Consider the following 455,997-nt stretch of genomic DNA (forward strand, 5'->3'; position numbering starts at 1 on the left):
TGGGTCATGGAGTTTACATGACAGTTAAAATATTTGGCCCAGGATCTAGTATATGTGTTTAGCAACATGGTTAATCCTTCAGTGCATCAAACAACAACCTAAAACTAAATCAGTTCTTAGGAATGTTCAAGGCCCTGGTTTGGGTTTAGGCTCGAGCTGAAAACATGCAGCTGGTCAGGTCATAGTGGTCAAAGCATTCTGTTTCTTGGTCAGAACAAAGAAAGTGGGGGCAGCCGGAGACTCCTACCTTTTTTTTTTTTTTTTGAGACGGAGTCTTGCTCTATCACCCAGGCTGGAGTGCAGTGGCACCATCTCGGCTCACTGCAACCTCCACCTCCCAAGTTCAAGCGATTCTCCTGCCTCAGCCTCCCAAGTAGCTGGGACTACAGGCGCCTCCCACCACGCCCAGCAAACTTTTTTGTATTTTTAGTAGAGACGGGGTTTCACTGTGTTAGCCAGGATGGTCTCCATCTCCTGACCTCGTGATCCACCCACCTCGGCCACCCAAAGTGCTGGGAATACAGGTGTGAGCCACCACGCCCGTGGTGCCACCCGGCGCTTTTGTTGTTGTTGTTGTTTTGAGACGGAGTTTCACTCTTGTTGCCCATTCCCAGGCTGGAGTGCAATGGCACAATCTCGGCTCACTGCAACCTCCGCCTCCCGGGTTCAAGTGATTCTCCTGCCTCAGCCTTCTGAGTAGCTGGGACTACAGGCGCCTACCACCCCGTCCAGCTAATTTTTGTATTTTTAGTAGAGACAGGGTTTTGCCATGTTGGCCAGGCTGGTCTTGAACTCCTGACCTCAAGTGATCCACCCGCCTCAGCCTCCCAAAGTGCTGGGATTATACGCGTGAGCCACCACACCCAGCCAAAATATTCACATTGGTTTTTACTATACAAAGGTATTATGGATGATGTCTCTCCTTTATGTTTATTTCCAATTTTTCTCAGATATTATTAATTTTTATAAGGAAATTACTAAAGAACAAGCATTTCTTGTCAGGTCCTGTTTTTCTCTTGTATTGTAAGACCTAAAATTTCATCTGTTATCTTAACACCTTTGAGCCTCACCGGGTCCCAAAGGCCTAACCATGAGTTTCCCTGCTCTCATCAGATATGCCCCCTACCCAGCAAGAAAGGCTCCCAGCCAGTTAGTTCCTTTGAAGGCCAGACCAGCTATATCCCACCTGGTCCTCAAGCTAATGGAGTTCAACTCCCTGCCAGCCCATGAAACCAATGAAGCAAGATAATCTCATTCTCCCATGGAAACCAGGGGGCACCTCATCCTCTTATTATTACAAAACCTGCCTCTCACAGCCCCTGCTGAGGTAGTCTACTTCCAAGTGCAATCTTCCTGCAGATGTGGTAACTTTCTTTCTTTGGGATATGCATTTTTATGTGATTAATAAGCTGCTGTCAATCTCATCTGTCCAGTTTCCAGGTGTCATGTGTCAGACACCTCCAGAACCATAGGGCAAGACTCTGTCACCACAAGGGAAAAGAGGTGGGCAAAACACTTTCCAACTCTTTTTTTTTTTTGAGATGGAGTTTCACTCTGTTGCCCAGGCTGGAGTGCAGTGGCACGATCTTGGCTCACTGCAACCTCTGCCTCCTGGGTTCAAGTGATTCTCCCGACTCAGCCTCCCAAGTAGCTAGGATTACAGGTGCTTGCCACCACGCCCGGCTAATTTTTGTATTTTTAGTAGTTGGGGTTTCACCATGTTGGCCAGGCTGGTCTCCAACTCCTGACCTCAATTGATCCACCCACCTCGGCCTCCCAAAATGCTGGGATTACAGGCATGAGCCACCACGCCCGGCTCCAACTCATTTTTACTTCCATTTCAGAGCTTTCAGTATCCATCGTGCATGGTTTTATAAAACTCAAACTTCAAATAAGGCACTAAATCATGTTCTCAGTCTAGTTTAATGCATGGTCTGAAGTTGAGCTACTCAGAATAATTTTGGAAATGTGTCTGTGGCTGAAATTTCATTTTGCTGAGCATACAAACCTAAAATGAATATTATTTTAGTGTTGTCCTATTTGTAAGGGAGAGCAGGCAAAAAAATTAAAGGTGTGGAATCTCTATTGAGCCTTGACTTACAGGGAAAAGGACTGTTTGAGATGACTTTTCAGGTTAAGAGAAAATGGACTATTAGAGTAAAAAGAATTGAGTCAAAATGAATTTTGTTGGTTCAGGAAACAGATGCACACTGGTGTGAAAATGTAAAATGGTACACTCATGATGAGAAATTTGTCAATGTCACAAGTTAAAATGCACATTGCAAATCTACTTTTGAGAATTGATATAAAAACGTACAAATATGTAAACTAATGTTCACGTAAGTATATTGTTTGGAGCATTGCTTTTAAGAAAACATAGGGGCTAGGTGCGGTGGCTCCCACCTGTAATCCCAGCACTTCGAGAGGCCAAGACGGGCAGATCACTTGAGGTCAGGAGTTTGAGACAAGCCTGGCCAACATGGTGAAACCCCATCTCTACTAAAAAATACAAAAAAATTAGCCAAGTGTGGTGGTGCATGCCTGTAATCCCAGCTACTAGGGAGGCTGAGTCAGGAGAATAGCTTGAACCCAGGAGGCAGAGGTTGCAGTGAGCTGGGATCACAACATGGCACTCCAGCCTAGGAGACAAAGCAAGACTCTGTTTCAAAAAAAAAAAAAGAAAGAAAGAAAGAAAACATAGGAAATTCCTTAATATACAGTAGGAGAAGGCATGTTTCTTAAACTAGGATGCAGCCATACTGGGGCCTTTGGCATGGTTGAAAATGACATTCCTTATGTACTGATTTGGAACCACGTTTACATGAAGAAAATGAAATATGTACTTATATATGTGTTGCGGGAAGTCAGGGACCCTGAACGGAGGGACCGGCTGAAGCCGTGGCAGAAGAACATAAATCGTGAAGATTTCATGGACATTTATCAGTTCCCAAAATTAATACTTTTATAATTTCTTACGCCTGTCTTTACTGCAATCTCTGAACATAAATTGTGAAGATTTCATGGACATTTATTAGTTCCCAAAATTAATACTTTTATAATTCTTATGCCTGTCTTACTTTAATCTCTTAATCCCGTCATCATTGTAAGCTGAGGATGTATGACACCTCAGGACCCTGTGACGATTGTGTTAACTGTACAAATTGTTTGTAAAACATGTGTGTTTCAATAATATGAAATCTGATTGTAAAACGTGTGTTTGAACAATATGAAATCAGTGCACCCTGAAAAAGAACAGAATAACAGCAATTTTCAGGGAACAAGGGAGACAACCATAAGGTCTGACTGCCTGCAGGGTCGGGCAGAATAGAGCCATATTTTTCTTCTTGTAGGGAGCCTATAAATGGACATTTGAGTAGGAGAAATATCGCTGAATTCTTTTCCCAGCAAGGAATATTAACAATTGATACCCTGGGGAAGGAATGCATTCCCGGGGCTAGGTCTATAGATGGCCACCCTGTGAATGTCTGTCTTATGTGGTTGAGATAAGGACTGAAATATGCCCTGGTCTCCTACAGTACCCTCGGGCTTACTAGGATTGGGAAATTCCAGCCTAGTAAATTCTAGTCAGACTGGTTGTCTGCTTTCGAACCCTGTTTCCTGTTAAGATGTTTATCAAGACAATGCGTGCACAGCAGAATATGGACCCTCATCAGTAATTCTAATTTTGCTCTTGCCTTGTGATCTTTTATTGCCCTTTGAAGCATGTGATCTTTGTAACTTACTCCCTGTTCGTACATCCCCTTCCCTTTCAGAATCCCTAATAAAAACTTGCTGGTTTTGTGGCTCAGGAGCATCACGGAACCTGCTGATATGTGATGTCACCCCCAGAGGCCCAGCTGTAAAATTTCTCTCTTTGTACTCTTTCTCTTTATTTCTTAGACCGGCCAACACTTAGGGAAAATAGAAAAGAACCTACGTTGAAATATTGGGGGCTGGTTCCCCCGATACATATGCATGTTACATATATGTATATTTGGAATTATATATGGATATACATACATTTGTATGTGTGTGTATATGTGCATATTTTTATATAAAAATACCTTCTCTGGAAGGATATATACCAAAATCAAAATGTTGACTCTAAGGTTAGCTACTGTATGACTGGAATATGTGGAAGGAAAGGCTGCTTATCTTTTTACTGAAACCTTTTTATACCTATTGAACTGTTATTCTATGTATGCATTACATATTTAAAATATGTAATAATGGTGTTGACTAAAACATAGGCATCCTTTGATGAGTACATTTCCCATTTGCTCAATGTCCTCATGAACATAAATACATATAAACACAACCTTGGTTCCTTTTTTTTTTTTTTTAAGACAAGGTCTCCCTCTGTCACCAAGGTTAGAGTGGCACTGCAGCTTCGACTTCCCAGGCTCCTGAGTAGCTGGGACCACAGGTTCGAACCTTTTTATTTTTTGCAGAGTCAGGGTCTTGCTATGTTGCCCATGCTGGTCGCGAACTCCCAGGCTCAAGCAATCCTCCCACCTCCGCCTCCCAAAGTGCTGGCATTACAGGCATGAGCCACCACGCCTGGCTCAATTCTTCTGACAGCACCTTCAGAAACCCAGATTTTGGGCGTTTGGCCACAATTTATCTTCACTGTCCTGGGATCTCATGACCAGGCATTACCAATGAAAGATGTTTCTCCAGTCTATGGGCTTTAAAATGCAGCAAAGCCCATCCATGCAAAATACAAAAAGTATTACACAAGCGTACAGAATTGTACATTATAAACCTACCTTCAGGAGTTTATACCAACTCAAGCGCGCATTGTTACTCGGGGTCACAGCACTAATTCTACAGGGCAGTCCTCACACACAAGTCTGAGGCCACAGAAAAGAGCGTCGAAGTCACCTTTCAGCCTACCCCAGCCAGGTTCCACTCAGACTCGCTTCCTGGGGCCCTAAGAACACAAGAACACCGCCCTTGACCTAGCGTCAGGGACGCCCCTTCAAGGGTTGACCGATCTGCGCATGCGCACTCCTAGCCCAGGAGGCAACTCCCAGAAGCCTCCGGGACTCGGCGGTGGGCGTGGCGGGCGGTCGCAGTGGTCAGCGCCGCTTTTCTCAGAGGTTTTAACTCCCCTAGACTTCATTTCCCGACAGGGACTGCGGGTCTGGATATTCCGTCGTGTACTACGTTTCCCACTGACGGCGGAGAAAACTTGGACCTTTGGCTCCGCGCCGCGCGTGACTTGCCGCCACCCGAGCAAGAAGGTTGCGTGGGTCTCTGCGGGAGCCCCTGCAGCCCCAGCCCGCAGCCCACGTGGGAACCTACATGGCTGTGAGAGTGGGGCTGCGGGAGGCGTTCAGAGCGCGGAGGCCCCGGGCGCGGGCCGGGCTCTCTCCCGCCTCTTCAGGCCCGGGGGTGCTGGAGCTGCCGAGGTGGGGGCTTATCTTTGGGAGACAGGTAGGGAGCATGAGAGACCGCGCAGCGGCGACAGGGCCGGGCGTGCCTGTGTGACGTGGGTGCAGCTGTGGGACTGTGAGGGGTGCGTGGTCGACCTTGTGTAACCTGGATGTGCAGTGCGTGTCCTTTGCAAAGCGTGCGTTGCTGTGGCTCCGTGGCGTCAGATGCCCTTCCCTGCTGTTTCTTTTGTCCTCCTCTCAGTCAAGTATGACTGCCACAGAGAAATGGTCCCAACCAGGAAATCAGATATTGAGTCCTACCTGAGTTTCCAGCAAGAAGGTACGGACTTGCTGTTAGGATGGGAATTATGGATCAGGGATTGCCCTGAGATGGGGTCCTGGTAACAAATAGACTCTAGGATAGGATTCCCTCCTGGGGATTGCGGCAGGGTGTACTTGCAAGTGGAGCCTTGAAGGGTAACATCATAAATGTTCTACATTGTGGTGACTCTGAAATTTGTAGTATTTGGGACGATACAGTTACTAAAAAGACATGATTGCGTCCTTTAAAATGTTTATTATCTGTCAGTGAAGGTAATATCTGAATAGGAATAATATGTGTTAGGCAGTGGGTGATCCTACCTCGTGAATTCGCTGGAAATACACTTCAGTCTGTCTATCACAACAGGATATGAACAAATTATACCAATCCTGTTGAATCTATGGCAATAAATAGATTTTGTGCTGTAACTTTCGTGGCTCACGGTTTCCTAATAATTAGGTTAGATGCAAAATGAAAGTATTATAATAGAATAAAGTAATTCGGCCTGGCGCGGTGGCTCCCGCCTGTAATCCCAGGACTTTGGGAGGCGGAGGCGGGCGGATCACGAGGTCAAGAGATCGAGACCATCCTGGCCAACATGGTGAAACCCCGTCTCTACTAAAAATACAAAAATTAACTGGGCGTGGTGTCGCGCTCCTGTAGTCCCAGCTACTCGGAAGGCTGAGGCAGGAGAATCACTTGAACCCGGGAGGTGGAGGTTGCAGTAACCCGAGATCCTGATACTGCACTCCAGCCTGGCGACAGATCGAGACTCCATCTCAAAAATAAAAATAAAACAAAATAATAATAATTCAGAAGCTGTCTGAGGGGACATGACTTATCTGACAGGCTTCGAAACAAAATAAACCTTTTTGTCTGGAAGATCTGAAAGCTGTGTGGTGACAGTTATCAGTTTATTCAAGAGATTACTCAGGGACTACTCCCCATTTTTTCAAGACAGAATTCTGTCATACCTGAGAAGAAATGATCAAGTAAGTTCAGATAACAGGATCCAAAGGAAACAAAAGATAAGACATTTAGTATAACAACGTAAATGTAGAGAACAAAGACATTGTCTCAAGTCCCTTTCTTTTGGGGGAACATCTTCCTGATAACAACAACAACAACAACAAAAACTAAAAAAGCCCACATGTATTTCAAGTTAACCTATTGTTATTATTGCAATAATTATGAACAAGGCTTTAAAAATTAAAATCAAGGTCAAACAAAAAGAAAAATACTGTTAATAGGTGGCCATATAACCTTCCAAGTTTTTCTGTTTACTGATTTCAGTAATCGTCTGCTTCTCTGTATTGATTGATAGTCATATGTTTCATAATAATGATTATACTGGCCAACCTGATTTTTCTAGTGACAGTGTATCTGAAATATTTCCTGTGTCCTTAAATATTTTTCATAGCTTCACATTTTACATGTATGATGGTCTGCCATATCTAGTAAGCTTTGTCAGATCCAAAATACTAAATGCTGCCTTTCTGTCTCCAGTGTCTTTGCTCAGTTCAAAAGCCACAGGAGAAGTTCTGGATGATGTGGGCCTTCAATCTTGGAAGGTGGGAATAGAAAGAAGAGGATCTACTCAGACCAGGACCCTGCTGCCCAATCTCAGGTCTACATCTGCCTCACCAAAATAATACAGTGGCCAGAAACCTCCCTGCTAACATCATAGTTTGCCTGTGATGCAGAAATGCCTCTGTTTTGTTGTTGTTTTGTTTTTTGTAGAGACAGGGTCTTGCTCTGTCACCTAGGCTGGAATGCACTGGCACAATCATAGTTCACTGCAGCCTTGAACTCCTGGACTCAAGCGATCCTACCGCCTCAGCCTCCCAAGTAGCTGGGATTATAGGCATGCGCCATCATGCCCAGCTGATTTTTATTTTGTAGAGACTGGGTCTCACTATGTTGCCCAGGCTGGCCTTGAACTCTTGACCTCAAGCCATCTTCCTGCCTCAGCCTCCCCAGTTGCTGGGATTACAGGCGTGAGCCGTCATGCCTGGCCCCAGAAATGCTTCTCTTCTATGAATTTGTTCAGTGGAGACCTGTGTGATTTGGGGGAGGAAATAGATTTATCCAGAACCCCAGTTTGCCCGAATTATGTATGATGGGAAATAGTTTGAGACCTGGAATGGAAGAGCATCACAGCAATATTAAGTAACTTAAGGTCTGTCAGGAACACTAATGCAAAACCGGTCTCAAGGTCTTTCTTCTTCCTCCAGCTCTGGCTTTCTGGATCTGTGCTTCTCTGGTAGAGGAACCCTGAGGACTGATCTACTCTTGCAGTTCTAAAACCATGGCCCATGTAAGTTCACGTTTTTCTCCTTGTTGAAATATGTGTGTGTTGGCCAGGCACGGTGGCTCAGGCCTGTCTTCCCAACACTTTGGGAGGCCAAGGTGGGTGGATCACCTGAGGTCAGGAGTTCGACAGCAGCCTGGCCAACATGGTGAAACCCTGTCTCTACTAAAAATACAAAAACAGCCCAGCATGGTGGCAGATGCCTGTAATCCCAGCTACTCAGGAGGCTGAGGCAGGAGAATCGTTTGAACCTGGGAGGCAGAGGTTGTAGTGAGCCAAGATTGTGCCACTACACTCCAGCCTGGACAAGAGCGAAACTTGGTCTCAAAAAAAAAAAAAAAGAAATATGTGTGTGTTTTTAGGTCATGAAGGTATTTTTATTAATTTTCCTGAAATTTCCTACCAGGAGAGGCTCATCAAATAACATGCTTCCAGCTCTTATTCTTCCAGTTCCCAGCATCCACCCAATATGTCCCATTATAAACTTCCTTTGTTCATGAAATTACTGACCAAATTATTCAGCATGTCTTAAGAGCCCTCTATCAAGAGGGCAGTGGTGGAGTTAAGTCCTTTTAAGTAAAGATTTATGCTTTTTGGGTCAAGTCTAGTTTGGTAAGATAGAGTCAATGGTTGTATTTGACCATCCATAACAAAACTTAAATTATCACCAACTTGGGATTTCCAGGAAGTGAAGATGGAAATTTGGTATTGAATGATCAAACTCAGTCATTCATTGGGTGAAATCTCATGCTTTGTGTGGTTCAGTAAATGATGGGGGCATGCAAACTTGGAGGTTATGGATTTTGGCAAGAAACCCCTCAGGAATAAATATCAGGACTATTCTGATGTTGGATGGGACCTACTAAATTTAGGTGACATGTATATAATTAATTATCCTTCCTTAGTATTCTTTAACTCAATGCATTTGTTATCTATTATTACATAACAAATTAGACCAAAACTTAATGGCTTAAGACAGCAAACATTTATCTCACAGTTTCTTTGGATCAGAAATCCAGACATGGCTTAGCTTGCCTCTCTGGCTCTCGATCTCTTACAAGGAGATCCAGGTTTTGGTTAGGACTACAGTCATCTTAAGGCTTAACTTGGGGTGGATCTTTTTCTAAGCTCACTCAACTAGTTGTTAACAGGATCCAGTTTCTCACAGGCTTCAGACTGACAGTCTTAGTTCCTCATTGGCTGTTGCCTGGAAGCTGCTCTTGGTTTATTGTCATGTGGGTCTGTCCATAGAATAGCTTAAAACATGGTAGCTGTGTTTTAATCAGTGAGCAAATGAGACATCAAGAGAGGGAGAGAAATACAGAAAAAGTGCTGAAGTGACATTTCAGCACTTTAGCTATTCTGCTTATTAAGAGCGAATCACTTGGTTCAGCCCACATGCAAGGGAAGGAGATTACACAAGCACATAATACTAGGGGATGGGGATCTTTGGTAACCTATATAGCAGGCCAGGTGCTCAGTGAGAGATGGTAGAGAGCCGCCAAAGAGAATGTCACTATAAGTAGCAAGTGAACACAGAATCCTAGAACTGGGGAAGACCTTAAAAATGTTGTGTATCCTAACTGCATTGTAAACAACTAAGTCTGATATTGCCCTAAAATATAATTCTCATGTGCCCCCAAAATACATGGATTTGTCAAAACAAGAAAAAAATGCTTATGGTGAGATCCGATGTAATGAAGTATTTAATGCTTGAGAGAATTCTAAATTTTATGTAAACCCTATTTTCTAAAATCAAGGCCAGGCGCTGTAATCTCTGTAATCCCAGGTGTTCACACCTGTAATCCCACCACTTAGGGAGGCTGACATGGGAGGATTGCTTGAGACCAGGAGTTCAAGACCAGCCTGGCCAACACAGCAAGACCCTGTCTCTATTAAAAATAATAATAATCAAATGAGACTTTATACTTCATTTGGGGAAAATATCTGATTAAATTTTTTGCTCCTCTTAAAAGCAAAAATTTTCTGCAGAAACTCATATGTATTTAAAAATTTATATGGCATTTACCAATCAGACATTATGCTTATATTCACTGTTTACTTTCATAGGCAAACATTATTTTATTTATTCCCAAATGGTAGAAGTATTTTAGAGTATGCCACGTAGCTTTGTATATGCCAGCAGTCTTTTTCAAAAATATGTATACATTCCGCTTCAGTCCCCCTCATACTGTAAATTTGTAGACAACATGCTTGTTACATTGCTCTCTTCCAGCAATACAGTCCTTATTTCCCCTGCATCCATCTTGAAAATATTCCTTTAATTTCTCCAGTAACAGTATGGGTTTGCCGTTTCAGGCATCAATGACATTCAGGGATGTGGCCATAGACTTCTCGCAGCAGGAGTGGGAATGTCTCGACCCTGTTCAGAAGACCTTGTATCGGGATGTGATGATGGAGAGCTGTAGTAACTTGGTATGTTTTCTGCCTCAGATAATTTAGGATAACTTTGAATCTGCTCTCTAGGATGATTTTTCATTGTGATTTTTAGGGCTGTCTTTCAAGAGACTAGTTAAATTTCTTTTCCCTTTTCCCCAAAGAAGTGGTTTGGGCTTTGTTGGGTAGGAAGTGACAGCTTCACTAGACATACTCATCTTCCCTGTCCCTCAGTGATGTTCAAACTTTTCTCTGGTCATAGTTACAGTTGTATTTCTTCTTTTATAAGGAAGGGCTAGATTAGGATTCAGCAGCCTATCTTATATAATCATTGTAAAAGGATCCAGGTTTCCTATTCATTTATGCTCCGAATTACTGTGGATACTCCATTATAGCATCTGATCCACTTGCAGATTACCTTGACATAGGATCCTGAATTGCTCTAATTATCAAAAGAACCTTTATAATGTATATAGCTTTGGATTAGATAAATGGAATTCATTTAAAACTGAAGCAAACACATTCTATTTCCTAAGCAAATTTTAACTTATTTGTGGTTGAAAGCTGTGGTTTAAAGTTGTCACCTACAAACATTACATTTTAAATGGAATGAATAGCCTATAAATATCTTTTCTTGTATACTCTTAACAAAACAACAATATCAATAATAACCTTAGTAGTGAACACTGTGCCTATTAAAGGTAGTGTTCTAAGCATTTAACATATATGTCTCAACCAATTTAATCCTTATTAAATTCAACAATCTTATATCCTCATTTTCCAGTTGAGAATATTAAAGCCCAGTGGATTTAAATGACTTGCTGAAGGTCATGCACAGCTGGGAAGTGGTAAAGGCAGGAATTGATACCAGGCTCTAGAGTCTGTATTTTCAACCATGGTATTATGTGTGCTCTCAAGAAAAAAAAAAAAAAAAAAAAAGATATGGGTGTGTAGATTATATTTAAAAACCTTACCCAACCTAACTGATTTCTCGTTCTTTAATTTCCTCATCCTCTCCTTTCAAAAACCTTATTCAGTTTCATTTTGATCCTTGATTTATTACAATTGTAATTTTGACTGCAAAGTATGTTTCTATATCAAGTGGCCTTTTTTTTCTTTGTAAGCAGGACATGACTTTTCTAAGCCAGATGTAATTACATCATTGGAGCAAGGAAAAGAGCCCTGGATGATTGTGAGGGAAGAAAAAGGAAGATGGTGTACAGGTAAAAATAAGTCTGACTGTGGGAAGTCATCTGTGTAAATAACAACCTGTGTGGTCAGGGAAGAGACATACACTTGGGATGTTAGTGTTAAATCTCCATTCACAGCAGAGAAAAGGCGTGTGATTTATAAGGAAGATAAATACTCTGCATAAGCTACCCAGTGAGCTTCACCTTCACCTTAGTTAACCACTCACTTTTTTTTTTTTAATTATCCTTTAAGTTCTAGGGTACGTGTGCACAACATGTAGGTTTGTTACATATGTATACATGTGCCATGTTGGTGTGCTGCACCTGTTAACTCGTCATTTACATTAGGTATATCTCCTAATGCTATCCCTCCCCCTACCACGACAGGCCCTGGTGTGTGATGTTCCCCACTCTGTGTCCAAGTGTTCTCATTGTTCAGTTCCCACCTATGAGTGAGAACATGCGGTGTTTGGTTTTCTCTCGTTGCAATAGTTTGCTCAGAATGATGGTTTCTAGCTTCATCCATGTCCCTACAAAGGACATGAACTCATCCTTTTTTATGACTGCACAGTATTCCATGGTATATATGTGCCACATTTTCTTAATCCAGTCTATCATTGTTGGACATTTGAGTTGGTTCCAAGTCTTTGCTATTGTGAATAGTGCCGCAGTAAACATACGTGGGCATGTGTCTTTATAGCAGCATGATTTATAATCCTTTGGGTATATGCCCAGTAATGGGATGGCTGGGTCAAATGGTATTTCTTGTTCTAGATCCTTGAGGAATTGCCACACTGTTTTCCACAATGGTTGAACTAGTTTACAGTCCCACCAACAGTGTAAAAGCATTCCTATTTTTCCACATCCTCTCCAGCACCTGTTGTTTCCTGACTTTTTAATGATGACTATTCTAACTGGTGTGAGATAGTATCTCATTGTTAACCACTCACTTTTTATTCTTCTCATATTTCCTCCCAATTTCAGTGATGGGAATGATCCCTCTTGGTGGATCATTTTACCTGTATTTTGGACCCTACTGATTTCCAGATCTTCTTGTTCACTTGTATTTATATATGTGGCTCCATTGCCTTAAACTATACTCATTCCTGTATCCAGCAAATAAAATGGAAGTTAATAGTATACTAGATAAGATATAAAATAAACACGTAAACAAATAGATAAATAATATCACGTAGTCAAATATACTGTGAAGGAAACTAATCAGTAACAGGGCAAATTTAGGTGTAAAGTCAAGAACTGTTTTTCTGAGGAGGTATTTGATCAGCGAGGTGAATTGTAAGGGCTTAGGTCATTTGAGTATACAGTTGACCCTCGAACAACACAGATTTGAACTGTGTGGGTCCACTTATTTATGGATTTTCTTCCTCCTCTGCCACCCCTGAGACAGCAAAACCAACCTCTCACCTTCCTCCTCTTTCTCAGCCTACTCAACATGAAGATGATGAGGATGAAGACCTTTGTGATGAACTACGTCCACTTAATGAATAATAAATATATTTTCTCTGATTTTTTTTTCTTTTTTTAGTAGAAGTACGGTTCTTCTACTGTGTTGCCCAGACTAATCTCAAACTCTGAGATCAAACTGTGAGCTCAAGTGATCCTCCCACCTTGGCCTTCCAAAGTGCCGGGATTACAGGCATGAACCACTGCACACAGCCTCTGACAGTTTCCTTACTAACGTTCTAATGTTTTCTCCCGCTTACTTTATTGTAAAAGTAGAGTGTAAATTACATGTAACATATAAAACATGTGTTAATCGACTGCTTATGTCATCAGTAAGGCTTCCGGTCAGCAGTAGCCTATTAGTAGTTAAGTTTTGCGGAACTTAAAAGCTATAAATGAGGCCGAGTGCAGTGGCTCATGCCTGTTATTCCAACACTTTGGGAGGCTGAGACAGACAGATCACTTGAGGCCAGGAGTTCAAGACCAGCCTGGCCAACATGGCAAAACCCCATCTCTACTGAAAAAAAAAAATTAGCTGGGTGTGCTGGTGCATGCTTGTAATCCCAGCTACTCGGGAGGCTGAGGCACAAGAATGGCTTGAACCTGGGAGGTGGAGGTTGCAGTGAGCCGAGATTGTGCCACTGCACTCCAGCCTGGGTAACAAAGCAACACTCTGTCTCAAAAAAAAAAAGCTAAAAATGGACTTTTGACTGCACAGGGTGTTGGCACCCCTAACCTGTATTGTTTGAGGTTCAACTTGTATTAGGAAGAGCATAGCAAGAAGAATAAACAGCATATGCAAAAGGCCCTGAAGGGGTTGTGAGTGTTGTGTGTTTCAAGAGCAGCAGGTAGGTCACAAGATGCGAAGTCAGTATGTTATGAGGAATCTGATCACATAAGGTGCCGTTCATTAAGAACTACAATTGTGTCCTAAGATTAATTAGGATCCGTGGTCTGATTAAACTTTGTCTGTTTTTAATTTCGTAAAACTTAAAACTTTTGATTAATCATAAGACTTTTTTTGAGGCAGGGTCTCGCTCCATCATCCAGGCGGGCGTGCAGTGGTGCGATCACAGCTCCCAGACCCAAGCAATTCTCTTGCTTCAGTCTCCCGAGTAGCTAGGGCCCACAGGTTTGTGCCACCATACCTGGCTAATTTTTTAATTTTTTGCAGAGACATGGGCTCCCTATGTTGCCCAAGCTGGTCAGCCTCCCAAAGTGATGATATTATAGGCTTGAGCCATTGCACCCAGCCAATTATAAGACTTACATAAAACTCTAAATAATAATAAACATAACGTTTGGTGAGTTATTTATTTTCTCCCAGATACTTATCATATATTTATTCATTTTTATTTAAAACATTTTTTTGTCCAGTATGAGTGTGTTGGATTTGTTTTCTTATTTTTTTGTAGATTAATATTCTGAAATTACTTCTTCTTTTATCTCATATTCCTGAGTTCTGTCACTTCCTTTCTGAGTTTTTCTAATTCTGATGTATGTTGTTCTTTCATTTCTTATAGTATTTTAAAAAATCTTTTGATTTTAAATAGTATATACAGTTTTTCTGTTTTGGCAATGGAAGATTTGTTTGTTTTCATTGGCTATATTACTATTAAGGTGGTATTAATCTAATCTAGATTGGTACAAATTTAGGTGTTAAGTTTAATCCTCAGGAAAACCATTAGGAAAGTAAATCAAAAAGTGTATAGTTACAAAAACAAGGACATTAAATTGGGGACTGGGCATGGTGGCTCATGCCTGTAATCCCAGTACTTTGGGAGGCCGAGGTGGGCAGATCATTTGAGGTCAGGAGTTGGAGACCAGCCTGGCCAAGATGGTGAAACCCTGTCTCTACTAAAAATACAAAAAAAATTAGCTGGGCATGGTGGTGCATGCCTGTAGTCCCAGCTACTCAGGAGGCTGAGGCAGGAGAATCACTGGTACGCAGGAGGTGGAAGTTGCAGTCAGCTGAGATCGCGCCATTGCACTCCAGCCTGGGTGACAGAGCGAGACTCCATCTCAAAAAAAAAAAAAAAAAAAGAAGAAGAGAAATTAAATTGGGTACACTAAGCTAAGAAATATCTATTTAAATGCAAATGAAAGCAATAATGGAAGCATAGAGGTGAAAAAAGGACAAATAGAAAAATGAATAGAAAAATGTCAGAGGCCAGGTGTGGTAGCTCATACCTATAATCCCAGCACTCTGGGAGGCCAAGGCTGGAGGATCACTTGATCCTAGGAGTTTGAGACCAGCCTGGGCAACATAGTGAGACCCTGTCTATAAAACAAAAAGTGGCTGGGCACGGTGGCTCACACCTGTAATTTCAGCACTTTGGGAGGCCAAGGTGGATGGATCACTTGAGGTCAGGAGTTCGAGACCAGCCTGGCCAACATGGTGAAACCTTCTCTCTATTAAAAATACAAAAATTGGCTGGGCGTGGTGGCGCATGCCTGTAATCCCAGCTACTTGGGAGGCTGGGGCACAAGAATCCCTTGAACCTGGGAGGTGGAGGTTGTAGTGCTCCAAGATCGTGACACTGCATTCCAGCCTGGGCAACAGAGGAGACTCTGTCTCCAAAAAAAAAAAAAAAGAAAGAAAGAAAGAAAGAAAAAGGTCAGATGTAAATCTTATTTTTATAGTAACTTCCAGGCCAGGTGCAGTGGCTTACACCTGTAATCCCAACACTTTGGGAGGCCAGCGCAGTTGGATCACTTGAGTCCAGAGTTTGAGACCAGCTTGGGCAATGTGGCAAAACCCTATCTCTACAAAAATATTCAAAAATTCAGCCGGGCATGGTGGAACATGTCTGTGATCCCAACTGCTTGAGAGGCTGAGTAGAATTGCCTGGGCCTGAGAGGTCGAGGCTTCAGTGAGCTGTGATTGCACCACTGTGCTCCAGCGTGGGAAACAAAGTGAGACTTTGTCTCAAAAAAAGAAATAAAAAAGTAACTTCCAGACAAAAGCTGTTATTAGAGACAAAGAAGTACATTTTATAACAATAAATGATTAGGATGGGCACAATGGCTCATGCCTGTAATCTCACCGTTTTGGGAGACTGAGGCAGGAAGATCACTTGAGGCCAGGAGTTTGAGATCAGCCTGGCAACATAGTGAGACCCTATCTACACAAAAAGTTTTTACAGTTAACCAGGTGTGGTGATGCGTTCTTGTAGTTCCATCTATTTGGGAGGCTGAGGCAGGAGGCTAGGAATTTGAGGCTGTAATGAGCTATGATCGTGCCATTGTATTTCAGCCTGGGTAACAGAGCAAACCCTATCTATAAAATAAATAAATTTAAAAAAAAATAAAGCTGGGCGCAGTGGCTCACGCCTATAATCTTAGCACTTTGGGAGGCTGAGTTGGGTGGATTGCCTGAGCTCAGGAGTTCGAGACCAGCCTGGGCAACATGGCAAAACCCTGAGTCTACTAAAATACAAAAAAAATTAGCTGGGCATAGTGGCATGTGCCTGTAGTCCCAGCTACTTGGGAGGCTGAGGCAGGAGAATTGCTTGAACCCAGGAGGCAGAGGTTACAGTGAGCCCAGATCGGGCCACTGCACTCCAGCCTGGGCACCAGAGTGAGACTGTGTCTCAAAATAAATAAATAAGTAAATGATCTATCCCTTAAGAAGATATAACAATTAAGAATATATATCATCATATATATCATCACGCCTGTAATCCCAGCACTTTGGGAGGCTGAGGCGGGCGGATCACAAGGTCAAGAGATGGACTCCATCCTGGCCAACACGGTGAAACCCTGTCTCTAGTAAAAATACAAAAATTAGCTGGGTGTGGTGGTGCACACCTGTGTAGTCCCAGCTACTCTGGAGGCTGAGGCAGGAGAATTGCTTGAACCCGGGAGGCAGAGGTTGCAGTGAGCCAAGATCACGCCACTGCACTGCAGCCTGGGTGACAGAGCAAGACTCCATCTCAAAAAAAAGAATATATATATATATATCTCACCTGTTAATACAGCCCCAGATATATGAAGCAAAACCTGACAATTGAAGAGTTAGACAATTCAACAGTGACTCAACCTTCTTCATATGGATAAAGCTACTACACAAAAAATGAAAAAGAAAATAGAAATTATGACTAACACTCTCAAGTGTAGACTTATGGAGCGTTCCACTCTACAGTAGCAGAATATACACTTATCTCACTTGCACAGGTGATACTCTCCAGGATAGATCATATGTTAGGCCATAAAACAAGTCTTAATGAATGTAAAAAAATTGAAATTATACAAAGTATACTTTCCAGCCACAATGGAATGAAATGAGAAAGGGGAATTCACAAACATTTGATAAACAACATACTTCTAAATATCAGTTGGTCAAAACACAAATCCCAAGAGAAATTAGAAAATACATTCAGAGGAGGCCGGGCATGGTGGCTCATGCCTGTAATCCCAGCACTTTGGGAGGCCAAGGCAGGTGGATCACCTGAGGTTTCGAGTTCGAGACCAGTCTGACCAATATGGTGAAACCCCATCCCTACTAAAAATGCAGAACTTACGTGGGCATAGTGGTGGTGTGCCTGTAGTCCCAGCTACTCAGGAGGCTGAGACAGGAGAATCCCTTGAATCCCAGAGGCGGAGGTTGCAGTGAGCCGAGATTGCGCCACTGCACTCCAGCCTGGGCGACAGAGTGACAGAGCAAGACTCCGTCTCAAAAAAAAAAAAAAAAAAAAAGAAGAGAAAAAGAAAATACATTCAGAGGAATGAGAATGAGAACACAGCATACCAAAATTTATGGGATGCAGCTGAAGCTGTGCTAAGAGGGAAATTTACAGATGCAAATATGTGTATTAAAAATGAAAACCTCAAATCAGTAACCTAACATTCCACATTAAGAAGCAAGAAAAAGAAGAGCAAACTAAACTCAAACCATGCATGAGGAAAGAAATAATAAAGATTAGTATAGAAATAAACAGACGATGGAAGAACAATAGAGTAAATGGACAAAACCAAAAGTTGCTTTTTTTTTAAAAAAAAAAGATCAACAAAATTAAACTTTTTGCTAGAGTGGCCGAGAAAAAAGAGAGAACATTCAAGTTACTAACATTCAGAATGAAAACAAACCAGATGTGGTGGTGCATGCCTGAAATCCCGGCTACTTGGGACTCAGGAGGCTGAAGCAGGAGGGTCACTTGAGCCCAGGAGTTTGGGGCCAGCCTGGGCAGCATAGTGAGACCTATCTCTAAAGAAAAACAGCACAGCCATAAAAAAGAATGAAATCATGTCCTTTTGCAGCAACATGGATGCAGCTGAAGGCCATTATCCTAGGCAGATTAACACAGAAAAAGAAAACCAAACACTTCATGTTCTCACTTATAAGTGGGAGCTAAACATTGGATACCCAGGACACAAGAAGGGAAGAACAGACACTGGGGATTCCAAAAGCAGGGAGGAAGGCAGTGCAGCAAGGGGTTAAAAACTACCAGTCGGATACTATCTTCACTGTTTGGCCAACGGGATCATTAGAAGCCCAGACCTCATCATTACACAATATACTCATGTAACAAATCTGCACATGTCCCCCTGAATTTAAAATTAAAAAATAACATAAGTCTGGGGGCAGTGGTTCATTCCTTTAATCCCAATGCTTTAGGAGCCTGAGGCAGGAGGATCACTTGGGCTCAGGAGTTCAAGATCAGCCTGGGCAATATAGCAAGACCTTGTCTCTACTAAAAATACAAATTTAAAAATTGGCCGGGCCTGATGGCCTGCGCCTGTAGTCCCAGCTGCTTAGGAGGTTGAGGTGGGAGGATGGCTTGAGCCTAAGAGATTAGGCTGCTGTGAGCTAGGATTATACTACTGCCGCACTCCAGCCTGGGTGACAAGACCCTGTCTCAAAAAACAAATTTAAAAAGTTAGCTGGGCATGATGTTGCATGCCTATAGTCCCAGCTACCTGGGAGGCTGAGGCAGAAGGATCACTTGAGCCAAGGAGTTTGAGATTACAGTGAACTATGATTACCCCATTGCATTCTAGCCTGGGTAACAGAGTGAGACCCTGTCTCAAAAAAACAAAACAAAACAAAAAAACAAACTATATAAAAAAATTAAAAGAATGAGAGAGTCATTATTATTGACCTTACAGAAATGAGGATAATTAAGGAATATTGTGAATTAAATGCCAACAAATTTGCCTAGATGAGATAAGGAAATTCCTAGGAAGACATGAACTACCCACTGTGAATCAAGAAGAAATAGAAAATCTGAATAGATCTTTAAAAAAGTAAGAGATTGTATTAGTGGTAAAAAAAAAATTATAAAGAAAAACCAAAGTCCAAATGGCTTCACTGGTAAATTCTACCAAATGTTAAAAGAACATCACTTCTTTACAAACTCTTCCACAAATATGAGAAAGGATCACTTCGCAACTCAATCTGTGAGGCCCATATTCTGATACCAAAAGCAAACAAAAACATCACATGAGTGAAAACTACAGACCAATATTTCTCATGAGTATATATGCAAAAATCCTCAACAAAATATTAGCAGATCAAATGCAGCAACATATAAAGTAGAATATATACATAACCAAGTAGAATGTATCACAGGAATGCAAGATCGGTTCAACATATGAAAATCAATTAATGTAACACATCTTAAGGCTAGAATAGAGGACACATATCACATGATCTTCTCAATAGATACAGAAAAAGCATTTTATTAAATCCAACACCTCCTCATGATAACACTCAACAACAAACAAGGAAAAGAAGGAACTTCCTCAACCTGGCAAGGGACATCTTTGAAAGAAACACAGTTAATATCATCATTAATGCCGAAAGACTGAAAGCTTTTCAACTAAGATCAGGAGTAAGACAAGGATGTCCACTCTCACCACTTCTATTCAACATCTTGCTACAGGCCCTGGCCCGAAGTTTGTAGCTATAAATGCTTACATTATAAAGGAAGATAGATCTCAAATCAACAACTTAACTTTGTACCTCAAGGAACTGAATTACAAAGGAGGAAGTCAACCATTTGTGTTGCAGATGACATAATTTTGCATATAGGAAAAACTAAGAAATCCACATACAAAAAATCAGAGCTAATCAACTTTATCAGGTGGCAGGGTATCAGATCAATATACAAAAATTGGTTCTATATGTATTTGCAGTGAAAAATATGAAAAAAATTAAGAAAATTCTATTTACAGTAACATCAAAAAGAATAAAATAGGAATAACTTTATTTATTTATTTATTTATTTATTTATTTATTTAGAGACCAAGTCTCTCTCTGTCACCCAGGCTGGAGTGCAGTGGTGCAATTTCGGCTTACTGCAACCTCTGCCTCCCGGGTTCAAGTGATTCTCCTGCCTCAGCCTCCCAAGTAGCTGGGATTACAGGCGCCCGCCACCACGCCCAGCGAATTTTTGTATTTTTAGTAGAAATGGGGTTTCACCATGTTGGCCAGGCTGGTCTCAAACTCCTGACCTCAAATGATCCACCCACCTCTGCCTCCCAAAGTGTTGGAATTACAGACATGAGCCAACACATCTGGCCTAGGAATACATTAAATAAGAAAATACAAGGGCCAGGTGTGGTGGGTCATGTCTGTAATCCTAGCACTTTGGGAGGCCAAGGCAGGTGGATTGCTTAAGCCCAGGAGTTCAAGACTAGCCTGGGCAACATGGTGAAACCCCTTCTCTACAAGAAATACACAAATCAACTGGGCGTGGTGAAACCCACTTGTGGTCCAAGCTACTCAGGAGGCTGAGGTGGGAGGATCACTTGAGCCCAGGAATTCAGGGTTATAGTGAGCTATGATCACGTCACTGCATTCTAGCCTGGGAGACAGGGTGAGGTCCTGTCTCAAAAAAAAGAAACAAGAAAGGCAAGGCTTACACACTGAAAGGTATAGAACATCATAAAAGAGGTCAGACATGGTGGCTTACACCTGTAATCCCAGCACTTTGGGAGGCAGAGGAGGGAGGAACTCTTGAGCCCTGGAGTTTGAGAACAGCCTAGGCAACATAGGAAGACCCTGTCTCTACAAAAAAAAAATTTTTTTTAAATAATTTGCCGAGCATAGCAAGCACCTGTAGTCCCGGCTACTTGGGATGCTGAGGTGGGAGGATCACTTGAGCCCAGTAAGTTGAGACTGCAGTGAGCTCTGATTGCACTACTGTACTCCAGCCTGGGCAACAGACCCAGACCCTGTCTCAAAAAAAATGATGAAATTTTTTCACTTATTTTGATAATGAAATTATGAAAGAAATTAAGGCAGATCTAAATAAATTGAAAGATCACAGATACATGTATCAGAAAAATGGATATTGTTACAATGGCAGTACCACCCAGAATCTCACTGGCTTGTTTACAAAAATTGATGTCCTGATCATGAAATCCATATGGAAATACGAGAGATACACAATAGCTTTTTAAAAATCTTCAGGAAAGTAATACTTAAATATTCTAATTTTAACACTTATTACAAACCAAGACTTAATGGGATGCAGAAGCAATGCTGAAAGAAGTTTATAGCTATAAATGCTTACAGTATAAAGGAAAATAGATTTCAAATCAACAACTTTGTACCTCAAGGAACTGAATTTAAGAGGGGAATAAATATTCTTACTTTTCAGGTAGACATTTACCTTTTCTGATGTTTTTTATTCTTGAAGAGAATAACTTCCTTCAGTATTTATTTCTGAACAGTTTTGCTGATAACAAATCATCTTAATTTTCCTTTATCTGAAATTGTCTTTATTTCACCTTCGTTCCCAAATGACATTTTCAATGAAGATGAAATTCAAGGTTGACTGTCTTTTTTTTTCTTTTTAGCCCTCTAAATGTCTTGTTCACTTTCTCCTGGCCTCCACAGTTTCTGCTGAGCAATATGTAATCATTTGAATCACTGTTCTTTTGAATATAATATGTCATTTTTCTTTTTCTTTTCTTTTTTTTTTTTTTTTTGAGACAGGCTCTCACTCCATCACCAGGCTGGAGTGCAGTAGTGTGAGCATGGCTCACTGCAGCTCTACCTCCTGGGCTCAAGCGATCCTCCTATCTCAGCCCCTTGAGTAACTGGGACTACAGGCACACGCCATCACGCCTGGCTAATTTTTTGCAGAGAAGGGATTTCTCCATGTTGCCCCAGCTGGTCTCAAGCTCCTGGCCTCAAGCAATCTGCCCACCTTGGCCTCCTAAAATGTTGGGATTATAGGCATGAGCCACCACATCTGGTCATGTGTCATTTTTCTCTGCTTTCAAGAGTGTTGCATGTTTATTTTTCAGTAACTTGATTATGTTTCTATGCATGGTTTTCCTTTCATCTATCTTATTTGACATTCACTGGGCTTCTTTAAAATATACCAGATTATGTCTTTCACCAAATTTGGGGTGTTTTCATTATTATTTCCTTAGGTGTTTTTCTGCCTCCGTTTCTCATTTTCTTTTCAGATTCTAGTCATATATTTTAATATATTTCACACACGGTCCCTGAAGCTGTCTTTCATTAAATTTTTTAACCTCTATTATTTATCAATTTCAGCTTAAATAATATATGTAGATTTCTCAAGTTAACTGACTCTGTCCTCTTATTTTCATTCTGCTGTAAGCTCAGCCAGCAATTTTAGAAATTGTATTCTTCACTTTTACAACGGTCATTTTGTTCTTTATGTGGTTTCTTTTTCTCTGATTATATTTCCTATGGGATTTTTAGATTTTAATCTCATAGACTATAGTTAAAACAGCTTTTAAGTTGATATCTAACAATTTCAACGTCTCAGTAATCTTGGAGTTAACATCTATGGTCTGTCTTTTCCCTCAAGAGTAAGCCACAGTTGGCTGGGTGTGGTGGCTCACACCTGTAATCCCACCACTTTGGGAGGCCAAGGTGGGCGAATCACTTGATGCCAGGAGTTCGAGACCAACCTGGCCAACATGGTGAAACCCCATCTCTACTAAAAATACAAAAATTAGCCGGGTGTGGTGGCGCACGCCTATAATCCCAGCTACTCAGAAGGCTGAGGCACGAGAATCACTTGAACTGGGGAGGCAGAGGTTGCAGTGAGCCGTGATGGTGCCACTGCACTCCAGCCTGGGTGACAAAGCAAGACCATCTCAAAAAAAAAAAAAAAAAAAAGAATAAGTCACAGTTTTTTGTTCTTTGTATGCTGAATAATTTTGAAATGTGTCTTGCACATTATGAGTACTATGTTGTGTCAATTTTGAGTTCTGTTCATTTCTCTGGAGAATGTTGATCTGTTTATTTTTTTTTTGTCTATACTTTTAAATTTTTTTAGTTTTATTCTTTTCAAAATCATTTCCTATGTTGATCTGTCATATGTTGGTAATTTTTATTTTAGCAAGTAATCAAAGCAATAAAATTGAGAGTGTAATGCTGTTTGTGTGCAGTGTTTAACTCTCTGTTTTGTTCTCTAAGGCTTTGCTACACTGGCTTGCGTCCTTATGCATGTGTGATTTAGCATTAGGCTAAGACTTGTACTAGTTCATACCTAAAATTAGGAAATCTATTGCACATTTCTCCTCCATGACTCCTCCTCACTTTCCAATTTGGTAGTGCTCCTTACCTTAATTTCTGTGGCATAAAATATTTTGGGATTTCCATTGCCCATCCTTGCTACACTGTGATTGGCGCCCACCCTTGCAACAAGGCCACAAGCGATAGACAAAATAGCAAGAGACTCAGACCAATGTAGGTCACTTTTTAAAAGTTCTGTTTTGGTTTTTGAGATGGAGTCTTGCTCTGTCGCCCAGGCTGGAGTGCAATGGCCTGCTCTCAGCTCACTGCAACCTCCGCCTCCCAGGTTCAAGCGATTCTCCTGCCTCAGCCTCCCGAGTAGCTGGGATTACAGGCACCTGCCACCACAACCAGCTAATTTTTGTATTTTTAGTAGAGACAGGGTTTCACCATGTTAGCCAGGCTGGTCTCAAACTCCTGACCTCAGGTGATCCACCCACCTTGGCCTCCCAAAGCGCTGGGATTGCAGGCATGAGCCACTACACCTGGCACTTTTTTTTAAAGTTTTAACTCCACAATCCCCCTGTTTTGTTTAGTCTTACTTACGGACTTTGCGTAGTTGATTTTTGCATTTCGTTAAGCATTTTTAGTTGACGTCAGTCAGAGGAAGATACACTATAAGAGGGCTTACACCATCGTGATGGAAGTATAACTTCATCAATTAAGGAGTTATTTAATGACTTTAGAATTTCTTTTCTCTTGTATTATTGTTGGCTCTTTTTTTAACTATAGTATGTGTATATAATCATAATCATTTTTATATGGTTACTACTTTCATAGTTTTGTCCAGTAACACCTCTGTAAGTCTTTAAAATCTTCATTTATTTTTGGCATAAGATTTCTCTCACTTTTCTCTCTCTCACTTTTCTCAATTGTCCCTTTGTCTGTGTAGCTTGGATCCATGTCATGGAGATTGATATTTAGAAATTACATAATGGTCATTTATTTTATTAAAAAAAAAATTTTTTTTGAGATGGAATCTTGCTCTGTCACCCAGGCTAGGGTGTAGTGGTGTGATCTTGGCCCACTGCAACCTCTGCCTCCCAGGTTCAAGCGATTCTCCTGCCTCAGCCTCCTGAGTAGCTGGGATTACAGGCGTGTGTCACCAGGCCTGGCTAATTTTTGTAGTTTTAGTAGAGACGGGGTTTTACCATGTTGGTCCGGCTGGTCTCAAACTCCTGACCTAATGATCCCCCTGCCTTGGCCTCCCAAAGTGGTGGGATTACAGGTGTGAGCCACTGTGCCCGGCCACAATGGTCATTTAAAATTGCTCATTACAACTGTCTCTTCTGACAACTTTTTCTGTTTTTTCTATGGCTCTCCTTAGGCTTTTTCTTCTGTGGTAAATTTTGATAATTTTTTTTGAGAAAATTGCGTGTTCCACTTATACTTTCTTTTTTTTTTTTTTGAGATGGAGTCTTGCTCTGTCACCCAGGCTGGAGTGCAGTGGTGCTATCTCAGCTCACTGCAAGCTCTGCCTCCTGGGTTTACACCATTCTCCCGCCTCAGCCTCCCAAGTAGCTGGGACTACAGGTGCCCTGCCACCACGACCGGCTAATTTTTTTTTTTTTTTTTTTTTTTTTTTGTATTTTTAGTAGAGACGGAGTTTCACCATGTTAGCCAGGAGGTCAATCTCCTGACCTTGTGATCCGCCCGCCTTGGCCTCCCTAAGGAAGGATTACAGGCATGCGCCACCATGCCCGGCCGTCCACTTCTATTTTCAAAAGTATTCATGTTGTATTCAAATGCTCTCATAAAGAAATTTATTTTTATCTCACATTTCCCATTTATCATTTATTATTTGTTATTTTTGCTCCTGTTTAATTGATTTGGCTGTTTTACTTACTGATTTTTTTCAGCACTAGCTATTTATTAATGGTACTGTTTTCTAACTCATTACATTTTGCTGTCGTCGTAGTTTTTCCGTTTTTATTTTGTATGAAGTTTGGGATTGAGTCCTTAACTCATTTATTTCTTTCATTTTTATTGAGATAATCAAATTTAAGTTTGAATTGTCTGAATCTTGAAATTGAATGCCCAAAATTCTAGTATATTTTTATTTTCTCTATTGTGATTTACTATAATTCTTTCTTCTTGGTTTTTATTTTCATATTGGCCCAGCAGTTATTCTGGAGAGGACATTTTTACTTCCATGTGGAAGATGTTTTGGTTTTCCAATATTGTTATTAATTTCTATTATTTTCTATTATTTTATTTTATTTTTTTGAGACGGAGTCTTGCTCTTGTTGCCCAGAATAGAGTGCAATGGCACGATCTCAGCTCACTGCAACCTCTGCCTCCCAGGTTCAAGTGATTCTCCTGCCTCAGGCTCCCGAGTAGCTGGGATTACAGGTGCCTGCCACCACACCTGGCTAATTTTTGTATTTTTAGTACAGACAGGGTTCGCCATGTTGGCCAGGCTGGTCTCGAACTCCTGACCTCATGATCTGCCTGCCTCAGCCTCCCCAAGTGCTGGGATTACAGTGATGAGCCACTGTGCCCAGCCTCTATTGTTACATATTTTGGAAGAGACTGTTGTATTATTTCTGCATTTGGATGCATATCATCCCATACTCACGAGGATATTTCTTGTCCCCAAGTCACATCCTACTCATTCAGCACTTTCAAATTTGCTCAAGCTATTCTTATAGGTTGTTATCCTCCATGCTAAGTCGTTCAGTACTTTTTATTATACTTCCTGACACTCTCCTCTAGACTCCTTCACTCTATGATTCAGTTGCCCTTCTTTTCTCCAAAATACCCAAATTCTCAGAATTCCATAAGACTTTCAGTTGGGTGTAAACCTAGTATGTGTCTGAAAACTCACTGGCATACCCTTCTGGGAATTACCAGAATGATCAATCTTAGTTAAGAGGAAAAGTGAGAGAGAATCTGAGAAAAGTTAGGAAGGAATAAAACAAGATGGAACATTTGTAGAATACATAATTAATAAGAAAAATTTCAGGAAAGGTAATAAAAACTCTCAGTAATTTACTTGATATGGGGAACAACGAAAAGTACACCTGGCTCTGCATAGCAGGGAATGAACTGCAGTGCCTATATTTTAAGGCAGAACTATCACTGGGGGAAGGCCAAGTATAAATAGTTGCTTTTAATCTATTAGTTTGTATCTTATATGGAAACCAATACAGGAAAGACTACATTTAATCAATGTAGTAAAGTGTGATAAATGAGCTATGGAAACATTGACAGTAACTTTTGCAAATTGTATTGCTGATTTTAGAGTTCTTTAAAGTATTCATCTCTAATTGGTGATATTTTTAATTAAAAAAATGATAGAACATTTATCTTTTTGGGTCTAGGAAAATAATTTTTTTAAATTTGTTTTAGGTTTGGAGCCAAGTTATGAAATTATCAGCTATGGAAAAGTACACATTTATAGAAAATGTTATCTCTTACTCTACCTCAGAGAATACATAATAGAGAAAAACTCCGTGAATGTGACAAATGTGGGAAGACCTTTAGTCGTCATGCAGGCCTTACAGTGTAGCAGGACAAGCTGCAGACAAAACCTCTCAGACACCAAGTTGTAGAAGGAAGGGCTTTATTCAGCTGGGAGCATTGGCAAGCTACTGCCTTAAAATCTGAGCTCCCCAAGTGCACAATTTCTGTCCCGTTTAAGGGCTCACAACACTAAAGATTTCACATGAAAGGGTCGTGATTGATTTGAGCAAGCAGGCAGTACGTGACAGGGGCTGCATGCACCGGTGGTCAGAAAGAAACAGAACAGGGCAGGGAGTTTCACAGTGTTCTTCTATACAATGTCTGGAATCTATGAATAAGATCGGTTTCTAAGTTATGAGTTGATTTTTAACTACTGGGTTTAGGTCAGGCAGGCCCAGGCCTGGTTTCAGGCCTGGCACCGGGCTGCCTGTCTTTGGTTTTACTTCCTTGTTGTTTTTTCTTAAAACAGGTACTGAGTATAAAACAATATGAAAGGGTCTCTCTCTTCCCTCATTTCCCCCCTTTGAGACTCTCACTTTTTATTAGTGGGAGTTCTTACTCTTATTTTTGCTACTTATGTCTTTTTGTGCAATAGATTGATAGTGATTTATATAGTATGCTTGTGCTGAAGCATTTTGTGAACTAAGGTAGCAAAGAAGTTTTTTTTTATCATTTGGAGAAATACAGGTATCAGACAAGGGAGCAGTAAGTAGGTTCCTATTGCTATTATTACTCCTATTATAAGAGTTTTAAATCCTCCTATTGCTGGGAACCAATTTCCAAACATGGCTCCCAGATTGAGTCTGTGCCACACTTGCATGAGTACATGTGCCAGTTTTGTTACATCTTTAACTGTATCCTCAACTACTTGCCACTGATCATCTATGTGTAGACAACAATTAGTAAGGTTAAATTTTTCACAAACTCCTCCTTCAGCTGCTAGCAAGTAGTCAAGAGCTAGTCTATTTTGATAGATAGCATTTCTCATGAGAGTCTCTTGCCGGGCAAGAACAGTCAAGGCTTGACTGGTTTTATTAGTAATAATTTCTAAAACCGCTTGTAACCATATGATTCGGTTGAGCACGTAGATGGGGGTTCGATATCCCCATGAGCCATCTTCTGCCCAAGTGGCAGGTCCATAGTATTGTATGATTTTTTTCAGGGGGCCATTCATCATCTTTCCAATCACCTACGGTTATGCTTCGTTTTTCGCGGGAAGCATACACTGGGAATCCCAGAAGTTTACCTGTTTTTATGGGCAGTAAGAAGAAAGATGGTTTAATGGTGCCAATTACACAGCCACCTGTCCACTGATCAGGCAGCTTAGCATAAGCTCTGTGTCCACGTATCCACTATAACCTGGTGGGGGCCATCCAGTCCTGGTGGAATTCTGGGTGGGCCCAAACAGTCTGCAACTTTGGAAATTTACTGAATGGATTTCTTTCTGTGTAATTGGAACTCCACCATGTAATTGTTTTTGTGGTACCATTATACAGCTTTTGCCCAAGACAACTAAGCCACCCTACAGGATGAGTGAATCCATTTCCTTCTCTAGCTATGCAATACTGTCCAATAATTGAGACTTTTAGAACCCAAAAATTGTCAGGGTGGTTCTTTTGGGCTGGGAATTCCTCAGGAACTGGGTCTTAGGAACTAATTCTCGGGCTTCACATGGCCATTGATCTCCTGTTACGGTTCCTCCACAAACATAACATGGGGTGACTTGTAGAGACTGGGCTACATGTTCGGCTAATTGCAAAAACAAATTTTTAGTTTTTACTGGAATCTGAGGTACTGGCACATTTAGTTCATCATAGAAAGTCTGAAATACTGGTTCTGGAGAGCGTTTTTGAACCTCTCCTTTTATTAGGATGCTTACACTAGGATCTAGTCCTTTTCCATCAGTGTCTAATGTTACATATTTTTCTTTATTCCACTTTGGGTCTGAGGGGTTTGTGATTATCAATTCTAAAAGGTTGCAGCTCCTACTCATGCAGGAGGGGCTGACTTTTCCTTTTTGGAGCCAAACAGGATCTTTTTTATCTTCTTTCCAAGTAGCCCAAATGACACAAGACCAGTATTGACACATCTCACATAAATATGATTCTTGACAGATGTACTTATTTTCTGCTGTGTAACTTTTTTTCCAACCTAGAGAACCGCATCCTATCCCATGCTGTTTACTATTAATAGCGGCACAGGCATCAAATTTTAAGGTTACATTTTTGGGGACCCCTCTTTCTTCTGTCCTAGCTATTACTTTACTTGTGTCGCCTAGAAAAGGACCAGTCCTTAATTTTATTTTAAAAGCTGTGATCATGGGAGGCTTAAAATGGGTCCTAACACGCATCAGGTTGGTTATTTCCTGGGCTACATACCTTGGATAGAATAGCATTATACAAACAAGTTTCTTTTAGAGTCCTGGTACACTTATAATAACCATAAAATAATAGGACTGTAGCAATCTTTTGTCCTACCTCAGTGACTTGATATATATACTGGAAACAGTTCTCAGTCTGAGGAAGGTCAGTTGAAGTCCTTACTGTACAAGTCCAAATTTTAAGGAAAATGAGTCTCGCGATGAGTTTCCTCATGCTTCGGCCGTGCGTGGACCAGTCAGCTTCCGGGTGTGACTGGAGCAGGGCTTGTCGTCTTCTTCAGCGTCACTTTGCAGGGATTGGCGAAGCTGCTCCCATCCACGTACAGCTCCCAGTCTACTGATGTTTGAGGGTGGTCTCGGTGGTTGGGCCTACTAGAATAAACTGAGTCCAATACTTCTACACAGTTATGTTTAACTGGGCTCTCTGATATCAGGAGCAAGGTGGCGGGCTTCAGGGTGTTGCAAACTTCAATGGTTATGCGGGGATTTTCACAGAGCAAGCTTTGGTATCTAGTTAGTCTAGCATTCATTAGCTAATGGTGTCCTTTGGTATTTATTAAAAACACCACAGCATGGGGGGACTTTATGTTTAGGTTTTGCCTAAGAGTTAGCTTATCTACTTCTTGTGCTAACAGGGCCGTTGCTACCAGGGCCCTTGGACATGGGGGCCAGCCTTTGGAAACCCCATCTAGTTGTTTTGAGAGATAGGCCACTGGCCTTGGCCAGGGCCCTACAGTCTGGGTTAAAACTCCAACTGCCATTTTTTCTTCTTTCTGACACATAGAGTGTAAAGAGTTTTGTCAGGTCAGGTAGCCTCAGGGCTGGGGCCGACATGAGTTTTTCTTTTTAACTCATGAAAAGCTCATTGCTGTTGGTTGTAATAAATGTAGTTTACCTAATCTACATTTTTATTGACGGTCATCTACCAAAATATTGACTTATATCCTGTAACTATTTGATTTCAAGCTTTTAACTAATCTGGTATTCCTTGTGGGGCTCCAATTGCATCTAAATAGATGTGAGAGTTGAAAGACCTATAAGGGGCTTCTCTCACTTTACGATGTCTTATTATTATTATTATTTTTCCCTCTGATTGATGAAATGCCAGGGTAAAAGGGATAGCCAAATGGACTAAAGCACAAGTGCCACTCTAGTTATTCAGCAGAGTGCCCAGTAAAGGTCCACCAAAATACCACCACCCATCCGCTCGGGGATGAACAAGGGCTGACTGATTGGTAAGCTCTAGAAAATTCTTAAGCACACTGCATCCCTTCAGGTCCCCAAGGAATGCTAAGTCTCCTCCCTGCCGTGAGAGACATGAAGTGAACTTAGCGTTGGGAGACGGAAGCTGGATGGCCCTCGGGGGCTGACCCGTAGGGACTTCAGGATATAGCAGAGAGAGCTTGGCATGACTTATTACTCCAGGCTGCAGAATCCTGGAAAAGAGCTACCATGCAGCCCACACCTGGCCAACTGGAGGACCACCTTAGTGGAAGGGGGACAATTAGGGCCTCTGGCCTGCCATGTGCACAAGCATAATGATTGCTTTTGTTTAACATGCAGATGGAATATTTGATCCATTTCAACCAGGCATTTGCATCTTGGTATGCTGTCTTAATTGCCAAAGTTTGTTTTAAGTCTTTAACTTTTATTATCCTCTAGTAAAATGAATGTTTCCTTTAGCACTAATTTTTATTAGTTTTTAGAACAAAGAAAGCTAAACACCATTTTATATTTAATAATACTTCTTGTATGATTTTTATACCAGATAAGCTAAATTTTACCTTTATATTAGTGTGTTATTAATGTTAAACTTAATTTTAATTAAACCTTGTAGACATATTTATCCAATTTTTCATGTTTGACCATAAGGTAAGATTTTATAGACTCTTTTTAACCTTTTATAATTTTTGTTAAAGAGCAGGTTGATGCTTTAAGAAAAAACCTGTTGTATTTTTACTTTAATGTCCAGTTCACAGAAAAACTGGATGATACCTTTTTAACTTTAGCTAATATGTTTACACACAGAATTTTCTTTATAATTAACGTTTTAAAACTTGCTTAAACTTTTAAAACAATAATTTTTTTAATGTTTTAATGTAGGTAAAAATCCACATTTTTATGCCCCTTTATAATTTTTTTTACCAAAGTTATATTTTACTTTCTTATACACCTTGCACCTAAAATTTTTTTTTCATAGTACTCAGGAGGACTTATTACTTTTAAATTATGCAACATTTTTTGTATAAATTTTTTTATAACATTTTTTCTTTTATGACTTTTGCCGACAATTCTTCAACATGTCTCAACTGTCTGACTTATTACAAACATTTTTTTTTTCTTCAAACAACCAGTTAATTTATTTCAGGACAAGAATTTACCATATAACACTCTTTTTACATAAATTCTGCCTCCCCCCGCCTTTTTTTTTAAGCGAACTTTCTTTATGTCTTTAGACTAGACTCTCTAAGGCCACAAGATTAGAAGTTACCATAATACATGTTACACTGTTAACTTTTAGCAGACTTCACTTTTGTTTAAAACCTTGTAAGTCTGGGATTTCAATTATCCTTTGCTATTAATAAGAACTTGTTTAGTCTAAATTAACTTAGAATTGGTATAGATGGCCTCTTTTTCTCTCTGCTGGTCTTTCCTTGCCTCTGTCAGCCACTTATGCTGATGTTCTCTTAACTACTGTGTGGGGGAAGGGGGTCTAAAACCAGCTGTAACTGTCTATGTACGGAAACTGGCCTGGGTGCCTTGGCTTACAGGTTACCTTGTGTCACACCTTTGAAACAAGGGACCTGTCCAGGCTTCCTTCTGATGGCCAACCCACATCTGATGCTGGCCAGTCTATTTCACACAAAGTTCTAAGTTTTCCTGGTGTCACAGTAACACCGTAATCTCCCTTAAATTCTTTCCTGAAATTTTTTTTTTTCCCAAGACAAAATACCACACTCATACCACACACACTCACCACAAGACAAAGAATGGGTAAAGAGGGCACACACACACTTTTACTGTTTATACCAAACCAAAATCAAAACCAAAATCAGAGTATCCAGAAATCCAAGCCAGGTCAAAACCAAAACCAAAGTATCACGCAATCTAAGACAAGTCAAAACCAGAACAAAAGTGCCAATGCAGGCACGCCATGGATGATCAGGCCACGCTTCCACTCAGATGGAGTGGGGCAAGTTCCAAAGACTAGTCTTACCAAGTTTCAGATGTCTGGACTTCAAGTGCTAGTTCCTTCCCGGTGTTCAGCCACTGTGTTAATCCTCCGTGGGGGCCTGCTATGCACTGCTCTGGCGAGGCGTTCCACCAGGGCAATATCCTACCCGGGAGCGCTCTTTGGATCACCACTCAGGCCGGCCGGAGTCCCCTGCAGGGATGCTCCACAGGGCAGGCCTAAGCCGCCTAAGGGGCTGCCTCGGCGGTCCGCCAGTTACCTTGTTTCCCAGTCAGGGAACCAAGAAATGTAGCAGGATGAGCCGCAAACAAAACCTCTCAGACAACTAGTTGCAGAAGGAAGGGCTTTATTCAGCTGGGAGCATCGGCGAGCTACTGCCTTAAAATCCAAGCTCCCCAAGTGCATAATTTCTGTCCCTTTTAAGGGCTCACAACACTAAAGATGTCACATGAAAGGGTCGTGACTGATTTGAGCAAGCAGGCGGCACGTGCCAGGGGCTGCATGCACCGGTGGTCAGAGAGAAACAGAACAGGGCAGGGAGTTTCACAATGTTCTTCTCTACAATGTCTGCAATCTATGAATAAGATCGGTTTCTAAGTTATGAGTTGATTTTTAACTACTGGGTTTAGGCCAGGCAGGCCCAGGCCTGGTTTTGGGCCTGGCGCTGGGCTGCCTGTCTTTGGTTTTACTTCCTTGTTGTTTTTTCTTAAAACAGGTACTGAGTATAAAACAATATGAGATGATCTCTCTCTTCCCTCAACAGTACATCAGAGAATACATACTGGTGAGAAACCCTATGAATGTGAAGAATGTGGGAAGGCCTTTAGTCGCACCTCACACCTTACTGAAAATATAAAAATTCATACTGGTGAAAATCCTGTTTGTTATGAATGTGGCAAGGCCTTTAGTTTTACCTCACACCTTACTAAACATAGAAAAGTTCATACTGGTGAGAAATCCTGTGTTTGTCAGGAATGTGGGAAGGCCCTTAGTCATACCTCACACCTTACTGAACATAGAAAAGTTCATACTGGTGAAAATCCTATGTTTGTTACGAATGTGGCAAGGCCTTTAGTCAAGGTGCAAGACTTAGAACACATCAGAGAATTCATACCGGTGAGAAGCCCTATGAATGTAAGGAACATGGGAAAACCTTCAGTGGTCCCTCAAACCTTCTTAGGCATGAAAGAATTCACACTGGTGAGAAACCCTATGAATGTAAGGAATGTGGGAAGGCTTTAAGTCATTTGCAAAGCCTTAGAATACATGAGAGAATTCATACTGGTGAGAAACCTTATGAATATAAGGAATGTGGGAAGACTTTTAGTGTGTATATACGACTTACTCAACATCAGAGTATTCACAGTGGTGAGAGATCTTTTGACTGTAACAAATGTGGGAAATCCTTTTGGCATAGTTTAATTCTTAAAGCACATCAGAGAATTCATAATGGAGAGAAACCTTATAAATATGAGGACTGTGGAAAGGCCTATATATGCAGCAGAGAATGTACAGTACATCAGGATATTTATAATGCTGAGAGAATTTGAATGACAGGAGTGTGGGAGTAATTTTAGATATGGTTCACTTCTCGTAAGGCATTAAAGAGATTATACTGGTGAGAACTCCTTAGAATATAAATGTTATTTCAAGTTTTTAAGTTGTAAATTCCAACTTTTTAAGTTGACCCAAATGTCGTTAAAAATCTAGAGAATGTATGATGTATTTTTACATAAGAACACCTTTATTGGTGTTTCTCTATGGATTGTTTAATATTCACATTAAAGGAAAATTCACAGAATGTTGAAATGCCCTTGTTTATATGCATTATTTATAAAAGCCTTTCAGCCCCAATCACTAATTGTTAGACTTGAGAAAACATACCACAGAAAACCCCTGTTGATCTAACAAATGAGTGGGAAACCATTATGATTGCCATTCCATTTCTTATAACCTGTATGACATTGAACAAGGTATTTATCCTTCTGGGAGTCCTTCATAAATGATGATAATAGTACCTATGTTATAGTGCTGTTAATTGGAATACAGAAAACTTGGAAAGCTATCTTGTACATGATCTCTGTTCATTGAGCATTAGATACTATTTTTAATATTATTTATGTTACTGTTAGTGAAATACTATGAGTCCATACAGGTGTAATGAACTTAGAAAACCTTCATTAATTACTTATGCCTTTTTAAGTTTTAAGTTGGGCCGGGCATGGTGGCTCCCGCCTGTAATCCCAGCACTCTGGGAGGCCGAGGCAGGCAGATCACGAGGTCAGGAGATCGAGACCATCCTGGCTAACACTGTGAAACCCCGTCTCCACTAAAAATACAAAAAATTAGCTGGGCGAGGTGGCAGGCGCCTGTAGTCCCAGCTACTCGGGAGGCTGAAGCAGGAGAATGGCGTGAACCCTGGGGTGCGGAGCCTGCAGTGAGCCGAGATCACGCCACTGCACTCCAACCTGGGCGACAGTGAGACTCCGTCCCCAAAAAAAAAAGTTTTAAGTTATCACTTCTGATTAAAATCTAGTAGAATGTGCCAGGCACAGTGGTTCACACTTGTAATCCCAGCATTTTGGGAGGCCAAGGCAGGTGGATCACCTGAGGTCAGGAGTTCAAGACCAGCCTGGCCAACATGGTGAAACCCCATCTCTACTAAAAATACAAAAATTAGCTGGGTGTGGTGGTGGGCGCTTGTAATCCCAGCTACTGGGGAGGCTGAGACAGGAGAATCACTTGAAGCCAGGAGGCGGAGGTTGCAGTGAGCCGAGATCGCACCATTGCACTCCAGCGTGGTGACAAGAGCAAGACTCTGTCCTAAAACAACAACAACAACAACAACATCAACAACAAAAACTAGTAGAATGTAAAAAACATGAGAAGATTTAAAACATGAGTTTTAGTGAAGCTCTGCCATGTTCACTTGTTTCCATATTGTATGTCTGCTTTCACGCTGCCCTAGCAGAGTTGAGTAGTTACAACAGAGACCATATGGCCCACAAAGCCTGAAATTTTACTATCCGGTTTTAAAAGAAAAGGCCGGGTACGGTGGCTCACGCCTGTAATCCCAGCAATTTAGGAGGTCGAGGTGGGCAGATCACAAGGTCAGGAGTTCGAGACCAGCTTGGCCAACATGGTGAAACCCCATCTCTACTAAAAAATTAGCCAGGCCTGGGCGACAGAGTGAGACTCCGCCTAAACAAACAAACAAACAAACAAACAAAAATGCCAACTCCTAGTGTAGAAAAACTTCCCCACAATTTTTTCATAACTTTGGATTTTTGAAGAGTATAGAATAGTTGTTTTATTGAATGTCTCACATTCTGGATTTTTGAAATTATTTCCTTGTGGATCATTTATTTATTGGAACTAATAGTTCCAGTAATCTGAAGCTAAACAAAGAGGTTTAATTGAATAGATGTTATGTTCATTAAAAAACACATAATGTTGAGTTTTCCAAGTATTAAGGATGCTGGATGTTAACCAGTTGGTTACAGAGGTGACTGCTAGATTTCTCCATTATAGAAATTTATTTTATGGCTATTAATTGACATGGTAATATTTTGTTACCTCCTTTTTGAAATTTATAATCTCATGTATAAGTCTTAAATAGGAAATTAATATTGAAATTAGGACCTGTACAGAAAGGACTAACAAAATGCCTAAATATCAGATCTTTGGGATGTTGTTAGTCCTCTATTCTTTGGAAATTTAATACTCTTCAATGCATGCAGGAAACCAAAATGAAAGCCAGAACTTTATTTCTCTTTACCACTCTATCCCCAGAACCTATTCAATGCCTGTGGCTTAGTAGGCATTGATAAAATTGATAAAGTAATAAACATTAGACATGCAAAACTAGAAAATTAAAGTAAACCCTAAGCCCACATAAGAAAGCAATTAATATAACTAAAATTATTAGAGCATATTGATTCGTACCTGAAATAGTACTCAAAAGTTTTTGTTTTCTGGAAAAAGCTATGAATACATATAGAAGTATAGTACTGTGATTTCAAAATAACATAGTAATCATCAACTAATTTTTTTTATTTTTAATTTTTCCTGTTAAAAGTATATTAACATCGCTCTAATCCCAGCACTTTGGGAGACCAAAGCGGGAGGATCACTTGAGGCTAGGAGTTTAAGATCAGCCTGGGCAACCTACCGAGACCCCCTGTCTATGAAAAATAGAAAAATAGTAATTAGCTGGGCCTGGTGGTGCTTGCCTATAGTCCTAGCTACTCAACAGGCAGCGGTGGAAGGATCGCTTAAGCCCAGGAATTCAAGGTTACAGTGAGCTATAATTGTGCCAGTATACTCCAGCCTGGGTGACATAGCTAAAGACCCTGTTACAAAAAAAGAAAAAGGTATTTTAACATCAAATAGACATTGCTAAATCTGGTCAAGAAAAAAATAAGGCCAAGCGCGGTGGCTTACGCCTGTAATCCAAGCACTTTGGGCAGCCTGAGGTCAGGAGTTTGAGACCAGCCTGGCCAACATGGCAAAACCCCATCTCTACTAAAAATACAAAAAAAAAATTGGCTGGGCATGGTGCCAGATGCCTGTAATCCCAGCTACTCAGGAGGCTGAGGCAGGAAAATCACTTGAAGCTGGGAGGTGGAGGTTGCAGTGAGTGAGATTTTGCCACTGCACTCCAGCCTGGGTGACAGAGTGAGACTCTGTCTCAAAAGAAAAAAAAGTAAGAATGATTACATTATAGCATCATTAATAAGAAAGGGGATATATCTATAAATATGGAGAAAAAATTTTAATTATAAAGTAATACTTAAGTTTCTTCCTGTATATTTAGAAATCTAGAGATACTAGATTGTTTTCCTAAAAGAATGTAATTTATCAAAATTGACTTAGGATGATATTGGAGATTTTTTAAACTAAAAAGTATATATTTATTTAATCAAAGGAAAGGAACCTCTTCATTTTAAAAGCAGCACTTGGCCAGGCACGGTGGTTCACACCTGTAATCTCAGTGCTTTGGGAGCCTGAGGCAGTTGAATCACTTGAGGCCAGAGTTTGAGACTACTCTGGCCAATATGGCGAAACCCCATCCCTACTAAAAATACAAAAAAAAAAAAAAAAATTAGCCAGGTGTGGCGGCTACTGGGGAAGCTGAGGTGGGAGGATCACTTCAATCTGGGAGAGGGGAGGCGGAGGTTGCAGTGAGCCAGGATCACCCCACTGTACTCCAGCCTAGGTGACAGAGCAAGACTCTCAAAAAAAATAAAAAGCAACACTTTATACTATGGTACATCCTCAGGTAAGACTTAAAGAAGGAAATTCTTCGGCTGTGAACCCATCTGGTCCTGGACTTTTTTTGGTTGGTAAGCTATTGATTATTGCCACAATTTCAGCTCCTGTTATTGGTCTATTCAGAGATTCAACTTCTTCTTGGTTTAGTCTTGGGAGGGTGTATGTGTTGAGGAATTTATCCATTTCTTCTAGATTTTCTAGTTTATTTGCAAAGAGGTGTTTGTAATATTCTCTGATGGTAGTTTGTATTTCTGTGGGATCGGTGGCGATATCCCCTTTATCATTTTTTATTGCATCTATTTGATTCTTCTCTCTTTCTTTCTTTATTAATCTTGCTAGCGGTCTATCAATTTTGTTGATCCTTTCAAAAAACCAGCTCCTGGATTCATTTATTTTTTGACGGGTTTTTTGTGTCTCTATTTCCTTCAGTTCTGCTCTGATTTTAGTTATTTCTTGCCTTCTGCTAGCTTTTGAATATGTTTGCTCTTGCTTTTCTAGTTCTTTTAATTGTGATGTTAGGGTGTCAATTTTGGATCTTTCCTGCTTTCTCTTGTGGGCATTTAGTGCTATAAATTTCCCTCTACACACTGCTTTGAATGCATCCCAGAGATTCTGGTATGTTGTGTCTTGGTTCTCGTTGGTTTCAAAGAACATCTTTATTTCTGCCTTCATTTCGTTATGTACCCAGTAGTCATTCAGGAGCAGGTTGTTCAGTTTCCACGTAGTTGAGCGGTTTTGAGTGAGATTCTTAATCCTGAGTTCTAGCTTGATTGCACTGTGATCTGAGAGACAGTTTGTTACAATTTCTGTTCTTTTACATTTATTGAGGAGAGCTTTACTTCCAAGTATATGGTCAATTTTGGAATAGGTGTGGTGTGGTGCTGAAAAAAATGTATATTCTGTTGATTTGGGGTGGAGAGTTCTGTAGATGTCTATTAGGTCCACTTGGTGCAGAGCTGAGTTCAATTCCTGGGTATCCTTGTTGACTTTCTGTCTCGTTGATCTGTCTAATGTTGACAGTGGGGTGTTAAAATCAGTGTGCAAAAATCACAAGCATTCTTATACATCAATAACAGACAAACAGAGAGCCAAATCATGAGTGAACTCCCATTCACAATTGCTTCAAAGAGAATAAAATACCTAGGAATCCAACTTACAAGGGATGTGAAAGACCTCTTCAAGGAGAACTACAAACCACTGCTCAAGGAAATAAAAGAGGATACAAACAAATGGAAGAACATTCCATACTCATGGATAGGAAGAATCAATATCATGAAAATGGCCATCCTTCCCAAGGTAATTTACAGATTCGATGCCATCCCCATCAAGCTACCAATGACTTTCTTCACAGAATTGGAAAAAACTACTTTAAAGTTCATATGGACCCAAAAAAGAGCCCGCATCGCCAAGTCAATCCTAAGCCAAAAGAACAAAGCTGGAGGCATCACACTACCTGACTTCAAACTATACTACAAGGCTACAGTAACCAAAACAGCATGGTACTGGTACCAAAACAGAGATATAGATCAATGGAACAGAACAGAGCCGTCAGAAATAATGCCACATATCTACAAGTATCTGATCTTTGACAAACCTGACAAAAACAAGAAATGGGGAAAGGATTCCCTATTTAATAAATGGTGCTGGGAAAACTGGCTAGCCATATGTAGAAAGCTGAAACTGGATCCCTTCCTTACACCTTATACAAAAATCAATTCAAGATGGATTAAAGACTTAAATGTTAGACCTAAAACCATAAAAACCCTAGAAGAAAACCTAGGCATTACCATTCAGGACATAGGCATGGGCAAGGACTTCATGTCTAAAACACCAAAAGCAATGGCAACAAAAGCCAAAATTGACAAATGGGATCTAATTAAACTAAAGAGCTTCTGCACAGCAAAGGAAACTACCATCAGAGTGAACAGGCAACCTACAAAATGGGAGAAAATTTTCGCAACCTACTCATCTGACAAAGGGCTAATATCCAGAATCTACAATGAACTCCAACAGATTTACAAGAAAAAAACAAACAACCCCATCAAAAAGTGGGCGAAGGACATGAACAGACACTTCTCAAAAGAAGACGTTTATGCAGCCAAAAAACACATGAAAAAATGCTCACCATCACTGGCCATCAGAGAAATGCAAATCAAAACCACAATGAGATACCATCTCACACCAGTTAGAATGGCAATCATTAAAAAGTCAGGAAACAACAGGTGCTGGAGAGGATGTGGAGAAATAGGAACACTTTTACACTGTTGGTGGGACTGTAAACTAGTTCAACCCTTGTGGAAGTCAGTGTGGTGATTCCTCAGGGATCTAGAACTAGAAATTCCATTTGACCCAGCCATCCCATTACTGGGTATATACCCAAAGGACTATAAATCATGCTGCTATAAAGACACATGCACACGTATGTTTATTGCAGCATTATTCACAATAGCAAAGACTTGGAACCAACCCAAATGTCCAACAATGATAGACTGGATTAAGAAAATGTGGCACATATACACCATGGAATACTATGCAGCCATAAAAAAGGATGAGTTCATGTCCTTTGTAGGGACATGGATGAAATTGGAAATCATCATTCTCAGTAAACTATCGCAAGAACAAAAAACCAAACACCGCATATTCTCACTCATAGGTGGGAATTGAACAATGAGATCACATGGACACAGGAAGGGGAACATCACACTTCGGGGACTGTTGTGGGGTGGGGGGAGGGGGGAGGGATAGCATTGGGAGATATACCTAATGCTAGATGACGAGTTGGTGGGTGCAGCGCACCAGCATGGCACATGTATACATATGTAACTTACCTGCACATTGCGCACATGTACCATAAAACCTAAAGTATAATAATAATAATAATAATGATAATTAAAAAAAAAAAAAAAGAAATTCTTTCTAATGAAAATTTTCCAGCTCATTGCCGCATGGATTAGATGAGTATAACAAGTCTCTATAAGAATAGCTCCTAAAAATCAAAAGCTAAATTAGTTTCCCTTGAGAAACTAATCATAGAAAATATATATACATTATCTACCAACTGAACTAAGGATCTACCCACAGAACTATGAAATTAAAAGTTATTTATCTAGAACAGCTATCCCCAACCGTTTTGGCACCAGGGACCGGTTTGGTGGAAGACAGTTTTTCCATGGGCTGGGGAAGGGATTCTCATAAAGAGTAAGCAGCCTAGGTCCCCTGCCTGCTAAGTTCACAGTAGGGCTCACGGTAAGAATCTAATGCTACCACTGATCTGACAGGGAGGAGGAGCTCAGCTTCCTTCACTGGCCTCCTGCTCAGTGCAGCTAGGTTCCTAACCGGGTTCCAATACCAGTCAGGTGGCCTGGGGGTTGGGGACCCCTGATATAGAATATCCAGGATTTAACTATTCTGATTTAATTATAAATCTTGATAAATACAAAATTATTGATCCAACTCTGGTACTTTCAAGATTAGCAGTCAGCAATCAATTGCGCATGGACCAACCACTGGTTTTGTAAATGAAATTTTATTGGGACACAGCTATACCCATTTATTTACTCATTTCTTTCCCACACCAGTAGCACATTTGAGTAGTTGTAAAATATGACCCAAAGCCTAAATTAGTTACTGTTTAGCCCTTTACTGTTGGCCCTTTAAGAAAGAGTACGCCAACTTGTGGTCTAGATTTATTACTTCTTCTAATGTTTATTTGATTTTATGAAGGGTTGTTTCACACGTAATTGATTTCTTCAATACTGAAAAACACCTTTTTCCCCACATTTTACCATTTTCTAAATCAGGTTGCTACTTACAGTTGATAACTACTTTCAAGCACTTCCAGCTAGATGACCACTCTAAAATAATCATTTGATATACCTTCCACTGTATTTTCTGGCAATCTCAAGGAAGTGCCAGCATCAAAGAATAGTAGTTTTAATGAAATCTGTGCATTTTTGCACAATTAGAATTCAACCCAATGAAAGAATCAATACCTTTTAAATAAGAATGATTGAAGAAAATCACAAGTTACACATTGTCAAGCCACCATCCATGATGTCAGTGTGATTATCCATTATAATTTACATTTCTTTGTCCATTTTTTTTTAACTTTTATTTTAAGCTCAGGGGTACGTGTGCAGGTTTGTTACACAGGTAAACTTGTGTCATGGGGGTTGTACAGATTATTTCATCACCCAGGTATTAAGCCTAGTACCCATTAATTATTTTTCCTGATCATCTCCCTCCTCCCATCCTCCAACTTCCAATAGGCCCCAGTGCCCGTTGTTCCCCCCATCCGTCCATGTGTTCTCATCAATTAGGCCCCATTTATAAGTGAGAACATGTGGTATTTGGTGTTCAGTTCTTGCATTAGTTTGCTAAGGGTAATGGCCTCCAGCTCCATCCATGCCCCTGCAAAGGACATGAACTTATTCTTTTTTATGGCTGCAACTATGTCCATTTCTTGCATATAGGGAATCCAATATCCTATTCATTTATTCTCAGTTTTATAGTTAACACTATTTTCCCACACAAGGTTAAGTTTTACAATAAAATCTAACACAAGACAGAATAATGAATTCTGTAATAAGCCATTGCAATAGGTTGCTATTCCTCCAGGTAACTATATGTGCATGTTAAATGTAGGGACATACCTTTACCCAACATTTTTGAAATTATGCTACCAGGAACATCATTAGTACTTGATGGTACTTTTATTAAGGCTTCTTTGCTTAAACATGTTTATGAAGTACTGAATATTAAATGTCTACCTTGGAACAATGAAAAGCTCATTATCAGTCAAACAAAGGAATAATGAGCCGTGGCATAAAGAACATTTTAAAATGTTGCCATGGAAACTGCATTCCTAATACCTATAAACATCTTTGGGAAAAGTTACCAGATCCAAAGCGAGTGTCTCTAGGGTTGGAATTTTCAGACATTTCCTGTGATTAGCCATGAGTCGATGACAGTGCACATCATGACCTGTAATTAGCTTCTTTTTTTCTGAATGTAGAGCTGCTATTTTTCTACAAAATGAAAACTCTTTCAGCCTAATCTTTCTATAAATATACTTCAGTGTATTTAAATCTTTTTTGCTTTTGCAATTGACAATTATGCAGTTGCTTACATTTTCACTATTATAAAAAGACTAATGAGCTTTGCTTCTGTTTTCTAGTGTACATGTGAACAGTAGTCTCTACTTGCTGAGGCATAGGCTGTAAACATTTTCAGCATGGGTTCATATAGCCAACTTCTTCAGTTTTGAAATATCTGACAGCTCAGTCAAAATTGCAATGGGTGCTATACTTCTCCTGTTATGTGTTTTAGTTTTTATTTTTCTAATCGCTGGTGAGTTGAGTGTTTTTCACAGATTTTTACTTGACAATTATTAATTATGATTTTTCCTAGTTGTGCTTTTTGCCTGTTTATTCATTTGTTTTTCTACTGATAAATGAGTGTTTTAAAAAATCATATTTGGGATCCAAATTATTTGTTTGTTTTATATGATGTCCTTATTTTTTCCAAACTTATGATTTATGCTGTTTTATTGTGTTCAGTACCCCCCCATGCCAACATTTTAAATGTCAATTTAGTAAGTTTTCACTCTTATCAAATATTCTTATTATTTTCATAATTTTAAATTGCACTCTTTGGTTTTCTAAATATCAAATTATCTGCAAGTTAAAATGAAAATGCCTTTTCTAATATTTATATAGGTTTCTTTACTTTAATTGAAATAGCTTTAATTATCTCATATAATGGGAGTGATACCAGGCTTTCAGTCTTTTCCTTCAATTTAATGGAAATTACATCAACAGTTCACATTAATCTAACATTTCTTTTTGGTTGTGGGTGAATCATCTGTGTTGTATTTAAGTAGCTTCCTATGTTAGAAATGCCTCATTTTTTCTTTTCTTTTTCTTTTTTTTACTACCTACTCATCTATTACTCTTTTTTTAATGCCATTTTATTATCTGTTGCTATAGTCATATACTATTCCTCTTTAATTTATTGATATATTAATTGGTATAAATATATTTCTTGATTTTTAAACATCCCTAGAATAAACCCTGGTTGGCCAAGGTATATTATTATTTTGATACCTACTCAGTTTCATTAGTTAATATTTACTTATAATGTTTGTTTGCATCTACGGCCAGGCACGGTGGCTCATGCCTGTAATCTCAGCACTTTGGGAGGCCGAGGAGGGTGGACCACAAGGTCAGAAGTTCAAGACTAGCCTGGCCAACATAGAGAAACCCTATCTCTATTAAAAATACAAAAATTAGCTGGGCATGGTGGCGGGTGCCTGTAATCCCAGCTACTCAGGAGGCTGAGGCAGGAGAATCATTGGAATCTGGGAGGCGGAGGCTGCGGTAAGCCGAGATCACATCACTGCATTCCAGCTTGGGTGACAGAGCAAGATACCATTTCAAAAAAAAAAAAAAAAAAAGAAGAAGAAAGACTGAGGGATGGCAAGGAATGTAGTGCCACATAACTCATTCAATGGGGCCATCAAACCCATAAGTGTGAGGAACTGAATTCCGCCAACAAGCACAAGAGCTTGGAAGAAAACCCTAAACTCCATAAAGGAACACAGTCTGGCTAATATCCTCATTGCAGTCTTGTGAGATCCTGAGCAGAGAACCCTTCCTTAGGGAAGTACAGACTCTAACCCATGAGAACTATGACATCGTTAATGTATGTTTTTTTAACCTCCTCCATTTGTGGTAATTTATTATGCAGCAATACCTAATAACAAAATGAGTTTACGTTTAAACAGATGGGTTATGAACCTTAGGAATTAGTGATTCAAAGAATTGGAATTAAGACTCCTGCGTAATACTAGGTACTAAAATGGAAATAATTTCTTCTTTCCATGTTTACAAATTATGAGCCTTACTTCACTTGGGTTTGAGATATGAACTTATTTTAGCTGCAAGGTACAGAAATATCAAACCAGGAATAAACAGAACTTCCCAACGAGTGAAAATCATGGCGTAGAAGGTGGGGAGGGGAGAGGAAGGGAGAAGCATCACTTCAATTCCACTGAAATTTTCCACGCAGGAAACTTCAGTTATCATGAGCTCACAGTCCAAAGTTAGGAAACATTCCAGAAAACAATCCACTATGAGTAGACTGCAATGGACAGAGCCAAATTTACACTTCTTCCTCTATCAGAAAATATTAATACTGCTTGGGGGTTATATTATAGCCATTGTTAAAATATTAATGGACAACAGATATAGCAAATATGAGGAAAGAAAATACTGTTGAAAGCACCAGACAGGTTTGAGAAAGACAGGTTAGACCTTAAAGCACTTAACAGTTTTGGCACAGCTAAAGAAAATGAGTAATCTGATAACTAGGTCAGAGGAAATTAAAAGACAAGTTAGATGGACAGAGAAAACATGGCCGGGTGCGGTGGCTCGCCTGTAATCCCAGCGCTTTGGGAGGCCGAGGCGGGCGGTTTATGAAGTCAGGAGATCAAGACCATCCTGGCTAACACGGTGAAACCCCGTCTCTACTAAAAATACAAAAAATTAGCTGGGCGTGGTGGCAGGCGCCTGTAGTCCCAGCTACTCCGGAGGCTGAGGCAGGAGAATGGCGTGAACCCATGAGGCGGAGCTTGCAGTGAGCCGAAATCGCGCCACTGCACTCCAGCCTGGGTGACAGAGCGAGACTCCGTCTCATAAAAAAAAAAAAAAGGGAAAACATGAGAGGCCAAGAAGCAACGTTGTTGAATGAGCAGTGGCAACCCAGATGTATTGTAATCAGATGCTAGAAGGAAATTATCGATGGAATGATGGAGAAGAAGTAAGCAAAACGTTAGCCTTTGAGAATTTTCTTCTTCTTCTTCTTTTTTTTTTTTTAAAGAGACGGAGTCTCACTCTGTTGCCCAGGCTGGAGTGCAGTGGCGCGATCTCGGCTCACTGCAACCTCCGCCTTCCAGGTTCAAGCAATTCTCCTGCCTCCCGAGTAGCTGGGAATACAGGCGCACGCCGCCAGGCCCGGCTACTTTTTTTTTGTATTTTAATAGAGATGGGGTTTCACCGTGTTGTCCAGGCTGGTTTCGAACTCCTGGGCTCAGGCAATCCACCCGCTTCAGCCTCCAAAGTGCTAGGATTACAGGCATGAACCACCGCGCCCGTTCAAGAATTTTCTAGTATTGAAGAAAGGCATGACTACCCAGGTGGCACAATAAAAACCAATTATATTCTGGACTGACTTCTGGAATGGTTAATGAGGAGTTTATGAAATCCTCTCCCCTAAAAGCAATGATAAAAGTGTACAAAATTGTCAAAAACTACTATTCAAAAACGTTGGAAGCTGATCAAGAGCGTGGACATAATTAAGAAGCATTTGTTGAAAGCAAGTCTACTGACTCTTGGAAAGAATAGTGGGATTTATGGTATTTTAGCCAGGTGCTGTTCCCATCCTGCCTGCCCCTCCCCTCAAGTCTACCTTCAGGACTGGCAGTTCAACGGTACTATCAGAGGGGGCAGAATGGAGTTAGTAGCAGACATGAAAAAAATGCATGCCCTGAGTACTGCTGAAAACAATGGAGAGCTCAGTGACAATCAGGGAATTCTAATAATAGCCTGAGCTCCATACCGGTTAGGGTAATTAACAAAATGGCAGACCAGACAGTTAACAGGAAGAACCATGGGATGAGACAGCAATAGAGGGCCTTGCTAAGATCCCACAGGTTCCTAGAGGTCTGTAAGGCTGTGCACATGCACACAGCTGTGGCTGCTCAGGAGAAAACCAAAAGAGGCCTGGCGTGGTGGCTCACACCTGTAATTCTAGCACTTTGGGAGGCCGAGGCAGGAGGATTGTTTGAGCCCAGGAGTTCGAGATCAGCCTGCACAACATGGTGAAACCCTATCTCTACAAAAAATTAATTAGCCAGGCATGGTGGTGTCTGCTTGTAGTTCCAGCTACTCAGGAGGCTGAGGTGGGAGGATTGCTTGAGCCTGGGAGGTCGAGGCTGCAGTGAGCTGTGATTGCACCACTGCACTCCAACCTGGATGACAGAGTGAGACCCTGTCTCAAAAAAGTCCGCAAAACAAAAATTAACAAACAGAAAACATGGGATACTTTTACTTAGGGGCTCATATAAAAATACTTATATACATATACATATAATCACCTTTAAGGTGATTAAAAGTCTAACATGAACAGAACAAATCAACAGATATAAAAAGTTCCATACGTTTTCAAAGACAAGTTCTATCTCTTTTTTAAGGAACTGATATGACATATCAAATATGGAAAATATAATACAGAAGGAAATTAGAATATAATCTCATATATAAATATAGATGCAAACATTTTTTTTTTGAGAAGGAGTCTTGCTCTGTTGCCCAGGCTGGAGTGCAGTGGCACGATCTGGGCTCACTGTTACCTCCGCCTCCTGGGTTCAAGCGATTCTCTTGCCTCCGAAGTAGCTGGGACTACAGGCGCCCGCCATGACGCCCAGATAATTTTTATATTTTTAGTAGAGACAGGGTTTCGCCATGTTGGCCAGGCTGGTCTTGAACTCCTGACCTCAGGTAATCTGCCTGCCTCAGCCTCCCAAAGTGCTGGGATTACATAGGCATAAGCCACCGTGCCCAGCCAGATGCCTCTAAGACCTTCTAAGGAAAGGAATAGTAGCCAAAGAGAAAGAGTGCCAGGGCAGACTTTTCTATGAAAAAGTGATCAGATACTGGCCGTTGCCCTCTAAAGGATATACTGCACTAACCGAAAAAGTGTCCCCTTTAGGACAAAGGGCATCTGTTTTCTCTGGCCACTTTCCAAGGGATTCTAGGCTTGAGGAAGAAGAGAAGCTAGAATATTTGTTACAGCTGAGAAATGTCACTTTATTCAGTACACAGTAGCAGGTTTCTGGAGCTGAATGAAGATGAGTCTGCATCTAGCCCCACCTCAAAGTGGGGAACAAGTAAAGAGGCTTAAAATCTGTGGCCCAGGCTCATTTTCCCATAGGATCCCAAAGTCCTAATATTAAGCCCAATCATAGTAAGAGTAGGAATACTGGGCAGCCTCTCAATACGGTGAGGACTGAGTTGCGGTAGGCTTTTCCAGGCAAGTTCTAGGAAGCCATACTGGGCAATGCCCTCAGGTTGGATAGTATGGACTTTGTTCTGCCCAGGGAGGGGTACTACATTCTGGAACTTGAAGAGACCCGCAGGGTCACGGGAATGACCACAAAACAGGTGGTAGAACAAGCGCTCACCAGGTGCCAGCTCCTTGGTCTTCAGGGCATTTTTGTAGATGGTCTCTTGGGGTTGAAGTTCCTCTCTCTGCAGTAACTCTAGTAGAAGCCTCTGGATTCTGGGGGACTTAAGTTGGTACAAGTCCATGAGCTGATAGAATTGTTCCATCCAAGCAGCACTGTCTTTTGCATATCGCTGCTGCAGCATCCGCAAAACATGGTACAGTGCCACAAACGTCTCCCACAAAGGCATCTCTTCCTTCTTTTTAGAAATTGGTTGTGCCTTCTTCTCCAATTTGGGTAATTTGGGTGGCCTGCCCTTACCCTTAAAAGCCCCGAGATCCTTCTGGAACATTAGTGCTAGAGTTTGTTTGTCCACAGAGGCATGGGCACCTGTGAAAATGTCTCTTGTGGCAGGATAAAAATGTTGCATCTCCATCTCTTTGAGGGCATCAGATAACTGTTGTACCCGCGTGCTCCTGTGAGGCTCTCCCAAAAGATGCCAGTTTATAGCTTTAGGGACTTGAATTCTTGTGGTAGTTGATGCTATCACTGGAGCAGGGATGGGCAGTGCTTCCTTCTTTGCCATTGGAAATTTGGAGCTCTCACCCTTCCTCGTCAAGGCTGGGAAGTCCTCCTCAAATACCAAGGCTAGAGATTTCTTATCCACAGAGGGACAAACAGCTGTAGGAACATCCCTTGTGACTGGATAAAGGTGCTTTATCTCCTTGAGAGCAGTGGATAACTGTTTTGCCTGCTTCTTCCTGTAGGACTCAGCTAAGAGATGCCAGCTGAGAGCCTGTGGGGTCTGAGTCCTCTTGATGGCTGATGGTAATACTGGTTTGGGTATAGAGGATGGTCCCAACCACTTCTGTGTTTCTTTTCTTCTAACTGGAGGGATCTCTTTTAAGGGCACTGAACTCAAAACCTCCTTGCAAGGTTGTAATATATCAGTGTGACTTAACTCTAGGTTCTGCCTGAGATGTTTAGCAATGACCTTAAGATTGGACATATGCATCCATTTCAAGTAACTCTTTGAAGTAAAGTCTCTGAGGATCTGACTCAGTCGATGAAAACTGTCCCTGGAAAGTTGCTTTCCTGCTTCCAGCCTTTTTAAGGCATTGTTAATCCAATCCTCATCTGAGAAGCTTGCTTCTGAGAAGGCCGGCCTTCGATATCTCCTACCTGGCATTTCAGGTGAAAAGGCTGGGGCTGGAGCTGGAGCCTGACCATCAGTTTCCCCCATCAGAGAATCCTGATACCCCAAGAACCACTTCCATCTTTCACCTTTGGGTCTGTGTTTAGGTTTCTGTGGTTCCATGAAAGTATCAGATAATTGAAACTCTGGCCTATGGAGACCTTCTGGGACCTGGGTCTCTAAGCCTGTTTCCATGGCTTGTAAAAACATACCTCTGGCTTTCTCCAAGAGTTCATTCTCTTCTCTTCCCAATGAACTTGTCACGGGGTGTACTCCAAGAAGTTGACTGCCCTCTCTGTCTTCAAAATCCAAGTGATCCTCTAACACTTTCAGGGGCATTCCTTCTTTTTCCTCCAGGGTTACCTGGCATGGTATTTTGGAGAGGCTCTTCAGAACTGTTGGCCACATAGCCTTGTCCATAAGTCTGGAGTATCTCCTTACATCAAGCAAGCCCTCTTTCTTAAAATGCATTTCTCCTTTAACTGTACCCTCCCTTTCCTCAGCAAGATCCTCACCTTCAGTCACCAGCCTAGATAATCTCACTTCTTCCTTTGAGAACTTTGTTTTCAATACTCTCTCCTCTTCTGAGAACATTGCCTCCATAAGTCTGCTCTCCTTTTCCTTCTCTTCACTCAGGCTTTCCACATCCTTCTGCTTTTCCTCCTCCTCCTTCTCTTTTTCCTCCATTTCCTCTTCCTCCTCCTCTTCACTCAAGCTGTCTTCTTCCTCACTCAAGCTCTCCTCCTCCTCACTCAGGCTCTCCTCCTCCTCTTCCTCACTCAAGCTCTCCTCCTTCTCACTCAGGCTCTCCTCCTCCTCCTCCTCACTCAAGCTCTCCTCCTCCTCACTCAGGCTTTCCTCCTCCTCCTCACTCAGGCTTTCCTCCTCCTCCTCACTCAGGCTTTCCTCCTCCTCCTCACTCAAGCTGTCCTCCTCCTTCTCACTCAGGCTCTCCTCTTCCTCCTTCTCATTCCAGCGCCCCCACTCCTCTTCGCTAAGGCTCTTCTCTTCCTCTTGTAGGCCCTCTTTTTTCTTACTCAGCCTCTCTTTCTCCTTAGTCAACCTCTTTTCCATTTTCCTTTTTTGAGTCGAACCCTTTTCCTTTAGCTTCTTAGCCAAGTTATCCTCCAATTCCTCTTCACTTGTACTTGCTTTCTTCTTCTTAATCAGACGTTTCCTTTTCTCTTTCTTGGGCAGAATCTCCTCCTCTTTCCCCTTCTTAATTAGACCTTCCTCTGTTTCCTTCTCCGTCAAGCTCTTATATAAGTCCTCAAATAGTATACCTCTGAGATTATCCAATAACCACTTCATCTGAGTCTTCTCTAGTTTATGCTCCTCAACTCTCTTCAGAAGCTCCTCTACCTGCCTTTTTTCTAACAAATTTGTCTTCTGAAACTCCTTTAACATAGTCTGTACCTGGATTTTATTGAATAGTATCTTTTCCTGGACCTCCTTTAATAACTTTCGGTCCTCCTCCGAGCTCTCTTTATCAGTTACCATTCTCTCTTTGGTGGCCAGTCTATCTTCTAGTTTCCTATCTTTCTGAGCCTGTTCCTTCTCTTCTTCAATTATTTCCTCCTGTTCCTTAAAAAATTCCCACCTGCGGCCATCAATTTCACTCTTTTCTATAATGGATGATGTCTCTCCCTCAGTTATTTTTCTTTCTTCTGAAGGAACTGTAATCAATTCTCTAACTATTCCTGCCAGGATCCCAAACAGTTGATTCTCTTTCATTCTTATATTTTCTTCCCTGGAGCGAGCCTCTTTTTCTTCAGAACCAATCCCTTTTTCCATATCCAGTTTTCTCATTGCCTGTTTTCTTTCCTCTTTGGTTTTCTTTTTTTTCTTGGCAACATCCCTCTCCTTGGTCGTAATGTCATAGGCCAGTTGCCTGTCTTCCTGGGACAATTTGCCCTCTCCTTTCATAATTTCTTTCTCTTCTTGGGTTATTTTTTTCTTTTTCTCAGTTATGCCAATTCCTTCCCTGGCCGTTGCCTTTTCTTTCTCAGCAATATGACTCTTTTTCTTGGCCAGTTTACTGTCTTTTGGGGCCTGTCTCTTTGCCAATGCCCTTTTCTCTATTTCCTTGGCCTCTTTCTCTTTTTCCTGGAACTGTTCCTCCATTTCACCAGCCTGTTCCTCCTCTTCTAGGGACAATTTCTCTTTTTTCCAGACTCGTTTTTTTGGCTTTACCTCTTTCTCCTCTTTCCAGGACTGTTTCATGTCTTTCTGACTCCATACTCTCTCTTCGTGGGCCAGTTTCTCCTTTTGTAAGGCTAGTTTTTCCTGAATCCATTGTTCTTCCTCAATTGCTTTCTCATCTTTCTCAATCTGTTTCTTCTTTTTCTCAGTTTTTTTCTCTTTTCCTATGGTCTGTTTCTCTTCTTTGGGGGACCCTTTCTTGATTTCCTCTGTGATTTTTTCCTCTTTGGAGACCTGTTTTATTTTTTCTCTGGCCCATTGTTTTCTTTTCTCAGCTTCTTGCTCCGTTTTTTGAGCTAATTTCTCTTCTTCTTTTGACAATTTCTCCAGTTCTCCAAACTTTTCATTGTCTTCTAGGTACAGTTTCTTTCTTTCCCAGGCTAACTGTTTGCTCTCCTCTTTTTGAGCCTGCCTCTCTGTCTGGTCTTGTTCTTTCTGTTCCCCATAAAGGGCCTCTTTGCCAAACCATTTCTCTTTTTGGATTAATTTACTCTCTTGTTCTGCCAACCTCTCCATTTCTAATGTCTGTTCTCTCTCTTTCCCAGACAGTCCTTCCTCTTCTCTAGACCAATGATCCTGAACCAGTTTCCCCAGTTCCCAGGACTCTTTCTCCTCTTCCTCAACATGTTTCTCCTTTTCCCAGATGTGTTTCTTTCTTTCTCCAACTTGTTTCTCTATGTCTAGGATTAGTGCTTCCTTTTCCTCAGCCACTTCCTCCTCTTCTTCAGCCAGTTCCTCCTCTTCCCAACCCAGTTCCTTCTCTTCCCAACCCAGCTCCTTCTCTTCCCAACCCAGCTCCTCCTCTTCCCAGGCCAGCTCCTCCTCTTCCCAGGCCAGCTCCTCCTCTTCCTTAGCCACCACCTCCTCTTCCCCAGCCAGCTCCTCCTCTTCCCCAGCCAGCTCCTCCTCTTCTACAGCCAGCTCCTCCTCTTTCTCAGCCAGCTCCTCCTCTTCCTCAGCTAGCTCCTCTTCTTCCCCAGCCAGCTTCTCCTCTTCCCCAGCCAGCTCCTCCTCTTCCCCAGCCAGCTCCTCCTCTTCCTCAGCCAGCTCCTCCTCTTCCTCAGCCAGCTCTTTCTCTTCCTGGGCCCTCATGCTTTCCTCCTGGGCCTGCATCTTCTCCCATTCCAACCTTTCCCTTTTCAGGATTGGCTTCTTCTTTTTCCTGATCACTTCCTTTCCTTTCCCTAGTAGTCGTCCCCTTTTTCCAGTTAGTCTTTTTTCTTCTAGGACTAACTTCTGATCTTCCATAATTAATTCCTTTTGTGGGGAAGCAGGTATTTCTTCTTCCTGGGCCATTTTTTCTTCTGGATGGGTTGGTTTCTTTTTATCTTTGGTTGGTTTCTCCTTTCTCTGCATTTTTTCCTCTGGCTCTGTCAGTTTCCTTTCTTCCTTAGCTATTTTCCCTTCTTGCTTGGCCAGTTTCCTCATTTTTCTTTTAAATTTCCTTTTCTCTAAGACTAAGCGATCTGCTGGGAAAACAGCTTTCTTTTTCTTTCCTTCTTGAGAAAATTCCTTATCTTCCTTTAACACTTTTTTATCCTCTCGTTCTGTCAATACTGCTGTCCTTTTGTCTTTGACAGCCTCTTTAATGACTTTTTTTGTTATGGTGGGTGTTTCTTCCAATACTCTGTCATCTAATTCTAATGAGACTGAGCTTGAATCCTGTAAAAGGGGGCATATCTCTTGGAAGAGAGTCCAGCTGGGCTGTCGGTCAGCAAGTATCACCCTAGCCAGGCCTACCAATTCTTTGCCCAGATCCCTTAACATTCCTGGATGGGAACTTGCTATCCTTGAAGTGACAAGAGAACAAATGCCATCCCTCCAAGATCTGGTGTCTGGTCTACCTGCACGTCCAGGAGTCCCAGCCAAACCCCGGCTCTTCTTTTCACTTTTCTTCCTTTTACCTTCTTCTTTCTCATCAATTTTTATGACGTCTTCCTTAGGTTCTTCTGTAGTCACCTCTGAAATATCCTTCAAATCTTTTTTCTCTTTCCACTGCACATCTGCTATTCTGCTTTTTCTCATTGCCTTTTTCCAAAGCCTTTTAATGTGTTCTTTTCTTTCCAGCTTAGAGATCACATCTCCGTAATCTTTCATGTTACCTTGATCTATGGCTTCCATGGTGTCTGTGGCCTCCAGGGCTTCTGTGGCCTCCATGGCCTCTATAGCTTGTAAAATGACCTCCTTCTCTGTTTCAGCATAATCCTGGGATTTGACTGTGCTTACAGAACTCAGTGGTAGCTCTGGCTCTAAGGTAACATGTTGGGTTTCAACTTGCTCTGATTTCCCGGCCTCTCTTTGTTCACCTGCATCTTCTGAAGGCATCAACATGGAACTAGACTTTTCCAATTTTGTCTTTCTGTGCTTCCTGGCAACTCTCAGATCCTTTTTAACTGCAGAGATATTGGGAGAAAAACAGTTAACAGAAACACAGAGGTCTTGAGTAAGATCCTTTGTAAAATCTAATTCATTGAGCTACCATAAGAGATACAAAGCAGGGGGACTAAGGCTTTATGATATGGAAATGCTCGGTTTCATCCCACCATCCATATTCTAACGAAATAAGAGCTTGGTATTTGCTGTGGGGTAGATCTTTCTCAGGAATGTCACTTTCTGTGAATAAGATTCTCCCACTGAACTCCATTCTCACTAGTATCCTTTCATATACCTTGGCCTTACCCACCCTGTATTTTGGGGCCCTGAGGTTGGCCCCAAACATGCCCCATATATCACCCTATACATACTAAGCTTTCTGCTCCTTGCTTGAAAATGTCTCTTTGTTTTCTTTGGTTTGGTGATCTTTACAGGTTCTGACAAAGGTATGAACATGTCTTCAGAAAAGACCTTAAGTTCTTCAGACCATGGTATATCAAAAGAAAAAGTAAATGACTTTTCTCTTTGTAACAAAGTCAAGTTTTCATTTAGCTGCTGCTCCACATGAATAAGCAGGGACTGTATATCTTCAGCTTGAATATTCAGCAGTTGGCCCAGAGTGATTTCTCCGATAATTTCTTGCCTATATAAGTCAAGGGAAAAGAAGGACAGTACTAAGCTAGTGATAGAACAAAATTCAAAAAAGAAAAAGTTACAATGGAAGAGAGGGATAAAGTAGTAATTTAGAACAGGCTGAAGTAAAGTCTGGTTAAAGAAGAAAGAATGTGGCTGGATGCAGTGGCTAACGCCTGTAATCCCAACGCTTTGGGAGGCCAAGGTGGGTGGATCACTTGAGGTCAAGAGTTCAAGACCAGCCTGGCCAATATGGTGAAACCTCATCTCTACTAAAAATACAAAAATTAGCTGGGCATGGTGGTGGGTGCCTGTAATCCCAGTTACTCGGGAGGCTGAGGCAGGAGAGTCACTGGAACCCGGGAGGCAGAGGCTGCAGTGATCCAAGATAATATCACTGCACTCCAGCCTGGGCGACAGAATGAGATTCTGTCTCAAAAAAGAAAAAAGAAAGACTGAGGGATGGCAAGGAATGTAGTGCCACATAACTCGTTGTATTGTGCGTTGCTTTATTGTGCTTCACAGACACTGTGTTTTTTACAAATGGAAGGTCTGTGGCAACCCTGCCTAGAGCAAGCCTCTCAGCGTCATTTTTCCAACAGCGTGTGCTTGCTTCTTGTCTCTGTCACATTTTGCTAATTTTGATAGTATTTCAAACTTTTTCATCATTATTATTGTATCCATTTTGGTGATATGTTATCAGTGATCTTCGAAGTGACTATTGTAATTGTTTCAAGGCACCGTGAGCTGCACCCATGTAAGATGGTGAACTTAATCAATAAATGTTGTGTGTATTCTGACTGCTCTATTAACCAGCCATTCCCCCATCTCTTCTCCTCAGGCCTCGCTATTCCCTGGGACACAACAATATTGAACGTAGGCCAGTTAATAGCCCTACAATCTCCTCTAAGTGTTCGAGTGAAAGGAAGAGTCACATGTGTCTCACTTTAAATCAAAAGCTAGAAATGATTAAACTTAGTGAGGAAAGCATGTTGAAAGTCCATACAGGCTGGAAGCGAGGTCTCCTGTGCCAAACAGCAGGTCAAGTTGCAAATGCAAAGGAAATGTTCTCGAAGCAAATTAAAAGTACTACTCCAGTGAACACACAATGACAAGAAAGCGAAACAGTTTTATTGCTGATGTGGAGAAAGTTTTAGTGGTCTGGATAGAAGATCAAACCAGCCACAATGTTCTGTTAAGCCTAAACCTAATCCAGAGCAAGGCCCTAACGCTCTTCAATTCTACAAAGGCTGAGAGTTGAGGAAGCTGTGGAAGAAAAGTTTGAAGCTAGCAGAGAATAATTCATGAGGTTGAAGGAAAGAAGCTGTCTCCAGAACATAAAAGTGCAAGATGAAGCAGCAAGTGCTGATGGAGAACCTCCAGCATGTGCTCCAGAAGACCTAGCTGAAATAACTGATGAGGGTGACTGCATTAAATAACAAATTTTCATTGTAGACAAAACAGCCTTCTATTCAAAGAAGATGCCATCTAGGACTTTCATGGCTAGAGAGGAGTCAATGGCCGGCTTCAAAGCTTCAAAGGACATGCCATGTCTCCTATTAGGGGCTAATGCACCTGGTGACTTTAAGTCAAAGCTCATGTGTATTTACCATAATGAAAGTCCTAGGATCCTAAAGAATGGTGCTAAATCTACTCTGCTTGTGCTCTGTAAGTAGAAGAACAAAGCCTAGATGACAGCACATCTCTTTATAGCATAGTTTACTGAAGATTTTAAGCCAATATTGAGACCCACTGCCAAGAAAGACAGATCATTTTCAAAATATTACTGCTCACTGACAATGTACCTCATCACCCAAGAGATGTGATGGAGATGTATAAGGAGATTAATGTGGTTTTCATGCCTATTAACACAACATCCATTCTTCAGCCAATGAATCAAGGATTAATTTTGACTTTCAAGTCTTATTTAAGAAACACATTTTGTATGGCAATAGCTGCCATAGATAGCAGTTCTTCTTATGGATCTAGGGAAAGTAAACTGAAAACCTTGTGGAAAAGATTCAGCATTCTAGATGCAATTAAGAATACCTGTGATTCATGGGAAGAAGTCAGGTATCAACATGAACAGAAGTTTGGAAGAAGTTAATTCCAACACTCATGGATGACTTTCAGAGGTTCAAGACTTCAGTGGAGGAAGTAACTGCTGCAGTTACTTGTGGTGGAAATAGCAAGAGAAATAGAATTAGAAGTGGAGCTTGATGATGTGACTGAATTGCTGCAACATCATGATCAAACTTGAATGGATTAAGACTCTACTCCTGGTGAAGATGCTTTGAACATTGCTGAAAAGACAAGGATATTAAAATATTACATTAATTTAGTTGATACAGCAGTGGCAGGGTTTGAGAAGATTGACTCTAGTTTTGAAAGAAGTTCTATTTGAGTAAAATGCTATGAAACAGCACCACATGCTACAGAGACATCTTTCATGAAAGGGAGAGTCAACTGATGCAGCAAACTTCTTTGTCTTATTTTAATAAAATGTTATACCCACCTCAACCTTTAGCACCCACCAGTCAGCAGCCATCAATATCAAGGCAAGACCATTCACCAACAAAAAAAAATGACAACTCGCTGAAGGCTCAGATGATCATTAGCAATTTTTAGCAATAAAGTATTTTTAATTAAGGTATGTGCATTGATTTTTTTTTAAGATGAAATTTTGCTCTTGTCACCCAGGCTGGAGTGCAGTGCTGCGATCTCAGCTCACTGCAGCCTCCGCCTCCTGGGTTCAAGTGATTCTCCTGCCTCAGCCTCCTTAGTGGCTGGGATTACAGGTGCCTAGCACCACGCCCAGCTAATTTTTATATTTTTGGTAGAGACGGGGTTTCACCATGTTGGCCAGCCTGGTCTCGAACTCCTGACCTCAGGTGATAACGCCCGCCTCGGCCTCCCAAAGTGCTGGGATTACAAGTGTGAGCCACCGCGTCCGGCCTGTGCATTGATTTTTTAGATATAATGCTACTGCACACTTAATAGACTACAGTCTAGGGTAAATATAATTTTTATATGCACTGGGAAGCTAAAAAATCCATGTAACTTGCTTTACTACAATATTCACTTTATTGCAGTGGTCTGGAACCAAACCCACAATATCTCCAAGGTATGCCTATAGTCAGTGGGACACATGATGCTTCTTTGGGAGATTTGTGGACATGAGTCTTGAGGAATCTTGAGAAACTGAAGAAATGATGAAAAGACAGGCTAGTCAGTGGTCAGAAGGAAAGGGGTAGGTGCTGGGTAAAAGAGCAAATTGAAACAAAGAACAAAGGGGGAGGAAGAGAATTTATTTATTTTTATTTTTATTTTTTTGAGATTGAGTCTCACTCTGTTGCCCAGGTTAGAGTGCAGTGGCACCATCTCAGCTTGCCACAACATCCGCCTCCCGGGTTCAAGCGATTCTTGTGCCTCAGCCTCCCGAGTAGCTGGGACTACAGGCAGGCACCACCACGCCCGGCTAATTTTTGTATTTTTAATAAAGACAGGGTTTCACCACGTTGGCCAGGCTGGTCTTGAACTCCTGACCTCGGGTGATCTGCCCGCCTTGGCCTCCCAAAGTGCTGGGATTACAGGCATGAGCCACCGTGCGTGGCAGGAATAGAATTTAAAAAGCGTTTTTGAAATCGGAAGAAACAGTCAGATTTTGGAGGATAGGAGATGGAAGGAACCAGAAGAGGAGAAGGTCACCATCCAACTTACTGCATTTTCTGGAGAGTTTCTTGTTTCTTCAGCAGGTGTACCAGCCTGGTCTTGGTTTGAATGCCTGTGACTCTTACCATAAGGTATAAGGCCTTAGCCCGCACATTCTCATCACTGTCCATCAATCCCATAGCCAGTGGAATACCAAAATGATGGTTCATGAGGCCTAGCCTATCCAGCGCCTCCCAGGCTAGCTCACGGATACGTGGATTGGAATGGGTTGTATCTTGTAGGAGGCGATGGGCAGTCTTAGAAACCAAATCTGAAGGTATCTGGCAAGTGGCAAAAATACGTTCAAGTACCCTAAAATATCTCTTGTATTGCTCTACAGAGCAGTAAATTGTGAGGTTGAGGATGGCCTCTATTAAATCATCCATAAGCCTTCCACTATATTTTCTTCTCATCCAATTTTGGTTTGCCATGCTTTCAAGAGTATCAGGCGAAGTTCCTTTTCGCACCTTGGATTTATCCTTTTGTTGACTCCTTGAAATTTTCTCTTCTACTAGAGTCATAGATGACAAGTCCCAGTCCTTAACTTGGTAGGATGAATACAGATCACAGCATAGGAAGACTGGGGTACCCTCAGGCCAAAGGCGGGCACGGATCACTGAGTTGGGGATGTAGCCATCAGGAGCAAAGGGCCATTGCCGCCCTTGACCAAAGAAGCACTGTAGCATTTGGTAGGCATTGAATCCATCCCAGCCAGCCAGCTGCAACGGAGCAGGAACCTCATGTCGGGGACGATTATACTTGGAATCAAGAGTAGAGAAATCAATATCCTTATCCTCCAAAAGAGGAAATTTGGTCTTCTGAATCACAAGGGACATGCTTCTCACTTCTTCTACAACATGAGGCACAGTATTGTCAAAAGCAATGAACCGTTTGTTGACAAGGGTCTCTAGCCCCTGTAATTCCTGCCGCCCTTTTCCAAGGTAGACAAATCTGGGTACAAATACTGTTTCAAACATAAAGAAGAAGCTAGGAAGGAAGGGTTTAGGGACTTCTTGTATTTCATCTGCATTTTTTAGGATACTCAGGTGAACCAGCTGAGCTGGAGGGAGCAGCTTTAAGCAAGATACCATGTAGATACTCTGGTTGAAAGTCAACAACAGGTCACCTCGATTATTGGCAAAGCACAGCGGGCCAAAATGCAGGGCTGAGTCGAACTCGGTTACAAGTCTACCATGGAAGTCCCAGATCCGGACTGAGCCATCAATGCCACCTGTGACAAAAAGTTTCAGAGGAAGGCAGACATCAAATGAAGTGATGTCACACTCATGCAGGCATTTTGTCTCTCTCCACACAAAGCTCTGTTTTGATTCTGAAGATGTCAGAAAGCCTTCATAGTGCCAGAGACGCCAGCAGTAGCTTTCAGTGATGGCACCCACAGAACCTGGCAAGAGTATCACACGTTTTAGGGGGCAGCCACAGAGGATTTTGCCGACAGGCTGAAGGACTACCTTGTTCACCTGAAGCACGGCCTCTGTCAAGTGTATGATGTTATCCGTGCCATAGGAACAGAGCAAGGCGTTTTCCTGAGGGCCTTCCAGGGTAGACAATGCCAATACTGCCCCAGAGTGAACAGTCTTCTCTATTCGGGCACAACTATAGTGGGAAAGGATTCTCACAACGCCACTCTCATGCCCACAGAACATCAATCCTCCTAGGCCTTTTTGCAGATGGGACCTCCCATAGGCCAAGCATCTTACTCTATCCTTACGGTCTGCTGAAGTGCCCACAAGATACTTGGCTGTACAAGGAGAGCGTGTTGCATCAAACACCAGCACCTCTGAACTGCCTATTGCCACAAAGAGCTCCTCTCTCTCTGAGTCATAGGCCCAAGCCAAAGCCTTATCCATAACAAGTAGAGGCCAGGTGATAACCAGGAGATCCCCTGTTACTGGAGACAAGAAGCGCAATAAACCATCCTCAGTGGCACATAGAATCCGAGTCCAGTTATGGCCGCAGCAGACCCGCTGCACCTGCTGGGGAGCAGAACCACAGACATTGAAGAGGCTATAAAAGTAGGGCAGGTGATGCAATGAAAAACTGTAGGTGGTCTGGCAGAAAAAAGTGGTATTATCAATAAACTGCAGTCTCTGAAGATCCTTGTCAATATTCAGCTGTCGCAGCAAGTTCCCATAAGTAAGATTCCATTCCCTCACTATGCCTTCACTGCCTGCTGTTAGTAAGGTGTGGATCTCTGGCCGGCTATGGATACATATCACTGATGAGGAATGGGCTTGAAAGCTGTGGAGGAAGTTACCTTGGTCTAAACCCCAAGCGTGGATCTCTCCAGCCCTGTTTCCAGCGTAGAAATTGCCCTGAGAGACACAAGTAAAGGAGCAAGTGATGGAAGAGCCACTGGCGACAGGAGTGAACTTCTTCACTTCTTCCAGCTGGCCCTGACCCCGGTGAATGAAGACCCTCACTGTATCCTCACACAGAGCCAACATGGATCCCTGAGGGCCATTCAGGGAAAATCCCTGTACAAGCTCATGATCAGCCATAGGTACTATTTGAGCCATCTCGATGCCCCTGCCATTTGGTAAGATAAACCAGGTAACAACAGCCCCCAGGGTACCAGATAGCAGCAACTCAGCTTCTGGATCATAGAGGAGGCAGCTGGTGGAGAAATGACAGGGCACTGTACCCAGAAATCTGAACGCTCGACGGTGATCTCCAAAAAGCCTCAGGCGCATGTCACCACAGTAAGCAATTAACATGTGGTAGGAACCTGTGTGGACCATTGCTTGGATGGGCGGCAGCTGATCCATCATGCGAAGCCTCATCTTCTCTACCGTTCCTTTCATTTCTGTACCCTTTTTCTGTATCCAAAGTACTGCCTAGAAGGGGATGAGAGATGAAAGCCTGACTGTGGAGGCGGGTCGCTTCCCAGAGTGTGGGGTAGGGAAGGCTGACTATCCAGATCCCTGTTCCCTCTGCTGTGACTAAGGAAAAACTAGACAGCTTGACTTTAGGAGTCTCCTAGTACAGCAGCCCCCACTTACCCACGGTTTCCCTTTCTGTGGTTTCAATTACCTGTGTGGTCAACTGCAGTCCAAAAATAGCAAATGAAAAATTCCAGAAATAAACAATCCATAAGTTTTAAATTGCATGCTGTTCTGAATAGCAGGATGAAATCTCAGGCAGTCCCATTCAATCCTGCCTGGGACTTGAATTCTCCCTCAGTCCAGCCTATCTACACTATATACCCTATCTGCCTGTTAAGTCACTTAGTAGCCATCGCAGTTATCAGATTAACTGTCACAGTATCACTGTGCCTGTGTTCAAGAAACCCTTATTTTATTTAATAATGGTCCCAAAGCACAAGAATAGTAATACTGGCAATTCAGATATGCCACAGAGACGCCACAAAATGCGTTAAGTGAAAAGGTGAAGGTTCTTGACTTAATAAGGAAAGCAATTGTATGCTGAGGTTGCTACAATCTATAGTAAGAATGAATCTTCTCGGGCCGGGTGCAGTGGCTCACGCCTGTAATCTCAGCACTTTGGGAGACCAAGGCGGGCAGATCACGAGGTCAGGAGTTCAAGAGCAGCCTGAATAACATGGTGAAACCCCATCTCTACTAAAAATACAAAAATGAGCTGGGCACGGTGGTGCGCGCCTGTAATCCCAGCTACTCAGGAGGCTGAGGCAGGAGAATCACTGGAACCTGGGAGGCGGAGGTTGCAGTGAGCCGAGATCGCCCACTGCACTCCAGCCTGGGCAGCAGAGTGAGACTCTGTCTCTCTGTCTCAAAAAAAAAAAAAAAAAAAGAAGAAGAAGAATGAATCTTCTGTGAAATTGTGAAGGAGGAAAGAGAAATTCATGCTAGTTTTGCTGTTGCACCTCAAGTGCACGCAGTATGGCCACAGTGCATGATAGCACTTAGTTATGATGGAAAAAGCATTAAATTTGTAGGTGAGCCACATGAACAGAAACATGTTCCAATTGATGGCAGTCAGGTTTGGTACTATCTGCAATTTCAGATGTCCACTGGGGGCTTGGAATGTATCCCCCATGAATACGTGGGGACTATTATACTAGGAATTGGGTATGTGATAGAAGCACCATGTTCAAGGCCCTTTTCTTGGCCTTCAGTCTACTTTATGGAGAATATGAATTCTGAGGGCCTGATAACATGAGGTGAAGAAGGATCACTGCATCCAGTCAAACTGGGATATGGAGACGGGTACTAAAATGAGCTAATTCACAGTCACTACCATCATTCTAAAATGAGGGCAGTTCAGGTGTGATGCATGTAAATTGAATTAAGAAGGAGAGGGGGAAAAATGAGGTGGCTTTACCTGCATTTTTCCACAGGGTTCCATCCAGTTTAAGGAGACAAAACAGTTGGCCTTGATGGAGTAGTAGAAGCAGACAAAAGGCTTGTTCTGGGGATGGTGAGACTCCTGGTATAGAGTCTTAGGCCAGTCACTCAGTAGAACCACATCATTCTTTGGTTCTTCATCAATCTGAGAGAGAAGAATGACCTGAGTTAAGAGTTCTGAGTCCCCACTCATTCATTCATTTAAGAAATATTTACTGGCCAGGTGTGGTGGCTTGCACCTGTAATCTCAACACTTTGGGAGGCCAAGGCAAGCAGATAGCTTGAGCCTAGGAGTTCGAGACCAATCTGGGCAACACAGCAAAGCCCCATCTCTACAAAAAATACAAAAATTAGCTGGGCATGGTGGTGCATGACTGTAGTCCCAGCTACTTGGAAGGCTAAGAAAGACAGGAGGATCGCTTGAGCCCAGGAGGTCAGGCCACAGTGAGCCATGACTGTACCACTGCACTCCAGCATGGGTGACACAGCAAGACCCTGTCTCAGTAAGTTAAATAAATAAATAAATATTTACTGAGAGATGAGTGGTCATTTGTTGTTTTTGAGATAACCAACATTTACCCTACTACTGGAAAGCAGCATTGGAGGAGTCATCCCTCCCTCGCCCTCAGTTTGCAACAGAATACATCTGTATCAATCGGTCTCTTCTACACTTTCTCAACCAAGTTTCCATAAAAAAAAGTAAGCACTCATGTCCCAAAGTATCCAATCTACATAATGAATTAATTTCTCTCCTAGTCATCTAGAATGCTGCTAGTTATGAGGCATTGAGAGAAATGAGAAAGTAGCCCCTCAAATCATGTTCTGTGTTCCATGGTTCAGATGAAGAGCCACAGTTGAGAAAGGCTGACAGGTTCTATAAAAGACTCTAAGGGTACAGTGCTGAGCAAAACAGACATGGCTCTGGCTCTTAAGATGAGTCAGAGGGGAAACAGACGTTAAACAAATAACTAACAACTGACTATACAAAACAAGTAAGTGCTTACAAAGAAAGGAATACACGGTGGCTCACCTGATCCTGTCTAACACAGTGAAACCCCGTCTCTACTAAAAATACAAAAAATTAGCCGGGTGTGGTGGCGGGCGCCTGTAGTCCCAGCTACTCGGGAGGCTGAGGCAGGAGAATGGTGTGAACCCCAGGAGGCGGAGCCTGCAGTGAGCCGAGATCACTCCACTCTACTCCAGCCTGGGCGACTGCACTCCAGCCTGGGCGACAGCGAGACTCCATTTCAAAAAAAAAAGGAATACAATTCTGTATGAGTATGACAGAGGAACCCAGCAAATATGTATACCTGTCACAATTGGAACAACTTTTTTAAGTTCCAGCCTACACCAAAAGGACCACTCTTGTTAGAATCGCACACACACACATGATACAGCACCTTTGGGAAACTCATACTTCGAGTATGTGATAGAATGGCCACCATGTGTGGCAGACTTTGCGGCATGCACTTCTGCCACTATTCTTTCTTTATTTATTTAGATGGAGTCTTGCTCTGTCGCCCAGGTTGGACTGCAGTGGTGCGATCTTGGCTCACTGCAACTTCTGCCTCCTGGGTTCAAGTGATTCTCCTGCCTCAGCCTCCCGAGTAGCTGGAACTACAGGCGCCCACCACCATGCCCGGATAATTTTTGAATTTTTAGTAGAGACAGGGTTTTGCCATGTTTGTCAGGCTGGTCTCAAACTCCTGACCTCAAGTGATCTGCCCACCTCAGCCTCCCAGAGTGCTGGGATTACAGGCATGAGCCACCGTGCTCGGCATTCTGTCACTATTCTTGTGTGTACTCAAGAGGAATGTGTGCTATTTACAACATGGAGTTAGCTGTGTGTCAGCTCTTCTGGCCATGTGGGGTGTGTGTATATATGTACCTATCAAGGGAGTTACATACCTTGTAATAGGTTACACAGAAGAACATATACAATACATACCACCTTCCAGTGATGTAGCAGATGTCTGTAATTTATGTACCTGAACTCCTCATGCTGATCAGCCAAAACTGAGTTCATGAAGTTTACTTTTGGGGTCACCCTTCTCAGTAGCTACTTGAACTATACTCGCCTCCTGAATAATGCCCCATGGATCTAACTCTGCAAGTTTCTCTGCATCAGAATTTGTGGTCTGACCACCTAAGCTGGAGGGTATAATACTAAATCAACCAAAGTGTTAAAACAACTTTACTTATAATGTCCATCATACCTGCTTCCTGCATCCACAAAGGATTTGAGACTATACTGAGGCCCTGAGGCCAATATCTGTCTACAACTTAGAATCTCTCTTCTTTCTGTATTTCTTTTTTTTTCTTTCTCTCTCTCTCTTTTTTTTTTTCTTTAGAAACAGTCTTGCTCTGTTGCTGTTGACCTGACTAGAGTGCCATGGTGTGATCATAGTTCACTGTAACATCAAAATGCTGGGCTCAAGCAATCTTTACACCTTAGCCTCTTGAGTAGCTGGGACTATAGTCATGCACCACTACACTTGGATTTTTTATTTTTGTAGAGATGGGGTCTCGCTACGCTGCCCACGCTACTCTTGAACTCCTGGGCTCAAGTGATCCTCCTGCCTTGGCCTCCCAAAGTCCTGGGATTACAGGCGTGAGCCACCATGCCCAGCCCTACCTGTATTTCTTATTTTCAGATCTCAAGAGCTTACAGCACCATTGTCATTGCTGATTCAGTAAAGGTAGCAGAGCTGAGTGAAAGGACCCTGGTGTCTGAGCTCCCAACCCCTCATCTCTCTTAATCAGAAAGCTTATTTACATACCTCTTATTCCATTAGTTAATCATATTCCTTTTCTCTTTTCCAGCCTTTATGTACAAACAATTCATTCACTCATTAAACAATATCAATGCTTTGCTATGGAAAAAAACTAAGAATATCTTAAATGAACGCAATGTATCTGCCTGATATTACTGCTACCTACTCTACATCAAACCCTTCTCCTTCCTCTTCCCCCTCCTTCCATCCGAATAAAATTCTGATTTGGTTTAGGGTGATCATGGACCCAGAATCTCTAGCAACATAGAATACTACTATGGTACTCCAAGGCTGGCACGGCCCTGTGGCTCTCTGACCTTCCCTCTTCTATCTTCTATCTACTTGCAATTTGAGGCTGATACCTGGAAGTGCAACAAGTATCTTGTAACCCTAGGATAATAAGCGAACATAATAGAAATGGTGGAAAAGAAAGAAAAAGAATGCAGGTCCTTGACAACACGTAAGACAAAGATGCCTCCTACTTGTTTAATCCATATAAATCCATTTTCTGTTATTGCAGCAGAAAGTGTTCTAACTTACCTAATGCGATCATCTTAATTTAGCAGGGGAAGTTATTGGGGGATGTGGAAGGGCCTTTCCAAAGTTGCCTATGTCTTGCCCATGCCACAGCCTGCCTTGGCAGGAATAATTAGTCCAGGGCCACCATGCGCACAGCTCTCATACACATCACCTTTCTGTCCTTCAGGATCTTATTTATGAGGAACTTCAAGTTCTTCCACTCAGGAATAAGTCTGGATGAAGATGATTTCCTAGTGATATCCCAGCTCTTTATAGACATCTTGGATTACAGAACCTGTGGAAGGTAAAGGTCTCTTAATCAACAACATCTGATGTTAGACCGGAAATTAAGGGAATTGGGAAAGAGGGAAGGGCAGCAAGATAAATTAGAGAAGTACTCCTTTAGAGGCCAGGTGCGGTGGCCCTTGCCTGTAATCCCAGCACTTTGGGAGGCCAACGCAGGTGGATCACTTGAGCCCAGGAATTTGAGACCAGCCTGGCCAACATGGTGAAACCCCGTCTCTACAAAAAACACAAAAATTAGCTTGGCATGGTGACACGTGCCTGTAATCCCAGCTACTCGGGAGGCTGAGGCAGAAGAATCGCTTGAACCTGGGAGGAGGAGGTTGCAGTGGGCCGAGATTGCGCCACTGCACTCCAGCCGTGGCGACAGAGTGAGACTCCATCTCAAAAAAAAAAAAAAAAAAGTGCTCCTTTAGAAACAGGAGAAACTCCTTTGTTTTAAAAAAGATAGGAATGAAAATGAACTACTAGTATTTGCAACAACATAGATGAAACTCAAAAACTTAATACTGAGTACAAGAAGGCAGACAAAACAGCACGTATTGTATGATTCCATCTATATGAAATTCTAGAAAAGAGTCATCTAGGCCGGGCGCAGTGGCTCATGTCTGTAATCCCAGCACTTTGGGGGGCCAAGGCAGGTGGATCACGAGGTCAGGAGTTGGAGACCATCCTGGCCAACATGGTGAAACTCCATCTCTACTAAAAATACAAAAATTAGCCAGGCGTGATGGCGTGTGCCTGTGGTCCCAGCTACTCAGGAGGCTGAGGCAGGAGAATCGCTTGAACCTGGGAGGCGGAGGTTGCAGTGAGCCAAAATCGTGCCACTGCACTCCAGCCTGGGCGACAGAGCGAGGCTCTGTCTCAAAAAAAAAAAAAAAAATATATAATCTAGCCAACGGGGGCAGAAAGTAGATCAGTGGTTACATGGGGCCAAGATTTAGGAGGACTGAGTGGGAAGAGATGAAAGGGAACTTTTTGTAGTCTTGTAATGTTCTGTATCTTGACTGTGGTAGTGGTTACATGGGTATAGAAATTGGTCAAAACTCATCAAAAAAATATGGTATACTTTATTACATGAAAATTATACCTAAATAAATTTGATTTTATTTGTTTGTTTAGAAAGTCTTGCTCTGACACTCAGGCTGGAATGCACTGGAGTTATCAAAGTTCACTGTAACCTGCAACTCCTGGGCTCAAGGGATCCTTCTGCCTTAGCCTCCCAAGTAGCTTGGACTACAGGCACAAGCCATCATGCTCAGCTAATGTTTTATTTTTTGTAGAGATGGGGTCTTGCTATGTTGCCCAGGCTGGTCTCAAACTCCTGCCCTCAAGCAGTTCTCCTGCCTCAGCCTCCCAAAGTGCTGGGATTACAGGTGTGAGCCACCATACTCGGCCTTAATTTCATTTTTAAAAGGGAATAGAGTGACCTGGAACAATGGCTCATGCCTGTAATCCTAACACTTTGGGAGGCTGAAACAGAAGGATCACTTCAGCTCAGAAGTTTGAGACCAGCCTGGGCAACATGAGACCTTGTCTCTAAAAAAATTTTCAAAAATTAGCCGGGTGTGGTGGCAAGTACCTGTAGCCCCAGCTACTCGAGTACCTGAGGCAGAAGGATTGCTTGAGCCTGGGAGGTCAAGGCTACAGTGAGTTGTGATCATGGCACCGCACTCCAGCCTGGATGATAAAGCAAGACCCTGTCCTAAAAAAAAGAAAAAAGCCGGGCGTGGTGGCTCATGCCTATAATCCCAGCACTTTGGGAGGCCGAGGCGGGTGGATCATGAGGTCAGGAGTTGAAGACCAGCCTGGCCAAGATGGTGAAACCCCGTCTCTACTAAAAATACAAAAATTAGCCGGGTGTGGTGGTGCATGCCTGTAATCCCAGCTACTAGGGAGGCTGAGGCAGGAGAATCGCTTGAATGCAGGAGGTGGAGGTTTCAGTGAGCCAAGATTGCACCACTGCACTCCAGCCTGGGCAACAGAGCAAGACTCCATCTCAAAAAAAAAAAAAAAAAAAAAAAAAGAAAGAAAGAAAAAGAAAAAAAGGCCGGGTGCAGTGGCTCACGCCTGTAATCCCAGCACTGTGGGAGACCAAGGTGGGTGAATCACGAGGTCAGGGTCAAGAGATCGAGACCATCCTGGCCACCATGGGAAAACCCCGTCTCTACTAAAAATACAAAAAATTAGCTGGTCGTGGTGGTGCACACCTATCCCAGCTACTCGGGAGGCTGAGGCAGGAGGATCGCTTGAACCTGGGAGGTGGAGGTTGCAGTGAGCCAGGATTGCACCACTGCACTCCAGCCTGGCGACACAGCGAGACTCCGTCTCAAAAAACAAACAAAAAAAAAAAAAGAAAAAGAATAGAGTGAAGTGGGTGCTTTATATAGTCTAGAAACAGAACAAAAAATACATTAAGTAAAGCTTTTAGGTGAGTTTAGGTGAGCCAGCTGTAGCTTAGCTGAAATAATGCAGGGGCCTAGCTCTCTTTATTAGGAATCTAATATTTGTGGACATAATTACATTTATTAACCACCATCCCTCTTTCCTACTGAAGTCCTCATATATGTAAAAGTCACCCACTTTCCACAAATATTTCCTCACGGCTCATTATATGCCGACTTGCTGAGAGCTAGAGATGAAGCAGGGAAGGAGAATGAGTATCTGCCTGGATGGGGTTTACTGTCTAGCATAGAAGGCAGACACTGAACAAGTTCATATAGATATCCAATTATGACAAGACACCAGGCTAAAATAACCTGAAAGCCTCACACTACAAAATCCAAGAAGGGTAAAATAACAAGTACCTGAGCTTCAGGAACCAGAAACTAGGGAAGTAGAGGGTAACCCACAGCAACAAGTGCTGACTACTGTTGTGTCCTGAGAAAGTGTAGTTAGCAGAGCCCATAAAGACCACAAATATCAATGACCATAATGGCTAGTGGCTTGGATAGTATTGCCCTGGTAAAGAGAAGACCCAGGACTCGGGCCAGTGATAGGGAGTTGGAATTAAAACCCTTCCATGAAGCACTGGAATGCTTGACAAAAACAAACCTTGGAGTGAGAGACTTCCACAGACAGAGCTGACTCATGACCAGCTTCCTGAAAGCTTACACTTCTTTAAACTTTTATCCAGGCATACCCCAAATTCACAGGGATACCTATGACATTCTCCAAATGATTCTCTGACATGTCCCTCACTTGGACTGACAAGGGAGAAAAGCAAGAGAGAAGGAGAAACACCACAGAGGACATCAACAGTTCTCTCTGGAGAAATCATCATTTTAATTTTTATACCTAAGAGGATAATAATTTAAGAGTCACAAAAAAAAATCCTTCACAATCTCTTAGCATGCTCTTCATATGTTATCAAACACCTACTGATCTCAAATAAAACTCCCAGAACACGGAAAGTCAGATTTAACATTCTGTTATATGTGTATATTAAAAATGTTAAGGAAACTACCATAAAGAAAAAAAACAAAAATAGAGGCCGGGCATGGTGGCTCATGCCTGTAATCCCAGCACTTTGGGAGGCTAAGGTGGGCAGATCACCTGAGGTCAGGAGTTCAACACTAGCCTGGCCAACATGGCAAAACCCCATCTCTACTAAAAATCCAAAACTTAGCCAGGCGTGGTAGCATGCACCTGTAGTCCCAGCTACTCGGGAGGTTGAGTCAGGAGAATCACTTGAACCTGGGAGGTGGAGGTTGCAGTGAGCCGAGATCGCTCCAATGCGCTCCAGCCTGGGTGACACAGCGAGACTCCATCTAAAAAAAAAAAAAAAAAAAAAAAAAGAGAGAAAGAAAGAAAGAAAAAAAAAACAAATAGAATGCATGATTTTACCAGTTGAGGAAAAGGGGTATGAAATAAAGAAAACATTAGAAAACATTAACCAATCCAATATTAGAAATAAAATAAGAAGGAAAAAAGAGGTATGATACATAGAAATGAGGTGATAGAAACACATCTTTCATTATCTTAATAAATATAGATTAAACTCATCAGATAAAAGAGAGACCAAATTGAATATTTAAATGAATTAAGTACATGCTGTTTATAAGAGAAAAATCTAAAATGTAAGACATAGAAACTTTACAGTATCATGGGCTTCTGTTCCTTAAAATGATCTGAAAGCAATAAGGAGAGTGAAAAAAATCTTTGCAAGCTCAACATTCAGCAAAACAAGGATAAGTATAATCTGTAGACAACAAATTACATGTAAAAGTTGGGAAAAGCAGCTCAGATGACAAACAACTATAGGGAGGAAGTGGAGACAAGAAACTATGGAAAGAAATTTGAGCAAAAAGAAAGACAAACAGAAGCAGATATAAGAAAACATCTGTGGTGGCTCACACCTTTAATCCCAGCACTTTGGGAGGCCAAGGCGGGTGGATCATGAGGTCAGGAGATCAAGACCATCCTGGCCAACATGGTGAAACTTTGTCTCTACTAAAAATACAAAAATTAGCTGGGTGTGGCAGTGTGTGCCTGTAGTCCCAGCTATTCAAGAGGCTGAGGCAGGAAAATTGCTTGAACCCGGGAGATGGAGGTTGCAGTGAGCTGAGATCGTGCCACCGTACTCCAGCCTGGGCAACAAAGCGAGACTTCATCTTAACAACAACAAAAAAAAAAAAAAAAAAAAAAGAAAGAAAAGAAAAAGCAGAGGAAAAGAAAACATCTGGAAAATTAAATTTCCTACAGGTGAGGAGTCCACCGTCAGATAGGGATCTATACCTCTTGTTTGCAACTACACTGTAAGAAACTGGAAAGCAAAAACAGAGGAGACAGAGTTGATCAGTCTCCTACAAAAGCCATATGTGAGGCAGAAGGAACCTCTTAAAAGAAAAACTCATCCAAGAAAACCCAACTTACGCAATGTTCTGCAAGAAAAAAGGGACTAGCTACATTAACCCAAAACTACAAAACGAACTCTGAAGGAAAGAGTGACAAAATAAACTAACATATGAAGAGCTTTCACTGGAAAACTGCCTCAATGGATCTAATAAAAATTATAACTAGGCCAGGTGTGGTGGCTTTTGCTTGTAATCTCAGCACTTCAGGAGGCTGAGGTGAGAAGATTGCTTGAGCCCAGGAGTTCAAGACCAGCCTGGGCAACATAGTGAGATCCCATCTCTACAAAAAATAAAAAACTAGCCAGGAGTGGTGGCACACTACTGTAGTCTCAGCTACTCAGGAGGTTGAGGTGGGAAGATTGCTTGAGCCCTGGAGGTTGAGGCTGCAGTGAGCTATGATCTCACCACTGCACTCCAGCCTGGACAATAGAGTGAGACACTGTCTCAAAAACAAAAAAAATTATAACCAAATATTTTGCCATGAATGAAAAAAAGAACTTGATGCAATTGCCTGTATGACGGAAGACCACAAAGCAAAAATACAAAAATCCAGGGAAGAGATGCTGAAAGAACAGGGTAAGAACAAATAGAGAGGAGGCAGAAATCAAAGAAAAATCAAGTATCACAAGCATAAGGACAAAAGTTGAAAGAACACAAGGGAGAAAAACCCAGTGAAGAACCTAGAGGACAAAAATGGGAAAAGCAGGCCAGGTGTTGTGGCTCACACCTGTAATCCCAGCACTTTGGGAGGCCGAAGCGAGAGGATCACTTGAGGTCAGGAGTTCGAGACCAGCCTGGCCAGCATGGAGAAACCCCGTCTCTACTAAGAAACACAAAAATTAGCTGGGCGTGGTGGTTTGTGCCTGTAATCTCAGCTACTTGGGAGGATGAGGCAGGAGAATCGCTTGAACCCAGGAGGCAGAGGTTGCAGTGAGCTGAGATGGGACCACTGCACTCCAACCTGGGCGACAGAACAAGATTCAGTCTCAAAATGAAAAAACTAACAAACAAACAAAAAAACAAACAACACCAAAAAATACAGAAAGAATTACTTAGAATTTGTAGTTTCAACAAATGTTGCTGGGACAACTGAATATCTACATGCAACATAATAAATTTGGACTTCTACCTCAAACCATTAAAAAAATTAGCACAAAATAGATCAAATACCTAAATATAAGAACTAAAACCAGGAATCTTTGTCACTTTGGACTAGGCAACGATTTCGTAGACATGACAAACCATAAGCAACTAAAAAAAAAACTGGACTTCATCAAAATTAAAAACTTTTGTGCACTAAAGGACACTATTAAAAAAACTGAAAGATTTCACACAGGTCCAATATTTGCTGAAAAAGGAAAAAAAAAAAGAAAAAGTGAAAAGACAACCCACAGAATGATAGAAAATATTTGTAAATCATGTATCCAATACGGGCCTAGTATCCTGAATATATAAAAAACTGTTACAACTGAACTACAAAAAGGCAAATAACCCAATTAAAAATTGGACAAAGGATTTGAATAGAAATTACTACAAATAAGATATATACAGGCTGGGTGAGGTGGCTCATGCCTATAATCCCAGCACTTTAGGAGGCCAAGGCAGGCAGATCACCTGAGGTCAGGAGTTTGAGATCAGCCTGGTCAACATGGCGAAACCCTGTCTCTACTAAAAATACGAAAATGAGCCAGGCGTGGTGGCATGCACCTGTACTCCCCGCTATTCGGGAGGCTGAGGCAGGAGAATCCTTTGAACCTGGGAGGCGGAGGTTGCAGTGAGCTGAAATCGTGCCACTGCACTCTAGCCTGGGCGACAGAGCCAGACTTCGTCTCCAAATATATATGTGTGTGTGTGTGTGTGTATGTGTATACAAATGGCTAAGAGCCACATGAAAAGATGCTCAACATCACTGGTTATTAGGGAAATGCAAAGCAAAACCTCAGTAAGATACTTCACATCTACCAAGATGGCTTTAATTTTTTTTAATGGAAAATAACAAGTGTTGGCAAGGAAATGGAGAAATTGGTACCCTCTGACATTGCTTGTGGGAATGTCAGATGGTGCAGTGGCTGTGGAAAACAGTATAGTCAATTGTTTTAATTTAATGTTGTCTTGGTATCAATTTTAAATACAAGTGTAACTTTCTCATACAAGAAACAGGAATCAGTCACCCTGTTCAGTTCCATACCACACCCAAAGGACTCAGGGCGGTGGCCAGAGATAAGAACTTAGAGGCATCTTTCCCACCTAGAAGACTGGGCTCCCTGCTTTTCCACAGCTTCCTTTAAAAGAATTTGTCAGCTGGGAGCAGTGACTCACCTGTAATCCCAGCACACTGGGAGGCCGAGGTGGGTGGATCATTTGACGTCAGGAGTTTGAGACCAACCTGGCCAACATGGTGAAACCCTGTCTCTACTAAAAATACAAAAAATTAGCTGGACATGGTGGCGGGCACCTGTAATCCCAGCTACTTGGGAAGCTGAGGCAGGAGAATCTCTTGAACCTAGGAGGCAGAGGTTGCAGTGAGCCAAGATTGTACCACTGCACTCCAGCCTGGGCGACAGAGTAAGACTCTGTCTCAAAAAATTAAATAATATTTTTTATTATATTAAATAAATAATAATAATAAATAATAAACCAAATAAAAGAATTTGCCTATGGGCCAGGCACGATGGCTCATGCCTGTAATCCCAGCACTTTGGAGGGCCAAGGTGGGTGGATCACTTGAGGTCAGGAGTTCAAGACCAGCCTGGCCAACATGGCGAAACCCCGGCTCTACTAAAAATACAAAAATTAGCCAGGCATGTTGGTGCACGCCTGTAGTCTCAGCTACTTGGGAGGCTGAGGCAGGAGAATTGCTTGAACCCAGGAGACAGAGGTTGCAGTGAGCCGGGATCAGACAGAACAAAACTCCATCTCTAAATAAATAAATAAGCCTGTGAACTTAAAGTGATCCACACCGTATTCCCTTATATATACTGCCAGTTTCTTCTCTCTGGCCACCTGACTCTTCATTCCTGCCTTGCATGTTCCAAGGACATCTGGACTGCCTTCCAGACTCATTGTGCCTTCCCTGCCCAGGATCTCTAAGTAAAAAAATCTTTGAACCTGTTTTCTATTGTGGTAATGTGTTGGATTTGCGCCTTCCATCTAAAAAACTAGGGGCTGCCTCAGGCCGGGTTTCCCCAAGGATGCGAGAGGGAACATAACACTGGGCTCCCGGTGTCAGAGCTGGGACATGGGTCAGACAAGAGCCACAAGGACATCTGCCAGTATAAACAAGTTTTCCTGGTCATGGGTGGGACTGAGAGTCAGGATGTCTACCAGGTAAAAGAAGTATTCTAGGCCAGGTGTAGTGGCTCACACCTGTAATCCCAGCGCTTTGGGAGACCGAGGTGGGAGGATCTCATGAGTCTGGGAATTTGAGACCAGCCTAGACAACATAGTGAGACATCATCTCAAAAAAAAAAAAAAAAAAAAAAAAGTATTCTGTGAAAGTCACACTGTAAACACCCATATCCAGCTCTCCTTCATTTCCCATTAGGTTTAGGATTGCTAGCTGCTCTGGTAATGGAACCCCATTTTTTTTTTTTTTTTTTTTTGAGATAGAGTCTTGCTCTTTCGCCCAGGCTGGAGTGCAGTGGCACTATCTCAGCTCACTGCAACCTCTGCCTCCCAGGTTCAAGTGATTCTCCTGGCTCAGCCTCCAGAGTAGCTGGGACTACAGGGGTGTGCCATCACGTCCGGCTAATTTTTGAATTTTCAGTAGAGACGGGGTTTCACCATGTTGGCCAGGCTGGTCTCAAACTCCTGACCTCAAGTGATCCAACCACCTCAGCCTCAAAAAATGCTGGGATTACAGGCGTGAGCCACCTTGATTTTTTTATTATTAAGTTCAACATACATTAGATTACTCTGTAAAACTGCTATAAAAGTTCCTAAATGCTTACTCTGAATTTCTGTACTTATCTTGTGGGGGAGAAGGACAAATAGCTCCCAGCTGACACCAGTGTGCTAATGGAGGACCTCCTTTGGGATTCCTATCCCTAGCTGAACAATTCCAGCCCTTTCTTTTCCACCTAGCGAGAGTCACTACTTCTTTTTCTTCTTTTATCTTACTAAATTTCTACCATAAGTAAAGCTTATTTATTTTATTATTATTTTTAGATGGATTCTCACTCTGTCACCCAGGCTGGAGTGCAGTGGTACAATCTTGGCTCACTGCAACCTCTGCCTCCTGGGTTCAAGCAATTCTCCTGCCTCGGCTTCCTGAGTAGCTGGGATTACAGGTATGCACCACCATGGCTGGCTAATTTTTGTATTTTTAGTAGAGACAGGGTTTCACCATGTTGGCCAGGCTGGTCTGGAACTCCTGACCTCAGGTGATCCACCTGCCTCAGCTTCCCAAAGTGTTGGGATTACAGCTGTGAGCCACCACACCCAGCCTACCATAAGTAAAGTTTAAACTTTCCAAAATCCTGCATACAACTCTCAAGTACATGCAAGGGAAAACCAAGTGGCCCCTGCAAAGAAGGATTTTTTAAAATGAGAAAGTTAAACATATTTAAAAGTCAAGGGGAAGAAGCCACTAAGAAGGGAGAGTGAAAGTACAGGAAAGAGAGAGTGGGCTGCTACAGCAAGCTGATGTGTGAAGGGAAATAAGAGTTAGATCCCACAATCTCAGAGCCTTCCCAAAGTTTCCTCTGGTAATTTACGACTAGGAGCTCTAACTGGGAAAATGGGGGTTTCCTGACACTTCTAAATCTTAGACTAAGACTTCATTCCATTAAATTTTTGGTGAGAGTGAGATATTTCACTTTTAACCCTTCTTGACCTCAGAGAAATTCCCTTTTCTTTTTCCCTACTAAAGCATTTAGAAAAAGAGAGGCTGGGTGCAGTGGCTCATGCCTGTAATCCCAGCAGTTTTGGAGGCCAAGGCGGATGGATCATCTGAGGTCAGGAATTCATGACCAGCCTGGCCAACACAGCAAAACCCCATCTCTTCTAAAAGTACAAAAATTAGCATGCACCTGTAATCCCAGCTATTTGAGAGGCTGAGGCAGGAGAATCGCTTGAACCTTGGAGGCAGAGGTTGCTGTGAGCCGAGATCGCGCCACTGCACTCCAGCCTGGGCGACAGTGAGACTTTGTCTAAAAAAAAAAGAAAAGAAAAAGACAGTGAGATAATGAAATAAAAATGCATTATAATTTTAAAATGCAGTATGAATGCATGGTGCTATTAAGTATGAGAGAAGTGAGGGGCACGCTGAAATCAAGGGAGAATAAGAGAGATGGAACAGAAACTTTAGAGTCAAATAGACTTACGTTTAAAAAGCTAGATTCTCCCCTTCAACTTTTTTTTCCTTTGGACTTCTCAGATTGAACAAAGTTTTATCTCATCTATGGCAGATGTCTTAATGAGGTCAGTGGGACCAATGCCACTCAATATACATTCGCCCCATGGGGAAAACCTGTTACTAACATCATACAAACATCATAGGCTTCCCCTCTGACTCTCCATTGCCTCCTGGCTCACACACAGAGGATTACATGCACTAGTTCTAGAAGAGACAGACTCCAGCTACAATTTCCCCCAGAAAGAGTGTCACTGGCTCCAACATCACAATGCCTCGGACTCCCCCAGCCCCTCCCCTATATGTCCAGTGAAAGCAGCAACATGAAGAGCATGAAAATCCCCACATGAATGTGCCAAGCGCTGGGAGGCAGGGGAAATCTGGTAGTTTGTGATAGTGGAAAGGGGTCACTACATTGCGGTGGGATGGTGAGATTTAAACTGTCCTTTTATGACAGAGTGACTTTCTGAGGGCTGGCCATTTGAGATCCTACAGCCGGATGAGTAGAGACACTAATATATTGTGAGGGAGGGCAGGGAGTGTGACCCTTTTATCTAAATAAACTTTATTGTGTGCTTACACGTGCCAGACACTGCTCTAGGAACTGTTCATGCCTTGTCTCCAAACAATGCCTTAATCAGGGCTGCCAGATAAAATAGTTACATTTGAACTTGATGCCCGGTTACATTTGAATTTCAGTGAACAATATTTGGCAGATATATGCTAAAAAATTCTGTTTTCTTTCTTTTTTTTTTGTTTTGTTTTGTTTTTTGAGATGGAGTTTTGCTTTTGTTGCCCAGGCTAGAGTGCAATGGCGCAATGGCAGCTCACCTCAACCTCTGCCTTCTGGGTTCAAACGATTCTCTTGCCTCAGCCTCCCGAGTATCTGGGATTACAGGCGCCGGCCACTACGCCCAGCTAATTTTTGTATTTTTAGTAAAGACGGGGTTTCTCCATGTTGGTCAGGCTGGTCCCGAACTCCTGATCTCAGGTGATCCGCCCGCCTCGGCCTCCCAAAGTGCTGGGATTACAGGCGGGAGCCACCGCGCCCGGCCCTTGTTTTCTTTTTTTAGCTGACATCCAAACTTAATTGGGTGTCCTCCATTTTAATTTGCTAAATAAAATGTAGCAACACTACTTAAAGCTACTATCATTCCCCTTCCTCCAGGTGAGGAAATGCCCCACCACACAGCCAGAATGTGGCAGGGCCAAGAGTCAGACTCCAGACATGTTCTGAGCCATTATGCCATTGTCCCGCCTGGCCGTGCTGGGATGTGCGTAGGACGCTGTGGCCTTTGTGACAGAGGCCCTGCATCAGCGGTTTGCAAGCATGGCCGGCTCTTTATGGTTCTACGGGGTCCCCATGCAGCCCTTCATAAAGGCAACGCTTGAGTTCCACCAGGCCGGAAGAAGCCATGAAACAAAAGCTATGAGAAGGCCGGGCGCGGTGGCTCACGTCTGTAATCCCAGCACTTTGGGAGGCCGAGGCGGGCGGATCACCTGAGGTCAGGAGTTCAAGACCAGCCTGGCCAACATGGCGAAACCCCTTCTCTACTACAAAAATTAGCCAGGCATGGTGGCGCGTGCCTGTCATCCAAGCCACAAAGTAGGCTGAGGCAGGAGAATCGCTTGAACCCGGGAGGCGGAGGCTGCAGTGAGCCGAGATCGCACCACTGCATTCCAGCCTGGGCAACAGAGGCGACTCTGTCTCAAAAGTAAAACATACACACACACACACACACACACACACACCCCTGGGCAACAGAGGCGACTCTGTCTCAAAAATAAAATACACACACACACACACGGAAAACACGGCCCTGGACTCCGTGTATAGAACCTGGTGTCTCAGGGCGTTGGGCAGGAGCAGGGGCAGGTGTCTAAGCCGGACCATTGGCTCCATTCCGCGCCATTCCGGTGCGCTACGAGAACCTTGTTGCCGCCTCGCTGAAGCTGGGAAAAGCAGCCGCCGCATTTTGGCGAGAAAGCACGCGGGACCCGCCGAACGCGCGTGCGTGCAAGCCAGAGCGGGGCTAGGGCGCGCGCGCAGAGGAGGGGCTCTACCATCCGCGGAGCCACGCCCCCCGTCTCATCCCACCTCCACGCCCGGGAGCTTCTGCGAGGCTCCCGCGGCAGCTCCTGCTCCACAGGAGGCTTCCTACTTTGACGCCTCACGCGCTCTTCAGCCCTCCTTTTCTCTGGGTCTCGCGGCTCTCCCCCTCTCCAATTCCGAGTAGTGCCTTGAGCCGGGCGTTCGGAGACCGACACAGGAGGGACAGGATGGGGAGAGCGGCATTAAAGGGTGGTGACTCAGGAGTTCAAGACCAGCCTGGCCAACATGACGAAACCCCGTCTCTACCAAAAATACAAAAATTAGCCAGGCATGATGGCGGACGCCTATAATCCCACCTACTCAGGCGGCTGAGGCAGGAGAATTGCTTGAACCCGGGAAGCTGAGGTTGCAGTGAGCCGAGATAGCGCCACTGCACTCCAGCCTGGGCGACAGAGCGAGACTCCGTCTCAAAATAAAAATAAAAAATAAAAAAAAAAAGTGGGGGGTGGTGGTGGTGACAAGCCCCTATTACGGCCTTAGTGCGGGATTCGCCTTGGGGCGGGAGACGTCGGCCTTCCGGGTGGGGGCGCGGACTGCAAGTCCTATCGGGGACCGTGACACGGGACTGCATCCGCCAGCGTCCAGGGCGTAGCGCCCCCCAGGCGCTGCCTTCGTCCGTCTCTACGGGGAGTGGCGGCCAGAGGACTGGGTTTTCCCCGTGCAGCTGTGCCCCGCATTGGGGAAACTGACTTTTCAGGTAAGATCTCTTCTAAGTTCCATGGATTTCTCCTTTCCCTTTAACCTATTCCCCAGCGTCCTCTGGTGATAGCAGATGAGGGTGATGACAGGAGGACTAAAGTTCCCCATCTGCTTCGTGTTGGGAGTCTCCATGGTCTTCACCTCCCCAATGTTGCCTGCAAGTAGATAGGAGCAGAGATGGTACTTGGGGAGGTGAGCGGAACTATGGCTTCTAACATACAGGGCGTTGGGAACTACGGCTCCTAACATACAACTCTCAGTGTGCCCGGTCTGTAGCTCCCTGTATTTCGTCTCTCCCTCCCCCTCAAAGTTCCCAAAGAGAAAAGGTGGAGGCGACAGGTGGATTGCAGCTCTCAGGAGATCCTGTGGGAAGAGGGAGCCTTCCCAGCAGGCGCCAGGCGGTGGCTTCCGCTCCCTAAGTAGCCAGGCTGCACCCCGGCCCTCATGTGGCTGGAGAAAAGTGCACTGCCACCCTGCTCCCGCTTTCAAGTTATAACCACGAACCTCAAGTAGTTCTGAGTGCTCCCCCGCAGACACGCTGTTTAGGGTTTCGTTGTGTTTTTAGTCCATTCACTGCCAAACACAAGTTTTCAAACCGACCGCACACTCCCATTGCCTCCCTCTAGGCTAATAAGTGCTTCTTCACTGAGAAAATCAAAGCTGTCAGATGAGATTCTCTATAGACTCCCAGCACCATGCCTACCTATCTGCATCTCTGCTCATATACACTGCCTCTCCTCTCTTGCTGCAAATGAACTAACCGTGTTCTTATCTAAAGTCCATTCAGCAATTAGGCACTAGATTCCACCCCCTTTTATCTGTCCAGTTTTTGTTTGTTTGTTTAGACGGAGTCTTGCTCTGTAGCCCAGGCTGGAGTGCAGTGGTGCGATCTCGGCTCACCGCAACCTCTGCTTCCCGGGTTCAAGTGATCCTCCCACCTCAGCCTCCTGAGTAGCTGGGACTACAGGCATGTGCCACCACACCCAGCTAACTTTTGTATTTTGAGTAGAAACGTGGTTTCACCATGTTGGCCAGGCTGGTCTCAAACTCCTGACCTTAAGTGGTCCACCTGCCTCAGCCTCCCAAAGTTCTGGGATTACAGGCGTGAGCCAGCGTGCCCAGCCAAAAGCAGGAGCTCTGTCCAGTTCTTGACTCCAGCAATTCCCTCACCTTGAAAACAAACAACACACACACACACACACACACACGCACTTTAAAAAATTCCCCTACTCCCATCAACCACTGCTCCATTCCAGGCAGAACTCATAGAAAGTATTGTCTATATTTCCTGCAGAACTCATAGAAAGTATTGTCTATATTTCCTGCAGAACTCATAGAAAGTATTGTCTATATTTCCTGCAGAACTCATAGAAAGTATTGTCTATATTTCCTGCAGAACTCATAGAAAGTATGGTCTATATTTCCTGCAGAACTCATAGAAAGTATGGTCTATATTTCCTGCAGAACTCATAGAAAGTATGGTCTATATTTCCTGCAGAACTCATAGAAAGTATGGTCTATATTTCCTGCAGAACTCATAGAAAGTATTGTCTATATTTCCTGCAGAACTCATAGAAAGTATTGTCTATATTTCCTGCAGAACTCATAGAAAGTATTGTCTATATTTCCTGCAGAACTCATAGAAAGTATTGTCTATATTTCCTGCCTCTAATTTCTCTTTTCTTGTCCTCTATTGAACCCATTCCAATTATACTTCAGCATCTGTCACTACCAGAACTGTCCTTGTCAAGGTTACCAACAATCATCTTGCTAAATTTAATGGTTGACTTTCGATTGTTATTCTACCTGACCTGTTGGCAGCACTTAACACAAATAATCACCCCCTCCTCCTTAATACACTTTCTTCACTTAGTTTCCTTGACATCACACATTCTTGGTTTTTTTTCTACCTCATTAGCCTCTCCTTCTCCATCTCCTGTGCTGATTCTTCCACTTTTCTTTAACCTCTTAATATTGATGCTCCTCTGCACTCAATCTTTGTTCCTCTTCCTTATCCACACTCCCTTGGTCATCTCATCCAGTCTCATGGCTTTAGGTATCTTCTCATCTGGAGTTCATAATATGTCCCCTTGTTACTTTTTTTTTTTTTTTTGAGACACAGTCTTCACTCTGTCACCCAGGCTGGAGTGCAGTGGTACAATCTCAGCTCAACGCACCCTCCTCCTCCCAGGTTCAAGCAATTCTCCTGCCTCAGCCTCCCAAGTAGCTGAGATTACAGGCGCCCGCCACCACGCCTGGCTAATTTTTGTATTTTCAGTAGAGACAAGGGTTTCACCATGTTGGCCACACTGGTCTCGAACCCCTGACCTTCAGTGATCCGCCCGCCTCGGCCTCCCAAAGTGCTGGGATTACAGGTGTTAGCCATCGCGCCCAGCCTACTTTCTGACCTAATTTTCTGTTACTCTCCCCTTCACTCAATTTGCTCCAGGTATACTGGCGTTTTTGCTGTTCTTCAAACCTGCCAGGCACCTCATTGGTATCAATGTTTGCCACATTTATAACTCCAGCTCATACCTTTCCCCTCAACTCCAGAGTCATATATCCAATTGCCTGTTAGACAAAGTAAACATCTAATAGGCCTCTTAATCTCGATTTGTCCAAAAATGAATTTATGAGTTCCTAATCTTCCTTCCAGTATCTACTTCCTTGTTAATCTGCCCCAACTCGATTGTACCTCCAACCTTCCAACTGTTCAAGCCAAAAAACCCTGAAGTCATCATTAACTCTTCCTTTTCACTCATACCCACACCCAGTCTTATCAGTAAATCCTTATGGCTCATCCTCCAAATAGATCCAGATCTGCCCAATAGTCCTCTTTCCCCTAGATTACTGTAGCAGACTCTTCATTCATTCCTCTGCTTCCACTCCCCTTCGCTGCATTTCTGACTACCTCACTGCAATCTGTTCTCTACATAGCAATCAAAGTGCTTTTTAAAAATATAAGACTGCAACACTCCTCGGCTCAAACTCTCCCATGGTTTCCATCGCATGCAGAGTAAAAGCCAAGACCTTAAAATGGTTCCAAAGTCCCAACATAATCCGGCCCCGTTACTCCAGGAACACTGGCCTGTTTGCTGTTTTCCAAACCTGCCAGGTGCCTTATTGCCATTGTTTTGCCATTGTAGATAAGCTTATTTATTTATTTATTTTATATATATATTTTTTGAGACAGAGTTTCGTTCTTGTTGCCCAGGCTGGAGTGTAATGGTGCAGTCTCGGCTCACTGCAACCTCTACCTCCGGGATTCAAGCGATTCTCCTGCCTCAGCCTCCCAAGTAGCTGGGATTCCAGGCATGCGCCACCACGCCCGGCTAATTTTGTATTTTTAGTACAGACGGGGTTTCTCCATGTTGGTCAAGTTGGTCTTGAACTCCCAACCTCATATGATCTGCCCGCCTCAGCCTCCCAAAGTGCTGGGATTACAGGCATGAGTCACAGCGCCCAGCCATAGATAAGCTTTTGATTTGCTTATAACCAATAAAAAACGTTTTTAAAAAAATCAGCCAGACACAGTGGCGTACACCTGTAATCCCAGCATTGAACCCAGGAGGTTGAGGTGGCAGTGAGCATGATTGAGTGTGCCACTGCACTCCAGCACGGAAACAGACCAAGACCCTGTCTCAAAACAAACAAACAAAAAAGTCTAATCTGTAAGGAGCAGGAGAAATAGAATTTTTTTTTTTTTGAGACGGAGTCTCGCCCTGTCGCCCAGGTTGGAGTGCAGTGGTGTGACCTCGGCTCACTGCAACCTCTACCTCCTGAGTTCAAGCGATTCTCCTGCCTCAGCCTCCTGAGTAGCTGGGATTACAGGCGCACCCCACCACACTCGGCTAATTTTTTTGTATCTTTAGTAGAGACGGGGTTTCACCATGTTGGCTAGGCTGGGTTGGCCAGGCTGGTCTCGAACTCCTGACCTCGTGATCCGCCCACCTCAGCCTCCCAAAGTGCTGGGATTACAGGCGTGAGCCACTGCGCCCAGCTGAGAAATAGAATTTTTAAAATGTATGTGGTATATATTTATTGGTATTAAAGTTTTATAATTAGCTGAAGGTTGAAGCTATTGATATTAAAGGTTCAGTGGCTTTATATGCTATCTATTTATTGTATATGCCATTTATTGGAATTAAGGTTCTATAATTAGCTAAAGGTTGATAAGTATTGTTTAGATCCTTGGGATCTTTTCTTTCTCTGATTAAATCTCTCAACCATTTATTTCTCTCTGCCTTTCTGTTAAAGTATCCAAAAGCAGGCCGGGTGTGGTGGCTCACACCTGTAATCCCAGCACTTTGAGAGGCCGAGGCAAGTGGATCATTTGAGGTCAGGAGTTTGAGACCAGCCTGGCCAACATGGTGAAACCCCGTCTCTACTGAAAATACAAAAATTAGATGGGTGTGGCTGGGCATGGTGGCTCACACCTGTAATCCCAGCTCTTTGGGAGGCCGAGGTGGGTGGATCATGAGGTTAGGAGTTTGAGACCAGCCTGGCCGACATAGTGAAACCCCATCTCTACTAAAAATACAAAAATTAGCCAGGCAGGATGGCAGGTGCCTGTAATCCCAGCTACTTGGGAGGCTGAGGCAGGAGAATCACTTGAACCTGCGAGGCAGAGATTGCAGTGAGCTAAGATCATGCCACTGCACCACTCCAGCCTGGATGACAGAGAAAGACTCCATCTTAGAAAAAAAAAAAAAAAAAAAAAGCGTGTTACAATTTCTTATTGAGTATTCAAATTTCCAACAATCTGTTTCTCCTTATGGTTTTGTCACTTTGCTATATTTTAGGCAGGATTGTTAGCTGCCTGTTTAAGATTAACATATTTCCTTCTGTTGTACTTTTTATTAGATTTTTCTTTGTCCTTTATTATTTTTTATATTTTTATACATATATCATAGTTGTACATATTCGGGGGGGGGTATGTGTGCTATTTCGATACCTGTAAACAATGTGGAACTATCAAGTCGGGGTAATTGGGATACCCATCACCTCAAACATCTGTCTTTTCTTTTCTTTTCTTTCTTTCGTTTTTTTTTTTTTTGAGACGGAGTCTCACTCTGTTGCCCAAGCTGGAGTGCAGTGGTGCAATCTCGGCTCACTGCAACCTCCACCTCCAGGGTTCAAGCAATTCTGCATCCGCCCCCACGTAGTACCTGGGATTACAGGCGCATGCGCCACTATGCCCAGCTTATTTTTGTATTTTTAGTAGAGAGGGGGTTTCACCATGTTGGCCAGGCTGGTCTTGAACTCCTGACCTCAGGTGATCCACTCCCTCCTCAGCCTCACAAAGTGCTGGGTTTACAGGCGTGAGCCACCTTGCCAGGCCGATTTGTCTTTTCTTTGTGTTGAAAACATTACAGTTCTTCTCTTCTATTTTGAAATATATAATAATTGTTCACTATAATTTCCCTACTGTACTATCGAATATTAGAATTTATTCCTTCTATATAACTGTAGTTTTGTACACATTAACCAACCAGCTTCTCTTTATGTATCCTCTCTCCCCTTCCCTTCCCACTCTCTGGTAACCACCATTTTACTCTGTTTTATCTTGACTTCAAATTTTATTTTGTGAGCCAGTAGGACTGCTACTTTAGGTGTCTTTTAATTCATATTTATGTGGCGTATAATTTTACTTCCTTTTATTTTCAAGCTTTCTTTTTATTTTAAATGTATTCTTCCTTGACAACATATTATTGGACCTTGATTTTTTTTATCCAGTCTGAAAGTCTCTGCCTTTTAAAGGGTGAGTTTGGCTGGACATGGTGGCTCATGGTGGCTAGCCAACATGGTGAAACCCCATCTCTACCAAAAATACACAAAAATTAGCCAGGTGTGGTGGTGCATGCCTGCAGTCCCAGCTACTTGGGAGACTGAGGTGGGAGAATCGCTTGAACCTGGAAGGCAGAAGTTGCAGTGAGCTAAGATCATGCCACTGCACTCCAGGCTGGGTGATGCCCAGCCCCCTATTTATATCTTAAATTTATCACTATTTGCACCTTCTGTGTCAGTCTCGATCCACTTAAGAAATATAAAACACACAGTGGGCTACACAAAAGAAGTTTAATATAAAACATTTTTAAATTCTGATCAAATAATGATTACAGGCCAGGCATGGTGGCTCACGGCGTAATTCCAGCACTTTGGGAGGCTGAGGCAGGCAGATCACCGGAGGTCAGGAGTTCGAGACTAGCCTGGCCAACATGGTGAAACCCTGTCTCTACTAAAAATACAAAAATTAGTGGGCGTGGTGGCAGACACCTGTAATCCCAGTTTCTCGGGAGACTGAGGCAGGAGAATCACTTGAACCCAGGAGGTGGAGGTTGCAGTGAGCCAAGATGGTGCCATTGCACTCCAGCCCGGGTGACAGAGTGAGTCTCAAAAAAAAAAAAAAAATTACAAGCTATAAGGAAACTCCATATGGCAACCTAGGACTAAGGGAGAATACTCAAAGAAGGACAAACTTGGAAAAGGGCTCCCTCCCCAAAGCTGGAGTTCAGACGTAACTGGAGAAGACAAAGCCCATTAGCCAAGCGTCGTGGCTCATGCCTGTAGTTCCAGGTACTCAGGAGGCTGAGGCTGCAGTGAGCCATGATCATGCCACTGCACTCCAGTCTGGACAACAGAGCAAGACCATGTCTCCCAAAAAAAATAAGAAGAAGAAGAAGAAGAAAAAGAAGAAGGAGGAGGAGGAGGAAGGAGGAGGGGGAGGAGAGAGGAAGGAGGAAGGAGGAGAAGAAGGAGGAGAAAAGAAGAAGAAGGAGGAGAAGAAGGAGGAGAAAAGGAGGAGGAGGAGGAGAAGGAGGAGGAAAGAAGAAGAAAGAAGAAAGAAGAAGAAGGAGGAGGACGAGAAGGAGAAGAAGGAGGAGGAGGAGGGGTGGGGGGAGGAAGAAGAGGGAAGCAGAAGGAAGCAGGAAAAGTTTGCCAGTTTTCCCAGGCTGGAGCTGGTCTGCAGTTTCTGAACAAACAGAAAGCAACCATCCAGAGTGCAGACAAAGCACAATCAGCGACCTGTGGCATGGGTGTGCGGAAGAAGCAGAGATGTCTGGGGCACTGGTTTTCCATATTAATGAAGGAAGGTAATTGTAAGGCGAGACCAAAGCTGCAAGGTCACCGAGAGACCACACGTTCTGAGAACATGGCTCTGACAGAGCTCTATTGGATGTTCTCTCCCCAAGACCCACCATGCAGCAGCCAGGAACAGCAGGAGAGCCCCTTCCTCTGTAGCGTCCTTCCAGAGCCCCCAGTGACTCTCACAAGGATCTCACATTGTGCTCACTGTAGAGATGCTTAAAGGAATTCTGTCCATTATGACAGAGCATATGTTAAAGGGTGAATTTGGAGCTGAGAGACAATAAACTTTTTTTATTTTATGTATTTCTTTATTTTTGTTTTTTGGAGACAAGAGTTTTACATTGTTACCCAGGCTGGAGTGCAGTGGTGTGATCTCAGCTCACTGCAACCTCTGCTTCCCAGGTCCAAGTGATTCTCCTGCCTCAGCCTCCTGAGTAGCTGGGATTACACATGCCCACTATCCACCTGGCTAACTTTTGTATTTTTAGTAGAGATGGGGTTTCTCCATGTTGGCCAGGCTGGTCTCAAACTCCTGACCTCAAGTGATCCACCCACCTCGACCTCCCAAAGTGCTGGGATTACAGGTGTGAGCCACCGCACCCAGTCTGAGAGGCAGTAAATTGACAACATCATCTCTAACAGGACAAGTACTTTACCATGATCCTCATGTCCCTCTGATCTTCTCCCATCCTTGTCCCCTCCATTCATATTGATATCATCCAGAATTTTATTTTAGAGTTATGAATGTTCTCTTTATTTCATTAGATCCTAGCCTTATTAGTATAGCGATAACAAGGAACAGTTACCAAAATAAGTACCAAAATAAATCACCCTTTCTTTCCATTTTTTGTTTTTTTGTTGTTACTGTTGTTGACACGGAGTCTCACTCTGTCACCCAGGCTGGAGTGCAGTGGTGTCATCTAGGCTCACTGCAACCTCAGCCTCCCAGGTTCAAGCGATTCTCATGCCTCAGCCTCCCGAGTAGCTGGGATTACATGTGCTCATCACCACGCCCATCTAATTTTTGTCTTTTTAGTAGAGACAGGGTTTCACCATGTTAGGCAACTGGTCTTGAACTCCTGACCTCAAGAAATCAGCCTGCTTTGGCCTCCCAAAGTGCTGGGATTACAGGCGTGAGTCACCGCGTCTGGCCTCTTTCCATTTTTCTTGCAGCATCTGTAGGATTTCTCTTTCTCTCTGTCTCTCTCTCTCTTTTTTTTTTTTTTTGGCCCTTCTTCCAAAACTTTTTCAAAATGGGCCTCTATGTGGCAATCTTTGTGAGGCCTCGTGAGCTTGAAGTTATTTTTTTTCAGGTTTTAAAAATAACTCTTATTGGTTGGGCACAGTGGCTCACGCCTGTAATCCCAGCACTTTGGGAGGTCCGAGGCGGGTGGATCACGAGATCAGGAGTTCGAGACCAGCCTGGTCAACATGGTGAAACCCTGTCTCTACTAAAAATACAAAAAATTAGCTGGACGTGGTGGCCGGCGCCTGTAGTCCCAGCTACTCAGGAGGCTGAGGCAAAAGAATCGCTTGAACCCGGGAGGCGGAGGTTGCCGTGAGCCAAGATCATGCCACTGTACTCCAGCCTGGGTGACAGATCTAGCTAGACTTCATCTTAAAATAAATAAATAAATAAATAAATAAAAAAAAATAACTTTTATTTTTTTAAAGTTAATGTGTGCATTATAGGAAACTGAAAAACACAAGAAGCAAAGAACAAAATCATCCACAATCACAAGCACTTTACACTTTGACGTGTCCTTCTAGGCCCTATGTGTGTATAGACACATTTAATTTTATGGGATTGAGATCGTTCAGTGTGTATCATGCTTTTTCACACATCATGAATATTTATCAATTCAAAATCCCCAAGCTATTTGAGTATTTTGATAACCAAGAATACACTACACCAGCTCAATCTGTTAGAAAAAATGTAATCCTATCTTTCTTGGGACAAAAATTTCATAGAAGACAAAAATGGCAACAAGCCTGTAGATGAAAGCATTGGCAGAGTTCGATTAAAATACTGCATTCCCTTAACGCTCAATTTAAATGAAGTTATTTTTTGTAAAGTCTTCATTGATTGACAGTTCAGTTGTAAATTTCTTGGTTCACAATTCTTCCCCTTCAATATTTTACTTCCTGGTCTATTTGCATCCAGGGTTGCTACAAATAAATTTGATGTCAGTTTGAACCTTGTTCCTTTGCAGATAATCTGATCTTTCTCTCTAGAAGACTCTCTCTTTCATTCCCTCTCCTTCCCTTTCTATATATCTATATATCCATGTGCCAGCTTTCTCAGCCTATTTGCACGCACGTGGCCAAATAGGGCTATTCCAGCCCAATATTACAGTTCCTCAGTTCAAGCAGCCAGCAGGGTTTGACCAGATGCTCTCAGTTTTAGTTCCAAATTCCTTGAAAGGAGAAGCTGATTGGCTTAGCTTGGATCTGGTATACACTCTGGGTCTAATTAATCATGACCAAAAGGAGGGTCACAGCTGCTAGGCTCACTCCTCTGGGGGAAGGGACAAATCTTATAGAAGAGAGAATGGCGTGGTATTGATGATTCTCTCCCTTGTTCAGAGGCCAGATTTATACCTGGCTCCTGTGCTTCCTCTCCAGCTACTGGTATGCAGTTGTCCTGAGTGATAGCTCCTCTGAACATGGGTTTCTGTTCCCTGGACTCACTAACTCTCACAACTTTCACTTTTACTCCCCATCAGCCACCCACACCCTGGAATGTATTACTCAGAATGATTTCCCTCTGAAAATGTATGTATGTATGTATGTATTTACTTATTTATTTATTGAGGCAAGGTCTCACTCTGTCACTCAGGCTGGAGTGCAGTGGCACAATCACAGTTCACTGCAGCCTCCAACTCCTGGGCTCAGGTGATCCTCCTACCCCAGCCTTCTGAGTTGCTGGGACCACAAACACGTACCACCACGCCAAGCTAGTTTTTGTATTTTTTTTTTTATAGAGATGGGTTTTGCCATGTTGCCCAGGCTAGTCTTGAACTCTTGGACTCAAGCAGTCCACCTGCCTCAGCCTCCCAAAGTGCTGGGATTAGAGGTGTGAACCACTGCACCCAGGCCCCTCTGAAATTTTAAATTCAAGCTTCCCACTTTAAAAAATTTTTTTTGAAACACTTTGTTTCCCAGGCTGGAGTACAGTGGCACAATCACTGCTCACTGCAGCCTGGACCTCCAGGCTCAGGCAGTCTTGCCGCAGCTTCCCAAATAGCTGGGACTACAGGCATGTACCACCACGCCCCGCTAATGTTTGTATTTTTGGTAGAGATGGAGCTTTGCTGTTGCCCAAGCTGATACTGAACGCCTGGGCTCAAGCGATCTGCCTGCACCAGCCTCCCAAAGTGCTGCAAGCTTCCAACTTTTTGACCATAACCACAAGCGACCCTTCTGTCACAGCCTCCCAAGTAGATGAGACTACAGGCACATGCTACCACACCTTTCTAAGTAAGGTCTCTCCTTATCCAAGTCTAAACTTGTTTTGAATTGACAACATTCACTGCTCTTGCACTTTGCAGGCTTCCCACACTCCTGGAGAATATTGTACTCCTTGGAGATAATTGCCCTACAAAAATCAAGTTTCTTCTTATTCCCTTCACACTCCCAGATAGTAACTTTTTACTTCACTCTAAAAATACAATGTGGGTCAGATCCAGTGGCTCACACCTGTAATCACCAGCACTTTGGGCGGCTGAGGCAGGAGGATTGCTTGAGGCCAGGGGTTTGAGACCAGCCTGGTAAACATGGCGAGACCCTGTCTCTATAAAAATAGAAAAACGTAGCTGAGCATGGTGGTGCACGCTTGTAGTCCCAGCTACTCAGGAAGCTGACGTGGAAGGATCACAGGAGTTCAAGGCTGTAGTGAGATATGATCATGGCACTGCACTCCAGTCTGGGTGATAGAGCAAGACCCCGACAAGAAACAAAAGAAAAGAGAAGAAGAAAGAAAAGAAAGAAGGAAAGAAAGCAGGAAGGAAGGGAGGGAGGGAGGGAGGGAAAGGGAGAAGGGAGAAGAGAGGAAGGAAGGAAGGAAGGAAAGAGAGAGAGAGAGACAGAAAGAAAGAAAGAAAGAAAAAGAGAAAGAAAGAAAGAAGGGGTGGAAGAGTGGCTTGGGAAAAAAATAGAATGTATTAGTTGGGAACTTGCTTAACTTGGGACAACTAAAATGAGTGATTGAGGCATAAGTCTCAAATCATGGAGGTTTATTGAGCCATCTTGAGGCTCAGTAAACATGAGTCACAGAAACATCTGTGGCCATTTGGAGAATCTCCAAAGAGCCTACAAAGAGGTTCTCAGGAGGTTTAGTGTTTATACGTTTTCCTTAAAGGCAGAGGCAGGGGGAGGCCCACTGTGAGACAAATGATTACATAATTGTGAGACTTTAGTTAGTGCCCAGTAAATGCACATTTTACATAAGACAAGGTGTACATTTGAAGAAAAAGGGAATAGGAAGCATGTCTCAGGAAGGGGTGAAGGAAGCATGTCTCAGGAAGGGGTGAAGAAATCAAAAAGGATTACTCTTGTCTTTGTTCTGTACCAGGTAAGGTAAGCCAGTAGTCTTTTGAAAGGGCTGGTTTAGGGCCAGGTGCGGTGGCTCATGCCTGTAATCCCAAAAATTTGGGAGGGCAACGCAGGCAGATCACTTGAGCCCAAGAGTCCAAGACCAGCCTGGGCAACATGGCAAAACCCTGTCTCTACTAAAGATACAAAGAAACTAGCCAGGAGGCTGAGGTGGGAGGATCACCTGAGCCAGGGAGGTCAAGGCCACAGTGATCCATGATTGTGCCACTGCCCTTCAGCCTGAGCAACAGAGGGAGACCCTGTCTCAAAAAATGGGGGGAAGCAGGGAGTTCTGTTTAGCCCTTAGGGAAGAAAGGCTAATGACTGGTAGCGAAGGAGGGGGTATAACAAGGCCTCTCTGATCTCCTATCTTATTATGGCCATGAACTCAGCTTCCAAGGTTTCTGTGGGGTTCCCTTGGCCAAGATGGGGTCCATTCAGTCCATTGGAGACTAGAATTTTATTTTTATTTCTCATTTGTCACAGCTACAAACTTTCCTATCTTTTCTTATTCCCCCATGAACCCTGAAAATTTGAGACAGGTCTCAGTTAATTTAGAAAATTTATGTTGCCAAGGTTGAGGACACGCACCCGTGACACAGCCTCAGGAAGTCCTGACGACATGTGCCCAAGGTGTCGAGGCACAGCTTGGTTTTATACGTTTTAGGGAGATGAAACATCAATCAATATATGTAAGAAGTACATTGGTTCTGGCTGGGCGCGGTGGCTCATGCCTGTAATCCCAGCACTTTGGGAGGCTAAGGCAGGTGGATCACCTGAGTTCAAGAGTTCAAGACCAGCCTGGCCAAGATGGTGAAACCCCTTCTCTACTAAAAATACAAAAATTAGCCAGGTGCGGTGGCGGGCGTCTGTAATCTACTCGGGAGGCTAAGGCAGGAGAATCGTTTGAACCTGGGAGGCAGAGGTTGCAGTGAGCCAAGATGGCGCCACGGCACTCCAGCCTGGGTGACAGAGTGAGGCTCCGTCTCAAAAAAAAAAAAAAAAAGTACATTGGTTCCCTCCAGAAAGACGGGAACAACTCAAGCAGGGAGGGGACTTCCAGGTCACAGGTAGGGGAGAGACAAATGGTGGCATTCTTTGGAGTTTCTGATAAGCCTTTTCAAAGGAGGCAATCAGAATATGCATCTATCTCAGTAAGCAAAGGGATGACTTTGAATAGAATGGGAGGCAGGTTTGCCCTGAGCAGTTCCCAGCTTGAATTTTCCCTTTAGCTTAGTGATTTTGGGGGCCCAAGATTTTTTCCTTTCACACCCCACACTATGCTGGAAAGGTACATCCTTGTCCCCTTGTCTAAAGCTAATTCTTCCACCTGGACTCTGGACCCCCATTCTCTCTTGCTTTATCAGGAACCTGGCTTATCCCAGTATTCCCCTGTTCACCCTACGCCTTCAAGCTTACCATCTCCATGATTTGGCCATGTCAGCATGACAAACATGACAGAGCAGGAGTATCACCACCTTGGACAAGCACTGTAGTTTTAAGTTCACCTTGATCAAAAACTGCCTAAATCCAAAGGGCATCAGCCTAATGGCTAAGGTCAGCATGACCATAAACCACAAATAACATCTCCAACCAGACACATTCCAGACTCCTCCCCGACCAGAGACATGCCAGCCCCAAGATAACCTCCCTGCCGGCTGGAGAGATGTCAGCCCCAAGATAACCTCCCCTCCAACTAGAGACATTCCAACCCCACCATAAACTTCTCCCCAACATAGAAACATTCTAAGCTCTCTCACCAATAAATACTTAGTCTGTAATAGAGCGCACTCCTGACTGAAATCAGCCAGAAGCCCCTCTCGGGTCTATTGCTCCAAAATAAACCTGTCTTGACTGTTGAGCCACTTTTCATGTTTCTTCCCTCTCTCTTTAACTCTTTGCAGAGTTAAGGAAAGTGCTTTAACTTTCTGTGCTTAAGTGCTTAAGTGTCTCCTGTTGACAAAAAGAGTCAAACTCTGTAAAATATTTGCAGAGATTTATTCTGAGCCAGATACAGTGACCATGGCCAGTGTTACAGCCTCAGGAGGTCCTGACAACATGCACCCAAGGTGCCCAGGCTGCTGCTTGATTTTATACATTTTAGGGAGACATAAGGCATCAATCAATACATACAAGATGTAGATTGGTTTGATCTGGGAAGATTGGACAACTGGAAGTGGGGTGTGTCCAGGTCATAGGTGGATTCAAAATACTCTAAATAGCAGTTGGTTGACTTTATCTAGGCTGGGCATGGTGGCTCATGCCTGTAATCCTAGCACTTTGGAAGGCCGAGGTGGGTGAATCACCTGAGGTTAGGAGTTCGAGACCAGCCTGACCAGTATGGTGAAACCCTGTCTCTACTAAAAATACAAACATTAGCTGGGTGTGGTGGTAAGCGCCTATAACGCCAGCTACTTGGGAGGCTGAGGCTAGAGAATTGCTTGAACCTGGGAGGTAGAGGTTGCAGTGAGCCGAGATTGTGCCACTGCACTCTAGCCTGGGTGATAGAGGGAGACTCTATCTCAAAAAAAAAAAAAAAAAAAAAAAAGACCTGGAATCAATAGAAGGAGTGTCTGGGTTAAGATAAGGGGTTGTGGAGACCAAGGTTCTTACTATGCAGATGAAGTGTCCAGGTAGCAGGTTTCAGAGATAATAGATTATACATGTTTATTATGAGACTTAGAAAGGTGCCAGACTCTTAGTTAATTCTCTCATTCTCTCCTGGATCAGGAAAAAGACCTGGAAATGGAAGGGGATTCTCTACAAATGTTGATTTTCCCCACAAGAGTCAGCTTTGCAGGGCCATTTCAAAATGTGTCAAAGAAATATATTTTGGAACAAAATACTTTCATTTCTTTCGGGGCCTCCTGTCTGTCATGTTGGTATCTTATTGCTACAAAAAGTATGTTTTCTCAGTCTTAAGGTCTCTGTTTCACTGTTCATGCTGGTCGGTTGGCTGTGCCTGAATTCCAAAGGGAAGAAGGTATAATGAGACATGTCCGACCACCCATTCCCATCATTGCCAGAACTAGTGTTTCAGGTTTACCTTAGAATGCCCTTGGCCAAGAGGAAGGGTCCATTCAGTTGTTTGGGGGGCTTAGAGTTTTATTTTTGGTTTCCACTCCCATATTGAAATCTCACCTGGCCGGGCATGGTGGCTCACGCCTATAATCCCAACACTTTGGGAGGCTGAGGTGGGCAGATCACCTGAGGTCAGGAGTTTGAGACCAGTCTGACCAACATGGTAAAATCCCGTCTCTACTAAAAATACAAAAATTAGCCCGGCATGGTGGTGCATGCCTGTAATCCCAGTTACTTGGTAGGCTGAGGCAGGAGAATCGCTTGAACCTGGGAGGTGGAGGTTGCAGTGAGCCAAGATCACACCACTGGACTCCAGCCTGGGTGACAGAATGAGAGTCCGTCTCAAAAAAAAAAAAAAAAAAAAAAATTCTCCCCACCTGACCTTATGGGCTGCTGCTTTCTCTCCTCCCTCCACTTCCTGGTCAATTGAGTTTACATTGTCTTTTCTTCTTACCATCCATGGTGAGAAGGTGTGTTAGTGAAGCAGCCTTGTAGTTTGGAGTAACACCCAAGGTTCCTTGTCTCACAGCTACAGGAACAAGGATGCAGACACACAAAGAGTGAGGTTGAGAGTGGAAGTTTACTAGGCAAAAGAAAGAGAATAGCTCTCTGCTGCAGAGAGGGGTCCTGGAAAAATGGGTTGCCAGATCCATGGTGAAATGCAGGGGTTTTGTAGGTGATCTGGCGAGAAGACGGTGTCTGATTTACATAGGGCATGAAAAACTGATTGGATCAGGTGTGCCATTGGCATAGGCGTGAATCTCTGCTAACCCCAGCCTGATCTTTTATCATGCAGGTGGGTTCTCTGCCTGGCCTGTGCTATGTTGCCCATTTCTTTATTGCTGTACAGGTGGTAACAAAAAAAGGGAAGATGGAGCCTCCATGTTGGACATGTCTGGCCCCAGATAGCCCTTTTCTGTTGGCACTGCTGCTGGCATTCCCCCATGCAAGCTTGTAGCTTCCTTATTTATGTTTGCAGCTCGATTTTTCAAGCTGCTCTTTGTTTAGAAAAGAAATGATTTGGGGGCTGCTTTTTGTTAGAAAAGAAATTCTGCCAAAGACTCTTTTGCCCTCACTACCTCCCTAAATAATTTCTTTCTACCTCCTGTATCATTAGTACTTGGAGAATGTATCTGAGTCGTGGGGCACTCTTCCACCCATTACAGTCTCGCTTCAACCCTCATTACTCACTGAACTGGCTTTGGTCAAGTTCGTCACAATCTTGTTGCTAAATCCAGTGAAGTCCCATCAGTCCTTTTCTTTGCAGTAGCTGACCCTACTGGCCACTCTCTCCTTGAAGCACTCCTCTTCCTTTGGCTTCTCTGGTCCTACACTTTCTGATTGTTCTTCAGCCTCTCTAGTCTTTCCCTCAAAGTCTCTGTCAATGCTCCATGATTATTTTTGTGTTTCTGCGTGGTTTGGTTTCCTGAGCAAAGGAGAACTTGCTTAGATGTGCTAGAAAATGTCTCTTTTTCTCCAGACCCATTTGCTCGTCACATGCCAGTGGTGTTATACTTGGAGCCATCTGCTCCCATTCAAAGGATAATGAAACTGGCCAAGCGCAGTGGCTCACGTCTGTAATTCCAACACTTTGGGAGGCCGAGGCAGGTGGATCAATGGGTCAGGAGATCGAGACCATCCTGGCTAACATGGTGAAACCCCATCTCTACTAAAAAAATACAAAAAAATTAGCCAGGCGCGGTGGTGGGTGCCTGTAGTCCCAGCTACTCGGGAGGCTGAGGCAGGAGAATGGCGTGAACCTGGGAGGTGGAGCTTGCAGTGAGCCGATTGTGCCATGCACTCCAGCCTGGGCGACAGAGCAAGGATAATAAAACTTATCTTGGCTGAGTGTGGTAACTCTTGCCTGTAATCTCGGCACTTTGGGAGGCCAAGGCAGTCAGACTGCTTGAGCCCAGGAGTTCAAGAGCAGACTGGGCAACATGCTGAAAACCCATCTCTACAAAAAAATGCAAAAATTAGCCAGGCATGATGGTGCATGCCTGTAGTCCCAGCTACTTGGGAGGCTGAAGTAGGTGTGTTAGCACTTTAGGGAATGTATCTGAGACACGCAGCAACAAAATATGTTAGTGGTGGTGAATCCATAAGGTCTGTAGCAACCTCAATTCTTGCCTCCTCAGAAGAATTCGACCGAGGGGCATAAGGTAGGGTGAGAGACTGAGGCACATTGTAAAGGAGAAGTGAAAATTAATTAAAAAGCTTTAAAGGCTGTGTGCGGTGGCTCACACCTGTAATCCCAGCACTTTGGGAGGCCGAGGAGGGTGGATCACGAGATCAAGAGATTGAGACCAGCCTGGCCAACATGGTGAAACCCTGTCTCTACTAAAAATAAAAAAATTAGCCGTGTGTGGTGGCACGTGCCTGTAGTCCCAGCTACTCAGGAGGCTGAGGCAGGAGAATCACTTGAACTCGGGAAGCGGAGGTTGCAGTGAGCCGAGATCATGCCACTGCACTCCAGCCTGGGCAACAGAGTGAGACTCCGTCTCAAAAAAAAAAAAAAAAAAAAAAAGCTTTAGAGCCGGAAAGAAAGGAAATAAAATACACTTGGAGGAGGTCCAAGCGGGTGGAGGTCAGGTGTGTGGTTTAACCCTGGACTTGGGGTTTTATACGGACTTGGAGTTTTATCCATTGATATGCTTCTGGGGGGTGGCATTTCTTCCCTGATTCTTTCCTTGGGGTGGGCTGTCCACTTGTGGCCAGCACTTGGGAGGGGGTGCATGCGCAGTGTGTTTACTGAAGATGTACACATGCCCACTTGAAGCATTCTTCCCTTACTAGTCAAGTGTTCTTAGAAGAAGGTCATATACCAGTTAAACACTGCCATTTTGCCTCTTAGTGCACATGCTTGAGCCCACTTGCCCAAGTCCTAAGATCTTATAGGGAAGCTGCTGATCAGCAGTTCCAGGAGTTTTCTATCTATTGGGATACTGCCTTTCCCTGGTGCCGACTGTGACCAATTATTATTTTAGAGAGATGTTTGGGGCAGGGCACAGGGGACACGGACTAGCTACCTACTATAACAGGTGGATCCCTTGAGCCCAGGGAGGTTGAGGCTGCAGTGAGCTGTGAGTGCACCACTGAAATCCAGCCTAGGTGACAGAGTGAGACCCTGTCTCAAAAGACAACAACAACAGGCCGGGCGTGGTGGCTCACACCTGTAATCTCAGCACTTTGGGAAGCTGAGGTGGGTGGATCACAAGGTCAAGAGATTGAGACCATCCTGGTCAATCAACATGTTGAAACCCCGTCTTTACTAAAAATACAAAAATTAGCCGGGCGTGGTGGCATGCGCCTGTAGTCCTAGCTACTTGGGAGGCTGAGGCAGGAGAATCGCTTCAACCTGGGAGGTGGAGGTTTCAGTGAGCCGAGATCGCGCCACTGCACTCCAGCCTAGCAACAGAGTGAGACTCCCTCTCAAAAAACAACAACAACAAACAAACAAAAACTTATTTCAGGGAGAAACGCTTGCATTCCAAGGTAGGGACTCTCCGTTCTCTTCCTGAATTTATTCACATTCCAAAGCACTTGTTTACACTAGGGAGATCAGTTTTCTCTCCCTCTCTCAGGAGGGCCGCAAAGCACGTGGGCAGCACGTGGGCAGCACGTAGTCTACATAAACTGTCAGGTTCACAGTTTCAGGGTTTGTCCCCTGTGAGGCAAGAAACTCTGTTGCATGGTCACGGTCCATCTGGCTCCTGCCATGTCACCTGTAGGGTACTGGACATGGGAAACTGATGCAGTTCTTGCTGTGTGTAATAATATTGTCTGATTTCTGAGCTAGAAACTCCATGTTTGTTTTGTAACAGGAAAAAATTTAATTGGGAGGTCATTGGGCTGAGACAGATCCAGTGATTTGGGTTCCTACATAAGCAACCTGAAGCCCAATGTAAACAGTAAAACAAAACTAGAGACTTAACCAGTCAGAAACTACTAACTGTAAACCAAAAATTAAAACCTAAGCTCCCCCACCAACCAACTGAAAGGAACTCCTCCAGGCCAAGGAGACTCCAGAGAAACCTGAAAACCTGAATTCCCGGCCATGACAGGAAGGGAGATCGGACACGCCTGATCCTATGCCCCGCCCCCACTTTTTTGGAGTTGAGGCACAATTGACGAGAATTAAGGTTAAAATAGAGATCCTAAGACTGAAAAAAGCAGACTTTGTGACAATAAGATACAAAATTCCAACCTAACTCTGGTATAGCATCACATGACAGCCGACCCTGAAGGAAATCAAAATATTTTACCCCAAAATATATTTCTTTTATATATTTTAAATGGTCCTGGCCAGGTGCAGTGGCTCACTCCTGTAATCCCAACACTTTGGGAGGCCGAGGCAGGTGGATCACTTGAGGTCAGGAGTTTGAGACCAGTCTGGCCAACATGTGAAAAACCCCGTCTCTACTAAAAATACAAAAATTAGCTGGGCGTGGTGGCGTGTGCCTGTAATCCCAGCTACTTGGAGGCTGAGGCAAGAGAATCACTTGAACCCAGGAGGTGGAGGTTGTGGTGAGCCCAGATAGCGCCACTGCACTCCAGCCTGGGTGACAGAGCAAGACTCTTGTCTCAAAAAAAACAAAAAACAAACAAACAACCCCCCCCGCCCCACCCACAGAAAAAAACCTGATTTTCTTCATAGAGTTGACATTCTGGTGGGGAGAGATGAGCATTAAATAAATATATGTCAATTGCTAAGTACTACAGAGAAAAATAGAGCCAAATAAGGAGAATGGAGAATGCCGGGGGGAAGGGAAGGCCTCTCTCATAAAGCAGTATTTCAGTAGCGATCTGGAGGAAGTGAAGAGTGAACCATATGTTTATTTTGGGGAAGAACATTCCAGGAAAAGGAACAGCAAGTGCCAAGGCCCTGAGTGGGGATTGCACTTGACATATTTGAGCATGGTTGCTGGAGCTGGGTGAGAGGAAAAGTGATAAGACATGTACTCAGAGAGGTGAGGGGAGGGGCTCGGCTGCAAATCATGTCAGCCTTTTAGGCCATTGTAAGGACTTTGGCCTTTCCTCTTAGTGAAAAGCCACTGGAGGATTTTGAACGAAGGGAATGGCATGATCCAAAGTTTGTTTTTTATTTTTTTAATTTTCATTTTTTACAAACAGGGTCTCAGTCTGTTGCCCAGGCTGGAGTGCAGTGGTTTAATCATAGGTCACTGCAGTGTCGACCTCCTGGGCTCAAGCGATCCTCCCATCTCAGCCTCCCAAGTAGCTGGGACCACAGGCAGTGCCACCATACCCAACTAATCTTTTTCTTTCTTTTTAGAGACAGTATCTCACTATGTTGCCCAGGCTGGTCTCAAACTCCTGGCCTCAAGCAATCTTCCCACCTCAGCCTCTCAAAGTCTGGGATTACAGCTGTGAGTAGGGAAAGTGCTGGGATTACAGGTGTGAGCCACTGCGCCCGGCCTGATGTTTGTTTTCAAAGGATCCTTCTGGTTGTTGCGTGGAGAATAGAATATGAGAGGTCTAGGGCAGGAGCAGTGAGATGAATGAGTTCATTATAATAATCCAAATAAGAGATGGTAGCTTGGCTGGTAAAGCCAGATAGGACCTCCTGTGGGGTATAAGTGAAAGGAAGGAATCAAGAATGATTTCAAGTGGCTTGAGTAAATGGAAGAACATAAATTGCCATTTGTTGAGAATGGGAAGAACTGGAGGAGTAATAGTCTTGGAAAGATGAAATTAGGATGTTACTGGACACAGTGGCCCACACATGTAATCCTAGAACTTTGGGAGGCCCAGGTGGGATGATCACTTCAGTGCAAGAATTTGAGACCAGCCTGAGCTACATAGAGAGAACCTGTCTCTAAAAAAATGTTTAAAGCTTAGCCAGGTGTGAAGGCCTGTGCCTGTAGTCCCAGCTACTTGGGAGGCTGAGGCAGGAGAATTGATTGAACCTGGGAGGCAGAGGTGGCAGTGAGCTGAGATTACGTCATTGCATCCAGCCTGGGTGACAGAGTGAGACTCCCTCTCCAAAAAAAAAAAAGTTACAGTTATCAATTTTATGTTTTATATATTTTACCACAATTTAAAATGGCAATATTATACAAGGCAAATAAAGGTTGTAGAAATGTTCCAGATTAAAGGACGTAAAATAGACATGATAACTGAATGCAATCAATATCTGACTCTAGATTGGTTCTTTGTTTGGTTAGAGATGGGGTCTCATTATGTTGACCAGGCTCGTTATGAACTCCTGGCCTCAAGCAATCCTCCTGTTTCAGTATCCCAAAGTGCTAGGATTACGGGCATGAGCCACTGTGCCCAGCCTAGGTTTGCTCTTACAATGGAAGGGAAGGAATGCTTTAGAGTGGGCATGGTGGCTCACGCCTGTAATCCCAGCACTTTGGGAGGCCAAAGTGGGTGGATGACCTGAGGTCAGGCGTTCGAGACCAGCCTGGCCAACATGGTGAAACCCCGTCTCTATTAAAAATACAAAAATTAGCTGGGTGTGGTGGTGGGCACCTGTAATCCCAGCTACTTGGGAGGCTGAGGCAGGAAAATCGCTTGAACCCGGGAGGCAGAGGTTACAGTGAGCTGAGATCGCGTCACTGCACTCCAGCCTGGACGACAAGAGCGAAACTCCATCTCAAAAAAAAAAAAAGAATGATTTAAAGGACATTATTAGGACAACTGACAGAATGGGATTATGGATGTAAAGTATTGCAAATGTATGAAGTTGATAACTGCACAACAATTATATAAGAGAATATCCCTATCCTTAGGAAGTACATACTGAAGTGTTCTATGTAACTTACCCTCAAATATTCCAGATAAATATTAAATTGTTTATGTGTACGTGTGTGGAGAGACAGAATAAGCAAATGAGGTAATATTTTAACAATAATTTAATCTGAATAAAGGGCATAGAGTTTTATTGCATTATTTTATTTTTTGATTTTTTGGGAATTTGAAATAATTTCTAGATAATGTTCTAAAGTTCAAGCTGGGCATGGTGGCATACACCTGTAGCCCCAGCTACTCAGGAGGCTGAAGTGGGAGGATCACCTGAGCAGAGGAGGTTGAGGCTGCAGTGGGCCGTGATCATGCCACTGCACTTCAGCCAGGGAGAGAGAGAGACTCTGTCTCAAAATAAAATGAGTTCAAAAACAAACAAAAACCCCAGTGAACCTGTTCCTTTTGTTCCATTCTCTCTTTTTTTTTCTTTTGAGATGGAGTCTTGCTCTGTCATAAGACCAGAGTGCTGTGGCATGATCTCCACTCACTGCAACCTCCAACTCCCTGGTTCAAGCGATTCTCCTGCCTCAGCCTCCCAAGTAGCTGGGATTACAGGCACGTGCCACCATGCCCAGATAATTTTTGTATTTTTAGTAGAGACGAGGTTTCAACATGTTAGCCAGGATGGTCTTGATCTCCTGACCTCATGATCCGCCCGCCTCAGCCTCCCAAAGTGCTGGGATTACAGGCATGAGCCACCACGCCTGGCCCCATTCTCTCTTAAACCCACTCTAATCAAACCACCTATCCCACAACTCCACTGAAATGCATTTGTCAAGGTTACCAAATATACCCATTTGCCAACTCCAGTGGTGACTTCTCTCACTCTTTCTCTTACTTGACCCATCAGCAGTATTTGACATAGTTTATCACTCCCTCCTTCTTGAAATGTGTGCATCTTTTCACTTCTGAACACCACTTTTTTAGTTTTTCTCTTACATTCCTGGCCGCTCCTTCTAAATATCCTTGACAGTTCCCCTTCCAAACACTGGAGTGCCCAGGGCTCAGTCCTCAGAGCCAACCCATCTAGGAGTTTCTGTATGTCCTCAGGGTCATTTCCCAATCTCAATCTAGTGTCTTTTTTTTTTTTTTTTTTTTTTGAGACAGAGTCTTGCTCTGTTGCCCAGGCTGGAGTGCAGTGGCGCGATCTTGGCTCACTGCAAGCTCTGCCTCCCGGGTTCACGCCATTCTCCTGCCTCAGCCTCCCAAGTAGCTGGGACTACAGGCGCCCGCCACGACGCCCGGCTAATTTTTTGTATTTTTAGTAGAGACGGGGTTTCACCATGTTAGCCAGGATGGTCTCGATCTTCTGACCTCGTGATCCACCTGCCTTGGCCTCCCAAAGTGCTGGGATTACAGGCGTGAGCCACCGTGCCTGGCCTCAATCTAGTGTCTTTATTCACTCACCTTAGTCTGTGCAAATCATATTCTTCCAGAAATGTAAGATCCTCCTCCCATTGAGGTCTTACTCAAGGCCAAACTCCCTGTCACCTAAACCCTGGTTCAAAGCAGTTGGCGGCTGTACATGTTAAGAAAAGTTTCTCATACTATCCTGAGCACGCATGCTGGGAGAAAGATGGGAGGCTGGAAGCCCCTTCTAATATGCTGGAGAGATCTGAAGTGCAATTCTCCCTTCAAAAATCAGAAAACTAGGGCCCAGTAAGGCCATTACTTGTTGAAGGTTATTCAACTGGTTATTGGCAATGTCTGAGCTAAAGCCCTGTGCTGTCTCCTTAAGTGTTGATTTCATGTATTTCTGTCAGGAGCCTCCTTAAGAATCTGATAAAAGCTGCAGACTTTTTCTCAGCAGAAAAAAGTATTTAACACGTGGCAACAACTTTTTTTTTCTTTTAATTTGAAGAGTTTCATGGACTCTCAAAGTACATCTAGACCTCAGGTTATAGAAACCCTGCTCTATCAGAACAATCCAAAGCATGGAGAAGTCTACGGCACTACTGATTTAGTACCCTCAACAAATCAATGGTGTGAAAAAGCTGGGGACAGGACTGTAAATGTTCAAGATTAAAAGAGTCTTAGGAAGCATAACAATCAAATACAGTATATAGGCCTTATTTAATTTTTTTTCTTTTTTTTTGAGATGGAGTCTTGCTCTGTCACCCAGGATGGAGTGCAGTGGCGCAATCTCGGCTCATTACAACCTCCACCTCCCGGGTTCAAGCGATTCTCCTGCCTTAGCCTCCCGAGTAGCTGGAACTACAGGCACGTGCCACCACGCCCGGCTAATTTTTGTATTTTTTGTAGAGACAGGGCTTCACCATATTGGTCAGGCTGATCTTGAACTCCTGACTTCGTGATCCACCCACCTCCGCCTCCCAAAGTGCTGGGATTACAGGTGTGAGCCACCACTCCCAGACTCAATTTTTTGTTTTTTAGAGACAGAGTCTTGCTATCACTTAGGCTGGAGTGCAGTGACATAATCATAGCTCACTATAGCCTTGAACTCCTGGGCTCAAGTAATCCTCCCACCACAGCCACCTGAGTAGCTGGGACTACAGGTGCACACCACCACACATGGCTAATTTTTGTTTGTTTGTTTGTTTTGAGGTGGAGTCTTGCTCATTCTATCTCCCAGGCTGGAGTGCAGTGGTGCAATCTTGGCTCATTGCAACCTCTGCCTCTCAGGTTAAAGAGATTCTCCTGCCTCACTTTCCCAAGTAGCTGGGATTATAGGCATGCACCACCACTCCTGGCTGATTTTTGTATTTTTTAGTAGAGAGGAGGTTTCACTATGTTGGCCAGGCTGGTCTCAAACTCCTGAGCTCAAGTGATCTGCCCATCTCCGCATCCCAAAGTGCTGGTATTACAGGCATGTGCCTGGCTATATATATATATATATATATATATATATATATATAGAGAGAGAGAGAGAGAGAGAGAGAGAGAGAGAGAGAGAGAGAAAGAGGGAGAGAGAGACAGGGTCACACTCTTATTTGAATTCTGATTCAAACAAACTAAGTATAAAAGGACATTTAGGGAGCCACGCATGGCGGCATGCACCAATGATCCCAGCTACTCTGGAGGCTGAGGTGGGAGGATCCCTTGAGTCCAGGAGTTCAAGGCCAGCCCGAGAAATATAGCAAGAACCCATCTCTAAAAAATGAAAAAAAAAAAAAAAAAGACATTTTGGGGAGGGGAACAACCACGGAAATTTGCATAGACTGAGTATTAGATGATATTAAGGAATTATTTTGTTAGATATGAAAATCATTATATAGGAAAATGTTATTTTTTAGAGCTGAAATATCAAAGTATTTAGGGTTGAAATATGATGTCTAGGATTTACTTTAAAATACTTCAACAAAGAAAAAAATAGATGAAGCAATTTTGGCAAAGTGTTAACAATTAATTATAGGTGATAGGGAGCTGGGAGTTCATTATAATACTCTTCTACTTTTGTGATTGAAATTTTTCATAAAAACACAAACAACTGTTCTTTGACATTCTGGCAAAGACAAGAAGATATCTGGGTTGTCACAGCCAGTACCCAAATTCTGAGGGTCCCTGAAGAGTCATTCATAGACTTTCTGACTCTAGCACCACAGACTATCTGCTGGGTTTTGTTTCTTTTTACCAGAGGACTCACTGATATCCTGACTCTAGACTAGCTCCTACAATGGAAGAGAAAGAATACTATAAAGGACATTATTAAGTCAACTGACAAAATTGGAATATGGATGGTAGATTTATAAATGAATTAGATAGGTATTGTCATTCTCTTTCTGGATCTTTCAAGGAATTTATCCATTTCATCTGCGTTGTCAAATGTATGGACATAGAGTTGTTCATAGTGGTCTCTTATCTCTTAAATGTCTGTAGGATCTGTAGTGATGGCTCCTCTTTCATTACTCATATTTGTGATTTGTGCACTATCCTTTTTTTGACACAGACAAATAGAGGCCAAAAGGAGAAATGACTCAGGTCAAGACTGCAGAGCCAGCTGGGCTATCCTTAACTCCTGCTGCCTTGCCTGGCTGTCAGGTGAATCATCCTTTTTGAGTCTTCCTGCTCCCAGCCCACAGCTCTCACATATTCTTTTTTTAATTTTTATTTTATTATTATTATTTTTTTGAGATGGAGTCTTGCTCTGTCACCCAGGCTGGATGGAGTGCAGTGGCGTGATCTTGGTTCACTGCAACCTCTGCCTCCTGGGTTCAAACAATTCTCCTGCCTCAGCCTCCCAAGTAGCTGAGACTATAGGCACATGCCACCACGCCTGGCTATTTTTTTTTTTTTCTGTATTTTAGTAGAGATGGAGTTTTACCATGTTGCTCAGGCTGGTCTCAAACCCCTGAGCTCAGGCATTCCGCCTGCCTTGGCCTCCCAAAGTGCTAGGATTACAGGCATGAGCCACCATGCCTGGTCAGCTCTCACCTATTCTGTGTGGCCTGACATGTAGTCTGCCATGGAAGAGCCCAACTGTAGAGCAAGGACACTCATTGCCCTTGGCCTCTGAGGTGAATCTAACTTCTCAGAATGTTCTCTTGCCCTCTATCCTCTGCTTTCCCTCAAAAGAAAAAAGAGGTAGAGGAGGTAAGATAACAAAAGAGAGATTGGGGTGGGGACTGGCAAATGGTAAAGATGGGCTACTTTTTAGAAGCAGCAGTAAGCCTCAGCGTGCCTGGAAAGAGGCAGTTCTGTCATGGCAGGGAGAGGAGATCAGGGAAAAACAGTGACAACTTTACTGTCCCCTTTTTTTTTTTGAGATGAAGTCTCGCTCTGTCACCCAGGTTGGAGTGCAGTGGCATGATCTCGGCTCACCGCAACCTCTGCCTCCTGGGTTCAAGCAATTCCTCTGCCTCAGCCTCCTGAGTAGCTGGGATTACAGACACATACCGCCATGCCCAACTAAGTTTTTTGTATTTTTGTAAGAGACGGGTTTTCACCATGATGGTCAGGCTGGTCCTGAACTCCTGGCCTCAAGTGATCCACCCACTTCAACCTCCCAAAGTGCTGGGATTACAGGCGTGAGCCACCGCACCCAGCCTACTCCTTTTGCTTTAACTCTTGTCTCCTTAATTGCTAGAAGGAAGGTTCATAAGTCCGTAAGTAATTGGGGGGGCCTAATTGAGCCTACACCTAGTTTTCCAAATTCTTATTCTATCACCCTACCCAAATTCCATGTCTGGATAGTAGTAAAGGGAGTGAAAGACATAGGGACATCAGCTTACCTCCTTTTTGTTTGTTTGTTTGTTTGTTTGTTTTTTTGAGACAGGGTCTTGTTCTTGCCCAGGCTGGAGTGCAGTGGCACAACCATGGCTCACTGCAGTTTCAACCTCCCAGGCTCAAGTGATCTTCCCACTTCAGCCTCCTGAGTAGCTGGGACTACAGCAGGCACACATCACTGCGCCTAGCTAATTAAAAAACAGGCCAGGCACAGTGGCTCATACCTGTAATCCTGGCACCCTGGGAGGCCGAGGTGGGTGGATCACAAAGTCAGGAGTTAGAGACCAGCCTGACCAACATGGTGAAACCCCTGTCTCTACTGAAAACACAAAAATTAGCCGGGCATGGTGGCACGCGCCTGTAATCCCAGCTACTCAGGAGGCTGAGGCAGGAGAATTGCTTGAACTGAGAGATGGAGGTTGCAGTGAGCCAAGATTGTGCTCCCCTGCACTCCAGCCTGGGCGACAGAATGAGAGTCCAACCACCCCCCCGCCAAAAAAAAGAAAATTTTATAGAGATGGGGTTTCACCATGTTGCCCAGGCTGGTCTCAAACTCCTGGGCTCAAATGATCCTCCCACCTTGGCCTCCCAAAGTGCTGCGATTACAGTTGTCAGTCACCATGCCTAGCCTAAACTCTTTTTTTTTTTTTTTTTTTGCTTTAACTTCAGATGGCCTCACCCCTTAGTGCCATCCAGTGATGAAGTCACCAGGTGGAGGTGGTACTGGCTAAAACTTGAAGATTATTCCTTTACTCTGAGAATCTCCTCAACATCCACCATTCCTGCTATCTGGAACTCAAGTCATCAGCATACAGAACTACAATCAGAAAAATAGAGTCAGCCCCACTGTAGGCCCCCAAATACTAAGGGACAGAATGTTGCATCTTCTGATTCTAAAGCCCATTCTCTTTCCACTATATCAATACCTCTCAAATTCATGCCAAATATACATTAGGGACAAATACTAAGGGACAAAATATTGCATCTTCTGATTCTAAAGCCCATTCTTTTTCCACTATATCAATACCTCTCAAATTCATGCCAAATGTACATTAGTTTTTGTGTCTGGTACTTTCCTTCTTAGAGTATGCTTGGGGAGGATGGTGGGAAGGAATGAAGAGGACAAGGACAGACTCGTCTGCCTCAATACATCAACACAGTGGACACCCCTGTCTTTTGGGAAGCTTCCCCCTCTCTCAGGAGTACGTGAGTAAGTTGTTTCCCTGGCTACCTTCCTGGGGAACCAAAGTTTGCGGGGAAAGAACACATCAAAGTGCTTGTTGCAAACAAGAACCTCCTCTTTATTCCACATACAGAAGCTGCATTTCCAGAGCTGGGAAAGGGCTTCGACCTGGCCCTACCTCTGTGTGGGCCTAGAGATGAAGGTCTAGGGCCGGGCGTGGTGGCTCACGCTTGTAATCCCAGCTACTTGGGAGGCTGAGGCATGAGATTTGCTTGAACCCGGGAGGCAGAGGTTGCGGTGAGCTGAGATTGTGTCATTGCACTCCAGCCTGGGCAATAAGAGTGAAACACTGTCTCAAAAAAAAAGAGAGAGAGAGAGAGATGAAGGTCTAGATCCTGGTAACCAGGCCTTTCTCCAGTTGGCAATGAAAAGTCCCAACCTCCAGTCAGTCCCAAATTATAGAGTGGGAGCAACGGTGTGTGTCAGTGCCTTGGTGAGATGAAGATCAGCTTCAGGCAGGCTCTTCCAGGCAAGTTCTAAGATCCCATACCGGGCAATGCCCATGGGAAGGATGGTGTGCACACAGTTCTGCCACGGGAGGGGTACCACACCCTGGAACTTCTGAGGACTTCTAGGAGTATGAGAACCGCCACAAAACAGGCAGCAGAACAGCCGTTCCCCGGGAACTAGCTCTGTGGCTTTTAGGGCCTCTTCGTAGATGATCTCTTGGGGTTGAGGTTCCTCTCTCATTAGCAGCTCCCGAAGCAGCTTCTGGATTCTGGGGGACTTAAGTTGGTACAGGTCCATGAGCTGGTAGAACTGTTCCATCCAAGCAGTGCTGTCTTTTGGATATTGCTGCTGCAGCATCCGCAAAACATGGTACAGTGCCACAAATGTCTCCCACAAAGGCAACTCTTCCTTTGTTTTAGAAATGGGCCGTGTCTTCTTCTCTAACTTGGGCAATTTAGGAAACCTGCGTTTATCCTTAAAATCCCAGAAGTCTTTTTGAAACATCAGTGCCAGGGTTTGTTTTTCCACAGAGGCATGGGCACTTCGAAAAATGTCTCTAGTGGCAGGATAAAAGTATTGCATTTCCATCTCCTTGTGAGCAATGGATATCCGCTGTGCCATCCCACTTCTGTAAGGTTCTCCTAGAAGATGCCAATTTTTAGCCCTTGGGTCTGGAATCCTCTTGGTAGCTAATGGGGACTTTTGTGTGGGGACAGCCAAAGGTTTTGGCCCACTCTCCTTTTCCTTTGCTTTTATAGGAGGAATCACTTTCAGGTATTTTGGACTCATGGACTCTCTACTGGGTTTTGAGATCCTTGTGCCTTGTGACTCCAGGGCCTGTCTGTGATGGTACACGATGGCTTCAAGTTTGGCCAGCTGCAGCCATTCTAAGTTTCCCTTTGAGGCGAGGTCTTTGAGCAGCTGGCACAGTCTACGGAAACCATACCTGGAAAGCTGATCTCCCGCTTCCATTTGTTCTAGGACATGGCGGATCCACTCTACATCTGAGAGGCTTACGTCTGCATGTTGTTCCTTAGCCGGCATTTGGGAGAGAGGTAACTGTACCTCAGTCTGTCCCATCAGAGGTGGATGCTGCAAAAACCACTTCCACCAGGCACCTAGTGGTTTGTGTTGGAGTTCCTCAGCTTCCACCGTACTCCTTAATATGTGGGACATAAATGGGGTCTTTAAGTCCTGTGCTTGGGACTCCAAAACTGTACCCAAAACATGTGGAGGTATGGGTTCATATTTTCCCATCACTTCTCTTTCTTTATCCATTGTCCCTGAGAATTTCCTGGGTATTTCAACTACTGTGGCCTTTTTATCTTCCCAGGATATTTGTTTCTCTGGCACTGGCACTGGTGTTTTCTCTTTCATCTCCAGAGCTGTTGACATCAGTTTCTTCAAAGGGCTTTTTAGAACTCCTAGTCTTACAGCCCTGCCTTTGACATGAGGAACTCCTCTTAAAATGGAAAGGACCCTTTCCCTTCCTCTTAGGCTCTTTCTTCTTTGTTCTTGTAACTTAAATTGTTTTTCTTTTTTTAAGGTATCTTTTTCCCTGTCCACCTCTTCTTCCAATGAGCAGCTCTCCTCTTCCTCTTCCTCGTCACTCAAACTTTCTGTCTCTTCCTCACTCATAATTTCTTCTTTCTCCTCCAACACTTCTTCCTTCTCCTGAACCTCCTCCTTCTTCTTTTCCTTTTTTTTCTTCTTCTTCTTCTCCTCCTCCTCTTCTTTTTCCACTTGCTTCTCCTCCCCTTCCTCCTCCTCCTCCCTTTCCTCCTCCTCCTCCCTTTCCTCCTCGTCCTCCCTTTCCTCCTCCTCCTCCCTTTCCTCCTCCTCCTCCCTTTCCTCCTCCTCCTCCCTTTCCTCCTCCTCAGAAGACAAACTCTCTTGCTTTTCTAGTTCATCTAACAGGCTTTCCATTTCTTCAGAAAAACACTCTTCACTTTCCACTTCATCCACTTGACTGGAAAACTTTTCCTTTGGTTTGTCAACTCTCTTGGCCTCTTTCCTCTTTCTCCACCTTCGTTTAAGGAATGGGATTACCTCTTCTTCTTCTATTCCTCCTTCCTCTTCATCATCCAGTATGACTTCTGAATGCTCTCTGGCCAATTTGCTCTCTTCCTCAGTCATTTTTTCTTCTTTGTTTATCATTCTTCTCATTTCCTTGGCCAGTTTTCTCTGCTTCCGAGTCAGTTTCTTCTCATCTTTAGTCAGTTCTGATAGTTTTTCAGAAAAATCCCACTCTTTGATATCCAGCTTACTCTGTTCTATACTCAATCTGCTCTCCTTAACAAAGAGTGCCCTCTTTATCTTTGTCATTTTTATTTCTTCCTGTGTTAGTTTCCTTTCATCCCTGGTTAGTTTTTGAAGTGCCTTTAAGATTTTGTTCAGTTTTGCTGGTTCCTTGGAAAGGCTCTCCTTTTTTTTAATCAACTTCCTTGAAGCCTTGGCTAACTTTCTTTGCCCCTGGGCAAATATTCTCTGTCCTCTAGTAAATTCCAGTTTTCCTTTGGCAATTTCGCTTTCCTCCATGGCCAATATCCTGTCTTCATGTAGCAGTATCTTCTCCTCTAGTGACAATTTTCTCTCAAATAGTTCTTGTTCAACTTTAGTCATTTTCCTTTGTCTAGAAGTTTCTGGAGTCTCTCCCTTAGACAGTGTTTCCTTTCCCTCAACCAGTCTCATCTTCTCCTTGGCCAGTCTTTTCATTTCCAGGTTCAATGCCTTTCCTTCCTTAGCAATATCCAACTCTCCTCTGAGCCGTTTCTTTCCTTGGACCATTGCCTTCTCCAGAGCTAATTTCATTTTTTCCTGGGCCAATTTCTCCTGTTTCTTGGCCAGACTATCCTTTACTTGGACCAATTTTTTCTCTGTTTCAGCCAGTTTCTCCTTCTTCTTGATCATGGTCTCCTTTTCCTGTGTCAGCTTCTCCTCTACCTGAGCCAGTATCTTCTTGAACATTCCCAATTTGTTCTTTACTTGCACTAATTGCTTTCTGCTGTGGGTGAGTCTTTCTTTGTTATAGAGTAGGTTCTCTTTCCTCTGAGCCAATTTTTCCTTCTCCTGGGCCAGATTCTTCTTTTCCTGAGCCAGATTCTCCTTCTGGTACAGTATCATCTTATTCTTTGTGAGTTCTTCCATGCTGTTGATCCATCTTTCCCTTTTCTGGGCTAGTTTCATCTTTTTCTCAATCAATTGCTCCCTTTTCCGTCCCAGTCTTTCCTCTTCCTCAGGCATTTTTCCCTTGTGCTGGGCCAGTTTCTCCTCTTCCTGGATCAGCAACTCTTCTTCCTGGGCCAATTTTGTCTCTTCTTCAGACAGTTTCTCCCTTTGCCAGGCCAATGCCTCCTCTTCCTCAGCCAGTTTCTTCTTTTCCTCAACCAGTTTCTCCTCTTCCTGATTCAGTTCCTCTTCTTTCCAAGACAGTTCTTCCATGTCCCATTCCAGTTCCTCCAATTCCTGAGCCAGCTTCTTTTCTTGCCAGTCCAGATTTTGTTCCCTCTGGGGCAGTTCTTCCACTTTCTGGACCAATATGTTTTTCACCTCGGCCAGTTTCCCTCCTTTCTTTGCTAGTTTCTCTTCTTCTCTAGCCACTTTCTCCCATTTCTTGGCCAGTTTCTTCCTTTTCTGGGCCAATTTCTCTGCCTCCTGGCTTAGCTTCTCCCCTCTTTGGGCCAGTGTTTCCTCTTTCTGGGCAAACTTACCCTCTACCTGGGCCATTTCCCTGTCTTCCTGGGTTATTTTCACATATGCCTGGGCCAGTTTTCTCTCTTCCTGGGCCAACTGTCTCTCTTCTTGTGCAAGTTTCTCTTCTTCTTGTGCTAATTTCCTCTCTTCTTGGGCTTGCTTTTTTTCAGCTCGGGCTTGTTTCCTGTGTATTCTGGCCCATTTGTGTTCTTCTTGGATCTGTCTCTGCTCTTCCGTGACCTGCTGTTCTTTTTCTTCCCCCTCCCGAGACACTTCTTCCTCCAAAGTCACTTCTTCCTCCAAAGTCACTTCTTCCTCATCCTTGTACTGTTGCTCCTTGGACTTAGATGATAACATATTTTCCCAGACTTGTTTCCACTCCTCCCATTTCAGCTTCTTGTCCTCGTGAAGCATTTCCTCCTCCGGGGATAGCTTCTCTCCAGCCTGATGTAGTTTCTCCTCTTCCTGAAGAAGCCTCTTCTCCCATTCTTCCTTCCATGCCTTCCAGGATTTCCTTGTCTCACCATGGACCTGTTTCCACTCATCCCAGGCCTTTTTCCAGTCCTGCCAAGATGGTGTCCTCTCAATCATAACCTGTTTTCCTTCTTGTTTGACCACTTTCTCCTCTAGTGTGGCCATTTCCTCCATTTCCTCACTTATATCCCTCTCTTCTTTGGTCATTTCCCTCTTTATTTTTCCTACTTTTCTTTCCTTCTGGACAGCTTTCCTCTCTTGCTTAGGAGACTTCTGAAAGGTTTTCTTCTCTTCTTTCTTTGATATTTCTTTTCCCTTGGTTACATTACCTGGTTCTAAAAAAATAACTTTCTTTTTCTTGCCCTTTTTCAAAATCACTTGGGTTTCCTCCAAGCCTGGCATGTTTCTTGCTTTCTTTTGTGCTTGTTCTTCTTCCCTTGGCATCACTTCCTTGTGTCTGATCACCTCTTGGGTCACACCTTGTATCATATCCTCTCTAATTGCTCCTTCCTGGATAAAAACTGGTTTCTCCTCTGGCGGGACTACATCCCAATCAAGGTCCTCAAGCAGAACCTTACTTTCTTTCTTCAATAGGGGGCAGATCTCCTGAAAGAGTTCCCAGCTGGGGTGCCTATCTACCAGCGTCTCCTGAGCAAATGTCACTAGCTCAGCGTTTAGATTTTCTGACATTTTTGTTTGGGAACCAGATATCCTCAGGGTCATAAGACGACATAGATCGTCCCTCCATGATGAGCCATCTCCAGCAGTTGACCTGCGGCCAGATATTCCAGAGGCTCCCCGCCCTTGGATTTTAACCTTTTTAGTAACTGGCTGTTCCATTACAGGAGGTGTAGTTTCCTCAGTTATAACTTTGGCTTCTTTTCCCTTTTTCTTGTGCTTCTTTTTGAGTTTCTGAGCTGTTGCTTTCTTGTCTCTTTTGTCACGTATTTTCCGCAGCCTCTTCAGGGTCAATGCAATGTGATCCTTCGAGATATCTTTCTCTTGAGAATCAACATCTTTTGAGAGCTTTATTACACTGGTGCTTGAAGACCATTTGGAATAGACGGATGCTTCCTCCATCTCAATTGGTGCGGCCTCAGTCCCACTTTCATCCTCTAAGAGGCCTGGCTCTGTGCTCATCTGTTTAGAGTCTCTCTCTTTCGTCTTCTTGAGAACCCGCAACCATTTTCGGCCTGCAGGAAAAATCGAGAGATGGAGGTAAGCAAAGTATGGGAAGCTAAATGAAACCCTTCCCAATATTAGGTGTAAGCTAAGAAGAACTGTCATAAAAGAAGGAGCAACAGAGAGAACTGAGGCCTTAAAAAAAAAAAAAAAAAAGCATTCTCTTTGCTTTATTCCTAGCCCCCTACTCCTGCCAAATTCTAGAGAGCTAGGCCTTAGAGTCTTCCTGAGTTTGAGTGGATCCTTCCTTAGAAAGTCTTTTTTTTCATTGCTTTCATAAAAATCAATTTTATTGAGGTATAATTTACACAGGATATACCCATTTTAAGCAAACAGTTTGATGAGTTTGAAAAATGTATACACTTTTGTAACTACTGCAATCACAATCAGGATATAAGGCATTTCTATTATCCCCCTAAATTCCCTCCTATATAGTGTCCTAGTCAACATCTATCTACCCTTAATCCCTGGCCCTAGGCAACCACTGATCTGCTTTCTGTGACTGTAGATTCATTTGCCTTTTTTAGGATTCCAAATAAATAGAATCATTAAAAAATGTGCTCTTAGGCCAGGCGCGGTGGCTCACGCCTGTAATCCCCGCACTTTGGGAGGCCGAGATGGGCAGATCACGAGGTCAGGAGATCGAGACCATCCTGGCTAACAGGGTGAAACCCCGTCTCTACTAAAAATACAAAAAATTAGCTGGGAGTGGTGGCGGATGCCTGTAATCCCAGCTACTTTGGAGACTGGGGCAGAGAATTGCTTGAACCCAGGAGGCGGAGGTTGCAGTGAGCCGAGACCACGCCACTGCACTCCAGCCTGGCGACAGAGTGAGACTCTGTCTCAAAAAAAAAAAAATGTGCTCTTTTGTGTCTGCTTTCTTTCAACAGTTTTTGAGATTCTTCCACGTTGTTGCATGTATCACTCTTTTTTATCACAGTAGTATTTCAGTTTATGAATACACTATAATTTCCTTATCTATACACTTTTTTAAAAAATTATACTTTAAGTTCTGGGATACATGTGCAAAACGTGCAGGTTTGTTACATAGGTATACAGGTGCCATGGTGATTTGCTGCACCCATCAACCCACCATCTACATTAGGTGTTTCTCCTAATGCTAGCCCTCCCTTAGTCCCTCACCCGAGAATGTCTTTTCTATGATGAGATCTTTCCACTTATCTCTCTTCCCACCTGGTATCTCTTTTTTTTTTTTTTTTTTGAGATGGAGTTTCACTCTGTCACCCAGGCTGGAGTGCAGTGGCACCATCTCGGCTCACTGCAACCTCCACCTCCTGGGTTCAAGTGATTCTCCCACCTCAGCCTCCCAAATAGCTGGGATTACAGGCACCCACCATCATGCCTGGCTAATTTTTGTATTTTTAGTAGAGACGGGGTTTCACCATGTTGGCCGGGCTGGTCTCGAGCTCCCGACCTCAAGTGATCCGCCCACCTCAGCGTCTGCTGGAATTACAGGCATAAGCCATCATGTCCCGCCAGCCCACCTAGTATCTCTTGATCCACTTTAACTCTAACTACCCTGCCTCTTGGGGACCTTGAGGCACAGACCAGATTACCCCTTACATACTATGCTTTTTGACCCTTGCTCGGCCTCGTCTTTGGCCTTTGCTGGGCTTGATGGCCACTTCAGATTCTTCAGAAACTGTAGGAGGTGTCAGGGAGGATTTAAGTTCAGAAGTCTTTGAGACATCTAAAGAAAAAGCTGGCTTTTCATCTCTATGTGACAGGGTCAGGTTTTCATTCAATCTCTGCTCCACTTGAGTGGAAATGATTTGGAGATCCGTGGCCCGCATCCCCAGCAGATGGTCCAGGGGTTCCTCCCCGATCATCTGCTGCCTATAAAAGTCAAAGGAGAAGAAGGACTATGCTGAGTCAGGAACAAAAGGGAGAATGGGAAGCAAAAAACGGTTGTGGAACAGGCAGGAGGCTTGGCAAAGTGGCCAAGAGAGATGGCATATGCAGAGGAAAATAATGGCTGAGACAAAAGAAACTATCTAGGAAGCCAAGATGGCAATGAATGGAGTGATCTGTATTGGAGGCTGTAGAAGCAGGAGAAAAGGATGAAAATGGAACTTGAAGAGGTAGCGGACACATAGGAAAAGCAATGGAGAAAGGGGTGAGCAGGCCAGGTATGGTGGCTCATGCCTGTACTCCTAGCACTTTGGGAGGCCAAGGTGGCAGGAAGATTTCTTGAGCCCAGGAGTTCAAGACCAGCCTGGGCAATATAGTGAGACTCTGTCTCTACAAACAATTAGGCAGTGTGGTGGTGCATGCTTGTAGCCCCAGCTACTCAGAAGGCTACGGCAAGAGGATTGCTTGAGCCTGGGAAGCACAGGTTGTAGTGAGCCAAGATTGCGCCACTACACTCCAGCCTGGGCAACAGAGTAAGACCCTGTCTCAAAAAAAGGAAGAGGAGGAGGAAGAGGAGTGAACAGTCAGGGGATTGTCAAGGTTAGTCATCTAGAAGTGAGCAAAGGCTATGAGAAAGAAGAAACATCAGGGAGAATTAATGAACAGGGATGAAGAAATAGCAAAGGAAAGGAGGGGGATAATGGGGAATGGGGTGAAGAATTGAGGGAAGCACAAACTTACTGCATCTCCCGAAAAGTCTCTTGTTTCTGGATCAGCTGTAAGAGTGAGGTCCTAGAGCGGATTCCAATCTCAGCCATGAGGCTTAGGGTCTTGATCCTCACTCTTTCATCCTTGTCCATTAATCCTTGAGCCAGAGGCATGGCAAAAAGATGAGTAATCATTCCTAGACGCTTCAGCCCTTCCCAAGCTAGTTCTCGGATCAGCGGGTTGGAATTGGTTGTATCATCCAGTAGCCGACGGGCTGTCTCAGAGCGTAGGGCTGGAGACACCTGGTAAGAGGCAAAGATTTGCCCCAGTGCACCAACACAGCACTGGTACTTCAGCAAGGAAGCATGGACCATAATATTCAGCATTGTCTCAATCATGCTATTAATGGTTATTTCACTCATCTTTCTTCCCAGCCAACTTCGATTTGCTCCATCTGTAAGGACACTGTAGGTTACATCCTTGGAAAGTCTCATTTCTAGGAAGTGTTCATCCTCCTCCGTCTTCTTTGGATATTCTATATTACTTATAGCTCTTACCCTGCTGTGCCAGAAAAAGAATTCTTGAGACCTGTCCCATTCCAGCTCCCGCTGGGGTGCATGCAGGTTGCACTGTAGGTATATTGGGGTGCCCTCTGGCCAAAGACGGGCACGAATCACTGAATTGGGGATATAGCAGTCAGGGGCAAAAAGCCATTCCCGCCCATGACCAAAGTAGTATCGCAATATCTGATAGGGGTTGAGTCCATCCCAGCTAGTCAGTTGTAGCTGGGGAGGAAGCACACAATGGCGTTGGTAACGTTTGCTCACCTGCATCCAATCTTCCATGTCCTGCAAAGAATAATGCATGGAGGAACGCAGTAACACTGGGCTCCCTTCCTCATCTTCTTCTATCACATGTGGCACAGAATGGTCAAAGGCAATGGCCCGGTTGTTGACAAGGTTCTCCAGACCCACTAATTTCTGTTGCGCTCGTCCAAGGTAGATGTACTTGGGCACAAACATCATCTCAAAGGAGAAGAAGAAGCTTGGTATGAAAGGCTTAGGGACTTCCAGTACTTCATCTGATATGCTCATAAAGGAAAGGCGAGTCAGCAGGGCTGGGGGAAGCAATTTTAAACAGGACACTAGGTAAAGACTCTGGTTAAAAGTCACAAGCAGGTCACCCCGGTCATTTGCAAAACAGACTGGGCCAAAGTGCAGTGATGAGTCCAGAATGGCTATGAGTCTGCCATGGAAGTCCCAGATCCGAACAGAGCCATCGGCAGAACCTGTGACGAAAAGACTCAAGGAGAGGCAGACATCAAAGGATGTGATGGCACACAGGTGCAGAGGCAGTGTTTCTATGAATTTCAAGCCATTCTGTGACCCAGAGGACAGAAAATCATGGAACTTCCAGAGACGCAGGCAGTTTTTCTCTGTGATGGCACCCACAGACTTGGGCAAGAGTATCAGATGTGTTAGGTGACAGCTGCTGAGAATGCTGGCGAGAGGCCGCAGTTGTACTTTGACCCCATCAAGCACAGCTTCTGACAGGTGCACATAGTCATCCATTCCATAGGAACAGAGCAGAGAGTTTCCTTGGCCACCAAAAATCCCTCCAGACAGCGTGGAGAGTGCCAGTACGGCACCAAAGTGCATGAATTTTTCTAATCGAGCACAGCTGTGCTGGGAGAGCACTCTTATCACACCACTCTGGTGCCCAGAGAATATCAGTCCCTCTAGACCCCGCCCCAAGTTGAAATGCCCATAAGCCAGGCATTGTACAAAGTCCTGAGAATTTGGTGAGGTGCCTAAGAGATACTTGGCTGGGCAAGGGCAGCGGGTTGTGTCAAATACCAGAACCTCTGAGCTGCCTGTTGCTACAAAGAGCTCCTCTTTACCTGGGTCGTAGGCCCAATCCACAGCCCGGTCCAGGATTGAGAAGGGCCAGGTGATAACCAGAAGGTCCCCTGTTATTGGGGACACAAAGCGCAACAAGCCATCCTCGGTGGTACACAGGATCCGGAACCAGTTATTTCCACAGTAGACCCGACGCAACTGCTGGGGAGCAGAGCCACAGACATTGAAGAGGCTGTAGAAGCAGGGCAGGCGGCGCAAGGAAAAACTATGGGCAGTTTGGCAGAAGAAAGTAATGCTGTCAATAAACTGGAGCCGGTACAGCTCCTCGCCAAGCTCTAGCCGCCGAAGCAGGCTCCCTGAAGTCAGGTTCCACTCCTTGATTAGGCTGTCACTACCAGCTGTTAGCAGGGTGTGGGCCTCTGGTCGGCTGCGGATACAGATCACTCCTGATTGATGGGCCTGGAAACTGTGGAGTGGATGGCCCTGCTGGAGGCTCCAAACTTGGATTTCCCCAGCTTGGTTCCCAGCATAGAGAAAGCCCTGATCAAAACAGGTGAAGCAGCAGGTGATGGAGGAGCCGCTGCTGGTGGACATGAACCTGTTTACCTCTCCCAGCTGGCCCTTGCCCTGGCGCATAAGGACCCTCACCACCGTCTCACACAGGGCCAGGAGGGAGCCACTGGGACCATTCAGCACGATGTCCTGGACAAGCTCATCACCTGGCATGGGGACCATGTGGGCTATTTGGAGGCCCGTGCCACCTCGCTCAATGACCCAGGTCACCACTGCCCCCAGGATGCCAGACAGAAGCATCTTCATTTCCGGGTCATAGCAGAGGCAGCTGATGTTGAAGCGGCAGGGCACTTTACCCAGGGGTTTGAATGCCCGAAAGTGGTCCCCAAAGAGTCGCAGGATCAGGTCACCACAGTAGACCACGAGGATATGAAAGGAACCTGTATGGACCATGGACTGGATGGGTGGCAATCGTTCAGTCATGGAGAATGTTCTTTTCTCAACCATGTCCTCAGTTTTGCTCTTCATCCATACTACAGCCTAGAAGAGAATAAGAAGGGAACTGCCTAGGCCGGGTGAGGTGGTTCATGCCTGTAATCCCAGCACTTTGGGAGGCCAAGGCGGGTGGATCACCTGAGGTCAGGAGTTCGAGACCAGCCTGGCCAACATGGTGAAACCCCATCTCTACTAAAAATACAAAAATTAGCTGGGTGTGGTGGCAGTGCCTGTAATCCCAGCTACTCAGGAGGCTGAGGCAGGAGAATCGCTTGAATTCAGGAGGCAAAGGCTGCAGTGAGCCAAGATTGCACCACTGCACTCCAGCCTGGGTGAGACTCCATCTCAAAAAAAAAAAATGATGAAACTGCCTAGAGCTGATAGTAGGGCAGAATATTCCCTTATTTCCCCATGTTTTGTGTTAAGGAGGAATTGGAGGACTCTAGAGTGATTTTATCCCTTGGTGATGGGAATTGGAAATATGGTAGAGGCAGGAACCCTAGGACCCTTTTCCTAACCTTGGTTTACTTCGGGGGAGCCATACAACCTACTCAACATGAGGACTATAATTGGAGAAAGGATGAGGAGAGATTTCTGGTTCCAGACCACATTCATTCATGGAGAATATCCTCCTTTGTCAACCTGGGCTAACAGCTATATGGGCATGGCTCTTGGAGAATGGGCCAAGAAGGGGAAGAAAGGCAGTCTTACTTGTATTTCTTTTGTGCTTGATGTCACCCAAGAGAGGGAGGCGAAGAAGTGGGCATCACTGAAGTAATAGCATACACACGGCATATTTTGAGGATAGCGAGACTCTTTGAACAGTACCTGGGACCGGTCGCTCAGCACAACTAGGCAATTCTTTGGGTCTTCTGAAGGTTGCTGGAGAGAGGCGTGGCATAAACTAAGAGGCCAGGGCACAGAGGCACTAAATATATTCTCACACAAGTCACAGTTGGAGCAGTTCCCAAAGTCATGCCTCCCACCCAAAGGACCTACTCCTGTTACACTCTCACGTGCATAACTTATCACCTGTGGCACAGCTATACTTCACAAGCATGTAACAAATCCCTCAATGCATGAGGAAACACAACCTGCAGAGCCTCTGTGTGCAAATTTTATAGTGTGAACACAGGGAAAAATAATGTTCTTTTCAACATGAAGTTAGCCACGCCTGCTCTCTAACATTCTTTTTTTTTTTTTTTTTTAGATGGAGTCTCGCTCTGTTGCCCAGGCTGGAATGCAGTAGCGTGATCTCAGCTCACTGCAACCTCCACCTCCCAGGTTCAAGCGATTCTCCTGCTTCAGCCTCTCAAGTAGCTGGGACTACAGGCACATGCCACCAGGCCCTGCTAATTTTTTGTATTTTTAGTAGAGATGGAGTTTCACCATGTTGGCCACGCTGGTCTCGAACTCCAGACCTCAGGTGATCCGCCCGCCTCGGCCTCCCAAAGTGCTGGGATTACAGGCATGAGCTACTGCGTCCGGCCCCCTCTAACATTCTCGCTTGTGTCTAGAAGGTACATGTACCATAAAAGACACAATATTTAACAGAATAGTCAGGCAAGTACATCACCTTACACCCACATGGAATATAGCGGAGTCTCCCAAAGTCAGTGCAGCTCTAAGTTACTGAAGCTTAAAGCTGCACTAAGGGAGACTCTTGGGACACCCTATCTGGCCTTTAAATTTGACAGAGGACAAGCATTTATACAATATATATATTATCCCACGGTGATAGAGCATGTGCTATGAAACGTGCATCTGGGATCCTGTATTTTTTTTTTTGAGACAGGATCTTGCTCTGTGGCCCCAGGCTGCAGTGCAGTGGCCTGATTTCGGCTCATTGCAACCTTTGCCTCCCGGATTCCAAGTGATTCTCCTGCCTCAGCCTCCCGAGTAGCTGAAACTACAGGCATGGGCTACCACACCCGGCTAATACTTTGTATTTTTAGTAGAGACGGGATTTCACCATGTTGCCCAGTGTGGTCTTGAACTCCTGAGCTCAGGTGATCTGCCTACCTTGGCCTCACAAAGTGCTGACATTACAGGCATGAGCCACCACGCCTGGCCCTGGGATCCTTGTATGCAGAGCCAACCATAGCAAAACTGAGCTTGGCAACTGTTCTCTCTGGTGCCTCCTCCCCTGTTTTAAAAAATCTCTCAGCCAGGCGCGGTGGCTCATGCCTGTGATCCCAGCACTTTGGGAGGCCGAGGCAGGCAGATTGCCTGAGCTCAGGAGTTCATGACCAGCTTGGGCAACATGGTGAAACCCTGTCTCTACTAAAAATACAAAAAATTAGCCGGGCGTGGTGGCGTGTGCCTGTAGTTTCAGCTACTTGGGAGGCTGAGGCAGGAGGATTGCTTGAACCTGGGAGGCTGAGGTTGCAATGAGCCGAGATCATGCCACTGCACTCCAGCCTGGGCGACAGAATGAGACTGTGTCTCAAAATAAATAAAATAAAATAATAGAAAAACTCTCTTTCCAGAAGGTCAGTTCCTCTTACAATCCTCCAGAGTGTTCACTTTCCACTATCAAAATGTCCTTGCGAGAAGTCTGTGACTCATGGAAATTGATGGCCTACCTCCTTCTAAGGTGGTGACTATCTTTATAGTATACGCTGTTTGCTTCCTGTTCTCAAGAACAATCTGTGGCTCTTCTGAAATGCTCATGACTGTAAGACAGGTAGTAACCAACCTATAATATGTTTATGTCCTACATATACATTACCTTGCTATTATTTATGGTGTCATTTAGGAGGAGTTTTAAATCTTTCCACAGGGGAATGAGCCTGGGGGAAGACATCACTGTGAGACTCCCTTGGCCCTCCTGAGGACTGTTGCTTAAAAACCTGTGGGAATCCAAAAGAGCCTGGCTTAGTCACTGCCATTTTCCGAGGAGCTAGGAATCAGAAAGCAAGAACAATGAACTCATGTTTATTGAACACCTTCTGAAAGTCAGGAACTGTGCGGAAGACATACCTTCTCATTTCATCCACTCTACAGCCCAGTAAGGTAGGCATTATCTCATTTTATAGATGACAAAACTGAGGCTTGGAGAGAGCAAATGGGGAGTGAATCTTAGCGTGTTCCTATCGTAACCCAGTAACATATATGGGTGAGAGAACCAGAGAAACCGAGAGAGGGGCTGGGAAAGAATACCCTCACAGGCAAATAATAGTCCTTCACATTTTGTGGTGTGTCCGGAGAGCATTTTGTGAAGACTGTGGGTTCTCAAAGTATGGTCCCTGGACCTCCTGAACAAGGATTCCTGGGGGTAAGTTTTATTTTATTTTATTTTATTTTATTTATTCATTTATCTATCTATTTTTGAGACAGAGTCTCGCTCTGTCACCCAGGCTGGAGTGCAGTGGCCCAATCTTGGCTCATGCAACCTCTGCCTCCCAGGTTCAAGCGATTCTCCTGCCTCAGCCTCCCGAGTAGCTGGGGTTACAGGCACGTGCCACCATGCCCAGCTAACTTTTGTATTTTTAGTAGAGATGCGGTTTCACCATGTTGGCCAGGCTGGTCTTGAACTCCTGACCTCAGGTGATCCACCCGCTTCAGCCTCCCAAAGTGCTGGGATGACAGGCGTGAGCCACTGCGCCCAGCCACCTGGGGGTAAGTTTAAAAAAAAAATAAATCCGGGCACAGTGGCTCACGCCTGTCGTCCTAGCACTTTGGGAGGCCAAGATGGGCAGATCACGAGGTCAGGCGATCAAGACCATCCTGGCTAACACAGTGAAACCCCGTCTCTACTAAAAAATACAAAGAATTAGCTGGGCATGGTGGTGGGTGCCTGTAGTCCCAGCTACTTGGGAGGCTGAGGCTGGAGAATGGCATGAACCCAGGAGACAGAGTTTGCAGTGAGCCGAGATCACGCCACTGAAAAAAATAAAAAATCTCAAAAAAATAAAAAATAAATAAAAATTAAAAAATCAGGTGATCCTCCTGCCTCAGCCTTCCAAGTAGCTGGGACCACAGGCATGCACCACCATGCCTGGCTAACTTTTCAAACTTTTTTTTTGTAGAGATGGGGTTTTTCTTTGTCGCCCAGGCTGGTCTTGAACTCCTGGGTTCCAGCTTTAACTTCTCAAAGTGCTGGGAATACAGGTGTGACCCACAACACCGACCTGTAGGTGTTAAAATGCATATTCCTGGGCTCCCCCCCAGACCTACTGAATCAGAACCATGGAAGTGGGACCCAGGAACCTCCACTTGTAATGAACTCCCTGGGTGATTCTACTGACATCTCCTCCTGAAAAAGGAACTAGAGATACGGGGCACCCAGGACTAAGAGTCAGCCCCAGCTAGCACATATGGAGAGAGGATCCAGCCATTTGGCCTTGCAGGCTTCCCTGGCTGTGTGGAATCAGGTAGCTCCTTTTTTTTTTTTTTTTTTTTTTTGAGACAGAGTTTCGCTCTTGCCCAGCCTGGAGTGCAATGGCGCAGTCTTGGTTCACTGTAACCTCCGCCTCCAGGGTTCAAGTGATTCTCCTGCCTCAGCCTCCTGAGTAGCTGGGATTACAGGTATGCACCACCACACCCAGCTAATTTTGTATTTTTAGTAGAGACGGGGTTTCACCATGTTGGCCAGGCTGGTGTCAAACTCCTGACCTCAGGTGATCCACCCACCTTGGCCTCCCAAAGTGCTGGGATTACAGGCGTGAGCCACCAAGCCCGGCCGCAGGTAGCTCTCTTACGGGAGGTACATCTGCTGTTCATTGTCCTCTTCCCCGTTCCCTTTTCTTTGGCCTTCATGAGGACAAACCTCTACTCTTCCTGGTTGTACAGTGAATTACTTTTAACATACCCCCTCTGTCAGGGAGTCTGTCACTACTGGTGGGACAACTGGCTAGTTTTTCCTCTTTTGTAAAATGAAAATGCCACTGTTGCTTATGTTACAGGATTGTTGCAAAGATTAAATAGGATCATTTATGTGAAAACCCTTTTAAGCATACTCTGAAGTGACAGACACTTACGACTGCTATTTGTAGGCTGGCCTAGTTCTCAGACAGGTGACCACTCTATTTCCTTCCAACTCATACTTGGTGCTTTTCAGCTGCTCTGGAAACAGGACAGTTAAATTTATAGTCTGGCCAGCAGAGGGCAACGGAGGCCAACCTTTCCTGCCAGATGTAGAACTTCATCCGTTTAGAGAAACGGTGGGAACTTGTTAGAAATGCAAATTACTGGGCCCAACCCCAGACCTACTCAATTGGAAATTCTGAGATTAAGGCCCATCAATGAATAATTGTTGTTGCTGCCCATCAATCTGAGATTAAGGCCCATCAATGAGTTGTTGTTGTTGTTGTTTTGTTTTTAAGAGATAGGGTTTTGGCTGGGCACCGTGGCTCACGCCTGTAATCCCAGCACTTTGGGAGGCGGAGGAGGATAGATCACCTGAGGTCAAGAGTTCGAGACTAGCCTGGCTAATATGGTGAAACCCCGTCTCTACTGAAAATACAAAAATTAGCTGGGCGTTGTGGCAGGCGCCTGTAATCCCAGCTACCCTGGAGGCTGAGGCAGGAGAATCACTTGAACCCAGGAGGCAGAAGTTGCAGTGAGCCAAGATCGTACCACTACACTCCAGCCTGGGAAAGAGTGAGACTCAGTCTCAAAAAAAAAAAAAAAAAAAAGAAAAAAAGAGACAAGGCTTTGCTCTGTTGCCCAGGCTGTAGTGCAGTGGCACCATCATAGCTCACTGTAGCTTTGAACTCCGGAGCTCAAGTGATCCTCCCACTTCAGCCTCCCACATGCTAGGACTACAGGCATGTGCCACCACACCTGGCTAATTTTTGTTTCTTTGTTTTGTTTTTGTAGAGACAGGGTCTCACTATGTTGCCCAGGCTGGCCTTGAGCTCCTGGTCACAAGTGATCCTCCTACCTTGGCCTCCCAAAATGCTGGGATTTCGGGCATGAGCCACCACGCCTGGCCTATTTTGTTTTTTTGTTTCAATTTTTGTAGAGATGGGAGTGGGGGTGGGGTAGGGATGAGGGGGTGTCACTATGCTGTCCAGGCTGGTCTCTAACTCCTGGCCTCAAGCTTCGGCTTCCCAAAGCCTTGGCTTCCCAAAGTGCTGACATTACAGGCATGAACCGTTGCACCTTGCTTCAACAATAACCAAAATGTGAAAAACACTGGTTTAGAGAACGGTTGGAGTCCCAATTCATTTGGCTTGGGCTTCCTGAAGCAAGGTCAGCAAAACACACCTTCTGGTATGGCTAATCCGAGGCTCTGTGTTGCCACAGAGACTTGCTCACTGGATTTGGGATGAGGGAAAGCAGCAGGCAAAACTTACCATCATCATCTCACATGCATACAGTGGGTGAGAGCCCACAGAAAAGCTTTCAACATCAATCATTTCCTTAGTTCTGGAAAGAATCCTGAGAGGCAGATATCATTATCTCCATTGTACAAAAGAGGAACATGAACTCAAAGAGGAAAAAGGGATGTGTTTGAATCTACAAAGGGCAGATCAAGACTAAGATCCACCGGGTGCAGTGGCTCATGCCTGTAATCCCAGCACTTTAAGAGGCCGAGGTGGGTGGATCACGAGGTCAGGAGTTCAAGAACCAGCCTGGCCAACATGGTGAAACCCTGTCTCTACTAAAAATACAAAAATTAGCCGGGCACGGTGGTGGGCGCCTGTAACTGCAGCTACTCGGGAGGCTGAGGCAGGAGACTCGCTTGAACACGGGAGATAGAGGTTGCAGTGAGCCGAGATCACGCCATTGCACTCTAGCCTAGGTGACAGAGCAAGACTCCATCTCAAAAAAAAAAAAAAAGACTAAGATCCAATCCACAGTTCAGGATTCTTCTACTATATCAGAGGAGGAAGAGGTTTTGCTGGCTGATGCTAAGAAGGCTCTCCGATCCACAAATCCACTCACAATGGGAACTTGGGACTGGCTGGCAGCACATACCATCCTGTCTCTTTCCACGCTCCCTAGACTGCATGCTGCCCTCCTGCGATAGCTGTCTCCATTCTGTTCCACTCAACCCTGCACTTGCTGCTCATTCTGAATGCCTTTCAGGCTCTAGTTGATCTGCTTCAGATCCTGCACAGCAGTGGAGGCCCCTGTGGGAGTTACCCCAGGCCAAAGTGGGAGGCTCACTCGCTTGCAGCCAGAAGTTCAAGGCTAGCCTGGGCAACATAGTGAGACCCTGTCTCTACAAAAAAAAAAAAAAAATTAGCCAGGCATGGTGGCATGTGCTTGTGGTCCTAGCTATTTGGGAGGCTGAGGTGGGAGGATCACTTGAGCTCAGGAGGTTGAGGCTGCAGTCAGCTATGATGGCCCCACTACATGCCAGCCTGGGTGACAGAGCAAAATCCTGTCTTAAAAAAAAAGGCCAGGTGCGGTGGCTCACGCCTGTAATCCCAGAACTTTGGGAGGCTGAGGTGGGTGGATCATGAGGTCAGGAGTTCAAAACCAGCTTGGCCAACATGGTAAAACCCTGTCTTTACTAAAAACACAAAAATTAGCCAGGCATGGTGGCGGGTGCCTGTAATCCCAGCTACTCGAGAGCCTGAGGCAGAGAATTGCTTTGAACCCAGGAGGTGGAAGTTGCAGTGAGCCAAGACTGCAGCACTGCATTCCAGCCTGGGCGTTAGGGCGAGACTCCATCTCAAAAACAAAACAAAACAAAAAACACCAAAAAACCCAAACAACAACCACAGCTCAGAGTTACCCCACTGGCCCCTTCTTGCGGCCCCGGAGCTGCTGAGAGAGTAGTCGTTTGTAACAAATATGCGGTCACTAACATCACTTCCCATATTCCAGATAGCTCCACTGGGTCCCACTTCTCTTGACCGGCCTACAGAGAGCAAGTGGTTGGGACTATTTGGGGGAATATTTCTAGGTGATGAGTGAGAAGGAGGACTTTCAAACCCCAAATCTCTATGTTTATTTAATTTTATGTGTTTTTTTTTTTTTTTTGAGACAGGGTCTTGCTCTGTTGCCCAGGCTGGAGTGCAGTGGTAGAGTCACAGTTCACTGCAGCCTCAAACCCCTGGGCTCAAGCAGTCCTCCTGCCTCAGCCTACTGAGTAGCTGGGACCACAGGCACACACCCCCATGCCTGGCTAATTTTTAAAAAAGTTTTTGTAGATACAGGGTCTCCCTATGTTGCTTAGGTGGTCTCGAACTCCTGGGCTCAAGCGATCCACCTGCCTCAGCCTCCCAAAGTGCTGGGATTACAGGTATGAGATACTGCACCTGGCCCTCTATGTTTATTTCCTTATTTATTTATTTGCCACTCTTTCCCACACCATAGACCAGTTTCCTTGGGTTAGCCTCAGAGGATGACATTCAACTCCCTAATCCCAGTACCTGTCCTTAAAAGCAAGTTTGTAGTGAGCTCTAGATGCTTTAATCCCAACAGTCTTGTTTAATATATTTTTTTTCTTTTTTCTTTTTTCTTTTTTTGAGACAGAGTCTCACTCTGTCACCCAGGCTGGAGTGCTGTGGCACTATCTTGGCTCACTGCAACCCCCACCTCCGGAGTTCAAGCAATTCTCCTGCCTCAGCCTCCTGAGTAGCTGGGATTATAGTCATGCACCACCATGCCCAGCTAATTTTGTATTTTTTTTTAGTACAGACGGGGTTTTACCATGTTGGCCAGGCTGGTCTCGAACTTCTGACCTCAGGTCATCTGCCTGCCTCAGCCTCCCAAAGTGCTGGGATTACAGGCATGAGCCACCATGCCCGGCTGATTGTTTAATATCTTAACACAAAGATAATCTAATGGGAGAATTCAAGCTCTGTGGCCAATTTAGCATGAAGGGTATTTGGGACCAACGAATGTTATTCCTGCAGACTGTGGAGACAAACCAGGTCCATGACTGGGTGTTGACACTGGAACTATATTCCTTTTCTTAGCACCAGTCCACTGTAAGGTACAGCGTTAGTGGTGGCCTGAGGAAAGGCAAACCTCCCACGAGCTTTGCCTTGTTAATGAGAGTTGACTCTAGGGGGCGCTGCACTCCACGACACGGTCAGGCCCCTGGGCTCCCTTTGGCTCACTTGTTGGCTCCAATGTGCTCTGTTACAGGTGAGTGTGAGGGGATCCAGGCAGGTTTCTTGCTCCCTAGAGCTTACAGTCATCAACGAAGAGATATAAAATGGATTACAGTGGGAAATTCTAGGTGATGGGTTATATTATCCTTTAGAACTTTTCTGCAACTTTTAATTTTCTCAAATTAAATTGCAAATTAAATTCAGTTTTAAGAAGGAAAAGTATGAAGTGCTTTGAGTACATATAACGAGGAGACCTGGCCACCCAAAAGGAAGGTGATGAGTGCGCCACACTGTGAGACAGGGCCCTGCATGGATTATATAACCTTGCAGGTGGTCTCACATTTGGGCACAGGGGTGCAGAAAGTCCAGCTGATATCAGAAGGGCCTAATTAGTTGACTGTAAAGTCAGAGGGGCAACCTAGGCTTACTTGGTTCTTTGAATGACATTACTCATAAGGAGCCCAAGTTTGTCCCCAGGGCCTAGGAGTGTTACTCTGGCCTTCAGGTGGCTGCATAGCTAGGGCTGGGAGTGGAATGCATTTAACTTTCTTAATGGGAAGAAATAATTTTTCCAGGCTGACAAACATACATTAACAGGGTGGGCTAGTTTCTGTTGGATGGAAGAGTTACCCTGGATCCCTGAGAAGTAACGACAGTATCCAGGATTAATTACGTTGTAAAGTAGTAACCAGGCATTTTACATATCTTTTAATTCTTATTTATTTATTTTGAGACAGGGCCTCACTCTGTCACCCAGGCTGGAGTGCAGTGGCATGATCATGGTTCACTGCAGCCTCAACCACTCCAGCTCAAGTGATCCTCCTGCCTTAGCCTCCTGAGTAATTGGGACTACAGGCTAGTGCTACCACACCTGGCTAATTTTTGTACTTTTTGTAGAGATGGGGTTTCACCATGTTGCCCAGGCTGGTCTCAAACTCCTGGCCTCAAAGAATCCACTTGCCTCAGCCTCCCAAAGTGTTGGGATTACAGGTGTCAGCCACTGCACCCAGCCAATTTGGTTTAATTCTTACAATTATTCTAACGACTTAGCTATTATCCTCCCTGTAATTAAACAACTTTTTTGTTTTTTGTTTTGTTTTGTTTTGAGTCGGAGTCTCACTATGTCGTCCACGCTAGAGTGCAGTGGCGCCATCTCGGCTCACTGCAAGCTCCGCCTCCCAGGTTCACGCCATTTTCCTGCCTCAGCCTCCTGAGTAGCTGGGACTACAGGCGCCCGCCACCATGCCTGGCTAATTTTTTGTATTTTTAGTAGAGACGGGGTTTTACCATGTTAGCCGGGATGGTCTCGATCTTCTGACCTCGTGATCCACCCGCCTTGGCCTCCCAAAGTGGTGGGATTACAGGCATGAGCCACTGCGCCCAGCCATTAAACAACTTTTAAAAATGGACATGGTAAAATATTGAAAATGTACTAAGGAGCAGGTAAGGGAAAAAAAGTCACCTTTTCACACCTGACCATCTGTCCTTCTGTTTCCCCTTCCCAGAAGTAACTCTGGTTGTGTCTTTCGTGTATGTGTGTGTGTGTGTGTGCGCTTTTTTTTGTGTGTGTGAGATGGAGTCTCTGTCTGTCGCCCAGGCTGGAGTGCAGTGGCGTGATCTTGGCTCACTGCAACTTCTGCCTCTTGAGTTCAAGTGATTCTTGAGCCTCAGCCTCCCTAGTAGCTGGGATTACAGGCGTGCGCCACCACACCCAGCGAATTTTTTGTATTTTTAGCAGAGATGTGGTTTCGCCATTTTGGCCAGGCTGGTCTCAAACTCCTGACCTCAAGTGATCCGCCCACCTCCCAAAGTGCTGGGATTACAGGCCTGAGCCACTGCGCCTGGCCTTTCTTGTGTGTTTCTAAAGGTGTTCTGTACATACACAAGCATATATATATAAATTTTTTTTTTTTTTCCGAGACGGAGTCTTGCTCTGTTGCCCAGGCTGGAGTGCACTGGCGCCATCTTAGTTCACTGCAAGCTCCGCCTCCCAGTTTCATGCCATTCTCCTGCCTCAGCCTCCCGAGTAGCTGGGACTACAGGTGCCCGCCATCATGCCCAGCTAATTTTTTCTATTTTTTAGTAGAGACGGGGTTTCACCATGTTAGCCAAGATGGTCTCAATCTCCTGATCTCATGATCCACCCGCCTTGGCCTCCCAAAGTGCTGGGATTACAGGCGTGAGCCACTGTGCCCGGCCAAAAATATTTTTCTTATGCAAGTGATAATATACTATATACACTGTTATTCACCTTTTTTTCTGTTAATATACCTTTAAGATTAATTCATATTAATAGATATAACTCTGTTTCGTTTCCCAACAGTTACTAGCTGCAGGGTATTCCACCGTGTGGCTGAACTATCATTTATTTATCAAAATTTCTATTAATGGACATTCGGTAGTTTCCAACCTTTTGCTACTGCAGCTAATGCCGCAAATGAGTATCTTTGTTAGTGCCTCATAACATTTTAATTTTATTTGATTTTAATTAACTTAAATTGTAGAACTGAGGCCAGGCATGGTGGCTCACGCCTGTAATCCCAGCACTTTGGGAGGCCGAGGCTGGCGGATCACGTCCGGAGATCGAGACCATCCTGGCTAACATGGTGAAACCCAGTCTCTACTAAAAATACAAAAATTAGCTGGGTGTGATGGCACGTGCCTGTAATCCCAGCTACTCGGGAGGCTGAGGCAGGAGAATCACTTGAACCAGGGAGTCGGAGGTTGCAGGGAGCCGAGGTGGCGTCACTGCACTCCAGCCTGGTGACAGAGTGGGACTCTGTCTCAAAAAAAAATATATAGAACTGAAGCAATGAAAACATTTTTGCATTAACCTAACTTGGAATAATATTTTGGATATATTTGGGTAAAATAAAATATTAAAATTAATTTCATAGCTGGGTGAGATGGCTCACGCCTATAATCCCAGCACTTTGGCAGGCTGAGGTAGGAAGATGTCTTAAGGCCAGGAGTTCAATACCAGCCTGGGCAACATAGCAAGAAAAAAAAAGTAAGTAAATAATAATGATAAAATGAATTTTACCTGTTTATGTAAAAGTTAAAATTGCATATGTGGCTTGCATTACACATAAAAACACACACATATATAATTTTTTTTCTTTTTTTAAAGAGACAGGGTTTTGCTTTGTCGCCCAAGCTGGAGGGCGGTGGTGCAGTCATGGTTCACTGCAGTCTCAAACTCCTGGGCTTAAGCGATACTCAGCCTCTTGAATAGCTGGGACTATGGCCACATGCCACCACGCCTAGCTAGTTTTTCAGTTTTAGTAGAGATAGGGTCTTGCTATGTTACCCGGCCAGTCTCCAACTCCTGGCCTTAAGTGATCCTCCTGCCTCGGTGGCTCAAAGTGCAGGGTATATTTCTCTTAGCTAGTATTGCTCTACATTGTTGTAGTCTGGTGGTGGCCTGATATCCCTACTGGACTGAAAGCTCCCTGAAGGTAGGACTCCAGTCTGTCTGGATTTCTCTTGTGTCTCCATAATCACCCAACCTGACATGGAATAGGTGCTTAATCCATTTTTGTTGAATGAGTGGAAAAATGTGCTCTCCCAGGAAGAAACATGCTTCCCAGCTTCAAGTGTTAGTGAACATCTTCCCAGAAGGCAGGCTGAGGCGGAAAGGGTATTGACTCCGGCTTCTCCACCAGAGGACCTTGCAATTCCAGTCAATTCCCTCGGTAACTCTTACGGAGTAGTGGCAATATACATTAAAAAAGGAGTGTGTGTTGCGGGGTATTCCGCTGCTTGGTTATGTCACCAGGTGGATTAAATTTGGACAAAATTTCCCAAGGTGTAGGTACTCTACAAACACTAGTTACCCTCAGGAATGTGCGATCAACAAAAAAATGCAAGATAACAAGGCCCCTAGGCAGCCCCCGGGTCTTGTGGCTCCCGTCGGAGGCAGAGCTCTGGAGCCGCCTACGCCGGGGAGAGGCGACTACACCTGGGGCCCCTCACCCTCGGGCCTCCTGCACGGGGCGGGGAAGGCAGGGCGTCTCGGTCTCAAAGCATCGGCTGCGCCTGTTACCTGCGACAGGATTCCCGACAAGGGACGGGTACGGCGTGTGCACTCAGGAGCTCCTAGAGCTAGGGGAAGAGACTAAGAAGCTACCTGGCGGATGCTGCGAGAGGACTCCGCCCACAGAACGGTTGGCCCTCACCCCGCAGCCAGCGGACTCCCCGAGGCCAGGGGTCTGAACGCGCGTGCGCATGGGCGCGCGCCCGGCGCGAGAACGCGCGCGCGCGCGCGCTCGAAGAAAAAAAAAAATCCTCTCTGCGGGGGCCCGCGGCAATTTAGGCCGGGGTCTGCCGGCGACCGCGCGTGCGCGAGCGTGCATCAACGCCCTCCTCCACCGCCCCCTCCGCTGGGGGTCTAGCGCACTGCTCCGCTTCCCCTGTTTCTCCAGGGCTAGCGTCCTAGGGGTAAGTGACTCGAACCTGGCAGAGAGTGAGGGAGAGGTTCCGCCGAATGAAGGGAGGAGGTAGACGGGGCTAGGGAAAAGAAGAAACCGCCCCGGCGGGGCGAAGAGCGCGGCTCTCGAGCTGGAGTCTGCAGGAGACACACCTCCCTCCCTCACGCCCCTCGGGGCTGCGGAAGTGCTCTAGAGACGAGCTGCACGAAGGCGACCAGCGGACTACCGTTCCTAGGAGGCAGCGCGGCGGTGCGCCTACGGCTCCCGGCAGCCCCCGCGGGCCAGGCTCTTTTCAGTTCGCGGCAGGCTAGGGCGAAACTACAGTTCCCAGGAGGACTCGCGCGAAGCGGCTTGGAAGTGGGCAGCCTGGAAGTCACTCGGGCCACCGGAGCTGGCGGCGTCTCCAGCGAGCGGCGCGGAGCCGGACGCCGCGATCGTGGGGCCCGCGAGGCGGGCAGCCGGGACGCCCAGGTATGTGGCTCCGGGTGCAGGATCGGCCTCGCGCAAGGGTGGCGGGGAATCGGTGGCTGCCCGGACCCCGAGGGTCAGCGCGGGCGGACGGCCGGGTGTGGGTACTGGCCGTGGGGGGCGGCGGCGCCGGGACTCGCGCTCTCCGGACCCAGCCGGACTCGTGCCCGCATGGCTCAACTTTCCAGGCGTGCACCCCGGCGCTGTGGGGAAGAGCTTGGAGGCGGGGAGCGGTGGATTCGCGTCCCGGCTGTGCCACTCGGGAGCTGCGATCTGGGGAAACCGCGCCGAACCTCAATTTCCCCTGCAGCAAAACGGAGTAGGAGAGTGTCTTGGCGGAGATTCTATTGAGATAATATAATAAAACATTTGGCACATAGGAGGCACTTACTACGTGTTTGGGTTATTGTTAGCTCTCCGAAAAATGAGGTGAAGATGTTATCGATTGCATAGGGTGAGGATTAGTTGAGCGTGTGCATGTAAAGGGGTGAGTCCCTAGTTAGCACCCAATGCAGGCTAGCTGCTGTTAACCGAGATTATTTTGTTAAGAGCGTTGGTTTGGAAAGCAGAAAGACCCCAGGTTCAAATTTGAACATTTACCAGCTGTGTGACTTTGGGCAACTGGCTTCACCTCTCTGTGCCTTGGTTTCCCTATCTATAAAATGGGGATTTAAATAGCAACCACTTCGTCGAGTTGTTTTCAGGATGCAGTGAGAATACCATGTGTAAAGTGCTTAGCACAGCAGCTGGCACATAACGCTCAGTAAATGGTACCATTTATTCAGCGTTTTCCTAGTGGCCCAGAGACCCTCTGAGGGTGGGGCTCTGGCCGTAGTATTGGTCTCCCCCGAGGGCCAGATTCGGAACTGGTCCAGTTGACTTCCCCTCCTACTATCTCAGGTTCCTCATTTACAAAATGGGATAATAGCAAGATCACTCTCAAAGGGTTGTAAGGATTTGCTGAGATTGTATTTCTAGTCCAGCGCCATCTCTCACTAAGTAGCAGCTCTTATGTATTATAATTGTTCTTCAATATTCTCCATCTGGCCCAGAGACTGCCTGACTGTGGGCTGTGACATGACAGCCCTGAGCTCCCCCACACATTTGCTCCCATCCTCAGTGTCCCATCTGTGGAATGGTAGTCATAGGACTTTTGTGCCAGGATTGTTTGGATGGTTCCAGGAGATAATTCATGTTTAGTGCTTTGCACAAGGCCCGGCACACAGTAAGTGCTTATTAAATGATTAAATGTATCTTGCTGTTTTTTTTTTAATAGGCCCTTTTTGCTTCTGTTTGTACCTACATGGCAGAGTGGGCACAAGATTAGTGTTTTTTTAATCTTCCCCCTCCCTCCCAAATTTTACTCACCAAAGATTAAATTATGGAACACACTATAGTAGAAAGGCCGAAGAAGAAATGGGTCTAACCTGCCATCAGCAGTCCCCTGCTCACACACCCCTCCCCATAGAGCCAGTATGTTCACTCCAGTGCTTTAATTATTGTCCTGGTGCTGCCAGCTCTTGCCTTTGTGTCCCAAAGCCACTGAGTCTCTGCACTCCAGCTCCAGATGTGGAGCCTGTGCTTCTTTGATGCTGTGGCTCAAAGAAGTGGCTGTTTCTTGGGCACCATAAACTCAGCATGTCCAACCTGAACTCCTTCTCCTCCTGGAACCAGTAGTCACCATTTTGGCAAATGTGCCAGCATTGACCTGGTTGCCTAAGCCAGAAACCTGGGAGTTGCTCTTCTTCCCCAGCCTTCCCATATCCAGTCGACTAGCAAGAAGGACGAAGCTGCCATTTCATAGAAACACCATTTCATTGGCCCATATTGGTCTCCCATCTGATGGGCACTGAAAGTTCCCCTCAGCTTGAGACGGAGTCTTGCTCCATAGCCCAGGCTGGAGTGCAGTGGCACAATCTCAGCTCACTGAAGCCTCCGTCTCCCGGGTTCAAGCGATTCTCCTGCCTCAGCCTCCCGAGTAGCTGGGATTACAGGTGCCCGCCACCACATGCGGCTAGTTTTTGTTTTTTTAGTAGAGATGGGGTTTTCACCATGTTGGCCAGGCTGGTCTCGAACTCCTGATCTCAGGTGATCTACCCATTTTGGCCTCCCAAAGTGCTGGGAATGTAGGGCATGAGCCACCGTGCCTGGCTGTGACAAGGTTAAGTCAAGTCATTAGGGATTAACATACGTAAACCTATGTAACATATGTATTAATAAGGGCAAGAAGACGTTATAGACTTGGCTAGACAGCAGTGGCTGTGGATGTGTGTGAATGAAAGCCTGGCTTTCAGGGGACCCAGTTCTGTGATTTTAGCCTGGTAAAGATCGGCTGAGTTGTTAATTTCTTTCAGAAAAGTTAGATGGTGTCAGCGGCTTAGAATATCCTGTGTGGGAGGGTGGGCATCCTGGGCATTTCAGGAGGCAGCACACATACCACACACCCAAGAAGAGGCTGGGAAGGGCATTTATTAGCGCTCCTCTTAGGTTGAGTTTATTGTCAGAAACCTGTCATTGTGATTTCATTTGATGATAGAAACCGGTGGCCTCAATCATATTTGTGATGGCCAACAAATTTACCTAAGCATTTTGTTAACCTGAAGAAATAAAGCAGTGGCTTAAAAAAAAAATCTTAGTTGTTCTCCATGACTAGTGACAGCAGCACGTGGCTTTTTAGCAGTCGGTGTAGAATGAATGATCTAAGAGTTAAATGTGAGTCTGTGTTTCAGACATTGCAGTTGTTAGGTGGTAAATCAAAAGTGGAATTTAGAATGTGCAGTGATTGGTGCCTCTTTTTTTTGCTGTAAAATATATTTTACTGATATATTTCAAACAGAGGTTTAGTAAGTTGTAAAATGTAAATTAAATGTATTTACATTTTAATAAAAGAATTCAATAATCATTTCCTTTAAAATAAAGTGTTTTTAGCTATTAGAATGAGAGGCTATTTGGCAGGGTGCAGTGGCTCATGCCTGTAATCTCAGCACTTTGGAGGCTGAGGCGGGTGGATCACTCGAGCCCAGGAGTTTGAGAGCAGCCTGGGCAACATGGCGAAACCCCATCTCTACAAAAGATTAGTCAGGTGTGGTGGCACACATCTCTAGTCCCAGCTACCCGGGATGTTGAGGCTGTAGTGAGCTGTGATTGCAGCATTGCACTCCAGCCTGTGTGACGGAGTGAGACCCTGTCTCAGGAAAACAAACAAACAAAAAAAAGAATGAGAGGGTGTTGTATCAATTTGTGCATTTGTGTATTCTTCAAGACTGATATTGCTTCCTTTTTGTTTTTTTTAGACAGAGTCTTGCTCTGTGGCCCAGGCTGGAGTGCAGTGGCACGATCTCGGCTCACTGCAACTTCCACCTCCCAGGTTCAAGCGATTCTCTTGCCTCAGCCTCCTGAGTATCTGGGATTACAGGCACGTGCCACCATGCCCGGCTAATTTTTGTATTTTTAGTAGAGATGGGGTTTCGCCATGTTGACCTCGAACTCTTGACCTCAGGTTATCCACCCACCTTGGCCTCCCAAAGTGTTGAGATCACAGGCGTGAGCCACCGTGCCCCGTCTATTGCTTCCTTTTTTTAAGGACTATTTTGGTCATGACCTTTTGTGCATGTGTGTATGTATGTGATTGAATTGAATTTAGCTTAAAAAAAGTTATGCAAGAAATTCATGCTTGTTGTAACATGTCAAACAATACAGAGATGTAGGGAAAATACCTAGTGCCACCCTCCACTCCAAAACCCCATGTCCCCAGAGATAACCATTTATTCAGACAGTGAGTATCTATTAAGTGTCTATTGCTAGGTGTTGGAGATAGCATAATGAACAAAATGGATGTGCTCTCTGCCCTTGTGATTTGGACAGATGCTTCAGTTATCTTTTTCTGTGTTTATATTGATTATGTTTGTGTGTATCGACTGTTTTCTTCCTCCTCCCATACCATTCCCCAAAAAAGGTGGGGGTAGGGATCAAGCTACACCTATTTGTAACCCAGTTTTTTCAATTAATGGCTAGGCATGTCCTTCCAAGTCATTACATATAGATCTGGCTTATCCTTTTCAACAGCTGTGCCCACATTCTTCAGTGCAGAGAGACCACGCTTTATTCCAGCATTCCCCCACTGCTGGTCCTTTAGGTTGTTCCTCTGAGATGTCTTTTTTTTTTTTTTTTTTGAGACGGAGTTTCGCTGTGTTGCCCAGGCTGGAGTGCAGTGGCGCAATCTCGGCTCACTGCAAGCTCCGCCTCCTGGGTTCATGCCATTCTCCTGCCTCAGCCTCTCCAAGTAGCTGGGACTACAGGCGCCTGCCACCACGCCTGGCTAATTTTTTGTATTTTTAGTAGAGACGGGGTTTCACCGTGGTCTCGATCTCCTGACCTCGTGATCCGCCCGCCTCGGCCTCCCAAAGTGCTGGGATTACAAGCGTGAGCCACTGCGCCTGGCCCCGCTGAGATTTCTTTACCTCAGCAAACACACATCTAATAAGTATCCTTGGCGGTGGCTGACGCCTGTAATCCCAGCACTTTGGGAGGCCGAGGCAGGCGGATCATCTGCGGTCAGGAGATCGAGACCATCCTGGCTAACACAGTGAAACCCTGTCTCTACTAAAAAATACAAAAAAATTAGCCAGGCGTGGTGGCCGGCACCTGTAGTCCCAGCTGCTCAGGAGGCTGAGGCAGGAGAATGGCATGAACCTGGGAGGCAGAGCTTGCAGTGAGCTGAGATTGTGCCACTGCACTCCAGCCTGGGCGACAGAGCGAGACTCCATCTAAAAAAAAAAAAAAAGAAATTAGCGGGGTGTGATGATAAAGACCTGTAATCCCAGCTACTTGGGAGGCTGAGGCAGGAGAATTGCTTGAACCAGGGAGGCAGAGGGTGCAGTGAGCCGAGATCATACCACTGCACTCTAGCCTGAGTGACAAGAGTGACACTCTGTCTCAAAAAAAAAAAAAAAAAAGTATAAAAAGTATCCTTTCACATAGGCAGCATGGCCTAGTGGCTGAAGCACAAACTCTGGGGCCACATGGTCTGGGTTCACACTGTGACTATCCTGTATTAGTTGTGATACCTTGGGTAAATCATGTGTCCTTCTGGGCCTTAGTGTCCTGCTCTGAAAATGGGGATGATACCCGTGTCTTCTTTATAGGGTGGTTGTTGAGAGGTTCCGTAAGATTATCTATGTCAAGCCTTCAGGGCAGGGCCAGCTGTGATCTTTTTTTTAGAGACAGGGTCACTCTGTTGCCCACGCTGGAGTGCAGTGGCATCATCATAGCTCACTGTAACCTTGAACTCCTGGGCTCAAGTGATCCTCCCACCTCAGCCTACCTAGTAGCTGGGGCTACAGGTGTGCACCACCACACCCAGCTAATTTTTTAATTTTTGTAGAGATAGGGTCTCACACTGTGTTGCCTAGACTGGTCTCGAACTCCTGGCCTCAAATGATCCTCCCGCCTCAGCCTATATGTGTTCTTTCAAACCCAGAGAAATTCACAGGAAGAGCCAACTCAATCATTTGAAACACCAGGTAGAAATAAGAAAAAGTTATATTGCAGGGATCCCGCTTGGAGATGTTGGGGGCCTAAGGTGAGGGATCCAGCTGCCCCTGAAAGAAGGGAGGAGATTTGCCCAGGAAGATAGGAGCCAGTAAAGTGGCCTGACCACAGTGGGTGGTGGGGGTGAGGGGCTGGTGGTGGAGCATCAGTGGGAAATAGCACTCCTCATATTTGCGAGAAGTGTGCCATGGTTGGAAGGTGGCTTAGGTGGCGGGCAGACCAAGTTCAAATCACAGTATAGCCACTAACTTGTAAGATGTGCACTGAGCTTTTTTCTTCATTGGCAAAATGGGTATGATAGTAGTCTTTATCTCGGGGGTCGCTGGAGACTGAATGAAATGTCTGCAAGACTTTCAGCACATTAGGCTGTCATTAGCCCTGTGCAGTTAGCTACTATTGTTATTTTATTGAGTTGACAGATGTGTTGAGACCCTGCTGTGTGCCAGGGTCCTATTCTAGGCACTGAGGATTCAGCAGTCAAGAAGACAGACAAGATCCTTGCTGTCCTAGGGTTTACATTCTAGCCATTCTAGCCCGGGAAGACACACAATAAACAGGATCATTTCACTTTGTGTTTTTGAGATGGAGTCTCGCTGTCACCCAGGCTGGCACAATCTCGGCTCACTGCAACCACTGCCTCCCAAGTTCAAGCCCATCTCCTGCCTCAGGCTCCCGAGTAACTGGGATTACAGGCATGCGCCACTATGCCCTGCTGATTTTTGTATTTTTAGTAGAGGAGGGGTTTTGCCATGTTAGCCAGGCTGGTTTTGAACTCCTGACCTCAGGTGATCCGCCTGCCTTGGCCTTGTACAGTGCTGGGATTACAGGCGTGAGCCACTGTGCCCAGCCTTTTCTTTCTTTTTTTTTTTTTTTTAATTAAAAAAAATCCTAGCTGGGTACAGCGGCTCACGCCTGTAATCACAGCACTTTAGGAGGCCGAGGTGGGCAGATCACGAGGTCAGGAGATCGAGACCATCCTGGCTAACAAGGTGAAACCCCGTCTCTACTAAAAATACAAAAATTAGCCAGGTGTGGTGACAGGCGCCTGTAGTCCCAGCTACTCAGGAGGCTGAGGCAGGAGAATGGCGTGAACCTAGGAGGCAGGAGGAGGCGGAGCTTGCAGTGAGCCTAGATTGCACCACTGCACTCCAGCCTGGGCGGCAGAGTGAGACTCCGTCTCAAAAAAAAAAAAAAAAAAAAAAAATCCTGATCCTGCCTCCTCAGATAGTTTTAACTGTGATGGAGAAAATTTAACACGGTAAGTGGAGAGAAAATGGCTGATGGGGCAAGATGGCGGTGGTTACTTTAGCTTGGATGGTCAGGGAAGGCCTCCCAGGCCTCTTTGAGGAGTCATGTGAACTGATACCTTAATCAGTGGCACTGGCTATGCCAAAAGTTGGAGAAAGAATGTTCCAGGCAGAGGGAACGGCAAGTGTTAAGGCCCGGAGGTGGGAGTGAGTTTGCTACAAAGAGTATTAGTGTGACTGGAGAAGAGTGAATTCCTAGTTTTCAAGTTTATACTGCTTTAATTTTTTTTTTTTTTTTGTGGCAGGGTCTGCTCTGTCGCCCAGACTGGAGTGCAGTGGCATGATCTCAGCTCATTGCAACCTCTGCTTCCTGGGCTCAAGTGATCCTCCTGCCTCAGCCTCCCAAGGAGCTAGGATTACAGGAATGTGCGACCACACCTGGCTAACTTTTTTTGGTACTTTTAGTAGAGGAGACAGGTTTCACCATGTTGGCCAGGCTGGTCTCAAACGCCTGACCTCAGGTGATCTGCCTGCTTCGGCCTCCCAAAGTGCTAGGATTACAGGTGTGAACCACCGCACCTGGCCACATTTTTTCTATTTTTTGTAGAGATCTGTTTTTCCCAGGCTGATCTTGAACTTCTGGACTCAGGTGATCCTCCACCCACAGCCTTCCAAAGTGCTGAGATTACAGGCACGAGCCACCATACCTGGCCTACTTTTTTATAAAGTAATAATAATGATAGCAGCTTACCTGGTGCTTACTCTGTGCTAGATGCTTTTCTAAGCATTTCACACATTCCTCAGTTAGTCCTGACAGTAGTCCAGTGAAGTAATTAACTTGATCGAACTCATTTTACAGATGAGGGAACTGATTCCACCCTCCATGCTCTTCACCTGCATTCTAAACTCTTCCAGGGCCCTCCTTACTAGGCAGAGGCAGATTGAGGAAGCGGACACAGATTTCCTTTCCTTGTTGTTTGACATGCAAAGCACTTTAGACTATATTTAGTACCTAATTCATGTGGCAGCAGGGGCCGCCTGGGATGTTGTGGCATCATTTTTGCTCTCAATGAGACGCGATAGGGATGGTTTGGTGGTGGTTTCAAAACTAAAGACCCTCCAGCAGAGCCTGTCAAGTAAAACAAGGTTGACTGCTTGGTTGCCATACCAGGCACAGGTTAGCTTGAAACAAAGTGTAGTGTCTAAGGAGAGGGAGCAGGGTGTCTCCTTTGGGTGAGCTTTGCAAGGGGACTTGGGACTTGGCTGGAAAAGGTGTTTTTTTTGTTTGTTTGTTTGTTTTTTTTTTTTTGAGTTGGAGGCTTGCTCTGTCGCCCACGCTGGAGTGTGATCTGGGCTCACTGCAACCTCTGCTTCCTGGGTTCAAGCAATTCTCCTGCCTCAGCCTCCTGAGTACCTGGAGTTACAGGCGCCCACCGCCACTCCCAGCTAATTTTTGTATTTTTAGTAGAGACGGGGTTTCACCATGTTGGCCAGGCTGGTCTCCAACTCCTCACCTCAAGTGATCTGACGGCCTCGGCCTCCCAAAGTGTTGAGATTACAGATGTGAGCCACGCACCCAGCTGGAAATGGTGTTTTAAGCACACTAGCCGTGTGGGCTGTTAAAGTATCACACTATAGCCCAGTAACTAAGACAATGATTCTTGGACCTGTAAGGGCCCCAGCTCCCTGCTCTGGCACCATGACCTGTGTACACTTTGATTTGCTGCAGATTGGGCATATTTTGAATGAAGGGTAGCCCTGGTTAGATGTGAGGACAGTAGTGGGTGCTTTTAAGACTAAAAATATTGAGTGGGCATGGTGGCTAACGCTTGTAATCCCAGCACTTTGGGAGGCCGAGGTGGGAGGATTACTTCAGGCCAGAGGTTCAAGACCAGTCTGGGCAACATAGACCCCATCGCTGCGAAAAAAAAAAGTTTTTGTTTTTGAGACAGATTCTCACTCTGTTGCCCAGGCTGGAGTATAGTGGTATGATCATAGCTCACAGCAACCTCTGCCTCCTGGGTTCAAATGACTCTCCTGCCTTAGCCTCTCCAGTAGCTGAGATTACAGGTGCCTGCCACCACACCCGGCTAAGTTTTGTATTTTTAGTAGAGATGGGGTTTTACCATGTTGGCCAGGCTGGTCTCAAACTCCTGACCTCAGGTGGTCTTCCCGCCTCGGCCTCCCAAAGTGCTGGGATTACACACGTGAGCCACCGCATCTGACCTCATCTCTGCAAAAAATTTTTAAATTAGCCAGTCCTGGTGATGTGCACCTATAATCCCAGCTACTCAGGAGGCTGAGGTGAGAGGATCACTTGAGCCCAGGCACTACCACACCTTGAGCCCAGGAGATCAAGGCTACAGTGAGCTATGATCACACCACTCTGTCTCTAAAAAAAAAAAAAAAAAAAAAAAAAAGACTGAAAGTATGGAGAGCATCTTTCATCTGTCCATCTGTGAAACATTTCTTCACCTACCCTGTGTGTCAGGCTCCATGGTTGACACTGACAGTATAAAGTTGAATAAGACACTGGTTCGCAAAAGCCCACAACACTGCTGTCCATTAGAAATATAATGTGGGGCCGAGCGCGGTGACTCATGCCTGTAATCCCAGCACTTTGGGAGGCTGACGCGGGCGGATCACTTGAGTTCAGGAGTTTGAGACCAGCCTGGCCAACATGGTGAAACCCCATCTCTACTTAAAATACAAAAATTAGCTGAGTCTGTTGGCACGCGCCTGTAATCCCAACTACTCGGGAGAGGGAGGCAGAGAATCACTTGAACCCTGGAGGTGATGGTCGCAGTGAGCCACGATTGTGCCACTGCACTCCAGCCTGGGCAACAGAGCGAGACTCCTTCTTAAAAAAAAAAAAAAAAAAAATGTGGGTCACTGATGAGGCTCATATAGGTAATTAAAAATTTTGTAGTGGCCATATTTTAAAAAGTAAAAGGAAGCAGGAAAGTAATTTTAATGATATATTTTATTTCATCTAAAACGTCATTTCAACATGTAATCAATATAGACATTATTAGTGAGCTATTTTACTTCCTTTTTTCCACATTAAGCGTTTGACATACAATATGTATTTTACACTTTCAGCGTATCTCAGTTGGTACTAGCCATGTTTCAAGTACACGGTGGCTACATGTGGCTAATGGCTACCACATCGGACAGCACTGGCCGAGGGTATGAGATTCACATGTAAATCAAAGGTGGTAGTTCAGTGATAGATCAGACATGCCACTCCTGTTTTATCTTGGTAGAGAAGGGCAGATGTATGATGAAAAGCAGGTTTATCACAAGCTGTTATAGCTAACCGAAGAGCTACTGTCCATCAACTTGCCGTATGTGCCTGGCACTGCGCTTAGTGTTGGTGGGTGTTGCCTGTGTTTGGAGGTGCCAGGGACTACGGTTATTCCCATTTCACAGATGAGGAAGCTGAGATAAGGCAACGAGAGGTCACTTGCTCAAAGTTGGGAAGTGGCAGAGGCAGCATTTGAGCTCAGGTGCAGAGTGTATACTTTTAAACCTGTTTTATATGCTGTATTGGAGGGTATTTAAGGGGGATAGGGTCTGAGTTTTGAGCAATGAAAACCATAGGAGGGACTTGTTGCACAAAATCGATTCTGAGGCTGGTCATAGAAGATCATACCTGTAATCCTAACGTTTTGGGAGGCTCAGGCAGGAGGATCGCTTAAGCCCAGAAGTTTGAGACCAGCCTGGACAACAAAGCGAGACTCCATCTCTACAAAAATTTTAAAAATTATCTGGGTGTGGTGGCTCGTGCCTGTGGTCCCAGCTACATGGGTGGCTGAGGTGGGAGGATTGCTTTAGGCCAGGAGGTCAAGGCTGCAGTGAGCCGTGATTGTGCCACTGCATTCCAGCCTGGGTGACGGAGAAAGACCCTGTCTCAAAAAAAAAAGAAGTCCCAGTTTGTCAGCATTGATCTCTGGGTTTACATTGGTGTCGGTGTGCTGGTTTGAGACCTGAATGATTGAGAGGTCCACTCCTTAAATTGACCTCTAGGTTTGCTGGAACCTGGAACCTTACCTCCCAGGAAAGAGAGGAGTCTTTGGGGAGTTGGGAGGAGGGTGGGCAGTGGGACTAAGGAAGGCAAGGAAAGGTCTTGGCCTGTTTGAAAGCTCATTTCTTTGTTTTTTGTTTGTTTGATTGTTTGTTTGTTTTTGAGACGGAGTCTTGCTCTGTCACCAGGCTGGAGTGCAGTGGTGCGATCTTGGCTCACTACAACCTCCACCTCCTGGGTTCAAGTGATTCTCCTGCCTCAGCCTCCCGAGTAGCCGGGACTACAGGTGCGCACCACCACACCCAGCTAATTTTTGTATTTTTAGTAGAGATGGGGTTTCACCATCTTGGCCAGGATGGTCTCGATCTCTTCACCTCGTGATCCGCCTGCCTTGGCCTCCCAGAGTGCTGGGATTATAGGCATGAGCCAGCACGCCCGGCCTGAAAGCTCATTTCTAAACTGCTGCTTTGGAGCCAGGCATGGTGGCTTATGCCTGTAATCCCAGCACTTTGGGAGGATGAGGAGGGCGGATCACCTGAGGTCAGGAGTTCAAGACCAGACTGGTCAACATGGTGAAACCCTATCTCTACTAAAAATAGAAAAAATTAGCCGGGCATGGTGGTGGGCACCTGTAATCCCAGCTACTTGGGAGGCTGAGGCAGGAGAATCAATCGAACCCAGGAGGCGGCAGTTGCAGTGAGCCAAGATCACACCACGGCACTCCAGCCTGGGCGACAGAGCCAGACTCGGTCTCAAAATAAATAAATAAATAAACAAACTGATGCTTTGGACCTGAAGCCTGTTGTGTCACTGACTCTGGCCCTCATTGTTGTGTATTCTGGTGGGTGCTGTGGGCTCTGGTGGAAGCAACAGCAGAGCTTAGCGTGTGAATGCGTCTTACCCTTGCTGTGCTCCAAAGACATTGCCAGTGGATGGGGTGCAGGGAAGGGACATCACAGTGGTTTCCTCTGTCAACTCTATGAGGGTCGTGGTTCTAGACTTTTTGGTGGTCTCAGGTGCAGGTTGAATCCTGGCCTCCTACCTAAACAGGGCAGGTGCTGGAGATTCTCGGCTTGTTCCTGTCCCCAGATGGTGCTCACCACGCTTATCTCTAACTGCTGGACAGTGCCTGGCATGTGAAAGATGCTCAGTAAGTATCTATTGAATTAATGATACGAGCCAGCATTCACCGAGCTCTTACTATGTAGGAGGCACTGTTCTGAATGCTTCTCAGCTAATATCTCATTGAATCCTTAGAACCACTCCTTGGAGTAGGTACTGTTGTTATTCCCATGTCTTGTAAGAGGAAACTGAGTTACAGAGAAGTTCAAGTCACAGAGCTGGTGAGTCTCAAATTCAGGATTCCTATGCAAGCCACTGGCTCCAGAGTCTAGGCTCTTAAACACTCACTGTGTGGTCTTTCGATGAACAGACAGACGAACAGATGGGGCAGACAAGCAGGACCATTCTCACTAGTTCCGGCCTCCTCACTCCACACGTGGTCTCCCCCTGTTTTGGGGGAGCCCCACAACAGATCCCATGTCCCTTTGGGCCCCGAGGCTTTTTTTTTTTTTTTTTTTTTTTTTTGAGATGGAGTTTCACTCTCATTGTCCAGGCTGGAGTGCAATGGTGCAATCTCAGCTCACCGCAACCTCTGCCTCCCGGGTTCAAGCGATTCTCCTGCCTCAGCCTCCCAAGTAGCTGGGATTATAGGCATGTGCCACCATGCCTGGCTAATTTTGTATTTTTAGTAGAGACAGGGTTTCTCCATGTTGGTCAGGCTGGTCTCGAACTCCCGACCTCAGGTGATCTGCCCGCCTTGGCCTCCCAAAGTGCTGGGATTACAGGCATGAGCGACTGTGCCTGGCCGGGCCCTGAGGCTTTAATACCCCTCTGGCCAGTGCTTCTTGGTTTGGATTTTTTTTTTTTTTTTGAGATAGGGTCTCACTTTATCACCCAGGCTGGAGTACAGTGCGCGATCATAGCTCCCTGCAGCCTCTACCTCCTGGGCTCAAGCAATCCCCCATCTCAGCCTTCTGAATAGTTGGGACTACAGGTGTGCACAACCATGCCCAGCTAATTTTTAATTTTTTTGTAGAGATGGGATCTCTCTATGTTGCCCAGGCTGGTCTTGAACTCTTGGACTCAACCGATCTTCCCTTTTTCCTCCCAAAGTGTTGAGATTACAGGCATGAGCCCACCATGCCCAACCTAAAAAGTCCTTATCTATAAGATACTCATGCTGAAATATCTATGATTAAACTGTTAAGATATCTCGGATTTCCTTCAAAATAATACAGACAGGCAGAGAGTGCAGGGGCTCAAGTGTGCATGGGTGAATAAGAGATGAAATAAGATTGTCTGTGAGTGGAACTATTGAAGCCAGACAATGAGGGCTTATTATACTCTTTTTTTGCCTTGATATGTTTGAAATGTATCATCATGAAAAGTTAAAAACAAGTACAACAGATTTCACCCAACATTTGTGTATTTCAAGCTCAAGTGTACCTACAGGGGAATTCCCTGCCTCTGCTCAGTCCACTTATATAATACATACAAATGTTTGCTTTTTTTTTTTTTAATCTCTATTATATGAGCCAATACTTGGCCCAAGGTTTTGGAAGCCCCTTTCATAAAGCCGTGTCTGGCAGCAGTGGGAACACCCAGCCAGGCCCCAGCAGCCCTGGCTTCTCTGAGCAGTGAACACCGTGGCACTGGCCTTCGAGTCAGTTTACTGAGGTCCCTTTTCCCTGAAATGTTTCCCTCTAGCACCTGCCTGTGGGGCCCCTCCCACATTTTTTCCAAGACTTGTTTCAACAAAAAGCCTCAGACCCTCCCCTCAGGACAGATGTACACAGATCTTCTGACACCCGGCCTTCCTCTGGTGGGTCTTTGTTGAGGCCCCACACGAACCGGAATCCAGTCTTTGGTGTGCCCACAGCACCGCGGCAGGAGGTAGGAAACGTGCCCCTTTCCAGTTCTGACTCTGGACAAAAGAAGAAAAAGGGCAAGATGCAGCTTGTGACAGTGCCTGGGACCTGATGGTGTTTCTAATCAAGCTAGCAGCTACAATGCCTTTACAGCCGGCGTGCGCTCCCCACTCCCATCACTGCATTTGTGCTTTGGAGGTATGGAACAATAGCACATGAGTATGTGGTGAAATTCTTATGCGGAAGTGGCAGGAAAAGAGGGGAATGTTTGGGGGCTTCTCCTGATGTTGTGCTGCCTGGTGGGTAGAGATGATTGATGGGAACAGGAGTGCTGGTTGGTCAGATCCTGCCAGTGCTGGCACCGTTTGTTGCATCTGATGGTGAGCTCTTTTCTCTGGTGCCCCGTTTTTCTATGCTGTGCTGTTGGTTTGCAGGGAGGAAGGCAGGGAAGTCCTGCACCCCCTCAAGTTTCCATAAACTTCCACCCCCAGCACCATCTTCATCTCTGTCCTTTCTTTTTCTTTCTTTCTTTTTTTTTTTTTTGGAGACAAGGTCTTGCTCTTTCACCCAGCCTGGAGTGCAGTGGCACGATCACAACTCACCGCAGCCTCAAACTCCTGGGCTCAAGTGATCCTCCCACCTCAGCCTCCCAATTAGCTGGGATCACAGGCACACGCCACCACGCCTGGATAATTTTTTTATATTTTTGTAGAAACAGGTTCTTGCTATGTTGTCGTGGCTGATCTCGAACTCCTGGCCTCAAGCAGTCCTCCTGCCTCAGCCTCCCAAAGTGCTGGGATCAGAGGCGTGAGCCACCATGTCTGGCCTGTTTTTCTTTCCAAGGCACCTTTTGCAGTTCTTTCAGTAGAGAGGCTTTCAGGTGAGTCTAGTGTTCAGGGAATGTCGGGAGCTCTGTCTTCAGTATAGGTGGCTTGATTTGTGTGTATTTCCCAGTGTGGAATGCATGTTGGATCTGAGGGCAGCAAACCCCAAATGCTGATGCCGTGAGTCTGATTTTTTTTTTTTTTTTTTTTTTGAGATTGAGTTTCGCTGTTTCGCCCAGGCTAGAGTGAACTGTTACAATCTCAGCTCACTGCAACCTCGGCCCCACCGGGTTCAAGCAATTCTCCTGCCTCAGCCTCCCTAGTAGCTGTGATTATAGTTGCCCGCCACCACACCCAGCTAATTTTTGTATTTTTTTAGTACAGACGGGGTTTCGCCATGTTAACAAGGCTGGTCTTGAACTCCTGACCTCAGGTGATCCCCCCACCTCAGCCTTCCAAAGTGCTAGGATTACAGGCGTGAGTCACTGAGCCCGGTCTTGATTTTTATTTTATTTTATTTTGAAACAGAGTCTCGCTCTGTTGCCCAGGTTAGAGTGCAGTGGTGCGATCTTGGCTCACTGCAATCTCCATCTCCCGGGTTCAAGCGATTCTCCTGCCTCAGCCTCCCAAGTAGCTGGGACTACAGGTACCTGCCACCACGCCCGGCTAATTTTTTTTGTTTGTAGTAGAGATGGGGTTTCACCGTGTTAGCCGGGATGGTCTCGATCTCCTGACCTCGTGATCCACCTGCCTCGGCCTCCCAGAGTGCTGGGATTACAGGTGTGAGCCACTGAGCCCGGCCTTGATTTTTAAACTTATCAAGTCCTCAGTGAGGGGAGCACTGTTCTAGATACCAGGGTGCAGCCATGAGCAAAACAGACAAGGGTTCTCACCCTTCTGGGGCTCACCTTCAAGTGGAAGAGTCAATCAACAAACAAGATAAAGATGTAAAACATGGCTGGGCGCGGTGGCTCACGCCTGTAATCCCAGCACTTTGGGAGGCCGAGGCGGGAGGATCATGAGGTCAGGAGATCGAGACCAACCCGGCTAACACAGTGAAACCCCGTCTCTACTAAAAAAAAAAAAAAAAAAAAATTAGCTGGGCGTGGTGGCGGGTGCCTGTAGTCCCAGCTACTCAGGAGGCTGAGACAGGAGAATGGCGTGAACCCAGGAGGTGGGGCTTGTGGTGAGCCGAGATCGTGCCACTGCACTCCAGCCTGGGCGACAGAGCAAGACTCCATCTCAAAAAAAAAAAAAAAGAAGTACAACATGCACCATGTCAGTTGGTGATAAGTGCGAGGAAGCAGAAATTAAACAGGGAAAGGGCCTAGGAAGCAGTCATGCATGGCTTCACAACGGGGCTATGTTCTGAGAAATGTGTTGTTAGGCTGTTTTGTTGCGTGAACCTCATGGAGTGTACTTGCTGCAAACCTAGACGGCACAGCCTCCTCCACACCTAGGCGCTATGGAGTAGGCTATTGCTTCTAGGCCACAAACCTACATGCATGTGACTGCCCCGAATTCTGTGGGCAGTTGTAACACAATGGCAAGTATTTGTGTATCTAAACGTAGAAAAGGTACAGTAAAAATATGGTATAAAAGATTTTTTAAAAGGCACACCTGTACAGGGCACTTACCGTGGATGGAGCTTGCAGGACTGGAAGTTGCTCCGGGTGAGTCAGTGAGTGAGTGGTGAGTGGATGGGAAAGCTAGGACAGTACTGTACACCACTGTGGACTTAGCAGACACTGTACATTTAGGCTACACTAAATTTATTTTAAAAAATGTTTCCTCAATAATAAATTAACCGTAGCTTACTATAACTTGTTTACTTTGTAAACTTCTAAATTTCTTAACTGTTTGGGTTTTTTTTTTTCTTTTTTTTGAGACAGAGTCTCGTTCTGTCACCCAGGCTGGAGTGCAGTGGCACGATCTCAGCTCACTGCAACCTCTGCCTCTCGGGTTCAAGCGATTCTCCTGCCTCAGCCTCCCCAGTAGCTGGGATTACAGGCCCCTGCCAACTGTAATCTAGTTTGTTTGTTGTTGTTTTTGTATTTTTAGTAGAGATGGGGTTTCACCATGTTGGCCAGGCTGGTCTCGAACTCCTACCCTTGGGTGATCTGCCTGCCTCAGCCTCCCAAAGTGCTGGGATTATAGGCATAAGCCACCGTGCCTGGCCTTGACTCTTTGGTAATACCACTTAGCTTAAAACACACCTTATTCAGTTGTACAAAAATATTTTCTTTATATCCTTATTCTGTAAGCTTTTTTTCTATTTTTAAATTTAAAATGTTCCGTTTTGATTTTTTTGCTTTCTGAGCTGCTTTTAGTAAAAACTAAGACACAAACACATGAGCCTAGGCCTCCACAGGATCATTAGTATCACTGTTCCTCCTCCACATCTTGTCCCACTGGAAGGTCTTCAGGGGCAGTAACACATGTGGAGCTGTCACTTCCTATGATAACAGTGCCTTCTTCTGGAATATCTCCTGAAGGACCTGCCTAAGGCTGTTTTACAGCTTTTTTTTTGTATATAAGTAGAAGGAGCACACTCTAAAGTAACAATAAAAAGTATATATACAGCCTGGCCAACATGGTGAAACTCCATCTCTACTAAAAATACAAAAATTAGCCCGGCATAGTGGCAGGCACCTGTAATCCCAGCTGCTCGGGAGGCTGAGGCAGGAGAACAGCTTGAACCCGGGAGGCAGAGGTTGCAGTGAGCCAAGATTGCGCCACTGCACTCCAGCCTGGGTGACAGGGCTAGACTATGTCTCAAAAAAAAAAAAAGTATATATAGTAAATATGTAAACCAGTAACATAGTCATTTATTATCCTTATCAAGTGTTACGTACTGTACATGGGCCGGGTGTGGTGGCTCACGCCTGTAATCCCAGCACTTTTGGAGCCTGAAGTGGGAGGATCACCTGAGGTCAGGAGTTCTAGACCAGCCTGGCCAACATAATGAAACCCTCTCTCTACTAAAAATACAAAAATTAGCCAGGCATAGTGGCAGGCGCCTGTAATCCCAGCTGCTCGGGAGGCTGAGGCAGGAGAATAGCTTGGTAGCTCTCCTACCTCAGCCTCCCGAGCAGCTGGGACTGCAGGCACGCACCACCACGCCCAGCTAATTTTTGTATTTTTAGTAGAGACGGGGTTTCACCATGATGGCCAGGATGGTCTCAAACTCTTGACCTCGTGATCCACCCACCTCGGCCTCCCAAAGTGCTGGGATTACAGGCGTGAGCCACTGCGCCCGGCCGATTTATTACATTTTTGAAAAGTTTGACTGGTGACCACATGTACAAGGAACCAAAGCAACAAAAGTAGGGCACCCAGTTCCCTTCCCAAGAGACCACCACCATTCCAGTTTCCTGATGGTGACCAGTTCCTTGACACTACATTATCTGAGTGAGTTTCCTGTCTTGTATGAGGTTGGACTGCCTGACATTGCGCTTTCTTGGGTCAAGAATGGTTGAATATTGGCAATTTTATGAGGTTCAGCCTAACAGCTTCCTTTCAGGAACATGAGGAATTTGGCCAATCCTTTCTTGCTGTGAGGGTTGGTAGTCCTCCGCCGATTCCTCCTGCATCTCATCGTCCTCTTTCAGTGACAGGCCCAACAGTGCCTGTAACACCAGGGCATGAAAACCCCTGTCCCACTTGTGGCCTCAAACCGGGGCTTGCTATTAAGCCCAGCAAGAGGCTACCCCTTCTCACGGGGACCTCACCTGGCTTATGATGTTCGTCACTTTGGCTTTCTGCATCTTGGTGCCACCAGTTTTGAAATCACAGCTCCCAGAGGGAGGGGCACCCGCGGACTCTCGCTGGGTGTTTGGTGTGACTCACATGGTGGGGGTGCTCTCTGGAATTCATGGACATTCTGCATCAGTCACCCATCAGAGTAGCTGGCAGAGCACCCAGCTTGAGGTGTCTGTGGGAATCTCTGCTGGGACCAGGTGGCTCAGGCTTAGGGAGGGGGCCTGAGGAGCCGTGCACCTCCCTGTAGCGATGGGAGACTTGCAAGTCGTTGTGGAACCTCAGGGCACTGGCCTTGGTCCTGTGGGAGCAGGTGGGGGTGAAATAACCTTAAAGGAGATATGGCGCCAACTTTGGAGGAGCTCAGTCGGGAAGTTGTGCCAGTTGGTAAGCCTTTGGCTGCAAACAGTAATAACAGCATCAGCAGCAACAACTGCAGCAGCAAGTAGGCAATGTATGTAGCGTCTGCTGCATGCAAGACACTGTGCCGGGCCCTTCACATGAAGCCACTCCTTTAAGCCTCCCGACAACCCTGGAAGATATTATTCTCCCTTTGCAGATGAGGTAACTAAATTTGAATAACTTGTTCAAGGTCAGGCAGCTAGAAAAAGGTGGTGACATGATTTTTTTTTTTTTAAATTCAGAGGGTACATGTGAAGGTTTGTTACATGAGTATATTGTGTGATGCTGAGGTTTGGGGTACAGATCCTGTCACTCAAATAGTGAACAGAGTACCCAATAGGTAGATTTTCTTTTACTTTTTTTTTTTTTTTTTTGAGCTGGAGTCTCGCTCTGTCGCCCAGGGTGGAGTGCAGTGGTGCAATTTCAGCTCAGTGCAACCTCCGCCTCCCGGGTTCAAGCATTTCTCCCTACCTCAGCCTCCTGAGTAGCTGGGATTACAGGTGCCCCCACCAACCATGCCCGGCTAAATTTTTTTGTATTTTTTAGTAGAGATGGGGTTTTGCCTTGTTGGCCAGGCTGGTCTTGAACTCCTAACCTCAGGTGATCCATCCACCTTGGTCTCCCAAAGTGCTGGGATTATAGACGTGAGCCACCGCACCCAGCCCCCAGTAGGTAGATTTTCAACCCTTGCCCCGTTCCTTCTTGGCTTTTGGAATTCTCAGTGTCTGTTGTTCGTGTGTGTGTGTGTGTGTGTGTGTGTGTGTGTGTACATACCCAATGTTTAGCTCCCACTTAGAAGTAAGAACATGGGGGGGGGTGTGTGTGTGTGCGCGCAATGCTTAGCATCCCACTTAGAAGAACATTGGATATTTGGTTTTCTGTTTGTGCATTCATTCACTTAGAATAATGGCCTCCGGCTACATCCATGTTGCTGCAATAGACATGATTTCATTCTTGTTTAATGGCTGTGTAGTATTCCATGGTATATATGTACCACATTATCTTTATCCAGTCCACTGTTGACGGGCATCTGGGTTGACTCCCTGGCTTTGTGGGTTGATTCACATGCTATTATTGTGAATAGTGCTGCGATGAACATAGGAGCGCAGGTGTCGTTTGGTAGAATGGTTCCTTTTCCTTTGGGTAGATACCCAGAAATGGGATTGCTGGGTCGAATGGTAATTCTATTTTTAGTTCTTTGAGGAATCTTCAAACTGCTTTCCCAGTGGCTGAGCTAATTTACATTCCCACCAACAGTGTATCAGCATGGTGAGGTGATTTGGATTCAGGCAGTCTGACTCCAGAGCTGTATCTTAACTCTAAAGCTCTGTGTGCTACTGCAGTGGTTTTCAAACCCGAGCAACACCAGGCGTGGTGGCTCACATCTGTAATCCCAGCACTCTGGGAGGCTGAGGCAGGTGGATCATTTGAGGCCAGAAGTTCGAGGCCAGCCTGGGCCACATGGTAAAACCCCATCTCTACTAAAAATGCAAAAATGAGCCGGGTGTGGTGGCACGTACCTGTGGTCCCAGCTATTGGGGAGGCTGAGGCAGGAGAATTGCTTGAAGCTGGGAGGCTCTGAGAGGTTGCAGTGAGCCAAGATCGTGCCACTGCCCTCCAGTCTGCACAACAGAATGAGTGAGACTCCGTCTCAAAAAAACAAAAAACCCTAGCAAGGATCAGAATCCCCAGAGGCCTAGGTAAAACACAGGTTGCTGGGCCCCACCTGATTCTGTAAGTTCCTGATTCTGTAAGTCTCGCTTGAGAATTTGCATTTTATGGTGACACTGGTGCCCCTGGTCCAGGAAGCACGTTTTGAGAACCACGAGCTACTATAATAGGAAGCCCAAATGAAATTGGCCTGAAATAACGAGATTTATGATCTCATATAACAAAGAAGCCTGTAGGTAGGCAGCACAGCAGCACAGGAGTTGACTAAGCAGTTCCACAATGCCTGCAGGGACCCCATCCCTCTCCTTCAAGCCACCCTGCCATCCATGGTGTGTCTCCTGTGTCCCTAGGCACCCTGAGTGGCCACAAGATGACTGCCAAGGCTCCAGTTGGCACACACTGACAGGGCCACATCCAGCAGCAGAAAGAGGGCATCTCTTACTTGCTGTGTATCAATGAAAGGAAACCTTTCATTGATTCCCTGCCTCCCAGATTTCCCTCATATCTCATTGGCCAGCATTGTGATATGTGACCCTGCCCAGAGAAACCAGCCAAGGGCCAATTAGGATTGACCCCCTGGGGCTGGGGCTGGGGCTGGGGCTGGAGCCAGGGCCAGCCTTACCTGAAGTAGGTAGCACAGGGAGGAGAGTGGCTGCAGGAATAAAATCAGAGTACCATTTAGGAAAGGACAGGGGAAGGGGGAGGGATATTGGGTAGGCAGACAAACTGGATTTGCTGCAGAAGTAAGTGGAACACAGTGAAAGCATAATGCCCATGCATTTTTTGTCATGGTGCTTTACCAGCTTTGTTTTGTAATTACCTGAATCAGGACTTAGCTTTTTGTTCTCTAATCATGCCCACCTTTGAAACTGTGTGCACAGAGTCCCTGTACCACAAGAACTCTGAATCTTGTTGGAATACCAAGTATTTTGTCTGACAATTCAGGGAAACCTGAGTTGGGTGATGAGGCAGCAGTCTGAAGGTTAGAGTGCGCGGTCTTTGAGAGCACTCCCTCACTCTGCCCAGAAACACCTGGGTCTCATGCCTCTCTCTGCTCCTGACTCCCTCCCTCCTCCTCCTACCCCTCCTTGCAAAGGCTGAGTTTCCCCCTCTGAGGGCTGTTCTTGGGTGAAAGGAGAGGATGCCGGTCAAGTGCTTATCCCCAGGGGCCAGCGCATGGTAAGTGCTTAAGAACGTGGCCTCTGCTATTAACATATTAAATGTGACTTTTTACGTATGTATGTATGTATGTATGTATGTATGTATGTGTTTGTTGTTTTTAGAGATAGTCTTGTTCTGTCACCCAGGCTAGAGTGCAGTGGTGTAATCATGGCTCACTGCAGCCTTGACCTCCTGGGCCCAAGCAGTCCTCCCGCCTCAACCTCCCATGTAGCTGGGACCACAGGTGCATGCCACATGCCTAGCTAATTTTTTTTTTTTTTTTTTTTTGGAGACAGAGTTTCACTCTGTCGCCCAGGCTGGAGTGCAGTGGCGCGATCTCGGCTCACTGCAACCTCTGACTCCTTGGTTCAAGAGATTCTCCTGCCTCAGCCTCCCGAGTAGCTGGGACTACAGGCGCCCGCCACCACACCCGGCTAATTTTTTGTATTTTTAGTAGAGACGGGGTTTCACTGTGTTAATCTTGATCTCCTGACCTCGTGATCCTCCCGCCTTGGCCTCCCAAAGTGCTGGGATTACAGGCGTGAGCCACCGTGCCCGGCCCATGCCTGGCTAATTTTTTAATCATTCGTAGAGATGAGGTCTCACTTTGTTGCTCAGGCTCATTCTCGAACTCCTGGGGCTCAAGCGATCCTCCCACTTCAGCCTCCCAAAGTGCTGGGATTACAGGTGTGAGCCACCGTGCCCAGCATAAATGTGACTTATAATAAATATTTTATAATCCTGCACCCCCTTACCAAAAAAAATCTATGAAGAGTGACCATCCCTTTTGCAGACTGAAATTTCCTGAGGATACCTGTTGCTACTGCTCGTGGCCACACTGTAAAGCCATTGCCCTTTGAGACTGCAAGGGGCTGAGGAATGCAGTGTGGGCTCTGAGCCAGACTGCTGAGTGCAAGTTCTGGATCCATCTTGGGCTCCCTGTTTTACTTTGGGCAAGCCACTTAGCCTCGTATGTCTTAGTTTCTGTATCTATAAGGTGGAGCTGGTAATGGTACTGTCCTCCTAGGTTGTTGGGAGGATTCGAATGCATCAAAGCACGTGACATGCTTAGACACTGCCCCCCCCCTGTCCCGCCCCAACAGCACCTGACCCAAAGCAGCACTCAGTACAATATGTATCAGCTAATCTTTGAATATTCTGTGCCAGTTCATTCACAGGGGACTATAAGCTCCCTGTGGGCAGGGTTTATGTGGTTTTTGTTTACTACTGTGTCCCAGTGCCTGATTCAGAATAGACATTCTGTTTATATTTGTGTGTGTGGATGAAAAGAAGGATGGTAAGAGCCTTTCTTAATTTCTTTTCCTTCAGCTGCCTGGAATTTAAACTCTGACCATGAGCTGATTACTCGGTATTTTGAAGGAATAAAGTGGACCTGACTGACTCTGAGGGCAGCATATGATGAGGGCAGCATATGATAAGTGCAGCTGATAGTTGTTGAGCCTTTTTTTGAGCCACAAGCACAGTGCTCACCATAAAGATCTCACTTGGCCAGGCACAGTGGCCTATGCCTGTAATCCCAGCGCTTTGGGAGGCTGAGGAGGGAGGATCGCTTGAAGCTAGGAGTTCAAGACCAGCCTAGACAACACAGTGAGACCCTTGTCTCTACAAAAATAATAATAAAGCTCTCACTGACTTCTCATCCCGTTTCATAGATGAGGAAACTGAGGCCCAGTGGGAGCACCTGCTTCTCCTTACAAGAGGAGATCTAAAGTAGTGGTTAAGGCCAGCTGCGTTGGCTCATGCCTGTAATCCCAACACTTTGGGAGACCAAGTCAGGTGGACCTCCTGAGGTTGGGAGTTCAAGACCAGCATGGCTAACATGTTGAAACCCCGTCTTTACTAAAAATACAAAAAAAAAAAAAAAAAAGTAGCTGGGTGTGGTAGCGCATGCCTGTAATCTCAGCTACTTGGGAGGCTGAGGCAGGAGAATTGCTTGAATCCAGAAGGCGGAGGTTCCAGTGAGCTGAGATTGCATCACTGCACTCCATCCAGCCTGAGTGACAGAGCAAGACTCTGTCTCAAAATAAAATAAATAAATAAAGTAGTGGGTAAAAACTGGAACCTTGGAGCTCCTCTGCTTGGGTTAGATCCCCGCCCCAGCACTTTCTTCCTGTGTGACCTCCAGCCTGTGACTTATTTGTTCAACTTCTCATCTGTAAAATAAGAATGCCGATAGTTCCTCCTTAGAGGGTCGCTGTGAGGGTTAGGAGACAGAATTCATATGCAGCACTTAGAACAGTGCCTTGTGCAGTGAGCATTCCGGTTGTGGTTGTTATTATTAGCCAGCCAAAGCCGTTCGGTTGTGCGTCCAAAGCTGGCTGGAAGAGTCCAGCGACCGTGTTTAATCATTAAGCTGCATTGCCTCTGTGAGCTAGCGCCTTCTCTGCACGGGCCAAGGAGCCCGCCTTTGGATTGTACGGTTCTGAATGAAGCATCCAGGCGCAAGCTCAGGGCAGGGGACGGTGTGGGCACAAGTCCAGCCCTGGCTCTGTCAGTGAACAGGTGGCCTGTGCCTGAATCCGAGGTAATAGGCGAGCTGCCTTTGTTACCTTTGAGCTTCCTTTCAAGCCCATTCAGACTCCTCAGACCACGTGTCTGATGAGTAAGGAGGCCTTTTCTTTCCTTCCCCCAAAGGGACTGTTGGCAAAACAGCTTTCTTTGGGAACGCGCCTGTTCACGACGACCAGCCATCTCCTGGGGAACTCCAGTGGCTGGCGTGTTCCTGCGGCTGTTGAATAAGTCGCTGTTAGGAGCTGGCACGGCAGGTTCCCGTTTCCGCATTCCAGACACCCACAGCGGGCTGGGGGCGGGCACCACCGAGGTCGGCCTGGAGAGCCAAGGCAGGTGGCCTCTCCCTGGGAGGACCCGGGACAGGAGGAGCCCACCTGGGGCTCCCCTGACAGCTACCTGCCCACTTTGTGATCAGAGCCGTGTTCGGGGAGTCTTTCAGGTGAGCGATATTCATTAAATGTGGCAGTGACTTGCAGAGAAAGTTAATCATGTTTCTTCCTCTCTGGAGTTAGACAGTTGGCTTTTTTTGTTTTCTTTTTTTTCCCCCTCTTCTCCCTGAAATGTTTACCTGTCTGCTCCTAACTGTGAAGAAAGAGTGGACCGGGTGTTGAGGGACTGAGAAAAATGGAGGACATTTCTCCCAAGGAAGGAATCGGTGACTTTTAGTGAGTTGAGCTCCTGCTGAATGCAGACTTCTGTGCCGGGGCTGGGGGTGATCCCAGCCTGGTGTAGATGAGCTCTGTGGTCTCGCCTGAGTCCCCTTTCCTCTCTGGGCCTCAGTTTCCTCTTCTTGTGAAATGGGAACTAGCAGCAGTGCCCAATGAGTCATCTATGTAAAATGCTTCAGGCCTGGGCACTGAGCAGTGCTCAAGTACCCTCTCCCCAACCCCAGGCCCCCATTTTCCCTGTGTGACCTTATCTCTGACCTCTCAACTGCTTGCTTGCTGTACCCCAGCTACACTGGCCTCCTGCTGTTCCTCCCTCAGAGACTTTGCCCTGGCTGTTCCCTCTGCCTGGAACACTTCCCCTAGAATCCCCAGCACCGCCTCCCTCCCTCCTTCCCTCCCTCCCTCCCTCAAGTCTCTGTTCAGATGTCACCTTCTCCATGAGGCCTCTCTCCTTATTAAATTGCACCTTCTCCCTCACCCTCGCCCTTACTCTTTGCTTTATTTTTCTTCATAGCATTTATTTCCACTTGACATATTTTGTCCATGCTCTGCTTCCCAGCTCTAGGCTCCATAGAAGCACAGGCACTTTTGTGTCCATCCTTGTAGAACCATTCCTGGCACTGGGTAGATGCGGGCTAAATTATGATATGAATGAATTTATATCAGGTGCAACATGATCCAAGGATGGGTGGCCAGCCCCGTCTGGGGTTTGAGGAGGGTGTCAGCTTTTCCAGGAACCTGTGGCCGTGGGTGAGGCGGCATGCGCAGATGCCTCCCCCTGGTCACCCAGCGGCTCTCTGGCACCTGCCTGCAGCATCCAGCCGTCTGCCTTCCTGTCCCGCAACCCCTGCAGTCTGTGCAGCCCAGGCCTGGTAGTGACTCATCTGGGCAGCCTGGGTGCCTGTGGCATGGAACAGGAAAGCTTGGCCTAGTAAGTGGAGAGGATGTCAGGTTCATTTAGGTGGAGAAGGCTGTGTGGAAGACACCACTCATATACACACATCTCATATCTATCTCCAGCCCCTGCTTGCTGTTCCTGCAGGGGGAGGCCAGGGAATGCCTGGGAAGTAGCAATTAACCAGCCAGGCACAGTTGAGCCATCTCCCCTGCTTTAATGGGTAATAATTCTTGCTCTGGGGCTGAACAAGTTTTAATTAAATGGTGAGCTCAAAGAATCTGACCGTGTAATAGCTGACACGTCCTCATCTATTTTCTAGCTCCCGGTGTCAGCAATTGATTCTGTAAAAATATTCTGGGCAGGGTTTCCCTGAGCTCCGTGAGTGAGGTCAGTGGCCCTCTTGGATTTTTCCCAGCATGAGGCACCAGGGGACCGAGGTGCTGATGGACTTCGCGCCGCTGTAGCATACATCATCGCACGTCAGGACCTGCTGCTATTTTAAGAATGTGCAGAGCAGGAGGGAAGCTCTTCTACAACATTTAAGACATATGTCCTTTGAGCTCCCAGTGCGGGAGTTTGGGGTTGAGCTGGGGACCCTCCCATTACACTTATTTCATATAATGCCTGAGCCCCACCACTGTGGGCACAGTACTTCTCTGGGCCACAGGTTCCTTATCTGGAAAATGGGGATAGTTAATAGATGATTAAACGAGAAGTCAAAGTGAGATCAGGTGACTCAGCGCTGTGTCTAGTGCATAGATAGCACCTAGCAAATTAGATTTAAAAAATACAATTCTTTTTATGAATTCTTTTCAAGCCCCTTTTTAATATTTTTGGTCTGTCCTTTTTTGTGCCCACCCCCCACCCTGGTTCCACCCCTGCGTCAGCATCCTTCTGTAATCCTTCACCCATGGTAACAATCAAGGACTGTATGTATCTTTCCACATTTTTCTCCATGGTTATATAATCCTATAGGAGATAATATTACACTTATTTTCTTGCATTTTGCTCTTCTCACATAGCAGTGCCATGTGGTAATGCCTCTGAGTCCTTGCATAGTGCTCAGATTTGCTCTTTTTCGTGGCTGCATAACACACAGTGGTGTTGATGCACCATAATTGATTTGGCCAAGACATCACTGATAGGCATTCCCTTTGCTTCTAGAGTTTTTTTCCCCCTCAAATTATTAGTTTTATTGATAGCCTTCTTTAGTTAGATTGCAGATGTCCACCCTGTTTGGCCACCTTGTTAAGCTCTAGGCCTTTGAGAATGAATATGAAGTAACAGTAGTATAATGATGCCTCTCGTCTAGATAGAAGATGTATTTTTGGAGGGTTCTCACCAAGTCCAGCACTGTGTTGAACCAAAAAGCATTTTTTAAATGCTTTTTCATTATTAGAATAAATAATAGATTCATCGCACTTAGCCAGATTAGTTGTGTTTAATGTACTTATTATGAAATAAGAGTGAAAGGACAGTTCATGTTTTTTCATATTAACAATCTTGGTTGGAAATCAGAATGTGCAAGAGATTTTTGTTGGGATTTGGGATTGATTGTATGTTTCTTTTTCAGGTGGCACTTTAGTTAGGGACTGTGCTTGTGTTTAGGAAACTTGTACAGTGTTGTACCCAGATAGAGGTTTGTTCTAGTTGTCTATTACTGCACCACAAGCCACCCCCAAACTTAAGGCCTTAAAATGACAGCAGTTTCTTATTTCTTGTGAACCTGTGGTTGTCTGGGGCTCAGCAGGATGTTTCTTCTGCTGGTCTTGCTTGGGGTCTGTTATGTGGCTGCAGTCAGAGGGTGGATGGGGTTGGAACATTCAACATGGCTTTACTGAAATGGCACCTTGGGAATGGCTGGGTCCATGTCTGTCCATAGTCTTGGGACCTCTCCTTTCATGTGGCCTGACCAGCCTGTAGCTGGACTTATAACACGGCAGCCGAGGGCTTTTGTGAGCCTTCTTAAGGCATAGATTTAGAACTGGCCCCACATCACTTCTACTTCATTCTGTTAGTTAATGTGAGTTGAAGAGTCAGCCCAGATTCAGTATGGGAGGGATATCACAAAACAAGTTCCAGGAGGTGTGGTCCCCTGGGGGCACCTTTCTATCCTGGCTACCATGGGGTTCATTTTCTCATATAGGAAGTGCAGAGCTCAGCAGGCTAAGGTGGTGCTCACCTTACCCTCTCTCTGCTGCTCCAGGTCACCATCCTTAGCCTCACATTCATAAAACGGTTGCTCCACCTCCAGCCTGATATCCTTGTGATGGGCAGGCAGAAGCAGGGCTCTAAGGAAAGGAGACAGCACCTGTATCAAGAAGCCAAAGCCTTCCCTGAAATCCTTAGCAGACTTCTGCTGTGACTGTTTGGCTAGAACTTTGTGACATGGCCACTCCTTGCTGCAAGGACATCTACAGTTTTTCAGTTGGGCTCATTGCCACCCTGAGCAAAGGGTCAATAAGGAAGAAGATGGAGAATGGATATGTTGGGCATGCACCTGCCAGTGCTCCATCCAGACAGCCACAGAAGTGGTGGGTAAACAGAGACAGCATACATTCACTTATCAACTGTTTAGTAAATTCCTGGCATGGGCAGGGCACTGGGCTTCTCCCAAAGACTGTAAGAGTGTGCAGGATTATTTGCAGACATTGACCAGATCATTGCTGAGCTCACCTCTCTCATATCAGTGTTCGAAGTTAGTCTAATGATAAGAATAGTAGCCAGTCTCATTAAGGGCTTACCTTGTGTAGAGGAACTGTTATGAATACTTTTCATAAGCCAACTCAGTGAATCTTCACATGGCCCTATGAAATGGGCATTGTTATCACCCCCTCTTCTCAGAGGCAGAAACAGAGGCGCAGAGAGGTTCAGTAACTTGCCATATTTCCTCTGACAAGGGCATGGTGGAGTTGAGATGTAGTCTCTCCTGGTCTGGCTCTGGAGGCGTGTACTGAAACATTTGGCTATACTGCTTTGGTTAATTACAGGAAACATTTCTTGTTGAAATGAATATGTAATTGACAGCAGAATAAAACATGAAACAAAAACCACTTACTACTCCATCCCCTCCACTCGTGCTTCCTGCCTCATTGGTCTCATCTGTCAGTAACCTAGTATATATTCTTCCTCACCTCTTTCTAAATGCATTAATTTTTAAAATCTTTTTAGAGTCTGGGTCTCACTGTGACACTTAGGCTGGAATAGAATGGTTGTTTGGCTAATTTTTTTCATTTATTTGTAGAGATGGGATCTTGCTATGTTGCCCAGGCTGGTTTCAGACTCCTGGGCTCAAGTGATCCTCCTGCCTTGGCCTCCCAAAGCATTGGCATTACAGGCGTGAGCCACCATACCTGGCCTGTATTCACTTCTTAAAGATGGCCTTTGGACACACAGAATTGGATTAATCATAATGCATGGTGCATGATACACTGGCATTTTTGGTCCATAAAAAAAATTCGTCTATCATAATGAACAGCGATTAGCCCACTGTTTGCCCAAGAACTTGAATATTACCAGTAACTTACATGTACCTATGTGGTACTTCCCATTCACTTTCCTGCCTGCTCTCAGAAGTGACCACCATCTTGAATTTTTTGTTTATTATTCTTTGCTTTAAAAGAATGATTTTTGAACTTTATCAAAATATGGCTGAGTGTGGTGGCTCATGTGTGTAATCCCAGCACTTTGGGAGGCTGAGGCAGCAGGATTTCTTGAGCCCAGGAGTTTGAGACCAGCCTGGGCAACATGGCAAGACCTCATCTCTACAAAAAAAGATGTTTAAAAATTAGCCAGGTGTGGTGGCATGCACTTGTGGTCCCAGCTACTTAGGAGGCTTAGGAGGAAGGATTGCTTGAGCTCAGGAGGTTGAGGCTGCAGTGAGCCTTGTTCGTGCCACTGCACTGTAGCCAGGGCGACAGAGTGAAACCCTGTCTCAAAAAAAAAAAATGGCCAGGCACGGTGGCTCACACCTGTAATCCCAGCACTTTGGGAGGCCGAGGCGGGTGGATCACGAGGTTAAGAGATTGAGACCATCCTGGCCTACATGGTGAAACCCCATCTCTACTAAAAATACAAAAAAGTTAGCTGGGCGTGGTGGTGTGCACCTGTAGTTCCAGCTACTGAGGAGGCTGAGGCAGGAGAATCGCTTGAACCCAGGAGGCGGAGGTTGCAGTGAGCTGAGATGGTGCCATTGCACTCCAGCCTGGGCGACAGAACAAGACTCCACCTCAAAAAAAGAAAAAGAAAAAGATATACATATTTTCTGAGACTTGCATTTTTCACCTAATATTATGATTCTAACATTGATTTAGACTGGTACCACTGGGACTTACGCATTTTTATTTACTGCCATGTGAGTATTCCACTGGCTGAATATACCACGTTTTTGTTTTAGGCATTTCCATGCCAATGGACATTTTGTTTTCAGATTTTTTGCTGTTCACAGGCTGCTGTGAATATTGTTACACTTACTTCCTGGTGCACATGGACAAGCATTTCTTTTAGGTGTGTACTGGACATGAGATTTCTGGATTGTAGGTTGTGATCATCTTTAGCTTTGCCAGATATTACTGAGCTGCTCTTTAAACATCTCACCAAGGATGAGATGAATCCTTGTGACGTTTGGTTTTGTGAAACTTTTTTACTTTTGCCAGCCTAGTGGATAGGAAATGAAATCTCGTTGTGGTTAATTTAACCCTGAAGACTAGTAAGGCAGAATATCTTTTCACTCATGTTTCTCCTTCTGGATATTGCTTGCTCATCACATCTGCTTCTTTTTCTTTTTTTCTTTTTTCTTTTCTTTTTTTTTAGGTGGAGTTTTACTCTTGTCGCCCAGGCTGGAGTGCAGTGGTGTGATTTTGGTTCACTGCAATCTGCACCTGCTGGGTTCAAGCAATTCTCCTGCCTCAGCCTCACGAGTAGTTGGGATTACAGGCACCTGCTACCACACCCAGCTAATTTTTGTATTTTTAGTAGAGACGGGATTTCATCATGTTGGCCAGGCTGGTCTCAAACTCCTGAGCTCAGGTGATCCGCCTGCCTCAGCCTTCCAAAGTTCTGGGATTACAGGCGTGAGCCACAGTGCCCGGCCACTTTTGCTTCTTTTTCCTATTGAATTGTAGGTGTTCTTTATATACTGTGGCTACTAATCCTGGGGTGGCAGCCTATTTAACCTAATAAAAGTTTATGATCCTCGGGTCATCCTTTCTGTGGTGGTTTTCTCTCCCCTGCTATTCTCCCCTCAATTCCATGATACCTTTTTGTGTACCTCCAGCTCACAGTGATCCACTCTTTGAAACAGTCCTCAACTTCTGGGCATTTGTGTATGTTAGTACAGATATATGACTATACCTGTTCTACCCACTGTGCCATTGCATTTTGGTATCAGATGTATCTGTTAGGATTAGTTTCAACTGCAGGCTGGCTGTGGTGGTGCACACCTGTAATCCCAGCTACTCAAGAGGCCGAGGTAGGAGAATTGCCTGAATCCAGGAGGCGGAGGCTGCAGTGAGCCGAGATCGCACCATGCACTCCAGCCTGGGTGACAGAGTGAGACACCATCTCAAAAAAAAAAAAAAAGAAAAGGATTAGTTTCAACTGCATATAATTTAGTTTCAACAAAGTGACAGTGACCTAAGCAAGATAGCTTATTTCTCTCTCACATAAAGGAGCCCTGTAATAGACAGGTGAGCCTGTGTTCTCATCAGGGACCCAGGCTGCTTCCACCTTCTGGCTCCACCACCCTTATCCTGCCACCTCATGGTATGAGACGGCTGCCCAAGCTCCAGCGATTACGTCCCAGGAGGCAAGTAAGAAGAAAGGAGACTTAAGTTGTACACAGCAAGTCTCCTTACACCTTTGCCCAGAATTTAATCTCACTACTATATGTAGCTGCAGGGGAACCTGGTAAATGTAGTTTTATTTCCCATGACCTTATTCTTAGCTGAAATTTAGATTTGATTGCTAAGTGAAAAGGGGAGACTCAATATTGGAGTAGGCAGCTGGTAATGTCACTAGTTCTGAGGTGTTCCCTAATAGTGGAGCTGAAAGGAGCCATCAGACACCAGAATGGTACCTGTAGATGATGCCCTCCCCTCTTTTGGTTCTTTGATTAATTACACAGATATTTATGGAGCACCTGTTTTGTACAGGCACTATTCTGGGAACTGGGAAGAGAATAATGGAAAAGCAAACGAGGTCTCCACGCTTGCAGAGCTTGTATTTTAAAAGAGCAGCTAGATAGTAAGCAAGTCAGTTACTTAGTCAGAGATAAGGGGTGTGAAGAAAAATAAAGGAGGGCTGGGCATAGAGGCTCTCAACTGTAATCCCAGCACTTTGGGAGGCTGAGGCAGGAGGATTGCTTGAGCCCAGGAGGTCGAGGCTGCAGTGAGCCGAGATTGCACTGCTGCATTCCAGCCTGGGTGACAGGCTAAAAAAAAACCCTGCCTAAAAAAAAAAAAAAAAAGCTTTACCTTTTACTAACTCATGACCACTCTGTTTTCTTCTATATCCACCACCACTCACCCCCTACTGTATTATTTTAAAGCTAAATAGTTGAGTATCTGCAAGATAAGGATTCTTTAAAGACATAATGACAAGACCATTTTAATCATGACAATAATTAACATTAATTGCTTACATCATCTGGTATCCACACAGTGTTAACATCTCAGATCATCTCATAAATATCTTTCTAGAATTGGTTTGTTCCAATCAGGACCCAACAGGGTTCACCATTGGAGTTGGTTCATCTGCTTGTGAAGCCTCATTTAATCTATGGCTTCTCCCTCCCTCCAGCTCACTGCAACCTCCGTCTCCTGGGTTCAGGCGATTCTCCACCTCAGCCTCCTTAGTAGCTGGGATTATAGGCATGTACCACCACGCCCAGCTAATTTTTTTGTATTTTTAGTAGAGACAGGGTTTCACCATGTTGGCTAGGCTGGTCTCAAACTCCTGACCTCAAAGGATCCTCCCACTTCGGCTTCCTAAAGTGCTGGGATTGCAGGAGTGAGCCACCACACCTGGCTTGTTTTTTCTTTGTTTTTCTCTTGCAGTTTATATGTTGAGAAAAGCCATGTCATTTGTCCTGTATATGATCAGGCTTGGATCTGACCGATCATATCCCTGTTGCAGTGTTTAACTTATTCTTCTATCTCTGTGTTTCCTATAAATGAATCATTATTTGCAGAGTAGGTAAGTTTCAGGTTTGAGATGTACACACACACACACACACACACACAGACACACATACACACACACACACACACACACTCTTTTTTGGCGGGGAGGGCTAGCCGTCCTCCTAGGTGTTGCTGTGTATCCGTTAGGTATGTAAAGCTGGGGGCCCCTTTCTGTATTCTTGGCGTTAGTGGCCGTGGATGACCATTGCTCAGAGCCATTATTTCATTTGGGGTGTACAAAAATTGTGCTGTTGTAATTCTGTCCACCTCTTCTTTTATTAGTGGGACTATTCCTCTAGAGAGAACCTGTCCCTCATCTATTATTCAGTTATCCCGAGGGTACTGGCTCTTTTGAACTTTTGTTTGCCTTAGAAATGACTGTTAAACAATTGGGCTGGTGGTTTCTAATCTGTTGTGTTTTTTTTTTTTTTTTTTCCTGCAGAGATTCAAATCTTCCTTGTTTTTATGTTCATTCATTTGACATTTGCCGGTCTCCACCACTGCTCGTACCCTGTCCTGAGCCTGCCAATAAACAGATGAACCAGTCCAGTCATCTCATTGTGTGGGCACGGCTGCTCCAGGCCTTACCTTTGACCGGGTGGGGCCTTGCGGGTGTTTGTCAGAGTAATGAGACTGTTGACATTCCCATCTTTCTCTCTCTTTCCCCTATCGTGCATTGTCAGACCTTATAGTCTTTGGTGAGTTCCTGCTCTACGCCAAGGAATTAGTCCTTTATGCTTGGGGCAAGAGGTTTTTGAGTATTTGGATTTCTTCTGATCTGAAACTCCATTCCTAGACAAAAGAACAATAAAGTGCTCTGCTCCATTGCAGAGGCAAGCCCTGGTAACCTGGCCAGGGGCGAGCCCTGACCCCAGCCACTGTTGTCTGGGTCATAAATTCTTGAGAGCAGTAGCAGGCTTGAAATCATTTAGATGCTTTGGGATCAGTTATTCATTATATTGCACGATATCTAAGGACCTCTTTGCTGCTAGAGATTACAACACATTCCTTCTGGGGGCAGGAGATTTATTGTGCAGTGATGTGCAAACTCATTCATTCATTCCATTGTTAACTTCTTCGTTCAGCAAATATTTACTGAACATCACATATGCTTCCATTGCCGGGGACGGAGCCCGAGAAGGTCTGTCCTCCTGGAGTTTATTGTTTAGGTTGGGGGACATAGTCAAGGAAGAAGTAAACAGATTAATAAGATAATTGCAGATGGGGATGAATAATGCTGTGGAGTGAGGAAAGCAGAATGGCGAGAGAGACGCGCCTGGAAGTAGAAGGGATTGTGGGAGGCTGGAAAACTGGGGTGGTTGGGGGAGAGCCTCCCCGGGGTGGTGACATGCCAGCCGAGAGTGGAGTGGTAGGCAAAAGTGCCAGCCTTGTGAAAGATCAGGGAAGAGCTTTCCCAGCAGAGGGAACAGCAGGTGCAAAGGCGCTGAGGCTGGAATGAGTTTGATGTGTGAAGGAGTGTGGGGTGGGGGTGGGGAGGAGGGGAGGGCGGGAGATGGGGGTGGGGGTGGGGGAGCCTGGTGAGGGTGTGGGTTTGATTCAGTGTCCTCCCATGCCCTCTGGCTACGGCGAGGAGCATAGATTGAAGCTGGGAGTGGAAGTAGGGCAGTGAGGGGCAGCCTGTACTGCAGTAAGGAGAGAAGTAAAGTCCCGGATGAGAGTGGTGGCACTGCGGACAAGAAGTGGGTGGCCCAACAGAACTTGTTTAGGGATTGGTCATGCTGGGTGGTGAGTGGGTTGAAAGGTTCACCAGCGGGTTCAGGCTTTGGTCTGCAGGATTTTGTGGTAGTAAGGATAGCCCCAGTCCCCTTTAACATGGGCTGAGGTTTTCTTTCAATTTTTGTATTTTTAGTAGAGACAGGTTTTCCTATGTTGGACAGGCTGGTCTGGAACTCCTGGCCTCAAGTGATCCTTCTGCCTTGGCCTCCCAAAGTGCTGGGATTAGACACGTGAGCCACACCCAGCCTCTTTCTCTCTCTCTCTCTCTCTCTCTTTTTTTTTTTTTTTTTTTTGTAGAGACAGGGTCTTGCTGCATTGCCCAAGCTGGTATCAAACTCCTGGCCCCAGGTGATCCTCCTGCTTTGGCCTCCCAAAATTGCTGGGATTCTAGGCGTGAGCCACTGTGCCTGGCCAAGAGCTGAGGTTTTCTACTACACACATCTTGTCTAGCCCTCATATGGTAGACTCTTAATTCCCATTTCAACCCCGAAGAAACTGAGGCCCAGAGAAGTGAAGTCCTTGATCCTTGTCACATAGGCTGTTGGGGCTGGATTGGAACGTGGGTAGCCCCACCCACAGTCTGACCATGCTCTCTTCTTCTCCCTCACTCCAACTACAGCTGTTAATTCATGATATTGACACAGCCTGTGTCCAGGAGGAGCCAAATGTCAGTGTCATACATTTCTGAAGTCAGGAGGGGATCAAATCCACATCGGTGGCCTTTCCACCATTCCCACTAACCTGGATTCCAACACACCTTTTATGACAGTAATTATTACAGGGCAGAAAATGGGGACTTTCGATTGCTGACAACTTTATATGTGGCCCAGATAAGGTGTGCATCTAGGCCCTGGACTTTGAGCCCCGAGCCTGCTTAACTGATTGGGCCGAAAGTGTTCTCACCCATCAAATCCTCCTTATCACCTTCTCCAGAACTCCAGCTGTAAAGGGAGCTCACCACCCACAGGGTGTGTGTTGTATGTGACACCTCAGCCAACCAAATGGCTTTACTTGGTGTCATCTCAGAAGAGGTGTGACCTCCTTCTCTTAGCATGGTCTCCTGTGGAAAGTCGTGTTGAGTTTGGTGCTGCCTCTGCTTGTGTTTAGGCCTCATGACAAGGATTGTATGTTGATCGATTTTTTAAAAGTGTTTTTAAAAAATCTTTACTGCTTTAAAATGTACAGAAACTACACGCTGGCTGTAAGCCGTTCCAACAGCAGAGCAGTATGTAGAGAAAGCATGGGCTGGACATGCCTGTAATCCCAGCACTTTGGGAAGCCGAGGTGGGCGAATCACCTGAGGTCAGGAGTTCGAGACCAACCTGGCCAACATGGCGAAACCGCATCTCTACTAAAAATAAAAAAAAATTAGCCAGATGCAGAGGCGTGTGCCTGTAATCCCAGCTACTTGGGAGGCTGAGACAGGAGAATCGCTTGAACCCAGGAGGGAGAATCGCTTGAACCCAGGAGGTGGAGGTTGCAGTGAGCTGAGATCACGCCACTGCACTCCAGCCTGGGTGACAGAGTGAGACTGTGTCTCAAAAAAAAAAAAAAGCATGAAGATCTGCTTCATTGTCTTGACCCAGTGGCTTGGCTTTGCCCCCAGGTCCTGCCCAGATGCATATTAAGTGCACACTTCCACGTCCTGGTCTGTGCAGTGGATTGTTAAGAGCCAGAGTGCCTGGGTTCAAGTCCTAGTATTGCTATGTACTGACTGTGTGAACTTGGGCCTTTACTTAATCTCTCTGTGCCTTGATTTCTCCGTCTTTAAAATGATGGTGATGATCCCAACCTCATAGGCTTTTAAGGATTTACCCTGTTAATGTATTAATATGTAAAAGTTAGAGTAGTACCTGGCATGTTTGTTAAGTACAGGTGATCCTCGATGGGGTTATGTTCTGATGCACCCATTATACGCTGAAATTAACCTTAAGTCAAAAGTGCATTCACGCCTGTCATCGCAGCACTTTGGGAGGCTGAGGCAGGCAGATCACTTGAGGTCAGGAGTTCGAGACCAGCCTGGCCAACATGGTGAAACCCCATCTCTACTAAAAGTACTAAATTAGCCGGGCATGGTGGCAGGTCCCTCTAATCCCAGCTACTCGGGAGGCTGAGCCAGGAGAATCACTTGAGCCCGGGGCGGGGGAGGTTGGAGTGAGCCGAGATTGTTGCCACTGCACTCCAGCCTCGGTGATAGAGCGAGACTCCATCTCATAAATAAATAAATGCATTCAATACACCTCACCTTCCAAACATCATAGCTTAGCTTAGCCTTCCTTAAATGTGCTCAGAACACCTGCATTAGCTTATAGTTGGGGAAAAATCATCTAACACAAAGCCTATTTTATAGTAAAGTGCTGAGTATCTCATGTACTGCTTATTGCTGGCCTGGAAAAAGTTCAAAATGCAAAGTACATTGAAATTGCAGCCATTTGCGCCATGGTAAAGTCAAAAAATTGCAAGTCAGAGACTGTCTGTACTCATGTCTTAGTTTTTTTTTTTTTTTTTTTTTTTTTTGGAGACAGTCTTGCTCTGTCATCCAGGCTGGAGTGCAGTGGTGCGGTCTCGGCTCACTGCAACCTCCGCCTCCCAGGTTCAAGTGATTCTCCTGCTTCAGCCTCCCGGTAGCTGGGACTACAGGCGTGTACCACCACACCTGGCTGATTTTTTTTGTATTTTTTGTAGAGACAGGGTTTCACCATTTTGCCTAGACTGGTCTCGAGTTCCTGAGCTCAGCAATCTGTCCGCTTCAGCCTCCCAAAGTGCTAGAATTACAGGTGTGAGCCGCCGCGCCCGGCCAGCTTTTTTTTTTTTTTATTACACATCTATGTGAGTACTGCAGTTTGTTTTATAGACATACTCTAGGTATGCCATCCTGCAGATTACACTTGAGTAGTCTAGCTTAAGAGATCCCCCCATGTCTGTGGGTCAAGGTCTGTGGCATTCTTTTTAATGGCTACACAGCATTCCACTTTATTTGTTGCCTGTTGTTGAACATACTGGCTGTTCCCATCTTTCATTATTGGAACTCTGAACATCTCACACACAAAAATCATTTGTTTGCTTCTGAAGTTTTTCTTGGGACAAAGTCCTAGAGTTGCAATTCCTGAAACAAAGTGTCTATTTTTAAAGACTTGTGGCTGGGCATGGTGGCTCATGCCTGTAATCCCAGCACTTTGGGAGACCAAGGCGGGAGGATTACCTGAGGTCAGGAGTTCGAGACCAGCCTGGCCAACATGGTGAAACCCTGTCTCTACTAAAAATACAAAAATTAGCCTGGCGTGGTGGCAAGCGCCTGTAATCCCAGCTACTCGGGAGGCTGAGGCAGGAGAATTGCTTGAACCCGGAAGGCAGAGGTTGCAGTGAACCAAGATTGCGTCATTGCACTCCAGCCTGGGGGACAAGAGTAAGACTTTGTCTCAAAAAAAAAAAAAAATAATAATAATAATAAAGACTTGTGATATTTATTGCTGACTTGTATTCCAGAAAGGTCCAGTACAGGAGTTCTGGTTTCCTGGATCCTCACCAACACTGGGTTCACACTGCTGCTTTCCCTCCCCACACTTTGTGTGTGTGTGTGTGTGTGTGTGTGTGTGTGTGTGTGTGTGTGGAGATGGGGTCTTGCTCTGTTGCCCAGGCTGGTCTTGAACTCCTGGCCTCAAGCGATCCTCCCCCATCGGCCTCCCAAAGTGTTGGGATTACAGGCATCAGCCACCATCCATGGCCCAGAATGCTTTTTAATCTTTGCTATTTGGGTAACCAAAAGTTACCAAAGTAACTAATAATTTACATTTATTTGATTTCTGGTGAAGTTTATTGTATATGTATCTGTTTATTAATCATGTATTTCCTAGTTAATTACCTATTTCTCTGGGGAGTATTTTTATTTCTTGTTGATTTGTGGAAGATTTCTTTACAGTTAAAGATATTAATCATTTTGTTATGTTGCAAATTTATATTCCTAAATTGTTTATCTTTTAGGTTTTTTTTTGTTAAACATTCAGAGGCTTCTTAATTTTTGTATTGTTAGAGCTATTTTTCCTTTGTGTTTTTTGTTTTGTTTGTTTTATGTATGCTTTGGCTTTCATTTCAGGATGAGATAAATATTTTCTTCCTAGTTATTTTATGGCTTTGTTTTTACATCCAGCATCTGATATTTATTTTGGCATTGGATGTGAGATAAAGATCTAACTCCTGGGCCAGGCGCAGTGGCTGACGCCTATAATCCCAGCACTTTGCCAGGCAGAGGCAGGAGGATCACTTGAAGCCAAGAGGCCAGTAGTTTGACACCAGCCTTGGCAACATAGTGAGACCCCACCTCTACAAAAAAAAAAAACCTAGCTGGGTGTGGTGGCGCACACCTGTGGTCTCAGCTACTGGCAAGACTGAGGTGGAAGGATTGCTTGAGCCCTGGAGTTCAAGATTATAGTGAGCTGGGATTGCGCCACTGCACTCCAGCCTGGGCAACAGAGTGAGACCTTGTCTCTTAAAAAAACAAATCCGTCCAGGCATGGCGGCTCACGCCTGTAATCTCAGCACTTTGGGAGGCCAAGGCGGGCGGATCGCAAGGTCAGGAGATTGAGACCATCCTGGCTAACATGGTGAAACTTTGTCTCTACTAAAAATACAAAAAATTAGCTGGGTGTGGTGGCAGGCGCCTGTAGTCCCAGCTACTCAGGAGGCTGAGACAGGAGAATCGCTTGAACCCAGGAGGCGGAGGTTGCAGTGAGCCAAGGTTGCGTCACTGCACTCCAGCCTGGGCGACAGTGAGACTCTGTATCCAAAAAAAAAAAAAAATCCAACTCCCCCACCTCGATAGTCAATGAGTTGACCCTATCCTACTGACTAAATAATCCATTCTTTCCCACTAATATGAAACTCAAGCTTACTGTGAACCAGGCCCTGGTCTGTCAAGTTTACCTTTCTAGTCTCCTGCCGTAACTCAATGAAGCAGATTGATAATATTCCATTCACAGCAAGAAAACCGAAGCACAAAGAGGTGTCGTTTCTTGGATGGGGCAGAGCCTGGCTGGAAATATTGCAGATTTATTTAATAACCAGCCCCCTTATTTGTAATATGTTTTCAGCAGTTTTTCCTGCAGTTTCTTGCCAAATCTCCTTTTTGTCCACCTGTAATGGCCTGCAGCATTTGCCCTGTGCTGGAGTTCTATGTTTTAGGCCTGTTCTTTGCCTCTGCCCTGGCCAGGACTTCTGTGGCAATGTTAGATACCAGTGGAGGCAGCTGGCAGGTGTGGATGTCTCAGATGTCTGATCCTGCAGGAGCCCCCTCCACGGAGCCCTGGCTAGGCAGGGACGAGGATGTTTCCGAATCCCCTTAAGTTAATGGTGGCCACTTAGGCAGCGGAAGTGTCATGAAAGACTCCTCTGTCCCCATGGCTGGGCCAAACCAGGGAAGACGCTGACATCAAGCACAATTGAGAACAAGCAGCCGTAGGCAATGTTCTGGGGCTATTAATTCATCCTGGGGGAGAAAAACCTCACAGTGGATTAAATTGGTTTATGTAAAGTGCTGAGAAGAGCCCAGCCTGGGCAACATGATGAAACCTTGTATCTACAAAAAATACAAAAATTGGCTGGGCATGGTGGCATGCACCTATGGTCCCAGTTACTCGGGAGGCTGAGGTGGGAGGATCACCCGCCTGGGAAGGTCAAGGCTGCAGTGAGCCGTGATTGTGCCACTGCACTCCAGCCTGGGCAGCAGAGTGAGACGTGGTCTTAAAAAAAAGAAAAAAAAAAAAAAGAAGAGTGGTTGGCACATAGTAAACACTCACATACATATTAGTCATTGTTCTTCTGTTTCCAAAGGCAGGAAGAAAGTTCCCAGGAGGTGTGCTTAGACTGTGGGTGGGCAGATACCACTCGGGTATTTCCTGAGCACCTATGCCGTGGCAGACAAGTGCTGGGGCCTCAGTTAGGGGTCAGGACAGGCACAGCCCCCACGCTCTTGGAGCTGACATTCTAGAAGGCAGGTGGATCCTAGATACAATAGATACATGATGTAATGTTAGGTAGTGAGAAGTGCTAGAGACTGAGGGAGGCTACTATTTTATCAGAAGTGACCAAGGCAGGCCTCTAAAGAGGTCGCCTTTGAGTCAAGGCCTGAAAGATAAGGAGCCAGCCGTGGAAGGCACATTCTAGACAGAACCACAGATGCAAACCCTGAGGCTGGAGCTTGCAGAGCTTGTTCCCAGCAATTCACAGACGCCACTGTGGCAGGAGGGCAGTGGGGGAGAATGGCAGGAGATGGCATCAGAGAGGGAGCCAGGTGGAGCCTAGGTTCTTTTGGTTGAAAATAACATAAACTCACCTTAGACCCACCTAAGCCTCAAAGAATTGTGAGATGCCTCCTGAAGCCTAGGACTGGCACTGTCTCCTAGCATCAGGATCGATAGGCCTGAGGCGTAGGCAGTTTTCTGTCTCCATCTCCCATCTCTGTCTCTTTTTTATCTCTGCTTTCTTCTCTCTTTGGATTTGTCTAGGCATTTGGCCACCTCATTGCTCCTTCTTTTATGGGATTTCCAGGTCGCAACCACAGATGGTCACCTCTCATCCAGTGGCTGGAGAATAAGCATGGCCATCCCACCCGTGCCTGTGTACATGCACAGTTTTCATTCAAAGGGGACTGTAAGGCCAGGTGCAGTGACTCACACCTGTAATTTCAGCACTTTGGGAGGCTGAGATGTGTGGATCACCTGAGGTCAGGAGTTCAAGACCAGCCTGGCCAACATGGTGAAACCCCATCTCTACTAAAAATACAAAATTAACCAGGTGTGGTGGCGCACGCCTGTAATCCCAGCTATTCAGGAGATCGAGGCGGGAGAATCGCTTGAACCTGGGAAGCGGAGGTTGCGGTGAGCTGAGATCCCGCCATTGCACCCCAGCCTGGGAGACAAGAGAGAAACTCTGTCTCAAAACAAAAAAAGTTGGAGAGGGGACTCTAGGAAGCCTGGAAGACCCACTCCCCTGCTGTCCTGGCCTGGGGTACATTTCCCTTTTCTCATATGAAGCAGCATCATGTCATGGTTAAGAACATGGCCACATTGGCCGGGTGCGGTGGCTCACGCCTGTAATCCCAGCACTTTGGGAGGCCAAGGCAGGCGGATCACGAGGTCAAGAGATTGAAACCATCCTGGCCAAAATGGTGAAACCCTGTCTCTACTAAAAATACAAAAATTACCTGGGCGTGGTGGTGCATGCCTGTAGTCCCAACTACTCGGGAGGCTGAGGCAGGAGAATCTCTTGAACCCGGGAGGCGGAGGTTGCAGTGAGCCGAGATCGCGCCACTGCACTCCAGCCTGGGCGATGGAGCCAGACTGTCTTAAAAAAAAAAAAAAAAAAAGAACATGACCACATTGTCTGGATTCAGAGCTCTGCCGCTTGCTAGCTGTGTGACCTTGGACTCATCACCTCACTCTCGGGGCTGCAGTTTTCTCACCTGTAAAATGAGGATGCTAAAGGCTTTTGCTTCAGGTTGTGGTTCAGAGCATTAGACAAACTTAGGTAAAGGACTTAGTCTGAGCTTGATACACAGTAAGCACTCAAAGTATTAGTTTTCATCATCATCGTTGTCATCCTTACTTTTCCTTCCTGAGGCCGGATGGTGCTCTACAGTTCAAGATAGGACTTGGGAATAAAGAGCCTAGGATTGATCTCAGCTCTACTACCAGCTAGCTTTGTGACCTTGGCCAAGTGAGTAACAGCTTTGGTTTCTTCATCTGCATAGTAAGGACAAGAAAGAGCTTACAGGGCTCGATCATTGGATGTATGTTTGTCATCTGAGATTTGGGGCGACTGGAAATTCAAGAGATCCCAAGTTCCCTGCTCAGTGCAGCCCCAGCTCCTGATCACACTTGAATGTGAGCTGATGGCGGGCTTGATGCTAGGGCCTGCTTCACCTCTGTCATGAAGGCTTGCGCACGGCCCTTCTGTGCCGAGCCTGGCGCTTGCTCCCCATAAGCCCATCTGCTGCTCCCTCCACTGCGAGCCCTCCCAGGTCTGATCCCCCTGTCCCCAGTACCCCGGCATGCACCTGTCCCCAGTACCCCGGCATGCGGCACTTTTCCTTCTTCTCTTGTGAAAGGCAGATCTGAAAGAAGCTTCTGGGGAAATGCTGTGTTTGTGTCTGGTTATATCTATTCCCCAGATGGTGATTCTTAAACCTGGCTGTGAGTTGGCATCACCTGGGGAATCTTGGTAACAGTTGGGATTCTCTGGCTTCACTCCTGGAGCGTCTGCTCCCGCAGGTGGAGAGGAAGATCATCTGCTGGTTTGGCCGCCCTACAGCCATTCACCATTCTTTTGGGGTTTTCCTTTTGGGAACTGCTCTTCCTCCATCCCGTCCGTTCACTTACTGAGACCGCTGTGTAGAATTTATTACTTACTCCAGGCACTGGGGATATGGCAGGGAATCTGGAATATGCCCTTGAAACTGGAATTGTGTCTGTCCGTTAGATCACAGTACCGTAAGGCTGTCACTTTCTGATTTTTATAATTGTACTGTGATCTAGAGATTCTTCTTAGGAAATACCCACATCTTTAGGGGTTACAAACAAGAGCATATTAATTGGAAAAGGGAAGCAAACCAGTGTTGGCTGAACAAACATGAAAATGACTACAATGTTTATCTTCAGTTTTGGGAGAATTGTCATGAAGACTCAACCACAGTGTCATCCTTTGTACAGAATAGGGTTCTAATCAGGAGACCAGTGCTCATGTGCACAGCTTTGAGTGTGAAGATCTAAAAATTTTAGTTGGTAGGATGATTATAGATTATTTTCATTTTCTTCTTTAAACTTTTGTATATTTTTCACATTTTCTAGAAGGAAGTTTTAGAAACAGAAGTGGGAAAAAAAACAACTTAAAAAAAGCCCCAGGCCAGGCGCAGTGGCTCACACCTGTAATCCCAGCACTTTGGGAGGCTGAGGTGGGTGGATCACGAGGTCAGGAAATCGAGACTATCCTGGCCAACGTGGTGAAACCCCGTCTCTACTAAAATGCAAAAAATTAGCCGGGCGTGGTGGCGGGTGCCTGTAGTCCCAGCTACTCGGGAGGCTGAGGCAGGGGAATCACTTGAACCCAGGAGGCGGAGGTTGCAGTGAGTGGAGATCACACCACTACACTCCAGCCTGGCGACAGAGCAAGACTGTCTCAAAAAAAAAAAAAAAAAAAAAAAAAAAAAAAGCCCCACTATTGTGGAATGTCCTGGTCTACCTGGTTTGGACTTAGAAATGCCTTAGGAGTATCCTGGGCCATTCAGGTCATTCCTTATCTTCCTGCCACAGGGATTGGTTCAAGGAAGGGAGGAGTTGAGTCAGTCCAATCAGAATTAAGATGGGTCTTTCTCTGGAGCTCTCAGGAAAAAAGAGGAGCTTTCTTCCTACGGAGGTGCGAAGTTGTGGAGTGTAAGCTCAATGCTGCTGGGGGCCTGGGGACCATCTTCGCTCAAAGGGTCGGGTGGAAAGGAGATGGAAATGATTCATTACAGACAAATTCTTTGGGTAACTGAACTTTTCAGTAATGGGAGCCAAAACATTGACCCTTTTTCCCCTCAAGTCAGTCTGAATTGGGTCTCTGCCACTTGCAACCGAAAGAGTCCTAAGTAATACAGTAATTTTAGTGGGCCCTAGAATCTATATTTAAATTTAAAAAATTCTCTGCCAGGCGCAGTGGCTCACGCCTGTAATCCTAGCACTTTGGGATGCCGAGGCGGGTAGATCACTTGAGGCCAGGAGTTCAAAACCAGCCTGGCCAACATGGTGAAACCCTGTCTCTACTAAAAATGCAAAAACTAGCCAGGTGTGGTGGCAGGTGCCTGTAATCCCAGCTACTCAGGGGGCTGAGGCAGGAGAATTCCTTGAACCCGGGCGGTGAAGGTTGCAGTGAGCCAAGATCGCGCCATCGCACTCCAGCCTGAGGAACAGAGTGAGACTCTGTCTCAAAAATAAAATAAAATATAAAAATAAATAAATAATTATCCACAAATGATTTGTATGAATCAGATATTTGGGAACCACTTTGCTAGACTTTCCTGAGTGGCGGTTCTTAGCTTTATTTGATCAACAGACTGGCCTGGGGAACTTGTTAAAATACAGCAGCTCTGTTCCACATTGCTGGAGATTCTGGTTTGGGGCCTGGGGCCTGGGTATCTGCATTTTGAACACCATCCTGGGTGATTGCATACACATCAGAGTATGTGTATGCACAGAGCATTCTTGGCTGGGCGCGGTGGCTCACGCCTGTAATCCCAGCACTTTGGGAGGCCGAGGCGGGTGGATTACGAGGTCGGGAGATTAAGACCATCCTGGCTAACATGGTGAAACTCCATCTCTACTAAAAATACAAAAAAAATTAGCCAGGTGTGGTGGCGGAGGCCTGTAGTCCCAGCCACTTGGGAGGCTGAGGCAAGAGAATGGCATGAACCCGCATTCTCAGTTTACAATCCTATCCATAGAGGGGGCCCAGGATCTTTCTCAAATGAATGAAGTAGAGTTTAAGTCTGGAGTTTTTTTCCTCTTCGGAGAAAAACATTCCTTTCCTGCCCGTGACCCAGCCTTGCACACTGGCCGCTAAACCTGGTGTATCACATCGTGTTTCAGGAGGAATTTGGTTAGATCTGTGCACTTTATTAGGATAATGGTTGAACCAGTGTGTACCTCCCCGGGTAACTTTGGAAAGAGCTGGATAGAGTTCATGACCAATTCAGAACAAAGTCTGCTCTTAGGAGGAATTTTGCTAATAGTGGGAAATATGCAAGAAGGGTAATCACTGACTTAGTTCAAGGTAATTTAAGGTGAATGCATTCCTCATGTGTGTGTATGTGTATGTGTGTGTGCGTGCGTGCCATACTTACTTGAGGTGAAGGAGGGGCGAAAGCCCTTTTACTCAAATGAAAGGAAATCTTTTGAATTGACCTATCGGTTCAGAAAATCCCTTTTCAAATCTTCCCTTGAGCAGCTTTGCTTTTGAGGCCCCTGAAAGCTGGGGAAGAAGGGGCTGTGAGGCCTGACTGACTCCACGCTGCTGGCTGTACCCCCAGGCACGTGTGATTTTGCCATTGTCTGAAGTCTTGCTTTCCCCAGAATTTGTGCCCCATGCTGAGTTCCTACAGCTCAGCCACCAGGAATTAGGGCATGGGTTAGCCAGGATTATTCAAATTTAATCTGATCATCGTTAAACATTTTTGCTTGCATCCTCCCCCAAAAGAATTTTGATAAGCCCCTGTATACCTCCTTGTACACTGTAAAGCTAACATCTAAAATAATCTTATGGTAACTTTAAATTTGTCTTATTTGTGGGAGAAGAAAATAGTACACATTTTGAAGGTCGAATGTAATTGAAATATTTTATGATGTGGTTAGATAAAAAAAAGTTTTTACTACCTTATTGAGTAAAGTACACAGAAGCTGAAAGCAATCATGTAAATTTTTCCCTGGGAATTTTTTCCTGGTGGATCTAGAAGAATTTGGTGGTCCTGAAAAATGTTCCCTTTGAACAAATCAGAGCCACTAACCTATATTGCTTTGACATTCATGATCCTACTATGGTTCAGAAAATCCTATTTTTAAAGCCAAGTTTCATGTTTGGCAGAAAGATACTTAAGTCAGGGAAAGACAGGCAAGTCTGGGGGTTTAAGTAGCTTTTTATTGTTCACTAAAGGCTACTTCCCCAAAACCAATATTAATGTTGTGTGTTTGGAGTCCTGGAGGTTTACACACCTCTCGGTAGTGCTCCTTGGGAAAATGGGGAAGTGTACAATAGTGGGCGGGCAGTGGGGAAGGAGACAGGCTGGTTTGCAGCCAGATCAGCAGACAGGCTGGTTTGCAGCCAGATCAGTTTTAGGAAGAGGAACTTGTGGATGTTGAGGATCTGAACATTGCTTCCCTTGAAAACACTGTTTTCAAGATACTCCTGTATCTGTTAAGTTTCTGTAAACCCCTAATGATAAGCACATCCAAGCGTGAAGCCTCTTGGCTTTAAGAACCAGGCGGTTTCTTATGGAGCAGGAAGTCCAGAGGTGATTAGGTTACAGAAGTTGTCACCACCACCGCCTGTATGTGTGTATATATACACACGTGCCATAAAAGTCACCCATTCAGAATATGCAATTCAGGCTGGGCGCAGTGGCTTATGCCTGTAATCCCAGTACTTTGGGAGGCCAAAGCAGGCAGATCTGTTGAGGCCAGGAGTTCGAGACCAGCAAGGGCAACATGGCGAAACCCTGTCTCTACTAAAAATACAAAAATTAGCCAGGCATTGTGGCGCATGCCTGTAGTCTCAGGTACTTGGGTAGCTGAAGCACGAGGATTGCTTGAACACAGGAGGCGGGGGTTGCAGTGAGCTGGGATCACACCACTGCACTCCAGCCTGGGCAACAGAGTGAGATGCTGTCTCTCAAAAAAAAAAAAAAAAAAAAAAAGGCCGGGCGTGGTGGCTCACGCCTGTAATCCAGTGTAATCCTAGCAGTTTGGCAGGCCGAGGTGGGTAGATCACCTGAGGTCGAGAGTTTGAGACCAGCCTGACCAACATGGAGAAACCCCGTCTCTACTAAAAATACAAAATTAGCCAGGTGTGTTGGCACATGCCTGTAATCCCCGCCACTCAGGAGGCTGAGGCTGGAGAATCGCTTGAACCCAGGAGGCAGAGGTTGCCGTGAGCTGAGATCGCACCATTGCATTCCAGCCTGGGCAACAAGAGCAAAACTCTGTCTCAAAAAAAAAAAAAAAAAAGAGTATGCAATTCAGCTGTTTTTGGTAAATTTGTAAAGCTGTATAACTATCACTACAATCCAGTTTTAGAATATTACCACTACCCCAAAAGATATCCATCTTGTACCTCTTTGCAGGCAGTCCTTGCTTCCACGCCTAGGCGCAGTCTACCCCTAACCTGCTCTTTGTTTCTGTAGATTTGCATTTCCTGAACATTTCAAATACATGCAGTCATACAGTACGTAGTATTTTCTGTACCAGGCTTCCGTCACTTAGCATAATGTTTCTGCACTTCCTCCAGGTGATAGCTCATATCAGTCATTCATTTGTTCTTATTGCTGAATAATATTCTATTGTATGGGTAAACCACATTTTGTTTATTCGTTAACCATGAATGGATAATTTCATTACCATTATTCGTTAATGGATACTTGGATTGTTTCCAGTTTGGGCTATTATGAGTAGTGCTGTTATAGACATTTATGTTCAGGTCTTTGTGTGGACATGTTTTCATTTCTGCTCGGGAGTGGAATTACTGGGTCATTTGGTAACTCTGTTTAACTTTTTAAGAAACTGCCAGATTGTTTTCCAAAGTGGCTGCGCCATTTTCATAGATAGGGTCTCATGATGTTGTCCAGGCTGGAGTACAATAGCTATGCACAGGCGTGATCATGGCGCACTACAGTGTCGAACTCCTGGGCTCAAGCTGTTTTCCTGCTTCAGCCTCCTGAGTAGTTGGGACCACAGGTGCATGCCACCGCCCCTGGCTGGGGTCCAGTATTTCTTTATCCTTACCAACGCTTATTGTTACAGCCATCCTGGTGGGTGTGCAGTGGTATCTCATGTGGTTTTGATTTGCATGTCTCTGATGACTAATGCTGTTGATCATCTTTTTATGTGCTTATTGGCCATTCGTGTATCTTCTTTGGTGAAATATGTATTTGTATTGTTTGCCTGTTTCTTAATCTTGTTATTTCATTGAGTTGTAAGAGTTCTTGATATGTCCTGGATAACACTCATCAGGTATGTGATTTGCAAATATTTCTTCCCAGAAAATATTTTAATTTTTTTAGTCATGCCTTTTGAAGTATAAAAGGTTTTTTTTTTTTTTTTGAGACTGAGTCTCACTCTTGTCACCCAGGTTGGAGCAGTGGCACAATCTCAGCTCACTGCAATCTCTGCCTCCCGGGTTCAAGCAATTCTCCTGCCTCAGCCTCCTGAGTAGCCGGGATTACATGCACATGCCACCACGCCCAGCTAATTTTTGTATTTTTAGTAGAGACGGGGTTTCGCCATATTGGCCAGGCTGGTCTTGAACTCCTGACCTCAAGTGATCCGCCCACCTTCGCCTCCCAAAGTGTTGGGATTACAGATGTGAGCCACCACACCCACCCTAATATAAAAGTTTTTAATTTTGGAAATTCTGTTTATCAGTTAGTCTTATGGATTGTACTTTTGGTATTATATTTAAGAACTCTTTGACCCAGTATCATAAAGTTCTTCTTTCAAGTTTTCTCCTAGAAGTTGCATACTTGTAACTCTTGCTTTTGAATCTATCATTAATTTTGATATCATTTTTGTGTATTACGTAAGGGGCCTAAATTTATCTTTTTGCATATGAATATCCAATTGTCCCAGCTCCATTTGTTGAAAAAAAGACCATTTTCCTCCATTGAATTAGGTAGCACTATGGTAAAAGTCATTTGATTATTAATATAAGGGTTTGTTTCTTCTGATCTATTGGTCTAAATGTCTATCCTACTGCTAGTGCCACAGTCTTCATTACTGTAGCTTTAAAGTTACTTTAGAAATCGGGAAGTGTTAAGTCCTCACCTTGTTGTTCTTTTCCAAAATTGTTTTGGCTTGTGTGGGTCCTTTGCATACTGACAAGTTTTCAGATCACTTTGTCAATATCTGCACAAAAGCCTGCTGGGATTTGATAGACTCTGTGTTGACTCTACATGTCAATATGGTGAGAATTGCCATGTTAATATTTAGTCTTCCAGTTTGTGTACAAAGAATGCTTCTCTGTTTATTTAGATTGTTTTTAATTTCTTTCAGCTTTTCAGTGCTTGTAGCTTTCAGTGTACAAGTCTACACTTCTGTTAAATTTATTCTTATGTATTTTTTTTATGCTATTGTGAATGGAATTTTTTTTTCTTTTTTTTTTTGAGACAGGGTCTCACTGTTACCCAGTCTGGAGTGCAGTGGCACAATCATGGCCTTTTGGGCTCAAGCAGCCCTCCCATCTCAACCTCCTGAGTAGCTAGGACTATAGGCACATGTCACCATGCCCAGCTAATTTTTAATTTAATTTTATTTATTTTTTGAGACAGAGTCTTCTGTTGCCCAGGCTGGTGTACAGTGGCATAATCACAGCTCACTGCAGCCTTGACTTCTGAGCTCAAGTGATCCTCTCACCTTAGCTTCTGGAGTAGCTGTGACTATAGGCATGCATCACCATGCCTGGCTAATTTTTTTTTTATTTTTGTGGAGGCAGGGTTTTGCAGTGTTGCCCAGGCTGGTCTTGAACTCCCAGGCCCAAACAATCCTCCTGCCTCAGCCTCCAAAAGTGCTGGGATTACAGGCATGAGCCATCATATCTGGCCTAAAAAGTATCTCATTTAGTGGAGATATTTGGAGATAGGATGCCACACTTTGTATGATTTCAGTCCTTTAAAGTTTTTTTTTTTTACCTTTTCTTTTGAAATAATTTCAGTCTCACAAGAAGTTGCAAAAATACTACAAATAGGCCGGGAATGGTGGCTCATGCCTGTAATCCCAGCCCTTGGGAGGCCAGGGTAGTTGGATCCCTTCAGCCCAGGAGTTTGAGACCAGCTCAGGCAACATGGCAAAACCCTGCTCTATAAAAATTTAGCTGGGCATGGTGGTGTGCACCTGTAATTTGAGCTACCGGGGAGGCTGAGGTGGGAGGATCACCTGAGCCCAGGGGGATCAAGGCTGCAGTGAGCCGTGATTGTGCCACCGCACTCCAGCCTGGGCAACAGAGTGAGTCCCTGTCTGAAAACAAAAAACAAAAACTACAAATGTATATCTACATGTGAAAGAATGAAGTTGGACCTTTACCTCGCACCATATACAAAAATTAACTCAAAGTAGATCATAGACCTAAATGTAAGAGTTAAAATTATAAAATTCTCAGAAGAAAACATAAGATTATATATTTGTGACCTTGAGTTAGGCAATGGTTTCTTAGGTGAGAACAAAAGCACGAACAACAGAAGAAAGAACAAAAGCACAAACAACAGAAGAAAAAAATAGACACATTGGACTTCATGAAAATTTAAAACTTTTGTGATGCAAAGGATGCCATCAAGAACATAAAAAGACAAACCATAGAATGGGAGAAGATAATTGCAGATCATGTCTATAAAGGACTTATGTGCTGAATATGCAAAGAACTCTCACAACTTGACAATATAGAAACAACCCAATGTAGAACATGGGCAAAGGATTTGAATGGCTCTTTCTCTAAAACATCCAAATGGCCTATAAGCACATGAAAATGGCTCAATATAATTATCATTAAGGTAATGCTAATCAAAACCACAAGACTCTATTTCACACCAACTAGGATGGCTAGAGCCAAAATGATGGGCAATAACAAGTGTTGGCCAGGATGTGGAGAAATTGGAACCCTCATACATGGCTGGTGGGATTGTAAAATGGTGTAGCCATTTTGGAAAACAATTTGGCAGTTACTCAAAAAAATATATACATAGAGTTACCATATGATCCAGCAATTCCACTCCTAGGTATATACTCAAATACTAACATATGTTCACATAATTACTTGTACATACATGTTCAGAGTAGCGTTATTTGTAACCCTAGAAGTGAAAATGACCCAATGTCCATCAACTGATAATTGGCTAAACAGAATGCGATATAGACCCACAATGGTATATTATTCTGTCATAGAAAGGAATGAAGTACTGATACAGACTACAACATGGATGAACCCTGAAACACACATGAATGAAAGGAACCAGACCCAAAAGAGCACATATTGCTTCATCCCATTTATATGAAATGTTCAGAGTAAGCAAATCTAAAGAGACAGAAAATAGATTAGTGTTTGCTGAGGGCTGGGGATGCTGTGAACAGGAAATGGAAAGTGATTGCTAGGGGTACAGAGTTTATTTTGGGGATGATAAAAATCTTCTAAGCTTAGGTTGTGATGATGGTGAATTATACACTTTTAAAGGGTAAATTTCATTCATTCACGTTTGATGTGATTGTTGGTGTGTTTGGATTAACATCTGTCATTTTTGCTGTTTCCTGTATGTCTCACATCTTTTTTCCTCCTTTTATTCTCCCTTTATTGCCATCTTTCTGATAAGCAGATATTTTCTAGTGTTTCATTTTTATTTTATTGGGTTTTAAAAAACTTTTTCTTTTTTTTTTTTAATTGGGTCTCTAGGGATTACAGCATGCATCTAAATTTATCACAGTCTACTTCAGATTAATATTAAAACTTAGTTCTAGTTAAATATAGAAATTTTGCTCTAATATAGTTTCATTTTCTTTTCTCTCTTTTGTGTTATTATTGTCACGTTACAAGCCCCACAGTATGATTTTATAATTATTTTATGAAATCTTACATCTTTTAAATCAGTCGAGAAGAAAAGAAAAAATGTATTTATGCCATCTTTTGTATTTGCCCATGTATTTACCTTTTCTCATGTTCTTTCTTTCTTATTGTAAATTGGAGTTATATGGCCTCTTTTCCTTTCAGCCTAAAGAATTTATGTAATATTTCTTACAGATCAAATCTTCTAGCAGTGAATTCTCTCAATCTTTGTCTGGGAATACCTTTATTTTGACTTGATTGATTGATTTTGATGCAGGGTCTTGCTCTGTAGCACAGGCTGGAGTGCACTGAACTGCAGCCTCAACCTACTGCGTTCAAGCGATCCTCCACCTCAGCCTTCTGAGTAGCTGGGACTATAGGTGCGCACCACCACACTCAGCTAATTTTTAAATTTTTTGTAGAGATGAGGTTTTGCCATGTTGCTCAGGCTGGTCTTGAACTCCTGGACCCTAGCAGTCCTCCCACCTTGACCTCCCAAAGTGCTGGGATTACAGGCATAAGCCACTGCACCCAGCCAATTAAAAAACAAATTTTTTTGTTTTGTTTTGAGACAGAGTCTTGCTCTATCGCCCAGGCTGGAGCGCAGTGGTGTGTGACCTTGGCTCACTGCAACCTCCACCTCCTGGGTTCAAGTGATCCTCCCACCTCATCCTCCTGAGTAGCTGGGCTTACAGGCACCCGCCACCACGCTTGGCTAATTTTTGTATTTTTAGTAGAGGTGGGGTTTCACCATCTTGGCCAGGGTGATCTTGAACTCCTGGCCTCAAGTGATCCACCCGCTTCGGGTGCTGGAATTACAGGTGTGAGCCACCGTGCCCAATCCTTTTTTTTTTTTTTTTTCAATTTTTAATTTTTCTTTAGAGATGGGGATCTCGCTATGTTGCCCAGGCTGGTCTCAAACTCCTGGCCTCAAGTTATCTTCCTGCCTGGGCCTCTCAAAGTGCTGGGATTACAGGCATGAGTTACTGTGCCCTTCTCCACCTTGATTTTTGAAGGATGGTTTTGCTGGCTATAGAATTCTTATTTGACAGTTTTTTTTCTTCAGCATTTTGAAAATGCTATCCTGATGTCTTCTGGCCTCCATTGTTTGAGTTGGGAAATGAGCTGTCATTTGTATTGATGCTCCCTGTGTGTAGACTTTTTCTTTTCCTACTTTGAAGCTTTTCCTCTTGTATTTGTCTTTCAACAATTTGACTATGTTTAAAAACAAAACAACACAAAAACCAATTTGACTACGTTGTGTCCAGTGTGGCTCTCTTTTTATTTATTGTATATGGAGTTTCTTGGCCTTCTTGGATGTGTAAACTAATGTGTTCCATCAGATTTGGGATGTTTTGGGCTATTACTTGTTCAGATTTTTTTTTCTGGCACTTTCTCTCTCCTCTCATAGGACTCCCATTATGTCTGTCTTGATGCCTTTGATGATGTCCCTCATGTCTCTGAAGGCCTGTTTATTCGTATTCAGTCTTTCTTACAGATTATATAAATTCTGTACAGATTATATACTTTTTTTTGATCTATCTTTAAGCCCACTGGTTCTTTTCAAATCTGCTGTTGAGCCCCTCTAGTGAATTTTTTATTTCAGTTATCAGAATTTCCATTGCTTTTTTTCTAATTTCTATTTATTATTTCTACTTTCCTTTAATTCTTTAAACATTATTTTATTTAGGGTTTGAACATACTTATAATAGCTGTTTGAGATGTAACTTGTAAGCCGTCTAGAAGGCAATTTCTATTAACCGATTCTTTTCCTGAGTATGGGTCATATTTTACTGTTTGTGTGTCTCACAATTTTTCTTTTATTCTTTTTTTTGAGATAGGGTCTCACTCTGTTGCCCAGGCTGGAGTGCAGTGGCACGATTTTGGCTCACTGCAACCTCCGCCTCCGGAGTTCAAGCAATTCTCCTGCCTCAGCCTCCTGAGCAGCTGGGATTACAGGCCTGCGCCACCACGCCCGGCTGATTTTTGTATTTTTATTAGAGATGGGGTTTCCCCATGTTGGCCAGGCTGGTCTCAAACTCCTGACCTCAGGTGAGCTGCCCACCTTGGCCTCCCAAAGTGCTGGGGTTACAGGCGTGAGCCACCGTGCTTGGCCATGAGCCACTGCAGCCGGCCTTTTTTTTTTTTTTTTTTTTTGCGATAGGGTTCCACTCTGTTGCCCAGGCCAGAGTGCAGTGGCAGGATCATGGCTTTTCTCAGCCTTGACTTCCTGGGCTCAAATGATTCTCTTGCCTCAGCCTCCTGAGTTGCTGGGACTATAGGCATGCAACACCATGCCCAGCTTTGTGTGTTTGGTGGGGGTGTGCATACACATGCGTACGTGTAGGGATGGGGTCTTCCTATCTTGTCCAGGCTGGTCTCAAACTCCTGGGCTCAAGCGATCCTCCTGCCTTGGCCTTCCAGAGTGTTGGGATTACAGGCGTGAGCCACCTCACCCAGCCTCAATTTGTTTTGTTGCTGAACACTGAACATTTTAGATCGTACACTGTAGCAACTGTGGATTCTGATTTCTACCTTCCAGGCCATGGTTGCCGTTGCCATTTTTCTCCTTTTGTTTTGTTTACTGAGTATCCTGGGCTGATTCTTTGGAGTTTGTCTCCTTGTGGTATAGAGACTCTTTTCTTTTCTCTTTTAAAAAAATTGTTTTAATTTTAAGCATAACTTACTAGGGGTTGCCCTTGGTTCAGCATGGTTTAGTGGTCAGATTAAAGGTTGTGCTGAAACACCTTGAGCCAATAAAGCTTCCATCCTTTGCCAATGGATGTGTCTGTGGGTTGGGAAATATTTTCAAAGTTCAAACAGTTTCTTCCTTTTTTTTTTCCAAGCAGTTCCTGAGTCGGCCCCAGCTATTACTTTCTGCCTGGCCATCTGGTATCTCCCTTGCACACTCTCAAGGCCTCATGTTGGGCCGGGGATGTGTGGACAGCAAGGGCCTCCTCTAGTCTCTCTGGAGCTTGTGTGCAACCTTGTATATATGCACATTGTTCCAGACCAGCAGGGCTGCATGGGACCTTACCAAGGCCTTGTGTGGCTATCTCATTCCCTGGATCTTCCTGCTAAATTTCTGGCTGGTCTACAGGCCTGCTGCTGGCTCCAGCCAGATCGTAACCACAGTCTAGCTGTGATGTTGGTCTTCCCCATTTGTTTGGCACTAGGCCCCTCTCCAGCCACAAAGTTTTCATGGCTTGCTCTGCCTTGGTCAAACTGATGGAGCTGGTGCGTGTGATGGGAGGAACCCCAAATTAAACGCCACATGTTCCCACTGTTCTTACTTGAAGTTCAGCGTTTATTTATTTAGTTTTTGAGTAACTGTTTCTTGGGTAGTTATATGCCTTTGGTTGATTTCTAGAATCCTCAAATGGTTGTGTTTGGCAATTCTGTCTACTTTCGTTGTTGATTTTGGTGGGAAATACTTTTCTGAGCTCCTCCTCACTTCCCCATTCCAGAAGTCTGGTTAGCAGCTTTGACTTTTGATTTTCTCTTTAATTTAAGACATACCCAGAAGTCTTTCCAAATTTCCAAACTTTAAATATATAGCTTTAGCTACATATTTCAGTCAATTTGGAAGCTTTTTGAGTTGTTGGGTTTGGTTTTTGTTTTTTAATTTTACTTCTTAGTATGAACAATTGCAAACATATGAGAAGTGGAGTTTATATTATCCAGGTGTGACCAAGCTTATTTTGTTTATATTCTGACTTTGCCCACTCCTCAGCCAATTGTTTTGAGGCAAGTACCATATATCATATTTCCCTTCACCCATAAATATTTCGGTAAATACTTCTAAAGGGAGAAGAGGCTGAATGCAGTAGTTCATACCTGTAATCTCAACACTTTGGGAGGTGGAGACAGGTTGGAGTTTGAGACTAGCCTGGGTAACATGGCAAGACCCCATCTCTACAGAAAATTTTTTTAAAAATTAGGCATGGTGGTGCATGCCTGCGGTCTGAGGCTAAGGCAGGAGGATTGCTTGAGCCCGGGAGGTCAAGACTGCAGTGAGCCATGTTTGTGACACTGTACTCCAGCCTGGGTGGTAGAGCAAGATCCTGTCTCAAAAAAATAAGATAAAAGGAGAAAATTTCTCTTTAAAAACACAACGGTGATACAATTATCACAGCTAAAGCATTTAATAGTAATTTCTGTCTTTCTTTTTGTTTGTTTTGAGACAGAGTCTCACTCTGTCATCCAGGCTGGAGTGCAGTGGCCCGATCTCAGCTCACTGCAACCTCCGCCTCCCAGGTTCAAGCGATTCTCCTGCCTCAGCCTCCCAAGTAGCTAGGATTACAGGCATGTGCCACCACCACGTCTGGCTAATTTTTGTATTTTTAGTAGAGACAGGGTTTCACCATGTTGGCCAGGCTGGTCTCAAACTCCTGACCTCAAGTGATCCACCTGCCTCAGCCTCCCAAAGTGCTGGGACTACAGTTGTTAGCCACTGCACCCGGCCAGCATTTAATAGTAATTTCTTAATATCATGAAATAGACTCGGGGAACCTTGAAAAGTAAGATGCCCAGTCAAGTGAAATCAGATTCTCTGAGAGTGAGGCCTGGACATCAGCATATATTAGACTCCCTCGGTAATTGTGACATGCAGCTGAGGTTGAGAACCATTGAGTTAGATAGAATTCTCTTTACCCTTTTCCAGAATTCTTCATTTCTCATGTAAATGCATTAGCATGAAAGTATTATGATAGAAAATTATCTGTTTTGGGGAATTCAAGAAAATTTCTTTCCTAATATAGGATCAATTTTTATGGCCATCCCATGGATAGTTTATAAAGAATTAATCTCATCTGTTTTCTGGCAAAGGGTTTTATATAAACTTTTAAAATTGAATTTGCTAGTTTGTATTATTTGGATTCTCTCTAGCCATAATTTTGGTCAATTTTATCTGTTACTCTCCTGAAAAGAGATATGTTTGCTTCCCACAGGGATTATGATTTTATCAGTTCTTTTTATATTTCTAATTTTTTTTTTTTTTTTTTTTTTTTTGAGAAGGATTCTCGCTCTGTCTGCAGGCTGGAGTGCAGTGGCACAATCTTGGCTCACTGTGACCTCCGACTCCCTGCTTCAAGTGATTCTCCTGCCTCAGCCTCCTGAGTAGCTGGGATTACAGGTGCGTGCCACCATGCCCGGCTAATTTTTGTATTTTTAGTAAAGATGGGGGTTTCACCATGTTGGCCAGGATGGTCTCAATCTCCTAACCTCGTGATCTGCCTGCATCGTTCTCCCAAAGTGCTGGGATTACAGGCGTGAGCCACTGCGCCGGGCCTGGTTTTTGTGTTAAACTTCTAGATTCACATTTTCTTTGTAACTTTTTGTCATGAAACGTTGAAGAAAAGAACAGCAGACCGTCTTCTACCCACCTCCCTGCCCCCACCCCTAGTCCCTACATTCTAGAATCCTTAATTGTATCTGGAATTTTTTTGACGTCGGTATCATCAAATGGTGTTGGGTGACATTAAATTCCATGTCAACCCTCCTGAAACACGCCCCTGTCTCTCCAGGGTTCATGTCTGGGACCCAGCGTTCTGTGTTTGGGCATTGCCACCTCCTGCCCACCTCAGAAGCACCTGCCACCTTCCTGATCTTTGTGTGCGGTGGGCACTTGGGGGAAATGTGTATGTTAGAATCAGCAGTCTGTGATCTATCACATTATTTTGCACGGCCAAAGTGTGTGCCGGGCTCAGTTCTCCACCCCCTCTGCTAGTACCATTTGGTTAGACACAGACAGAATCCCCCCGCTCCCCTGCCGTGTGATCCACGGCTTACTGTTTTTTTCTGAAATAAGTGCTAATTGGTTTTTAATTCCACTTGGATTTTAATGCTGCCCACTGCAGCCTTGGTCCAGAAACACTGATCTGTTTGAAGAAATGTTCCTCAGGAGGAGGAATAGGCACTGCAGGGAGCTGGCAGGCTCTGTCCTTCCCAGCTCGCCACGGTGGCCTCGGGCCCCTGCCAGCCACACGTGTCCCCTTGCCTCGGGCTCAGCGAGGGATGCTTTGCAGTGACTTGCTCATGATGGCAAGGACAGGTTTGGACAGAGCTCCCTTTCCTCCGTGTGTGGAGAGCTACTGGGCCCCGGTTCATGGAAGCTGGAGGAATGTTACGAGACCAGCGTGGAGCGGTGGGTCTCAGAGTCCTGATCTGGGATCCAGGAGCATTCCTGTGGCTTCTGGATGACTCCTGCCGTGCCCACCTCCGTCTGCACCGTCCATCTGGGGCAGGTTCTGTTCTGTAGTCTGTTATGGGAGAGGCTGGATCCTGTCCTGCCAGCCATCTGGGATGGGGAGGTGATTTTGATCCGCCTCCACCCTCCTCCCCAGTGTTTTCTTCCGTCTAGAACGCTGTTCAGAACTGTCCCACTCCAGGGCTGCCTCCAAAGGCCCACACTCATTCATGCCCACTTACTCTCAGCATCTGTCCAGGCACTGGGGGAGGGGAAAGGCAGATGTCAGTCCAGCAGGTGGAAAACAGGAGTGCGTGGAGGCGTGGGGGTGGAGCAGCTCCCGCAAGGGCAGAACAACAGTGGAGTGGTTGGGAACACAGACTTCTGGGGCGGACAGGCCCAATTTCCACGGCTGGCTGGGGAATTCGGTGCAGGTGACCTCACCCCTCTGGACCTCAGTTTTATTAGGGCTGCCATTACAAAGTACCACACACCGGTAGCCTAAACAACAGAAATTTATTATCTCAGAGTTTAGGGGGCCAGAAGTCTGAGATCAAGGTCTGGGCTGGGGCTGGGTTGGTTCCTTCTGAGGTCTATCAAGAAGACTTTGTCCTGTACCCCTCCCTCAGCTGCTGGTGGTTTGTGGGCATTGTTGGCGTTCCACGGCCTCTGCCGAAGCACCCTGATCTCTGCCCTCATCTTCATGTGGCGTTCTCCCTGTGTGTGTCCATGTGGAAGTTTCCCCCCCCCTTTTTTTTTTTTTGAGATGGGGTCTTGCTCTGTCACCCAGGCTGGAGTGCAGTGGTGTGATCTCGGCTCACTACAACCTCCGCCTCCCTGGGTTCAAGCAGTTCTCCTGCCTCAGCCTCCCAAGTAGCTGGGATTATAGGCACCCACCACCATGCCCAGCTAATTTTTGTATTTTTAGTAGAGGCGGGGTTTCACCATGTTGGCCAGGCTGGTCTTGAACTCCGGACCTCGTGATCCACCTGCCTTGTGCTCCCAAAGTGCTGGGATTACAGGCGTGAGCCACCGCACCCGGCTGGAAATTTCCCCTTCTTATAAGGACACTAGTCGTACTGGATTAGGGGCTCACCCTACTTGATCCCAACTTTACTTCTGCAACAATCGTATCTCCAAATGAGGCCACATTCTGAAACACCAAAGGTTAGGACTTCAACACGTGAATTTTAGGGGGACACAGTTCAACTCGTGATGGAAAAAAATAGCAATGATAATTACCCATGTACTAGGGTTGTTAAACGTTAAAAAAAAGTTATTTATTTATTTAGAGACTGGGTTATGCGACTGGCTAATTTTTGTATTTTTGGTAGAGATGGGGTTTCGCCATGTTACCAAGGCTGGTCTCAAACTCCTGAGCTCAAGCAATCCACCCCCCTTCAGCCTCACAAAGTGTTGGGATTACAGGAATGAGCCCTGGCGCCCAGCCACTTACGTTATTGATTCATACAAGTAAAGCCCTTAGCTCAGTTCCTGTCACATAGTAAGTGCTCAGTAAATGTTAGTTTCATTAATGGGTTCTGATGGCCTCATCTCTTTCTTTCTTTCTTTCTTTCTTTTTTTTTTTTTTTTTTTTTTGAGACAGTGTCTAACTTTGTCTCCAGGCTAGAGTGCAGTGGCACGATCTCGGCTTATTGCAACCTCCGCCTCCCGGGTTCAAGCAATTCTCCTGCCTCAGCCTCCCGAGTAGTGGGGATTATAGGCACACGCTGCCACGCCCAGCTAATTTTTGTATTTTTAGTAGAGACAGAGTTTCACCATATTGGCCAGGATGGTCTCGATTTCCTGACCTCAAGTGATCTGCCCACCTCGGCCTCCCAAAGTACTGGGATTACAGGTGTGAGCCACCGCGCCCTGTCAGCCTCATCTCTTAATGGGACAATTGCAGTCCTAAGTAGCTCACTGCTTCTATTCTTGCCTCCTCTATTCCATTTCTGGTTTTCATTCCAAAACCAGGAATGAAATCATGTAATATACCCCATGTGTAAAGCCTTCAATGGTTTCCCATTTCTAGCATTCAGGGTCTTTGAGTCTCAGGTAAAAGAAAACCAAACTCAAACTATTTGAAGGAAATGGAGATACATGATCGAAGTCCAGGGGTAACCTGCTTTAGGTGCAGCTTGAGCCAGAGCTCAAATAATGTTATTACCAATGCTGGGTTTTTCTCCTTGATCTCCCAAGTTGGTTCCAGTCTCAAATTGGTTGTCCTCTGATACTTATGATTGCAACAACTCTAGCCTGATGTCAGGTCCGGTGGAAAAAGAGAGAGTGAGTTTTTTTTTTCTTGTGGAAACTTCTGCAGAAGTTCTGAAACTCACTGTGAGCTGGCTTGGGTCATGTGTCCAGCTGTTAACCATTGCTATGACCAGGGAGGGGAAGGTGGTCGATTGGCTTAGTTAGACCTGGGTCAGGTGTGGAACCCCATTGACACATCATGTCCTGAAAATGGGGATCATCTGGATTGCAAATGAAAATAGGGTTCTTTTTAGGAACAGAGACAATGGCTGCCAGTGGGGAACAAATCAATTACTCTCTAATATGCTCCAGTGCTTAAAATAACTTTCAAAAATCCTGACCAGGAATGGTGACACATGCCTGTAGTTTCAGCTACTAGGGAGGCTGTGGTGAGAGGATCACTTGAGCCTAGGAGTTCAAGGCTGCAGTGAGCCATGATCATGCCACTGCACTCCAGCCTGGGCAATAAAGAGAGACCCCATCTCTGTTAAAAAGAAAAAAAGAAAAAACCCTTATGGGCCAGGTGTGGTGGCTCACGTCTGTAATCCTAGCACTTTGGGAGGCCAAGGCGGGCGGATCACCTGAGGTCAGGGATTTGAGACCAGCCTGGCCAATGTGGTGAAACCCTATCTCTACTAAAAATACAGAAATTAGCTGGGCATGGTGGCGGGTGCCTATAATCCCAGCTACTTGGGAGGCTGAGGCATGAGAATTGCTTCAACCCGGGAGGTGGAGGTTGCAGTGAGCTGAGATCATGCCACTACACTCCAGCCTGGGCGACAGAGTTAGACTGTGTCTAAAAAATAATAATGATACAAATAAATAAAAAGAAAACTAAAAATCCTTATCGTGGCTTATGAGGTCCCCCGTGATGCAGCCGTGCCAGCCTTGCTTACTGCACACCAGCCAGTCTTTCATATTCGTTTCTCAAATATGCCACACTTTCCTCCAGCCTTTGTGTGTGCCCTTCCCTATGCCTGAAATGCTTTTCCTGACTGCTTGTCTTCTAGCCTTCTCCTTCTTATCCCTCCAATCTTAGCCTAAATGTCAAGTCCTCAAAGAGGCCCTTCTGGACTGTCCTGAATGTAAACTAGGCCGCTTGTTATTCCTGCCTGGCAAAGCTTCATAGCAGTTATCATAATACTTAATTACACGTTATGTTTGTCTTTACATGTTTAATGCCTGTCTTCCTCACTGGGCTGGCTGTGAGTCCCAGGAGGTCAAGCCCAGACCTGTTATTTATTTATTTATTTTTTGCTTTGCGTTGCATCCCCAGTACATACTAGGTGTGCAAAACAAAACAAAAAAACTTTATTAAATGAATGTGGTTGAAATAGAATTGTTACTCATTTAAAATTTTGGTTAGTTTGTCATTGGACTAGAGCAGGGAACAAAGTCTGGCCGGAAGTTTTTAAAACCCTGGCGGTGAAATTTCAAAGTGAAAATGTTACTCGTAAGTTAAATGAATCCATACTGCAGCCATATTTTTCCAGGCTGGATGCCCAAAGTGACTTTCCTTTTGGAGTCTTGGGGCCAGTGGAGATGATATATCTCCCAACAATAAAAACTTCACCACGTTAAGTGGAGTACTACGATTAACACAAATTTTTAATTAGCCTCTTAGTCATCTCCTATCTGAAGAGGCCAAGACAGACATTTTAATACTGGGTTATTGGACTACCTCTAAGGAACTCTTCCATGCTGCAGATACCGTTCTGAATCTGTGCAGTTTGTCAAGGTTCCTGCAGCTGGAAGCCGTTTTCCAGGCCGCTGTCTTCTCACTAAAGCCACAGTTCTTTCTTCTCACTAAAGCCATCTGTTCAGCTTCTGTGCAGAGGGAAGAGGTCCCTGAACTGGCATGACTGCAAAGGCAGTCGAACCCTCCTCTCCTGCAGGATGTGGAGGGCATGGAGGCTGTGCCATGGATGGGCAGTGCATCTCAGAAGAGTTAGCTTCAGCAGTCATTGGGTAAAGCAAACATGCTAGAGAGTCACAACTACCTTCACGTTCTAAAGATGTCAGGTATTAGTCAGGTATAGGTTTGGCTGTTGTAACAGACCCAGGGTAGTAGTGGCTTAAATGCGAGGGCAGTTTATTTCCCTCCTGTGAAACAGTTTGAGAGTGAGCAGCCCAGGACCCTGCCGTCTTGTTGCTCCCTGTTCTTGGGGTGTTGCTTTCATCTGCATGGTCCAGAATGATTCTCTGTTATTGCCATGTGTGCAGCCTGGCCCGTGGTGGGGAGGATGTAAGAGGACGGGTTATACCTCCTCTTTTTCAGGCAGTTGTTTTTTTTTTTTTTTGAGATATAATTTATATGTGTTAAAATTTGCCCTTTTTAAAAAATTTTTTCCTCTGCCACCTCCTCCGCTTTTGTTTGTTTGTTTGTTTGTTTGTTTGTTTGTTTTTTGGAGAATGGGGTCTCACTCTGTTGCCCAGGCAGGTCTCAGACTCCTGGGTTCAAGTGATCCTCCTGTCTCTGCCTCCCTAAGTGCTGGGAGTACAGGTGTGAGCCACTGCACCTGGCATATTTGCCCTTTTAAAACATTTGATGGTTTTCAGTGTATTTTCCAGGCTCTTTAACCATCATAACAATCTATTTGCAGAACATTTTCACCACCTCAAAAAGAAACCCGGAACCCATTCCCCCTTCCCTGATTCCGCCCTGTGATTTCCCCGTCCCTTCAGCCCCTGGCACCACTAATCTTTCTGTCTCTATGGATTTGCCTGTTCTGGACATTTCATGTAATTGGAATAATGCAGTGTCCATTTCTGCCTGGCTTCTTTCACTGAGTGTCATGTTTTTTGTTTTTTGGGTTTTTTTTTTTGCAGAGACAGAGGCTTGCTCTGTCGCCCAGGCTGGAGTACAGTGGCGCGATCTTGGCTCTCTGCAACTCTGCTTCCTGGGTTCAAGCAGTTCTCCTGCCTCAGCCTCCTAAGTACCTGGGATTATAGGTGTGTGCCACCATGCCCAGCTAATTTCTTTTTATTAGAGATGGGGTTTCATTGTGTTGCCCAGGCTGGTCTCGAACTCCTGAGCTCAGGCAATCCGCCCGCCTCAGCCTCCCAAAGTGCTGGGATTACAGGCGTGAGCCATCACGCCCGGCCTGAGTGTCATGTTTTTAAGGTTCACCCATGTTGTGCATGAATCAGTACTTCATTCCTTTTTGGGTTGGATAATACTCTATCGTACAGATAGACCACATTTTGCTTATCCAGGCATCACCTGATGGACCTTTGGGTTGTTTCCACGTTTTAGCTATTATGAATAATGCTATAAACATTCATATATAAGTTTTTGTGTAAAGATATTTTTCAGTTCTCTTGGATATCTACATACTTAAGAGTGGAGTTACTAAGTCGTGGTAACTATGTTTAGCTTTTTTAGGAATAAGGCAGAGATACCTAGTGTGTGTGTGTGTGTGTGTGTGTGTGTGTGTCATGGACCCTTTGACATCTTTTTCTCACAGTTGTATTTTTAAGTTCATAAAATGTAGGGTGACAAAGGAAACTAATTGTCTTAAAATGTAGTTTTTGAAATATGAAGACACATTTGTGATATAATGTGGCAAAATCCATTGGCGGAGCTAACTACCATAATTCCAAAGTAACAAAGGGCATACGTGCTATTTTGAGACGTTTGTAAGAACTGTGGGCTGGGTGGGGTGGCTCATGCCTGTAATCCCTGTGCTTTGAGAGGCCAAGGTGGGAGGATCACCTGAGGCCAGGAATTTGAGACCAGCTTGGGCAGCATAGTGAAACCCCATCTCTACAAAAAATTTAAAAACTTAGCCGGGCATGGTGGTGTGCACCTGTAGTACCAGCTACTTGGGAGACTGAGGTAAGAGGATCCCTTGAGCCCAGGATTTTGAGGCTGCAGTGAGTTGTGATCGTGCCACTGCACTCCAGCCTGAGCAACAGAGTGAGACCCTGCCTCAACAAAATAAACCAACAAAACTGCAATGTGATAATAATACCTGTGGTTTCTGTTGGTGACAAATTTGTAAGCATGAAAACTATAGTTTGCCTATATTCTTAATTGAAGAAAATGCTGAATTTCTGTTAGAGATTAGTGAAAATAAAGAGGTAATTCTGCCCCCTTCCCCCCAAATTAGTGGAGCTCCTGAATTCTATCCCACTTCAAAGAGCATGACCCAGAAATTGCACACATTTCCTTCACTCCTTCCCTGTGATCCCAATTAGGTACATGGCGACAGCTAGCTGCAAGGGAGGCTGGGAAATGTAGTCCTCATTCAAGTCAGTCAGGTGCCTGGCTAAAATGTAGGGGTTCCGTTATTAAAGGAGAGGGGGGAGGATAGGTATTGGGGGACAAGAAGTCAATACTGTACTGCATTACACACTGTGCAGCCACTTTCTCACCCAGGTCAGAACACATGTTCTTCTGATAAGCACCTGCCAGAGGAGTTAGTTTGGCTTTGGGGACCATGGTGTATGAAAAAAAAAGTTCATCTTTGTTTTTTTTTTTTGAGATAGAGTATTGCTCTGTCACTCAGGCTGGAGTGCAGTGGCACGATCTCAGCTCACTGCAACTTCCACTTCCCGGGTTCAAGCGATTCTCCTGCCTCAGCCTCCCAAGTAGCTGGGGTTACAGGCATCTGCCACCATGCCCAGTTGATTTTTTGTATTAGTAGAGACGGGGTTTCACCATGTTGGCCAGGCTGGTCTCGAACTCCCGACCTCAGGTGATCCACGCACCTCGGCCTTCCAAAGTGCTGGGATTACAGGCGTGAGCCACTGTGCCTGGCAAAAAAAAAAAAGGGGGGGGGGCATCTTGAAGCACTAAAACGCCTCTCAGAGTGGCGAGTTGCTCGCATGACGAAGAACCAAGCCTGCCTGAGGGAGTAGCGTATGCCTGTCCCCCATCCCACACTCACGCCAGAGCAAATGCTCAGTAAGTGGAATGCTGGGTATCTGTTCTGCTTAAATTATTTGTCCTTTAGTGAGGGGTAAGGGGATCCTAGTTGAATTTATGAGAGGCAAGCATTTGATACAACCTCTCTGTGCCTTTTTACTGTGCAGTAAGATGTATGGTTTGGCTTCTCAGATGACTGGATGGTGATGCTATGTTGGAACTCTTGATTCTATGTGTCAGAATCCACCCTCGATCACCCAAGGCAGAAGAGGGATTGATGTGTTGGCCGGGAGTCCCAGGAAGATCAGCAACAGAGAGTGGGCAGCTCAGGCCTCCGGCAGCAAATTAACAGGACATGGGCAGCCCAGAGGCAAAGTGACTTCCCCATTTTCCTGGTTGTAGAGGCTGAAGGGTCATGATGCTGATCTAACATTGGTAACAGCTGGACTTTATTGAGCACTTCCTGGGTACCTGGCAGTATTTGTTTTCAACAACCTTATGAGATGGGTCCTGCCATAACCCCACTTTCCTAATGTGTAGGGACTCATCGACCTCCTCAAGATCATATAGTTACTTATTTGTGGCTGGGCATGATGGCTCGCACCTGTAATCCCAACACTTTGGGAGGCCGAGGCAGGAGGATTGCTTGAGCCAGGAGTTCAAGGTCAGTCTAGGCAACATGGTGAGATCCCATCTCTACAAAAAAAATTAGCCAGGTGCAATGGTACATGCCTATAGTCCCAGCTACTCAGGAGGCTGAAGTGGGAGGATCACTTGAGTCTGGGAGGTTGAGGCTGCAACAGCAAGTGATGATTGTGCCACTGCACTCCAGCCTGAACAACAGAGTGAGACCCTGTCTCCAAAAAAAAATTAAAAAAAAAAAAGTATTGATTCATGGCAGAGGTGGGGTTTGAACAGAGAGTCTGGTTCTAGCCGGTACTGTCATGAGGGCGGAGGGTGAGATGCAGGAGCAGAAGGCTTGAGAGCCTGGACAGAGGAGTTTGTGTTTTCCTTCATGCTTTCATTTCGTGAGTCTTAGTTATTGATGATGACTTTTGAGTTGACGTGATTGTGCCATCCCAGCCTCCCCTCCCTCTGTTCTAACACCCAGTGGTACATCCCCTTCCCCAACAGCAAGATCAGACACACAGGTGGCTCTCATGGAATCTCTCCATTCCCCATTATTCTAGGCCAGCCCTTCTCCCTTGTCCTAGTTTTAAACATGAATTTATAAAGGATAGTTAATTTGTGGCCAGGTGTGGTGGCTCACGCTTTTAACGCCAGCACTTTGGGAGGCTGAGGCGGGCAGATCACGAGGTCAGGAGATCAAGACCATCCTGGCTAACATGGTGAAACCCCATCTCTACTAAAAATACAAAAAAAAAATAGTTAATTTTTTACTCAGCAAATCTATACGGTGCCTACCAGATTCTAGATCTGGGCTGCTGGACACAGGAACATCGTTAAGCAAATCCCTGCCATCGTGGAACTGACAGCCTGGAGGGGACACAAGAGACTTGGGCATTCAACAGATAACTTCAGAGTCCCAACTGCAGCTGTGATACATACCAAACAGGGAACACAGAGGGAGCGAGGAGAGCATATTAATGTGCAGAACCCAGGGCCTGACCCGGGGACCAGGAGGGAGGATGGCAAGGAGGGCTTCCCGAGGAGGCACCGTGTAGGCCGAGCCTAGAGCTGAATGGTGGCAGAGAGGGAACAGAGCACCAATTTTTATCGGCAGCTTGAAATTGAAATCCCTGAGCAAGAGGAATCCATTGGCCCAGTTTGGATCAGGTGGGTGGGCAGGTCCCATGATTGGCAATCCACCCCGCCCCCCACAGAAGTAGGAGGAATGAGGGAGAAACAGTTGTCCCCAGGAAAAGTGGGCTGCTGTCACCAGAAGTTCGGGCAGAGACTCCAGGCTCCAGGCAGGCCCAGAGCGTGCATGTCCTCCATGCTCAGTAACTGGACTCAACAAATGTTGGTTATTTCCCTGCTTTGTGCCATGGCCTCTGCTGAGCACAGAAGACACAGAAGTGACAGTGATTTGCACGGTCTCCTCCTCACAGGTCCTGTAGTCCAGAAATTGAGGGTCCTGGTTAAAACTAAATGCCTAGAACAGTGCCTGGCCTTTAGGAGGTCCTTCATAAATGTTTCCTGAATGAATAAACACACAGGGAAGTGGGAGAGTTTTATGGAACACACAACCAAAGCATCCCACTAGTTATTTTAAAGAAACCCATGTTTGTACCTTTAGTCTCCAGGATGAGGTTCAGAGGGGTGTGCATGCACACAGTAGGTGTTTAATAAATGGGGACTAAATTATCTCATAGGTGCATGGTCCTGCAGCCTGTCCGGTGTGACAGTTGAGGGCAGACCCAGAGCTGGGGAGCTGGCTGCCTTCTCTGTTGAACAGGATGTGCAGACGTGGCTCCAGGATGCATCTCTGTGGAATGCAGTTGCTAATACAAATGAGCTTCCTCACGTCACAAGGCATCTATTATGTGGACAGTTGGGTGATGGGCCGTGGGACTGGGCGGGCTCTCTAGGGGAGTTTCAGAGCCACAGTTATGTTTAGGGCCTTCCTTTGGAGAGGGACTTTTCCCCATGAATGACTCTTAATAACAAAGATAATAATAGCCACCACTTTCCAGGTGCCTGAACTGTGCAAAGGGGTTAACCCATGGAATCCTCACAATGGCCCATGAAGCCAGTATATGATCCCCATTGTGCTGAGGCTCAGAGAGGGAAAATAACTTGCCTGTTGGGTGCACAGCAAGTGAGAAATTGAGGTGGGATTCTGGCCATGGTCTCTTGCTCCAAAGCTTGGGTTCGTCCTTCTATACCATACACAGCCTGTTTTCTCTCTTTAGTACTAAGTTTGAAACAATATTATTTTTATTAATTTGCACATAGTACAATATTTAAAAATAAAAAGGCCAGCCATGGTGGCTCACACCTATAATCCCAACACTTTGGGAGGCTGAGGCGGGAGAACCACTGGAGTCCAGGAGTTCCAGACTAGCCTGGACAACATAGTGAGATCCTGTCTCTACAAAAAATTTAAAAATTAGCTGGGCACGGTGGCTCAGGGCTATAGTCCCAGTCACTCGGGAGGCTGAGGTGGGAGGATCTGCTTGAGTCCAGGAGGTTGAGGCTGCAGTGAGCTGTGATCGCTCCACTGCACTCTAGCCTGGGTGACAGAGACCCCGTCTCAAAAACAAAACCAGAAAAAAAGGCAGTTTCCCTTCCACACCCAAACCCTCCACAGAAGCAGCCACTGTGACCTGTTTCTCACATCTCCTTTCAGAAGTCATGAGTACAGGCAAATCTATAAACATGGCAGCTGGGCTCAACATTAAGGGTGGCCAGCTGTAGCCTGTGGGCCAGATCCAACTCACTGCCGGTTTTTGTATGGCCAGGGAGCTAAAAATGGGTTTTACATTTTTAAAAGGTTAAAAAAAAATAAACACTATTTCATGCCACGTAAACCTATATGAAATTTAGGTTTCGCCGGGCGCGGTGGCTCATGCCTGTAATCCCAGCACTTTGGGAGGCCGAGGCGGGTGGATTACCTCAGGTCAGGAGTTTGAGACCAGCCTGGCCAACATGGTGAAACCCTATCTCTACTAAAAAAAAATACAAAAATTAGCCGGGCGTGGTGGCACATGCCTGTAATCCCAGCTACTCAGGAGGCTGAGGCAGGAGAATTGCTTGAGCCCAGGAGGCGGAGGTTGCAGTGAGCTGAGATCGTGCCACTGCACTCCAGCCTTGCCAACAGAGCGAGACTCTCTCTCAAAAAAAAAAAAAAAAAAAAAAAAAATTTAGGTTTCAATGTCTATAAGTATTTATTGGAACACAGCCCGCCCATTTGGTTGTGTATTGTCTGTGGCTGTTCTTACACTATAATGGCAGAATTGAGCGGTTGCAACAGAGACAAGTGTGACCCACCCCCGCAAACCTACAATATTTGCTCTTTGGCCCTTTACAGAAGGAGTTTGCTGATCCCTGCACTACACACTTTCCTTTAGCAATGCATATTAGAGACAGTTGGCTCTCAGCACTTTTCTTGCATGCTAACTGTGCTCCCCAAAAGCAGAGCCCAGCTGCAAGCCGTGGGCATGCCCAGGTGTGGCTGGCGGTGGGTCTGTTGGTGCCTCCACGTACACACTCACTCTGAGCATTTCTTGGGCCCTGGCTGTGTGGCAGGCCGCTGGCTGGGAGCCAGAGCAGGTCTAGGCCTGCCCTCAGGAATCCACAGGCCGGCGGGTGGGAAGAGTCAGACAGTATCGGGCAGTCCTGTAGAGGGATGTATTCAGGCCTGCTCTCACAGGCCTTCCTTGACCCTCTCCCCATCATTCCCACTTTGTTTTTATTTGTGGCACTTAAATAAAAAATAGGTCATGTATTTATATGCTTCAAAATCAATTCTATGTGGATGTGTGAGCAGTCTCTGTCCTCCACTCCTCTCCCTGTCTACCTTGTTCCTTCTCCCCTTACGTAATGATTTGTATTTTCCCTTGGGTATCCGTCTAAGGTATCATTACATCAATACAAGCAAATATGAATATATATTTTTGTCTTCTCCTTCCTTCTTCAACAAAAGGTAGCCTACTCAGTACTCTGTTCTGCACTTCGCAAATGTTTACTGAACAGCATGCCCTGGAGACCCTCTTATTTTAGTGTTCTGGTGGAAACTGAAGGATGGGTAGGAGTTAATAAGGCAAAAAAGAAAGGTGTATGTATCTTAGGGTGGGGCGAGCATGAGGAAGAGCATTCTAGGCAGAGGGAACAGTGTGAACAGCATGCTTCCAGGTTCCAGGGAGCGTGGCTCCCTCCAGAGCAGGGGGAAGGCCTGGGAGGCTGAGGCCAGGGAGGAGGGGGCCGGTCAAGGCATGAAGGTTCAGCAAGGCCTGATGGTCAATGGAGGAACTGTGCCTTTAATTCTGAGCTCACCTGGGTGTGGGGTTCTGCTCTGTTTCCTTCCATGCCCTGATTTCTCTGTGGCCAAGTACACTTGGCCATCATCACATGTGACCAAGGAGAGGCCAAGAATGTCCTCGAGAGAGGGTTATTGGGACTCTGGTTAATGATGGAAGAATTTCTCCTGTGAGCTGCGCTCGAGAAGTGTGACCTGGTGTCTGGGAGGTTTCAGGCCTGTTCCTCCTGCCTCCTCAGTTCTTTCTAGTCATGGGACACGGGACACATCCCATCAGTTCTCATTTTTTCAGTAGACACAGTCGTGGTGCCCAATACAGGCATTGTTTGGAGGGTAATGCAGGCACCGTGCTCAGTTCCAAGTTGGCCACATAGTGAGTGCTCAAGATGTGATAGAGATGGCTTTGGTTCTTTTTATAGGGCTGGTTTGGGCTCATACTTTGTTAGTATAGCTCATGATAAAAGGTTTGGGGATTCGGTGCAGTGACTCATGCCTGTAATCCCAGCATTTTGGGAGGCTGAAGCAGAAGGATTGCTTGAGACCAGGAGTTCAAGACCAGCCTGGAGAATACAGCAAGACTCCCACCTCTGCAAAAAATGAGCCAGGTGGTGGCACGTGAGTGTAGTCTCAGCCACTCAGGAGGCTGAAGTGGGAGGATCACTTGAACCCAGGAGGTCGAGGCTGCAGTGAAGTATGCTTGTGCCACTGTACTCCAGTCTGGCGACAGAGGGAGACCCTGTCTCAAAAAAAAAAAAAAAAAAAAAAGAGTTTTGGTTTGGTTTGATCACCTGAGTTCTAATACCTGCTTTGCCACTTCTTGTCCATGTAGAGCAGGTTACTTAACCTCTCTGTACTTGATTTTTGTCACTTGCAAATGAAAGTGATAATACTTGCCTCTTCGTCCCATAGATGCCGGCAATTATTATTATTCCTATTATTTCACAGCCTCTGCTGTACAGTATTGTCAGATGAGTCAGTGCCAGTGGTAGCAGCGTCGCCATCATTTGAACAGCAGTGCCCTTCGTTAGCTGTAACACCTCACCTTTTCTGCAGGACACCTTCCTGCAAATCGTTTCCTGTCAAAGAGTTAGGGTAGAGTTGCTCCGTGAGTATTTAGGAAAGGAGGCCCTGGAGGAGAGGATTGTCTCTTTAGTCCCTTTATGAGCCATTGGCCATAGAAAGTTATGTGACCACCTGTAACTGCCGGGAAGGGTGAGAGATGGAGAATTTTCCTAATTGCCTCCCGCACAGAATATAAATATCACCACCACAGCTGTGTGCAGTACGTATTTGTGAGCACGTTAATCTATCTTGCCCATCAGAGAGGCCAGCTCCAGCATCTTACGCATGTCCACGTTGTGGTCAGTTTGCAAGAGGTCACCCGTGGTATGTGGCAAAACAGCTGAACTCCCGACATAAAGTGCCGGAAGGAAGACTGTGAGGGACACAGTTGTAAAGGTTATCGAATTATATCTGTCTGATCAGAGAAAGAATTTAATGTCCCAGATCAAAGTCGAGAGGCAGGCTCTGGGAACTGGGCTGTGAGCAGCCAGAGAAAGGCGGCAGAACCGGTTTCTTCAGGGCAGGTCTCTTTTACCTGCTTGTCTGATTGCCTAGTGGACACTCCATTGGCTCCCAGAGGCCTTCCTGGTCATCTCCTCCCTGTGGCTGGGTCCTTGATCTTTGCAGATGGCTGCATCCCCTGGGGCCAGGGAGCACCTACTGTGTGCCTAGTGCTGTCCAAGGTACTGGAGATAATCATAGGTAATGTTCTTCCAGCGCTCACCATGTGCTTGACGTTTCGGTTACTTGAGTGAACTCATGTAATCCTCGCAGTAGCCCTATGAGGTGGGACAGTGTTAGGTCCATTACAGACATGGAGACAAGCCCAGGGCTGCTATGTCACTTGCCCAAGGTCACAAAGCTAGTTAGGGGCAGCCTCTACTGTCTAGATCAAAGCCTGCCATGTAAATGGCTCCAGCTTTTGCAGGCCACGTGCACGTCTTCAGAGCTTTCTCCATAATGGACTCTTTCGGAAGACCCTGGCCTCCAAGGGCTGTGTAGTGGCTTATGGCTCTCCCAGTTAATGGTGCTTATGAATGTGGCTGTGGAGGGAGAGAGGCTGGGGCCGGACAACCTGGACTTTCCTGGTGTGACCTATGGCAGCCAGAAAGAGGGACGGGGTCAAGCAGGGGCATCTTTGTCCATCCTTAGCTCCTCCTGGCTATTCAGGACCCACCTTACAGGTTCCTGTGGCCTCCTCCAGGTGTCTTCCTGGGGTTGAGGGTTCTCTGGCAGGCATACCATGGTGCCCTTGCCCCTCTACCCCGACATCCCAGCGAGGCCATGTTGAAATTGCCTTTTCATTTGTTAGTTCCTCTATGCAAAATGTTGGGAGGGCAGGGGCCTTGCATCTACTTCCCTTGGCCCAATCCTGGCTGTGCAGTAGGTTTTAAAAACACGTAAAGAAATGACTCATGTGATGGAACTAACATCTAAACAGAACTTAACTTGCAGTATCTTCTGGGCAAATGCCACATCTGGGCTAGAGAGGCAGTGGAGGGTGGTGGTTGAAAGCCGACTCTGGAGCCACGTGCTGGGAGTTCAAATCCAGTTCTGTCGCTTACTTGCTGAGTGACCTCGGACAAGGGACTGCACCTCTCAGGACCTCAGTTTTCTCATCTGTTAAGTGGGATAATAGTAGGACCTGCCCCACGGGGCAGTTGTGAAGGTTACATGAGTTGAAATGTTAAAGCATCTGGCACAGGCACTGGCTTAAGAGTTCGCTGCTGCTCCTAGGCACCGTGCGGTAGCGTTGACCGTGAAGAGTAATCCAGTCTTAGCCTCAGGTATGCGGAGAGACCAGCTCAGTTCCAGGGGAGATGATGTTCACCTTATCAACCTAAGAAACAGTGGTTTCATCCAAAAAAGATTGTTCAGACCTGGCATGGTGGCTCATACCTGTAATCCCAGCACTCTTGGGAGGCTGAAGTGGGTGGATCGCCTGAGCTTAGGAGTTCCAGACCAGCCTGGGCAACATGGTGAAACCCCGTCTGTACAAAAAACACAAAAATTGGCTGGGTGTGGTGGCATGTATCTGAGGTCTCAGCCACTCAGGAGGCTGAGGTGGGAGGATAACTTGAGCCTGGGAAGCAGAGATTGCAGTGAGCCAGGATCACACCACTGCCCTCCAGCCTGGGTGACTGAGTGAGACCCCATCTCAAAAAAAAAAAAAAAAAAAAAGATTGCTCAGCACTGATGAGGAATTGTAACTGTAACCCTGATCAGTAAGCTTGCTTCATACAGGCATGATTCGAGTGGGGATTTTTGGAGTTGCAGGAAACTATGTGTTCTTTGTGGGAGAAGTTGGGAGAAAGACCCAGCCCAGCTGAATCTCCTGAGAACAATGAGGCACTTTTTGCAGATGCACTGTCCTTCCAGTCTCAGGGAGCGCTGTGTGAGCCCTGCGCAGGGCGGGGCAGCGAGGCGGTTAAGGGCTGGATTCCATCCTTACTAATGTGTGACCTTGGGCAAGTAACACCAAGCACAGTCAAAGAGAAAATTAGTAAATGAAATTCACTCTGAGTATAGAATAGAGATAAAATACATAGAAGTAACAAAACAGGTGGAGTGAGAAGAAGCATACATCTAGTAGGATTTCCAGAAATAAAGCTAGAAGGAGTGGTGGGGAGGCAATATTAGAATTAATGCTAAAAATGTGCCATAATTAAGACTTGAATCTCAATGCTGAAAGCTTGCAATGAGTGCCAAGCAGAGACTGGATAAAAAGAAATCCCCTAGATAGATTATTGTGAGGCTGCAAAAACATTAAGGATAAAGAGAAAACCTTGGAAACTAGCAGACTAGGCGAGGGCAAGTAACAAACCATCTCTAAGTCTTGATGTTCATTTCTGCAAAGTGAGGAAAAGAACAAGTTACTATGTGACCAGCTTACTAATGAGCTTGGAACTAGTAAAGATCTTTTTGCATAGGTCCTGACACATAGCAAGTGTGCATTAAATGTTAGCTGCCTTACTGTTGGTGTCATAAATGTTAATGACAACAATAGTGATTGTTCTGTAGGCTGCTGTGGAATATGGCTGGTACTCTACAGATGCCTGTCATGCAGGCAACTCTGTAGCAAACTAGAGCATGTCATTGTGGTGATCCCTGAAGAAGAGAATAGTCATTTCATGAACCTGACTGGAAGTCAAGATGTGTGGATTCCTTCAACAAATATTTCTAGGGCCTCTTGTCTGTGCTAAACACTGTTTCAAGGCCCAGGTATGCAGCAGACAAGACAGACCTAGTCCTTGCTGTCGTGGAGTACAAGGTCTGGTGGAGGAGACAGACTAGAAATAAACAGTATTTATCAGAAGTGATTGGTAGTGCTATTAAGACGTTCAACTATTATATCATTTTGGGAGGCCAAGGCAGGAGGATCAGTTGAGGCCAGTTTGAGACCAGCCTGGGCGACAGAACAAGATTCTATCTCTTAAAAAATTTTTTTTTCTTTTTTTTGAGTCTGGGTCTCTCTCTGTTGTTGCCCAGGCTGGAGTGCAGTGGTGCAATCTCGGCTATCTGCAGCCTCAACCTCTCTAGCTCAAGCAATCCTCCGACCTCAGACTCCTGATTGGGACTAGAGGCACGTGCCACCATGCCCGGCCAGTTTTACAAAGAAAATTGTTTTAGTCAAGTGTGATGGCACATGCCTCTAGTCCCAGCAACCAGGGAGGCTGAGACAGGAGGATCACTTGAGGCCAGGAGTTCAAAACCAGCCTAGACGAGAGAGAGAGAAAGAAAAGAAAGGAAAGGAAGGAAAGAAACTAAACCAGGATAAGGTGAAGTGAGTGTTAGTGGTGGGAGGGGTCTTAGAGGGATGAGGAAGGGGCCTGTCCGAGGAGGTGACATTTAATCTGAGACTTGAAAGATGAAAAGGAGCCAGTCATGCACACAGTTGGGTGAGCAGGGGTGAGAATGTGTTGGGAGGGGTTTGTAGTTTGTTCCCCAAAGCCTCCATTTGCTTCCATCCTAGGGGTGTTTGGAGAGGATGGCTGTGGGGAGCTGACTTTGGCATTTAGGAAGAGAGGTGGTGGGCCCAGAGGCTGGGCCCCTCCCTGGCTCCTCCCAGCCTTCCCAGGGCCCTTACCCAGGGACGTGGGGCCACAGAGAAGAGACCCTTCGCCCCTTGGGTGGGCTCCCTGACTTCCCAGCCAAGAACGTGGTTGTCCTTTGTGTTCCAAAGGTGACCCAGCTGCGCCAGCATGCAAGCAAAGCGGTGGAGCTCTGTGCCTGAAGCCCACTTTCTCCTTCCTCAGAGTAGATCAGCTCAAAGCTGTCTGCCCTGGAGAAGCTCCAGAAAGCAGCCAAGCCAGACTGGGCATGCTGCTTGGGGCTGTGGGGAATTAACCATCTCTTTTCTTTGTGTCAAAGGTGGGGAAGGTATTGAAGCAACAGGGCTTCCTGGATAGAGCCACAGTTAGGAGCCCAGATTCAGGGCTTAAACTCCGGCTTCCCCGCTTACACCTTGGGCAAATGCCTTCCATGTACCTCACCTTAGCTTTCCCATCTGTAGAATGGGGCACTAGTTCCTGTGCTTAGAAAAGCGCACACAGGATGTGCTACGTAAGTGTTATCACCTTCCAATTTTAACTCGAGGTGAGATGGCTTTCTCTTTCCTCTAGTTTCTTGTCAACAGTTAAGACACTTGCATTCGACTTCTGTTTCTCCACACCAGCCCGGTTCTTGCCCAGGAGCTTGGCATCTGGCAGTCAGCCAGGCTTTAGGTGCCAAAAGCAGCCCCTTTGCTGGGGGGAGCAGGTTATTTGATGCTGGGAAGCTGAGAATTGTCAGGATGTTTGTCGCCAGCGCTGGGGGCCTGTGTGGTGCCTCCACAACAGGGACTGCTCTTGCTTGCCAGGGAGAGAAGACTGCTTCCTCCAGGGCAGCTTCTTCTTTTCTTAACCCTGGCTGCACGAACCCTGTTAGAATCAGGTGGGGACTGTTTACAACGTGCCTGTGCCTGCCTTCCCCTTTCCCCTCTTCCTGTGTAAAGGGCCTGAGGCCTGGGCATGGAGACTTTTTTTCCTTAGCTGCCTGATGTGCCTTCAGGGACACTCTCTGAATTCAGGGGCATTCACAATCACTGAATGTAGCTGAGAACCACCTGGGGGTCGTGATAAAATGCGGGTTCTGATTCATGTGGTCTGAGGAGGAGCTGAGCATTTTCTTCTCTTTTTTTTTTTTTCTTTTTTTTCTTTTTGAAATAGAGTCTCGCTGTGTCACCTGGGCTGGAGTGCAGAGGCGCGATCTCGGCTCACTGCAACCTTTGCCTCCCGGGTTCAAGCGATTCTTGTGCCTCAGCCTCCTGAGTAGCTGGGATTACAGACTTGTGCCACCAAGCCTGGCTAATTTTCGAATTTTTAGTAGAGATGGGGTTTCACTATGTTGGCCAGGCTGGTCTCAAACTCCCGACCTCAGGTGATTCACCCGCCTCAGCCTCCCAAAGCACTGGGATTACAGATGTGAGCCACCGCACCCGGACGCATCTGCTTTTTCAGTGAGCTCCCAGGTGATGTAGATGATGCTGTTTCCCGGACCACAGCTGTCAGAATCAAGGGCTTAGAAGTCTGCTTTTCAGATGTGTAGAATCTGGGACACGCACTTTGAATCCTTAGCTGCATTTTTACCAGACCCCTTGGTGATTGACTGCCCATTAGGATTTGGGAGCCTAGACCAGGGTTTGTGAACTCTGACACTGTTGACCTGTGGGGCTAGATCACTCTTTGATGTCAGGATTGTCCTGTGCATTATGGGATGTTTAGCAGCATCCCTGGCCTCTACCCGCTAGATGCCAGTAACAGCACCCCCAGCAGGGATCATCAAAAGTGTCTCCAAATGTCCCCTGGAATAGAGGTGGGGAAGTGTTGTCCCTAGTTGGTTACCAGTGGCCTCGCACCCTCAAATTTCACCATGCCTGGGACCCCCTGGGCCAGCTGGTCACTCACATTGATGCTCAGGCCCCACAGCAGCAGCCATGGCCACTTTAGTTTGGGGCAGGCCCCAGTGGGGATACAAGCTCTTGGTGCATCTCCCGTCTGCTGCACTTTGACAGCCACTGTCCCGGCGCCTTTACTGCTCAGTAAATGGTGAATGTGGCTGGACTAGCAAGTGGGGAAAGGATAATAAACCAAGCTTGGTATTTGTGTTGGGAGAGGGGGAATCAGAATGAAGTCACCATAAAGTGCCTTTTAATAACAGTAGAGAAAATTCTAGGCTTGGTGGTATTATCTGCTTTGGAAATTGTCCCAAATTCACTCTCTTCTCCCCTCCTCCTACAGTCCCCATGCTGGTCCTGTCCGTCCCTGGCTCCCACTGGCCTAAGGCAGCAGTCTCTCATTATCCTGCTGGCTCCTGCCCTACCCCTCCTGGTCTGTCCTCTGCACTCAGCCAGGTGGGGCCTGTGAACATCTGAGGTCATGGCCCTCCCCTGGTCAGAACCTCCCATGGCTGCATCTCACTCAAGAGAAAAGTCAAGGCCGGGTGCGGTGGCTCACGTCTGTAATCCCAACACTTTGGGAGGCTTAGGTGGGAGGATTGCTGGAACCCAGGAGTTCCAGACCAGCCTGGGCAACATAGACCCTGTCTCTACAAAAAATTTTATAATTTTTTAAAAATTATTATTAAAAAGAGAAGCAGGGTGCAGTGGCTCATGCCTGTAATCCCAGCACTTTGGGAGGCCGAGGCGGGTGGATCACCTGAGGTCAGGAGTTTGAGACCAGCCTGGCCAACATGGTGAAACCCTGTCTCTAGTAAAAATACAGGAATGAGCCAGGCATGGTGGTGGGCACCTGTAATCCTAGCTACTCGGGAGGCTGAGGCAGGAGAATCGCTTGAACCCAGGAGACAGAGGTTGTAGTGAGCCGAGATCACACCACTGCACTCCAGCCTGGGCGACAGAGCGGGACTCCACCTCAAAAATAAATAAATAAATAATACATAAATAAGAATTAAAAAGAGGAAAGTCAATGTCTTTTGTGTGGCCCACTGGGCCCCCTTGATCTGGCCCTGTCATCTCTCTGCCTTGTCCTCTGCTTCCTGCTCCATTGCTCTTTGACCCTTTCCCTGCTCCTAGAATGCACCAGGCACGTTCAATCTCCAGGATCTCTGCACGGGCCGTCCTCTCTCCCACTCCACACAGTCCTCTGGCTGCTCCTGCGAAGCTTCCCTGAGGTTTCTCTGCTCAGAAGTCACCCTCCCAGTGAGGCCTTCTTTACAAGCCTGACCCCCAAACAAAAACGGATTCCATTTGTTTACCCTCTCCCCTTCTCATGGAATATAAGCCCTGTTAGAGCCGGGGACTTGTCTGCTTTCCTGTGGTTTCCCCAGCACAGTGCCTGCCATGTAGGAGGAGTTGGCTGTGTGATTGAGGAGGGAATGAGTGAACTGCTGCTTAAGTGCTTCTTTGTGCCTGGCCTTGTGCATCCTCCCACGGAACCCTCCTAACTCTGTGAGGCAGCTCCTGTTTTTTGTTTGTTTGTTGGTTTGCTTTTAAAGACAAGATCTTGCTCTGTCACCCAGGCTGGAGTGCAGTGGCACAGTCATAGCTCACCGCAACATCAGTTTCCTGAACTCAAACCATCCTCCCAACGTCAGCCTCCTGAGTAGCTGAGACTACAGGTGTGCGCCATCACTCCTGGCTAATTTTTAAAAAATATTTAGTAGAGACGGGGATCTCACTGTGTTGCTCAGGCTGGTCTTGAACTCCTGGCCTCAAGCAGTCCTCATGTCTTGGACTCCCAAAGCCCTGGGATTACAGGCATAATCTCAGTGTACCACTGCACCCAGCTATGCAGCACCTATCTTGAGCTCCATTTTACAAACGAAGACATGGAGGTTCTGATTAAGTCGCTGCCCAAGGTCTCCCTCTGAATAGGGAAATCCTCAGAACATACATCAGGCCTCCCTGCTTAGGATGAATTTTTTTTGTTGTTTTTTTGAGATGGAGTGTCGCTGTGTCACCCAGGCTGGAGTGCAATGGCGCGATCTCAGCTCACTGCAACCTCCGCCTCCCAGGTTCAAGCGATTCTCCTGCCTCAGCCTCCCCAGTAAGTAGCTGGGATTGCAGACATGAGCCACTGTGCCTGGCTAGGATGAATTCTTTAACTCCCTACATCATTGCACTGCTTGTTGGGTGGCACAGCCAGAATGAGCCTTGGCTTCCCATGCACTCAGTCGGGGTGCTGGGGCCTGGCTGAGCCAGGCCATTGGAGAGTAGAGGATTTAGGGTTCCCTGCTGTGCTTGTTGACGTAGACCCCCCACCTGGCCTTTTGTTTGGCCTGGTGCTCTCTGTTTGCCTGTGCAGCCCTCATGCATATTTAGGGTTCCACCTGGTGGAGTGGGGGAAGGGAGGCTCCTTCTCTGGTGTTTCCTCTGTGAAATTCTGGAGTGGGGTCAGCTCCTGTTTCTGCCCTACAGCTGCATGCCTCTTCTGATTGCTCAACCACCCTGGAAGAATTCCCAGGTCATTTTATACCCTCATCTTGATTTTTGTAACTGGGTGGACCAGATCACCAGCTACCTGGGGGTAGGGACAGAGGCATCTTTTTGGGTCTCTTTTAGGCCTGGCAAGGTGGTGGGTGTTCTTGTTAAAAGATCTAAAAACCTCCATTCATTCCTGTGCATCTTTTTGGGGCCTCTTGCATGTTGGGCACTACCTTGAGCGTATGGGAGGAAAGCAGCCAGTGAGACAGGCAGGGTCGTGGGGTGAACACCTGTGGAACTTTGGCGGAAGCCAGGTCCGATGGGATCTGGAGTACCAGCTTTGCCTTCAGAGCGCTCTCTTCTGGCTGGGCATGGAGACAAGGAATAGATACAGCAATAGCCACATAACTGCAGGTGGACAATGAGTACAGCTCTTGCTCAGCTAGTCAGCCCACAGCGAGAACCCCGCCCCAGTCTGGGCTAACATGTCCTCTGCCGCCAGCAGCCCAGTAGAATTCTTTGCTGGAGTCTGGTTTTTCCTTGACTTGTAGCTGGCAAGCGCTTATACGCTCTCAGAGGCCCAGCGGACATCTCTGTCCACTCAAGGGGCATGTGTATGTTTAATTGGACCACTAGTACCAACAACAGCAGACACTCTCAGTGCCAGGCCCTATTCCGAGTGCTTTTGAATCCCCATAATGACTTAGTGGCGTTGGTACTATTGTTAGCCTTTTCTCCAGATGAGGAAAGTGAGGCAAAGAGAGGGGAGGTAACTTGTCCACTGCCTATTAATAGTAAGTGGCAGGAGCCAGGCACGGTGGCTCACGCTTGCAATCACAACACTTTGGGAGGCTGAGGTGGGCAGATCGCTTGAGGCCAGGAGTTCAAGACCAGCCTGGCCAAGATGGTGAAACCCTGCCTCTACTAAAAATACAAAATCAGCAGGGCATAGTGGCGCGTGTCTGTAATCCCAGGTACTCGGGAGGCTGAGGCATGAGAATCACTTGAACCCAGGAGGCGAAGGTTGCTGTGAGCCGAGATTGTGCCACTGCACTCCAGCCTGGGCAACAGAGCAAGACTCCATCTCAAAAAAGAAAGAAAGTGCTTATTGGCCTTTTAAAAAAAAAATAGTCGCAAAGCTGGGATTTGAACCCAGGCCATCTGGCTTCCAATTCCATGCTCTTAAGCGCTCTGTAGACACGTCAGATGGCTGGACAGGGCCAAACCGGCTGATCCCTCTGGGGATGGGAGGAAGGCCCTGCCAGCATGGAAAGGAGCAGACGTTCCCATTCCTGGTGCTCTGGGAAGAACTACCTCCCCACATCCCCAGAGCAAAGGCCATGGAGGAAAACCTGAAGGCAGGGAGAAAGCTATTTGGCTGGTCAGCTGCTGTCACCCTGGAAAGTCCTGGGCTGGCTTGTATACCCCATCTGCATGTGAGTTCGGTGGGCCCATTGTGCAGACAGCTTGGCAGGGACCATGCAGAGTCACTGTTCCCAGGAATGCAGCAGCTGAGCTCTCTGCCCTGGAGTTCCAGAGGCTCCTTTCACTCAAGACAGCCCTGTGACGGTGATCTGTTGCACAGATGATCCTCCACCTGATGCTTTGGAGCTGGAGACAGATTTCTCTTGTGGGCTTGCTGGGACCGGGGTGGGGTTTGGGGCATTTGGAGTTGGGTGTGAGGCCGTGGAGCCTTGCAGCTGATGGCTTGAAGTCACACTGCAGGCCGCTGGGTCCGGGCCCCACCCTGCACTAGCTGCATGACCTCGGGCAGGTGACTTCACCTCCTTCCTCAGGCTCTTCATTTTTCAAATACCTGCCTCGTTGAGTTTGGGCTGGAGGGAGGGATAAAGGATGGTAATTCACTGAGGTCATCTTATGCAGAGTGTTCAGTCCACAGACAGGCATCCTCATGGGAGGCAGTGTCACCACGTGGCTACAGGCAGGGCCTCAGGAACCACCACTTCCAGCTCCAGGGCTTTAGGCAAGTGGCTTTAGCCTTCATTGGGCTGCATTTCCTCATTCTACAGCAAGGGCCAGAGCAGTCCCAACCTCTTAAGTCTGCGGGGTTCACTGAGTGAGTAGGTACCTGGGGAGTATTTTAGCACAGGCCCTGGCACTCAAGGTAAGTAAGCCCCATGGCATGAGCTGTCATGATCATAATGCACAATTAAGAATGTCAGCTTGAGGCCTAGCAATCAGGCAAGGAGGAATTGCACAGATAATATGATGAATGGGGCCGGGCGCGGTGGTTTACGCCTGTAATCCCAGCACTTTGGGAGGCCGGTGCAGGTGGATCACTTGAAGTCAGGAGTTCAAGACCAGCCTGGCCAACACGGCGAGACCCCGTCTCTATTGAAAATACAAAAATTTTCTGCACCTGGTGGCACATGCCTGTGATCCCAGCTACTCGGGAGGCTGAGGCACGAGAATCACTTGAACCTGGGAGGCGGAGGTTACAGTGAGCTGAGACTGCGCCACTGCACTCCAGCCTGGGCAACAAAACGACACTCTGTCTAAAAAAAATTATGAATGGGATGGTTCTAGAAAACTCCAAGTTGGTCAGCCACTCCCCTTTGGCCTTGAAAAGTGGTGACATGAGGCTCCATGTGGTTTTTCTGGGCCTCTTTTCCTCCTTTCAGAGGAGAGTGGCCTTTCTGGACTGAAGAACATGAGCTAAATGGGAACAGCAAGGAAGCTGGGAGTGGAGGACCTCCAGGGCTTTGGGAGGCTCCATTCAGGTCGCCTACGTGCTGGCTCTCTGGTCAGTTGTGCAGGGCGAGTGTGAGTGCGGGAAGTCAGCAGACCTAGGTCCCTGGTGCTCCCAGCTGTGTGACCCCAGCAGGATCCTCAGACTCGCTGGGTCAGTGTCAGGCATGGCGCTAAGCACAGAGGTGGTGCCCAGTCACCGTTGGTTGTTCTGAGGACAGCAGAATAGTGAGGGCAGTGGAGGGTGGGCCCTATGGTCAGTCAGCTGGATTCAAACCTGGCTGTGTCAGGTCTCAGTTATGAGACCTTGAATAAGTGACTTAGCCCCCCTGACCCTCAGTTTCCTCATCTGTGAGATGGGGATGACACCCACTTCACATGGGACCGTGGCTATATGAAGCTCTTGAACCAGTTCTTGGCACAGAGAAAGTTCTCATTGTGCGTTGGCTGTTTTTATTGCTATCATTATTATTATTATTATTATTATTATTTTTGAGACAGAGTTTCACTCTTATTGCCTAGGCTGGAGTGCAGTGGTGCGATCTCGGCTCACTGCAACCTCCGCCTCCCGGGTTCAAGCGATTCTCTTGCCTCAGCCTCCCGAGTAGCTGGAATTACAGGGGCACACCACCATGCCCAGCTAATTGTTTGTATTTTTGGTAGAGACGGGGTTTCACTATGTTGGCCAGGCTATTATTATTAAACCATCCTAGAAAGCATCATAAGTGGAAAGTGTAAATCGCAGATACGTTCCGGGGAACAGATCCCTAACAGGGGAGTCTGTGGAGAGCTCCTCCTCTGGAGGGCTTGTTCAGAGCTAGCATTCGAGCCTTTGTGTTTCCAGAACGTACCTGAAAAAGTGTGTGAAGGAGGGGCCAGGAGCGTGTCGACCAGGTGTGATGTTGTCTTGCCACAGGGACAGGTTTCCCAAGGTCAGAGGATTCCACCAGATTGTTCAAGGTGCCGTATGAATAAACACTTGAAGCATTTTAATAGCTGTATGTTTATTTCAATGCATAGCAGGAAAGTAATTTTATTTTATTTTATTATTATTTTTTTAGAGACGGGTCTTGCTGTGTTGCCTAGGCTGGAGAGCAGTGGCACAATCATAGCTCACTGCAGCCAGGAATTCCTGGGCTCAAGCATTCCTCCTATTTCAGCCTTCCAAGAAGCTGGGACTACAGGTGTGCACCACCACACCTGGCTAAGTTTCTTATTTTTATTTTTTATAGAGATGGGGGTCTCGCTGTGTTGTCCAGACTGGTATTGAACTTCTGGCCTCAAGTAACCCTACCACCTTGGCCTCCCAGAGTGCTGGGATTACAGGCGTGAGCCATCATGCCTGGCCAGGAAAAGAATTTAAACAGCATGTTAAACCTAGTATCCCATGGCTATTTCCGCATTGGGTGAGGCTAAAGTTGGTACTTAAGCCAAAAATAAAAGTGAGTATAGTTAAGGTGTGAAGTAAGCCGTAGCTCAGGTGCTCTGGGATATGGTACAAGTGGCGCCAGTGCGTGTAGATCTGGGAGATGTGGTGCTAGGAGAAAGGGGTCAGGGCGGGGCTGTGAAGTTGTTTTTCTGCGGTGGAAAGACTGAAGCTCCCTCAGGAGGTTGCTGAGCTGTTCAGCCCCCTTTGCCTCTCTCCTTCTTGGCTCTTGAAAACCACTGAAGGTCTGAGCACAGCCACTCCAGAGTGGAGTAGCTGCCCCGGCTGCTGTAGTTTCCCACATCAGAGGTGGTGGGATGGATGAGGAAATGTACCAAGTGTTTATCGCTAGCGCCTTCTCTTCCTGCAGTGGGATGTAAAAGCTGTGGAATGGCCTTGAGCAGCTACCTGTGATAGTGGTAATAACCTTTAACCAATGTGAGTGAATGCCAAGCACTTCCCATGCTTGATGGCATCGAACCCTCCCTCTACAACGTGATCTTTCGATCTGTCGGTTGGGACACACTGGGCTGCAGGTAACAAGATGTCCGGTGACTCCTGGCTGAGCAGTGGAGATAGCCCCATTGCAAACATCCTGGAGGAGACAAGCTCCATGGCTGGTGCAGAGGTGCTCACCTGGAGCTCCAGGCACTTATGTGTCTGTGTTCAGCCCTCTGTGTGCAGGCGTTTCGTTCGTGCTGGTGGGGTTGGTCGTTGTGTGGTCATGGGATGGTTGCCCCAGCCTGAGGATTGCATCCTCAGACACGGCATCCCGAGCTGGGAGGAGGGGTAGGGGAAAGGTTTCCTCTTCACATGCCTTTCCGTTTGGAAGAGAATATGTTCTTATAAATACCCCTCCTCCCAGCAGACCTCTTTACATTCCATTGGTCATAAAGGAGCCAGGGGCCAGCCCTAGTTGCAAGGGAGGCCGGGGCAGCACATGTCTGTACCGTGAGAGACAGCAAGAGACAGGGGATGGCAGTGGCATCTGCTACACAACCAAGTGTCTGCTGTGGGTGGGTGCTATTACCACCCTTGCTATAGATGAGAAAAATCAAGGATCAGAGAGGTGAGAGAACAGCTTGCTTGGAATCTCATACAGCCTGGAGGGACAGAGCAGGGATCTGAAGCCATGTGTTCCCACAGAGCCTGCAGTTTTAACCCCTGTGCAGTGCTACCTTCATGAGGGGGACACCCAACCGGCCATAATGCAGCGTGGTGAGTAGGTGAGCTGCAAGTGCCAGGGGAACACAGGAAAGAGAAACTCGGCTTGGGCACCATCAGGGAGAACTGTGAAGAGGGGTGGTTGGGCTGGCCTTCGAAAGATTAGTAGGAGTTCTGCCAGATACACAGGAAAATGGCCTAAGGAGGTGGGGCCTGGGCAGAGGGCACAGAATGAACAAAAGCGGGTTGGGACAGTGTATACTGGGTGGGTTAAGGAAGCCTCCTTGGGTTGAAAGGTGAATTTGTCTTATGTCACTGGGAAGTCTATAGGAGGGGAGCTTCAGATGCAGCCCGAGTATGGGGCCCACACGTGCCATTGGGGCTCTCCTTGGCTTCGCTGTGCCAGCAGGCTGGAGTCAGGGGCAGATCCTCCTGGTTTATCAACTCAGTGGAAAGAGGATTTAGAGTCTTCAGTGGTTTGTTTTGTTCCGAGACGGGGTCTAGCTCTGTCACCCAGGCTGGGGTGAAGGGCATGATCATAGTTCACTGTAACCTTGAACTCCTGGCCTGAAGCAGTCTTCCCACCTCAGCCTCCAAGCAGCTAGGAGTACAGGCGTGCACCACCACACCTGGTTAATTTTTAAATTTTGGGGGTGTGTGTGTGTGTGTAGAGATGGGGTCTCACTACATTGCCAGGGCTGGTCTCAAACTCCTGGCCTCGAGTGATCCTCCTGCCTTGGCCAACCAAAGTGTTGGGATTACAGGCGTGAGCCAGCACACCCAGCCAATATTTATTTATTTAGAGACAGGGTGTTGCTCTGTTAACCAGGCTGGAGTGTAGTGGTTCAATCAGAGCTCACTGCAGCCTCGACCTCCTGGACACAAATGATCCTTCCTCCTCAGCCTCCCGAGTAGCTAGATTTACAGGTGGGAGCCCAGCCTTTATTGTTTTTAATTGATAAGTAAACATTACATATATTTATGGTGTACAACATGCTGCTTTGTTGATTGTATGTAGATTGTAGAATGGCTAAGTCAAGCCATTTGACATTTGACATAATGCATTACCTCACTTGTTTTTTTTGTAGTGAGAACACTTAAAGTCTACTCTCTCAGCCATTTTGAAGTATGCCATATATTGTTAGTAATTGTTGCTACCATGATGTACAGTAGCTCTCTTGAACTTATTTCTCTTGTCCAACTGAAGCTTTGTGTCCTTTGACCAACATCTCCACAATCCTCCACTGCCATCCTCTGTATTTTATTTTATTTTATTTTTTTGAGCAGAGTCTCACTCTGTTGCCTAGGCTGGAGTGCAGTGGTGCCATCTCAGCTCACTACACCCTCCACCTTCTGGGTTCAAGCAATTCTCCCTGCCTTAGCCTCCCAAGTAGCTGGGATTACAGGCGCCCACTACCACGCCCAGCTAATTTTTGTATTTTTAGTAGAGACGGGGTTTCACCATGTTGGCCAGGCTGGTCTCGAACTCCTGACCTCAGGTGATCCACCCGTCTCAGCCTCCCAAAGTGCTGGGATTACAGGCGTGAGCCACCGTGCCTGGCCAATCCTCAGTGTTTTTATACTAGCCCCAGGGAATAATCCATTTGGGTTGTATGCCTATCCAAGAAGGTGGTATTTGGGAGTGGGTAGGGGAAGATGAGGCAGAGATGCTAGATACACAACATAATATCCACAAGTACATGTGCGACTTTTAATAGATACCTTCATCTTCTGTACTTTAGTTTCCTTGTCTGAAAAGTGGGACTAATATAATCTTCCCTGCCTCATACATAGGGTTTGGGAAGATTCCACATGGTAGGCATTCACCAGTACAGTTAGAGAATGTTCTTTGGGCCGGGCGCGGTGGCTCACATCTATAATCCCAGCACTTTGGGAGGCTGAAGCAGGCGGATCACTTGAGGTCAGGAGTTCGAGACCAGCCTGGCCAACATGGTGACACCCGATCTCTACTAAAAATACAAAAATTAGCCAGGCGTGGTAGCACATGCCTGTAGTCCCAGCTACTCGGGAGGCTGAGGCACGAGAATCACTTGAACCCAGGAGATGGAGGTTGTAGTGAGCTGAGACTGCGCCACTGCACTCCAGCCTGGGCAACAGAGTGAGACTGTCTCATAAAAAAAAAAAAAGGCTGGGCACGTTGGCTCACGCCTGTAATCCCAGCACTTTGGGAGGCCGAGGCAGGTGGATCACGAGGTCAAGAGATCGAGACCATCCTGGCCAACATGGTGAAACCCCGTCTCTACTAAAAATACAAAAATTATCTGGGCACGGTGGCGCGCTCCTGTAGTCCAGCTACTCGGGAGGCTGAGGCAGGAGAATCGCTTGAACTTGGGAGGCAGAGGTTGCAGTGAGCCGAGATTGTGCCACTTCACTCCAGCCTGACGACAGACCGAGACTCCGTCTCAAAAAAAAAAAAAAAAAAAAAAAAGAGAGAGAGAGTGCTCTTTGAACCTAGAGCACTGGTCTCCCAGTTGGTAGAAGGCCCCAAGTAGCACCTTGACAGGACCTGGTGTTGCCATTTAAACTTGGGCTGCTTGGATTCAAATCCCAGCCCTGGCTGGTAAGAGCTAGATAACCCTGGGCAAGAGGCTTTACCTCTCTGTGCCTTAGTTTCCACATCTGTACCAGAGAGAAGAATGCTTAGGGCACTGCCAGGCACATGGTAGACATCAGTAAATATTCTTTTGATGAATGCATGAATGGAAAATCTGAGTCAGAAGCGACTCACGGCTTGTTAAACCTTTTTGGATTTGTATTGCCTAGAGTCCCTCCAGAAAAGCATTACTCTGTTACTGCAGGCTGAGATGACCCATTTCCGTGTTCCTCAGCCAGCCCTGTGTCTTATCTTCTAGGAAAGAATTCATAGTAATTTTTTCCAGGAGTATGTGGTAGGACATAGTAATTTTGATCAGTAATGGAACCAGCCTAATATTATGGACATGTAAGAAAATGTCGATGTTTTTCAGAGCTGCAAACTGAAATGCATAAAGTTGAAATGACATGATATCCGGATGCATAAAGTTGAAATGACATGATATCTGGCATTTGCTTTAAAATACTTCAGGCCGGGTGCGGTGCCACACATGTGTATTCCCAGCACTTTGGGAGACCAAGGTGGGAGGATTGCTTGAGCTCAGAAGTTGGAGATCAGCCTGCGCAACATAGCAAGACCTCATCTCTACTAAAAGTAAAAATAAATCAATTAACCAGACATGGTGGGATATGCCTGTGGTCCCAGCTACTCAGGAGGCTGAGGCAGGAGGATCACTTGAGCCTGGGAGGTTGAGGCTGCAGTGAACCAAGATCACACCACTGTACCAGCCTGGGAGACAGAGCGAGACCCTGTCTAAAAGTAAATAAATATAATAAAATACTTTGGTAAGAAGGAAAAGGGGGAAAAATGAAGAAATAAAGAATAGATGAAGCTAATATGGCAGAATCTTGACAATTTTTGAATCTAGGTTTGGGTACATGGGAGTTGATTGTACCTTGCTCCCTACTTTTTTTTAGCATGTTAACAGAACAAAAACCAGCCCTATCTATCTCACACACACACACACACACACACACACACATACACACAGACTAAAAATTGTGTGATCGTGAAAAGCACTGCGATCCCGCTGCCCACAGACAGGTGGGAAGGCCCTGAGCCAGGGTGGCAATGGGTAAATGACCACCTTGCAGTTCTTTGTTCATCCCCTTTGTGAGGAGACCTTTTCTGGTTCAGCAACTAGACGGATAGTGGATTTCAGGCCAAAGCATCAATTTCTCATCTCTTTCCTGCTCAGGAGGAGGAGACCAAACCCCCCAGTGATTGACTCCTGGGATCCCTCTCACTGCTGGGCCCGGTTTTACCATGGGGTGGAGGGAGCCACAAGCTGCTCTTCTCCAGGGACCTGTGTGATGACGGCAAAAACGTAACTGGCCAATCTTCCACAGTGACTAAATATTCACTCCAGCCCCGCTCCTGGACGCACATGAGCAGTCTTGCCCATCCTTGTTAAACAGGCGACCGCCCCCAGCCTTCTCTCTAGTTGCACATGGAAGTGAGGGGTGGGCTGGTTTTCCAGTGCTCAACGTGCTCTTCATTCCGCTGCCTGTGGACATCAGGGAGGGGCTTCCGCAGTCCATCTGGCACTGGGTGGGTCTCAGTCCGGGCGGGCGATCCACCCAGGAACTGACCCCTGGTTGCTCCAGAAAGGTCATCGTTTAAGAATGTTTCTTGGGTAGCCCAGTGGGAGACCCACGTGTGCGTGTGGTCAGCTGTAGCTTCCGGCTGTCTCACTTCTGCTGAATTCCAGCAATTTCTCATTTCCTTTAGGAAACAGGATGAGTCTGGAGAGGAGTATGAAAAATCATGACAAACCTGGCGATAGGGACACTGGGAACCTAGCCCTGAATGAAGCTTATAGTTGGTCATGATTGCCAGGGTCTTGAACAGTGTGGACCAGGGGAAAGAAAGTACCTGGGGCCAGATGCCCTGGATTCAAATCCCACCACCCCCACTTAACACGTGTGACCTTGAGAAAGTTGCATAACCTCTCTGTGCCTCAGTTTGCTCATCTGTACAATGATGATAGTACCTGCCTCATGGGATTTAAGGATTAAATTAGATACTGTTATTTAAGTGTTTGAAACTGCCTCTTCTGTAGTAGTTCCTCAATTAATAGTGGCTATGACAGTATTATCATATCCTGTTGTAACGGGCATGCACAGTTAGGATTAAGAACCTTTGGTCAGCCTGGCGTGGTGGCTCACACCTGTAATCCCAGCACTTTGGGAGGCCGAGACAGGTGGATCACCTGAGGTCAGGAGTTTGAGACCAGCCTGGCCAACATGGTGAAACCCTGTCTCTACTAAAAATTTAAAAAATTAGCTGGGCATGGTGGTGGGTGCCTGTAATCCCAGCTACTCTGGAGGCTGAGGCAGGAGAATCGCTTGAACCCGGGAGGCAGAGGTTTCAGTGAGCCTAGATCACACTACTGCATTCCAGCCTGGGCAACAGAGTGAGCAGAGTGAGACTCTGTCTCCAAAAAAAAAAAAAAAAAAAAAAAGAACCCTTGGTCTATAAATAGTGGTTCAGATGGAAGCACAAATTAGAGGAGAGAAAGAGGGGAGCACTTTTCTCCCCAGCAGTCCATGGTTTGAGGAAATAACCTTAATTTTACTGTTGAAAAATGTTATTTTTCACTCGATGTTCAAAATCTCCTAGGAAAGCAGGGGCAAAAGACTTTTTTTCTTTTTTTTTTCCTCCTCATGCTTGGGCATGCAAAAGACTTTAAAGAGAGAAAATGTCTCTTCCCCACTTCTCTATATACATGCTGGGAAAAAAAAGACTGGAAGGAAATGAACCAATGTCTTAACAGTGGTTGCCCTTTGGTGGGCAGAGAATGAGTAACTCTATAATCTTCTTTGTACATTTATGTTCCAAGTTTATACATATATATAACTATATATATAACTATATATATATAACTATATATATATAACTATATATATAACTATATATATATAACTATATATATATAACTATATATATAACTATATATATATAACTATATATAACTATATATATATAACTATATATATATAACTATATATATAACTATATATAACTATATATATAACTATATATAACTATATATATAACTATATATATAACTATATATAACTATATATATAACTATAACTATATATATAACTATATATATATAACTATATATATAACTATATATATATAACTATATATATAACTATATATATATAACTATATAACTATATAACTATATATATAACTATATATATAACTATATATATATAACTATATATATAACTATATATATATAACTATATATATAACTATATATATAACTATATATATAACTATATATATATAACTATATATATAACTATATATATATAACTATATATATAACTATATATATAACTATATATATAACTATATATATATAACTATATATATAACTATATATATATAACTATATATATAACTATATATATAACTATATATATAACTATATATCTATATATATATAACTATATATATCTATATATATATAACTATATATAACTATATATATAACTATACATATAACTATATATAACTATACATATAACTATATATCTATAACTATATATAAAACTATATATATAACTATATATAAAACTATATATAACTATATATATAAAACTATATATAACTATATATAAAACTATATATATAACTATATATATAAAACTATATATATAACGATATATATAAAACTATATATATAACGATATATATAAAACTATATATATAACTATATATATAACTATATATAACTATATATAACTATATATATAACTATATATATAACTATATAACTATATATAACTCTATATGTAACTCTATATGTAACTCTATATATAACTAACTCTATATGTAACTCTATATGTAACTCTCTATATATGTAACTCTATATGTAACTCTATATATAACTCTATATATGTAACTCTATATATAACTATATATAACTCTATATATATAACTCTATATATAACTCTATATATAACTATATAACTATATATATAACTATATATGTAACTATATATGTAACTATAACTATATATGTAACTATATATATATATATATACTACTTTCATAAACAGGAAAATTGTTAAAAAGTTAAGGAATCATGTGAGCTTGGCTTCTGGGGAGGTTGGGTGGAGTTATTTCAGAATAAAGCTCTCTGCTTAATGTTTGAGTGTCCAGAGAATTTTGCACTCCACCCTTCCTTAAGGTGTACTTGAGGCCTATAAAATTTCTACCTAGAAAGTTCTTGGTATCAAAGATGATCCCTCAAACTCCATTCCTCCACCTGCCCAACCTTGTTCTGGATATTTATGTTCTCTCCCATCTTTCTCTTGAGATGAAAGAACTCTAATTCTTTTGTGGTTCTTCTGATCTTGAGAAAGAACCACATTTTTTAAAACTTAAAAAAAATTTTCTGAGACAGGGTCTTGCCCTGTTGCCCAGGCTAGAGTGCAGTGGGACAATCATATCTCAGTTCAGCCTCAGCTTTTTAGCTCAGGTGATCCTCCTGCCTCAGCCTCCCAAATAGCTATGACCACAGGCATGTGCCACCATGCCTGGCTAATGGTTTTTATTATTCGTAGAGACTGCGTCTTGCTATGTTGCCCAGGCTGGTCTCAAACTCCTGGGCTCAAAGCAATCCTGCCGCCTCGGCCTCCCCAAGTGCTGGGATCACAGGCGTGAGCCACCGTGCCTGGCCCTGCAGTTTTTTAGTACTTTTTTATTATGATAAAATGTACATAACACAAAATTAACCATTTGAAAGTTTTATTGTGGCACAATATACATAACAAATTTTTTTTATATTTTATAATTAGCTTTAGCTTGATTGTGGTGATTTTGTCACAATGTATACGTATATACAAGTTGTCCACCTTAAGTATAAACAGTTTTTGTCAGTTATACCTTTAAGGAAACTGTAAAAAAGAAAATATGCACAACTCATTTAGTAACCTAGAAGTCAAGTGTTTAATTTTCTGATATTTTATTATGCCCAGTTACATTACTGATAAATATAGTTACCAAAAAAATGTACCTTAAGTGTGCAGTTCAGTGGCATTCAGTACATTCACATGGTTGTGCATCCATCATCATCCATCCACAGAACATTTTTCATCTTGTAAACTGAAACTCTGTCTCTGAAAAACAGTATTCTCCATCCCCAAGCCCCCAGTCCCTGGAAGCCACCTATTTTCTGTTTCTATGGGATTGACAAATGTAAGTGTCTCCTATGAGTGGAATCATCCGGTATTTGTCCTTTTGTGACTGGCATATTTTATTATCATGTCTTTAAGGTTCATTCATGTTGTATATATCAGAATTTCCTTCCTTTATAAGGCTAAATAATATTCCAATTTGTATTTAAGGCTAAATAATAATGATATGTATCTATCACATTTTGTGGCCAGGTGCGGTGGCTCACACCTGTAATCCCAGCACTTTGGGAGTCTGAGGCAGGCGGATCACAAGGTCAACAGATCGAGACCATCCTGGCCAACATGGTGAAACCCTGTCGGTACTAAAAATACAAAAATTAGCTGGGAGTGGTGGTGTGCGCCTGTAGTCCCAGCTACTTGGGAGGCTGAGGCAGGAGACTCACTTGAACCTGGGAGGCGGAGGTTGCAGTGAGCCGAGATCACGCCACTGCACTCCAGCCTGGTGACAGAGCGAGACTCCATCAAAAAAAAAAAAAAAAAAAAAAATATATATATATATATATATATATATATATATAAAAATCTCTCTCTCTCTGTCACATTTTGCTTATCTGTTTATCTGTTGATGGACACTTGCGATGCTTCCACCTTTTGGCTATAGTGAATAATGCTGTTAACATTGGTGTACTGGCAGGGCACAGTGGCTCATGCCTGTAATCCCAGCACTTTGGGAGGCCAAGACAGGTGGATCACTTGAAGCCAGGAGTTCGAGACCAGCCTGGCCAATGTGGTGAAACCCGATCTCTACTAAAAATACAAAAAAATTAGCCAGGCGTGGTGGCATGCCCCTGTAGTCTCAGCTACATGGGGAGCTGAGGCATGAGAATTGCTTGAACCCAGGAGGTGGAGGTTGCAGTGAGCCGAGTTCACACACTCCAGCCTGGGCAACAGAGTAAGACTCCATCTCAAAAGATAAAATAAAAATAAGACTGAAAACAGGAGAGTTTATTCAGTAAACATCGACTGAAGACCCTACTTTGGGCCGGGCACCAATGAGCAAGGCAGGCACAGCTCCTCCCTGGTGGAGCCCACAGCTAGGGAGAAAACACAAGAACCGCAGAGCCATATGGATAAGTACTGTGTTCTGCATGCTCTGAAGAAGAATGGGATTTTTCAAGCTGTAGTACAGGGAGATTCACAGAGGCTCCCCAAGGAAGTATAGTTTAAGTGTCATTTTCTGGGTGCAAATGGAAAACGTGAATTTGGTGTACATCTCTAGATAAAGCCCCACTTCTGAATGATTCCAGCTGTGGGCAGGGATCCCCAGATGGGCGTTGCTATGGAAGCAGCTTGCACCTCTCACTTCCTGACTTGAGTTTATTTCCGAGTTTCCTGTGCCACCGCCAGTTCCCAGCTGTGAATACAGACGTGGCAGGGTCCCTTTTTCCTGCTGCCTCGTAGCTGCCCAGAGAACGGATGTGGCTGGAATCCAGCCCGGGAGCCTCCTCCCGACAGAGCTCGTTGTGGAACCTGCCATGTCGCAGTTTCTCTTCCATCCCGGCTCTTTCCTTTGTCCTCTCTCGGGACTGTGCCAGCGTGCCCCAGCCTGTGTTTTGAAACTTTAGACCCCAGCTTGTATTTGATAGAGAAATGAGCTCATGAGGGCTTCCTCCACCACCCAGCAACCGGGGAAGTTGAGTCAAATCTCTTTCATTTCAGATCCATCCCCCACCCCCACCCCCAGGCCAGATTTGCCACCCTTCTGACAGAAACTGGGTTAGCTGTTCTCTGGGACTGTTTGTGAGGAAGGGACTTGTTGACCTGAACAAAGGAACTACAAACAAGATGGGGGAGGGGTGTGGCTGATTGCTCACTGGGATTGGGACTTTTCAGCTACCCTTCAGTGCTTTCTAATAGTAATTGCTAACGTGTTGAGAATTTACAGTGTGCTAGATAGTCTTTAAATCACTTTTAATCCATTTAACAGCTCAATCAAGTGTATATAATTATCCCCATTCTAGAGCTGGGGAGGCGGTGGGCAAGTTCGGCAAGTTGAGTCATTGGCCAAATTCCTGTACTGCAGCAATTTAGGCAAAAAGTGGGCATTTAACCAGAGGCTCCTGGGGCGGCCCAGAGACCTGAAGAAAGCCTCAGGACCAATCAGTTACTTGGTTGCAAGTAGCAAAAACACCAACTCAAACAGACATAAATTTAGGAGGAAGGATTGGCTCATTCAACTGGAAAGCCCAGAGGTGGGGCAGATGTCTGGGCTGTCTGGTCCAGGAGCCTGGGGCTACTGCCAGTGACCCATTTTCTTTCTGCCTCTTTATTGTTCCCTCTGATGTCAGTGTCATCCTCAAACCTGGCTCCCCTGAAAGTTGCACACCAGCTGCCAGCACCCGCTCAGGCTTGTGTCCTTATCCCTGTCCTGAGAGAAAAAGAAGGTATCTGTCCCCCAACTAGCATGCAAAACCTCAGAGCTCCTCTCTGATTGGACTAGCACTGATCATGTGATCTTCCCCGAACCAATCACTAATAAGAGGGGTGAGCTCACACTAGCAGGCTGGTTGCAAAACCTCCCATAGGGGAAGGGCGGGCTGGGTGCTGGGATTGGAACCAAGACTCGCATGCCACTGTATCTGCATTCTCTTCCTCACTCGTTCACTCCCCACCTCGAGATCTGCGTTATTCATTCTCTTATATTCAGCCTCTCTTTCTGCTTTGTTTTCTACTGGACAGGAAGCCTGGCCATCACAGATTGCTGAGCAATACACCTTTCAGTACAGGCCCCCAAAGAGAGTCACCGCATGTTCTCTCAGCCTGAGTCCAAAACAACCTGAGGAGGGGAGGGTGTCTCCCTCCGGACTAACCGGGGCCGAGGAAGGGGTTCTTGTGACAGGCTCAGCTGAGTCAGGTGTCCCCCACCCGCCCCCGGCCAATCAGCTACAGGCAGGGATGAGGTCATTGCTCCCTCTGTCCCCTGCCACGTGCCTACTATAACATCTTCATAGGACCTCTAAGCTGGAATCATTTAAGCAGGATGCCAAAGGACAGCAATTGGGCCACACTTCTTGACTGTAGTGACTCTAAAACCTCATTGCAGCTCTCTGCAGGAAGGCCAGCTCTTCAGTGTGGCCCCCCAGACCCTGAGTGCTCTGGCCCCTGCCTGCTGCCCGCCCCCACCCCCGCCTCATCCTGCAAATCCCTGCGCACCGCGCTCCAGCTGCCGGGCCTGCCTTCCTCGAATGCACCATGTCTGCGCCTTGCTCCTGGGCTGCTCTCTTGGCTCTCCCACCATGCTGCCCTCTACCCCTGCCCTTCTGGCCTGGCTGATGCCGACTCCTCCTTCAGATGTCTCCTTCAACACTCTCCCGGGGGGCTGCTCCGAAGCCCACCCCGTCCTTCTTCCCTGAGCTACTCATCTGACCTGATCAGGGCTTCCCCCTCCCCTTAATGTCAGCTCCATAAAGGCAGGAACCAAGTCTGTTTTGTTAAAGGTATGACCCTTTCCACCAAATATGCTCCTTACTAAATTTTGCTAAGGGAATGAATGAAGTGATAATAGTGACATAAGGAGAAAGGGAAAACGGAGCATAGTGACTTGCCTGTCACTCAGCTAGGAATCCTGGTACTGTGGGAGGCTGGGGTGGGCAGACTGCTGCAGGCCAGGAGTTCGAGACCAGCCTGGACAACATGCTGAAACTCCATCTCTACAAACAATACAAAAATTAGCTGGGCATTGTAGTTTGCATCTGCAGTCCCAGCTACTTGGGAGGCTGAGGGGGGACGATTGCTTAAGCCCGGGAGGTTGAGCTATGATCCCGCCACTGCACTCCAAGCCTGGGCGACAGAGTGAGACGCTGTCTCAAAGAAAAATAAAAGCACCCAGATAAACAGGCGGTGAATGGTGGAGGAAAAAAACTGGGTGCCAAGACATCACGTAACTAGTTGGGGAGGTGATGCTGGGGCTGAGAGCATCAGTCAAAGTTTGCCGGTCTAGGGGAGTGGTGGTGGCAGGGGTGAGTCCAGGGTAGGGCTTGGGGACTGTATATAAAAAGAGCCTGAGGTGGGGTAGAGCCAGTCTGGAAGAACTGAAAGTCCTGAACATAGAAGCAGCATGGGTGAGGTGGGGATGGAGCAGTAGAAGGTGCAAGAAGCAGACAGGGCCAATCATGCTTGACCTTGCAGACTTTGCAGGGTGTGGGGCATCACGCCTTTTACCTTCTAGGGAGTGGGGCACATTAAGAGAGGGGAGAGGGCAAGAAAGGTAGGAGGGCTTTGAATATTGGCATGAGAATACTGTCCAGGGAGATGACAGTCTCCCACACTGACATGGGCAGCATCTGTAGAAATAGGAAATACCTCTCAGACATGTGGAAAGATACCTGACTCTGGGCATAATAAGATAAATGCCAATTAAAATCATGCTGAGATACTACTTCGCACCTCTCAGAAGGGCAAGAGCACAAGGCGTGTGCATACGCTGTGGGCAGTGGTGCGGGGGGACAGCCAGGCTTCTCCGGAGCTAGTGGGAGGGAAAGCAGAACTGTCGCTTTGGTGGGGACTCTGGCCATTCCTGTGAGTATGACCCGGCACGCACCCACCCTTCACCCCGGCAGCTCCACTTCTAGGAAGCTTCACCTACACATGTTCCAAAGTGTGAGAAGTGATCTTTGTCCAAGGTTATTCATTACAGCAGTGTTTGTCAGAGCAGAAAAGGGGAAATGGCTTGTGTGTGCCTTAATAAGGCACTAGAGGAATCAGTTGGGTTTGTCTGTGCAGCAGAATACCGTGCGGCCGGGAAGGTAGAGTAAGGCCCTGATAGGAGGGGCCTTCCGTGTCTGTGGTGTGCTGCTAAGCAGGAAAATGAAAAGAACGTGGTGGCTCCCGCCTATAATCCCAGCACTTTGGGAGACCAAGGCAGACGGATCATTTGAGGTCAGGAGTTCAAGACCAGCCTGGCCAATGTGGTGAAACCCTGTCTCTACTAAAAATACAAAAATTAGCTGGGCATGGTGGCTGACGCCTGTAATCTCAGCACTTTGGGAGACCAAGGCAGGCAGATCATTTGAGGTCAGGAGTTCGAAACCAGCCTGGCCAACATGGTGAAACCCTGTCTCTACTAAAAAATACAAAAATTAGCCAGGTGTGGTGGTGCGCACCTGTAATCCCAGCTACTCTGGAGGCTGAGGCAGGAGAATCGCTTGAACCCGGGAGGCGGAGGTTGCAGTGAGTCGAGATCACGCCATTGCACTTCAGTGCAGTGCGAAAGTGAAACTCTGTCTCAAAAAAAAAAAAGAAAAGAAAAGAAAAAAACAAATCTTGTATTTGTAATTGCCCAGGGGAGGGGGGTTTTGGAAAATGTGAGGAGAATATAGGTTTTGTGAAGATTCCAATGCCAGTCAGCCCTGGAGCACTCTTTATTATTTATTATTATTATTAATTCTTCTTCTACCTTTTTTTACTTAACTTAAGCATACCCTGAGAGAGCACTCTTAACTGTCAAATTAGATCAACTTCGTTTTCCATACCAGGCACTGTGTTCTTGGCTACATGTGTGTAAGTATCTTGGTGTGTATGTGCATGTATGTGCATATATGATTTAGTTACTTTATTGAGATCTCTGAGACACCACCTCTGAGCAGCCTTCCTCAGCACCCTGTCTAAAATGGCCCTCCCTGTCGCTGTCTCCTGCGTTATTTTTCTTCATGGCGTTTATCATGGTCTGATGTTCTATATTTGCTTTCTACACCATCCTCCTTGGAATGTGAGCTCCACGAAGGCAGGGATCTTTGTCTGTTTTGTTCCTTTCTGTATCCCCAGCATCTAGAGCAGTGCCTGGCCCATAGCAGTTGCTTTTTGAGTGCATGCTGAATGAATGTGAATGCGTCTGAAGACTGAATGCTATCCTCCTGTTACAGATGCGGACCTCAGGCCCCCAGAGGACTTGCCCCCTTTTCATGGACTCTAAGAAATGAAGAACAAACTGCAAAGCCCACTGGTGTTCTGACTGGGGAAGAGGTGAGAAATCACCGTAGGCTGCTTTTTTTTTTTTTTTTTTCTTTTCTTTTTGAGACGGAGTCTTGCTCTGTTGCCCAGGCTGGAGTGCAGTGGCGCAATCTTGGCTCACCGCAACCTCCGCCTCCCGGGTTCAAGCAATTCTCCTGTCTCAGCCTCCCTAGTAGCTGGGACTACAGGCACCTGCCACCATGCCCAGCTAATTTTTTGTATTTTTAGTAGAGACACGGTTTTACCATATTGGTCAGGCTGGTCTTGAACTCCTGACCTCAGGTGATCCACCCACCTCAGCCTCCCAAAGTGCTGGGATTGCAGACGTGAGCCACCACTCCTGGCTAGGCTACCTTTGAAGCTGTTAAAATTCTCCCTTTACCCCCATTCCTTTTTCTTTCTTTTTTTTCCCCTTAGAGACAGAAGTACAATGATGGGATCATAGCTCGCTGCAGCCTTGAATTCCTGGGCCCAAGAAATCCTCCTGCCTCAGCCTCTTGAGTAGCTGTGACTACAGGTGCATGCCACCAGGCCTAGCTAATTTTTAAATTTTTTTTGGTAGAGACAGGGTCTCCCTATGTTGCCCAGGCTGGTCTTGAACTCCTGGCCTCAAGCAATCTCCCCAGCTCAGCCTCCCAAAGTGCTGAGATTACAGGCATGAGCCACCATGCCTGGCCACATTCCTTTTTCAAAGTCACCTTGAGAGCTAGGAATACTAGCTGGGTCTCTTCTGCTGGGTCCTGCCTGTGAAGCACTGAGGAGCTTGCCTGCACCACAAAATTTCTCCAGCTGTCTGGGGTCCATCTCTCCTTCTTGCTTGAGCGACCCTTGTTCTGGCCTGTTTTTTTTTTGTTTTTGTTTGTTTGTTTTTGAGACGGAGTCTTGCTCTGTCACCCAGGCTGGAGTACAATGGTGTGATCTCGGCTCACTGCAACCTCCGCCTCCCGGGTTCAAGTGATTCTCCTGCCTCAGTCTCCTGAGTAGCTGGATTACAGGTGCCTGCCACCACACCCAGCTAATTTTTGTTTTTTTTTTTTTAGTAGAGACGGGGTTTCACCATGTTGGTTAGGCTGGTCTCGAACTCCTGACCTTGTGATCTACCCACCTTGGCCTCCCAAAGTGCTAAGATTACAGGGATGAGCCACCACGCCCAGCCCTGTTCTGGGCTGTTATTCCATGTAGAATAGGTAGAGAGAGAAGGAAATTTCCAACGTGGAGGCACTCTCCTCTGGAGGGACCCCTCACTTAGGCTGTGTGCTTAATCTTATCAGAGTCCAATATGCCCAAGAGACCTCCTCAGACATGAGGAGTCGAGGATGTTGTTTATTTCTTCAGTATTTCCGTTGTAATAACATCTTTGCCAGTGTGCTTTTGAGGGTCCTTCTGTGCCAGTTACTTTGCCAACCGTTCAATTGCTGTTACCTCATTTAACCCTCTCAACAGCCCTATTGAGGGTGGATATTACTCCTCCCACCATGTTACTGATGAGGAAGCTTGGGATTCAGAATGGGCTGGTAACCAGCCACACGTCCACAGGATGCTAAGCCGCAGACCTGCGATTTGATCCTGGCTCTAGCCGACCACCAAGATGGTGCTCCCTGGCCTCGTTGCCGCACTGCTTCCCCATCTGCCTTGGGGATTTTCCCAGTGACCAGGAGGACAGGGTCTGGTTTTCTATGACGGCATGATATGGATGGTTAATCATGTCACAAAGCCCTGCTGTCCAGCATGAGGCTTTGGTGGGTTGGAGGAAGGTGGGTGGAGAGTCTTCTGCTTGTTTATTTCTCATAGGTGTTTGCCACACAAGAGATCAAAATTCCGTTTCCTGTTGAGATTGGTTTCCATCTCTCTCCATTCATCTCTGACACTCCCTGTCTCTCTTAATTATGTCTTATACTGACGTCTATAACCCTGCTCAGCCCTCTCTCTCCAGACCCCCTCCCAGCAGCAACTGCTGTTAGTAGAGCTATTAAGAACACAGGCCTGTAATCTCAGCACTTGAGGAAGCCAAGGCAGGAGGATTGCTTGAGCCCAGGAGTTTGAGACCAGCCTGGGCAATATAATGAGACTCTGTCTCTACTGAACATAAAAATTTTTAAATGAGCTGGGCATGTTGGCTTACGCTTATAACCCCAGCACTTTAGGAGGCCGAAGTGGGAGGATCACTGTAGCCCAGGAGTTTGAGGCTACAGTAAGCTAAAATCAAGTCACTGCACTCCAACTAAGGTGATAGAGAACCTGTCTCTCAAAATTAAAAAAAAAAAAGAGTCTGGGCACAGTGGCTCACGCTGGTAATCCCAGCACTTTGGGAGGCTGAGGCAGGTGGATCACCTGAGGTCAGGAGTTCAAGACCAGCCTGGCCAACATGGCAAAACCCTGTCCCTACTAAAAATAACAAAATTAGCTGGGTGTGGTGGCAGGCACCTGTAATCCCAGCAACTCGGGAGGCTGAGGCAGGAGAATCGCTTGAACCCAGGAGGCGGAGGTTGCAGTGAGCCGAGATTGCACCATTGCACTCCAGCCTGGGCAACAAGAGTGAAACTCTGTCTAAAAAACAAAACAAAACAAAACAAAAAAGAACGTACACACTCTGGAGTCAGGCTGCCTGGATGGAGCCCCGGCTCTACAGTTACCCACTGTGTGACCTTGGGTAAGTGACTCTGAGCCTCATGTTCTCCCCTGTAATATAGGGGTAATAATAACAGAACCTTCTTCCAGGGATGGTTGTGAGTATTCATCAAGATTGTGCTGAACCCAGGGTACAACTCATGGCAATGACCAACAAACAGGGTCTCTTTCTATGCACACAGAAATGTCTCTCCTTACATAGTTTGTTCTTTATTCACTGAGAAGACATGGATGTGTGCAGATATATCTTATTTTTTCTTAGAGCTGCTAGAACATTTATTTAGCAGATACTCTCTTGTGAGTGGCAGCACTCTTCCACAGTCTAGATATCCATTGTGAACAAGGTGAGAGTCCTGTACCCATAGAGCTCATATATTCATCAGCAAGACATAATAAAGCAACCAGTGGGCTGGGCCTAGTGGCTCACACCTGTAATGCCAATACTTTGGGAGGCCGAGGTGGGAGGATCGCTTGAGCCTAGGAATTCAAGACCAGCCTGGACAACATGGTGAAACCCCCTCTCTACAAAAAATAACAAAAATTAACCAGGCATGGTGATGTGCGCCTGTAGTCCCAGCTATTTGGGAGGCTAAGGTGGGAGAATCACTTGAGCCCAGGAGGTCCAGGCTGCAGTGAGCCATGATTGCACCACTTCACTCGAGCCTGAACAGTGGAGTGAGACCGTGTCTTGAAAAAAGGAAAAAAGCGGTCATGCTTACTGCTCTGTAGGGAATAAAAATAGATTGAAGTAGGGGCCCCATGATCTGAGTGGTCAGGGAAGGCCTCCCTGAGGAAGCCTGCCTTGAGAATAGCTAGAGCCACACGTGCAAAGGCCCCAGGGCAGGAATAAAATTGGAAAGTCAAGGCAGCCAGTGTGGTGGGAACATTTGGGTGATGGGGGAAGATGATGAGGCCCAAGATATGATGAAGAACTTTAAGCTGGAAAGCAGCTGGAAGTGATCCCTGTTTGATGTAATCCCTCTGGCTGTGGTGGAGAATAGAATGTAGGAAGGCAGAGGTGGCCTGGGGAGGCCAGAGAGGGATCTCATGAAGTTGTTAGGATGAAAGATGATGGTGGTGGCTTGGCCTGGGAGGGAGAAAGAGAGGAAATGAATTCAGGATGTATTTTGGAGGTGGTGGCAACAGGGTTTGCTGATGGACTTGCTGTGGAGGATGAGGGAAGGAGGTACAGGAAGGATTCTCCCATGTGTCTGCATCGTTGTTGGATTCCTGCTGACAGACACACGGGTTGTCTCCCGTGTCTCCCAACATGCATGAATGCACATCCTTGCTGGGCTGTGTCTTTTTTTTTTTTTTTTTTTTTTTTGAGACAGGGTCTTTCTCTGTCACCCAGGCTGGAGTGCAGTGATGTGATCTCGGCTCACTGCAGCCTCGACCTTCCCAGCTCCTATCTCAAGCAACCTCAGCCTCCCAGATAGCTGGGACCACAGGTGCACACCCGCATGTCCAGCTGATTTTTTTTATTTTTTGTAGAGATGGGGGTCTCACTATGTTGCCCAGGCTGATTTCGAACTCCTGACCTCAAGCGTTCCTCCCACCTCAGTGTCCCAAAGCCCTGGGATTACAGGTGTGAGCTACCATGAGTCTTAAGGGATGAAGGGCAAGAGCATTTCAGGTGGAGGGAAGCATCTGAGTAAAGGCTGGGGCCCTGTTCTGGTGCTGTACAGGGAACCTCCCCTGCTCCCAGCCCAGCTCAGGCCAGAGTGTGGGGTGAGGGGCAGAGTTGTCTCCTGGGCTGTGGAACAGCAGCATCCAACCTCAATCCACTAACTGAAGCATGTGGAGTTGCTGCCCATTTTGAGATTCTTTCATTTCCTCCATCCCCCATCTTCTCCAGAGCTGCTTTCTCATCTGGCCAAGTCCATTCCCCCCACTCCCCCCCGCCCCGGTCCTCTCTCCTCCCCAGGTGAGTCCAGAGTTTCAGCTAATATTGCAGTGGCAGATGCATCACGTTGGATATCCTGCCATTCTCGGGCCCTTGCTGTCTGCATTTAGGTCAGCTTTGTTTTCCTGGGGACTGAAAGCAGTGGCTGGTGTGGCCTTTGGTTCTGGGCCAGCCTCACAAGGAGGCTGGACCTACAGGAAGTAAACGAGAGGCCTCTTGTTTGTATGAACTTGATTCTTCCACCTTCTTTGTCCCCTGTTCCCTTCTGTGTCGTGTTTCTGGCCTTGTTCTTGAGAGTGCAGGTCCCACAGGCAGTGGCCAGTGCTGCAGGCCTCCTTTGCCCTTTCTGAGGGGCTTTGGGCATCTGGGGTACTCTAGTCCGCTCAGCCAGTGAGGGCAGCTTGGTCAGTGTGAGTTTAAAACAGCATGACCTCCGAACTCCCGTTGCCTCCTGCTCCAAGTTTCTCTCTGGTGCTGCTGGCAGGTGCTGGGCCAGGCCACTTGTCCAAATTAGCATCTCTGGGAGTTTGCCTTCTGCCTACCCAAGGGCTGTAGAATAGGTGTCACAGATTACAAGAAGGTAAAAGTTGACACATTTCAGCTCATACCAGGTCCAAAAAAAAAAAAAAAAAAAGAACCACCTGTTGGAGAAAAATATAGAGCATTAATGAGCTCAACTCAGTACCCTCCCAAGTTGCTGGAGGACATGTGAATCACTGCAGCCTTTTTAGAGCATGGGCTGAAAAAAAAAATGTTTTATGAGCCAGTACATGCGTGTGATAAAACATTCAAATGGTACAAAAAAGGTATACAATAGTCTTCTTCCCCTACTTACGATCTCCCAGTCCCCTCCTGTGAGGACACCCATGTCACATATGTTCTTCCAGAGATGAGATGCTCAATACAAAAACAAGCATGTATTATATATGCAGTTCTGCACCTTCACCTGAAACCATTCCGAAATGTAACCATGTCATTTTTCATAAACAGCCTTTGACCCAGCACTGCAACTCCTGAGAATCTACCATGCAGAAGAAAAAAACAAGTAGCCTGAGCAGAAAAGGATATTTATTGCAGCATTGTTTGCAGTGGCAAAACAAAAAACAAACCCTGGAAATAAAACAAATGCCCATTTTTCAGGGAATGATTGAATAAAATATGGCACGTCTGTACTCTTGGCCTATCAGCCGCTAAAAAGAGTGGGTAGGAGCACTGCTTGCTGGCCTGGAGGCATTTCTGCGATGCATTTAAGGGGAAGCAAGATTCAGAGAAGTAAATCTGATAAGATCCTGTTGATGTAAAATACAGGGACAAAAGTCATTGTCATTTTGTTGGGGACAGTGGGTATCTAGTTCATTCTCTTCCACGTCACATGGCCAGCTCAGCCCGGCATTCTGCCTGGGAGACCTTGCCAGGATCTTTACTTGTGGTCAGAGTAAACTTCACCCACTGGTCATTATTAGAGGCCTGTCTGGGAGCATCCTCCACCCAGCCCACAGGTGGAGAGCCCATGGCATTCGTGCTGGTAAATGCTCACGTGGGCCTCTGTCAGGCTAGGAGAGGCCAGCCTGTTCCTGGGTGCCAGGTGCCATGGTGAGAATCACTTCTCACTGACCATGACAGGCAATCTGACCGATTTCCCAGTCACTTGGTAGGATGAACTAAGCGGAGTTTGGTGAGCTGGGAAGCGTGCAGCACCACCAAATCTGCCACTAACGAGACCAGCACAGAGGAATTACAGAAATGCTGAAGTCAGGACATCAGATCTCGGGCTGTGTTCCAGCTGAAGGTTCTGGGGGCAGAAAGCACAGGCAACAACTTAACGTCCACCCCGAGCTTAGCACACAGAGCCACCCGATGGAATGCTTCTCACGCCACATTCTTTTTTTTTTTTTTTTTTTTTTTTTTTAATGAGAGAGTCTTGCTCTGTTGCCTAGGCTGGAGTGCAGTGGTACAATCATAGCTCACTTCAGCCTCAACCTCCTGGGCTCAAACGATCCTCCCCCGGCTAATTTTTTTTTTTTTTTTTTTTTGAGATGGAGTCTCGCTCTGTCACCCAGGCTGGAGTGCAGTGGCGCCATCTCGGCTCACTGCAAGCTCCGCCTCCCAGGTTCACGCCATTTTCCTGCCTCAGCCTCCCAAGTAGCTAGGACTACAGGTGCCCGCCACCACGCCCGGCTAATTTTTTGTATTTGTAGTAGAGACGGGGTTTCACCATGTTAGCTAGGATGGTCTCCATCTCCTGACCTCATGATCCACCCACCTTGGCTTCCCAAAGTGCTGGGATTACAGGCATGAGCCACCGCGCCTGGCGGCCCAGCTAATTTTTAAAGATTTTTGGTTGAGATATGATCTGACTGTGTTGCCCAGTCTGGTCTCTAAACTCCTGGCCTCAGGCGATCCTTCTGCCTCAGCCTCCCAAAGTGCTGGGATTACAGGTGTGAGCCACCGCGCCCAGCTCCACACCAGGTTTAAATGCAAGTATCAGATCATTTCACTCGTTGCAATCACTAAATGACACAGCCTGCATTTCCTGGCTTATACGTATATATGTCATTCATTCTTACCAGAACAGTGGAAACGCTGCACAAAACCAACTTAAACTGTTTTCATTTCATATCTTGACATGTGCACCCTCTACCAATATTCTACTTTTGACTTACTGATGCCTAAGGAAGGAATGATAGGGAAAGGAACTGTGGGTTGCCGTATCTTTCTCTTGCCTTCCATGTCATCGTTCTGCATACCTAGTTGGCTAATCAGGGCAGTGTGGCAAGTAAAAAAGAATGTGGCTAGGTTCGGTGACTCATGCCTGTAATTCCAGCACTTTGGGAGGCTGAGGTGGGCAGACTGCTTGACCCCAGGAGTTTGAGACCAGCCTGGGAAACATGGCAAAACTCTGTCACTACAAAAAATACAAAAACTAGCCGGGGATGGTGGTGTGCACCTGTGGTCCCAGCTACTCAGGTAGCTGTGGTAGGAGGACCATTTGAGCCTGGGAGGTCAAGGTTGCAGTGAGCTGTGATCAGGTCACAGCTCTCCAGCCTGGATGACAGAGCAAGATCCTGTTAAAAAAAAAAAAAGAATGTAAGAGGTCTCCATGGTCTTCATGTTTCTTTCTGCATTTCATGTTTCATCGCCTTCTTTCTGCTGTGTTCGAAGCAACTCCTGGCTCTAATGGAGGGGCCTCTGGGGACTGTCAGTGTCCCCACTTACTCCCTTGTAGCTGTGATAATATGCTTACCTTATACTTTTTGCTTTCAATCTTGCTGAACTTGCATGCATCGTTGGTCTGCCGGAATCCTTCGCTCACAGGGGATCAGGAATACTGTGTGAGGATGCCATGACAAGGAGTGACAGGCACACACGTGGCTCGGATCTCTTCTGCTCACATGCATGCTCCATTGGCCCCGGACTTCGCTTACAAAATACGAGTTCAAAGATAAAATGATTTAGAATTTCAAGATGGCAACAGAGCATTTGACCAAGGGAAGGGCTAACAGCTGCTGGGGTCACATACCCATAAAGCTAGCCCCATCTGGGTTTGTTGCATGAAGTAACAAATACTCAGTTGGAGACAGGGTTCTGTTACCACCCCAATTTTAACTTACCTGACTTGGAGTAATAGCATTTCGTGCTAGGACTTAAAACACTTCTAAGGCCAGCTCTATTTTTAGTGGACTATATATACGAATCGAAACATAGTCAGTATCCTTACCTGTGCCTGTTTTTCTGCCATCCACTGGTGGGTAGTGGTCCATATTGGCAGATGACATCATCAACTACCCATTTATTCAAACCAGAAACATACACATATATAGCTATACATACTGTGAATTCACGTCGTCTTCTTTGAGATGGAGTCTCTGTCGCTGAGGCTAGAGTTCAGTGGCATGGTCTCGGCACACTGCAGCCTCCGCCTCCCAGATTCAAGCAATTCTCCTGCCTCAGGCTCCCCGGTAGCTGGGATTACGGGCACACGCCACCACGCTCAGCTAACTTTTGTATTTTTAGTAGAGATGGGGTTTTACCATGTTGGCCAGGCTGGTCTCGAACTCCTGACTTCAAGTGATCCTCCTGCCTTGTCCTCCCAAAGTGCTGGGATTAAAGGTATGAGCCACCACACCTGGCCTTAAAGTGATTATTGATATATTTGGTTAATACCGGTCATGTTTGTAATTGTTTTCTACTCCTTACCAGAGACTTCTTTTTCTGCCTCCTCTGGCTTTTTTTTTTTTTTTTTGAGACTGAGTCTCATTCTGTCTCCCAGGCTGGAGTGCAGTGGCGTGATCTCAGCCCACTGCAGCCTCTGGCTCCCAGGTTCAAGCAATTCTCCCACCTCAGCCTCCTGAGTAGCTGAGATTACGGGGGCACACCACCACACCTGGCTAATTTTTGCATTTTTGATAGAGACGGGGTTTCACCATGTTGGCCAGGCTGGTCTTGAACACCTGACCTCAGGTCATCCACCTGCCTTGGCCTCCCAAAGAGCTGGGATTACAGGCGTGAGCCACCTTGCCCAGCTTCATGTCTTTATTGAAAATACAAAAATAGGCCCTTCAAAGAAATAGAGCAGTGACTTTGTTTATTGAATTCATGTAACAGGCATTTGCGGAACTGTTCTTGATGTCGTGTCGTACTCAATTTGAATCCAGCAGAAAGTCAGTTTGGAAAAACTGATGAGACCCTCTGAAGATTATTCTTAAATCTTCCTTTTCTACCACACACCCATGGCCAGTCCACCAGCAAGGCCTGTTTGTTCCTGAGCCTAAACAAATCTTTACCAGAGTCCTCCTTTCCTTCCACTGTCCTCACCCTGGGCCACCACCATATAGCAACAGCTATCTCCTTTTTTTTTTTTTTTTTTTTTCTTTTGAGACAGAGTCTTGCTCTGTTGCCCAGGCTGGAGTGCAGTGTTGTCATTATAGCTCACTGCAGTCTCAAACTCCTGGGCTCAAGTGATCCTCCAGCCTCAGCCTCCTGAGTAGCTGGACTACGAGCATGTGCCACATGCCTGGCTAATTTTTTTTATTTTTATTTTTTGTAGAGACAGGGTCTTGCAGTGTTGCCCAGTCTGACTTCGAATTCCTGGGCTCAAGCGATCCTCCCATCTTGCCTCCCAAAGTGCTGGGATTACAGGCATGAACCACCGTGCCTGGCCTCTCTGTGCTTCTTTTGAACACTGGCAATCTCTGTGAAACAGCCAGAGGGATCTTTCGAAACTGTAAATGAGAACATATCATTCCCCTGCTTCCCATCACACTAAAAAGCATGTAGCTGACTGCGGCCACACAGCCCCTGGAGCACCAGCTATGTCTTGAGGCACACCCTCCCTTGCTGCAGCCATCCAGCCACATGGGCTCCCTGTTCTTTGAACAGACTCATTCATTCATCCTTCTCCATCTCCTGGGATTCTCTGATTTTTTTTTTTTTCTTAAAGAATTTATTACCAATCTAATCATTCAGTCTGGATAGCCCTTTGAGTGTCTTTTTTTTTTTTTTTTAGACAGAGTCTTGCTGTGTCACCCAGGCTGGAGTGCAGTGGTATGATCTTGGCTCATGGCAACCTCCGACTCCAAGGTTCAAGTGATTCTCATGCTGCAGCCTGCGGAGTAGCTGGGATCACAGGCGCGCACCATCACGCCCGGCAAATTTTTGTATTTTTAGTAGAGACAGGGTTTCACCATGTTGGCCAGGATGGTCTCAAACTCCTGACCTCAGGTGATCTGCCCGCCTCGGCTAGGATTACAGGCGTGAGTCACTGCACCCAGCCACGAATTTACTTTCTATCTCTATGGATTCGCCCATTCTGGACATTTCATGTAAATGGAACTGTATAATCCATGGTCTTTTGTGACCGGCTTTCACTCAGCATCATGTTTTCATGGCCCATCCATGTGACGCATGAATTCTTGCTTCATTCCTTTTATGGCTGAATATTCCATTGTATGGAGGTACCACATTTTGTTAATTCTTCAGCTAATGGACATTCTGGGATATCCTTACTCCCACTTTTCACATAGCTTCCTTCTGCTTTTTCTTTAGTTCTGGGCTTAAATTCATTCTGGTTCTCACCACTGAACTTATATATGTACCTGTTTGCCCTCTTCTTTACTCTGGTCCCCTAGTGTGGACGGTACATTTTGTGAGGGCAGGGACTGTGTCTGCTTTTGTTCACCGTACCTAGCATCCTACCTCACACAGTGTCCAGAGTGAGGTAGTGCCCATTGTTGAGTGAATGACTCAACATCTCATATATTTCTCACTTTACCTCTCCCTAAGGCAAAGTGATCGTAACCCCACTCTGTATCTGGGAACTTCCAGCTTTCTCCCTGGTGTTGAGGAGAGCAAGGTATCCTAAAGCATGAGGATACTTTAAATGGTGGCAGGTTACTAGAAGGATTTCTTTGGTGTAAAATACTGTCCCATCGCTCATCTGCTATGCAAGACTACCGGCTCATTTGAAAAGCCCATTTGGTTGCCAGTAACAGACACCGGAAATAACAGTGGTATAAACTCAGTGGAAGGCAGTTTCTGTCCTGAGTAAGACATCCAGAGATAGGCAGTCCATGCCTGGTGTGGCAGCTTCACAGTCATCAAGAAAAGCAGAGTCCTTTGATGCAGGGTCCTTCTGCTCACCATCCCTAGCACAGGGCCTTCGTCCTTAAGGTGGCTTCATGGCCCAGTGTGACTGCTGGAGTCAAGCTAGTGAGTCTGGAGTCCAGGTGAGAATAGGGTGAGGGAGAGGCACAAAAGCATAGTCCAGCTTTGCCTTTCTGCTGAGGAATTTTCCTCAAAGTCCCACAGCTTGTATTTACCTTGCATTGGCCATGCTGGCTGCAAGGGAGGTTGGGAAATGTAGTCTTAGCTGAGCATCCTGAGAAGGAAGAGAAGAATGGCTGCTGGGTGGGCACTTAGCAACTGGAGTTGGTTCATTTCCTGCCCACAGTACCGAGGTCCATCACAGCCAGCTTCTGCCCGTTGGCCTGGACCTTCAAGCCTTAAGTGACCAGAATCAGAGCACGGACTTTCTCTGTGTGTCCGGTTGACCAGAGGGTCGGATTTTGAGGCTTGTCAAGGGGCATCAGTTCAAGAAACCTACCATATCACCAGCAATAAGAATAATGGTAGCTTTGGCCAGGTGCGGTGGCTCACACCTGTAATCTCAGCATTTCGTGAGGCTGAGGCAGGAGGATTCCCTGAGCTCACGAGTTTGAGACCAGCCTGGGCCACTTAGCAAGACCGTATCTGCACAAAATTTTTTTAAAAAACATTACCCAGGTGTGGTGATGCACACCTGTAGTCCCAGCTACTCAGGAGGCTGAGACGAGAGGATCGTCTGAGCCCAGGAGTTCAAGACTGCAGTGATCTATGACTGCACCACTGCACTCCACCCTGGGCAACAGAGTGAGACCCCGTCTCTCTCTCTATATATATAAATAAATAGAATCATGGTAGCTCACACTTAATGCATACTTAGTGCATAATAAGTCTTGTTCTAAACAATGTTTGTGGAGTAATTTTTTTACTTAATCCTCACAACACCCTTATTATTATCCCCATTTTAGAGATGAGGAAACTGAGGCACAGAGAGGTTAAGTAACCATAGACTTTCTCACTGTTAGTAATTTTTTTTTCCCTTCATTCTTCCCTTTCAATGTGTTATGAATAAGAGGATTACAAAATAAAGCCTGACCTATTTTGGTAGATTGACCACTGTTCTGTCTTCCATCTGATTAGCTGGGGTCTGGAGAGTGCTTTGTGGAAAAGCACCCAACAGTCGAAACCACATTGACAGGCTGTTTTCATAGGAGTGCAGGAAGGGGCTTAACTGTTGGCACATCCAGCAAATGGCTGGTGACAGGAACAAAAAGGATCCACAGCTATGCAGGATTTCCGTAGCCCGTGAGCCTGGGGCCAGCCGACCACAGTGCCTGTGTGCCAGTGGGCTGGGCCTGGCCTTTAAAATGGCAGTCACCCCGGCTGCCCTTAGTAGTGTGTTGAGGAGAAAGAAGCTATTCTCTCTTCAGGTCCCCAAGAATTAATTCGGGCACCAGGTCATCTTTCTAGCTGCCTCTGATCAGCCATGCTCAGTGGAAATCTTTGAGTCCCACAATTCATCTCTGAGTTGAGTCTTTTTTCTTTTTTGAGATGGAGTCTCACTCTTTCGTCCAGGCTGGAGTGCAGTGGCACTATCTTGGCTCACTGCAACCTCTGCCTCCAAGCAATTCTCCTGTCTCAGCCTCCCGAGTAGCTGGGACTACAGGCGTGTGCCACCACACCCAGCTAATTTTTATATTTTTAGCAGAGACAGGGTTTCGCCATGTTGGCCAGGCTGGTCTCAAACTCTTGACCTCAGGTGATCTGCCCGCCTCAGCCTCCCAAAGTGCTGGGATTATAGGCGTGAGCCACCACGCCCGGTTTTTAGCTGAGTCTTTTTGAGACCCCTTCAGGTCCATGTCGGTGGCTCTCTGCAGACTCTCCAGGGTGGTGGCACAGCACGTGGCCCCCGGCTGCAGCAGGTGTTTCAGTTAGGAATGATTCAGCTGCAGCTAGCAGAATTCATAAGTGGCATTGTCACCTCAACACATAGGCTGTCCTTTGTGTCATATAACAATGTCTGGAGAGAGACTGGCAGGTTCAGTGGCTGACAGGTCAACACCAGCACTGCTCTGACCGTCTTCCCGCCATGGCCTTAAGATGGCTTGTTGGACCCAGAGAACTCAGCCCTTCTAGTCTGGGCAGGGTAGTTCTGGGGACAAGGGGACTCTCTCAAATCCAGCTATCACATCTGCATATCTGCATTCCAAGCTGGAGAAAAGGCAGACTGGTGAAGGGGAAAATGACTGTTAGATGAGTCTGATCCTTTTTTTTTTTTTTTTTTTTTTTTTTGAGACAGAATCTTGCTCTGTCGCCCAGGCTGCAATGCAGTGATGCAGTCATGACTCACTACAGCCTCGATCTCCTGGGCTCAAGTGATCTTCCTGCCTCAGCCTCCCAAGTAGCTGGGGCTACAGGTGCACGTCACCATGCCTGAGTAATTTTTCTATTTTTTTTTTTTATAGATATGGGGTCTTGCTGTATTGCCCAGGCTGGTCTCTAACTCCTGGGCTCAAGCAATCTGCCTGCCTTGGCCTCCCAAAGTACTGGGATTACAGGCGTGAGCCACCACACCCCGCGTATGAATCCCATCCTTTTTGTGAGGAGAGGGGAAATGCTTCTCTAGAATTCCTGAATGAGAAACCTTTGCCCTCCCCAAGGTTCTGAAGATATGCACCTGTGCTGTCTTCTAGATATGTTCATATTTTTCCTTTTGCATTTAGGTCTTTGACCCATCAGACATTGATGTCTGTATGTGGAAGGAGACAGAGTTCAAGGCTAAGCTCATACTCTTCGCTGTTGCATTTAGTAGGCACCGTTGTTAGTGGTTCTAGAGCCAGACCCACTGGGTTCAAATCCCTCCTGGCTATGACGTCTACTTGCTGTGTGATCTTGGGCAAGGTACCTCTCTGTACTTGAGTTTTCTGGTCTGTTAAAAATGGAGATCATAGTACAACCTACTTCACAGGTTATTAAGAGGTTTAAATGCATTGGTAGTTAAAGAACAAAAAACAGAGCCAGGAATGGTGGCATGCACCAGTAGTCCCAGCTACTCGGGAGGCTGAGGCGGGAGGATTGCTTGAGCTCAGGAGGTCGAGGCTGCAGTGAGCTATGATTATGCCACTGCACTCCAGCCTGGGTGACAGAGTGAGACCCTATCTTTAAGAAGAAAAACTGTAATCCCAGCACTTTGGGCGGCCGAGGCAGGTGGGTCACGAGGTCAGGAGATCGAGACCATCCTGGCTAACACGGTGAAACCCCGTCTCTACTAAAAATACAAAAAAAAAAAAAAAAAAAGTCAGGCGTGGTGGCGGGCGCCTCTAGTCCCAGCAACTTGGGAGGCTGAGGCAGGAGAATTGCATGATCCTGGGAGGCGGAGCCTGCAGTGAGCCGAGATCACGCCACTGCACTCCAGCCTGAGTGACAGAGCGAGACTCCATCTCAAGAAAAAAAAAAAAGAAAAAAGAAAACACAACTGAAAACAGTGCCTGGCATGTAGTAAAATCAAAACAAAAACCTTGTGCTTCAACCCAGAAAGAATTTGCACAGCCGCACATGGGTCTGGGGGCTCAGCAGGGAGCCCTGGGCCTGTCGGTAGGTGAAGTGAAGTTTGTTACTGAGGTTACCCTCTCTTCATCTTCACAAGAAGTTGCCAAATTGCTCTCCCAAAATGTTTGTTCCCATTTCCACCCCCACCCGCAGTGACTGAGTGTTCGTTCCCCTTACTCCACAATTTCAGCACATTTGGTATTGTCAGCCTGGCATTTTGGCCAATCTGCTGTGTGTGGAATGGCCACACAGCGTTTTTTTTCCCAGAGCAGCTTATCTGCAGAGGTCTCTCTGTGAGCCCACTCTACCACGGAGTTACTTAGGCTGGGCTGGAGGCAGGACCACCGTGGGGCCCCCAGCACAGTGAAATCCTCATAGCTGTGTGTTCAGAGCACCACACTAGCACGCTTATCTTCTGGAGAGGTGGGGCCAGGGGTTGTCAGGGGGACAGGGAATGAGAAAGAGACCCTCAAAGTCAGTGACCCAACCTTAGTCGTGTTTGTAGACTGCATCAATCAGCAAAAGAACCAGCGCTAAATCATTATTGTGTGCTGTTAATAGAATATAGGTCATAAGAGAAAACATGATTAATTGCAAGATGATCTCAGTGGCTGTTGAGGGCCTAGATTTTCCCAAGGCAAAGTCCTTTCCTCACTTACCAGCGTTTCTTTGTTGGGATGTAGGCTAGAGGCAGCTGAATGAACAGATATTTCCCTAAGTCATTATTTCAAAGACCGGACAGGGATGGGTATAATGGGAATCTTCTCTAAATGAAGGATGATTGAACCACTTTATTAGTAGGTGAGTAATCCCTGATGCCACAGTGATGCTCTGGCGGTCTAGAAAGGAGAGTGAAGCTTACAGCAAAGGCTCCAGTGGGTTTGGTTCTTCCAGACCAGCCACTTACACAGCAGCACAGAAGAGAAAGGCCTGGCTGTCCCCCATCACCACTCAGTCAAGAGAGAGTGCCTGTGGCCAGGCCCTCTTAGAGGCTGGGTAGATACTGCCCAGGGTGTTTATTCTGCTCCAAGACAGAAACAGAAGAGAACCTCCTGCCGTCTCGGGACACAGAGAAAAGAGCTGGTAGGCCTGGGCCAAGCAGGCTAATAATCTGCCCACTTGAAAGCAGATGCCGGCAACAGTCGCAATCTCTGGCCCATTAGATTGGCCAGCTCTTCTTCCTCGGGGGGACGAGGTAAAGGGAGGTGAAGAGGTATGAGCGGATGATCCTTTCCATATGAATTGAGATGGAAATACGAGGGTGGGGTAGGAAATCCCGGCCCAGAAGTACAGGTCCAGGAACAAAAAAGGGCAGGTGCTGCAGCCTACCTTGAGGTCAGGGGAGAAGCGACCTGGCCAGCCCAGCAGAAACAGCTCACCTGGAGCCATGGTGATAATGCCTGCTTCATAGGGTTTCATGAGGGTCGAAATCAAGTTCATTAACATGTAAGTGTTCTAAAATGTAATATGAAAGACTGGTTTTCAGTATGTTGATTATGGTGTTGTGGAACTTTTGACAGACACTTCCTTGTAGGCCCGTTTTATAAAGCAGGAAAAAATGGAGCTGCCGGAGGTGAGATGAGGGTGTGGGGGCCTAGAGCCTCGCTTGCAGCCTTCCTTTACCCTCTGCAGTCTCCTCGGAGGACTGTACTCAGGGGAGTTCAAGGTGAAACCTCCTGGGGGTCTCGGGGAGCCCGGCACTGCCCCCCAGCTGGCCCTGGGCCCCAGACAAGTCATTTACGCATTTTGGACCCCAGTTTGCTTTTCCACCAAGTAGACAGACAAGTCAGACTAGATCAAAGCATTCTTCACTTAGTTCCTACGGACAGGGGCTTCAGAAATCTTTGACATCTTTGAGACAGGCAGTATTTTGTGCTTTTTTTCCTGGAGAGACATGACATAGTTTTGTTTCGTCAGCTTCTTAGAAGGGTCATGTTTACCCAAACATGAAGGAGTGCTGTATTGATTTCTCAGGTCCCTTCCTGTGCTGTTAGTTTGTTGTAAGCGACAGAACCTCCCCAACTCAAATTGACTTAAACTGCAAAGGGAAGTTAATGGTTCAGGGACCTGAGAAATCCCAGAGCTGGCCCAACTGGAGTCAGTACTCAGGTATTCTCATCAGGAATTTACCCCTCTATTTCCAGACTCTGCCTTTCTCAGGTTTAACTTCATTCTCGGCCCCTTCCTCCTGCCCCACCTCTGCTCACCCTCAGGTGGCAAAGAAGTCCTCAGCAGTCCCCCTGCCTTCCCACCCATCTGTTTCCCCCAGAAATTGCAGCAAAATGTCCAGGGCCTACTCTGATTGGCCGTGCTTGGATCACGTGTCTCTCCCAGAGCCAATCCCTATGGCTGAGGGGAGGAGACATTCAGGCCAGGACCCATTTCCCCCTTACATTCTCTCATGGGATTCTGTTCTTGCTGTAGAAAGTGAAGTGCTCGGCCTGTGTGTCACCTGTGTGATGAATGGGTCATAGCCATGGGTGTGCTGGGATTGTGGAGGCAAATCGAACGTCATCGTCCCTTCCCAGGTGGTAGAAAGTGGGGCCCTGGGATAAGCAGGGTACTGGCTGGATTCCCGGATCTGTAGCCCTCCTTTGCTGCCGTTTCCATGGCCCTTTGGCATCTTCCTCTCTCCTGCATGAGGGACTGCAGGGCGACGGGCATCCGCAGCTCCCTCTAGTCTGCAGGAAGTAGGTTCCTGGCTGAGAGAGACTTGGCACCATGGCACATCGCTGCTGATCAGCCTTTATAGAGCCATATGCATCACTTTAGAGAAAGAAAGGAGAAAAATTAGAGTGGCGGGAAAGCAATTTCCGTTGCAATTTAAAAGGCGGCTATTAAAATTTTACAAGAGCTTTATTGCAGGGGTTTTCTGATCATCCCAGGAATTTTTAAAATGGGAAGTCTAGTGATAAAGGAAAATGTTCTGGGTGCGTCTGGTTCCCTCCTGCCCTGCCAAGCATCTTGAAAACCACCATTGTGAGGGCTTCCTAGACCAGCTTAGCAATAGCAACGGCCCAAGAGGCCATTTCTGAGTGTTTTAAAAGCGAGTTTTTCTGTATTTGCTGTTTCTATGTATAGTGACTGTTTCTAATTTTATTTTGTACTTTGCTAAATGGCCTGGTAGGGAGCTATGGGAATCGTCAAGAACAGCAGTTGCCTCTGCCCTTCTGTGTTAGTTGAGAGTCATTTGGTTGTATGAACAAATAGAAATTCAGGTCAGCCTGCTGAAGTATTAAAGGAAGTGGATGGACACAGGGCCTGGGAGATTCGGCTTGGAATGGTTTCAGGCAAGGCTGGATCCAGGGCCTGGTGAGGTTGCCAGGACATGTCTCCTTTTACCTCCTGGCTCAGCATTCTTCTGTGCTGATTTTATTCTCAGGTAGGCTCTGAAGCAGCCCCTAGCAGCTCCACGAGTAGATTCAACCAACTTAGCAGCTCCAAGGGAAATAAAACATCTCTTTCCCTCATAGTCCCAGTATATATCCTGGGGCTGGTGTTTACTGGCTCTGATCATCCTGGCTTTGGTGGCAGGGTCACCCCGGGCCATCTCTGAAGCTGGGAACAGGGAAGGTGGTGCAGTGGCTTTTTGGCCAGACCTGGATCATATGACCAGTCCCACCCCCACCCCCACCCACAACCCATGGGTGGGGTCAGTCCCATAGGACTGAGTGGGAAAGGTGAGGTCCAAGGGGCTGACTGAGGAAGAGAAATGGATGCAGGGTGGGTCAAAACAGCCGACGCCTGGAACCCCTTCCCATACTAACTTCACGAAGCTGAATCTGCCCCACACTCCCCAGTTGTTCTTTTCCCTTGGAAGCTGCTCCGCCTTTACCTTCTCTCAGGTCTCGTTGAGGGGTTCTTAATCTCAGGTTCATGGACCTTTGAAGGATGGAAGTTCAGTGGGTCACGAGGTTGGCTGGGAAAAACATTATGTCTCTATTTTCGCTACCCTCTAACTGAAATTAACATTTTTTTATGCACAGGGCAGTAAACCACAATTGGATTAGCAATATCTGTGACCTTGTCACTACTAGAAATCACGGATATTCTCATATCACATTACAGTGTTGCAAATATCACAAAATATCATTTAAACACCTACCTGTTTCTAAATCACTATAGTTATTGGACTCATCACTAGATCTTGTAATATAAAAGCATTAATAGGCCAGACGTGGTGTTTCACACCTGTAATCCCAGCACTTTGGGAGGCCAAGGTGGGCGGATTGCTTGAGGCCAGGAGTTTGAGACCAGCCCAGCCAATGTGGCGAAACCCCATCTCTACTAAAAATACAAAAATTACCTGGGGTGGTGGTGTGTACCTGTAAACCCAGCTAGTCGGGAGGCTGAGGCAGAATTGCTTGAGTCTGGGAGGCAGGGGTTGCAGTGAGCCAAGATGGTGCTACTATACTCCAGCCTGGGCAATAGATCAAGACTCCATCTCAAAAAAAAAAGAAATTATTCTGAGGAGTCTGCAACTAATTCACCAGGTTGCCAGTAGGAGTCCCTGGCATGAGAAAGGTTAAGAACCCCCTTGGGCTTCTCCAGGAACCCCAGGGGAATGATCATTGAAGTTGTCCTGATTCCTGGACCCTGGGGTATTGGCTAGCTGCTTGCTAGGCTTCCTACCTGGGAGATTCCTGGAGGAGCTGACTGGCCTTTGAGGTTGGTGGGGATATTTGGGTAGCATTTGGACATTATGGTACTGGGGAAGTGGAGCAGGGAGGTGTTGCCAGCCCACAGTTGGCCCTGCCATCATTGACCATTGTGACAGAGTGTGGTCTAGTCAGGTGGTCAGAAACAGACTCTGGGACCAGGTTGCTGGGTTCACATCCTGGCTGTATGTAGTACACTTTTTTTTTTTTTTTTTTAAACAGACAGGATCTTGCTATGTTGCCCAGGCTGGTCTTGAACTTCTGAGCTCAAATGATCCTCTCATCTTAGCCTTCTGAGTAGCTGGGACTATAGGCAGGTACCACTGTGCCTGGCTTAGTATACTTTTGACTGACTGGGCAACCTCAGCTAGTGGGTCCGTTATGAATTCTGTGCCTCAGTTTCCTCATCTGTAACATGGAAGTAATAATAGTATCTTCTTGGGTGATCAGGAGAGTGAAACGAGTCAGCGCATGTCTGCTAGGACACAGCCAGCACTTTGGGAAGGATTGTTATTAGTGAATGGCCATTGCATATAGGACAGCTCTAGACCCTCTCAGCTCTCATCTCCTGACTTAGTGCCCAGCCTCTGCCGGTGCCCAGAATGTGATGCTGAACAATACAGACAGTGCCTTCTCCGCCTGGAGACATTCATTCATCCATGGAATATTCACTTAAATATAAACAAGCATACTAAATATTCAAAGGCATAAATTCATAATATAAAGTTCCAAACCAGGACAAGTGTGATTTCTCTGTCATTCCTCTGCTCACAGTTGTCTGAGGAAATGTCCTTAGAATAGCCCTCCATCTGTCCCCCCTGCCACCACTTGCCCCTCACTCACCCCGTGCCAGCTCCACGGGCCTCCTGGCTGCTCCTGAGATGCTCCACATCTGCTCCTGCCTCTGGAAGGCTCTTTCCCAGGTAGCCACATGGGTGTGTGGTCTCATGTATTCACATCTCTGTCCCCTCGTCCGGGAGGCCTTCCCCAAGCTCTCCGTGTAAGGTCGCAGTCCCATCACTATGGCGTCACCCCGCTAGGTTTCATACAGGTTCCACTCTGTGACTTTGTATTGTGTATTTGTTTATTGTGCTCCTCCCCTACTAGAATGTCTGCTCCCTGAGGACAGCCACTTTGTCTTGGAGAACCCTGGTTGTATTCCCGGTGCCTGGCACATAGCAGGTGTTCAGTAAATACTTTTTTTTTTTTTGAGACAGAGTCTTGCTCCATCACCCAGGCTGGAGTGCAGTGGCACAATCTCGGCTCACTGCAACCTCCGCCTCCCGGGTTCAAGTGATTCTCCTGCCTCAGCCTCCCAAGTACCTGGGATGGCAGGCGCCCGCCACCATGCCCAGCTAATTTTTTGTATTTTTAGTAGAGATGGGGTTTTGCCATGTTGGCCAGGCTGGTCTTGAACTCCTGGCCTCAAGTGATCCGCCCGCCTCGGCCTCCCAAAGTGCTGGGATTACACTTAGCCATGTTCAGTAAATACTTGTTGAAAGAGTGAATATGTGACTGACAGCTGGGTATTGCAGCAGGAAGGCTTAAGTTGGCCACAGACCTAACCTCTTCTTTTTCCTCCATGTAGATGCACAGTCTCTGACATCAGCTCTCCTGGGACCCTCCAAGAGCACTAGTGTCTAGAAAGCACTAAGGGTGAGTAAGGCGTGGCTGCTGGTTTGCTTAGAATTTTACAACTCATACACATATTATTTTTTTTTTAAATTACAAAAAAAAAAGAGTATCAAGGGAAAAATGAAAGTTTCCTTCACTGTTCTTCCTGTCACCCACAAGCCTAACGTCTACCCCAGAGGTAATTACTGTCAGTCACTGGCTGGGTGCCCTGCCAGACCTTTTCCCGTACACGAACATTCCTACGTGCACATATACGTACTTATTTTGGTTCGTTGTGTGAGAAAAAGGAACCAGGCTATGCGGTGCTTCTTGGCTTGCTTCCACCATCCCCAATAATAGTATGTTTTGAAGATCTTTGCTCATGAGCATACCTCAGCATATCATACATTTTGTATACTTTTATTTTTTTCTTTACTTTTTAATTCAATTTTTAAACCTTACATAGAGTAAAACTCTCTCTTTGGTATACAGTTCTTTGTTTTGTTTTGAGATGGAGTTTCACTTTTGTTGCCCAGGCTAGAATGCAGTGGCGTGATCTCAGCTCACCGCAACCTCTGCCTCCCGGGTTCAAGCGATTCTCCTGCTTCAGCCTCCTGAGTAGCTGGGATTACAGGCATGCGCCACCATGACCTGCTAATTTTGTATTTTTAGTAGAGACGGGGTTTCTCCATGTTGGTCAGGCTGGTTTTGAACTCCCGACCTCAGGTGATCCACCCACCTTGGCCTCCTTTTTTTTTTTTTTGAGATGGAGTCTCATTCTGTCACCCAGGCTAGAGTGCAGTGGCGCCATCTCGGCTCACTGCAACCTCCACCTCCCAGGTTCAAGTGATTCTCCCGCCTTAGCCTCCCGAGTAGCTGGGATTACAGGCCCCTGCCATCATGCCCGGCTGATTTTTGTATTTTTCAAGAGATGAGGTTTCACCATGTTGGCCAGGCTGGTCTTGAACTCCTGACCTTAGGTGATCCGTCCACCGCAGCCTCCCAAAATGCTGGGATTACAGGCATGAACCACCGCGCCTGGCCGGTATACAGTTCTTTGAATGCAGACAGATGTAGACAGTTGTGAAACTGCCACCACGATCAAAATTCAGAGCAGCCCCATTGCCCCACTATGTGAATGTACTGGTTTCTCTGTTGGTTAAAAATATGAGCCAGCTGTGGTGGCTCACACCTGTAATCCCAGCACTTTGAGAGGCTGAGGTTCGAGGATCGATTGAGCCCAGGCGCTTGAGACCAGCCTGGGCAACAAAGTGAGACCCTGTCTCTACAAAAAATACAAAAATTAGCTGGGCATGGTGGTGCACGCTTGTAGTTCCAGCTACACCAGGGCTAAAGTGGAGGGTTGCCTGAATCGGTGGAGGTCAAGGCTGCTGTGAGACCCTGTCTCAAAAAAACCTAAAAATTTAAATAAATAAATAAATACATACATACATACACATGTATGGCATGGGTAATGGGTATTTACACATATTATATATATATTTATATATATATATGCCATATATATATATATATGGCATATATATATATATATGGCAAATACTTACCTGTGCTATATAGGTTGTGAATATGTTATGTTTAGGTTTCTGGGTTGGGTTTGGGTTGGTTTGCTAGTGAACATTCTCTCTTGTTTCTGTGGGTGGGTTCTAAGCAGTGGCATGGGCCCCCAGCTGAATGTCATTTCAGTTTGCAGTGACGCCTTCCTGGATGATTCCCAGCTTTGTTGGGAGGGGCCATTGTCTGATCCTTGAAGAACCAAGAGACCGTAACAGTGTGGGAGGTGGAAGGGGGAGGATTGTGGCATTCAGACCCTGGACGCAGGTAGCCGTGTCGGCTGAGCTGCGGGAACTGAGTGGCTGTGGATGGAATTTCTCTCTCCTGGCTGTTTAGTGGTTCTCATCATATTCCCTCATCCTGGCAGTCTTGCCTGGGTACCTGAAGCTTGTGTGTGGGACAGTCGCTAGGGGCCAGATTTCTGTCAAAGGATGCTTCCTAGCACAATTCTTGATTACTTTTATTTTGAAGTGATTTTAGAGTTATAAAAAAGTTGTGAAAATGGTTACAAGGGTCACATGTCTACTCTACATCCAGCTTCCCCCATGTTACCATCTTATACAACCGTAACACAGTGATCAAAACCAGGAAATTCACACAGACCAGTACAATTAACTCAATGACAGACATTAATCACATTTCACCAGTTTTTCCGCTGATGTCCTTTTTTCTTCCAAGAGTCTATTCTTGACCCCACATTGCATTTGGTTTTCATGTCTCCTTAACCTGCTCCGATCTGGAACAATTCTTCCGTCTTTCCTAGCCTTTCGTGACCCAGACACTTTGGAAGAGGACTGCTCTGCTATTTTGTTGTGTGTTTCAACTTCGGTTTTTCTGATGTTTTCTCATGACCTGATTGAAGTTATTCATTATTTGGAACAATGCCACACAGGCAGCATGCCTTCCTCAGTGCGTCATTGTGGGGGTCTGTGATATCAATGCGTCATATTTCCGGTAGTGTTCACCTAGATCACTTGGTTAAGTTGCTGTGTGCCAGATTTCTCCACAGTAAAGTTACACTTTTCCCTTTGTAATTAATAGCTATCTTGGGGCACTCCAGGCCAGGAGTTTGAAACCAGCTTGTGCAATGAAGTGAGACCCTAGCTCTAAAAAAATAAAATAAAAAATTAGCCAGGTGTGGTGGTGCACACCTGTAGTTCCAGCTACTCAGGAGGTTGAAGCAGAAGGATCGCTTGAGCCCAGGGGGCAGAGATTGCGGTGAGCTGAGATCGTGCCACTGCACTCCAGTGTGGGTGACAGAGCAAGACCCTGTCTCTTTAAAACAAAACAAAAATGCTACCTTTGGGGAGAAACTTTGAGGCTATGCTAATATCCCACATCCCGCTTTTCCTCAAACTTCCGCCCACTAATTTTACCATCCATTGGTGGCCAGATCTTATCTACAGCAGTTACTGCTGTGCTGTTTCCCTGATGGCAGTTTTTGTGTGCCTCTCATTCCATCTACATTTATTAATTGGAATTCTTCTGTAAGGAAGACCTGTCCCTTCCCCCTTACTTATTTCTTTATTTAGTTACTAATTTATATCCTATGGGCTCATAGATATTTGTTTTAATCTAGCACATTCCTTTTTAATGTGATAAAAGCTCCCAAGTTCCAAGTAAATTCCTAGCATTGCCTCTCACACAGCAGGAAGAATGGCATTTTTCCTATGTGGTAACCAGGGCCTTAGGGAACTTGGAAAGAACAAGAACAGGTTTCGTTTGTTCATTCTTTTATTTTCCTTCACTCAGCAAATATGCATTTGAGCACCTACTATCTGCTTCTAGGCACTAGGGATTCAGGAATGAATAAACCAAACTCCTTACCTTAAGGGAACGGACATCCTACTGGAGAATAAAACAGTAAACAGATAAAAAGTGAATATAGGGCTGGGCACGGTGGCTCACACCTGTAATCCCAACACTTTTGGGAGGCCAAGGTGGGCGGGTCACTTGAGGTCAGGAGTTCGAGACCAGCCTGGCCAACATGGTGAAACCCCATCTCTACTAAAATACAAAAAAATTAGCCAGCCGTGGTGGCACACACCTGTAATCCCAGCTACTTGGGAGGCTGAGGTGGGAGGATCGCTTGAACCCAGAGGCAGAGGTGGCAGTGAGCTGAGGTTGCGCCACTGCACTCCAGCCTGGGCGACAGAGCAAGACTCGATCTCAGAAAAAAAAAAAGTGAATATAGGATAAGTTGGATGTATATAGTGTACATAGGATGTATATAGGAGTATATAGTGATGAATAAAGCAGGGAAGGGGACTGGCCTCACAGGGCAATTTTCGGACAAGGTGGCCAAGGAAAAGGAAAGCCTCAGAGGAGGCCCTGAATAGAGGAGGGAGTGAGGCGGTCCCCAGCCTAATTCATCCACAGCCATCTGGGAGATCGCAGTCAAATCATCTCCTTTCTGAACACAGTTTCTGTGAATAGGAAATGTGTTCCCTCTCCGAGGGGCAGCCCTGCTCAGCTGGAGCCAGTCTTATCCCCGAGTATTGCCACATCTGATGTTCCCCCCAATAGAAAAGGAAAGTGAAAAATTTTTTGCCAGTCCATTGGACCCAAATTATGCAACATCAGATAATGAATGACTGTGACTATATTTTGTTTTCATTGTGTTTGTTTTTTAAGTTTGCTTTTCTTTGTAGCAAAAGATAGCAATTTTTCATTTTTAGTGGTGATACAGATTCTTTTTAAATATATAAAGCTTGAACATCACTTGAGGGCTGGGTGCAGTGGCTCACTCTATAATCCCAGCTCTTTGGGAGGTCAAGGCAGGAGAATCACTTGAGGCCAAGAGTTTAAGACCAGCCTGGGCAGCAGAGTGAGACTCCATCTCTACAAAAAATGTTTTAAATAGCCAGGCTTGGTGGCATGCACCTGTAGTCCCAGGAACTTGGACGGCTATGGCAGGAGGATCACTTGCGCCCAGGAGGTCAAGGCCACGCTACTGTACTCCAGCCCCGGGCAATAGAGCGAGAGATACGTGTGTGTGTGTGTGTGTGTGTGTGTGTATGTAAATAATTGTACAGATGGGGAGTAGATACAGCTGAAAAGGAAGGGTGGAACACAGCGACTGGGCTTGGTAAGCACTGTATGGCTCAGCCACCCACTGTTTTTCCTCTGGGTCAGGGGTTCTCAGCAGCGGGCCTGAGCTGAAACTGGCAAACAATTACCATGGGTGTGCTCCTTGAGCCATTTGCATCATGGCATGTGCATTCGGCCAGGAATGTCTTCAAGTTTCAGGAACAGAAACCCCCGCTCACCGCAGCTTGATTGAATGAGGTCTGATTTCTCGCTCACAACAGCACACCTGGAGGTGCTTGGCTGCCAGTGTTAGTTTGGTGGCTGGGCAGTGTCAGGGCAGAGCCGCTTTGATTCTCTTGATCTTTACTCTCATGGACACATTGTTGCTGCTGCCATGTCACATAGCCTCCCCTAGCTCCAAGGAAGGTGACAAATGTTATTTAACTTTTCAGCCTTTCCTGAGGAGGAAGCCAGAGAAAAAATGAATTGAGAGTATCTGTTGGGGTGGCCAGCCAGCACTGCCTGGCTCCATGGGGAAGAAAAAGCAGTAATAATGAACATTAATGGGTGCTGACTCTGTGCCAAGCCCTGCCGTAAGTGCCTCACGTGCATGATCTCATTCAGTTCTTGTAACTACCCTAAGACGTCACTGCTGTGATATCCCCATGGTAATGATGAGGAAACTGAGGCACGAGTGGTGAAGCTGCCTGCCAGGTAGAGGAGCTGGGATAGGGGAGCATGCAGCCTGGGTCCAGGGCCCCTGTTCTTAGCCACTACACTTTGTTGCCTCATAAGAGGTCCGGGGGTGCGGGGGGTGGGGTGCAGAGGACCAGGCTGCTCACTGTCTGGCCTGGGTTTAAATTCTTCCAGCAAGGGCGGAGCCCAGCAGCGTGTTTTGCTTTGGGGAAGTTGTGATCATTAAAAAACTGTCTTGTGAATCACATCCGCCCCTGTGTAACTAACTACCTCCCACTGGTTCAGGTCCAGTCCTCGGGAGAGCACCAGCTGCACGTCTTATTCCTGGCAGCCCTGCAGGGACTTACAAGTGGCCAAGGGAACCCCTCTTGGCCTCCCTTTTTCCAAACTATACCTGTACTTTTAGTTATTCTTCCCAGGATGAGGGTTCTAGCCTTTTCTTTCTCTGGAGGTCTGCTGGTTGATTGCACGCACATTTGATATGCGCCTCCCCTGCCCGTCCCTGTATAGTAGTGGGGATGCAGTGGTGGCTGGGCCAGCCTCACGGCTGGGTGGCTCTGCCCTCATGGGGCTCCCTGTCCGGTGAGGGAAGCAGACCCTCAGATCCCAGAGTGGTCAGGTCTGTGATCGGGGAAGCCCAGGGGAGTGGGAACCCAGCGGAGGTGCCCAGCCCAGCCTAGGGGTCAAAGAGGGCTCCTGGAAGCAGCTTTTGGGCTTTGGAGGTGGACTAGAGATTCATCAAGGAGCAGTTGCTACCATCTTCTCCACCTGCGTTTCTTCAGTGAAACTCTCACGACAGCTCTCCTTTCTGAACTTCTGTTCCCCTCCTCAGTAAAATGAAAGATTCAGACTTGGGTCTCCATCCATCCTTCCAACCAACCATCATTGACTAGGCACCTCCCATGTTCCTGCTCCTCTGCTGAGCACGAGGCTTACCCTGATATACAGTATGTTGGGAAGTTCTGCAGGTGAACAACCCAGAGTGATAAAAGTTCTAACAGGGGAAGCCACGGGGTTGTGGGAACGCCGAGGAGGCACCTAACGGTCACTTGGAGTTTGGGGACAGGCTTCTCCAGGAGATGAAAGCAAAAATGGGTTGACACGGTGGCCAAGAGCACAGGTTTCCGGAGTCCAGCTGACCTGGGGTCTAGTCATAGCTGATCCCCTGACTAGGCCTAAATGGGCAGCTTAACTGTGGGAGCTTCCATTTTCTCCCAAGGTGGCTGTAAGGATTAAGATGGGATTAAGAATTTCAAGTACCTAGGACAGTACCTGGCAGAAGAAGTCACATAATAGATGATAATGAGATGATGATGATGAGATGATGGTGGTGGCGGTGGTGGAGGTGGTGATGATGATAATGAGGAGGAGGAGGATGGTGGCAGCTTGCATTCATTAGCCCTTACTGCATGTTGGAGGTTAGGTGGCTTAGTAACAGCCTGTAAGATTTAATAAGCGTGAGCTGCTGCTGTTGTGATTATTCATTCACCAGACATGTGAGGGGTCGCCCTGCACCCAGCCCTGAGCTGGCACAGGCTTAGGTGTAGCAGGACTGTGTTCTGGGAGCAGGGCTCATACAGCGAAAGCCTGGGCCAGGAATTTCATGGGCCAAGTTGAGAGTTTCTTTGGTGTGTGTTGGAGACCCATGGCTCCTGGCCTCCTGGTCCCCTTTCTTGTTCATTCCTCAGACTTTTCAGCACTGGCCTCGAGTGTAGGCTGCCCTTGACCTCTGTGGCCAGAACGCATGGATGCTCTGCTCAGCCCATCAGCCAAGCCCCAAATTAGACCTGACAGTGTGATTTAGTCTCTGGGATGGAGCTGGGAGGGCACAGCCCCAGTGGGTGATTCGGAGGGAAGGTTGTCAGCCCGAATTAGCCCAGACCTTTCATGCAGCCTTGCTGGTTCAGCTTCCTCTGGCTAAGAGGGTTTTCCAGGGTGTTGCTGGCTTCAGCACTGCCTCCTTCCCCGTCCTCAGGGACGGACACTTGGCTGTGATCCCTAAGGAGCGTGTGTGCTGAGGGCAGCCCAGGCAGGCCCTGTCTGAAGGCAGTGGAGGCTCTGGGTTGTTTCATCTGCCCCATCAGGAGCCCAGAGTGGCAGCTCCCCATGGAGTGCTTGGCCCATTCCCCGCTTCCTGTTCTTTCACTGAGTTCCGTGCGGGGTGGCTGGCGGCCGTTTCCCTGCTCCACACCTTCCAGTCGGTGATCACAGTGTCTCTGCTTTCTAGCTGCCTTCATTCATTCACAGGAATGCCTCTGATGGGCGAGTTTCTGCTGCAGTAACAAATTAACCCTGAAATCCTAGAGATTGGACACAACAGATGTCCATTTCTTACTGGTGACATGGGCAGGTCAGGTGGGAGGGGCTTAACCTTTTACCTCAGGGACCCAGGCTGACAGGAGCTCCCCCCAGCCCCCCACCCCGTCCTGTCCCCATTTTGAAGCCTCACAGGCTGCAGAGACACCACGACAGAAGGGGACGGAGAGGTGCACAGCAGCGCTTAGATACCGGGGCCCAGAAGCCACGTGTTCACTTCCCCCTGCACCCAGAACTGTCTCATGGTTCTGCCTAACTGCAAGGGGCTAGAAATACGATACTCAGTGAGCAGTAACTATCACTGCCACAGTGGACAGGTGGGGTATTTATGCAGCACCTACTGTGTGCCAGGCCTTCTCGGGGCTCTAGAAATGTAGAGGTGTCCCCCCGCCTTCCTGGAGCTCATAGTTTAGTGGTGGAAACAGAATTGAAGTAATTACAGCAACAGCTGTGTGATTATGTCTGCACTAAGTGCTCTGGCAGAGGAGCCCAGAGGGCCGTGACAGCATATCTGAGAGCCCGGACATGTCTGGAGAGGTCAGGGAACGTCTGTCATAAGGACTGACGTTTGGGAGGAGGCCTGAAGGATAAGTAGACCTTCCCCCAGTGGGGGCGAGGAATGGGGAGAGAGTCCCTGGTAGAGGGAACCGCATCGGCAGAGCTCCGGACGTGGGAAGGAGCTTGACTCTGCAAAGGAACTGGAAGACGACCTGTGTAACTGCAGGGTCAAGAGCTGGGAGAGGTAGGTGGGGGCAGGTGGTGCCGGGTCTGGCTGGCGGTGAGGAGGAGGCTGGGACTTGGAACACCTGCCTTTTGGAGCTGTTGAAAGAATCAAATGAGCTCAGTCATTCTTTTAACAAATGCTGAGTTCCCACTCTTTGGCAGGGGGTGTTCCAGCAGTGAACAAGACGACAAATATCCCTGTTCTCAGAGCTGGCATTCGAGGAGGGGGACACAGACAATGAACCAGGCAGATACATAGGATAATTTTTACCTGGTGAAAAAAACTGCTGACCAGTAAATAGAGTAAAACGATAAAGAGCGTATGGATTGGAGGCTTTTGGCTCCAGGTAACGGCAACCCCCATTCATGCAGACTTAAGCAGTCAGGCCCCCCACCTCCAAGTCTGAGGGTTCTTTGGACCCTGTGAGCTGATGACACAGCAGCTCAACAATAGCCTGGGGGACTGTCTGTCACGGTGTCTTCATCTTAAAGCAGGCACCTTCCATGGTCAGAGGATGGCAGGTAGGGATGCCCTGGGCAGCGTCAGGGCAGGTAGTGGGAGATTTTTCAAACTCTGCATGTCCCAAGGATCTGCCACTAGCGTGCCTTGGTGACAGTGAATTATAGAAGCCAGTGTGAGAGTAAGGAGGAAGCTGTTGCTCTAGTCTAGGCTGGAGATGCCAGCGGATGGGGCCAGAGTGAGGAGCATGGAGGGAGAGGAGGGGGCAGGTTCTCGGTACGGTTTGGAGGTAGAGTGGACAGGACTTGCTAATGGCATGGCTGCTGGAAAGGAGTTCTGAGCAGACACACACACACACATGTCCACTGTGTACTGTATCTTCCTCATGTAAAAGTCATGTGCGGGCCAGACGCGGTGGCTCATGCCTGTAATCCCAGCACTTTGGGAGGCCGAGGTGAGCAGATCACCTGTCAGGAGTTCGAGACCAGCCTGGCCAACATAGTGAAACCCCATCTCTATTAAAAATACAAAAATTAGCCAGGCGTGGTGGTGGGCGCCTATAATCCCAGCTACTCGGGAGGCTGAGGCAGGGAGAATTGCTTGAACTCAGGAGGCAGAGGTTGCAGTGAGCCAAGATCACGTCACTGCACTGTAGCCTGGGTGACAGCGAGACTCCATCTCAAAAAAAAAAAAAAAAAAAAAAAAGTCATGTGCATGTTACAGAGTCTGAGAAATCCTACAGGAAAGAAACCCGCTTCTTTGACTATGGAACACTTTTCTTTTTGAAAGACACCTAGGAACATCTTCTACAGTATCATTTGGAAAATGTTTAATAATGATTCCCATCCTTGCTGTACATTAGAATTATGTTGGCAACTTTAAGAAATCCCAAGGCCTGGGTCTCACCCTGGACCAATTCAGTTAGAGTTACTGAGCGACATTATAAAGCTGTATTGTTTGTTTGCATTTCTTTAATTTTTTTATTTTTATTTTTATTTTTTGGAGACACAGTCTCACTTTGTCGCCCAGGCTGGAGTGCAGTGGCACAATCTTGGCTCACCACAACCACCGCCTCCCAGGTTCAAGCAATTCTCATGCCTCAGCCTCCTGAGTAGCTGGACCACAGGCGTGCACCACCATGCCTGGCTAATTTTTTGTATTTTAGTAGAGACAAGGTTTCACCATGTTGCCCAGGGTGGTCTCGAACTCCTGAGCTCAGACAATCCACCTGCCTTGGCCTCCCAAAGTGCTAGGATTACAGGCATGAGCCACCTCGCCCAGCCTGCATTTCTGATTATCAAAGTAATACTTGTTTGTTGTTTAAAAAAAGAAATCAAAGGACCTATAATGCCCCAAGATAATCACTTTTATGAGCTGGTGTGTGTCTTTCAGATTTTTTTCAACGCTTGTACCTAAAAAATATCATATGTGCCCCAAAACAAAGTGGTTCGATAGCTTTCCAAAGAGGTGAAAAAAAGTTTGCCGGGGGGGTGGTGGCGGGGGTCGGGCATGGTGGCTCACGCCTGTAATCCCAGCACTTTGGGAGGCTGAGGCGGGTGAATCACTTGAGGCCAGGAGTTCGAGACCAGCCTGGCCAACATGGCGAAACTCCATCTCTACTAAAAATACAAAAATTAGCCTGGTGTGGTGGCATGAGCCTGTAATCCCAGCTACTAAGGAGGCTGACGCAGGAGAATTGCTTGAACCGGGGAGGCGGAGGTTGCAGTGAGCCAAGATTGCGCCACTCTACTCCAGCCTGGGCGACAGAGCAAGACTCTGTCTCAAAAAAAAAAAAAGTTTGGAGGCCCACCTGAAACGTTAGGGATTTGAACAACATAATCAGCTGCCTTTCTGTATTTCCTAATTGATTAATTTTGTGACATGTTTGGAATCCAGATATCAAAAATGTTGAATTCAGCAGGGTACAGTGGCTCACGCCTGTAATCCTGTCCCTTTGGGAAGCATAGGAGGAAGACCAGCCAGGGCAACATAGCAAGACCGCATCTCTACAAAGAAAAAAAATAGCCAAGTGTGGTGGTGTGTGCCTGTGGTTGCGGCTACTCGGGAGGCTGAGGTGGGAGGATCGCTTGAGCCTAGGAGGTAGAGGCTGCAGTGAGTCATAATTGTAACACTGCACTGCAGCCTGGGCAGCAGAGGGAGACCCTGTCTCAAGGCAGAAAGAGAAAATTGGACTCAAATGTTCCGTATATCCTCTCACATGTCATGAAACAGTGTTAGTCACACTTTTCACAGACATCCTTATTACAAGAGTCACTTTTTGAGTCATCTACACATATTTCCAGAGTACACTGTCTCCACGTCCATCTGAAGCATTTGTGTTGTGGCACCCCTTGAATTTGTGTATGTTGTCACTGGAAACTGTATCCCAACGCTCAGGAAGCCATTTCTCTACCATTAGACAGTTTTTTTTTAATGCCGCTTTTAGGAATTGGTGATCTCTACAGCCACTCACTGTTAGGTTTTTTTAAAAAACCAACTCAGATGTTTAAGGACAGTTACTGAACATGGGTAAGTGGCTGAGTAAACGTGAACATATAAAAGTGGTTATATAATCGCCTGTTTGTGAGTCAATCAGACTCATCATTCCAATGAGAATAATAAACGACAACTTAGGAAAATTTCTCCATGTTCTTTCTTCCCCCACAGTGGCACTTTGCTTTAAGACAGTTTTCAGTGCTATATTATACATCCTTTTTAAAAAAAAACTTCAAAATTCTAGTTGAAATGCCCCATTTAAGAGTTTCACCTGACTGAAGTATTTTGTTTAAATTGGTTAAACGTCTTAAAATCATTTGTCCCTATTTTGCTTTTTTTTTTTTTTTTGAGACGAAGTCTCGCTCTGTCGCCTAGGCTGGAGTGCAGTGGCTTGATCTCCGCTCACTGCAAGCTCCGCCTCCTGGGTTCATGCCATTCTCCTGTCTCAGCCTCCCGAGTAACTGGGACTACACACGCCCGCCACCATGCCCAGCTAATTTTTTTGTATTTTTTTAGTAGAGATGGGGTTTCACCGTGTTAGCCAGGATGGTCTCAATCTCCTGACCTTGTGATCTGCCTGCCTCTGCCTCCCAAAGTGCTAGGATTACAGGTGTGAGCCACCGCGCCTGGCCCGTATCTTGCTTTTTAAAGGAATCTTTATTTTATTATTATTACTTTTTTTTTTTTTTGAGTTGGAGTCTCACTCTGTCGCCCAGGCTTGAGTGCAGTAGCTCGATTTTGGCTCACTGCAACCTCCATCTCCAAAGTTCAAGCAATTCTCCTGCCTCAGCCTCCTCAGTAGCTGGGATTACAGGCACCCGCCAACACACCCAGCTAATTTTTTTTTTTTTTTTTTTTTTGAGATAGTGTCTCGCTCTGTCACCCAGGCTGGAGTGCTATGTCGTGATCTGAGCTCACTGCAACCTCCGCCTCCCAGGTTCAAGCGATTCTCCTGCCTCAGCCTCCAGAGTAGCTGGGATTACAGGTTTGTGCTACCATGCCTGGCTAATTTTTGTATTTTTAGTAGAGACGTGGTTTCACCATGTCGGCCAGGCTGATCTCAAACTCCTGACCTTGTGATCCGCCCACTTCAGCCTCCCAAAGTGCTAGGATTACAGGCGTGAGCCACCGCACCAGGACCCAGATAATTTTTGTATTTTTGTTTTGTTTTGTTTTTAGTAGACATGGGGTTTTGCTATGTTGGCCAGGCTGGTCTCGAACTCCTAACCTCAAGTGATCCACCTGCCTCAGCCTCCCAAGTAGCTGGGACTAGAGCCACAAGCCACCATGCCCAGCTAAGTTTTAAATTTTTTATAGAGACAGGTCTCACTATGTTGCCCAGGCTGGTCTCAAACTCTAGTCTCAGGTGATTCTTCTGTCACAGCCTCCCAAAGTACTGGGATTACAGGTGTAAGCCACCACACCCGGACCTTTGCTAATTTCTTACTTGGTTATTTTTTTCTGATATTGAGTGGTAAGAGTTCTTCATAAATTTTGAATATTAATCCTTTGTCAGATACGTGGTTTGCAAATATTGTTTCCCAGTCCATAGGTTGACTTTTCGTTTTGTTGATTGTTTCCTTTGCTGTGCAGAAGCTTTTTAGTTTGATGTAGTCCTGTTTATTTATTTTTGCTTTTGTAGCCTGAGCTTTTGGTGTGATGTCTAAAAAATCATTGCCAAAGCCAATGTTGAGGAGCTTTCCAACATGTTCTTTTCTGGGAGTTTTATGGTTTCAAATCTTACATTTAGGTCTTTTATCCACTTTGAGTTTATTTTTGTGTATGGTATAAGATTTCATTCTTTGAAAGGCTCAGTTTCATTTTTATTGCCCACTTATGTTTGGATTTATTTCTGGGCTCTCTATTCTATTCTGTTTTTATGTCAGCACCATACTGTTTTGATTACTATAGCTTTGTAATATAATTTTAGATCAGGAAGTGTGATGCCTCCAACTTTTTATTTCTCAGTGTTGCTTTGGCTAGTTGGGTTTTTTTTGTGGCTATATATAAATTTTAAGATTGCTTAAAGAGCATGTTTACAGTGACTTATCACACTTGGAATTGTGGGGTCAAGCCCTTGGGAATACTTACCAAGTCTCCTATAATATATGCCTCCCTTTTTATTATTGCCCAAACTAGCATCATTTAAGTTTTTAAAAGCTAACATGTCTTTCCCAAAGAGCACTTGTTCCAAAATAAAATAAAGTGAAAGACCCTGAAATATAGCTACATTTTCTAAGGATAATATTTTGGGCATATCTTGCTTTATCTTTGATTACATCTTGTATCCAAAATAAATGAAGTTAACCACTCAAAAATAGCTAGCTCAGTAGTATTTGACCTTCCTGCGTGAGCTGTAACTAGTTCTCTCACATCCCCAGCTTGACCTCATTCATTCATTCATTCATTCATTCGACATTGATTTATTTCCTGTCAGCTACCCTGAAAGCCAGTAGTAAAGATGGCCTTTGGAATGTGTTGGAATCCCAGCCATCCCCATCTACCTCTATGACCATGGCCAAAGCACTTACCTTCCTGTGCCTCAGTTTCTCCATCTGTAAAACAGAAGAGATAATGCTGCCTACATCATAATGTGGTTGTGGGCATTCAAGGATTTAAAACAGATCCATGGGCCAGGCACAGTGGCTCACACCTGTAATCCCAGCAATTTGGGAGGCCAAGGCAGGCAGATCACTTGAGGTCAGGAGTTTGAGACCAGCCTGGCCAACATGGTGAAACCCCATCTCTACTAAAAATACAAAAATTAGCCGGGCATGGTGGTGCATACCTGTAATCCCAGCTACTGGGGAGGCTGAGGCAGGAGAATCGCTTGAACCCGGAAGGCGGAGGTTGCAGTGAGCTGAGATCATGCCACTGCACTCCAGCCTGGGCGACAGAGCGAGACTTCATCTCAAAATAAATAAATAGATAGATGGAAAGAGAGAGAAAGAAAGAAATAGATAAAAAGAGAGAGAAAGAAAGAAAGAAACAGATCCATGGTCCCAGGTGGAATGTGATCCAAGCTGATGTCTTGTTATCACTGCAGAAATATCGATGTGATAGACTACCACTGTTCGCTCAGAACCTTCTAGGGTTGCCTTTCTAAAATCTGAATTATTCAGAATTCCGAAACACATCAGGCCCAAGAGGTTTAGGAAGGGATCATGCTACCGTATATATAAAGAAAGCACTTAGCATAGCACCTGGCACATAGTAAATGCTGTGTCAATGTTAACCATTTACTGTTGCTACTATTACTAGTTAAAGTGCATACCTCACCATCCCTAATCATCACCATGGAAAAGCAAGTGATAATCACAGTGAGATACAGTGACACACCTGCTTCAGTGCCTACGATAAAAAGAGGGCACGGAGGAGCTGAGGTCGGAGAGTTCCACAGGAGGTCTGCTAGGGACTGGGGCCTTTTCCTTACATGGATAGGGGGAGTGTTCTGAGCAGAGGAAGGACATGATCTGACCCATAGATTAATAGAGTCCCTCTGGCTGTGTATGGCAGCAGGAGCCGGAGCCAGGAAATTGGGGCAGACGCTCCTGCTGTGGTCCATGGTCCTGCCTGTGGCTGTGTGAGGGAGGGGTGAGCCCGTTTATATCTTGAAGGTGGAGCTGACAGTGAGTACTGATGGCCTGGATGTGGGGGTGAGAGAAAGAGAGGGGGCTAGGATGACCTTGAGGTTTGGGCCTGGACACCAGCTGAGGGGTGAAGATATTGCATTGAGGGACCCCAGGGTCGGGGTTTGCAGGGAGTGGCAGAAGGCCTTGTGAAGAATCAAAGACGTGGCTGTGAGTCTGTTTGGTGCTGGGTGCCCGTCAGACAGCTGCGTGAGACGGCAAGGAGACAGTTGGATACGCACACCTGAAGTTGAGAGAGGTCCACGTGGGAGAAGGAAAAGTAGGGGTCCCCAGCACAGAGGTGTTGAAATCACCGGGAGAGCTGCGTGGAAGGGGGAGAGCGAAGCTGTGCGGAGAGATGGTGAGGAATCAGCGAAGGAGGCTGGGGAGGGAGCGCCAGTGAGGAGGGAGCAGACCTGGAGAGTATGGACCCCTGCAGTGAGGCAGGAGGTTGACGAGGGCCTGATTGCTACGCCCGTCCAGCGACAGTGACGGAAGGCACAAAAGGCTGGCAGGAGCAGGTTCAAGAGAGACAGGGCTTTGTTGAGGCCTGTGAAGGTGTGACTACACGTGTTGTTTGTTGCTTTCTCTCTGTTCAGGTCACACCTGGCACACAATAGCTGCACAATAAAAATGTGTTAATGTCTTCATGGATTGGGGAGAGATTAGAACCCAGAGGAGCCCTTGGAATTGGGGGTCGTCACTGTGGAGTATGGCAGAAGTGTGTTCCATGGACCTGGGCTCCTGTCCCCAGAGGATAATGGGGAAGGAGAATCGAAAACGTAACCCAGACATCTGGGCGTCCCCCAGACCATTTACTGAGTGCCTGGTGCCACCAACAGGACTAACGTGGCGACCCCATCTAGAGACTGAGGATAATAATAATATTGACTCATGGAGCTGTTGTCAGGAATCAATGAGATAATGCTGTAAAACATCATCAGTGTGTCATTGGCTTGAGCTGTTGTCACAAGTAAAATCCTATCATTACCATTATTCTGGCTTCATCGCCCTCACCATCTAGTGGGGAGATAGATATCAAATAATCAGGCCGGGCGCAGTGGCTCACGCCTGTAATCCCAGCACTTTGGGAAGCCGAGGTGGGCAGATCACTTGAGGTCAGGAGTTCGAGACCAGCCTGGCCAACACAGTGAAACCCCATCTCTACTAAAAATACAAAAATTAGCCAGTGTGGTGATACGCACCTGTAATCCCAGCTACTCAGGAGGCTGAGGCACAAGAATCACTTGAACCTAGGAGGCAGAGGTTGCAGTGAGCTGAGATGGCACCACTGCACTCCAGCCTGGGTGACAGAGTGAGACTCTGTCTCAAAAAAAAAATAGATATCAGATAATCACTCAAATAGCCACATAATTTAACCATGGCAATGAAACTATAAAGAAAAAGTACACAGCCACTCGGGAGGCTAAGGTGGGAGGATCGCTTGAGCCCGGGGGGTCGAGGCTGCAGTGAGCCATGATCACGCCACTGCACTCCAGCCTGGGTGACAGAGCAAGACCTTGTCTCAGAAAAAAAAGAAGGAAAAGGTGCAGAGGGCCTTGAGAGAATAATGGGCAGGAAGGAGGTGGGGGTCTTATTCCAGGCTGGGGTGAGGGTCTTATTCCAGGCTGGGAGTGTCAGAGGAGGCTTTTCTGAAGAAGCGACCTGTGAGGCTAGACTGGGAGGATGAACAGGAACTAGCCTGGGGTGGGCTGGAGGCTGGGGCATTTTGGCTGGGAGAATAGTCTGTGCTAGGTCCTAGGGTGGGCTAGGTCCTAGGGTGGGGAGGAGCTGGGTGTGTTGGAGGAGCAGAGTGCTGGGAGGAAAACTTGGGTCAGCTGGTCTGGTGAGCCACACGGTAGGAGATTTGGACTTTCTTCCCACAGCCCCTGGGAGCCATAGAAGGGTTTTCAGGGGAGAAGTGATACAACTTCATTTAATTCTTTTTAAACTTCTGTGTGCACTTTCAAGCCTTGATGTCCTGACATCCTTCCTCCCCCAGGACAGTTTGTACCGCTCCAGGGTCACGTCAGAGACTCCAGAGCCACCCCCACCACTGTGGTTCCTTGAAGCTTTTTGCCGTCATCTGGCCACTCAGTCGGCAGGGTTGAAAGGAGCTTTCTATAGAGGAGAAGGTGCCCTGGTTCTTGACTCATCAGCCTCTAGGAAAGAAGCAGCTTGCTGGTCCATCCCAGGCTGCTGGGAGGCCCGAGAAACAGGTCACAGCAGCCCCGCCTCCTCCTCCAGACCTCCAGGCCTCTCAAAAGGGACCCCCACCTGCTCCCCGCAAAGATGGCCTCATTTCCTCTCAGGCCCAGAGCTGCCAGCAGCCTGTCCCCCCTCCTCATTTCCCTATTTCTTTTGAGTGGCCAGATGACAGCACAAAGCTTCAAGGAGCCACGTGGGTCTGGGGCCGCGGGGTGGTGGTGGAGTCTTTGACCTCATGCCAAGCAAGTTGCTTCTCTCGGTTCCCTCTTCTGGGCCCTGCCCTGGAAAGAGGCAGGGTGGCCGGGGAGGGGAGTTTCCAGATTACCTGTGTCTCCTGGGCATGGCACAGGAAATGACTCCTTCATGGGCTGAGAGTTTTGGGAGGCCCTGTGCCGCAACCCCTCAGCAAGAGCCCACATGAATCCGCCATCTCACCCACAGCCTGGGGACGGTGCTGGATTTTCAGGGTGTGGAGGGGCACCCGACATCTCCTGTGCCCGAGTGGTGTCTGTCAGTTGCTGGGTAAGTAGAGGGCTTTGCTTTCCCTTCTGCTGTACCTGCAGCTGCCCGCCCAGAGCAAGCTGGCTCTGACCCTGCAGGAGGGGTCTCTCTTTGAGAGCACTTGGGTGTCGTGTCTCAGAAAACCCACATGGCTTGTAGCTGTGGCTGCCTAACAGCACCACCTGGATGTTTGAGTGGCTCTTCCAGAGACCCTTAAGTGGATGGGCTCCCCAGCCAGGTGTGGTTCCCACTGCTAAGTGTGTTATAGGTATTGACCCACTTAGTCCTCCCAAAAACCCTGTGAAGCGGGCACTATCCAGTTTTACACATGAGGAAACTGAGGCACAGATAAGTCGGGTTGTCTGTGTGAGCCACACAGGTAGGAAGTGGCAGAACCAGGATTCAAACCCAGACCATCTGGCTTCATAATCACTCTGCTATACTTCCCACCAGCCTCCTCCCTCCCCCTGACAGACACATGCATGCACGCACGCACGCACTCACACACACGCCTACACATTCTCCTCTCTGTCATATCACCTGGTTTATTTTCTTCATGACACATATCACAGTGGATTTGTGGACTTGTGTATTGCCTGTCTACACCCTGTAGTATAGCCTGTGAGCTCCTGTTTGACCATAGGAATTCTGTGTCTTTTGCATTGCCGTATCGCCAGCATCTAGAACAGGACCTGGCCCAAAAGAGCTGCTCAATAAATATTTGTTGAATGAATGAACCGACGTGGCCAGTGACACGATGTCTCACTGGGTAGGTTTGTGTTATTTTTTTCCTCCTTCAACCTCGATCCCTCCTGCCACTCACTTTATAGTAGAGGCAGTCACAGGCGATCTGTGGGTAGAGCGATGATTGAACCCAGGCCAGGCTGACCCCAGAGCACACGCTCCTTTGCCCGCCCCTGCCACACTGGTATCTTTCCCTTGATGCTGATGGAGGGATGCGACGCCGCAGCCGGCCAGGTCTCCTCATGGAGGGCCTTGGACCACGTGTCATTTTAGAGACCTCAGCAGCAGTCCAGATCCCGAAGTCCGACTTTTGATTCAGGAACAGAGCAGCTGCAGGAGTGCCAGGCCGGGTTTTCTGGTCCTGTCTCTCATCCTCAGCTCCAGTCAGCTGGGGATTAACCCCCTGCCGTCATCAGGAGAAATACAACACGGGAAACTGGCGGTAACTCCACGGTGGTAAAGGATGTGAGGGAAACAGTGACCCACTGCAGAGGGTTTCCTGAGCTCTCGTGCACAGAGAATCGTGCGTGTGCTTTTGGGTGGGCAGAGGACATGCATCCTGGGTGAACATTTCCCATACACTAGGATGAATTGGCCCTTCCTGTTCATGCCTCTAATGCCCCATTTCCCTCCTACAGAGATTTTCTCTTGTTTAACAATTAAAAGATAGCAGGCTACTTTGTGGTTCTCAGTCAGGATGCTTTTTAGTTGCAATTAACAACCCTGGCACCATCTGGCCAATGGTTAAGACATGTGATGTGTTCTAGAAGCCCAGGGGTGGATGGGCACCAGGTGGATAGGATCAGCAGCTCAAGCGTGTCTGTCAGGGACTGAGGTTCTCAGCCTCCAAAGGCCTCTGTGTATGCCTCTTGGTTCCAGAATGACTTCCAGTGATAATCAGGGCCACTTGCCCTTGTCCACAGGCATCAGGAGGGAGAGAACACCCCCCACTGATGGTTATAAGTGGTTCCCCTCAGTCTACAGGTGGGCCAGCTGAGGTCACGTGCCCCTCAACCAGGCCGGTCAAGTTACTAGAGGAATGCCACATCCTGATCACTCTTGACCAACTGGGTTCCGTTGTCTAGGAGCTGAAAAAAGCAGAAGTGGAAATTGAGTAGACAACCAAATGCCTGCCAAGCTCAGTCCCTGACCAAGTCCCCTCCCTAAGTTAGCAAATTGTGTCAGGCCTAACAGATTTTGTGGCATTTGAGAACAAAGAAGTGTGGCTTTCTTTTGAAGAAGTTTAGTGACTTGTGTCCAATTTCTGCCTCCTGCGTCATCCACCCTCAGTTAACACCCAAAAAAGGGGGCAGGCTGGGCGCGGTGGCTCACACCTGTAATCCCAGCACTTTGGGAGGCTGAGGCGGGCAGATCGTGAGGTCAAGAGACCATCCTGGCTAACACGGTGAAACCCCGAGTCTACTAAAAATACAAAACTTAACTGGGTGTGGTAGCGCACACCTGTAATCCCAGCTATTGGGAGGCTGAGGCGGGAGAATCGCTTGAACCCAGGAGGTGGAGGTTGCAGTGAGCTGAGATCGCGCCACTGCACTCCAGCCTGGGCGACAGAGCGAGACTCCATCTCAAAAAAAAAAGGAGGGGATGGACAGGGGGCAAGTGGAGTCTGGCTGCCAAAGACTGCAGTCTGATGGTGGGGAAAAAAATGGGTGTCTCCTCCCTTGTCACTGGGAAGGTTTTTGTTACTCTTTCCATCTTCATCCTCTATAGGTTCTTTCATTCCTTCCCCCAGTCTGAAATATTTGTGGTGTGTCTGTAGCTGTGCACACATCCTTGCAAATTATATATTGAGGTTTGTGTAAAGAGTCAGCTTCTGGGGTTTGGAGCTCCGTATCTCATTCTTTCGGTTTCTTCTGGTTTTCACCAAATAGCATGTGTTTGCCATCTAGCCACGTTGCTGTATGTGTGTCCAGTGTATGGCATCTGGCAACTGAACAGTTGTACATGTTGTACATCTGCCACGGCTCACGTGTCTGGTCTCCTGGTGTTGGGCATCCAGGTTGCCCCCAGCTCCACCCCACTTCAAACCATGCTTCAAGTGAGCATCTGCCTACCTTCGCCTTAGGAACCCATGGGGCTTACCCCCAGGAGTCAGTTGCAGCCGGAGATGGGCGTTCTGTCTCCCCAGGGGTGGGGTTAAGGCGCCTGCCACAACACCCGGCTAATTTTTGTACTTTTGGTAGAAATGGGGTTTTGCTCTGTTGGCCAGGCTGATCTTGAACTCCTGAGCTCTCTATGAGGCTGCTCTGACCCACACTCCCCCCAGAGCACAGGAGGGTCCCGCTTCCCCATTTGCCTCTCGCCACTTTGCTGTTGTCCTGCTTCCCAATTTCACCAATCCGAAGGGTGTCAAGTGGGGTCTCTGGGGTTTTAATGCTCTGATGGTGAGTCTGGCTGAGTGCCTCTTCATGCCCCTGTTAACCTAATTTAGGCTCCCCTTTCCAAGAGAGGCCCAGTCAGCACAGGCGTTGGAAGGCAAATTCTGGAGCCACTGGCCTGCGTTTGAATCCTGACCCTGCCATGTAACCCAGCAAGTTAGTTCACCTCTCTGAGCCTCAGAACTGCCATAAATATAAAATGGAAATGATAGTAGTATCTATATTGTAAGGTATTTTGAGGATTAAATGAGATAATATATGTAAAGCATTTAAGACAGTGCTGGCTGGGCGTGGTGGCTCATGCCTGTAATCCCAACACTTTGGGAGGCCGAGGCAGGTGGATCACTTGACGTCATGAGTTCGAGACCAGCCTGGCCAACATGATGAAACCCCGTCTCCACTAAAAATGCAAAAATTAGCCCGACGTGGTGGCGTATGCCTGTAATCCCAGCTACTCAGGAGGCTGAGGCAGGAGAATCCCTTGAACCCAGGAGGCAAAGGTTGCAGTGAGCCAAGATCGCACAACTGCACTCCAGCCTGGCCGACAGAGTGAGACTGTCTCAACAATAACAACAAAAAAAACAGTGCCTAACACATATGTGATCTGAAAGCATTAGCAATTATTATCACTATCACCGTCATTATTATTGTTTTAAAGTTTCTAAACTTTCAGATGTTGTATCCTTTCACTTTCAATGCACGTCAGAATGGCTCTGCCTGTGGAGGAATTTCTGGCTTCTCCTGGGTTGTCCAAGAGATAATATAGTCAAAGTTGTCCGAAGAGCAGGCTTGGAGCTACTCCTTTCTTCCACATTTGAGTCAAGTGCTGTATATTCATTTCCATGTGTGTAGTTTTTAATTTTTAAAAGTATGATGTGTGCGCTGGGCATGGTGGCTCATGCTTTTAATCTCAGCACTTTGGGAGGCTGAGGCTGATGGATCACTTGAGGCCAGGAGTTCAAGACCAGCCTGGGCAACATGGCGAAACCCCATCTCTACAAAAAAATACAAAAGTTAGCCCGGTGTGGTGGCACACACCTGTAATCCCAGCTACTCCAGAGGCTGAGGCAGGAGAATCACTTGAACCTGGGAGGTGGAGGTTGCAGTGAGCCAAGATCATGCCACTGCACTCCAGCGTGGGTGACAGAGCTAGACTCTGTCTTAAAAAGAAAAGAAAATATATGTAAAGTGTTTAGAGCAGTGCCTGGCACATGGTAAATGCTATATTCATGTTTGTGGATATCACTACATTTACCAGAGTTTTCTCCTCTGGGTAGCACCTAGGTTTTAATGTGATGTGATAAATATTTTTATTCACAGCTAGCGTTTGTCTCTGATGAATATCTCTAGACATGTTCTCACGTTAGCATGTTAAATGTACCCTCTTTCTTTTTAATGGCTGCCTGTATCATATGGACATATCAAAATGTATTTACTTATTCTTTAATGAGGGACTCTTGGGTTTCTTCTTTTCGTCTTTCTCAAGTAGTGCTGCAGTGGGGAGCCTCGTCCAAGAAGCTCTGGGTCCTTGAGCCAGTGTTTTTACTGGAGCCAGAATTGCTGGGTCCAGGGATATGCATGGTTTTGATGTAATGAACTGACAAGTTGCCTTCAAAGACGGTTCTGCCACTAGAACCTGGTGTACCCCCACCAACAGAATAGGGACCTGTTGGTTTTGATTTGTTTCTTAGTTTGGTTTGGTTTTTTTGTTTGTTTGTTTGAGACAGGGTCTCTCTGTGGCTCGATCTTAGCTCATTGCAGACTCGAACTCCTGGACTCAAGTGATCCTCCCACCTCAGCCTCCTGAGTAGCTGGGACCACAGGCACACACACCACCACACCTGCTAACTTTTTAATTTTTTTTTAGAGACAGGGTCTTGCTATGTTGCCCAGGCTGGTCTTGAACTCCTGGTCTCAAATAGTGTTCCCGTCTTGGCCTCCCAAAATGCTGGGATCATAGGCATGAGCCACCACGCCCCGCTTGAGTTGTTTTTTAGTAATGGGGAATTTCAGGCATTTACGGGGTAGAAAGAGCATATATTGCCTGCATGTACACAGTTGTCACCAGATTATTTGGTGACCAACACATGGCCAGTCTTGTTTCATCCATTCCTCTGCCTTTGGATCATTTTGAAACAAATCTCGAACATTGTATCATTTTATTTGGGGGGCTTTAAACTGCATGCCCACAGCGTGCCTGAACATCGTGGAAGAGAGGAGGACATTTCTATAAAATCATCCTGTGGTGCTTTTCATTTTCCATGGTGTGTCTTCTCCCTTGATTCTCAGATGCCCCTAAGACATAGACAAGGCAGGTGTATCTGTTGGGAAAACAGAATCCACTCTAGGTATTTTAGCGGAAGGAATTCAATACAGGGAATTTGGTTAAAAAAGTTGGGGAGGAGCAGAGAAACCAAAAAGGGGCAGAGGCCAGTCCCTAGATGAGCAACCAGAGCTAAAGGGCGCAAGGAGGAGGGCACCTTAGCAGAACCCAGGGCAGTGTTGGGCGGGGGCCTCCTCCACCTGAGATGCTGTCTACAGTGGAGGGAGGACCACCCGGCTTCTCACCACCTCTACCTTCCAGGCTTCTGCCACTGCCCCTGTTGGCTGAGCCTCACCAGCAGTCCTGGGAAATGTAGTTCCCTGTATTTCAGAGCTGGCTAGGAAAAGGGCAGGCAATGGATCAAAGAGGGAACTCGATCCCCATTTGATAGATGAGAAAGCCAGAGGGTCTAATGGCCTGTCAGGGGCACCTCATTTAGTGACAGGCACCATCCCTGGCACTGAGGTAAGTCCCTGGGTTGCCAGGGTAACCTGAGGCAGCTCTTTGGGCATTGCCTGCCACCAGCCGGTCACTGCTGCCTGGGATGGGCCTACATGGTTCCGAGTTCCTCCTCTGCCAGAGGAGCCCCCTCCAAGCTTCCCCCTCCCACACTCAGAGCGGACACTGCCTTTTGTTTGCCCATCGCACTGGGCTGTGCTCTGACCCTAAGGAAAGCCCTCCTAAGGACACCATGCTGGAGAGTTCTGGGTGCTGGAGTATTCTCAGGGAGCCCCCTGCATGAGGTACCAGCATCCTGGGCCACACGAGAGGCCAGAGGAATGTTGTGCCACTGAGCAGCCCAAGCTGGCATTGAGCGGGCAGCTCCGTACTCAGCTGGCATCAGGCAAGTGTGGGTGGGAGCTATGTTTTGTGCCCTCCTGGAGCTGGTGGCTTCACGGAGGTGAGGGGAGCCCAGGGGAGACGGATGGTGCCCAGATACACAAACAGGGAAGCTCAACACCAACGTGAGAGTTTAAAGGACACAGAGAAGCCCAGTTACACAAGAAAGCCTCGGTCAGAAGCGACGTGATTGCTAAGGTGACCTGGGCCCTTCTTGTAAAGCAGACCTGTTTCAAGTACTTTACACTTATTCACTTAGTTAATTCTCATAATAATCCTGTGAGGTAGGTATGGACTGTTAACCCCAGAGAGTTGAGTAGCTTGGCCAAGGCCACACATCTAGGGAGTGGCGCACCAGGAATCTGTTTAATAGTGGTAGTAATAGCCACGGACACTCCCTGGTGGTCACCTATGCCAGGCTGCCCTCAGAGCTCCACATATTAATTCATTTAATCTTCACAGTCACCCTATGAAGGAGGTACTTTTTTTTTTTTTGGAGATGGGGGTCTCGCTGTGTCACCCAGGCTGGAGTGTAGTGGTGCTCACTGCAGCTTCACAGCTCACTTCACTCACAGCTCACTGCAGCTTCAAAGTCCTGGGCTCAAGCGATTCTCCCACCTCAGCCTCCCAAGTAGCTGGGATCACAGGTGTGTGCCACCACACCCAGCTAATTTTTATTATTTTTTGTTTTTTTGTAAAGACAGGGTCTCACTTTCTTGCCCAGGCTGGTCTTGAACTCCTGGGCTCAGGTGATCCTCTCGCCGTGGCCTCCCACAGTGCTGGGATTACAGGCGTGAGCCACCACGCCCAGCCTTCTTATTTCCATTTTGTGAGGTTGGTGCAAAAGTAATTGCGGTTTTTGCCATCGAAAGCAATGGCAAAAACCGCAATTACTTTTGCACCAACCAAATACAAATGAGGCAACTGTGGCACAAAGAGATTTAAGGGACCTGTCCAAGGTCACACGGTAGAGCTGAGTTCAAACCCAGGCAGCCTGAGTTCAGAATTTGTGCCCTTAACGGTGGCTCACGCCTGTAATCCCAGCACTTTGGGAGGCTGAGGTGGGCGGATCACCTGAGGTTGGGAGTTCAAGACCAGCCTGACCAACACGGAGAAACCCCTTCTCTACTAAAAATAACAAAACTAGCCAGGCGTAGTGGCACATGCCACAGGGAGGCCACTCGCATGCATAGCAGTTAGGAATTGGTTGGAAGTCCTCGGAGGTGATTGGCCTGTGAGTTATGGCTAGTTTGTGTTGAGAAAGTGTCTTCGAGGCCAGATGTGGTGGCTCACACCTGTAATCCCAGCACTTTGGGAGGCCAAGGCAGGCGGATCACTTGAGGTCAGGAGTTTGAGACTAGCCTGACCAACATGGTGAAACCTTGTCTCCACTAAAAATACAAAAATTAGTGGATATGGTGGTGGGTGCCAGTAATCCCAGCTACTCAGCAGGCAGAGGCAGGAGAATCGCTTGAACCTGATCTCGGCAGTGAGCCGAGATCGCGCCACCGCACTCCAGCATGGGCGACAGAGCAACTCCATCTCAAAAAAAAAAAAAAAAAGAGGAAATTGTCTTTGAATCCAAGTTTAGGGGAAAAAAAAATCATCCGTAGTTGGTACACTCTCTTGGTCACGAGGAGAGACCTTTGGAAGAGGAGCTCCACATCTTCAGTGATGGTGATAAGAGAACCTTTTGTTTGGCACTAACTGGACAGCATGCCCTCCCACACAGCCTCCTGCGAAGCCACTGTTGTCGTCCGCACTTTCCAGGGGCATCACATGACCTTCCTGGCCTGCGGTCGCTGCTCAGGCCGTGGGGATGGCTGCACTTCTGCCGTGAGTCCTTGGTGATAGCAGGTGAACGGTGAAGAGTCCATGTTCCCGGGAGCCCCTGCTGCTGGTGGAGGAATGGACAAGTAAACGACTGAATAGAGAAGCACGTTGGAACCAAGGCTTCTCCAAAGCCAGTGCTTGTAACTGATTCGGGGTGCTGCTGTGACGTGGTTAGGCATAGAGGCTCACATTCTAGCCTTGTCGCTTCCGGACTCTGTGACCTTGGCCTGGTGACCTCCCCTGCTGGCCTTCAGTTTCCTTAGCTGTAAAATGATCTGGTAAGACCTCCATCAGTCAAGATTGCAATCGGCTACATGTAACAAAAAACCAGTAAGCAGTGGCTTCAGTAAGGCAACAGGTGGTCTCTTACACATGAGAAGAAAAGGGAGGGAGGGCAGCTGGGGGCGGTGCCACTGTTGGGGGGTGCAGGGACGGGGAGCAATCTCCTTCTGACTCCTCATCTTGCCGTCCTCCGCATGTCACTCTCAGCCTCATGCTCCCAAGATGACGGTTGCTCCCTGATAGGACATTTATATTCCAAGTACAAGAGAAGGGTGGAAGAGGTGTGCCCCATTTATTTATTAGGAAAACAATAGCTTCGCCAAAAGGTCCCATCCCCCATCCCCTGCAAACTTCCTCTTACCTCTCACTGGCCATAATCAGATACATCCTTAGCTTAGCTGTGTGGGAATCCAGGAAAGTAAGCTTTTTGGATTAGTACCCTGCCACCCCAACAAATGTGGGCCTCTCTCAAGGAATCAGAAGAGGATGGGTTTGGATTTGACAACCAGCAGTGGAGACCGAGGTGCCCAGCCCTGGAGTAACCCAGAGCAGGGGTGCGGGATTGTCCCACTGCGGGCCTGACTTCTGGTTTGTGATGTCCAGGAGCGCCACTGCTTTGTGCCCTGTTTCTTCATCCGCCTGTTGAGAGTGATGCCCCCTGCTGAGGAACACTTGGGAGAAGCTTTACAACCTGGCTGGGAAGGACTTTGAAATACATCCCACCCCATAGGAGAGCTGAGGCTGGCTTTTGTTTGGAAAATTGTCGGGTTTTCTTCAAGTGGAGCCCAGCCGAACTAGCCGAACTAGCCGATTGACTGTCAGAGCCCGAACATACTGCCCTGAGACGGCTCATTTGTTCACCTCTCTCCCGCTTGAGTCTGAACAGCGTGGGGGCTGAGAGTGGGAGTGATGGCTGCGGCTCTGCGGCCAGCATCTGGCACAGTGCCCAGCACCCACCAGGTACCCGGCTGAGGATTGACTGCCTTGCTTCTGAGCACCTCTTGATCTGAGGAGCAGTCAGATCTTCCCCAGTCGGTCCCTTCTCTGCACCAGCACCACCCTCCTTCCGGGCTAGGCCACTCTTGCACCCACGTGGGTGGCTACCCTGGCCTCCTGATGAAGCCTCTCTACCCTCGGCAGGTCACGATCTCCATGACAGCCAGTCGGGCCACTGCCCCCCTAAACCTGCCATGGAGGTCAACTCCAGATTCCTGAACACTGTGGCATCCTTGCACCTGTTTTTCCTCCATCCCCTTCACCCACTCACACCCCTTTCCATGGCCAACTTCTCATCCTTTAGGGCTTAAATACCACCTCTTCCATGCCATCTTCCTTGGCCAGCCACTCTCCAGCACCCTGCTCCCATCCTTCGTCAGTTTACCCCTTCCTTCTCTTGCTTTAGACTGATTTGTGCGCTTGCTTAAGTGCATTTAATTAATGTTTGTTTCCTCCTTTAGTCAGTGGACAGAGAAGGGGGCTATCGTGGTTACTGCTTTGTTACTTATCACATAGTAAGATCTCAGGAAATACTCACCTAGTGAATGGAAGTAAATCAAATGAATGAAAACTTGTTTGGTTTTTTTTTCCCCTGATTTTGAAAACATTCACTGAAAGTAATCTGAAAAAATATGGAAAGGGGCCAGGCGTGGTGACCCACACCTGTAATGCCAACACTTTGGGAGGTGGGTGGATCACTTGAGGTCAGGAGTTGGAGACCACCCGGAGCAACATAGCCAGACCTCCTCTCTACAAAAAATTTAAAAAATTAGTCAGGCATGGTGGTACACACCTGTATTCTCAGCTACTGACAGAGTGAGACCCCGTCGTTAAAAAATATATATGGGGACCGGGCACGATGGCTCACGCCTGTAATCCCAGCACTCTGGAAGCCGAGGCGGTGGATCACTTGAGGTCAGGAGTTCGAGACCAGTCTGGCCCACATGGCAAAACCCCGTCTCTGCTACAAATACAAAAATTAGTCAGGCATGGTAGTGGGTGCCTGTAATCCCAGTTACTCAGGAGGCTGAGGCAGGAGAATTGCTTGAACCCAGGAAGCGGACGTTGCAGTGAGCCGAGATCCCACCACTGCATTCCAGCCTAGAGTGCACTCCAGCAAGACTCCATCTCAAATATATATATATGTATATATACGTGTGTGTGTATATATGTATATATGTGTATATGTGTGTGTATATATATATGTATATATGTGTGTATATATGGGAAGATATAAAGAACAGATTTTCAAAAACCACTAGTAGCCCCAGCATCAAATTATCGAGTCTTTCCTTTTTTTCTGTGAATGCATCTGCATAGCCTATAGATGTTTACTGTCCTAGGGGTGTGCAATAATTTCTTTAATGGTACTCCTGGTGTTGGTCATTGAGGTTGGGTTTTTTGCCTGTTACAAAGGATACTATGAATTTTTCTTCATCTCTAATTATTTATTTAGGATTAATTTACAGAAGTAGCATTCCTGGTTCAGAGGGTGAGAACTTTTTTTTTTTTTTTTTTTTTTTGAGACAGAGTCTTGCTCTGTCGCCCAGGCTGGAGTGCAGTGGCGCAATCTTGGCTCACTGCAAGCTCCGCCTCCTGGGTTCACGCCATTCTCCTGCCTCAGCCTCCCGAGTAGCTGGGACTACAGGTACCCACCACCACACCTGGCTAATTTTTTTTTTTTTTTGTATTTTTTGTATTTTTTAGTAGAGACAGGGTTTCACCATGTTAGCCAGGATGGTCTCGATCTCCTGACCTCGTGATCCACCTGCCTCGGCCTCCCAAAGTGCCGGGATTACAGGCCTGAGCCACCACGCCCAGCCTGATATCATTTTTTAAAGCTAATTGCCAAATTGCCCCTAGAAAGGGATCACCACTGGGAACATTAAAAAAGAAAGAAGTCTGTTGTCCTGGGGAGTGGCCGGTTTCCTAGTGTCCTGGGCTCATCAGGCTCCTGGAGAGCCATTTTCCTGGTCTCCTGAGGGCCTGGTGTCCCCTTCCAGCCTTCTGTCCTCTGCCTGGCCTGGGTTGCAGTCCCGGAGCAGGATGTTTGATTGTGGTGTTGAGCAAACAGAACAGCAGGCCCTCGCCATCTGCCAGCTGGTCCCTCGGGCTTGAGAAGAGCTTCACACCCAGCGAGGGTCATAACTGGAGCCTTTCTAGAGCCTACTGTAGTGCTGCTGAAGGGCGGGGCTGGAGTGCTCATTCCTAACAGTAGCCTGGCCCCACAACCCCCATTCCCACACGCCTCTCCCCACTGGGAAGGAAGACAGGTGCCCCCCTGCATGTCTCAGGTGGGTAGAGGCGCCTCCCCTCTGTCCCCAGCTGTCACATATGGAGAGTAGTTCTGAAGCTGCCTCTGTGAGGGTGCCCCACTCTCCCTGACTCCCTCTGGGCTCTGAGGGAGTAGTGCACATTCCCCCAGGCTGCCTGCGATGTTTGTGTTCACCCAGGCGAAGTGGCCCTGCCGGTTCTGGGAGTGGAAGTCTCTTATAGGAGAGAGAAAGTGAATCTCAAGCTATGGCATGAGAGTGACTGGGGTGGCACAGAGGGTGATCAAACAGCTGAGTTTTTTGTTGTTTTGTTTTGTTTTTTAAGACAGAGTCTTGGCCAGGCGCGGTGGCTCAACGCCTGTAATCCCAGCACTTTGGGTGGCTGAGGCAGGTGGATCACTTGAGGTCAGGAGTTCTAGAGCAGCCTGGCTGACATGGTGAAACCCTGTCTCTACTAAAAATAGAAAATTAGCCAGGCGTGGTGGTGCATGCCTGTGATCCCAGCTACTGGGGAGGCTGAGGCAGGAGAATCACTTGAAACCGGGAAGCAGAGGTTACAGTGAGCTGAGATCCCGCCACTGCACTCAAGCCTGGGTAACAAGAGCGAAACTCTGTCTCAAAAAAAAAAAAAAGTCAAAGTCTTGCCCTGTCACCCAGGTTGGAGTGCAGTGGCACCATCATAGCTCAAGTATCCTCCCACCTCAGCCTCCTGAGTAGCTGAGTCTACAGGTGCATGTCACCATACTCAGCTCAATTTTTTTTTTTTTTGGTAGAGATGGGTTCTCACTGTTGCCTAGGCTGGTTTCAAACTCCTGGGCTCAAGCTATCCTCACTGCCTCAGCCTCCCAAAGGACTTGTATTACAGGTGTGAGCCACCATGCCCAGCAAACAGCTGAGATTTTTTTTTTTTTTTTTTTGAGACGGAGTCTCGCTCTGTTGCCCAGGCTGCACTATCTTGGCTCACTGCAGCCTCCACCTCCCAGGTTCAAGTGATTTTCCTGCCTCAGCCTCCTGAGTAGCTGGGACTACAGGTGCCTGCCACCACACCTAGCTAATTTTTGTATTTTTCGTAGAGATGGGGTTTCACCATGTTAGCTGAAATTTTAAAATACATTTGTATACATTTTAAAGTTGCTTAAGTCATACAAGAGTAAAATATCACTGTTTAAAAATAACTCATGCAATACAAAAGACTTTAAAATTCTGTTATTGTGAAATGGAACATGCATACAGACAAGCATGTAAAAGGTGAATACATAGTTTACCGAAGAATTCCAAAGCAAGCACTCAGGTAACCCGGGTCCAGAAAGAGAACCTGCTAGCAGCCTGGAACCCCCATGGGCTCTGACCACCAGAACCCCTTTATTTCTTTTCTTTTCTTTCTTTTTTTTTTGAGACAGAATCTCACTCTGTCACCCAGGCTGGAGTGCAGTAGTGCAATCTCGGGTCACTGCAGCCTCCACCTCCCAGGTTCAAGCAGTTCTCCTGCCTCACCTCCCAAGTAGCTGGGATTAAGGCACCTGCCACAATACCTGGCTAATTTTTGTACTTTTAGTAGAGACGAGGTTTTGCCATGTTGGCCAGGCTGGTCTCGAACTTCTGAGCTCAGGTAACCCGCCCACCTCAGCCTCTCAAAGTGCTGGGATTACAGGCATGAGCCACCGCACCTGACCAGAACCCTCTTTCTAAAAGCGACTGCTCTCTGCACTTCACAGTCACCATTTCCTGGCATGGTGAAAGCTGTGTTCCTTAGATGAGCAACTCTAAATAACACGGTTCCAGTTTGCCTAGTTTTGAACTTTATATAAAAAGAGTCATGAACTGTATACGTTGTTCTGTGTCTGACTTTTTCACTTAGTATCATGTCCGAGAGGTGGATTCTGGTTTGGAATTAATGCATTTCTGGTCCTAAAGCCCATTTTCCTTGATAAACAGACAAGCTTTATGAGTTTTAATATTTGTGCATTTTGTTTAATGAGTATTAGAAAAAAAATACAACGAATCCAACATGGATATTCTTAAGGGTTTAGGCAGTGAGTTGGTTGAAAGGATCACGTTTGGTAAATAATAGTACAGGTGGGCTGCGGCTATGCCTGAGTGGAGGTGCGTGACTTTGGACAGTTTGGGAGCCCCAGTGGTGAGGACAGAATGAGCGCACACGTGGCACACACCGTTGCTCCCCTCCCTCAGAAACCACTGTTACCTCTGGGCCTCTGCCTCCCAGATCTTTGCTCTGCAATGAGCTTGGTAGGTAGATAAAAGTATAAAATATGTAGCTTGAAAGATTTTTAAGTGCTAACTTGTTTTTTTTTTTTTTTTTCTGAGACAGAGTTCGCTCTTGTTGTCCAGGCTGGAGTACAATGGGCCGATCTTGGCTCACCACAACCTCCGCCTCCCGGGTTCAAGCGATTCTCCTGCCTCAGCCTCCCGAGTAGCTGGGATTACAGGGGCATGCAACCACACCCGCTAATTTTTGTATTTTTAGTAGAGACGGGATTTCATCATGTTGGCCAGGCTGGTCTCAAACTCCTGACCTCAGGTGATCTGCCCACCTCAGCCTCCCAGAGTGCTGGGATTACAGGCATGAGCCACCGCACCCAGCCTTAAGTACTAACTTATTAAATGTGGGAGTATGCCTTTTTTCCGAATTAGTACTTCTTGGGGTTTCTGGGTTTGTTCTCTGATTAAAGTAACCAAATCCCTTGTAATATTGCACTTCAGGGTGGGGTAAGAATGGGCCACACAGACCCTGCTTGGAATACAGGGAACTCAAGGGCCAGGACAATGCTGCACATGCCAGTGACTCTTTTATTTAGCAGATGGTTTGGTATCTGCCTCCTGATTTTTTTTTTCTTTTTAGAGATGGAGTCTCGCTATGTTGCCTAGGCTGTTCTTGAATTCCTGGCCTCAAGTCATCCGCCTGCCTCGACCTCCCAGCATGCTGGGATTACAGGTGTGAGCCACCGTGCCCAGCCTTTCTTTTTCTTTCTTTTTTTTTCTATAATAATCTTGGCCAATTCCTTAGCTTCCCTCCCTCCCTGCAGATGTTGGGAACTTGGAATCTGGGAGGAGGTGACCAGAGGGGCCAGGCAGAAGCTGCCTGGGACACATCCTTAGTGGTGAGTTGACATGGGGTTGTGACTCAGAGGCCAGACATGTGCAGAGCCCTGGCCATCTGTGTGCGCACGTGTGCAAGAGATACAGAGAGAAACAGAGTGAGAGATAGACAAGGACAGGGCCGTGGAGAGACAGGTACAGGGATGCAGAGGGGTGGGGGACAGGAGTGCAGAGAGATGGAGCAGGGACAAGAAACATGGGACAGAGATGGGGTGGAGATGAAGAGAGATGGGAACAGGCCCCTGAGACATGAGACCTGTTGGCTGGTTAACTAGCTGGTTGGCTGTTTGGGTAATTGATTGGTTAACTGGTCAGTTGGTTATCTAGTTGGCTGGCTAATTGGTTATCTGGTTGGTTTTGGATTTTTGAGTTTTGTTTTTTTGGTTTTTTTTTCATGGATTCAGAAAATACTAGTGGAAGATTCACCCTGATGATGGCCCTGTTTTGGGTGCTGGAGATAGACCAGTGAACGGTGGCTTGCTGGCATTTGGGTGTTGGATTGCTGCTCCCCACCCCTCACCCCGATGAGTGCACTGTGAGTGCAGGTGCTGTTGAAAGGATGTATCGCGTGCTTGCCATGTGCCCCTTAGTATGGGAGTGCCCTATGGGGATCATCTTGCTGGATCTACCAGCAGTCTCACGAGGTGGCACTTACCCTCTCTGGTACGTATTAGGGCCAGAATTTGATCCTAGGCAATCTGGCACCAAAGCATGAGCCTAATTTCTGCCTTAAGTCACCCAGGAGTGGAGCGCAGGCATTTAAGTGCCCCCGGTGTTCATGGCTCTATCCCCAGTCTTTAGAGATGACAGTCGTTTTAATGGCCATAGATTTGACCTGCCTGGGTTCAAGTCCCTCTTCTGCTTTCCCTCACTGGGTGCTCTTCAACAGGAACGTGCTGCTCTGAGCCTCCCTGTTCCCTTGTGTAAAGTGGGGAGAACAGTAGGGCCTTCCTCCTCAGGATGTTGTGTGGGCTCAGTGGAGCCAGGTTTGAGGCCAGTCCTGAGTGGGGGCTGCCATTGCTATGTGCAGCTTAGGGAGCTTGACCACAGGGCAGGATGCCCACATGGGCTCATGGGTCTGTAAATGCCAGTTTTTGCTCTCATTTTATTATCATTATTATTATTATTATTATTATTATTTTTTGAGAAAGAGTCTCACTCTGTTGCCCAGGCTGTAGTGCAGTGGCGTGATCTCAGCTCACTTTAACTGCTACCTCACGGGCTCAAGCAGTTCTTCTGCCTCAGCCTCCCGAGTAGCTAGGATTACAGGTGTGCATCACCACGCCTGGCTAATTTTTGTATTTTTAGTAGAGACAGAGTTTCACCATGTTGGTCAGGCTGGTCTTGAACTCCTGACCTCAGGTGATCCGCCCGCTGTGGCCTCCCAAAGTGCTGGGATTACGGCCTGCTCTCATTTTTGACAACAGATGCTCTCAAATGGGGTGGCCCCATGAGTTGTCACGAGGGCAGACTCGAGTCAGCCAATCCCAGGTTCAGATCCCGGCTCCTCCTCCCCTTCTCTTTGTGGCCCTCTCTGGACCCCACTGTGAAGCGAGGGTGACAGTAGCGGGTGATTAGAAGCTTCAGTGCAGCAGTTTGTGTTATGGTGTCATGTGCTCTGCACAGGGCCTGGCTCCCCGACAGCCCTGGGTCAGGGGCCAGTTAGGATGATGGATGATTACTGCCAGCAGCTGGGTTTCCCCTCCACCCCCCACCCCAACCTGGATAACAAGGCCCAGCTGTGTGTGTGTCCAGCACCAGCACCCCTGCTCCCATCCCCGCCAGCCCTCCCACAGCAGGGAGCCTTCCTGGCCATGGCGTTCCGGGTGGGCCCCACTGCCGCCCCCATCCCCTCAGCCTGGAGCCATCCTCAGGTTAGGACAAGCAGAGCCGGAGCCACCCTCGGCCTGGCCCCCAGCAGCAGGATGGAAAGAATGGGACTTTAACAGATGTTCTTTTACGAGGATTCCCTGGCTCTATTTAATCAAGATTGTCAAATATTGATTTAATCTCCAGGCCCAACAGATGTGATCTTAGCAGGTTTCAGTAGCAGTTAGCTGGGATTAGTTTGCAGGTCAGGCTGCATGCTGACAAGACACTGTCTTCTAAAGGAGGCTTGGCCTGGCCACAGGAGTGAGCCCTGGAGGAGGGGGGGCATACTAAATATTTAACCATCAGTCTAGCCCGGGCAGTGGCCCATGGGAGCAGACCCAGAGGCTGGGTCATAGCAGCCCCTGTGGGGCCCCAGTGTTCCCCCCATGATGATAGTGGGGACACTCAGCACGTTTAGGGCAGCAGCTGTTCACTGAGAAAAAAAAAATAATAACACTAAAAGAAGCAGCACAGCCACGCCAGGGCCTGCGGCTTGATCATGAGCCTGGCTGGAGCCGGGGAGATCCCTGCAGGGCAGCCTGGAGCCCTGATGATGCCCCCAATTAAGTACCCAGAAGGGGCCACACCAACAACAGAGGCCTCTCACCCGCCCTTTCAGGCCCCTCGCCTGACTGCATCACATCATCCCCACTCCACAAACATGGCTGTAGATCCTGGGTGGGCCTGGCATTTGCGCCCCTACTCCAAGAAGCATCCCATTCCAGTTCTGCATTTCAAAGGCTCATTAGAGCGAATAGGACTGTGCCCAGAATTGGAACAAGCTGCTCCATCCACATGTGCTTCAGGAGAGTTCACGACAGCTTCCCTTAACCCAGCCAACCCCACAGAGACTCAGAGGAGCGCCTCCCCGTGGCCCTGGCACTGGGGCTGCCAGAAAGGAGCCTTTGTTCAAGGTGATCCACCCTGGGCTGTCTGGCCCCTGAGCCCAGAGGAACGAGGATTCCTTGCCAGGTCATATTTGGTTTGCTCGAGATTTTTTAAAAAAGTATTATAAGAAAAAATGAAGGCCAGGCACAGTGGCTCACGCCTGTAATCCTAGCAATTTGGGAGGCCGAGGCGGGCAGATCACCTGAGGTCAGGAGTTCGAGACCAGCCTGGCCAACATGGCAAAACCCCATATCTACTAAAAATACAAAAATTAGCCAGGTGTGGTGGTGTGGGTGCTTGTAATCCCAGCTACTTGGGAGGCTGAGGCAGGAGAATTGCTTGAACCCGGGAGGCAGAGGTTGCAGTGAGCCAAGATCATGCTGCTGCACTCCAGCCTGGGAAACAGAGCCAGACTCTGTCTCAAAAAAAAAAGAAGAAGAAATGATAATAGCCAATACTCATTTATCACTGCAGGCCAGGGATATTCTAAGCCATGGCATTTATTAACCCACATCTTTCCTAAGAGTTAAGCCGTATTATTATCTCCATTTTACAGATGGGAAAACTGAGGCATAGAGAGACTAGGTTGCCTGCCCAAGGTCTAGCTAGTTAAGTGATGGAGCTGAGAATTGAACCAAGATAGACTTTGCTTCTGTCCACTCTGCTACAGCCACCACACCAGGGAAGACCTCCAGCATCTGGTGATAAGTGAGAGAGGCAGCTGTGAAGGTATTCACCCATTTATTTTTTTTTTAAATTTCATTTCTCTACGCAAGCGTGTAATCATATGAACATTTAACCTATAAATAAAGCTCAGTTATACCAGGTAACAAAATTAAAATTAGACATTTCAGTTTAAGCATTTGGGGTGATTACAGCCTCTATTTCACTGGGGAATATGTGAACACAAGGTGGGGTGCACTGTCCTTCCCTCATTGGCACTGGGTGGGAGCCTGTCATCAGGCCACGGGGGACTCTGCCTTTGGAAAAATGCAAATTGTTCAGACTCCATGGGCCCTCAAGTAGAGAGCTCTAACTGTGCGGCTTGGAAGTCTCTCCCCATTCTGACTTCTAGAAGGTAAGGGCCTTGCAAGGGGTGACTCTCACTCTGCTCATGTTTTCCCTCACATGCTGACTTTTTTTTTTTTTTTTTTTTTAAAGATGGAGTTTCGCTCTTGTTGCCCAGGCTGGAGTGCAATGGTGTGATCTCGGCTCACTACAACCTCCACCTCCCGGGTTCAAGTAGTTCCTCCTGTCTCAGCCTCCCAAGTAGCTGGGATTACAGGTGCCTGCCACCATGCCTAGCTAATTTTTTTTGTATTTTTAGTGGAGATGGGATTTCACCCTGTTGGCCAGGCTGGTCTCGAACTTCTGACCTCAGGTGATCCACCCGCCTTGGCCTCCCAAAGTGCTGAGATTACAGGCGTGATGAGTTACTGCACTAAAAGCAATGTAAAACAGTCAAACCATTGTGTACCTTCTTGATGTAGACTGATGTAATTATCAGAGAGACAGATTTCTGGAAGTGGAATTGCTGGATTAAAATAAATAGAATGAGGCCAGCTGTGGTGGCTCACGCCTGTAATCCCAGTACTTTGGGAGGCAAAGATGGGTGGATCACTTGAGGTCAGGAGTTCGAGACCAGCCTGGCCAATGTGGTGAAACCCCCGTCTCTACTGAAAATATGATAATTAGCTGGGTATGGTGACACATGCCTGTGATCCCAGCTACTCAAGAGGCTGAGGCAGGAGAATCACTTGATCCGGGAGGCAGAGGTTGCAGTGAGCCGAGATCATGCCACTGCACTCCAGCCTGGGTGACAGAGCAAGACTCCGTCTCAAAAAAGTAAAAATAAAAATAATAAAATAAATAGAATGCACACCTAAAATGTTGATGCATAATTCCAACTCTCTTCCCCCAGTCGGGAAAAACTATACTGATTTAACACCCTTAAAAGCAGAATGGGCGTGGTGGCTCACACCTGTAATCCCAGCAGTTTGGGAGGCCAAGATGAGAGGATCGCTTAAGCCCAGGAGTTCAAGACCAGCCTGGGCAATGTAGCAAGACCCTGTCTCTACAAAATAAAAACAAAAATTAGGTGTGCTGGCACACACCTATAGTCCCAGTTACTCGGGAGGCTGAGGCGGGAGGATCACTTGAGCCCAGGAGGTCGAGGATGCAGTGAGCCATAATCACACCACTGCACTCCAGCCCAGGCGACAGAGTAACTTAAAATTTTGATGCACAGTTCTAACTTATTCTTTCTGTTCCCCTAAGGGGAGAAAACTCTACTGATTTAACACCCTTAAAAGCAGAACAGGTCATGCAGGAACCCTGACCTGTGTGGGAGCCTTGCCAATTTGAATGTAACAGCTGGATGTGGCCTCCCTCTCTCCTGTGGGGACTGCCCTTGGTCCCTGGGTAGGAATTTGGGCTCCTTCTGGATGCTGGAGGAGATTTGTTTTAGAAACACCAATCCTCAGCCGGGCGCGGTGGCTCAAGCTTGTAATCTCAGCACTTTGGGAGGCCGAGGCGGGCGGATCACCTGAGGTCAGGAGTTCAAGGCCAGCCTGGCAAACATGGCAAAACCCATCTCTACTAAAAATACAAAAATTAGCTGGGCGTGGTGGTCGGCGCCTGTAATCCCAGCTACTCTGGAGGCTGAGGCAGGAGAATTGCTTGAACCCTGGAGGTGGAGGTTGCAGTGAGCCGAGATCATGCCACTGCACTCCAGCCTGGGCGACAGAGCAAGACTCAGTCTGACAAAAAAAAAAAAAAAAAAAAGAAAAGAAAAGAAAGACAGAAAGAAACACGAGTCCTCTGGGCTCTTTGATGTTAAATGTGGAAGTGCTGGCTTTCACGGCCATGGCTGAGACGCCACTTGTTGCTCTTCCAGCCAATGGAGCAGAGTCTCTGCCATGGCACTAGCTAATGAGATTTCTGAGATTTTCATCCATCTTATTTCCTGAGGGAGCTCTGTAGCGGTCCCATGTATGCTCAAACTCCCAGTAAGGTGGGGGAAGACATAGAGGGGAAAAATCAGATTCTTTTTTTTTTTTGAGACAGATTCTCGCTCTTTTGCCCAGGCTGGAGTGCAGTGGTGCTATCTCGGCTCACTGCAAGCTCCGCCTCCTGAGTTCATGCCATTCTCCTGCCTCAGCCTCCTGCGTAGCTGGGACTACAGGCACCCGCCACCACGCCTGGCTAATTTTTTTCTTTGTATTTTTTATTAGAGACGGGGTTTCACCGTGTTAGCCAGGATGGTCTCGATCTTGTGACCTCGTGATCTGCCCGCCTCAGCCTCCCAAAGTGCTGGGATTACAGGCGTGAGCCACCACGCCCAGCCAAAAAGTCAGATTCTTAACGTGCAATCTGCTGAGCTGTTGCTGACTTGCTGGAATTTTGTCCTTATGAATGGATTTTAAAGACACTCGGCATTATTCACATATTCGGTATTCCCATGGCACACTCATTTGAACGATTTCATCTGATTTGGAGCACAGGGCAAAGGGGTAGCAGGCAGACTGTTGAGGTTTGAATCCCACCTGCCCCTTGTAACCGTTGCCTCATCTGTAAGATGGTAATGATGGAAGTCCCTACTTGGCAGGGCATGGTGGTTTGCACCTGTAACCCCAGCATTTTGGGAGGCCAAGACAGGAGGATCACTTGAGGCCAGGAGTTTGAGGTTTTGTGAGACCTCATCTCTACAAAAACACATTTTTAAGTAAAAAATTAGCCAGGTGTGGTGGCACACAGCTGTAGTCCCAGCTACTGAAGAGGCTGAGATGGGAGGATTGCTTGTGCCCAGGAATTTAAGGGCTGCAGTGAGCTATAATTGTACCACCACACTCCAGCCTGGGTGGCAAAGACCCTGTCTCAAAAAAGAGAAGAGAAATTTATTTAAAAAGGAAAAGAAGCCCCTACTTGATAGAGTTGTTATAACACACCAGTTAATACACGCCAGTGTGTAGCCCTGAATCTGGCGCATCAGGAGAGCTCATCAGTGTTGACCTTATGTTTAATACCGTCATCACCGTATTATCCCTCTCCACTGCCCCGCCCACATGTGAGAACAAATATGTTAGATCCCAGTCCACCCCAGACATGCATCTGTTCACAGTCTAGGGAAGACAAAAGATACTCAGAGGCTTAAAAATCCAGTGGGCTAAGTCCCATATCAAGGGTGCATGTACATCCCCGGGAGCTCAGCAGAGGGAGGAAAGAGGGAATTCTGCCTGGCCTGTAGAGGGAACAGACAGCATGGGGGTACAATGGGAGGGAGGCGAGGACAAGGCGCTCTGAATCAGTGAACCCCTGAGATAACTCCTGCAAAGGTCACCAGTGCCCTTCATACCTATAACTGCCACCATACGTGACTCTTTCAGCAGTGTCCACCCCTGTTGACAGTTGGTCCTCCCCAACCACACCTGCGCTCCAGCCTCCCTGCTGGGCCTGCTGTAGCTCATGTCCTGGCTCCCATCACCCGCCTGCCCACTTGGATGTACAGCCTCTCCGAGCTCGGAGGCAGACCCTCTTCTCTCTGCTCTCTCTGTTCCTTCTGTCCTCACCTAAGACTGCATAGTAGAATCAGCTGCCGAGCTTTTAAGAGGCACTCAGGCCTGCGCCCCACCCCAACCAGCTGATTCAGAATCTCTGGGAGTAGGGTGTGGACAGATACCTATATATATTTTTTTATTTTTTATTTTTATGAGACAGAGTCTTGCTCTGTCTCCCAGGCTGGAGTGCAGTGGTGTGATCTCGGCTTACTGCAACCTCCACCTCCTGGGTTCAAGCGATTCTCCTGCCTCAGCCTCCCAAGTAGCTGGGACTACAGGCACGTGCCACTATACCTGGTTAATTTTTTTTTTTTTTTTTTTTTTTTTTTTGTATTTTTAGTAGAGATGGGGTTTTACCATGTTGGCCAGGCTAGTCTTGAACTCCTGACCTCAAGTGATCCGCCTGCCTTGGCCTCCCAAAGTGCTGGGATTACAGGCACGAGCTACCATGCCTGGCCCAGACACCTATATTTTTATAAAGCTTCTCTGGTACCTCTATTGTATGCCGGCAGGGAGAACCAGTCCCCCGAGCATCCCCATCTGGCCTTGGATACTGGCTGTTTCCAGCTTCCCTGCTCATCCACGGCAGGTACCCTCTCTTCTTGCAGATCCTGGTTTAGACACCACCCTTCAAGGAGTCTTCCTGACCCCCTCCCAACTAGAGTGATCTTCAGTCCTATCTATCTATCTATTTATCTATCTATCTATCTATCTGTCTATCTATCTATTCATTTTTGAGACAGGGTCTTGCTCTGTCACTCAGGCTGGAGTGCAGTGGCGTGATCACAGCTCACTTGCAGCCTTGACCTCCTGGGCTCAAGCGATCCTTCCACCTCAGCCTCCCATAGTGCTGTGATAACACACATGAACCACTGCGCCCAGACATTTTATGACCTTTACAATGCTGGCCACCTTTGGAAATTCTATCTTATTTCTCTGGCGCTTCTCTACTGGAGGTCCATTCATGAGAGCAGGGGCACAGTCTGTCCTGCTCAGAGATTTTCTTTAGCACCCACAGCAGTGGCGTGTAGTAGAAATAGATTGAGTAAATGAATGGATTTCGAGTGTTTGGTGTTTGTAGAATGAATGAATGAGTTATACATGACTGGGAAATGGTGAATAAATGAATATGTTTTTAGGGCTTTGTTGGCTGGAAGAACTTTTTTGAGGGATTTATAAGAACATGGTAGGTGTTTGTTGTGTGAGTGAATGGATGAATGGATGCATTTTAAGGACTAACTAGTTCTTCCTGGATAAATAAATGACTTGTATGTGCCCAGAAACTGCTGAGTCACTGGATGCATGCCTGGAGGAGTCCTTATTCCACCTGGGCCTTAGAGAGGAACCCTCGGACTTGATGCCACATCCCTGAGCCCTCCGGAGTGCTTGAGCCCCACTGAGCCTCTATGGCCGTGACTGGATCATGTTTCCATGAGAGGGAGATGCTTGGAGCACGTCAGGGCAGCCCTGAATACCCAGGGGGTCCCTCCACCTCTAATCAAAGGCCTGTGAAAGGACAGCCCATCCCCCCCCTACATGCTATCTCCAAGCATTGCTTTCAGCTTCTTGGCTGTGCTGCTTCCCAGGGAAGGACACACTCGGGCACCAAGCAGGCCCTGTTTGCCTTGGGTCACAGATCCCGACTGAGCCAGTGCTCCCTGGTCCTGAGTGAGGTTGTCATCCATCCAGTCATTCAATAGTTATGCTATTTTATCTATCCATCTATCTATCTATCTATCTATCTATCTATCTATCTATCTATCTGTCTATCTAATCTATCTAATCTATCTATCTAATCTATCTGCCTGCCTACCTACCTACCTAGCTGCCTACCTATCTGTCTAGTGACAGAGTCTCACTTTATTGCCCAGGCTGGAGTACAGTGGCGTGATCTCAGCTCACTGCCACCTCCACCTCCCAGGTTCAAGCGATTCTGTTGCCTCAGCCTCCCAAGTAGCTGGGACTACAGGCATGCACCACCATGCCTAGCTAATTTTTTCATATTTTTAGTGGACACGGGGTTTTACCATATTGGCCAGGCTGATCTCAAACTTCTGACCTCAGGTGATTCGCCCACCTCAGCCTCCCAAAGTGCTGGGATTACAGGCATGAGCCACCGTGCCCGATCAGATATTTATTTAGAAAAGAATTTTTTTAGAGACAGGGTCTCACTGTGCTACCAGGCTGGAGTGCGTGGTTCAACCCTGTCTCCCTCCTTTGCGATCAGCAGGGTCCCAGGTAAGGGCTGCTTTGTCTGCTGGGAGTGAAGTTGGCATGAGCAGGGCTCTCAGCCAGCCTGTGGTGGACAGGCAGTGTGAGCAAGAACCAAGCCTCAGTTGTGAAAGCCCCTGAGCATCTGGGGTCATTTGTTACTGCAGCATAGCTTACCTCATCCCGCCTGTCCCAAGAAGGAACACATTTTGTGGATGGGGAGCAATCAAGAGTTCAGGTTGGGAATGTTCAGTTGCAATGCAGTGAGATGTGTAAGTGGTGATGTCAAGTAATCAGGTGGGTAGGTGAGTTTGGAACTCAGAAGAGCAGTGGGAGCTGGAGATGCTTTCCGCATTGGCGGCACACATTTAAATGAGAATTGCAGAGGTCCAGACGCTGCCTGTGATTGCAGGGAAGGCTGGTGCTTGAACTCAGGACTGTCTGACTTGAGGTATGAAGGGGCTGGGGTTGAGTCCCCACTGTGTCAACTCATAGCCATGTGGCTTTGGGCACATTACTTCCTCTGTCTGCTCCTCACTTTCCTCATCTGTAGAATGGAGGTAATAATGATACCCACCTCATGGGGTTGTTGAAAGGGTTAACACATAACAAGTGACAGGCGTGAAGTGCTCAGGAAAGGACCTGGGCCATAGAAGGATTCTATTCATGGTAGTTGCTGTTGTAGATACTGGCTTTTGTGTATGTTTTCATTGTTGTTTTGTTTTATAAATATAATGTCCAGTGGTGGGAAATGGAATAGGGCTGACTTTGTGTCCAACTTGATGCAGAGACTCAAATGATGACTACAGTCCCAGATTCTAACTCCCAGTCCCCTTCACAGATAGTTCTTCTCCCATGGTTACGAGACAGCTGCAGCGACTCCATCCCTCACATCTTCTCAGACTTAGGGTTAAAGGGAAAAGCGCAGCCTTCAGCTCCAGCACTCCTGGTAAAGACATCACGGTCTCACTGGTTCTGATCAGGCCACATGGGTTGCTTCAGAGCTGGGGAAGGAGCCCCACCTCTAGCCCATTGGGTGGCCACTGGAGAGGGGAGGCTCCCAAAGGGAAGTCTGGACTGTTGGAAAAAGGAGTCCTGGCGACAGGGAAAGTAAACCACAACTGTCCACATTGCAGGGCTCTTGTGTTTCCCTATGCTGTGTGCTGTGAGCTTCTGGCAGACATTGCAGCTCTCACAGAGTTGGGCCTTTTGGAGCCAAGACACCAAGGCCGTGTGGTGCTTGCCTGCTTGTCACAGGGGCAGTCTGGGAGCGTTCACACCCACAGATACACCATTGGTTGCCTGCTCTTCTAACAGACCCTGATAAGTCCCCACTGGCCCAGAGGCAGTCAGGATGGCTACAGATTTTGGCTCTCCCAGCTTCCCTTGCAAACGGAGTGGCCGTGTATCCACATTCTAGCCGGTGGGACATAAAAGAAAGGATTGCAGCAAGGGGAATGTTCTGGGAAAGATTCTCCTTCCTGATTAGGGTCAGACTGGTGCCCTCACCATCCCTATCTTTCCCCTTTAGTGGGAAGTGTGGCTGTGGCCACCAGCTTGTGACCGTGATGCAGCAAGCCAGCACATGAGGGAGACAGAGGGAATGGGGGGATGTGCTTCACATCGCCATCCAGCTTTCCCACCAGGCCTGGAGCCGCCATATCTGGCCTCCTGGTGACATGAGATGACTAAATGTCTTCACTGTGCAAACCACCGTTGGCTAGTCTTCTGTTACTTGCAGCCAAACGCATCCCAACTGACTCTCTCCCACTGCCACTCACTCCTCATTTTGCTGCTGTCTCCCAGGCTGCCCTAGTTTTCCCCATATACAGTTCCCCAGCTGCCCTCCTTCACACAGCACCGTGTGTCACTCAGGGTCCTCTGATGCCAGCAGCAGAAGCCACGCTTGGCACTCTGTGGCCAAATCACAATTCATTGAGGATGTACAGAATGAACAGGAGGCCAGAGGAGCATTCTTAGAAAACAGGGAGGAGCCAAGGAAGCCCTGGAGGGAAGAAACCAGGGGTCCCCAGCAAAAGTCACTGCACAGGAGAAGCCAGGTCCACTGTCCCTACCCCTGCAAGGACACTTTCCAGCCTCACATGCTCTTAGAAACCTCGCACGGAGTCCTAGGAGAGAACCCTGGGCCGACCAAGCCCACGTCCTGCGCCCACTCCAACTGTGCTTCTGTAATTGGAGGGAAAGGGGAAGCACTCCTGCCAAAGATACACAACAGAACTGTAGTAAGAGCAGGTGGTATTATACCTGTTTTACAGATCAAAACCGAGTCACTATTTCCATAACCCGTCCATGGCACACCAGGATTGAGCCCAGGAGGCAGTCTGGTTCCTGCCTGTGCTGTGCTTCTCTCATCACGGGGGTTCCCCATCGGGAAGGTCCAGGTGCTTTTAGGAAGGAGGAGCTCAGTAGAAGACAGCTGGAAAGAGACCAGTGTGCACCCTCCGAGTCCCAGAGGCTGCGGGTGCCACTCAGCCTCTGAATGTCACAAGAAGACTCGGCTGCAGCTGCTAGGAGAAGAGATTTGTGCAGAGAGACCAAGGCCTGCAAGAACATTGTGTGTGTGCACAGAAGGGAGCAGAATGGATTGAGGGTTTCTGACTGAGCTGGAAACAAATGCCATCAGCAAAGCCCATCTGTTGGGAGGTGCTTGCATAAGCAAGTCAGGGTCGCATCTGGGCCACTGGTTTTCCCAACCAGCCTAAGTGTGGCCTCAAAGGACTAATCCTCCCTCTGCACTCCGCACTCTGAAGGCAGAGCCACAACACAGGCTGGGCTGCAGAGGACAGGCAGCACCCTCAGGCGGGCCATCATCCCAGCTTGACCTGGGATCTGGTGCCCTGCACAGCGGAGTGTGGGGCGGGGTTCAGGCTCTCAAGCAAACAGTCTTGCCATTCTGTAACTGACAGTTTAGAGTGGAGACAATAAACACCACAGATAAAGTAATTGTACTTTTCTCTGGCAAACCAGCAACCCCTGCCGAAGTGTGACCCACACATACTTATTTTGTGTACCCTCATTGTGTGTGTGTATGTGGTGTTTTGTTGTTGTTGTTGTTGTTTGTTTTTTGAGATAGAGTCTTGCTCTATCACTTGGGCTGGAGTGCAGTGGCACAATCACAGCTCACTGCAGCCTGGGCCTCCCAAATAGCTGGAACTACAGGCATATGCCACCACGCCTGGCTAAGTTTTAAAATTTTTTGTAGAGATGGGGTTTCACTGTAATGCCCAGGCTGGTGTCAAACTCCTGGGCGCAAACAGTCCTCCCGCCTCAGCCTCCCAAAGTGTGGGTATTACAGGCATGAGACCCTGTGCCCGGCTTCATTGAGGTTTTCATTGTTAATGTTCTTAGGAAGTGCATTTTACCCTTGAACAACATGGGTTGGAACTGCGTGGATCTATGTATACATGAATTTTTTTCAATAAATATATTGGAAAATTGTTTAGAAATTTGCAACTATTTACTGGGCACGGTGGCTCACGCCTGTAATCCTAGCACTTTGGGAGGCCGAGGCGGGCAGATCACCTGAGGTTGGGAGTTCAAGACCAGCCTGCCCAACATGGAGAAACCCCGTCTCTACAAAAGATGCAAAATTAGCTGGGCGTGGTGGCACATGCCTGTAATCCCAGCTACTCAGGAGGCTGAGGCAGGAGAATCGCTTGAACCCGGCAGGCAGAGGTTGCAGTGGGCTGAGATGGCGCCACTGCACTCCAGCCTGGGCAACAGAGTGATACTCCATCTCAGAAAAAAAAAGAGATTTGCAACTATTTGAAAAGAACTTGCAGGGGTGGGTGTGGTAGTTCACGCCTGTAATCCCAGCACTTTGGGAGGCCAAGGCTGGCGGATCACTTGAGGCCAGGAGTTTGAGCCAGCCTTGCCAACATGGTAAAACCCTGTCTCTACTAAAAATACAAAAATTGGCCGGGCATGGTGGTGTGCACCTGTAATCCCAGCTACTCAGGAGGCTGAGGCAGGAGAATCACTTGATCCTGGGAAGCAGAGATTGCAGTGAGCTGAGATTGTGCCACTGTACTCCAGCCTGGGTGACAGAGCAACACTCTGTCTCAAAAAAAAAGAAAAAGAAAAAGAAAAAGAAACAGAAAAGAAAAGATCTTGCAGGTGAACCACATAGCCTAAAAATATTTTTTAAAAAAGAAAATGTTGAGGCCAGGCACGGTGGCTCACGCCTGTTACCCCAGCACTTTGGGAAGCCGAGGCAGGCGGATCACAAGTTCAGGAGATCGAGACCATCCTAACATGGTGAAACCCCGTCTCTACTGAAAATACAAAAAATATTAGCTGGGCATGGTGTCAGGCGCCTGTAGTCCCAGCTACTCCAGAGGCTGAGGCAGGAGAATGGTGTGAACCCAGGAGGCGGAGCTTGCAGTGAGCTGAGATTGCACCACTGCACTCCAGCCTGGGCGACAGAGCAAGACTCTGTCTCAAAAAAATAAATAAATAATAAGTAAGTAAATAAATAAATAAATGAATAAAAATAAAATGTTAGGTATGTCATGAATACATAAAATATGTGTGCATTAGTCTATTTTATCATTTGCTACCATAAAATATACACAAATGCATTCTAAAAAGTTAAAGTTTATCAAAACTTACACACAAACACATTGCCAAGCCAAGAGAAATGTAAACAAACGTAAATATGCACAATTAAATCATAACTGCATGAAATTAACTGCAGCATACACTGCACTACCGTCATAGTTTCACGACCACCTCCTGTTGCTACTGCGGTGAGCTCAAGTGTTATGAGTATCCGTTTGAAACACCGTGTGACACTCATCATCTCTGCATGAGCAGTTTGTCTCTCCAGCAAATTGCAAATCGCAGTAAAAAATGATCCCTAGAGGTTCTCACCTAGTTTTCATCGTGTTTAGTGCAATACCGTAAGCCCTGAATAACCTCAGGGGACCCGTACAAAGTGCCACTAGTGATGCTGGAAGTTGTCCCAAGAAGCAGAGAAAAGTCATAACATTACAAGAAAATATGCAATTGCTTGATATGTGCCATCGATGGAGGTCTGCAGCTGCAGTTGCCCGCCATTTCCAGATAAATGAATCCAGTGTGAGGACCATCGTAAAAAATGAAAAGGAAATTCATGAAGCTGTCGCTGCATCTATGCCAGCAGGCACAAAAACCTTGCACTGTTTACAAAATATATTTTTATCTCGTGTTGCAAATGCAGCTTCTGTGTGGCTACAGGATTGCTATAAGGCATACCTATAGATTGTAATTTGCTTCGAGAAAAAGTGAAGTCATTACATGGCAACCTAAAGCAAAAGGAAGAAGGAGGATCTCAAGCTGGGGAATTTAATGCCAGCAAAGGATGGTTTGATAATTTTAGAAAGAGTATGGCTTAAAAAATGTCAAGATGGCAGGAGAAGCAGCTTCTGCCGACCAGAGGCAGCAGATGAGTTCCTGGATGCCAGTGAGAAAATCATTGAGGAGGCTGGGCACGGTGCCTCACACCTGTAATCCCAGTACATTGGGAGGCTGAGGTGGGAAGATCACTTGAGCCCAGGAGTTTGAGACCAGCTTGGGCAACATACTGAGACCCCACCTCTACCAAAAATTTAAAAATTAGCTGGGCATGGTGACATGCATCTGTAGTCCTAGCTACACAGAAGGCTGAGGCAGGAGGATCACTTGAGCCCTGGAGTTTGAGGCTATAGTGAGCTATGATTATACCACTGCACTCCAGCCTTGACAACAGAGAAAGACCGTGTCTCTAAAAAAAATAATAAAAAAATGAGTAAGAAAAAGAAGTAAGCCTGTTCATAAGTGCTAAGGAGAAAAATGGAGCAGAGGAAGGGCCTGGGAGTGGTGGGGATAGACACACAGAGGCAAGCACTATTAGTTTTTTGAAAATTCTTCCAATCATCTCTGCATGATAGTTTGTTGTCTCTCTTGTTTTTTCTTTTTTCTTTTTTTTTTTTTTTTGAGATGGAGTCTCACTCTGTCGCCTAGGCTGGAGTGCAGTGGCGCAATCTCGGCTCACTGCAACCTCCACCTCCTGGGTTCAAGCAATTCTCTTGCCTCAGCCTCCCGAGTAGCTGGGACTACAGGTGTGCGCCACCATGCCCAGCTAACTTCTGTATTTTTAGTAGAGACGGGGTTTCACCATGTTAGCCAGGCTGTTCTTGAACTCCTGACCTCGGGTGATCTGCCTGCCTCGGCCTCCCAAAGTGCTGGGGTTATAGGCATGAGCCACTGCGCCTGGCCAATATTTTTGCTTTTCCAATTGGGAAATGTTGCATGCAACTCTAGATTTCTGATTTCTCTTGGAAAATCAGATGATCTGACATCCATACTCCCGCAAGCCTCGGTTGTCAGAAGATGCCCTGCCATTCAGGTCAGTGCAGGCTCCTCTTGGCCTCTCTCCTGTCTCTCTTAGGCAACTCGACCCTGTGGGTTTTCCAGCTTCCTCTCTCTTCTTTAGCCCATCCCTGTGCTGCCTCCCGGCAACGTCTTCAGGATCGTTGATGTTCTCGTGGGGCACCAGGAAGAGGGGCTCCCCCTTGCTCCCCACTACCCACCTGCCCTCTTCTGGTGCTCACTTTTTCAGAGGCTTCAGGCTCCCCTTGCTATTTGCTCCTTGAATCTGCTTTGAGCTTCCCTTGTGATCTCTGCCAGTTCGCTCTATAACTCTGGGCATAAATTAGGAAAAGCCTCCCCTACACATGCACATACATGCACGCACACACACACAGACATGCACACACACAGACATGCACACACACAGACACACACACACAGAGACGCACACAGACATGCACACACACAGACACAGAGACACGCACACACACACAGACACACACAGACACATACATGCAGAATAGGCCTGCTACTTTCTCACACAGGAAGCTCTAGTAGCCGTTGATCAAGAACAGCTGCATCCAGCTCTAGATTCTCAGGGAAAGAAAAGTTAGAGGTCACCTTGAGCCAAGTGCGTGGCCCAAAGCAGCACTCTACTGCCCTGAGCAAAATCAGTTCCGTTGGCAGGAGGGAACAGGCACGGCTGCTGGGCAGTCAACAGCTTCCATCACAGACGGCAACCCACTTTCCCCTTCCTCTCCAGCAGGATTTTCATCGTCTAGAAGTTCAAGGTGGAGACAAAGGGAAGTGACCCCACAGGGTGTTTAATGTGCTGGACAGAAGCACAGACTCCTTTCCCCAGGAGGCTACAAATCAGGAGGTACTTACACCTCCAATGAGGCAGAGGCCATCTGTTCACTCATATGTATAATACTGAACAAACGTCCTGGATGTTCTAGGTGGCTCATGCCTGTAATCCCAGCACTTTGGGAGGCCGAGGCAGGCGGATCACGAGGTCAGGAGATCGAGAGCATCCTGGCTAACACGGTGAAACCCTGTCTCTACTAAAAATACAAAAAAATTAGCCAGGTGTGGTGGCAGGCACCTGTAGTCCCAGCTACTCGGGAGGCTGAGGCAGGAGAATGGCGTGAACCCAGGAGGCGGAGCTTGCAGTGAGCTGAGATTGTGCCACTGTACTCCAGCCTGGGCAATAGAGCGAGACTCCGTCTCAACTGTTGTAGGCACTGGGGATGCATCAGTGAACAACACAGACATCCCTGCCGTTCTGGAGCCAACATTTGAGTGGTGGACCTAGCCAGGAGACAGAATGAACAACTGCTAAGAAAAATTGGAAGAAAGTAGAGTGGGTAATTAAGAAAGGCTTCCAGAAGACCAGGCTTCTCTGTTTCTATAGGGTGATTTGGGAAGGTTTTTGTTTTTGTTTTTGTTTTTTGGGATTTTTTTTTTTTTTTTTGAGACAGGATCTCGCTTTGTTGCCCAGGCTGGAGTGCAGTGGCGTGATCGTGGCTCATGCAATCTCAACCTCCCGGGTTCGAGCGATCCTTTTACCTCAGCCCCCTGAGTAGCTGGGACTACAGGCATATGCTACCATGCCCGGCTAATTTTTATATTTTTAGTAGAAGTGGGGTTTCGCCATGTTGGCCAGGCTGGTCTTGAGCTGCTGGGCTCAAGTGATCCACCCGCCTTGGCCTCCCAAAGTGCTGGGATTACAGGCGTGAGCCACTGCTCCCAGCTGGAAGTCTCCATGGAAGAACTGACATCATGGGAAGGAACCAGCCCCAGGAAGGAACCAGCCCCAGGAAGGACTGAGGAAGCATATCAGATATCCTGGATAAGGTTTGGTGCATCAGAACAGAAAAGAAGGCCATTATGATCAGAGCTTAGTCAGGGATGAGGCGAGACATCGGAGCCAGATCCTGTGAGGCTTGTGGAGCAGGGGAAGGAGTTTGGATGGTGTTTTAATGCAGTAAGTAGTCACTGGGGAGATCTCAGTGAAAAAGTGATGGGCTCTGATTTTCCCAATCATAGTCTGCAGTAACCACATGGATTTCTAGAGACATTCCTTCTGCGGCTTTCCTCCCCAAACTCCACTGGTGCTCATGTTGACTCATCTATCATTTTCACTTCCTTTCTGGCAGAGTAGCTGAGCTGAGCAAACAACAGAGCAGATGGACAATAGTCTGGCCTCTGCATGAAGCCCAGTTCACAGGAAATACAGGGGGCAGAGGAACATGTTAAGTGGCACCACAGGGATCCTGAAAGTGGGGAAATCCACAGGACAGGTGACCCCTTTCCTTCAACAAGTAAAGAGCATCAAAATAAAGGAAGGTGGCCATTGTAGAGGAGACTTAAGAAAATACCTGCATAAGCAGAGGATGATTTCGAACAAACCAGCTCACAAAAGACACCTGTGAGACAATGACGGGAAATGTAATACAGGCAGGGTAGTGCATGACATTAAAGAATTCTTGTTAATTTAGATGAGTATGATAATGTTATTGTAGTGATTTTTTTTTAAAACCTTATCTACTAGAGATACAAGCTAAAGTATTTATGGGTGAAATGACCTGATGTCTGGCCAGGTATGGTGGCTCATGCCTGTAATCCCAGCACTTTGGGAGGCTGAGGCGGGCGGGGATTGCCTGAGGCCAGGAGTTCGAGACCAGTTTGGCCAATATGACGACCCCGTCTCTACTAAAAATACAAAAAATTAGCCGGGCACGGTAGCGCATGCTGGAATTCCAGCTACTTGGGAGGCTGAGGCAGGAGAATCATTCGAACCCTCGAGGTGGATGTTGCAATGAGCCAAGCACGTGCCACTGCACTCCAGCGTGGGTGACGGAGCGAGACTCTGTCTCAAAAAAAAAAAAAAAAAAAAAAAAAAAAAAAAAAGACCTGATGTCTGGGGTTTACTCTAAAACATTCTATCAGAAACAAAGAAGGTCACAAGGCTGGGTGAATAGATGAAATGGGAATGGGAAATAGTGGTTGTTGGAGCTGATGGGTGACTCAGTCTCCTCTCTGCTTTTGAGTATGTTTGCAAATTTCCATAATAAGGTTTTTTTAATGAGTAAGGCTGTCAAGAAAAGTCACATGTCCCACTTTCTGGGAGCAGTAACACGGCCATTGCAGCTCACATTTTCCTTTTCTCCCATTTCAGCATGGCGAGGACAACATCCTTGCGGCCTCCAGCTGGCCGTCGACCACAGCTACTGCCTGCTCTGCGCTACTGAGCCACTCGGTCTGGAGCCCCCAGGACAGCACCTGCCTCCTGAGGTTGTCCTGGCTCAGCTGTGCACAGCGATGGTGGAGAACTGGACTCCACAGGCTCACAACCTTCCTGTCAGGTTTCAGGGCCCAGCATCCTTCATCCTGGGCCTGGCAGCCCTTAATAATGGCTGAGGGTTGGGGGACCCCATAGAGTGACACCACAGCGTACCGGGCCAGCAGCACTCCAGTGCCCGTGGACTATGACCACCTATCGGGCCATCCCCAGCGATGGTGTGGACCTGGCAGCCAGCTGTGGCGCCAGGGCGGGCGATGTCCTCCCTGGGCCACACACAGGGGACTACGTTCCCTTGGGATTCTGGGCCCAGAATGGCAGCATGTCCCAGCCTCTTGGCGAGAGCCCGGCCACCGCCACCGCCACCGCCAGCACCCGCCCCAGCCCCACCACTCCCTTAATGCCCAAGATGGGCGTGCGCGCAAGGGTGGCCGACTGGCCGCCCAAGCGGGAGGCCCTGAGAGAGCACAGCAACCCAAGCCCCTCCCAGGACACAGATAGCACAAAGGCCACCAAGATGGCCCATTCCATGAGGAGCATACAGAACGGACAGCCCCCCACCAGCACCCCGGCTTCCTCAGGGTCCAAAGCCTTCTACCGACTCTCCAGGAGAAGGTCCAAAGACGTGGAGTTCCAGGACGGGTGGCCCCGGTCCCCCGGCAGGGCCTTCCTCCCCCTTCGGCACCGCAGCAGCAGCGAGATCACCCTCAGCGAGTGTGACGCGGAGGACGCGGGGGAGCCGCGGGGGACCCGGCACACGGGGGCGCTGCCCCTTTTCCGCGAGTATGGGAGCACCTCGTCCATCGACGTGCAGGGCATGCCCGAGCAGAGCTTCTTCGACATCCTGAACGAGTTCCGCAGCGAGCAGCCCGACGCCCGGGGCTGCCAGGCCCTCACCGAGCTCTTCCGGGCAGATCCTGGCCCACACCTCATGGGGGGCGGCGGCGGAGCCAAGGGGGACTCCCACAACGGGCAGCCCGCCAAGGACAGCCTCCTGCCGCTGCAGCCCACAAAGGAGAAGGAGAAGGCCCGGAAGAAACCTGCGCGGGGCCTCGGCGGCGGGGACACGGTGGACTCGTCCATCTTTCGGAAGCTAAGGAGCAGCAAACCCGAGGGGGAGGCTGGGCGTTCCCCGGGGGAGGCCGACGAGGGCCGGAGCCCCCCGGAAGCCAGCAGGCCGTGGGTGTGTCAGAAGAGCTTCGCCCACTTCGACGTGCAGAGCATGCTGTTCGACCTCAACGAGGCGGCCGCCAACAGGGTGTCGGTGTCGCAGCGGCGGAACACCACCACGGGTGCTTCGGCGGCTTCCGCCGCCTCGGCCATGGCCTCCCTCACGGCCTCTCGGGCCCACAGCCTCGGAGGCCTGGACCCGGCCTTCACCAGCACGGAGGACCTAAACTGCAAGGAGAACTTGGAGCAGGACCTCGGCGATGACAACAGCAACGACCTGCTGCTCAGCTGCCCGCACTTCCGCAATGAGATCGGGGGCGAGTGTGAGCGCAACGTGAGCTTCTCCCGGGCTTCCGTGGGCTCCCCGAGCATTGGCGAGGGCCACCTGGCAGAGCCCGCCCTGAGCGCCTACCGCACCAACGCCAGCATCTCGGTGCTGGAAGTGCCCAAGGAGCAGCAGCGGACGCAGAGTCGGCCCCGGCAGTACAGCATCGAGCATGTGGACCTGGGCGCCCGCTACTACCAGGATTACTTCGTGGGCAAAGGTAACGGATGGCGTGTGGGTGGGAAGGTTGGGTGGGCCGAGGCTTGTCTCCGAGACCCCCACTAGTCATTCATTCACTCTGTGCCAGGCCCTGCTCTGGCGCTGAGGATGTGGCAGGAACAGAGACCTCCCTTGTGGAGGGCTGTGAGGATCCGGTGAGCAGAGCCACCCGGGCCTCAGCCCTGTGTCTGACACAGCCGCACTCCATAAACCTTGAGCTACAGGATACAGCTCTGCATTTACTCAGCACATATGGGCTTGGGGACAGCTCAGTGCCAGGCACTCTCTAGAGCCTGGGGAGGTAGTATCAACCAGCTTAAAACAAATATTCTGTCTTCTTAGCACTTTTAATGTTTTCATGGGTAACGCGAACAATAGAACAGGATAAATACAAAAAATACACAAGGGATTATAGGGTGCTAAATGCAGTGGAAAAGAGTAAAGCGGGGAAGAAGGAAATGGAGTGTCAGAGGGTGGGGGCAGATCTCAGTGGGGGATGGTCAGAGAGGGCCTCCGAGGCAGGTGCGGTTTGAGTACCAAGCTGAAGTCACCATGTGCAAATTGCAGACAGTGTTCCCAGAACAGAGCAGCGAATACAAAAGTCTTGGAACTGCCAGGCGCGGTGGCTCAAGCCTGTCATCCCAGCACTTTGGGAGGCTGAGGCAGGCGGATCACTTGAGGTCAGGAGTTCAAGACCAGCTTGGCCAACATGGTGAAACCGCATCTCTACTAAAAATACAAAAAAATTAGTCGGGCGTGGTGACGTGTGGCTGTAATCCCAGCTACTTGGGAGGCTGAGGTAGGAGAATCGCTTGAACCCAGGAGGCAGATGTTGCGGTGGGCCGAGATCATGCCACTGCACTCCAGCCTGGGTGACAGAGTGAGACTCTGTCTCCAAAAAAAAAAAAAAAAAAATTCAGAATTGCTTGTAACTGCTAGTAACAGGCTTAAACAATATAGAAGGGACTCTCCTGTGAAAAAATCCAGAGTTCAGCAGCCCAGGGCTGGTATGGTCAGTCTTCAGCATCACTAGAACGTCAGCCTTAGTGCATGGCATGATCCCCCACTGCCCCACACCAAGATGGCTGCTGGAGTGCCAGCCATCACATCTGTGTTTCCAGGCAGAGAAAAAGAGGAAAGGGTAAGGACAAAAAGGCAGACCTCTTGTCAAGTCAACCCCCTTATGCCTTTATGCCTAGTGTTTCATTATTGGAATGCTAAGCATGTGGGAGTTATAGCCTACTGCTCAAGGACATTGCCAGGGTCTGAATTTTTACTCATGGAAAAATTCAAAAAATTGCAGCCTCCAGCATAAATGCATTAAAGAGCTTTCTCAGAAGCCCGGTCCAGCGACTTCCACTTATTGGCCACACCTGTGTGCAAAAGAGGCTGAGAAACGTAGGTTTTTAGCTAAACAAAGTTTTTATTTTCCAAGAATAGAGGGTTTTTCTTAAAAAAAAAAAAAAGAAAGAAAGAAAGAAAAAAGGAGAAGAAGTACTAGCAGCTAGTACTCCACAGCAACTAGGTTTTTTTTGTTGTTTTTTTTTTTTCTTTTTTCTTTTTTTTTTTTTGAGGCAGTCTCGCTCTGTCGCCTTGCCCAGGCTGGAGTGCAGTGGCGTGATCTCAGCTCACTGCAGCCTCTGCCTCCTGGGTTCACGCGATTCTCCTGCCTCAGCTTCCTGAGTAGCTGGGATTACAGGCGCTCGCTATCATGCCCAGCTAATTTTTGTAGTTTTAGTAGAGACAGGGTTTCTCCATGTTGGCCAGGCTGGTCTCGAACTCCTGACCTCAGGTGATCCACCCACCTCGGCCTCCCAAAGTGTTGGGATTACAGGCGTGAGCGACCGCGCCCGGCTCACAGCAACTAGTTTTTAAAAATATTTAAAGTAATTTCCTTATCAAACATAACAAATGTCAGTTAAGTCATCCCACAGGACACTGGAGCTCCAACTTGGAGTCAGACAGCCCTCGGTTTGGGGTATCTGTTCCATAGCTGATCCACGTGATACGTTTTACCCTTCAGACTGCGTGACGAAGATGATTATATCAATATCACATGCACAAACAAAATGACACAGAGATTGAAAAGAAAGGGATAAAAAAGAAGTTCCAGGCCCGGCACGGTGGCTCACCCTTGTAATCCCAGCACTTTGGGAGGCTGAGGTGCGTGGATAACAAGGTCAGGAGATCGAGACCATCCTGGCTAACACGGTGAAACCCCGTCTCTACTAAAAATAAAAAAAATTAGCTGGGCGTGGTGGTGGGCGCCTGTAGTCCCAGCTACTCGGGAGGCTGAGGCAGAAGAATGGCGTGAACCCGGGAGGCGGAGCTTGCAGCCACTGCGCTCCAGCCTGGGCAACAAAGCGAGACTCCATCTCAAAAAAAAAAAAAAAAAAGAAGTTCCAGACAGTTGCTTACAAGGAAAAAGCCAATGAGGCAATGTCAGTATCACATGAAATAGATTTAAAGGCTGAAAGCACCTTTTAGAGGAATTAGAAAGGCCATTTCATGTTTCTTAAAGTTCGCCAAGAAATCCTGGTAGTTGTGAACCTTTGTATACCTGGCAACTTGGTTTAGGGGTACACAGATTTAAAAAATGGATCAGGCTGGCTGAGTGCATTGGCTCACGCCTGTAATCCCAGCACTTTGGGAGGCCCGAGGCGGGCAGATCACCTGAGGTCAGGAGTTCAAGACCAGCCTGGCCAGCATGGTGAGACCCTGTCTCCACTAAAAAATACAAAAATTAACTGGGCGTGGTGGCAGGTGCCTGTAATCCCAGCTACTTGGGAGGCTGAGGCAGGAGAATCGCTTGAAGCTGGGAGGCAGAGGTTGCAGTGAGCCTAGATTGCACCATCTCAATCCAGCCTGGGCGACAGAGTGAGACTCTGTCCCCTCAACCAAAACAAACAAACAAAAACGCTATGGGGAGAAGTGGAAAAATTCACAACCATAGCGGGAGAAGTGCACAGATTATCTCTCTGAAGTTGACAGAATCTAGTAGCTGAAAAATAAGGATTTAGAGGATTTAGATAACCTAATGAAAACTTGATTTTTACACTGTATATGTATTAACTTTATACCTAACCAACAAAGAACACATTCTTTTCAACCTACATGTACAAATACGTACATGAAAGGAATGTGGATCAAATAAAGATCAAATACGATTATATATTAAAATACTTAGTTCTTTGTTAGGCTGGTAGGAAGTACTCATCATGGAGCTTTAAAAAAAAAAAAAAAGCCATTTTCTTTTTAAAAATTTCTTTGTAGCCCTGAAAGCTGTTAAAGAAAAAAATACTCTGGCCAAGCCCAAGGGCTCCCTGAAAGTGTAATTCCAGCACTTTCGGAGGCGGAGGTAGGATCATTACTTGCCCCCAGGAGTTAGAGACTAGCCTGGGCAACATAATGAGACCTCAAAAAAAGGTTAAAAATTTAGCCAGGTGTGGTGCATGTCTGTAGTCCCAACTGTTGTGGAGACTGAGATGGGAGGATCACTTCAGCCCTAGAGGCAGAGGTTGCAGTGAGCCATGATTGCACCACTGCACTCCAGCCTGAGTGACAGAGCAATACCCTGTCTCAAAAAACAAAAACTCTTCAATAATATTTGTTAAAGCACAGTAAAGAATTTATTCAGAACCATCACAGTAGGCATAGGGACCACTGCAGCGGAGTCTGGCAGTCGGGAAGAGAGATTGGGCTGAACTCTGAATACAGCGTAGTCAAGTGGGAATTTATAGCCAAGAAGCAGGATGGGGGTCAGTGCATGGAAGAAATTACTAAGAAGAAATGTCAGAGGTAAGGAGGATTCTGGCTAAACCAACCTAATCTTGCTGATGACACGCCAGGATGATCAGACATCACCTTTGGATGGTGGAAGATGAAGAGCTTGATCAGATGTTGAAGATGTCCAGATACTGAGGATAAGGCTGGGGGGCAGGGTTCTTGCTAAACTGACTTAGCGCAGGGTTCTTTGTTAAAACTGGATTTTACAAGGAGGTACACAGATGGGCCTAGGAGAAGATTCCAAAGCCTGACTAAAGTTTGGCCAAGCAAAGAATCTTTGTCAAAGCTAGTAAATAAATTAGTCATTGGTCAGTGTTTATTGAGTGCCTACTATATGCTAGGATTTGCAAGGAGCTAGATATGTATTGATGGGAAAAGCAACAACCCCTGTAGCTGCTTCAGGAATAAGCTGGTATCTGTGATCTGTAGAGTACAATGTTTATTCCATTCTCTGATCAGCTGGAGATTGTTGAACCCCCTGCAGATGCTATTCTGATCGGGGGCATTAATTAACACACAGTATTTTGCCCTTAGATTAGCCTTTGATTTGCCAAGAGCATCTCATGAGAACAAGAACTATCAGTTAAACATTCAGTGTACCAGTACAATTTCCGGTGGTGGGTACATGCTAACTTTGTGGACTTGGATCAAGACAGACCACTGGCGGATACCCACACAAGCATGAGATACTTGGGTTATACATCGGGAAGAACTATTTGCCTGGAAGGGTTATAAGATAGCAGCATGTTTTAGAAAAAAAGAGGAGGCAGCTGTCAGGTAGAGGAGGGAGCAGGAGGCGTGCCCCATGACTGGCTAAAGCCTCTGTTACCCTAAGGGAAAAAAGAGCAGTGTTGGCCGGGCACGGTGGCTCAGGCCTGTAATCCCAGCACTTTGGGAGGCCAAGGCGGGCAGATCACAAGGTCAGGAGATCGAGACCATCATGGCTAACACGGTGAAACCTCGTCTCTACCAAAATTATAAAAAATTAGCCGGGCGTGGTGGCGGGTGCCTGTAGTCCCAGCTACTCGGGAGGCTGAGGCAGGAGAATGGTGTGAACCCGGGAGGCGGATCTTGCAGTGAGCCGAGACCGCACCACTGCCCTCCAGCCTGGGCAACAGTCTCAAAAAAAAAAAAAAAAAAGCAGTGTTGAAGTTACCTAGGTAAAGAAACATGGTGAGATAAAGGCGATGCCTAGGGGCCCCTATCGTGGTCCCTGACAGGTGCCAACGACTGGGGCTGGTCGTTTCCAACACTCATCATGTGCGTACTATGTGCCTGGCATGGTGCTGAAGGCTGGGTCCACCTTTAACTTTACTTTATGGCTGAAAATGCTATCTAGCGACTTGGCTGGGGCCAGACATCTATTAAGGGGCAGAGCCCAGTTGTGAGGAGGCTCTCTAGACTAGAATCTTACTTAACAGTTTCACAAGGGCTAATCAGCAGTTAAACCAAGTGAACCATTTGCAAACACGGGATTAATCACAGTGATGCTGGGTTGATGGCATGCCATGCGCTGTACTAAGCGTTTCATATTTGTAGCTTCATTTTGCCTTCACATCAGCTCTCTGAATTGTGGGTGGCATCAAGGTCCCGTTTTTTCAGATGAGAGCGCTGAGGCTTAGAAAAGTTCTGTGGCTTGGCAGAGGTGGTACAGTAAGGTGGGCTTTTGCCTCTTACAGTTTCTCCACTGGGGGTGTCTGTGACGAGGCATGAGGTTTGCGTGACCAGCATCCCACAGATTGCACAGAACCCTGCCTGGTCACCCTATCTGCAGGCCTGCTGGGCATCAGGGCCCCTACTTCCCAGACAGCTGAGCCTGAACTCGCCTGCTGTTCCTTCTTAGAACATGCCAATTACTTCGGTGTGGATGAGAAGCTGGGGCCAGTGGCTGTGAGCATTAAGCGGGAGAAGCTGGAAGACCACAAGGAGCACGGACCTCAGTACCAGTACAGGATCATCTTCCGGACCCGTGAGGTAGGTCCCATCACTCTCGTTCTTATTAAAGAAATCATAGCCACTCGCATCTCGAGCCAGGTTCTGGGGGCAAACGCTTCCCCGGCTTCATCTCATGGAATCCTCTCAACAACCCCAGGAGAGCAATCCTGTTAGTCTCTCCATCTCACAGAGAAGGAAACTAAGACTCAGAATTTAAATGACTTCTGGCCAGGCACAGTAACTGACTGACGTCTGTAATCCCAGCACTTTGGGAAGCTTGGCGGGTGGCTCACTTGAGGTCAGGAGTTCAAGACCAGCCTGACCAACATGGCGAAACCCCATCTCTACCAAAAAAACAAATTAGCCGGGCATGGTGGCACGCGCCTGTAATCCCAGCGCTTTGGGAAGCTTGGCGGGTGGCTCACTTGAGGTCAGGAGTTCAAGACCAGCCTGACCAACATGGCGAAACCCCATCTCTACCAAAAATACAAATTAGCCAGGTGTGGTGGCACGTGCCTGTAATCCCAGCTATTGGGGAGACTGAGCCAGGTGAATTGCTTGAACCTGCGAGGCAGAGGCTGCAGTGAGCTGAGATTATGCCACTGCACTCCAGCCTGCCAGCCTGGGTGACAGAGTGAGACTCTGTCTCAAAAAAAAAGAGAAATTAAATGATTTCTATAGGATCAGTGAATCAGTGGCCAGACCAAGATTTCAGTCCAGGGTGTCTTGACTTCAGAGCCCAACATTACAAAACCTGTTTGCAAGAGATTAACTCTAATAAGCATAAGAAATAAGAGGGAAGGTAAGGGATCATTTTAGGATCATGAGGTGTCCTACATAATGGAAAGAATTAAGGCAACAAGCCTCAGGCAGGACAGGAACTGGGGACTCTCAGCCACAGGCCCTGCTGTTATGCCAATCAGCTCAAGGTACTCCCAGTGTGTCACTTTCCATTCTGAGTAGAGAAGCCCATGGTCCTGGCTGGAGGCCTTCCCCTGGATTAAATGTCAGCTGTGGCTAGTGGGGAAGGCCTGTTGGGGCACCCATGCTCTATTAGGACTCTAAATTGTAAGTGACAGAAATCTATTTCTAACTTGCTTAAGTCAGAAATAGCATTCATTGGTTCGTGTAACTGCAAATCTAGGAGTAGGGCAAGCTTCAGGCATAGCTGGACTTAGAGACTCAAATGCAGTCGCCAGAACTCTGCTTCTTTAGCTCTCTGCTTGGCTCTGCTTTTTGCATCACGAATGTCATTTTCTTCTGCCACTAACAAGCTCTCACCATGTCATGGGAAAATGGAGATGGGCTACTCAAATCTACATCTTTGCACCTTCTCATCCAAAAGGCTCAGACTGGCCAGGCGCGGTGGCTCACGCCTGTAATCCCAGCACTTTGGGAGGCCGAGGCAGGCAGATCACCTGAGGTCAGGAGTTCAAGACCAGCCTGGCCAACATGGTAAAACCCCGTCTCTACTAAAAATACAAAAATTAGCTGGGCATGATGGCAGGCGCCTGTAATCCCAGCTACTCAGGAGGCTGAGACAGGAGAATTGCTTGAACCCGGGAGGTGGAGGTTGCAGTGAGCTGAGATCGCGCCATTGTACTCCAGCCTAGGTGACAAACGCAAAACTCCATCTCAAAAAAAAAAAAAAAAAAAAAAAAAAAGGCTTACACTGATTTATCTGGGAAGAACTCTGGCTCTGCTTTAGATCACAAGCCCAAGTCCTAAGCCAGTCGCTGTGATCAGGGGTGGTAGAGGAAACTGCCAGGTCTAGCATGTGTTACCCACCCTGGGTCCAGGGGCAGGGCCAGGCACTGTGATTGACAGTTCGACCAGAGCTCCCTGGAGGAGGAGGCAGAGCAGATCTTCAGCAAAAAGAGGGGACCCAGGCAAGCAGAAATGACAGAGAGGTCCAGAGGACCCAAATAAGGAAGACCTTTCAGAAAAGGAGCATTCGCCAGCTAGGCAGGCCCTCCAAAATAGGTCTCCCTCAGCCTGCATCGCCCCAGCCCCTTGGGCCTGGCCTTTGCCCAGACGTGGAAGCCTAGCAGGCTGAGGCTGCCAAGGACTTTGATTGTGGGGCCAGCCAAGTCCTGGGCCTCATCCAGGCTGGCAGATGCAGCTCGGAGTGCCCTGGCCCCCATCCCCTGACCAAGACCTTCCCACTGAGTTGGGGGAATGGGATGGCGCGGAGGTTTTGTAGTAGCCAGGAAGAGGCAGCCCTAAAACCATGTGCGCCAAACCACAGGTGGTCACCAGCCTCCGTCTCCCCAGCCCTCTCCTCCCTCTACCCACCTTTCTGGCCAGATGAGCACCAGAGCAGAATGAGAGGTGACAGCTCACACTGCATCTGGCTGTTTTAGGACATATGGGCAACTGCTGGGTGAAATGACGCCTACAGTCATATACTTATAAATAGGCCGGGTGCAGCGGCTCACACCTGTAATCCCAGCACTTTGGGAGGCCAAGGCAGGTGGGTCCCTTGAGCCCTGGAGTTCGAGACCAGCCTGGCCAATATGGTAAAATCCTGTCTCTACTAAAAACACAAAAATTAGCTGAGTATGTTAGCGCACACTTGTAGTCTTAGCTGCTCGGGAGGCTGAGGCATGAGAATCTCTTGAACCCAGGAGGTAGAGGTTGTAGTGAGCCGAGATCGTACCACTGCACTCCAGCCTGGGTGACAGAGTGAGACTCGGTCTCAAAAATATATACATACACATGTATATATATAAAATATTTATTATGAAGGCTATTATTACTGCAAATCTCCTTTATACTGTGTGTCAGGCAATATTCTATACCTTTTATATCTATTAACTCACTTAAATATCATCACGATTCTAGGATGATGACACTGTTGTCCTTATTTACAGATGACAGAACAGGCACAGAGAGGTTAAGAGACTTGCCCAAAGCACCCTCCAGGAAGTGGCAGGGCAGGGTGCCTGCCTGTGTTCTGGCCACCGCACTCGGCTGCTTCTGGGGTTTGACTAAATCAGCTTAGACTGCACACTGGACCCACTCATGAGTCAGGAGCTCAACCAACTCAGTGCTAGCGTTTGTGTTTTTGTTCATAATGAAAATATTATAGGCCGGGCGTGGAGGCTCACATCTGTAATCCCAGCACTTTGGGAGGCTGAGGCGGGTGGATCACCCGAGGTCAGGAGTTCGAGACCAGACTGGCCAACATGGCGAAACCCTGTCTCTACTACAAATACAAAAAAAAAAAAATTAGCTAGGCATGGTAGCAGGTGCCTGTAATCCCAGCTTCTCAGGAGGCTGAGGCAGGAGAATCGCTTGAACCTGAGAGGTGGAGGTTGCAGTGAGCCAAGATCAGTCCATTGCACTCCAGGCTGGGTGACACAGTGAGACTCTGTCTCAAAAAAAAAAAAAGAAAATACAATATATAGGCAGGCATGGTGGCTTACACCTGTAATCCCAGCATTTTGGGGTGGGAGGTTAAGACGGAAGGATGGCTTGAAGCCTGGAGTTCAAGACCAGCCTAGGCACCATAGTGAGACCCATGTCTCTAAAAAATAAAAAATACCAGACTATATAGCATTAGGAGAAATACCTAATGTAAATGACAAGTTAATGGGTGCAGCAAACCAACATGGCACATGTAATACCTATGGAACAAACCTGCACGTTGTGCGCATGTACCCTAGAACCTAAAGTATAATATTTAAAAAAAAAAAATACCAGACTATGTCACACATACTGAGAGTCATGAGACTTTAGTGCATGGATACTGGGTTATATAATTTTTTGCTGTGATTTCCTGTTCACTAAGTTTGAAACTGGCTTGATGCCATTCCCGGTGTGTACCTGCACCCGTCCACTTCCCACCCCCAGCACCTACAGAACTAGCCGTGGGGGACTCTGATCCATCCCTGATGACAGCATGGGGACCCTTTGAGTCTCATAGCCACAGGCCTGGGATCCATCCATTCCACAGACATTTGCTCAGTGTTCCCCCGTCCCAACTCTATGCTGGGCGTGGAGGGTACCGTAGCAAACAAGGCAGCAAAGATGCTCGTGAGACTGGGTCTTTGAGGGGGAGACAGCAGGACACAGAACACCTTAGCAAATTACGCTGTAGGTGCTTCCCATGGTGACAAGGTGGGGAACAAAGCAAGGAGGAATGATGAGTGTGACAGGTGCTTAGAATTTTTTTTTTTTTTTTTTTTTTTTTTTTGAGATGGAGTCCAGCTTTGTTCCCCAGGCTGGAGTGCAGTGGCGCAATCTCTGCTTACTGCAAGCTCCGCCTCCCAGGTTCACGCCATTCTCCTGCCTCAGCCTCCCAAGTAGCTGGGACTACAGGCGCCCACTACCACGCCTGGCTAATTTTTTGTATTTTTAGTAGATACGGGGTTTCACTGTGTTAGCCAGGATGGTCTCGATCTCCTGACCTCGTGATCCGCCCACCTCAGCCTCCCAAAGTGCTGGGATTACAGGCATGAGCCACCGCGCCCGGCCCAGGTGCTTAGATTTTTAACAGGAAGGTCAAGGGAGGCATCACTGGGAAGGTAACATTGGAGTAAACCTAAAGGAAGGGAGAGGGAGCTGTGTGGACAACTGAAAGAAGAGCATTCCAGGCAGAGCGAACAGCCAGTGCAGAGGTCCTGAGGCAGAGCCATGCTCCCTGGGTTAGAGACCTCCTGTGAGTCCTAGTTTGACCACTCAGCAGTTCTAGAACCTTGAGCACATGGCTGCTTTCCTCTCGGAGCCTCAGTTTCCCCCTTGGAAATTCTCAGCTTACAGAACTGTGTTGTGGGCTCGGTGAGGTTGCACGTATCAAGCAGGCAGTGCTGGGCCTGACACTTGACGGGAAGTGTTTATGATCGGCACCACTGTTGCAGCTGATGTTCTTTCCTGGGAGGTCAGAGCCCCATGCTGGGAAGCATGGGTTGAGCTCACGGATGGGGTTCTGTCCTTCTCATATCTACACACACATGCCTTGGGGTCCTGTAAACCAGGGCATAGGGGCCAGAGCGAGAGGTCTGGGCTGCCTTCCAAGCCAGCCGGCCTGCCCCAGATGGCCGCCCCCGGCCGCCAAGCAGACAGTCTTGAGTGGACCCGCATCTCCCAACAGATGGGATATGAGCATTGGCAGTGCCAGGCTCCCCACTGAGGCAGGAACAGACTTGGAGCTGGGCTTTGGCACCGCTCGTCCAAACCCCAGAGAGCCTGGACAGGACGAGCGCCAGGCCAGGGCTGCCCTGTCTCAAGTCCCTTCTCTGGCACTGTCTCATCCAGGACACTGGGGAGGGAGTGGGGACGGCAGCCAGGCAGGAACTGTATGGCTCCCCCGGGCCCAGTGGTTCTCATTGGCCTAGAACATGTGAGTTTTTGACAGGCTTTAGTTCTGATAGGGTTAGAGATTTGGATTTTTATTTTATTGGTTTTTCTTTTTTATTCAAAATGTACCAAACACTCATTGTTAAGAACTTAGACAATACATACGTTTGCAAAGTAGAAAAAGGGAAGTTTCATTAAGTGAAGAAAGCAAGTGTGACCCTGTTTTTGTTCAATAGGTACATCTGATTGTGTGTGTGTCTGTGTGTGTTTGCTTATTTATTTTTGAGACAGAGTCTCACTCTGTCCCCCGGGCTGAAGTTCAATGGTGTAGTCATGGCTCACTGCAGCCTCGAATTCCTGGACTCAAGCGATCCTCCTGCCTCAGCCTCCCAAGTAGCTGAGACCACAGGCATGCACCACCATGCCTGGCTAATAATTTTGTTTTATTTTTAGAGACAGAATCTCACCCTGTTGCCCAGGCTGGTCTTGAACTCCTGGGCTCAGGTGACCCTCCTCCTTTGGCCTCCCAAAATGCCGAGATTACAGTCATGAGCCACTGCGCCTGGCCATGTGTATGTTTAAACGAACAGTCTCCAAAGCGTATTGTTAAGTGGGGGGAAAAGCAAAAAATGTAGCTTCCTGCTTAAGGTTAAAAAAATTTAAAACTCAGCTAGGTGCAGTGGCTCACACCTGTAATACCAGCACTTTGGGAGGCTGAGGCGGGAAGATTGCTTGAGCCCAGGAGTTTGAGACCAACCTGGACAACATAGCGAGACCCCCATCTCTATTAAAAATAAATTAATTGCCAGGCGTGGTAGCTCACGCCTATAATCCCAGCACTTTGGGAGGCCTATGCAGGTGGATCACCTGAGGTCAGGGGTTCGAGACCAGCCTGGTCAACATGGCAAAACTCCGTCTCTACTAAAAATACAAAAATTAGCTGGGCATGGTGGCACACACCTGTAATCCCAGCTACCCAGGTGGCTGAGGCAGGAGAATCACCTGAACCCAGGAGGCAGAGGTTGCAGTGAGCCAAGATCACACCATTGCATTCCAGCCTGGGCAACAAGAGTGAAACTCTGTCTCCAAAAACAAAATAAATAAGAAAGAAACAAAATGTTTAAAACTATTAACTATGCATGTGGCTTTGTACATAAACATTTAACACACATCTACAGATAATAATGGTTAACACACATTGAGCTCTCTCTCTATGCCCAAGATACAGCGCTAAGCATTATAGATGGATCTTTTTGAATCCTTTCAATGCCTTGAGGCAGGCATTTTTATCCCCATTTTATCAGTGAGGAAATAGGGAAATTAAGTGACTTGCCCAGAGTCACACAGCTAGGGAGGAGCTAAGCTAGAATTCGAACCCAGGCAGACCACCTCCCAAGTAACCTCCTAGGAAATGTTCTTGAAGGGTACACCCACCGCCCAGCACAGAGTCAAGCGGGGAGTGCATCTGAGTCAGGAGTGAGTGGGGATAACCTGTACCAGCTGGAACTCCTTGCTCGTGTGGCACTGTGTGCCTTTCACAGCTCACTTGATTTGTTGCCCTCGACGAGCTGATGCCAGATGTTTTCAGGCTCTGAGCAGAGGAGGGCTGTGATCTGACTCAGGCAGCTGTAGAAAAATGGACTGGGACAGGGCAGAGGCAGGGAGACCTGGAGGAGGCTGCTGTCCAGGTGGGAGGTGATGGTGGGGTGACCAGGTGGAGAGTGAGGTGGCCACTCATGACCTGCCAGTGTCCCACTTACTGTCCCCAGTGCAGAAGGAGCTTTTCAAGTAGTGCGCGCCGATGGGGTGGTCAGAACCAAAATGTGACTGTAAGCCACCGGTCTCCAGGGAGGAAGAAGGAAGATTTCTGGTCCGTGTTGTCCCTCGTTCCCAGCAGAGGGCACTGTGGGACAGTGTCAATAGGATATAAAAACACTGATCCTGTTGGTGCCTTAACTGAAACCCACAACCCCAGGGCCACCCAGATTGACAGGGCAAAGCCCCTAACATCATTGCTTTTCATGATCCGTTTCGACACCACCCTGCTTGTGATAAGAGAGATTTGTTTGTTTGTTAATTACTGGGGCCGAAGTGGGATCATTCTAATCCTTCCACACATGCCTCTCGCCCAGGTGCTATTTGGCAAGGGTGGACTGAGTGCTTAGAGGCGAAGTCATGACATGTTATTTTTGTCACCTCCTGTGTTTGTCGACTTAGGCAAGCATGTTTTTGCAGTTAATACTTATTCTCCTTAGTCTTTTTGTTGTTGTTGTTGTTGAGATGGAGTCTCACTCTGTCGCCTAGGCTGGAGTGCAGTGGCACAATCTCGGCTCACTGCAACCTCCGCCTCCTGGGTTCAAGTGATTCTCCTGCCTCAGCCTCCCGAGTAACTGGGATTAGAGGCATAAGCCATCATGCCCGGCTAATTTTTCTATTTTAGTAGAGACGGGGTTTCACCATGTTGGCCAGGCTGGTCTCGAACTCCTTTCCTCAGGTGATCCGCCCGCCTCGACCTCTCAAAGTGCTGGGATTAGAGGTGTGAGCCACCGCACCTGGCCTCCTCCTTAGTCTTTAAACCACAGCCCCAAGTGTACTTTGGGTGCTTGTAACAAGCCCCTTGGGGAGGGACTTTTCTTTGTGCATTCTTGGTGTGGTGCTGGTCCAGTGCATGGCATGACCTGGTGGCCAGCAGCATGCTGTGGCTACAAGCATGAGCTGGTATTAATGAGGATGTGGAGCAGCAGGGGCTCTCAGACAGGGCTGGTGGGGTGTAAATTGGTACAACCACTTGGAAAACTATTTGGCAGTTCAGTAAAATTGAAGATTAGCATGCCTGGTGATTTGGCAATTTCTATCCTAGGTATAAACCCAAAAGAAAACGTGTTCATGTGCACTGAGGTGCTTCTGTGAGGGTTCCTAACAGCACTATTCACAGTTGGCAAATACTGGAAGCAGTTCTGGTGCTCATCAACAGTGAAAAGGAGTAAAACGTCGGCCTCTCGCAACAGCATAGCTGCATCTCACATATGTAGCATTCAGAGAAAGGAGCCAGATAACAAAAGAATACAAACTGCCTGACTGGGCGCAGTGGCTCACACCTGTAATCCTGGCACTTCAGGAGGATCACTTGAGCCTAGAAGTTGCAGACCAGCCTGGGCAACATAGTGGAACTCTGTCTCTACAAAAAATATACAAAATTAGGCAGGCATGGTGGCACATGCCTATAGTCCCAGCTACTCAGGAGGCTGAGACAGGGGATCTCTTGTGCCCAGGAGGTCGAGGCTGCAGTGAATTGTGATTGTGCCACTCCATTCCAGCCTGGGCAACAGAGTTAGACCCTGTCTTCAAAAGAAAAAAGGAATAAAAAAATACAGACTGCCTGAAGTTCAAAAATAGACAGAAATAAATAAATGATGGTGTTGAAAGTCAGGATAGAGTTAATTTTGGGGAAAAAGAAAGGGGTATAAATGGGCTGTGGGTGCTGGAAATATATTTCTTGATTTGGATAGTGATTACCCAGGTATTTGCTTTATGATGCTTTCTTTGGCCTCACATCTATGTGTTATGTACTTTTTTTTCTAGACGGAGTTTCACTCTTGTTGCCCAGGCTGGAGTGCAATGGCATAATCTCAGCTCATTGCAACCTCCGCCTCCTGGGTTCAAGCGATTCTCCTGCCTCAGCCTCCCAAATAGCTAGGATTACAGGCATGCGCCATCACGCCCGGCTAAGTTTTGTATTTTTAGTAGAGACGGGGTTTCACCCATGTTGGTCAGGCTGGTCTCAAACTCCTGACCTCAGGTGATCTGCCCGCCTCGCCTCTCAAAGTGCTGGGATTACAGGTGCGAGCCACTGTGCCTGGCCTATATACTTTATATATTTGGATTATACCTCACCATACACATATCAAATATATATATCTCAAAACAAACCACGAGCTTTGGAGAAGTCAGGACTGGGTTGGAATCTTGGTTGCCATTTTGTTGGCTGTGGTGACCTTGGATAAGGCATGTAACCTCTTGGAACTTCAATTTCCTTCTCTGTAAATCAGAGATAAAACCTCCCTTGAACAGACCTATACATACAGTTATTACTATAGTACCTGGAGCACAGTGCAGTGAACTGCACCTTCATAAATGTGACTTGTTATTAAGGTATATAAGTTAGATATTTCTTTGGCTGCAAAGCGGTAGAAAACCTGACTACCAATAGCTAAAACAAAAGAAGGTTATTTTAATCATCTAATAAGTCTGGACGTAGGCAGCTGCAAGGATTAACTTCTGTGACTTTTTGTTGTCTCTTTCCTCATGATTGCAATCTGGCTGCCACAGCTCCAGACATTTCATTCTGATTCCACTGCCCATCACACAAAGAAATGGGCAGGTGGAAAGGGGCTTTTCTTTTCTTTTTTTTTTTTTTTTTTTTTTTGATACAGTCTTGCTCTGTCACCCAGGCTGGGGTGCAATGGCACAATCTTGGCTCACTGCAACCTCTGCCTCCCAGGTTCAAGCAATTCTCCTGCTGCAGCCTCCTGAGTAGCTGGGATTACAGGCATGCACTACCAGGCCCAGCTAATTTTTGTATTTTTAATGGAGACAGTGTTTTGCCATGTTGGCCAGGCTGGTCTCAAACTCCTGGCCTCAAGTGGTCCGCCCACCTCAGCCTCCTAAAGGGGGCTTTCCTTTTGTTAAAGGGAAATCTGCTCCAGAAGTCCTCACCAAGCACAATTCTCCTCATATCTCATTGCCTGGAATTGGTCACATGATTGTCTATAGGAAAAACTTGGGAAGCAACATCTGGGGAATGGGAATAAGATGGCTGTGATTGGCTTTAACTAAAGGTTTTCATCCCTGACTGCACATCAGAAGCACCTGAGAAGGATTAAAAATATGCCATGTATACAAACATGCATGTCTGGCCCCATCCCAGACCAACCAAATTAGAATTACCGGTGGTGACTTGTCTTGTCTTGTCCTTTTCTCTTCTCTTCTCTTCTCTTCTTTCATTCCCTCCCTCCTTTCTTTTCTTTTCTTCTCTTCTCTTCTCTTTTCTTTTCTTCTTTTCTTTTCTTTTCTCTGACTGAGTCTTGCTCTGTCGCCCAGACTGGAGTGTGGTGGCGCGATCTTGGCTCACTGCAACCTCTGCCTCCTGGGTTCAAGTGATTCTTCTGCCTCAGCCTTCCAAGTAGCTGGGATTACAGGTGCATGCCACCATGCGTGGCTAATTTTTATATTTTTAGTAGAGATGGGGTTTCACCATGCTGGCCAGGGTGGTCTCGAACTCCTGACCTCAAGTGATCCACCCACCTTGGCCTCCCCAAAGTGCTGGGATTACAGGTGTGAGCCACCCACGCCTGGCCTTTTTCTTTTAATGAAACTGGTCTGAAACCAGTGCCACAGTTCAAGATCCAAGATGAAGCCAGTATTCAAGGCAGGTAGGTGTTTTACTTGAGCATTTACAGTAATGTGTACATAATACAGTGTTACTGTAATAATGACAAGAGCCCACCTCCTAGTAGGACCTGTTTTCTTCATTATACTCCCTACTGCCTTACATAATTCATCTCCCCCATTCCAGTGTCAACTCCACAAGGACAAGGGTCTTTGTTCATTGCACCTAGAATAGGACTCAGTGCCTCAGAGGAGGCACTCAGCCAGTATATGTTGAACAAATGAAGGTAGTTTACATTATTGTCTCATTTAATCCTCCCAACACCCCTTCAAGGTTATGATACCATCCTGTACCCATTTCACAAAAGAGCAAGCTGAGGCTCAGAGATATGAAGTCACTTGGTCAAGACCACACAGCCAGGAGGCAGCAGATTCAAGTTCTGGCTCAGACTTAGGGCTTTCTGACCTTAGAGCACAAACTTCCAATCATTACACGTCTCTTTCAAAACAAGGTACCTCTCATATGCTCTCATCCCTTTTTAGGTCTCGAGAGCCCCCTAACCTTCCCTTCTCTCCCTTGAGTAGCTCATCACCCTGCGGGGCTCCATCCTGGAAGATGCTACGCCCACAGCCACCAAGCATGGGACCGGGCGGGGCCTGCCCTTGAAGGATGCCCTGGAATACGTCATCCCCGAGCTCAACATCCACTGCCTGCGGCTGGCCCTCAGCACCCCCAAGGTGACGGAGCAACTGCTGAAGCTCGATGAGCAAGGGGTGAGTCAGGGGCTGGAGGTGGGGGTGCTGCTGGAGCAGTACCTTGCAACCCCACTCCTGGTAGCTTTTTCTATCTTGGTCACTTTCTTTTTTCTTTGCAAGTAACAGAAACCCACTTAAGCTGGTTTCGGCAAAAGGAGGGATTCGAATCAAATTCTAGTGGTGCCAAGAGCAGGAATGTAACTGGGTCTCCTAAAGGAGGGAGATCGTCTGGGGGTGAGATAGCTGCTAGGTCCCCATGTGTGCATGCGTATATGTGTCTGTAGTGGGGGGTTAGTGTGTCTTTCCTCCCCGCTCCGCATGCTGGCTCCCTCTGCTTCTCTCGCCTCTCCCACAGCTCCCAGTCTGTTAGAATTACAGCCACATGCAGACCCCAGCAAGCTGACCCTGGTCACAGGAGAGCCATCGATTGGGCTATGCATAGGTCAGGTGGCTGTCCGTGGCCCAGTCACCAGTGACCAGGGGGATCCGGGATACCTAAAGCAAACATGGTTATTGGGAGCCCACTCCCTAAAGAAGGTATTGACTATAAGCCTTGAGCCCTCCAGATTTTGCTTTTGCAGAATCTCAGCCCATCCCAGTCCACCTACTGTGGGAAGCCGGCCAAGGCAACAGTCTCTTTCATGCAAGCGTGGCATCACCAGCCATCCTCCACCCGCCATAGCGAGAAGAGGCGGCCTGGGCACCTCGTTGTGCTTCTCTGGAGTGGAAGGGAGGGGGAGGGACAACTGGGACATGCCGCCATGCCCCAACACTGTTTTCCCCACTGTCTGGCTGTGGCTCTGGGTTCCCGAGTGGTCCCAGCAGCTCCCAGGGCCGAAGGCCTCAGACATACCCCTTGCTCCCTTCCCTCTGCCATCTCTGCCTGGCCTGCCTCCACAAAGCCACTCTTGCCTCCGCAGCTCTGCCGGAAGCACAAGGTGGGCATCCTCTATTGCAAGGCTGGCCAGAGCTCTGAGGAGGAGATGTACAACAATGAGGAGGCTGGCCCCGCCTTTGAGGAGTTCCTTTCCCTCATCGGCGAGAAGGTCTGCCTGAAGGGCTTCACCAAGTACGCTGCCCAGCTGGATGTCAAGAGTAAGTAGGGGGCCAGTTAGATCACAGTGAGCCACCACTGCACTCCTACTCAACGGGCAAAGCTTAAAAGGCCTGGGGATGCCAAGGTGGGGACGTGGAGCAGCGGGAGCTCTCAGACTTCACTTGTAGGAGCACAAATAAGTGCAGCCACTTTATTTTTTCGTGTTGTTGTACTTGTTGTTGTTGTTGTTTTTGAGACAGAGTCTCACTCTGTGGCCCAGGCTGGAGTTCAGTGGCATGATTCCATCTCACTGCAAACTCTACCTCCCAAGTTCAAGCAAGATTCTCCTGCCTCAGCCTCCCAACTAGCTGTGACTACAGGTGTGCACCACCACACTTGGCTAATTTTTGTATTTTTAGTAGAGACAGGCTTTCACCATGTTGGCCAGATTGGTCTCGAACTCCTGACCTCAAGTGATCCACCCACCTCAGCCTCTCAAAGTGTTGGGATTACAGGCATGAGCCACCACGCCTGGCCATATGCAGCCACTTTGGAAAACAGTACAGCACATTCAAGTCCAGTTTGAAGAGACCCTGCTCTGTGACTCAGCTCCTGCACTCCTAGGTATGCACTCTGTCTAGTGTGCAAGTGCACGGCAGGAGAGGACTGAATATCCCTAACCACCAGCACCTCGGTGTACCCAGTGCACACTGGCAGAGTTGCGCTGTGTTCACCCAGAGGAGATGAACCGGCACCACGGGCATCAGCATGGAAGAGAGCCACATGCTTCGTGCTGTGCAAAGACAGCAAGCCTCAGAAGAGTGGGACCTGAATGATGCCTTTTACATAACAATATTTTTCTTTTCTTTTCTTTTCTTTTTTTTTTTTTTTTTTTTTTTTTTTTTGAGACAGTCTCCCTCTATTGCCCAGGCTGGAGTGCAGTGGTGGTGCAGTCTCAGCTCACTGCAACCTCCGCCTCCTAGGTTCAAGGGATTCTCCTGCCTCAGCCTCCCGAGTAGCTGGGATTACAGGCATGAGCCATCACTCCCTGCTAGTTTTTGTATTTTTAGTAGAGATGAGGATTTACCATATTGGCCAGGTTGGTCTTGAACTGCTGACCTCGTGATCTGCCCACCTCGGCCTCCCAAAGTGCTGGGATTACAGGCGTGAGCCACCACACCTGGCCAATTATTATTTTTTACAGAGACAAGTTCTCGCTATGTTACCCAGACTGGTCTCAAACACAAGGCCTCCAGGGATCCTTGGCCTTCCAAGTGTTGGAACTACACACATGAGCCACTACACCTGGCAAAAAGGTCCAGCAGGATGACTCACACCTGTAATCCCAACACTTTGGGAGACCAAGGCGGGAGGATTGCTTGAGGCCAGGTGTTCAAGACCAGCCTGGGCAGTAAAGCAAGACCCTGTCTCTAAAAAACAAACAAACAAAAAAAGCAGAAACAAAAACCCAGCAATATATTGTTGGTGGATATGCTCTTACACAGTGGAACTCTAAAGAAAAACAGAGCCAAGCGTGGTGGCTCATGCCTGTAATCCCAGCACTTTGGGAGACTGAGGCGGGAGGATTGCTTGAGCCTAGGAGTTTGAGACTGCAGTAAGCTATGATCATGCCACTACACTCCAGCCCGGATGACAGAGCAAGACCCCATCTCAAGAATAAATAGGCCAGGCACGGTGGTTCATGCCTGTAATCCCAACACTTTGGGAGGCTGAGGCGGGCAGATCACGAGGTCAGGAGTTTGAGACTGGCCTGGCCAATATGGTGAAACCTTGTCTCTACTAAAAAACACAAAAATTAGCCAGGTGTGGTGGCGGGCGCCTGTAGTCCCAGCTGCTCAGGAGGCTAAGGCGGGAGAATCGCTTGAACCCGGGAGGTGGAGGTTGCGGTGAGCCGAGATCACGCCGCTGCACTCTAGCCTGGGTGACAGAACAGCACTCCATCTCAAAATAAATAAATAAATTAAATAAAATAAAATAAATAGGCCAGGCGCTGTGGGTCACACCTGTAATCCCAGCACTTTGGGAGGCCAAGGCTGGTGGATCACCTGAGGTCAGGAGTTCGAGACCAGCCTGGCCAAAATGGTGAAACCCCATCTCTACTAAAAATACAAAAAAATTAGCTAGGCGTGGTGGTTCACACCTATAATCCCAACTACTTGGGAGGCTGAGGCGAATCGCTTGAACCCGGGAGGCAGAGGTTGCAGTGAGCCAAGACTGCACCATTGCACTCCAGCCTGGGCAACAGAGCAAGACTGCGTCTCAGTCAATCAGTAGATAAAAAAAACAAGGGAACACTGGAGACAATACACAGGATAGTAATTGGCTGTCTGGGGAGAAGTGGGTGTGTCTAGGAAACGGTGCTCACATTAGAGTGTGGGTGGTGGTCTTTTTCTTAAGGTGGTATCACATAGGATGTATTTGTTGCAGCAGTCTCTGTGCTTATCATGTGTATGTGTACATAAATGTATATGATATATGGGGCTGGGCGCAGTGGCCCACGCCTGTAATCTCAACACTTTGGGAGGCTGAGGCAGGTGGATCACTTGAGGGCGGGAGTTTGAGACCAGCCTGGCCAACGTGGTGAAACCCCGTCTCTACTGAAAATACAAAAATGTAGCCAGGTGTGGTGGCACATGCCTGTAATCTCAGCTACTTGGGAAGCTGAGGCAGGAGAATTGCTTGAGCCTGGGAGGCAGAGGTTGCAGTGAGCTGAGATCATACCACTGTACTCCAGCCTGGGCAACAAGAGCAAAACTTCATCTCAAAAAAAAAAAAAAGGGGGCCGGGCGCGGTGATTCACGCCTGTAATCTCAGCACTTGGGAGGCCAAGGTGGGCAGATCATGAGGTCAGGAGATTGAGACCATCCTGGCTAACGGTGAAACACCATCTCTACTAAAATATAGGCGAGCGCCTGTAGTCCCAGCTACTCTGGAGGCTGAAGCAGGAGAATGGCGTGAACCCGAGAGGCAGAGCTTGCAATGAGCCGAGATCGCACCACCACACTCCAGCCTGGGCGACAGAGCAAGACTCTGTCTCAAAAAAAAAAAAAAAAAAAAAAAAGAAAGAAAGGAAAAAATATATGTATATGTATATGTATATGATATATAGTATTGAAATGTTTCATGAGAAGTAGCTGGGTGGGTGGATGGGTGATGTTTACAGGTGTCACAGCTCCCTGGGGAATGGACTGCCACTGTCCTTGGGAGTGGGTTTTCATCAGCTGGGAGTGAGAAGGCCCCGAGATGGCTCAGTCAGACGTTGCTCTTCCCCACACCTCGCCAAGACTCGGTTTGCTCTTCTAGAAAACAAAACAGAAGCCCAGATCAGGAGACAAATCTTAGAGAGAGAAGTGAAGTGTTAGGCAGGTGTCTGTGGCCATCATCACCTTCCCCTCCTCCCCCGCTGAAGGAGGCTGTAGGAGGAACGAGCATGTTGTTATGCAGTTTACTAGTTTCGTGATCTTGGACAGGTGGCTTTGCCTCTCTCGACCTCAGTTTCCTCATCTGTGGAGTGAAGGTAATAATTGCAATTACCTTAGAAGCATGGTGAGGGTTCCGTGGGTCAGCTTTGCCCCAAACATCCTGAGCCCTCCCTCTGTGCCGAGTGCTTCCCAGAGCTCCGCCAGCGTGGGTGTCCCTCTAGGTGGGCAGGGAGGCAGCAGGCCTCCCTGGGCTTGCCTGGCATGGAGGAAGCCGGCAGGTGTGAGTGTTAGTAGTGGTTTTTTTGTTTTTTTGAGACAGTGTCGCTCTGTCACCCAGGCTGGAGTGCATTAGAACGATCTTGGCTCACTGCAACCTTCACCTCCTGGTTTCAAGGGACTCTCCCACCTCAGCCTCCTGAATAGCTGGGATTACAGGTGCGTGCCACCAGACCCAGCTAATTTTGTATTTTTAGTAGAGACGGGGTTTCACCGTGTTGGCCAAGCTGGTCTTGAACTCCTGACCTCAGGTGATCCACCCACCTCGGCCTCCCAAACTGTGAGCCACCACGCCTGGCCAGGAAGTGGGTTCTCTTAGAAGACCCCAGGAAGCATAGTGTTCCTGGAAGGAGTTTCCCCAAATTACAGGCAAGGATGGCCCTGGCTTGAGCAGATACCTGGATGTTACCTGGCTAGCAACCTGGCTCTGGCACTGGCAGCTGTGGCCTCAGTGTCCCCGCTGGACATTGAGGCAGCATTGAATATTGTTAAGAACAGATCTGGAGGGCAGGCACAGTGGCTCATGCCTGTAATCCCAGCACTTTGGGAGGCTGAGGCAGGTGGATCACCTGAGGTCAGGGGTTCAACCAGCCTGGGCAACATGGTGAAACCCCGTCTCTACTAAAAATACTAAAATTATCCAGGCATGGTGGCAGGCACCTGTAATCCCAGCTACTCGGGAGGCTGAAGCAGGAGAATTACTTGAACCCAGGAGGCACAGGTTGCAGTGAGCCGACATCGTGCCATTGCTCTCCAGCCTAGGTGACAGAGCAAAACTCCGTCTCAAAAAAATAATAATAATAATAACAGATCTGGAATCCAACAGCCAGAGTACTGGTCCAGACTCTACCGCTCAGTGCTGCGTGACCTTGGGAAGGCACTCCCTCTCTGTGCCTCAGTTTCCCCCTCTGAAACATGGGCTCAATAAGCAGGTTTGCCTCTTCCTGGCCATAACCCTCCCTCCTATTAGAGAGAACTCATATCCTGATTCTCAGTGATAACCATTTCTTTGCTTTTTTTCATAGTTTTGCTACTTGTACACATCCCTGACCAGTATAATCTGACCTGCTTTTGCATGTCACATGAATGGGATCACAACTGTGTGTGCTGCTTTGTGTCAGCATCTTTCACTCAACATTTAGAGGATTTCCCCATGCTGCAGCCGCGACTCATTCCTTTTCCTGGCTGTATATTTTTCCACAGTGTGAATTGACCAGTGTGTTCACCCATTCTTTTGACTGACGCTTGAAGATTCTTGTACCCATATCCCAGGACACATGTGCATGATTTCTCTGGGCTGTGGTCCAAGGAGAGGAAGTGCTAGGTTATCAGTTAAGCCTATCTTCAGGTATAAGAGAGATTGCTAAAAAGTTTTCCAAAGTGCTTGTACCAAGTTACACACCTAAGCAGCCACCTCAAGGGTTCCGTTTGCTCCACATCCTCACCAACCATTGTTGCTGTCAGACTTTTTAATTTTTACCAGTCTGGTGGGTACATAGCAATGAGGTTTCCTTTTTATCTCAATGTATTTAATTTTTTTTTTTTTTTTTGAGACAGAGTCTCACCCTGTCTCCCAGGCTGGAGTGCAGTGGCGCGATCTCGGCTTGCTGCAACCTCCGCCTCCCGGGTTCAAGCGATTCTCCTGCCTCAGCCTCCTGAGTAGCTGGGACTACAGGCACCCGCCACCACGCCTGGCTAGTTTTTGTGTTTTTAGTAGAGACGGAGTTTCACCATGTTGGCCAGGCTGGTCTCGAACTTCTGACCTCAGATGATCCACCTGCCTCAGCCTCCCAAAATGCTGGGATTACAGGTGTGAACCACCGGGCCTGGCCAATGTATTTAATTTTTAAGAGTGGATTGAAGTGAAAGCACCTACTTAAAAACCAGCACAGATGGTACGTGGGATATGGCAAAAACCCAGAGGTTTTGGAAACGTGGTCCTAACTGGCATTTCTGTTTCAGCCGACTCCACGGGAACCCATTCCCTCTACACGACGTACCAGGACTACGAGATCATGTTCCATGTCTCCACCCTGCTCCCTTATACCCCCAACAACAGGCAGCAGGTCAGTGATTTTCAGCAGAGGCACGGCTGCTGGATGTTGGCTGCCCACCCACCAGCATTGGCCCTCCCAATACCATCCTGTGGATCATATGGAGGCCCTTGGCTTTGGAGGCCATCTTTACGATGGTCACTTTCCCTGGGGATTAGAGACCAGCCCAGGTGTGGTTCGAGATGTCACTTTGGCCCCAGTCTTTCCTGCTGCTTCTTGGGCGCCCTGCCTGGCCCCAGCTAGCCCGACGCCCCTCCAGGGCCTCTTGAGTCATCACTGGTCTTAAGAAGAAGAGTGAATCAATCAGTCAACATTATTTTGACTGCAAGTAACAGAAACTCACACCAAACTGGCTTAACTAGAAAAAGAGATTTACTGGGTTATATAACTCTAAGATTCTAGAGAGGGCTGGCCTCAGGTCTGGTTGGATCCAGGGGCTCCAACAATATTAGGAATCCTTCCCCATTTCTCACCTCCACTTTTCTTTACAGCAGCTTTATTCACAGGTGCAAGGCAAAGATACCTCCTAGCAGCCCTAGGCTCACATCCACCAGCTTAGCCACCTCAGCAGAAAGAGTGCTATTTTTTCCAGTTGTCCCAGAAGTGTTTCAGAGCTGAGTCTCATTGGACTATTCACATGCCAGTCTCGGGGCCTGGGGTGGGGGTGGAAAGGGCAGACTGGCCAAGCCCGAGGCTCATGCCGAACCCTAGAGAGGGTGAGTGGTGCCAGCTTAACTTGAAACATGGACGGAGGTTGGGGAGGTGCTTTCCCTAACTGGGTGGGTGTGGCTGCCAGGAGGAGGCAGGGATACCGGGTGGGCAGCACCACCAAACACCCATTGCCAAGAGGCTGCAGCTGTGACCCGGCTCCTCTCTTGGACCCACCTTGCAAGCTGGGCCCACGGAGCAATTCTTCCAGTTCCTAATGAAGTGGAACTGGAAGCAATTCTTCCAGTTCCAGAGTGTTGACAGTTTAGGAAGTAAGTGTACGTATTTTCCCAGTTGGCACAAGTGACTTTGTAGGCCAAAAATGCTCAAATATTGATTTCCTAAGGTTCATCTAAAAACATGCTATTAAGAGCTTTGGTCTTAGGCCAGACTTGGTGGCCTGTGCCTGTGATCCCAGCACTTTGGGAGGCTGAGGCAGGCGGATCACCTGAGGTCGGGAGTTTGAGACCAGCCTGGCCAATATGGTGAAACCCCGTCTTTACTAAAAATACAAAAATTAGCTAGGTGTGGTGGCGTGTGCCTATAGTCCCAGCTACTCAGGAAGCTGAGGCACGAGAATTGCTCGAACCCAAGAGGCAGTGGTTGCAGTGAGCCGAGATCATGCCGCTGCACTCCAGCCTGGGCAACAGAGCCAGACTGTGTCTCAAAAGAAAAAAAAAAAAAGCGCTTTGATCTCAGAATTAGACCTGAATTTGAGTTCTTTCTTTGCTACTTCCTAGCTGTGTGATCTCAGGTAAGTGATCTCACCTCTCTGGGCCTTGAGTCCCTGCTGTGTAAAATGGGTAGAATCATAGTGCCCCTGAATCAGGGTCATTGAGAAAGGTCCATACACTCCTGTGGCAACCGGAGTGTGACAGGGCCCGACACACAGGAGGGGCTCAGGGAGCAGTGCCTGTTCCTGAGTATGTGGGAGGCGTGCTGGGGAAAAGCTTGAGTCATAGAGTTAAGAAGTGGGTTAGAATCCAGGCTCTTTCCCTCCGTCACTACACAACTTAGGGAAAATTACTTAACCTCTGTGAGCCTAAGTTTTCTCATCTGTAAAACGGGGCAAAATGAGTTAACGCCTCTCAGGGTTGTTAAGAGATTCATTGAGATGATGAGTTGAAGATAAGGCTGTACAGTGTTTATTACAGGACCAGCCACAGTCGATAGCTACTTTAGCAATTTGATTTAATGCCACTTAAAACACACATAAAGAACTAACCATTCAACAGTGGGAGTTGAGCTGCAAAGCGTGTCTGGAGTTCACGCTGTGAGCCACGTCACTTAGAGCTCCGTGGGACTCCCGTCCATGGATCTCCTGCATTGGCAGATTCCTTAACAGCTACATGAATGCTAGAACTGTGTAAATAAGAACAATATAATAGGCTGGGCACGGTGGCTCACACCTGTAATCCCAGCACTTTGGGAGGCTGAGGCAGAGAGATCACCTGAGGTCAGGAGTTCGAGGCCATCCTGACCAACATGAAGAAACCCCGTGTCTACTAAAAATACAAAATTAACTGGGTGTGGTGGCGCATGCCTGTAATCCCAGCTACTCAGGAGGCTGAGGCAGGAGAATTACTTGAACCCAGGAGGTGGAGGTGGAGGTTGCAGTGAGCCGAGATTGCACCATTGCACTCCAGCCTGGGCAACAAGAGTGAAACTCCGTCTCAAAAAAAAAAAAAAAGAAAGAAAAAAAGAAAAAGAACGATATAATCTCAGCAAATAAGCCAAACACCGTGAATATGGCGTCACCTGTGAAGATAACAGAATCTTCCTCGGAGACTGACCAGCAGGGGAGAGAAGGTGTATTAGTCCATTTTCACACTGCTAATGAAGATTTACCCAAGACTGGGTAGTTTATAAAGAAAAAGAGGTTTAATGGACTCACAGCTCCACATGGCTGGGGAGGCCTCACAGTCATGGCAGAAGGCAAAGAAGAACCAAAATCACGTCTTCCATGGTGGCAGGCAAGAGAGCTTGTGCAGGGGAACTACCCTTTTATAAAACCATCAGATCTCGTGAAACTTACTTACTATCACCAGAACAGCATGGAAAAGATCCACCCCTATGATTCAGTTACCTCCCACCAGGTCCTTCCCACGACGTGGGAATTATGGGAGCTGCAATTCAAGATGAATTGTAGGATGTGGACACAGCCAAACCGTATCAGAGGGTGAGGGTCCCATAGGGCACTCAGAAGTCGCAGCCATCCTGACCTCAGTCAGGGTCCAGGGAAGGGGTGGCGCCTATAACTGGCCCTGCCAGTGACCTGGGATCTGACTCTGCCATTGTCCATGGGTGTGGCTTTGAGCAAGTTGAAGACCACCAGCCTGTGCTCTCTGGATCTTATTTATTGAGCACCTCCTGTATGCCAGGCACTGTGCTAGGTACTGAGGATACAGCAGTGGGCAGTGAACAAAATCCCTGTTCTCATGGAGCTGCCACTTCAGTGGGAAGAGACAAGAAACAAAATGAAGGGGGAAAGCCATCTCTGCTGAGTGTCAATAAGTGTTAAGTAATGGGGACAGAAAAGCAAAGATCAGGGAGTGTTGTGGTGGGGTGGATCTTGAATAACATAGTCAGCAAAGGCCTCCCTGGGAGGGTGACGTTTATGTAAGACCAGAAGAGGTGAGGAAGGAAGCCATGTGGGGACTCGGGAAGAACGTTCCTAGCAGAGGGAACAGCGGTGCAGAGGCCTCGAGGAAGTGTTTCTGGCCATGGCGAGGCCTTTGTCCTTTATCCTGAATGAGAGGGAACCACAGGAAGGTTTGTCACCTGACTCGGGCGTTCCTTGGGCTGTGTGTGAGCAGGGAGTGGGAACGGCGGTGGGTGAGGGGAGCTGTGGCAGTGGTCCGGGCAGGACCCCTCAGGCCGACCTGTGACAGGTTCCTGTCCCCCTCTCTTGCCCTTTCCCAGCTGCTGCGGAAGAGGCACATAGGAAATGACATCGTGACGATCATCTTCCAGGAGCCTGGCGCACTACCGTTCACCCCCAAGAACATCCGCTCCCACTTCCAGCACGTCTTCATCATTGTCCGAGTCCACAACCCCTGCACTGATAACGTCTGCTACAGGTATGCCCCCCATACCTGGCCCCCAGCAGTGTACGGAGAGAGGGGCAGGCAGCTGGCCCAAGTGGGTCCCAGTACAGGGCCCCCCCCACCTCACATGTTGTGCTTCAGGAGAAGAGCTCAGCGGACACTCCCCACACCATCTCAGAGAGTGGTTTTTAGCCAGAAAGGGGCATGGCTCCCCACTTTTGCTAAGGAAACCATCAGGGATTTGTATTTGCTTGTAATCTTTTGTTTCAAGTGACAGAAAACCCATCTCAATGTGGCTTAAGACAAAAAGACAATTGTGCATATAGGCTCTCAAAAATGGCACATTTAGGCCTGGCTGGATCTGTCCCCCTCTCCTTTCCTGCTGGTCACCTTTCCAGCAGGTCTGAGGTGAACATCCTACCAGCTGCAAATCCCCCAAAATGAGAGCTTTTCTTTCCCAAGAGTTGCGTCAGAAGCCCCAGAATTGGGGCTCACTGGCCCAGTTGGAGTCGTGTGCCTGTCCTAGAGCCAAAATCACCAGCCAGGCCTGGGGCACTGGGCCTCAAGGACCAAGAGGCACGAGTGATGGCCCAGAGGAAAGTCGGAGGGAAGCAGGGCCTACCTGTGGAGGTGGGCCCCACTTTGGAGGTAGAATTGAGGAGGTTTTTGTTGTTTTGGGGTTTTTTGTTGTTTTTTTTTTAAGACAGGGTCTCACTCTGTCACCCAGGCTGGAATGTAATGGTGCAATCATAGCTCACTGCAGCCTTGACCCCCCAGGCTCAAATGATCCTCCTGCCTCAGCCTGCTGAGCAACTGGAACTGCAGGTGCACACCCCCATGCCTGGCTAATGAAAAAAAATTTTTTTTTAGTAGAGATGGGGTCTCTCTATTTTACCCAGGCTGATCTTGAACTCTTGGCCTCAAGCGATCTTCCAGCCTCAGTCTCCCAAAGTGCTGGGACTGTAAGTGTGAGCCACTGCACACAGCTGAGATCTTTTCGCACCTGTACATGAAGTGCTTTTTGTTCTTTCTGATGCTTCATATTCCATTGTACGGATGCGGGGTCATCTCCTGTCCTCTACTGATGGGTATTACGGTTGTGATGCCTGCAATGAGCAGTCTTATTTATAGTCTGATTGTGCCTGAGTCCAAGCATACAGCTGTAGAAGAAATTCTAGAAATGGAGGTGCTGGAGCAGAGGACGTGTGTATGTGCACTAGTAGTCACCGCGAAATTACCGCGGGTCTACCAGCTACCTCCCTTGGCTGGGTGAGGAAAGAGAGGGGCATCCCAGCCTGCAGCACTGGTTGTCTAGCACCGCTGTGCTGCACATGTTGCCCGCTGGCTACTGGGAGCCAACGCACTGTGTGGCAGGGCCTCCTTACAGGCATGTCCCCGGACCTGAGGCCCCCTCTCCCCCTGCCCATTGGTTCCTGGAATATGTAGCAGCAGCAACAGAGTGCCTGCACCTCAGGCCCTTTGTGGGGTTGAGGACCCTTGGATGAGATGGGAGATATTTACACACATGCACACGCACGCGTGCACAGGCACATGCACACATGCATGCACGCATCTGTGCACACGTGCACATGGACACACATACACATGCACACACATGCACAGGCACACACCTGCACACAGGCACATGCATGCACACGTGTATGCACACACATGCATGCATCTGTGCACACATGCACATGCACACACATACATGCACTCACACGGGCATGCATAAACACACACACACACACACACATGCACACACCTGCACTCACACAGGCACACACAAGCACATGCACATATGCACACACATATGCACACATACATGCACACGCACACATACACACATGCACACACTGGAAAAGGAGGCAGCCTTCTTAGGATGCATCAGAGGTGGAGGGTTGAGCTGGTGGGGGGAGCTGCTTTCTCTTCTTCGTCCCCACTCTGACCTCCCCTCTCCTACTGGGGTCATCACATCAGCCCGCAGCTGACCTCCCTCCCTTCCAGACTCGCCTCTGTATGGTCTCCAGAGTGATTTCTTCTCTCTCACACACAAACCTTTCTTGTTTTTTATAATTTAATTTAAAATATTTTAATTATGCAATATTTTAAACATTCTGAAAAATGCAGAAAATCATTTAACAGACACCCATGTGCCCACCGCCAGCTTTAGCAGATGTTAACATTTTGCTTTGTTTGCTTCAGCTCTCCCTCTTTCCTTCATTTTTAAAGAAAGAAAATGTTAGAGATACAACCAAAGCTGCTCCTCAGCCATTCCCCTCCCTTCCCATCCCTCCTTCCCCACAGGCAGCTGCTCTCTGGACAGACCTGACCCTGCCTCTCCCCTGTGGAGGGAGCCCGGACACAGCTCTCCAGCTTACCATCTCCTGAAACCCCCTACTCCTGGCCCCCAACTCAGTGAATTTCTAATTGTCTTTCAAGACTGAACTCATGGCGAGGTGCAGTGGCTCACACTTGTAATCCCAGCACTTTGGGAGGCTGAGGTAGGCAGATCACCTGAGGTCAGGAGTTGGAGACCAGCCTGGCCAACATGGTGAAACCCCATCTCTACTAAAAATACAAAAATTAGCCAGGTGTGGTGGCAGGTGCCTGTAATTACAGCTGTTCCTCTGGAGGTTGAGGCAAGAGAATCGCTTGAACCCAGGAGGCAGAGGTTGCAGTGAGCCAAGATTGCACCACTGCACTCCAGCCTGGGCTACAGAGCGAGACTCCATCTCAATAAAAAAAAAAAAAAAAAAAAAGACTGAACTCAGATGAGCCTCTGACACCCTCCAGTGGTTCCTCACCTGCTCCATGTGCCATTGCCCAACATGTTTCTGTCATAGCACACATCACACCATAAAAATGATATGATGGGCCGGACATAGTGGCTCACACCTATAATCTCAGCACTTTGGGAGGCTGAGGCAGGAGGATCACTTGAGCCTGGGAGTTCAAGATCAGCCTGGACAACATAGGCAGACCCTGTCTCTATAAAAACAATTTACAAATTAGCCAGTCATGCTGGCACGCACCCGTAATCCCAGCTGAGGTGGGAGGATCACTTGAGCCCAGGAAGTCAAGGCTAGAGTGAGCCCCATTGCACTCCAGCCTGGGTGACAGAGCAAGACTCTCTCAAAAAAAAAACCAAAAAATAACAAAAAACAGACATCACGTGGCTGTTGCCTCCTTTGACAGTAACCCCATTTCATGTTTAGCTTCCTGTATCTGTCACAGCACAGAGCTTGGCACATAGTGGGTCCTTTGCTTGGCTGGAAAGATGCCTGGCCCAAATGTTGCAGGCACTGAAAAAATAATTGTTGAATAAATAATTCTGAGTGTTCTAGCAACACTTATTGCCCTCCGGTGATCAGGTGACCACCAGGTCCCCTCGTCTGCTGGTTGTTTCGTGAGTTGTCATCCTTTCTGTTTCAAGTGTGCAATTTCCGAATGGCCACCCACATCATCCCTGCAGCCTGTGGACTCTCAAAACCCAGTCCCTCCTGCTGGGAAGTAAGGGACCAGCTGTTCTGATGGCTCAAAAACCTTCAACCGTTTGCAATTTTATGATTCGTGAAATCATGAATCAGGAATATAGGAAAAGCCAAAATCTGTCACTATAAGCAGCTAAATGCTGAATAAAGAAGTTACAAAACTCGGCTGGTCGCAGTGGCTCATGCCTGTAATCCCAGCACTTTGGGAGGCTGAGTTAGGTGGATCACCTGAGGTTGGGAGTTCGAGACCAGTCTGACCAACATGGAGAAGCCCCATCTCTACTAAAAAATATATAAAATTAGCCGGTCATGGTGGCACATGCCTGTAATCCCAGCTACTCAGGAGGCTGAGGCAGGAGAATCGCTTGAACCCGGGAGGTAGAGGTTGTGGTGAGCCAAGATCATGCCATTGCACTCCAGCCTGGGCAACAAGAGTGAAACTCTGTCTCAAAAAAAAAAAAAAAGAAAGAAATTGCAAAGCTCTTCATCTCTGTAAAGTGCAATCTGACTGCCCCATTCAGTAGAGAGAGGGGCAGGGGAGGTCATCTCATCCATCCCCCTGCCTGGAGTAAGGCCATGCCCACAAGATTTACCACAGAAGAAAATTTGCCTGGTGTGTGTGGCATTCTTTGAAGCATGTCCGCACTGGAAAATGCCTTTTTCTGTTAAAACTATGCCCACCATACGTTGGTAGAAACCTGTTTCATCTGTCCACGTTTAAACCATTACTTCAGTCAGCATTGAGCACCTGTGCTGGGGAATCCACTAAGCCTAGGGCAGCATCCGGCCACGTGGCACTCCTGGGGCGTGAAGGATCACTAGCCAGTCAACACCAGAGATGGAGAGCGAGGGGTCTGGCCTGATCGGCCGGGGTCGCACAGTAGCTCCCACACTGGTACGTGCCCTGTCCTCCCGTCCATTCTTCATGAGGCAGCCACAGTGGTCTCCGCAGATTGCCAATCTGTTGTCCCTCTGCCAGCACCTGCCTCCATTGGGAACCCAGCGAGAAGCAGATCTCCCTCAAGGATTTAACCAAAGGGAGTTGATGCCACTGACAGAGGTGTGGGGAGCTTGCGGGAACCATGTGGGAAGAGGCTGCATCCAGGGACTAGCCAGGGCAGGAACCTTTATCCACCCCCAAGCCTTGATGGGCTCAGAGGGAGATGGGAGAAATTTCTGAAAGCTGATGAAAGCTGTGGCCCTGGGAGAGGGGCGGCCCAACAGGAGCAGTAGCTGTAAGGGACCAAAGATGGCAGCCACTGACACTTTCATCACAGCCCCTCAGAGTGGAAGGGAAGAGGAATAAATACTCCAGCCTCTCTCCTCCCGCCTTCCCATCCCCTGCCGGTGCTTCCCATTGGCCAAACTCAGCTGGAAGCCCCAGGGCACAGAAACCCAGGTGACAGAGCTGGAGAGATCTTCCTTCCTGAGCACAGAGCAGGGCAGAGAACGGCAGACTGGATCAGAGGGGGCAGACAGGGAATGGTTTCACCACCAGATCAGATCGTTAAATGGTTGCCTGCTCCCATGGTAAGGATAGGAAGTGCTAACCCACCAGGGCCCCGTGTGGCCTTGCCCCTGGTGACCTCATGGCCTCCTGCTCCTTGCCTTCCGGGCCGTGCCCACCCTGGCCTTCCCTAGTCGGCCGCTACCTGTGCTGCACCCCCTGGCTGCAGCACCCTACCCCAGCTCTTCCTCTGGTTCTACTCAGCCCTTAGATCCCAGCTTCATCGTCACTTGCTCAGAGAGGCCCTCCCAGATTCTCCCTGTCCAAATCAGGTCTTTCTCTAGTTCTGTCATAACATGCCCTGTTCCCTTTCCTCGTCTTTATGAGTTTATCTCTGTGTGTTGATTTGGTATGACCCTCCTCCTGGACTAGAAGCTCTGGGAAGGCAGGGACCACATTATCCCCAATGCCTAAGAGCATGGAGTCCAGGAAGTGCTTGTCAAACAAATGGATGATTGTCGTACCGTCGCCCTTGTCAAGAGTTGGGGGTAAGGGAAGGGAATCAACAAAACCTGGGCAAGCATGACTTTCAGTTGGAGTTTCATGGAGTGTTTTTAATCCATAATCTCTACTTTTTTAAATTATCCTACAGATGGAAGAGAAACAGTAGGAATTCTGTCTTGACACTGTACTGACAAATAAGGGTTTTAATCAAAGATGAAAATACCATACATTTTTAGGAAAGCATAGTTAACTTATTGCATCACCCTGTGCCATTAAGAAACATAAAGAGACCGGGCGTGGTGGCTCACATCTGTAATCCCAGCACTTTGGAAGTCCGAGGCGGGCGAATCATGAGGTCAGGAGTTCAAGACCAGCCTGACCAACATGGTGAAACCCCGTCTCTACTAAAAACACAAAAATTATCCAGGCGTGGTGGTGCACGCCTGTAATCCCAGCTACTCAGGAGGCTGAGGCCGGAGAATCGCTTGAACCCAAGATGCTTGAACCCAGGAGGCAGAGGTTGCAGTGAGCCGAGATCACACCACTGCAATCTAGCCAGGGCAACAGAGCAGCAAGACTCTGTCTCAAAAAAAAAAAGAAACATAAAGAACAGGCTGAGTGCAGTGGCTCACACCTGTAATGCCAGCACTTTGGGAGGCCAAGGCAGGCACATCACTTGAGGCCAGGAATTCGAGACCTGCCTGGCCAACATAGTGAAACCCCATCCCCATCTCTACCAAAAATACAAAAATTAGCCAGGCATGGCAGTGCGTGCCTGTAATCCTAGTTACCCCAGAGACTGAGGCAGGAGAATTGACTGAACCCGGGAGGTGGAGGCTGCAGTGAGCTGAGATCACGCCACTGCACTCCAGCCTGGGCGACAGAGCGGGGCTCCATCTCAAAAAATAATAATAATAAAAGAAACATGAAGGACATAACTCACCTGCCCTGGGTGAATATTCTGGCAGGTGCCTTGGCCTTTTTGTGCACTTTTAGCAATAATCTGCCCAAAGGCCACTGAGCCTCTATTTAATTTGGTCATCAGAGCATCACATCCAAGATGTTCATCAAATCTCCAAATGTGACTCATCAACAGATCTTCTCCCTGTCCGAGCTCAGGGCTCCTTCTGTCCAGAGGCCTCAATGGGTGGAGAGCCTGGTTACCTCTCCTGCTTCTGCACCTTGCAATTCTCCTCCTCCCATCCCTGCTCACTGCCAGTTTCTGACCCATCCAGGGTTGGAGTGTAGGGAGGAAAAGGGAGGCAGGGAAGTGCCATGTGGACTGTGGCTGGAGCTGGCTGGCTGCTCGCCGGGCTCTTCAGGGGCTTCCTGCACAGGAGACAGATCCCAGTCCCCTCGCTGCTATAAGGATCACCTAGGGGCTGGGCGCGGTGGTTCATGCCTGTAATCTCAGCACTTTGGGAGGCCAGGGCGGGTAGATCATTTGAGGTCAGTAGTTCAAGACCAGCCTGACCAACATGGTGAAACCCTGTCTCTACTAAAGATACAAAATTAGCCAGGCGTGGTAGCAGGTGCCTGTAATCCCAGCTACTTGGGAGGATGAGGCAGGAGAATTGCTTGACCCCGGGAGGCAGAGGTTGCGGTGAGCCGAGATTGTGCCATTGTACTCCAGCCTGAGCTACAGAGTGATATACTCCATCTCAGGAAAAAAAAAAAAAAAAAAAATTACCTAGGGGGTCCCTCCTGTTGGGGGTGGGATAGGGAGAGAGGGTCCCTCCTGTTGGGGGTGGGATAGGGAGAGAATGGGGCTAACCCACCAGCTTTCTCCACAAGCTCCTTTTCTCTCTCCATAGTTTAAATAGTGGGAAATGTGGTATAAGAGCTTGGGGGAACAGAGTTTTCAGATCATTTTCTCTTTTTTTTCTTTTTGACACAGGGTCTCTCTGTCGCTCAGCCTGGAGTGCAGTGGCGCATTCTTGGCTCACTGCAACCTCTGCCTCCTAGATTCAAGTGATTCTCCTGCCTCAGCCTCCTGAGTAGCTGGGACTACAGGCCTGTGCCACCACACCCAGCCTCATTTTCTCTTTACGCTCTCCTGAGTTGCTATCAGATTTTGATAGCGTCTCCATCAAAACCAAAACAGGAAGAGTTCCATTCTAACTTCCTGTTACAATGAACTTCCTTTATTAATTTTTTTTCTTCTTTAAACCTCAGCATCTACCAGAGGAATGCAATGAATTTTCCAAATAACCTTTGTTAAGATGACTTACAAGGTATACTTGTGTAACACAAGTGTTCAAAAGAACTAAAACTCGTAAACATTCTACATCAGTCAGCTATTCCTACAATAAAGCCGTATAACAAACCACCCCAGAGCTCAGTAACAAACATTAACGTTTCTTTCTGGCTCATACATCTGCGGGTCTGCTGGAGTCTGGCTGGACTTGGTTCCAGGTCTGCTCCAGAGGTCCTTCATCTTCTGGGACCAGTAGACTACCTAGGGTCTGTTCATCCCACAGTCATGGCAGGTGCTTAGGAGGCAATCCCCCTACCCCAACACACACACACACAACACACACACACACACTTCAAGCCTTTAACTTGGAAGCCATTGGCCAAGTCACGTGACCAAGATCCATGGGGTGTGCCTGCTTACGAAGGTGGAGAGGAGGGAGTGGATTTTTTTTTTTTAATATCTTCCCCAATTTAAATCTTTTAATTTAAAAGTAAACTTTAGGCCAGGTGCAATGGCTCACGCCTGTAATCCCAGCACTTTGGGAGGCCAAGGTGGGCCGATCACCTGAGGTCGGGAGTTCAAGACCAGCCTGACCAACATGGAGAAACCCCGTCTCTACTAAAAATACAAAATTAGCCAGGCGTGGTGGCAGGCGCCTGTAATCCCAGCTACTCGGGAGGCTGAGACAGGAGAATCACTTGAACCCAGGAGACAGAGGTTGCCGTGAGCCGAGATTGTGCCACTGCCCTGAGGGAGTAGGTTTTTGCCAAACTGTAAGATCTGCCACACGGTCTATGTGTATTTAAAACAGGAATAAGTGAACAGTCCTTGGGGAATTACCCTTTGATGTCAGAGGATGTTCAGACATCTGCTTTATAGAAAATGTGTATGTGCCCTAACACTTTTTTTGTTTTTGAAACATAGTCTCGATCTGTCCCCCAGGCTGGAGTGCAGTGGTGCCATCTTGGCTCACTGCAACCTCTGCCTCCCAGGTTCACACCGTTCTCCTGCCTCAGCCTCCCAAGTAGCTGGGACTACAGGCACCCACCACCACGCCTAGCTAATTTTTGTATTTTTAGTAGAGACAGGGTTTTACCATATTGATCAGGCTGGTCTCAAACTCCTGACCTCAGATTATCTGCCCACCTCAGCCTTCCAAAGTGCTGGGATTACAGGTATGAGCCATTGCGCCCAGCTGACTTTCTATTAGATTTTGAATCTGGTTAGCCAGCAACTTACTAATTAGACATGGACTTTCATTCTTCAGAAGGAAACCATTTGGCCGAGTGTGGTGGCTCACACCTGTAATCCCAACACTTTGGGAAGCCCAGGAGGTAGGATGGCTTGAGCCCAGGAGTTTGAGACCAGCCTGGGCAACATAGTGAGACCTCGTCTCTACAAAAAATAAACAAAATTGGCTGGGCGTGGTGGTGTGAGCCTGTAGTCCCAGCTACTTGGGAGGCTGAGGCAGGAGGATTGCTTGAGGACAGGAGGTGAAAGCTGCAGTGCGCTATAATTGCACCATTGCACTCCAGCCTAGGTGACAGAGTGAGACCTGTCTCGACAAAACAAAACAAACAAAAAACCCTATTCCTATTTTTTGATCGAACATTTTCTCTCTAAAGTGTTTTAGTGCCTTTCTTCCCACCATCTAAATAATCTCTCCCTCCACAGTATGGCTGTGACCCGATCCAAAGACGCTCCTCCTTTCGGCCCCCCCATCCCCAGTGGAACCACATTCCGCAAATCCGACGTCTTCAGAGACTTCTTGCTGGCCAAGGTGATTAACGCTGAGAACGCCGCACACAAGTCTGACAAGTTCCACACCATGGCCACCAGGACCCGCCAGGAGTATCTCAAGGACCTGGCCGAAAACTGTGTCTCCAACACCCCCATCGACTCCACCGGCAAATTCAACCTCATCTCCCTGACCTCCAAGAAGAAGGAAAAGACAAAAGCACGGGCTGGCGCTGAGCAGCACAGCGCAGGGGCCATCGCCTGGAGGGTGGCGGCCCAGGACTACGCCCAGGGGGTGGAAATCGACTGCATTTTGGGAATTTCCAATGAGTTTGTGGTGCTCCTGGACCTACGCACCAAGGAGGTGGTATTCAACTGCTACTGCGGGGATGTCATTGGCTGGACTCCAGACTCCTCCACACTCAAAATCTTCTATGGACGAGGGGACCACATCTTTCTACAGGCGACAGAGGGTTCTGTGGAGGACATAAGGGAGATCGTGCAGAGACTGAAGGTAAGGGAGAGAGCCTGGCAATAGGGCGGCGATTTGTATGGTTTCGGCCTCAGGAACCACTGAAATACTTCCCCAGCCCAGTCAGTTAGGCTAAGACACGCACTGGCTGGGAGAGAATCACAGTTGTCACTGACAAACTAGACATCTTGTGGGTTCTGCAGCTAGGTTCTTCCTTTGGAAGGTTTGTACCAGAGATCTAAGGATCTTCATGCTATTACCTTGGAAAAACGAGATACTTATTAACCTTGGACATTGATAGAAAGTGTAAGTTTAAGCTTAGGTTAAAAACGTAGGCCAGGTGCCATGGCTCATGCCTGTAATCTCAGCACTTTAGGAGGCTGAGGTGGTGGATCGCTTGAGCCCAGGAATTCCCAGACCAACCTTGGTAACCATAGTGAGACTCTGTCTACAAAAAAAAAAACAAACAAGAAAATTAGCAAAGCATGGTGGTGCATGCCTGTGGTCCCAGCTACTCGGGAGGCTGAGGTGGGAGGATTGTTTGAGCCCAAGAGGTTGAGGCCGCAGTGAGCTGAGATCATGCCACTGCACTTCAGCCTGGGCAATAATATGAGACCCTGTCTCAAAAAAAAAAAAAAAAAAGTGTAAGAGTACTTTCTAAAATAATTAAAATAGAATGAAAAATGTCCAAACCATTAAAGGATAGGGCAGAGGTGAGAGGAGGAAAAAATACAAGAAAGCACAAAGGAACATAAAATTATATGGCAGGAATGAGTTCCATGTTAGTAATCACAGTAAATGTGAATGGTTTAACTTGCCCTATTAAAAGACAAAGACTCACAGTCTAGGTAGAAATCTTCCCCTAAACCCCTCGTGGACAAACCAAGAGTGGCAGATTGGTGACAGCTTAGCTGCTGTCTGCCTGAAGCATTGTGCTGAGAAGTACTCAGGCCCCATCTAAGCTCCACAAGAAAGAACACTGTGGTCAGTGATTGCCTCTGCAGTGGGTTTGGCAGAACGGCGTGCCATGCGTGCTAAATAGAGATAGCATACAGCATGGCAGTTCAGAGCACAAGATCTAGTCAGAAGGCCTGGCTTCAAGTCCCAGCACTGCCACTTACCAGCTGTATGACCTTGAGCCAAGTTATTTAGCTTCTTTGTGATTCAGTTTCTTCATCTGAAAAGCAGGAACAAGAATCATTCTGCATTGCTGGGTACAGTGGCTCATGCCTGTAATCCCAACACTTTGGGAGGCTGAGGAGAAAGGATTGCTTGAGCCCAGGAGTTTGAGACCAGCCTGGGCAATATAGTGAGATGCCGTTTCTAAAAAAAAATCAAAAAATATATTAGCCAAGGTGGGTGGATCACGAGGTCAAGCGATCAAGACCATCCTGGCTAATACGGTGAAACCCTGTCTCTACTAAAAATACAAAAAATTAGCCGGGCGTGGTGGTGGGCACCTGTAGTCCCGGCTACTCAGGAGGCTGAGGCAGGAGAATGATGTGAACCCGGAAGGCGGAGCTTGCAGTGAGCCGAGATCGTGCCACTGCACTCCAGCCTGGGTGACAGTGCTAGAGTCTGTCTCAAAAAATAAAAATAAAAAATAGGCCGGGTGCGGTGGCTCACGCCTGTAATCCCAGCACTTTGGGAGGCCGAGGTGGGTGGATCACAAAGTCAGGAGATTGAGACCATCCTGGCTAACACAGTGAAACCCCGTCTCTACTAAAAATACAAAAATTAGCCAGGCATGGTGGCGGGTGCCTGTAGTCCCAGCTACTTGGGAGGCTGAGGCAGGAGAATGGCATGAACCTGGGAGGCGGAGTACAGTGAGCCGAGACCGTGCCACTGCACTCCAGTCTGGGCGACAGAGCGAGACTCCGTCTCAAAAAAAAAAAATAAATACATAAAATAAATAAAATAAAATAAATAAATAATAAAAATAAAAAATAAATTAGCTGGGCATGGTGGTGCACACTTATGGCCTCAACTATTCAGGAGGCTGAGTGCCAAGATCACTTGAGCCCAGGAGTTTGAGGCTGCCGTGAGCTATGATCGCACCACTGCACTCCAACCTCGGCAACAGAGAAAGACCTGGACTCAAAAAAAAAAATGAAAAAGTGGCCAGGCACGGTGGCTCAAACCTGTAATCCCAGCACTTGGGGAGGCCGAAGTGGATGGATTATTTCAGGTCAGGGGTTCAAGACCAGCCTGGCCAACGTGGTAAAACCTCATCTCTACTAAAAATACAAAAATTAGCCAGGCGTGGTGGCACACACCTGTAATCCCAGCTACTCGGGAGGCCGAGGGAAAAGAATTGCTTGAACCCGAGAGGCAGAGGTTGCAGTGAGCTGAGAGTGAGCCACTGCAGTCCAACCTGGGTGACAGAGCAAAACTCTGTCTCAAAAAAACAAACAAAAGCAAACTCCTGTGTTCCTCCCCACCCCTCTCAGAGGTTTCCTGACTTAGTAAAATAGAAGTCCTCTACTCAAATAAGGTTTTAGGGAAAAAAAGGTCGACTCCATCTCTCCATTTGCGGATGTCAGAGCCTTGGCATCAGCCTGGGCTCCACTCTCTCATGCCCACATTCGTCAGCTCCACTTCCATAGGCAGGCGTCAGCCACCTCTCCCACAGCCCTCATCCTGGCGCGAGCCACCCTGGTCTCTCCCAGACACTTTTGGTAGTGTCCTTTCTGGTCCTTCTTGCCCCTGCCCTTGCCTCTCTGTGGCCTGTTCTCTATGTGGTAGTGAGAGCAATCTTATCACATCACCTCTCTGCTTAAACCCTCAGGTCACTCTAGGTTAAAGCCTCAGTCCTTACGGAAGCCCATGAGGCCGGCTGTGACCTGGCTCCCTGTCGAATTCTCTGACCTCATGTCACTGTTGCGCTCTCTGCCCCAGCCATGCAGACCTCTGGGGTTTCATGCTCATGCTAGGGCGGTGTCCAGCCTCAGGGCCTTTGTACCGCCCGTGCCTCTTGCTGGAACACTTCTCTGATCACCACATGGCTCACTGCCTTTCCTCCTACAGGCCTTTGGTCACATGTCGCCTTGTTAGTGAGGCCTCGTTATCTAAGATTGCACACCCCCTCCCCTGGTTTGGAGCACATTCCCCCGCTTTGCCTGCTTAACCACCGTCTGCCATGCACTGTGTGTTATCTGTTCACTGGCGTGTCCTCAGCACCTGGGCCAGCATCTGGTGCACAGTAGCCGCTGAGTGAGCAGGAACCGAGTGCGGGCATGAATGCATCGTACGCTATAGTGGCCGCAATAGCGAGCATCAAATGGTCACCAGCTCTGCGTCAGACCCTGCTCAGCACCTTGGGTGGTTTTGCGTCTCTTGCTCACAAAAGCCTGATGAGGTCCTCACTTTGCAGATGAGGAAACTGAGGCCCAGAGATACCTTGACTTGCCCAGAGCCCAAAGAGCCTGGGTTTTGGGGTGTTTTGTTTTGTTTTTTGAGATGGAGTCTTGCTCTGTCCCCCAGGCTGGAGTGCAGCAGAGCGATCTCGGCTCACTTCAACCTCCACCTCCTGGGTTCAAGCATTTCTCCTGTCTCAGCCCCCCAAGTAGCTGGGACTACAGGCGCCCGCCACCATGCCCAGCTAATTTTTGCATTTTAAATAGAGATAGGGTTTCGCCGTGTTGGCCAGGCTGGTCTCGAACTCCTGGCCTCAAGTGATCCACCCTCCCTGGCCTCCCAAAGTGCTAGGATTACAGGCCTGAGCCACCATGCCCAGCCAAGCCTGGGTTCTTAAACGCTAGGCTACTCCACCTCCCCTAATCTTGACAGCAGCTCGCGTTTCTTGAGCAGGGACCATGCCAGGCACCGTGCCAGGTGACATGTTTTACCCACATCCTCACTGTGCCACTCTGTCCCACACCCACCCCCGTGCCTACTGTTGGCAGAGTCCTTTTAGAGCACATTTCCACAGCCATACCCCCACCCCCACCCCCAGTCTCAATGCCCCAGAGCCTGCTGGGGAACCAGTGGGCCAGGGAATGGTGACATAAGCCATCTCCCGTGGAGGGGCAGGCCCGTTTTGAATGACTCATGACAGTGCGTCTCTCTCTTTGTGAAGCACCCACAGGGTACAGATTCCACACTCTCCCTGGCAGCCTGACTCAACTGCCCCAGACATCCTGAACTAACGGTATCCCATCACTGGTTAATTGAATGAGTGGTGTTATGCGCCTGGCCTTGGCCTGGCCAGCCCAGTGCTGGGACATAGCGATGACCATAGCAGACCCAGGCCTACTTTCATGGGACTCCTCTCTGGGACAGATATTAAACACACAATTCGGCCAAGCGTAGTGGCTCATGCCTGTAATCCCAGCACTTTGGAAGGCGGAGGCGGGTGGATCACGAGGTCAGGAGATCGAGACCATCCTGGCCAACATGGTGAAACCCCATCTCTACTAAAAATACGAAAAAATTAGCGGGGTGTGGTGGCGGGCGCCTGTAGTCCCAGCTACTCAGGAGGCTGAGGCAGGAAAATGGCGTGAACCCGGGAGGCGGAGGTTGCAGTGAGCCGAGATTGCGCCACTGCACTCCAGGACTCCAGCCTGGCGACAGAGTGAGACTCCGTCTCAAAAAAAAAAAAAAAAAACCCATGCAATTCAAGTGCCAAGAGCTTAAAAGGGGGGGTGTGGAGGATGCCAGGAGAACCTATCAGATGGGGCTAAATCAGACAAGGAGAAGGTCTTAAATCCACAGGTTGGTTACAGTCCCAGATGTATTTAGTTAGTTACCAAAGTTTAACATTTAGAGCAAGCTTGTCCAACCTGCAGCCCAAGATGGCTTTGAATGGCACCCAACACAGATTCATAAAGTTTCTTAAAACATTATGACATTATGAGTTTTTTTGTGATTTTTTTTAAGCTTATCAGCTATCATTAGTGTTAGTGTATTTCATGTGAGGCCCAAGACAATTCTTTTTTTTTCTTTAAGACAGAGTCTCGCTCTGTTGCCTAGGCTGGAGTGCCATGGTGCAATCTCAGCTCACTGCAACCTCCGCCTCCCCAGTTCAAGCGATTCTCCTGCCTCAGCCTCCCAAGTAGCTGGGATTACAGATGTGCACCACCATGCCCAGCTAATTTTGTATTTTTTTAGTAGAGACGGGGTTTCACCATGTTGCCCAGGCTGGTCTTGAACTCCTGACCTCAGGTGATCTGCAGACCTCAGCCTCCCAAAGTGCTGGAATTGCAGACATGAGCCACTGTGCCCGGCCCAATTTTACTTTTTAATTATAGAATATTGCAAGCATACACTAAAGCAAAGGGAATCATATAGGAACCCCAGTCTTGGCTGGCTGCAGTGGCTCACACCTGTAATCCCAGCACTTTGGGAGGCCAAGGCAGTTGGATCACCAGAGGTCAGGAGTTCGAGACCAGCCTGACCGACATGGAGAAACCCCGTCTCTACTAAAAATACAAAATTAGCTGGGCGTGGTGGCGCATGCCTGTAATCCCAGCTGAGGCAGGAGAATTGCTTGAACCCAGGAAGCGGAGGTTGCGGTGAGCCAAGATTGTGCCGTTGCACTCCAGCCTGGGCAACAAGAGTGAAACTCCGTTTCAAAAAAAAAAAAAAGAGAACCCCAGTCTTCATTACCATCTCCAACAGTTACTGACCCATGGCTGATCTTGTTTCTTTCTTCCCTCCCTCTCTTTCCCAATTATTTTGAAGCAAATCCTAGACATCCTATCATTTCATCCGTAAACTTTTCAATATTTATTTCTAAAAGATACAACTCTTAAAACATAACATAGCCATCATACATAAAATAAAAAATTAACGATAATTCCTTATTGTCAAATAAACACATTGTCACCCATGAATGGGCTATAAAATCAATCACAGAGATGTAATTTTTTTTTATTTTTAATTTTAACTTTAATTTTTAAAGACAAGGTCTTGGTGTCATCCCGGCTGGAGTACAGTGGCACAATCATCGCTCACTACAGTGTCAGTCTCCTGGGCTCAAGCCTGCCTCCCACCTCAGCCTCCCGAGTAGGTGGGACTGCAAGCCTATGCCACCATGCTCAGCTAATTTATTTTATTTTATTTTTAGTAGAGATGAGGTCTTGCTATATTGCCCAGGCTCATCTTGAACTCCTGGGCTCAAGCGGTCCTCCTGCCTTGGCCTCTGAAAAGTGCTGAGATTACAGAGATTACAGGCGTGAGGCACTGCACTCAGCCTGAGTTGCAACAATGTTAAAGGTTAGATGTCTTAGTCCACTTAGCCTGAATATAACAACATAGCTTAGATGCGGTAGCTTATAAGCAAGAGCAATTTATTTCTTCCCGGTTCCGGAGGCCAGGAAGTCCAAGATAAAGGCACCCGCAGGTTCTGTATCTGGTGAGGGCCCCTTTCAACTTCACGGATGGCACCTTCTTGCTGTCACAGTGGAAGAAGTGAACAAGTTCCTTGGGCCTCTTTTTTTTTTTTTTTTTTTTTGACAGTCTCGCTGTGTCGTCCAGGCTGGAGTACAGTAGTGTGATCTCAGCTCACTGCAACCTCTGCCTCCTGAGTTCAAGCAATTCTCCTGTGTCAGCCCCTCGAGTAGCTGGGATTACAGGCGTACACCACCACATCAGGCCTCTTTTATATGGGCACTGATCCCCTTCATGAGGATTCTGCCATAGTAATAGGATGGGAAAGAATAAAAAGTGTCACAGTGCGCCTCAGTGACTAAAGATAAGAATATTTTATGAAGCATTGTTTTGGTCATACATGTTTCCCCCACTTTCCAAATTCTCGCCGTCCAAATCAGGAACCAAACAGATTCAGTGACATTTTCAGGTAAGTACTTTACCATCCAAACGCTTACTTCTTGCTATCCACATTCAAGAATGTGACGGATTTGAATTGCAAGGAATATTTGTGTCTGTGGGCGTGTGTGTAAAACACGAATGTGTAGAGTAGTTTGTGACATAAAATTATTTCTTTCCTTGGCCGGGCGCAGTGGCTCACGCCTGTAATCCCAGCACTTTGGGAGGCCAAGACGGGTGGATCACTTGAGGTCAGGAGTTCGAGACCAGCCTGGCCAATACGGTAAAACCCTGTCTCTACTAAAAATACCAAAATTAGCTGGGTGTGGTGGCAGATGCCTGTAATCCCACCTACTCGGGAGGCTGAGACAGGAGAATTGTTTGAACCCGGGAGGCAGAGGTGGCAGTGAGCTGAGATCGGGCCACTGCACTCCAGCCTGAGTGACAGCGAGACTCCGTCTCAAAAAAAAAAATTATTCCTTTCTTCAAGTGGTGGTGAGAAAAGTATGAAAGCCGGCATTCTGATAGGTACATTACATAGCATCATTTCTAGTCAGGGGATGACTTCTCACAGGAAATGTAAGCCATTCTGTTATCTTTCCATAACGCAGTTTTAGGAAAGGGCAGGCATTCTTAACAACTTGCTTAATAGCCATGGCTGGTTACGTTCATCTTGTTTTTATCCCAAGAAGAGGAGGGGATCACTTAACAGCATGCTGGGGGGAGGGAGCAGGGCTCTATTCAGCGGGTCCTCAGATCTTATGGTAACACATTATCCAGGGGAATATCTCACCCAGTGAAGCAGGGAGTCCTGGAGGCCAGGCTCTGCGTGGTCCGATCAGCTCCATGTTGGGGGAAGGTCTGAGGAGGAGATGGGGAAAGGGTTTCTTCCTCCAAGAATGGTGTCACAAGGCTGGGCGTGGTGGCTCACGCCTGTAATCCCAGTACTTTGGGAGGCCGAGGCGGGCAGATCATGAGGTCACAAGTTCGAGACCAGCCTGACCAATATGGTGAAACCCCCGTCTCTGCTAAAAATACAAAAAACTAGCCGGGCATGGTGGCGTGTGCCTGTAATCCCTGCTACTGGGGAGGCTGAGGCAGGATACTCGCTTGAACCCGGGAGGCGGAGGTTGCAGTGATCCGAGATCACGCCACTGCACACCAGCCTGGGGGACGGAGCGAGACTCTGTCTCAAAAAAAAAAAAAAAAGAATGGTGTCACGAAGTAAAAGAATATAGTGTGAGTTCCCAACCTAGAAAAGGTCCCAGTACTTCTGGTCTGCTGCTTCCTTGTGTATTTTGGTTAGAGTATTTTGTGTCAGTCAAGATACAGTATTAGTGGCTTAAAGCAGGTTTGGCTGGGTGTGGTGGCTCTCGCCTGTAATCCTAGCACTTTGGGAGGCTAAGGCAGGTGGATCATTTGAGGTCAGGAGTTCGAGACCAGCCTGGCCAATATGGCAAAACCCTGTCTCTACTGAAAATACAAAAATTAGCCAGGCGTGGTAGCACACACTTGTAATCCCAGCTACTGGGGAGGCTGAGGCAGGAGAATCGCTTGAACCCAGGAAGCAGACATTGCAGTGAGCTGAGATCATGCCGCTGCACTTCAGCCTGGGCGACAGAGCAAGTCTCCGTCTCAAAAATAAATAAATAATAAAATGATAAACAAATACCGCAGCCCAGAGGACATGTCAGTGCCACTTGCAATTCATTGGCCAAAACAAGTCCCAGGGCCCCACCCAACCACAAGGGAGCCAAGAAATGCAATCCCACTGACCCCAGGAAGGAGGGAGTTCGGGGCCTTTGGAGTCATAGCTCATGACTGCCATGGTCTCTGCAAGGTTAGAAGCCACGGGGTTGCATATCCACATTTCCCCTCCAGAAATCAGGAAGCCAGGCTGGGACCAGGTGCGTGTTCACCCTGCGGGTCCCCTGCCATCGCCCGGGAAGGTATTAATAGATGGGAGTCGGCAGGTTTTTGGCTTCAAAGCAGGGAACGTGACCAGGGGTCTTCCAGAGGAGCTGACCCAAGCAGCTTCTGAGGCTCGATCCTGCCTGTGGCCTACAGGTGATGACCAATGGCTGGGAGACGGTGGACATGACGCTGCGGCGGAACGGGCTCGGGCAGCTGGGCTTCCATGTGAAGTACGACGGCACGGTGGCCGAGGTTGAGGACTACGGGTTCGCCTGGCAGGCCGGCCTCCGGCAGGGCAGCCGACTGGTGGAGATCTGCAAGGTGGCCGTGGTCACATTGACCCACGACCAGATGATCGACCTGCTGCGCACCTCTGTCACTGTGAAGGTGGTCATCATTCCGCCTTTCGAGGACGGCACGCCCCGGAGGTAAGGGCCTCCACCTTTCAGCCAGGTGGTGGGTGGCAGCTCCTAGATCGCTGGCATGAGACCTCCCTGGCACTGTCACTTGAGGTCCCAATAGAGGGGGGATAGGCAGGCCCTTCTAGGCAGGAATAGTGGCATCGGTGACAGGAGGGGGAGGGCACATCTACAGAGCGCTTACTGTATGCCAGTTGCTGGATCACATTTAATCTCCACGGTTGCCCTGTGAGGGGAGAGCCTCATTCTTCCCGTTTCCTACATGAAGCACACGATGTTAATAGTCGCTTGCCTGTGGGCCCCCCACACTTCATTCATTTGTTCAAAATGTGTTTATTGAGCCCCTACTGTGTGCAAGCTCTGTTCAAAGTGACCACAACAAAGTGCCTGCTCTCTTGCGGTTTGTGTTCTACAGGGAAAGACAGGCCGTGAAGAAATAGGTGTGTCATACCGGATCAGGTAGTGCTAAGTCTCAGAAGGAAATTAAAGCAGGGTAATGGTGGGAGAGCTGCTTACAAGGCGGGCAGAGAAGGCTCCGCGAGGCTCCACAGGGAGGCAGCCATGTGGTTTTCTGGCCAGCGGGTTTCAGACAGGAGCTGGCCAGGGCACAGCCTCCCCAGTGTACATGGGTGGTGCATTCCTGGAGTACAGGGAGGCCCATGTGGCTGGAGCAGAGCGAGCAGGAGTGAGAGCTGAGAGCAAAGGACAGAGAAGTGACCAGGCAGGCGGTGTGGGCTTCATAGGCCATGAGAGAAGCTTGGGTTTTATTCCACGCTCAGTGGGAAACTGGTAGGTGACTTATTTATTTTGTTTTGTTTTTTTTCTTTTGTTGTTTTTGTTTTTTGTTTTTTTAGATGGAGTCTCGCTCTGTCGCCCAGGCTGAAGTGCAGTGGCGTGATCTCAACTCACTGCAACCTCCACCTCCCGGGTTCAAGCGATTCTCCTACCTCAGCCTCCCGAGTAGCTGGGACTACAGGCGCGTGCCACCACGCCCAGCTAATTTTTGTATTTTTAGTAGAGACGGAATTTCACCATGTGGCCCAGACTGGTCTTGAATTCCTGACCTCAGGTGATCTACCCGCCTCAGCCTCCCAAAGTGCTGAGCCTCCCCAGGCTGTTTGTTTCATTTTTTTAACGGAACATCTCAAACATAAAGTGTATTACAAGTATCAAAACATATCATATACCCCATAAATATATACGCCTACTATGTACCCACCAAAGTTAAAAAGAAATAAAAGGAAATATCTGACTAGGGGGAACAAAAGTATACTGAGCCCTCTGGGCACTTACCAACATGCGGCCAGCTTTTTGTTTTTTGTTTTATTATCTCCATATCTTCTTCCTGCCCCACCTGTCATCTTAGATTATCTAAAACAATTCCAGATCCTGGAATGTGCCTCTATACAATAAAGACCTTTTTTAAAAATTACACCTAGCAAATTTAGCAGTAATTTCATGTATTTCTTGTTTTTGTTTGTTTGTTTTTTATTTTTTATTTTTTGAGATGGAATCTCACTCTGTTGCCCAGGCTGGAGTGCAGTGGCACCATCTCGGCTCAGTGCAACCTCCACCTCCGGGTTCAAGCGATTCTCCTGCCTTAGCCTCAGCCTCCTGAGTAGCTGGAACTACAGACATGTGCCACCATGCCCAGCTAATTTTTGTATTTTTTGGTAGAGACAGAGTTTCCCCATGTTGGCCAGGCTGGTCTCAAACTCCTGACCTCAAGTGATCCATCTGCCTTGGCCTCCCAAAGTGCCAGGATTACAGGCTTGTGCCACCACACCTGGCCTTAACAGTATTTTCTTTTTCTTTCCTTTTTTTTTTTTTTTTTTGAGATGGAGTCTCTCTCTATCGCCAGGCTGGAGTGCATTGGCGTGATCTCGGCTCACTGCAACCTCTGCCTCCCGGGTTCAAGCAATTCTCCTGCCTCAGCCTCCCAAGTAGTTGGGACTACAGGCATGTGCCACCACGCCCAGCTAATTTTTGTATTTTTAGTAGACATGGGGTTTCACCATGTTGTCCAGGATGGTCTCAATCTTTTGACCTCGTGATCCATGTGCCTCAGCCTCCCAAAATGCTGGAGTTAACAGGCGTGAGCCACTGCACCCAGCCAACAGCACTTTCTTAGTATCAACTATCTAGACTGGGTTCACACCTATAATCGTAACACTTTGGGAAGCTGAGGTGGGAAGATCACTTGAGGCCAGGAGTTCAAGACCAGCCTGGCCAACACAGTGAGACCCCCATCTCTGCATCTCTGCATCTCTGCCTAAAGGAGGAAAAAAAAATATTGCAGTTGTAGCCCCAGCTATTTTCAGGCTGAGGTGGGAAGATCACTTGAGCCCAGGAAGTTGAGGCTGCAGGGAGCCATGATTGTGCCACTGCACTCCAGCCTGGGCAACAGAGGGAGACCTCATCTCTTTGTTTTTTTAAACAGTTGTTCATCAGAATTCTCTATTGGCCGGGTGTGGTGGCTCATGCCTGTAACTTCAGCACTTTGGGAAGCCAAGGCGGGCGGATCACCAGGCGGGAGTTCAAGACCAGCCTGAACCAGGCTGAAGTTCAAGACCAGCCTGACCAATATGGAGAAACACTGTCTCTACTAAAAATACAAAATTAGCCGGGCATGGTGGCACATGCCTGTAATCCCAGCTACTCGGGAGGCTGAGGCAGGAGAATTGCTTGAACCCGGGAGGCAGAGGTTACGGTGAGCTGAGATCGTGCCATTGCACTCCAGCCTGGGCAACAAGAATGAAGCTACATCTCAAAAAAAAAAAAAAAAAAAGAATTCTCCTATTGCATTTGATTGATGTATCTCTTGAGGCTCTTTTTTTTTTTTTTTTTTGCTTTGAGACAGAGTCTCACTCTGTCACCCAGGCTGGAGTGCAGTGGTGCAATCTTGGCTCACTGCAACCTCCGCCTCCTGGGTTCCAGCGATTCTCCTGTGTCAGCCTCCTGAGTAGCTGGGATTACAGGCATGCAGCACCACACCTGGCTAAATTTCGTATTTTTAGTAGAGATGGGGTTTCACCATGTTGGCCAGGCTGGTCTTGAACTCCTGACCTCAGGTGATCCGCCCACCTCAGCCACCCAAAGTGCTGGGATTACAGACTTGAGCCACCGCACCTGGCCTTTTCCTTGCAGTTTATTTTGGAAAGAAACCAGGTCACCTGTCCTTAGAGCTTCCCGCTTCCTGGCTTTAGCTGGCGGCCTCCCCATGGTGTCCTTTAGCCTATTGCTCCACCACTGGTATTTTCTGTAAACTAGAGTCAAAGATGGAAGCTTGCTCAGGCCCCAGTGGGATGTCTTTCGGCCGCAGCACTCCTAGGTATGCATCTGTGAGAAGGCACTGCATGCCTGGTGTCCCTCTGCAAGTGACACTAACGGCGAGCAGAGGCTTCAGACAGCGGCACCTGGCCATCACCACATGTCCCCTTCAGCCCTGTTTCACAGCCCAGCAGCCACTGCTAGGTGCTGCCTAGATCCATCGTTTCATGACGGTTTGCAGACGAGTGCCATCTTCATTCTGTCGTTCCTTCTTCATGTATTGGCTGGAATGCTTATAAAAAGAGCTTTCTTTCAGTAACCGTTTAATTACCCTGAGGTATAATTTGTACAGAGAAGACAAGATAAATACAATTTTCAGAATAATGAGTTGGTCCCTAGCAACCTCCGGAAGTGACCAATGAGAGAGACGCACCGTGTTCCCAGCTCTGGAAACAGTGCACAGAGGACAGCCGAGGCCTTGGCCTCATGGAGTGAGGCCCCAATGGGTCAAGGGAGGCAAACAGTAAACAAGTAAATGAATGAGATGATTTCAGATCACAGAGTGGGGAGGCAGGAGAGCATAGCAGGGGAGGCAGGCTCTGCAGTGAGGCAGGCTGTCTAGGTTTGAATCCCAGCTCTTCCCCTTGTTAACTTTGACCCTAGGGAAGTGGCCTCACCACCCTGTGCCCGGTTTCCTCATTTGTAAAACAAGGACAATAACGTCCTTTCCACAAGAGCGTTTGTGAAGTTGAAGAAGATCCAACTTGTAAAGCACGTAGGACAGGCCAGACCCAGTGAATGGCTTGTGACTGTGGAGTGCTGGTGGCTCTCAGCACTTTTGGAAGCCGAGGCCAGAGGATCCCTTGAGCCCAGCAGTTCGAGACCAGCCTAGGCAACATAGCAAGACCTCGCCACTACAACAAATTTTTTTTTTTTTTTGAGACAGAGTTTCACTCTTGTTGCCCAGACTGCAGTGCAGTGACATGATCTTAGCTCATTACAAGCTCCGCCTCCTGTGTTCAAGCGATTCTTCTGCCTCATCCTCCCGAGTAGCTGGGACTACAGGCATGCACCACCACACCCAGCTAATTTTTGTATTTTTAGCAGAGACGGGGTTTCTCCATGTTGGCCAGGCTGGTCTCAAACTCCTGACCTCATGTGATCTGCCCGCCTCAACCTCCCAAAGTGCTGGGATTACAGGCATAAGCCACTGCACCCAGCCCAAATTTTTAAAAATCAGCTAGGTGTGATGGCACATGCATGTAGTCTCAGCTACTTGGGTGAGATAGGAGGTTGAGACTGTAGTGAGCTGTGATCACACCACTGCACTCAAGCTTTCTCAAAAAAAAAAAAAAAAAGCTAGGCTCAGTGGCTCACGCCTGTAATCCCAGCACTTTGGGAGGCCAAGGCGGGTCGGATCATGAGGTCAGGAGTTTGAGACCAGCCTGGCCAATATGGTGAAACCCCATCTCTACTAAAAATACAAAAATTAGCTGGGTATGGTAGTCCGCACCTGTAGTTCCAGCTACTCGGGAGGCTGAGGCAGAAGAATCACTTGAACCCAGGAGGCAGAGGTTGCAGTGAGCCAATCACACCACTGCACTCCAGCCTGGATGGCACAGCAAGACTCTGTTTCAGAAAAAAAAAAAAAAAGAAGAAAAAAAAAGCACGTGGGATAGTACTTGGCCTATAGGAGGTGCTCAGTACTTGGCCTATAGGAGGTGCTCGAGAGACACTGGCGCCGAGATACTGGATGTGAGGACTATAAAGGGCACATAACCCACATTGGACAGGGTTGTCCGGGAAGGCCCGAAGGTGAGGGCAAAGGCCCTCGGCTTGGAGACAGACCAGAAAGAGGACCTGCGTGGCTGCAGCAGATTCAGCCAGAGGAGGGCACAAGATGGGGTGACGATGAGTGCCATATTCACATATGACCTTGCTGGCGCACACCAGGGCTGGTGTGATCCCTGCTTTATAGACGAGAAAACCGAGGCCCAGGGCGAACAAGTCACTCTGCAGAGTTGCACAGCTAGTAAGCAGCAAAGCAAAATTCAAATCCAGGTCGGCCTGTCTCCATTATACTCTGCAGCCTCTGAAAGCCATCACGAGCTATTAATACACGGGCATGTGAGTGATGTCCCCACCCTCACCTTCCTGAGTCGTGCTTGCTGTCTCTCCACTTGGTGGGGGACAGTTCTGGGCAGGCCTAAACCCTGAACCTGAGGGTGCGGCCACCCCTACCCACATCCCGGATGGCTCAGCCTCAGGACTCCAGTCATGCCCCAGGTGTCTCCCGTTCCCAGCCCTCTTCTGCTGCTGCCTTCCTACCCTGCCCGGAGCCACAGCCCAGCCACACCTGCTTAGATCTCTGCAGGGGCAAGTCAAGGCCAGATAACCCCACAGGCGAGTGCCCTGGTGGCTACGCTCCTCGGGGAAGGACGTGCACCCTTCTCCACACACTCCCACGGGTGCACACGATAAGCCAGTTTGCCCGTCGCATGACTCTTACCCCAAACGTGCAGGTAGGGACAAACCGAAAGGCAAAGAAAAGTCTGTGGTTCTCCAGCTTTGGGGAGACAGGGCCAGGGAGAGTGCAACCAGACAGACGAGTTCTTCTCCCTGCCTTTTTCAGGGGGAAGACATTCCCTCCTGCTCCCTTTATAAGGCAGCTGCTGAAATAGGATCTCCCGTTTGCAGGGGTGGGCATGGGTCAGGACTTGGGTGGTTTTTGTTCTTCAAATGCAGAGGTGTGTAGCTGACCTCATTTGCAGAGCTGATGACCCCGGCTCTGGGCTCTCTCCAGCCTGTTGATGTAACCCTGGCTCAAATGTCTGTTGTAGCGAGCTCTGAGGGGAGCAGTGAGGACGGGACAGAAGTGCTCTCACTGCCACCAGGCAGGCCGCATGGCTTGCACGCCGACCCCATGCTCTCAGACACCGAGGAGAATGCACGGTGTCTTCCTCCTACCCCCAGGCCACAAGGCTGGAGTTTTGTTTGGGTTTTTTTGTTTGTTTGTTTTTGGTTTGTTTTGTTTTTCTTCTTTTTTCAGACGAAGTTTCACTCTCCTTGCCCAGGCTGGAGTGCAGTAGTGTGAGATCGCGCCACTGCATTCTAGCCTGGGCGACAGAGCGAGACTCTGTCTCAAAAAAAAAAAAGAATGCATAAGAAAGTGGGAGCAGTGGTTGCTTCTGGTAGTTGAAACTGGAGGATGGAATTGGGAGACAGGGATGCGTGTTATGTCATTTTAATCCTTACAAACAATTCAAGGGCCAGACGCAGTGGCTCACACCTGTAATCCCAGCACTTTGGGAGGCCGAGGCAGGCGGATCACCTGAGGTCAGGAGTTCGAGACTAGCCTAGACAAAATGGTGAAACCCGGTGTCTACTAAAAATACAAAATGTAGCCAGCCGGGCATGGTGGCAGGCGCCTGTAATCCCAGCTACTCAGGAGTCTGAGGCAGGAGAATCACTTGAACCCGGGAGGTGGAGATTGCAGTGAGCCGAGACTGCACCACTACATACCAACAAGGGTGACAGAGCAAGACTCCGTCTCAAAAAAAATTTTTTTTAAATCAATAAATGAAGCAGGCCTTCTCAAATGTTATTGTGTATCAGCATCATCACAGGCAGCTCAGTCAAATGCAGATCCTTGGGCCCTACCTCTGGGGATTCTGATGCATGTAATCTGGGATGGGGCCCAGGAATCTTCATTATTTGCTGAGCTCTTGATGATTTAGATGATGATCATTTTCAGATCACTGGGGAAGGCGAGAGCCGGGAGGAGCTGGGGCAGAATCTTTTCCAGAGCCCCAAGGTGGTTTGGTTGGATTTCAGAAAGTGGAAGTGAGGCTTTTGCTTCTGTTTGTGGGAAAAGCAGGTAAACTGTCCTTAGAATCAGCCGGAGGAGGCAACTGCATCAGCTCTGATTTGTTAAGCACTTGTCATGTGCAGACTCTGCTAACGCTCAGAGAATGCTCACAGCCAGCCCCATCTTACAAATTAGGAAACTGAGGCTCTGAGAAGAGAATTCCTCACCCACACCCATGTAGGTGATAACAGGGCTAGAATCTGAATCAGCCATCTGGCCCTGCAGCCCTGGCTCTGTACCGCTCCATGCTGCTTGCTGCCTTCATTTTTGTTGTTGTTGTTATTGTTGTTTTTAAGATGGAGTCTCACTCTGTTGCCCAGGCTGGAGTGCAGTGGCATGATCTCAGCTCGCTGCAACCTCCGCTTCCCAGGTTCAAGCGATCCTCCTGCCTCAGCCCCCCTAGTAGCTGGCATTATGGGCACTTGCCATCATGCTTGGCTAATTTTTGTATTTTTAGTAGAGATGGGGTTTCACTATGTTGGCCAGGCTGGTCTTGAACTCCCGACCTCAGGTGATCCACCCGCCTTGGCCTCCCAAAGTGCTGGGATTACAGATGTGAGCCACTGCGCCCGGCCCATATATTTTTTTTTTTTAAGAGACAGCGTCTAGAACTCCTGGGTTCAAGTGATCCTCTCGTCTCTTCCTCCCAAAGTGCTGGGATTATAGGTGTGAGCCACTGCGCCCAGCCCATGCTGCCTTCAAAGTGATTGAATAATATTTTCCTCTTTATATTTTAATTATTATTATTAATTATTTAGTTATTATTTTTTTGGAGACAGGATCTTGCTGTGTTGCCCAGGCTGGCCTTGAACTCCTGGGATCAAGTGATCCTCCCATGTCAGACTGAGTTGTGTGAGTAGTTGGGACTGCCCAGCTATGTTTTTCTCTTTGAGGTCATACCCAGGGGCTCTTAGCCCAAGATGAAGCCATCAGTACCTAAGGGAAAAGGCCAGGCGCGGTGGCTCATGTCTGTAATCCCAACACTTTGAGAGGCCTAGGCGGATGCATCATTTGAGGTCAGGAGTTTGAGACCAGCCTGGCCAACGTGGTGAAACCCCATCTCTACTAAAAACACAAAAATTAGCCAGGCATGGTGGCAGACACTATGCCTGGTGCCTAGCTACTCAGGAGGCTGAGGCATGAGAATTGCTTGAACCCGATAGGCGAAGGTTGCAGTGAGCTAGGATCACGCCACTGCACTCCAGCCTGGGTAACAGAGCCAGACTCCGTCCCAAATAAAAAAAAAACAAAGTAACTAAAGGAAAAGTCAAGGACATAAGAAAGCTACCCAGTGGCTCCCAAACCACTATACGGTAGGGCCATTGTCCATGGTGGTTAAAGTTGTGGGCTTTGGAGTCAATGTACTAAATATTTAAATCCAACTTCTACTTCTTACTGGCTGTTTGACCTTGGATGGGTTATTTAACTTCTCTGTGCCTCAGTTTACTTGTCTTTAATAGGTGATGTACTGATCAGGACTCTGTGTACCAGCAACAGAACAGACTGAAACATGGCGCAGGAAAAGAGAGTCTTCACTGGCTCACATACCCGACAAGACTAGGAGATGGGACAGCATTTAGGCACAGCCATATCCAGGGACTCAGACACCCTCACCAGGAGTCTCTGTCCCTTGTTTACCTTTCCATGTTTGCTGTCATTCTCAGTCAGTCTCCTGCCTCCCCCTCCCACAGCTCTGAACTTAGGTCTCTTCAGCCCAGCATCCCCAGTGGAAATAGATCTTTTTCCCTAATGGTTTTCAAAACAGTTCCAGAATAGGACGCGGTGCCTCATGCCTGTAATCCTAGCACTTTGGGATGCCAAGGTGGGCGGATCACCTGAGGTCAGGAGTTTGAGACCAGCCTGGCCAACGTGATGAAACCCCATCTCTACTAAAAATACAAAAGTTAGCCAGGCATGGTGGCACATGCCTGTAATCCCAGCTACTCGGGAGGCTGAGGCAGGAGAATCGCTTGAACCTGGGAGGCAGAGGTTGCAGTGAGCCGAGATCGCACCACTGCACTCCAGCCTGGGTGACAGAGCGAGACTCTATCTCAAAAAAAAAAAAACTGAGTCTGGTGGCTCGCGCCTGTAATCCCAACACTTTGGGAGGCCAAGAAGGATGGATTACTTGAGGTCAGGCATTCGAGACCAGCCTGGGCAACATGGTGAAATGCCATCTCTACTAAAAATACAAAAATTAGCTGGGTGTGGTGGCGCACGCCTGTAGTCCTAGCTACTCAGGAGGCTAAGGCGCGAGAATCGCTGAAACCTGGGAGGTGGAAGTTACAGTGAGCCGAGATCTCACCATTGCACTCCAGCCTGGGTGACAGAGCAAGACTCCATCTCAAAAAAAACAAACAACTGATGCTCGTTATCTCTCGTTGGCCCTGCTTAGAGCACATGACAATTCTGTGCTAGTCATTGTGTCAGGGTGGGGGCTTGGAGAAAGCTTCTAATTGGTCAGGCCTGGGTCACATGCTTATACCTGGAGCCAAGAAGTGGGGTCAGCCCCACCCAGAGCCCATATTAACAAACACTTGTTATTAGGAGAGGGGGTGTGGGGAGAGACACCAGGCAGGCAGGAATGGCAGGTGTGCGCTGCCTGGAGACAGTGATGGTAACCGTCCCTACCTCTTCCCCGGGCCTGGCACGTCTACAAGCTCTGATAGACATTCATATTGTTATTGTTCCTCACCTGGTGCCTGGTGAGACATTGGCAGCTGCCAATCCAAAGGGACAGCCAGAAGACACTGCCAAGTGTCAGTTCCAGCCATGGCGCTACCGAGGGGTGCGGTGTGTCGGGCCCTGGGTGCCAGAGCGCATCCACCTCTGTCTTAGTCTGTTTTGTGCTGCTGTGACAGAATACTGAGATCGGATGACAGATAAAGAACAGAAATACATTTCTCACAGTTGTGGGGGCTGCAGGTTCAAGATCCAGGCACTGGCAGGATAGGGCTTGGTCTTTCTGCTTCCGTGATGGTGCCTTGAATGCTGTGACCTCTGGAGGACAGGAACGCCACATCCAAATACGGCAGAAGAGCAGAAGAGAGAGAGTCCACTCCCGCAAGCCCTTTCTATAGCGGCATTCATCCATTCATGAGGGCTCTGCCCTAAGCTCCTCCCACTAGGCCCCACCTCCCAACAGTGGCATTGGGGGTTAAGTTTCCAACACATGACTTTTGGGGGAACACACATCCAGACCATAGCAGCCTCTGAACCACCATATCCACCAGATCTTTTGCTGGGTGGCCATGAACCGGGTGGCTCCAGGGAACTCAAGAGACACTCAGAGGATCAGCTCGATGGGGGCATGGGAGCTTCCAGGCTGAAGGCTCCTCTGAGCTCAGCTCTCACAGCTGCCAGGAGGTGGATTTCATGAGCACAGCTCGGGGACCCCCGCCATGCAGCGCTGCAGTGGCAGTGGAGAATGCCAGCCCAGCCGGCGGATCTCCCCACCTAAAGCCAGGAGCACCACGGTGCATGTGCCAGCCTGGTCTAGAGAGTCACAGGTCTCTCTGCATCTATTTCAAGGTTGTGGATTTCATGGCTTTTTTTTTTTTTTTAACCACCCTGCAAAGTAGGTCACCTGCTCCTCTTCCAGCTGCCTTTAAGATTCTTTGGAACAAGGCAGTTACTGTCCTTTGATTCTGAAGACATCCGCCTTTCTGGCCCTGAGTACCGCTAAGGGGGGCCAGGCAGGTCCGTCGAGGACACTGGCAGCCGTGTGGCCTGGGTCAGGTAGAAGCGAGGGGAGGGAACAGAGAATTCGAGTTGGAGGAGGGAAGAGGAGATGAGGTGGGAAGGGCCAGGCAGTCGTAGTCTCTGTGTTGGGTCCCATCCTGGTTGAAGACTCTGAGCTGGTAAGTTTCAGACCATTTTAAGGAGTATTCACTTGACTTTTAAAATAGGCCATCCCCAGCCGGGCGCAGTGGCTCACTCCTATAATCCCAGCATTTTGGGAGGCCGAGGCGGGTGGATCACCTGAGGTCAGGAGTTTGAGACCAGCCTGGCTAACATGGTGAAACTCTTTCTCTACTAAAAACACGAAACTTAGCCGGGCGTAGTGTCGCTTGCCTGTAGTCCCAGCTACTCAGGAGGATGAGGCACGAGAATCGCTGGAACCCAGGAGGCAGAGGTTGCAGTGAGCCAACATCGTGCCACTGTACTCCAGCCTGGGTGACAGAGCAAGACTCTGTCTCAAAAAAAAAAAAAAAAAAAAAAAAAAAAAAAAAAAAAATAGGCCATCCTGGTTTATATTGGGCCAGGAAAACCCAGCCTAGACAGCAGGCCCGCGTGTTGGTGGGCTGGGGCCTTTCTGAGTAATGCAGTTTTTCTCCCCAGGGGTTGGCCGGAGACCTATGACATGAATACCTCGGAGCCCAAGATGGAGCAGGAAAGCATCATTCCTGGGGGCCGGCCCCCCTACCGCAGCAATGCTCTCTGGCAGTGGAGCGGGCCCGCATCCCATAACTCTCTACCAGCCTCCAAGTGGGCCACTCCAACCACTCCCGGCCATGCCCAGTCCCTGAGCCGGCCCCCGAAGCAGACCCCCATAGTCCCCTTCCGGGAGTCCCAACCACTGCACAGCAAGAGGTAAGCACCTGCTGGGGGGACGAACACTTCCCAACCCCCACCAGCCCACACCCATCCTCCGCCCCTCCCTCTCCACACTATTTCCTCCATCCTCTTCTTCGCCTCAGGCTTTCGACTTTCCTTCTTACCCTTATGTCTCCCTTGTTCCTCCCTCCCTCCTTCCCTTCAGCTTTCACCGTGGGCCTCTTGTTTGGGGACCCAGTGCTGGGGAGCTCTGGGTTAGAAATCCACTATACTAAGTAGACGATGAAAGCTCTGCTTTTTTAGGCTGGGCACGGTGGCTCACGCCTGTAATCCCAACATTTTGGGAGGTCAAGGCAGGAGCATTTCTTGAGGCCAGGAGTTAGAGAGCTTGGGCAACACAGCAGAACCCTGGCTCTATAAAAAACATTTATTAAAAATTAGCCAGGCATGGTGCACACCTGTGGTCCCAGCTGCCCAAGAAGCTGAGATGGGAGGATGGCTTGAGCCCAGGAGTTGGAGGCTGCAGTGAGCTGTGATTGCACCACTGCAATCCAGACTGAGCAATACCTCATCTCTGAAAAATAAAATAAAGTAAAACTCTGTTATTTTTAAGGTGAAGGAACTGATAAGCACAAAATTTAGGACAGTGACTTCTTCCTGGAGGAGGCAGGGAAATGGGAAGTGGGGAAGCCCACGGGTAGATGTTAGCACCACCGTTCTAGTCCTGGGGTTGGGTGGTAGCTTCAGGGAGTTTGTTTTATGATGATGACAAATACAACTTACAGATACTCTTTTGAAGATATTATATATTAAAAGATAAAAAGAAAATTTTCCAAAAAATGAAGGAATCCAACTTGCAGAGGGACATCTCATCCCCAGGGGGCAGAGGCGAGAACGGTCTTGAGCAGCCTGCAGAAGCTGTAGGTTGCGGGCAGCCGCAGTGGATCCGGGAAGAGGGGCCCAGGGGCATCCCAGCTTCTCTCGCCCTGTGCTCAGCATCCTCCCCTTCATCCTGAGCAGTGAATAGCAGAAGGGATATGACTGGCGGGGGAAAGTTCGGTCGGTCTGTCTGTCTGTCCGTCCATCCATCCGTCTGTCCGTCCATCCTCCCAGGGCAGGGGTACCCTCCCACTCACCCTCTGCCTCCTTCCTCCCCTGTCTCCTTCCAGGCCTGTCAGCTTCCCAGAAACCCCTTACACAGTATCACCAGCAGGGGCCGACAGAGTCCCTCCCTACCGACAGCCTTCTGGGAGCTTCTCCACCCCCGGCTCGGCCACCTACGTGAGATACAAGCCATCCCCAGAAAGGTCAGCCTCTCTCCATTCTTTTCATGTTAAGGGATCTGATGAAAGCTGTGGCTCCTTCTTCCCCAGCAAATGCACACCCCCACAATTCTATTTGACATTTTATGGTGTTTCTGGACCCCTGAAGGTCCTCAGAGGAACCCCATGGGGTGGTTATGTCTTGTGTTTTGGAGCGAAACTGGGCCGGGCTGGGCAGGACCCATCGTTGGCTTTCCTTGCAGCAGAATTTTGATTGCTGTTCTCTGTTCTCTTGACACCTGTCGAGCAAGAGCATCCACCATGCAGCACGGCCATGCATCTAACTGTCTCCAGCCTTAAGCCCCTAGGACCAGGCTGCCAGCATTACCCAGTTTTCGAGATCTTTCAGGCTTCAGTTCTGCCCACTTGCGTCCATCTGCAACCTGGCAGCCTGAGAGATCTCCCCAAACCCTCCATGGCTCCCCAGTACCCTCAGGATAAACTTGGCATTCAAGGCCCTTCAGGCTCTGGCTCCGGCTGATCTTATTCCCCAGCTGCCTTCAGCCCTCGTGCCCTCTGTTCTTCCTCTGCCCCCAGGTCCCTGTCTCAGGGGCAGCCACATCATTCCCAGTCCTTGGGCCTGAGCTGTGGGCCTCATCCTGTGAATGTCCCCTTTCTCCTTCTCCTTGCAGTGGTCTTCCTCCTGAGCATCTCTGTCACCCACCCTCTCCTCCTTTCCCTGCTCTCTTGCTCAGGCCACCACAGTGGGCTTCCAGCCTTCATCTCACCTCCTCTGGTCTATCCTCCACTCAACAGCCAGAGGGATCTTTCTGTGTCTTTTTTTTTTTTTTTTTGAGACCACTCTGTCGCCAGACTGGAGTGCAATGGCGCAATCTCAGCTCACTGCAACCTCCACCTCCCGGGTTCAAGTGATTCTCCTGCCTCAGCCTCCCAAGTAGCTGGGACTACAGGCTCCCGCCACCACGCCCAGCTAATTTTTGTATTTTTAGTAGAGACGGATTTTCACCATGTTGGCCAGACTGGTCTCAAACTCCTGGCCTCAAGTGATCCGCCTGCCTCAGCTTCCCAAAGTGCTGGGATTACAAGTGTGAGCCCCTGTACCCGGCCAGATCTTTCTATATCTGAACATGCCTGTCCCCTGCTCCAAACCCTCCCACCACTCCCAGAGCCCTCAGGACACAGCTTTGGCCCCTCCCTATGGCCACCAAGGCCCCTGCGAGTCTCGTGCAGTGCCACACTTTAGCCACACTAGCCACTCCCAGCTTCCTAGGGGGACTGTCTGTATTTCAGAGCCTTGATGGTGTTCCTTCCTTGGCCTGAATATGCTTCACACTCCTCGCCCACACTCCCCCCATCCTACCAACTCGAGCTTCTGTGCCCCTCTCCAGAACCCTTCTCTGGAGCTCCCTCTTGAGGCAAGGCACTGCCCCCCAATTCCCTGTGTATTTCCTGACCGTGGCCTTGAGCCCTCTCCATCCTTCTTAGCCAGCTAAGAGTGTGTGTGCTTGCGCACGTGCATGTATGTGCACCTGTAAGACAGCAAGAGAGAGACAGAGAGCGTAAGCGTGCTCTTCAAGACCTCCCATCACATAGTACAGAGTCCGACACATGGCTGATCTTTGGTATATATTGGATGAAAGGATGGAGTGAGTGAGTTTGTTAAAATGAAACCACCTGCCTTAAGACCAGGGATCAGGCCACCAAACCAGTGGTTCTCAATCTTTAGCAGGCATTAGAATCACCCAGAGGAGGACTTGATAAATACAGATTACCAGGCCTGAGCCCCAAATTTCTGACCTGGTAGGTTCAGGGTGCTGCACCAGGGACCATTCTCTGAGAGTCGCCACAGTCATCCATTGTTAGATTCTAAGCCTCTTGTTCAATTGGAGAAACATGCCCACTGTTTCTTCTTCTAGTAGCCACCATTCAGCTTTCATTCAGCAAAGGGTCTCAGGAGCTTTCTGGTGTGCCAGGAGGAGTATTTGAGATACTCAATTATGAGGGGGTTCTGTAGTCAGCCCTTGCTGACTGTGATGGAGAGGATCGTATAAACCATGTGCACTCTGATGAGCACTCTAATAGAGGAAGAGGGAACACAGCCCAGCCCTGGAGGTCTAGGCTGGCTGCCTGGAGGTGACATCTGAACAGAACTTTGAGGGACTAATAGGAGTCTGCCACAGAGAGGAGAGAAAAAGTCATTCCAAACAGAGCAAAGGCCACAGACATGAACAATCAGGATGCTGTGAAACACAGGAGAATCAGAGAGGAATCGAGTGTGTGTGGGACATGGGGTGTGGGGGCACCCAGGTGACAGCAGGGGCTGAGGTTGGAAATGGCAGTCAGAGTGACTCACCAGTAACAAAGGTGGTGGCAGTGGTGTTACCGAAAGCTCTTGGGAACTGTTGTTGTTGTTTTTTTTCCCCTAAAGTCTTGGTATCTCCGTTTATTATTTTCTTTTAACTTTTTATTTTGTAATAATTACTGAGTCACAGGAAGTTGCCAAAAAAACCATACAGGTGGCCAGGCACAGTGGTTCACGCCTGTAATCCCTGCACTTTGGGAGGCTGAGATGGGTGGATCATCTGAGGTCAGGAGTTCGAGACCAGCCTGGCCAACATGATGAAACCCCGTCTCTACTAAAAATACAAAAAATTAGCTGGGTGTGGTGGCATGCGCCTGTAATTCCAGCTACTCAGGAGGCTGAAGCAAGAGAACTGTTTGAACCTGGTAGGTGCAGGTTGCAGTGAGCCAAGACTGTGGCACTGCACTCCAGCCTGGGCAACAAGAGCAAAAACTCCATCTCAAAAAAAAAAAAAAAAAACATACAGGGAGGTCTTGTGAACCTGAACCCTTCACGCAGCCTCCCCTATTGTTAACATCTTGTATGGTTATAACGCAATATCAAAGCAAGAGGTTGACATGGGGACAGGCCTACAGCTTATTCAGAATTCACCAGTTATACATGTACTCATTTGTGTGTGTGTGTCTGTAGCTCTGTGCAATTTGATCACATGTGAAGTGTTGTGTAACCATCACGAGGTGCTTCATGCTACCCTTTTATAGCCACACCCATCTCTTCCCCCCATGCCTAACCCCTGGCAACCATTCACCATTCATCTGTTCTGAGGCTCTTTTTTTTTTTTTTGGAGACAAAGTCTCACTCTATCAGCCAGGCTGGAGTGCAATGGCACGATCATATAGTTCACTGAAGCCTCACTCTTCTGGGCCCAAGCAGTCCTCCCATCTCAGCTTTGCAATTAGCTAGGACTGCAGGCATGCACCACCACACCCAGCCAATTTTTCTTTTCTTTCATAGAGACAAGGTCTCGCTGTGTTGCCGAGACTGATCTTGAAGTCCTTGCCTCAAGCCATCCTCCCACCTGGACATCCCAAAGTGCTAGGATTACAGGTGTGAGCCACCACGCCCAACCTGTCTTTTAATTATTGTTATTTCATGATGAATGTTAGATTAAAAAAATCGGATGTATGTATGCTTCAGAGGTTGTCTTTTTCACTCAGCAGAATATCCTTAAGGTTCATCCACGTCGCGAGTCTCTAGTTCATTCATTATGCTGTTTATTCCGTGGTCTAGATATACCACAGTTTAACCACTCACCCATCAAAAGACATTTGGGGGAGTGCATATTCAGGGCACTTTGAATCTATGCTGCTGGGTTGAAATAAAAGTTTTTAAAAATATTAAAAATATATTTTAAAAAAATTTAAAAAGACATTTGGGTAGTTTCCAAGTTTTGGCTGTTATGAATATTCATGCGGTGAAGATGTACATTCAGGCATACAGGTTTCTGCATGAAAATAAGTTTTCATTTCTCTGGGATAAATGCCCAGGAGTACAATTGCTTACCGTATGGTAAGTCCATTTTTAGTTTGAAAAGGAACTGCCAAACTGTTTTCCAGAGTGTCTGTATCATTTTACATTCCCACCAGCAGAGCGTGAGTGATCCGGGTCTCCACATCCTCACCATTTGGTGTTGTCACTGTTTTTCAGTTTAGCTATTTTGATAGGTGTGCAGTGATATCTCACTGTGATTTTAATTTGCATGTTCCTAATGGCTAACGATATTGAACACCTTTTCATGTCTTATTTGCCAACCCTGTATCCTCTTCAGTGAAGTGCCTGTGCGTGTCTTTTGTGCGTCTTCTAATTGGATGTGATGGTGTTCAGTGTCTGAGAGTTCTTTGGACGTTCTAAATACAAGTCCTTTTTCAGATATGCGATTTGCAAATATTTCCTCCCAGCCTTTAGTTTGTCTTTTTTACAGGGTCTTTCACAGAACAAAAGTTCTTTATTTTATTTTTTATTTTTATGTATGTATGTATTTATTTATTTATTTTGAGACGGAGTCTTGCTCTGTTGCCCAGGCCGGAGTGCAGTGGTGCCATCTCGGCACCAGGTTCAAGTGATTCTCATGCCTCAACCTCTCATGAAGCTGGGATTACAGGTATACACAACCCTCCCAGCTAATTTTTGTATTTTTAGTAGAGACAGGGTTTTGCCATGTTGGCCAGGCTGGTCTCAAACTCCTGGGCTAAAGTGATTCTCCTGCCTTGGCCTCCCAAAGTGCTGGGATTATAGGCATGAGCCACCACACCCAGCCTAAGTTTTTTATTTTGATAAGGCCCAAATTATCTTTTTTTTATTATTATTATTTTATGGATCAGGTTTTTGGTGTTGTCTAAGAACTCTGCTTAGTGCTGGGTCCTGAAGATTTTCTCGTGTTTTTTTTCTGTTTTACTGTTTTACATTTAAGTCCATGATCCATTTTGAGTTTTGTTTGTTTTATTTTGTTTTAATTTTTGTGTAAGGTGAGAGGTTTAGGTTGAGGTTCCTTTATTGCCTGTGGTTGTCTGATTTACTCCAGCGCTATTTATTGAAAAGGTTACCCCCACTCCACTGTACTGCTTTTGTTCCTTAAGGCAAAAATGGGGGAGTGCAGAATTAATTGGATATCCTTGTGTGGATCTGTTTCTGGGTTCCATTGATCTATACGCATGATCTCAGTGAGTCCTCCCAGCAACTCCTTGAGGTGGGTAGTTTAATTACCCTCATTTTACAGAGGGAAACTACAGCTCAGTGAGGTGAATTTGCTTGGCTAAGGTCGCTCTGCCAGGACATAACAGAGCCAAGATGAGAACCCAGGACTATGGTTCCAGAGGGCTGACCCTGACACAGAACTTTGGGAGGCTGAGGTGGGAGGATTGCTTGGGCCCGGGCTGTCAAGGCTTCAGTGAGCCAGGTGTGTGACATTGCACTCCAGCCTGGGTGACAGAGTGAGACTCTGTCCCAAAATAATTAATTAAGAAGGAAGGGGCCGGGCTCGGTGGCTCAAGCCTGTAATCCCAGCACTTTGGGAGGCTGAGGTGGGTGGATCATGAGGTCAGGAGTTCGAGACCAGCCTGGCCAAGATGGTGAAACCCCGTCTCTACTAAAAATACAAAAGTTAGCCGGGCATGGTGGCAGGCGCCTGTAGTCCCAGCTCCTCGGGAGGCTGAGGCAGGAGAATCACTTGAACCCGGGAGGCAGAGGTCGCAGTGAGCTGAGATCACACCACTGCACTCTAGCCTGGGTGACAGAACAAGACTCCGTCTCAAAAAGAAAAAAAAAAAAGGGAAGGAACTGGATCACTTGCCCCACCCCTCAACCCTTGGCAAGGTCACATTGCACCTTCGTGGCTGTGTTAACTGTGAGGATTTACTCAAGTCACGTGACAGAGGGCTGGCTCCCAGAGTGGAATCTGGGCAAGCAGGAATGGTGGTGATGGCTGCTGGAGTGGCAGCCAACAAGGCTACATCATCTGACCGTCATTTTGCCCAGGCATCCTGTCATTCACCTGTCTATTGTTCCATCGGTTGATGTGGGAGATTGACAGAGCGGGCTGGAGCTCTCCGCCCGGTGAGGCTCCTGCCCACAGTCCTGTCTGTCTTGGTGCTTTCCTCTGTGGCCAAGAGGGAAGCTCAAGCCAGCGTCCCATAGCCCAACCCTGCTCCCTGTAAGGTGCCTCCCCAGAGTCAGTACCTCCAGCTTCTGCCTGGAGACACCTGAAACCATAGCTAGTCAGCTCATCCCAGAACACCAAACCCTTTATAAAGTGAGTTATCTTCCAAGAAGAGATAATTACTTTAGAATTACTCAGATGAGGTTAAAGACAGCAATTTGATCTTCTCTTCTGCCAGGGATGTTTCCCCAGAGCCATGTGTGATGAGATGCTGGAATGTCCCAATTTCCAATCAGTTTGACCAAAATTGGACAGCGATAGACTTGGTCCGAAATGGGATATATTCAGCATCCCAATGAATGGTCAACATAGGTCAGTTTGCATTGGGATAATAAAAAGTCTTGTTAGTTGGGTGGGGCATAGTGGCTCACACCTGTAATCCCAGCACTTTGGGAGGCCAAGGTGGGCAGGTGCAAGCAGATCACTTGAGGCCAGGAGTTTGAGACCCGCCTGGCCAATATGGTGAAACCCTGTCTCTAATAAAAATACAAAAATTAGCTTGGCATCTTGGCGTGTGCCTGTCTTCCCTTGGGAGGCTGAGGCGAGAGAATATCGCTTGAACCCTGGAAGCAGAAGTTCGCGTCACTGCTGCACTCCAGCCTAAGCAATAGGGCAAGACTCCGTCTCAAAAAAACAAAAAAAGTCTTGTTAGCAAGAGAAGTACATGGTTGGATAAAGTACAGGTTGTCTGATTGGGGAAAGTAGCTGAGAGATGAAACAAGGTAAAATATGCCCAACTAAAGAGGAGGGTCTATGTATTACGATTAGGTTTAGCTGCATAGTATACAAAATAGTGGTTCTGACAAGATTGTTTCTTTCCCCACATTGACGGGAAACCAGGCCCCCCCTCCTTGATGTATTGCTGTCCTTGGCCTTTTGCCTCCTGGTTCAAAGTGGCTGTTCAAGCTGTAGCCTTGAGGAGGTGGTGAGGCAAAGGCACCCGCAGCACACTCATGAGGAAGCTTCGAGGCTGGAAGTCATGTGTGGCGCCTCCGCTTTTATCTCATTGGCCAGAGCTGCAAGGGATCCTGGGACATGTAGTCTGGTGATCCAGTCTCATTGCTGCCCCAGATACAGTTGGGATTCTGTTACCAAGGAGGAAGGAGAGGCTAGTCATGGGGAGCAGCCTGCAGCGTCCGCCACTCAGACTTTCCGCTCTCCCCGGTCTCATCCTAGCCATTTTTCCTGAGTGCTGAGGATTTCACAGAGACTTTTTGGGAAAACTGAGTAAGTGCATCAACACTCCGATCTCCAGCAAGGATGGAGCCACATTTTACCAGGCAGCTAGCCAGGTGTGAAGTCAGCTAGTAAGGTGAAGATTGCTTATAGTCAAAGTTGCTTTTGTAAAATCCCTTTGGTAGCTGGAAACTGGGTCCTCAGACATTGAGAAAAGTAAGAATTCACGTTTCATACTTCCTGTGTTTGGGCTCTGTCTTCCTTTCCTGGAGGTGTCAGAGGTCAAGGTCTGGTTGAGGGCAGGGAGGATGGTGTGTTTTTTCCTGGCAAGTGAGTAGAGTTGAGTTTTCAGAGAGTGCAGTGCCCCTTGAAACACCCTTCTACTGTGCTCAGGGTGTTGAAGCCAGGGAGTTAGAGCAGGGTCCCTGTAGAGACAGTCCTGGCTTTGAGCTGGCAGAGTGACCCTGGATAAGTCAGTTACTTCCTCTTTGGCATCTTGGGGGATCCCAGTTTATCACCTCACCTCTCCCCACCAGATCCTCCCAAGTTGAAAGTACAGATGCCGGGAGCCAACCAGGGAATTGCAATATCAACACTTTTTTTTTTTTTTTTTTTTTGAAATGGAGTCTTGTTCTGTCGTCCAAGCTGGAGCGCAGTGGCACAATCTTGGCTCACTGCAACCTGCAATCTCTGCCTCCCAGGTTCAATTGATTCTCCTGCCTCAGCCTCCCAAGTAGCTGGGATGTCACAGGCACACACCACCACACCTGGCTAAGTTTTGTATTTTTAGTAGAGACGGGGTTTTGCCATGTTGGCCAGGCTGGTCTCAAACTCCAGAGCTCTAGTGATCTGCCTGCCTCGGCCTCCCAAAGTGCTGGGATTACAGGTGTGAGCCACCACACCTGGCTAATATCAACATTATTAATGGAGGCTCAGTAACTCCCCCAGAGCACAGGGCCTGTGTCAGTGAGGTGCTTGTGGCTGAAGTAACCAAAATTTGGCTCAAACATTGTAGGAATTTGTTATCTCACAGAAAAGGAAGCTCAGGAGCAGGGCAGGTTCCAGGGAGGGTGAACCAGCATCTTGATCACATTATCAAGGGCCAGATTCTTTCTGCCTCCTCTCTTCCACCATCAGAGTGGGTCTCACCTGCAGGCTGGTAGCAAGAGGGCAGCAGCAGCTTATGATGTTAAATCTGGACCCAGCAGCATCTGGAAGGCAAAGAGAGGCCATCTTTTCTTGTCATCCCTCTTAGGAGCAAGGAGATTTCCCAGAAGCCTCTGGGCAGACTTACCCCATTTCAGTCAGACGGTGCTGGGTAACAGACACCTGAAAGTCTCCGTGGCTTACATCAGCAACGTTTATTTCTCAGCCCCTCCGCAGCTCCACTGCTGGTTGGCAGGGACCTCTCAGGACCCAGGCTCCCCAGGCAGCCAGCAACTCCAAGTCACTTCCCTGACAGCTCAGCTACGAGCGCTGGTCACATGACTCCCTTCAGCCAGTCTCAAGGGACCCAGAAGTGTGTCCTGCCACCTGCTTGGAAGTGGAGAACTGGAATGTTTTGTGGGCGTCTTGATAACTCTCACCTCCCTTCGTGTCTCATCAGCCAAAATTGTGTCACAGGCCTGTCTCTGAACCAACCTCAGACAGGGAGAAGACTTTCTACCACGACCGGCTGTGATCCAAGGAGGACTGGACATTAGGAAGTGTCTACAAGATTCACCCCATGATTGTAGACAGGGCCGCTGGAGCCGGGCGTGGTGGCTCACATCTGTAGTCTCAGTGCTTTGGGAAGCTGAAGTAGGCAGATTGCTTGGGCCCAGGAGTTCAAGACCAGCCTGGGCAACATGGTGAAACCAATCTCTACAAAAAATACTAAAAATTAGCCAGGCATGGTAACATGCAGCTATAGTACCAGCTACTCAGGAGGCTGAAGTGGGAGGATCGCTTGAGCCGGGAGGCGAGGTTTGCAGTGAGCTGAGATTGTGCCCCACTGCACTCCAGCCTGGTTGACACAGCAAGACCCCATCTCAAAAAAAAAGAAAAAAAAAATAGAGAATGCCACTGGACAGGAGGGCACAGTGAGAGCCTTCTACCACCACCTCCCTTAAATCCTAGCCTTGCCTGTGGGTGTGCAAAGCTGGCCTCCAGGAGGACCTCTGTCTAGGGGATAACTTTATTCCATCCACTCCCCAACTGTATGAGGTAGAAAATGTTACCTCATGAGCTGGGCATGGTAGAACACACAGAGTTCTAGCCCATCAGCCAGGTGTCCCAAGTCACCATGTGTCAGGAGTCAGCCCCTGCCTAAACACTGGGCATGACGGGGCATCCTTCAGTCCTGAGAAGAAGGACCTACTGTTATCGCCTCTTGACAGCTAAGGAAACTGAGGCTGTGGGCTAGGAAGTGGCTGCATCTGTCTAGGCAAGAGGCCATGGTGAGGTTTGAAGCCCCAATTGCCCAACTCAGGGCCTGCTGCACCCATGAATGCTTCCCAACCTGCTGTCTCCATCAGAGCAAGGCAGCCCGAGAGAGGCCTGGGGCAGTAGCTGCTGGGGACATTCACCCCATGTCACAGCCAGAAAACAGGACCCCTAAGAGGAGCGCAGGGGTAGGGCTGTCGGCCCAAGCGGCCTCTGCCCCCTCCTTCCCTTAGGAACCCGCCTTGCCCCGCCGCCACCAGCTCCCTGGCAGGCTTCCCAGGCGAGACTCTCATCCCGGACCCGCAGCTAATAGCACGTTTCCAGGCTTACTCATCCAGCCTTCCTAACCGCTTTCTCTCTCTCATCCACAGCGGAGCCTCCTGTGTGTCTAAAACCCACTGGCGAGCAAGGCTCAGGCTCAGGCTCAGGTGGTTTTCGACACAGGCCGGTCTTTCACCCTGGGCATGTCTGTTCTCGTCCCCTGCAGGTACACGGCTGCCCCACACCCCCTGCTATCTCTTGATCCCCACTTCAGCCACGATGGGACGTCCAGCGGCGACTCCTCTTCCGGCGGCCTGACCAGCCAGGAGAGCACCATGGAACGCCAGAAGCCAGGTAGGGCCCCCACCAGCTGTGGCGCCCACCCGCCTGCCTCACTCTACAGGACCTCTTACTTAGAGCTTGACAGGCAACACTCCCCCTCCTGTGAGTGATGGATAAAACACAAAAGAAAGCTGTAAGCGCCACGTGTAAGACTAGAGAGGGCACCCAGGAGAGCAGCAGAACCAGCGAGTGAGATCCTTATCCATCCAGACAGGGCATCGGCAGGTGGCATCTGCTCCCGCTGATAAGGCCGGAGCTGGCGTGCAGCTGTGTGACACGGAGCTGGGAGCCACCAGGGAAGGTAGCTGAAAAAGATTAAGCATTGTGCTCTCAGGAGCAGGACTGGCTGCGTCCTGTGGCTTTTCATTACGTAAACCCTCCTGTGTTGTCTTCAACTTTTATGGACATACAGCACGTGTTAAGAGCCCACATGGCCGGGCGCAGTGGCTCACACCTATAATCCCAGCACTTTGAGAGGCCGAGGTGGGAGGATTACCTGAGGTCAGGAGTTCGAGACCAGCCTGGCCAACATGATGAAACCCCATCTCTACTAAAAATACAAAAATTAGCCAGGCATGGTGGCATGCACCTGTAATCCCAGCTACTTGGGAGGCTGAGGCAGGAGAATCGCTTGAACCCGGGAGGCGGAGGTTGCAGTGAGCTGAAATCATGCCACTGCACTCCAGCCTGGGTGACAGAGCAAGACTCTGTCTCAAAAAAAAAAGAGGCCAGGCCAAGGCAGGTGGATAATAATTTGAGGTCAGGAGTTTGAGACCAGCCTGGCCAACATGGGGAAACCCTGTCTCTACTAAAAATACAAAAATTAGCCAGGCGTGGTGGTACATGCCTGTAATCCCAGCTACTCAGGAGGCTGAGGCAGGAGAATTGCTTGAACCTGGGAGGCAGAGGTTGCAGTGAGCCAAGATCGAGTCACTCTACTCCAGCCTGAGTGACAGAGCAAGACTCTGTCTCAAAAAAAAGAAAAGAGCCTACATGATGAGGACACAGCCTGATAACCTGTCGCAGAGTAGACACACCCAGGCAGGAAACAGAACGTGGCTATTCTCTCCAAACCCCCATTCCCCTCCCAGTTAGTACGCCCAAAGGAACCCTGTCCTACTTCTCACAGCCTGAGCTTTGCCTGGTTTTGAATTTCATAGAATACAGAATCACACTGTGTCTATTTTGTGTATGTGTGTCTGATTTCTGTCACTCAGTGTTACATTTGTGACAGCCAGCCAGTGAATGTACATGGTATCGCAGTATCTGAGTGGTATCCCCCGTTGTCTGAATAAGCCACAATTTATTGCCACATCTTGGTGTTGATAGACATTTGGGTTGTTTGCAGTTGGGCTGCCTAGAGCAGTGTTGCTAGGAACATTCTTGTGCCTGTCTTTTGATGAACATATGCTCACATTTCTGTAGGGTATACACCTAGGAGTGAAATTTCTAGGTCATATGTTTAACTTTATGTTATTTTATTTTATTTTATTTTATTTTTTAGACGGAGTTTCGCTCTTGTCACCCAGGCTGGAGTGCAGTGGCACGATCTCGGCTCACCGCAACCTCCGCCTCCTGGGTTCAAACGATTCTCCTGCCTCAGCCTCCCAAGTAGCTGGGACTATAGATGTGCACCACCACACTCGGCTAATTTTTGTATTTTTAGTAGAGACGGGGTTTCGCCATCTTGGCCAGGCTCGTCTCGAACTCCTGACCTCGTGATCCACCCGCCTCAGCCTCCCAAAGTGCTGGGATTACAGGCGTGAGCCACTGCGCCCAGCTATTTTATTTTATTATTCATTTTTTTGTTTTTTTGAGACAGAGTCTTACTCTGTTGCCCAAGCTGGAGTGCAGTGGTGTAATCTCAGCTCACTGCAACCTCCGCCTCCCAGGCTCAAGCGATTCTCCTGCCTCAGCCTCCCAAGTACCTGGGACCACAGGCATGTGCCACCACTCCTGGCTAATTTTGTATTTTTAATAGAGACAGGGTTTCAACATGTTGCGCAGGCTGGTCTTGAACTCCTGACCTCAAGTGATCCACCCACCTCGGCCTCCCAAAGTGCTGAGGTTACAGGTGTGAGCCACCACACAGGGCCAGTATGTTTAACTTTATAAGAAGGTGCCAAACTGTTTCCCAAAATGACAAAGCATCTTATACTCTGTCCAGCAACATGTGAGAGTTCTAGTCGCTGCATGCCCTCACCAGCCTCTGTGTTTCATTCATCCCGGTGGGCAGGTGGTGCTACCACATTGTGGTTTTATTTTATTTATTATTATTTAAAAACATTTTTTATAGAGACAAGGTCTTGCCATGTTGCCCAGGCTGGTCTCGAACTCCTGGGCTCAGGTGATCCTCCTACCTCGGCCTCCCAAAGTGCTGGGATTACAGGCGCGAGCCACCGCACCCTGCTGACATTGTGTTTGTAATTTGCATTTTTCTGAAGACTGCTAAGATTTGAGGATCTTCTCAATGTGTCTTCCCACTATTAATCATGTTGCGAACTACTCAGATGAATATTTTAAACATAATTCCATAGAACAAACTTGTAGCCCCTTTGAAGTCTGAGAACCAGCAGATGAATGGGCGAGATGGATTCAGAAGGAAGCAAACAAATGAGCAATGTTAGAAAGCAGTGATGTCAGAGTGGGAGGGGTGGAGATGTCCTCTTAGGGAGTGTCTGAGAATTTCCAGGCAGGTGGGAGAGCTGACCCCATCAGCACACCAGCTCCCCCAGGTGCTGTGGGGTACGGAAGAGGCTGCATGCCCCAAGATGCATGGCCTGGAGAATTCCTCAGTATCTCAGCCCTTGGTTCTCTTAAACCAGAGACAGTGTCATACTATATAGTCCCAGCATTTTGGGAGGCCGAGGCGGGCCGATCTCCTGAGGTCAGGAGTTCGAGACCAGCCTGGCCAACTTGGCGAAACCCCGTCTCTACTAAAAATACAAAAAGTAGCCAGGCATGATGGTGCATGCCTGTAAACCCAGCTACTCGGGAGGCTGAGGCAGGAGAATCGCTTGAACGCAGGAGGCAGAGGTTGCAGTGAGCTGAGATCACGCCATTCCACTCCAGCCTGGGTAACGAGAGAGAAACTCTGTCTCAAAAAAAACAAAAACCAGAGACATTGGTTGGGCTTCAGGGAAGCAGGTCACACTGCTGGGGCCTCAGCCTCTTTGCTGCCTCCAGGGCGTGCATGGTTTGCTCCTGTCCTCAGCACATTTGATCATGTCACTGCCTGCAATTCTGTCATCTTTGCTCCAAGACAGATAGATTTGGATCCCTTTTTTCCTTTTTCCTCACCAAGTTCAGAAAAAGAGAAAAGTGTTGCTTGGCTATTTCATTACACACCAAAGTACAAAATGGGGAGGAAATGTTTCCTGCATACACCATGGGCCCCAAATAAGAAACTCACCATTGCCCTTCCCTTCCCTCTTCTGTTGCCTGGAGCTTGGCTCCCCTCTCACTTCCTTGGGACCTTGTTATAGTTGACTCCTAAAATTGCCACCGCCACACACACACGCCCACACGGATCAGGGGAATCTGTGTTTAGAAATCATCATGAGGCTGGGCGCGGTGGCTCACGCCTGTCATCCCAGCACTTTGGGAGGCCGAGGCGGGTGGATCACTTGAGGTCAGGAGCTCAAGACCAGCCTGACCAACATGATGAAACCCCATCTCTACCAAAAATACAAAAATTAGCTGGGTGTGGTGGCATGCACCTGTAATCCCAGCTACTCAGGAGGCTAAGGCAGGAGAATCGCTTGAACCCAGGAGACAGAGGTTGCAGTGAGCTGAGATCACACATTGCACTCCTGCCTCGGAGACAGAGTGGGACTCCGTCTAAAAAATAAAAAAAATCATCGTGAGGTCTAGAATGTATTCAAGACCCAGAAAAAAGGCCAGGGACAGTGGCTCACACCTATAATTCTAGCACTATGGGAGGCTGAGGTGGGAGGATTACTTGAGGCTAGGAGTTCGAAACCAGCCTGGGCAACCTAGTGGGACTCTGCCTCTACAAAAAATTTTAAAAAATAGCTAGGTGTGGCAGTGCGCACCTATGGTCCCAGCTGCTCAAGAGGCTGAGGTGGAAGGATGGCTTGAGCCCCAGAGTTTGAAGCTGCAGCAAGCCATGATCCACTACACTCCAGCCTGGGCGACAGAGCAACACCTGTCTCAATAAAATAAAACAATTTAAAAAAGGTGGTTCACTAAAGATGGCAAGGATCAGGCTTCGCAGCAGATGTGGGGGTTTGCCCAGCCCCGATGGAGCGAGCCATCCTAATAACAGCCGCACAGTTTTGTGGATTGTCCAGTGTGCATGCTGCACATGCCTTCGTGTTTAGTCGTCTCAGGAACACAACAGGGTGGGCACTGCGACTGCCCCCGGTTAGAGAGGAGGACGATAAGGCACAGAAAGGTTGTCACTTGTCCCAGGTCACTGCTGGTGAGCAGCGTAATCAGGATATGAACGGAGCCCTGTTGGGTCCCAGAACCCCTCCATAAGCTCCACCCATAACCCCTCACCCACAGAGTGTGAGCATCTCCCAGGCCTCAGAGCACCCAGGTTGGGAGGGTTCCTCCACGGTCACCGGCTGCCTGGAGACTGTGCCTGGCCCAGGGTTTTAGCACATCTCTCACGCTGTCCCCTGCCCAGCACGTCAAGTTTGGGGTAGGAAGGCCAGCAGGTCACTGAGGGCTGATCCAGAGAACTAGGGGACAGGATCAGGGCCTGCCGACGGCAGAGCCGGGGCAGGAGAATGCAGGGGCAGCCAGGATGGGGAGGAAGCTGCCCTTTCACCTGTGCATGCCTTCAACTGATAATGCCACCAGGCTGGGCGCCAGGGATACCGGGTGAGCCCGGCAGGCATGTTTTCTGCCTTATTGGAGCTGAAAGTCTGGTGGGAGAATTGGACAATAACAGGGACACGATGATGATAAAACATTAACAGTAATGCCGAGTATAAAGTGGAAACTAGGCCGGGCACGGTGGCTCACGTCTGTAATCCCAGCACTTTGGGAGGCCGAGGCAGGAGGATCACTTGAGGTCAGGAGTTCGAGAGCAGCCTGGCCAACATGGTGAAACCCCATCTCTACTAAAAATTAGCCAGGCATAGTGGTGGGCGCCTGTAATCCCAGCTGCTCTGGAGGCTGAGGCAGGAGAATCACTTGAACCCGGGAGGCGGAAGTTGCAGTGAGCCGAGATTGTGCCACTGCACTCCAGCCTGGGCAACAGAGCAGTCTCTATCTCAAAAAAAAAAAAAAGTAGAAACTGTCACAGTCTGCAGAAAGGATTTACAGGGTTTGGGGGGCATCTCTGAGCAAATCACATTTCAGGTGAGGTTGGAATAATGCAAAGAAGTCAGTGGGGATGAGAACATTCCAGGGAAAGTGAACAGCTAGTTGGAGACCCTGAGGTGGTGGCGACGAGGCCCATGTGGTGAGAACTGAGATCAAGGAGGGGACGGGCAGAGTATGTGGAGCCTCATGGGCCACGGGGAGGCGGTTGTCCTGTACTGAGAGTGGGACAGGAGCCGCAGGTCTCAGTCTTCTGCATAGAGGAGGGGCGGGATCTGACTCGGGTGTTCCCAGGAGCCCCTGGCTACAGATTACTGTCAGGTGGGGTGGGAGCAGGACCAGGTGGGGACAGAGGTAGGCGGAGATGCACGATTCTGGATATAGTATTTTAAAGGCAGCGTTCACCAAATTTCCTGGTGATGCCTAGTTGTGGGCATGAGAGAAGTCAAGGATGCCACTGGGGTTTTGGCCACAGCAGCTGAAAGGAGAAGCCATGAACTGTGCAGGAAAACTGTGGGAGATGCAGGTTTGGGGGAAGGTACAGCCCTTGGCTTGGCCTTGGCCATGTTCGATGAGAGGTGCCTGATAGATACCCAAGTGGAGGTGCTGCAGGGCAGCCGAGTTCGAGTGTCAAGTCAGGGGCAGAGGTGAGCCCAGAGGCAGAGCGCTGGAGATGTCCATTGTCTGTGGTTTTTGAGGCTGGATGTGACTGCCATGGGCTTCGCTCTGTAGAAATGTGGTCTCCCAGCGTGACTACCCGCCTCCCAGGGAGCCAGCACCTTCTGGGCCTATAAAGATGCCCCAAAGAGGAAAACCATCAATGGAGGCAAAGCAGGTGGACAAAGAGGCCAGCCTCCCCACTTTCTCGCATCCGTGGTTCCCCACTGAAAGCCACACCGGCAGTGACACCCTCAACTGAGACTAGACCACATCCAGCCAGGCCATTCTCTGCGGTGGCCCTGAGTGCCCTGCCCGGTCACCCAGGCCACCTTCCCCAGCAGGAACATGGGCCCGAGAGTACCCTGGGCTTGCACCGGAGGTGGCAGTGTGATTGCGAGCTCGGGGTCCCACAGGCCTGGTGGGCAGTTCTGAGTCGGGCGTATGTTTGGTATGTGGCCTCAGCAGGGACCTCCTCCCCCTCAGCCTCAGGTCCCACTCCTGTAGTGGACATCCTAGGTGTCTCTCCTTCCAGGGAAGTTTGTGGGGGGTCCAGTGAGATAATGCCGGCCAAGACCACGGCCCATCATTAGGAGAACAAGACCTCCTGCCTATCGGGCACTCGCTCTCCACCACTGCCAGCATTGCCGTTGTTGAAGCCGAGGGAGGAGGCAGGGCTTGACAGCACAGGCGCTAAACCAGGCCGACCTGAGCCCCACGTCCTGCCTGGCCCTTTCCCACTGTGCGACCTTAGAAAAGCTGCTTAACCTCTCTGAGTCTTGTTCCACATCTGTCGGAGATGTTCCTGATACCCACTTCACAGTGGTACTGGGAGGACGCAGCAGGGTAATGTATGCAGAGTGCTTACCATAGCGCCTGACACAGAACACACACTTAATGGGAATTATCATTATGTTAATGATCTTGAATACCATAGTGATCAAAAGTCAGCTTTGGGGTTAAACCACCGGCGTTCAGCTCAGTTAGTGCATTTGTAATTTCCATAGATAATATCTAAATGCCCTCCACTGGGGTTGGTCAATTTTTATTTATTTATTTATTTATTTATTGAGACGGAGTATTGCTCTGTTGCCCAGGCTGGAGTGTAATGGCGCGATCTCGGCTCACTGCAGCCTCCACCTCCCAGGTTCAAGCAATTCTCCTACCTCAGCCTCCTGAGTAGCTGGGACTACAGGCATGTGCCATCCCACCCAGCTAATTTTTTTGTATTTTTAGGAGAGACAGGGTTTCACCATGTTGGTCAGGCTGGTCCTGAACTCCTGACCTCAAATGATCCCCCCACCTTGGCCTCCCAAAGTGCTGGGATTACAGGCATGAGCCACCACACCTGGCCAATTTTTTTTTTAAGGTCAGCAAGATACTTGGTTCAGGCATACTGACTAGGCTGGAGAGGTTAAACCAGTTGACATCCACAGCAGCTGCTACTTTTTTTTTTTTTTTGAGACGGAGTCTTGCTCAGTCACCAGGCTGGAGTGCAGGGGTGCGATCTTGGCTCACTGCAGCCTCCTCCTCCCAGGTCCAAGCAATTCTTCTGCCTCAGCCTCCCAAGTAGCTGGGACTACAGGCATGCACCACCACACCCAGCTATTTTTTGTATTTTTTTTTAGTAGAGACGGGGTTTCACCATGTTGGACAGGATGGTCTCAAACTCTTGACCTCGTGCTCTGCCCACCTTGGCCTCCCAAAGTGCTGGGGTTACAGGTGTGAGCCACCGTGCCAGGCCTGACATCCACAGCAGCTGCTACTCTTAAACCCGCTTCACCTTTGGACCAGCAATTCTACCAGTAGAACTCTGTGTCCCACACACAATCCCATGCTTGCTCAAAGTTGCATGTAGAGGGAAGGCCATTGCAAGACTGTTCAAGATAACCTAAATATCCATCAGTAGGAAACTGGCAGGTCATTGATGTACATTCATGTAGTGCAATACTATTAGGGTAACATCACATTCAATTATGTGAAGACCTATCGTGAAGATATAAAGAGAAAAGCAAGTATAGACATATTACAAAGTGAAAAATTAAGTTGTAGGACAGTGTTTATTATGATTCCATTTTTGTTTTTTAAAAAAGTTATGGGCCGGGCACGGTGGCTCACATCTGTAATCCCAGCACTTTGGGAGGCTGAGATGGGTGGATCACGAGGTCAGGAGTTCCAGACCAGCCTGGCCAAGATGGTGAAACCACGTCTCTACTAAAAATACAAAAATCAGCCAGGCTTGGTAGCCAGTGCCTGTAATCCCAGCTACTCAGGAGGCTGAGGCAGGAGAATCACTTGACCTGGGAGGCAGAGGTTGCAGTGAGCCAAGATCACACCACTGCACTCTAGCCTGGGTGACAGAGAAAGACTCCGTCTCAAAAAAAAAAAAAAAAAATCTATGTACACATAACCAACAAAGGATTGCTACCTTGCATATGTAAAGAACTCTACTAACCAATAAGATAAAAGATAGTCAGTCTGGGCTGGGTGCGGTAGCTCACACCTGTAATCCCAGCACTTTGGGAGGCTGAGGCAGGTGGATCACAAAGTCAGGAATTCGAGACCAGCTTGGCCAATATGGTGAAACCCCGTCTCTACTAAAAGTACAAAACAATTAGCTGGGCGTGGTGGTGCCACACCTGTAATCCCAGCTGCTTAGGAGGCTGAGAGGAGAATCACTTGAACCCTGGGCGGTGGAGGTTGCAGTGAGCTGAGATCACACCACTGCACTCCAGCCTGAGCGACAGAGCGAGACCCCATCTCAAAAAAGACAGTCAAGCTCATAGATAAATGGGTAAAGGAGGCTAGGCATGGTGGCTCACACCTATCATCCCAGCACTTTGGGAGGCTGAGGCAGGAGGATCACTTGAGGCCAGGAGTTCAACACCACCCTGGATGCCGTAGCAAGACCTCAAAAAAAAAAAAAAAAAATTAGCCAAGCATGGTGATGCACACCTGTAGTCCTAGCTACTTGGGAGGCTGAGGCAGGAGGATGGCTTCAACCCAGGAGTTCAAGGTTACAGTGAGCTATGATCATTCCATTGCACTTTAGCCTGGGTGACAGGGAGAGAGGGAAATGGGATATTGCACGGCTTCAGTGAGGCTCTCAGAACAGTGTCTGGCACATAGTATGTGCTGAGATGTATTCTGTGTTACTAAGTGTTGCACTCCAAGGTGTAAATTGATGGGGTCATGCTGTGGGTGAGCAGACAGGCTGGAAGAGGGGCCAGATTCTTCAGGCCCTGGCCTGAGTCACTCCTAACCACTGGCGTGTCTCCTGTTTTCCTACAGAGCCTTTGTGGCATGTGCCCGCCCAGACCAGGCTCTCAGCCATAGCTGGAAGCAGCGGGAACAAGCACCCGTCCAGGCAGGATGCAGCAGGCAAAGATTCCCCCAACAGGCATTCCAAAGTGAGTCTGGGCCCCACCCTGCCCCACCGGGGGAGCCAGGCCTGCCTGGGTGTGGCCTCTGAGCTTCATACTTGAGCACATCCTCCACCTCTGCCACCTTCCACTCAGCAGAGGGGTTGAATACTTGGTCTGAGTTGGAACCAACCAGGTTCACATTCTGGCTCCAGCCCTCATCAGCCAGGTCATCTTGGGCAAATCCCTTTACCTCCTCAAGCTGCAGTTTTGTCATTGTTCCATCAGTCATGGTAAATCAGCTGAGCCCCGAATCTCAGTGACTTCATACAGTGGAAGTGGATTTCCCTCTCCTGTAACAGCGCAGTGCAGGTATTCAGTGAGCATCTGCCCACCATTCACATGGTGATTCAGAGCCCAGGCTCCCTCCCTCTTGTGGCTCTGCTGTCCCTCAGAGGTTCCAAGCCCTCTGCTGGGTCCCTGCATCTTTCTAGCAGTGGAGGTGAGTGGGAGAAAAGATCACATGGGAGGTGTTTTTTAGCCCAGGCCTGGAAATGGCATGAATCACTTCCATTCCATCATGTGGCCACACCTAACTGCAAGGGAGGCTGGGAAATGTAGTCTCGCGTGTCCCAGGAAGGCTGGGAAATGTAGTCCTGTGTGTCCAGGAGGAGGAGATGGTTTGCAGGGGCTCTTGGCAATCTCTTTGTATCCATTCATTCAGTGGGTGTTTGACAAGTGCTTACAACACTCCAGGCATTGGGACCATGATGATGAAGAGGACAGACCAGCCCTGTCCTCAGGAAGCTGACTTCCCACTGGGGGCAGCAAGCAGTAAGCAGATAAACAGATCTGTTGTATAAGAAAAAGCGCAGGCTGGGCACAGTGGCTCACGCCTATAATCCCAGTGCTTTAGGAGGCCAAGGCGGATGGCTCACCTGCAGTCAGGAGTTCGAGACCAGCCTGGGCAACCTGGTAAAACCCCGTCTCTACTAAAAATACAAAAATTAGCCGGGCGTGGTGGCAGGCACCTATAATCCCAGCTCCTTGGGAGGCTGAGGCACAAGAATCGCTTGAACGCAGGAGGCAGAGGCTGCAGTAAGCTGAGATTGCACCACTGCACTCCAGCCTGAGCGACAGAGCGAGACTCCATCTCAAAAAAAAAAGAGAGAAAAAGCACGGTCCAGGGGAGAGAGTGACAAGCACTGCAGCTCAAGGATGACGTGGTCAGAGAGGGCCTTTGAGGGGGTGACGTTTGAGCGGAAACCTTGAGTGAAGGAAGGGAGCGCCCACGAAGATCTCTCAGGGAAGAGCATTGCAGGCAGAGGGAGCAGCAGGCGCAGAGGCCCTGAGGGGGAGTGCCCAGTATGTTCAGAGAGTAGCAAGGGGGCCACCATGGCCATAGCAACATGATCGGGAAGGAGGGGAGATGAAATTGGAGACCGGGACCCAAGCATCAAAGCCCTGTGGGCCATGCTAGGAACTCTCACTTGTGCCTGGAGAAAGATGGAGCCACAGGTGGGGGTCATCATCTAACTCAGGTGTTCCCAGCCTTCTGCTGGCTGCGTGTGGGGAATAAACAGGGGGATGAGGGTGCAGAGAGACTAGGGAGGAGGCTGCTGCACTGGCCCCGGGGGGAGGACAGGACAGGCATGGACAGGACCAGGCGGAGCCGTGGAGCAGGAAGTGACAGGTCCCGGATCTGTGTTGAGGACACGAGCAGCAGGGTTTGCTAGTGGGCTGGAAGTGAGTGAGAGCAAAAGCGGGGTCAAGGTGAGTCCACGGCTCTTGGCAGGGGCAGCTGAAAGCATGGCCAGCGTCATTGAGATGGGGAGGATGCTGCCGAGCTCAGTCTTAGATTCGCTGAGTCTGAGATGTGGGAAGCACGTTCTGTGCATGATGTCATTTGTTCCTCTGAACAGCCCCATGAGGCAGGCTTACTATCACCCTCCATTTTACAGATGTGGAAACTGAGGCTAAGGGAAGGTAAATCACTTGCCCAAGGTAATACAGCCAGTAGATGAGAAGCCAGGATTTGAAGGTGTCTGGTCCCAGGGTTCAGGCCCAGGCGGAGGGAGGACCCAGTGAGGAAAGATGCACCCCTGCCCTGGAGTCTGGGAATGACACGCTTCTCTTGCCTCTCAGGGAGAACCTCAATACTCAAGTCATTCCAGCAGCAACACCCTTTCCAGCAACGCATCCAGCAGCCACAGCGACGACCGCTGGTTCGACCCCCTGGACCCCCTGGAGCCAGAGCAAGACCCCCTCTCCAAGGGTGGCTCTAGTGACAGCGGCATCGACACCACCCTCTACACCTCCAGCCCTAGCTGCATGTCCCTGGCCAAGGCTCCACGGCCCGCCAAGCCACACAAGCCCCCTGGAAGTATGGGCCTTTGTGGCGGGGGTCGCGAGGCCGCTGGGAGGTCCCACCACACAGACAGGAGGCGGGAGGTCTCCCCTGCCCCTGCAGTTGCTGGCCAAAGCAAGGGCTACCGACCGAAGCTGTACTCCTCCGGCTCCAGCACCCCCACGGGACTGGCGGGGGGCAGCCGAGACCCACCGAGGCAGCCCAGGTAAGCTGTTGCACCTAGTCTGGGTTCTGACCACCTTCCACTTCACCAGTTCTACTTCTACGGTCCTGATGGTGGGGTTCTCCTCCCCAGAAACACACTCACGGATGAATGCGCCTAGTCATTGGTTTGCTGACAGAATTGGGGGGGCTCATGGACCTCTGCCTTACTGCCCATCCATCAGCCTTCAGGGACCCCAGGTGAGGGAAGGAAACCCCTGGCCTTCTGTCTCTCTGTTTTCATCTGTCTCTGGTTCTCTCTGACCCTCTGTCTCTTTTTTCTTTGCTCTCTGCTGAGACCAAAAGTTTTTATGCTTTCTAAAGGGTCACAGACTGTATCTGTTAGAGTGCATTTGGCTGGAGGCAATAGGAAACCTGACCCACTGTGGCTTAAACAAATAGAGGTGTAACAAACAGTCCCCTGACATGAAGTCCAGAGAGGGCAGAGCCAAGGTAGTGCTGTGGCTTGTGGAGAGCCTCAAGGATTGGCACTCTGTCTCCCTGCTTGGCATCTTTACCATGCTGGCTCATGTCTCACTGGCCTTGAGATGGAGCTGTGGTGCCTGGCGAGTGGCAGTTGGGGACAGAGAACAGGGGAAAATTGGCAGCTTCTGAGCACCTTTCCCTTCCTATGGAGAAAGCAAACACTTTCCCAGAACCCCTTTCAGCAGCAGGCATCACGGGGCCATCCCAGCTACAAGGAGGTCTGGGAAGTTGCAGTTTGGTCTTCCAGGCTCTACAGTATAGGGCGATGGTCCCCACAGAAGCCCTCGAAGGCTTGTTCAGCCCAGCTGCTGGCCCCCACCCAGAGTTTCTGATTCAATAGGTCGGAGCGGGAGACCTGAGAACATGCATTCGTGTTTTTTGTTTGTTTTTTAGACGCAGTTTCGTTCTATTCACCAGGCCGGAGTGCAGTGGTGCGGTCTCAGGCTCACTGCACCCACCACCTCCCAGGTTCAAGCGATTCCCCTGCCTCGGCCTCCCGAGTAGCTGAGATTACAGGTGCCCACCACCATGCCCAACTAATTTTTGTATTTTTAATAGAGACAGGGTTTCACCATGTTGGCCAGGCTGGTCTCAAACTCCTGACCTAAAGGGATCCTCCCACCTCAGCCTCCCAAATTGCTGGGATCACAGGTGTGAGCCACTATACCCGGCTGAGAATATGCATTAAGTTCTCAGTAGATGCTGATGCTGCTGGTCCCAGGACCACACTTTGAGAGCCACTGGTAGAGAGGCAGACGGGGGTAAGAGAGAAAGAGCAGGTATTGGCTGGGCACGGTGGCTTATGCCTGTAATCCCAGCACTTTGGGAGGCCAAGGCGGGTGGATCATGAGGTCAGGAGATCCGGACTATCCTGGCCAACATGGTGAAACTCCGTCTCTACTAAAATACAAAAAAAATTAGCCAGGCATGGTGGTGGGCGCCTGTAGTCCTAGCTACTCGGGAGGCTGAGGCAGGGGAATCGCTTGAACCCAGGAGGCAGAGGTTGCAGTGAGCCAAGATTGTGCCACTGCACCCCAGCCTGGCGACAGAGCAAGACTCTGTCTCAAAAAAAAAAAAAAAAAGAAGAGAAAAAGAAAAAAGAAAAGCAGGCATTGGCCAGCCAGCATCCTGGAGTCCCGACCACACACACTGACGTTCGGATGGAGGCGATGAGCCGCCTTCCAGAAAAGGGCACAGAGATGGGAAAAGTATTCTACAGACACAGAGCTCAGCCTCATCCTTGGACCCCCTTAGGGTTCTGTGACCCCAGCAGGGCTTGCTGTGCTGTAGTGTCCAGTGCCAGCCGCTGAGTCCACAGCCCCACATCCCTTCCTGAGCATGCTTGGGGTGGGCTAGCCTGAGTCCCTGATAGCCATCAGCGCTCAGAACCTGGTTGGCGCAGGGATCTTCCTCTCCTGTGTCGCCCTAAAGCCTTTGCCAGTCCTCAAACCCCAGCCTCTCTCCACACAGGACACCCACACTCAGGCAGCCAACTCAGACTTCTGACCACAGTCCACAGTAGAATTGTGTCCATCTATACAGAAATATCTATGTTAAAAAAAAAAAAAGTGGCTTTGAGCAGTGGCTCACACCTGTAATCCCAGCACTTTGGGAGGCCAAGGCAGGCGGATCACAAGGTCAAGAGATCGAGACCATCCTGGCCAACATGGTGAAACCCCATCTCTGCTAAAAATACAAAAATTAGCTGGGCGTGGTGGTGTGCACCTGTAGTTCCAGCTACTTGGGAGGCTGAGGCAGGAGAATTGCTTGAATCCGGGAGGCAGAGGTTGCAGTGAGTCAAGATCATGCCACTGCAGTCCAGCCTGGCAACAGAGCGAGACTCTGTCTCAAAAAAAAAAAAAAAAAGTGGTTTCCAAAATAATTCTTTTTTGAAGCAGTGGTTTCCAAAATAATTCTTAACCTGTGTGTGATACACTTTGATCCAATCTACTGTATTTAAAAACGTTTAATGCTGATCAATCCCCACTCAGATGATTTCATGGCTTCCAGTGTTCTCTGGCATATTTGAAAACCACTGTGTTTGAGTGACTGTAGTGTCAGCACTTCCCCGGGCACACCGTGGTCCAAGGGTCTCCTTGAGTCAAAGAGCCAGGAGAAGGGCTAAAGGAGGAAAGAGGAGACAGACAGAGAGAGGGACTGTCTGAGTGTTTTAGATCTCTCAGTTCATCTCCCTAGACAAGTGGCTGTTTGTTTTTTAGAAACAGAGTCCTGCTCTATCGCCCAGGCTGGGGTGCAGTAGTACGACCATAGCTCACTACAGCCTCGAACTCCTCAGCTCAAGTGTTCCTCCCACTTCAGCCCCCCAAGTAGCTGAGACTACAGGTGTGTGCCCCCATGCCCAGCTAATTTTTTAAGTTTGTTAGTAGAGAAAGGGTCTCACTATGTTGTCCAGGCTGGTCTCGAACTCCTGGGCTCAAGTGATCCTCCCACCTCGGCCTCTCAAAATGCTGGGATTATAGCCATGAGCTACCACACCTGGTGACAAGTACCTCTTAATCTTTTGAACACATGGACTCTTTTGAATGGCTCTTTCATTCATTTATTCATTCATTCCATTCATAAGTATTTCTTGGGGATTTGCTCAGTCCCAGACACTGTGCTGGGAGCTGAGAGAAATCAGGAGCACATTTGGATGAGGCCCCCAGGCCTCCCCACCGCCCACTGTCAAATGAGGGAAGCAGATGAGAATCAGATAATCACTGAGACAAATGAATAACTGTGCCCACCGGGGCCGGGCACAGTGGCTCACGCCTATAAACCCAGCACTTTGGGAGGCCAAGGTGGGCGGATCACCTGAGGTCAGGAGTTCGAGACCAGCCTGGCCCACATGGTGAAACTCAGTCTCTACTAAAAATACAAAAATTAGCTGGGCGTGGTGGTGGGCACCTGTAATCCCAGCTACTCGGGAGGCTGAGGCAGGAGAATCCCTTGAACCTGGGAGGTGGAGGGTACAGTGAGCTGAGACTGCGCCACTGCACTCCAGCCTGGGGAATAGAATGAGACTCCATCTTAAAAAAACAAAAACAAAAACAAAAACAAAGCAAAACAAAAAAAAACAATACATTGCACTCCAGCCTGGGTGACAGAGTGAAACTCTGTCTCAAAAAAATAAAAAATAAAACACTGTGAAAAAAAAAAAACGAAAAACTTGTGCCACGAAGAGGGACATGAAGCCAGGAGAGTCTATACCAGGGGTCTCAGGTCTCAAATGCAGTAGCCCCCATTCCAGGCACGGGACCAGCGAATCCGAACAACTGGGAGGATTTGAAATCCGAGACCTAAAGACAGCCAGGCCTGGAGTAGACTGTGGCTGAGATGGGAGGGTGGGTATGAGAACCCTGTGTCTGAGGATCTGCTGAACCCAGAAATGAAGGGAATGAAATGGGAGAGGAGCCCGCTGCAGAAGAGGGCCCTGCGGTTGGGAGCTTTAATTTGCATACAGACAATTGATGCTAATTGCAAATCATTCTTATCTGCTCCTTAAAGCTGCTTCCTGAAGTTTTCTCCTAGGCAACCAGGCTTGAGTGTGGCACAGCATTTCCCAAAATGGGGTGCTTGAGGTGATTTGGGTGGTGCGGGGAGGAAAATGTTTTATTTTAAATGGATATATGCTTGCTTTCATGAGTATTAGGAAAAAGAGTTTCCAACTCACCCCCTGATTTTACAGATACCACCTTGGACGAGTTAAGGAGAAAATAAAATGAGTTGATTTAAAAAAACATATCCAGGCCTGGTGCAGTGGCTCACGCCTGTGATCCCAGCACTCTGGGAGGCCAAGGCAGGTGGATCATTTGAGGCCAGGAGTTCGAGACCAGCCTGACCAACACGGTGAAACCCCATCTCTACTGAAAATACAAAAATTAGCCAGGTGTGGTGGTGCACGCCTGTGGTCCCAGCTATTCTGGAGGCTGAGGCGGGAGAATCGCTTGAATCTGGGAGGCAGAGGTTGCAGTGAGCCGAGATCACGCCACTGCACTTCAGCCTTGGCAACAGAGTGAAACTTAGTCTCAAAAAAAAGAAAACAAAACAAAACATATCCATGTGGATAAGAGTGTGGCCTTTAGTGTCAGCCCACCTGCATTCAATCCCTCCCTCAGCCACTTCTTGGCTGTGTACCCCCAGGCAAGTGACTGAACCTCTCTGGGCCTCAGTTTCCTCATCTGTAACACTAGGGATAAACCACATACCTACCTCATAGGGATGTGGTGAAGATTGAATGTACCCTTAGAACAGTGCTTTGATTGAAGACTGCCTGTCAGAATCATGGGGTATGAGGGTGTATTTGAAAAACACAGAAATGAGGCCTTGCCCCAGATTCACGAAATCAGAATATCTCCCCTGGTCCAAGACCTGTTACAGGCAGTGCTGGGGACACAGCGGTGACTGGGGGAGCCCCAGTCCTGCCTGACAGACGCATTCCCAGACAGAGACAGCCCAGAGGGGTCAGGTCAAGATGGTCGAGGCCCAGGCTGAGGGGTCAGGGTCAGGGTCAGGTTCAGGAGGGTGGGGGGCCCAGGCTGAGAGGTCAGGGTCAGGGTCAGGTTCAGGAGGGTGGGGGGCCCAGGCTGAGGGGTCAGGGCTGGGATACAAGGGAGCCGGGAAGAGGGGTCAGGGTAAGATGAGGGGGCATAGGTAGAGGGGCCAGGGTGGGGTGGAGGGGGGCCAGGCAGAGGGGTTGGGGCAATGATGGAGGGGTACAGGGACATGGGAGCCCAAAGGGGGCCCCCCTAACCCAGTTGTGAGAGGGGCCAGCCCAGTTGTGGGAGGGGCTTTCCTGGAGAAAGAGTCTGAACTAGCCAGGGAAGTCAGGAGGGAAAAGCAGTCCGGACAGAGAATGAGACGGACTCCCACCGTCCATCTCACCCACCTCACTCCATTGGCCTCCCACAGTCTTCCCATTTCAGTAGGCACAAGTTCCCTGGATGGTCACAGAGCCACCTGCTTGGGGCCAGACGTTGGTTCAAGTGGCCACACGTGCCTCTGCCTCCCATGGCGGCCACACTGCAGTGTGCACCGGGCAGCCCAGCAGCCCCCTGCATGTGCTGTCGTCAGAACGTGCCCCTGGGCTGGAGTGACAGCCTGCTCCCCAGCCTCTGCTCCTGGAAGGCAGGCATCTTTGAAAAGGCCCAGCATGAGCACTCATTGACTGCCCTGTGTCTACCTCCACAGCACTCTGTGGCATAGAACTTGGTATTTATTCACACAGCGAGCGCCTGCTGTGCACCGGGGCCTCTGCAGGGAGCTGGAACAGGCAGACCAGATCCCCACCGTCCTGGCATGGACGGAGGTCCATGGGAAACAGCTGGTGAATAATGCCAAAAGTCATGAATGAATTGTGCCAGGGGACAGCCTGCAGAGACGGGTGGGGTCTGAGGGTGGATGGGATGCAGGACTGGAGGAGGTATCTGATCTAGCCTAGGGCCAGGGATAATGTTCCTGAACGAGGGTCACATCTGCCAAGGATGAGGGGGACTGGGAGGAGGGAGCGGGTGAAGGAGGAGGGGGGTTCAGTGGGGCTGGAGAGACATTCATCTGGGATGCAGTTATACAGGTGTTTGCTCTGTATTTTAAATTGTGTGTGTATATGCAACATATATATAGACACACACACACATTCTGGGCCTCAATATATGTTGTGAACCTCAGTATGTATATATACAACTATGTATATATACACACATTTTTTTTTAAGTCTGTTGAATTTCTCATTCAGATGAATGTATATATGACTATTTACCATTAAAAAAAAAAACAGAAGGGAAAGATGAGGCGTGGAGAAAGCATGTCTGTGAATTAGAGCTGCATGTGCAAAGTCCCTGTGGTGGGGAGGAGGTGGTATCGTCAGGCCACTGAACACAGGCCCCTTGGCTCAAGTATAGAAATTGTGGCTGGGCACAGTGGCTCATGTAATCCCAGCACTTTGGGAGGCCAAGGCAGGAGCATCACTTGAGGCCAGGAGTTTGAGACCAGCCTGGGCAACGTACACCCATCTCTATCCTCCTACCAAACTTTTTTTTTTTTTTTTGAGATGGAGTTTCGCTCTTGTTGCCCAGGCTGGAGTGCAATGGCACAGTCTCACCTCACTGCAACCTCTGCCTCCCAGGTTCAAGTGATTCTCCTGCCTCAGCCTCCCGAGTAGCTGGGATTACAGGCATCTGCCACCACGCCCGGCTAATTTTTGTGTATATAGTAGAGACAGGGTTTCACCATATTGTCAGGCTGGTCTCGGGCTCCTGACCTCGGGTGACCCGTCCACCTTGGCCTCCCAAAGTGCTGGGATTACAGGCATGAGCCACCATGCCTGGCCAAAAATTTTTTTTAATTAGCTGGGTATGGCAGTAGGCTCTTGCAGTCCCACCTACTCGAGAGGCTGAGGTGAGAGGATCAGTTGAGCCTGGAAGTTCAAGACGGCAGTGTGCTGTGATTGCACCACTGCACTCCATCCTGGGTAACTGATTGTCACCCTGTTGAATCAATCGATCACTCCATCCTGGGTGACAGAGCAAGGCCCTGTAGGTAGGTAGGTAGGTAGGTAGGTAGGTAGGTAGGTAGGTAGGTAGGGCAGCCAATGGGAGGTTGGGGAAGTCAGCAGTGGCCAGAACATTCAGGGCCCTTACCAGCTCCATTATGGAGTTTGGATCTCATCTTAAGAGCAGCCAGGGTAATGCGGGTGGATTTGTGTTCCAAAATATGGTGCTGGCAGTGAGACAGGAGGCAAAGTCTCTGAGGGGGCTGAGGCTTGGATCTGCATAGGAGGACGTGGGCCTGAGCTGGAGGACAGAGCAACTGTGGATGTGGCAGCAGGTGGCATTGCCAGGAAATAAGCTGGGAGGGAGATGCAGGCCCAGGGCAGAGCCAGCACGCCATGTGAGAGTCCAGGGTGACTGCCACGTGTCTGGAGGCTGCCATGGCCTGGGAGCACCTGAGGTGCTTGTGAGAAGAGGAGGCAGGGTGGGGCAGCCAGCAGGGACTGATTCTTCTAGTCACTGACCTTTGCAGCCCCCACTCTGTGCCAGGTATCGTTCCAGACACAGCGGTGCAGCAGCATCCCTCCCTTATGGAGCTGTCATTCTCCTGGAGACAGGACAAGACAGACAGACAGCCGAACCACCATGGAGTGTGCCAGGAGGTGATAAGTGCTGGGGAGGAAAGGCAAAAACAGAGCAGGTCTCTGGGAAGGCTTCTCAGGAGGTGATGCATTGTAGGAAGCCAGGGTGAGATCCAGGCAGTGGAAACAGTAGATGTCTAGACCCTGAGGGTGAACTTATTCTCAGTGCTCCAGAAATGGTCAGGTGGCCAGAGGGGCTGAAGCAGGTGGGACAAGGGGAGAGTGGCAGGAGGTCAGCATAGTGAGATGGCAGGAGCCTGGTTCTGGCGGGCATATTGACCAAAGTCAGATGCTGGGATTTGGTTCCAAGGGACATGGGAGCCACGGGAGGCATTTGAGCACATAATCTGACTTAATGTTTTTAAAAAGATTACTGTGGGCTGGGCATGGTGGCTCACACCTGTAATCCCAGCACTTTGGGAGGCTAAGGCAGGTGGATCACTTGAGCCCAGGAGTTCAAGACCAGCCTGGGCAACATGGCAAAACCCCATGTCTACAAAAAATTAGCTGGGTGTGGTGGCACACACATGTTGTCCTAGCTACTTGGGAGGCTGAGGTTGGAGGATTGCTTGACCCCGGGAAGTGGAGGCTGCAGTGAGCCGAGATCGCATCACTGCACTCAGCCTGGGTGACAAAGTAAGACCTTATCTCAAAAAATGATAATAAAATGTAAAAATAAAAAAATAGAAAAGATCACTGTGGGCTACTCTGGAGAGGACGGACTATCTTGGGCAGGGGGAGGATGGTGGGCAACATTCAAAGGCTGCCAGGAGAGGGATGGGTCCTGACACGCCCAAGCGGGGAGCCCCCTACCCTCCCTTCCCCGGACTGCAGCCCTCACCGTGGAAGCCGCTGCAGCCTGTAGCAGCTTGTGCCCATCGATGACCTCACAGATGCTCCCTCCAGACATTCGTCATGGGAGCCCAGCTGCCAGGCATGCTGCCAGGCGCCAGTGCCTGCCGTGGGCACTGCGGTGGGCTGAGTGATCCTGGGCGGGCAGCCACCTGGCCCTCGCCCTCTCCTGAGGCAGTGCACACTCCAGAGCTTTCTGGGCTTCCAGAGCAATTTGTCAGAGCTGTTAGGAGCAGTCAGAGGCTCTCGGCTCCACATGGAGCTGACGCAGCCGGGCGTTCCCAGGCAGGCAGGAAGCACGTGGCCTTGCTTCCCCAGGCTGTGCCAGGAGTCCCTGGGATGCCCTTCTGGGGGCACAGCCCTGAAAGGTAATCTGAGGGCCTGAAGATCCACCGGGGCCCACCCTGCCTGTGAGTGTTAGGAGGCTGGGGTCACCCGAGACAGAGACCTCCTTGGAGAGTCACAGCTTGGGAAGAGGAAGCCGGGCAGTCTCCTGGAACTCAAGGGAGTGCAGGAGCCAGGCAGAGATCTGCGGGGTGGGGAGCAGTGCAAAGGTCCCGAGGTAGCAGCATTTCTGATGTGTTTGAGAAACAGCTTCTGCATGGCTGGAGCAGAGTGAAGGAGAGGGAGTGTGGAGGAGCGGGGGGCAGATGGGGGGCCCTGTGGGGAGGGCTCTGGGTCTTACCCAGAGTGAGGTGGAACCCCGAGAGAGTCCTGATCTGATTCACATGTTCCCAGGATCTCTCTGGCTGTGTGCTGAGGCTGAGGAAGGACACAGGAGGAAGAGGGAGCCGGGAGGAGGCCGCTCGGACGATACAGGTGGCAGTGGTTGGTGGAGGTAGCGAGCAGTGGCTTGATTGGTATCTCTGTTGAATCTCTTGCCTAGACCCTCTCTGTGTCTGCTTCCTGAAGACCCATTGCTTCTGCCCCGCAGGCCACAGGGGCAATGTGGCTGCTCACGGCTCCTACACTGGAGCACAGTTCCAGCCACATGCAGGGACAAATTGGTTCTCCAGCCCACGACACATGTCAGGGAGAGAAAGCAAGATTAGTCCAGAGTGAAGGCCAAGCCGCTAGGGGCCCTCAGAGTGTGTGGGTGAGCAGTGTGACTTCAGGGCTCTTCCTCTGACTGCCTATGTGTACATCACAGCTCCACCTCTTACCCCAACTGTGTGATCTCTCAGGCCCCTTAGGTGCTCTGACGCTCAATGTCCTCATCTGTAAAATGGGGGTAATAATAGGATCTGTCAGCCAGGCACAGTGGCTCGCCTGTCATCCCAGCACTTCGGGAGGCCAAGGTGGGCGGATTACCTGAGGTCAGGAGTTTGAGACCAGCCTGGCCAACATGATGAAACCCCGCCTCTACTAAAAATACAAAAATTAGCCAGGTGTGGTGGCGGGCGCCAGTAGTCCCAGATACTCGAGAGGCTGAGGCGAGAGAATCACTTGATTGCAGTGAGCTGAGATGGCACCACTGGACTCCAGCCTGGGTGACAGAACTAGACTCTGTCTCAAAAAAAAAAAAAAAAAAAAAAAGAAGGATCCATCATCTAAGGTTGTGAGAGCGAACTGAGACCATGAGACCATGAGTTTAAAGCACTTATCACAGGGCTGGAGACATAGCTGGGCTCAAGTGTATCAGCTGCTGCTGTGTTTTATTCTCATGTATTATGTATTGATATTTATCATTAACAATTGTTGTCACTGGGAGTACAGAATGGTGGTTAAAATATCGTCTCTCAAACCAGACTACCTATGTCTGTGTCCTGGCTCTTATCCCCCACTAGCTACATCATTTGGGGCAAGTTATTTCATCTCCCTGGGCCTCAGTTTCCCCCACCTGGAACATGGGAGTGGTGGTAGTTCCTGTCTCAGGGTTGCTATGGCGGCTAAGTGAGGTGACGCCTATAAGATGCTTAGAACAAGGCCAGGCAGCTTCCACAGGCTCGGAGTGGTCAGCACTGTCACTGCCACCTACCGTGCCACTGCTCCTCCTGGAGGCAGGGACCACAGCTCGCTCCCTGAGAGCCTGTCACCCACCTAGGACCACCCATTGGTCCCCTTCAGAGTCCCCAGGCTGAACAGACCAAAAGCATTGCACACACTTATGCAGCTCGTATGATTTCTCTACTCAGCCTCTGGTTTTTCAGCTTTTTTTGGAAGCATAAATCTTTTGACTCCAACAAAATGTTAAATGCTCCCCTAAGATGTCAAGCAGGTAAATGCATAGCCTCTCTGGTTGAAGGTGAGGATGGAAGCACAGAGCACGTTGCCTGCCCCTCCCCTGCTACCACCAGTGCTGTCTGAGCCCAGAGCCCAGGGACCCACCACCTCCCTGGCACCTGCAGCTCCCCGGTTCCTCCTCAGGACTCAGTGCTGAGCATTTAGCACGTAGGGTCTCGTGAGGCAGGTGCTGTCATTGCCTCATTTCTCAGAAGAGGAAACTGAGGCTCACTGAGGGGAATAGACCCCACCCAAGTTGGCCAGTGTGTTGATGGGAGCCAGGATTGGAACTGGGTCAGGTGGACAGCAAAGCCCACACCATGCTGCCCCAGTGTTCAAGTTGATACTGAGGCTTCAGGAGGATGCATGGGCACACTGGCACTCCAGAAAGAAAGAACGTTCAGGCTGGGAGCTGTGGCTCATGCCTGTAATCCCAGCACTTTGGGAGGCCGAGGCGGGCAGATCATGAGGTCAGAAGTTCAAGACCAGCCTGACCAACATGATGAAATCCCGTCTCTACTAAAAATACAAAAATTAGCCGGGCATGGTGGTGGGTACCTGTAATCCCATCTACTTAGGAGGTTGAGGCAGGAGAATCACTTGAGCCTGGGAGCCTGCTGAGTAGCTGGGATTACAGGCGCACACCGTCACACTTGGCTAATTTTTTTTTTTTTTTTAAGTACAGATGGGGTTTCGCCATGTTGGCCAGGCTGGTCTCAAACTCCTGACCTTGGGTGATCCATTCGCCTCAGCCTCCCAAAGTACTGGGATTACAGGCGTGAGCCACCATACCTGGCTGGCCACTTACTTTTTACCCTGTGCCATTTATATAGTTTAATTAGACTTTTTTTAGGGTTGTTTGGGGGTTTTTTTTGTTTTTTTTGTTTTTTTTTTTTTGAGTGATGGGGACTCTCTGTCACCCAAGCTGGAATCCAATGGCACAGTCGTGCCTCACTGCAGCCTCAAACTCCTGGGATCAAGCGATTCTCCCACCTCAGCGTCCCAAGTAGCTGGGACTACAGGCATATGCCACCATGCCCAGCTTAATTTGACTTTTATTCCGTACATATTCCCCATCATTACTACTTTCAGAGAGAATCCATTAGTGTACACTCCTCCAGAGATTTTTCTCTAAACCTTTACCAACCCAGTTCTTTGTTCTTTCAACCATACCACTTAGGCCTGGCATGGTGGCTCTCACACCTGTAATCCCAGCACTTTGGGAGGTCAAGGCAGGCAGATCACCTGAGGTCAGGAGTTCAAGACCAGCCTGACCAATATGGAGAAACCCCATCTCTACTAAAAATACAAAATTAGCTGGGTGTGTTGGCACATGCCTGTAATCCCAGCTACTCCGGAGGCTGAGGCAGGAGAATCGCTTGAACCCGGGAGGCGGAGGTTTCAGTAAGCCAAGATCACGCCATTGCACTCCAGCCTGGGCAACAAGAGTGAAACTCCGTCTCAAAAAAGCAAACAAATAACAAAAAAAAAAAACAAAACAAACAAAAAACATACCACTTAACCCTTACCTTGCACGAAATACAGTGACTTTTTAAAAATTCTAGTTTAGCTGGGCCGGGCGCAGTGGCTCACATCTGTAATCCCAGCACTTTGGGAGGCCAAGGCGGGCGGATCATGAGGTCAGGAGATCGAGACCATCCTGGCTAACATGGTGAAACCCCGTCTCTACTAAAAATAGAAAAAACTAGCCAGGTGTGGTGGTGGGCGCCTGTAGTCCCAGCTACTCAGGAGGCTGAGGCAGGAGAATGGCGTGAACCCGAGAAGCGGAGGTTGCAGTGAGCTGAGACTGCGCCACTGCACTCCAGCCTGGGTGACAGAGCAAGACTCCATCTCAAAAAAAAAAAAAAAAAAAAAAAAAAAATTCTGGTTTATTTTTCCAGGTGCGGTGACTCATGCCTGTAATCCCAGCTCTCAGAGAGGCAGAGGCAGGAGGATAGCTTAAGCACAGGAGTTCGAGACCTGCCTAGGCAATTTAGCGAGACCCCATTCCCCACAAAAAGGGGGGGAAAAAGACAAAAAAAAAAGTGTAAAATTCTACTTTATTTCTTTTTTTCTCTATACATGTGTGTATATATCTATATATTTTTTCCCTTAAATACACAGAATCATGTTTTATACCATGCATCGTTTCCATTTACTATAGCTCAGACCATCTGTCCTCATACATGAACAGAGATTGACCTTCTTTGCACTGGCTGCATAGTTTTTGATCATAAGGATATGCTTGCAGCAGGGCACAGTGGCTCATGCGTGTGATCCCAGCACCTTGGGAGGTCGAGGCAGGTGGATCACTTGAGGCCAGAAGTTCAAGACCAGCCTAGCCAACATGGTGAAACCCTGTCTCTATTAAAAATACAAAAATTATCCAGGCATGGTGGTGAATGCCTATAATCCCAGCTACTCAGGAGGCTGAGGCACGAGAATCGCTTGAACCCCGGAGGCGCAGAGGTTGCAGTGAGCCGAGATCACACCACTGCACTCCAGCCTGGCCATTTCCAACTTTTCCTGATTATAAACAGTACTACAGAGACCATCCTCATACCTGCCTGTGTGTGCTTGTGCAGGCTTTTGGTTTTTTGTTTGTTTGTGTGTGTGTGTGTGTGTGTGTGTGTGTGTGTGTTTTGTAGCTGAGACTATGGGCATGTGCTGCTATTCCCAGCTATTTTTATTTTTTTGTGGAGACGGGGTCTCTAGGGCTGGGCATGGTGCCTCACAACTGTAATCCTAGCACTTTGGGAGGCTGGGGTGGGAGGATCATTTGAGCCCCGGAGTTCAAGACCAGCCTGGGCAACATAGCAAGACCCCGTCCCTAGATAGGGTCTCTACAGCAACTCCTGGGCTCTAGCAGTTCTCCCACCTAAGCCTCCCAGAGTGCTGGGATTACAACATGAGCCACCATGCCCAGCCTTGTGCAGGCTTTTCTATTGCATGGATTTCTGGGAGGCCAAATGTCTTGTTTTTGTTTTTGAGACGGAGTCTCAGTCTGTTGCCCAGGCTGGAGTGCAGTGGCGTGATCTCGGCTCACTGCAACCTCTGCCTCCCGGATTCATGCCATTCTCCTGCCTCAGCCTCCCGAGTAGCTGGGACTACAGGCGCCCGCCACCATGCCCAGCTAATTTTTTTGTATTTTTTAGTAGAGACAGGGTTTCACTGTGTTAGCCAGGATGCTCTCGATCTCCTGACCTCGTGATCCACCCGTCTTGGCCTCCCAAAGTGCTGGGATTACAAGCATGAGCCACTGCACCCAGCCAGGCCAAATGTTAAGCTGAGGCCAGTCATCCTTCAGTTCTCAGTTCTGATGCTCTTGTCTCCTGGGGAAAGCATTCCTGACCTGTCTCCTGGGGAAAGCATTCCTGACCATTCTTGGTGTTACATGCTTCAATAGTTCCCTGAACATCTCCTCACCAATGCATACTCTGCTCCATTGATAGATGTTGCTAAATTGTGGAATGCATTACATAGTTGCTGTTTCAATCCAGTCGGACAATCCTTGCCTTTTGATGGGAGTGTTCAGACCATCCACGTTAAATGTAATTATTACTGCTAATGGTTGGATTTGCATTAGCCATTTTGCTATTGTTTCTGTATGTCTGCTATCTTTCTTGCTCCTCCGTTCTTCCTTACTGCCTTATACTGTAGTAAATAAATACAATTTCAGGCCAGATGTGTTGGCTTACACGTGTAAAATCCCAGCACTTTGGGAGGCCCAGGCGGGCAGATCACCTGAAGTCAGGAGTTCGAGACCAGCCTGGCCAGCATGGCAAAACCCCATCTCTACTAAAAATACAAAAATTAGCTGGGCGTGGTGGCGTGCACCCGTAATCCCAGCTACTCAGGAGGCTGAGGCAGGAGAATCACTTGAGCCAGGAAGGCGGAGGTTGCAGTGGGCCAAGGTTGCACCACTGCCCTCCAGCCTAAGTGACAGAGTAAGACTCTGTCTCAAAAGTTAAAAATAAAAAAATATATAATTTGGTGTAACATTTGGATTCTACTCTTGTGTAACTATCTTTTTAGTTATTATAATGTGCATCTATCAGTGCAATTCAGGTTAATACTAAATTCCAATAAAATATAAAACTTTTCTCCAATATTGTCCTATTTCCTTCTCCCTTTTTTGTGCTCTGTTTATCCTAAACATCTATATATGTTTTAACCCAGCAGTATAGTATTATAATTATTGCCTTATACAGTCTTATGTCTTTAAGGAAGTTAAGAGAAGAAATAAGAAAGGGTATACTTTTATAGAATCTTATTTTAAACCACAGTTTGCCATCTTGGGCTATTCATTTCTGTCTACTGACTCAGGTCATTGTCTAGAGTCATTTATTTCAGCCTGAGGACGACTTTTTTTTTCTTTTTTTAGACGGAGTCTTGCTCTGTCACCCAGGCTAGAGTGCAGTGGTGCAGTCTCAGCTCACTGCAACCTCTGCCTCCTGGGTTTAAGTAATTCTCCTGCCTCAGCCTCCTGAGTAGCTGAGATTACAGGTGCCTGCCACCACTCGGTTAATTTTTGTATTTTTAGGAAAGATGGGGTTTCACCATGTTGGCCAGCCTGGTCTTGATCTCCTGACAGGCAATCCACCTGCCTTGGCTTCCCAAAGTGCTGGGATTAACCCAAGGAGTTTTAAAATTATTTTGTATCAGGCAGATGTGCTAGCAACAAATTCTCTCCATCTCTGTTTATATAGGAACATCTTTCTGTTGCCTTCATTTTTCAAGGATGGTTTTGCTAGATATAGAATTCCTGGTTAACAGTTGTTTTCTTTCAGCACTTTAAAAGTTACTTTTTATTTCATTCTTTTAAATGAAAAGTCAGCAATTAATTGTATTTTTTTTTCTTTTTTATAGAAATGGGGTCTCACTGTGTTTCCCAGGCTGGTTTCCAACTCCTGGGCTTGAGTGATCTTCCCGTCTTGGCCTCCCAAAGTGCTGGGATTATAGGCCTGCTAATTGTAGTGATGCTCCTCTATATGCGATGCATCATCTTTTTCTTGATGCTTTCAAGATGTTTATCTTAGCATTTAACTTTCTTTTTTTTTTTTTTTCACTCTTTTTGCCCAGGTTGGAGTGCAATGGCATAATGGTGTGATCTCAGCTCACCGCGACCTCCGCCTCCCGGGTTCAAGCGATTCTCCTGCCTCAGCCTCCCAAGTAGCTGGGATTATATGGATGCGCCACCACGCCCGGCTAATTTTTTTGTATTTTAGTAGAGACAGGGTTTCTCCATGTTGGTCAGGCTGGTCTCGAACTTCTGACCTCAGGTTATCCGCCCGCCTCGGCCTCCCAAAGTGCTGGAATTACAGGCATGAGCCACCGCGCCCAGCCAGCATTTAACTTTCAACTCTTTTTCTAGGTGTGAATCTCTTTGTATTTTTCCTACTTGGTGTTTGTTGAGCTTCTTAGATGTGTAAGGTTTTCATCAGATTTAAGAAGTTTCCAACCGTTATCTCTTCAAATATTTTTTCTGCCCCTTCTCTCCTCTCCTTCCAAAGTTCCTGATGCACATGTGTTGGTACCCTTGATACTGTCCCAAAGGTTCTGCTCTGGAAGAACTTCTTCACTCACTGAGCTGGGAAGAGGTCGGGGGAGGACAAAATGTGACGAATTTCCTCTATTCTTCCCTAAAGCTCAGTTTCTTAAGCATAAATGCTTCTCAAATTGTTGTATGTGTTTGGCCAATTTTTGGAGTACTGAAATGGTTGTTTGTGGTCAATGTTGTCATCTCTGGGGAGATTTGCCAGTCTTCTCATTTGACTGTAGTCAAAAGTACCATCCAGTGATACTGCTAAATTGACCCTCAAAAGGGATTTATTAACTTATATATATAATCCTAGCTGGGTGTGGTGGCACACGCCATGTTCCCAGATACTTAGGAAGCTGAGGTGGGAGGATCGCCTGAGCCCAGGAGTTCGAGGCCAGCGTGGGCAACATAGTGAGACCTTGTCTCTTTAAATAAACAAAAAACCAATAATCCTCCCACCCATCCCCCCCAAAATGCCCCCTTTTATATACACATGCGTATATTTTTGCATAGAAAAAGGTTGACCGGGTGTGGTGGCTCACACCTGTAATCCCAACACTTTGGGAGGCTAAGGCAGGCGGATCATCTGAGGTTAGGAGTTTGAGACCAGCCTGGCCAACATGGTGAAACGCTGTCTCTACTAAAAATACAAGAAATTTAGCTGGGCGTGGTGGCACACATCTGTAATCCCAGCTACTGGGGAGGTTGAGGCAGGAGAATCGCTTGAACCCGAGAGACTGAGGATGGAGTGAGCTGAAATTGCGCCACTGCACTCCAGCCTGGGCAACAGAGTGAGACTCTGTCTCAAAAAAAAAAAAAAGAAAAAGGTTAAGGGCCAGGCCCAGTGGCTCATGCCTGTAATCTCAACACTTTGGGAGGCCAAGGCAGGCGGATTGCTTGAGTCCAGGAGCTCAAGACCAGCCTGGGAACATAGTGAAACCCCATCTCTACAAAAATTAGCTAGGCATAGTGGTGCATGCCTATAGTCCCAGCTACTCGGAGGCTGAGGTGGGATGATCACTTGAGGCTGGGAGGTCGAGCCTGCAGTGAGCTGAGATCGCGCCACTGCATTCCAGCCTGGGTGACAGAGTGAGACCCTGTCTCAAAAAAAAAAGAGAAAGGTTAGGAAGGAAATAGAGCAAACTGTAAGCCATAGTTCCCTCTCGAGATGGGCAGGAGGTAGGATCGCCACCTTTAGCTGCATAGGTTGTACCAAGGAGACAGGAGTGAATTTTTCAGATTCCCATAGAGGAACCAAATGTGCTAGAAGGCCATCCTCAGGTGGGATTAGGCGCTGTGCAGGCAGTCTTCCCTTTTCTACAGATAGGCGTCTATATTGTTGGAATTTTCCACAGTGGTAATATATTTGTGTCTCTCTTGTGCAAATGAACTTTTTTGATTCCCAAGAGTAAACTTCAATAGCTCTGTCTTGCCAAATGTGGAATGGATTTGGTTTTTTTTATCTCTTTCATTTTTGCTTTGCAGTGACATGGGCTCGAGGGTTGGCTACCCCGCTCAGGTTTACAAAACTGCCAGTGCAGAGACTCCTCGGCCCTCCCAGCTGGCCCAGCCCAGCCCGTTCCAGCTCTCCGCCTCCGTCCCCAAGTCCTTCTTCTCCAAGCAGCCTGTACGCAATAAGCACCCAACAGGGTGGAAGAGAACGGAGGAGCCCCCACCACGGCCACTCCCCTTCAGTGACCCAAAGAAGTAAGTGCCTGGATGTCCAGCGAGGCGCCCGCCAGATCCACTCCAGGGCGTCTCTGGGGCGGAAAGAGGGTGATGCCACATGCTGTCATTGCACAGACGACTGTGGGCTAGTGTACAAGTGTACACACTGGGGCTGCAGCTGCAAACAGGACAGGCGAGAACCTCTCTTGGGGAGCTGGCATTCCAATTGGGGTGACCAACAATAAGTAGAATGAATAAGAGAAGCACGCAATAGGTCGATGGTGGTTATCCCTGTGCCGTATCCGGGTGTGGAACATTCCAGGGAGAAGGCGTAGCAGCTGCAGAGGTCCTGAGGCAGTGAGTGACACAGTTGCCTGTGGGCAGGCCGGGGTGGCTGGAACAGTTTGGGCCAGGGGAGGGTGTGGGAACATGAGATCAGGGAGGGATGGGAGCAGACCATAGAGGGTCTTGAGGGCTACGTGGAAGGGACTTGGCATCTGCCCTGAGTGAGATGGAGCCACAGGAGGGCATGGAGCGGTAGGGGGGCAGGATCTAAATTGGGCATTCCAGGGTCGCTGTGGCTGCGTGTGGGGAACAGCCTGCGAGGAGCAGGGAGGAGCTGCTGTCGTGGTCCAGGCGGAGAGGAAGGGGCGGGAGCAGGGTGGGGGCGGAGAGGGTGAGAAGGGGGCGGTTCCGGATAGATTATCTGAAATGGAGCAGACCGAGCTTGCTGGCAGGGTGGATGTGGTGTGAGAGAAAGAGAGGGGTTGAGGATGGTGCATCGTCTTGAAGCCCGGAGGACAGACTTGCCTAGAGTGGGGAGCAGGCTTGGGGAAGGCACAGTAGCTCAATCCTGGATGCTTCGGTGCGAGATTCGCAGGACATATCCAGACCGGAGGCGTGAGGGAGGCCCTTGAGTAAGGAATCCCGAATTCAGTGGAGAGGTCAGGCTGGAGGGAGAACTTTGGGTGTTATCAGCCTAGAGCTGCAAGGCCGGAAGAGCCCCTAAGGCAGGGTGTGGATAGAGGAGAAATGTGGGACCGAGACTGAAACCCCTTGATGTTGAGCTAAAGTGAGAAGCCAGGGAAGGGGGCGGGGCGGGGAGGTGCGGAGGCGGGGCCAGGGCCAGGGGAGGCGGAGCTCGGGCGAGGAGGCGGGGCCCAGGCCAGGGTGATGAGACTGAGAACTGACTATATAGGGTTAAGCCTCCCAGAGGTCGCCGGAGGGTTCAGGAGAAAAGGGTGAGGCAGAATTGAGGAGCTGCGTGAGCAGTTCATTTGGGGCATTTTGCTTTAAAGTGAAAGAGGAGAGGGGTGTGCAGTTGAGAAAGGGTTTTGTTTTTCAGTTGGAGGATACAGGAGCTAACATTTCCTGAGCACTCACCACATCGAGGTTCAGTTCTAAGTGGTTTGATGCGAATGAATTTACTGGATCCCACAACAGCTCCATGGGGGTGGACCTGTCCTCCCCCCACCCCACCCCACCCCTTTTTTTTTGAGATGGAGTTTCACTCTTGTTGCCCAGGCTGGAGTACAATGACGCGATCTCGGCTCACTGCCACCTCCACCTCCCGAGTTCAAGCGATTCTCCTGCCTCAGCCTCCCGAGTAGCTGGGATTACAGGCATGCGCCACCACGCCCGGCTAATTTTTATTTTTAGTAGAGACGGGGTTTCACCATGTTGGTCAGGCTGGTCTTGAACTCCTGGTCTCAAGTGATCTGCCCGCCTGAGCCTCCCAAAGTGCTGGGAATACAGGTGTGAGCCACTGCGCCCGGCCCCTGTCCTCCCCCTTTTACAGATGAGGCAGCTGAGGCCCAGAGTCACACGGCTGGTGAGGGACACAGCCTGGATCAGAGCCCAGGAAGCCTGGGTCAAGGCTCACGTCTCTTGAGTGAGGGGCTCTGCCCTCCTCCATCCTGTTCTTTGTAGTGTCGTCTTTCATGACCTAGATGGAGACATTCTAATCAGGGGATGACACAGAGCTTGGAGGGAGAGACGTGTCAGGAGACAGAAACAGTGTCCCTGGAGATATCAGCAGGCAAGTGTGCTGAGCTCACGCTGAGAGCCAGAGGGGATTCTGAAAACTAGACTGATGATTAAAACTGCTTAAAAACTCAGCAGCCTCCCCATGCTCCCGGGATTAATGATGCAGGCTCACATTGACTACACACGTTTTATACCAGGCGCCGTGTTCTTTGCCCAAACTGCCGCTCAGACCCTGGATGATCTGCCCCTCACCTCTGCCCTCGTTCCCATCCACTCTCCCCTCCTTGCTCTGTTCCAGCCACACTGGCCTCTTGCTGTTCCTCACACTCTCCACGTCCAGGCACACCCCGGGGCCTTTGCACTGGCTCTCACTGCTGCCTCCAATGAGCTCCCTCCAGATCTTCTCGGGTGCAGCTCACGAGGACTCGCTCTAATGCCACCCCCTCAGACAGGTCCTCCTGGCCTTCAGTAGCCCAGGCTGTCATTCTGTGTCACTGTACTCTGTTCCACATCCTGTGTCCCCCATGGGAAACAGGTGCCACCATCTTAGTCACAAGGCATTTGTAACGTGCCTGGCACACAGAGCATGCTCCATCCTGAACATAAGACATGTGGAACTTGTTTGATTCTCACGCGACCCCAATAAGTAGATACTATAAGGCCCCCACTTTTCAGTGTGGCCCAAGTTGGGCCCTGCTGAACCCTGTTACCCTCCTCAACAATCACCCGTACACACTGCTTCCTCTGCCTGGAACCACCCCCCAACCCGCACCCCCACTCTAGGCCCACTCCTGCCCACCCATGTTAATTTGCTGGGGCAGCCGCAACAAAGTACCACACACTTAGTGGCTTAAACTACAGAAATGTATTGTCTCACAGTTGCGGAGGCCAGAAGTCCAAGTTCCAGGCGTCGACAGGGTGGTTCCCTCCAAGGGTGGTGAGGGAGAACCTGCTCCTGGCCTCCCTCCTAGCAGCCGGTGGGTGTCGGCACGTAGATTCCTCACCCCCATCTCTACCTCCTCTTCGCATGACGTTCTCCCTGCATCTGTGCCCACATTTCCTCTTTCTGCAAGGACACCAATCTAACGGCATTAGGGGTCTACCCTAATAACCTCATTTTCACTTGATTGCCTCTGTAAAGACTCTGTCTCCAAATGAGGTCACATTTGGAGATGCTGGGGCTTAGGACTTCAATATAGCTTTTTGTGGGGTCCCAGTTCAACCCATAACACCAGTCCTTGGGTATCAACACAGACACGCCTTTCTTGCAGAAGTTGTCTGAACCCCCACACCAGGCTCAGCCCATCCCCAGCACCTGTCCCAGGGCACAGCGACTGCCACTCCCTTGGCAACTTGCTTCCTCTCTGTCACCCCCACGGGGCCCAGAACAGAGACATCCCGAACCTCACCCAGACCACACACTTAGTAGGTGCTCAGAAGATGTACCTGGAGAGACAACAACCCTATCCAACAACAGCTTTCCCAGTGATGAAATCCAGAGATGGCTTGTATACATGTGTGTTGGTGTAAACATATGTAAACTAAGCATATAAAATATCGGCAGGAGACACAAATGAAATCGCTTCATAGTTCCTTTTAATATTTATTTATTTATTAATCTATTTATTTTATTTATTTATTTTTGAGGCAGAGTGTCGCTCTGTTGCCCAGGTTGGAGTGCAGTGGCGTGATCTCGGCTCACTGCAACCTCCACCTCCTGGGTTCGAACACTTCTTCTGCCTCAGCCTACCAAGTAGCTAGGACTACATGCGCACGCCACCACGTCTGGCTAATTTTTGTTTTGTTTTGTTTTGTTCTTAATTTTTGTATTTTTAATAGAGATGGGGTTTCACCATGTTGGTCAGGCTGGTCTCGAACTCCTGACCTCAGGCGAGCTGCCCCCCCTCCGCCCTTGGCCTCCCAAAGTGCTGGGATTACAGTTGTGAGCCACCACACCCGGCCCCTTTTAATATGTATTTAGTTGCAGATACATTTTAAAAATCACAACCAAGGCTGAGTGAGACGCGGTGGCTCATGCCTGTAATCCTAGCACTTTGGGAGGCTGAGGCAGGTGGATCACCTGAGGTGGGGAGTTCGAGACAAGCCTGACCAACATGGAGAAACCCCATCTCTACCAAAAATACAAAATTAGCCAGGCGTGGTGGCGCATGCCTGTAATCTGTTCCACATCCCGTGTACAGCTACTCGGGAGGCTGAGGCAGGAGAATTGCTTGAACCCGGGAGGCAGAGGTTGTGGTGAGCCAAGATCGCGCCATTACACTCCAGCCTGGGCAACAAGAGCTAAACTCTGTCAAAAAAAAAAAAAAAAATCACAACCAGATACAGTAGCTCTCATATGTAATCCCAGCACTCTGGAAGGCCGAGGCGGGGGAATCGCTTGAGCCTGGGAGTTGGAAGCCAGCCTGGGCAACAACATAGTGAGGTCCCACCTGCATAAAAAAATTTTTTTCGGCCAGGCATGGTAGCTCACGCCTATAATCCCAGCACTTTGGGAGTCCAGGATGGGTGGATCACCTGAGGTCAGGAGTTTGAGACCAGCCTGACCAACATGGTGAAACCCCATCTCTACTAAAAATACAAAAATTAGCCAGGTGTGGTGGCGGGCACCTGTAATCCCAGCTACTCGGGAGGCTGAGGCAGGAGAATCGCTAGAACCTGGGAGGCAGAGGTTGCAGTGAGACAAGATTGTGCCACTGCACTACAGCCTGGGCAACAAGAGCGAAACTCTTTCTCAAAAAAAAAGACAAAAGAAAAAAAAAAAAAACTTTTTTCAAGGCGGGTGGATCACCTGAGGTCAGGAGTTCAAGACCAGCCTGACCAACATAGTGAAACCCCGTCTCTACAAAAATACAAAAGTTAGCCGAGTATGATGGCAGGTGCCTGTAGTCTCAGCTATTGGGAGGCTCAGGCAGGAGAATCACTTGTACCCAGGAAGCGGAAGTTGCAGTGAGCCGAGATCGCGCCACTGCAGTCTAGCCTGGGCGACAGAGCGAGACTCTGTCTCAAAAAAAAAAAAAAAAAAAAAAAATTTGCATATATAAAATATTAACTTAGAATTATTACTTTTGTTCATACATTCCCCTTGTATGTGTCATAGCTCAGTGAGCATTTTGGAGATAGTGTCTTTGTTATTGTGAGAAGCACTTTTGAGTCACTTCACTTCGAACTCAATTATTTTAGATTAAACATGTTTTGTTGTTGTTGTTGTTGTTGTTGTTGTTGTTGTGACAGGGTTTCACTCTGTTGCCCAAGCTGGAGCACAGTGGCATGATCACAGCTCACTGCAACCTCTGCCTCCTGGTACAAGTGATTTTCGTGCCTCAGCCTCCCGAGTAGCTGGGACTATAGGTGCCCGCCAGCCTGCCCGGCTAATTTTTGTATTTTTAGTAGAGAAGGGGTTTTACCATGTTGGCCAGTCTGGTCTGGAACTCCTGACCTCAAGTGTTCCACCTGCCTTGGCCTCCAAAGTGCTGGGATTACAGGCGTGAACCACCACACCAGGCCCAAAATTCAAATTTAGACAACCTAGGCAAATCAGAGATGATGTCCAGTGCCGTCAGTCAGAACCTGGAGGATGTTTTCTTCATTGAGGTTTTGAAAGATAAAACATGCACAAGGTAAAAACCAAAATACTACAAAAGGGTTTGCAATAGAAAGCAAGCCTCTCGGCCAGGCGCGGTGGCTCATGCCTGTAATCCCAGCACTTTGGTAGGCCGAGGCGGGCGGATCACGAGGTCAGGAGATCGAGACCATCCTGGCTAACACGGTGAAACCCCATCTCTACTAAAAATAAAAAAAAATTAGCCAGGCGTGGTGGCGGGTGCCTGTCGTCCCAGCGACTCGGGAGGCTGAGGCAGAAGAATGGCGTGAACCCGGGAGGCGGAGCTTGCAGTGAGCCAAGATTGCGCCACTGCACTCCAGCCTGGGAGACAGCGAGACTCTGTCTCAAAAAAAAAAAAACAAAACAGAAAGTAAGCCTCTCTCCCTTCCCTGGCCCTCAGCCATCCTGCTCCCTCCCCAAAAGCAACCATTGTTTCATTTCTACATCCTTCCAGAAATGTTCCAAATGTGACTGCACACACATGATTGTGTGGGCTTCCCTTGCACCCGTTTTATTAATGTGGTCACCTCCTGCATATGAACTACTTCCTCACTTGCTCTTTCTCTTCAAGTCTTTTTTTTTTTTTTTTTTTTTTTTTTTTGAGACAGGCTCTCACTGTCACCCAGGCTAGAGTGCAGTGGCGCCACCATAGCTCACTGCAGCCTCAACCTCCCGAGCTCAAGCAGTCTCCTATCTCAGTAGCTGGGCCCATAGGAGTACACCACCACACCCACCTAGTTTTTCACTTTTTGTAGAGGTAAGATCTCACTGTGTTACCCAGGCCGGTCTCACACTCCACACTCCTGGGCTCAAGTGATCCTCCCACTTACACCTCCCAAAGTGCTGGGATTACAGGCATGAGCCACCGTGCCTGACCTAAGTTTCTTGCAATAGTTCCATATCAGTGTGTAGAAAGTGATGTCATTCTTGGCCGGGCGCGGTGGCCCATGCCTGTAATCCCAGCACTTTGGGAGGCCAAGATGGGCGGACCACCTGAGGTCAGGAGTTCAAGACCAGCCTGGCCAACGTGGTGAACCCCTGTCTCTACTAAAAATACAAAAATTAGCCAGGCATGGTGGCGGGCGCCTGTAATACCAGCTACTTGGGAAGCTGAGGCAGGGGAATTGCTTGAACCTGGGAGGTGGAGGTTGCAGTGAGACAAGGTCATGCCATTGGGCTCCAGTCTGGGCAACAGAGCAAGACCCTGTCTCAAAAAAATAGAAAAAGAAAGCGAATCCCTCACGTGTCCAGTATTAGAAACGAGAGTTTGGTAAACTCCAGTATACCAAGCTGAGCTGTGTGTGAGTTTTCTAAAAATGGTTTCGCGCTATACATGCTTCTTTTTTCACAGGACATCGTATCTGGGAGTGCCTCTGCACGCCATGTGGATCTGCCATGCGTCTCTGGAGGGCGTGATTCTGGGTGGTGGGCCTGGCCCTTTCCCGGCTAGGGGCTGCTGTCTGCTCCACAGACAGGACCCTGGGAGTGTCCGTGTACACGTGGCACTGTGGACTCATGTGAGCCTTTCTGAAGGACGCGTTTCCAGAAGTAGGACTGCTAGTGCAGAGAGCAAGCACATTTTATCCGTGCTTCCAGGAGGTCTTGGCACGCCCCTCTCGAGGGGAGCCTGTGGGCAGTGCACTGGCTGCGGGGTGTGCTGAAGACCAGGCCTGCTTCCTCACTGCCGGGAGATGGGCACCATGAGCCCTGCACTGAGTCACACTCCCCTGTGCAGGGCATTCTGGGAAATGTTGAAATCAAAAGGGGTGGGGGAGTTCCCTTTTGATTTGTGTCTGTCTCTCTGTCTCTCTTTCTGTTTCTCTCTTTTGAATCTAAAGCTTTTAATTTGCCCAAAGAATACACATCCCTGATAATTGACAGACCCAGCATTACCCTAGACCTGGAATTCCAATTTGGAGAGGAATATGACCTGACAGGGAAAAAACCTGGCCCTGCTCTCACCCTTCCTTTGTTAAAATCCCAAGACTGGCAGCTGAGAAAGAGAAAAAGGAAATCCAGTCTTTAAAACCCTCGGGAACCCAAGACATCTTATTTCTTCCCCAGGTTCAAAGACTCTTTTTCTTTCTTGCATTACAGAATGAAGAAGTCCAGGCATCAGCTTTTATTAAGCTAGTTTTTATTATTTTTATTGTTATAACCATGGTTATGGTTAAGTAAATTCAGACACTTCAGAAGAATATCAGTTGAAAAGTAAAAGTCCCATTTTTCCACCTCCTAATAAGATTCCTACCTCCCAGAGGTTATCATGGTTCATAATTTCTTCCAGAAATTGTTATCTGCAGACAGAAGCATATTTTTAAATCCAATGTGGCTGTTCCCCACACCATACGTGTTTTTTCCTGCCATCTCTGATATACACGTGACAGTCAAGCTTGGCAGTGGCGTGGGTAGGCACTGCAGCCTGGCAGCCTTGATTTGAAGCCTGACTCCTTCACTCACAGGCTGTGTGACTTGGGACAAGTGGCTAAACTCCTCTGTACCTGAACAGCCTCATCCATGAGATAGGATACCAATAGTCCTTAACATATATGGCTGTGGTGGGGATCAAATGAATTTATAAGCTGGGTACGGTGGCTCATGCCTGTAATCCCAGCACTTTGGGAGGCTGAGGCAGAAGGATCACTTGAGCCCAGGAGTTTGGGACCAGCCTGGGCAACATAGTGGGACCCTATCTTTACAAAAAAATTAGCTGGGTGTAGTGGCATGCGCCTGTAGTCCTAGCTACTTGGGAGGCCGGGGTAGGAGGGTCACTTGAGCCCAGGAGGTTGAGGCTGCAGTGAGCTGTGATCACACCACTGCATTCCAGCCTGGGCGACAGAGGAGGCTCTGTCTCAACAACAACAAAAAAAAACCACACACACAAATGACTACATATATGTTCCAAGGGAAACCCAGGCCTTGCTCTGGTATGGTTCATGTTCTGCTGGGTAGACTGACAATAGGCAAAGACACAGGTCGGGCATGGTGGCTCACACCTGTAATCCCAGCACTTTGGGAGGCCGAGGCGGGTGGATCACCTGAGGTCAGGAGTTCAAGACCAGCCTGGCCAACATGGAGAAACCCTGTCTCTACTAAAAGTACAAAAATTAGCTGGGCGTGGTGGCGGGTGCCTGTAATCCCTGCTACTCCGGAGGCTGAGGTAGGAGAATAGCTTGAACCCAGGAAGCAGAGGTTCCGGTGAGCCGAGATCATGCCACTGCACTCCAGCCTGGGCGACAGGGCAAGACTCCATCTCAAACAACAAAAAAAAGCCTCTCCCCTCACACAGGGGGTCTGTCTCTGTGTACGTGTTCAGCGTGAGCCTCCCCCACTGGCTGCCAGCTCGGTGCTCACGGCCGTGTCCCCAGCACCTGGGACAGGACAGCACAGCCAGCTCTGTGTGGTTCCCGGGAAACGTTTGTGGAAGGAGGGAATGGAGCCAGGCCCCTCTCTGCCACGCATTCTCTGGGTGAAGGAGAGAAGGCTGTGGCTATGCGTCCCGTGGCGGCCGGCCCTCTTGAATCCAAACAGCTTTGAAAAGTGGCTTGAGCCTCCCTGACACCCCTCTGACCCTGACGCTGTCATTCCAGGCAGGTGGACACGAACACCAAAAACGTCTTTGGACAACCGAGGTTGAGGGCATCCCTCCGAGACCTCCGGTCGCCACGGAAGAACTACAAATCCACCATCGAGGATGACCTGAAGAAACTCATCATCATGGACAACCTGGGGCCAGAGCAGGAGAGAGACGCAGGAGTACGTAGCGCCCCGTCCCCAGCTCCCGACCCCCAGCTCCCAAGGGGATCCCAGATCTGGGCTGTCAGGGAGAAGGGCTGTGCTCTCCACGGTCACGTCAGCTCCTTCCCGTCGTGTCCTCAGCCTTTGGCATCTGCCAGTCCTGTTGGGGGGTGTGGGCTCATGGCTGGGAGTGAGGGCAGCGCATTGGTCTGGGATGGAATCATAGGATAAGCCCAGGCAGGCACACGGGAATCTACCCCGTACCGAGAACCTCACACAACTGGAGGGCCTCGTGCCCTCCTCCTCCAGCCCAGGATAGAAACAGCCGCATCCGCCCAAACCACAGGGACTGAGAGTGGAGCAGGGGCTCCCAGGGGAAGTTCAGGGTCTTGTTACTCAGGGACACGGGTGGAAAGAACAGTGGGCACCAGGGAACCTCCACAGCATCGGCTTCCCCTCCCCTCCCAGCCAGGCCTGCCCTACTCGTCCTCACTGCCAGGCAGGAGCTGTTTTGTGGGGACCGAGGTGGACCCCAGCCTCTCCAGGGTTGGGTCCCACCAGCCCACAGCTGGGGGAAGAGAGAACATCAGCCCAGCGCTACCCACTGGGGTCCCAGCACTGACTCTCATGGGTCCATCTTGGCTCACACCACCCAACCCGTCAGGCTTTGATTGCCAGCCCTTACCCGGAGCTGGAGCATGGGGTTGGGGAGTGGGAGTCCCTGGGGGGAAACTGGAGTGCTTTGATCAGAAAGGAGGCAGAAGGCCAGGGGTGGTGGCTCACACCTGTAATCCCAGCACTTTGGGTGGCCAAGGTGAGAGGATCACTTAAGCCCAGGAGTTCAAGACCAGCCTGGGCAATATAATGAGACTCCCATCTCTATAAAAAAATCTAAAAATTAGCCAAGTGTGGTGGCACGCACCTGTGGTCCCAGCTACCTACCTGGGAAGCTGAGATAGGAGGATCACTTAAGCCCAGGAGGTCAAGGTTGTAGTAAGCTGAGATCACTCCATTATACTCCAGCTTGGGCGATAGAGTGAGACCCTGTCTCAAAAAAGGAAGGAAGGGAGGGAGGGAGGAAGGAAATAAATGCGGCAGAAATGGGGCAGAAATGGATGCTGGGTAGGTAAGGACTCGCCACCAGTGTCCTGGAGGGGAAGATGCCTCTGAGGACCCTGGCTATGAGCCAGTCCATGACCTCCCCCAACATCCCACCCACGTCCCACAGCAGTCACCACAGAAGGGCCTGCAGCGGACGCTGTCAGACGAGAGCCTGTGCAGCGGGCGCCGGGAGCCCAGCTTCACCAGCCCCGCTGGCCTAGAGCCAGGGCTGCCCAGTGATGTGCTCTTCACCAGCACCTGCGCCTTCCCGTCCAGCACGCTGCCTGCACGCCGCCAGCACCAGCACCCCCACCCGCCCGTCGGCCCCGGCGCCACCCCTGCCACCACCAGCGGCTTTCCCGAGAAGAAATGTGAGCCTGGGCCCCCGGGACTGGTGCGGTAGTTACCCCAAGGTTGGGAGGTGGGGACGCCCGAGCAGGGGCTCACCTGGAGGTCAAAGGCTAGAGGTCATCAGTGTCGGGGCCATCTCAGGGAGGAATGGGGTTCACAGGAACTTCGGAGGGCCTGATGGTGGGACACTGAGTCACCCAAGGAGCAAGGGATCATTGGCCAAGCATCAGAGGGTCACCTAGGAGTCAGGGGCACCCAAGGATTGGAGTCACCTGAGACCAGAGAGGAAGTCCACCCTCGGGGTACAGGCCTAGGGAATGGGGCTGCCCAGCTGCTGCCCCAGCACCCTCCAACCCTCCCACCCGTTCCAGCTCCAAGTAGTTTGCTTCATGAGCATTTTATTTGCTTCCCTGACTCCCCCCAACGTTTGCCACACTTGGGGGTGGCGCATGGTGTGACTTGTCCACTGCTTAATCACCCAGCAAATATTTACTGAGCACTCCACGTAAACAGGTACTGCGCACACCACCTGCATCAAAAGTCATGAGCCAGCTGGGGTTGGCCATGTCCCAGATGCACCCTGTAACCCCCTTATCCACCTCCTAAACCCCCCACAACTGAAAGTACGTAAGTTTGCACCATGTTCACTGGGTGGCGAAACCTGGCCTGGAGGGGCGTGAGGCTGTTTAGGGTCCGTAGTCCCCCTACTTAGTGCCAGCGATGAGGAGCTTGGGGCAGAGTGCTGGCGTGCCACTGCGCGTGGGGTGCCCCTGACCTTTTTGGGTGTGTTACATAATACACAGCGTCTGCACACTTACTCTCTCAAATCCAAGCACATCTCAAATTCAGAGGCATGTTCTACCCCAAGGGTCTCAGCTGAGGGGCTGTGCCTGCCTGTGCCATCTGTACAGAGCCTCTTTTTGTGAGCTGTGGAGGGTGGGGTGGAGGAGACTCTGGGACTTTTATGAAGGGCAGTCTGTCTCCCCTATTAAAATTCCCCGGCGGGCTGGGCACGGTGGCTCACGCCTGTAATCCCAGCCCTTTGGGAGGCCGAGGTGGGTGGATCACCTGAGGTCAGGAGTTCGAGACCAGCCTGGCCAATGTGGTGAAACCCTGTCTCTACTAAAAATACAAAAATTAGCTGGGCATGGTGGCAGATGCCTGTAATGCCAGCTCCTCAGGAGGCTGAGGCACGAGAATCACTTGAACCCGGGAGGCAGAGGTTGCAGTGAGCTGAGATCAAGCCACTGCACTCCAGCCTGGGTGACAGAGCCAGACTCCATCTCAAAAAAAAAAAAAAAACAATTCCCCTGCAGCTCCCTGTTGCCTTGGCATTTGCATCTGCACTCCTTGCCCTGGTGGTATTGGGTGCCCACTTCTGCTCCTCCACCTCAGAGAGCCTTCCTTTTGATCACTCAGCACACCAGACCCTCCCTGCTCAGGGCATCCTGCACGACTGTTCTCTCTGCCCGCCATGCTCTTCCGTCAGTCTTCTTCTGGGTCACTCTTGTCCTTCAGGGCTGGCTCCATTCCTGCTTTTTCCTAGAAGGCTCCTCTAAGCCCTGGACTGGGTCCCAGCCCGCATCTCAATTCCAGAGCTTCCGGGCCGTTCCCTGCACTCCCTTCCTGTTCCCGCAGTGCCTGCTGTGGGTGGGGTTCTGCCCTAGGTGCCAGGATGCAGCCCTGAGCAAGGCAGAGCACACCCCTGCCCTCACGGGGCTGCCACTTTAGTGAAAATTTCCCTGCTCCCCAGGCTTCCCTCCATGTCTCCTTCCTCAGCCCTTCCTCCTTGCTGCTCTGTCTCTCTGCCCAAGGCAGGGCTGGTCACGAAGTAGATGTTCAGTCACTGCAAAGGAAGGGGACAGCAGCCACGCAGAGAGGTGGTAACAGAGGACACAGGCACAGACTCCACAGGCCGATCTGAATTCCTCCATCTTGCTGTACCTCATTCTTTCAGTCTTGGCTCAGACGCTCCCTCCTCCAGGAAGCCCTCCCTTCCCCTACCAGGCTGAGTCAGGCACCTGCATGGGCCCCGTCGCCCCCCTGGGTTTCTCTCATCCCCTCCGTCCCCCCTCACCTCCTTGTATCCCCATCACCATCCTGAGCTGCCACTAGATGAGAATGTGTCTGTCTCCACCACCGTACCGGGGGCCCCCCAAAGACGGGGCCTGGGGTTGTCTCCGTCACTGCTGTGACCCCACCTCAGGGCCTTCTGCCTCACACAGCACACACACACCCTTCTCTGTCCACCTGACTCCCCCACACCCCTAAGCTGGGGAGAGTCCCGTCTGGCCTCAGTGTGGCCAGGGACCCTGGGCCTCTCCATTTCTCCTGTGCCTGCTCCAGAGCCCTTCCCGGGCCCCATCCCAGATGAAGAGACATGGTCATCCCTGGCCTGGTCTTCACTAACCAAGTGCCCTCCACACCAAGGAGCCTGTCACACAGTGCTGCTGATGCCCTGTTCAGCAATGACAGCCACTCCCATGGCTCCCACCAGCTGAGCAGTGAGACGCCAGCAGGCTGGAGGCACAGAACAAGGAGGCCAGGGGAAGAGCAAGGAGGCCCAGGGCGGAGCGTGGAGGCCAAGGGCGGAGCGTGGAGGCCCAGGGCGGAGCAAGGAGGCCAAGGGCGGAGCGTGGAGGCCAAGGGCGGAGCGTGGAGGTCAAGGGCGGAGCGTGGAGGTCGAGGGCGGAGCGTGGAGGTCGAGGGCGGAGCGTGGAGGTCGAGGGTGGAGCGTGGAGGCTGAGGGAGGAGCACTTACTGCACACCACACATCACAGAGCTGAACGGCCTGAGTTTATGTCCCACTTCTTCCACTCACAGATATAACCGCTCTGTGCCTCAGTTTCTTTGACTGTAAAATGTAAAAAACAGTGCCCACATCCCTGGGTTAAAAGAATCAAACAAGTGAATATGTGGAAAGCACGTAGCGTACACCTCATATGTAGTCAGCACTGAGTAGTACTAGCTGGAAGCCATGTGAGCCCAGGCAAGGCAGCACCTTGCTCGGGTCTCAGTTTTCCTCCTCCATGTGCAGAGATCTTGTCACCCCCCGCCCCCGCCAGGCTCACGGTGAGGCTGTGAGATGATCTCCCTCGGCCCTGCATAGAGGAGGTGCTGGGAACGCAGAGCGGGCTGGGCCCACGGTCAGGCTCTGCCGATTCCCAGCTAAGGGCCCTCAGGTGTGTCTCCTGGTCTCTCTGTACCTGGCTGTCCTCTGTCCCCTTCCCTTAGGGGCTTCAAGGAGTCACAGAGCCCCAGGCCAGAGCCTGAGCCTGGTGCCTGGGACTCTCTCAATAGCCACAGCAGGTGCAAGTGCAGTGCTGGCGCCGTTGCTTCTCACTTCCAACCCCTAAGATGGCACAGGCCTCTCCTCTGCTCAGCGTGTCATACCTGAGCCTGCCCTCCACGGCAGCCCCACCCCGTCTAAACACTGTCCATAACACTGGCGATTCCAATCACAGGTGCAGCTGGGACTCTCCTCGTGGCCAGCTCCTGTGGCCAGCCTCTGTCCCACCGTCTCCTTGGGGTGTCCAGGGCCATCTCCACCAAGCACCTCCAGAAACAGATTTCTGATCCCCCACCCCAGCCTTCCCTATCAGAGCCGCAATCCTGGCCCTTCTCTTTGTTTCACAGCCCTATCCAACCCTCAGGAAATCCTATTGGCTGCCCCTGAAAAGTAGGCCCAGAATCTGCCCGTGTCCTACCACGGCCCCACCCTGGTCCTGCCCAGCGTCACTGTCTCCATTGTGGGTTATGGTTACAGCTCCTACCTGCTCCCTGTCTCCCCCCACACACGCACAGTCCATCCCCCACATGCACCCAGAGGGAGTCTTCCAGGGCACTCAGGGTGAGAACACAGTCGTCACTGGGACCCACAGGCCCCACACGGTCCGGCCGTGTTGCCTCTGTCCTTGCCTCCTGCTGCTTCCTCCCTTGCTCACCCTCTCCCAGCCATAGGGGCCGCCTCCGTGTTCCTTAAACCTTCCAGGCACACTCCTGCCTCAGGGATTTAGCACTGGCCGTTCCGTCTGCCTGGAATGTTCCTCCCCCAGGTGTCCGCCTGGCGCACTCCCTCCTCCCCTTCAGAGTTTTGTCCAGATGGCATCTCTGCCAGGCCTGGCCCAGCACCCTGTTTGAAGTCAGGCCTCCATAGGCTCCAGCACTCCCAGACCCCTTACCCTGCTGGAGGTTTTCCCGGGCATGTAGCATCTCCACATAAGCAATGGGATGTCTTCGTGTATTTGCGTCTCCTGCGTTGTCACGCTCAACCACTGCCATCTCCACCCTCCCCATCCAGCCACCATCTCAGCCTCGGAGCTCTCGCTGGCTGATGGGCGGGACCGCCCCCTGCGGCGCCTGGACCCTGGGATGATGCCCCTGCCTGACACAGCTGCTGGCCTCGAGTGGTCCAGCCTGGTGAATGCAGCCAAGGCATACGAAGGTAGGCGCCTTCCACCCAGTCCCGCCAGGCCCCCACGCCCTCCTCTGTTGTAGAGGGATTTGTGGAGGGCCTCATGGCTTTGCAGGGATACCCACTCAGTTTCCAGAATCAGGGAGCAGGGTTCAAGTCCTGCCCCGTCACTTGCTTACCATGCAGCCCTGGGCAAGCGTCGTCGTCTCTTTGATGCCAGTTACCACGTTGACCAACAAGCGGAAGTGACCGTGCCTGAGGCTGCCATGACGATTACACAAAACACCACATGTAAAACGCGTGAGGCCAAGCACAGTGGTTCACACCTGTAATCCCAGCACTCTGAGAGTCCAAGGCAGGAGGATCGCTTCAGGCCAGGAGTTTGAGACCAGCCTGGGCCACATAGTAAGACCCAGTCTCTACAAAAGAAAAAAAATAAGCGAGACATGGCAGTGCACACCTGTAGTCCCAGCCACTCTGGAGGCTGAGGCAGGAGGATCGCTTGAGACCAGGAGGTGGAGGCTGTGTGGTGAGCTGTGACCATACCACTGCACTCACTGCACTCCAGCCTGGGCGACAGTGCAAGACCCCGTGTCTGGGGGGGAAAAAAAATATCTGTCCCTGAGGACATTTGGGTTTTCAGCCCCAGATCTGGGAGCCAGGGAGAGGAAGACTTTTAGTGCCCTGAGGGTCCTGCCAAGACCTTGGATCCTGGGTTGGGGGTTCCCCGTACCAGGCCTGCAGGGATCCTCTCACTCCCTGGGTTCCCTGGAGCACTGGACAGGATTTGCTCTGCCACCCAGGGCCCTTTATGTGCTGGAAGTCCGTGGGGACAGGGGGCCAGGCAGCTGTAGCATCTCCTCTCTCATGTGGGTCTCCAAGCATCCTGCAGCCAGGACAGTGGGAAGTGAGGAAGGCCTCAGGTCTCTCCCTGGAGACTCAGATGCCATCAGCGGTTGTAGTGTTGTTTGCAGAAGATAGAGCTGCCCAGACACTGACCACCACCCCGCAACCGTGGGCCACAGGAAAGGGCTAGGGTAGCCAGAGCCCCTTACCCACTCCCAGCCGCTCCATGTGCCTGGCATGCCTGGGAGCTGTGCGCCCCATGTGAGAAAGCTGAGGGAGCCTGGCTGGTGGCACTGATTTCTCCCCCAGGCTGTGCGTCACAGTCGCCTAGGGAGCTTTTTGCTTCCTTATAAAATTAATAGATGAAACACAGAAGGTTACGGGGGAGGGGTGGGAGTAGCAGAAAGACCTGGGAGGAAGCACAGCAGCACCACCACTGAGGTGCCTCCCCGGGAGCTGGAAAGGGGCTGGCAGGGAGTGCAGGTCAGGGTGGTTTCAGCTTGCCTGGAGTTGTGGTTTTTAATGAAGATGTATGTGAGTTTTCCCATGCAATTCACATAAGTGGGAAAGACTAAAGGAATTCTCATTAACTTTGGTAGGTGTGTTCATAGCATAGTAGTTTTCTTTAAAAAATATATATATATATATATATATATTTTATCCACTAGAGCTACTTAGTGAAGTTTCTACGGATGAAATACAAAGACATCTAGCATTTGATTGAAAATATTCCAGGCTGGGTGCAGTGGTTCACACCTGTAACCCCAGCACTTTGGGAGGTCACGGTGGGGTGATGGCTTGAGGCCAGGAATTCGAGACCAGCCTGGGCAGCATAGCGAGACCCTGTCACTACAAAAAATTTTATTCTACCTATTTATTTTTTAGAGTCTCACTCTTTCACCCAGGCTGGAGTTCAGTGGCGTGATTTTGGCTCACTGCAGCCTCCACCTCTCAGGTTCAAGCCATTCTCCTGCCTCAGCCTCCTGAGTAGCTGGGATTATAGGTACTAATTTTCAAATTAGCCAGGCGTGGTATCACCCACCTGTAGTCCAAGCTCCTCAGGAGGCTGAAGCAGGAGGATGGCTGGAGCCCAGTAGTTCTAGGCTGGAGTATGCTGTTCTGATCCGGTGTCTTCACTAAACTCAACATCAATATGGCGACCTCCAGGGAGCCAGGGAACCCCAGGTTTCCTAAGGACAGGTGTACTGGCCCAGGTCAGAAATGGAGCAGGTTAGAACTCCCATGCTGATCAGTAATGGACTCAGGCCTGTGAATAGCCACTGCACTCCAGCGTGGGCAACACAGCAAGACCCTGTCCCTTCAAAAACAGATGTCATTATACATTAAATCCAAGATAGAAAAAAAAAGCTATAAAGGGTATTATTCAGAGAATCGGAGAACATTTGCAGATGACTGTATATTAGATAATATCGTGGCCAGGTGCAATGGTGCATGCCTGTAATCCAGCACTTTGGGAGGCTGAAGCAGGCAGATCACCTGAGGTCGGGAGTTCGAGACCAGCCTGACCAACATGGAAAAACCCCGTCTCTACTAAAGATACAAAATTAGCTGGGCGTGGTGGTGCATGCCTATAATCCCAGCTACTCGGGAGGCTGAGGCAGGAGAATCACTTGAACCCGGGAGGCGGAAGTTGCAGTGAGCCGATACGGCGCCATCGCACTCCAGCCTGGGCAACAAAAGCGAAACTCCATCTCAAAAAAAAAAAGTAAATGGGCAAATGTTAACAATGGGTGGTGCCAGGGAAAGAGTGCTGGGGTTTTTACTGTGCTGTTCTTGAGGCACAGAAATGAAAGTTGGGCCCAAGGAGCTGCTTGCCTCTGGGGCTCGCCCTCTGCCGTGCCCTGCCCTGCCCCTGATGGTGCCGCCCTCAACACACGGCACACAGAGACGCCTTGGTGTTTTTAACACCCCCGAGGATTCCATTGTCTGGCTGTTCATAGCTCACTGAACCAGCCACTATTGGAGGGCACTAGGGCGGTGGCCAGCTGTTGCCATTACAGGAAGAAAATCTAAGTCACGTTTGAAAACGCAGACAGCTCAGGTGCCCCCAGTGCCAGTCACGTGTCCAAGGCGGGACCCAGGAATCTTCACTTTCACTGGCAGCCCTGTGCGATTTCTTTTCTCTCTTCAATATGCATGATGTGATCTGTCTCACTTCTCTTTTTGCTTTTGAAATCTTCCCAGCTTCCTCCAAAGGAGAGCGAATCGTATAATGAATCCCCGTGGACCTGGCACCAGCCCGTCCACTTTGTAACCCTTTTTTCCTACCTTTTACTTGTGGACCAAATCAAGTCATTTATATTGAGAGCACGCCAGGTTCAGAATCCGGTCAGTTGCTACCTTGCACTCTCATCTAACTGGCTTCTTCAGCCCTTGTATTTTGTATGAACTGGTCGTTGGATCGAAAGCCTCAATCGGAATCAGGATGGGATTTTGTTTGTGTTCTTGTTTTATGTGTTCATTTGGTTGGTCTTTTGGCAAGAATCTATCCAAGTCCGATGCAATCTGTCCCAAGTGTGATAGGAAGTGTCATGGAGGTTTGCAGGGAGAGGCGTGGTCTGTCAGTTGCAGGAGAAGCCGGGAGCCTTGCTGACCCCTCTCCTCCTCCTCTCTCCCTGGCAGTGCAAAGAGCCGTCTCGCTCTTCTCCCTGAACGACCCGGCCCTAAGCCCGGACATCCCGCCTGCACACAGTCCTGTCCACAGCCACCTGAGCCTGGAGAGAGGACCCCCGACCCCCAGGAGCACCCCTACCATGAGGTGAGGTTTCCCTGGGAACACCCGGGTTCATACCAGCGGCAGGCCTGTGCAGTGGAAGAGGCTCACCCAGAGAGAGGCAGCCACTGCGGGTCACCCCCACCACTCTCTGGGCGGAAGCTGATATAGCAGCTACTCCTCCCTCCTAACAGACTTGGAAGTCATTACACTGCACCTGCCTGTGCACTGGGGATCCACAGTGACCAAGACAGACTCTGCCCAGTCCCAACAGATCTCCCGGTCCAGCGGAGATGACACTTGAATCAATACACACACAGTTGTTTCGCTTCCAACTTTGAACACTGCTAAGCAGGCTGGGCGCGGTGGCTCACGCCTGTAAACCCAGCACTTTGGGAGGCCAAGGTGGGTGGATCGCTTGAGGTCAGGAGTTCAAGACCAGCCTGACCAACATGGTGAAACCCCATCTCTACTAAAAATACAAAAATTAGCTGGGCGTGGTGGCGTGTGCCTATAATCCCAGCTACTCGAGAGGCTGAGGCAGGAGAATTGCTTGAACCCGGGAGGTGGAGCTTGCAGTGAGCCAAGATCACGCCACTGCACTCCAGCCTGGGCCACAGAGCTCCATCTCAAAAAAAAAAAAGAAAGGAAAGCTGCTAGGCAGTGTCTCCCAATCCCCCAGCCCTGTGCCTCTCGTCAGCCCCATCGCTGCCAATCTCCCGCCTGTCTGCTCCTTCGTCTCCTCCTCTGCAGATTCCTAAACCTCACAGACTTCTGCCTCACGCTCACCCTTCCCGGCCTCCCTGCCAGGTGCCGTGCTGGGCTGTCTGAGGACCTAGTGGCAACTGAGGCCAGGCCTGGCCCTCAGGAAGCTTCACGGGGGAAGGAAGAAGACGGGGACAGATCTCACATTTGTCATCTCACGCGTGGCTTCTCACATTCAGCGCAGCATATTTGACTGCACTCACTTGGCAGAAAACAAAATTAAAAAGAGGCAGAGAGAATGTAAATGGCACATTCTGCCTGTACATGGATTTAAATAGTGCATTTCACACTCGTCTGCACACCTCACGGTTCAGGGTTCTATATACAACCATCCATGCACTGTACTTCATGGGCAGTGGGAGCAATTTTTGAGGGTAATTTTGACTTCTTGCTTTTCACACTCTGGCTTCAGAACTCAACCTCCACCACGAACGTAGGCCCCACTGTAATTACAAGAAATCGGCAATTCCAGATGGTGCTGCCGGGCTGAGGGGCAGGAGCAGCATGGGCTGTGGGAAGCAGCGGGACTTGTGGCCCCTGGGCGGTGCTCCTGGAGTCCATTTGCCCCCGTCTCCCTCTGCAGCTGCAGATCCCCAGGACTCAGCAGCAAGGTTGTAGGAAAGGGTGGGCGAGGCAGGAGGGCCAGCCCCCGACCGCCACCGCCACTGTGCCTGTGCACGCACGGCATCCAGCGGAGCCTCCTTCAGCCCCAACTCCAAGCAGGAAAGGGCTGCGCGTTCTCTGCAGCGGCCAGGCAGGCCCAGGGCTGGGAGGATCTGCAGAGGGGCAGCTACTGGCCATGGGCCCCTGATTCAAATCCTAGCACCCGCACGTGGGAGGGTGATATTGCCTGCGCATCCTTTGCTGTCCAGTGGGTAACCATGCAGCACCTCCGAAGGCCACAGTGGGCAGAGGGGCCCTGTGAGATGAGCCGAGCAGTCTGGGGCTTGGTGCGGGGTGGCTCTCAGTGATGGCCACATGGTCAGCATCACTGCCAGGACCGTTGTTGGTCCTGCCCACATGGGCGGGTCCTTTTGACCATCTGTCCATTCTCGTGCTTCCTGTGCCTGGAACTGTGGCTGGACCCACCACGTGCTCAGCAGGTGTCTGTGGAGTGGGCTCTTTGTATCCTGGAGGTACGAAGAAGGGGTCCTCCCTGAAGTCACATGCACGGCCCAGCCTCAGGGAAACGCACACTTCAGGGTGGGCACCCACCCTTCCCCTGGCCTGGTGCTCCTAACACCTCGTCCACATCCACAAAGGTGCCCTTGGTGGGTGGAGTGTGCCAGGTGGAGGGCTGGCTTCCTGCTTCCCCTCAGAGCTTCTCCTCGGGCTTTGCCAGAATGTCAGGGATAAGGGGGCCCGTACCCCCGGGCTCCTCAGCTGTGGGCCAGAAGCCTTCCCCAAGGGCTTTAGGGCCTCAGGCTGACCTTGTCCCTGGTCTTTCCAGCGAGGAGCCGCCCCTGGATCTGACAGGCAAGGTGTACCAGCTGGAGGTGATGCTGAAACAGCTGCACACTGACCTGCAGAAGGTAAGGCCGGGGGCCCCACCCTCTCCATCCCACTTCCCAGACACTGGGCAGGGCGGTCAGCAGGGATCAGGCACCTGCCCCCGTCATGCAGCACCCACCCCACCCCCACACCTCCTGTGCTTGAGTGTAGTCATGGGTGAAGAGTAAATAGTGATAACAGCCAAGGCTACCAAGCGCTCAGAGAAATTCTTCCATTCTTGGGGGGAGAATAATCAGCCCAGGCTTTTCGGAAGGCAATTGGATAACATTTATCAAAAAAACACAAAAAAATTGTGGCTGGGCACGGTGGCTCATGCCTGTAATCCCAGCACTTTGGGAGGCCAAGGTAGTGGGTCACCTGAGGTCAGGAGTTCGAGACCAGCCTGATCAACATGGTGAAACCCCATCTCTATTAAAAAGTACAATAATTAGCCGGGCGTGGTGGCGGGCGCCTGTAATCCCAGCTACTCAGGAGGCTGAGGCAAGAGAATCGCTCGAAGCCGGGAAGGTGAGGTTGCAGTGAGCCAAGATCACGCCACTGGGCTCCAGCCTGGGCAACAGAGTGAGACTCTGTCTCAAAAAAAAAGAAAAAAAAATGTTGATCCAGTAATTTCACTTGTGGGAATTTATCCATGACAGCGTGGGTACAAAGAGATGGTGAACAAGGACGTTCGTTGCCACACTATTGGCAATAAAAAATTGGAGCCAGCGTGGCTGTCACTCAACATGAGAACGGCTGTGTAAATTATAGGGCGTCCATGCAGCGGAACAGCTTGCAGCCAATTAAAGTAATAACAAATCTATATATTTACTAACACGCAAAAGAAGTCCAGGAACTTACGTAAAAACCAAAGCGAGCTGCAGCACTGTTGTCTAGAACATCATCATACTTATTTATTTATTGTTTAACCACCACGGTTGAGAGGGCCATCTAGAAGGTGACAGTCAATTTGTTCTTTGGACTTGTCTCCATGGGGCAGAAGGATGAGGAGGAGACTGGCCGGGTACGTTGGCTCACACCTGTAATCCTAGCACTTTGGGAGGCCAAGGTGGGTGGATCACCTGAGGTCGGAGTTCGAGACCAGCCTGGCCAATATGGTGAAACCCCATCTCTACTAAAAATACAAAATTAGCTGGGTGTGGTGGCACACACCTGTAATCCCAGCTACTTGGGAAGCTGAGGGAGGAGAATTGCTTGAACCCAGGAGGCGGAGGTTGCAGTGAGCCGAGATCATGCCACTGCACTCCAGCTTGGGCGACAAGAGCAAAACCCAGTCTCAAAAAAAAAAAAAAAAAATGAGGAAGAGACTTTTATCTATTGTTTCTATACTTCTGGGTAAAAGCCAGAAAGGTGGCAGAGTATATAATGCGTAAGTCGTCGAGCCGCGGAATCAAAGGGGCCCAGGTTCTGACCCCCACCCCACTGCATAATGCTGCTCAACCTGAAACAGGTCCCTGCCTTTTGGGGGCTATGTCCTCCTGGAAGAATGGGGTCTGCTCAGGCCACCCTGCGTCCATGTCCCAGCTCCCCACTTGCTGTGTGAGGCTGGGGTCCTTTTCCAGGAAACTAGGGACAGCGACAGTCCCCAAGTCCTCGGGTAGTGTGAGGGTGGGATGCGGTGACCACAATAGTGATGTTTGTCAAGCAATGACTCCACATCGGGCTGCGTTCCAGGAGCTCTACATAGATGAGCTCCAGGCACCCCTCAGCCTCCTGGTAGAGTTGCGGGAACCGAGTGACTTGCCCAGGGTCCCTCGGTTGTGGAGAGGCAGAGTGGGATGTGTGCCCCGGCCTGGCCTGGCTCTAGTGGTCGGCTCCAAAGCACAGCCGGGCCAGGGCTCGCAGGGCTCGCCGGCCTCAGGGAGCCATCGGCTGTTCCAGGAGCAGCCAAGCCCACCCGCCTGACGCCAGCTTCCCACCCCGTGCAGGAGAAGCAGGACAAGGTGGTGCTCCAGTCAGAGGTGGCCAGCCTACGGCAGAACAACCAGCGGCTGCAGGAGGAGTCGCAGGCTGCCAGCGAGCAGCTGCGCAAGTTTGCAGAGATCTTCTGCAGGGAGAAGAAGGAGCTCTGAGGTGGGAGGCCACCGCCCGCCTTCGCTCCTTCCCCGCAGGCCATGGACCTGCTTGCCTCTCTCCCTCCACTCGGCTCCCAGCTGCCGGTGTGACCAAGATGACCTATCCAGGGCCCTCCCCATGGACACGGAAACCCCGATGGCCTCACTAGGGCCGTGAATCAGGGTCAGCGCATGGCCCTCATGCCCCAGAGGGCGACGTGGTCTCAGGCCTCCCTCCAAGCTGCCCAGCTGTGGTCCCCGTGAGCTGGGCTGTGCTTACACCGCTCCCGGGCCTGTCCCACTGTCCCCATCTAGCCTCTTCCTGGGACCAGCCCTCTGAAGCTGATGGGGACAGAGAGAGGAGCCAGTCTCCAGACCCCTCGGCTCCAGGAGGTCACACAGCAGGTTTCTGCACCACGCACAACAAAGTTGCGGCTTGTGGGGCCCAGGCCCCTGCATGAAAAGTACAGCGTGAAAGCAACCCTTTCTTCCCCACACCCAGAGAGGTGAGGCCCGCGTGGACACAGACCAGGGCGCCTCGGTCCCTAGCACGCGAGCTCCAAAAAGCACGAACATGATCCCCTCCCTAACCCCCTTCTCCCAAAAAGCAGCCAGGAGCACTTTCTTAGAGTTTAAATTATTTTCTTGGGGGCCTGAGGATAGAGGGAGGCAAGGCTAGCCTCCAGAGCCGATTTATTTGAGAGAGAAACTCTATTTGTATCTCCGGGACGGTTTATACGATCTTTTTCTATCAGCTCCTCTTCTGCCAGAGGCCACTGCACCTGGGCTAGGGGTCCACAGGCCCCTCCACCTTCCAGCTAACCAGGCCAGGCCGGGGCGGTGGAGCCACTGCACAGCCGACTCTCTCCTCCTCCTCCCGGCACGACCTGGCCCTGACCAGCAGCCTTGGCCTCTTCTGGGTTCCAGGAGGGGCTCCCGAAGCCCTCAGGACAGGGCTAGAGGAGAACAGCCTTCATCTCCTCCTCTGGTTTTTTTTCCTTTGCAAGTCTCCCAGCCCGTCTCTCCGAGCAGCGACCACCAGACCCCCTCACCGTGCTCCCCGGGGAGCACTGCACCCCGCGAACCCCACTGGACGCTGGTTCTCTAAAGGCAATAAGGGGCGGCCATGCCGGTGTGGTACCATGCTGTTCACCCAGGAAACCGTTTCTTTTTTTCCTTCTTTAAAAGCAAACAGAAAAAGATATATATATATATATTTATTTTTTCATGTAGAGTTGGCGCCAGAACAAGCCTGTATGGCCACAGTCTGTGGATTCACCCCCCCCAACCTCAAGCTGAGGACCAAGGCGTGTCCCCTGTGGGCTGGGGGTCAGTGGGAGGACCAGAGGGATGAAGTCAGGGCAGGCGGGCAGGCCGGTGCCCTTTTTGGGAGGCACCAAGCGGGGAGGAGTTGGCGGAGCAGGTCTGGCCATGAGCCAGCACTAGGCAACCCGGCCCTTGTCCAGGGACCTCTGCTGCCTTCTCTCTGGGGTCAGGAACCTCAGAGGACGGGGCTCTGGGGACTGCATAGGACGCAGGCACTCAGGGAGGTGCCGGTGTGGATGGGTGGGGGTGAGAGAAGAGGGTTCTCATCATGTCTCCTGTGATCAGCCTCTGGCCCCCTGGAGGAGGAAACCTCAGCGCTGCCCCTGCCCTCACCCTCACCCCCCACACCGAGTGAGGTGGGCGTGCCCCAGGCAGCGTCCTCAGCCCTGGCCAGCTACTGTGATGCCATCTTCTCCCCCATCCCCTTCTCTGGGGGGCCCTCCTGTCCCCCACCCCCACCCCTTAGACCCTCATCGGGTCCCTTTTTTTTTTTTCAGTTGTCTCCTCCCATCTTCAGATCATTCGAATCATTTTGGGGACTTAATCATGTACATGGACAAGTGTAAATTATGATTTTTGGTTTTGTTTTCTGTTATTTTTTAAGGATTTCTGCAAAAACAGATCTATTTAATTTGAGGTTGGTGTTCTATCCAATGGCTGAAGATAGCAGCAGGTTTTTTTTTCATATGTTGATTTGTTTCATTTGGATTTTTTATTATTCTTTATTGTCTTTTTTTTCCCCCCCCCATCCCTGTCTTGAGATTTTCTGGCATGTTTCTGGAGGTTTCAAAGGAAATAAATGTTTCATAGAAATGGCTTGTGTGTTCACTTTTGGGGCAGCTGCCTGGAGTTGCTGACGAGAGGGTGTGGTCCAGCATCGGCCCCTCCTCCTGCTCCTGTCCCCAAGTCCCCCACACCATGACCACCACACACATGTCCTAAGAACCAGGGGCACCTGCCTTCCTAACTTCTTTTCCTTGGAATCCAAAGGACAGAAATCCAACACTCAGAATGTGAAATGTCCTTAAGTTCAAAAGAGTGAGATTCTGCCTCAGAGGTCATATACTGGAGGCCTGAAGGCCAGACCCAGCCCAGAGAGTTATGTTGGGTCTTAGAAATAGTGGCCAACTTGTAATCTGGACATTCAGCCAGGTGCAGTGGCTCATCCCTGTAATCCCAGCACTTCTTGAGAGGGTGAGGCAGGAGGATTGCTTGTGCCTAGGAATTCAAAACCAGCCTGGACAACATAGCAGGATCCTACCTCTAAAAAAAACTTTTATTTTTTAACTTTTTTTTGAAACAGAGACTCTGTCACCCAGGCTGGAGTGCAGTGGCACAATCTCAGCTCACTGCAACCTCCACATCCTAGGTTCAAGCGATTCTCCTGCCTTAGCCTCCCGAGTAGTTGGAATTATGGGGACCTGGCTAATTTTTGTATTTTTGTAGAGACAAGATTTCACCATGTTGGCCAGGCTGGTCTCAAATTCCTGACCTCAAGTGATCTGCCCACCTCAGCCTCCCAAAGTGCTGGACTAAAAGTGTGAGCCACCGCGCCCAGCTTAACTTTTTTTTTTTTTTTTTTTTTTAATGGAGATTGCACATGAAGAAGGCTAGGTTTCCAGCTTGGTTGATCTGTCCTTTGCTGCAAGACTCACAAGGGGCCCCTGCCTCCTTTGTTCCCAGCCACATGGCTGCATTTGGGACACTCTTCCCCCTTCTGTCTGTAGAGGTGGGAACAGACCCCTGCTGCCACTTGCCAAGTGAATGCTTTGGGGGTAGAAAGCAGCCCCTCATCGCCCCAGATCTGCATCTGGTCTGGTGAACATTTGCATTTTGGGAATCCAGATCAAACTGATTTCTGAATCAGGAAATTCCTCCTGAAATCCCGAAGTCCAGCCCCTTGAGGGAAGCCTAGCCTCCTGACGGGGCTGGCCAGGTGGGGTCTTTCTGCCTCCCTTACCCATGTACCTGTCGTGGAGTTTCACATCTCTGAGCTAAAACCCAGTGCTTCTCTGACTCAGACCCTGCCCCCTCCAAAAAATGTCTTTTTCCAAAAGGCGTGGGGCTGGCATCCGGAGGAGCAGGACCAGCCATTCCCACGTCTCCTAAAAATTCTGGAGTTCTCCAGACACCCTCCCTGTCTCCGCCCTCCTCCTCCTCGACGCCCCGTCCTCAACCCGCACTGCCCTTCCCCCGCCACTGGGCGAAGGGGGCGGGAAGCCTGGGAACAGGCTGTTCTCACATCCTCTCCTGGCGCCGGAGCCACGCCAGCTGCTTCCAGCACCCCACAACTCGCGCGCACGCCAGCCCCTGGTCGCGCCCAAACTGTGCTTTGAGGCCCGGCCCTTCTCTTCGTGTCCCAGTTTCCAGCTTCCTCTGCCCGTCTCGGACCTCCCTGTCTCTCCTCCCCAATCTTTCTGGGTCCCTCATACCTCCGGCTTTCTCTGCAGATTGTTCTGCTGTTCCCCTAAAGTCTGTCTCCTTCTCTCCCCTGCCGCCCGCGTCTCTCCCCATCTCTGCCTGTTGTCCTGGGACTTTGCCTGTCTCTGATCCCAAGTCTCTCTCTCTCCACCCGCAATGTGGCTCCCTCTCACTCTCTTCCCTCTCCTGATCGATGTTACCTCCTTCTCTGCCTCCCCTCCTGGAGGACCTCTCCCTAAATCTGCTGCTGCTCTTCCCCAATCACCGTCCTCCTCCTCCTCCCGTCTCTCCCAGCATGTCAGCTATTTTTTATTAGTGTTATTCCCTCTCTCCCATTAAACCTCCTTCTCACCCCTGCTCTCTTCCTCTCTCCCGGTCCTTCCTCCTGTCTCTTTCCCTTCTGCACCCTCCTGCTCTTTTTTCTGATCTCTCAATAACTGTGTGACTGTCCTCGTCTCTCTCTCCTGATCTGTGTCCTAGTTCCCTCACTCCTCACTCCCGCCCCCCACCCGTCGCCCACATCTCAGTCTCTCTCCCAGTGCCCGTGTCTAGATACCCTCCTGCCCTCCCTTAGCGCCTCTCTTTCCACCTTATCCCCACTGCTGATTTGCCCCACGTCCAGGACACGGAGCCCCCTGGAGATGTCTGAGTCAGGGATGACACCTCCTGACAACCCCGTTCCCCACCCCAGCCTCAGGAGGGGCCAACCCACCGTCCTCTTCCCAGCCCTTCCCTTTCCCCGGCCCGGCTCCCGCCTCCCTCCCGGCTGCGCCCGCTGCAGCTGCAGCAGCCCGTTGCCAGGGCAACCACAGCTGGCTGGGCGGGAGCCCCTCCACCCCATCCCCCTTCTCCTCCTTTCTGGCAAAGCAGGGCGGAGCTGGGACAAAGCCGGGGAGAGGCAGGGTGCAGGCAGGGGGAGAAGGAGGTGGATGGAGGTAGGGGCTGGCTGGTCGCCTCACCCCCAACAAGGCCCCCGGACCCCCGGCCCTCCTTGGTGATGCCCCAAACCAGACGGGAGAACGAGGCAGTCGTGGGCAGAGGGGTCAGGCCCAGTTTAATACACAGAACAAGTTAATTCACAGCAGAGGCAGGCAATAGAGGAGACTCGGTGACAAGTGGGGGGGCACTCCTGGATTGGGGGACATCCCCCCAAAACCCACCACCTCCCCCACCTGCAGTCTCAGTTTCCCTTTTTTAAAACCCGAACAACAAACACACACAACCACAATAAACAACCACGCCCCCTCACTCCCCCAAAATGGCCAGCGAGGGGGGCGGGGGCCGCCAGGCCTGGCGGGGCGGGAGGAGGGCGGAGGAGGGAGGGAAAAGGAGTCCGTGGCGGAGTCTGTGCTTCTCATTCCAGCAGGCGCTGGACGGGGGCCCACCCGGCCCCACCACCGCCACCCACCAGCCACGGCAGGCACGGGGCGGGCACAGGCCGGGGCGGTCGGGGAGGGGCAGGAACAGAGTTCAAAACCAAGGTTCACATCATGCAGTATCCACCGTGGGCACCGGGAGGGCGGGTGGACACCACGCCCACCGCCCTGGGCACAAGAGGGGAAGGCGCCCACCTTGGGTGGGGCGCGGGACGGCTGCAGCTCCAGAAATTGGGGTTGGGGCGCCCGGCGGGGGGCCGGCAGAAGCGGGTGCCCAGTGGACACTCTCAGCAGCGCCCCTCCACCCAGCCAGGCCTTGGAGGACTCTTTGTATATATTAACTTCTTTTCTTTTCTTCTTTTTTTTTTTTTTTTTTAACTTTTTGTCTTTTTCTTTAGAAAAAGGCTCTGTCCGTGCCCCTGGCTGGCACCCACCACCCCCCATGCCCGCCCAGAGGCGGGGTATGGCTTTGAGGGGAGAAGCCCCTGGTGTCCATTTGCCAAGGGACAGAGAGGGAGGGAGGGAGGGAGAGGCCCTGGCCGGGCCCACCCACCCACAGGGCAGACATCCCACTTGCACAGAGGGGAGGGGGTGGCTCAGCCCCCTCTCGGCTTCCCCCTCTCCCCCTCCCCCTGCGGGGCGTTCAGGGTCGGGGAGAATTGAGGAGCTCGGAGAGGCAGGTAGGCAAGCACCACCCCAGAGTCGCGGCGAGCCGAGCCGGCCTAGGTGAGGGTGATGTAAGCAGAAGCCTTTTCCTTCAGGTGCCGGAGACAGAGGTGACAGCTCCAGCTCCCTGCAGGGGCGGCCGAAGCTGGAGTCAGGCCCGGGTCCGCCCGGGCTGCCCCAGCCCCTTCCCACCCAGAGGACTTCCACAACCAGGAGACAGCATTCCCACCCACCCGCCCCACGGGGGTGCCCACCTCTCCTCTCACCTTCCGGGGGCTCCGCCATGGGGGGGCTCAGGCAGTACATGTGGTAACCCCGATCGCAGTCATCACAAAACAGCAGCTGGTCCTGGGGGGTGAGACCCGCCCAGCTGGCACCCTGGGGGCACGGGCACCAGAAACGGGGGTGGGGGGCTGGGGCAGGGGCTAGGTCAAGGGGAATGGGGGAGGTGAGGCCTTCCGAGAAAGGCTCTGAGAAGGTCTTTGCAGCGGGAAATGTGTGCGCAACACTGCTTAGCCAAGCACATATCCCTCAGGACAGTCCCTTTGCGATTTATAGTGGGGGTTTTATAAGGCTCTGTGGAAGGCTTATTATTATTATTATTTTATATTTTTAGAGACAGGGTCCTACCCTGTTGCCCAGGCTGGAAGTGCAGTGGTGCAGTCACAGCTCACTGCAGCCTCACACTCCTGGGGGCTCAAGTGATTCTCCTGCCTCAGTCTCCTGAGCTAGGACTACAGGTGTGCGCCACCATGCACGACTTTTTTTTTTTTTTTTATAGAGACAGGGGTCTCACTATGTTGCCCAGGCTGGTCTAGAACTCCTGGGCTCAAAACTCCTCAGCCTCCCAAAGTCCTGGGATTACACAGGTGGGCCACCGCTCCCGGTCTGTGGAAGGTTTAAATGACACCAAGATGATCTGATAGCAGCTCTGCCAGAAATGGTCATGGCTTTTGTTTTTGTTTTTGTTGAGACGGAATTTCGCTCTGTCACCCAGGCTGGAGTGTGCAGTGGCGCCATCTCAGCTCACTGCAATCTCCACCTCCTAGGCTCAAGCCATTCTCCTGCCTCAGCCTCCCGAGTAGCTGGGATTACAGGCATCCAGCTAATTTCTGTATTTTTGTAGAGATGGGGTTTCACCATGTTGGCCAGGCTGGTCTCGAACTCCTGATCTCAGGTGATCCACCCACCTCAGCCTCTCCCAAAGTGCTGGGATTACAGGTGTGAGCCACCACGCCCGGCCCGTGGAAGGCCTTAAACAACCCTAAGATGATCTGATACCAGCTCTGCCAGCAGTGGTCATGGCTTTAAATCTCAGCTCTACCATTTCCCTAGTTGGCTGACCCTGGGCAGGTCTCTTTCCCTCTCTGAGCTCAGTTTCTTCCCTGTGAAGTGGAAACAAGACCACCTGCTTCAGAGGGTGGTTGGGAGGAGCCAGAGAGATGAAGAGGAAAAAGGGCCGGGTTCGATTTATGGACACCAGCATAATGATAACACAGGGGACTGGTGTTCACCAGGGAGGGCTCAGGCACAGGCTTTAGGCTCAAGGGGCAGAGGTGGACGTGCCAGGCGGGGTGGGCAGCAGGGCACGAGGGGGGCGGGAGGCACTCACGTCGTTCTCGGAGGTTCCGCACAGGCTGCAGGATTTGCACTCGATGCACTGCCAGCGGTAGGTCCGCACGGCTGCCGTCATGTTCACCGTGAATTGTAAACACGAGGGGTGTCCTGGGGGCCAAGGGGCAGGGGTGCAGTTAGGACGTCACCGTGCCCCTGGTGGGCACTGACCACCAGGAGAGCCATAGCTCAGCCCCTACCCCTGGCTCATGACGCCAGGATGAGCTGCCGGGATCCGCAGCCTGACCCCACACCTGCCCAGCAACCACGTGGCCAGCAGCGGTCCCCCAGCCACCACAGTCTCCTACCACAGCCACCACGGCAACCACACTCTGCTCCCCAGAACGCCATGGCAACCGCATTCCATTACCCACAGTGCTGTGGCAACCACTTTCTACCACCCACGACACCGTGGCAACCACATTCTGTTAACCACCGTGCTGAGACAGCCGCATTCCATTATCCACAGCAGAACGGCCAGGGGTCCTGTTAACCACAGCAACAGGCAAACACACTCTCCCAGCCACAATGCCATGGCAACCACCTTCCACAACGGGGTTGCCACACCTCGGTTTCATGCAACTAAAGTCCATTCCACTTGATGCCCCAGCAACCAAACTGTTAACTCACATCACAACACTGTGTAGCGCCAGGCTGTTAGTCATTCCACAGCCCTGCTGCAGAGACACCCGCAGCCGCTACCTGCAGCCACGACCCACGGTGCACGCACCCTGCAACCGCGGCCCCGGTGCCATCACAACTACATTCCATTATACTGAGTTGCCATGACAACCATATTTCACTACCCATGATGCCATGACAACCACAATTCATGACCTACTGTGCTGAGGCAACCAGAGTCTATATCGCCCACAGGTCCACCACGGGAAACCACATTCTGTTAACCACAATTCTACAGCAAGCTCATCCTGCGACCAGTGCCCAGGTGGTGGCGTCCGTCACTCACACCACACAGCCCACTACCTGCCATGCCTTGGCCCCTGTCTCTTGCTACTCCTTTTGTCTTGTTTTGGTTTTTGAAACAAGGTCTCACTCTGTTGCCCAGGCTGGAGCATAATGGCACCATCACAGCGCACCCTGCAGCCTTGACCTCCCGGTCTCCAGCGATCCTCCCACCTCAGCCTCCCGAGTAGCTGGGACTAATGGAGTGTGAAACTATGCCCAGCTTTTTTTTTTTTTTGAGACGGAGTCTTGCTCTGACACCCAGGCTGGAGTGCAGTGGCACAATCTCGGCTCATGGCAACCTCTGAGTCCCAGGTTCAAGCGATTCTCCTGCCTCAGCCTCCGGAGTAGCTGGGGCTACAGGCATGCGCCACCACACCCAGCTAATTTTTGTATTGTTAGTAGAGATGGGGTTTCACCATGTTGGCCAGGATGGTCTCGATCTTTTGACCTTGTGATCTGCTCACCTCAGCCTCCCAAAGTGCTGGGATTACAGATGTGAGCCACAGCACCCGGCCTGGCCTATTTTTTTTTTAATAGGTGGGCTCTCGTTATGTTGCCCAGGCTAGTGAAAAACTCCCGGGTTCAAGGGGCTGGGTGCTGCGGTGGCTCATGCCTTTGATCCCAGCACTTTGGGAGGCCAAGGCAGGCAGATCACCTGAGGTCAGGAGTTCGAGACCAGCCTGGCCAACATGGTGAAACCCCCATCTCTACTAAAAATACAAAAATTAATCAGGCATGGTGGCAGGCGCCTGTAATCCTAGCTACTCAGGAGGCTGAGGCACAAGAATCACGTGAGCCCAGGAGGCGGAGGTTGCAGTGAGCCAAGATCATGCCATTGCACTCCAGCCTGGGTGACAAGGGAGATGCCGTCTCAAAAAAAAAAAAAAAACAAACCACTGGGCTCAAGCGAGCCTCCCACCTCAGCCTCCCGAGTAGCTGGGACTAATGGGGTGCAACACCATGCCCAGCTAATTTTTTTTATAGATGGGATCTCACTATGTTGCCCAGGCTTGTCTCAAACTCCTGGGCTCAAGGGAGCCTCCGGCCTCAGCCTCCTGAGTTGCTGGGATTACAGGTGCGCAACAACACACCTGGATAATTTTTAAATTTTTTGTAGAGATGGGGGTCTTGCTATGTGCTCAGGCTGGTCTCAAATTCCTGGCCTCAAGTGATCCTCCCACCTCTGCCTCCCAAAGTGCTGGGATTACAGGTGTGAGCCACCGCACCTGGCCTCTCACTACTCTTGATGCCATGCTAAGCACAGGCTGCTACCCACAGTGCCATGAGAGCCACATCCCATTATCCCTGAAGCCTCACTGATCCGACCCAGTTCCCACAATCCTCAGCAGTTGCATCAGCCTTGCTAGCTCTGGTTATCCACAGTATCCCCTACATGCTCGGGGTCCCCTCAGTCCTCACCGCCTTGCCTCCCTCCCTCCCGGTCTGCACTCCTGAATGTCCTCTGCACCCGGCCCTCAGAAACCTCAGGTGGGGAGCGTCACCTGATCGCCCACAGTCTGCACAGGAGATGAGGTCCTCGGGACACCCCGTCTTCTTGGAGCCCCCCAGACAGAAGTCACAGTAGCCGTTGGGGATGACAGTGCCGTCGGGCGCCTTCTTGGCTGTGAGACAGCAGACAGGCATGGGCACGGGGCAGGCAAGGGCACCCCGCAAAGGTGACTGCAGACTTTAGGAGCAGAAGGAGGCGTCCGTACCTGTGTGTTTCCTTTGTGCCTCAGGGACCCAGGCCAATTCTTTGTAAAACTCTGGGGTAGGGGGGACAGAGAGAGGGACTCTCACCACAGGCAAGGCTCCACCCTGCCCCCAGCCTCAGCCCCAGGGATGGACCTCTTAGTCCAGGCGTGGGGAGGTGGGAAGAGTGAGTAGCTACCCTAAGCTATGGGGAGAGGCGAAAACAGTTCTCATCGGGACTCCCCACTCTGCCTTTTTAAATTTTTTTTTCAATTAAAAATAAAGGCGGGGTCTTGGTATGTTGCCCAGGCTGGTCTCCAACTCCTGGCCTCCAGTGATCCTCCCACCCCGGCCTCCCAAAGTGGTGGGATTATAAGCGTGAGCCACTGCACCCAGCCAGGATTCCCAACTCCTTGAGACAACTGACATGTCCTCTTTATTGGGTCAAAACTTGGTCAAGACAGCTTGAGGAAGGGCTCCCTGCCTCCCTTCTCATATACACGTCTCCCAGCCAGCCACTCCCAACTGCACCCTCAGTAATTTGTATCTAACAAATTCAGCGAGTACCCCTAGCCAAGATCTGGTACAGAAACAGACACTCAGAAGAAAAACTCTGAACGCTGAGGTGCCTGGGTGTGTAGTGGCCAGGGGTGAAGACACTCAGCCTCTGCCTCTGAGAGATAGGTGGGAAGACGGTGTCTCCCTGCTGCCTCTCCCAAACCCTCCTCCCCTCCCCCATCCCTCAGCTGTCAGAATTGGCATGGGATTGGCACGGGCGGACGCCAAGGGCTCCCAGGCCACAGACCCTGCCCCTTGACCAAAGCTTAGCAGAGAAAGGAGAAAGGGAAGGCAGGGCGGGAGGGGAGCCATCTATCACCCCCCCTCCCCAAGCTCTAATTGAAACAATAAATCAGACCCAGAAATATTACGCCCGGCCAGGAGCGAAGGAGCGATGGTTGGTTGCCATGGCAACCCCAGAGCCAGCATCCCCATGGTTGGTGGGGGGAGGGAACGGCTGAGCTGGAGATTTTCCAGAAATGTCTAATGCCCCCCCCCCACCCTCACCCCCAGCTGGGCTCCTCTTCCCCATTCCCGGGGCCCCTTGCCACCCCCACCTGGCCTGCCAGCTCACGTTTATGGTTGTTTTTCCGGTGGAAGGGCAGGGCGTGGCGTTCGGCGTTCTCCTCCCCCTCCTCCTCGGCCAGGTGGGTGTGGGTGTAGTGGTAGCTGAGCCCCGGCCGGTTCTTATACCGTTTCCCACAGACTGGGGAGCGAGCGAGCCAGGAGGGCCTGTCAGCCCCTCCGGGCCCATGCCGCCTCCACCCTGGCCTCCAGGATCACACCTCCCCCCTCAGCCAGAGACCTGAGCAGCCTCCCAACCCAGGTCTGGAACAGGAGGGAGAGGGCCACGAGGTGGGGAGTCTCTGGGCCCCCCTCTCTCTGCCTTTCCCCCTCTTCAGAAGGACTCACTATCACAGACATACGGCTTGTCTCGGTCCTCCAGGGAAGCGGTGTCCTGGCGTTTCCGGAGACCCCCGATGCCATATGCCTGTGGAGAGAGTCAGGAGTGAGGGGCCAATAAAGTGAGAAAACAGGCCGGGCGCGGTGGCTCACGCCTGTAATCCCAGCACTTTGGGAGACCGAGGCAGGCGGATCATGGGGTCAAGAGATTGAGACCACCTTGGCCAACATGGTGAAACCCCGTCTCTACTAAAAATACAAAAATTAGCTGGGCATGGTGGTGCGTGCCTGTAGTCCCAGCTACTCGGGAGGCTGAGGCAGGAGAATCACTTGAACCCAGGAGGCGGAGGTTTCAGTGAGCGGAGAACACGCCACTGCACTCTAGCCTGCGACAGAGCGAGACTCCGTCTCAAAAAAAAAGAAAAAAAAAGAAAGAAAAAAGAAAGTGAGAAAACAGTGTCTTTTGCAAATTCAAATTGCAGCTGTACAAATGTCCTAGCTGTGGGGCCTCGAACCTCTCCAAGGTTCAGCTTCTTCCTCTGTGGCACGGGAACGAAGGTAGCTCTAACCCACTGCATAATCTCTGCTTTGCAAATGGCTTAATACAGATGAGCCTCAGTTTCCTTATCTGTAAAATGGGTACAAAATCCCCCCCCCTGCAGGCCGCTCTGGGGATCCAGTGAGGTCAGACTGAGGTCAGACTGTGGCAGGGGCGGACCACTGCGCCTGCTCCATGAATGAGACCTGTCACTGAGGGGAGCGGGGAAGAGGAGAAGCTTGGGGTGATACCTTTCCTTTGGCCCTGTTCTTCCTCCTGGGAATGTCATCCTCCAAGTCTTCCACCTCGAGATCATGCGGAAACTCCAGCAACTGCTGTTTCTGGGCAATAGAGAAAGGAGACAGGTCAAAAAAGTAGGGGCCACTGACCTGCTTTTGAGGGGCTTTGGGCAGAGGTGGAGATTGGGGGTGAGAGTATAAGTCAGGAGTTCTTCCAAATAGAGATGAAGTCTGGGAGGATGGAGACTGGGATGCCCAACGGCCAGAGGAAACCGGGCGGGGGGGTTTCAGAGCAGGAACGTGAGGGCCCGGGCTGGTGGCAGGCAGGGGTGAGAGAAAGCCATGCAGCAGGGGTCCCCCAGGGGTGGGCCTACCTGACAGTCCATAATGGTCTCCTCCTCCTTCAGCTCAATCTTCTTCTCCCCCGTCTCTGCACACAGTAGAGCCTCGAGGACCGGCCCTTCCGGGAGGCCACCCTCCTTCTTCAGGGGTGCTTCACAGTCTGGGGACAGGGCCATGGTGGGGGTCAGATGGGGAAGTTGACCCCAGCGGACTCCTCAAACTATGCAGGTGGGGGGACCATGCTCTTTGCAGGAGGGAAGAGGCTTTCCCACACTCGGCCAGCAGCAGAGGCAAGGATTTAACCACATGCCCTAGGAGGGAGGCCCAGACTCCGGGGAGACCCAGTCAGGCCCTCAGATGCCCTGGGATGCACAGCAGGAGACATGGTCAGAACTTTAGATACACCAGAAAGCCTTGGAAAAAGACACAGTTAGGCCATCAGGCACACCCAGACCTACTCAGGGAAGACACAGAGACTCTCAAACATACCCAGACAAATATGGACAGATCCAGACAGTCACAGAGGAGACACAGGGACACCCGCAGGGGACATCCAGACAGATCGTCTGAGACAGATGCAGAAAGGAAGAGGCCCAGCCATGCTCTCTTTTTTCTTTTTTTTGAGACAGGGTCTCGCTGTGTCACCCAGGTTGGAGTGCAGTGGCGCAATCTCAGCTCACTGCGACTCCCAGGCTCAAGTGATCCTCCCACCTCAGCCTCCTGAGTAGCTGGGACTACAGGCAGAGTAGCTGGCACGCCACCACACTGGGCTAATTTTTGTATTTTTGGTAGAGATGGGGTTTCACCATGTTAATCAGGCTGGTCTCAAACTCCTGAGTTCAAGCGATCCTCTGCCTCGGCCTCCCAAAGTACTGGAATTACAGGCATAAGCCACACTCTCAGATACAGCCTAGAGACTCAAAGAGGTATAGCCAGATCCTTGGAGACACCCAGACACAGGGAGGAGACATAGCCGGACCCATGGGTACACTCAGAAATGCTCGGAGACAATTAGCTGGCGAGGCGCGGTGGCTCACACCTGTAATCCCAGCACTTTAGGAGGCTGAGGTGGGTGGATCACTTGAGGTCAGGAGTTTGAGACCAGCCTGGCCAACATGGTAAAACCTCATCCTACTTAAAAAAAAAAAATACAAAAATTAGCCAGGTGTAGGGGCACATGCCTGTAATCCCAGCTACTCAGGAGGTTGAGGCAGAGAATCACTTGAACCCGGGAGGCGGAGGTTGCAGTGAGCCGAGATCGTGCCACTGCACTCCAAACTGGGTGAAAAAAAAAAAAGAAAGAAGGAAGGAAGGAAGGAAAGAAAGAAAAGAAAAAAGAAAGAAAGAAAAAGAGAGAGAGAGAAAGAAAAAGAAAGAAAGAAAAGAAAGAAAGAAAGAAAGAAAGAAAGAAAGAAAGAAAGAAAGAAAGAAAGAAAGAAAGAAAGAAAGAAAGAAAGAAAGAAAAAGAAAGAAAGAGAGAGAAAGAAAGAAAGAAAAGGAAGGAAGGAAGGAAGGAAGGAAAGAGGCTGGGCACGGTGGCTCACGCCTGTAATCCCAGCACTTTGGGAGGCTGAGGCGGGCGGATCACGAGGTCAGGAGATCGAGACCATCCTGGCTAACACGGTGAAACCCCATCTCTACTAAAAATACAAAAAATTAGCTGGGCATGGTGGCGGGCACCTGTAGTCCCAGCTACTCGGGAGGCTGAGGCAGGAGAATGGCGTGAACCCGGGAGGCGGAGCTTGCAGTGAGATCGCGCCACTGCACTCCAGCCTGGGCGACAGAGCGAGACTCCGTCTCAAAAAAAAAAAAAGAAAAGAAAAAAGAAAGAAAGAAAGAAACAATTAGCCCTCCAGATACACCTAGACCCTGAGGAAGATACAGCCAGATGAGATGCCTGGACACATAGCGGGGAGATACTGACATACCCAGGGAGAATCGCTCAGCTAGATACACACAAATACACACAGGAGACAGGAAGAGACACAGCCAGGTGGGCACTGCCATGCTCCTGGGTACACACAGACCCTCAGACTCAGGAAGAGAAACTGACCCCAAGGATCCCGATATTCCTAAACACATCCAAGGGTAAGTCCAGATCCTCTGATGGACTGGCACACACGTGCAGAAATACACCTGATACGCCAGACACCATCAGGAAGATTCTCCCAGACACTCCGAGGCACCCACACACCCACAGAAAGAGACGGCCGCACCGCCTAACACACCCAGACACACTCGGGAGGAGCCAGATGCCCTGACAGACCAGACATACACAAGACACAAGCCTTCTAAGACACTTGGAGACACCTGGGAAGATACACCTAAGAGAGGAAAGAGCTCCAACCAGACACTGAGACATCCAGACGCCCTTGGGGAGATACAGAGGCAGACACCCTCAGGCATCCACAGAAAAAAATACAGGCAGATGGCTGGGCACAGTGGCTCAAGCCTGTAATCCCAGCACTCTGGGAGGCCAAGGCGGGTGGATCACCTGAGGTCTGGAGTTCGAGACCAGCCTGGCCAACATGGTGAAACCCTGTCTCTACTAAAAATACAAAAAAATTAGCCGGGCATCTCAGTGTGCATCTGTAATCCCAGCTACTCAGGAGGCTGAGACAGGAGAATCGCTTGAACCCACTAGGCGGAGGTTGCAGTGAGCTGAGATCGCGCCACTGTACTCCAGCCTGGGTGACAGAGCCAGACTCCATCTCAAAAAAAAAAAAATGCAGGCAGACACTGATCCATCCCAGCTCCCAGGGGAAGGGACACAGTCAGAAACTCCATACACCCCCACACACCTAACAGATATCACTAAGGGTCCCAATACCACTGGGACCCTTGGTGGGGCATGGTGGCTCACACCTATAATCCCTGCACTTTGGAGGGCTGAGACAGGAGGATCTCTTGAGCTCAGGAGTTCAAGACAAGACTGGGCAACAAAGTAACACCCTGCCTCTATTTAAAAAACAACAGGCCGGGCCGGGCACGGTGGCTCACACCTGTAATCCCAGCACTTTGGGAGGCCGAGGTGGCCAGATCACCTGAGGTCAGGAGTTCCAGACCAGCCTGACCAACATGGTGAAACCCCGTTTCTACTAGAAATACAAAATCAGCCGGGCGTGGTGGCCCATGCCTGTAATCCCAGCTACTCAGAAGGCTGAGGCAGGAGAATCGCTTGAACCTGCTAGGCGGAAGTTGCGGGTTCAAGGTTCAACTCCCCGCTAGGTGGAGGTTGGGAGATCGTGCCATTGCACTCCAGCCTGGGTGAAACTCTGTCTCAAAAATAAATAAATAAATAACAACAACTGGGCACCTGGGCCCATGTAGGAGGAGATGCAGTCGCCACTCAGTGACTCAGAGAAACTGTGGAATCTCTGGGAAACACCCGAGACGCACATGGGCAGACAGACACACAGCCAGCCAGGCAGACACTTGCTAGAAGGCGATAAAGGTGATGGACCAGTGCTAGGACACACAGCAGGCGCTGGGACACCGATGGGGGCCCCAGAGGCTGCACCCACCGATCTTGTACTCGCAGGGCCTGAGTCTGGGGTCCTCCAGGATGTTGAGTCTCCGTTTCTTCCTCCAACAGCGGGCGGGGTACGTGTAAATCTGTCCGGGGGCCAAACCTGGAGAGAGAGGGGGGTGAGAGGGCGGCGGCAGTGGGGAGGCCCGGCCCCGCCCCGTTCCGCGCCAGCCCTCCCAGCGGTACCCGGCCCGCGGTGGGTCTTCTCCATCCAGATGTAGCAATTGTTCTGGGCCACGCCGGTCTGCGAGTCGAGGAAGGGCAGTCGCAGGCTGCGCTCGGCGCACAGGCGCGCGTTGTAGCTGCGGCAGTGCTCGATGGCCTCGCGGTAGAAGTCCTCGCCTAGGCTAGAGGGGCGGCGAACGGGCGGGCGGCTGTCAGCAAGGGCAGGCGCACAGGGTCGCCCAGCACCCCTCCCCCCACTGCCGGGCCGCCCAGGCTCGGGAGGGGTGGGCCGACCCCTCCAGCCTCACCTCTCCCCTCCTCCCACTCCGGGACCCAGGCTGGGGGAAGTGGACAGGGCCCAGGGGCCCCCAAACTGGGACTCAAACAGGCCCCCAGCTCATGAGTAGAAACACGATACAGAAACAAACAAAAACACACCGGGACGTATCCCTACCTGAACACATGCAGACACACAACACAAATCACACATAGTCACACGGGATTCGCACACAAAGAGAGACAATCCGAATACTCACAAAGGAGAAACAGACAAACCTCACACACGTGCACACATAAATATCTACTGAAAAAGATAAATATCCCAAGTTCCATAGTGTGGAGACAAATCACACAAATAACCCTGCATAAAGACACATCACATATCCACAGACACACACCAGAAACACATCACCCACACAAAGACACACAACATGGAAACATCACACCACACACACACATACACCCCCTCATGCATCCAAAGACACACAGACACACGCATGTCAAAAGACAGGAACTACAGAAACCACTTGCCCCCCTATGCACTTACCCACGTATCCAAAGACACAACACAAACCACACACACGATATCCAGACACGCAACATAAAGAAATCACACAGATTCACACAGGTACACACACACATTTACAAAGATGCACGATGTGGAACCAGTATCTAAAATATCACACATCCACACAGACACACACACATACAAAACACAGAAACAGCCAAATCCATCCATAGTCACACAAAAATTTACACACAAATACACGCAGCCCTACATACCCAAAAACACAGAACACAAGACAAATGACATATAGTTCCAAAGGACACGGACACACACTGGGAGACCCAAATATCCAAAGATATCTAGTGCAGAATAAAAGGAAACAGACATGTCCACACACCTATCCCCCAAAAATTCCTTAAAAAACCAGAACACAAATAAGTGATACACACACACACTCCACATCCCAAGACAAAGGTAGTGTGGACTTCACTCCAGTTGCCAAGGCCCCCGCACCCCCGGGTCATTTCATCCTCTCCCAGACCCGAGGGTTGCAGGGAAGGGACGATGTCTCCCTTCCCCAAAAAGAATCTGGAGGCCCCCCACGCCCTCCACCCCGCCAGGAAGCGGTGCATCCGACACCATTCTTGTCAGAGACCCACAGTCACACACTCTCGCACCCCCGCGCAGCCCCGCACTCGGTGACAGCCCCCAAGACACCCCTTCGGCCCCACCCCCGGTCGCCACACACACACAGGCCCGCGTAGACCCGCCCGCGCTCCCTCTCCGCCTCCCGCCGGCCCGCACCACCTCAGGGGGCCAGGGATGACCGTGGCCATCTTGCTCCCCGGGTCCTGCCCCCAGCAGGTCCCCGCCGGGTCGGTCCTCCCAGCGGTCGGGCGGGCGCTGAGGCCGCCCATCCATTCATTCCCGGGGGGCGGGAGCACGAGGGCCACGGCCAATCGCGGCGACGGGGCGGGCCCGCCCGGGCCATGCTGGGAGTGGTAGTCCCGGGCCAGGGGGCCCCCGGGACCCCGCGGGGACGGGGACGACGCGGAGGAGGGGCCCGGGGCACGCACCGTCACTCACCCGCCCTCACTCCTCCACATATCCTGCTTTCGCGTGCACACAACCGCATGCACACCTGGACTTGCACACGCCCACGCATGGCAGTTTACACACACATTCACGCGGATACTCACAGCCTCCCACACACTCCTACTCACACACCTTCGCACGGACTCACACAGCCACACGCACACACACTGCAATACTAAGAGACGCAGAGACACCTCCCAGGTGCCCACACAGACTTCTCACCAACACGCTTCCAGCAGACACCCCCTCACCCCCCCCACCCAAGTCCCTCCTGGCTCCAGAGACCCCACCCGGGGCTGTCTCTCCCAGCAGCCACGCTCACGGTCACCCCGCCCTGCTCAACGCCTTCTGCAGGCCTGACAGCAGCAGTGCAGGTTAGAAACAGTAGTCACACCTCCAGGGTTCAAATCCTAGCTCTGCCACTTGGTGGCCATGTGACCTTGGCAAATGACTTAACCTTTCTGGGCCTCAGTTTGCTCATCCGTAAAAAGAGGATGATGCCTCACTGGAGTGTTGTGAGGATTAAATGAGTAAATACAGGTAAAGCATTTTAAGAGGTGACTGGCAGGCCAGGGGCAGTGGCTCACACCTGTAATCCCGGCACTTTGGGAGGCCCAGGCAGGTGGATCACCTGAGGTCAGGAGCTGAAGATCAGCCTGGCCAACAGCCTCTACTAAAAATACAAAAATTAGCCGGGCGTGGTGGTGCATGCCTATACTCCCAGCTATTTGGGAGGCTGAGGCAGGAGAATCACTTGAGCCCAGGAGGCCAACGTTGCACTGAGTTGACATTGCGCCACTGCACTCCAGCCTGGGTGACAGAGCAAGACTCTGCCTCAAAAAAAAAAAAAAAAAAAAAAAGGTACCTAGCAGGTAGTATTTGCTCAATAAATCCATTTATTCATTTATTCCACAAAGGAGCGGATACATAATTTACTAAAATATCAATGGTAATACCTAATTGCTATCAGAAAGAATAATGCGGGCCAGATGCAGTGGCTTACGCCTGTAATCCTAGCACTTTGGGAGGCAGAGGCAGGTGGATCACCTGAGGTTGGGAGTTCGAGACCAGCCTGGCCAACATGGTAGTAGTCTCTACTAAAAATACAAAATTAGCCGGGCATGGTGGCGCATGCCTATAATCCCAGCCACTCGGGAGGCTGAGGCAGGAGAATCACTTGAACTCTGGAGGTGGAGGTTGCAGTGAGCCGAGATCGTGCCATTGCACTCCAGCCTGGGCAACAAGACTGAGACTCCCTCTCAAAAATAAATAAATAAATAACAAGAAAGAAAAAATAATGCGGCCAGGTGCAATGGCTCCAGTCTGCAATCCCAGTACTTTGGGAGGCCTAGATGAGAGGACTGCTTGAGCCCAGGAGTTTGAGACCAACCTGGGCAACAAATCCAGACCCCTGTGTCTACAAAAAATAAAATAAAATTAGCTGGGCATGATGGAGCATCAGTGTAGTCCCAGCTACTTGCAAGGCTAAAGTGGGAGGATAGCTTGAACCTGGGAGGCCAAGGCTGCAGTGAGCTGTGGTCTCACCACTGCACTCCAGCCTGGGTGGCAGAGCGAGACTGTCTCTAAAAGCAAACAAACAAACAAACAAAAACTAAGTAAGCAGGGCGCCGTGACTCATGCCTGTAATCCCAGCAATTTGAGAGGCTGAGATGAGAGGATCACTTGAGCTCAGGAGACCAGCCTGGGTAACATAGCGAGACCTGGTCTCTACTAAAAAAAAAATAAATAACTGGGCATGGTGGCACATGCCTATGGTCCCAGCTACTCAGGAGGCTGAGTCAGGAGGATTGGTTGAACCCAGGAGATCGAAGCTGCAGTGAGCTATGATCACACCACTACACTCCAGCCTGGACAACTGAGCAAGACCCTGTCTCCAAAAAATAAATAAATAAATAAATGCTCAGTAGATATTTGTTGAATGAGTAAATGCACCCATCATGTGCTGGGCACAGTTCACCCAGTGATGCTATTATTATCTGCATTTTCCAGGTGAGGAATCTGAGGCACAGGACGGTGACCACACATGCCCGCATCCCCTGGCGGCTCTTTGAAGGTGAGACTGAAGGAAGGAGGCAGGCACCCCTGACGGCCCTCCCCAAGTAGTCCTGACCTCCTTCTGTCTCCCACTGTCACCCACACTGACTCCACCGGAAGAGATCCCCAGGGAGTGAGCGGACCCACTGAGTCACAAACTGACCCAGTCTCTCTGCAACACCACCACCCCGTCCCCCCTCCCGTCTCACCCCTCCTCCCCCTTTCCCCTTCCCCTCTTCCACCCCGACCCCTGTAGAGCCAGCATTCAAATTTGGGCGGCTGCTGTAATTAACACGCCCACAAACGCTCTCATCCACCAGGGGGCGCTCCAGCCGACAGAAGTGGCCCGCTAGCCTTCACCATTTTTGTCACTTGAAATCCCCCCATGAGAGAGATCCAGTCAAGGCCTCCTATACTCACGGTCACTTCTACACACACACACACACACACACACACACACACACACACACACACACACACACCTCTAGTCTTAGACCCTTTCCACAAACTCGCCCATCTAAGCCAGGTAAGGCCTTGGCCGGCCCCTCTCCTGGAACAGGAGGAGGTGAGTCTCTGATTCACATATGGCCTGGAGTGGTGACAAGGGGATTAAGTGATGGGCACTGACACCCCTACGATCACTCTGGCCTCCAGGGCCCTATAGTGGCCACCTCACACCTTGCCCACGGTGAGCCGTGACCCCACCTTCCTCTCTCACCTCCCATTCGCTCACAGGTCCCCTAACACATCCTCTTACACCTGATTCCCACACCGCTAACCTCAGACATGCAGACTCACCCCTGCCCCACCCCAAACTCTCATGTCGATTTGATTAAGAGAAGCCCGAGTGTAGACACTCTGAGTGTAGACCTTCCTAACAGTCCTCCTCTACCAGCAGAATTTCTATTTTTCTTTTCTTTCTTTTTCTTTTCTTCTTTTCTTTCTCTTTCTTTCTTTCTTTCTTTTCTTCTCTTTCTTTCCTCTTTCTCTTTTTCTCTTTTCTTTTTTGGACAGGGTCTCACTCGATGGCCCAGGCTGGAGTGCCATGACATGAACACAGCTCGCTGCAGCCTCCACCTCCCAGGCTCAAGCGATCCTCCCGCCTCAAACCCCCAAGTAGCTGGGACTACAGGCGTGCGACACTACACCGGGCTAATTTTTATATTTTTGTAAAAACAGGGTGTCCCTATGTTGGCCAGGCTAGTCTCAAACTCCTAAGCTCAAGTGATCTGCCCACCCTGGCCTCCCAAAGTGCTTAGATTACAGGCATGAGCCACCATGCCCGGCCCACCAGCAGGATCTCTACCCACAGACCCAGGCTGACACTTGCAGCGGGCTCTCCTTTCTTTCCTTCTGCCCTAACCACCTGCACACACCACTCCCACACACTCTCCTACACACTTGAACTCCCAGTCCTCTCCCTGGCCCAAACAATCCTCCTGCCCCATCCCCCAGTGCCCTGTGTGGGAGCTGGCCCACAGTAGAAATCAATTTCATAAATCAATATTGATACTACTAATAATAATCACTGCATTTGGTCAGTGTCTGTGCTAACTGCTTTACAAAGATGGCCTTAGCCCCACGACAGTCCCATGGGGTGGTAAGGGCTATTAGAAGCCCCCATACACAGATGGCAAAACTGAGGCTCACAGCAGGGAACATTCGTGGCTCAAGCTGGTTTTGGAACTCAGGCAGTGGGAACTTCCGAGGGCGGCACCCTGCAGCTCCTTCTCCCCAGGGGATTTGACTCACATTCTTTCAGGAGCCAGGGAGTCCCCACACTCACCCCTGCAGAGACCTTTTGGAAGGGGAGGGCACAGAGGGGTAGGGCCCTCCCAGTCCAGGCTTACTCTGGCTGGGCCCCTGCTCAGGGCTGTAGCACACACCTCCTCCCAGGGGTCTGGGCCAGGGTCAGAGTGAGGGGCCCCATCGCCTGTAGATCCACCAACCTGCACAAGAGCCCCGTTCCCAGCCATTTTGCGGATGTCCCTCACAGGACAGACTGCTGTCTGTGTGTGCCACTTAGGGTGAGAGGGCAGCAGAGGGGTGTCACCATCATACACCACCTCACAAGACCCGAGCCCCGCACACCCGCTCCCGGCACCCTGCTCACGGCGAAGCCACACGTGTAGGCGCTTGCCTCTAAGTCCCTGCCCCCCTTCTTCTCCCAACTCCCACCCTCCACCTCCCACCCCCATTCCCGCCAGAAACCAGAAGCAACTGGCGGCCTCTGGTCCAGCCAGCAGGCGCATCCCTTCTCGTGGGTGGGGTGGGGGGGCGCTCCCTCTCTCCCTCTCTCCCCCCACCCCCTCCCCCAGCCCTCGATGTTCAAGGTCAAGGCAGCCAGCGCACGGGGTTGGGGGAAGGGTGGGGGAGGTCGCCCCGGCCCCTTTGTGCGACGCCGCGGGCGCTCGCCCTCCGCCTCCTCCACCAGGCCCGGGAGGAGGGGGAGGGGAGCGCCGCGCTCGCCTGCGGGGAGGGAGGGCGGGAGCGGCCGAGCGCCTGTCACTTGGAGCCCGCTGTCACCGCCTGGGAACGGGGGGGTGGGGAGCGCTGGGACCCGGGAGTCCGGGATCCCGAAGAGGAAGCAAGAGCGAGATGGAGAGGGGGAAGGGGAGGGGTGGAGAGCGCGAGGGATGGCAAGGAGAGGAGAGGGTCAGGAGGGGCCAGGCTCGGACCCAGGCGTCCGGATTCCCAGCCACCGGGCCCGGGAAGAGGAGAACTCTCGGAGGGCCGCGGCCAGGGAGAAACGGAGGGAATCCCCGGAGACCGAGGGCGCTCCCGGCACCCTCTCCTGGGCAGCCGGTCCCCAAGGGGATCAGAGATGCTCCCGTTTGATGTGTATGCGCGGGGAGAGGGAGGGATGCCGCGGTCCAGGCTGACCGCGGGTTCGGGGCTTCTAGTTCCCGGAGATCCCGGGAGGAAAAAGGGAAGGCAGCGGGGATGGAACTGGGGACCCCCGACGTCTCAGCTCCCACCCTGCGGCCGCGAGGGCCGGGGTCCCCAGAGAAAGAAGGGGAAAGAGAGAAAGGCGCTTTGATGAGCGGAGAGCGGGTGATGGAAACCCTGGAGACCGAGGTCCGGACTTAGGTGTCCGAGCTTTCAGCCCCGGCCGGGGCAGGCCCGGCACCTCCGAGACCCTGAGGGAGAGATGGAGGAGAGGGAAACCCCTACCCCCACTCTGGGTGGGGAAACGGCCTCCGCCACCCCCAGCCCGCGCCGCATTCCTTCACTGACAGCGACAAAGAAGAGGCGCCCCCGCGACCCTGGAGAGGCTCCCGCCCCCAACCCCAGGGGGCGACAGGGGGTGGGGGCCCCCGGGGCAAGGGTTCGCGCTGGGGGCCCCCATTCAACTACGGTCCGCGCGCTGCGTTCGCCTCCTCAGCCCCAGGGTGGGCGGGGGAAGGGCTCCTGGTTGGGGGGTCTGGACAGGGGGCGGGGACGGCAGGGACACTCACGACTTGAGCGGGTTCTGAATGGCGGTAGCCATGGCCCGCTCGGCTGGGCCGCCTCCGGCCCGGGGCGCCGCTGCCGCCGCGCGCGGGCCCAGCCCGGCCTGCGCCGCCCGCTCTGCCGCCCAGCGCGCTACGATTTCATTCATTCTTGGGGCTGCGGCGCGAGCGGAGCGGGGCGGGCCGGGGGCGGGGCTCAGCCAATCCCCGCGCCTCCCGGCGCACGACGGGACGTGGAGTCTAGGGGCGCGCGGCGGCGCCCGAGGGCGCCCCTGCCCGGACTACACGTCCCAGGGGGCGTCAGGAGGACCGCGCTCCCATTGGCTGCTGGGGATACAGGGAGGGGCGGGGCTCCACCCAGAGCATCTTTCCTCCCTCCCTGGGAGTGCTCGGTCTCCAGCTCGGGATCTCCACCCTCCAGGCACCGCGGGCGCGGAAGCAGGTGGTCCCTAGCTTCTAGATGTCCCCAGGGTATGTGGATGACCCTAGGGTCTGTCGTGTATTCTTGTCTAGGCCTATTTGGGTGTCTCTTCTATGTCGGACAGCCTGTGAACAAGCACAGGGGTTAATCAGTGCCTTTGTTCATTTACTGAGTGCCTGCTGTGTTCCAGGAACTCTTCTAGGCACTGGGGATACAGCAATGACCAAAACAAAGTTGCCGCTCTCAAGGAGCTGACATTCTAGTGGAGAAAGACAGATAATAAGAAAATAAATCGATAAAATCATTTCAGACAGTGAAAGGTGCTATAAAGAAAAGAAAATGGGGCCAGTCGTGGTTGCTCATCACTTTGGGAGGCCTGTAATCCCATCACTTTGGGAGGCCGAGGCAGGTGGATCACCTGAGCTCAGGAGTTCAAGACCAATATGGACAACATGGCGAAACCCCATTTCTACCCAAAATACAAAAAATTAGCTGGGTGTGGTGGTGCATGCCTGTAGTCCCAGCTACTCAGGAAGCTGAGGTGGGAGGATCACTTGGGCCTGGGAGGCAGAGATTGCAGTGAGCCAAGATTGTACCACTGCATTCCAGCCTGGGTGACAGAGTGAGACCCTGTCTCAAAAAAAAAAAAAAAAAAAAAAAAAAAAAAAAAAAAGAGAGAGAGAAAAAAAAAAGAAAAAGAGAAGAGTCCAGGCACACACCTATAATCCCAGCACTTTGGGAGGCTGAGGCAGGAGGATTGCTTGAGCCCCAGAGCACAAGACCAGCCTGGGCAACATAGTGAGATCCCATCTCTACAAAAAAATTAAAAATTATCTGGGTGTGGTGATGCATGTCTGGAGTCTCAGCTACTCAGGAGGCTGAGGCAAGAAGATCACTTGAGCCTGAAAGTTGGAAGCAGTAGTGAGCTCCAGCCTGGACAACAGAGAGAGTCTCCGTCAAAAGAAAGTAAGAAAGCAAGCAAGCAAGAGAAAGAAAGAGAGAAAGAAAAGAAGAAAATAAAATAGATTCAGCAGAACACAGATTCCAGAAAGGAAAAAGAAGCAAATAAAAAATAATTTTAAAAAAAGAAAACAGATTGATCTGAAGGAGTGAAGAAGTGGCTTCTCTGAGGAGATGACATTTGAGCCAAGATCTAGAAGTTGCCAGCATGCACTAAGAAGCACGTCTAGGCACCGGATCACCAAGTGCAAACGCCCTGGGCTGGGAACAAGTGTGGCATGTTCAAAGATCAGGAAGCAATTGAGTGTGACTGGAGCAGAGTGAGCAGGGGGAGACAGCCCGGGGAGAGAGCAAGGACCCGGCTCATGTAGGACCTTGTAGGTCATTATAAAGAAAATGGATTTTGTTCTAAGTGCAATCAATCATCCTGAACTCTCCTTCTCCTCTTCTTTTTCACACACACACCCCAAGCCCATCAGCAAATCCTGTTGTCTCTATTCAAAACATATCCAGATTCCACCCACTCTGACCTTCATGGCCTGCACCCCAGTCCTGTCCATCATCGTCTGCTGCCTGAACTATGGTAGCAGCTTCATCACTGGGCTCCTGCCCCCCAAGTCTGCTTTCCCCAAACAGCCAGGGCAGGCTATCTGAAGCATATCTCTGGGCTGAGCACAGCGGCTCACGCCTATAATCCCAACACTTTGGGAGGCCAAGGTGGGTGGATCACTTGAGGTCAGGAGTTTGAGACCAGCCTGGCCAACATGGTGAAACCCCATCTCTACTAAAAATACAAAAATTAGCCAGCTGTGGTGGCGCATGCCTGTAATCCCAGCTACTCGGAAGAATCGCTTGAACCCGAGAGACAGAGGTTGCAGTGAGCCAAGATCACACTGCTGCACTCCAGCCTGGGCAAAAGAGAGAGATTCCATCTCAACTAATAATAATAATGATTAATTAATTAAGCATATATCTGCATCCAACCACCCTCTGGCTCAAACCTCCAGTGGCTTCTTTCATAATTTGAATAAAATGCAAAGCCCTCGCTATGCCCTCCTCCATCCCTCCTCAACCCTCATCACATTTCTGGCCTCTTTCACCTCCTTCCTTCCCTTGGCTAACTTCACTCCAGCCCCACCAGCCTCCTCCCTGTTTCTGGAACATTCCAAAACCGCTCCAGCCACAGGACCTTTGCACCTCTGCCTAGAGTGCTCCTCCCACAGACACCTGCCTTACTCCATCCCGCACTTCATTCAGGTCTCTGGTTAAATGCCACCTCCTCAGAGACAACCCTAGCTAAAATTGCAGCCCCTGGCCTCCTGCCTCAGCCTCCCAAAGTGCTGGGGTTACAGGCACGAGCCACAACACCCAGCCAAAATTATGAATAAATAAATGTATTGGCCAGGTGCAGTGGCTCATGTTTGTAATCCAAGCACTTTGGGAGCCCGAGGCAGGTGGGTCACCTGAAGTTAAGAGTTAGGGACCAGCTGGCCAACACAGTGAAACCCCAGCTCTACTAAAAATATAAAAATAAGCCAGGCGTGGTGGCAAGTGCCTGTAATCCCAGCCACTCGAAAGGCTGAGGCAAGAGAATCGCTTGAACCCAGGGGGCAGAGGTTGCAGTGAGTCGAGATTGTGCCACTTCACTCCAGCATGGGCAAAAGAGCAAGAAACTCCATCTCAAAACAAAATAATAAAATAAAATAAATGTATCAGTTAGTCATGCTCCATGCCTCTCCCCAGTGTCCAAAAGCATGCACCCAGCATGAAGAGAATCAGGTGGGATCCAGGCTGTGCCCTACCCCATATGGACACTTGGACAACCTGAAGTGAGGGGCAAATTTGGGGCCTTTATTAAGGAAAAGTGCCCAGCACAGCATCTGGACCTAAGGCTTCAAGGCAGAGAGAAGGGATACATTAAAAGTCACACTTGGCCGGGCGCGGTGCCTCACGCCTATAATCCCAACACTTTGGGAGGCCGAGGAGGGTGGATCACCTGAGGTCAGGAGTTTGAGACCAGCCTGGCCAACATGGTGTAACCCCGTCTCTACTAAAAATACAAAAATTAGCCGGGCGTGGTGGCGGGCGCCTGTAGTCCCAGCTATTCGGGAGGCTGAGGCAGGAGAATCACTTGAACTCGGGAAGTAGAGGCTGCAGTTAGCTGAGATGGCACCACTGCACTATAGTCTGAGCAACAGAGTGAGACTCCATTCCAAAATAAATAAATAAATAAATGTCACATCTACTCTTTTCTAGAGAACGATGATGGTCTCCATCCCTGTGTGGATGTGCTGGGGACACAGCAGCGAATAAGATGGCCCCAGACTTTGCCTTAAGCTTGGAGTCCAGAAGAGTAACAGACTCATCACCAGACAGTGATGTCCAGAGGGGTCCAGGTGGGGTTGGGGGACACAGGCAGAGGGGTCAGGGCTGGGACAAGGGGGACACAGGCAGAGGGGTCTGGGCCAGGATTGGGGAGCACAGGCAGAGGGGTTGGGGTTGGGACAAGGGGGACTTAGGCAGAGGGGTCCAGGTGGGATGGGGAGCACAGGCGGAGGGGTGGGAGCTGGGACAAGGGGGACACAGGCAGAGGGGTCCGGGCCGGGATTGGGGGGCACAGGCAGAGGGGTCAGGGCTGGAGCGGGGGAGGCACAGGGCACTGTGGGAGCCCAGAGGCGGCTGTCTCCTGGCCTAGCCTGACAGTCAGGGATGCCTTCCTGGAGGAGAGGACACCCGGCCTGCATGTGAATCCTTTTGAGTCCTGATCCCCTGATCTACCCAGACACAGG

At 48.2% G+C, this 455,997-nt stretch overlaps 4 protein-coding genes and 2 long non-coding RNA genes across 34 annotated transcripts; 2 read left to right on the forward strand and 4 right to left on the reverse strand.

Annotated features, from left to right (window-relative positions):
* Nucleotides 1–5,318: 5,318 nt before the first annotated feature.
* LOC134760713 (uncharacterized) lies at nucleotides 5,319–107,508 on the forward strand. 5 transcript variants are annotated; one of them, XR_010138620.1, is made up of 8 exons: nucleotides 5,319–5,439; nucleotides 7,207–7,327; nucleotides 7,935–8,017; nucleotides 10,331–10,447; nucleotides 11,536–11,631; nucleotides 66,041–66,157; nucleotides 106,977–107,102; nucleotides 107,209–107,508. It is a non-coding gene; the product is annotated as an uncharacterized LOC134760713 (long non-coding RNA). The 5 variants fall into 5 exon arrangements; XR_010138616.1 differs by lacking the exons at nucleotides 66,041–66,157; nucleotides 106,977–107,102; nucleotides 107,209–107,508 and adding an exon at nucleotides 55,348–57,908; XR_010138617.1 differs by lacking the exons at nucleotides 66,041–66,157; nucleotides 106,977–107,102; nucleotides 107,209–107,508 and adding an exon at nucleotides 33,323–37,726.
* On the reverse strand, nucleotides 47,723–78,417 carry LOC129051959 (WD repeat-containing protein 87-like). 5 transcript variants are annotated; one of them, XM_054540305.2, is made up of 8 exons: nucleotides 76,337–76,610; nucleotides 76,043–76,162; nucleotides 69,853–69,926; nucleotides 66,026–66,148; nucleotides 62,538–62,705; nucleotides 58,227–61,072; nucleotides 54,245–54,516; nucleotides 47,723–53,893 (listed from the first exon to the last, which is right to left on the reverse strand). In XM_054540305.2, the coding sequence occupies exons 4-8, from the start codon at nucleotides 66,131–66,133 to the stop codon at nucleotides 47,838–47,840; spliced, it is 9,450 nt and encodes a 3,149-aa protein (XP_054396280.2). In that variant the 5' UTR covers nucleotides 66,134–66,148; nucleotides 69,853–69,926; nucleotides 76,043–76,162; nucleotides 76,337–76,610; the 3' UTR covers nucleotides 47,723–47,837. The 5 variants fall into 5 exon arrangements, with proteins under 5 accessions (XP_054396280.2, XP_054396281.2, XP_054396283.2 ...); XM_054540306.2 differs by lacking the exon at nucleotides 69,853–69,926 and having other exon boundaries at nucleotides 76,337–76,583; XM_054540308.2 differs by lacking the exons at nucleotides 69,853–69,926; nucleotides 76,043–76,162; nucleotides 76,337–76,610 and adding an exon at nucleotides 78,206–78,417.
* LOC100458318 (WD repeat-containing protein 87) lies at nucleotides 107,170–131,601 on the reverse strand. 2 transcript variants are annotated; one of them, XM_054540309.2, is made up of 6 exons: nucleotides 131,447–131,601; nucleotides 121,113–121,233; nucleotides 119,093–119,263; nucleotides 115,548–118,426; nucleotides 114,523–114,791; nucleotides 107,170–112,945 (listed from the first exon to the last, which is right to left on the reverse strand). In XM_054540309.2, exons 2-6 carry the CDS (start codon nucleotides 121,185–121,187, stop codon nucleotides 107,532–107,534), a joined length of 8,808 nt encoding a protein of 2,935 aa, XP_054396284.2. In that variant the 5' UTR covers nucleotides 121,188–121,233; nucleotides 131,447–131,601; the 3' UTR covers nucleotides 107,170–107,531. The 2 variants fall into 2 exon arrangements, with proteins under 2 accessions (XP_054396284.2, XP_054396285.2); XM_054540310.2 differs by lacking the exon at nucleotides 119,093–119,263 and having other exon boundaries at nucleotides 131,447–131,592.
* On the forward strand, nucleotides 130,390–430,242 carry SIPA1L3 (signal induced proliferation associated 1 like 3). 8 transcript variants are annotated; one of them, XM_054540313.2, is made up of 23 exons: nucleotides 130,390–132,302; nucleotides 230,941–231,040; nucleotides 251,958–252,025; nucleotides 303,481–305,318; nucleotides 310,947–311,077; nucleotides 322,313–322,501; nucleotides 323,404–323,578; nucleotides 329,201–329,304; nucleotides 332,923–333,080; nucleotides 342,364–342,940; nucleotides 351,734–352,008; nucleotides 363,479–363,730; nucleotides 364,864–365,001; nucleotides 375,082–375,209; nucleotides 384,441–384,559; nucleotides 386,657–387,084; nucleotides 404,798–405,019; nucleotides 414,179–414,344; nucleotides 415,555–415,798; nucleotides 420,079–420,222; nucleotides 423,682–423,817; nucleotides 425,988–426,069; nucleotides 427,978–430,242. In XM_054540313.2, exons 4-23 carry the CDS (start codon nucleotides 303,791–303,793, stop codon nucleotides 428,119–428,121), a joined length of 5,340 nt encoding a protein of 1,779 aa, XP_054396288.2. In that variant the 5' UTR covers nucleotides 130,390–132,302; nucleotides 230,941–231,040; nucleotides 251,958–252,025; nucleotides 303,481–303,790; the 3' UTR covers nucleotides 428,122–430,242. The 8 variants fall into 8 exon arrangements, with proteins under 8 accessions (XP_054396288.2, XP_024092788.2, XP_063576144.1 ...); XM_024237020.3 differs by lacking the exon at nucleotides 230,941–231,040; XM_063720074.1 differs by lacking the exon at nucleotides 230,941–231,040 and having other exon boundaries at nucleotides 415,558–415,798.
* LOC129051960 (uncharacterized) lies at nucleotides 247,498–250,510 on the reverse strand. Of its 6 annotated transcripts, none has more exons than XR_008516566.2 (4): nucleotides 250,344–250,479; nucleotides 250,037–250,155; nucleotides 249,479–249,593; nucleotides 247,498–248,477 (listed from the first exon to the last, which is right to left on the reverse strand). It is a non-coding gene; the product is annotated as an uncharacterized LOC129051960 (long non-coding RNA). The 6 variants fall into 6 exon arrangements; XR_008516565.2 differs by having other exon boundaries at nucleotides 250,018–250,155; XR_008516564.2 differs by having other exon boundaries at nucleotides 249,547–249,630; nucleotides 250,018–250,155.
* A 3,305-nt stretch (nucleotides 430,243–433,547) lies between the features above and the next one.
* Nucleotides 433,548–451,970, reverse strand: DPF1 (double PHD fingers 1). 8 transcript variants are annotated; one of them, XM_024237084.3, is made up of 12 exons: nucleotides 451,834–451,970; nucleotides 444,460–444,620; nucleotides 444,269–444,376; nucleotides 440,777–440,904; nucleotides 440,415–440,504; nucleotides 439,635–439,713; nucleotides 439,297–439,428; nucleotides 438,188–438,238; nucleotides 437,975–438,094; nucleotides 435,505–435,617; nucleotides 434,159–434,240; nucleotides 433,548–434,019 (listed from the first exon to the last, which is right to left on the reverse strand). In XM_024237084.3, exons 1-12 carry the CDS (start codon nucleotides 451,863–451,865, stop codon nucleotides 433,949–433,951), a joined length of 1,167 nt encoding a protein of 388 aa, XP_024092852.1. In that variant the 5' UTR covers nucleotides 451,866–451,970; the 3' UTR covers nucleotides 433,548–433,948. The 8 variants fall into 8 exon arrangements, with proteins under 8 accessions (XP_024092852.1, XP_009230833.1, XP_054396297.1 ...); XM_009232558.4 differs by having other exon boundaries at nucleotides 434,159–434,270; nucleotides 451,834–451,949; XM_054540322.2 differs by having other exon boundaries at nucleotides 444,460–444,615; nucleotides 451,834–451,852.
* Between the last annotated feature and the right edge of the window lie 4,027 nt (nucleotides 451,971–455,997).

Source organism: Pongo abelii, chromosome 20, assembly GCF_028885655.2.
Source record: "Pongo abelii isolate AG06213 chromosome 20, NHGRI_mPonAbe1-v2.0_pri, whole genome shotgun sequence".
NCBI classification, from domain to species: Eukaryota; Metazoa; Chordata; class Mammalia; order Primates; family Hominidae; genus Pongo; species Pongo abelii.

Coding starts and splice junctions, on each gene's coding strand:
- LOC129051959 (XM_054540308.2), bottom strand. CDS start 66,133: ATGTCTATAAAGAGCTGGGATATCACTAGGAAATCATCTTCATCCAGA. Junction 61,073..62,537: donor AACCCTGTGGAAAAATGCAG/GTAAAGCCACCT, acceptor ATCCCCTTCTAG/GCAGTACTTTGGATACAGAA. Junction 53,894..54,244: donor AGCAAGGAGCAGAAAGCTTA/GTATGTATAGGG, acceptor ATATCTCTGCAG/TTAAAAAGGATCTGAGAGTT.
- LOC100458318 (XM_054540309.2), bottom strand. CDS start 121,187: ATGTCTTCCCCCAGGCTCATTCCCCTGTGGAAAGATTTAAAACTCCTC. Junction 119,264..121,112: donor ACACCATAAATAATAGCAAG/GTAATGTATATG, acceptor GCCTCTCTCCAG/CAACCTTCAGAAGACCCAAA. Junction 112,946..114,522: donor AGCAAGGGTCAAAAAGCATA/GTATGTAAGGGG, acceptor TTTTTCCTGCAG/GCCGAAAATGGTTGCGGGTT.
- SIPA1L3 (XM_054540313.2), top strand. CDS start 303,791: ATGACCACCTATCGGGCCATCCCCAGCGATGGTGTGGACCTGGCAGCC. Junction 333,081..342,363: donor ACTGATAACGTCTGCTACAG/GTATGCCCCCCA, acceptor CTCCCTCCACAG/TATGGCTGTGACCCGATCCA. Junction 405,020..414,178: donor CCCTTCAGTGACCCAAAGAA/GTAAGTGCCTGG, acceptor CTGTCATTCCAG/GCAGGTGGACACGAACACCA.
- DPF1 (XM_024237082.3), bottom strand. CDS start 446,142: ATGGGCGGCCTCAGCGCCCGCCCGACCGCTGGGAGGACCGACCCGGCG. Junction 438,095..438,187: donor GGCACAAAGGAAACACACAG/GTACGGACGCCT, acceptor GCTGTCTCACAG/CCAAGAAGGCGCCCGACGGC. Junction 434,271..435,504: donor GCGGAACCTCCGAGAACGAC/GTGAGTGCCTCC, acceptor CCGTGCCCCCAG/GGTGCCAGCTGGGCGGGTCT.